This window comes from Meleagris gallopavo, chromosome Z (assembly GCF_905368555.1).
Source record: "Meleagris gallopavo chromosome Z, MGAL_WU_HG_1.1, whole genome shotgun sequence".
NCBI classification, from domain to species: domain Eukaryota; kingdom Metazoa; phylum Chordata; class Aves; order Galliformes; family Phasianidae; genus Meleagris; species Meleagris gallopavo.
In genome coordinates this window covers 54,167,865-54,720,063 of record NC_139435.1, presented here as the reverse complement: position 1 = coordinate 54,720,063, position 552,199 = coordinate 54,167,865, and the positions used below count along the sequence as shown (strand labels likewise).

Sequence of the window (552,199 nt, the reverse complement as noted above, 5' to 3'; positions counted from 1 at the left end):
TGATGTGCTTCTACAGAAAAGCATGCAACCAGTGCATATGCAAGATGTGAATGTGGGCAGCATAATGCTGCCACATGCTGCACAACTCTGTGGAGGCTGTGCAAAGAAAACCAGACTGAGATTAAAAGTAGGCTCTCTGTATGTAATTAATGGAAAGAGAAGCGCATTTGAATTACCCTTTGAAGGAAAACTTTCTCCAACAGCAAGTGTGGTGGGCCAGGTTATGTGCAGGGGGATGCTGTGAATGCATGCTGCTGTGTTGTGCTGGCTGACTGTCCTAGTTAATAGCTTATAAACCTGTTTTGTATGCAGAGCTTGTTTTTAGTATTTGTCCTAAAATTAGGGTTAAAGAATTAATTATTGAAAACCATTTACTGAGTTCTTGACTGGCCTTGGAAAAAGATGGGGCAGCAGTTTGACATGTGATCAATGAACTGCCTTAAAAGCCAGCTTGTTTAATGTAACTACACATATCCTGCAAGGAAAAACTTACTTGCAGATTGCTAAGTTTGAAAACTGGTAGAATGAGAATCATCTGCTTAACTGGTATTTTTAAAAACAGTGTAATGACACTGAAACATTATGGGCAGTTGGGCACCACTGGTGTTATGAAACCCCATCCATTTTGCAGCTCCTGTTGCATCCCCAAACTCAACACACACAGACAATGCAGACAGAGGCCCAAACTTAAACACACACACAAATTGCTTGCGTTCTTGCCTGTCCATTCAGTTGCTGTCCATCCTGAACCTGAAGTGAGGTGAGAGAATGGGGACAGCACCTCCACAGGAGACTTAGCCAGAGGGAGTATTCCCCTGTCCAGGAGCAGAGGAAACATTTGACCTCTCTCAGCCACGGTGCATTAGGCTTGCCAGTCGGGAAGTCTTTCATACACAACAAGCCATTTTAAACAGAAATAGATATTGTGTTGCCTCCTACAGGCTCCAGAATGAGAGAGCAACCAGCTGGGTTAGAAGGCTCAGAGAACTGATACATACTACATTGTGCGTGTTGGGAAGCCTAAGTGAAGGCAGCTCTGCTTAATGCAGCCATTGTGGCTTTGCTGCATGCTCCAGGGCTGCTCGGAGGCTATGCTGTCTTCTTTGTGATGCTGTGTTGTCCCTGGAGGGAAGCCAGGTTTTTGTGTCTCACTGGTGTGTGATGTATCACTGGACTTCTGCTTGACACTGGCTGCTGCAGTTCCTCTGGGAAGGAAGTGTCTGAGGCAGCCTGAAGTGCAGTATGTGTAACCTGGAGATGTAACTGAAAGTTCACTGGTAATAATCCAGTGAGCCTTCCAGGCTCATGACACTTGTGAGATGATAACTGTATTATTTTAACTAGCAGCCCGAGTGTTTTGGTTTGTGAAGTTTGCAATTTCAGGTATTTATTTACCAGAATAACCCTTTTTTCCCCCTGTGTGTGAGTAGGGAAATGATCTCACACTGCACCCCTGTTCCAACCCTTGGAGCTTGAGAGACACCTACGAATTTTACAGTGAGACCTGAGATGAAACCAAGAGACTTGGCAGCTAGGGCTTGGCTCCCCAGGAATAGCAGATTCTCTATAGATCCTTTATCCCTTTATCACGTGTGCCTTCTATAACTATTCTGCAAAACTCTCACTTTGAAACTCTCACTTTTTCTGTGGAGCATGAATTATTAATATGCTAAAATGTGCTGCTAACAGTTGTTTGTATTTAAAGCGATTACTCACTGTTCCTGATTGATGTATTTGGTCATTTGCCATTTTCCCCAAGTCAGCAAAAACACATCCTTTCTCTCTGTGCTGTATATTTTGTGCAAAGACCACAGAAACCCAAGAAGATCCACTCTAGCAGATGGGAGTAGCATAAAAAAAAAAAGCTAAAATGAAAGTAATTTCAAATTCTAATCAGAAAATTCCCCTTCATTGCCTAAAAAGACTTAACCTTAGAACTCATCTGTATGAGAGGACGAATTTGGACTGTCTGGCCTAATCTCTAGAGTCAAAGCATACAACCAAGAGATGACCAGGAGTCTGGACAAGAGGCAACAGTCACAGGGACAGTATCTTATAAGATACCCCAGTGCAAGCAATATTCATGGCAAGCTATATTAAGTATATTATGCTCTAGTTTCAGCATGGTTGGCTTGTTCCAGAAGGGAGTGACCACCCTGAGATAGGCAGAGCATCTTTGCATGCTGTTTCCTGCTGGGAAAGGACATCCTCCAGAGATAGCCTCTCTGCCATGACTGTCAGCAGCACTTTGGAAGGAGATGATTGCTTTTTAAGGTCTATATGCTAGAAGCAGAGAAGAGGCTGAGAACCATAGAAGAGCTTTGGTTGGAAGGGATCTTAAAGATCATCTACTTCCAACAGCACTGAGATAAGCATTATGGCAAATACATGAAATCCTCATCAAGACAACTTTGAGCTTGTTTTTGGGGTTGGCCAAGTTGCATTAGACATGTGGGTGTGAATGTGGCTGTTGGGATGGCTCTCAGGTCTATAATGCATCAGGAAGAGATAATCATGTTCAGCCACGAGTTGGCTGTCTGCCATCCCTATGGCATTTTTGAATATCAAGATCAAAGGGAATCTTACTACTCCAGAGGCCTGAAACCGAGCTAGAGATGCAAGTGAGGGGAAGTGAAGAGTTGCTTTGTGTAGTCTAGCTGAAGTCAGCACTACCCTGTTAACATACTGGCACAGCCCATCTGATGGTATTTTGCCATACAGTTCCTGATTGCTACAAGGGAAAACTGGCCTCTTGTATCATGTGAAAGAAACAAACAGATCCATACCCTTGAACAAGAACTTGTCTTTCTAGGAGCCTGCCCAGCTCAGAGTTGAAGGAAGGTGATGTCCACATCATTTGCTGTGATTAGGGTTGTTTTACCTGCCATTGGAAATATCTGAATATCCCGCCACTCTGAAAATCCATCTCTGATTCAGAGAGCTTAAATTCCTGCGTTTGATCTTTTGATGTTGGTTTGGATTTTTTTTCTGCTTGTCCCACCATGTCCCACATGTCAGAAGGTCTGTGTAGGTCAAGGTCTGTCAAAGGTAGTGTGTAAGGTGTTTCTTAGAGAGAGCTGTTGACTGTGTGGAGACAAATCTCATCACTGTAACTTTGATTTCTCCATTGTGTTTCCTGCTTTTAGCTCTGCATGGAAGCACCTCGGACTGTCCCAGCTCAACATGGATTTTGTAGGAATGTATATCCCATAGGAATGCAATTGTTGGGTCTACTGAGGGCAGGACAGGGGAACTGGAAGCAAGTTCCAGGCTATTAAAGGAGAGGAAAGCAGAAATTCCTGAATACAGGATATGGGTTCTATCCATTGTTCCCCCACAAATATAGGGAAGACTGTGCAGTCAAAATGCAGTGTATTGCATCAACATTCCCTTGTCCCAAATAGCACAGGGCTACTGAAGTCAGCTCACATACTTGTTAACAGATGGGACAACATAACCTTGAGAGATGACAGGACTGACTCAGCCCTGCGGATGCATTTCACGGTCAATACATCCTGTGTCGATTAGCTTGAATTCACATCCATGATGCCTCAGTCAACCACAACCTCACAACCGACATCAATATTTAACTCCGCACAGAAAAGGAAAAAAAAAAAAAAAAAAAAATCCCAGCAAAATCCCCTCCGGTGACTCCACAGGTTCTGTTTCTGCAGAGGGCGGGCAGCAGGGGCTCGACCTAGCGCCGGACAGCAGATGTAATTTCCAGCAGGGCCACGAGGTGCCACTGCAATGCAGGGCACTGCTGCCACGCCGCAGCTGTCCCGGACGAGGACTTCCCTTTGTCTTGTCGTTTTGGTCCCTCTTGACGCTTGCCCCTCATTTTCCCTCATCCGCTTCTCGAAAATGGTGTGTCTCTCTTAAAGCAGAGTTTGAGCTTTCCATTCTGATCACCTTGAAGAACCCTCTTCCCCCCCCCCCCCCCCTCCATTTGGGCAGGGTTGCATCTCAGCACGTGGTCAGGAAAAGTAAAATATATTAATGTAAGAAACAATTTATGTCATGGGCAGATGGGCAGAGTGCCCTCCCAGCACAGGGAATTCTTTAGCAAAGCCTTTTTGTGAAGCACAAGTAATCAGGTCCTTCATGTTTGCCTTTAGGATAGGTCTGTGTGGGGTACAGGGGTTATTTCTGCTTTGCTCTATACAATGGAATGTGATCCACTCCTAGGGTCACCTGAAATGACTGTTCTACTTGCATGCAGGTCACTGGTTTGTGACTTCTATAGCCCATTCATTAATGCCTCAGTCTGTGCCAGGGAGCATTCTGGGGTGTGCACAGGGTATGTGACACACCTGGCTATGCTGCCAGTGGCCCATATGGACTTTGCATTGCTTAATACAATAGGGGACTGAGTCCAACACAACTCGTGGTACCCAAGGTCCTACAAGTACATCACGCTTCTTAGCAAACTGAAAGGCCCTGTTCTCTAAGAAATGGCAACTAATGGACACATTCATTTTCAGGCCACTGCAGTTTCTCTGGAAGGTCTGCACAGCAAACCAACTGTGAAACAACACTGTCAGTGATAGCAGAAAAGCATAAAAGGAGGAAAAGGAAATGGGAAATCCAGACAGCATTATTAATACATCTGGTTGTAAGAGGCTGTATTTACAAATGTCTGTATTTCCACCAAAGTGGCACTTATCTGTAGTTTATTAATCAATTTAATAATAATAAATCAGTAGTTTTACATCAGTAATACTCTAGTATTGAATGAACATGAATCAGGATTTTAGTACTACAGTTTGACATACAAATGAAGAAAATGGGTAGGTGCTGTTTTGCAAGCATGCAAAATTATGTGGCTTCTCTTGTTATATGAAGAATCTGCAGGTAATTAGCTATATTACAGTACTTATATTGGTATCTCACGTAGGGTCAGTTTGAAATGTGGTTGATCCTTGTTCTGCATTCCTTAAGTTTAATTTATGGTTAAAGTACTGTCTATGACAACAGCTTAGATTGTGCAGCTCTTTGACAAAACCTCCTGCTTTGCCTTTTCATGGTCAGTTCAATCACTGGAATCTGGTTTCTTGCCTGTCACTATCACCTACACAATTCCTCCAGCATGTATCTTTATCTCCCCACTGTGTTGACCTTCCACATGTGTGACAAAGATACCCTCTATGCAGCAGAGCTTCTTCATTCTAGTTTCCTTTTTTTTTTTTTTTACTTAAAAGCTGTAAAAACACAGTACAGTGGACTCTTAGGAAAAAGGAGTAACACTAGAAGTGGAACAATAAAATGTGACTTAGCTGTGAACAATTAAAGATTACTAAAGAAATAGGTGTTTTGTTAGGAATTTAAAGTTTAATTTCTCCAATTTAACTTAGTTGCTAACAGACATGTAGAAAATTATCCATAAGAAAGAGAAATTCGAAGAGGATTGAAGCATGCTCATAAATATTTATAAACTCATTTTCAGAAGAACATGGCATTATAAGCAACTAGGTCTAGTTGCTTGAAAGCTCATAGGAACTTGGCAGCCTGCTGAGAGGTTTTTGATGGCACATGGCCAGGCAGAGGGAGCCACAGAAAGTTTGCTGAAGTGACCAGTGGAGAACACAAGTCTGACTGCTCCAAAATACAAAGGAAGAAACTGGGCATCTGCTAAAAGAAAGATACAGGCATGCAAAGGGGGACAATATGAGTCAAACAGCTGTTGTCCTCTCCTGCCACAGGCAAGGCTGGAAAGAAAGAAGTCTCCAGGACAATCAGGAGAAGCTCAAGCAGGAGCATTTTGACTCATTTAGTTTGAGAAACACCACAAGGCAATGGTATGTGAATGGGAGACTTCAAACAGACATAGGTCCTGAAAAACATAAGCGAAGTATGACTTTCCTCTGCTTTTTCTTAATGTATATCCTTACCATATGCTCTGGGCAACCCCTTCTCTGCTTGCTTTGATTTTAACTGCAGATGACATGCGCCTTATGACAAAGAAGCCAGGTATCTGTGATAGAATCAATAGAGGAAAATTAAATTAGATGAAAAATGGGGGGATGGAGAAGTGGTATTAAGCATCCTTTTCCTTCTTCCTCCGGGAGGCCTATGTTGACAAATAGCCTAACCCTTCTGACTGATGTGTCAGTTTAATAAGGAGAGTCTTGACAAAAGGGAGAAGTCGTTTATCACGATGATTTAAAACATCACATTTAATCATGATTTAAGTAAAAAGCAGAGAACTTCCATTTAAATCATTGCTTACATTTTTGCCATATATAGACTTTCAGGATTTTTTCTCTTCCAAGGAAGTCTGATTCTTATTTGCTGATACCATCTGACACAGCTTTTGGCTGAGCAGGGAGTGCAAACAGGACCCACAGCTATTCTTCAAAAAGTTACATGGTTTAACATGTTTATTCAGATTAATATTTTTACTTTTTCTATGATATTGAAAGACAAGGAAGACTTGTTCCAAGCTAATTGTTCTTTCTTAAGACTTTGGTTAAATTACTTCTGGAAGAGAACTGGGATTCAGTTGTAATTACATCTAAGTACTGTACGCATACTGCAAAAGAGAAGGTTTATCAAAACATGCCCAGCATTTAAAACTTAAGTGACTCATTTAAAAAAAAAGTAATATGATCCTTATCCAGTGATTTGAATTTAACTTCTGGTCGTAATGACCTTCAAGATTTTAAAAGAAATAAATCTCATTTTACATCTTGTTTATATTCATAGATTAGAGAGGAAAATTAAACTTTTCTGCCCTTCCTTTTACCTCCCAGTTCTCAGCTCTGAACAGGCCAAGTAACAGCTACAGAACAAGAAAATGATCTTCCTGCACCTTTGGAAGTGGTTTCTCTTGCAAGCTGATTTCAGCTTTTCAAAACACACCTTCTCCAGGGCTCAAATAAGGATTTCCATTTTTCCTCAAATAGCAGCTCTACATTTTCTTAAACTACACTCACCTCATCTGACTTTAAATAATTTCAAATGCATTTATTTTTTTAAAGAAAAAATGACTCATGTTTTCAGGTGGATAAGTGAAAAAAGGCAAGGAATCAGTTTATTTCTACCTGCTGGTGAAATAGAGAAAAAGCTGGTGTTCCCTTTGACATGCTATTCTGAGGAGGCAGGTGTGCTCTTCCATTGAGGTGAGCAGCCAAAATGGTCGTGGTAGTGAGCCTCCTGGGACACCAAGCAGACAGAATCACAGAATGGCTGTAGTGAGAAGGACCTCTGGAAGTCAGCTACTCCAACACCCTGCTCAAGCAAGAACACCCAGAGCAGGTTTTCTTAAAAAGCACCTAGATCATGTACAGGTGGCTTTGGAGTATCTCCAGGGATGGAGACTCCACCACCTCTCTAAGCAACCTGTTTCATTATGCCTGTGGAGACGCCTCAGGCAAACCAAGCATAATGAATGGAAAATTTATTTGGATCTGCTCCAAATTATCAAAAATCAGCAGCTGTGCACCGCCATTTGTGGGAAATCTGGCAGGGACTATCCCAGGGAGGACACAACAGCAATGTGATGGGGACATCAGCAATTACTACATACAGCCTTCAGTGTGCTGATCACAAGTAATACACTTCCCTATGGTTTCCTGACAGAAGTTACACCTCTTGGCCCAAGCCTTACAGAAATGTGAAGTGGTGATTACTGCATACTGTGGCCTGTTTCTTGGCTTATAGCTGGGGAGTTTCTATCCTAGCTCTGAGCTGCCACAAGACACTCGCATTTCCTGCACTCACAGGATGGTGTGGGAATATCAAATTCCTCTTTCTTTCCCTTTCTCTTTCCCTTTCCCTTTCTCTTTCCCTTTCCCTTTCTCTTTCCCTTTCTCTTTCCCTTTCTCTTTCCCTTTCCCTTTCCCTTTCCTTTTCCCTTTCCCTTTCTCTTTCTCTTTCTCTTTCTCTTTCTCTTTCTCTTTCTCTTTCTCTTTCTCTTTCTCTTTCTCTTTCTCTTTCTCTTTCTCTTTCTCTTTCTCTTTCTCTTTCTCTTTCTCTTTCTCTTTCCTCTTTCTCTTTCTCTTTCCTTTCCCTTGTTTCCCTTTCCCTTTCCCTTTTCCTTTCCTTCCAGTCTTAAGGACTTTAAGTTACAGAGAACTGAGCTCCCCCATGGTATAGGCTTCCCTTTTCCCAGGCAGAGAGAAAACACACACACTTTACATTTTGGAAAATGCAATGAGTTCTTTTCAGCACCTCGGGATGACAAGAATAATTTCCCCACTTACTTTAACAGAAACACATTGCTTTACATCAGCTGAGGCTCTGGTGTATAGCATATGGGAACTTTTCAGCAGGACTTGATTGCAGCAGCAATGGCTATGTTTCAATTTTAGTGATCATTAAAAGAGTATAAATATGTGAGACTGAACCACAAAAAGAGGGAAAAATAAACTATCTGCTGCTCAACAACCTACTTTTCTCCATTTAAAAACATGGATTAACAAACAGAAGTACACTGAAGGGAGAGAAGAGGAAGACAGAGGGAAAAAGAAGCATCATAGATAACCTAGGCACTTCTTTTCCAGTCTATATGGATATATACTTATTGCATAGAAATCATCTGAGTGCTTCCTCCTCTTCTATAATGCATTATGTCTTCCACACTATTTTCCTGGACAACTAATTGCTGATTGCTTTATCTGATTTGCATTTGCCTAGCTGTACTTGGTGCTCCAGATCTGATTCTCCTCTCTTTTGGCTTCTAGCTTGTAGCTCCACAGCCCACAGATAGCCTTATATCAACTTGCATCTTCTGCAGGGGAATGCAGAACTACATAAAGCCCTCCCGCACACAAGGGAATCTGCAGCTGCTCAGCAGGAAACTCTGCTTCAATTTAGCAAATGAGAATGGCTGGGTCAGCTTCCTTGAAATAAAGGGAAAGTACGCTGGCAACAATAATACAGATCAGAAATGAATAGTTTGAGGTTATACTGAGCATAACATTCTGTACTCCTTACTGGCACCAGTGCATTAGAGAAGTGGAAGAGAATGACTGACCAGCTGATCTTCCTGCTGCAGGTGCCTTGCTGTCCTGGCAGCAGACCTTTTCATTCTTTCTCCATGATTGCCTCTTCTGTGTATGCAAGCTCTCCCATGTCTCCTTGTCATTACCCTGCTAAACTTTTTTCCATTAAGCCAGAGGTTCCTTGGCTACACTGTACAGCAGGCACAGCTCACAGACAGCTTCCTGCACACAATTGTCTTCTGAAGCTTATTGTGAGAGTGGAAGAAGAATATAGATAAATAAAAGTAAGCAACAGACTTGGCATTATTATTATTATTATTATTATTATTTTCTTTTTTTTTTTCTAGCTACCTTCCTCACCTCCATACTTTTCAATAGCCTCAAGCATCCTGATGCAGGTCTGCATCCCTTAGAAGAGTCTAGACAGAGTTCTACACCACTGTCTGAGCCCATTCATATTACAGAGGTTTGCTGGCCATTTCCTAAAAGTGATGCATGACACTGCGAGGTAATAGAGCTGAAGAGGCAGGAACAGTTCTGGGAGAATTCTGCACGGCATTACTCCAACTTGTTAAAATCTCAGGGTGCCCTTCCCGCTGCTGTCAGAAACATTTCAGGCATCCTGGCTCACAGATATGCTTGCAGAAATCAAGAACTTAAAAATCAAATTCTTGAAATTGTGGATGAGGTGTTGGTGGGAAGAAGTAGGTAGTGAGGATCTGAGAAAACTTTCAGGAGAAGAGAATCCTGTGCAGAGATGTTTGGCTATCCCATTTCGTAACAGAACTTGTCTGCTGGCACAGGAAAGGAGAAAAGTCATACAAGACTGTGCCAGCTTTAAGCTTGGAAAAAGTTGAGTGTGAAACAGCACCTTGCTCAGACTGCAAGGTGCGTGTGACTTGTATTTGGTGTGCCTAAGAAAGGATGAATGGAGAAACAGAGAGTACAATCATCCAGAAGAGGTAAATTAGGTTACCTGCAATTCCAGCTGATAAGTATGTAACCAGGAGAAAGAGCAAGGGCAAAATTTATGAGAGGCTTAGAAGGCTGAGGGAAGTAAAATGCTTGGCTTCCAAAGGCATCCCCAAGCTGACAGGTATCTCAGAGCTGGCAGGGGGGAGGTAACTGGTGCAAAATATCACTGACAGATTATCAGCTTCATATGGTAACCAGTTTCAGTGCAGCAGGGTGTATGGGTGGGGCATGGTAATGTGTATGAAGAATTTAAAAAATATATCAACATTAAAACAGCACAGGGAAAGGCAAGTACTGTAGGAGACTTATGGCTGGAAATACCAGGTAAGGTATAATGGGAGGGTGATGTACCCTTACTGGCCTATAAACAGAACCAGAAAATGCTGAGAAAGTGTGGAAATTTAGAGGATGTTAATAATGATGGCACACTGAACTACTTGCTATGACCAGATCAGTGCCTCTTCAGGGTGAGATGTGGATATTCTGGTTCTGGGTTTCCCTGCTTGGGAACCTGCAGTAGAAAAATGATGACCTTGATTAGCAAGGGAAGGCCTGTGAACAGACTGGAGGTTGTTAAAAATACCATACTGAAAGTCTAGCTGAAAATACATGCTATAATTCAGAAACTCCAGAGTGTTCCTGCCCCACATTGTCCCACATGGCTCAGTGGGGAAGCTAAGGAGACTGCAGTGAAATGTTAGTAAGAGATGGAATGCAGTGAAATGCTAGTGTAAGAGATGGAAAATTGACCTACAAGAGCCAGAGAAGCCTGCAAAAGATTTTTTTTTTTAATGTATACAGGAAATCAGGTCTGCCAAATAGAATTTGAAGACTACAGAGTATGTTCTGCAAATAACAGCAAAAGCTGCTTTGAATCTGCATGATAGAATAATGGAATCATGAATCATGGAATCACAGAATCATGACAAAGTGTAAAAGAGTATCTGGGAATAAAACTATAACAAAGACAGTCCATGTATTATTTTCATTGCTTTATTCTGCTAAGTTATCAGGGGGCTTTTCACAGCTGACACATTTATTTATAGCAGACTGAGGAAAGGAACGAGTTCAGCTTGGAATAAATACATAGGCAGCATTAGAACAAAGAGATTTTTTATAATCAAAGCATTCTAGAGAAGTTTTGATTAGATATCATGTATTCCAACTACCTTTACTTACACCAGGGACAACTCAGTCCCGTCAAGTAGAGTCTTGTGCTGCTGTGCTGGCAAGATCTCCAAGGATGCATGCTTATGGGGTCCTTCTCTCAGTGCGGGAGTATCCTCTTGGAAAAGAGAGGACATCTCTGACCTCTTGAACATGTTCCAGAAGTTGTGCCTGTTGCTTCTTGTCCTTTCTGTGTGCTCCCTTGAGTAGTGTCTGGCTCCATGGTTAATAAGATGTTAACAAGTTCCTATGAACACATAGCACTCACCAATGGGCTGAGTAGAACTCAGGTGTGAACTGACAGGCCTGCTGCTTAAGGTGCAAACAGAAAGGGCTGCTAGGTTGCTAACTTAAGCAATGGATTGCAGAAAAACCCATCGAGGAAATCCTGGGAACAGCCACCTAGTAGCTTACAATTGTGAGACTGTGATAAAAGTCTGCAGTGAAGACTAAGGTCACAGAGCACATGTAAACAAAGTCTACTAACACAAACCAGTATACCTTCTGTAAAGCTGGATACTTTCAGAGATGCGTCCATTAAAGAGTTGGAAAAAAGGGTGAATGGAGAAATCCTGAAGCTCCTGCCAGCAGCTCTGCACAATAATCCTCTCAGTGTACAGCAACACGCAGAAAAGGGAATGATCTGGGAGGCACAATGATCTAGTTGTAGGTTCCCAGTTCACTGCAGGGGAGTTTGATAGATTACTTTTACAAGTTCCTTCTAACTCAAACAATTTTATGGAGACAAAGAGAAAGGGAACTGACAAGGCAAAGAACCATTCTGTTCTTACTGAAAATTTTGGTGGACCTGCAACTTGGGCATTGAGTGTAGGCCTCATCTCTGTATCTCAAGAAGGATATGCTGGAGATAGAAAGTGAGCAGAAAGAAGAAATTAAGATGATCATTGAGATGCAACAGTCACTTTTAGAGACAGACCAGAAAACATGAGAATATTTATTTTGGGACTGGGCTGGAGGGCGTGAGACAGATGAGGCTGAAATGAGTAAAGTAGGGGACTGATCTGAATGGAAGTGGAATGGTAGTTCACAAAATTCTATAACACTGGGGACAGAGGACACTCCATGAAACCAGAAGGAAAATAGTTTAAAACAAAAAAGAAGTATACTCTTTCTACAGAGGGGGGAAGGGAATTTTTTTGAATTGGCTGGCATAGGAGGTTATGACTACGGATAGCATAAGAAAGGAGTTGGCAAAAGTCATGGACAACAAAATGTATTGGTGGAAAATACTAGGTGGAGCGGAGATATTCATTCTGGTATCCTCGCTGCAATTATAGATGCAGAAGACATGAAAAAACGGCATTGCGCAAGTGAATGGATTTAAGTCTTCTTCCTAAATAACAGTTCCTACTACCACAGCTGTGGATACTGTCCACAGGACTACTGTTCTGTGGTTGCAGAGCATTTTTTTATGCTCTCCAGTCCATGAGAGTGATAAGAGTGGTTCCTTCCAGATCTCACAATTTTTCTTTAGAATTCTCTCTCTTCCTATCCATGTGAGAATCATGTGATGGACAGTGTGAGACCATAGAATCATAGAATTGTTTGAATAGGAGGGGACCTTAAAGGCCATCTAGTCCTACTCCCCTACAATGAGCAGGGACACCTATAGCTCAGTCAGGTGCTCAGAGCCCCATCCAGCCTGACCTTGTATGTCTTCAGGGATGGGGCATCCATCACCTCTCTGGACAACCTGTGCCAGTGCCTCACCACCCCTATTGTTAAAAACTTCTTCCTTATTCCAGTTTAAATCTCTCCTTTTTTAGTTTGAAACCAATTCCCCTTGTCCTGTCACAACAGACCCTGCTAAAGAGTCTGTCCCCCTTTCTTATAGCCCCCTTTTCATATTGAAATGCCTCTCTCAAGACTCTCCAAGCCTTCTCCATGCTAAACTGCCCCAGCTCTCTCAGCCTGTCCTGACAGGGGAGGTGTTCCTTTGAATAATTTTTGTGTGGCTCTCCTCTGGATGTGCTCCAACAGGTCCACGTCTCTAAATGGAATGGGAAAAGAGCATATGGGACAGTTAAGTTGGAGAGCATCCTGCCTGATGCCAAGCTGAACAGTGTCTCTCTCAGCTGCCCCTGTAGCTCTTCCAGATGCAGCTCAGCAGCAGGCATAGCAGGCATAGATCCAAGTGTTACGAACATCTCAGAGCACATGCACCATGAAAAAGATGGGGCAAAGAAGCAAGACTTGCAAGGGAAGAGAAGTGAGCAGGAGCTGGCTGGCCCCACTCAGCCCATGTGGTAAGACAAGTCCATTTCACTCTACAACTGTTCCTGACTGAATTGTTTTATTACAGGGCTAAAAGCTGGCCCAAATAAAGGGTCAAGTTATTGAAAAAGTAAGGGAGGATGAAACAAAACAGAGAAGGAAAGAAAGTACTTGTCTTAAATGCGTGAGATGTCTGCCTCATAAATTCAGCATCAGTTTCCTTTGGTCCCCAAACCAAGTCTTCTCTAATGCTATTTGCAGATATAGATTGCTGTCTTTTTCATTACTGTTATCAAATGATGCATTTGTGGTGCAGCTCCAGAGCCCTCTCTGCCCTGGTAAGTGGATTATGTATCCTGGTGCCAGCACTACTTGAGTTATACTTTTAATACTAAAAAAAAAAAAAAAAGAAAAGAAAAGAAAAGAAAAAGAAATAATGAAATATCTCTCAGGCTTCCAGATTTTTTTCTCTTTCCTTTTCTAAAAGATCTAATTAAGATATTTATATCAAAACAGACAGTAGAGACCTGACCTCTGCTTTGCTAGCAAAATGTGACAAAAGGCACTTTGCTAAGCATTTGCATTCACCACTAATGCCAGCTAAACTTCTGGGAAATGCTGTCCCTGTTTCTTCCCACTGCTTAGATCTGAGCCAAGCTTGACAAGATGCGCAACCCCCCAGCAAGCTAGCTGGCCATCTCATGCCACTGCAGCTCTGCATCCCTCTCCATCACCCGTGCAATCACTTCTCAGCTCTGAGGCTGCTGGAGGAGAGACGGAGAATGTCCTTCATCTCTCTGCCTGGTAGAAGTACAGCCATACCAGCTACACACAGGCAACACTTCAAAGCATGCCATGTTATGTCAGGTTTGGCAGGCCCACCTTGCTACCAGATATGCTTCTCTGAGATGCCCCAGGAAATGTATCACTGCCTGTAACACCCAAGTTCTATGTGATCCATTGTTCTTGATAGGAGCTGGCTTTAGCAAGCTTGACAGGGACCTCATGACTGAGAAAGTACTTTGGCCACAACCTTAGATATAGTTGAGTACAAATAAAACAAATACCCGAGGTAATTCCTTTGAGACTATCTGTTCAACCAGCAGAGGTGATTGCCTAGTAGGATGATGGGACCAGCAGGAAAATGGTCACTGAATGGAGGTATGGGTAGGAGATGGACTCGATGATCCTTATGGCTCACTCCCAATTCAGGACATTCTATGATTTTGTGAAAAGAAGTTCCTGATTTCTCTGCCATTCGGCTGAAGTTCTGAAAACCTGATAGCTTTATGCTCATTTGCTCATTGTTCTCCTCAGTTTCCAGACTGTGCCACTACAGTTAGGAGCTCCCATACCATCTCCACTGCAGTTACAAACTCCACCTCATGTCCTGATCTCTCCACCCTTGGTTTCTTCATTCTCTAAGGCTATCCTGGCATCACATGCAATGAAGCCTCAGTTAAAACCCTACTAGACACCAGTGGGGCAAGACTGAAAGGGTTTTTTGAGATCAAAAGTATAATATAAAAATAACACCAGAAAAGAAAAGCAATCTCTGCAATATGCTGTTTGAGTAACAGTGGTATTAACCTCAAGAGTGACATAAAGGGTAGAAACATGAGCTACAATCGATTTTTTTTAATAACATCTGAAAGAGAAAAGAAAAAAAACGTTGGATAGCTGCTGAGCTAGGTCTATAGTATCCAGCATGTCAGACTCATACTAATGAGATAGCATCTGAACAGCCATATGGGTTTGTGCCCTTCAGCAACATGAAAATCTTGGTTTTTTAGATCCTCCAAGAGATTGTCAGAATGCAGGACAGAGAGAAAAAAAAATACATGATGAGATCTTCAATAGGTTGAAACTTGTGCTGCTTAACTGAAGGCAATAGAGCTATACCAGTCAAACTTTGGTCCATAAAGATTCCAGAGACTTCAAAAGCCATAAACGGTCTGATCGACATCCAAAACTTTATAGCTACTGCAAAGAGTCTTGGGGTCAGAAACTGTAAAGCACAAAGAGGTTTCTGTCGTTTTAACAGACTTGACCTGCTGCTGGCCTGTGTCATTTCAAGTTTTCTATTATTTAACACATTGATCAGTTGGTCAGGATGAATGCGGAAACATAAAATCAAATGCAACACATTAAAAATCAATCAGAAATAACAACGAGCACAAAAATGCAGCCTGAGAAGACAGTGGGATCTAGTCCAGGGGGAAATACAAGAAGAGACTGCCTTTGATTTAAGAGCTAGGAACTCTGTTTATTTGAGGGGAAGAATTACATCATGGTCTAGCTATGGCACTAAGAAACATTTTATGCAGAGAGAGATCATTACAGCAAAAGCATGGAGTCAGCCACTCACCCTACAGGAATAAGAAAGACACTGTATCATCTTGTAACTACCTAGACCAGGAGTAAAGCACACATAGGCAGAAGGCAAGTTGGATCTCCCAGACGGCTGCAAGTTGACTTACCCGGCTCAGTGTCCATCTGGTGGCCCGCACCCTAAAACCAAATGCACCCACAGCAAGGATCTACCGCTCTCCCCTCAGCTCACACCTTTCAGCACTGTGAATATTATATGCTTCTGCTGCAAGCAGTGACTGAGACACAGAGTCACTTGATTTGGGAAAAACCTGGCTTCAATTTCAACCTTTTCTAGAGTTTTCTGCTTCTTTTTGGAAGATTGTATGGTAAAGCAGGTTCCTTCTACTGAATCTTCTCTTGAATTCTTATGTCAGATAACAATCATCTCTAAGGCAGCCTGAGGCATTTGCATAGCAGGACATGATAGCTTATCTCTTCAGGTTTCTTCTGTGTCTAATGATGCTGGCAGTCCTTGATAGAAGTCACAGTTTGATGGGGCTTCTTAGCAGCTCAATTTGTTCCTTTCCCCTTTATTGACAGCAGCTTCTGCCTCTTGGTTTTACTTTATTTCTTGTTTGTGAACATCCAAGGAAAGGCCTCAGCTGCCTGGTGACAGAATATGGATTTAATGTGTGCTCATTAAGTGCCACAAGTGACTTTTTAAAAGTTTTTAATGGATTACATGAAAAAGAAAAAAAAAAGGGAGTGTGTGAGAATGAAGGTGCACTAAAATGCAGACTTATAATGGTGGAGTCTTGAGCTAGACAGCTAGATCACTGTGCCTTTATAAAAGGGCTTTTTTCTCCTTTTTGTCTTCCTTCCCCTGAATAATTCAAAATCTGCTGATAACTGCAGTGACAGTAGCTGATATGTCAGTGTTGTTAGTTTTTAGGCAGGGTATTCAATGGGCCGCCAAGGCAGAGCAACAACAGAGTTATTTGAATGTCTGACTTACAACAGCTGAGAATCATTTTTACTAGTTGCAATAAATAACAACCCTGACAACTTGGCCTGGATCCAAAGTGCAGTGCAAAATTCTATGCAAGTTGTGGGAAGGAAATTATTCTGCAGGCTCCGAGCTCTCCTCTGGGACACAAAAATTAATGAGCAGCACTTAAGTTTATCAGAATTTAAAAGAAAAATGTCCTCCAGCAACCCCTAGTAGTGCCTCTTTGTTGTATTAATCTTCAGAGATTGGTACAGATCTCAGAAATGAAGACAAAAATTGGAAGAGAAAAAATATAACAAAAGGCTTAACAGAAAATAACCATTGACTTTCAGGGCAAGGACAAGAGGATACTGAAAAATACACATTTATCTATGTAATTCTATATGAAATAAATATACCTATATCTTTGCCTATAAATAAAGGTAGGTTGTATGATATGTTATATACATTATCTGCGATATGTCTTTGCATAGCGGGGTCATACTCTCAACGGGCACATGACAGTCCTTTTTCAAGCATGTGTGATGAGACTGGGAAATCCTCTATCCACAAGAATTCCTTGGGGCTGATGACTGTAGGACAGTACCCTTGCCATTTATGCAGCTCAAAAAACCTGCAATTTCAGCAGGTAGGGCAAAGCAGTAGGAGGCAGAGAAAAACAGGAAGAACTTGCAATCAAATGCTTGTTGACCAAGCTGCCTCCTATGCATAAGGAAAGGTAGGTACCTAGGGTTAATGATAATGAAATTCAGCAGAGTTGAGTACAGAGAGCTGAAACCACGTGGTAAGAAATGTCAAGAATTCTTCAAAGAATATAAGTGCACCCAAGGAGTCATTAATTTTGTTCTTATATTATGTTACATTACATTCTACAACCAAGTTAGTCCTTTCCTTCCAAAGGAAAGAAATGGTGGGGAAAAAAGGACATTGGAATGCTTAGAAAGAGGGAGACTGAGCATGGTATGCCCTTTTCTATCTGCTTTCCTTTTCCAGATATTAGGGCATTCCCTTCTGCATAGTGCATCACTCACTATTTAAATCCACTGTGTGAAACCATCAGCCATCATGGGTAAAGTTGAGAGACTGCTCTGAAGCAGTCAAGGGGGGCATAGACTCAGGTGTCCCCAGGTAAATGGAGGATTTGAGCACAAAACCTCAGCTCCCTGTGTGATGTACTGACAATTAAGGACTGCCCTCACAAGTATGGGTTTGGACATTTCCAGAGTCAAGATCTGCTGCACATGAGGCAGAAATGGGAGCCCCATAGGACACTAGACATATATAACTGCACTCCCTCAGGTCCAAGGTATCCAAAGATGAGAAATTAATAGAATCATAGAATCATCTGAGTTGGAAGAGACCCTTAATGATCATCTAGTCCAATTCCCCTGCACTGAACAGAAACACTTACAGCTAGATCAGATGCAACAGAGCCTCATCCAGCCTTACCTTGAATGTCTCCGAAGATGCGGCATCTACCACCTCTCCAGAAAAATTCAAGCACACCCAGGAAATTAGTTGCTACTGTCCTGTGCTCTTGACTAGCTGATGCTACAAACTGAGATAGTGAGAGAGGAGGAATGACAGAGCTGAAAATACACCCTGAATCTTCAGTTACCACCCGCAGATTGGCTCCTCACTATGTTGGTAGCATGAGCTTGGGCTAGCTTTTCATAGTGAGCTTTCAGCTTTTCATGAGGCCTGAGGTCTGCTTTTGGAGAAGCCCTTGCTGAGCTGAGAAGAAGCAACTTTGCTGCACTAGCAAAATGCTGGAAGAAAGACAACCAGAGAAACTAGGTTTTATACAACTTGAACTTCAATGGAGTTGACTCAGTAGAGCACTGGGCTAGTATATGCTGTGAGAAGGATAATTCCTCCTTTAGGATTGTTGATTTTTGAAGATATACATCTAAAACAATTACTTTTCTTGGACTGATGCCTCTGCCTGTAAACCTGGCAGAAACTCACTTCAGCTCAAATTTCCGAGCTGTCAGTTCAAACAAAGGGCACCTTCCCTCTCTGCTATTTATTGTATCCTTCCCCTCCTCAGGTATTCCAGTTCTGTGACTGGCAGTGCCTTTTATGGTGGGAGGAAAACTCTTGCATGAGAACCAGAGAGTAAGAGAGAACACAGATACCAGCCAGGTTCCTAGAGGAGCAGTAGAGGTGAGGGAGCAGTGGGGAGGAGACTATCTTGAAAATGAAGGTCTTTCTATCAGGATAACTGAATGTAACAACTGACCTCCATCACAAATGAGATATTTTCCCCAGGGTGCTGCCTCAGACAATTACTGCTTGTGGTATAGGAAGGCTGAGGTTCAAAGCACATTACCAGGTCACTTCACACACATATAGGTCATAGCTGATGGTAGTAGGGGTATTTCACTGCTCTCACGGAGCTGTACATAATTCATATTGCCTCTTCTCAAAAACCCAAGGAAAACTCCAAATTTTATTCCTTTAAACTTTTTAAGCTGCATGGCTTTTAGACTGATTCTTACCCAGATTCCTCCTGGTGTTGTCTTTCACTGACCTCTATCCTCCCAGTGCAGCTGCTTCCTGACAGCACTGCAAATCTAGAAGCCAGACAGTTGCTGAGCAAATGCTGATCAGGCTCAAAATCCTTGTAAGACTAGGATGCTGAAGAAAGGTAAAGGTGTGAAAATGCAAATATAACTATTGGCAGGAGTCCCCAAAGTGAGAGCCAGTGAGAGCAGTTACATAAAATTTGTCCTTTTAAGCTAGAAAATGCCTTGCTCATTCTGAATGTTGTTGCAACCATTGTATGTTCATTAAAATATCCATTTTCCCCTTTAAATTAACAAGTCTTGAAATCTGAATGCAAGCTAAATGAAGAGTGTCAATGCAAGACCTTGCTCTTTTATGACCTATGCTTGCCAATACAGGTGCTGGTCTGGTTAGTCTCTTTGACAGCCAGAAGGAAAATGGCCTTCCACATTTCTGCTTTCATATGCTAGGACTCCCTGCTTGCAGAGGGCACTGTGACATTCCACTAGACACAGTTCTTTTAGGCAGATCTATGCCACCCTTCCCCCATTTTCTTTCTGGAAAGAAGATACGGTATTTCCATTCTCTGTCTTTCATCTTATAAAAAAAAAAAAAAGAAAAAAAAAAGAAAAAAAAAAGAGCAGATGTTTTGTTGGATAGGTGTTGAATGTAGAATTGCTGGATGATTAATGAGAATTTTATGAGAAGCTCTTAACATAATTAAGCATAATGTCTTTGCTGGATTTTGTCTTCTCTTTTTCCTAGTTCTATTCTAGAGCTGCCAAATTTCCACACAGTGTATGAAAAAAAGCACTGAATTGGGAGCAGACAGAAAATGAGTTATTTTAATAGTTCAGCCCTCATGCAGCTCAGTAGCTTTGTTCAACTTGCGTGCCTTCTGTGTTTCCATGTCTGTAGGACACATCTTTGTGATGGGGTACAGCTTTCCTTGATGAACATAAGGCTCAACAAAACCCAAAGGCAAAATACAGCAGTGCCGTAACTTTTTTTGAGTTCTTGCCTTTTCTGGGCATTCTGAGGGGTGAAAACATACCTTGCCGAGATGGTAATTTCTCTTCTCTCAGATATTCCCAAGAGACGGATGTTCATACAGCAATGAGTTATTAAACTCTCTTTTGTGATACTTTTGAATTCTCTTTGACAAGTTAAATGTGTTGAGCTTCTTGAGGATCTTGTGTATCCTACAGATTCCTGTGTAATCTCGTGGGCCATTTCTTCTCTTCCAAAGCAGTTCTTCAGTCATTTCCCCATACTTACACTGACTAAAACGCACAGCAAGTCTTGGAGAGCTAAAAAATTACACATATTTAGTGATGAAACAATCACAAATTCAGACCTTATAAATGTTGGTATCCAGAGACTGCACATGTAGCTATTCATCACCCAAGTCTTCTTACTTGCTGCATTCACTTCTGTATTTTTGTTAGTCTTAGTTCTTTGTTGCTTTGATGAGAAAGTAATCCCAGAATGACAGTGGAAATAACAGGCAAGGAGAAAGAGAGTCCATGTGGTTGGGAAACAGTAAGACATTCTCCAAAGTCTACCTTCTCTGTGTTTGAACTAAGGTCGCCATGCTCAAGAAGAGAATATTTTTATTGAAGTGACTGAGCTGAGTGGAAGCATTCCCTTTCCAGACCACTAAGAAGAGGTACTCTGAGTCAAGAATGCATCTGCCAGCCTGCCACATGTAGGAAGCACGTCCATATTTCACTGCAACTTTCAGTGAACTGTTTTTTAGAAAACAAGTTTTCTAACAGATTGAAGTGTTGTCTATGGAGAAGGGTGCATCAAGAAATCACTAAGCCCTCCTCTATGCACAGCACCAGATGAGCTGTTCAACAGCAGAAAAGACTTTTGAGAAGACTCTGCTGATAGCATTTTATGCCATGCATCTATGCTAAAGACAATCCTACTTATTCTGAATATCCTACGTGACTGTGGGGTTGTATAATGTATGCTCACATAAAATGTCTGTACACTGGCCCCATCCGCATGGGTGTCCATGGCATTATGCATAACACTGGAAGAAACTGAAGCAGTGGCTGGCGTGTAATATGGGTGGGAGCTATAATTCTGGTGTCAAATCCTTATAACCTTCTAAGTCGGTGGGAAATCTTGTTGGGCCACTGTAGACGATTTGTCAGCACAGTACAGAGAAGAAAAATGATCCAAATTAAACAAAAGGTGTACGTTCCTTGTGTAGTAATTAAACTGCTGAGCGCAGTGTGCGGGCATTCTCTTTATGAGTTGAAAGGGTCATAATTCTTCCGAGTTTAATTGACTTAGGACAAGAATTGAGTTAAATGAATTAAGGTCCAATAAAACTAAACTGAAATCATGGGGCTTTAGTGCAATTTAACAAATCCCTTTCCAAAGTTATTCTGAATTAATTTTCTGAAATGATTCTGTGTTGACAAAGACCAAATGTTTGTCTGCAAAGAGACATTAATTTGGTTAATGTTATGGGATTAAAATAAAGAAAAAGAATGATTTGTTGTTCGCTCCTTGTGTTTGATTAATTCTCATGCTGGCATAAATATGCTAATTTAATCTAATCTGCTCTGGAGCAAGAGTTATCATGGAGTGGGCAATCAGGAGTAGTTGTTCCAGAACAATTCCTAGTGTACAAAAATGCTGAAATCTGCAGAAAATCTGTTCCAAACTGCCAGTCCAAATTTAATTTCTTAATGTGTTGGATAGGAGTCCTTTTTTACCTTTGCAACTTAATAGCACGGAAAACTGATATGTGCTTCTTCTGGCCACTTTAACACCATTATCTTTCTTTCTCTTTTTTTTTTTTAATGGCTTGGATTTGAAACAGATAAGAAAAAAAATAGACAGTGATTTAAATTCTGAAGCAGTATTAGGAAAGCATTTCAAGCTAACTGTAATATATGTAATTGAAAATCTATAAATATATCAGGCTGATGCTGGCTAAATCAAAGCCAGGTTTACTTCTATCACTAGTAATTTTTGGAGTGGTCCTGTTCTTCTGTTCTTTCTCTCTGCTCCCAACCCCCACTCCTTGAAAGAGTAAATTGCACGTTTCTTTTAATGCAGTTATAGCTGAAGATACCACTATGTGTATAATTTTAGTAACAGTAATTTGTTATATTTAATAAAGAGCAGCAAACTAAACAAACTGAATGGAGAACTGCACAGCCAGACATACCCATGAAAATGGAGAGGAAGACAGACCCTTTCTGCCTGCCTACGGGGGCCAACGCAGAGTTGTTCTCAGACTGATTACCTCAGAAAGTGAAGGCTATGCAGAAACAATGTGTGCATCCCAGCAGCCCCAGCATGTTTTGAATCTGCTGGATTATTCCAACGCAGTTTGACTGGAAAAGAGAGATCTTAGTGATAATTACATTCTCCTAGTCTAGGAGGGTGATGGAGAAGTCTCTGCTCACTCCTCTGCTGAGGAGGGAGGTTGTGCTTGATGTAACTGAACCCACACAGGAGGAAAAAGTGATTCATTCCACCACTCAAGGAGTGGCCTGGTGCTCATCACAAGACATATCAAGCTTTGTCCAAGTGGTGGGATAACACAGAAGTTTTGTTGACCTTGATGGTTTTCATTTGGTCTGTGTCTTCACTTGACAAACAAGGATGTCAGCTCCTACCCTGGAGTAGTTAGCTGCTTCTTCCATCATGGCAGAAAAGGTGTGTTGGACATGAGGAATTAAGGCACTGCAATTCCAGAAAACCTGCACTTTAGTGCTTCAAAATTATCCTCTGCCCTCAGAGCCTCAATATGCAGTGCTGAGCTGGCAGTGGGCTAGAGATGGGGCAGCAGTGTAGGAGCTCTGCAGCAGCATGTGAAGGCAAAGGGAAGTTGTAAGGAGCTGGCATACCAGTTTTTAGCAATTAATATCCTGTGGCAAAGTGGGGTTGCAGCTTGCTCCCTCCTGGGCCAAATCGCGTTCAGCTGCAGACCAACCATACGCTCTGCCCCCCTGCATCCCCAGAGCAAGGCGCTGAGCATGTCGTACATTCTGGGTGGCCTCCAGAAACAGAGGAGTCTGAGCAACACTAAATCTCATAGAAATGCTGTTCAGTTCTGTAGATTTTTTGCCCCCTTTTTGGCTTTTGTACAGCTAATGAATTATTTAGTAAATAACCAACTGTCTTAAGAAAACTGCTTTGACTGCCTGTGTCCACTGAGATGCTCTGGTGACATTCAAGAACAAAAGCAATTTAGAGAGGGAGAAATACCAGAATAGGCTCTTAGTAAGTCTAGGAATATTCACAGTGCAGGCTGTGCATTGAAATTTGAACATTGCACAATGAATAAATTGTGGCTGACATTTGATCAGTGACTCATTGCCTGAGTATTTAGAGAAGAAGTATTGATCCCTGTGTGCTGGAAAATCTCAAAAGTTTTGATAAAAAATGCCTATTTCATTACAGCCTTTAGGAAAAAAGAAAAAGACTTAAGATCTTTCTTGTTATGGCTGCTGGGAATTTCTTGATATTCATTCTGGACTCTCTTTCCAAGCTTGCAAATAATTTACCTTTTTTTCTTGTTTTCTCCTTCTTATCAAATCACCACATTACATGGATATTTCCCTTCCTCCCCTCTGTTATATATTTTTTTCAGTCTGACAGTGGTACTGTTGCTTGAAATCCTCTTGCTTCTAGGCAAATTCAGCCTGGGAAACAGGCTCCCCAGGGCAGTGGTCACGACACTGAGCTTGTCAGTTCAAGAAATGTTTCGACAATGTTCTCAGACATAGGGTTTGAATGTTGGGTAGTGCTGTGTGTATCCAGGGGTTGGAGCACTATAGAGGTGCTGCTAGATTGTGTAGGGATGGGGTCAGAAAAGCCAAGGCCTAGCTGGAACTGGACTTGGCAAGAGGTGCAAAGGAGGATAAGAAAGGTTTGTAGAGGTACATCAGCTGGAAGAGGAAAGTCCAGAAGGGCACACTCTCCATAGTAAACAATAAAGGCAGGCTGTTAACAATGAACAAGAAAAAGACTGAGGAATTCAACAATTTTTTTGCATCAGTCTTCATTAGCAACTTCTCTATACACAGCCCTTGAGTACTGAAGGTGGAAACCAGGGGAGCATTGCCCCTCCTGATTTAAGCAAAGATAAGGTTTGCGACTGCCTGAGGAACCTGAACATCCATAAGTTTGTGGGTCCCAATGAGATGCATCCCAAGTCCTGAGGGAATTGGCTGCCATAGTCATCAAGCTCGATTGTACCTGAATAGTCATGGCAGTCAGCTGAAATCCCTGTGACTGGAAAAAAGGTAATATTGCACTCATTTTTACAAAAGATAGAAGGGATGACCCAGGGAAATACCAACCTGCCACCTTCAACTCAGTGCCCAAAAAGATCATGGAGCAGATACTCCTGGAAGCTTTGCTAAGGCACATGGACGAGAGGAGATGGTATGAGATAACCAGCATCAAGGGCAGATCTTGCCTGACAAACCTGGTAGCTTTTTTGATAATGGAACTGTGTCAGTGGACAAAAAGTCACTGAAGTCATCTATCTAGACTTCAGTAAGGCATTTGACACTGTTCTGTACAACCTCCTTCTCTTCGAATTGGAAAGATATGAGTTTAATGAATGGACTGTTTGATAGATGAGGAACTGGTTACAAAATCCTATCCAGAGGGTGAGTCAACAGCTCACTGTCTAGATGGAGACCAACGATAAGTGATGCCCTTCAGGGGTTAGTACTGGGACCAATGCTCTTCAACACCGTCATCAATGACATCAACAGTGGGATTGAGTGCATGATCAGAAAGTTTATGGATGACACCAAGCTGTGCGGTGCAGTTGACACATCTGAGGGACAGGAGTGGGCTCAAGCAGTGGGCCTAGGTAAAACTGATGAAGTTCATCAAATCCAAGTACAATGACTGCAACTGGGTTGTAGCAACCCTCACTGTCTGTATGAGCTGGGTGATGTAAGGATGGATCACAGCCCTGCTGAAAAGAGCCTGGCAGTACAGGTAAATGGTAGCTGGATATGAGGTAGCATGTGCCTTTGCAGTTGGCTCAGAAAGCCAAGCGTCCTCAGTACAGGAAAGACATGGAGCTGTTGGAGCACATCCAGATGAGGGCCACAAAAATGATCTAAGGGATGGAACACCTCCCCTGTGAGGACAGGCTGAGAGAGCTGGGGCTGTTTAATCTGGAGAACAGAAGGCTATGGGGAGACCCAGTAGAGACCTTCCAGTATCTAAAGGGGACTGTAAGAAAGAAGAGGACAGACTTTTTAGCTGGGTCTGTTGTGACAGGACAAGGAGAAATGGGGAGATTTAGACTGGATATAAGGAAATTTTTTACAATAAAAGTGGTGAGGCACTGGCACGTGTTGTCCAGAGAGGTGGTGAACGCCCCATCCCTGGAGACATATAAGATAGGCTGGATGGAGCTCTGAGCACCAGATGTAGGTGTCCCTGTTCATCATAGGGGAGTAGGACTAGATGGCCTTTAAGGGTCCCTTCCAAGTCAAAATATACTATGATTCTGTGAATCTGTGATCATTTGGTGTTCCTTTCAACTTTGTATATTCTATAATACTATGATACTTTTTGAGTTGAGAGCTGTCAGGTGCCTCAGCAAGATGTGGAAAGTAATGATTCCTACTTTAATTTTTTGGGGGAGTCTAGTTTTTTTCCTTTGAGCGCTCTGTCCACTTTTCCTATAGAGAATGAAGTCCATCTTCTTGCTGTCTACAATATAACTAAATTGTGGTTACCATACTTTCTTCCTCCCTTTGTGAAGGTAGAGCAAAAGAAGAAATGGATGCTGTAGGCAACACAGGCATCCCTTGGATCTGTGGTCTGGATGATCAGTGGTGCACAGTCCTGGATGTGGGCTTTTTCCCCTGTCCAATCTCACATCTTCGTGGTTCAAGATTTCACATCAGGAAATCTTGTGGTTTTAGGAATCAGGCTCCTTACAAATGCTCTCAAGCAATGAAGGTTAATAATGTGTATGCAGAGCTAGAACTGAGCTAAGGGGTTTTAGGGTAAGACAAATGACATGTCTTCTCCTCCTTCAACCAGAGACTTCAACACTTTGCTGTGCCATAGGAAGCTGCTGCCACTCCTTGATTCTGACACAACTCCTTGGCCTGTGCCGCTTGTGATCTTCCTTGAGGGACTTTGTGTTGATCTAAAATCTTACAGGATGGATCTTTAGTGTGCACCACCCAGAACATCAGCACCCATTTTCTGTTCATGTAGCATTACAAAAAGCTCCATGTCCTGTGCAGCTCTTAGAGATGAAATAATAGATTTCATTGTTTCATTGCACCCAAATTAACATTAGAAGTCACCAGGTGAATCACTCAAAACAGGTCCTAATGCAAGGAGGGCTATTATGGAGAGCATGGATCTGTATTCGTCACAGGTGATTTATCTAACTATCAAGTTATTTTCTGCTTCCCATTTTAATACTAGCAATTATTTTAAAACCACCTCTCAGATTGCAGATCCTTTTTGTCATCTGGCAAGAAAAGGGGTTCTTGGCATTTTGGAAAGAGAGTTAAGGAATATGAATAGGTTGGAATTATACTTCAATGCTGTCTGCCAAAGAGAGGTATGGCACTCAATTAGCCTAGAAGTACTTTGATTTTTATTGGAAAAATTAGTATAAGAAGCACCTATCTCCTCTTTTAAACGAGAGAAATCAAAATGTTTAAATCAAATGGGAAGGCTTTAGAGACCATGTCTTGTGTAGAAATAGGTTCACAATGAATAAAACACGTGTGGGAACCAAAGGTGTGTGATGAGGCACCAGACTGCTCAAGTTCTGAGCATTACTTTTCAGCTGGTCGCACTTTATCAAGGAGCTGTCTGCCAGGAGCAGGCAGGGAGCAGCCAGGCTCACCTCACTAAGTCTGCTGCAGCCCCACGTCCTCAATCATCAGACAGCTCTGCTCAGAGGCAGGTTTCACTTCTGGCATCATGCCCTCCAAGTCCAGACAGAGCTTGTGTCCATGAAGAATTAAACAGGAAGGTATTGGTGAGGTTTGTATGCCTGCCATCAGGTCAACTTATGTGGCTGGAAGGATTTTGGTCTTCCTAGGTCAAGCACTGCTTGCCTTGCACTTTTCCATTTCTGTGCAGCTCTTCAGCTGGATTGGTTTCTGCTGCCCCAAGTGGGTTCAGGTTCATTGGCAAACAAAAGGCAGGGGCTAATGGCCCTTTGTCCCTGTATGGACAGGTGGCTGTCACTGAAACATTCCAGCTTTAGGGTAGTAGTGCAATAACAATGAACACGAGATCCAGCCTTGCTCTTTCTCCCTGCATTGGGCAGTAGAAGAGAGGTGGGATAACAACAATTGTGTCAACTCTCTTGCCAGCTGGAGGGAGATTTCTGTGGGCCAGGCGGTGCCAAGGCGTGAGTAGAGCACAAAGATGCCTCAGTGTGCAAGAGGCATGGTCTGCGCGGGTGCAGAATCCTAAGTCCCCATCTCCAGGCTGTGTAGGAAGACCGTGCATGGATATCTTGCCGTGTAGGGAGGTCTGGCTCTTTGCCTAGCAATCATCTCTCCTTTCAGGGAGATGGTCACACACCAGGGCAGAAATGCTGAAGCTTGAACTCATATAGCTCTGAGGAAAGGAAGTGCTTTTGCACGTGGGCAGTGAATTTTCACAGCTGACATCATTAGGATAAAGGCTTTGTGTGATGGTGCACTACCCAGCCCCCTTTCAGCAGGACAAAGGCTGGTATTTTAAAGGGGAACATCATTCAGCAAGTTTAGAGCATTGCTGGGACAGTAAAAAAAATAAATAAATCTCTATATCTCTGAAGGTGAGAAACAGGGAGGAAATGAAGGATTAATCTAAAGTAAACTCAGAACAAATCATCCAGCACAAGAACAAATAATAAGTCTGACCTACTCTAAGAAATCCTCTCTCTTATCCATGCTCCTGAAGAAGAAACTATTTGCTTGGCTGGCAGACGCTCTCCCTCCCTTCTTGCACACTTCACTGGCATTTATTTCCTTCTCAATTTATTGTAACTCAGTCCAAAAAACATATTCCATGCAAAGTGATCAGTGTTCACATCTATCTCTGAATTAGCCACAGGTTTGTCAAGGCTGTAAATCATATACTATTTTTCTAACATGAAGCCAGACTTCCATTTTTCCTCCTTTTTTTGGGATTGACATTCCCACTGGAGTTGGCATTCCCACTGGATGCCTAAATGAGCTTTCTAACTAGAAGGACAGATGGACACAAGCAGTTTAATTTGGAGTAGAATGTTTTGATAGAGGTGGTATGCACTCAAAAAAGGAGATGCCTAGGAATTCAGGGAGCCACTTTACCTCTTCGTTTCTTTTTTTTTCTTCTTTTTTTCTGTCTTGCTCTGCTTGGTCATTTCTTTCCCTCTGAAATACCCACATCTGGCTATTTGAAGGATGTGTGCTACAAAGGAGCCTTGATGCCAGGTTGGACCCCTACAACATTGCTGCAAAGCAGAGAATCATAAAGTCCTGCCGGACTAGCCTTAACGAGGCAGTCCCACTTCATGTTGGTGAACAAATTATAAATCAACCAGTCTAGTGATCTGATGACCTGTTTCTGCACTTGCTGAATAGCTGAGAACAGGGAAGCACCTCCAGTAGGAACCTCTCATCTGGGGCATCTGTCTTTTAGATGAATTGGAGGCTAGAGATGATCTACAAATTTGAAAGGAATTAGATGTCTTGGTTGGACTAAACATTAGGCTATAGGCGGTTAAAATTAGATAGACTCTTGTCCCCAAAAAGGATAGTTTTCATTCAGAAAAGGGAAAGGAACTATAAGACATATAGAGATGAAACTGATTATAAAAAGCTCTAAGGAGAAAGAAAAATTAATTAGTAAACTAAATTCTTGCCAGTGTTTTGTTATTTACTTCTGGTGGTGCCTTTTTATTGAGTAAGATAACTTTCTTCTTCTTGTTAATGAAATACAAGCAAATCCTTCTGAACTCTTTGTCTTGCTTAGGCAAAGGAGCACTGAACATCAGAATACACTCCTTTGTGCCAGGAAACCTAGTGTGATAAATGAGCCTGTTGGATAAAGGTTAATTACTACCCACAGAGTACAATATTATATTGATGAAATTGTAGATGAGAAAATTAGAACAAGCACATTATGCCAGAGCTGAACGTTTTATGACGTTATTCTGTTATGGTTTTTTTCACTTTCAGTTTTAGGAAGAGACATGTTAGGTATGTAAAATACCAGAGAATTCTCCAGTAGATCACCAATCCATGAAATGGGATTTGCCTTTATGAGAATGGATTTATCAAAATGAAAATTTTCTGCAGTAGTATACTGATGTACATAAATCTCTGCAAATAGACCCCATGCTCTATGAGCTTCATGATGTCATCACAAGTTGATGCTTCTACCAGTGTTAGTATCTTCCTGCCTTTTCACATTGCTCCTGCATTTTGGGCATTTTGAAAAGATTCCATGAATGAAGTTTACTCTTGAAGTTCCTGCTCATTATCTTTCCATCTCATGTATGTCATACTCACCAGGCCTCACACTGATTTGCCACTGCAAGCATTTGCAAAGGAGTAGTGGAAATTGCAGCTGCTGATTCTGCATTTGCTGTGTGCTCAGGTGTGGAGAGAGACTAAAAAAACTTGCTCTAAGAGCAGAAATCATATTCTATTTTACTAAGTGAGCACTTTCAGATATACAGCTCTGCCAGTCTAGGTGATTCAATGAACTTTGCCAGAGAAATGATTTGACAGCATTCCAAAAGATATGTTTTTGTGCTGCTGCTCAACTCCAGATTCTCACAGTCTAAAATAACATGCTTTTTTTTCCTGAAAAGCCTGCCAAGATGGTGCTGTTCTGTAAAGTACATAGCTATTGTGAGGCTGTGAAATATCCTTCTGAATCTGGCTTATGCAAGGTGTAGATAATGGTGGGAAAGCACCATAGTGGAGACTACTCATGAAAATGTGGCAGCTGGTGCGTGACACAACCAGCACTTGGTCTGGCTAGCAGCAGTAGACAGGACTGTTCTGTGACACTTTCAAAGAGTATGAGCAGGATTAGTGCTATTGAAAGCACCAGCTTGTGAATGGTTCCTAGCTTCAGTGCCTTCCTGTTAACCTCCAGTGTCCTCCTCCGAACATGGTTTGGTGTCAGAAAGACATAAAAACACATATAAAAATCTAGGCACTACAGATGGCAAAATTTCTGCAGTTTCCCTGTCTTATCATCTGTTGGAGGATGTATTCTTTCCCCTCACCGGTGTATGGCCCAACACTTTTCTGAGGTTTCTACAGCCCCACCTTTTTGGGGATGCTAGTCCTCAAGCTCTGCCTTTGACCACAGTAGGACCTGGCCAGGATCTGATGTGGGGCCAAATGTGTGTGGAGCAGACAAGCATGGATGCATAGTAACTCTCCCAAGAAACATCCACGTACAAACAAACCAAGGCAACATTACGAGTACCAAGAGGAGTTGAGCCATCTGGACTTCTATGTGGTCCAGCTTTGTGAAAGAGGCTGAGAGAAGCAGAAGCCTTCTATTTTTTTTCCTTCATTAGCATGTATCAGAGCCAAATCAGGCATAATTAACTTTGCTGCTTATGAGAACCAGCTATACAGTGTTGGTTTCATTTCACAGATTCTCTGCAGCATTTCAAGTATTCCCAGTGCTGCTGTCAGATGCATATAGAGCAGCGCTGAGATACTGATATGTTCTCACTACTGCTACTTTTGGAGAGAAAGTGATTTATCCATTCATATCACTGAACGGAACTTAGGGTTTAGTGTACTGGTAGTTTAGGTGAATTAAAGCCTCCTACAAACCCAGCTACGGCTCACAAGCTGGTGTTCTGGAGCTGAGCTCAGCACAAGCTCAAGTCCAAGAGATAGCTTTATCTAACATTTTAAGATGCGTTAATTAGCTCAAGAAAGTTCAAATCACATGTCTGAATCCTAGACTAGATGTGGTTGTAACTTTCTGTTGCTTAGAAGGGACTCAATCCCAGCTGCCAGTTGTGGGCAGAACAATAACAGCACCCAGCTTTGTGGTGGCTGGCCTGAATACACAGCCCTTTTGTTCTGATTGCACAACAGAGCGGCAGCTCTGGTCACCAGGCAGTTTAACTGGAGCAATGCTTATGGCATGACACTGAAAGACAAAGCTTATATCTAGTTTAATAAGAGAAGTCTTGAAATATGTTCAGAATAATGTCTGTATACCCCAATGCTGTAGCCATTTTTCTGTGCACATATTCTCACTCTGACCTCTGTAAGCTGATCTGAAACAAGGATGAAGGTTACTGGATCATTACATACTTGCAGGATCAGGGTCTTTGGATCCAGCATGTATCAGAACACAAGATAGAAGATAATGCAATTAGACGTGCTATGTCCAGGGCTGTGCCATATCCCAGCTGTGACTTTTATATTGCTAGTTCGTATAACTGTGTACAATGAATTTGTGCAAGTCCTCCTGCTGATAGTATTGTGATGTTACAAATCACAGTCTCACGGGTGAAAAACTTGATCCCACTATAAACTGATGTTCCAAGAGCATGACTTAAAACAAAAAGAAGAGCAAACTGACTGCATACTATAAGGTGTCAAATCAGATAACGCATAGTATGGAATTCTATGGAATTTTCTGTCTCCTTCCTGCAAAACTTTTCTCTTTTTTCTTTCCAGAATTTTGTCACCCCTCCCTGCCTGCTAGAGAACTTATTTCTGCAGAAAATCTGGCTTTGAAAACTGCAAGAGAGAAGAAACATTTTTCCTGTTTCTTCGTGAAATCATGTTCATGACTTCTTGTAATGAGTGCAATCGCAAAAGTAGAAGAGAGGGTAAAACATCCAAGAGATTTTGTGTGTCCTCATTCCTTGCTTTCAGATGTAAAGACACTCCTCCAAACTCCTGTCTTGGAACTTATTGCACAGAATGGAATAACAAGCTGCTTGGTTCAGGTCTAGTTTAATATCATTTTTTTACTCACAGGTGAAAAATTCATTTGAAGAAGTGCTTCATGTCTGGTGTGACTGCATTGTGCAAGAGAAGAGAGCAATCTGGCTGAGAGACAGGAAGAAAAGTTTATCACACCATCCAAAATGGCAAAAATCTTGTTTAGATAGGAAAAGATTGGCCTGGGCCTATTTCTCCTCAGGAGAATTTGCATGTGCTTGAGCAATGAGCAGGCCATGGCAAGTGAAACCAGGTCCAGAGATGGTAATAATGCATCCCACCTGTTTGAATGTGTTGGCACTTACTTTCTCACCTGTTTCATAATGATCCCATCTAGACAGGTCCTGAATTACCTGAATTATTTTGTTATTTAATGCTTGAATCAGGTACATTCGAGGTGAGGTGATTTGCACCCAACAAGCTCCAACAAAGAAGCTTTTGGTTATCACATTATAGGTTATGTCCTGCAATGCAGCCTCCTCACACAGTGTAAACAAGTAAATATCCCACCTAACTCCGCATGGTATATGATACATGTCTGGTTGTGCTCTGAAATGGCAACATGACTTGAAAAAGATACATATACTTGTACATGCATATCACCTGTAAGCCCATGACTGCACTCACTGAAAAGCAGTAGGGAAGAGATCACTCTGAGCAAAGAATTTTGCACATTAATCTGCATCTTCTTTATCCTTTCCAGGATAGTTATAGAATCATAGAATTATTAAGGTTGGAAAAGGCCTCTACCCAGCAGCCCAAAAGACCAACCATCAGCCCACCCCACCGTGCCTGGTAACCACATCCCTCAGTGCCACATCCACATGGTTCTTGAACACCTCCAGGGACGGTGATTCCACCACCTCCCTGGGCAGCCTGTGCCATTGCCTCATCACTCTTTCTGAGAAGAATTTTTTTCTAATATCCAACCTGAACCTCTCCTGGTGCAACTTGAGGCCATTATCTTTAGTCCTATCACTAGTTACTTGAGAGAATGCAAGCTGTTGGAAAGTACTTCCTCAGGAGTGTCTGATACTGTCTTGCTCTAGCAGTATCTATGTTCAGTAATCATCAGCATGAGTTGAAGTGAGGATGATAAAGCACAACACAAACTAGAAGTGAAAGTCTAGCTCCTCAGAAGGTGTTGTCTCTCAGAAGGGCAAGAGCTCAAGCATTTTGAAAATCTCTTCACTTGATTAAAAGTCCCAGTGGAGACTCATCCCCCTTCCTAGCAACTACGTTCCTTATAATAAGTCCCAAAATAAAGTGGAGAAAATAAAATCTATGGTGAAGGACAATGAGATTTACTGATGTGTGAGAAAAATATCTTGGTTTACATTATTCAACTTGCAGTCCATAAAGCATTGCTTTGCTGGTGCAAATCATATGAGAAAACCAAAAAACCAAAAAACCAACCAACAACAACAACAAAAAAACCAACAAAAAACCAGCCAAGAGATGAGATGAAGCAGCAGAGAGAGAGCATATATAGCTGTAACTTTACACAGTAAATTTGTAGGAAGCACAGGTGTCACACTAGCCTACACAATGTGGATATGAATATGGTACCAGCCTAACTTCTATGCAGAAGAAACTTATCACTAGGAAAGCCCAAGGTGTTTTTAAAAAGGCAATTATTTTCCTATATTTAGAGGTGAGAAAGCTGAGACTTGGAAAAGTGAACCAAATTGCCCATGGTCAATAGCACAGAGCCTAAATCAAACACTGGGCTTCTTGGGTCAGCACTAGGCTAATCATTTATAAAACTTCATTATTTCCTAATCAAACTGCGTCCACACTAGAGGGTGCTGCACAGCTTTTCTAAAGTCATTTCTAGTATTTCATTTATTTAAACAAGTGCTGAACTAAAGTTTAAGATTTGACTGTGCTTGATGGTGTGACAGAAAAGAGCAGGAGCTTTTTTTGGATAACTGCATGTGGGCATGCACTTCTGTTTGGGTGGATTAAGCTGACAAGCAGGAAAACAAACTCTCTTTTACATCTATGCATTTGCAAATGCGAATTCCTGGGAAAAACTGTACACATACTTGGGTATGTATGCAGATAAGTCCTTTTCTTTTTCCCAAACCAATTAAAAAGCATTATCCAGTAAACTCAAGAAAATTCAACTCAATCAAATCAACAAGTCTTAATCTGAAAATGATGTGAGATGAATTTGTATAGCTCAGGGATTCTAAGCATATGATATCAGGAATAGTAATGTTTGTAAACAGTCAAGGAATTGGGTGAGATTTTGCTCCTTCTTACAAAGGAACACATCCAGAGAAATGTTGTTGAAGTTCGTGGTGGCACTCATTCAAGGTTATAGAATTAGCATCATGATAACAGACGAGGGAGCTTCTGTCCTTTCTGAGAAACACACACATGCGCATCACAGATGTGCATACATACAGAGAGCATGAACACCAACACATCTCAGCTACTTTCTTTGGAATGTTATTCTTTTGGCCTAAGAGTGGGAAATCGATTTTGCTGTTGGGAATGCACAAGCCCAGAATAGACATTATAGAAGGAGGTAAAGGATAGTTTTCTCAATGGACAACTCAACAGGTCCTAAATCAGAAACACCAGTGAGAGACTCCATACCATGTGGGATGGAAATTGACATAAATTATGTTTTTTCCTAAGCTCTCTTCTGTACTAGAGTTAACTCATGTGAGCTCTAGCCAAATTAGCATGCATCTGTTATCTTTTTAAATATTAGGCTGCAGGTACTTGTGAGAAAGAAGACATTATTTGTACATAGGTCTGAGAAATGTACAATTCTGTGCTGCTTACTTCCTATTAAGGATCTTAGGCCCACAGACTGCCTAAGACATATTCGCTAAAAATTTATGCACAGTGATGTTATTTACATAGCATTTTTCATAAAGATTGTGGGAATACTGGATTACACTGGTGAGAACTTTTGATTGAGATGACAAGGAAGGCTGTCAATAACAATTAAGATACTACTGGTCACTTTTCAATATATTCCCCTCTAGCTGCTATTACATATCTTTTTAGATGACTGTATGGCAGAGGAACTTGCTATATCTGAGCCTGATCTTGCCCTGAAAGGCAACATGGCTTGGAAAGTACAGTACCCAGTGACCAGTGCTGAAATAAATGGTTGTGCAGCTTTCTGCAGAAAGGCAGCTTCTAGAACTGACCAAGAAGAGACCTGTAAAACAGAAAGCTCTCTGCTCAGCAGCCAGTCAGCACGTATGTGATTGCATCCATTTTGGGCTTTCCACCAATGTTCTCAACTTTCTGTGTTGAGTTCCCACCTCTGCAGCCCATGGAAACCCTGGTTTCTTTGCTGTCTTCTGGGAGGAGTCCCACTCTAGTTGCTCTGTGGCTCACTTTGCTGTGGCAGAAGCTCTACTGTCCTGTCTATTGGTTTTGGTGTTTTACGTCTGCCATAGAAATATTCAATTTCATGTTAGAATGGAAGCAGTGAGCAAATTAATGATGACAGAGCTGATGGCTTTGTCAGGAACTCTCTCAAGTTGTAAAATTCAGAGTAAACTGTTTCTATGTGGAGATAATCCCAGGTGTATGTACAAGGTTTGACATGCTTTTGTTCTCCAGCTTTGCATGTCTGATGTATTACTTACACCAGGTGGCTGCTTGGCAGGTCACAGCAGCCCTCTACCTTGCTGAATGCCCACTCTGCAGCAGTTGCTTCATATTCTGAATGCTTCCTGCTGGTGTACACAGCACATAGAGAGGTCTGGAGCACAAGGCTGGTAAGTGCTTCTGCAAGAGGTTGAAGTATCTAGTCAGGGCTCTGAGTTTACCCTGCAGTTTCAGCACCTCTACACTGGTGTTTCTACAACATAGTTCATCCTATAGAGTACAGGTAAAGGCAGCCATGTCCAAAACGTTGTGAATCATTCTGTTCTGGCATTGGATACTCATTATCAGTGTAACTCCTGCACCTTCTCCTCTAGCTCATAGGAGGTATGTTTCACTGATGTCAGAGGATATCGTAGTCCCTCTTTTCAAAAGCCAGACATGTGATCTGTCAGTGTGTATTCACATGCAAAGAATCAGCACTGGCCAAAAGAGATAACGCTGGCATTTCATCACATTTGTGGTGGCAGCTGGGCAACTCAGCTCCTTACATGCCCTCTGAAAGTGAGATTCTCAGGTCATGGGAGAATTACTCCATAGTAGGTAGTCAGATGGGCAGTTCTGCTTCACCCTCCACTGGCATTTGCAGGATGATGGCTCAGGGCTAGCCTAAGTTCCAACCTGCTATCAGTCTAGCCAAGTGCTATCTGGCACCGAAGCAATGAGAAGATCGTGTCCACACTCCTTGAAGTGCAGTACAGAACTCAGAACCAGAGCCTTGTGGCAGAACAGTTTTGGACATGGGAAGGACAGAAAGGGAGTATAAAGTCCCAGTAGAATGCTTTCTGTTTCATTCTGAGGAGCCTTTAATTGTTTTTTTGAAAGCTGCAATTTCTTTGAAGGTCTGCACTCAATGTGTTTGAAGGTCAGCCGGAAATACATCCTGAAGCCAAAAATCAATTTCCTCTTTTAAATACTGACTCTTCAACTCACCTGATTTTCTTGCTACACTGGTATTGCTCTATGTTTTTCTGTAGGACACTGAAAGAAGAAGGTCTTTTCTCTGTTTTGACCCTAAATAACTTCAGTTTTCAGACAAGATGTTCTAATTGCTACACTTGAAACTCCATGTTAGCATGAGAGACAATGGCCTCAAGTTATACCAGGGGAGGTTCAGATTGGGTGTTAGGAGGAGCTAATCAGAAAGTGTGATGTCGTGAAGTGGTGGAGTCACCATTCCTGGAGGTGTCAAGAACTGTGTGGATTTGTGGCAATGAGGGTTAGTGAGCATGGTGAGGATAGGTCGATGGCTGGTTTTGGTGATCCTAGAGGTCTTTTCCAGCCTTCATGATTCCATGATTCTATGATTCTATGATTTACCCTTCCTATCAGATGCTCTACTGTAGTCCTTACCATATAATTTTTATGTAGCAAAGAATCAGCATCTCATCTAGAAGACTTGACTAATCTCCCGTATTTTATGAAAGAGGAGGAATAGGTTCTGGGGGAACAAAGCACAGGGCAAGATCCCACTCATTCTTTCATACTCTGTGAAGAAAAAGACTCTGTCCCAGCTAAAATTAAGACATGACTTTTGAGTCATTTCTCCTACAACTACATAATTAAGCTAATGTTCATAAAATGGGGGCTTCCTCTTACACAGTATTTGAATTACAGTTCAGTGTGGTGACTCTGAGGGTTGTCCTCAGGGCACTGCTGCTCACCAGAGCAGCCAGCTGGTGATATTAGACCTTTAACATGGGAAATAGCAAAGTCTGGTGATGCTTGTATTTCAAAACCTGATGGACCACATGGGTGGGCTGCTCTATTTGCACGTTGCACTATTTATATTTTCTTGTGTTAAAAACCTAGGAAACTACATAGAAATATATATATAAATTGCACCACATGTTGCCAAGAGAGCTAGAAGTTTAGGGCTTGAGAGTTAAGTAATGCCAAAAACACTTGAGCTCCCTTGCGTGCGCACATTATGAGACAGTCTCAAGTTACAAGATCACATTACTCCCATTTCCACAGACAATACTAGGTGCTGTATGGTGGACAATAGCACGGTTCTATGTCATTTCTGCTACTGGGATGGAAAATGGGACAAAATGCAAAATGGAAGACTGTGAGGAAAAGGTAGGGTTTAGGAACATGTGTTTGCAGGACACAGTAGAGATGAAATGCCTTCAAAATGTGCAGTAATGTTTTGCGTAAGCATCCTTAAGGTATCTGCCTCTGAGCTATTCCTCCGTGCCTGGAGCTTTTCCCATTTATGCTGAAAAATGTAATTATGTCAGATGAGATTCACTAGCATGAGAGAAACAGGAGAGAAGGCGACAGAGTTGTAGTGACAAAACATGTTTTCTGTCTCACAGTGGTGTTCCAGAGGTGTGGGAAAGGGAAGAGATTTCATAATGCTAAATTGTAGAGCTATGTAACAGGTCAGCAGTTCTACTTGGCTTGTCCTCCACTTTGCTGTGGACTATCAAGCTCCATGCGTCCAGGCACTTTGCATGTTTATATTGTTTAGTCCAGGGAGCACAGTAAACCTACTGTCCCCAGATGTGTGTAGTGGTTTTGCTACACAGTAAAACAAAAAGAAAGAGGAAAAAGAAAATGAAAGGAAAGGGGGGAAAAAAAAGACTGTAAACACAGCCTTAAAGTACTCTTGCTTTGCCAAAACTTCATTCCTAAGAGTAAGAATGTGTTCATTAATATTGAATTAACTTCACACAAACAATGAGACTGAAGTAAAATGGGTGTCAACTAGAAAAATGGCATAGGAACAAAACAGATGAAAAGTGTCCTCAAGGTCAGCTCTAGGACATCTGTTGTTCATAACATATGTCTATATATAAATATAAAATTACTTGGATGGGAGTGTTGAAAACCTAGGCAATATCCAGCTCTGGTTTCCGTTTGTTCACTCTGGAGTAATTCCGCAGACCTTAGTGGAGAACGTCCAGATTTACACTGGTTAAAAAATGGAGAGCAGGATCTGGCTGGAAAGCTCCAACTTTACAGATGATGCAGAAATTGGAAGATGAGCAAATAACAAGAAACAGTGTAACCAGATTCGAAAGGATTTGGATTATATTGAGATTTGGAGCCAGCAGATGGCAAATGCAGTTCATTGTCAAAATGATAAAATAATGAGGCTGAATTCAAGGGGACAATCTAGGGAATAACAGCAAACATCTCATCATGACTAGAGAAGAGATTATGGAAAAATGATTGAACTACACAGCCTATTACAGAGATATAGTAAATGAAAAGACCCTCAGGACACAGTGGTGGTATTTTATAAGGGGAGGGAGTACTAAGCAAGATGCACAATAGCTGTCTTAACTAAGGAGTTAATTGTTAATCAATTGCTTGTGATTCCTTTTGCCAGTGTAGAAAGTTATGCTATCATTTCCCTTGCCTCCGAGAATGCTTAGCACAAATTTGCTGTAAACCTGGGCAATGCACACTTGGGGAAGGGACACTGGTGTGGCTTGGTTTCCATCCTTTCTTTCAGTACAACTCCTGGATCCCATCTGATCAGGTGGAGATAGAGAACATCTCAGTGATATACAGGAATACCCACTTCAAAGCCTGAGGTCTTCCAGGAGAAACTTTGGACTGGTAGTTATGTTAGCATTTCAGGACACGAAACAGGAACACTGAAATATATGTATGCTAAGACCTAGGACTTTCCTAACCTGGTGATGGATCTGGAAAAGCCAGTGTGAATACAAAATGCCCTGTCAGAAGGAGGCAGTCTGCCTCTATCCACCAATTCATGCCTGCTGCAAGAACTGCCCTCAGCCCCAGACTGAGAGGGGCCAAGAAAAAGCTGATCTGAAAGCCTGAGGGTATTATTATGAAGAATATTTTTGAGGATATAGGTTACATATCAGAGGCCAATACATCACCTTTCCTGTTCATAATAAATATTCACATTAATTAACTTCTTTTACAGAATCCTATAAAAATTGGAGATAAAAGTAACCTATTATTAGCTGGCTAGCAGTCTCTTCCTCAGGGGAGTGATAGAACATTATTTCCTATACAATAAATTTCTGATCTTAGAGCAGTCTTAGTTCAACAATTTCTCTTCCTTAATTTCTTGAATCTTCTCTTTATAGTAAGCAGTCCTGCCAGGACTGCTTGGAAGCCAATAAACTGATGTGTTGAAAGAGCAACTTTTCTGGTGACACTATTGATTTTGAGAAACCTTTTACAGAAAGCAGCTCAGTAGCTTGGCTCCACCTGGATGTGTGCCTTACTGGGCCTTCCATGGCTCCCCAGCTGTGGACCTACGCACCCAGCAGGGCCTTGTGGAGACAGGAGCTTGGGAGCGGGGAAGAAAGTGGGAAAGATCTTCTCGTCTGTAGAAGAAGATCAGAGACATTCTATGAACGTACTTACTCTATTGCAATTACTTCTGTGTGATAATGCATGGATCTTATGATGTGGACTGGTCTGAAACTAAACAGGAGAGATTTCTATCGTAACAGTCCAGTATAGAGCAGTTTAGCAGTTGCTGTTTCATGGATTTAAAGCTCATCGGGGACCATTAGCTCATTTAGGCTGATATTTGGTAAAGCAGAGGCTGTAGGCCTTCATCCAACTAGCTCTGCAACAAGTCTATAGCATTCAGCTACAGCGTATCTTACTCTGAAGAAGTGGGTTCCAGTGGTCAGCCACTTTTACCACAAAAGCATGTGCTTCTGTACTCATCTGGATGCAGTAGCTCACAGCTGGTTGTACAACATGAAAGAGGAACATGCAAAGGACACACCTCTAAGATCTGCACAACAATGTCTGTTCAGAGGCCAAAACTACGGTAGGTGGAAGAAAGTGATTGTGTTCTTCGTGGATGAAACTGGGATGGTGCTCACTTCTATGCACAGCTGTGTCCCCAGAAAGACAAATAATTAAGGAGGCTTGTGCTGGCCCACTGCTGAGGCAGTTACATGTCACATGATATGATGGATATCATGATGGTTTTTTTTTTTTGTTTTTTGTTTTTTTGTTTTTTTTTTTTTTTGTTCTGTCCTCAGGCAACAACCTCAAAGGTGGACCCTAACTTTCAATGTCTGAGCTCTGAGGAAGCGCTGGCTTTGATAGAATCTACCAGCAAGCAGTATGTGGCAAGTGCAGATGTGACATAGAGTCTTTCAGGAGAGTCCGTGGGACCGCTTAAAGATGCTGTCTCCATTACATTTCTTCTGCAAAGAGTTGTTTAAAAAGAGTGAGGAACGATATATGCCAACAGATGTGAAAGCAATTGTCATATAGATGGCCTTAATGCTTATACAGGAGGAGCACAAAAAATGGAGAGCTTCTTCTTGTGCTGACCTCTGGTACTGACAACATCTGAGTTATGAATTACAAGTGGTTGTTTTGTCTTTATAGCGGTATTTTCGAATCTTTGACAAGTCTCATATATCTTTGTGTCAGAAACAAAATGCCTATTGGAGAATAAATGGCTTTCTAAATGGAGAAAGCAATAGTTTTTCACAGATCTCTTTTATCTAGAAAAGTTTCTTCCAATGTGTCCTTGTTTAGGAAGGATTATGGTTGAATATTCCAATTTAAAGCTTTGTTGTCTATCTGTAAGTTCAGCTAAAATGTACATACTTGTTTAAAATAATCTTTTGAAACTGAGAAAGACAGAATTTGTTACAAAGTTTGTTCTTCCTCTCCTTGCAAGGTAATCAAGAACAAAATCCTATTTCCCTCTCTCTCTCTCTCTCTCTTTCTCACACACACACAAACCTCTTTACTGATAAAACATTGTAAGTGATTAGTTCTTTCTAAGCGGGGTGATTCTTTCATTTCCTATGTGCGTTTTTAAATTTTATTCAACTGAATGAATAGAAGAATTTATGAGTGTCTTCATATATGCAAAAACTCTGTTTTGCTGCTGTTGAAGCTGAAGTAGTAATAGTAACAACGAAAACTTCTCACTGCAAAATAAACAATTAGCAAAATTCAGGAAGATATTTGTGCAGGGATCACAGAAGGCAAGAACCGTCATAATAATAAGTGATCTTCTTTTCTGAAATGATAGGGGAAAATTCCCTGGTCTGAGGGCATGCCTCTGACTGTATCAATGAACTCCTGTGGACACACCTGAGCAAACTTCTTGTCTCTGACTGTACCTGTGAAACAGAAACCTGTGTTTCAGAGTGAAACCTGCCTGAGCCATATCTGGTACACAATGTGCCACTTTGCTGCCAAGGACCTTCTGGTGCAGAAATTTGGGCACTCACAGGCTGACAGTTTCCTAGAGTGTTTTGTGGCTAATAAATCACTGGCTGTCACACACTAAAGCTCCTCAGGAAAGCTGCCAGGTTCTGTCCTGGCTCCAGCAGCAAGATCAGAATGAACAGCAAAAAAGGAGGTGAAATGGGCAAACATGCAATACGGGGTTTAGAGGGAGGTTGTCACCCAGGGGAAAGTTTCAGTCTGCAGAAAGGAGAAGAGAAATGAGTGATGAACGAAAGATGTAACAAATGGCGCTGAAGGGCTGGTTATACAACTATACCAAAATCGAAAGCCCAGCCCTGCTCTGCCCCTTGCACCCAGAGAACTACAGTCCTGGGATACCAGCCTCATGCTGATGTGATTTGCGTTTCCGGAAAGGCTGAGGGAATAGAAGTTGAGGGAAGGGTAATTCATGCTCCCAGCTCAGGCTGAGGCCAGTCTTCCATTGAAAACCATTCAAACCATATTGCACAGTAACAAAAAATTCACTGAAGTGTTTGGATTGCCCAGTAGTCAAGATTGGTACCTCCCTCCAGCAACATGTGCTGCAACAGCCCTTTCTTAATACATTCTTTTTTTCCCCAAATCCTTCTCTAGAGGCTGGAGGTCTTCTGTAGCTCTTTGCCAAGGGGAGCTATAAGTTGGATGGGTTCAAGTGGTTTGTATCTACTAAGTGCCATCAACCAGCATTGTCTCATCGTCATTCAACAGTTATGTCCCCTCTGTACTTCCATCTTGGAAGGGAGGCCTGACTATGTTAAGTTCCACTCTCCCAAGCCAGTTTTCTTGTTTACATCAGAGTAACAAATCTACTGAAGAGGACAATTAATTGGATTGTGTCTGTGGCCAGTTTGATTCATTGAGCAAAATGCTTAATAAAGAATAATAGGAGATGGTGCTGGCCACAGAGATTATTTGGTTTCCAGGAAACAGCCTGTGACTGGGAAACCAATATGTTCAGTGCTGAATGCCAAATTGCCAACACAATCCTCCTGTTTTGTCCTACAGGCAGCTAGCGATCGGCCTCTGGTGAGCTAGGCCGGCCTGAAAAGCTATGGGAGGAGCTGCCGTGAGCTTCTATACCTTGTCAGATTTCCAGTAATATGTCAGAGCAGTTGACCCCTGGATGACTCAACTACATCTCAGAAGGGAAATGCCTGGCAAGAAGATCATGCTGGAGGAAAAGTTTTAACAGCTGGGAGAAGCAGCACTGTCACTGCAGTAGAAGAGAAAAGGAAGAAGGGGAAAAACGAGTAAGACAGCATAGTTTGGCATATTCAGAGGCTGGCTTACAAAGCTCAGCAGATGATGGTGGACTGGAGTTTTCACAAGTCAAGGCCATCAGAACTGCTAGAGGAACTGCGTACTCAGTAAGCTGAAAAGTGTTGTATCCTTGCTCATATATTTTCACAGACTCAGACTGTGATTTCAGAAATCGTTGTCCAGGTTCACCAATAAGCTCTGTCTACTTTGCTGCTATTCCAGGGACTGAAATGACATCAAAATGCTTTGTCTGATGAGATCTTGCATGCACTGCTCTACATAGCCAGAACAGCAACAAAGGAGATGAAATATGCCATAGGCTCTAATCCTTTAATAATAATCCTTCTCCAGAGCGGAACAAGTGTTCTATCAGAGAAAAATAGCCAGTACTGTGCAGAGAATCACAGAATCACAGAATCACAGAATCATAGGGGTTGGAAGGGACCTGCAGAGAGTCTGCAGAGACTCCACAAGCTCCCTGGGCAGCCTGTTCCAGCGCTCTGTCACCCTCACCATAAAGAAGTTCTTGTGCACATTTGTGTGGAACTTCCTGTGCTGCAATTTCTGGCCGTTTCCCCTTGTCCTGTCTCCACACACTGCAGAAAAGAGCCTGGCCTCACCACTCTGCCCCCCACACCTTAGATATTTATAAACCTGGATCGATGCCCTCTCAGTTGTCTTTTCTTAAGACAAAACAGACCCAGTTCACTTAGCGTTTCTTCATAGGGGAGTTGCTCCAGGCCCTTCACCATCTTTGTGGCCCTCCACTGGACTCTTTCCAAGAGATCCCTGTCTTTTTTGTACTGGGGTGCCCAGAACTGGACACAGTACTCCAGATGAGGCCTTACCAGGGCAGAGTACAGGGGGAGGATCACCTCCCTCAACCTGCTGGCCACACTCTTTTTAATGCACCCCAGAATGCCATGGACCTTTTTGGCCACAAGGGCACACTGCTGGCTCACGGCCAACCTGTTGTCCACGAGGACACCCAAGTCCTTCTCTGCAGAGCTTCTCTCCAGCAGCTCATCCCCCTACCTGTACTGGTGTATGCAATTATTCCTCCCCAGATGCAAGACTCTACACTCGCTTTTGTTAAACCTCAAATGACAACCCTCTGTGCTCTGTCTGTCAGCCAGTTCTCAACCCACCTCACTGTCCACTCATCTATCCCGCACTTCCTCAGCTTTGTTATAAGGATGTCATGGGAGACAATATCAAATGCCTTGCTGAAATCAAGTTAGACTACATCCACTGCTCTCCCCCCATCCACCCAGCCAGTGACAACATCATAGAAGGCTACCAGGTTGGTCAAGCATGACCTTCCCCTGGTGAACCCATGCTGACTACTCTTGATAACCATTACCATATTACTGCCATTATAGACAGGCTGCTTAGGGATCCATGCAGCTTTGAAGCCTATGTTCCCATCTCTTTGTCCCACGGCTAGAGAATAAAAAAACCCACTATCTTCTGCACTGTTTTCTTGACATGGTAACTCCAACACTTTCCTATCTCTTATACAGAAATTCTCTGTCTTCAGCTGTCTCTGTGGCCTTTTTATGTACTTGAATATTTTTCTTGTTAAACCAATTTCAGAACTGCACAAAGACTAGAACAATGACTATCCCAGTCCTAAGCAGTGGTTCATAATCAGCAAAAATATAAGCTTTGCATTACATACCTTTCCAACTATCTCTATCCTATGGGACATCTCTAGCATCTTTTGGGCACAATGTGACTTTTTGAAATTCTTCTCACAGAAAACAAGGATCCTTGCCAAAGACATCACCAGCTTCAGACAGAAAAATGTCTCAGACTCTTCTCTGAAAACAAAAGTGTCACAGCAAAATGAGCAGTAATCTTTTTGAAGAATAAGCCATGGTGGTTTAAAGAATCTCTGGTAACTACTGTTTATACAGACTTTCATATCTCTCCTGAACTCCTCAGATGGGAAGTAATTCTCCCATCCAGAAGCATAAGGCTCACAGATAAGAACACTGATACAAAGGTGCTTGCAAAGGCAATAAATTTAACAATACTTGTGTCTGAGCACTTGGGTGTGGATAATCCAGGAGATATCCTATGATCTGCTTTTCATGCTTGGAATTTGTTGGAACTTTTCTAATGATTCTAAGTACAAAACAAAGAGCCCTGAACCATGATGTAGGTGTGCTTCAGGCCAGTGGCTTCCACTCTCCCAAATGGTGCTGAGTGAGCATCCAAGCATATCTGTTTCTCTGGGAAGTTACATTACTTTAGGAACCATCAGACAATCCATATTTGACTTGTGGTGAAGGCTTGATATGAGTGGAAACTGAACCAAAGGAAAACAATAAAGAATATATAAAAGAAAAAGACATTTCCTTAATCATGGCAATTTACTTCTTCAGAAATTAGCAAGAAAGAGATATTCCAAAAAGATTTACGTCCATGTTTAATATTATAACTACTGCGCTGAGATTAATGGGAATAGCCATGAGATTCTACCTTTCTACCTTTCCTTTTCTCTTTTCCTTACCCTTCAGTCATACTTCATAGAGTAGCTGCCACATGAAGAATGTTTCTCTTTGCGCTGTTTGCAGGCATTATTTTAGGTTTGAAATTGCTGTTTTCTCTCATAGTTGAAAGGCAGAAACCATTATCACTTTGAAAATATTTGAGCTTCCACCTTCATGTTGGAAAGATAAATTGCTCAGCACAAACAGCAACAAACCAGTACCCCGGAGCCTCATGTTCTCCAGATGTTTATCCACGTGTCCCATGTTTATTGCTTATGTGAGTATACAGTGGGTGTAGTTCTCAATTACTCAGTTTCTTCTGCTCTGAGCAGATTTCCACCTGCAGAGCATTCAGCCTTGTGCATGCTTGTTCTCCTCCACAACGATACTTTTTCATATGTATTTTAATCCAGTGTTGTAGTCCCACAAGCTTAGTTATATCTCTGTCTTCTTACAGATTGGGTAACAGAAAGCTGCATTTATACAGCAATAATTCATCATGCTCCAATTTTGCAGACCAAAATTGTCTGTATTATCACAATAATGTTATACAAGACAGGGGCATTAGAAATACTCCATAGACAGGAGTTGATGGTTGGGCTAGTCCAGGACTGCCTACAGCACTGACTGGCAACCAGATGTTTTGGAAAAAGTAGTAAAAAGTGTGTTATATTCCTTCTAGTGCAACACTTCTCAGCACAGGGAACTCTTGCTCCAAACATAACTGTAGACCAGTTTATTCCCAAAATGTGTCATTTAGAATTTGAAGTAGCTCACAGAAAAGCTATCCTAAGAAAAGTAATTAATTATAAATGCAGATTGTCTCTGTTTAAGGCACCTAATGCCTTTCTGGAAGTGTTTCTGGCAAGTCTGCTTCTCTATGTGGCAACTCAAATTTAATTAGGCCTTATATGTGGGGAATTCCATCAGCCTTCGATTGTGTGACTTTCAATTCCATCAGCTGCCCTCTTCTCTAAGTGTGCACGGATAAGTACATAGGACTGCCTAGCTTGCCCTTTTGATGCAATATAACCATCAGGGGCTTCATCCCAGACACTGTTCTGTGGAAGTGATGGGGGGGCCAGGCTGAGCTGGGTGCTAATGGGGGGGGAGAGGTGGGAGGCTGTGTTTAATACAATAAAAAATTTTTCTCAAAATGCAACATCTCAGTAAATGCTGAAATTTTTAATTTCAGTGTTGTCATTTTGTCCATCGTAATGCCATGCAAATGTGCCAAATTCATCATAACAAAAGCTCCAACTTGGCAGAAATGAAACGCTTCAATAATTTTGATCAAAACTGGCATGTTTCTGTGGAATGTTTCAATCTAATCAAAAGGGCATTTTCTGTCAGCCAGCTGCTCAGTCAGGACATTTTCAACCAGCTCTAATCAGAAATTTAACCAGCACTTCCCAAATGCACCCAAGAGACTTGGACACTCAAGGCCCAATGTGAGTTGAGATTTTTACTCCTAAAACGCTTGGTGCTGGTTTGTGTTGTCACTCTTCTTCCACCTAATATTCATTAAGTACAAGATGTGGCAAGAGAGAAGCAGAAATTAACACTGAAAGAGAAAAGGATCTGAAATATTGGCAAGGACCCGTGAAGGAGGATAACTGCATCTGGAGCGGAATTCTGCTGTAACTTGGAAGCTACCAAACTGAATTAGCAAGCAACCAGCCACTCTGTCCTGAAACCATGAAGCTGAGGTTAAGAAAAGCTAAAGCTTTTCTTCCTGTTCCATACTTGCCACCTTCCCATTCCTGTGCTCTTGCTATCTTCTTCCTTTTTCCCCCTGTTTTGAAAACTGTGCATTATAGAACTGCGAACTAAATGCATTTAAAAACAGGTATGTAATTGCATATAAGACCTTTGACAGCTTTAATCAGCATATGGAATTTAAATACATACTGCTACCCCCCTGTGGATTAGTAACACTTTTAAATCTGCCTTGAAATCAATATTTTGCATCAGTGACTTAAGAAAATTAGCAGTGAGCTGGGACTGAAATTGAAACCTGCAGCTACTCTCATCCACACAGCTCCATCCCTCTAGGAAGCTGTGCCATCTGGTAGCTTGTGATCACACACTTGTCAGGCAACAAAATCAAGTGGGGGAGCTTTGGGCTCCAGGACTTCTTCAGGTCAGATATTTACTGAGATTAGGAACAGACCTTGCACTTTAATCATCACTGTGAACTATAAATACAAAACCTCTCATGCAAGCCCACTTCCGTATTGGATCTGCTAAGAGTCAGTTGTGGTTTTGAATGTTGTTTCTGATCCCATTTCTCCAAAATGAATTTTTCCCACTCAGTATGTCTCACCTATGGCAGCAGCTAAAGTCACTGAAAGCAGCAACTGAAATACATCTCCTTGATGTGACCTTTCTGTATTTCTTTCACAGACCAGAGAGCCCAGGTCCCTGAAGCATCTTAGTCTTCAGTTGGCAGGATGCTACACACACCCCTGGTATGCCTATGTCCTCATTTGAATTGCTACAAGTTGTGCGTGGACAGCAAGTTAGCCACATTTCAGAGAGGTGCTTATCTTTCAGTGGAAAGAGAATCCACCACTTCCCTTACAGAAGTTAATCTATCTGCTTAACATTTCTATCATTTTGTTTTTCCACCTCCCAAATTCTGATTTTAGATTAGGGAATTTGAAAAATTTCTGTTGCTCTGTTCTCCTGCATGATCCCCTGTCAGTGTACCTATAACTACAGAGTGAAAACCACTGCTTTAAGCAAAAATTCTCCCATCCTTCTCTCTTTAAATGAACAAAGGTGCCTGAAGCCTTGCTACTCCAACAGTGATTCAGAGCTTCCTATGCATCCTCCACTTTCCTATTTAATGCTGCCTCTGTGTGTCCCTGCCAGTATCCTCTCCATAAAACTGACATCAGAGTGGGTGAGTGATGGTGTTGCCAATGGTCTGACTTCTGATCCCTACTCCTTCATCACAGCTCCTGTGTAGGAGGACCACATTAAACCTTCTGGTCACAGTCTCTCAATAAAATGCCCATCAGCAGAGGCACTGCATTGTGGAACCATCATTGCAAGCTACTCCTTACTCCTCTTTACTGGTGGCCAAATAGAAAGGCACACTGTGTAATACACGATCTGGTTAACAATCCAGATTCCCCTGGGGAACTGTTCCTTAATCATTTGTTATTCCATGCATTCCTGTTTCATCTGCAAATTTTATCAGCAATGATTTTCATGTTTCATTCCAGATTATTGATTAAAATATTGAACAGCCCTCAGAGTGAAATCTCATCCTAAGGGATACCACTAAAATCATCTGTGTTCCCAGAATGGTCCGCTCAAACAATTTCCTTTTGAGATCTATTTTTTCTTTGGTTCATTTTTAATCCATTTAACAAGGCCTATTGATTCCTAGACCATGCTTATTTTAAGGAACGGGTACTTTAGAACACAATGGAAAGCTTATTCATTTGGGAAAGTACGTTCATTCTGGTCTTGGCAGCTTAGGGAATTGATATTGACTCTAGCCCTCACAATGTACCATTTATTTGTGTTTTTCTGCTGTTTTTTACCACAGCTGATTGCTGTCCAAGTATTAGAAAGAATGAAAAATACTACAAATCTTCAGACATGTTTTGCTTTACTTTTTCCTTCTTACTCTCCTCCTCTGCAAAAGGACTTGCCTCCTTTAGTAGCAGTAGTTGTTAAGTACCACTAGGGGCCAGCGTTCTATACCTGGTGTCCGTAGTGGCAGACTGAGTTTCAGGAATATTCCCAAACATTACTGCGTTTTAAAAAGATGAAAGGAGGAAAAAGTGTTAGCCTACAGCTTACTTCCCTCATTCAGGCTTTCTTTGCTGGCAGAATCATTATGAGTAAAAACCCTCCTATCACTGGCAGTATGGAAGTAGGTGGGTGGACCCCTACAAACAAATGGCTGTACATACGTTTGTGTGTGCTGTCGATGCAGGCAGAAATAGAACTTGCTATTTCTTCCCTTCCCTTCCCTTCCCTTCCCTTCCCTTCCCTTCCCTTCCCTTCCCTTCCCTTCCTTCCCTTCCCTTCCCTTCCCTTCCCTTCCCTTCCCTTCCCTTCCCTTCCCTTCCCTTCCCTTCCTTCCCTTCCCTTCCCTTCCCTTCCCTTCCCTCCCTTCCCTCCTTCCCTTCCCTTCCCTTCCCTCCCTCCCTTCCCTTCCCTTCCCCTTCCCTTCCCTTCCCTTCCCTCCCTCCCTTCCCTTCCCTCCCTCCCCTTCCCTCCTCCCCTCCCCTTCCCTCCCTCCCCTCCCCTCCCTCCCTCCCCTCCCTCCCCTCCCCTCCCCTCCCCTCCCCTCCCCTCCCCTCCCCTCCCCTCCCCTCCCCTCCCCTCCCCTCCCCTCCCCTCCCTCTCCCTCCTTCCTCCCTTCCACCTCCCTCCCTCCCTCCCCCCTCCTCCTCCTCCTCCTTCCTTCCTTCCTTCCTTCCTTCCTTCCTTCCTTCCTTCCTTCCTTCCTTCCTTCCTTCCTTCCTTCCTTCCTTCCTTCCTTCCTTCCTTCCTTCCTTCCTTCCTTCCTTCCTTCCTTCCTCCCTTCCTCCCTCCCTCCCTCCCCTCCCTCCCTCCCTCCCTCCCTCCCTCCCCTCCCTCCTCCCTTCCCTTCCCTTCCCTTCCCCTTCCCCTTCCCTTCCTTCCCTTCCCTTCCCTTCCCTTCCCTTCCCTTCCCTTCCCTTCCCTTCCTTCCCTTCCCTTCCCTTCCCTTCCCTCCCTTCCCTTCCCCTTCCCTTCCCTTCCCTTCCCTTCCCTTCCCTTCCCTCCCTCCCTTCCTCCCTTCCCTTCCCTTCCCTTCCCTTCCCTTCCCTTCCTCCCTCCCTCTCCCTCCCCTCCCCTAACCCTCCCCTCCCTCCCTCCTCCCCTCCACCCCCCTCCCCTCCCCTCCCCTCCCCTCCCCACCCCTCCCCTCCCCCCCCCTCCCCTCCCCTCCCCTCCCTCCCCTCCCCTCCCCCCCCTCCCCTCCCCTCCCCTCCCCTCCCCTCCCCCTCCCCTCCCCTCCCCTCCCCTCCCCTCCCCTCCCTCCCCTACCATTCTCCCTCCGTTCCTCCCTTCCACCTTCCCTCCCTCCCTCCCTCCCTCCCTCCCTCCCTCCCTCCCTCCCTCCCTTCCTTCCTTCCTTCCTTCCTTCCTTCCTTCCTTCCTTCCTCCTCCTTCCTTCCTTCCTTCCTCCCTTCCTCCCTCCCTCCCTCCCTCCCTCCCTCCTCCCCCTTCCTCCTTCCCTTCCCTTCCCTTCCCTTCCCTTCCCTCCCTTCCCTTCCCTTCCCTTCCCTCCTTCCCTTCCCTTCCCTTCCCTTCCCTTCCCTTCCCTTCCCTTCCCTTCCCTTCCCTTCCCTTCCCTTCCCTTCCCTTCCCTTCCCTTCCCCTTCCCTTCCCTCCTTCCCTCCTTCCCCTTCCCTTCCCTCCCTTCCCTTCCCTTCCCTTCCTCCCTTCCCTTCCCTTCCCTTCCCTTCCCTTCCCTTTCCCCCTTCCCCCTTCCCTTCCCTTCCCTTCCCTTCCCTTCCCTCCCTTCCCTTCCCTTCCCTTCCCTTCCCTCCCTTCCCTCCCTTCCCTTCCCTTCCCTTCCCTTCCCTTCCCTTCCCTTCCCTTCCCTTCCCTTCCCTTCCCTTCCCTTCCCTTCCCTTCCCTTCCCTTCCCTTCCCTTCCCTTCCCTTCCTCCCTTCCCTTCCCCTCCCCTCCCCTCCCCTCCCCCTCCTCCCTCCCCTCCCCTCCCCTCCCATTCTCCCTCCGTTCCTCCCTTCCACCTTCCCTCCCTCCCTCCCTCCCTCCCTCCCTCCCTTCCTTCCTTCCTTCCTTCCTTCCTTCCTTCCTTCCTTCCTTCCTTCCTTCCTTCCTTCCTTCCTTCCTTCCTTCCTTCCTTCCTTCCTTCCTTCCTTCCTTCCTTCCTTCCTTCCTTCCTTCTCCTTCCTTCCTTTTCTCCCTCTGGAAATGTTATTTTGATATATGGCTATTAAAAATGACACTTTCAAGTGTGCTGAGGATACAGGGAAGTCATTCAGTCAAGAATCCAATGAAACTATTCTGAAAAAATATTATTTGAGTGAGCCTGCTTTTAAGGCTCAGACATAATGGATTGGTGTGTGTACATCTGCTATAGTGTGCATAAGCAACCGAACTCTAGCACAGAAACAACTGTGTAACAAGGAGTCTATCCTGATTTCCACAGGGAAACCGATCCCACGTTGCTTGTCAAGTAGCTTGTCAAAATCAAGGAATAAATTAATATAATCACCACAAACAATGATAACAAAAAGAATTTGCTTCATTCTTTCCTTTAGAAAAACCCACTAGGCAAAATTGCAGGGTATGTTACTATTTACTGTCATTACCTACCAGGAAGGATGGTCACTGCCCATCTCCCATGTACCACCTAACCTATAGGCTGCTCTGGAAAATCTTAATGAGAAATCATGAGGTTTCTTGAATGCTGAAGAGCAGTCCTACTTAGCCTTAGCAATGCAGAGCAACTGTGAAGAAGTAAATGAGTCCCAGAGTGGGCACACATAGTGCCTTGAATAAGGAATATTCTGTGCCCTAACAAAGAGGAAGATGTTGGCTATTATAAATGCACTTGCATTTAAATATTCTGCATGTGTGTAGCTTGGTAAAGATAGCAGAGGAGATTGTACTCAGACTTGCTTGGCAGGTAATGCAACGATAATAAATCCCCTCAGTGTGTCTACACACTCCCTCAGGGAATGCTGGAAAGGAATTGACAGTGATGGAAAATCTGTTGTGGCTGAAAAAGAGATGGAAAAATTAAAAGGTTCTATATGCAAAATTTATGGTTTTAGATTGGAACTCCTTTGGAACATGTTAAATGTGTGGAAAAACAAAGTTTTTATATACAACTGAGTAAGTGACATGGGGAAAAATGCTTGCTTTCATTAAGAACTCCAGAGAACTGGTTTCTGAAGACAACTGCTTCATAGAATCATTAAGGCTGGAAAAGAACTCTAAGATAATCTAGTACAACCATCAACCCAACCCTACCATGCCCACCAGCCACATCCCACAGTGCCACATCCATACAGTTCTTGAACACTTTCAGGGATGGTGACTCCACCACCTCTCTGGGCAGCCTGTGCCACTGCATCGCCACTCTTTCTGTGAAGAAGTGTTTCCTCATATTCATACTGAACCTCCCCACTGCAACTTGAGGCCATTACCTCTTGTCTTAGTCCAGAAGGGAAGGAGCATGAAAAAATGAAGTATTAGATTTGGAGCTAAATTAAAATAAAAAAAGAAAATGGGGAAAGGCTGTGGAGTACAGAGGAACAGGTAGCAAGTGTAATTTAATTGGAACATGGAAAACAGGAAATCAAATCAGAACACACATGTACTTCTACACATATTTACATATTTAAAAATAATATATATACATATACAAGTTTGCTGAAAATGCTAGATGCCTTAGGAATAATATGAGTGACTGACAACGTATTTTTAAATGAAACTGCTAATATACTTGCTGTAGGAGAGAGCTGTAGAAGAGTAGTAATTAGTAGAGCACTGAAATGTCACACCAGGTGAATACTTGGCTTTTAGCAATGTGCAAGGCCTGTTTCAAGAGAAAAAGGCTGACATCATTAAACAGCAGGGTGAAAGACGGTACTAGGAGCAGGAAAGCAAACTGATGATGAGACCAGATGAGAACTGTAGGAATCCTTCTGGTTAGTCAGAATTATGAACAGACAGGTCAAAAACCTTAGAGGAAAAACTTGCTGAAGGCATATCACCAGCAGTAGGATGCCCATCAGAGGTGGTGTAAGAGGTGTGGGTGGTCACAGAGGTCAGTATGTAAAAGATAAGGTCATAGCAGAAAACTAAATAAATTATTCACATCTGTGTTCACTTGAAAGGAACCCTCTAAGGTTCACAGTTCACTTTCTCATGGGATATGCTGGAAGATTTGTGTCTGCATGAACCTACAGAACAACTTCATAAAACAAGGACTGAAAAGTCACAATGATCAATGACATTCATCCAAAACATCAAAAGGATCCCAAGTATGAAATTCCTAAGTCAACTACTGAGTTGTGGGAGCTATTGCTTAAAACAACCCCAGCATAGGATGAATGAATGAGCAGTTTTAAAAGAGCTGGAGTAGGGGCAGTACAGGCTGGTAATCTTGATGTCTGTAATTAAGTGACAGAAGATAGAAATTACAGATATGAAAATAATGATCAGGAAGAGCCATCCGATTTTGCAGAGGGAAGCTATGTTTCACTGATTAATATAGGTTTTTTGAGAAGTCACTGAATGTGTTTGTGAGGAAGATCCAGTTTGTTTGGCACAACTTGGTTTCCTATAAAAAAATTTAACAAGGTGCTTCCCTACAGGTTTTTTGAAGAAGCTTGTCTCCCATGGGCTAAAAGATATTGCATGTGTAAAAGGCTGAAATGCAGGAAGTAGTAAGGGAGTAAAAAAGTGAGATTTTACAATGAAGACAGGTTTCTAATGAAGTGGATCGGTACAGAGGCATATGATGCACAGCCTGTTTACAAATTACTGGGAGAAAGGATATTTGGATAATGGTGCAACAAACCTTGAGAAGCATAGTAAGCTGGAATAGTAGTAAAACAAGAGTTGAAAAAGATTGCAGAAGACCTTAAGGATGCAAAGTAGCATGAGAAAAGTTTACAGATGAAACTGCTGGTTTATGCAAAACGGTCCCCATGTGGAAAAAGCAGTGTCAACGCTGTACACAAAATGTTGGATTCTCAGTTCCATTTTTTTTTCACTAAGAACATGCTTTTGTATTACTGTGCATTGATCTGCAAAAGGATCATTAGTTCAACGAATAGTAAAAATAAATTAATAAGTAGAGCAAGTAATGGTAAGAATCAGTTTAATTGAATGATAACAGAACTGACTATATTACTATGTTAATCTATACATACCTAAGATATCCATGACTTGAATACCAACTCCAATTCAGTCGGCACAGAAGGATTTTGTGCAGCCGGATGAGCACCATGGGGGATGACTGGGGTGCAGAGAAGCTTCAGGATAGAAGCTGATTAAACATAAATTGAACATTTCTGCTTGAGAAGAGGTTGCTGAAGTGAAACTGGCTGGAGTTCTGGCTAAAAAATGAAGTTTGATGTTCAAACCCCAGGGAAACTTATAGTGCAGTAGAAACGGGAATGGATCCCATGAGAGCCAAATGCATTTGGGGTTTCTGAACTCATGGAACTTTTTCAGTTCTTGTTTTTGAAGAAGTTTGAGCAATTTGGATATAGATGGAGAGCAGTTCTAAGGACAAAGGAACAAGGGTGAAAGATTTCTAAGGACATCTCTCTGGTCATTCAGGCATTGCAGTGTAGTAGGATGCTGGTTTTTTAAGACTTCTGCATTCTTCAGCAGAGTTTTGTTATACATTTTTTCTTCGTTCTAAACAAGCATTTGGACTGGAATATAAAGGTGTGCTGAACAGACTGTTCTCAAATGCATCACTATTCAACAGCATCTGAAAATAGCCCCTGCTGTGCTAGGTGCTGTACAAATATGGAAGAAATAGACAATCTCCAGTTGCCCAATAGCAACTTTCCTTTCTTACGAATACTAAACTGGCCAACAGGAGGCCAAGACAGTATGTTTAAAGTTAACGACTAGAACATTGAACAGTGAAGGAGACCATTCACTATATGAATATCATAGGGGCCCGTTTTCTTAAACCTAGCAAATATATTAAAAAAATATGCCAATATTGCCCACAAAAATCTTTTTTTCTTTTTACATATTTTCCTTCTATTCTCCTGCCCTCCCTTCCCCCCGCCCCGTTATTTAGAAGATCTTCTTATTTAGATTTTTGTTATATTTGAGTACTCCTGAACAACTTTCTGATCTTTTCTATTTGTGGAAATGCAATCTTCTTCTGACATTGTCCCGTCTCTTCCACGTTGCATGTTTTCCATATCTTCCATCTCATTTCCATGTTATTACATGTATGTTTCCAGGTTCCTTGGATTATCAAATATCCTAACTGAAGTCCACTATATTCAGCAATGTCTGTAGTTCTTCACCATTATTACCACTAGAATTTCCATCTTGTCACTTCCTCAGTTTTACAGTTCTTTAACCAGCTCTCTTCTTTCCTGTCACTAGAGCACTATGCTGATTATGAATCAATGTAATCATTTAAAATAGTAATAGCATTTCCATCTTTCAGTGACATTCAGCGTGGAAAAGCGTTCACATGGGATTGCAAGACCCTTCATTCTTGTGGTGTGGGCAGAAGATAGAAGTGTGAAGGTCAGGATGGAATGAAGTTGTACGAGATCCAGGGAATTCTTAAAAAAACTTGAAATTGGAGAATAAAATGCCCACAGATAAGAAAACTCAGTTTGCTGAAAACCCAATGCTAGCATTGAGTGGGACTAGGGGTTTTTGAGGTCGATTTCAGTGCTGAACATTGAAACAGTTATTTGTAGGCTCTTCCAAAACAGGGTTGTTACAGCCCTTGTGAAGTCAATCTGAATTAATAACTGGTGTTAATTTTCAGAGGATAGGACGCTATAATTTTAATAGCACCTTGTTTTATCTTTAGATAGCCTCATATTTTGTTCATTCTGCAAAACAAAAGGAGGGAAGACTGGGTTAGAGGGTTAGACTGGGAAGTTTAACTTTCAAAATGATCACAGCAAGCTGGGGATGCTTTTCAGTGCAGACAAGTCTAATGTACTATGTAAAGAATCAGTACCTATCTGTACAAAGAGACAACTCCTGCCTCCAGAGCAGCTTTACAGAAGGCATCTATATATCTATATATCTATATATATATCCACCAGTGAATTTTCACTTACCAGTCTTTATCTGAGGGGCCAGACTTACTGATAAGATTCTCTGAGCATCAGCATAATCACTAAGATTCAGAATAAAAATGCCTAGAAAAATCCGCATCCAAAACCTTGGACTAATATTTTCTGAGTGGGTTTAGACAGAAAATAGGATCGTGACAAAGAACTGGGCTGGAATTAATGCTGTTTCCCAAATGCTTTTTCTCCATTCATAAACAGACTGAAATAAAAAAGGTATCAGCGAAAATCCGGAGAGATAAGAGGTATTTTCCCTGGATTCTAGCTGTTTTCATCAGGCTACATAAAACTAGCCATGCAGTACGGGTATTTTCCTTTTAGATTTGGACATCTTCTGGGCTGTGACCCCTGCAAATGAAAGCCTTCACCTTCTCCTTCTTGGAAACCAAATCCATAACTCCTTTCTTGGGACCACAGCTTGCATAATATCCCTTCTCCTCTCACTCTGGATTTTATGTACAGCACCCCATCCAGTGCAATAGGGTAGGTCTAAGAGACAGAAGTCAGACAGAGGTCTCTGAAGAAGAACAGACAAAGTAAATGCATGAGGTCATCTTCCAGTGCTCTGGAGAGAAGGCGTAGGAGAGTGACACTTTTCTTGCTGTGCCTTTCTCAGCCACTGGGTGTGTGAAGTTAGCCTCAAGGTTCCTTGTAAACAAGATACAAAGTAAGAGTTCAAGTTTCTTTGATACCTCTGCTTCCATATGTGACTTTCAGGTGTTTTATTTTGTAATTACTACCAAAATAAGTAAGTCTGATTCTGTATCTTTCTAGACATACTGATGGAATGGGAAATTCATAAGAAGAAAGAGCTATATGACTGAGAAAAGTACAGCAAAATTAATTTATGAAACAAGAAAAAAAAAAAAGACAAAGATTTATAACCATAACCCTCCAGTGACTATGCCATATATTCCATATCAATCAAATGAGGAAGATTAAGTTCCCTAAAGGTATTCTGGAAGTGCAAGTATGGCACAAAAATCCTCAGGTTGAAGCTTCTATCATCTCTTCACACAAAGCCTCTCATTTAATTTAGACATTGTAGATTAGACGAAGAGGCAGTTCACACATACCAGGCTCAGAAGTTTAAGAAAAACAAAACTGGAAAGCCACCCTCTCTGGATGAAGTGGAGCAAACTACCATCTAGCAACAACTTATCTGTCACTGATACTCAGTGCCTGGGCTTCAGTTCTCCATCCTAACTACTGAGCACAACTGGGGCTACAGTATCCCTTTTTCCAGTCTGATCAGAAGTAGCTTGTTTCACTGCACGTCCTAGGAAGGGGACCCGGTAGCCTCTGGCTCTTCCCAGCAGCTAGGAGAGACTTCAAGGCTGCCTCCATTTTCCACCAGTCTTCCTTGCAATAGCCTCAGAAGATGTTGGCACAACCAGCCTAAGAGCAAAGAGCTAGCATGCCTAGCCTTGTCCCCTTTGGGCTCATTAAACATTGCCTGCAGAAACTGAGGTTTGCTGCAGAGATGCTACGTACGAACTAAAATCATGCAGTTTATTAGAGACCATTTGGCAAGCTGGTAAAACAAATAGCCAACAGACACTTTACTTAATCTGGATGGCAGGTTGGCATTCTAGAACTTTAGCATCTTCATCAAGCCCTCTGATACTCTTAGAAGCAAACTTGAAATCAAATCAATGCTACATGTCCATCTGGCACAAATCCTGCTGACTGTTCCAGACTGAATCACATCACTAGAATGTTAAGTAAATCATATACCAAACCCACATGGCTTTAAGTCAGACCAAAGTAATCACCAACCAGTGTTAGCTCTTCCAGCCCTAGAACATCTATTTGACTGCTGCAGATGGGTAAACCTTTGCTCCCAGGAAGCATTATGGTTCTCACACAGGATTTCATACAATTTAAAGTAGGATGCAGAAGACAACTAGTCCTATAGAAAACCAGAGACACTCTTGCCTAACCTAGCCCTTCCAAAACTAGCCTTGGTAACCTATACATGAAGACTTGGTAAGTGTGGGGCCTCTCCTTTTCTCACTGGACCATATTCTCCTGATGCTACCAACAAACATTTTTTCCTACTCAAGCTGCCAGGAGTTGCTGCCTTTCAAAGGAACTCTTAAATAACTTCTGGGGCACACAAGATCTTGGCTTTAAATAGCATTTACCCCCAGCTATTTGTATTTAGGGACATGCATAAACATCTTTGTTTGCACAGGACCCAGCACAGTGGATATTTCCACAGCAGAAAAACTAGCACCATAGGTCAAGATGTACTTGTCCAAATGCAGGTGGCCTCTTGAGGTGAAATTCCAAGCAACTCTTGTACAAGCTGGTTGTGCCAAGCTGCAAAGGCACTTCAGATAGCAGACCTCAAAGCAAAATTTTGGGCAAAGTGCCTGATCCCAAGTTCATGTCATTATGTAGAATCCTGAACAGCATGGACGCTCCCAACCTATTAGCATGGGAGAAGCATGAGGTTCACTGAAGAAAGTTTGACTGGAGAATACCATCAGCAAAGAGAAGTTTCCCTCACTGTTCCCCTGCAGCCATCTCCTGAGCAACACATACTTGCCTTACTTTACAGCTTTGGCATAGGACAAGGTCTTTGACTATTGCCTTTTCTAGCAATGTTTGAACCCTCATTTTGAGTTTTAGCTTGGCCATGCTGACTGATTTCCTGAGCTCAACGTGGAAATCTCAGTGATGTTCTCTTGAACTGGCTACTGTCTTTGAGCTGCTCACTGCTCCCAGATTAACATGGCCAAGCTGCAGGTCTGTGAGGGAAGGGCCTGTCTGCAGCTCTGCTGTTGCTGTTTATACCCCACCTCACTGGCACTGTTGGTAGGGCTGGCAACCAGAGTGCTTATTCCTGCTATTCCCCTGGCAGCAGGGGAAACCAGCATCATGGAAGGCCTTCATAAATCCTTGAGCCGTTGCAGATAACTGACAATAATTCATCTGTCAGAACCCATGAAATATGCCTTAAAGTTACCACATGGAAGGTTGCTTGTCCTGGAGTTAAATTGCTGAAAGTATTTTCACAGAGGGGAGTTGTACAAAGTCCGTTCTACTTAAATTGCTACATACAGAAAAAAGAGAAGTGCCAGAACTCACACACAGAGTGAGGTGTTTTTTTCATTTTTCTACACACACAAGTAATTGTGCTGGCTATGTCTTCTGTCTGTGGAAACAGGGATGAATCCAATTGCATTCACACAAAGGTAACTGAGTTCCACAAAAGCTGAAATTAGCAATTAGTCTTCAAGTACTTGTAATTTGGATTCCAAGTGTCACAAGTTCATAGAATCACAAAATGGTTTATGTTGGAAAGGACCTTAAAGATCATTGAATTCCAACCCCCTGCTGAGGGCAGGGCTGTATCAATGGAAGATATTGCAAAATGAGTCTTCCAAACATTGGAAGTTGCAGTGTAGCATTATTTGTCTTTCTTTTACTGAAAACTCACAGTTTTGCTCTTGCAGATTCCAGGCTGGCTTGGGGAAACTCCTGAGAAATGGTGGAACTTCAGATCACCACTGTACGGAGTGTGATGAGACGACTGGATGGTCAGAGACAACAAAACATCATATACAACTGTATCAGCTGGGGTCCAATATCAGATTTAACAGAGAGAAAGGCTTTAATTTCATGTAATTCAGTTCAGCTAGAAATCTAGATGACATGGCTATTCTTATGTCACACAGTGCTAATAATCAGCAGAAAAAGTTGGTCTGCCTTTAAAATTCGTATCTTTATCATGTTATCACTCAAGTTCTCAGGAGGAAAATATGCATGGGTTGTGATATTGGAAGGACTTTATAATTCCTCTCTGGGTTGAAATAAATTGATCGGCTCTTGTCCCAAGTGTCCATTCAAAGTTGACACCTTCACTGCCTGTCCAAGAGTGCTGTGAAAACTTCTTTTGTCTTGGGACCCTGAAGGCAATGGGAACGTTACATATCTGCACTTGTTCAATCAGAGCACTGATGAACTAGAGAAAAGTGTAACTTGTATATATTTTATTCTCATTTTGAAACAGCATCTTAAGAGAAGTGGACCTTTTGTTTATTCTCAAAAATGTTATCAAATTAGTAGAAGCACTAACAAACACTCTTCAAAGCACTTGTACACACTGAGCAGCATGGATATTGTTCTCCTCCTTGTCCTTTCCACTGTTTCTCCCCTCAAGGGCTGGCTGGACAAAACACATAGGTTAATATGGGAACTTGCAGGTCCAATGAACTCAAGTCACAGTCTGTTTTACAGTGACTCTTCTACCCAAGTGTCAACTTCCACAGAACTTGAGGAAATTTTATCCTCTGAGATACTTGCTGGTGCCTTCAACTACTCCTATAGAACAGAGTGACTAACCTCAAGCAGACAGCATAGTTATTTAACCTGCCTCCTAACAAAAATTTGTAAACTTAGAAAAGGTTTACATTGAAAATCTTTTCTGAATAAGCAAAAGTAAATTCTGGTACCCTCAAGGAGCTCCCTTCCAAATTGTAGCAAAAACTGTAAGAACGGATTGAAAAATGCAGAAATTTCTGACTAAGGGTTTCTATTTTTACTCTCACCCACACTACTTATGGCTGGAACAAATCAATTTTCCAACCCATTCTACAAATAACCTCTTCTGTCTGCTGTCATCTTCTTTTGCCCTCCAAGCTATAGAACTAGCAAGAAGTTGTCACAGCGCCCAGGGGCAAGAATGTATTATTTCTTAGGATTTGATTATTGTGAAGGTGAGCTGAATAGAAAAAGCTCTGCTTCAGGTGACATTTGTCATTTATCATTGTCAGCTTATTACAGGTGCACAGTACTGGAGAGAAGAGGGTCACCTGGTTCCTGACAAGAACAGACTTCTGAATGAGGTATAACTCAGTCAAAGTCATTGTTCGTGAGTGATGCCTCCTTCATCACATCTTTTCCAGCATATTAGGAAAGCTGATACTGGACTGACAGGCTGCTATACAAGAAAACTACTGGCAATTATAGAAAATGGTAGTTCCATTCAACCAGCAAGGCTCACATCAGACTTCTTTTTATTTTGCAGATGGATCTATTCCACACAGCAAATCAGTGTGCATGTCCCTAGAGCAGGGCAGAGAAGTATACCTGCTGAAGACACTGACTTACTGCTAATTGCCTTCCCCACTTCCCTTTTCTCCCAGAGAAAGTCACAGGCACATGTATATCTATGTGTACAACTTTTAATAATATCTCACCTGGGGGCTGAAATCTACACCTGAAAAGAGCATGTATACTACCATTCATGGTAGCAAATGTCAAACTATGCAGTATTTCTTTTCTAAAATCCTTTTTTTTTTTTTTTTTTTTTTTTAAGAGATGGTAAACACTCCTTAATTTCAGGGCTGCCATACAGAGAGACGAACAATAGCTAAGAAATGAAAAGAAAACTCCCCTTTCATATTCCCCAGAAGGCACACTGTTCTGCACAGCTCAAGGAGTGCTGCCAGCTGGTTTATGTTGTAGACTTGACCTATTATTGTGGAACACTTTGGGTGTGTTGAGTCTCTTTGCTTCGGTGTAAGGAAATAAATCATCCCACAGTTCAGTGCAGGTGATCACTGTATGTTCAGACTGGAGGATCATGAGAGGAAGACAGGCCACGAGGAAGGCAATAGCTTGTGTCCTTTAATGGAGATGCAGCTAGACAGTATATATCTCTGTCCCAATACATGTTCCACACTTGATGGTCCAACTTGTTTTTCTAGGGTCCTGACAAGTCAGAGGTATACTGATAGAAAATCTCTATTAAATGCAGTGTCTGAATGGTATGCTGAAGCAGTAACTAATGGAGACAGTCACCTGCCTGACAGATTGTTCATATGCCAAAGTTATAAAAGATTTTCTAAACCCTTTCAGTTCCCTTCCTGTTCTATTGCAATTGAATCAACAAAAGAGGGGCCATCACTTCTGGCATAGGATGCGAAGAAGACAGTGGTAAAATATAAAGGCAAGTGCATCTGGAAAGGTGGAAACCTTTTCAGGTTTTTCCTTTGTTTCTACCAGCATGTTTCTACCTTCCTCCAGTTTGCAAGATCACTACAGAGGGGTTATTCGTGATTGTTTCCACAGAGTGTATAACACTGGAGACCATTAAGACCAACAGGTCTGTGGATGCTGGTTCTGTTCCAAAGACATCTGAAGTATATGGAAACACTCATTCCCACTTCCCTCGTCAGGGCCAGGCCTCTGTCACACTTTGCTGTCCAGAGGGCTCTTAGGACACCAGATATGAGGCATGGTTTCCTCTGACTGCTGAAACAGAAACACAGCTTCTCTGTAGCTCCTGGTGCCAGTCCTCTGAAGCATGTCCGGCAACAAGTGAGCTCATGCACTTGAAAATCAAGATGAAATACCTCATCAATTTGAAATCCATTCTTCTGGGGTGCTTGTCTGGATTTTTTTTTAAACTTTGTTTTTTTAAATCATTGACCTCAGACAAACCAGTGGATAAATCATATTTTTTCCTATGTCAACTGTTTGTTATCAGAGGAAATGTCCTCAGAGTTAGGTCTTGCTGTTTATTGTGCTTTATCTGTGCAGCAAATTCCATTAAGTGAAATTTAATGTCAAAGCTCTAAGATCTGCATTCCTGGGGAATGACTGTTTTGGGGCATTGTCTTTGAATCAGGAGCAAACACAAGCTGATAAAACACTTGTTGGATTATTTAGTCATGCCATCTTTTGCTGGATAGCTAACATACACATACAAATCACTAGAGGCAAAAATATTTCCTAAGTGGAACACTGATGATTCCTGAAAGATACAGCAATGGTCTTAGGCAAGTAAGCAACACTAGAAGTGATTAAGCTGTTCCTGCCATATGTAACAGGCTGAGCAAGATCTCCCTCTGTCCCCTCCAAGTGACAATTCTTGTTTGCATCTGGTGATGTTGTGCAGCAATGCACATGGGGAAGGAAAACATGACCATAATCCATTTTCACAAAAACATACGTGGGGTTGATTCTTCATTGCTTTAAACTGTATGATTTAGTAGTGGATAGAGGAAACCCTAGTATCTTTTTCTGATCCACTGCTTTAGAAAAAAAGGGCAGAACAAGGTGGGGCAGAAGAGCTTCTTGGCCCTTTCAGGGTTCAAGACATCGAGTCTGACAGCGCTGTCAAACCTCAAAAGAAGATGGCATTTCATTAGGGAGGCATTCTGCTGCTTGGCCCTCTCAACCACCCCCAGCTTGCTGTTCTTCAGCTGGAAGCTCATCGACGGCACCTCACTGACAACTGGTGAAGGGTTTTTTCTTTCTCCCTTCTTCTACCTCCAGCATTCTGTTATTTTCAGCATATAGGAGAACTCATAGACTTCAAAACTATTCAAAACTGGAGTCTGACAGGACCTTCCTACAGCACTGCTGAGATTTTTGTTGAATGTCCTATAGTTTAAGTTTGATGTGCTCTTGTAAATCAGTGTCATGCTAGGTTGCAGAATGCATGGTATGTGCTTGTATGGGACATTTGAATCAGAAGGTGAAGGCTGAATAATTCCCAAATAGCAAAAAACTGCTGGAATTTTTCAGTTCCATGTGTGTGGTGTTTGAGAAAGCTAAGTGAACTTTGGGTAGACTCAATATGCAGTGCTGCCTAATAATTGTGCAAATGCAAAACCAGTGCAGTAGCCATAATGATCCCAGCCCTAATGGTGTTCAGACTACCTGACTTATATCTGGATTACTTAGACTCAGTTTTCACAGAATCACAGAATGGCCAAGGTTGAAAGAGAGCTCAAGGATCATGAATCTCCAACACCCCTGCCACATGCAGGGCCACCAACCTCACATTTAATACTAGACCAGGCTGCCCAGGGCCTCATCCAATCTGGCCTTGAACACCTTCAGGGACGGGGCATCCACCTTTGGGCAGCCTGTTCCAGCACCTCACCACTGTCTTGGTAAAGAACTTCCTCCTGACATCCAACCTAAATCTTCCCTCCCTCAACTTCAAAATATTTCCCCTTGTTCTGCAGTTATCTATCCTTTCAAAGAGTTGATTCCCCTCCAGTTTGTAGGCTCCCTTTAGGTATTGAAAGGCTGCAATGAGTTTTGGCTGGTTCTAATGGTTGTCGGTTCATTTGAGCTATCTATCTGCTACTCAGTCAACTAAAACTTGTGCACAGGAACAGCAGAAAGAGTTTCCCCAGAGAGGGGAAAGCCTGGTGAGAATCCACCCTAAACTTCTCAGTTCAAGATCAGTCCAGGCTCAGCTGTCCTTACTTGGGTACACGAGGAGACAGGGCAAATTGCCCTTTGCTTTGTTTTACAAAGAACTGTATGTGCACGGACTGCCTACCCAGAGCTGCTCACGCTGAACCTGATTTATTCAAGCAAAGACATAAAACTGATGGGTTGCAACTGTGTTTTATACTGCAACAGCCATTAATTGACTAGTCTTGCATGAAGATCCTAGTTTTCACTGAACAATGGCTTCAAGTGTTATCATCTGGCTGAGCACATCTCTGCAGAGTGGAACCAGTGTTCAGCTCACAAAACATGTGCCTCTGATTCTTTTCTGTCTAGGCACAGAGGCTTATTGAAGCAATGCAGCAATGAGAAAAGAGAACAATCTGACATCTGCCTAAGCCTGGCACAAGAGAGATGTAGAGAAATAGAGCAGAGCAGGAAGAGGTCCCTCTCTAAGGATCTCCAGCATAAACACTTCTCCTAAGCAAAGTGCTCCTGCCCAGCACAGAGCAGCCATGACCACTGGTAGAGACTGCCTAACTAGGATATGGGTGATATCTGCTGAGATCCTGCCCACGATGTGTCTGGAGTAGGTATGGAGCAGGAACTGCAGCCTTCATCTCTCAAAGGGAAAATCAGCTCTTCATTCACTGGCTTATTGACTACCTCACTGAACAGCTCCAGAACCCTTCTCTGCTGGAGCTTCTTGCTGCTTGCCTCTGAAATGCCAAAAGCCTTTGTACGTAGGCCTTGCAAGCAGGAATTTGCAGCCTGACTTTGCTGACTACTGAGTGCATTTTCACCCAAGCTGATGCAGTTGTGTTTTCCCAATTGCCTCTTTGGGTGTTTTTCTGTTGTAGTGCTGCTATTCCTACGGCTTTGCATCTGCAGACATTGTCATTGCTGCCATGATGCATGCTCATATGGATGTGAGAATTTTACCTGCTTTCTCCCCTTTTCCTAGGCTTTGGTAATGACAATGGTTGTGTTTGGGATCGCAGTTACATGCATGCATGGATCTCACAAGCCAGATGGTGTGCTACCTCTGAGCAAGGTGTGCATTAATGTGTACAACATCCCATCAACAGGGGCAAACAGCAGGGAACCTATGGGACTAATGACTGATTGGTTGCTACAGAAAAGTACTATGGGAGTACAGGAGAGGCAACTAAGTCAAGGACACCAGCCAGGGAACCTCCATTGCTTGTTTCCACAATTATCCCAGAGAGTCCTTTTCTTTTCCTTCTCTCTCTGATTTTGTTTTTATTTTCTCCCAAAAGTAACTTCACAGAATCACAGGATGGCCAGGGTTGGAAGGGACCTCAAGGATCATGAATCCCCAATCTCCCTGCCACATGCAGAGCCACCAACCTCACATTTAATATGAGACCAGGCTGCCCAGGGCCCCATCCAATTTGGCCTTGAACACCTTCAGGGACGGGGCATCCACAACCTCTCTGGGCAGCCTGTTCCAGCACCTCACCACTGTCTTGGTAAAGAACTTCCCCCTGACATCCAACCTAAATCTTTCCTCCCTCAACTTAAAACCATTTCCCCTTGTTCTGCAGTTATCTATCCTTTCAAAGAGTTGATTCCCCTCCAGTTTGTAGGCTCCCTTTAGCTACTGGAAGGCTGCAGTGAGGTCACCCTGCAGCCTTCTTTTCTCCAGGCTGAACAAGCCCAGCTCCCTCAACCTGTCTTTGTAGGGGAGGTGCTCCAGTCCTCTGATCGTCTTTGTGGCTCTCCTCTGGACCCTCTCCAACAGCTCCCTGTCTTTCCTCTCCTGGGGGCTCCAGACCTGGAGACAGTACTCCAGATGGGGCCTCACAAATACAGACCCTGCTAATTAAACTTTGCGCATCTCTCTCAATGTGCTTTGTACAACATGCTCTATGCCGTATGTATAACTAAGCCAGAGAAACGATGGCCCTCGGGCCAGGCCTTTTCCAAGAGCCCCTCTACCCATCAATGGCAGTGGCCATGGAGTCATTTTCAGCTCCAGAGCCCTGAGATGCCTGCGGGGAGCAGGCTCAGACTGGAGACCTCACTGAGGATTCCTGGAGCTTGTGCTTTGCCAAATGCCCAGTACAGTAACACAGATCAGTTCTGGTTGCATTTCAACCAGGACAATTAATTTTGCCTGAAAATTATTGATCAGTCTGACAAAAATATTTACATACAGAGAGTAACCTAAAAGTTGCTGCACAGGGATGTCTGTTGCCTTCAGTGGGACATGTTTGGATATGTGAGTATCCAGATGGAAAGAGTGAGAGCTGTGGGGCAGCAGCTATTTCGCCTGATTGAAGGAATACAACTGTTTTGCCAAGCTCTGTTCCAGTGTTACTACAACTATGAGTTCAGTTGTTCATAATTTGTCAGAGGCAATTTTCATGGATTAGGCATTTGGTTTCCACTCTGTCATTAAAGCCATGTTCTGGCTCCAGGACACTCCATCTCCCTGCTAACCCATTGGCTTGCTGAGCATCCCAGGGAAAGGTACAAGAAGAGACATCATTTTGGAAAGAAAAAACAGCTCATTCCATGGTGGGTAGGGACCATTTGACGCTTCATAGATGTTGGATAAACATAGCAAACTGATGAAGTCAGCGCTGTGGTAATGAGACAAAAAGGACTGCATCTGCTATGAGTGCTCAGGGCCAGCTTCTGACACTCCTCTGACTGTCTCACCTCTGCATGCAGTGGCCCGGGAGAAGGCACTGGCATTATTTGCATGAAGAGTTACTCCCTTGAGTAGGGAGTGCAGCAATCTGGGTCCAGCTGCTATTGAAATGCTAATGCTCAGGGAATCCCAGGAGTCAGCATTGTCTGAATGATTAGTATAGTAATTAACGGGCTTTCTAAACACCTCTGAGTTTCCAGAAGGATGGCTTTAATGATCCCACCTCCAAGGTCCGGGTTTCCTGGCTAGAATACAGGCATAGGGTTATGTGAACTTTGTGCCATTTAGCAAGGGAGTATAATAAATTTCACAAACAGGAGTTTTCCCCATCACAGCATCATCGCACAGGATATGTCCCATCTGTACTTTATTACTGAGGCCTACCTGGATTTCTAAGGACTCACAAAGGCACAGGCTTCTCATGTTTAGCAATTAGCACTGCAGGCACCAGCACTGAAAGGTGCAGCTTGATTTGAGGACGTCTCAGGGTTCAATGCAACATGCACAGGAATGGCTTTTCCTGTATGCACAGGTCTTGCCTTTTTACTCCAAAGTTCCCTCTTCTTGATCCTGGATGTTCTGGGACACACTCTGGGGGCCTTTTACACTGCAGGCTGCCTGCACAACAGTGTGGCCTCAAGGCCACCTCAGTGTTATCACTGAGTTCCTGCAGCTCCCTTGATGTGCTGATGAGTGCCAGCTGAAGCAAGGCCTGGGACCAGGGAATGAAATAATAAAATGTCTTAGGTTGGAAGTGACATTAAAGATCATCCAATTCCCCAGCATCCTTGGTCCTGCCTTTGAGCACCCATTGGTAGCTCACTGTGGCAGACAGCATGGGGGTTGTCATTGCCCAGTGACATCAGCAGGTGCTGAACTCACAGTCAATCACCACCTTTCAGGCAAAAGCTCACAAAATTGCAGCTTTGACAGCGCTTGGTTTTATAGTCTTAGGGCAGAGATGCAGTTGTACTGCTAAGTTTCCCATACTGTACTGCAGCAAGCAGCAAGAATGTGGTGCTCATGGGGAGAAAGCTTGTGGGGCTTTCTGGTTGTTCACAAGGGGGTTCAGGAATGCTCCCAGCCCATGGGTGATTTCCACACCATCCAGACCCATCCTGCCCCTGGCCCCCTTCTCACTTTGTCTTCCCTTTCTTCCCAGCTCCTCTCAGCTCCCCAGATTTGTGCTACATTTTCCAGCCTCTCCTGGGTTTCCCACCCGAAGGCTGGTAGACAGCCTTCCTCCTCAGGTTGTCCTGCCCTAGTCCCCACACCTAGGTGGCTCTGAGGCAGAGTGTAAGAGACCAAACGGGGAGGCATGGATGCTGCCAGCTCCTCCAGGTTTTGCCCTTCTGTCCGACTGTGACAGGTTGCCAGGAGGACAGCTGGTGTGCTCAGCCACACAAAGCAGCCCGAGGTACTTAGCACAGAGTCTGTCATACTGAGCCTGAGGGTGAAGGGGAGGGAATACCTCTCCCTGCTATGTGCCACTTAGGAAGAAACACGGTTTGTTATGATGCCAGAGCATCATGCATGTTATTGCTTAATTTGCCTCGCAGGCCTGTTGTGTGGCTTACATCATAGCGTTTCCAGCTCAGACCCATATGTTATCGGCTGTTAAAAGGACTATCTGAAAAATATCTGACTCCCTATGTAACTCTCTGAGCTGCTGAAATAGTTTAAACAGATACTCTGTGGTTCTGTTAACACTCTTAGACACCCATAAAAATGCTAATCACACACAGTAGATAGATGCTTTTGTACTTCTGAAACCAAACTCCATTCCTAGCTTTAGTAGACCTCATCCTGAAAGAAGAAATTCAGCTAAGGATAGATTTGTTGAAGAATAAGGAAATACAAAAATTTCCATTGCAGCTCTGATCAGATTTGCCTCCCTTGCATACCTGATCACCTATTTTGACACTTTGGCTGCACAGAAGAGCCAAAATTTGATTAATGCCTTGTATGCAAGGACAGACCCAGTTCTTTGTATGCAGGTATTCATAGCTAATCCCAAAGGCAGGAGTTTGCACACAATGAGCTTGACTTAACATTATGGCATTATGCAGAACAACTGCAATTTTCCTGTTCTTTGCCCTTCTGTTAAATTTTGTAAGCATCACAATTCACTTTTTGGTCTTTATTCATGTATTTGTGTCTTCTGTTGCACCAGTACACATTTTTTAATTTCTCTGCTCTACAGTCTCCTTCCCAGAGCCCCACTTGGATGTTATCATCAGATTTGCCAGCTGTATTTGTCTCTCAGGCACCAATGTAAGGCATAACTGTGGTTGACTCCAAGGGTAGTTTGTATTTAGCCCTCCAAGGTTAAAATTAAGCCCTCTACTGGTGTTCCTGAATGAAGAGATGGCAGCCAAAGAACCAGATGATGTAGTATAGTCATCACTGAAATGATGACCCAGTCCTGGAAGGGAGGAGAAGTGTTTCTGGTCACAGTTACTCTGCCTTGCATACACCTAATAAGGCAGTATTCCCATCCACATTTTGCTTGATCCTAAAGTATGTCAGAGAGAGAGGATACATTGACAGAAGTAAAACAGTGCAGTGCACGTAGCTGGATAAAGCAGATTCATCCTTCTTCATATCAAGTACAAGAGTGATGTCCAACACGTAATTGTATATTTGAAGAAGATAACTCACCTCAACTCTTCCAGCTATGACATGGGAGAGATGCCTTGGCTTAAGCAGATTCTTTGTCTTTAAACAATTTTTCTTTTCACTACAGAATATCCTGAGAAGGCCAACATGACTAAAAAGAACAGAAGCTACTTCCACCATCTCTCTGCCTCCTTTTAACATGCCCCTTTTTAATGAGATCCTGGAGCAAGCAGACATTTGATAACAGCGTAAGTATAATTGGATGGAGTATTGAATTATTTGTTCAGCTCATTTTTCAATATGTATGCTGCCTGAAGTTATGCAGTCAGGACTATGTCCTGTGAAAATTTTATGCAAAAAAACCTGTATCTAGAAACTAGCAAAACAGTGGAGATGGTGTAGCTTTATTCCCCAAACCCTCTTAGTTCCAAAATGAATTATCTGGCAGCATTCAAAGCTGGCATCATCCCTGCATAACACAAGATCAAAGCACTACAATGATTTATGGCCACTATGACTACTCCCTGGTTGTCCTTTTATTTTGGCTATACCTCCTGGAAAGCCTTTCCTGATGAATTTCTTCAACTTTCACTGTTCTTAATCTGAAGGTGACTTAGCCTGCCCCTACCAGGGTTTTTTCAAATGTGTAAATAGCACTGGATAAGATGAATCAGCATTAAATCAAGACTAGAAATCAGATTATATTTCTGGCACACTCTCATTGCCTACAGCAACACATTCTATGCATCCAGAAAGTGATTTTCTGAGGGACTGCACTTCAATGCACAAGTTAACTTAAGAAAAATCAATTAACTTTCTTGACTTTTATCTTGCTCAGAGTATTTCCCACTCCCACAAGTGTCTTTTCATTTCCAAGTGCATAGAAAATCAGAGCACAACTTAGTATCATCAGCTAAAAGAGAAGCCAAACAACACAGTTCAACTTGATTTACCCCCTTATATTTTCTTTTTCTAAGTTCAGTTTCAAATTACGTACTGTTAGAGTTGTAGGCATGTCTTTCAGGAAATTTTTTAAGTAATAAAATTGTAGCAGTTAGGAAACAAGGTATTTTCAATTCTACTTAATGAAGAGTAACAAGTTAGGGAAGCACAGGGAGTGCAAAAGCTGTAGGGTACCCTTCCGCAAATCGTGACCTTGGTGTGTGTCGTGTTATTAACAGAGCACAAATTCATTGGTTCTTATACAACTTAGGGTCCTGAGGGAACTAGCAGATGAAGCTGATGAGCCATTATGTTTGAAAAGTTAGGGCAGTGTGGTGAAGATATCAATGACTGAAAATAGACCCCATTTTTAAAAAGGGAGGAAAGGAAAGTCCAGAGAGCAATGCAGGCCACTCAGTCTCATGTCTGTGCCCAGAAAAATCATGCAGAATATTTTCCTGGACACTATGCTAAGGCACATGGAAAACAAAGAGGTGGATGTTGACTGCTAGCATGGCTTCCACTAAAGGCAAATTATGCCTAACAAATTTGGTGACCTTCTACAACAGGGTTACAGCATCGGTGAATAAGTAAAAAGCAACTGATATAATCTACACTGACTTGTGCAAAGCATTAGACAATGTCCTACATGATATCCTGTCCTTTTAAATGAAGAGACATGGATATGACAGATGGACCACTAAGTGGGTAGCTCTAGCTGGTTGCACTCAGAGATTTATAGTCAGTAATTCAATATCCAGGTGGAACCCAGTGATGAGCAATGTCCCTCAGACATCCCTAACAGAACTGGTATTTAGCATCTTAAAAATCCCACTGAAAGTGAGATCAAGTGCACCTTTACAAGTCTGCTGATGATACTAAGCTGAATATTGAGGTGAACATGCTGGAGGAAAAGGATGCTGTCCAGAAGGAAATTGATAGTCCTGAGATGCGGGCCTGTGTGAACTTCGTGTGGTTCATCAAGGCCAACTGCAAGGTCTTGCATCTGGTTTGGGACTATTCCCAGTGTCAGTACAGAAGGGATGATGAGTGGATTGAGAGCAGCTTTCCAGAGAAGGACTAAGGAACTGACAGATGAAAAGCTGGACAGAAGTCTGCAGTGTGTGATGTGGCCCAGAAAGCCAGTGCTTCTTGGGCTACATCAAAAGAGGTGTAGTTAGAAGGTTGAGGGAAGTTCACCTCTACTCCACTCTGATGAGATCTCACCTGGAATACTGCATTTAGGCTTGGAAATCACAACACTAAAAATATATAGGCCTATTAGCGCAAGTCCAGTGGAGGGTCATGAAGATGATCAGAGGCCTGAAGCAACTCTCGTACAAACACAGGCTGAAAGCTGCTCTTATTTAGGGTAGAAAAAAGAAGGCTCCAAGACTCTACAGCGGTACATAAAGAGGGCCTACAAGAAAGCTGGAAAGGGACTATTCATCAGGGAGTGTGGTGATAGGGGTAACAGTTTTAAACTAGAAGAAGCTATGTTTAAATTAGAAATAAATTCTTCATTAAGAGAAGCCCCTGGCTGCACAGGGAAGCTGTGCTGGCCCATTCCTGGAGGTGCTCAAGACCAGGTTGGATGGGGCCCTGGCAACCACAGATGGTGGAGGGCAGCCCTGCCCATGGCAGGGGATTGGAACTGGGTGGGCTTTAAGGAGGAAGGTAGATCATTGAAGAAACTGACTGCCTTGGTCCATTTTCAGCATTTACAGTGCCTGTCCATAAAATACACAGGTCTGCTAATGTATATGCACCTTTTCTTATGGCTAGTATGCAAGATCTTTTCTTGCAGTACAAACCACTTTGCTTCCCAAATAGTAATAGCTGTACTGTGAGAATAGTTCAGAACAGCATAACTGAGCCTCTGGACTGAGATATTACTTTTCTCTCCGCTGTGGTGACTGAAGCAGCAATGTAAATGGCTGTGTCAAAACGTAGTCAGGATCCTTACTAATAGTGGCAACCCTTGCAAGATATCCACAGCACACTCAGGAAAACCCAGCCCTCACAGTCCTTTTGAGTAGCAAGTAAATGCTAAGTGATTTGCCAGCCACCTTTTTACATAAATAAATTCCTCAGTATGCTGAAAATGAAAAGCTGTGTCAGCTGGATAATGCGTGGCAAGACCGGAACAATGTTGTTACAGGAAGCTGCTTTCTCAGTAACCACCCAGAAGTTAAGCTGTGATCTTGGAGAAGAATTAAATGGGCAGAAGACCAACATGCAGATCTTTGGCCCAATTTGAGTGTGAGAAAATAATTTTTGTTTTCTAGCAGTTCTTGTTCTTGTTCTCTGAGATCATGATAGAATTACACACATGGTAACCAGGACAAATATCATACTGAGGAATAGACTCAGAACTAATGTGTTGTTTTTGAAGATGCATGTATTTCTACTCAGAAGTATGGAAAAGTCAGAGCACCAAGGACACAAGTATTTTTTAATGATTGTAATTCAGACATCACACAAGAAAGTTATTTGGCACAGGGCCTATGCCTTGTTAGAGGACCACCATATATATATGCCTTATGCAATGAATTAAGTCACTCTTCCTTAGTTCTTAGGGTAAAAGATGAAAAGCTTCAATTTCTGGAAGCTTAATACTTAATACCAGTAATTGCAGAAACCTATTGTCTTTTTTTTTTTTTTTTTTCCTGCCATGGAGGATCTCAGCCTGCCAGGAAGCCATCAGATCTCTCTCCATCTCCTGGCACTGCAGCAAAGCAGACTGCAGCAGAATCTCTCACTGTCTGAACGGAACTGTTCATATCGTGTCTATTTCCCTCTAGTGCAGATCATGCTGGCATAGTTTCTTGCAGGGTCTTCCTGGTCACTGTGCACAACTATTTGCAGTAAGTACTATCTGCTTCTTTAAAACACATCTGTGACCTTGGGGAGCCAGATAATCCAGTATTCCAGTTATACTTTTTCTTTCTCTTTGTACAATCTCTTGGTGGCTAAGCAAGCATTCCTGTTAACTTAAGAGATCCTGTTAACTCAGGAAACACAAGAAATATAACTGCTGTGCACAGCCTTTCAAGAACAGGCTTTCTGTAAACTATTCATTCTCTTGCTTTTGACCTTTGTTACCTACACAAATGCCATCTCTTGGATCATTTCTCCACAGTTCCTCTTAAAGTCTGGAGAAGAATGGGAGAAATATATATACCGGCAGCTCTAGAAGGTCTCTGTATGTGCTTATGTAGATAGATGATCTATACCCCTCTAAGGAGACCTAGGAGAAAGGAGCAAGAATCCTTCCTAGAAGAAATTTCAGTCCTGGAGTAGTGTCAGACACCTTTAACCTATGGAAAATGTTGGAAAATAGGATACAAGAGCTTCCATGTTTTTCTTAATGGGGTCCCACGGCTCAAGTCCCAGTTGGGTATAGCTAAAGCCAGCTATGCCTTCCCAGGGGAAGTGAATACTTTTTATAAGAAAGAAGAAACACCAAAGAACCAAAATAGGAGTCCGACGTTGTGATAGGACTTCTGGGTAGAGACAGTAGCTTCAGTGACACATAAGAAACCTGTGCTTGATTAATTCTTTGTAGTGTCTTGCACAAGAAAGCAAGGAGTCTGTCTAGGTATTCCCATACTGAAAAACACAATACAATATGGGAGCATCATAGATATGCTCTTTTCTTCCCATCTTCAAAGTTGGCCATTGAGTGCATCCTGAAAGTCATCTTCTGAACACTTGCAATCATGTAACTAGATCAAACCATATTACTTGGATCTCCAAAGAGTTTTGTTATGTTAGAACTGCCAACAGGGGCCTTGAGGCATTTTTCTCTTTTCTATGAGCTGCACAAGGCTCAGACTTTTTTTTTTTTTTTTTTTTTTTTTTTTTTTTTTTTTTTTTGTTCCAGAGTCCTACTGAGAACTGGGACAATGTGTGATATGTATATTTCATAATCACGACATGCCTTTTACAGCTGACACTTGTGGCTGATAGAGATCCTAAAAGGATTCTAGGGATAACAGTTTTCAAGTGTAATGAGAGTATATACTATACAGTCCTGTGACATTACCACTGTCCCTGATACTAATTTCATTAGCAATCCTATTTTTAATCCCAGTAATTGCATTAGCAATTGATATTAGCAAAGTGGTTATTTATGCCATTGAAGAACCCTTACAGATTTCTGAATGAAGACAGGAACATTCATTATCATTTGAGAAGCTGCAGAGTGCTAATCTGCACAACCACACTGTGGTGATACTGTGGCTAATCAGCACATATAAATGGGGGCTGCACTCATTTTAGAAGGTTTTCTTCCCCAGGGCAAGTCATTAGTCTTCAAAGACTAAGAAATGAACCCAAGATTCTCCTGGGAAGGCTGGGGTGAAAACTATGCATTTAACCTGGTTATCTTCGTTTCTATGTTAAAGAGAAAAACTTCTGCTCTGGGCAGGCACTAATTAAGCATTAATCATTAATAAGTAGGATTCACTATGTCCAACTTTTTTAAAGCTTTTGCACTTTTCCAGGCATCCTACAGAATGTGACCTCAAGCATTTCTACCATTTAATGTAATTGTGCAAAAGGCTGTTCCAGAGAAGCCGTACTTAGACTACATGGCATGGGTTATTTTTATATGCATTAGTGAGATATCTTGGGGAGATGAGTGGTGGATAATTTAGTAATCAAAGTATAGAACAAGGAGTTAGTACCACCCAGTTTACTCGTAAAGACAGCTTAGCATTTCCTAGAAATGAGAATTCTTTAGCACCTTGCCATATCTCACACAGGCACCCCCAGGCTGGTAGATTCAGGTTAACAGTCATATCAGAAAACTTGACTAGAACTTCAAAATCTTTACAGGATCCTAGCTCAGTAGTCTGTGCTGGCAGTGCATGATAAGGTCCACACTATCAACACTGCTTTACTACCAGCAGCAAAGGGGATATCCCCTCTCCCCTTTGTGAGACCCAGCTTGCAAAATCTCTGGGACTCTCAAAGAGAGATCTGAGGTGATAACATTACTGAGTCCTCTGGGAGATTTTACACTTTTGATGAGCGCAGTTATGTGCTTTAGACAAAAAGGATGTCTTGCAGTGACAGTGGATAACGTCCATCAAGCTCTTGCCAAATAGGTACAATGTTTATCTATGGCTAGATGGGACAGCTGGTTACAGAGCTACAGTCACTGGATACTCATGACTCCACTTGGGTGTAAATGGGCAACTGTAACCTTGTTGTCTCTACCACAGCTACCAAGAAACAGCTTTGTTAAAACTAAACCCTCTCCTCTCACAAAGAGGCTCTGGCGCGCTTTCAGAACCAAGCTGAGGCTCCATGTTGGTTGTGGGTGAGATTAGAGTATCTACTGCGCTGCGTGTGATCCTGCTCCCATAAGGACTAACCCAGCTTGCATGCTGAAAGTTTCCATGGCAGTTCATCTCAGGTTCTACCTGTTGCTCCTCCAAGAAATCAGGGAAAATATTTGCTCTTTGGTGCAAGAAAATATTCAGCCTCCAAATTGCTGGATGCCTCTGTTCTGAAGTAATCTTTTCTACCATAGCTGTCATAGCAGAGTCCTGACAGTGTCTGGTTTCAGGCCAACAAGTAGAAAGTCAAACTACAAGCTGCATATTTGTTTTCTCCTCCTCCAGGCTGCAAGAAGCACTGCCGAGATCCTGGGTCTCCTCACTGCAGGAAGAAAGGCCTGGGTGGGCGTCTCCATGCCAAAGGGCTTCCCTGACAGTCACTAAACACCCTTGACAGCAAGCTGCAAGAATGGCTGACCTTTGGAACCCCCACGCATGCCTTGGGCATGATGCACTGCAGGGCTCACAAATGGCTCTCTTGGAGCAATAAAGACTATTTGGAGCTCTGAGATCAATCAGATCTGTGGGTTCTAGTCTTTGGCTGAAAGAACGTGTGCTCTGAAGTTCTGAATCACCCTGCTCCTCAGGAATATGACATGTCTCCCACCATCTTATCTTGTGATAAGTGGTACCTTGCTTGATAAATCTACAAAACTAAATGCTTAATGGCAAAGTTTTTTTTTCTTTTACTTCCAAGGCAGAACTCCATAGCAACCACTTTGCTCTTTCTTCCCTTCACTCCCTCCCAAAAAGTCACTTTTTATTTTCTTATATCTGAAAGATGTGATGCATACATATAAGAGGGTGATTGGGAAAGAGATGGATATAGCACCTCCAGGTCTTCATCCAAGGAATACCTCCAAGAGAGGTCTTGGAACTATATGCTGACATTGATCCTGGTGAAATACTGAAGGAGCAAGCAGCAAGAATACTATTCTCCTGTAACTGAGAACCTATTGTTATCACTTGGGGACAGTACCAAAAGCTTTTTGCTACTGAGTCGGCAGAATGCATGTCAGTTAAATGGAATTACAGGGCTGCTGGATGGAAAAGCTTGCTTTTTGAAACCCACAAAAACAATAATATTCAGAGATGTTCCAGATTGTATCTGGCAACCAAATGAAAGATCTGAGGGTAGAATTACTTTGAGGACAACCCTGTTACTTGGACTTCAATAATCATAATTTCATCTTGGATTTGGTAAAGCTTTTTGTAACAAGCCATTCAAGTCTGCTTTGAAAGAGTTTTGCAACTGGCATGAAAAGAGGGGATAAAGTATAAGAGTTCCTTTCTGATTTCATTGAAAAGACTCAGGGTGCATGATTTGGTACTGTGACAATTAAACTGCTGATTATAAGAGAGAAACAAGCCAGCTTGACTTGCCAGTTCTTATTCTGGAGTTTCATTACTTTGAGCTTTATTTCACAATCCATTAGCCTTCAGAGAAATGTCTCATGTTTTCATTTCATGTGGTCAAATGGTGTTTGTAAATACTAGTATACAAGATTTTTAATGGTTAGAATGCTTTGTGTAACACCAGGGTGGCGTTCTTTTGCTCCCTAGAGCTTTTCCTAGGCAGTGTTTTTAAAATTGGATGCTAAATTGTGAGCTCCAGAATTTTTACAGTGACATTCATGGAAATGGCCTTTATTTATTATAGTTTTGAGTTACTGGTTTCACAGCATTAGAAGTTCCTTCTGCTCTTTCCAGGAATGAGTCTGTAATTCTGCTCATACACATTTTGCAGCTTATTTTCTGTTTCTGTGGAAGGTGTGAGTCGTCTTACCCTCAGCTTTGGGGATGTTAGTGTACAATGTGGACCTCAAGACTGGGACCTCCTGAGAGCCAGAACTCAAGGGGGAATCATCCTTCTGAGATTTTCTCTCTTTGCTGCTTATAGAGAAGTCCATGAGCCCATTATTTGGGTGTCTTCAGTAATTCTGTTTTGGATGAATTCTTTTTACCTTGGGTTATTTCAATAAAATGAGAGACATTCTGCCACCCTTGGCATTAGGCTGAGTACCTTCGCTCCTTCGTCACACTAGTGCCATCTCAGTCCTAGTCCTGTTGAGAGCTTCTCTGCAGAATATGATCCAGTCTACCCAATGAGGGAAGAAGCAGGCATTCCCTTTCAATCCCTTCACAGTTGTACAGGTCAAATACCACCCTCATATTTTTTTTTCCTCTGCACTGCCAAAGGTGTTTCCTCCTGGTTGCAGACAGTTTTGCAGCTGTTCATTGGCCTTGTTGAAGCATTTTTCCTTTCCTGTCACTGAGCATGCACCAGACATCAGGAAATCATTACGGTAAATTGGGAGACTGTGTATGTGTTAGTATACTCAGAGAACACATCACCCAATTGTCCACAGCAATGTGCAAGGTAAGTTAAAATACCTCCCACACCACGTTTGGTTTCTGAAGGTTGGTTTCAAATTGGCCATTAGCAGAGTAATGATTTAATCAGTTGTTAACAATCACTGTACTCCCTACCAGCTGAAGAACATGTAACATTGCAATGACTCCCTTGCCACCTCTGCTGTTGCTGTGATCAGAAGAGCTGGCTTATGTTGAGTGATTTTTATGTATTGCTGCCAGGGTTCATCTCTCCTGAGTTGCCAGGGCATTCAATGCAGGGAAATCTCTTGCTATCCCCAAGGGGAAAAAATAAAATTGAAACTTCAGCAGTAGCTGCCATTAAAAGCCCAGCTTCTAATTGAAGTTGGTGCTGGGTTAACTTTTGGAATTAAGGGCTTAAAGAGTGAGGTCTAGCTTGGAAGGGGAATTCTGTTCGTATTGACATCTTTGTCTTGGGCTCAGTCAGTCCCTGCAGTGCAGAACTCTAAATACCCCATTGTGGAGAGAGATGTATTCTGCTGTATGTCACTGACATCACAACAATCCTACATGTGCTTAGGCCTGAAACATTCCAGAAATTTGTTGCTGGGAGATATGAAACTTGCCTTTAACTCCACCAGTTCATAGCATTTGCTCTGCCAGACTTAGACTGGAGGCATTAGGAATAATTTGCAATCAGTAGAACCTTTCTCATAAGGGCTAATCTGTAATGACCCTATCACAGCATCGCAGCATCAAGCAAGAAGAGACACTCTGGAATCAGAAATTTCCAAAACACTGTCTTGTTTCAGAACGGTAAAATGAAATGTTTCCGGGAGGCATTATTTAGGGTCTATTTTCACTAAAGAAAAGTTTTTCTACTTGTAACCTGAAAATAGCCTATATTACCTTGCTTGGGCTACACACTGCCCAAGCTAAGATTGACTACCAGCAACCAATGTCTCTAGGCATTCAGAATAGTTTTATTCCTGCCATCTCTAAATGAGACAGACAGAACCAGCTTGGGAAATGTGTTGTCCAAATCCCTGGTTCATAATACGTAGAATTTGCACACTAGCAGCATACCCTGCTTTAGGCTGCAGAAATTAGGAGAGGGTATTTCTTGCTCTGTTGTTCTGAGATCATCTGCATTCAGAACTTGTGGAGAAGTTCAGAGGCAGGAGTTGATAGAGAGAGATGATAGGTTAAAGACAACATGGAGTGAAGAACAACATTTTTGCAAGAACATTATTTGGGACACAAAAGAGTGGGGTTCCTAAGGCATTCTAAATATGGTCTGTGTCAAACATGATATTAAGTCCTTAATTCCTTTGAGTCTGAGTGGTTCCCATGTTTAACTTAAGTTCTTCATAAATCCCCTTGCTTTCTCTTCTACTCGAGAAAGGCCTGTGACAGTCCCTGAGGAGGAGACTGGCTTCTCAGAGCAACTCATTCCCACTTCAGCAGCCTACAATGGAAGATAAGAGGAGCACCTTCTTCTCCTCAGTACTACTACTGTGTAATGGGACACTGTCCTGGGCTTGCTTTGAAGTGACAAAGCCAACTAAAATGTTCAGGTGATGCAAATAGCTTAAGCACCCAGACTCCCAGCTACTGGATGCCTCTACAGTCAGTGGCAAGGCTGAGAGATTATCAGAAAGAAAATTAATCTTAGACTTGTTCTTGACTCACTGTGTCAAATGAGAGCAGAGGAGGTAGTGAAAGGTAATGTCCTTTCCTTCCTCCACTATTTAGCAGCTCATTCAATGCCTATGGATTGGTGGAAGGAGTTTGACCTATGCATTACTATTAGACCTGGGAACAGGTGGATATGAAACACATGTATCATGTCTTTGTGTTTTCCTGTCTCTTTTGCCCACTCCTATCTTTCCTCTTAGTTAGCCCTCGTCAATAGTAAATAACTTCATTATACTAGTATCACACAAGGACATTTTCAGCCGTCTGGCCTACTCACTCCCCAAGGCTGGCAGATAGATGCAGAAAGTTAAGTGCAGGGGAAGTACTTGTACCCCACAATCTCACCTCTGTGTCCAGCGAGATCATGGAGCAGATCCTCCTGAAGGCCCTACTAAGGCACATGGAAAAGAAAGATGAGGTGACTGATGGTAACCAACATGGCTTCACAAAGGGCAAATTGTGCCCAACAAAGTTGGTGGCCTTTTATGATGAAGCTACAGTATCACTAGATAAAGTAATAACAACCTATCATCATCTACCTGGTGTTCTGCAAAGCATCTAATACTGTCCTGCATGACATCCTGGTCATCAAACTGGAGAAAAATGGATTTGATGGATGGACCATTTGATGGATTAGCTGGGTGGTCACACTCAGAGAGTTGCAGTCAATGGCTCAGTGTCCAACTGGAGACCGGTGGTGTTGTAAGTGGCATTCCTCAGGGATCAGTGCTGGGGTTGGTGTTACTGAATATCTTTTTAGGTGACACAGACACAGACAGTGGGATCAAACGCTCCTTCAGCAAGTTTGCAGATGATACCACACTGAGTAGACTGAGTAGTTCAGTTGACCTTCAAAGGGAAGGGATGCTATCCAGAGGGACCTGAACAGACTTGAGAGGTGGGCCCATGCCAACCTCACGAATTTGAACAAGGCCAAGTGCACCGTCCTGCATCTGTGTTGGGGCAATCCCACGCACAGATATAGGTTGGGCAGAGAATGACTTGAGAGCAGCCCTGAGAAGGATTTGGGAGTGTTGGTTGGTGAAAGACTCAACATGAGTCGGCAATGTGCACTTGTAGCCCAGAAGGCCAACTGTATATGGGCTACATCAAGAGAAGCATGACCAGCAGGTCAAGGGAGGTGATTCTTTCCCTCTACTCTGCACTCATGAGACCCACCTGGAGTAGTGCATCCAGCTCTGAGGCCCCCAGCACAAGAGGGACATAGAGCTGTTGAAGTGAGTCCAGAGGAGGGCCACAAAGATGATTAGAGCATCTCCCTCACAAGGACAGGCTGAGATAGCTGGAGATCTTCAGCCTAAAGAAGAGAAGGTTCTGGGGGGGCCTACGGAGGGGTCTTCCAGTACCTGAAGGGGGCCTACAGGAAAGCTGGGAAGGAACTTTTTATAAGGGCAATTAGAAACAGGACAATTCCAGGGGAATTGGTTTTAAACTAGAGGAGGGTTGATATAAACTAGATATTAGGAAGAAGTTCTTTACTGTGAGTGTGGTGAGCACTGGAACTGGTTGCCAGAGAGGTTGTGAATGTCCCATTCCCTGAAGGCATTCAACGCAAGGCTTGATGGGACTTTGAGCAACCCGGTCTAGAGGGAGGTGTCCCTACCTATAGCAGGGGGTTTAAACTAGATGATCTTAGATGTCCCTTCCAACCCAAACCATTCTATGATTCTGTTTTTCATAATGTCCACTTATTTTCAGTGTAGATATTTCCCAAATCTTACGTGCTTTCTGTGGGTTTAGTAATCCGACCTGGATTATTGTATGAGATCTGGGCCTCTCTTAAGACCATGGAGGCATTATAGATCCACTACCTCCTGCAGCAAAGAGTTAGCATTCCCCGTGTCCTTGTGAACCACATCTTTTTGAATACGGTACCCAAGTTTTGTTTGATACCTCAGGTACCTCTGTTGTATTGGAAAAGATATTGTACAACCAGTCCTTCCCTATTCTCTACAAGATAAATATGTTCTTATAGCTCTTTATGATACCATTTCTCAACTGTCCTTTCTTCCAGCCTAATGAGTCCAAGTTTTCTCAACGTCCTATGAATCATGCTGTCTCCAGGTATTTGTCACACTTTTTGCCCTCCAAACCATTCCCAGTCATACTATTTCTATTCTGAGACAAGAAGACCAAAACCACTGATTACATTTAAACATGAATTTATACTGTGTTATGGTGATGCCCTGTGATAATTCCTAGCATTTGTTTATTTTGACTGTTGCTGAGCATTGAGGTGACATTCACAGAGCAGCCCCCACTCTCCCACCTCCCCTGCCACCCCACCTTGGTGACAATGGTCATGGCAAATCTAAACACTCTAATTTAAGGAATTTAGATTGTTTTACCTAGGAACAGAAATGTCTGCCAGAGACCTCCATAGGAAAAATTAGAAAACACAGGGAACAGTGGCCCACAATGCATAATGCCTCCAGAGCAGACATGGAACTAGGCAAAACAAGATCTTTATGATAACATTTAAATCCAGAAAGATGGTGGCTAGTGACCTGACACAGTCTGCTGAGCAGCTGTGCCAGTACAACACATGAGCGATTTAATCCAGCACCTCTTTTACTTAAAATGAAAAACAAAACCTTAATAAATCAACAATTACTTATTGCTGTATTTGGGATAATAAATTCTTTAGTTTATCAGTAGCTTGTGGCTTCCATAGCATGTTCTTTGAACAGTTTGCCTTTCAGTTACATCCCCTTTCTCTCCTGAACAATAAATTAGCATTCTTTTTTCTTTTAAAGGAAAAGAGGGGAAAAAGAGGATATATTACAATTTTTTTTCAAAGCAAAAAGAAAAATGCAACATATTTTTGACATATATCTTAAAATAATATGAGGATAACTTTCTCCGCGTGTTAGATGACTATGCATAAATAATAAAGGACGTTATGTTATTTACAGTGTTACACAATAAACTAAGAGAGTCTTATTTAACACATAATCCATAAAGACAGTAAATGATGAAAACATCCAAGTATGTACAAGATGTATTTACAATAGAATAGAGAATTACAAATGATGATAATTGGCCATGTTCTTTGTCTGCCCTTCTCTGCAGCATTTCATAGGTGCTTTTTTTTTTGTTTCTTACTAGAAGTAAGTCCCAGCTGATGGTATATAGCCACACTGCAGAGCCAGGAAGTGTCCAACAGGTTGAGATGTGTTCTTTGAAGGAACACAAGTTTGCTATCCTGGATGTTCAAGGTAACTGCTTGTGGTGTGTGTGAGAGAAGTAGGGAGATGCAGTATTGTTTTGAAGGACTGAGCTTCCCTGGTTCCTGATAAAGGCAGTGATTGATCTCTCAAATCTGGGGGTGCTGGGGTGGCTCAAGTGAGGAAGGGAATACATGGGCCAAGAGGAGGGAGTAGATTTTTCTCTGTTACAATAAAACTTCTGTGGAGCCGCAAAGTTCTATACCAGCTGAACAGGCAGGCTACATCAGGTTGTGAACAACATCTTCCAGCTATAGACCCTTAAAGGAAGCCTTTTATCCTGGAGAACTTCTGCTTATAAATAAACAGGCAGGGAAGCTCACAGCTCAAATTACTCAAATTAAATGACATGGAAATAAACGAGGACAATCGAACAACCTGGCACAAGTATGTTGAGACTGCCTAACTCAGAGGTCCAGGTAATGAAGTGAACATCTTCCAGGGGAGCTGGCCTTTCCCATAGGCACTTGCTGGCTCTGCTCTGCATTACTGCAGTCCACAGCACCTAGGCCAGCTGGAGATGGCTGCAGCCCGCCAGCAGAACCTGTGGCCATGTAACTTGCTAACTTTGGGGTACAGACTTGTTTGATGTGGACGATGCCTACCATCCTCACAGTATGCTAACAACAAGTCCCAAGGGGAGAGGCTGTGTCCTGCTCCCACTTCTGTGAGTGCCAAGCTAGGGCAACTCCCATAAGTCACTGTTGCATGAGTTGTGCTGTAAGGCTGGGCTCTCCCCAAAGACCTAAGGGCTTAGGTAGCCATATCCCCAATTGTATTTTCTTGTTCCTAGGTCCGTGTGAAGTCCCCAGCCTAGTTTCATGCTTACTCTACAACACACTACTGTATGTACCTGGGGGTGGAGCAGAGACTGCACAACACTTTGAGGCACTGCAACAGAAGAGATGTGACATTTCCCCCTAGATCCACACTGAATAAGTCGTGTGTAACCAGCTCCCAGGCACATGATTGCTGCTTCCTTTTGTACTGACCTTACTTGGTAGTCAAATAATTTACTTCACTTCAAAGCAAGCTACCTTTCCTTTCTGATTAATCTATCTGGGGCATCACAGACCCCTGTGTGTGAGCTGGCCTTGTAGGCAATCTATACTGGAGGAGATTACAGAAGCCCTGCATGATAATCTCTATTCTGCCACTAAAATGGATTTGGGGACAAATCTCTTGTTCCTCTGCTTTCTTTTTTCTGCCTTGTCTGTCTTGCAAGATTGTTGCTGTATCAGAAGCCTTACTGAAAGAATAGGTTTTCAAGTGCCTCTGGAAACTCAAGAGCACAAATCCTTTGGAAACTGGTGGTCTGCATAAAGTTCACCTGGCTCACTATGCTACTGAGCTGCAGTTACCGGGGAAATGGAGTGACTGCTGCATGGGATTGCAGATAAATAGGCATGACTAAGGGGATAAAATAAGTGTATGGTATATAGAATTTGTACAGAGCTTTTGTTCTGGTCTGCAAAGGCAAAGTGTGTTCAAGTACATGCCAGCTAGGGAAAAAATGGCAAAGGGACTTGAGTCCAGACAGTTTGTAGTTGCCAAGCTCCGCCATTGCCACAGACTTTTCAAATATGCAGTGCTATTTCAGCCACCATGTAGCCCAAAGCTGTACTAGCTTTCTGATCTTTTGCAGCAACTAGGATGTTGCACCAACATCCTAGCACCCAATTTTGTCATCATTTTCTTCCTTTTCTAAGTTTATGGTTCATCTTATGTTGAAGGTGGTTAGATGGATTCCTCCACATTCTTAGTAGTGTGATGCACTTCATCTCTACCATAAAAAACTAGCTAATTTTCATCCTCCTATTAACGAGCTTCATTTACTAGACTTTGCTTTCAGGTCTCAAACCAATAGGACACTGTATCCAGCAAAACTCTCAGGCACATGCTCAACTTTATGCATATGCTGGATGCAACAATGGGAGTCTAGCACATGCTGAAGATAACTTTTGCTGGGATTAGCATAAGCATATGCTTGAACAATTTACTGAGTCAGGACTTTAGTTCCTTGGGTTTACATATCACAAAATTTCTTTGACTCATTTCTCTTCATTTAACTGGGACCAGGATGTGGCCCAAAGGATGAGTGTAGTTTGGCTGAAATTCTTTTTCTCTTGACATGGCTCTTATTTAGAGTCCAGTAATACCTGTAGAACACATGTTCTCATTTTCAGAATCCCCGGAGTCTAGGAAAAACATTTGTTTTCCACATCAATCCTGAGTCTATGCTGTGCCAACTGAACACAACAAAAATCAAAAGAAGAGAAGAGGCAGAGTGACCCTGACTAAACTGATAGGAATTCAGTGCAAAAGAAATCATTTGCTTCTGTTTGAAAGGGTGCAACAGCTCCAGCACTGACAGCACTCTTGTTCATTACTAACCAAAGACTTCAAGGCCATGACTGTCTATATAGGCATTCATATCTAATAGCCACGTGTAGTATGGCTGTAACCCAAGTCATGTGCTTGACTTCATAATGGACTTTGCATCAGCCTTGTTTCCTCCACCCTGAACAATGGAGTCAATAAAAGCAACTAGAAATGAACTCCATGCTTTTGCTATGTCCTTCCTACTTCCTACCACTATAAACCTTCCAGCAGATAAATTCTTCCCTGAAAGTAATTTCTGTGTCCAAGAACAACCCTTACTCTAAAAGCAATGCTAACAAGGTATTGCTAGAAGCTTATCAGGGTTCTTTTTGAGGAGGAGAAGAAAAGGGAGAAAATTAAGGGGAAAAAAAGGAATAAATCATCTTTTAAAAATCAACATTAAAAAATAGAGGTGAAAACTGATTGCACTTTTATTAGTGGCATTTGTTTTCCAGCTAGATCTCTTCCTTGTTTCGTTACAGATATCTACTATAATATTTGCCCCATTAACTTAAACTAATATAAATCTTTTTTTTTTCTTTTTTTTTCTTTTTTTTAATTTTTTTTATATTTTAAGTAGAGTATTGGGTTCAAAGCCTCAGCTAACCTATACCCATTTTCTAAGGGATAACTAGAACAATTAATATCTGGAAAATAATGAAATGGCAGCTCTTAGTGATTACAAGCTGACCTTTGATTAATAATATATTTGGTTTAAAATCACAGTATTTCTTTCTCTCTATAAGTAACATTACTTAATGCAGTTTTTTTTTTCTTTTTTTGTTTTGTTTTGTTTTGTTTGTTATCCTGCTGTAATTAATAGTAGCATGCTGTTGGATCTACTATTACCCCAGTGCTCAACGAAGCAAACCTTTTGGCTGACAGAGAGCAGACAAAAATCTTTTCATATACAGAAAGCAAATAAAATGTCTTATAGAAGAAAACAGGCTTTTTTTCGTCATTTTTTCAGCTTTTTTTTTTTCTTTCTTTTTTTTTTAATTTTTTTTTTCTTTTTTCTTTTTTTTTTTTTTTTTTCCTGGTGAAGTGGATAGGGTGGGAGTGCCATAACAGGGCTTTTTGACCTGGGGATTCCACAACAAGCAAATGGGGACTTCTGCAATTCTTGCAAATCATACATCCAGTTATTATAATGCAGTGCACAAAAAAGCCAGAACAACTGAGGGCTAAAAGGTTTTGCAAAATACTACGGGACAGCAATCATTGTAGCTGTACAAAACTTGCTTTCAACATAACATAACATAAAGGCACCATTGATATCTTTCCCCATTTTGGAAATACTGTAAAAAATTGCTACATATGGCACATAACACATTTTTACATACGTATGCTTAATTTATAAAAGTTTCTTTTTCCTCTCTTGTTTTCTATTAGCGGAATTGCTAAAATAAAATAAATTGTTTAATTTAAAGGTGGAATACTTCATTATATAAAATAAAGTTTTACATGTGAATCTATGTGTTTTGTTTATGTCTTATACAGCAATAGGGTCTTGGTTAGCTATTACACTGGACAACCTTGCTTGCAACTCTTCTGGTGTGGAGAAGCGATTTGCTGGGTTAGTCCTGCTCTCAGCCAGCCGATATGCAGCGGCTGGCTCCAGACTGGTTGCCATGGGATTTTGTATGCTAAGAAATGGTGTATCCTCACCTATTCTTTCATCTTCTGTTTCACTCTCAGAACTAGTGCTCTGAGAGCTTGTGTCGGAGTCCACTTCTACCCTGCTGGAAATATGGCCATTGGGCTTTGTTCTTTTCACCCTCCGGCTGTTGGTGAGTTTCTTTGGAGGCTCCTGTGCTGGTTCATACTCTTGTGTGGTCTCATACTCCTCATCCTCCACTATCCTCAGAGGACTGGGTGGCAGACTGTTGCTCTCATGGGTGGGATTGTTGTGGAAGGAGTTGAATTGCTGAAGGTGGTTGTCGTACTTCTCACGCAGCCGCGGTGGGGTCACCAACAGCAGTGGTCTCTCCTCATCCATGAAGGGACTCACCGCCACGGAAGGGATAGAGATGGTCAAGCTGGAAACTGGTGGTGACATTTCAGATGGAGGTGACTTGGGAGAAGTTGGAGTGTGGAAATCAACGGGTGACATGCGAGCTGGTGTGGTCATAGCTGAGACATACCTGACAAAAAGAGATGGGAGAAGGTTGCGGACACAAGCGGGGACACACGAACATGGCTGCTCATGTGGGCTGTGGAGAATAGGGCAGAGAACCACTGAGGGGCCTCACCATCCTCATGTGCATCCTTAGTGTTCACATATTCTTTTTGCTATCAGTTTTACATCATATGAGCCTATAAAACCTCTGATTTCTGGAACTATGGTGAAAAATGCTTCAGAGCAGGAGGAACAGAGCAAAGCCCCCAGAACTATTCACCTCCAAAGATCTGTGGAGATACTGTAAATTATTTGCCAGAATAAGTTCCAGGAATGAATCCAGGAATGAGAATCAGAAATATGGGAATAGCCAGAAACAAAATGGATTTGCAAGTATTTTCTCAAACGTCTGCCGCACTCACTTCTGGTAGAATCTGGGATACATACAAATGAATAAGAGGAAAGAAGAGAAGGGATTTGAGGGACAGTCCTCTTGCAGCTTCACCCTCTTCTGGCAACCAGACTGTCTCAGGCTAAGGAGCAAATGCTGGACAAAATCAGGAGCCACAGTCTAGTGAGAGCTTTGTGCTGCTCCATGCAGCTAGCCTCCCTGGCAGGCTGGCCTATGTGCAAAGAAATATGACTGCCCAGTGTCTGAGGGAAGCCCAGGAATCCAGCATGAGAACAGGATGTTTAATTACAAAGGTGGACACTAGAGAGCACAGAGCCTCAAGCATTTCAAAAGCAAGTGGACATTCCTCACCCCAGCAAGCTGCAACAGGCACTGCATCTATCTGAGCACTTGTTAAATCACCTCCACATTGTAGGTGTCTTACAACACTGCCTCTATTTTGAAACAAGATAGAACATCTAAATGCTTTTTCTTTTCTTTTTTTTTTTGTTAAATGATAGCTTTTGACTTGGTGCAGTATAATCCTTACAACTTTGAGTTTTGCAGGATTAAAATTATTATTATGTTTCATACTAATGTTGTTATTACATATGTGTTTTTTTTGTTTTTTTTTTTTTGCCTATTTTGACTGTATCTAAGCTTCAGACAGGAGGCTCTGGTCATAGCTTCATAAGTCTAAATATGATGCTTTAGTGCTTTAGCTGTCCTCGGGGAACAAATGCTGATAGAGAAGACAGTGTGGCTTACTGATAATGGCTGCTCTACAAAATTTGCACCTGCTCCTTCTTAAGTTTTTGTAGGATGGAGTGTAGTCAAAGGAGATTCAAATATACGAAAGTGAATATATGAAAGTGAAGCTCTGGTGCTGCCACACTGCTTATCTCAAAGGAAGTGGACTTTGAGTTTGTTTGGATCAGTGGAGCTCTGTGTGATGCTATGAAGTCACACTGATTCATGATGATCAGCCTGAAACTTCTTGATTGAGGGAGCAATGTCCAGCATGACATTTTGCATGGTTTGCATTTGCTTTTTGGTCTTATCTTGTGTTCATGTGCTTGAGTTTCAGCTCTGTCCAAACTTATCTCCTTTTCTTAGATAGGCCAACTGAGACAAGTTATATGGCTGTGGTTGATGAAGTTTATTTGTGGTTTATTAATCTGAGTCCAAAAGTACCAAAATAAATCTGAATCAAACTTTCTTATCCAACTTGTGACTCAGTTCAACATATTCCTGTTGTTTAAAACAAAGAGTTACTGGATAAGAGAAACCAGTACAGACACTGAACAGATGTGATGAAGTGCAGTAAATCTGTTTCAGTAGAAGTACATGATTTACATCAGCTGAGGAACAGGAAAAAAAAACCACAAAACCAAATCTGTAATACATGGGAATTAATCAAGCTGGTTGCAAGTGAGAGCAGATAGAAATTAATAGGTCTGTGCACTGAATGAATGAAATCGTTATTTATTTCTCCTTGCATTAGTGAGCTTTTTATCTCTTTCACTTTTTAAAATAGGTGTTGTCTGAAAAACTGAAGCCTTTCTACCTTTCCAGCTGGTACAGCTTTGACGCACTGGAGTTTAGTTGATCTGATACTGTTAATGCATTTAGTTAAGTGTTCAGTGCAATGTATGTGCACACTTTCATCAGTGTAAATTACTCATGCTGGTGTGTTACGCATTCAGTGTTCCTGGCGTAGATCCACACAGTGTAACTGTACAGCACTAAGAAGCTGCTGTCTTCAAGATAAGGTGCAGGTGCTGAATATAGGCAGCTATAGTCCATCCTGAAAGGAAGGTTAAAAGGTGATGGACTTATCCAGCTTTCTGGCCAACCATACTGGCTCAGCGAAAAGGGATTAAAGTGCATACACATTCAGCCAATTAACCAGTTATGTGCTGGTAACTTCACCATACGGTCCAGCTTGTCATGCAGAGATGGCATTTTACAAGCCCCACTCCTATCAGATGGCTAAGGACTTTATAAAATACACATGCTTGAGGCCTCTGTTCATGGTCATGGCATGGTATACAACAGAAGAATAGAGCCACACAAAAGAGACCCTTTTAAAGTCTGTTTCATTTCATTTCAAGATTGTGAGGGAACTGGGGCCTGGAGGATGGATGCGCACAGGCTTGATTTGCTAATTCAACATTTGATTGCTTCAGGAAGTCACTTGTCAGCTCATATGCTCCTTTTATGTTTCAGAATCATTTTTAGTTGCAAATAACTCTCATTTTCTCCCCTATATATATATGCATACAATCCATCTCTCAGAAATCATCTGCTTGCTAGAAATAGAAGAGGCCTAATTGAAAGCCTGGAAAACTATTTTTGCCATGCCAAATTCACAGCCATTTCAGGTGCAGACTAAGCCACCAGTGCATGGTGAATTATCACAGAAATTTTGCTCGATTTCACCTGTAGTGTAATCTTGAAGAAACGCCGTCATTGACAAAAAACCTTATTCATTCTCTCTGAAAACACCTCCTTTTCCCCCTACAGTCTATGCAGCATGTGTTAGGGTGTGACTTCACATGTCCAAGGCCATGAGCACGGAAATGCTGAATGATCTGCACTTCTAAATATGTATGTTCAAATACACAAAGCTGCATTACATGCTACCGGTAGTCATGTGGCAGTGCACCCCACTTGGTTCCTAGGTAGGGCACAGTGCAGTGTTTAATACTGTAGGTCCTCACCCTGCAAAGAACACATCGAGTTTCACCCTGCATGAGTGATCCCACTGATTTCAATGCGGTTACTCACACAGTTAAATGTTAATCCTGAATAAGTACTCTGCTGGACTGGGGCCATGGTTGTTTATGTCGTATGAGCCACCTATCCTGAAAACTGAATGGCATGGCAAATACCAGGTAAATTTTATATAAGAGAGACAGTTTGTTGACCTTTGTGGCCTACAAGTTATGTTCAGAGGGCCCATATCTGTGGTCTACACTCCTGCTGCTAAGCAATTGTTCTTCGTGTAGCAGCAGTACCATTGAAATGGCTTTTGCTGTACATGCAGATTCATTTTTCTAGAAACCACAATAAGTCTCCTACACAAGTTACTCTCTCTGTGGATTGCCTAGTTGCATTTTTGACATGATGGACAACCCACGATATCAAAACTCCATGTGATTTTACAGTGTTCAGAGCATTAGTCTAGTGACCATTCTTTTTTTCTCTTCAGTCTTTGATTACTGGGAGAAAAGCCCTCTTCAAGTGTTTCTCCTCAGTCCTTCTGTTTCTCAGCCTCAAACCCAGAAATGTTTTTCAGTGAAAGTTTTCTTACAACTAGTACACTTTAAAGCAGAACTTAGTTACTGACAGAATCAGTCTTCCAGAGAAAAAAAAAATTACTTTTTTGTAAAAATATTGGCCAGCTATGTCTCTGGCTACTCTTGATCTAATAATGACCTCAGTTCTTACGGCTTGCAGTTTGTGTTCTTTGATTTTATTTAATAAAATATCAAGGGGAATTTTCAAAAGAGATAATGGGTTTAAGATCTAGAATCCTCTAGAAAGTAGGTGGCAGGTAAATATCTGTACTCTTAGAAGTACTTGTCACCCTCTTAAGGTTCAATATTTTCATTTCTCCCCATCTTTTTTGTCCAATAAAATTCCACAGTAACCAAGAATCAGTCAGAAATCCATTTTTACCTCGCATTGAAAATTTCTGAAAAATGACTTCGATGATGCTTATTCAAATGTGAACTGCAGCTAAAGATACAGAGTAGGAAGGGAAGAACTGCTTTCCCAAGACTTCAGACTAGTACCAAAGTTTCCATCTTCATGAAAGAGGGAAGGTGGGAAGGTATGCCCTACATAAACATCACTGTTGGGTTTCCTCCTACGATCCCAAGCTAGGAAACTCTCGCGGAGACCCTGCTAGCTGGAAGCAGTGAGGTAGGTGGCAAGTGGTACCTTTCACTGTGAGGAGAGTCTCGGTAGGAGTCAGGGGTCTCTCTTGCATGCCGGAGGAAGCTGTTGCCTTCTCGTGGTCCACCAATGCCATTGAGGCGGCCTCGTGGCCCTGTTGGGCTGGTGTGCCTGCTATTCTCTACTGAGGAGCTGATGAGAACGGAGTGGCTTTCGGAGAGAATGCTTTCAGTATGGCCGTTACTCCAGCTGGAGGAAAGGATGAGAAGAGAGCAGTGTGAGATGAGGAGAAGTTTAATCAGGGGAAAGCAAGGATTCTGACGCAGCTGTGGATGTGCAGCACAGCCTTTGGGCTGGTAATTTTTTTTAAATTATAGGAATCCATGTACACTGACATCATTTTTCATGTGTGGGTAAAGGAAAGAAGAAGGGCATTCCTGTCTCCAGTAGTGGAGACTGGTCTTTAAAACAAAAGAGCTGTCACTGATATTGGCATATACTGAAATCAGCTCTAAAAATATTGGAATGGCATTCAGTCAATAAAACACTTTGTGAATTCCTGGGAAGATAATTATCTAGGTGACATGACATGACATAGTCATTAAATGAAAACATTGTAAGTGGATCTTAGATTTTTCCTTTTTTTGTTTTGTTTTGTTTTGTTTTTCTTTCTGCTTTTTTTTTCTTTTTTTTAAACATCTTTTCTGTTTCACTGCAATAACAGGATGATAATACAGGTGCTGTTTTACTTTCCAATCTAGTACCTGTGGCTAGGCGTCTGGGTGACTGTCGTAGAGTGATGTGTTGTTGAGGTGTAGTGGCTTGTGGAAAATGAGGTCTCTGTTTCTTGCTCAATGACACGTTCACTGGAGATTATGTTTTTTGAAACGTACTGCTATAAAAAAAAAACAATATACAAATGTCAAGTTTAAAAAATGGAATTTACAGCACATCTTCAGACATAGTTACGTACACAAGAGCACAAACTTCCTCACCCAAATACGGGCAGAACCTGCACTAACACACTCAAGCACTTGCATGTACACATATCACATCTAAAATCAAAATAGAAGGAAAGAAATAAGAAAATTAGCAAAAGGCTGCATCACAATCAGGCAACAAACATATGTAGGAAAGAAATGAGATATCCTCAAGGACGGAGACCTAGAAAGGTAATCCACACATTGGTACCAGATGTCCGATGGACAAGACAGCAGTAGTTAATTAACAGTGGCAATTGTTCATTGAACTAAAGATGTCTGGGCAAGAAATAGCTACTTTCAGAGCCAATGGCTGCAGCACAAGGAATGACTGACAGAACGACCCAAAGACTTGTGAGATGGAGCTGGAGGCTCAATCTCCTGAACAAAATGCTTAGAGCCCTACTAATCTAACCAGAGGGGCTGTTACTGTAGGACTCTCCATTTTCCTCAAAGAAAACTCCTTGTTTCCATTCTCTTAAAAATCTGAGCATGGATTTAGCTTTTTTGAGGGGAAATATTACAAGCTGTGCTCTTCTAAAAGTGTGTCTTGGCCCTCGCTAAGGCTAGCAGCCTTAACATAACCAGGAGCTTGGATGAAGGGTTAGATGCTGAATGGCTCTCTCCACACTGTGCTCTGACAAAAGCCAAGGGGATATTTGTGGATTATTGGCCCAAGCCACATATCCCCAGCCAGTGTATTGTCCAGGTGAGGATCTCACTCAGACTTTTACACATGAGGCTGCTTTTTTTCCTAACTCATCACCAACTTTTCCTCTTAAGCTGCTGCAGAAGTTGATAGTGCTAAACTCCTTCCACTCTGTGTAAAAAGCTTTGCATTGCTGTTACACTGGAATGGAGAACTGGGCATCACAACTAGCACTGCTCCTTGGAAACGCACAGTGTTGAGGAGCCTGAAGTGTAAGTTCATATTGTAGATGGCATTTGCCATGGCACTGGCAAACAAGGCTGAAATGTGGACAGTAAAACCTACATTCACCAGCTGGACATTGTCTGGTGGCGGGTTGGGGTGGTGAGGCCCATTCGCCATGTTCATCACATTGTTCCTCTCTGAGCGAAGGCTCTGCCGAAGACGGTCATGCAACTTTTTCCTCTGCTTCCTGTACATAAAACATGGAATGGTTTTAATAGACAAAAGCAAAGCAGCTGCATCTTTCAGTATGACGATGATGATAACAATAATATAAATACTCTTTCTTGCCAGAACTTTCCCCACTGCTTCAAGATTTCAGAGTCACTTCTAAGATCACAGCACTAATTGCAGCTGGAGCTGGGGGGACCTGCAGTAGGGAGAGATGTGTGGGCACCTGTCCAGCAGTCAGCAGGCCAGGGGGACAGGAGAATGTGTGAGGGAGAAAGAGGCCATTTCCAAACCACGTTCTGTCTCAGAAGAAGCCCTTTGCTGCACTCCAAAGGGAAGGAGGAAGGATCACCTTGCCACTGCTCCACAGCCATGATCAGGCTTCTATCTGCTCCCTACTATACAGAGAGCTGCCACCTTGCACAGGATAGCCTCCACCTTAGGGCCTGCCAGTGGCTGTCAGCAGTAGTGGCAAGGTGTACCAGCAGCCTGCTTTCTGCTTTCTCTTTGGCTTTGCCTTTGTTTCATAGGCAGGCTGACATGTCTAACAGTGGCGAAGTTTAAAAGCATTGATAGGACTGGGGCTAATTTGTGATACTGCAGCTATGCATTTTTTTGTGGGATTCATATCCTTACCCCAGATATACCCCTTGCATACAGACATGTTAAAGAAGTCAAGAGTGCAGAGAAAGCCTCAGAAATAGTACCAAGTGAGTGGGTGTATGAGGTACGCCTGAAACTGCAGCCATCCTGGCAGTTTCTGGAAAGTTTCATTGCAGCAACATCAGATTAACTCTAGAACCTAGTGATTAATAGATGCGAGGGTTGCTAATTCATTCAAGAGAACCATGTTGATGGCACCTGAGGATGACCTAAGTCCCCTGAGTTGGTAGATAAAGTGAGTTTTTGAGGGATTTTCGTTCCAGTGTCTATGGGGCTGATATCCTGGCACTTACTGCTTTGGAATCTACCTCTGTAATGTATCCACATTACTTCCCAACTTCAGTGATCATTATATTTTCATTTTGTGGAATTCCATGTGTGTCATTTGTCCTCTAGTAAAAGAACACTAGCTAAAAAAACATATTCCTCCAGGAAACTGAAGAGAAAGAACAATGAGAATGCTAATATGTGCTTCACTAATTCTGAAGAGCCTTTCCTAATGCAAATGACTTGAAAATGAAGATTTTCTGAATTGAGACTTGTGCCAGAATATGTTGCCTTAGCATTTGACCAGTAGCATCTCTTGCAAGGACACCTACAAAATTGAAGCCATTTAATTTTATTTGATGTTTTCCTGACACCATCCCAGGATTTCTATTAGGCTTTTGTCTACCAGGAAGAAATGGCCTGTGGGGAACATCTAACTGATGTCTGGTATCAGCAAAACACTTGGAGGAGCATGAATGGCAACGCACTTTCATTCTAACCAGCTGTGTTTGAAAACACTTCAATTCTGCCTAGCAGTGATTGCTGATATCTGGGACTGACTGTGACATGGCATCCACTATGGGGGTATTTTGTATAGAAAACTGTATCTGATTAAATGTTTATTTAAAGTCACTGAGATGCCTTAGCTGATTTCAATGAACTTTGGATCACAAAATGTTTTGTTTAGCTACCCTGGTTTGGCTGTTGCCATTTGTAGAATGAGTAATTGATCTGATTCTTTATTTATGTTCAGTGGTTCTCAGTTCCCAGCTGACCATTGGCGCAAAGGTTGTGGGTAGGCGCTGCATGTGTGTGGCTGCACTCACTGAAGGGGCAAATGATCTCCCCCACCCTAGGTTTTTAACACATTCATTATTGGTAGACCTTGCAAGGAAAACAAGTCAGTTGCAAGTCAGGCCTTGCAACAGTAAATCTACATGCATATACAAATGATAAGGGTTTTCTGTGTTTTGGTGTGAAGATTTATAAGGGCAACCAGAAGTTTTGGCAGCACAAATCCTGCCGATGTTTAGTATAATTTATAGTCCACAATTTCTTGTGCATGTTCAAGAATCACCCCCAGTAATTCACAGAGACTCGAGGAATGCATTAAAGCATCTACTTTTTCATTGGGAGCACTTTCACATTCGTTTCTTTGGCCTTTGCTGTTTAGTAACTTCTAGTACTGTTAATCTTGTTCTTGAGTATAAACAAACTAGGCTGATCTTTAAAATTTACTGCTGGCTAGCAACATGATTCCACTGTTGGAGTTTGCTCCCATCCAGCCAGGAATAAACACGAGTGTGTGATAAATGAATTACAAGTTGATGAGTCACATATGAATGGTGAGAGATCTCTCAGATACCTATCTTATTTTTGCATTGCTGATTGACATGGAGAGCTGCACCCTCCTTGTTTGAACCATAGATCCCTGATCATTGGGCTGTCTCTTCAGTTCAACTCTGGAAAAGCCCAGTTAAAACCTTTTGCTCAGAGAAGTAGAAGCTACAGTCAACAGAGAAGCCCTGATCAACAACCATAGGTATAAAAAAGAAAAGTTTACTTGGTTTTGCAGTAGGCCACCACACACATGATGCCAACTACTAGAAGAGCAATGCAAATGCCAGTTATGGTCAGCACCCGTTTCTGGTACAGTTCCTCAGCTTCTAGAAAGGGACAAAAACAGAGAAGGTCACAACATGGAGGATGGCTTGGCCAGGAACACATTGTCAACAGCTGACATGCTACATACCACTGCACAGATTCACACAGCCACACCAAAACACATCTACCACACTTCAGGCAAACTCTTTATTGACTGCAAGGAGAACAGGACTACACTGTAAGCTCTTACACAATATGAGGGATGAGTGATCATCCATAAAATTACAGTCAAAAGTAATCTCTTTTTGTTTAAGTCAACAAGAATAATATATAAGAGAAAACATCACAGTTGACAAACACACAGCATTTACTGGAATTAAGAATGCAACACACTAACATAATAATATAAATCTGCAAATGCTTGGGAAGTTTTGCTCTGCAAAGACAGCTGAAATGAAGGCCAGTTTTATAGACCTTTTAGATAAATTTATTTTCCTGCTATCTTTTTTGAACTGCTTTCATATCCAATGTCCCTCTGCCCCCATGCCAACTAGTATCTCAGTTGTCTTTGCAGGAGAGATTTCAAAATATCCTTCTACATTTGAGACTTGAGCTTGGCTTGTAATCATATTACCATTGGAAATGAATGTGTATTTTGAGCTCTGGTCATAAGTTTCTCCCATGCCCCTCTAAAAACAGCAATATCAGGAACAAAATGTGTCTTGTATCAGAGAAATGTTGCATTTTAACTTGCATCTCTTCATGGTTCGCTAATGAACTGCTCTATCTAGAGTGGCAACTTGCTCAGCGATGAGAGCTTCTTGCTGATTCTCATTCATGAGACATATTTTACTACTATAAAGATGTTAGTAGCACCAGTAATGTTTGGATTGGATCTACTCTTGCATTCCAGTCTTGATCACTCTTGGCAGAGAGCATCAGCACGTATTGTACAGGGGAAACATTACATAAGAAGTTCTGAAATGGAGACATGCATTCTGTGTTGACACAAGAGACAGCTTTTATGAATGCAAATTTGCATTCCTGTTTTTAGCAGAAAATTGTGTATCTGGCTTGGGTTTTTCTCAAATCTTATTTTTGACAGTCCCAAAAACCTGCCCTGGAAAATTTGGTGTGGTATTAGTCAGACTGCAGCACTGACCACAGTTAGAACACCAACAGGTGATCACAAATAAAAGAATGAATAAAAGCCACATAGCTCCACACTACTACGGGGATAAAAGTCAGTACTGCTCCTGCCCAGAGAGACTTAACAAGAACATAAAAGATCTGTGGGACTATTCACCAGGTGCTACAAAGAAGTATCTCTACATGTTGGTCCCTCACACATACTGTGAGTCTCTGTCCAAGCTCAGCATCTCTTAAATGCTGACCTGAAAAAAGCTTAAAGGAGCTGGGAGATAAAACATTACGGAATACAATACTTCATTCAGAAATGAAAAATGTACCAGCAAAAGAAGGTACCTCTCCTGTCAGCTTAGGAGAAAACCCTCCTCACTGTGGAGAGAGTATTCATTCTACCAGAGTGTATCCTGCCCTTATTTAGTTCAGTTTAAAAATTATAGGCCATAAGAGCAAAGAGCTCAGGACGGGGATTTGTGACAGCTTACAAGACCACACCTATTTTCCTTTCTGGGAAAGAAGGGAGGTCAGGGTACTGTGTTTCTGAGCAGGAACAAGGGATCAAAATCCTGGAATTTGTGTGGAGTTTTGGATAATAAAGGTGATTGCCATCTATCCTAACTGCTAAGATGGCAGTGGGATTGCTGAAGCTTTTGTTTCAGAAATGTGGTTTCAGTCACTGTAATTAACTTAACTAAAATAATTGTTAATTAATTTAATAAATGTTATAGCCAACTGTTGATGCATGGCTAGGTGCCAGCACAGATACTACCCAACATCCAGAGCTGAGATTTTCAAAAGATCAGCTGAGCATTAGCCTTCCAAGTTTTTCCAGTCTCAAAGCAGCTACTCACTGCAGAGATTCAGGACAGATGGCAAATCTTCCATGCAACAAATCACCAAATGAAAAGAAATCTTCATTTCTCTGATACAATACATTTTCCCATAGAAATAATTCTTCCTACAAGCCAAACCCACTGTAGACCAAAACACCAGCAAACAGGTCATGAGCGCTGTCAGACAAAATTAATAGCATTGATTATTAACAAGGGAGTGGGGAGAAGAAGTGAGTTTGGTAAAACTAGGATGCTGCAAAAATGTATTAAAGAAAAAAAATAATAACTCCAAGAACAGAAAGTCAAAAAGGGAGGGAGGAAAAGGCTGAATATCCAAATCAAATGAGGACAAAAAGAGGAAGGGGAAAAACAGGGAAAGACAAGGTTAAAGGGTTGAGAAATCAACTGCAGGCCTGGTACAGCATGCTTGATACTGGAAAAAAGAGTGAAGAAAAGCTCAGGGACAAAAAAAAAAAAAAAAAAAAAAAAAGGCTGAAGCAGAGTCTGAAGGGATTTCTCATACAGCATAACTCCTCACCTAAGCTAGTTAGTGGCACTCGATCTCCTTCCCATTTATGCCCCTTCTGAAAGCGCTTATTAGTTAGCCATGGAAATGGTGTATTACAAGGATGTCATAGGAAACAGGAGAATTGCACTAAGCAATTTAGGGGCAAATATGAAATGCTTTGAAGCTACTTCTTTTTTTTTTTTTTTTTTGGTCATGCTGTCAGCTGTTAGCTTGTGAAAGCAAAATGGATAAATACATTTCAACCCATTTTCCTTTGATGGGAAGGGAGAGGAGGAAGATTAAGTAAACAGTGGAAAGTCTGCTTGGTTGTTTATACTGGGGAGAAACTGCACTGACTCAGGAGGGTTACTGCAAGCGAAGGCTGTTGCAAACAAGCTGGTGATCACCTTGCTAATGCTGTCAGTGGGCTGAGGCTTGCTGCACATGTGAACTCTCCTGGGCTTGCGTGGAAGGAGGGTGCAGTGAGGGAACCAGGCTGTGGGTAAAGCTGTGAGTGATGCTTCCGGTACTGCCACATCTGTGGGTTTGTGGGTTTCTGAGGACCTGCTTTCAAGGGCCAAATCCCACATCTGTCAGAGCTAGGACAACCTAGCCAAGTGGGACACACATGAACAGCTCTGCTGCCGTGCACTCCCCAAAATGGGAGCAGAAGCAGAAAGGCTGGCAGCTCTGAGGACCTGACAGAGCTCGGTCTTCCCCAAGTATTCCTGAGTGTCTATAGCAGTGGCACCCACAGCCCAGAGGCCTGAGTAGGCCTCCTGAATTATTCTATGATTCCATGGTTCTAAGACCTCTACGTTTATTAAATCCCTCTACGTGCAGCCCTTCAAACATGCTCATTACGTAACTAATTTTACTTCACCCTAATTTATACATAATTGATAATGTTTTAAATTTGCTATATTTTAAAACTTTTCTTTTTGCAGCTCTCTAGCATTGGTTTTCATTTTTGTTTTAATTTTTAAAGAATTCGGTTCCAAGAGATGGTTCCACTGGTATTGAAAGCAAGGTTTGCAAGTTAGTTTTTTTTTAAAGAATTTCAGTATAATTTCTCATACGTTAATGTAGCCTTGTGTCTTCTAGTACAAGTTAGTATTTATGACTTAGAATTAATACTATTTTGTGATAATAATAATAAACTGGGTTGTGAGAGATTGTCTAAATTTAGATTTGTTATGGTTTCTCCATAGTTCACAGCTAAAGCTAATGACATTTTATGTGGACATTGTTAATAAGAATATGAATTAAAATTGTATGAATACCATCAATGCTTAGTTCTTCTCATTTGCCAATAGTTTTAGGAGACTCCATTCTAAACCTGACCTGAATTCCAAGAGTTAGCCTGTTAAAGAGATGCATTATTCACATTTCTGCTCACTCAATGTTAGTGGGGTAAGTACAGTCTCTTCATGAAGAGGTCCTGAAGATGTGTTTTTATTCTCTTTAAGGCATATCACAATAATACTACCCACTGCCAAAGTTCTTGGTTTGGTGCAATTGTTGGCTTTGTTACAAATAATACTGAACATATCTGCTGATTTCAGGATCTGTAAACCTCCTGTAAATCTTCGTTTAATCTCCAGTCTTATCTACAGACCTACAGCTTATCTGCAGATCTACAGAAATGTATGTATACATGCATATCATTCATACCTGTGCATATACATCCTATTTACATACCTAGTTGTATGTTTACACATAAAACTTTTCTTGGAAACCAGAGCTCAAAGCTGTAAATTTGCAGAATTTTAAGTGCCTATAACAGTACATCCTTCTTCATAGACTAGTTAGTCACTCTGCTTAATGCTTTCAGCATTTCTGAAATCAGGCAACTGTAGAAGATCTCAGTAAAAGCAAATATCAAAACTAGTAAAAACTACATTGCAGAAAAATGAATATACACTATGCTAAAATTTCTTCAGTAATTCCAAGATCTCCTTAGATCTGGAATATCCTATTACTATTACAATTTTAGTGAACTGATCTCCACTAACATTTTGATAAGGGCTGTTGTTATAGCTGTATGATCCCTTCTAAAGCATAAAGAAATTGGTTAAGAATTGAGAAGGGGAGGTGAGGAAAAAAAAAAAACAAAACAGGTTTTATCTCTCAGGCTCTAAAATCTGCAGGCTATAAGGAATGATTGGTCCATACCCATAAATTCAATCCCAAGATGCTCTGCCAATGCAGAAAGTTGACAAAAAAAAAAGAAAGAAAAAGGAAAAAGTTTCAGAAAAGAGCAATACACTGTACTCAAAAAACAAATCACATATTAGTAATATGGCTTTTCTGTGTCTGCATATGAAACAGGACAAAGGGGCATGTGGTCAAATGGGCAGTGCTTGTGAGCCCCTGTGAGCTATGAGATCAGAGCTTCTGTAAGTGTTACACGCCAAAACATGTATAGGGTATCTGAACAGCCACAGTGTAGTGAACACAATGGGAACCATTAACCCTTAAAGATTTTACTGAGATGAAGGGAGCTGTTGCTCGAGAATGCCATGTGAAATGGCTGGGTGTTTTCAGATGGGAGCATTAGGGCACAGGGTGGCTTACAAGGAGCAGCATTCCCTGGCAGATGGGCTGTGTGCAGCCTCTGTCCCTGCTCTTGTCCCTCTTGTGTGGTTCCTTGCTCTTGTCAGTTGCTGCTCTGAGATGTCTGGGACCACTTGCTGGGAAGCAGGACCCCTTCTCAGCATTGCAAACTGACTTCAGCATGGCTCTTATCTCTGGAAGAAAAGGAGCCAGTCCCTTTTCTTTGCCTTCATCAGAATAACCCATTGACTGGCTGCATGACCCCAAGGGTGCAGGGGCTACTGCAGTTTCCACCAGATCACCTGCCAAAATTAGCACTCCCATATCCTGGTACCTCCATCCTCCATGTGCCCTTCCCATGGGTCCAGCTCCATAATCATAGCAGTTCTCATTTACTTTGTCTTTGAATGCAGTGCAATTTAAATTCAATCCTAATTATCTGATCAAACGGATTTTTGTACACATCAAGAATGCCAATTCTTTCCTGCCAATCAGTAATATTTTAAGGGTTAAGTAAGCTGGAATCCACCCAAGTCTCTTCCTAAAGAGCCATTTTTACATGCCTACATGAACACTGCTAATGATATACATTAGTTACATAGAAAGCTTGGTTAAGTCTTTGATAAAATGAATGACATGCCCATGCATATATATTGATGTATTTATGCTTACTTATACATAAAACTCCTTGCCTGGATGTAATTTAATTTGGGGGGAAGTCATTCATATCATGCAGTTTCTATTTGAAATAATTCAACGGGAAATTGGTACTTAGAATGGGAATATATTTTGGCTGAAAGCCCTAATGAGAAAACATGCTGAAGAAACATGCATCACTTATTCAAACCTAGATATAAAATAGCTCTTATTTATCTTTCTTATCCCTAGCTACATTGCATAGACATGATTAAAAGAAAACAGAATATCCCAGCAGTTCTGTTTTATAAACAGGTCATCACTTTTGATCTTTTCCTATTTAAACCAATATTGCTACATACTTATTAGATACAATGTGTTTTTTATCCAGTATTTGTCCATGTACGCTAAAATGAAATGCAATTAATTATTTTTAACTAATCGTTTTTTATTTCAGATGTGATTTTTGGTGGAGCAGAATTGGAAGGAATAAAGGAATGCAGGTTTTTCCAATTAAGTGCCTTAGTACTGCAGTTCACTGGATATACTGGTGTCTAATGCCTGCAGAATACGATGCCAGGAAATGCTGCATCCAGTATATAACCAGTATACAGGTTTTCTACAACTGCATGCTGCACTCATGACAGCAGTACCATAGTCACTAAGCAGTCATGATTTTGGAGTGGCCACCCCATAGAATTAGGAACCTGGTAGCCTCGGACATAGGGAGGGCTGTGCGAAGGCACTGCACCTGACAGTGGGACCAGACCATTTGGATCAACTTCACATAGCTGCAGAGTTCTGAGAAATATTGAACTTGCAGAATGACATAAAAATGGACTTAAGAAGTAGTTAATGTAGAAAGACTGAAAAAATGACAGTGCTGTAGTCATCCTCCAGAATATCATTTTACTGAACTTTTGCCTTATTCCTCCTTTAATTTCTCAGCCAAATACATCCTGAGAGTATGTGGCAAAGCTATCTAAAAGAAATTTCCCACTGACCCTCTTGAGACTGCCCTCTTGCTCACTAAACATGGCAGATCTGAAATGATCACAAATTAAACTGGTTTCTCATGCTGAAAAACTTGCCTCCAGGAGTACAGGGACTACATTCAATTGACTCTTGAGACTGCCTGTACTATGTGCAAGTTGTTCTATATCCACAATACATATAGAAATATTAGCCAGTGAAGAAACAAGCCACCAAGACCTTTGAATGAGATCCTTGGCCCATCTGAGTTGTTCAAAAGGACAAATAGTTTACCTGTGATTATGCCCTAAAGAAGTGCCTTCAGCTTTTTATTAATCCAAGGCACTGCTGTGTTTCTTAGTCCAAGGATTGTTCTGCATTACAGAGTTGGTACAGAAAAAGTAGCCTGAACTTTTGAGACTAATTATTACTCCTGTTTTCCTACACTTACTTTACCTACTTGTCTTCAAGCGAATGAATGTATGAACACTAAAACACAGCAAGTACATCTACATGGAACAGATATTTCTGTAACACTTCTGTGGGCTATCTTCTTATATTTTACAAAACGTTGGTGGACCATGAACCTTCAAGTCAAAACTACTGCAGCAAAAAGCCTTCTGGTGTTATGGTATCTTCTGACATTTCTGAGTGCAGCACAAACTCCTGGCCAACAGTCTTAACTCGTTGGAATTTAGCACCTACTATGTATCTCTCACATATGCCCTTTCTCACTGGAAAAGCTTTTGGGGAAAATACCTGGTAGAAAGTGCAACTACTGTGCTCAAGGAAAGGATGTTAGAGGGTCTACCAGACAAGCTTCCAGGACCGTTTGTTCTTGATTTTCCTTTTGTTTGCAGTGGTGGGAAGTATCAGGGAAGAGCAACTGTATAGCTGCAGTGCTGAAGATGACTGTGTCAGTGAGGACCCTAAGAGCCATCACTTCTTGGCTGTAATAGGATGTCCTACAGTTTTGAAAGCTGGAAGCCAAGGTACAGTCAATATACACATGTGTCTTTCAGTAGTCTCCATCACATAAACTGTGCTTAAATTTCCACTGTCAAAAAGGAAAGTCATTTCTATTGGGGAAGTTTTCTTAAAAGAGAGGTCCAGCTAATATCCTGTATTTCTTTTCGAACTGTTTTTAGTGCACCATGATAACTACCTACACAAGGGCTAAGGAAATCACTGACAAGATAAACCACTGAGTTTTACACCCTCTTGGGGCTGGAGATTTTCAAAATGTTGAGCATCAGCTCAGTTCTGATCTTGCAAAAGGCCTTCTGCAAATAACTTTAGGAGTCTTCAGGATCCTATAACAGACTTTGGAAGCTAGCTTATTCTCAACAGCCTTAAGTTAGTGACAGTTCACCAGCAGGCATACTTGACATGGAAACAACTTCTTTCTAAACAAAAAAAAAGATCCGTCTGAAATCAATAATGACTAGTAGCACTTTGTAGTTGACATATACATTTTTGTTTCCTCCTAGCCCCGATTTGCTCTGCAATTTGCAAAAGCTGCATCAACAGAACTAAATTAAATCAATAACCTGCAACACTTGGTGCAAAATATGAGAGCCTACTTTTTAGCTCCAACTTTTGCCTGAAGAGAACTTCCAATAAAAGCTCCCCTTACATTACATACTATGTATTACATTCTTGCACCTCTGCATTGGGTGCAACGGTAAGAATGCTTCCTCACTGATCTTTTTCTTGTTAAATATGTGTCCTCACTAGATCCTACCCAAAAATGTCATTTTAAGACTGGTAGTGACTTAAGAAATCTGAAGTTATAATGCAGATGCACTCTAGACTTTAGTGCCAGAGTCCAACAGTAATTGCCTGAAGTTCTCAGACTATTACGGGATATGTATTTGCATGCTCTTTTGCCAATGCATTTCAAGGAAAGCTGTACTAGACTGGCCTACATACATACACTCCTACTGCAAGGCAAGGGCATCTATGCCTTTATCGTGTAGGCAACTTCAGAAAATCTCAGGTTAGTGTCACCTACCCAAAGATGCCTTTAAAAATCCCCATCAGTTTTAGGAATCTGAAAAACTAAGGAGGAGGGAAAATACACCTCTCTCTCTCACATACACACACACACTTTTCTGGGTAGGGAAATAAGTCTACCATATAGTTCTTCCGCAGTTTTCAGGGCAAATTCATCAGCAAATAATGGATCTTATACTTATATTGCATCTCTTTTTAAATGGTTCTTCTACAGTCAGAAAATTTTAACTGTACTTTTCATTGCAATACACAGAAAAGACCATTTAAATCTAACACTTGGTAAACTTAAACACTGCAATAGCATAAAAATTCTTAAATCCATAATTACCAGAGATATTTTAAAAATAACTCACACTAATAAAGCATTTAAAACTGAGGGATAAAATACAGACTTCAATGTTGGAAGGTCGGGTCTCCAGTCAGTGCCCTTGGGATTTACATGGGTAGCTTCCATGATGGGTTGTATGAATTATGAATGGACATTTTTCATCCATGAGTATAAGAGAAAATCTATGCATCTCTTCAGGCTCCAAAATGTCCAGCATCTGCTAACAGCTTTTAGTTCTATGTACTAATGGAAATTAAATTAAGCTAGCCTATAGTCTTTGAAATCTTTCCATGCTGGCATGCAATCTATCAAAAAATATTTCTTAAAATAGTGATCTTAGATCATAGTACATTCTGATGCCAATGACAATTAATTATAAAAAGTACTCATGCATTAAAATGTAAAATCTAGGCAATTTTCTTATATGTTACCTTTGACTTCATTATAGCCAATAAGACAATAAATGTTCAGTGTACTTTCTGTTTCGTCACTGACAATTAATAACGATTAATCCATTCCTCCATGGGAAAACTTCTAAGATGTGACTGCAGTGCTGATCCTACCAGTGGTCTGATACAGACTCGTCTGTGTGTATGTATGCTACACTTATTTAGCCAATTAATCTGGCTCTGAAATACTCAATCTCTTGCACCTGTTACCCACAAATAAATACGTCAGTTCCCATTGTTTATGCCATCTCTCCCCCTTCTCTTCTTTCTTCTGCGCTCTCTTTGCCCCGAAATTTGGACGAAGAGAAGAAAGAACACTTTGATCCTGTTCGGAATGTGCTTCTTAGAAATGAAGTAAGCATATCAATTACCTTTAACTTGTTGTTCTGAATATAAAATTCATATATAAGTAGTTCATCTACCTATCCATTTACTGAGTGAGTACTGCTCTGTATAAAGTTTCATAAGATTTTTCGTGGCAAATAAAATGACTTTCAATATGTTATTTTGCACTTTAGCTTGACGTCAGTGGGATGTATATACCACATCATTCAGTGTTAATTTCTTAGCGTTCCTTAGTTTTGCATTTCCCCATAACCTCAATGCCAAACAATCCAGGAGAGTACTGAAATTGCTTTTCGTTACCATGTTCATGCAGCAAGCAGAGACGATCAATATTAGGCCTTAGGCAACAAATCTTGTTAAGGATTAAAAAAAAAATTGGAGGAAAGATGCAGCGACAAGAAAGCAGCACCGACTGAGCATGCGTCTACTGCGGCACAGACAGAAAGGTAGTGGACGTACTGTAGAAGCTGGCCATTACGTAGTTTTGGCAGCGATCACCAGTAAATTCATTTGGGCACCTGAGAGGAAAAACAAACAAAAAAAAATGGTAGAGAAAAAAACAGAGAAAAGAGAAGAGGTGAATATATGCTAAGAAAGAAGCTCCGTCAGTGTGAACTGATACGACTTGGTGAGTTCACTTTCAGAAACCGTATCTCGGTTTAGTGTGTTAAAATGGCTCAAGATGTTGAGAGCAACTCATTTGCTCTGTGAAATGAAACAGAAATCCCCCCGAAAAAAAAACAAAAAAGCCAAAACCAAACCAATCCAGATCAAAGTGTGTTTCGAGATGTGAGAGAGAAATTCACCACTTCAAATTCCCAAATTGCTTTTAGGATGCACTTTCCACAAGGCAGCGAGGACACAAGATCTGTACATCACTCATCTCCGTGAGTTTGTTCTTTTAGAGTAGCACTTTACAGCAGTCTCCCAAACAAGAAAGCTGCCAGTGTGTGCAATACAAATGCATCTGCAAATGAATGGAAAGATCAAAAACCACATAAATGAGAAACATTTTGGAGGTCAATAATGCCATGGTGTACAGATTTTACTTTAGAAAATCAGGTCATAAATTAGTGCGTAAAGAGGCCGGTTCCAGCTGAACTGTGAAAACACCAAGTACTATTGATTTTGTTGCTGTAGTTGGGGAAGAAAGCAAAGTTCAGATTATTTTAACATACTTTCTTGGTTTTGGATTTTCATGGGCAGAGTTTCAGTACATCTTGCTCCAGTGAATCCAGGTTGGCACCTAAAGGGCAAAAACGTGATAAGCAATAGTACACCAAAAGCACTGCACTAACAGACTGACATCTGCTGGCCTACGGAGATGGTAGTGCACTAAGTGACCTCCTGGTTAGGTGTTAGTGAATAACGATCAGAAAAGGGGAAAGAAGGAGTAATCTTTCCGAAGATAATGCTTCACAAAATTTAGAGTAAAAATCCATCATAGAAAAACACAGGAAGTCTTTTTGTTTGCCTGTTTCAAAAAAGAAGGAAGAATCAGGCCTAGCAAAAGCATTTATCATCTCATTGCTTATTCCACCTCATGAAGGGACCAAATATTTTAAAATTTGCAATGCAGTGTATAATGGCAATTTACACTGTTGCAGTCACACAGTATCTATGAAAATACTACGATTTCTCTATTTCTGTAATGAGATGTGTCTTCAAGTAGTTTCCTTAAAAGGAGCCTAGATAAAACAGCAATCATGAAAAGCAAAAAAAGCAAAAAAAGCAAAAAAAAAAAAAAAAAAAAAAAAAAAGGGAGGAGAACCTGAAACCCAAAGGTAAAAGTATTTTTATCATGGCTGATATGGAGAATGAGTGAGTCAGTCTGGTCAGAAAATTTGGAGCTCCACAGCTGCCCACCCTTTCAGTTCACATGGTCTTCTGTGGAAGACTTCACTGCTGGTCACCTCATGTCTATAAAGAATGAATTTGTCTTCAATTTTTTTAATCTTCCCTTCTGCTAATGGCTGTCAATTCTTCCTTCACCTTTCATTATTCTTGATTCTGTGGTGGAGCTCAGCAATTTTCCCTCAAAATATTAGCATACCAATCCAAGCTACTGCACTTTTTATATAAATCTGAATGACTCTCCACCACATTAAACATATAAGAACTTCAGTCTTCCTCCTTTCTTCTTCTTCAGTGCACTCTTACTTTGTGTATTGACCCGCTACGTACTTCTTTGAATCCATCTTAACTTGCGTTGTCCATCTTTCTGAGAATCTCCATGAGTTTTGCCATGGTGCAAGAATCTCCCTCTTCTGTTGCTGCTGATGAGCTTCCATTTCAAGCTACCTCATCATTTACTTTTCAGGGGCCTCTTATTTGCAAATGAAAGTTGTTCAGAATGATTCTTTGCCTCTTCCATCCATCAGAGCTACCTGTCCACTGAGGAGGTCAGGCTTGGTTTTTTAGGCTTTATCTTACTCAACAGTTTCCTCTAGTCCTAAGAGTCAAGATATTGTACAGATAGGACTCCAGAAAAGCATTATGGCAGGTGATCAGTGTCAGGCATTATCACTAGTTTCTTGTTCAATAAACAATGCAGGAATAACCTTGGTATAATAAAAAAATTGGAGATCTATATATGATTATTTGGAGATGACTTGCTGTAATGATACACTGGTTTATTAAGGAAGGGTATTTATTACACTCAGAGCAAAGATCCTATCTTCTTATAAGCATTCAATGTAGAGCGATTCAAATCTCCACAGATGTATTCAATTGAGAAAAATGCAACAAAGATAATTTTATCATGAGAAATAAACACTGCTGGGTATAACAAAAGACTGCATTTTGATCTGTGTTACTGAAAAAGAGTGAAAATGTTCTATCCCCTTAATTTCCATTATTTTATTTTGCACATTTAATTAAATACTTGTCCTTGGTAGCTGGCATTTGCACATAAATTGACATTTATTTCAAAGTGACATCTCCATCTTCTTCTCCAGGCCCAACTCTACAAAACTCCAATAAGCATGCAGCTGATAAAAAATCTCGAGATTACTTCTGGCCGCTGGCTGGTGTTTGCCTGTTGGGTCTGTATCAAGCTACTGCAACTGCTGATTTATGATAAAAGTGGGTGGTGCCACAAGTAGATTAAAATAATTTTTCTTTTCCTCTATATTAAGTATTTAAAAGGAATACATCAAACACATTTCATCAGTGCTTTTTGGCAGGAGGGGAAAGGCTGAAAGGCTCAGAACTTAGTGTTTCTGTTTCACTGACTGCCTACAAATGCATTGTAGGAATGTGGTTTTTCAAGATGCATTTAGTAGCCCATTTTATAGTTTGTATCAAAACTAGTACTTCCATTGTATTTTTTAAATGAGTAACTTTAGAACTTTAGTTAGCATCATTGAAACAATTTTTGTCTTTTTTTTGTCTTTTTCAAGAACTTTATGTCAACTCCATCAAAGCCTTTGCATGAATATGAGTACAGCAACCGGCTACATCATGAACAAACATGTAATTCACTCTTTTGCTGTTAAGACATACAGCAGCATTACAACAAAACATTATTTTCATCCAGTGAAATCAGGAAGTAAATCAATTTCTTCATCAATAGAAAAAGCAGTAGAAAAGATGATCTCTGCTAGTAAGGAATCAATTAGTCAGACCAGTGAGGACTTCATGGGAGAAATCTTCAAAAGAACACTCTAAAGGCGTAACCAATACTATATTCATATATGTTTTTCTTCAGATAAGAAGAAAATGCTGGGAAGTCTGGTCTTAAATTTACATTTACAGAAGAAGCTGTCTCATTGTTTGTCCTCAGAAGACTTGAGGATACACTTCCAGCTGGACAGAAACGATGAAAGAACCTCAGCAACACCAGTAACATTCAGGCTTCCAAGTCCGTACCATTTTCAAAACGTGACTTGTGTTCCTATGAAACATCTGAAAGTTTTATACATTAATAAGCCTCAAAGCTTATTTTATCATATTTCATGTTCAGGGATTGTTTTGTTCAGCCTGGGATCATAATGTTAATAAATATTGGAAACACACTTGTAACTACAGATGTAGCTGTACAATGCATTATTAAGCCTTTACACATTTATTATTTCATCTAGCTATCTCTTAAATGCGTTGAATTTCCTTGAAGCTCACATCAGTATCCATGAGATCAAGATCTAATTCATACTGGATTACTATACACATATTTTACGAAAGGCATTTTTTGAATACATAGGTCTAGATTCTAAGAGAAGTTGGTCTTAGGAGGTCCATTTTTTAAAAATAGACTAGAAAAGTTTACAAAACCAGAGATATCACTTGGAAAATTCCATGGTTGTTGTGATTCTGAGTCATGTTTTTTTGGTTAGGGATAAAACCAATTTAGAATGATATGGCTCATGCTTTAGAAATTTTGTTTTTGCTCTCAACAGATGGACCATATGGAAAAATGTGAACTTGCTACTGAGGCAGAAATATGAAGAGCAAGTACCATATTTCAAGCATTCTGTTTCCACAGGCATGTTCTGAGGGAAGATTTATTTTCTCAGAACAATGAAGGCAATGTGTACTGGATAGATACTTATTTTAATTAACACTGGAATACTAGAATTAAAAGTAGACATCTGTATTTTCAATGAAACAAGAAGAGAACGGTATTTTGTCTCTTCAATTTCCCAGTACTCCCACTTTCAAATACTCACACTTTCATTTCTTATATTGCAGCATTGCATCCTGTTTCGCTACGCAACATAAAGTTTCAGTTCTGGCAATTATTAGAGGGCATAGCAAAGTGCCAGCAAAATAGCAGTGGCCCTAACTGTCCTCAGGATAAGAATCCTATTCCACTGTTTTACTACAAATGAGATTCACCCCTTCTGATTTTACAGCTCTGATGCTTTTTCCAAATAGGCTTTGGGCCACCCAGAAAGAGGCACATCTGCCAAATTTAGGAATTGCCTTTTCTTTCAACTCCAAACCAGAATTAAGGGTTATTTCTTGTGTACAAGAGGGAGAAAATCCTCTCTCCACTGAAGTGCATCTGAGACAGTCTGTTAGAAAAATTTAGCCAACCTATATCACAGAACAAACGGAGACAGATCTCTGAGTATATATTAAGAAGAAAAACAAAACACCAAAAAACTTTCCCAAACAACTGAAAATAGTATAGCTCTGAAACTGTCAAAATAAAGCTAATTAGTAGCAAATCTGGTAGATTTTGAGCTCTGCTGCCCTGGATTTTCTTGAGTGGTGTAAAGACAGAAAGTAGACACAAGCAGGTAGGCTCTGGTACATACCCAGAAGAGCCACATCACACTGCTCATCTTGTTCTGTTGATGTAACATGATCAAGAGTACATCAACACAACCTTTTTTTCTCTCTGCTATCCAGCCCACCAGAGCCAGTAACTGTTCCATATTCACTTTAGCTAAAAACTATTCTAAAATCAATGAAATATTCATCACTTTCAGCAAAGGTGCAATCCATGAAACCCAAAGCAAAACAAGGCTCATAAAGTTCAGAAAACATCAATCTATAAAACAAACGAAAACTTACATGTGAAGCAAACATTGTAGGTTATTATTATTTTTTAAATTAACAACAGTGCCATGCAACCTATGCCTTTCTCACCTAATGAAAGCATCACAGACCTTCTGGTAACTCACCCATCAGAACCTTCTTTCCAAGTACTGTCATCTGATTTTTAATCAAAGATATCTGAAATTCTATGCAGTTGTAGCAGACAACAGATTCCACTGAAAGCTGTCTCTTGTCTGTCTGAAAAGCTGCAATATCTTCACAAAAGTGCCCACTTTCCAGTCAGTCCTGATAGACCTAAGGTATTAAATGCTGATTTCCCTCTGAAGACAGAGAGAAGCAGTAACTTGCTAAGAATGATTTATCTCCAGAAGTAAATACTACATGACGTGCTACCAGGCAGGAAGTGTACTCCAGCACTGTACTTCTCACTAGAATCTTTCCAAATAATGGATCACTGCAACAGCCTTTTATAGAGAGGCTAGGCCTTGAGAAGAAATGCACAAGCACAAACAGCTTATGTCACTAAGATTTCTTGAATCAAAATCCTCACATGAAGTAGTAACCTCCACAAACTGCCATAATATTCTTTTCTTTCTATGTACTTGACACAACAGTGAAAACTGCAATTGAGAATACATTCTCATCCGAAAATGTTCAGTTATTCGAGCAGAAAATAAACATAAACCACTTTTTGTCCTGTAGAAAGAGCACTTATCTGATGAAGTTCTCAATACACATTTTTTGATTTTGTAGTGTATTTAGTATACAGCATCTTTTCATTATATCTAACATTACAGCTTAAATTGTGCTACTTCATGCCAGATATACATCAGTAAGGCTTGCTGTGCCTTTTAACCCATGGGAAGGTTACTCGGTTAGCCTCTCACATGCCTCATATCCGGATACTTAGAATGAAGAAATACGTCATGCCACAAGTCTAAGAGAAGAAATTTTTCAGGTGCACCTTTAAAGAAGAAGTATTTATAGAACCTGATGGCTCCACCAAAATAAGAAAACAAGATTTCTTACCTGCATAGGTATCGTGGAGGGTTTGGGAGGTCTTTAACCATGTAACACTCTCCCCCATTTACACAGAAGGCTTTCTGTTTTATGTCACATTTTGTGAGATGACTTGTCCCAGTTGTAGATGTGGAAGTGGCTGGAAAAGACAAGAGAGAAAATACAGATCAGAATGGCTTAAACTTTCCTGCTGTCCAGTAAGTGTATTTGTATGTGAGGGAAGAGGGAAGTCCAGGGTGGATCTTACATGTCAGTGAACTCTCTTATCTACTGCCTCCACAAGTATTAGACACCATTTTTTGCTGATTAATGCACAAAATAGAGTTCAAATGCATACCTCAGGGAGGTACCCCACGCCCAGCTTATGGGAAAGGCAGCATTTCTCTAGATCCAGTCCATCAAACAAACTTTGATTTCTGCAACTCTCAGGTATACTTTATTAAATTAGGCTGTATGACTTACATGGAGTTATTTAAATTGTGTGAATAGTTCGAGCGATTAGCATTAAAGCCATGTGACTGCAAAACTGCTTCTGTGAGCATTAAATGTAAGTCAGGCATGCACCTGGTAGGCTACTGCTGCAGACACCCAAGTCACAATCTCTGGTGCAGTAACACCATAGTTTGGATATGTTTTACACTAAGCACTACCGAAAGGGGGTAGCATTTAGAACTTCTAACGTGGATGCTGGTCATTTCCCAACTCAGGAACCACATCACTGTTGGGTTATGTGACCTGTGGCAAGTCATTCAGGTTTGACTGACTTCACTTGATTCACAATTTAGTGGTAAGGCTCTCTCCACAGCCCACACAAAGCCACTCACCTTATCCTGCCAACAGATGGGATAAACAGAATCACACAGAATCACAGAATCACAGAATTGTAGGGATTGGAAGGGACTTCTAGAGATCATCGAGACCAACCCCCCTGCCAAAGCAGGTTCCCTACACAAGGTCGCACAGGTAGGCGTCCAGGCGAGACTTGAATATCTCCAGAGAAGGAGACTCCGCAACCCCCCTGGGCAGCCTGTTCCAGTGCTCCGTCACCCTCACCGTGAAGAAGTTCTTATGCACATTCGTGCAAAACTTCCTATGCTGCAGTTTCTGGCCATTTCCCCTTGTCCTGTCTCCACGTACCACTGAAAAGAGACTGGCCTCACCGCTATGGCCGCTACACCTCAGATATTTATAAACCTGGATCAGGTCCCCTCTCAGTCTTCTTTTCTCAAGGCTAAACAGACCCAGTTCACTTAGCCTTTCTTCATAGGGGAGATGCTCCAGGCCCTTCACCATCTTTGTGGCCCTCCACTGGACTCTTTCCAAGAGATCCCTGTCTTTTTTGTACTGGGGAGCCCAGAACTGGACACAGTACTCCAGATGAGGCCTTACCAGGGCAGAGTAGAGGGGGAGGATCACCTCCCTCGACCTGCTGGACACGCTCTTCTTAATGCACCCCAGAATGCCATTGGCCTTTTTGGCCACGAGGGCACACTGCTGGCTCATGGCCAACCTGTCGTCCACCAGGACGCCCAGGTCCCTCTCTGCAGAGCTCCTCTCCAGCAGAAACACTGCATTACTGTGTCTATCTCTCCACACTGACTGCAGAGCAAGTTTAAGGCTGTGAGAATTTTCCCTAATTTTTAAATGGCAAAAACTAACTGATGTCACTGTCTGCCACCTATAAAGGGTGGAGGTGATTTCTATATGGTCTTTGTTTGTCTGGGTCCAGACATGGAATCAAGAAATTTTCTTACAGTGTTAAATAAATCCTAGTCTTTTTATTTCTGTAATATAGCTTCTGCCCTGAGGTGAAATGATGGTTTCATCTACTGACTGATTCCACTGGAGCTGACTAGAAAGCTGCAAATGCCTACACAAAAGTTGTATGATAGTCAAAGTATTTTCCAACACAAAAGCACCCAAGGGGCATATTTGTACTACATGATGCATGACTTTCTACCATTTGCCTCAAACACAGAATCCAAAGAAAACATGCTTGTGGTAGATCAGCTATTAGCAAGCACCACTTATGCATTTTGAGTTATTTCTGAGAATAAGGATGAAGTAGTCCCTGTCACATTTGTTTTTCATGCATTTCTCATTATCTTCCAAGGTAAACTGCATTTTTGGAACTCAGCACTTGGGAAAACAGGCCACTATGGCTGGCACCATTTCTTGAATGGGTTAGCTGTCTTATTTCAATGAGATATGAGTTTCTGATATATTTAAATTCCTCACTATTGTTCCATCAAAATCCTGTCTGCCTGTACAGACATTGCCTCTCATGCCTTTTCTCTACTTTGCCATCCATCACCAGTATGCCAGTCTCTCTTTATGTTTTCTACGATGTGCTGTTTGTATGGGGTGTTTTCCTCCAACAGGCTGACAGGGCTCCAAAAAGAGCCCTTCCAAAACTCAAGCTCCCTCTGCTTTTCACCATTGCAGCCACCCATTGTGTCATATCTCACTAGATCCTCATTTAGACTGGGGCCTAATGAAATGCAAGCATGAAGTACTAATTCTTCAGAATAACACATTCCTTTTTCCTGGCTCCTCGAAGCATGATGTATAACTTCTCAGACCAGGATAAATTTATACCTTGTCTACAAGCAGGAAAAGGGGTCATGTTTTAAAAGTAGTCTGATACTCTTTCAACTAGCCTGGGTTGAACAGGACTTTGTTGACAAAAGGCTGGCCAACATATTGCCATCAGCTCAGCAGTGAAGGGCTGTCTATGCCTTACATCTGTGGGTTGACCACATCCTTGACACAAATCTTAAGATGGGTAATTTATCTTATGGAGGAGCCTTTCCTGGCTTAGAAGAACCCTAGATTACTAGCTCAAGAGGAGACGTCTGACATGACACAATATGGCATAAATGAACGCAGGTATGATGAAACCTGGGTGAGTGAATTCCATCTGTATGGTAAGAAACCTGAGTTGAAACAGGTAAGCTCACTTTTAAGCTTATCCCTACTCACAGCACTTGCTTAACTATGTCCTTTCACTTCATTAAAATACTAGAGAGACAAACACTCTGAGGATGTCCTTGAACTTGGAAAGCTAATGCATTGATTTGGGAAGAAAAAAAAACACGATACTGTCTGTAGTGTTTCTGCCAAAAACCCATATTGCTATGCTGCTGGCTAATGGAATGTTTGAAATTGAATTATGAAGGTACAGCAGCAAGTGGGCTTGTAGCTATCTATAATTGTTTTCATTGTCTTGCTTACAGCTTTTCTTTAAGCAGAAGTTCAATCAACTTCAGATCACTGTGGAGTTTCAAAGTAACAGTTATTTCCCTGCTGATGTCAGTGAGCTTGGGATAATAGCAATTGCTCTGAACCGATTACAAGAGATGGGAATAATCTGCAGCTCTCAGAAAATCCCATGATACAAAGGCTTTACACGTATTTGTGAGGAGTGCCTCTACCCTTCGTTTTTGGCATCATGTGTTCAAAACTGTCGTATAAATCTTGCACAATAATTTTCTCTGCATTACTGATCCACTAGCACCATAGTCCCAACCTGCCTGAGCTTCATAACTGCATGGGATGAGGGGAGGAAAAAAGTCCCCAGTGAGAGTTAATTCTGGTATTAGTTTTTCTTTGCAAAGAATGCATAGTTTTTATGGCATAAAGCCAGTATTCAGTGTATTCACTGTAAGTCTATTTTGCAAATTAAACAAGAAACACTAACTGTGGTTTTGGGTTTCACTGAAAGCCACATAACGGAAGAAATGTGGTGTTTGGGAGCAGGTGTTCATCAGAGCCCATTTCATACAGCCCATAACTAGTCCTAAACACTGCATTTCCATAGTTCTATAGCAGACAGGGGTTTGGAGGATGTATAATGGGAATGACCTGCAGGGGTGAGGTAAAGCACAGCTGCAGACCACGTATCTCTGTGTTGTTCTTTATCCACCTAGCCAAAATTCATACCTCCTTTCTCTTCTGTAATGCTTCCTTCAGCTATGCAAGTAAAAACTAGCAAAGCTGGTATGTTCTGCTGTTCTGTACCAAACCCCTAACTTACACTGAAAAGATAAATTACATGCTAGAATGAAATTTGAAAATGTCATGCGTAAGTTAACACCCAAAAGCAGTGCATTCTCTCTCTCTCTCTCTCTTTTTTTTTTTTCCTAAATGCAGAAATGCCATCCTTAAACAGCAACTGCAGGCAGTTTGAATAAAGTCTCTGCTAATACAAATATTCACAAAGCAGTGAAGAATAATGAGATCTGCTCCCACCTAAGAGAACAGCCCAAAGCTTTTAAGAAAAAGAGGAACAGCTATAGCATCTTTTAAAAAGTACTCTGAAACATGAACTACTGCTGTACAACTAATTTAGTATTATTTCACATCAGGCAGACATCACTACGCACAATTCTGAGCTTACCTGGGGAATCTCTGACCCGTTTCTGCTCTGAAACAGATAAATGCATTCTCTTTCTCTATCTTGCTTTCCAAAGACCCCCTCTGAAATACAGGGTCTGTAGCATTGGACTCCAAGGCTTAGACTCTGGAAGGAGTCCTAAGGGATCTTTGAGTACAGATTGAGAGGGATCAGCTTTGCAACCTAAACAGAATAGAATCCATGCCTCCTTGAATTGAGTTTCTGCAAAGCTGGTGTAAAATCAGAGGACACACTCAAAGCCCCGCAAGGTGACAAAGGTGATGCTTATGACCAAAGGTAGACAAAGTCAAGTGTCATCTGCAGACGAAGGAACGTTTGCCATTCTCACAGGAAGGCCACATATAAATGTGCCACCTAAGTGGACTGCAGACAGAAGCCCTTCCAGTCTCATTTTATGAACAGAAAAAGAGCAGAATACTGTATACAGAATACAGTATAAAACATACTTCTGCTTGTTCCTGTTTTCTGAAACTAAGGGTAGAGCAAAGCCTACTTATAGTTCATAGCAACAAAAGAGGAAGGCATCTGCAATGGAGTGAGGAAGGGACAGAGGGAAGGAAGAAAGGTAAGTAAGAACGCACACAGTAGAGTATGCAAGCTAGCATTAGGATGACAAAATGTGTGACCCCATAAGAAAGGCAGCTTTACTAATCCACATTCCCTCACTTGAAGCTCATTCATTCCTTTAAAAACACAATCCATTTCCCCCTTGACTTGCTGACGGGCAGTTTAAAAATGTTCAGCCCTGATCTGCAGGGCAGATTGATTTCCCATATAACTTTGGCTGTTGCACTTAATCCCTCAGCGTCTCAGTGAAACAATCTACTTTCCTTCCCACTGAGGACTAGGCCTCTTCAACTCCAGCATCCTTGATGAGCTTGACTTGCAAAGTGCAGAGAAGTACTTGCATCTGCAGAAAAGCTCTGCCTTTCTGTACTGCACCGAATAAGGAAAACTGCTGGTTCCAGCATAATGTGGGTAGCAAAAACTACACAGGTGCCTTCAAGGAGGACAGAAACCAAAAACTGAGATCAGTGGAAAACTGGCTTCTGTCTGTACAGAGCAGAACTTTTTTTACCAGGTGAGCAGATGGTTGTGTTTGTTCTTTTATATTAATCCTCTGGTTCCAGAGCTGGAGCTGCACCCATGTAGATCTGAACATATCAAAGGGTTAGAAAACCACCAACACCCATGAAAGAAACTCAGGAAAAAAAATTCCACACTCTATTGGAGGCATTTCTGGACCATTTCATAAGTCTGCTCAGAATTTTTCACATTGCTTTGGTGATGTAATATACTGGCTATAATAAACTGTCTTTTGAACCCGGTTATTAATTTTGGTAGCCTCAGTCCTCAGAAACAACATGCACTAAAACAGGTTCCTGGGACCTTCACATGAAATCATTCAAGAAGCCTGCTGTTTTGCCAGAAGCTGGAACTGAGCACTTACAAGTTAGGGGAATTACTCTCTGAGTTTCAGACAATGCTTTCTTACTCCAGCACTATCTCTATAAAGATCAGAACTAGCAAGAAGGAAACAGGAAATTGCTGGGTCTGCAAGATAGAAACTTCAGGAAAGGCTGAGAGCATATAAACTCTTGCTGAACCACAGCAGTATGTCCTTCTTCTCTCTATGAATCTTGAATTGGATTCAGCAGTGGCTTCCCCTCATGAATCCAAGCTTAGCAAAGCAAAGCAAAGCAAAAAAAAACAACAACAACAAAAAAAAACCCCAACAACAACAACAACAAAAACACCCCAAAACCAGAAAAACAAAAGGCAGACACTTATTTCACTGCACCGGATCACTTCCTTCCTGATAGGCCAGCAGACTGACCTAGTTGGCAGGCTCGTGATAGTAAGACCTGTACAGCGTCTGGCTCATCACAGAGGGTCGAGAGGTGACACATGCACACATGCTAAAGGCAGCCTGACAAGGAAAAATCTTTGTTTGCTTCATGTAATTTTGAGATGGGGGAAAAGATGGACAGAGACACACACAGCTCACAAGCTGTCTGTGAGGTAACACAATTACTGCTCTGAACAAAGCATTGGGTGGGATGCAAGTTTGTCACTTCTTGCAAGTGCATGTGCACAATGCATTCCTTTTTATTTTTTTATTTTTTTATTTTTTAGGAAAGGGAAAGGAATGTGGATTGTGTAAGAGAGCGAGGGTGCGAAGAGAGACCTCGTTAAAACTGGGCTCCCAGACAAAGCATGCTTTTCCACTGCCATGAAGGATGTCAACTTCCACCTTTGGGCAATGCGATAAGGGTCTGCAAGAGGTCTGGAAGGGCCTGTGGAAAACGTTCCCCACCCAGGGAGGGCAGACATGAGTGGCAAAACAGGAGGCAGTGACAGGCTAGAGGGCACCGAGAGGAAAATATGTGTGTGGCAGGAATGGGCAGCATGAAATGGAAAGAAGACGCAGAGGAAATCTGCGTAGAGGGAACCAGTGCAGGAAAAACAGGCGTAAAACCAGAAATGATGAACTGACAGACAGATAGGGGAAGGTCTTTGCTATTGGGGGACTCGTGAATATCCCTGAAAGTGCCAGGAATGAGTGAGAGGGTCTGAAAACTTACAGGCCTTAGATTAAAGGAGATGGCAGATAAGGGACTGAATGTAATTGTCACGATAACAAACTTTATCTTATGTGGTGGCCGTTGCTGCACTGGAGAGCATCCCACAATGAGGAAAAGCCTGGGTGGCCAACTAGTCATAGTACAATAGTCCTGGCTCGTGTTGCTTCAGAGGCTGCACACTGTGCTTCTCCATAGTCTCTGTGCAGCAAGGTTAGGTAAGTAACATATTGGGCTAGAAATTCAGGACAGCTTCATGAATGTCCTCAGGCATGCAGTGCATGCCCTGTGCCTCACACTGAGACCCTGTTTGTAAGGGTTTAAGGGAAACAAACGCAAGTACATTCTCACATATTAATTCATATTCCATGGAAACACTTGCATCATCCACGCCAGCAGTAATTCCTAGAAAATCAAATAACCCCATGAAATTGTTGTGAGTTTGGAGCGATATTTATCCTATCTTATGAGGTGGAAGTGTTCACTTGTGAGAGATCAATCAGGGTGGTAAACTGAGCTGGTGGAGAAATGGCTAGCACCTCTCCTTTCCAAATAAGCAGATTATTTCATACATCATGGAGAATAAGATACAGAGGTACTGACCTAATAGAGAGGCTGGTAGGAAAATGAACTGGACTTTAACTAGTAAACCAGGGAATCTTGGCTCTTTTCTGAAGTCTCAAGTGCTATACACAGTAGTGACATTCATACCAAGACATGAAGAACATCATTTCTACTTAGACCAAACAACTGTACACACTGCTTTTAACTAAAGAAGATTTTTAATTAAAAAAAATGAAGAACTTTGACAAAACCAAAAGGACAGACACAAAGACCATCATGATTATTAAGACAGATCACTTGCCTTCAAGGAACTGTGCAGGAATCCTTAAGCTGTCCTAAGGCCTGTCAGCTGTCCAAATCTAACTGCAGGTTTTGCAAGGCCTTGGAATGCAAAATCTGGATTTTTCCCTTCTCTGGCCAACATTTGACACTTTCCTTGTATGTCAGCAATGGAGTTCACTTACGCTACAAATCACATTCAATCACTAAAACAAAAGATCTAACTCTCACTAGTTAGTTCAAGTATCAGGGCTGTCTACCCATTCCTGACAGTTTCTGTGGCAGAAGACTGTATTACAGCTTCCGCCTGTTACCATGAAGTTTGTCCTGATTAGTACGTAGCAATACTGACATATTTATTTTCTTATCACATTGAGTATTGAAATATTTAAATCCCATTATAACATAGTGACTCAAAATCTGTTCTTGTTCCTCTTTTCTCCATATAAAGATTTTTCTTATTAATTCCAAGTGGTAAAATTATACCTCTGCAGATAAGTGCACCATTTCTCCACTTCTCAGCCCTATTACTCACAGAAATGCAGGGACTGTAAAGACTATTCAACAGCTTATGAAAAGAATCCAGCAAGCTTTCAAGCACAAATGATATTTCATGCAAAGTCAATTTCATAATCCTATATTGCCAGGAACTCTACTTCAGGAAAGTATTTCAGCAAGAATTTACTTAAAACTGAGCGTGTATGCTCAAATTCAAGAGAGCACCCAAGCACCTGCTTTATTTAAAGTCACATCAGCTTCCATGCTTTTTCTTGATATCTTTAAAAAGTTTTACTGAAAAAGAATGAATTCCAGCACAGTGCCTTAAGTGTTCAGACTGATTAAAAGAAAAAATTGTCCACTGAAACGTCCCAGGTCTGCAAAAAGAATCTGTGTCTGCAGTCTTTGCCTGAGTATTTCTGAAAGTCCAGTCCGAATGTTCGAGAAGGCATTAGTCTGTCTTCTGTTGCATACTCTGCAGAGAAAAACATTTACTAGTTTACTAATTCCAGAATTAAACATGCTTTAATTGATTTTGAAGCCTATCTGCAGAGCCGTTAAGAGTATGCTCCTCTACTCCTTCTAAGTCCCAAATCACCTAATACTCTCCTTCTCCAGTGGCCCTTTGCTTCATAGGGGATATGCCAGCCCTGAGGAGTAACATCTCCATCTCTTTAACCAGATCTCTTTAATCCACTTCAGGATTCAGGTGAGGAACAGTGGAGTAGCAGGGATTAGCCCTTCCTGTGTAACAAGAGCTTTTGTTATATATTCTTTGAAATACAGATTGGGGTAGAAATACACCTCCATTTCTGAGTGAAAGATACGGCAAAGGCAAATTCTCTCTGAAAATGCAAAAGATTTCTCACAAGTTGCCAAATATCTCTTAGACATCTAGAATAAGAAAGCATTACTAGAAAAGTCGTCCAATAGGCCAGGCAAGTATGGGAGATAAGTACGAACATGAACACTTATCACAGATTACTTCTTAATGCACTGAAGCTTGAATGTATTTGTCAGATTACTTTGATGTTTGTATTCCAGCAGAGATTTCCAAGGCCTGCGATTTTTATTTTTTTTTAAGGTGCTTTACAAATCAAAGCAAGTTCTGAGATACAGTCAGCAACTATTCCATTTGAAAAAGGTGTGAGAAGCTGTTAGAAAGAGCTAGTGGGTCTCTTATGCAGGTTTTGCTGGAGGAGTCAGCTTCCTGGTCCATTACAGAGTTACTCACTGAGACCAAGGAGAAAAATCTTCCGTGGGTGGTGCACAAGCAATTTTCACTCTGCTATCCGCCAACACAGTCATGGGACTGCCTTTTCTGAAAAACACAGACTTCACATTTTCCTGCTTGGAATTTCTCTTTCCATAGGACAGTGCAGAGAACAGCGTTAGCAGGTGCTTTGCTTACAGTGAGATCCTTTAGACTCTGCAAGTAGGGTACTTTTATAGCAAACTGTCAAAGCACTTGAGATTCCTATCAAAGAAAGTGCTTTCTTCAGCAGAGTAAACTTGTTCCATATAGGAAGTATGAAACTGTTAAACTAGCCTGAAATAAATTTGGAATGTATTTATTTATTTATTTATCTACTTATTTTCTGAACTTCAGGCTATAGGTCTAAATGAGAGTAACTCCAATAGACTTCAAAGGATGGCACAAAGTGTTAGGAGCCACAGCATTATTAGCCACTAACTCAGCCTGTCCCCAGTATAAGCTACCTGTAATTACTGCCACCTCTGCCCTCTCTGAATGGCTGTGGAAGCAGGCTAGATCACAAGCACAGCAATGGTCTGGAAGACAGTGCCTAGGCAGTATCTCCATCAATAGCTAGCTTTCACTACAGCTCAACTACTTCCAGCAACACTACCTTTCAGTTTACATAGAATCATAGAATAATAGAATAGTTTGAGTTGGAAGGAACCCTTAAAGACCATTTAATCCAACTTCTCTGCAGATAGGGACCTAGATCAGGTCCTCAGAGCCCCATCCAACCTGACCTTGAGGGTCTCTGGGGGGCTGGCATCCATCACCTCTCTGGACAACCTGTGCCAGAGCCTCACAGAACAGAATCACAGAATTATAGAATCACCAAGGTTAGAAACTACCTCTAAGATCATCCAGTCCAACTGACTGCCTATCTTGAGGGAGATCACATGGCATGTGCCAGGGGATCAGGCCTAGGCAGCATGGGTTCGTGAAAGGCAGGTTCTGCTTCAGTTCCTCAAAGGTCCTCACCATCCTTATTGTAAAAACAACTTCTTTATATCCGACCTAACTATTCCCTAGTTTTCTTTGAAACCATTTCCTCTTGTCCCATCAGAACAGACTCTACTTATATTGATAGTAAGGGGTTTTGAAGTGGATTAACTTGGAGACAGAAAAGATTATTAACAATTATCTAATTTCAAGGCTTCTCTGAGGCAGGTACTGAGCTACTGTTGTGTCACATTGCACAAGTCCTATCTGACAGAGTAGGAGAGTTACTGTTTCCTCATGAGCCTCTCCATCTACAGTGAGAGGTATACAGCACTTTACCTTGGGCTCACTGGCCAAGTGCCATGGCAAAACCACAGATTACTGTAGAATCATTGGGTGCTGTCCTTAATATCTGTTATCAGCTCAGTCTTATAAAAATAAACAGCAGTATATTTGTTGCAGTAGGGAAGGCTGCCTTCCATCTATCAACAGCACTGGTTTATGCAGCACTTTATTTTATTTACCTGCTAATCTTACTTTATTCATATGCTATTTCTTCACTGAAGCTATATGTTAATGTGCTGATATACTGACTGTCATTTAATTGGTACCTGATCTCAAAAAATTTCATAGAGGACTATGCGATAAACATGTGATTGTGTCAGACAGTTTTGAAATGTTTATGAAAATGTTGTTGTTGTTTTTTTTTCACTTTAAGAGAAGTACATTAAAACAAGCATAATGTTATTTTTCTACTCACTAAAAAAGTCTGGTATGAAAAAACACAACATGTAGAAAAATAAAATGTGTTCATGTTGAGACTAAATGGCACATTTCCTCCAGCAGTTAATTTCTACAGTCTGGTTATAAATCTGTCAAAAATCAGATTTATAATGAAATGCCATCAGATTGCTGTGCTAATGGAGTCACTGGCATACTCATGTATTTGTGCAGACACAGACCTACAAAAGCAATGGATCTGTAGGAATGAGAAAAGGTCCAGCTCCCTGAGTGGGAGTCTCCCTCTTTGCAAGAGGCAATGCCAGATTGAAGGAAAGCTTGCAGTCCAGGTAGACATCTTACTTTCAGCAGAAAGCCAACTTCTTTGTTTCATTAAAAGAGGATATGTGGCAATACTGCACATATAGTCACTTACTGTCCTTCTAGTCATACAAGGAAAAAAATCTTACCAAAAAAATCTCACCCTATTGAAGCTCTCTTTTCAATGTAAATAATTCTTGCTATAGCAGTGCCATTCTTGGTTCTCACTCTTCAGCTAAGAAGGGCCTTTTTGTTGATATCAATTGTTTCTATTACTGTAAAGAGAACACAGATGCTATTGCGTACTAATGTCAAGGAGAACACTAGCCAGAAATGTAGAGACATGTAAAGATCACGAAATTACACAGAGGTGGTGATACTAGAAAACATCAAGGATACCAAAGAACAAAGGTAAATTCTGTGTCTTGACAACCAAGATTTTCTGCAGGATGCTCCACAAAAGAGAAATTGCTAAGTAAAGGCCTCCTGCCTGTCCTGTCTGTGGAAACTGCCATCCACAGTCCCACAGAAGAGATTCCAAGGGCTGCCCCCATCATATTGTTAATCTGATAGCAAAACATCTCAGCCAAAAAAATTAACGAAGTCCAAATGACAACCAAGAGACTGGAAGAGGATTGTACACCCTAACCTGATGAAGCTAGATGTGGATTCTACCTTGCAGAAAGTGTTTTGCATACCTTTTTTTTTGGGCAGATGTGTCAGTCTTTTCCACTTTTGATCTGAAGTGAGGAACAACGACAAACTCCTGAAGGTCCCCAGAACAAGACAATCATGTAGTACAAAACAGTGAGAGAGAAAGATATCAAGTGCTCAAGGTAAAAGTATTAGGCAAATATTTGACAGAAGCAGTGTGAGAGCTATTCTGAATTTATGGAAGTTGTAGGCTTACATTTATTTTAAAATATTGTCCTGCAGCATGAGCCAAAGCAAGAAGAATCGTGGGTTATGACATTCAAGAGCCCTGAGTCAAGCCCTCAGAATCCCAAGATAATTTTAGAAAGAGAACAGCAGAATGTAAAACATTCTGCTCATATACTCAGTGTTTTTGCTGGTTTCTTGCTTCCCAACCTTTGAGCCTATGCAGTATTGCAAACTAAGACATTAGGCTTTCTCCTTTTCCTTTCATGTGAAAGCTAAAATGTAGCTTGAAGAAAGAAACAAAATGCTGTAGGGATTATGCTAACATTGTATGCTGGTAGCACTGCAACAGCATTTTATTGGAGTCTGAGAAATGGCACAATCTGCTGCAAAAACTGCCTTTAAGTATGGTTTTCACATGATCCTCAGCTGCTGTACCCAGAGTGAAATACAAGGAGCAAATTACCCACACTACCCATGGGAAGTGGTGACAATTTCAGAAACAACTCATTTTTCCTGTCTGAGGTATATTTAGACAATGTGAGGCTTTCCACAGGACCAAAGTCTTTGGCTGATTTTCTCTGGGGCTGAGGAGCATATGGAGGAAAGGAATCAAGTGCCAGCCTGACATTTACAGGCCTCATGGCTGTAGCTTCATGGCTATGGCCCTGTGGCAAGTGCTCCCGATGTGCCAGCTCCCTGTGCCACAGGGAGCTAATGGCACCATCCCTCTGTCCTCTCCACAGTCTCCCCTGCCCATTTGCATCATTACACATTCAGTAAGGTCCATAGGATGGAGGCTTGTGAAGGTAAAATAATAAAAGCAATTCTAGCCTAAGCCCAGCCTGTATAAATGCTGCCTTCCACAGAATGCATTTCCTCAATGGAAAATATTTCAAGGTCAATGCAGACAAGACAGTATTTGAGTATCTCAGGGCAAAACAGAGTGATTTTCACTTCCTTTGAGGTATTCTGTTACAGCCAAGCAAGGCTGACTTAGTATCTTTTTCAACTTCCCTGTTGAATCAGAAGCTCATGTCAGCCCTCTGCTTTATTTAACCTTGGTCAGCAGGACAATAAAAAGACTGAATGATGAATGCTGCTGTGGCAGTTGTATTGTGTTTGGAGAGTACACTAATTAGCACCCTCAATTTACCCAACACATCTTGTTTCACTCCACCAAAACCTTGTTTTTTCCTTACCTGAAGTCACAATATCATGGTAATAATGACTCAAAGAGAATCCACCAATTAAATATGCAAGGAGATTGACTTAAAACTAATTAAATAGAAGTCTTGGCTTGCTAGTACGCCAGTGGTGGGCTCAGTTACAGTTTCTGTGCAATCTTTCACTCTCCCAGCACTGTAGCAATTGACCCTGTGTGCTATTAATTTCTATAGCCTTTATGAAACTCACCGAGTAGGATGAAATTGCATTTTACTGTGCAAGGAGTCTGCTTTGAGAGAAAAGGGCAAACGGGCCAGGAGGATTTATCTGCCACAGTCACTTATGACTTGATTGAAATGAGAAAGTGATCCCACTGAGGAACAGAGAGTGGGTCATTCTCCTCACTGACGTTTTTTGCATGATTTATCTGGTTTTATTTACATGCAGCAATGAAGAGTGTTTCTTTGAGCACCGTCTTCTATTAATACTCCTAAGGCTTAGAGCAGTTTTTCGAATTAAACAGTTTGGGGCTGTCCAAAAGGAAATCAATGAATTTGAGCATAGACAAAAATCTTCTGTCTTAGGTAGGGATGCAAGCAAAGATTATACAATCAGTCTAGCTTAAAAAAAAAAACATGCATATTTGGGGGAAAAATATTCTGATTCAGTGTATGGTAGCTCTGTATAAAAACTACTTATGGCAAAATGATGCCATGGATAATAAAATCAAATGAAGTCTAATGTGAAATATATTTGCTTATATTCTGGCAGTAAGACTTCTTTTCTTGTTTTGGTTTGTTAAATTTGTGCAGTCTTTCAGAAATATGCTGCAGAAAAGGATTCTTCCTACATTACTGATGCTGATCAGAATAAATTTGAGTATCAAAGAGATATCCAGATAATGTTATAAAAAATAAAATGAAAAAATCTTTCATGCATTTTACAAAACTCAAAGTTCAAAAAGCCTGATGACCAGACTAAACAATTTTTGTGCTCTCAAAAGCATGAAGAACATTTTACATTTTGAAAGAATTATTTCTCCAAAATGAGTAACGAAAACTAAAGAGAAAATTTCAAGAAATCAGTAGGTATCAGTTAATATGAATATTTTAAGAAGGATTTGAAAGAAACTGGAAATAAAATACAGACCTACATTTAGAATATATTTCTCTATTTCACTGGAAACTAATTCTACCAGTCACACTGGAAACAATCAGAATTTTGTTCCAAATTGTGATTAAGTATACTACATGAAAGTCAGCAAAAAGTGAAAAAAATGTTTGAACTGAATAATTATCAGAATAGATTAGGTTTATTTTCAAAATATACAGCTCTTGTGTGGTGTGTGCATATCAGAGTTCTGCAGTATATGCTGTTGGTGACATGGATTCTTACTTGGGGAGAAAAAATTAAACATGTCTGAAAAGTAATTATAGTTATTTTTCAAGAAATTGTACAGAAAATACTTTCTGTTTTTACTCATTTTGTGCTCAGTTGGGATAGCCCTGAAGTGGTTCCTCTACAAATAAAATAAATAAGCACAACGGTAAATAAACTGCTGGTTTTGGGTGGATCAGTTCAAGATCTCTTGAGTTGGCCTGCTCTTCAGACAGGCTGGGCTAATAATCCATGAAAGCTGACCTGAAGCAGGGACTCTGAGAATGGAAGTACCCAAAAAACTCAGAAGTTTCTTTCTAAAATCTGAGTTTAAATGCCACAGCATGAGCTCTTAGTGCAATTACCCTGAGTCTGTTTTCTTGTAACTGAGATCAGTGTTTGGCCTCAAGTCAATAGCAGACACATTTTATAAATGAGTGAGAACAGGATGCCATTCATTACCTTCCATCTTTCACACATATTCTGGTGGAGTGTGTCACATCAGAGAAATAAACGGAAGAGGTTATCGCTTTGAGATGAAAATGGGAAAAAACAAGTTTCAGGGATTTCGTCTTTGGCTTTATAATAGTCTGCAATTTGTCATCTACACTCTGTTTCTAGAGGCTGAAAAAGAATTACAGCTGCCTAAAACGATGCTTCTCCTGACTCCTACAGAGCAGAAGTCCAAGCTTGGCTCTCACTGTTGTAGCAGTGGACCTACAGATCACAATATCTATCGCCTTTTGTATTGAGATATCTTTTGCCTTCCCTGCAAACAGCTGATTCCAGACTGTGCCAAACCAGCAGCCCTGTCTGTTTGAGCCTTCCTTCCTCAGTATCTTCTTTCCCTCTCATCCTCCTCATAGCTTGCAATATCAGTTTTTCTGCCCACCCTGGTTTACATCACTGTCCTTGCAAGACATAAGGCCAGCAAGGATGATGTGGGGCTCCAGAATCACCAGACTTGGATGAATGCAGCCTTGCTGTCCCACAAGCTAGTGCTGTGCACGGCAGCAACTCACGTGCTGTGCTGGAGAAGGTGCAGATGCATAAAACTTTCCTTTGAACAATATGAACAGGGCTGTCCTCTTGCCTTATCTCCTGGCACACGTTTTTCTGGAGGGCAGGAGAAGTCTAATGCAGTTGATTAATGGAGGCTTGGGTTTTTGCACAGGAGCGTTTGACACAGTAACCAGAGATATCAGTAATTGCATCCCTTGCATTTTCTAGTGTGCCTGGCTGCCCTCCTAGACTGCTCTCAACGGACAGGTCTATTATATTTTGAGGCAGAACGTGCCCTTGGTGTTAAATAAAGGGTCACAAAGGGAAGCCTCGGCTCAGCTACTTAGTCCAATAAGAAGTCTTTTAAAGTGTTTTTGAAGTCAGTCATTCATTTTGCTGGGACGTCAGCAGCCTAATTTATTTTATTTTATTTTATTTTATTTTATTTTATTTTATTTTATTTAGTATAGAAGCCATTGTTTTGCACTGAAACTTGGAGATTCAGTTTATTTATATATAGTTTATTTATAGTTTATTTATAGTTTATTTATACCTTTCCATAGCCATGGCCTAGGTTCCCCTGGATTTTCAGTAGAGTCAATCAGTGACAGGAAGATCGTGAGAGGAAACTACCAAGAAATAAAGGGCAAGAAAAGTAAGACAATTGTCAGAGCTAAATCACCTGCCAAACCAACCTAATCCTACCCTATCCCTATCCCTATCCCCATCCCCGTCCCCATCCCTATCCCTATCACCAATCAAGGAATTAAGGAATGTGATGTAAGAAATCTACTTTTTCAGTTTGTTAAATAATAATGGTAATTAACCTTTGGGCTTCAACACTGTACAAAACTGTAGTCCAGACAGTGGGTATTTCCACCATTTCCTGAGTGTCTTGAAAAACTCTGCTTAGAGTCATGTCTCAGTGAGCAGCTCAGAGATGCTGGTCCTGCTGCTTTCGGTGATGAAATGCAGTTAGCAGGGCTGGAGCAGTTTCATCACTCCTATCTTTCCAGTTGCTTTTCTGTATTTCTAAATATAACAGACTAGCTTTGAAGGTCTTTGTGATTCACTATTCCTCCTTAAAAGACTTATAAATTTACTTGGGGCAGTGTCATTTCTGCAGCCACTGCGGCTCATGAGGGGACACACCATTAGCGAGGGTCAAGTATCCTTTATTTTTCAAAAAGATCTATGTAAGCAGTAACTTTACATTCTTTTCTATATATGTTTTTTAGGAGGCTGTATCTTTCCATCTTTTGCAAATGTTTTCCCAGAATATAGTAAAAGTAATACCCAGAGCAAACAAGCATGTATCCAGACGATTGTCTGCCTTGATCATCTTAGAGAAGGCAGGCTTTAAAACAATAAAGGCAAAATAATTAAGTGAAATTTTGAAGTTGGTCACATGCTTTCTGGTCTGTGACAGGAAGCAGAGAGCGTATGGTAACTTAAATACTTGAAGAAATTATTTGCTCGTGGAATTATATATAGAAGATACTTATTCATGTAACAAAGAATGAGTAAGTAGAAGACACATCTCTGACCATTTATAGCATGTCTGTAATTCTGTTTTTTTTTTTTTTATTTTAATATTTCCTAAGGACGGTGTTCAGCCATTAATCTTACAACCAATATGTAAAACAGACTGCACTGCAGTGCTGTAAGTACTTCTGTTTTGAAGGGTCATGAAGCCCTGAAAAGGAAAAGACATACACATGGAAGACAAATGTGCGTATGGATCCCAAGACTTACAGATCCTCAGATCCTTTGCGTGCGATTGTTATTTTTGTCCCTTGGAGCACTTAAACTAAACTGTTTGGTCTACTGCCTACTTCCAGGTGGACATTCAAGAATTCAAACATATAATTCCCTATTCTCTGCTCATAAATCTGGATCAATCCCATCATTCTTTAGAATCAGCACACTACCACAAAAAAAAAAAAAAAAAAAAAAAAAAAAAAGCAGCATGGCACAATTTCAAACGTGATGCTAATTTTCCAAAATTCAGCATTGCTCTTAATTCTGTTTGAACCTATATATTTATTCCATTAAGCCATGTCACCATATAGTACATTTTTTACAGGTGCTGAGTATGAACAGTTTTCACTGAAATCAGAGGGACTGGCAGCTGTTTGTTACTTTTGTTTAATTAATCTATTACACATCTTTCAGACTTCTATTCAAAACAGAGATATGAGCATTTTTCATTGCAGTAGGAGGAAGCAGCAGTTTTCAGGGAAGGATCTGAGATCTATGAGATGTGGATGATGGCAAATTTCCAAAGGCTTTGAGGCCCTGATGCTATGCTCTGGGACTGACAGATTTTGTGTAACAGCTGATCAATGAATTTGGACACATGAATGCTTGGGTATTCAACTGCAATAAATGAATCTACCCTGATCTTTGTGAAAGAAAAGTTGTACTATCTTGACAGTTCTTCCTTTTTCTCCCTCCTTTCCTTCTGATTTGCATGCAGCTTCAGCTCACTGAGGTGATTCTAAAGATGTTTTGTTGCAGCTACAGAACATCCCGACTCTGGAATGTTAAGAAAAAGAAACCTTTTCTAAGGCTCCCATGAGGATGCAGAGACTTTATGCTGTGATTGCTGTCAGAGTTCCATCTTCCAGCTTGTTAGCAGGCCCACAAAAACCTCTCCTTATGACTGCATGGACTTAATTCAGATTAGACCAAAATCTGGGCCTAATCTCCTCTACTGCAGTGAACATCGGGTCACAAGCTGCTTTTGAAGGTACTGGATTCTGAAGGGAAGGAAGAAATTTTCCTGCTGTGTGCAACAGATGTGATACTGCTAGAGCCAGATGAGAAAGTGGCTGAGACAACCTCATTCCTCCTGGGTAGCAGCAGAAGCAGATGAAACTACATCCTTCCTCCACTTACCTTCCCATTATCATATGCCTCTGTGGAGATGCCCTAGAAGTGCGGAGGCTATGGTGGAAGGGAAGCTCAAAACGAGCCAATTCCACCACACACAAAGAGCATCCATGCTGGCCCCAGGCCCTGTGGGGAGGGAATTATGCTTATGACACAGCTCTAGAACCTTTCTACTACTCCTATTACAGACAAAGGTGTCAGAAGAAAACTCATATGGGAGTTCCCTTTCCTGACCATGGGGACCTTTGCACACAGTGTTAAGACATTTCATCAGCAGCAAAAGGGAAAGGACAACAGTTCCTACATGGACAATGGGAGATCTTTATGCAAGGACACTGTAGGGTGTTGTACACAGAAACTGCCATGTGCAAGCACCTGATATTGCCTTTTGGAAGATGGATCAATAAGCAGAGCAGCAATAGTTGGCTTAGGCAAAGGGGGCCATACAGCAAAGGTGGACTAATGGCACTCTGGTGTGCTCATCACAACCTTCCTAAATCAAACTCCAGGTATGCCTCCACCAGCTGCAATAAGTTCTGAAACCATCTGGATTCACTGTTAAAATGCTGGCTGTTAAGGGTGAATAAACACAAGCTCTGCTGAGGAAAACAACTTTTCAGACCTGTTATAATGGACTTCTAAGAGAAAAAATAATTTTATTTAAGGATTTCAAGGGCTTCACTTTGCCTCATTTGTCCTGCATAAAACAGATGAAAGATAGCAAACTGGTTAACTTCAGTAGGGCGGAAGCCCTATGCCCAGAGTGCCAGGTGTCTCTGAGATACCCAGCCCTGTCATGCAGAAATAGAGGCAAAAATAACCAGAATCCAGAAGTTTATTGACTCAACTGTCTTTTGCTTCTGATATGACAACAAACCTGATTCAGCTGCAATAAGCCATCAGCTGATATATAGCAGGACATCACTCCTGTACTGCCAAAGGAGAACACAGGCAGCGTTGTATCAGCTGTCATAGAACACAGTCACAGCCAGAGCATCAGTGGGGAAACAAAAAAAAAAAGGTCTCAGATATTAGTCCCAAAACACTGAAGCAAAGCAGTGTCTGTGGGACATTTAGTGCATTATTTGTTTTATTCTTTCTAGCTTCTGAATATCTGAAACTCGAGGATGTTAAAAGTCTGGAGCTGAGGCAGGGAGGGGGAAATGGGAGAAAACATAAGCTGTGGTTGCCTTTGGGTGTTAACCATGCTGTGCATACAGCGTCTAATTAGCAACACCAGAGTGGGTTGAATGCTCTCCTAATTCTTAGGCTGCCAGAGGCAGAAGCTGTCACAGTCAGCATACAGAAATGTCTACGCCATTGCTGGCTTTTTCAGAAGAATACAGAAGCATTTGGAGTATACATATAGATTCATATAAAGGAAAAATACAGATACATATAAAAGGAAAAATTCCTGAAAAGACCATTGAACTTCAAGGTCATGAGCAAGATGGCCATAAATCACAAATGTATGTCAGAATTGCACTGGAGGTACCATTTGTCTCATTGTGTTACTGTACCATTTGTTTCACTCTTAGACTCTCTACTTCAGAAAACTGGATTCTGTATATTAGAAGGTTTTCCGTGTCATGTTTAATTTGTCCTTCTTAGTCTCTCTGCTTTACTTTTTGAGATCATATGTTCCATGTATTAATAAGGCACACTGAAAGTTTTCTCCTCTGATCTCACAAATTGTTTAAAAATCACAAGCAAGAAGAGCACAATATTAAAAAAAAAAAACCAAAAACAAACAAAAAAACTATCTCTTGTTACAGCATCCAAAATAGGCTATTTGATATCAGCTACAGACAGACTCAGTCCAGTAGAGTAAAAAGGGAACAGTGTAAAAAATTTGTGCTATTCTATTCAAAAACCTGGAAAGCCTGGAGTTAGGCTGCAACAAATGGGCAAGAATGCCTCATTTTTACATTGTCAACACTTATTAGTATCTGGAAAAACAGTAAGCATTTCTCATTCAAATCCACCTGTAAAGAGTCAGGTTTCAAGCTTTAACATCTTGCCTGTTTCATTTTTTAGAATGAAAGTCTAGTTGCATCTGTTCCTGTCCTGGACCCACACTGCTGGGAGTAAACCCACTCATTGTTGTCAATATGGGGCCAGGCTGTAATCATCCAGAGAGACTTGTATTTCCTGAGAAGAAGACAAGCATGATGGAAGGAGAGCACAGTAATGGAAAGCACAGTCCTTTTTTGGAGCACAGTTTGTGACACAGGCATGATCAGCTTCCAGAGCTGTAGCGTTACAGTCACTCTCACCCCAGCTCGGGTTCTCCTTGCTAATCTGGAATCCTGGGTACCCACGGCCGCCCTCTGGGTGTCAAGGGATGTTCATTACTAGTAACACAACCCCCTCAACCTGGAGCACTGAGTTAGCGTCTGAGTCTCACTGCTCCCCCCAGCCCACTTTCTGCCCCATTACTTCAGTAGTGCACCTGCAGGAAGGAAGGTTGGAAATAGAAGACATGTCAGTGAGGTCACCTGGCAGCAAAAATGTAGACTGGCCCTGGAGGAGGATTGCCATTATTACCCACCTCTGCAGTTTCCCTCTCCTGCTCAGTGGTCTGCCTTACCACCTTCAAAAGATCCTCTGTTCTGCAAGGGCTGACAAACAAGGTACCAGGTGGATCTAGGAGGTCCTCTGCCTGTATGTTGTGAGACTGAAGGTGAAAAAGGTCTGCGCTATTGTGGTGCATTTCTGTCTGTCTGGAAGTGTCTGGCTGGTTGCCATTGGAAAGCTGCCATTTTTGTCTCATGATGCTGTTGAGTGGCCTGCAGGACCCCAGTACACTTGGTTTCTGATAACCAGATAGGTTAGCCAGAGACTCCATCCGCTCCTCAGCTAAAATGTTTCCTTCTGCTGACCTGTCTCATTTGCATCGTTTCCTGGACTGGTGAGAGAAATCTCCCTCTTTAGCTATGGCCTTTGGCTTATGTTCTTGTTTCGGTAAAGAACTTGAAGCTGGACAGATATTGCTGCTTGTGCCATTACCACACAAATAGTTCCAACAAGAAAAACCAATGGTTTCCCCAGAGCAATTACAAGGCTTTCATGACAATCCCATGCACTGAAAGCAAATCCACCAAAGCATCATTCTGATTTCAACCCAATGATTATCCGTGGCAACAAGATCCACTGTTTGACTACTTCTGATCAGCTTTTTAGCCCATCAAACAGTGTGACTGAGCCTTTGTGTCAGTGTAAAAAGGGAGCAGAATCTCCTGCTCAATGGACCTTCTCAAGTCAACTCTTCCCATTATGTCCTCCCAGATCCTTCAGCTTCAACATCAGGATAAGCATAGAGAGTTTTTCCAAGCCGCTTGCTGTTCTTTAAACTCTTTGCTGGATCCCTGTCTACTTCTGCTATTCCATTCACAAAATGAAGCAGCAGGCAGCACTCCATCAAAAATGTATCACCAATTTATATGAAGGCATTGCAACATTTTCGCTACAGCTTTCCCATTCTGATTCATACATTTCTTAACATACATACTTGGGTCCTTGAGCACAACAGGGTATGCAGAAGAACTCCTTACTTGGATTTAAAAACAAAACAAAAATAATACTGAACTGCAATTGTGTTGAGGTATAAATAGAATAAGCTATTTCTATTTCAAAAATACCTGCAACACAAGTGTAGACTCACCCCAAAGGGACTTAGAATCCAAAGTGACTTGACCAAATCAAAGTTCAGAAGCAAGGATAGATAGAGGGACAGTACTAGAGGCGGGGAAAATGCTTGTGAGTCCTGAACAAAGACCAAGACTGTGGATGAGCAGTGTGGCTCTGGATTTCTCCCTGGGAAATAGACAGTTGGGCTGGTTACATCTCTGTCCTGTGTCAGCTCAGACAAGCTAACATAACCGAAAGGGAACCGACACAGAGGGCTGTTGGAATAGATCTACCTCCATGGTCTGTTTTTCTGCATCCAGCCTACCTTTTTCACAGTCCCATAAGAGGCTCTTTTCTTTTTTTCTCTCTCTTTTTTTTTTTTCTTTTCCCTGAATCATGTATTAATTTCCAGTTCTGTTCAATGTGAGTCATGAGAAATAGTTCCATTCCACAAGCTCTCCTCTGACAGATCTGCTCAAATACTGTCACCCATGAGACGCTGAAACTTTGACTGACCTACTTGTGGCCAAAGTTTAACTTTCAACAAGGAAATAAGCAATGCCTTTGATCCAAAAGTTTCAAGGAGAAAAACAGGAGAAAACAAAGATAAAAGCCAACTAGTTATCACTGAAAGGCATAATAGACTCCACAATATATTTTTTTCAGAGTAGAGGGAAAGAATTAAATGGGAAACTCTTAACTTGTGTTCCTCATTCCAGAAGTCTCTCAAGTTCCTTACAGATGGTCTGGGTTACAAATAGATATTTATCTTGCTCTTTGTTGTTCGTTTCTTTGTCATTTTCTTATTGGCACCTCTGGCCCCAGAACAGCCACTAGATAGGAAACTACTGCAGATGCTTTAACAAACTTTCTTACTTGAACTGACAATTCCCCAGGAATCTGAATCATGCCATATATGATATTAAAGTGAAAAAGAGATCCTTCATTTCTTCCCTCCCACATTTCCAACATTGATTTTCTAATCTATTTCCATCTATGCCTTATTCAGAATAGAACATTTCAGTATTGATAACATCCTCTCTCTAGCTTTAAGAACAGATTGCTTTACCTTTAGAAAGCAGAAGTTGAACAAAACAGAAGAAACTTAGCTTGACTTTGACCTTCATAGGAAATCAAATCTTGTATCAGTAAAGACTCAAATAATAAAATGGAGACTGACTTTTCCAAAGATTTTATAGCAGCCACTTTCCACTACTGGGACCCATTTTCAGATGCAATCCAACTCCCACTCTGACTCCTCTGTGGGTGCTGTTGTTCACAGAAGGTAACCTTTTCCACTGTCCACAGTGAAGTTCTCGATGCTGATTCATGAATCATTAGCCAGTTTCTTCGAGCAAGCTCTTTGCCAACAGGTTTAACTACAAATGGAGGTTGTAAACTTGCAGCATTAGGGAAATGCCTGTCCTGCATGAAAGAAACATGCTACTTTGGGTTGGACAAGAACAGCAACACCAGGGGAGAGAAGAAGATGTGCAGGGAGGATGAGTGAATGGGCAGAGGAAGGTTATGCTGTTCTTCCAGGACTTTATTCCTAACAATACAGGATGTAATCTCAGTACTGGGTGATTTGTTCTGCTTAGCAGGCGTGCTTTTTTTGAATAAGGCTGTTCACTAGAAAAAGATGCATGTGAACTACTGGCTAAACTACCTGCCACACCTCCTTCATTGTCATTTACTGAACTCTGTCTTCTCATCTGTGTCAGCCTGCTGCTTGCTCCTCCGTATTTTCTCCTAGTGCTTTATTCCCCATCTCTCCGTTTGTCCCACAGATGCAGACTTTCACCAGCTGTTCATCTGAAACATGGAGACCCCTCTCCTCCTCTCCAGAGGGAGGAAACACAAGTGCCTTGGTACAAGCATGCTGTTCTTTCACAGAGGAGTTGCACATCTGTGAGATTTTTCTGGAAGATCCTAGGAGAAACCTGCCGCTGACAAAACCCCTGCTGGGTTGGCAGAACTGCAGCACCTCCTGTCCTTCACTGAAGGTCCTACTGAAATTACGTTAAAAATTGAAAAGTACATTAAAAATAGAAAAGGCTTTCGACTGGCTCCAGTGTTACAGCAGAAGAGGATGGCATGCCTTGTCAGATTCATACTGATTTGTAGATTTAAAGATGTGTGTAGTTCAGTCTCACTGAATTCAATGGATTGCATCAGAACATGAGGCTAGGTATTAGGTTTCCTGCTTTTGTCTGGGGACAGGCTAACTCCTGTTTTTTTGCTCACAGAATATTAAATGAGGAAACTTGTTCTGCCTTCCCAAAACTTTTTTTTTTTTTTTTTTTCTATTTTAATTCTGAATATGCATTTCACTAAAGAAAACTGGTTTTGCCAGACTGTGTCTGGCTTGGGGCCCAGTCACCCATTGTCCTCTCTCTGACAGTGGCCAGCACCAGATGCTTTACAGAAAGGTGTAAGAAGCTCTGTTAATGCTGAGTTATGAATAAACAGGCCCCGGGGAAAATTTCTTCCTAAGTCCTCTTACCTAGAGCTTGGCTTAAGTCCTGATGCCCAAGGATTTATATTTCTTCCAAAATCTCTCGTTTATTTTTAAGTATTAACTGTTATGAGTCTGGCTAACATTGCTCTCCATATTATGCCTAATCCTGTTTTGAACAGGCTTGCAGTCTTGGCTTCAGCTATATCCTTTGGCAGTGAGTTCCATAAGCTAATTGTGTGTTGTGTGAAAAAGTATTTCCCTCTATTAGTTTTTACTTCTTTTTGTCCAAATAAAAATTATTTTGTTATTTCATCCCTCCCTCTCCCTTTCCTGTTTTCTTCACTAACAGATATCTACCCCAGAGCTGCTGCAGAAAGGAGAGAGACATTTGTTGGCAAGTTATGCCAATGATTCAAAGACAGGCAGTAGGGTGGAAGGCATCATGCAACCAACCCCAAGTAGTCTGCACATTGATGTGCCAGCCCTTGAAAGCATTCTATAATAAGTTTTCATTCTAAGTGAACAGAAGCTTGGGTTTTCATGAACTTTATTGTAACAAATTTTAATTTTGAGTATCAGCCATCTGATTTATTATTTATATCATATATTCCACGCTTTGTTATAGATCAGTGGCCTTTAGAGACAGAACTGGCAAAATTTGCTATTAGTTGTCAGCCAGCATTCCTCCTTATTCATTAGAGACACTTTCTCAGAAAAGAGACAGATGGCAGTGCCAGCAACATACTTTCTTGGAGATTTTCCAAAGGGAAAACATCCGTAAGCTAAAAGCTGAGCTTCCTGAGAATCCAAGTAGGAAGATTCCCTGTAACCCAGGACTCACTCTTGCAATGTGCTTCATATCTGTAAGTATATGGCATTATGAGAATGTGAAAATTAGTTTGCAACATCACTGCCTGCCACCATGAAGGCTCTCTTCTGGGAGAGCAAACTGCTAGGTTAGTAGTGGCAGCCACCCACATGGTCTCAGGCTGAACGGGATCAGCTGGTCTTCTCAAAGATCCATGACCCATGGCTGGCTCTGCAAAAATGCATAATATTTGTAGCACTGATATCTTCTGACTTCAAAAACATTGCAGTGCCTTACATTTAACAACTGAGCTGGACACTATTCTGATAGTTAGCTTATATTTCACAAGGCCTTGTCTCCTCAATCTTCTAGAAAAAACATTTTAGTCTTGCAGCCACATTAAACAGTAAGCAAAGCAAGCTGTCTAACTAATACAAATCTGGGTCTTACAACTGATCCAATTTAACAAATCAATTTCAGAGAGATTGTAGGCAGACCAGCCCACTCAATCATTGTCACCTTCTGAACTTGAATTAGTGAAACTGCTTTGTTTTCAACAACTACTTACTTAAAGGTAGAGTACCAATAGTGAGGCAGTTTTATTCACTGGTAGCCACTGGACAGGGGATTCAAGGAAACTAGCTGAGCAGAAAGGACGATTGCTGCATGAGGCATTCAAGTTCATGAATACGATCTTGGGAACTCTGAGAGATGACCTAAGAGCGAAGTAAGAGGAATGTATGGTGCCAAACTCAGACTACCATAGTACCTTTAAGAACAAGTTGTTCAGCCAATGACTGCAAAAAACTCAGTGAAAGATGGCACTAAAGCAGTAAACACATGGTAACCGCAAGCCAGCCACATTGCAGTTTTCCTTTGCAGTTGCTCTGCAGGCTTGGACGTTGTCTTGTGTCAAAGAAATTTGCATCGCAGCCCCTTGTCTTAATTGTTCTCACAATAAAGTCATTGCTTGAGATATCTGGAGTCATGGTGTCATGACAACAGGCTGTGAGAGCATAAACAGGTGTATGACTTCACTGTGAGACTGGGCAAAAGATCAGCAGATATTTACCCAGTCCTGGGTGTTACTAAGCAGTAAAAATTAAAAATAATAACACTAACATATGCAAGTGAAAGGCAGAGAAGAAGACAGCTCTTGTTACAGGCAAACACAAATTGTGCTGTGGAAAGAATGTCTTCTTCACTATTCTCCTTTTTCAAACAGTTTGTGGGAGAAATAAAAGTGAATTTTACAGAGGTCTCCTTACAAACCATATAGAACTGCCTGTGTTTGGAATCCTGTACAACTGTAATGTTTTCTTGCAATCTTAGTTTTACTTCAGTATTAATACTGAAGAGGGCATTGGTCCTCAGTAAAGGTCCCTTGCTTGACATGCAATAGTCTAGCTTTATTTGGCAAATAAATGCTAACTTCCTCTGACCTTGATTGCTCTGCTTCTCTGCAAAACCAGAGCCCCACTACCCCATGCATGGGTAGATGGGTCCTGTGTATTCAGAGCTTCCTGCAGAAACAGATGCTTGTGTTTTGCCAGCTGTGCTACAGAAGGCATTTTCCTATTCCTTTGAACTGTGTGCTGGCTTGGTTTTCTGTGTGCACACATCTTGGGAGCTCAAAAGCAAGAGGAGAGGTTTACCTGAGTATCCAAATAGCCACACTTTTCAATGGGATTCATTAGTAAAGATTAGGAGTCTAGAAATCTTTGTAATTGTCTCCCCAAGAGACAATCCAAGCTAAGGATCTCCTAATTTTCAGTGGCATTCAAACACTAACAAAATGATTCCAAATGCTTCTGAGACAAAGACCACAATAAAAGCACCTTGTACTAAAAATAAGCACAGAATGCATATCGGTTCTCTGCAGTGCCATTTTTGTAGGCTGAATGCTTCAATGATGTTAGGAACACAAGGATCCGTGGTGTTTTTTCCAACCTCACCTCTATTTCACCAGCTCCTTAAGCCCTACATAATATGTCATCATATTGGAGAGAGAATGTTCTTTCCTGACGGCTGTTGTCTTCACTGATTTGGTTCTAAGCAGAGTCTTGCACACAAGGAAACATTTTGAGACTTGGATATACTGTCTCTGGTGAGTCATGGAGCAAGGGCAGAGTGCAGAAAGAGCTGCATTTAGCAAACAGGAAAATACCACAAGCCTTTTACTTTTCTGAGCTGCCTCATTTTTCTTTTTCTCTTCAGTGTGCATGATACCACTCTGTCCCTTTTCCTCTCTTCTAAGGGATCTCAAGGGCAGAACAAGATGATGCAAAGCTCATTCTTGATCTAAAATAGATCCTCCTTTCTGCACAAGCATGGTCAGACCTTTCCAATTCTAGGATGCCTGCTGTGCCATTGGTGATATACAGGCAGAGTGGGCTGCTTCCTCTGGTCTCTGACCTTACTTAAGAACCATTATTCTTATTAGGACTTATGTTTATCCCTTGAGATGGATCTTAACGGATTTGATGAGGTGGGCAAGGGCTGCATCTCATGGAACCCATATGATCTATAAATTTGTAGTATCTGGGAGAAAGCAACGCATAGCTATGTGGCCCTGAAATATGGCAGCTACAGCAGGGGACCTGGCTACCAATGTGATGTTGCCTTCTTCTCTACATTACCAGCTGTGTAAAAGAACAGCTCCAAACTCATGAAATTTTTCCTTGATCTCCTGCTATTATGTACACACATGTGTCTCAGGAATGGGGTATGGGCATGGTGTAGACGTGAGGTGACAAAGAGAGAGGGCAGATTATAACAGTCAGTCTGCAAGTGACAACAACATGAATGATAGCAGAAAAATCTGCAGAGGATGTTCAAGGGTACGTGATTCCAATTAGATATATATGAGCAAACTCCTACTTGATGGCCACAGCTCTCTGAGTGTGGTGAGTCACATTGCTATACACAAAAGCTTTACAGGAGAGGGCAACATTCACCCCACTTGCCTGTTCCTCTGCAACATCTCCTCTGAACATTACTTCTGCCTTTTCTGATTAACCCTCGGCTACTAACTGCTAGAGGACAATGGAGGACCAAAGGAAGAGGGCTGGAACTGTGTAGTAGAATACTGGACAGTAAGATTCTGAACCTCACGTTCATAGTCAAACCCAACTCATTTCAGCTCAGAAGACTCAAGATTTTAGTCACATGAATATATGGTAAACTGAATGGGACTCCATCCTCCACTACATTGAAAGACCTAAGAGATCTAAAGCTCTCACAGAAAAAATGCAGCCAAGAGTACTTGTTTTATTGCCATCAGAAAGAACTTTTGGAACATCCTGGAAAACATTTGGAAAATCCTGGAAGAACTTGTAATTTACTGAGTGCAGGCCTGGTGTTGTGGGCACAACGAGGACACTATGAGATGCTGTGTATCTTATGCCTAAAATCTTCTAGTGAAGCACAGGAATGATCTGGAGGGAAAAGCTTGTGCCAGCTGATTTGGGCAGAAAGAATTAACACAGTGCAGCAGAGCTGTAGATGCAGCCAAGTTGCTTGGACTGAAAATGAACTGGGGTTGCACTCCAAACTGGGAAGGCTTTATGTCCCTAACAGTTATTAAGGAGGCCTGTGTGAAGTGCCACAGCCACTCTGCCATGTCTTTGTGCTGCCCAACATTTTCTGCATGTTAAGCATGCAAAAGGGAGAAAGAGGATGTCTAGCATCTTGGTATAATAGATGAAACGTTGCTGCTCAATTAAAAGAGGTGGTGCTTTGATATGGACTTATGCCTGCTTGTGCTTACATGCTTGCAAAGGTAAAAAGGGATGAATCACCCTCATTCCAACACTGCCTGGACTGCTAGCAAATTAAGGAGTCTGAAACTGGAAGCAGCCACATTCTCTCCAGTGACACAAAACAGGATGCCAAATAGTGAAGGAACGCTAAGGTGATTATAAAACTGCAAGTAAACCTCTATTAATATGTAGCTAGATCACTGCAATTTTTAGTCTCCTGACTTAGGAAAGATCTATTTTCATGTAACTACAAAACCCAAGCCAGAAATTTGGAGGAGTTTATTTGGTTTATCTATTCCTCTAGGGCTACTATGCTGCACTCTTTACACAGGCCAGTGCATTGGCTTTCAATTAGGACAACAGAAGAACATAAATCTAAGTTTCTTACCACAGTTTTTTCTGTATATCATCCTTCCCCTCCACTCCATCCAGTAGCCACCAGAGACATGCAAAAATAGTAATTCTGAGTTTTTATGTTTGACAACCTTCCTCCCCTCTCCCATTTATTATCCCTGACTTTCTGAAACTATTATTCCCTGGGAAGAACTAACTACATGCACATCACAAATGGACCAGTTTCATTTGGCTGGGGGAAAAGAAGATATTAATTCCAGGCTTAACAAAGAAAGCTAGCTACAGCCTTAGCTACAAAGGGACCACAGCTCTTCTTTGTTTTGAGAGAGCAAAGCTTACTTTTCACAGCAGCAGTGTCTGCAGCTCCCAAACAGGTTTCAGAACCATCATGGTGTGGAAAATCAGTTGCATGAGCATGATGTTAAAAGTGGGTTTTTGACACTACTAACATTTCTGAAATGCTACTTCTTAAGGACTTGGATGCTTGTTCTGTGGAAGAGCTTTGCTATCATGATACATAACACTGAAAAGGAATGTGAGGGATGTGTGGAGGTGGAAAAGGAAAACACAGAAAACAAGTGGCTTTTGGAGAGAAGAGCTCTGCATTATATTCATTGGAAGGCAACATGTAAAAGCTTTACAATAAATTACTGCACTGTGACTTGATGAGGTGTCTGTGATGGGACAGGATACAAATAAAATCACCATCTCCATTCTGTGACTCCTAAACTGCATTTAAAGATAAGTTTCAAAGAGTGCATTTAAAGCCAAAATGTGATGTGGGAATCTGAGACCACTGCATAAAGCCTTCTTCCTGAAATGTTTCAGGTTTACCAAAAGATACTACCCCTCAATGCTCACGGCATATTTTTGAGTTCTCGCTATTTTACGTAAAGCAAGTGCAGAAATTATGGAAAAGTAAAGAGAAAGAATAACAAGAAATATAGCCAATCTGTTCAGAAAAGGGCAAACCAATGCTAATGTCCAGAATCACAAGCAGACTTCATTTTGTACCAGGACATGCTCAGACACCTCAGTGCCCTGGTGGATGGGATGCTGCTCTCCCCTGCTGACTGCCAATGGGACACTTCCTTCCCATTCCCATACATTTGAAGACTTACAGGCACTGTTTCACCAAAAGATTTTATCAAAAAGCTTTCTGGGGTAGCAAAGGAAATCTTACAGTCTCTCAGCTCCACAGAGGTGGCAAGAAAGGGTAAAAACCCTTTCCCATCCATCATTCTGCACTGGGAACTTCCAGTCCTGGTTCTGAGACTCCAGGAAACTGGGGATGGAGGACACTAAGTATACAGCCTGTGACAGACACCATGCGCTGGGAAATCCCTGAACAAAGCCCTGGCAGCTCTGCAAGAGCAGTTAAAGGGAGACCAGCAAATGATGCAGTCTCTTTTTTATGCTTACTTGCTACACTGTTTTTGTCATTTTGAATGCAACTTTCACCACAGCCACAATGCAACTAATGAATCAAACACATCCCAGTTAAGATGAGACACAGAGTCAGGCTGCCTTTCACAACCCAACGGGTGCCGTTCTAACATGACAGGTAGAAAGAGTAGCAAAACAACCAGCCAAAGAATGACCCAAACCACACACACACACACATGCACACACACAGAGATGCATGCACACACACTCACTATTAGATTGAAAAGACTAAACAAAAGAGTCTCCTACAATGCCAGAAATATTGTATGCTCATTAAAATACTGGCCAGACTGTTTTATAATTACTATCCCAGGACTTTAAATGCTGGCTGAGTTTGAGATCAGGCTTTCAGAACAAAAACTGCCAACTGAATAGAGGAGAGAAGTTCAGACGAAGAGAGTGAAAGGGATTTAGACATATCGGAGAGAATTTTCTCCTTGTGCAGCCAGAATTAGTTTGACAAGTAGACATTGCTTCAAAGCCAATGTTCTTTGTGTCTGTTGGGGCATTATCTTAGATGACCAAGAAATTATGGAAATGAAAGGAAGAAGTGTAGCAGCATAAGCTATTTAACATTACTCACAACCTCTCATAGCAAATCAAAAGGGAAAATAGAAATGTGCCCTGTGCTACATCCTCTCAATGCAATTGGAAGGATCGCTGATCATGCCAGCTCTTATCCCTTACTGTTTTTTTTTTCTTTTGCTATTGTTAATTTTTAATTTGCTCTCCATTTGCAGTTTAAAGCTGCAGCAGCAAGTGAATCAGCTAGTCTGTATCTTTCAGCTAAATGTAAATCAGATCATTCATAAAAATAAAGAAATATGAAAGGAAAGGAAAGTAGAGAATAGGGGGGCAGAGGAAACCAAGAAGGACAAAAATCCCTCTGCTTCAGGGCAATGTGTGGTCTTCAGTCACAATCCCAGAATCACTCTTCCTGAAGATAAGGAACACTCGTCAAACTCCTCTCAACCTAGCGTACAATGCTGACTCACTCCAGGACACAGATCACCTTTATTTTCCCTTAATGGTGAATCAAGCAGCTATGCCAAAAAGTGAAGTCAGTTTCTCCTGTGCTCTCAGGAATCCTGCAACTAGTGAGTTTCTCTTTGAAGTGTGCCCTTTTCCTGTCTTTCCACATCTCTTTCTGGGAGAACAGGATTACCACAATGCACAGATCTCTTCCTAGCAGAAACCCACTAAATCAAATAAATCTGCTGCTGACATTCCTTTCCTCCCATTAATGCCTCTTCATCACCACTTTATGGCATGTGTAACCCTTAAAGGCAGAAATATTTCATGCACTTTGATCACAACAGCAACAGGTACTATGCCACAAGTACAAACTGGATGCCACTGGAAAAAACTACCACACTACCAGGATGAATGAATCAAAAGAACAGATGTGCCACTGGGGAGCTGGCAGAAGCCTAGTGGGCCAGTAAATCCTGACCAGAGCTGACCTCCAGGACCACTACCAGAGGTCAGATCCCCCATGCAGACCACATACCACACACAGATCACACCCAACTCAGACGAAGTTTCAAAGCCAATGGGCAAAAAAGTAAGAACAAAGATAGACATGGGAGTTAATGCCCACACTGAGGAGTCCGGGAAGGAGCTGAATGCACATAGTTATATGAAATACAGGATACTGTTGGACAGGAACATACTTTGTCTCCCGTAAACATTAGCTAGGTTGTTACCTTCTTGTTAAGTGATCCAATAATGTAAATGACATATAATGTGGAATATATACACTTCATAGCATAGTCCCTGCAGCCACACTACTCTGTACCTTAAGAGTAACCTGTGTGAGTGACTGTGAGCACATCTACTTGGTGAACGCAAGCTGTCCGTCAGCACAGACAAATCTGTTCTTCAAACACTTTCCTAGTCTTGCTCTCGGAAGTATAAAAAAAACCTTTTCCACTGAAATTTTCCAAACTGTGCTCTGCAGCATGAAACAGGGAAAATTTCCACTTGAACAGTTAAAGCCTGTCTAACTTGTAAATAAGTGGTGGCATGGGCTTATAATGGAAAACATTGTGCAACCTTGGCTGCAAGGTATTGGCCATCAGATTCCCTGTAGTACAATTTAAATATTAAATGTTTAAAAGAAATTCATGTATTTGTTTTCCAAGATTTCTAGGCAGTTTTTTTTCTGTTTCTGCACAGCCCTGTATAGCTCTCTTTATGCTTAACTGCGTGTAAGAGAGTGGTAATGATGTCATTCACTGCTGCAGAGGAAATAAAAAGCTCTCAGCTTAGATCTTGGCAGGAAAAAACAGTTTTGCACTTAATCTCTAAACAAGTGTTTAAATAAAGTTTGTTTTGCTTGAATGCTAGTCAGGGTCTGACAGGAGGTTTCCCCAGGCATCCAGTCCCTGGACAGATGAAAAACTGAGGCAGAGCAAGGGGGGAGAAAGCAGCATGTTGCTGTTGGTTCCATTACTCAGTGAGCAAATGCCTCCCTCATCCTCTACCCTCTCCCCAGCATGGCTGGGACTATGTTACTTCACATCTGAGAAGTGTGAAGTGCTTACACACTGTAAGCACTGAGTTTACGTAAAAATTGCTTATGTAAAAGATGTCCCTGGAGGCAATCTGCGAACCATGACATGCAGAAATAATTCATGTGCCTGTAGCACAGCTAAAGACAAATACAAAGCAGCAGGAAACCCTGATTTCATGGCTGCTGTTGTTTAATTTTTGTTTCTGGTAAATGATATAGCTAACAATGACCCATAATGCAATTACATCAAGTTTGGAGGATGACAGAGTTGAATGAAAAGCACAATTCAGCTTCATCTTATGCTCTCTTAATACTAGGATATGTGATGAAACCTCATCTGTACACCTGTAAGGGAGTGCAGAGAGGCAATGGCAGGCAGGGGGGACCCCAATCACACTCTCTCTGTCCTCTCCAGGACATAACAGGACCCACCAATCCCAAAGCATGGCATAAAACACATCAGTCTAGCCAAATGGAGAACTTTCAGGAGCAGCTTTCAAACTTTTGCTGCTTGCAGAAACTACTTACAGACACAAAGGAAGATCATTCTGGTATTGCACAAATCCAGTGGATGCTGTAGCTTCACCTTAGTAAGGGTATCAGACTAGCAAATTGAATATATTTGTTCTTTTTAGGAGTATAAACCATGGTCAACATGAGTCAGTATAGAACTAAATACAATAGCCATGCTTTTTTGTATTCTGCCCAACTCAAAGCATTCATTTGACTTTTAGTCCCATGAGACCAGAGACATCATAGCTTTGTCCTCTGTTTAGGTGCGTGTAAATGCAATTTACATTTCCTTGAGCAGAGGTGATTAAGAAGAAGGACTGAATGTGTTCATCCTTTCTTCTTCCCATAGAAAGATGTCCTTTCAAAAATAAATAAATAAAACTGACAAGGATAGTTCCTGCTTGAGAAAGGGACACCTTAAAACAATTTGAGGGAATTAACATATCACATAGAGAAATATTTTTTTAAACAAGATGGTTTGGTGGAAAACAGAACACAATCACTTTGCAAACAATATGTTCAATTTTCCGGGTCTATTGTAAGGCTATCTGTGCAGATGTTTTTAGTAATATTAGGTCCCTTGGTGTAATCAGGATACTATTCTTTCTTTTTCTTTTCTTTTTTTTTTTCTTCTTTTTTTTGGGCTGCAAAATGTTTTCTTGGAAGACATCAGGGACACAAAGCACATGTTGTATTTCAGAGTAGGGTGTTACAACTGGAGGATGCTGACTGCAACTTGAAGGCAATAAACTTGTAGTGAAATGCAGAGTAACAGAGTCTTCTTGATAAACAGCCTGTTATTATAATATTTATCTTGTGTCAGGTTACAATAAGGAAAAGAACCAGCACGACAGTCACTTTCAGGAGAACAAAATTCAAGGAAGCAGGACATCAAAAAGGTCACTCAGCACAGCATCTTGTTACTGTATATCCAAGCTAATACCCCAGATGACTATAACTCATTTCACCTCTGACAATTTCTTCACAATCGGCGCTCTAACCTATCTTTGCTTCCTGGTGTTACTCCAAAGTCCTAGAGATATAGCTGTTTGTCTTGGCGGACAATCACCAAGCTTTGGTGACAAGCTGCCCAGCACAGTGCCAGATCCTGGCCCATAGGCTCTATGGCTATTGCATGAAGAAGCCTCACTGCTGCTGTCGTCTAGATCCAGAGGAAACAGGATGAGGAGGGACTGAGGGGAGTGGTAAATCCTCAAAAAAGAGATCCCATCTGAAATCTGCAGTATAGGGTCTGTTGTCTGCTTTCCTGCTCCTTTCTGTCACGCTCCTTGGAGACCTGCTCAGAACACAGCTGCTCCAACCCATAAGAATTGCCTTCTACTTTCCAGCCCAGATTCGAGTGCTCTCTGTCCCTCTCACTGATGCTTTTCCTGCCTTAGGAAGTCCAAAGTCCAGTCCAAAGATCAGCTCCAATAGGACTGCTCTCCATTCTACATGGTTGGTGTCTTCCAAACAGCTCCTAAATGGGAGCTCATGCTGTCTGACACCTCATGGGTTTCTTCACCCTTGTGTCCCCAGCTCCCAAGCAATGCTGATGTAACTTCAACATGCAGTTTTGACCAAGTGCTCACCAGAAAACCAAATTTTAATTGTCTGTACTGCACTACAGACTTTGCAGGGCATTTCAGACTGGGCTATTAATGCCAAAAGAGGAGAAGCTGTTGTGCCCCATTGCTGGAGGCGCTCAAGGCCAGGTTGGATGGGGCCTTGGGAATCATGAGCTGGTGGGGGCAGCCCTGCCATGTCTTTTTTTTTTCTTTCATTGTACTGCAGTTACTGCTTCGATCTTGTGAAGCAGATCTTGTGCACAGCTCTGAAGATAAAGAAAAGATAGCTGAGTATTTAAAGCCCGCTGAAGTCTCTACTTCTAGTTCTTATATTCCTGAAGAATCTCTTTCAACTGGTAATCTAGAGGTTTAACTTCATAGAGGACATGCTCCCTGCACCTGCAGTGGCTTTGGCTTGACAGGCATACGTACTGAGTACAGCATCTCTTAGTGATGTCTCCTCAGCTGACTAACACATGCAGCTTTGTCCCTACCCCAGCACCACAGTTGCTGGTAGTTATAGGTATGCTGCTTGAACGCACTATTTGTGTCTCTGAGCTTGTTGAGTTTGTGAAATTTACTGTTAGCCTCCAAAATAACCCAGATCACTCGCTGTCTGTTCCAACATATCTGTACTGCAAATGAACCAGGAACATTTTTGAAGAACCTTAATGTTGCATCCCATCTTTGTTCATAAGCCAAGTGATTTTGCTGCCAATGCTCAACAAGCTGGGTGCGCTTAGAGGTCTGTGAATTGCTGCCCTGTCCCATAATCAATGCACCTTGCTTCTCTTCAACCCACAAACAATTTCAGCATATTCTTTATTCAAAGGCATGTTTTAAGTGTTGGAATCAGCCTATTTCTGGCAACATGGATAATAATCAATAGCCAGTAGCTTCACATGTAGGTATAAAAGATCTCAGTTCAGTCATGCTATCTACTCTGGTTCATTTGTTGAGCTCTTTGCGTGCAGTCTGACTCTCCATTACTGCCAAGAGTCACAGCAGTTGGTAGAAACAGGATACCCTGAGAAATCATACTGTTTCCAAAGTGCTGCAATAGAAGGAACTACAATGACAGTGTCCTCAGGCACTGCCCCATGGGACTTAGGTGCACTGAGAGAGCACATCTCACAGCTCAGAAACGTACCCTGGGAGAGCAAGGCAGGTGAATATCCTCAAACACTTGAATACCTTTCCCAGTAGGACAAAGAATCTGATAAAACAAGATTCAGAAACCAGCAGAATCCTCCAGGGCCAGATCCTCCAGGCCAAGCAATGCGATTGTACATCACAGCACTTCTCTCTGGCTGACCAGGGCTGAGGGTATCTGTTGAGTCACATCAGCTCCTTATTTGATTCTTCATTTTTCTGTCTGGTTCCTGCCAGAGAGTCCCTCCACGTTTTGCACAGCTTGGAGCTACAGACAGGCACAGTACTTAGGAAAATACCTAATTGTTCTTATTCAGCACATTTCAGCTGTGAAGTAACTCAAGCCATATTATCCCATCCTTGCAGCTCGACCTCTTCTCATTTCCTGATGCTATCCCTAAACACATTCATGCAGAAACAGCTCTCAGTCCCCTTGGGGCCCCGACAGAAGGCTCTGTGCATCTGCCTGCTGCGCCCTGTGCAGCAAGGCAGTGCTCATAAAGGAGGTGTCAGGGAAAGCCTTATGTGAACAGCAAAGAAAGCAGACAATAACAAAATGCATGACAACACATGTATCTTCCTTCTGGTCTGGTCTGCCTCATACTGATCCAACAGTGACCACTCTCCCCTCTTGACACGATTTTGCAAAGGGCATCTGGAAGCTCCTGGTGAAATGTCTGCTCAGGAGAGTCAGCTTTGCCTGGCAACTCTACCTGCTCATGTCAAGTATACTCTATTTTTTACTGCTGAGGAAGATGCTCTTGGCTGATTCTGCTGACAAGAGGGTTTTCTTTTTCCTTAAATCACGCTTAAGATGATAGAAGCAGGATAGGACATATATACTTAAAACGTAAACTGCTTAGCATTGCCTGCATGGTGCTAAGCCATGGGATTGATCTCAAGGAAGCATTGCCACTAGGCAAGGACATGGGGAAGGAGTGCAGCCAGGGACACTGCAGGGAACAGGCAGTGTTGGCCGTGCAGAGTCACACGAGGCCTGGGAACAGCCTGGCTCTTGGCTTCAATTACTAAGCAGCAGGACTGCACTTCAGAGACCACTTATCATGGCAATAAATCTTGCTCCTCACTGAGCACATGTGGAAGCTGAGACATCTGACAGGGGGCAGGGCTCATGCAGGCAGGGATGAGGAAGCACAGCCAAGCTGCAGTTTGTACAGGGCTGTGCATGGTCTCACTGTGATGACTGAAACAATAGTTTGGGTTCAAAGCTGCTTTCTGTATCAGTGTTCTTGGGGGGTAGGGAGATGGCAGTGAGAAGAAAGGGATTTAGATGAATAAATCTCTTTAAAAAAAAAAAACAAAATTTAAAACAAATGCACAATCTGACAGCTTCTGTACACAGCCCCACGGACTCCTCACCAGGCTGCTAGCAGGATGAGGTGGGGGCAAGGACCATGCCCTGTCCAGCTCCCATTTTGATTGCTGCATTTGCTGCAGAGCGCGTGAAATGTCAGAACCTCCTCACACCATCTCTGCACCCGGCTGCTGCACCCAGCCGTGAGTCAGCACCAGATGCTTACAGCCTTGGGAGTCGCAGCTTCAGCGATGATAAATCTCTGCAGCTCCAGTGGCCACAAGAGCTCCTCAGAGCAGCACCAGCTGGAAACCTGCCCCTGTATGTCTCTGGGGCTGTGAAACCCATAGTAGCTCCTCCTCAGCCAGCCCCACACAAGGGTCCCATTTTTCCTGCTTCCTGAGTCTATTTCCACTCCTCCAAATGCATAAAAGGAATTTGGTGGATGTGAGAGCTGGAGCCCTTTATTTACATTGTGCTTGCAGGGTTTGCTTCATCCCTAGTCTAAACAGAAGTCTAAATGAGTGCAAATGATCATCAGGATTTTGAGTGAATGCTTGCGTGCATGCATGCAGGGGACTGCAGCTTGCTTCTGTCTTCCCGGGGAGAAAACAGCCGTTTGTAAAACCTGCACACACCTAGCTTGGAGATAGAGTGAATATCCATTATGTATAAACCAGCAGAAGCCTATTTTTAGCTACAAGGCAATGATAGTGTATCTGTCAGTGCATTGCTCAAACCTCAGCCCATGTCTGTCATTTTCCTTCACTTCTCTTCCTGTTTTTAACCATCCCTTCTCCAAACTTTCCCATTCTTATGGAAACTGGAAGGCATTTTATGAAGTTAGCAATGAGATTCCATCTCCACACACAGCCAATGAAGCACCCACAGCTTTTTCCCCACTTTCATCATTAGTTTTTACAAGGAAACTCTATGATGATTCTATGATCACAGAACAGCAACATCACTGTCTTACCCTGGGAATGCTGCTAGAAGTAATACTGGATTTTGTTTCCCTCTTTTTGCAATTTTTTTTTTTTAAATTAAATTAGGGAAGAAGTTTGTCTGCATTACAGGCCTGTATACTGAGAAGAGTAGGACCTGAATCATAATCTGGATAGTACATCCTTCTGTACTATGCACCATGCCATATCTAACAGTATAAAACCCTGAAACATTCAGCTGAGACATTTGACTCACTCTAACCTTGGCACTGTTCCCCCAGGCTCATCTCTATCAAGCCTTATTTTATCCCCTTCACACCTAGCTTGAAGCCCCCTCAACAAGCCCTGCCAGCTCCGCTAGGGTCTATTTCCCCCTTTGAGACAGGTGAGACCCATCTGCAGCCATCAGGACAGGAACCAAGTAAACAGACCCATGGTTGAAAAAGCTAAAATTCCTGCAATGGCACCAGCCTCTCAGCCACGTGTTTATCAGATACTGGTCCTCTCAGTTATCCTTGCTGCCATCGAAGGGATGGAGGAAAACACCATCTGTATGGATCCATCAACTAAACACCTCAATGCCCTGAAGTCCCTTCTGATAGCCCTCAGGCTTATCTCAGCAACTTCATCACTGCCAGCCTGAACTATCAGTAAGGGGTAACAATCAGAGGGGTGAACCAGACTAGGGGGTCTCATAGGAATGTTCCCAACTCAGGCCCCAGGGAGGCAGCACACTTCCCTACAGGTACAGTCTGTCCGACATATGAGGCCCTTCATTCTCCCCAGAAGGATGTCACCTATGACAATTACTCTTCTTTCTTTGTTGAAGGAAACAGTTTTGAGGTGTGGAGTCAACCATTCACCCTAGACAACCTCCTGGGCGGCCTTCCACTGCATCCCCACTTACCTCTTCCCTGAGATGCAGGGCTTCAAAACTATTATGTATGGGGGCTCGGGGAATAGAGATAGGCAGGGACAGGGTTTCTCTGCAAGACCTAGCTGAGATCTATTTCCTTTCCTATCAATCTCTCAGATCCCATGCTGATGGTGGCAGGGCAGGGAGTCCATCACTGTTTGGGATGTATCATCCAGGTGCCTTTCTTGTGGGTATGGAAGAGAGATGATCCACCGGTTTACCTCCTGCTCACAGTCCCTGATGCTCCTTAACTTCTCCACCTCCTCCTTCAGTTATTCCACCATACAGAGCAGATCATCCCCCTGATCACACCTCATGCAGGTGATATCCCTGCCACCCCTCACCAGCAGGGACAGGCTCAGGCACTCCCTGTAGCCAGAGACTTGAACAGACACGTTTTTGGGCAGGCACTCAATCTGGGTCACCACATTCTTTTTTGCAAGAGCTTTCTGCCTAGTGGAGACCAGAGGCCATGACCAGATTTGTTGTCCAGGGTCTGGTCAATAGGTGGCCAGACAGCAGAACGTTTGCAGATGACAACAATTTGGGAGGAAGTGTTGATCAGTCTGAGGGTAGGAAGGATCTTCAGAGGGATCTGGAACCATGCAGACTAAGGAACATGTTTTAGTGGGCAACATTGGTAGTAGGTGGATGGTTGGACTAGATCATCTTGGAGGTCCTTTCCAACCTTAGTGATTCTATGATTTCTGCTCATATCAGGACGCAGTTGCAGATTTATTTCTAACCTGACTGCACTAAAACATATTTGTCACTGACTCACAGAGAGTTACTCAAAATCAGCACAATACCCTTAGAAGTGTAGCTCAGCCATCATACCAGAGGACTGTCAGTAAAGAACAGCCAGGGGCAGTAACTTCCTCATCTTATCCAGCTTTGTCCTCAAAATATATATGACTGCACTCTTTCTGGAACATTGGAAGAAGCAGGCAACAAGCAGAAGCTGTGCTTGCTACAATGATGGAAAAGTGAAAATGTGCAACATTTGGGAGTCTCCCCACTCATTTATCACTGAATTTTCATGACTAAAGTTTGATTTTCTCAATCTAATCCACAACGTACTTTTGCCTCCAGACTAGCATTCTGCGAACTTGCAGACAGGGTAGCAGTTTTCCAAGGTTAGTTCATGTTACGTGTCATTTAAAACTCTTCTAATAATCTTATGTTATCCTTGGCTGCAGAAAACATGCAAGAGTTCCAAGGATGGAGCTGTCTTTCAGGGAGCATTGTCCTGCACCCTTAAATGATCAGTTACCTAAAGGCGGAAGGGAGAGGGCAGAATGAGAGTGTTAAAGCTGTTTCTTTGTAGCTTACAGGAAAATAGAGGAAAATTGCACCCAGGGCAAGCTCAAAGCATTCAAATGGCAGCAACCCACAACCTCCCAAGAAGCCAGCTTCCCTGTGTCTGCTGCATGCCAATTCTGACGTGCTAACCAAGAGATGCTGCACAAAAGACAGCCTGAAGATAGTACTGGACATAAGCAAACTGGCCACAATGTTGCCTGCTGTGTAGAAATGACATGTTTCTCTCATCTGATTTTGCAGATACAACAATGGGAGTTGTGTGCACCCAGAGGGCACCACCTGCTGCCCCCTGCCCCCCGCCTGCTTTGGGCAGCTGTCATTGGAAATTTCCATGTGACATTCCTCATGACTACGGTAGGTATTTCTGCTGTGGATCAGTTTTCTTAAAAAACAAACAAACAAAACCAAAACAAACAAAAAAAAAAAAAAAAAAAAAACCCAAATCAAAGATAAGCCCCAACAGAGTGCTGCAGAAGCAGCAAAGCTGTACACGAGGACGAGGACATCAGGCAGCTAATGGGCTGTTGCAAGGCTATTTCACTCATGACTAAGCTGTTTTTGACTTACTGGGTCTTTTAAATATTCATACAACATTTCTCCTTTCACACTGTGCTGTAAATTACTATTTTTCAACGCATGGTGCCACAGACCCTGCCCAAGAGAGAGAAGCGCAAGAAAATCCGGGTTTGTCTGGGTGGCATTACAGTTTGTTTACTTATTTAATGAGAGCTTTGCTGTTTGCCTTCCCCCTGTGATGTTCAGAAAAGAAACCTCAGCTGCCTGTAGCAAAGAACAGTAAATCACTCCTGAAATGGGTGCTTTGTAGCAGAGGCTCTGGGCATCTGATCCACTGGACAGAAGGAATCAGAAACAGTCACCAGCAGAGCACAAACCATAGAATCACAGAATGGTTTGGGTTGGAAAGGATCTTAGAGACTGTCCCTTTTTACCCCCTTGCTGTGGGCAGGGCTGCCCCCCACCAGCTCAGCTGCCCAGGGCCCCATCCAACCTGGCCTTGAACAGCTCCAGGGATGGGGCACCACAGCTTCCCTGGGCAGTTGCGCCATGGCCTCACCACCCTCTGAGTAAAGAATTTCCTCCTAACGTTGAATCTAAATCTCACCTCTTTCAGTTTTAAACCATTCCTGTTGTCCTATCACTATCAGACAGTGTAAAAATTTACTCCCTCTCCTGTTTATAAGCTCCCTTCAAGTACTGGAAGGCCACAGTGAGGTCTCCCTTTAGTCTTCTCTTCTCCAGGCTGAGCACATCCAACCCCCTTAACCTGTCTTCATAGGTGAGGTACTCCAGCCCTCTGAGCATCTTCATGGATTCCTGTGGACTCATTCCAGAAGCTCCACATCTTTCTTGTGCCTTTGGTACCAGGCCTGGATGTAGTACTCTAGATAGGACCTTGTGAGAACACAGCAGAGGGGACAATTGCCTCACTCACCCTGTGGCCACCCCTCTTTTGAACCCTTGTGACATACTGCTTGCCTCTATAACCCTGAGCTGGCAGAGGCAGAAGGTGTCAATGTCACTCCTGCTTCCACCAGGATTTTTGCTCCATCCCCTCACTGTTTCATTTCTTCAGGGATGTTGAGCACCTCCTGGACCCCTATCCAACTGCCCACTAACAGCCCCTGCTGCCTGCACGCTTATGATGGTGGCACATCTATGTGGAAGGAAAAAGGAAGGGCACAGAAGGATGCCTTGATACAAATGGCTGCACTAATACTGGTAAGCTGGTATTCAGCACCAGCTTCAAGACAACAGAGCCCAGCACATAGATGGGTGATGCTCTTACCAGTGGTCATACTGTCAGTGCTCATGCTCAGTGGGCAGCAGTTTGCAAGACCCAGGGAAGAGGAAATGACCAGCTCAGCACTAAACTGAAGCAATCAAACAGGACCTGATTACTTCCAAGTGACTGAAGCCTTGGTTATCTTGCACATATTGCTGCCCTTGGCTTGTAATGGAAAGAGACATACTGCAGAGCAGTCCAGGAGCAGCTCCTGCCAGACTGCATGCCAGAGGCAGAGCAGGCTGCTCATTTCTGACATGACCTTCCTTGCTGAATGGGTTTGGTCCAGGATATTTCCCAAGCATTAACTCTGCCTCCTGTAATCACACAAACACATCCTTGCTTGTGGGTCCTATTTCTGCACACTGCCAGGAAACATTACACAGAGTTGCCTGCAGAAAACCGCAAATTTTGAGATGAGGCACAGAAGAACTAAAATACATATCTCTATTGCTTTGCTTGAATGAGATGGCCAGGAGTGAAGCTCGGAAAATGAAGCAAAACTCAAGACAAATGAGAACAAGGAAATTGGGATCCACCCATGCTGGAGTGGGGTCAGGCAGATGTGCCAAGCCCCTGCCTCTGCACCAGCTACAAAGCTGCTGCTTCCTCCTTTCTGCTGAGTTTCTCTTTTTCAGAATAAGAGCTGCTAATAACTACTGTGCTTGTGACATCCTCTCGAACCCTGCTACTCCTCCCCATATCACCTGGTTCCTGCGCTTCTGACTGTAAATCTCTGGGCCACATTCTTGCACTTCTATCACCCTCACCCTGGCTTAGGAAGGCAGTCCTTGTGTTCTCCATGCATCTTCTGCTTGGCCTTATACATCCCTTGTTTGTGTTCAGAGCTTGTTTTGCCTCAGCTCCAGCTTTGGCTTGAGGGCCCTGGGTGGGGAGAGATCTCAACATCAGGGACAACAAAACATCAGCAAGCCATGGGCCTGAAGGAGAGTGGGTCACAGCTGCACACACACAGCTGGCTGTTCATGTCATCTGCTTGGCTGGATACCCAGAGCACAGGCCAAGATGGGTGCTCTTCCCGAGGAAGAGTCTTTCTCTTAGGAATCATGGACGTCCTGCAATTAGAGCATTTCTTCCAAAATGTCTCCAAAACTTCCAGAAGGAAGACAAGCTTTGGATAGCAGCCTTTGGAACGAGGGGAGGCTGGTGTGGCACTCAAGGCAGCTCAAGGCACTCAAGGATGCTGCCCTGTTCTTCCCACACATAAAATCAGCACAGCTGTTCCCCAGCAGACTCAGGGGGATCTTTGGAGATGCAGCCAAGGGCTTGTGAATGGATGGGCTAAAAGTAAGAGTGCAGATCTGCTCTGCAAAAGCACTTCGATTGCTCTTGACTCCACAGACTAACTTCATTAAAACCCTAGGCAGATGACTCACGGTAGCAGGCTGCGCTAGTGAAGGGAACACAATGGGATGAAGAGAGGAGGACGACATTTCCACAGTAATTAGAGAATTTCTCAGCTGTAAGTAGAACCACCTTATGTCTCACCTTCAGCTGAACCGCAACAGTGGGTAACTAGAGATGTTCTCGAGGAAAAAAAAAACATACGTGCCTTCTGTTGAAAAGTATTAAGTAATGGTTTTCCTTAAAAGGCCTAGGCTCCTCTGAAGATAGGCACCTTTCTTGGTTCTTTCTAACAAAGAGAAAAGTGTTTCATCAGCCCAGGTTCCAGGCTCCACCAATTGAAACTGCTGCCCCTCATCCGCTTGGTCTCCTTAGGCTGCCACAACATCAGCACGCTCAGCCACATGTACATGACTGGGCATCAAGAGAAGACCTGAAATAGCAGCAGCCACCTGGAAGCAAAGCAGACAGAGCAGATTCCAACTACAATTCATTTTGCCAGGCTTTGGACAAGCATCACTACTGTGAAGGTTGTTAACCGCCATACCTAAAAAGGAGATGTGTGTCCCCAACTGCATGTCCAAAAACACACCCCAAGCAGACAGGCAGCTTTCACCACACTTCAAAAGAACTCAGGCATTGCTAAGCTCATGCTGGTAAAAGGACTCAGAAGTAATCCCTTGTAAGGACTGTTGGGAACTTAGAAATTCCAACCCTTGGATATTTGCAGTTATTGCTAGTAGCTACCAAACTGCAAAGCTGTGATGGAGACCCTGCTGGGAACTCATGCTGGGAAAGCTGCTTCACCAGTCACATGGATATGGAGAATGTAAACAGAGGAACAGGGACTCTCAATGCCTCCATCCCACTATGGTCAGCGCAAGCCCAGCACCATACAAACTGCAGGAGCCAGCCCTGAGTTACATCACATGCTGTGGAGACAGGAGGGGAAACATGCTGTCTTTTGCGCAAAGGCAGCCAACTACAGGAACTGCAAGGTTTGCACCCAGCGGAAAGCACAGACCTCTGAGGACTGGCATGTCCCTTCCTGCAGTCCCTAGGATTTCGGGCAAAAGGAACTGGGCTGACTTTCTTGCTGCTGACCTTAGGTGGATATTTCGCAGAGGAGCAGCTCCATGCAGACTCATGCTGACATTCCCCTGGAGCAGAGCCCTTCCTGAACATCCCAGCTTTCATCAGAGGCCCAGGCCTGATCCCACACTGTGGTTTCTCGTTGTTAATGTGTGTCCGTTCCTCCTAAGACTCTCTCCTCTGACATTTCACCATGCTACTTTAATTCCCCTTGCTGGGTGTAGCCTTCTCAGATTTCCCAACAGTCTTTTTAAAAATGATATATCTTTTCCTTAATAGCATGGCTTTCTTTTTTTTTTTTTTAAGCATAATATATAGCTCTCAGATAGAACAGCTCATACCCATTCCACACAGCATTCAAACTCATCAGCAAATCTTACACGCCATATAACAAACAAACACAATGAAGGCAAAAGCAAAAATCAATACGTGCAGTGGATTAGGAAAGCTTTTTTCCACTGGAATGGTAGGTTATCTAATGATATTGCAAAAGTGAACGCTATCGAGAACATCCACTTTTATTTCTTGTGTCCTTGCTGTGAAATAAGTAGTTATGTCTTCAAAACTGTAAGGCTCTGAACAGTTATAAAATATTTGCCCGAATGACAGAATTTCCATGACAGAACATTGTCCTGAGAACAGTTATTATGCAATATGTTTGCAGATTCCTTTGCCAAGAAACTGAAAAAGCTGTCTAATTTAGTGCTCAACATTAATTACCAATGCTTATAAAAAAAATCTTGAGCAGCATGCTCATGGCAGTTTCCTACATCTTTAAGTACTTCATTAAAATAACTACAATAACTAATGAACACAAACCAGTCTATAGTGGCTCTTGCTGTGCAGATCTGGTGCTAACTGTAGAAGGAAATAGCTTTTTCAGAACCTGATTTTTTATGATTTTTTTACACTCAGTCGCAGAGATTATGAAAGAGCAGCTGCAGCTCTCAACACTTGCAATATCTCTGTGCAGATTTGCTTTCTGAAAGGGTAAAATATACCTTTCCTCCTCTTTTTGGGGGATGAGGAGGCAGAGAGGGCACAAGACTTTCAACAGTGTCTTTGAGTCCACACTGCTCCTGGTGAAGCCTGGATGAGAACTTCTCCTGTGTGCAGAACTTCTCTTTATGTGCATAATCAGATACATAACAACTCCTGCCATCAGCTCAGGAGGGAAGGGAGTTGTTGAACTTTGCTGAGTCAGTTTTGGTAATCTATTTCTCTGCCATCCAAGCCCTGATCCTATTATAATGTTTGATTCTTGAGGTTGGTACAAGTGAGAATTACAAATGCAAATATGCCAAGGGATTTCCAAGCAATCAAGCAGACATCTTTGCACTTTTTCAGAAGCTTTTTACACTTCCCTATCTGGTGACTTTGAGTTATTCCTCACCGCTAGTTTATTCTCAAAGTCAATAATACATTTATGGAATGAGGGCACTGTGGTAACAGCTTTCTAAAAACAACACACAAAAAACATCGCTTTTCTGCAGCGTCCCATGAAGAGCAACATTCTCTTTCATTTTAATTGCAAATCTTGAATGTGGCAAATTTTTAGAACGGGTGTGAGATTGCACATTTGCATGTGTGCCGGGTTAAAGCTGCCATAAAACTGATACTATCGTCCTCCTGACACGTTCACTGGTTGGTGTTGGCACGTTGAGGGAGCATGCTGCACCCAGATGCCACCATCTATGTGAGACGGACAAGGCTCCCAGGACAGCAGCATAGGGATCTCCCGCCCCTCTGGGTCGCAGGCCTCCTTCTGAAACCCCCTATCCCCGTTTCGTGGCATTATTCTGCTTCCCACCAGCTAACTCTGCAACCAGCACCAACAAAGGACTGCACGGGGAGGAAACGGTTACACAATTACAGTTTTGTGCTCTGCCGGAAGGGGATGAGGGTTTTATCCATGGCTCTGCCACATGCTTTCAGAAAGGCATAAGCAAGCTGGTGTGTTCTCAGACATGGCCACTAATCCCGTTTCACTCATTTTTCTGACAGCTGGGGCCTGATCTTTCCAAAATACTCCGCCTTTTGACGTGCCGCCAGCAGGGACTGAAGGAGAAGAAATCCCAGTGCTTGAGCCTTGAGTGCATGAGAGAGAATCTTTTGGAAGAGGCACATCTGGCTGCACCCAGCTCAGGTTCTACAGAGAGTGCAGGAGCATCTGCATGGCTAAAGGTGAGAACGTGCTTTGGAGCTAAGTCAGGAGGATGGTTCCCTGCTCTCATAGCCATCATACTTCTGCAGGTACCAACGGAGACTGCCTGCTGAGATGCTCTGCCTCCATCATCAGAGAACTGACCACAGAGCCCAATTTTCAAATCACATACAAACAAGCGAGCAACACAAACTCGTTTACATGACTCACACTGACTGAAAAAGTATTCTGTAAAGAGGTTTTATGGCTAAAAACGATTACAATTTGTCAGTTACAGCACGATACGCAATGGGACACAAGTGTTCCACATTTATGTCATTTGTCACACATTGCTATGGCCTGTGTCACACACTGGCAAAACTGTAAAGGTTGAGAAGATTGGTTATAGTTGGGAGAGTGTGAATTCATGGTAGACAGTATCTATTTGGAAAGAGATTTTGAAAAAACAGAATGGATTGGAGAAATACTAAGGTGCTGTTCAGTGGGGCATAGGAGAAAAGTGAATCAACTGTACACATGCAGATAGGTAAGAATGACTCTAGAAGAGGATACTGGAGTTGTTATGGATCACAGTTAGTGGGAAACAGCATAGCCACAGAGGAATCACAGAATCATTAAGGCTGGAAAAGACCCTTAAGAACATTGAGTTTAGCCATCAGCCCACCCCCACCATGCTCACTAACCACATCCCTCAGTGCCACATCCACACAGTTCTTGAACACCTCCAGGAGTGGTCACTCCACCACCTCCCTGGGCAGCCTGTGCCACTGCATCACCGCTCTTCCAGAGAAGAAATTTTTACTAATATCCAACCTGAACTTATCCGGTGTCAGATGCAGCTCAGCACACAGGAGAGGCTGGCTCCTGAGTAGCACATTACTTCCCATTGTCAAGGAAGGTTGCTCAGTTGGACAAGCTGCTCTACATACTCATTCTGGTAGAAGGACACTAATGAAATGGGCCTTGAGTTCTTCTCCCTCTTTAACCCTTAAATCAATGCATTAAAGCACTGGTACTAGACAGCAAACCAGGAGTTTAGTTTTTAGGGTACATGAAATAGTGGCTCTTTTTTTAGGAAAGCTTATTCTGCATGGAGCAGCTGATAAAACCATGTGGTTGGCTCAGATCTACTTTTACAGATTTAGCAGAGGGAAAGTTGTTAGTTTCATAAATATGACCTTCTGTGCAATGCAGGACATGCAGTTCTTGAAATGGTAGAGGAATTAGCGAGGAGACCAAGACATTCCAACACTGTGTTTGGCAAATGCTCTGTGTGTGGGTCACACTGTGTGTGCACATGTACATGTGCAAATAAGCACATTAAATTTTGCATGGGGGATGACAGGAAAGAAAAACTCACAATTCAGCAGCTTAATGTCATTTGGAGGATAACAGACACATATTGCCAGGGATAGAGTAGTCATTCCTTGTGGGAAAAAAAACTATTTGTGGAGAAATTGCAGAAGTTTCAAAAATTACCCTAAGCATTTCTGAAACATTCTAGAGGCTTTTAAACATTTGCAGCATCATCCACATCTTCTACCAGTATAACGTATGGGTCAATTTACATTTTTTATTCAGAGAAACTTTGTGGAACAAGGACAGAAAAAAGTCATCCAAAAGTCTGTCCTGAAGAGCTTGTCATAAAATGGAATGAATTAAAATGTTTGATCATAACAAAACAAAACAACAACAAAAAAAAGTTCTATTAAAAGCCAGATTCCTGAAGATGCCAAGATTTGAAGCCTGCATTCTCAATAAAAGGTTATACAGTCTGTCTTGCCAATCCCAAGTGTTCAAAAATCAAGAAATTGGCATGGAAGTGAAAATCTCTTTTAAAACAACACATCAGTTTTTGGCCTCTAGATTTCTGAGCTTTAGCTGCCCACATTTTCAGGCTTATTTTTGTAAACATCATGACTGGAAATTGATGCAAAAAATAAAACAGAAGAAGAAAGAAGTACAGATTTTAACATAGTACCAGGACTCAAAGGGCTGACACTTTGTCAAGGAGGTTTCTGACTACTGAGAGCCTCATGGTAACAGCTAAGTGTTGGCCTCTGCAGAGCAGTCTGCTTCACTATCTGGGTAGATTTTACAAGCCAGTCCAATTGCTTATCGTTTAAATGCTGCATGGTAGGATATCTCACTCATCTACTAATGACTTCTAAGACAATTGGTCTAACCATCCAAGCTTCTGAGGCCATCTTTATTATAAAGCAGATTTTAAAAACAGCTATCTCAATTAGCATTTGCAGACCCCTAATCAATAGCCATTAGTAGTTTAGTAGTTTTTGACAACAGCTGACCAAATCAAGGCCACAGTCCAATTGATAGCTCCCAGCATCTACACCACTTGAATTCACAAAATCAGGAGCTTTTATTGCCAACTTTAATGAATAATGGCTGAACAGATGCTGTGGGGGAAAACGTGAGACCACAGCAAGTGTCGTGGCTCTCATCACCACTCTCCCGCAGGCAGGAAGGCAAGGTTTTGTTTTTGACTTGCTTCCTATTATTCCCGAACTAAGACAGAATTAATGGGTAACAGTGGGCCAAGGCTGAATATGCAGAATTTATTTTTCAGGGGCAGTGCAACCCTTCTCTGAAGAACGGGCAGATTTTTGGAAGGGTTAAATATCAAAGTATGCTGGCTGACACCTAAGGAGATTTGGTAAGAAAGTCTAAGTCTTCTCTGGAGTACAAAGCATCTGCCTTGTATTGCTTTGCTTTTTTAGGGACAAAGAGAGATTACATTTGTCATGTACTGGCCACACACTACATGATTTCTTCTACATAGACATTGCACTTGCATGGACACCTCTGCAATTGCATCTCCTACCAGTCCCAGCAAGGGGAGCATCCACTAGCACTTATGTGAGCACACCAGCAGGGAAGATGTGATCAAACAGCCTTACATTCACCCCCTTGTTCTGCATTGGGCTTGCAGTATGAGCACTGTCACACTGCTTTCCTCTTCAACCTTTTGTCACTCCTCACTGTGTTGCTTAGAGGAAGGGCTCTGTCTCTTGGTTTGCTGGTATAGTAGGTTGCAGCCTCAATGCACGCCTTATAAGGCCAGCAACAACAAAAGTACTGAGGCATGGATCTGAAAATATTATGCTAACCTACAACAGAAGCCCAGAGGAGTCACATGTATGTGCATCATTTGCAGTTCTGGTCCTTCTGAAGTCTGTCTATCACAAGTCCTAAACAAGACTGATGCTAAGGCTGGAATTCTGGCCGGAGCAGAGCAGAGGCAGAGCTGCCTTACTCTGGGACTGCAGTGCTAAAGGTGCAAGTGGCTCAGGACTGAACTTTATCTTCAGCATGATCCTTCAGCATTCTGCAAGAACCTGCAGTGTGTCACCAGATCATTCACACCCAGTATTTAGGTTCAGTTTAACCATCTAATTTCCTGCTGTTCTCTGCTGGTTGGGAGTTAGAGCAAAGGCTGCTCCAACCAGCAACAGTAGAATTGGAGTGCTGTCTCTCTCCCAGGCCAGGCAAAGCAATATGACTTGGCACAGGTCAGAAAAAGTTAGGAAGCATGTGTGATTAGCTGGCCATATCTACAGTGCCAAAGTGAATGTGAAAAGACACTGCCACGCCAGTGCTGAGAAAACAGAACCTGCTGCATGTACTTCATGAGGCAGCACGTCCCTTACAGTAGTACAACTGGTGCTTTTCAAGTGACACAGGGGAGCATGTACGTCACTTGTGATACATAAGGAGTTTGGTCAGCATATGGCTTGGCACAATGCAGTACCCTTGCTGGTACCCTGGCATTTCAGCAGTGCTCCCTGTTGCTGCACTCTCCCAAGCTTGAGAGAGCACCATTTGCTAGCACCAGTGAGACCCTGCGCTGCAGGAATGACGAAGCAGGAGTTAGGCAGACAAATGCATTTTATGAGATACAATTATAGAGCAGAGCAGATCTGTGTGAGAGGAACTCAGCAAAATATAGCTAGAAAAGGCCTGCTGTAACTGTTGTTCTGAGGGAAACAGTATGATTTTGGTCCCTGCCAAATTGTTTAATTTTCCCTAAAATTGGCAACATGCTGAGAAGGGGAGTGGGAGGTTGTACGAGAATCCTCATTTACTAGGGAGTTCTCTGTCTCTGGTGACAAATTAAGCTTCATGGATAACTCTCTGCTTATGTCTTATATTCCTGAAGAGCTCATTTTGGTTAGAATAAATGATGGCCTCCCTGGCCCTGGCAAGAGCAGACTGTGCTCAGTTCTCCAAATGACTGGAGTGAGTTGCATTACAAAAGATGAAACAGCATGGCATTACTTTTGAAGCAAAGGTAAAACTAGTTACGCTCAGTATCTATGGTCTTTCATTTAGCAGAAGGAAGAGAAATGAATAATAGATGGTCCCCTGGAAATACTGTTCCACCAGCTCTTAGTTGGAATCAGGCAATGCTAATACATTAAGAGCATTTGAGATTATCCTATTTAATCTCCATAATGATATAGTAATTTTAGCCTGATAAGAAGCAATGACAACTCCCCCTCTCCCCCACAAAGACCTTGAATACATAAGTGGAAATAGGTCCTAGCCACGTCTCAAGACAATAGATAAAGAGCCTTTAGCTTCACTGTCATTCTCTGAAAGGGTCAGATAACCGGGACATGATATAAGGTATTGCGATTATGAAACAATAAACCACTGAAACACTGCAGAATGCAAGAGACCTCTTTAAAAAATAGTGCTTAGGAAATACAAAATAGATTATGGTAATTTAGAGTCAGTCATTCAGAAACACCAGTGACAGCAAAAGGTTAATAAGCCTTGTCTACTGCAGGTGTTTTTGGTTTTGGGTTGTCACATCTCCAAGGGTGGGCCAAAGGATGGGGCTATACCAAACAATCTGTGTTTATCAATTATCTTCCAGCTATTAAGATCTAATACCTGAAAAGTCCAGCCAGACAGATAATCCCAGAAAAGTAAATGAAAACATACGCTTGGCTGTACCAGGGTATTTTGTAAAAGCTAAGCATTCAGGCCTAAAAGTATGGCTTCATTAAGCAGGCATTAACTCATGCGTGCACTATGATGTAGAAGTAGCTTCTGAAAAATAGGCATGTTTCCTCCTTCCTAGTTTTGCTTCTCTTGAAAGATCAGCCCACTGCAATAACCCACCAATTAATCTGAAATGTTAAAAATAGCCTGCAATGTGTCTCCTTCTGCTTGATCTGAATGCAAAACAGTTGTGTTGCATGGCAGAGTATCACTTTGGCTGCCAGCAGTTTGCAAGCCAAATGGTTCTTTATTGTTTCATGTCTAAGAGGTGTACAGTATTTTGCCTCTTGTCTTGCAGACTGCAGCACTCCACAGAAAATGCATCCTTGCTCAATAACAGAAGGTACTGAAGAGGAGACACACAGCTGCTGTTTCCCTGCCCTGCAGTAAGTTACTGCTCTTGCATATCCCTAAGGGTAGGGAAAGATGAAGTTACGATCTGAGAGGGTGCAAAATCCCAGGGAACACATAAAACTGTAGCCACTAGATCCTGACCCACAGAATGAAACAGTTGGCACAGTCAGACCCTAAAGAAAGATTAAGGACCTCCTTACAACCTGTCTCAGATCTGAATAGCCACTTGAGAGTATAGTCCTCTACAGAGTACCATCAACATTTTTCACTTTTTAAGCATCTGCAAATTATATTGTGTATTCAACATTCACCCATCAATGTTGGCCCTGGAGGATAAGTGAGCGGCAAAGGGATGTCACGAACAAGATGCTTTGGAGCATATGAAAGCGTAGTGCAAGGTTCTGTGCAGTTATCTGTAGGGACAGGCCGTGGACTGGAGGTACTGTCTTGGGGCGCTCCTGCAGACCGCATATTCCACTCCAGCTCCATGAAAATCACTGCTCTGGCTGTGAGTAGCCTAGCACAAGCCAGGACATTTATAAATGGGAGGCTACACTGATCATAACACAGAAACTGAACTTTAAGGCTGGGCTCTTGGAGATAAGATGGATGGAAAAACCACTTGCCCATTTGTTTGCACATCTACTTCCCCAGAGTCAAGAACCACAGTCTCACCTAGGCAGTATGCTGAGTTCATATAAAGGTAAAGTCAGTTTTCTTTCTGTCCAGTGGATCACTGAAGAGGAGCTTTACAGTGTAAGGGCAAAGCAGAACTCAATTATTTAGTTCCAGAGCAGCCTTCATTTTAAAGTGGGGTTCACTTGAAGCAGCAGGACAAGTTGAGACATGGCTAAAAACACATTTGTGTTTTCGGTAAATGCCATTGTGGCAGATCTGAACTCAGACAGACTCTCAGAAGATACAGCTTTCTGAGGTGTCCCAGCAACTGGCAAAGCGCTGACTCTGGCACAGGAGACGTCATCACTTACAAACCTTCATTTGACCTCCTTCCTCAGGTACAAGTTTAACAGTGACTCACTCCAATCCATGCACTGGTGCTCCAAATACCAAGCCAACTTTCCTTAACAAACCCTCTGTTAACATCGGCATTTTCCACTCTGAAGCAATAGCATTAGCTGTCTCAAGAGCAGATTTCATGCAGGACACTCAGAGTAAAGCACATCTAATGTAATCAATCTTGCATTTCTAGCTGAGGCAGTGCTTAGGTTGCTTTTTCCTAACAGCAGCAGCTATACAGTACTGGTATGTATAGTATCACTGCTGCAGAGAAAAGCAAACTGGCAGAAGAAGAAAGAACTGTTCCTGGTATCATTTCCCCACCTACACAGCAGAAGGCAGAGCACTTTCAAGCCAAACAATTATCCTCAATTTATTACGGTAATGACAGTAGTGAAGGGCAAAGTTAAAAAATCTCTCTGAGCAGGGGTGACCTAGGAAGAGGGTTTTATGCAGAAGAGATCACATTGATTAGTCCCCCTCCTATGCCACAAGTTCTCAGAGAGCACCAGTATCCTGTACTCTCCTACTTCAAGGGCATTCAAAATGACTGGCTGATTTTGCATCTTTATGCGCAAAAAATGAAAAGATTTGGGAGTTTGCAACCTATCTCTACTAAGAAAACAAACAAACAAGTGAAATCACTCAGAAAACAAATATAAAAGCAAACAGCTAGACTCTGCAGCCGGTTGGGATTCAGCCAACAGTAAGGATTTGACATATACAGGTCTAACTTTGGGAAATATGATCCCTAAACTTTAGCTAAATGTTCACTTGTCAAATGTCAAAGAAGTGCAACACCGCTTTTTTTTTTTTTTTTTTTTTTTTTTTCCCCTGAAGGAAGCCATTAGCAAATAGTCTGTTATATTCAATAAAGCAATGACAGAAAAACAGTCTAATTTCAAATGCCAGGATATGATTTCGTTTACATGTATCTCGTCCATTTTTAGCAATAAATGCCAGCAGGGAATGCATTTTAACAGTGAATACCCATGGTCTTCCTATATATTTTAAGCAATAATTCCGATTACTACCTTAAAAAAATCTGGAACTGGAGGATTCGGGAATGACTTTTCCTTTAGTATATCTTTATTCAAACATATTTATTTGCATTTTTTCTTCCCTTTCTATCCAGATTTTCATTGGTACATGTCACACATTTCAGATAGGATGGCTGCCTCTCCGGCTGTGAAATTTCACTTGTGGCATTGCCACTGGTCTCCTCTATGATACTGGTGAAATCACACTGTCCTCCCTAAGAGGAGCTGCTGGTGCTCAGAGGCTGAGCAAGGCAAAATGTTTGTAAGCTTTTACCTACAACGTTGTTATCCACTTGCTCTCTGTGCAGTAGGATGATGGGTATATTTCTTTGGTTCTCTCACAGGCTGGCTTAGAAATGAGTGCAGCCTGGTGCCAAAACGCATGTTGGGAGATTTAGTGGAAGATGACTGCTTCTCTGCTCTCCGCATCTTGTGTTGTGCAAGCTGGTGTCCTTGCTAGTCCTGCAGTGCATTTTGCTGATGCTAGCAGTGATGGTGCAAACCTCTCAGCACCAGCACTATACAGGCTACCAGGGCAAAAAAAAAATCAGCCTTATGTCTGCAGCGTCCTTCTCTCTTTACAGGTCTGAACACTCCCACTCATGCTCCCGTGGATGTTTTCAAGGGAGAAGATGAAATGTCCTGCAGTGTAGTACAGTCCAGCTTAAAAACACATCCCCACAAGAACAACCTTCCCAGGATCACAGTACTTGTCAGTATGCAGCCCAAAGGGCTTGCATGCACCGCAGTGACCTTTCAATCACAGTCACCATTTCGCCTTCAGACTGAAGCCCATTAGCTTCTAAACTAGGCTACTTCCCGGCGCTGAGCTGAAGGAAGCACTTTGTTGGGAGTATAATCAATCTTACCACAAAACTCTGGCTAGTACTCTCAGGTGATTGAACAGTCACATGGGAGAAAAAATGACACAATTCAAGGGTTGCTCTTAACCACGCTAGGACATGAAAAATGAAAAGTGTCACTATATTACTTTGTCTTCCTTACATCATCACCCCCAAAGAAGAGCCATGAAATGCAGCCCCTCCATGATGGACTTATGCATAATTCAAAACATGAGCTGCATTCAGGAGCAGATCTCTAGTCTAAGTCTGCTGTGAATGCCAAGCAGCTGAGCTTGATGGCTGCCTAGGCAGAGAAAAGGGCACATCACCAGCACTGCAAGAAAGTGAAACACAAGAAAGACTGCGGTTGCGATCACATGTGGAAAGTCAAAACCTGACAACTTTGAAAGCTCTGTTAGCAAGTGAGCAACCCTGGAATATCTCATAATTTTGCAGGTATCTGTGGATCTGGAGCTTTTCTGCTTCATAGTCATCCTATGTCTTGTAGGCATTTATTGTACAGACTCGTCATCAGAACAGAACACGACTCTTCAAGTTAGCAGTATTTAAAGCAGAGTTGTATTAGATTTCAAATGATCATTCCAAGGTTTCTTTTGTTTTTACATGAAACCACACAGAGGTTGAGCTGCAGCTAGAAAGGAGCTGAGAAGTCACTGAACTCAGTGCAAGGTAAAGCAGGAGCCAGCGTAGCTGGACTTCCCAGTTTCAGGGAAAGCTAGAGTTAGCATGGACATAAGTAGCTATTTCAAACACATATGGTAAAAATGAAGGAATTTGCATTCATCAACAGTCACCAGGGAGCGTGACTGGAATTTGCTAAAGCTTCTCTCTTGATGAGGTCAGGATATGAATCAATTACCTTGGGGTAGCAAGCAACCATGGTGCTATTGGTGCAGTAATGGCTGGGGCACATTGTCTTATTGTGTGATTGATTTAGGTCAGTTAACCCTCAGATAAAAAAAGCCAGTAGTTAAACTGGCTTTTTCTTCACCAACATGGCTGATTTTAAGCTTGAGTAGTCTATTTTCAGTTCACTTTCACGTGACGTGTTGTTTCATTGCCATAACTGAACACTCAAAATCTTCTCTTATGATGTGACTTATGGTTATACAAAATTCATGGTGAAGTCATTTGTCTGATCTTTCCCTACTGACTGACATTTTAAAGTCTTCCTCTGCAAGTGCAGGATTTAAAAGACTTGCACAATATTTACAAGCTGTGTTTTTAAAAAAGCATCTTAGTGTTTCCATTAGTGTTTCCATCGACATTTTGGATTAATTATCAGGGATGTTTTGCCATTATGCTATCACCACTCATTTGTAAAATAGAGAAACATGTGAAAATTAATGTATAAATGAAGTGTAAGTAAGTTAGCATCCAACAGCAGCGCTACTATAGCCTCTTGTTAATGTGCATGAGAATTCTGGAAGTATCAGTAAAAGTCCTGAGAAAACACTTTTATAATATAAAAAAGCATGAGCACAGCATGGACGCATACTGGTCTGCAACATGGGGAACCAGCTAAATAACTGCTAGGGGCAATGCAGTTTGGATACCAAATTCTTATTTGAGTGCTGACATACTGACGTGCCACGCTTGGTTCATCTCAGCTCTGCTCAGGAGGTGTCAGAATAATCTTCTGCTTTTTTTTTCTTCAGTTCTTCTCCACACCATCACTATCCCCCCTCTCCCAATATCAAGTTCCTTTCCCCTGCCAGCTTCTGCTTGGCTAAGTGGCTTAAGGGAATTGATACTTCCTCTGATTCACAGCTGTAAATCTGCTTCCTGAGCTTGTCACCAGTTATCTGTGTACATTCACAAAACACATCTTTTTAATCCTTTCTCCAAATTTGAAGGCGGGGAAATGGCAACACTAAACAGTTGATTATCAACAATTAAGAAAATTACAGGGTTGCCTAAAAAGCTACTTATGTGAGGGATCTCAATTAATCTCCACTGTATGGTGAATTCACATGCTTAGAAGTAGCAATCAACAAAAAGGTTGCTAGCCATGTTCTAGAATCTCTGAACATTTAAAAGCCAGCATACATGTTGGTTTTCATGGCCATACACCATTCTGTAAAGCATAGGGAAATTTTGAGGTAGCCTCCTGTTAACAGACTTTGAAAAATAGATCGTGTGCTACCACACTGATTGGCTGTTTGGCCTGAAATGCAGCCTTTCTGTGCACACAAACAGCACACATGCACAGCTGTATGTCATGAAAATTGCACAGCTGAAACAGTTTGTAAAAATTGTTAGTGATAACCTTCACAATCTGTTAACTCTATTGCTAAATCCTAGTCTCTAAAAAGCAGGGTGGGCTGATAAAATACATAAGGCGATAGCTGGAGTGCACCAAGGGCTTTTGCACAAAGTGACAGGAGGAAATTCAATGACTGAGAGCCACGCTGCTGTGCAGCAGAGAAGAGTGGCTCCAGCCCTTGAGGAAGCTGAGACAACAGGGCACAAAGGGCACCTCCTTGGATTTCAGCATTGGTGAGGAGCATGTAGCCAGCACGGAGGGATGGTGAGGGGATCTGCTTTGCAGAGGTTTGCTGAGAAGCAAAGCGTGGCCTAAGAAGGGATGTTCATATTCATAGTCCAGCCTTTCAGCAGGAGGAAAATCTGGCTCCTGACCTTCTGCAATGTCCAAGGCAGATTGCAGGTATCTGTGGCTTTAGGGAATAGAGATTTCTGCTTTGTTCCAGACAAGAAAGGGTCAGATGTCTCTTGCTTGCCTGTAGTTGGCAGATTTAAATGCTTCCCATCAGTTTCCTGGCTACTTTATGTTCTTCTGTTGCTTGTATGAGCTCAAGCTTCCCTAGCCCCCTGCATCAACCCAGCAGGAAACCTTCAGTTGTCTATCACAAGGACACCAGTTTGCTTTCCCACTAGCTCAGACTAGATGCAGAAGTGATCCTTCTTCCATTCCCCTGCAGCTGTTTCTCTCACCTTGATAAATGTCTCCCTTACTAAGGCACTATTACCTTCACAACAATAACTGTTCTGCTGAGCAGATTCATGGCCTGAGGAGTGCTGTCTCACTCTAGAAAACACCAGAGTATCTTGAAATCATCAGACATTGGGACTTTCTTGATATGATCATGCTACCAAATCCCCACATCCTGTGATGATAACAGATGCCTGACCATCAAATGATCCTACTAGGCTGAGTCTATGCAGCAGACAAACTGGGGCAGAAGTGTGAGAAGAAATGTAATCATTCAACTGTATTTAATCTGATAGACCCTAACACCAAAATCCTTCTCTCCCATGTATACATACTCCGGGGATGCTGTCATTTATGGAAGAAAGAACCAAATACTGGAAGAGCTGAGACAACAAACTAAATTATGAGTATGATGAAGCAATGATTCTTGGGACAATAATACAAGAAATGTCTGAAGGGCAAATAGCGAGAAATCTTTGAAAGCATGACCACAAGTGACTGATGGATTCTGCACAGTCAAAACCATTGACAGAACTCCCTCACTCTTCAATCAAAGAGCTTTGCTGGGGGCATCCCTCAGAGCAGGACAGAAACAGCTGTGGAATGAGAAAGATGAAGAACCTCTGAAGTGCACACAGCATTGACAAGGAAGGGTGATGTCAGTTTTTTATTCCCTTGACTGGCCCCTAGAATTGTTGTTGCACCCAAGCAAGTAGCAGCACATGGCCCTGGGGACAGCTCAGAAAGCAAGGCAGCAAGGGCCTCTGCATATGTGACATATTGGTCTTTTGCCCTGACTGGACATCATTACTTATTTACTGATTAAAACATTAAGCAGGCACTAACAGTAGCTCATGCATCTTGGGTGCTTCTTAACAGTGACAGAGAAAATGAACACTTTTTACTGCCCCTTATTGGGATTTTGGACTAGCCTGTGTATAAGTATCGTATCAAAATTATAGCACTATTTATCTGAAAACCAAGAAAGCGTGAAGAGGGCTAAAATAATTCAAGGACTGAAAACCATTCCCTCCATTGGGAGAAATATGGAGCTCAGCCTGCCTGGTCTTTCAAGAAGAGTTGGATTACTACTGCCCAAGAGGAGAAACAGATGTCACGAAGGAGATTTTAATTCTAGGTGAGAAAGATATAAATGAATGAACATCCAGAATACAAACACATATTTCAAAGTCAGTATGTGTGGTACTGTTTCAAAGAGAATGATAGAATATGGGAAAATATTATCTTTCTCTTGATTTTGACACCACAAATTGGACATGTCTGGAAGAAACTTTAGTCAGGAAGATTCTCTGTGCCATGTTGTTCATGGACTAGAACATCTCAATGCTCTTCTATGTTTTATAGTATTACAGACTAGAAAATATCCCAGTGAAAATTCAGGTCATTTTGTTCAAGTTGAAGAACTAAATTCATTACAGAGATTAATTTAGAACAGTGGAAAGGATAAGTAACTCTTCCTGAGATCCAGTCCCATCAGCTTTAGACTGACTTCCAGTTAGCACCTTAGAAGACTCAAATTATTTTTTGTGTGCTTGCAGTCCTTTTTTTTTTTTTCTTAACTGAAATGCTTTTGAACAAACTTGATACTCCTTTTTTTTTTCTTTTTTTCTTCTCCTTTGATCTGTTTAATCACGTGAATTAATTGACTGTTAAAAATTGTAAAATTCAGATCTCTTTCAGGAATTCCATAGAAATACCGAACAATGTCACAAATCATGCTTAAGATCACAGCTTCATATACTCCCCCCACCCCATGCCATGTGACTACCAACCCAGTATTGATTTCCTTTCATCTCAAAAACTGAAGCAATATTCATTGCCAAAATAAAAAGCTGTCTGAGTTATGAGAAAGCACTGCCAGCAAGTTCCAGAATGAAACAGATACAAAAAGAAAAAAGTGGGGGAGGGGGCCAGTGAAAGCATATGTGGAATAGCTGAATACACTCTCTGAGAAGATATGTATTAGAATGAGGCTTTAATCATAAAACTACACAAGAGCAAAAGTAATAGATGGGTGCCACAGTCTCACCATTCTTGTCTACAGCAGAATGGAACTTGTTCTAGTTTAGTTCAGAGCAGCCCACAGGGGCAACCAGCCATGTCCCCATGGATTTGCTCCTGCCTATCTTTCGCTGGCTAAAACCTTCTGCCTCAGTGACTAAGCCTCTCCTGGGAACTGGGGGGGACAGTAGACAGGATGAGACAGGACAGGTTGTAAATAAGCAGTCGCATCAGCCTTACACTGGCCAAAACCATAGCATAGTTATTTCTTCCTTGCTGCTTTCAAATCTCTCTAATTGCCAAATGACAGTCATGCTCTGGGTCTTGAATTTAATGTGTACCTCCTACCAAGTCTGGGCCACCGCAAAACATTTTAATGTGAAAGAGCAAGATGTAATTCACAATGTTTTCTCCCCAGGACACTGGGCTGCCTGTAGTATAAATAGTAAGGGTAGCCAGCATGACTACCATAAAGCAATCCACGTAAAGACATTGCCTGCTCATCTTCACAGCCTGTCTGGACAGCGAGAGAGCAGAAGTCCTTCACCAGAGATGCTCCAAATTCATCTACCTGTCTCCAAGAGGCAAAATGCGTCCATCTCTTCCTAATTTCATGTGGCCTGAACCTAACCCTAAATACAAGGATGTCCTTCTTTGCTTCCCTTAGTAGCAAAAACAGAATTTGGGTCCAAACTAGTCTGATTTCCTCAAAGGAAACAATTCCCTCCCCTCAGCCACACAAAGCCTCTGCCCCTAATTGCCCCATCCTGGGCAAGGTCAGCTTTTTCCTCTTAGAAGTCTTTCATCACCTCCTGTGGCACTTTCTAGGGCTGTCTGCCCTTTCCTGATGCAGAGCTGAAGCAGTCTCTTCCCGGGTACTGTCTGCAGTAGATTGGCATCACATGTGCTCTCCCTGAACCAGCTGCCTCATTGCATTGCTATTGATTCCGAGTTGGATTTCTGCAGCAAATCTATTGCATCTCCATTAGCAAGACTGCAAATGATGAAAACGCTCATTTGTATTGTTTCAGCTCTGCATTACAATTAACCTGCTGCCTATCTTCCAGTGAGCCAAATTCTGCCTTCTCATCGGAAGCTAAGACTGTTGCCCAAGGTTTCTTTCTGCTTGGAGGTGAGACACTGCAAATCTGAGGTGGGGCAGCTGTATGTCTTTATTTGCAGTGCACAAATAGGAAATCAAACATTTCACTCACAAGTACCACTGATACTAAAAGATGATCATTGTGGTGCCCCACAGTGAAAATCCAAACACTGCTGTGTTTTTTTGTTTTGTTTTGTTTTGTTTTGTTTTTTTTTGTTTTTGTTTTTTAAATCTGTTTTGCTTAGAAACTTTTGATGCAGTACAGTCCCAGCTGTCATTTTTAATAAAGAGTGGTCATAGATTCCATGCACCTATGGTGTATTTCTATATTCACATATGCTTTTAAAAAGGTATACAAGTGGAAGCTAATCTTCAGAAATAGGGACTATTACTATGAGAATGTACTTCAGAACATTTTCTCCATTGTGCTCTGCCCATGATGCTTTGTGTAGAAAAACAGCATTCATGTTTTAAAAGCTGTGACTTTCTCTTCCAAGAGAAGGAAAAGCAGAACTGATCAGTTCATCCCTCTGCATGCTTACTAGAAGAAAAAGTGTTTCTGTGCAAGCAGTGAATCTTAACAATGGGGAAGGCAGAGAGCTATAAAAAAGAAAAATAGTAATAAATTAATCTTATCAAATTGTGTGCTTATTGAAGGTGTTAAAGGCAGTGTGATGGACTGGGCTGGAGAGAGAAAATATGCATAGATTGATTACCTCTTTGGAAAGTTTAATCAGGGATGTGAACTCCCTGAAATTTGCAGCATCTTATGCATCTTACCCCACCAGCCCAACTGCACCCTACCCCAGGTATTACTGCCGTAAGTAAATGTGTAAGTCATCACAACGTTTGGGGCAGCGGAGAAAGAAGTCTGAGGCACAAAAAGACTGGGTGGCTCAGAAAATTGTCACTTGCTTAACTGCTGCATGTTAATGGAGGGCCAGTTTTGTCTTCAGAGCTTACTGAGATCAGTATGTCTATATTATGCTCTAAAGTTAGGCTCAGAACTTGTCTGGTATCTGGGCCATGATAAACTACAACTGTCTCGTGATAGACATTGTTAATTCACAGGGCTTGACAAAAAAAAGTCATGGTTTTCAAGACGAGTCTTGGAGTTGTTGCATTGCCAGAACTTACTGGAGAAAGGAAGTGACTCTTCCAAGTCTCACTGCGATAACCCCTCTAGGCAAGGTCTCTTCCTTAATGCTGACCAGGAAGCCAAGGCAGCTTAGCTTTCTAACACAGGAATTTAGATGTCTGAGGCTAATCAACAACAATGCTGTATCACATATGGAGCAACACCTGCTCTAAGATGTTTTACTGCACTGGAGAAAAAGCAGCCTCCTTTGCAGTGCTGTCCTACTTAATAGTGAAAACAGGAAAAGCTACTATACAGCCTGTTGTGCACCATCCCTACCTGCAGCTCTCCGACCTTGACGCTGCCAGATGCTGCCAGGCATGGAGTTAACCCTACAGCGTTGCAGTGGGGCTTTGAACTGCAGAGCATGGGTCAAAACTGGCCTTTTTTGAGAAAAAAGAACTAACACATGACAAGCTTCTATCAGCAAACCCTCACCACCCATGAATTGCAACCTTTCTCTGGGCTGCAACACCTATAAACCAGAGGGAAAGGCTCCCTCCAGCTTGCCACAGAGATAAAGTACAGATCTTTGCAATCACTGGCTGTAGAGGAAAGGAGATCAGACTCAGAACTGGGAATGAATAAGTAAAACTGGCAGATACAGAGAGAAACTCGCAAGGAGATTTTGCAGTGGTATATCAAATTAATTGACAGGCCAGTTTTCTTTTGACTTTTTCCCATCCATAACCCTAAAATGACACAAGAAATTCAGCCATCATGCCTGGACTGCTTTGGAGGGCAATCAAGATCATTTCATAGGTAAATGTCCACTGTGGAATTTTTTCCAACATTTTTTCTCCCCAGGATAAGAAAGCAGCAGCTTTTGCTAATGGTTGTTCAATGCACCTGAAGAGGCAGCTGAAATCAGAGAAAGGAGAAGACAGTGGTCCCAGGCAAGGCTGGTTAATAGCAGCATGCAGTACTTTCTCTTCTTCACCTTGTTGTCCAGGCTGGCCCAGAAAAGCTCAGAGGGCATGGAGGTAGTGGAATGGAGATGTAGCTGACCCATCAACCCCCTGCACCCCAAGGAGCCAGGGAGGCAGAAGTGGAAAGAATGCAGGAACAGCCCAGGCTTGGGCATCTTCATTTCAGGCATAGCCAAAGAACAGAAGTGCCCTTTGGTACCTCAGAAAGGTATCCCTGTAGGAGCTGGAGGGACCATAGGGTTTTGGGAGTGTTAAAAGAAGCTGCATGTGGCAGCAGACATAAATGGAGCTGCTTCTGATGCTGAGAGCACAATGCTATGTACTCATGTCTCCCTTGCAGACCTAAAGCACTCTGGCCAGTCAGCCCTCTCCTTTCCAGACTGATCTGAAAGGTGGATTTGTTTAGGAAGGAATCACTTAATGGGAAGAATAGGCCACAAGAACATCTGTACAGAGGAGAATGCTTTGTTTGTAGACGTATGGATGTAGTTACTGTAACACAGATATGACAGTACAATGGAAGTGTGTTGGTCACTAACCTAGATAAATCGTGGAACTGTATTTAAATGTGATGACTGAGGCAGAAGTAAAATTTAGCTGCTGAACTATGCTAGCATTTTTACAATGTGCTTGTCTTCACAAGCGAGGGAGGTTGTAGCTTAGTGAGTAATACTATATCCTGCATGCGGAGAAACCTTCTCTGGAGTAATTGCACTAGGATAGACACTCTCAACTTTAAAATGTTCACCTTTAAAACATTCATCTTTCCTTTCTATTTCAGTAAAGGAGATATGGTATTATAATATAAGATGGAAACTAACCAGAAAGGAAGTAATTTTTTCTGTATTGATAAAGGGCAAAGCATAATAATAGGAGGGAGACCAGTCTTGAATCTAATGTACCAGACACAATTACTAGGATTGTCTCTCTTCTGCTTTCTCTCCCAGGCTCCAGGAGAAAGAAGAATCAATTAGCTCTCAACAGATGATGACCTTGAAGGATACAGCTTTAAGGGGAATATGCTGAGTAAGACAGAAAAGAGAGTAGAAGAAAAGGATTTGGAAACTCACAGAAGGGTTTGGTTTGGAAGCAGTACCACAGAATATGAGATGTATTAGTTCTTTTTTAGTTCTGCACTGAAAAAGAAAGTAATATTATAGTATGAAAGGGAATTTCTGGGAACAAGTTACCTCCCTCTGCCTGGAACAGCAAAAAGGACACTGAGGCAAGAGAAGGGACAATTCAATTTACAGATGCTACCTTCCAAGCCATCTCTCAAAATTTTATAGCTGTCAAAAGCACTCATAAAAAAAAAAAAAGTTACCACTGATGCAATCTGTCAACCTCTCCAACAGATCTTGCTCTACATAAAATGCAACAACGTGTTTGAAATGCAGCTGTTTAAAAACCCCAAGACGGTCCTTTCAGAGCTGTCCAAATCATTCTTTTCATGCTTATCTTAATTCTTGGGGAGATCTTCTGCAGTGCATTTTTCCAGCTCTGTTTTATTAGAGCTTCAGCCCACAGCCAGAATTACGCACCACGGTTAGAATCACTGCGGGCTACACAACCTTCTCCCTTAGTGGAACCTGAGCTCAAACTGATGCCAGTTTTCCCTCTCCTTTCAGTCTGTTCCTATTTGGAAGTCTATGATGTCTTAAAAATGTTAAGAAAATTAAGATAACAGTAGGAAACCCAACACAACCACCTGATTTCTGGACAACCATTTACTTCCCAGATGTAAGCAGATATGAAAGCAAATAATGGCTTTTTTTTCCTGGTAACTGCTCCAAAGAATTTTTTTCTCCTCTTCATTTATTTCCTGATGAAATGAGATTACCAGGTGATTGAGCAAGGCTTGCCTCACAAATGTAAATTCAGAAGGGTTGTTTTGACATAACCACAACCAATGCTTTTGGTTGTTTCTCCCTAGCGTAGGAAAGAGGCCATTTTGACTAGATGGTGCTCGCTGGTCACTATACGGACTAAAAAGAGCTGTCATATCCTTAATGCCCCTTACAATATCCACAGTACAGAAGAGATTTTCTACATCAACGATTAAGAAAATATCACTGAGTATAGTTTTGTATACCTGAAAAGGTAGTTAAGTGTCCCAGTAATTCAAATGATGTTTTACCTCCCACAGACAAAGCCTGCACAGAAGTATTTCCCTATCAGACTATTTCCATCAGATAAATTACTGTTAGTCCAATATTCCATTGTCACCCATTATATAAGCATAAGCCAGCAGGCATTCTATGCAAATACCTAGAATTTCTTTTCTGTGATTCTGAAATTGTTCCTAACAGTCAGTTGATCAGCGCCAGTTCTCGGCTGGAAGGATCTTTGCTGAAATCACTATAATCATGCTCCTTTTCACTTGCAAAGGTGCTGGCCCAAAAATGTCCTAGCTAGTCCAATTGCCACGTATCTATACAGAGTCCAGTCTTGGTGGAGCTAAACTCAGAAGTGAACTTATGGTGCCTTCAGGTTTGCAAGGTGAGGTTGAGCAGGTAACACCTAAAAGGTGGGTATCTTGGGGTTTATAGGGAAGGCACAAGAGAGAAGAATGTCCTGCAAGACAATTTTCAAGGAACTAAGCTGCACACTCTGATCACTGCAGCTATCTGAAGGAAACCACAGCCCTGTGCTGTTGGTGCAATAGCATGCTACCTTCTTTTTTTACTGGAGTTGCACAGTTTTATTCAGCTCAGAAACTGCTGGCTTGCTGTACTCCAGACTTGATGGGTTAAAATGAGGAATGTCAAAGAAATTACATTTCAATAATGTGGTGTTCTGATGCTTTATGATCACTACTGATAAAATAATCCAGGTACCCTGGATATTTTTTCACTTTAAGGATAAACAAAGACTAATTTGAAAACTGCTTCATACTGCCTTTGCATGGACAAGAATCCCTTTTCTGAAATGCCCCACAGAAAGCAATGAGGAATTGTCTCATGTTCAACAAGATTCAGCACCTAGAGAAGGGGACAGATACAGAGAAATGCGTGTTATGCTCTTAAAAGAAAGGGAAAGATCACAGACTAATCACTTCGTTAGTAACTCCCGTTTTCTAACTACAAATACACTGTCGCTCTTTCCCACCGCTCTCCCTCATTGCTTCAGGAGGATGACAGGGATGCCTGCCAACAGCAGACTTCGGGAAGGAGGTAGCAGAAATGCTCTGCAAGCAAGGCAAAGAAAATATGAAAGACCCAGTACAGGTCACAAACCAAATTCGTAAGAGAAATAGGTTGACAGATCATATGAAATAGTATTTCAGGTAAACCCTTGATGTAAATCACATGCTTCCCTACAGGTGGATACAGAGAAAAGGATGGCACTAGATTTTTACAGAGGTCCCAGATGAAGCTGTGCTCACTGCTATGTACACTTCATAAGAGTTCAGAAACGTGGTACTAATCTCAGCAGTCAACACATGTCAGTCACATGACCCCCTGGGAGAATAGCTGCAGTTAGGGGCTTTTTTTTTTTTTTTTTTTTTTTGTGGTGGAAGGAAAAACAAAAAGAAACACGTAGCTTCTACTTACAAAGTTTTGGAGCAGTTTGGAGATTGGTTTCTGTTGCTTGTGCCTGAGATGCCTTGGTAGGCTCCGGGGAGGATGGTGACAGTGATGGTGCAGCAGAGGACCACAACCCAACATCTAGGATGCGGTTGTAGAGAGAAGGCTGAAGGAAGGGTCTGGAGGGCACGAGCGAGCTGTCAGTTTGCACTGTCACTTCAGCCTTGCTTTCAAGGCTAGGTATGGGGAAGGGTGAGGCATACACCTCTGAAGGCACCCAGGCAGACAGAGCTGTAGGATCCACAGTGCTCCTTGGGTCTTGTCCTATCCTCCCAGGGTCAAGGTGTGTAGGAGAGTCATACTCAAAAATCTTGTCCACAAAGACCCACTTGAGGCCAGCAATGCAGAGGCAGAGGCTGAGCAGGCAAGCCAGGATAGGGGCAATGCAGATCTTCTCGGAGTTGAGGCAGCCCTTCAGTTGCTCTGCCTCCAGGCACACACAGCAGGTCGCGGCCAGGCCTGCCACCCCTGAGACCCTGCTGTCCTCTCTGTGAGGCCCCGGCACATTCTCCTCAGCCGGGAGCCCATCAAGGGATGCGTCAGGGCTCAGCTGAGCCGAAGGGCTGGGGAAAGTCTCGGTGGCTACTTCAGACATGGTTGAGCTCTGACACAGCTCACCTCCAAAAGGCCTTAACTCTATCACAGTCCATTACTGTGAAACACAGACAAAAAGAGACGGAGTAACAGTCACAGTGCTCAGTAAAAATCACACGGCAGGAGTCAAAGAGAGGTCCGAGCTCAGCAACATCATCTGAACCGGGAGAAGAGGAATGCAAGGGAAAAAGGAGACCCTCCCACCCCCTGCCCAAGCCCTCTGCTGCTCACGCTGCCTTGCCGAAGCCAAGGGCAGCTCTGCAGTCACTGATCTCTTGTTTCCTGGCCACTTTTATAATTCCTTATATGCCTCTCAAGCAATTCCAGCTCTTCTGAGTGAGGGAAGAAGCATCCCCCCCGAAAGCAAGCAAAACAAAACAAAACAGGGGGAAGGAGGGCGGGCAGAAAGACAACCACAAGCAGCGAACAAATTGACCGGATTAAGTGAACCAATAGCCCAGAGCGAAAGGCAAGACTCTCACCTTGAGCATCTGAGGCTGGTATCTGCTTAGGCGAGGAAAACAATTGTCATGCGGTAGAAGGAGCAAAAGCAAAATCTGTAACAACAGCGGCAGCGGCAGAAGTGACAGTAGCAGCAGCATCCTGTCGCGTTACAGCGGCGGCTGAAAGAGGCTGAATCATTACAGAGCAGCAGGTGCTCGATGTCTGAGCATCACTGCAAACAATATAATTACACAGAGGTTTGAAAGGAAGAGCGATGCCAAGGCGATGGTAACTCCCTTTCTCTCCCCTCCCTCTTTGTCCTTCTTGAGCGCTCATTCACTTTCCTCCTTCCCCCCCGCCCCGCTCCCCCAGCCCCCTCGCAGCCTGTTTCTCTGATGTACAGGCTCACTCCTTCCTCCCGTCCCCACCCCCCGCCCTCTGCAGGGCTGGTCTGAGGGAAATCAGTGCACCCAGCAACGCAGGACTGTCAGTGACTTCCTATTTTATCCAATTAGGAAGAATAAAGGCCATCAAATCAAAGGGAGGGAGCGAGCAGGAGTTGCGCGCTGCCGCCCGCTCTCTCCAGCCGGAGCGCGGTCGGAGGAGGGCAGACACCGGCGGGCGAGGACGGTGTAGGTGGGAGCGCGCCGGGCTGCGCGGGGCTCGCCGAGGCTGGCAACACCCGATTCCTCCCGGGGGAAGCCCGCTTTCCCGCAGCAGCTTCTCCCCGCCTAACACCTAGAGCGATTCTTTCCACGCCTCTGAGTAAGTTCGATCCACTAAGAATAACGCTGGGACGCACATTAGGTTAAGCAGCAAAAAATAAAAAAAAATGTAAAAAAATTTCCACTTCTGACAAATTTCCATTTCATATACAGACATCATTTTACATTTAAAATATATATATATTCAGTTTTTAACCTCCCTTCCAAAACCATCCAAAACCAAAAAAAGGCAAAACCTTTGCAAAATAGCCAGCTCCCCAGCATAATTCTTGAAAGGCTGCTGCTGCTAAATTCTGTCCTCACTCCCTGTGAGAGTAAAATAAAAAAGTGAAAATCCAAAGAACTGTGTTATTAACAAGGCTTCCACTTTGTTCCTAAATGTGGCTGTCATTCCTCACCTCCACCAGAGTCTTGCACTAACTCCCATCCCCAAGAGTACAGAGTAAGGCAGGTAACAAAGCCTGGAATTGCCCTTATTCCCTACCCCTCCTGTCTCCAACGGAAAAGTGCACCTGTGAGATAATATGTCTAAAGGCAGAGAGATTTTCAGCTCAATTTCCTCAGCAAAAATGTCTGCACCAAAGGCTTGGCAGTACGAATACCCCCGTTACCTTAGTGTAAATGATTGCAGGATACATAATGACACAAAGAATCAAGTGCTTCAAACTGCCCTGAACTAATTTTTTTGCCAGCTCCTTAGCTGGGTATCCAAAATGGAATTTCATTTGTAATGATGTATTTTTTGTAGTGACCAAAAAGATGTCTGTCTCTACTCATCTCTCTGCCTCATAATCCTCCCATTCACAAAGACTGCCATGGGAACATTAATAACATTCACATTAAAAAAGGTTTATCAAAATCTCAATGATTCCCATACTGTTTGCACAGACTCTCCCGTTAAGGACTAATTGATGGATGCCTGATCACACAGCTTCCTGTCAGACTGCAGTAGCCAACTGAAGTAATCATGATGCTACATTCAAGAATTTACCTTAAAGCACAGCCAGTGATAACTGTCCCTGGAAGAATGTAAAAAGATAAATCATCATACAATAAAGTCTACATTATTGCTGGAGTGTCTGGTCCTCAGGTTAATTATGTGATCAGTAGCCTCAGACAGAATGAACAGCTTGCATTGCACAGTTACATACACATCTCCTCTTATTATCAAGCACACGTGCTACTTAGCTGAAAACATTTTGCATGAGCGTAGTCTCTTTCAAGTATCTCAAAACTTATTTCAAACAGCAGTAACAACATCACAGCCATAGAAGAGGGAACATCAGAGCAGCCTTGTTGTGACAACAGTGATGGCCTGTGAGTGCAAACAAGCAAGGTGCCTGTGGAAAGACTGAATCCTTTCTTGGACTGAGTGATTCCTCTGGGAGAGAGACGTACTTCCACACACACAGCTTGCTGCTCAGGTGTGAAGATGAAGAGTTGCTCTTCAAAACTGAGAACCAGCAGCTGATTGCTTGATGCAAGTATTTTAAAGTGGCCTGATGTCTTTATTCATGCCTTATTTTCTAACAGTCTCACTTCCAGTGAGAAGCTTTTCCCTGATGCTGCCTCTTTGAGCTGGTCTTTGTGCTAGCTTTACACCATTGTCAGGCACGCATTCCTTGCGCTGGCCTTCTGGGCTAACTTACCCTCCTCTAATACTCTCCTGTAATATTTTGCTCACATCTTTCTGCTGCTAAGGTGAATGAAAACATGCGTGGAGATCTGCATTTTCCTTGGAAGTCACAGCCTCCACGGATAATGCTGTGCAGGTGGATGGAGGGACGTCAGCCCATCACTGCTGCCGACCTCGGTCGGCCCCGCAGTGCGCGCAGCCCCGGGAGAAGCGGTGGGGACATTCCAGAGCTCCCTTCACGCGGGTGCATCGCTCCCTCCTCGCCCAGCCGGGGATACTGGGCTGTGCCAAGCGGTCCGGCCTGACGAGGGCAGCCGGGGCGGCTTCTGCCGCTCCTCCCCGCGCTTCTCGCTCCCCGCCTCGGCGGCCGCAGCATCTCCGCGAGGCTTGGCTCCCTGCCCGGCTGCAGAGCCTTAGCTGCCGCACGTCCCTTCCCCGCGGCATCTCCGGACCTGCCCCAGCACCGCGCCGCCAGCTCCGCTCAGACCTCCTCCTCCTCCTCCTCCTTCTCCTCCTCCTCCTCTTTCTCCCCGCGGGGAGCCCGCGGAAGCACATCACGCCCCAGCCGCGGCGTTCCCGCTGGGCCCCGCTGTTCTCTTGCCGCAGGAGAGGCAGGGAGGGATGTTATACTGCATCACCCACCGCCGGTGCCTCTCTGGCACTGCTCCACAGGTGGCTGAAGGCAGGGCCGGGGCAGCCCGCCTGGGATGCGCTGCTGGCCGGGGTCTCCCCTACCCCATAGCAACGTGGAAATCACTCCCGGCAGCTGCAGGTTGGGGCCTTTCGAATTTCTGTACTGGCACTGGCATGCCCAGCTTTTCAATGGGTTATGGCCCAGGCAGGGGAGATGAATGGTTTGGAAAAGAGCCAGTAGCTGGTTAATAGAAAGGGAAACCTGGGAGAAAGCAAGAGGCAGTGTGGACCTGAAAGTAAAAAAAATTTTACCGCAGTAGCCCTTGGGTGACCAGTGCAGGACAAAAAAGGAGATTACTTGCATGTGCAGCTAGATCAGGTTCTAATGCAGAGATTTATCTCTGATTATTATACAGCTCGGATCGCGTCGGCTTACAGGAAAAAGTGCTACTACTCTAGACTAATGAAGCTAATGTGTGACTGATTTGGACTCTTGCCACATGTAAGTGACAGGTTGAAACACACAGGCCTATGAAACTTTAATTTTATTTTGTGGAGCATTTTGGTAAAGAATCAGACATTATTTTGCTAAGTTCCATTCATACAAGACTGAGAAAGAAACACAAGACATTAACTTTCAGCCTGAGATAGGGATGAACAAAATATATCTGCTTCTTCGGTTTTACAAGCCCTAAAAGGAGGCTGAATTTGTATTACCTTGCTGTGGATGAACACCCTCTGTGGCCAGCCATAAAGATGTGAATGAAACACGAGCAGAAGCATAATCATAATTGACAGTATCCAGTGAATTAGATCAGCTAGTGCCATTTCACTCAGCTGGCACTTTGCTCCTATTATAATCAGACCCAAATCTGCTGAAGTTTTTGGAAAAATTGGGCCAGCTGTTTTCATGGAAACCACTGTATTCCAAATATCTAACTGCTTTAAATAAAATGTCTGCAATCCACATAATTCTCTAAGAATCATCTGCTCTTGCAGCTAATGGGACATGAGGAATGTAACTGCCTGCACAGGTGGTCATGTGCAATTTTCAGGTCTGCTGGTTCGCAGCTTAAGAAACGATGCTCATAGGATCACAGGGCAAGTGGTCACCCCCCAAGCCATTGTTTTTTTTTTTTTAAGACCACATCAATTCTTCAGAAGACACAAGCGGCAATATATGGTATTAATTGCTCCATCGTATGTTCGATCGCACTCCCTTTTTTCCCCCATACATTGAGAAATTAAAAGCACCGTAACCAAGAAGCTAAAAAGAAAAAAAAGTGCATGTTCATTAATATGAGATTGATGAGGAAGATAAAAGGATCTCTTTTTATTGATTGCAAGCACTTTCTTCAAATTAAATAAGTGCACTATTTAAAGATGGAAGGGTGACCCAAAGCAAGCCGGCAGGCTCAATAAGCAGCATCAGTGCCAGCGGCCATAGTGTGGGAAGAGCTGGCTATCACACTTGGTGCAAAAAATTAATTTATTTCTCCTTTCAGCGCTCCACCAATCTCCTTCCTTTAATCCATCTCTCTTGGACTGACGCCAGCACTCTCTCCCTTTGAGTCCTTCCAAAAGCCTTCACTAAAACCCCCATCTCTCAGATCAAATGACATAAAGAGAAAACTTCATTTTGCCTCTCTACTGGAACTGCAAATGCAAAAATGGGACAGGCTGTCATTCGCACACACATACATCTCATTTTTCACCTGATGGAAAGTGAACAGAATACAAGTGATATTGCTGTTTGTACGTCTTTCTCCATTCCCTCCACTTTCTTCCACTTTTTTTTTTTTTTTTTTTTTAATCCTCTGGTCATTTGCAGCTATGTGTGACTAGGAGAAGTAATGCCAAACCATTAAGAAAATGCAGGAAAACACGAATGCTACAAATATAGGACCCCTAAGCACATATTTAGGCTTAGACATGAGGGTACACAGATCAGTGTCAGCAGAATAATTAGTACTCTTAATAAATTGGGTGTAAGAGAGCTGTAGGTGGAAAGACCCCCTGCCAATAGAGGATCTCCTATTGACCTCCTGTCAATAGAGGAGACAGGAACAGGAAGAAGCCGTATCCAAACCATATTTTTACCCTCAGGCCAAAACAACTATATACTGGAATTACTCCAGTGCCCACATAGGTGTGTCAGAAATGTTTCTTGGAAGCGTCTGGAGCATGGAATACAAACTTCGGTGCTTCTGAAAAGTTTGTATTTGAGCAAGCTTGTATTTCCTTTGTGCCAGAACTTTCTGTATTGGTTTCACCTATGCACATTTACACCAGGAACCTTTTCCTCTAAGTACAATAGCCATAGCTAACAAGAACAGTGATTTGAAAAAACAACAGAACTACAGAACAGAACGGACTTTTCAGAGTATGTTTATACTTTAAATAGCTGCAGCCAGTAATTGAAACTGAAAACTGCCATAAAACGGGCTGTTATTTCAGGGGAACCAAAAGGTTTTCTGAGTCTTTTCATCTTCAAGAGAAATGTGAGACAATGAGTTTCTTTCATCTTAATCAGAAGCAGAGCTTGTGGCACTACGGTAGACACAGAAACTCAACATCAAACCATGAATGTCAGGGTTTTTCATCAATGGCACTGACTCACTTGTCTGACTTCTACTCAGTCACAAAATCTAGGATAAGCACAGCTATTGGTTAGAATAATGACAACTAACTCTGCTGTGTGATAAACAAGCATTTAAGAAATTGAAAGACCTGTAATGCCATCAGCTGGGCTCTTCTGCCAATGAGCAGAAACAGAACAAGGAAGACCTCTGTATTTTATTGTTTCCTTCAGATTCAGCACCACCTTCACCCCATGACTTGCGTCTCTTTGTTTCACAGTGTGGCAGTGAGCTGGGACAGCACGATGACTACACGTCGGAGGTGTACTCATTAATTCCCGCCCACCTCAATGGCCAAATGCACTTGTGGGCCTGCATTTGAGCAAGTATATTCAGAGATGGAGCAAACTCCTTGAGGGTGCTGGCTGGCCAGTGGCAATACTGCTGCTTTGTACAGACATGGCTGTCTAGGACTTCAGGCTGGCAAGCCTAGAGACTATGTTCCTCTGCCATGGCCACGAGTGTTTTCACATCCACAGTCCCTCTGATGATGAGGGACTCTCTGGACACAGAAAATTTGAAAAAGCATTCTGAAACTCTTGAATTAAGGAATTATTCTGCTCCCACTGATCCCTGGTTAATGAAGTATTCAAATGCGCATGCAGTTAAACAAGTGGTAAAATGCCTTCCTGATTAGAGATGGGTTAGATCACATATCTAAGTGCCTTTTTGAACTAGAGCCTAATTCAGGAACCGAAAAGGTATTTTGGATTATAGTGCCATGTTTCATGATAAACACAACTTATCAATGACACCATGCTTTTTTCTTTCTTAACGCTACCTCTCACTTGTGTTAATCGAGCAATAATGTTCATTTAGTTGGGCTCTCAGCCCCCCCAAAAAATGATTTTTGACTTAAAAACTACTATTTTAAGATTTCAAAATGATTGTAAATAGAGAAGCTTACCAACTGCTTCTGAGCCTGGCCCCATAAATACAGCAGTCTGGAAGACCAGTGGGAGAACCAGGCTCCAGAGCACAGAATTTTGATTGAGTCTTCTCAACAAAGACTCTGCATAGTGAAGTATCCTTCCAAGTTAAGGCTTACCTTAGGCAGAAGTTCTTAGAACATCTTAACAAGATATCTTAATTCCACTTATTATACCTTCCAGTTTTACACGGTGACGAAATTATTTTTGTACTTGCATATATTCCCAGCTGTTGCTGTTTAAAACTTCAAGGCATCAGACTTGATCTCACTGTAAAGTGTTGTTTTCAAAATTTCAATCAACTACACATGCACTTTTTTATTAAGTACCTTGCTTATCCTTAATAATTTTATTGCTAGAAAAACAAACAAAACAAAAAAAGCCAAAGATATGCAGCCAGCATAGTGCATTGAAGGATTTTTATATCATTAAATAAAGAGGTATTAAGGTACCATCCATTTATTACTGGCTTAGGTTTGTAAGGTACGTCTTAGAATATCGTCACACATTCACAATCTGACACCTTCAGAATTTTGCTTGCAAAAAATATTATGCTTTCAGCTCAACCACTGGCTTGCTTAGCAGCCTTCTGCAAATCGCTTCAGATAATGAATTTAATCTGCCTTATCCTAACAAAAGACCCTCATTGAGCTACACTACTTGGTTCAGCTCTGGTTCTGTAGATACAAAGTCTGATTATGTCCAACATAAGGAGGTAGAATTGAGGTGTTTGCTTTTCAAAATATAAAAGCAATTTCGCATTTATAACTGCAGAAATTTCAACAATAATAAAAAGGACAGTTCTCATAATGCCTCAGAATCCCAGCATCATCAAGGGCATTTAATATTTAATATTCTTTCTTAGTGCATGCAGAAAGCCATAGAAGGCATGAATCACTCCTTTGGCATTGGCTGGAAAACACTGTCAATTTCCAGCAAATAATTAAGAAGAATTCAAATAAGTATGACAAAGGAGATTTTACGTCTAGTCATGAGTTCTTGGTGGGCTAATCAAATACGTTTCTATTACACAGCTGTTTTGAATGCAAACCCCAGCCTGAATTTTAAGATGATTCCTTGTCACGTCTTCCTCACTTCTGCAACCAGACACACTTTTTGCTGTCTATGGTCTGGCATAAAAGCAAGCCTCTCACCTTTAAAAAAGAAAAATATGAAGAGAAGTAAGGTAGTTATTCTCCTCACACATAGGACTTCAATATTTCTGCACCATGTTGGGTCTTGTTAAAGGCAAGAGAGAAAAAGCTCCCAAATTCTATAATATATATAATAATTTCACTGACGCTACAGAGCAGAATGTGCTGCTTCAGACAAGGAGCAGGCCCTCACTTACATCAGGGAAAATGGATTCATTGTAACTGGCTTGTATTTAACAAATTGACATGCAAGCTCAGGGCAGTAGAGGCTGCTGCTGCTGAGTGGTGTAAGAGCAGGTAAAGCAGCTTTAGAAACACCCCCCGCAAGGCAGAACAACCAAGAAATGGAGCACAGGAAGCAGTGATGGAGCAAAATGTAGGTCATTAAAGCTCAAAACAGTGTAGAGGGCAATTAAATAGAGCCTTTACTACAAAATTCATCTATGTCCATTCCCCACTACTGACAACAAACACACACTTGGAAGTGTTTATCCACTCATACATAGATATGCATCAGAATGAGCTGTAATCATCATTTTATTTGAGGGATGCACTGTTCTCCTGCAGCATCTCCTGCAATTAAGCTGCAGGCCATGCCTAGCAGGGGTGCCTCCTGTTCCCCTGTGTCTCACCACAAAGTTTGTGGAGTGAAAATGGGACTACACTGAGTGGCAGGCAGACTGTCTTTTTCCCTTTTCTTGAGGATGCCTGAGGAAGAAAGGAGCTTCTCTGAAAGACTATTTGAAAGAGTGGGCCCTGCTGGCAGGCTCGAGGTCACCCTGTGTCCTAGGTAGGCTGTCAATTCACCCAAATCACTGACCAGAAAAATGCCAACTAAACAGAGCTGTGATCATTGACACACGTGCACCTGTGGTGAGAGAGGTGGCTGTCATGCTGGGGAAGATAAGTCAACGTCTGGAGGATGCAAGGAGAAGAAAACATTGTTTTGGAGCTTTGCTGTATTAGGATGGTAGTCTTCTGAAGACTGGTGCACCCTTCTGCCTGCATACCTGTTTTCTCACTCCTGCTTGCTGCTGGGACCATTCTGCACAGCTGTGCTGAAGCGAATGCAACTCTCCACCAGCTGTGTGACAAGGCCCAAGGCTGCTTTTCTTACTGAGGGAACATAGGGCAGCTGCTACAGAAAAACAAGCAACTCTCAGGCCAGTTTGCAGTCTGAAAAGTGAGGTGAATGCTTAGGTGTAGGCCCATGCCTACACCTAGTCTTGACCTTCTGACAACAGGAGCCCAAATGCTCAGACAGAGGTCTGTGTGGGAATCATCTGCCTCTCTTCCGCAGCCCGCAGGCAGCAAGAGGCACTTGGTGACCTCAGCTTGTGCTCACGCAGCCAAGATGAACTCTGCTCCTAAATCCTGCTCTGATGAAGGCTGTAGTTTGAAGCCAGACACTGTAAAACTCTAGCACTCCCTCAGACATTGACTGCTGCAAAGATGGGGCCAAATTTCTTGCCAGTGTGGGCAACATTTCAGCCTGCTCAGCCAAAGCAGCAGTGAAGATCAAGTGCTTGCTTTCACTTGAGGGCTGCAGCCTTCCTGTTGCTCAAAAATTCCCTGTCTACTGCTTAACCACTGCTTAACTCCAATTAAATTAAAAGGTGCCAAGGGGCAACAAATCCTCTATGTGTTCCTAACTTCACCTAGTGTCCTTCCTACTGGGTTTTTGACATAGTTTCACAATTTTGCTCATGCTAGAGGGGAAAAGAAGGATATGACCAAAATAGATCAGATGCTGAAGACACAAACTCCACAGGGCAAAGCCCACCTCCAGGCCAGGGCTCCCCAGAAAGGACTGGGGCTGCAACACATGTTTATGGGCATCATGTTGTTTCTATTTATTCCAGAAGTGTGCAGGCCAGCTAAGGGAGAAAAATACAGGGTGTATTGAATTTTGAACTCCTTTCACTCCGAAGAGTGAAAATGGTACTTCTGCTTCACTGATTAGTTTGAAATGATTCTCCTGAGGATTTGTTAATAACACTTGAAAAAAAAGTGAAATCTCTGTGTTATGTTATTTTCCTTACTTAGGCATCAGTTCATGAGTTCATCAAGAAAGCAGTACTGCTCAGCTGCATAAGAAATAATTTTTGGACAATATGACTGAGATTTAACCAAGGGCAGTGAAAAACAAAAGATGGTAAAGTTCTGGCCTTTTTCTGAGTATGTGCTACTAACACTACACATGCTGGATGCGAGCAGATAATACGCTTCCCTTCCTATGCTAGCCAGCTTAGCATAGGAAGTATGCTACTACTTAATGACTACTAAGGTTAGATACAGGATAATTAAAAACCTATGCAGCTGAGGTCCAGTTGCATTAACAATTAGTTGTAGCTGTTTTCAACACCTTCCATCCTCCATCTCCTTCTCCTTCCTCTTGCAAATAAAAAATAATGCCTGTGCATGTATGTAGTTACAGGAAATATATTGCATTATTAATGTGGCTGCAGCTGCTAGAAAGTTCAGCCTTACTGCCTACCTTTGTAGAGGTTAGTTGCAGCTACTGGCAATAGTCAGCTCGCTGGTGCATCAGGTAATGAGAGAGTTTCCAGGAGAGCCAAGTGAAGTAGCTGAATAACACCAGGTTTGTGGAAAATAACAGTCAGCAAGGGATGATGGGTCTAAAGCTATCACTGGGGCAGGCAACTATGGTTAACCTGTAGGAATTATTCCAGGAACAATTAATTTGTGACTCTAATGTTGTGTATTTTCTTTGAACTATGAATATGATTATGCTCAAATGTGGCTACACAAAGCAGAGAGGAAACAGGTACAGACAGTAGTACAAGACAAAGCCCTCCAAATGAAGGTCTTTACCAAAACCTTTCCTCACAGAAACAACACAGTGTTCGTAGTGAGCTGCAAAAATCCCCACACGTGTCCTATGATTTCAAGGAATATCATCCCTACATTAATTCTGTGATTTCAAGGAATGCCAGACAAATCAGACCAGAAGTGCTCATTTCCTGGCATACTGAACAATGATCTATCATTGCAGACATCTATCTATCAGACTGAAGTCTGCACATGGACACTGAAGAAATGCTTTTCAGATTTCTTTTTCCAGTTATCCTGGACAACATACTATACAAATATAGATACATAGCCAGAGCCCCCAGTGTGAAGGCTAGGAAACAGCAGAAAAATGTGGTGTGACTTGAACAAGTAATTGAAGTCATGGATTAGATACATGGATTAAAGTCACAGAAATTAATTCAAACCTGCCTCCCCAGCAGGGTGCTTTTGTGTATTCTCAGAACAAATAATTTTTTTGATTTCTTTTCCTACTCAAATGTTTATGTCCTGTACAAATTTCTAATTCCTTGGTGTAGTACATGAAATTTGAAAACTGTAAAGGCAGCAAGGAACTGTCCGAAAACTGAAGAATCAGAAGCTTTTCCCATTTATTATTGAAACGTGTGTGCATAGATTTCAGTGATAAACCAAAAAAATGCAAGTATATTTCCTTCTAAATAGGCCAGAAGGGAGGACCATGGACTGGAGTGAGAACGAGAGGGTTGCACAAAATCTGGAACATGCAATACTAAAGCTTCACCAATCACCTGTAGTAACTGAACAGGTCAAGGACAAGAAGAGCTGCAGGAGAAGCATGTTGCCACAATGTCTGCCATTCAGGCTGTGGCCCATTCACCCTGCTGACTGTCAGCCCTCGGCTGACAAGAATCTGTGGTTTCTTCTTCCTACCAGTTGGTCATGATGGGGATTAGGGTAAAAAACAGTGTAGCCCTGCCTTTGAGAATGACCTTCTCTCTTTCAAGTGGCAGCATGGAGCTACAGCCCTCGTCAGCTACCCAGTGCCATTGACTATTTCACTACTGCAGACAGGATTTTTATTACTGCTACAGGAAACTGTACTCAGATGACATAGAGAAATCCTCTGGTAATTATTTGGGCTAATCCTATTAAGAAAGAAGGGATTTCAATTGCTATAGCAAAAAAAAAAAAAAAAAAAAAAAAAAAAAAAAAAAGCCAAAAAACGCAGAAGGAATCCATCAGCTATTCCCTGCCAGCCCCAGATAGAGAAATTCTTATTGTACATAAGGAAAATTGTGTTAAATCAAAGACTGTTTAATACTTAAGAAAATAAGAAAAACATACTTGAAATGCCTACGAATTCAAAAGGCACCACTCAGCCTTCCTCCATGTATTTTATTTATACTTTACTAGTCCACAGTTCAACTTGTGTATTTTCCAAGTAAAAGAGACAGATATTTACAGAATGTGCATAATTTAACAAGTACTTTCCACATGCTCCAAATTTATGCTGCAAGAGGGGTTCACATTTATGATCCCCAAATCTGCTGTTATTTTAATGCTATAGTAGCATCACAGTGGCAGACTTAACTCTTTCAGACTCTCATTAGAAATTCAACTGGAGTGTTTAAAGTGACAGTGACTTGATTTACTGAGTGGTAAGAAGCTCTGTGGCCATGAGCCAAACAAGTTATCTTTTAATAAGGCATGTGAAGTCAATGCATTTCCTTTATGAGAAGACAAAAAAAAGCAAGTTTAAAAAAAAATGTGCTTAGGCAACTAAAATGGGCCTAACTTGGCACAAAGACACAGCTTTTCATGTGGCCTTATGCACCTCAGTTCCCATCTGCACCTGTCCACCCCCCAGGATGAACCAAAGCTGCTCTTCAGACCATTTCACCATGGTGGAATCATTCAACATCTAAATAGTAGCTTTTGGGTCTACTTGAAACTCATTTGATAGACCTATCTCTGTTCTCCTCTCCTGAGATCCTATTTTCAGTGCCAGCACTGCAGGCTGTGTTAGGCACAACTTATTTCCAAGTTACTCTCAAAGACCAAAGACAATGTCTATCTTTGTAGAAAGAAGCAAAACATTTTCTTAAGAGACACTGCTGAAGCTTATTTCTGAGCCCCAGCCTGCAACTCTCATTCATTCTAATCCTCAGGGTTGCTCAGCAATTCCTTACTTCAGTCACTGCCATGATCATGTCCCCTTGCTGGACTGTCTCTCTTTCCCAAACATTCAAGAATGTGTGCTTGTGAATGCTGTCCCAGTGATACACTTTTGCATCTGCAGATATATAACTTCCCCGTGTAACTTCCCTCAAGTAAATGATTTAGAAAAACATAAGCAGAGCTGTGTATCTGTTAGACGCTCTGGGAAACAAGACAGGAGTGTTTGATGCCTGGTCAACAGCACTAAGCTACATTCACTCTCAGTGGGAATGTGAAAACTCAGGAGAAAAATCCAGATTTGTGAGACCTATCTCCTTTATTTAGCAAACACACGTAACTGTGAGCCTTCTTTACTGCCTCCCACCTAGCAAAAACATAGGGAAGTATTTTCACTGATGGTGAGAAAAAGCGAGAATATCTACTAAAAACTACAGTCATATCTCTAACACATTTCTATTGTCAGTGATCACTGCACAAGTTATAAAACTCCAGTAACTAACTCTGAGCCTCTGCCCTCTCTCATATGACTGTCTCTCTAGCTGAGATCAAACACCTCATTTTATGAATCGATCCTTTCCCGCTCCCCACATTCCTATTTAAACATCTACATTTTCTCACAGTAACATGCATTGCAACTGAAATTGACACAACTATGGAAATTCCCAGAGGAGCCCGGAACACAGCTCATGTTGCTCCTGCTGCACAGGAAATGCAAATGTTCTTACTCATCCTTCCTCTATAATGAAGAGTCAGATTCATTGTCTTGCTCTGCCGAGGAGGAAATTGCTGCATAATCTCCTTCCACAGCTAGACAATCCTCTCTTTCCAAAGCAGGCTAAGCATGCACATTCTCTGGACATATTTGATGAATTTCTAATCAGAGTGGGCAAAATGACATGGCATAGGTAAGCATCAGTGACAGAAGCCTTGTGCTGGCTCCCTGCTGAGAATGTGTTTTCCTTGTATTTCCATTCACATATTAATTGTGCTCGCTCTGAGACAAAGGAATTGTAATCAGGTCAAACTACAGCCCACCTTAAGGTCTATAAGAAGATTTGGAAAAAACTGCACACATTTCCTTCTCAGCACATCACATAGGGCAAAGAGAATCATAGAATCACAAGATTGGAAAGGACCTACAAGATCATCTAGTTCAGCTGTCCTCCTCAAGTCCCCAAAGTCTCTCCATTTACAATGTTAAGTTGCCAGTGTTAGTGAAGGGAGTGCCGCCTAGCAGTCAGAATGTACTCCTCCATCTCTTGAGCTACAGGAGGGACCTCTGTGGACTACCAGGAGCAGGCCAAATGGCCAAATTATGCTAGGAGATTTTATAGATTTTTTTTTTTCCCCCATCTAGAAAAAGAAAAAAAGAAACTCTTACTTATCACTGAGAAACAGCTATTTACCTAGTCTCCCTTCATGCCAAAAGAAAAGATGCATCATCTGCATGGAAAATAGGAGCACACATTCCCCTGCTGCACTAACAAAAACAAATACTTCTTAAGTTAGGTCTAGTAAGTCTCTGCTTTAGCACATAAGCCAACTGTTAATCACAAGAGGACAAGGATGACATTTGCTGGGTAATAAAGCAATTCCACATCTTTCCTTGAAGACTGTTTGTGCATCTATCTTCCTCTCCCTTTTTCAGCCTTGTCCACAGTTAGAGACAGCAATCAGTAAAGCACTGTCATAGTCTGGTGCTCTGTGTTCCCACATCAATCATGTACAGCACTACTCAAAGTGTCTGAAATGGCATATAATTCCAGTCTCAGTATTTGCTTACGCTGCTTGCTCCTGTAATGGTTTTTTGTTGATTCAGACAAGGAAAGAGAAGAGGAGGCAAGCCAAAAGAAGATTGTGCTTCAGTCGGTGGATTAGGGTTTAATCATCCATTGTCCCTAACTGCCCTGGCTCTGTAAGGTGGGATAGTCCCCTCCCCATGTCACTGGGTGCTGAATGACCTGGCAGTGAGGAACCTGACCTTCAGCACAGCGGGCTGGTGCTTGCAACGGGAGTGGAAAGGACCTGGAGCCAGTAGGCAAACAAGATTGCAAGAGAGACAAGACTCCCCTTAAGTCTAACACGAGGAAAATTAGGAGTCAGAAAGGCTAAGTTTCCCCTCATGGTCGCTGTTAGAAGGAAACTCACTTCTCAGAGGCATCACCTTTCTGTTGTGTCTTTCCAACAGCAGTCTCTGAGGCACCAACTGCTGCATGCTGCCTGAGACCGGTGGGCCAAGTAGACAGGACACAACCACACATGATCAGCTTGACCAGATCAGCTACTCTGCAATTCAAGAACCACAGCTATTTCAGTTTTTACAGGAAAGAATAAGTTTCTCTAATTTCTCCCTTTTTCCTCCCTCATATCTCTCTATGGATGGAAAAGGTTTAGTCTTCTTTTATCAGTCTGACACAATAAGCTGTCCTGCTTGTGTGTCTTATGAAAAGCCCAGACTGAGGCTGGCATGTTCTTAGTTGCAACTCTGTTTTGTCATACGTAGAGTGATTGATGTATGAAAAGCAGCACTGTCTACAGAGATCATGCTGAAAATCAGTGGGAGTAGCTGCCTTCTGTATGGCTAATGGAGGCCAAGACAGGAGCAATCCTGCTGAGGAAGAAATCTCAGAGATCAGAAAAATAAGTAGACTCAAAGACTTACTGAACCTCTACTGGTGAGTGTTTCTCACAAATGCAGTAATAGACATTGTCACATGGGTGATTTTCTGCAGCAACAAAAGGGGACATACCAAGGATATGCACCACTTGATAAATGGATGTCAAGAGGTGGTTGAGACAAAGATCAGCAGAAATGCTAGATCATGCTCACAAGCTCTCTTTTGCTTAGGCTACTTCTCCTGTACCCAACTACTGCCGTAGCATGAGGATTCAGCAGAACTACTTGAGAGCAGCAAGTCTAAACAAAAATGGTCACACAGTCCCTGCTTGCTTCTCATTCTAGAAAGTTAACTGATGTCCATTTTTCACTAAACAAGCTTTTCTAAGAGTCCTTTTTTTGTTAGCAGTCTCAGTTTTCCAACAATAGTTGATGTGTTTCTAATACAGCTACTTGCTCAGATCTTCGGAAAATTTGGTAGCAATCAGGATATTTGGCTCACTCATTTTTGACTTTTCTCCATCCAGAGAAGATTCTCCATCCATTACTTCATCCATGCCTCTTTTGGGCTGTAATTGTGAATAACAGTCCCATATTTCACAAGACATTTACAGACAAAAAAAAGGTATTGCTCAAGATGAAACAGATACTGAGTGACAACCCTGCCCATGGAAGGAGGTTGGACCTTGATGATTTTTAAAGCCTCTTCCAACCTAAGTCTTTCTGTGATTCTATCCCTAAGGACCAATCCTTAGGGTTTTTTGATTCCTATCCAATTCAAAGGTAAGAATTCCTTCCCTGTACACAGCCTTTCTGAGTGGAGATCTGCTAATAGTATCCGTGTGTATAAAATTCATTTGCATATTTAAATTGAAAAATGCCATTTGCTCAGCCTGCTTATAGCTGTACTCTCTTGCTGCAGTGAGTATGAGGTCTCTGATGCACGCATATTATGCAGTGAACATATAATTGCAAATGCCATCCAGATGCAATTATTTGGAGTTTTACTGCATATTTTCTACACATAACTCAAACAATAATTACAACATCACATTAGCTTGCCAGGTGTCCATTTGGCTGTAAGAATTAGTAAGGTGCTGATGCTTAGCTGCTGTCCTCTAAAGTACTCCACTCACAGCACTGCTGCCAGCGAGAGAGGTCACTTACACACTTGAGGCAGGATAGAGAAATCATGGGAAAGAGCAAGGATCTTCTGCATCTAACAAAAACAAGAAACTGGTTAAGATACACAGTCCCTAAGCCAAGCCTGACTTTCTCTCTTCTGCTTCCAGGAAGGCATTTCAGCTTGCACATAGTTCAAATGTGCTGGCTGAACAGATGTAGAGAGGGTTTCAGAACTGTGTAACCTCCCATGTAGCCTGAGACTGATCCACTGCTTTGAGGGATTGCAGTGATGTTTGCCTGACTACCAGTCCATCAAAAAAATGGCAGAATCCATATTCACAGCATTCCTTCTTTGGACCTACCTTAATCTCCTTTTCCCTCCAAAGCAACAAAAATCTAAAGGAGTTACAAGCATCTACTCTACAGATGTAGCTTGCCTATGACCAGAGACAGCAAACGACTCAAAGCTCTTCACAGTAGAAAACTGAAACACTAGTCTAGCCTCAAAATAGTCAGACACACATCTAACTGGGCTGTGCTGCTGCTCCAGGCTATTCTTCCAACTTCCTGCAAAATTACTGTTTAGGATTTCTCTAGCTATTGCAGACCCTGAGACAACTGTTATCCTACTGTTTGTCAAGCAGTAGTTGCCACTGTGGCAACTAATGGGTTTTGTGTACATCATTAAAACACTCAGGAACTCTGCAGAGCCTGCAGCTTGTTTTAAGCCAAAGATTTCCCAATGGGAAATTGAAGGAAAGAGTTGTTCAGGGAATAAATAAAAGTCATACTTGCAGTAAAAAAAATATACTGCAACATTAAACTCCAGTCCTGTTTCCCTATATGCCTAGTGGAGTCAGTGGAATTACTCTGTATCTGTACAGCTGTAAATAAAATAGAATTATATATTAAGGGATTAAAAAATTATTTCAATGCCAGTTTTGGATTTTTTTTTTAATTTTTTATGGTAAAAGCAGGGAGGATAGCATTTAATCAGGCTAAAGTACTCTTAAATGTACTCTTTTTTCAGAACAATAGCTAAACTGTTGAACTGATGCTCCAGAGCAATGGATGCCAGCACTTAGAAGATTACAACAGAATTCCAGCTACAGCTAAAGAACATCGCCATTACTATATACAAAAACAAACATTTCAAATGAACAAAAGCCTCACATGTGATTACGTCACTTCCAACTTGAGAAGACCAGAAAAATCTTTCCGCTACTGACAGTTTGTGCCACAATTGCCAGCAGCAGATCCACTGGGTAGGTTTCTACACTGTAGGAAGCTGTGGCCTTCACCAGAGACATCTGCCTCCAAAACAGACAGTGAAAAAATGCCCTCACACCTCTTTCCTGGAGTAAGGATTCTCTCTTCCTTTGAAAAATTAACCACTGCAGTAATACTCATTGGCAAATATGCTGACATTTTGGAAAGTTCTAGAGAGAATCTCTAAATACCTGTCAGACACTCGACTGTATTATTAAGAATCATGTTTCGAGATTGTGAATATTACCAGAAAAATATCAGTAATAAAGTTCAGTTTTCCACTTTCTGAACCTCAGAAAAATAATGACCTTATTACCTTCTGAAAGGTTATTACCACCCTGTGTATAAATGCCAAACTTTAAGATAAGCTCAGCAGCACATGATCTTTGCAAAAGCTTCAGGCAGCAAAGGTCTGTATGGTCAAACCGCCCCTGACTCAACATCATTGCTGAACATTTATAGCTCTGAAGCTAGGAGCTTTTCTGTTCTGAATAAACAAAACAGAAACAAATGAACAAACAAAACAGTCAGATGCTCGGGGCTGAAAAACAGCTGTGTCCACTGTCAACTTGGGACTGGAGTGTATGAAGTGTGGTCACGTCTTTCTGTACAAGATCACCAAAAAGTACTCAGTGCATGGACAAGATCACTTAACTCAGGGGGGCTGTGGAATAATGTCAGCTGCTCTGTGCCTCACGTGGACTTCTTGGAGGGGAATGAGACAGGGCAGACTCAGCATGGGTATCTCTGTGCTGCTCAGTAACAGAGTTCAGTCCAAGGGCAAGTGCTGTGCCTGGCCTACATCTGCATCTCACACTACTTTGCTGCAGCTCTGCCCTTCATTATAAACATTTTATACCTGTGTTTTTTTCATGTCACAGTGTCTAAACTGTGGGAAGGCTGCACCTTAGCACATCTGGGTGGCAGTTTTATGACGTGAACTGGGCTGTATGCTGAATTCTGAATGTATGCTGAATGTTACGAAGGCACCTGGGAGTTCCTGGGAATTACAGCATCTGCTGGAATAATGTGATAGGACTGCTTATTAGAGTGAATGGAGATGAGCTGGTGAAATGGTACCCATACTGCCTCCTGGGAAAGGCTTCAATGCACACAATCCTTTATAATGTCACCCAAGTGCCTTGGAAAGCAGCAGCTGATGAGGGGCAGAATAATACAAGGAAGCACATCAGTGATGGAGTGGGCAAACACTGCTCCAGTGCTCCAGAACACTCCTCAGCCTCCCTTCACCTAGCCCCATAGGCTTTGCCTTTATGAACATCCACCATCAATTAGAAATGCCCAATGCTCTTTTAGCTTGCAGTAGGGTTGATTCGGCTTGAAAATGGGAGTCAATGGAAGTTTCTTCTTTTCAACAAGCAGATCCCTACAGAAGGGAAAATGTGGACTTATTTTGCAAGCGAATCTCAGACAGTTGGATGCTGAGACTAACAGAAATTATTATTAAAACCTATGAGCTCTGTATATTTGTAATGCAGTTGCAATTACTAGCACTACGAGTGGGCAGTCAGGATAAGAAAATCTAAAGAAATAGGAGTCCTTCTTGCATTGTATATGCATATATATATATAAGTATATACATATTCAAATACATAGAGAAATACAAATATATTCACCAAAACAACATATTGTCATGCATTAGACATAAATCATAAAGGATAATTACCCAAGGCATAATTTCCTTTTCAAAAAATCAAAATGCATGTTCTGTGCTCCTTCACATGCATTTCCACACTACTGCAGGTGCAAGTCTATTCTCTGACTAGCTAACTACCACTAAATACTTAGGAAGATATACACCTAGAGAGAAGATGGCTGTAAAAAGCTACTCTCTAATTGCTTCAGTGAGTACAGTGATTTGTTCTCATCACTGTACAGGAAAATGTCAAGAAGAGCAGAAACCATTAGGAACCTATGGGAACATTTTGATAATGAAAGTCACTGGAGATACAACTTTCCCACTTTGTATCCAATTAGGAGAGGTTACCAAAAGGCAATTTGGAAGAGATGAGAACATGAAAGATGGGATGATAATTTCTTCCTGAGGGTTTATCTTGGCTTCCACTGCACTGTTAGAATATGTTAGAATAGCAGCATGAAGGGAAATCATTGTTTTTCATTTACCTGTTACAGTCCAAGTGGAGTCTCTGCTGCAACATAACACCATGTGGAGAAGTTAATGAGGGATAAAGTGATGGCTTTTCAAAGCCATACAGTTAAGAGAAGATCACATTTATGTATACAGCGCTTTGCCTATGGCTTTTGAAATGCAACATGTCATGCAGTTTGCATCTTTTAAGAAGTATCTTATTGAGGAGTTATTTTTAAGCAACTGGAACTTATTCAAAGACATAAACTTTACAAGTTATTATTAAGATAATAGCATACTTTTGTTGTTGTTGTTGTTCTTTTATCTACTGCTGTGTAATCCTCTGCACTTATCTTCTAGAAACAAATCCAACTGAATGATGAGGCACTCCCAGTTATTAAACTGGAAGGTGCTGTCTGGATTCCTGCTTAGAAATCAGGAGAGCCTAGGAGACCAATCAAAAGACTCTGAGGGGTATCTTCCCTTCCCTTATTTCTTTCTAAGAAACTTTGTTCCTCCTTCCTAGACAACAGCATCCTAGACAACACTCACTAGAACTGAGTGAATTGGAGGCTCAGCATGAAAATAAAGCATCAGACCCAGCCTCTTGTCTTCTTTGTATTACATCCATTTCTGTCTTATGACAGATGCTTCCACCGCCAGACCACTAATTTGAAACAACCTTTCATAATGCAGGGCCCTGCTATGCCAGACTGGCTCTGCTGATGATGCCTAAGACCTCCCCTAGGAGAATGCAGAATGGAAAGCCCAGAACACAGTATCCAAGAAAGCCAGGTATGCATTCTTTTCCGACAAAGTAAGCTCAGTAAAATCACCAGGCATGCTGGGAAATTCAGACTTGAAAATCCAAATGCCCTTTAGGTCTTTCCTCTTTCTTGGATCTTTCCAATCAAAGCTGAAACGTGGACACAGAGGACTCGGCATTGCTGGTCTTACTCGGGGTGCCTCAGAAGTAGGTTAGAAAATACATGGAAGAAAAAGAGATTAACAGAATTTGTGGACTCAGGGATAAGTTACTAAGTAAATGCCTGTTGTATTAGTATTATCCTGTACCCATGTAGCACTATTTATCATTTCGTTTGTTTGTTGTGAATATCCTTTTTTTCACACTTGTTCTGAGCTTTTTGGCTCCCTTATGCTTGCCTACAAATGACTGACATTCTTGATTTCAGCCCAGTTAAGGGCATATTTTGATTCACCAGAGTGCCTACAATAGAAACATGCTTCTGTTAGGGTCACCTATTCCACGTTGTTCCCACATCCCAGCTACTATTACTGCCTATTGGTAGCTCCCTTCAGTACACACTACCTTAGTGCCTTGAAAATTTTAGGAAATTTTTTTAGGAATTTTAGAAGGAAAATTTAGAGAAGACTGATCCAGTGCCACAAACTATGTTCATTGCTACTACTCATGAAGGGTTTAGCTGGTGGAAAATGGGAAGTGTGAAGCTTTGTTTTTATCGTAGTGTCAGCAACAGGCACTTCTTCCCACGGAGGAAACAGCAACCAAAAGACCACAATCAGACCACTAACACACCCAAATGATATAAGCTTGCATACGCCAAGTTCAGGATAGGCTAAGCTGGCAAGCCAGAAAGATATTGATTTTGGTCTCATTGGGCACACAGAACACGTAACTTCAGCATTGTGGGGAAATGAAGAGAATCAGGCTTTTTTTATTTTTCCCCTCCCACAGAGATACATTTTTGAGGAGGTTTACTGTTGGGTTTGCAATCTTAGAAATGCAGTTTTGAGAAACATTTTACTTCTCACTCCTCCTGCTAAATGATAGAAAGAGTTTCTGTGAGAACCTTGGAGAGCGGAGAAGATCCACAACATGTCAGGGGCAACAGGAGTTGTGTCCGCAAAATTTGTGCAGGAGTAACACGAGCTTAAGGTTCTTTTACAACATGTATGGCAGCAGAATGGCCTGCTCATGCTTGGTGGTGCTTTTTTAATGTAATCCATTACATTAAGAAATCACGGTCTGAAATAAACCATTGCCTTCACCATTATACATACATAGTTCTTAAATCTACGTACGTGTGCATCCTTTTACAGAAAACACTATTGCTTCATCATATACACATGCTGAGGCAAGCACTGGCCTTATAGATTTATACGCATATGCACAAATATAAGGATATATAAAGCCAATGTCCTTAAAATCCTTTCACTCTGTAGCTCTATTAAAGCTCCATAAACTGTCCCACTTACTTTTTAAGACTGTTATGTCAGCTTCTTCCAATTTTAATATTGCTCATACTCATTATTGCCTTTCACCTCCAGGACCTCTTTGAAGGAAAATAAAACAAAACCAAACACCAAAGTACCAAAAAACACCAAAGCAGCACAGAAGAGAACAAACTTTCTATTAGCAGTGATGACTCAGAAGTTTGATGTGTCCAGCCTTTCCAGTGGAGCTACCTAACCTCAAGTCCTCAATGCCAATCCAAGAACAAGGAAATGAGAATGCAGCTGCAGAGAACTCGGCAAGATTAAGTGTTTTGGAAACAGACATTTAATGTTACACGACCCTTAGACCAGAGTCACACGAAGGCTGAAAGCTGTATCTCTGGAGAATGTTATCTATTCACATTAGTTTGCCCTATCTGCAAAATTTAAACACAGGAAACAGGATTTGTCATGCCAGATCAAATCATAATGGTACTGAGATCACCACTGTGCTTTCTATTGTGATTAGTGCCCACTGTGGAGAAAGAAATTATTGCACTACACTGGGTTTAAGCAGGGGATCCATTCCATTTAAGCAGTATTCCACTAACTTGGAGATTTAATTTGACATTAAACAAGAACTCAAGAACTATTTATCTGACATTTCTCTCACTCGTCTACTGTATCCTCACAATAAAGTGAAGCATTTTCTCCAGAGATGATTATCCACAATAAATAAATAAATAAAGAAAGAATAAAGGAGTATACATGAGGTAGTTCAGTGCTTCCCTAGTACCCATCGCCCCACCAAAACATCAGATATATGGTTTTCCTGAAGAAGGAGTCTTTGAACCCATGAAATGGATCAGTTAAATGCTGATCGTGAGGATTCTTGCACAAGCAGAGCATAACTACAACCTCAGTAATGGCCAGGTTGCTAACTATGTAGATGCAAAATATTCCTATTAAAAACACTCAAACCAATGACTCTAAACACCATGTCAAAGCAGGTTTTCCTGGTCAGCATAGAACATTTTTACAAATCAGCTCAATATTTTATGTGAGAAAATGTTGACAAGCAAAGAGTATTTGTATTGCTGTGTGCTGTATCTGCTCTCCTCTTAAAATGTAGGCTGGCATTTGTTACTGCGCAATGAGAAAATGAAATATTAAGAAGGTGCCTTCTTGTGACAGGCCTGGAGACTACAAATAATAAAATCTAGAGAGAAGAGATGAACAGTCCTAACCAACACATTCCTCCTCCAGTTAATCTTTTTTTTTTTTTTAATATTAAAAAATTAAAAAATATGCACAGGTTTTAAAAAATTTGGGAGAAAAGAAGGTTAAACTAGCCTATGTGACAAAGCCAACATTGTTTTTTTTCTCCAGCCAAAAGTTAAAGCAACTTTCTCTTTACTCTTCCAAAAAAGAAGACATAGACAAGGTGGGGCCAGCCTTCCACCTGTTCTCCTGTCAATACTCATGTCCTCCAGGAAGGCATCATATCAACGCACTACAAAGTCAGGAGAATACTCCAAACAGATCCACCTTTTTGGTTGTTGGCTCACCATTCTGCACAAGTGGACAATCTGAACTGAGTAATGGTTTTGGAGTAGGCATGCTACACAAGGCACCTAGGCTTGTTGGTGGAGGAAGCATTTCTGCAGACACATTAAAGAGCAGCTCTTTAATGGGCAGCATAAACAATGGCATGAAGGTAATGTTGCAAGATGCAATTAAGTAAATGCTTCCCTCCCGATGACCAGTCTGAAACATATTTCCACAAGTTCCAGCTCCTTCTAACTTCATTTTCTACCACTAAAACTACTCAGCTCTTGACTCAATTTAATCTGTGAGCATGAGTTTCAGAACTGCCGTCGTTCTTAGAAACAGTAAGCTGAGGCACGGTGTCATGGATGGTCTATACACCTGTACTGTCATGCAGACAATTCCTATGTCAACAGGAGATGTGACCACCACAGACAGACATCCTGAAGCCCACCACTTCCTTTCCCTCACACAGTATTCCTCCATCAGGAGTTACACACAGTGCTAATCATTTTAAAACAAGCCTCACTGCTTTTAATTTTTTTTTCCAGGTATGTTCAAATTTACAAATGAGAACGTAACATTTTGGATCACTTTTCTAAAGAAAAAGAGGACTGCCATATGCTACTTTACCTGTCAGTGAGAAGCCAAGATTCCTTCAATAACATGTTCCAGAAGAGCAAAAAGACCAACACATTTTCCTTCTCTAGTCTTGAATACAGTTGACTGAAGCCATAAAGTCAGGGCACTAGACTGAAGCCTCAGATTTACTTTTTTCAGTGCAACATCAGAGGAATATGAAATTGCAGGATCATAAGAGACGTGTTTTGGAGATTTGCAGCCCTGAAAGTAAGGGGACAAAAAATGCCTTCCATTCTCATACTGTTCTGATGTGCTTAAAAATGATCTCTCTAGTCCATAGTATTGAGAGCACAAAAATGAGAAAACTTAATTGTTAAAGGAAACAAAAAGTTTCAACCTAGGTTTCAGTATTACACAATGAAAAATAGACATATATGGGACAGTTCTAGGGGTGGGGTAAATGGGGAAAGGAAGGCGGGAATCACTTCTATCTGACAGAGGGATTGCTAGCAATCACATCTCAAAAAGTCTCACTTTATGAAACAGAACACAAAACTTTCCACCTCCTCCCTTGAACTACTACTTCATCCTCTCACCAGCCTGTTGTGTGGAACTGGAAATATATCATGGTCTTTTTCTTCTCTTTCACTTTAGCATGAAGGCTAACACTCTCAAAATAAGCTGGAGTTGAAGTACGTGTGCACATAAAAGGGCAAAGGGACCTTCAGTTTTGGGATGTTTGTTGTGGAGCATTTGGCAGAGACAGGATTTTTTGAAAATTTTTACTCTGAATATATCCGTCACTGGAACTCTAAGAAAGCAAAGCCTAACACGTTTGTTCATTTGTAAAAGCTTGGGGCAGAGCGCCTACTTAATCACTGCTGTTCTCAGGTCCTTCTCAGCATCTGGTCAACAGTAACTGTGCCAGCACTTCCTCTGAAACATCTACCATGGTCTCAGAAGTGGAAGGAAACAGTTAATTTTATCTCCTGTAGCTGTTCAAGATTGACAGTGACATGCGTGGCATGGACATGTCCCACTGAAATTCAGAAAAAAAAGCCCTGAGCAACTTTAAAACAAGTACATTGACTCAATTCCCTCACTGCTCTATGGTGTGAGTAGGCATTCACATCTGTTAACAATAAACATCAGCTCCCTCCTGCTTTGTAGTACCTTTGCTACACAGGACAGACAGCAATGTCCAGTGCTGCTCTCTCTTCTCTCTTACTCATTTTAGTGAGTCGGATACAATTACTTCTGATAAACACCAATTCAACTGAGAACAAAGCAGAAAGAAATGACTGTTTTAAAATGCTCCAGGAATTACTCTTGCATTCCCTGTTGCTATGCTTTGGAGGAAGAAGACCAAGAGTATTTACTCTTCTTACCTTGCTTGCAGAAAGCTTTTTGATCATTTTAAATAACCTATCAGATTTCTAAAGTTTCTCCAAGACACACTTAAAACACCAATCAGCCTAATAGTGGAGAAGAAAATCTATAGAAATAAATCTTCTGCATCTCATAGAGAATACCAAAAATGTTCAGAATTCAGCATCTAGAGACCTGGCTTTGATCATCCCCCTTTTGCTGCTACAGTAGCTATGAGATTTAAGTTAAGGGCATGTATGAACAGTTTGCTATAGCGCATGCACTGTATTTTATAGCAACGCTGGAACAGTTGCAGTGGATGAGACTACTGGTCTATCCCACCTGCCATGTCATTTCTGAGAGCTACCAATACTTCACGCTTTAGAAGAAGGTCAACACTCTACCTCCTGCAACACCAATGACCTCATTTGACGTGTCCTCTTAGATAGCACAAAATCAGGCTGAGCAGGTGGTGGGTCTCGGTCTATTTAAAAGCTCTGCCTGATTGTTCTATAGAGTGGAATTGCTTAGCATTACCACAGGGAAGCATGTTTCCCTGAGAAACTGCAGATGAAGACAAGAGTCACCTTCCTCATTTGTGCTTCTGCAGATCCCAGTGCGCTCTCAAAATGAACAAAGAGACAATCTCCTGCCTCCACCTCAGGAGGGACAAGACTGATCTGGCTGCTGCCATGCTGGTTCTCTTTCCCAGCTGAGAGAAGATGCACAAGAAGAGGCCATCAATTTCCTCATCCTCTTCCCAAGGGGCACAGGGAGAAAGTCTTGAGGAGCTCTAACACGCACCAGCTGGCACAGAGATGAAGGGAAAGGCACTCCAGCTAGGAATGGCTGGTCTGGAGGATGTTCCATCTAATCCAGGAGCAGGGTGCATGGAAGCAGGGAAGAGAATTTCAGATGGGAAACACTGAAGCAGTTTCCCCTTCCCTTGCCCTACCCAAATATGCATTTGACCTTTCTAAAGGAGGGTGTTTAGCTGTCAGTCTGCAAAGGACATGGCTCTGAGAATCATATTCTCATATATACAAGAAATAACAACCCTTCAATCATGTATCTGTAGGTGCAGGTATCCTATCCAGTCACTTCCAAGCCTTTATTGTAGCTTTAGATAGAAGCACACTGTTTGCTGGGTGGAAATTCATAGAATCATATGGAATCATAGAATAGCTTGGGTTGGAAGGGACTTCAAGGATCACCAAGTTCACACCCCTGTGCCACAGGCAAGGTTGCCAGCTGCTAGATCAAGTACTATATCAGATTTGCTCAGGGACCCATCCAACCTGAATCCAAGATGCTTGCCAGCAATAATTTAAACAGCTTGTATGTACTTACAGGAGGAAGTATTTGTTCCTTCTGTTGAAGCTTGTATCCTAAGCATGGGTTCTGCAACACACAGAAGGTAACAACAAATTTATAAGAATAAAGCCAAAACTACACTGTTATAATTGGAGGAACACAAACATTTTCCCCAAGAAGGGCTTTCTTTTTTTTTTTTTTTAATTTCTCTTTTTGCAGTAATCAGAAACCCGCTGAAGCAGATGAAAAAAAATGAGATCGGTCCAGAAAGCAAAGAACTTCAAAGTTGGTACAGTGTGTCCTAGGCACACTGTGAAGAATCAGTTACAGCAAAAATGCTCCACAGTCCTGGGAGAGAAGACCAGGAGAAAACTGGCAAAGAGAGAGCAAAATGTTCAGCTGTTTGTGACAGCATCAGAGGAAAGTGGAAAGCAGTAGGTCTTGAGGATCCCCCATGCCAACCCAGGAGACACTAGCTGCTTATCTTCTGGTTTCCTAACTCCAAATGGGCAGTCAGGACTCCACAACTATGATAGGAACCTCTGCGGCTTAGGAGACAGCAAGTCCTTGAGTACTACAACACCTGGAGAAAGCTGTAGCTGGAAGGGGGAGCAGGACATGTTCCAGACTAAAACTGGACACTGCACCAGACCTGAAGTGGTTGCAAAGGGAAAAAAAAAAAAACATTCTCAAGGGCAAATAATCTTGTAGGACAGCTGAAGGAAACAGACCTCAGCAGAAATCACACAAAGGAAGCACTCAGAAAAGTTAATGAAAGAAGCATGCCAGCCTTGTACTGCAGGGGCTGAACCTCCTGCACTGTAAGAAACTGAACCATGCACCAAGACAGGACGAGGCATTTGGGTGGTGCACAGGCTTTCACTGTCTTCGAGTCCAGCAGAAAGTAGTATCATGCATGAAGAAAGAATTCAAGAGCGTGCTTCAGGAGTGCCTTCAGGTGGAAGGAAGTGTCTGCAGGGAGAGCAGTCAGCTTGAGGCAGCAATGTGACATGCCACTGAAGGAGGGGCAACCAGCCTGCGATCCCTAGGAACAGGTGAGGAATAGGCATGCTCTTTAGTGAAACATTTAGCAACATGTCACGTCAGGCAGAAAAGATGAGCCTGCTGCTTAATATAGTCAGCTTTTAGCCAGAGTAAAACTTCACTTGAAAGCTAAAACTGTTCTGTAAGCCCTCCTATCAACACCTAGTGATTCACACATCATCATTCACAACAGCCAATCTCCAACTGGAGAAGCAGCACACTGATAATTTATTTACATTTGTAAGGTCTGGAAAAAATAAGTGATGCTCAAGATCTCAGATGTTATCAGTCAGCAGAAGAATGCTGCAGTGGTAGGGAAAGCTGAAGTGGTCTGGACCGAGGCATCAAGCAGATATCTGATCTAGACACATAGCAAAGACCTATTCAGAATGCCATAGAGATGCACATTAGAAGATCTCAACATGCAGCCATCGAACTTTTTGCTTTCTGCTATCCTTCAAGCCAACAGCATGATGTGCTGCTTGGCACTGCATTTGCAAGTGCAGCAGATTTATCAGGAATGCAGCCAGCCTTTTGAACATGCCTGCCTCTTTCCCTCCAGTCAACAAAAGCAGCAAAGAAGAGAGCAGTAAGGTAACAGCAGGCCCTGGAAGGGACACAGGCAAGGAAAGAGACTACTTATAACAAGATACATATTTCATGGGAAAGAAGGGAGCAAAGTGCAGGGTCTGCATTCTTGCTGCAGAAGGGGGAGCACAGTGGAGTCACTGACCAGCATGTCACCTACTTTGAACAAGAATGGTTCCAATGGTTACAGGACACTTGCTATTAGCTATGCGGTCTTATAGATACCCAGCGAAGCACTGGTGACAGGCCCCACTGAGAACATGAAAGAATATGGGCACATCCAATGGCTTTTCTGTCAGCAGTGGTGCCAAGATTTCAGAAGTAGGTCGCCACACACGCAGATGCATCAAAGGGAAGGCTGCAGGCATGCGAAATGCAAAATCTGGCAATCACACTGTTTTCCTTGATCTAGCCTACAAACACTGTCATCTCACACTAAAACCTGTCTCTGCCAGACATAGCTTTTTCAAAAAGCTAGCAGGACCCCAGCTTCTCTGCCAAGCAGGATATGTGTATCTTGTAAATCCTTGGGATGCTCAGCTTACATGCGCCTATCCACAGCTCCCTCAGTCAAACTCAGCAGTTGAGATAGCTGTTAGAATTGTGACCATATTTGAAGTAACTCCAACGTTAAAATAATGAAAGTGACTTCTCATTGGAGTCATTCCAGGAGTGACTCTAGAGGTATGAAATACATAACTGCAAGTGGGATCTTGAAAGCAGAATTCCACCAGCTTGAAAAGAAACCACCTGGGGAAGGCTCCTGTTGTGCCAAAGGCAGTTTTGAAAGCAGTTAAACTATGGTGGTGTCTACCTTCACAGATCCTGAAGAGCTGTCAGGCAGTCCACCTAGAGTCCAGAAGAACAGGGCAATTTAGGCAGCATTCTTTCTGTTGGAAACATCAGTATATCCATATGCTCAAGTTCATGTGCAGCTGCTAGGATGTACAGGAACAGGAGCAAAAAATGCTTTTTAAAACACAGGTCCTAACAGCTCAAATACGCTTTCATTTGGGCTGCCTGCAGGCTGACAACTGCAGGCCATGTTATAATCCTCAGTACAGCTCCAGGATACTAACAGGTATGCTTAACCCTTCCTCATTCATCTCTTAGTCCCTGAAGCAGATCTAGCATACAAGATCATAATCAGGCTCTTAGGCTCTGGATGCAGGTGAACTGATGCAGGTGATAAGAAGAAGCAGTCTCACAGCTGCTGAAGCAGTTCAGGAAGAAACAAAGAGAAATAGAGAGGAAGACTCTATTAATGGAACTTACGTGAAGAAGTTTTTGTCCCTTCTGTTGATACTGGTATCTTGCTGGTGCTCTCTGGAAAACACAAGAGGCAACAAGAAATTATAATGTGGAGCCAGGTGTTCCTCTAACAGCAATCAGCTCCAAAAATGGAGGAGGAAAAGAGGAAAATGATGCTCAAAGAAGCAAGCTTAAATTCTGTTTCAGTTGCAGAGGCTGCAACCAGACATCAGCTTGCAAAAGTTTCCTTTTGGGAAAAAAAAACAATGGTGTCTGCTGGTGGGACTGAAGAAATAGTCAGTTACTTCTCAAAGAAGCCAGTTGATCAATCTTTCATTCTCCTCTGGGAATAACTGATCAGTGGCAACAGGAGAAATCACACAGATGGTTCTGCTTCTGGAAAGCGTCAGAGTGAGTATTCTCTCCTTACACTTCTAGAGAGTTAAATTTTGCAGAGATGTGTTCCTGTTCATATCACTTCGATTGCTGCTAAGTACATCCAATAATGTCACTTGCCACTTCAGTGAAATCTTCGAAGTCACACATGCAAATCCAGCCTCCCATTGGGATGACTGCAGTGATGAAAATCAGTTGCTTTGCTGAAGAGAGGAGAAAAGTTGCTCTTCCATCTTGGTCCTATGGAGACGTGCTATTGCCAGTGACACAATGCCATGGACTTCTTGCACTGGAGTGCCCTTTTTCTAATGACACCATCCACTGGTCTGTGCACTGCTGACACTACAAGCCACAAGCATGTGGACTTCCATAGGTATGAACAAATTACTCCTCAATTCTATGTCTCAGTTTTCTTCAGATTTGCACAACAGTTTCTCACCTCAGATCTGTGCAGCCCGGTACTGCTGTACACATCTGAGTTCCATGGTTGGTGAAAGGACACAAATGCCAGGAAAGAAGTCTTGCCTTGAACCCTCAAGGCACACCAAGAATTCTCTGGGAGGCCAAACAAAAAATGGTTTAGAAAAAGCCTCAAAAGAGACATAGGAAAAGACAGTTTAAGAAAGTTCTTCTTGTGTTCTTTGATTACGGATCAGGTAGTCCCCTGCTTATGTTCTTCAGTTTGCATGGAGTCTTGAATAGAGATGGAACCTGGCCCAACTGACTTCCCCTCAGGATCCTTATCATTAAGCTTGTGTTGAGCCAGTGTGTTAATTTCTATCTTGTTAGTACTTTTTTCCCTTTTGGTCCAGTTTCCATTGGCAAATATCTTGTTTGTCTGGGCAACAGAACCTGGTTTCATCTCATTAATGAGAGAGAACGTGCTATGCAGCATTTCCCTGATAGCCAGTAGTGCGTGGCATGGAAATGAGTATCATCAGTAGCATTTTTAAGGTCAAAACCTTTGCACTAGGTTTTGGAGCATAGTGGCCCACAGCCAGACAGCTTTCAGGACCATTTGTCAGTTGTGGAGGCAGTTTGCTGTTGTGCACCGAGAGCGTCTGAGCAATTAACCTTTCTTAGTCATAACAGAGATAGAACAGGTCTGACAGCTGACCAGCTCAGCATCTGGCATGACTGGAGCAATCTTTTCTTTTTCAGTTAAAGAAACCATGCTCCATTTAGTGCTCGTGTGAGCTTTTTGGAGTACTTCTTATTGCTGCCTCCGTAGGTTTGGCTATGTCTTTAAAACACAGGTGGAAAGTATCCCTTCTGGTGGAAGACACAGCCAGAGCCCCCCACATCAGAAATGTGTCAAGAGGTATGTTTGGAAAACATGGCTAAGTCACACATTACCAAGCCTTGTTAGTGATTTTTATACTAGGAACATTAACAGTGGATGGTAACATCTGAAAAATTGTGTGCAGTGCTTATTTATCACACAATAGTAAAAAAGAGATATTTTGCCTAGACAAGAAGGACAACACAGTTCCACACAATGAACCATCTGAAAACAAGATGAGGCTGGTTGTGGGAGCCTTTAATACTTGGAGATGGAAAAGCCCAAGCATGTTTCAGTCATGGTACTTGCAATTGCTGAAGATATGGAGACCACAGCTTGTTTCCTTATGAGGAGCAGCAACCTCAAATGCTCCATCCCTATCCCCTGGAGTTTCTAGGAAATTATCAGATTTTGTGAGGTGCCATTTCCTGAAACTGAGTATATTTGTGCTGGAGCTTTCTTAAGGAAAAATGTTGGGAGAATGAGCAAAAAATCTTCTTTTGGGAATGCTTTAGGGGACAAGTCCTTGCAGTCTCTCAGTCCCATTGCCTGGGCTGCTGAGAGGGGACAGTTCAAAGCCAAGGCTCAGGGAGGCAAAACGTCTTCCTGCTCAGTAGAGACCTTTTTTTTCCAGGAATAACCAAGTATGTAACAAGCCATACAGATACTTTCGTGAAGAGCCCTCTGAATGCCTCTACAGCCCATTTTTCCTCTGCTAGTTTGCCTGAGACCTAGCACAAAAAGCCTGCTTCAGTAGACTGAGGGTTTGATCTCATGTGTTCTGGTTTCAGCTTCCAAGACGTCTCTGAGGAACCTGACAGGGACAACAACTTCAGCTCTGAGGGGCATTCAAGTGAGAGCTGCAAAAATGTTTCACATCATGCAGAGGTTTATTTTCTACTAGTGACTCAAGGCCTTTGCAGTGATTTTATCAGACACATAGCTGCCACATATCTAGAGAAAAGGGAAGTATCTGGAACATCTGATACTTGTTCTTCAGCAGGCAGAGAAATGGCAACACTTGTCTTTGGGGCTGAAACCATTGACGTTGTTCCCAAACGTGCTTATTTGCACCCACTGATAATATGACCCATTAGGTCAGCCTACCATGTTAAAAAAAAACATAAAAAACAAAAAACAAAAAACTGTGGTCCTAGATAACCTGTAACTACGTTAATGAAAAAACACTCCTGCTTTTATCAAATCTCAGATCAATGCGTATGTAGGAAGGAACTTTTCTTGCATTTGAGATGTTTCACAGTTGGCCACTGCTCAGTGGGTACTAGATGCTTTAACGAATGATGAATACCAGATTTCTGCTGGCTACTGCACAGTTCTGAGCTGTTAGCAGTGCTGCAAGTAATAAGGATGCAAAACCAGGAGTTTATCAGGCCATTGCCTGTGTAGTTCCTGAATTTACCAAGGATTACCTCTGCCCGCAGCTGAGTTATGTGTAACTATCATTTGAACACTTCCTGTTCCCTTCAATTCAGGCAAGGCTATCCCTACTAATGATTCAAATGATGTCAGCTCACTTTGCACAGACGTGCAGGATGAGCACTCACACAATACCCTGCAGCAATCCAGCAGCTGCAAACACTGAACACTACTGACTTCTCAAACATCTCTGCAGAAATCCACCCCTCTGCATGCTGAGCCATGCTGGGCACTACAAATCTCCTTAGTGTGACAAAGGATTTAGGTCAATGGGTTTTAAAGTGTAAGGCTGACACTGGATTCAGCCTTCACACTCTACACTTGAGAAAATGAGGTCACTTACCTAGTTAACTAGATAAGATTTTTTGTGACAAAATTTTCAAACATGTAGTTAAAAGCTTTGGTTGGGGTAGAAAGTATTCTCTCAGAACCCTTTAATGAGCTAAGGTCTTATGTTCATGAGGAAGGCCACTTCACTGTAAAACTTTACAGTGAAAACTTCACTGTAAAAATCCTTTGCCTGGCTGAAGAGACAAATTAGGTTGCAAAAAGTAACTATTATCACACAACCAAACCTGTGTACGATTTATACAACTCCAGGAGTACATCATGGCTCTTAACTGACCTCAATTACAATCTTTCTTAGGGGAGCATACATGAATAAGAGTGAATGAAATTAAGAATGCAGCTCATATCCTGTGGGCAACTTATACTCATTAGAAATTTAAAAGGGAACAGAAAAGCTCCCACTACTTGTTCATATGAATGCTAAACAGATTTTGCCTACCTATTTTTACATTTGCTGCATTATTTATCCATAGATGTGGCTCTACAAACGAGGCTTAATGTCTTTAAAAGGAGAAATGTGAGAAATGTTACAGGAAAACACAGTGCACATCTTGCATGAGTGTTTGTAGGTGTGTTCACATACAGTGAAAACTTGCACAAGAACAAGCAGGACAGATTTATTTAACAGCAATGATAATAATAACAGTAGCAGTAAGAAAGACTTGAGCTATTGCTCATTATTTAAGTGAGAAAGTGTTATCAATCCTGAGAATTAGATCAAGGAAAAATAAAGTGCTTTTCTCATTGGAAAAAAAAAAAAAAAGAGAGAAATTTTTATGATGATTTATTGAGAAATACCCATTTTTCTATGCTTTGGTGCAGGGAATAGAAATCGGTCATTTTCAGAAGAATGGCCTTAGAGCAAAAGGTGTATTTTTTTCCTGTTCTTTTTGGGGAAAAAAAGTCACATATTGTGCCTTATTCTTCATGTAACTTTTCTTAATATTCATTTCTGGTTGATTTTGGAAATGAGGCACAATGCTAGATAGACCTTTGATCTATCTCTAGAATTCCCTTTTGTGGGAAAACAGAAAAAAATATGTCAGCCAAAATAGATAAACTTTAAAAAAAAAAAAAGTAGGGAATTAACCCCAGGATTTTTACATTGAAAAGTAATAATATCTTAGTGAAAAGAAAAATAACCTGATTTCCAGAAATATCATCCTCTTATTTACTCTCAGTCTTAAAGCACACAGCATAAAGGAAAAGGAGGATCTAATAGTTCATGGACAGCAGGGCAACTTCACAAGCATGGCCAGGTGAGCATGCAGGTGCCAAGAGTGTACATGATGTGCCAAATTAAAGGTAAGGTTCACACAGATGACCAACAACCATTCTCTCTACCCTGAAGAGGTTCACCCTTCTCAGGTGTCCACATTATAGTTTTCTACAGCTGCTCCTGTGTTGTCCAGGACCCCAAAGTCTTCTCTTAAAAGCCCACTGGCAGGAAATAAATAAGAGCCTCTTTCTTTTTTTAGGTTGATTCCCTTCTTTCATTCTCCCTCCATAAACAGAACAGGACCACACATATATGGGACCTGAATAATGACTATCCTTCAGGGCTCATTACCAAGTTTGGATCCCAAATCAGTCATTAAGCCAGCAAGGGGAAGAGGTCATGGAATGTGGTAGAAGAAGGGGTGAGGAGGTCAACAGTGCAGGGGGTCTGTCCCTGTTTGGAAAGCAGATGTTGTCCTCTGAGGCCTTAGGGATCCATTGCTCTTAAGTCACTAGATGTTGCCCATGCTGTTCCTTAAGTCCAGGTGGAAAATACTAAGCTTAGGAGAAAAAATAGGAACTATTTTACTGGTAATTTATAAGAAACAGTAAGCAAAGGGGCTCAAATGTATGCGTGGCAACCAAATATGCATGATTGATTTAATCATCCAATGAAGGCTGCCATGCCTGATTCTAGGTTATCAAATGTCACTGAGATGTTTCAGTTCAGATATCACTGAGTTTCCATTTCAGATCTTCACTGAAAAGAGCCAGCTGCTACGTTTAGGTTGGATCCAATTTTTCCCTGTTTGCATGCATGATGGTGTTTTAAACAACTTATGTTTCACAACAAGATTAGACAAATTCTAACATATCAGTTACAAATTTACATTGAAAAGTTTGCCTGCAAATGTTCTCTTTCAAATCCAGGCTCCTGATTCTCTGCAGTAGAAGTGTTTTGCTGTCACTCAGGACAGCCCAAAGGGAAGTTCAAAAATTCACGTCACAAAATAGGAATTAAATCCTCCCTATGTGTTCCCCATATAGGTCACCAATCCTTCTTTGAGGAAGTAGTGGAGGATGCCCACACATTTTTTGCATTTATTTGTATCATTGCCCAGGCACAGTGCCTACAGCTGAGTTTTGGAAACTCCAGTTCCTTAGAAACAGTATAGGAGCTTTCCATGTAAGCAGTTAGTGAGCAATCAAAAATTGTGCTCACGGAAACCAAGAGCATTTACTAAGCTGCACAGAAACACCTACACATTTTTGCTCCTAATAACATTCCAGTAAATAACACTTGATCTTTTATATGAGTCTCCTGACATCTGATCATGACTATAATACCAGACAGCTCATGTAAAATCTTAGCACTTGGGATTCTTCAGTTAATGAATTAGAACAGCAAGTATACAATGTGAATACAGTCAAGCAATCACACAAGCAGTGACCACAAAACAGCAGATATCCAAAGACAAATCCCACTGGCAAAGGTTTACATTTGTTTTCCTATTTATTGAAATGCCTATATCCTACTTCCGGGCACAATGTGGAACAGAAAAATCACCACTGTTTAATTTCCGTTGCAACACCATCTTCAAACTCATCTTATGTATACACATAATATATGCTTCCTTTGCTAATGACAGTATGTTTGTTTGATACTTCACCATTAGCTAGATACAAGAGTTTGAATTATCAGAACTACATTAGATAATGCCACAGTTTAGAAAGAACGTTCCAGCTGAACCAACACCTTCAATGCACGTGCAACGAGAAACAGTACTGTTAAAACATTTATGTACAAGAAAACACTTCTTAAATCCTGCAAGGAGCATTCAGAACTTACTATCAGTGAAATGAAGTGAAGGAGCTCTGCAAAAACAATTAACAAATCTATAATAATTTAAAATTGTTCAGATAACTAAGAATCTCTGTTCCCCCTGAAAAAAAGTTTAAAATGCAGCACATGAAGGTGCCTTAAAATACATTCTACCTTTGAATAATATGCCTTTGTCTTTACTATGGTAGAAATCATGAAAAAAAACTAAAGCTATCAAAATCAGTGAAAGGAAAACTTGTGGCAACCAAAATCATGCAAATGGAAGAGAAAAAGGGGAGCTCTGTTTTAGAAGTGAGATTGAGACTTGTTTATGATAAATGAAATCTCCCTTAGAGGACTTTCATGACTCTGCTATTCATATATACCACAAGAATTAAAATATTTCCTTTCCTTCGTTATCTTCTTATCTCATCTATTTAGACTGTGATTTCAACTTCATGTTGGGAAGTCTATCACAGAAAGAGCCACAGGAGATCCACAAGAGACATCCTATTTGACCAAGTAAGGAAAGTCAAGCATCTCAATCATAGAGGAGCCAAGTCAGCTCTGCTTCATTTTCTCAGCACAACTAATAGATTTCAGCATTTCTGCTTCCATTTACTTGCACGTCTTCCTCTTCCTTGGAACTCTTTTACCGTAACAAGAGAAAAGTCAAGGTCTTTCTAAATACAATAGCAAAATAAAGAGCCAAGCCTTACCATTGGTGTCTGTGATGATGACACTGGCTTTAGTACTGTCGTTCCCTAGTTTGCTGCTCACTCTGCATGCGTATTCCCCAGCGTCAGCCAACGTGGCTCTATAAATATGAAGCTCAGAGTATTTCCTGTGAAATGACAAAAAGTATGTAAGTGTCCTCTATTGGAGTAACAGTCACTGCATCAACTAATGCACTTTTACCCTCAACGGATTCTTGTTTTTCATTCTTATACTCTGATAGATTAATACTAACCAGGTTTGAAAGAAAGGAAGATGGTAAAAAAAATGTCTCTTCTACAAGATGCTGGAAAACAGGCATATTAATAAACTCAATTAAAGATGCTTATTTATGCTTTTCTGCTTGAGAGGAGGCTCTGTTCTTAAAGGAAATCTCTGTAAAATAGCCTTCCTTCCTCAACTAAATTGTTGGCTATTCTGATGCTATGGAGATGGGTGTAATTTTAAAATAAATTACCCTTTTCTACAGGTTCACACTGCCAGTAGCAGAGTTCTGGGTAAGGATTGCAGCTTCCAACATTTGACTAAATAATCATGAGATTAGGACACACCATTCTCTTCAACAACCTCTGAAACCCCAATAGTAAATCATTCTCCAGCACTAACAAAAAATTATGGGCAGGAGCACAATTTGCATGAAGCTACATTTTGTTCCTGGCTCAGAGATGTAATTTAATCAGTCTCCAAGGTTTTGAGATTAGATTTCAAAATGCAGAACTCCTGCCTGCTCATTAATTTGGTAAGAACATGTTCTGGTGTCATTCAAGGGGTCCCCAACTCATGTGATGTCAATAATCCCATTACCAAGACTGCAGAGAATGACTAGCTTGGGGAAAATATACAAATTACCACTGTTTCTAGTTTCTGTTTAAAATAAGCGCTTTGTGGAAGTTTTTGCCTATAGTAAGGCCCCTTCATTTATCCACAGAATAGTTGCTTAGTGGAGTGCATGAACACAGGCTTACCTATGTTAGCCTATCCTAACACTAAGGACTACCCCCCAAGGGGCAGAGGTTCTTCAGTCTAAAATCTCTTAGTCACACCAACAGGTGCTGAGCTAAGCAGTGTCTGGGGAGCTTCTTTGCTTCAGCACAGCCACATTTTCTGACTCTTCATTTAGACTTTACAGCTGGTTACCCCTTCTGGGAACCACTGAGCAGGGCTCGGTCCACACCAAAGATTAGTCTTCGTAGCAGCAGTGCGTCTGGAGCAACCAAAATACTCAGCGCTGCTTCCAGTGTGCCCTTCTGACCCATCTCTCCCTTCATTACAGTCAACCATCCCATCTGTTCCTTATAGGCAGCTCAGCCTTTCCTGCCTCTATGCAAATGTCCAAACATTGAGGAGTAAGCACCATAGCCCTCATGGGATGTGACCACTGTGCCAGCAGGAATCCCCAACTCTACTTGAAACCGACATCACAAGCATTTCCTGTCATGCCATGAAAAAAAGGCTACTTTCCTGAGGCTACTAGCCTTCCAAGAAGAGGCAGCAGTCAACCTAGGATTATCAGTTTGCTAAGGTTTGCTTCAAAGATAAACAACTGAATAGTTGACAATTTGGAGACCTTTCTCAGGTTCACAATATTGAATTAATTTACTGGGCTGTATAACTCACGGCATTTCAGATAGCATGTAAGAGAAGACTCCAGCTGGTGGCAACAAGGAGCGAGTGAGCGCAAGTGGAAAAGACACTGACAGAAGCTAGTGTCTCTTTGGATGGAATTTTGCATCTAACATCTACACTTAGCACACAGTAAAAACAGCCTGCTATTTAACTTCCTGCCACCTATTCACACACCTCCCCTTCCAACAGACTGTTGAAGACGTGTCCTGGAAGTAGTCTATACCATCTAACAGCTTGCATGGACATGTGATATTTCCTATATCCCACAGGTTATCTTTCAGCTACTCTAGCAGACATTTGTCTACAAGGAGAGCAGGCTGTAGCTTCAGGGTATTTCAAAAGAAAACATAAGCAGACTCCACTCTTTAGGGAGCTCAGTTTGATAAGGAAGCACAGCTGCAGCAATATCACTTTTATTTGGGCTCTCACTGCATGTCTGCTGCAGTCTCTTTTCCTCTCTATAACAGTAAGTAATATTGATGCAAACATCCTTCATGGCACTCTTGGCTTTTAGAAGCAGTAACTCTGTTTACCCTACACATTTTTTTAATTCTCTTCGTTTTACATGACACCTACGGAGAAAGTTAAGGAAGTGAGGTTTCTTTTTATAACTTTAGGATGATATTAAAATACGTAAAACAACCATATGGCTTAAAAATCTACTTCTAACAATCCAAATTTTGTCCTTTCATTGAAAAATTCTTGAAGAACAAGAAATCAAACGAATATTTATAGCTGTAATGATATTATCAAGACATATTACGACAGAACTCAAAACAGTAAGAGCAGAAGATGACTCATAAGTGGCTGTAAAGGAAACAGCCCTTTACAGCAATATGGTGCTCCAGCAGTACTCAAAGTAATTGATAAGGGATTTTATACCTAAATGCTTGTTCTGTTTTCAGTCTATACCATGCTACACCAAAAAATGCCTCTCCCTCCACAGTTTGCTCTGCTACATCTTTAGTCCATCAGTACTATGGCACTACTGATCTTATATTCATACATGAAAGAGAAAAAATGCACTGCAGAATACAGTCTCAGCCCACCTTATCTAACTGCTTGAATTCATTTTGCTTCCAGGCTCCATCTATCATCCAGAATTGCCTGTCTGCGAACAAATATCCAGGCTAAGCTTGGATGAAACCCAAGATACAGGGCACTTGTACATAAAGTTTTCTCATGCACTGCTCTATCCAAAACCATCAGCTCCTGCCCCCAAATCCTGTAATTTATGTAATGAAGAGACCCTGACTCTGTACAGGATACTACCCAACACAAAACTGTGAGGTCTTCACGTGGGTTTGAAATGCAGAGAAAGAAAATGAAACATTATCAGTAAAAGCAGATGAGCAGGAATGCTTAAACAGCAAGTGAAAAGGCCTTGGCTGGTGCTTAGATTTTACTATGTCTACACTGACATAAAGAAATAGCTTTAGCTTGTACAAATCCATCAATAGAACATGGCATATTGAATCACAAGCAGTCATAAGAGCAGCAGAAACTCACTGGCTGTACACTGTTACTCCGTTACAAATTTAGGGTAGAAACTGAATATTTAAGTACCTTTCACCAAATTTTAAATTCTTAGTTTCTCTGGACTTTCCAGTGGAACAAGAAGGGGCACACACATTTAGTGTGATTCACCTACTGCACTGAAACGTCACTACATGTTTGATCCTGAATCTTCTGAATCAACCACCCTAGAATCATCCTAGTGAGCTCAGTGGAGTGATCCCTGGAGCTCATTTTATGTGAAAGGCCAGTCTTCAGAAAGATAAGCCTTGAGGAAACCTGCACTGTTGAAGAGTCTTCCAAACTCTCAAAAATGTAGGAAAATGAAGTCAGCATCTGCTCAATTTCTGCAGATTTTGTGAAGCAGCAGCCCTCACCCTGGGCAAATGTACCTAAAAATACCAAGCTGCAGTACTGTATTTTCCATGCCTGCTCCAGGCCTGAAGCTAAGGTCTCCATTTTCTGTTTCTAAACTATGAACTTCATAATTCTGCTAGAAATTTTTTCAGTTTGTTAAAAAAATCTCATGCTAAATATCCAGTGCTCAAACACATTTATTTGCTCCCCACAATGAACAAGTTTTGTTTTACCACTACACAATGATGGCACAAAGCTGATTTTTTGTAAACCATGGAAATACAAGAAATCACTTCTGTTTCTCAGAAACTACATAAAAATCAGGAAAGTTTTCATAATATATATAAAATATTATTCTCAAATGTTTGGATTGAAGGAGTCAAAACTGTTTTATCCTGTGTGCTAACAACAGTGCTGCAGAATATACCCTATTTTTTATGTAGACATTTGACCTCTAAAGTGGACGTTAACCCCAGGTAGCTCCATTACTACTCCAGCCTTCATTGATGATTTTCCCACACTTCAAAGTAGAAAAGAATTCACATTAAAATACCTGTTGTAACAGTGTGGTACATGCATAATAGTACAGCACAGGTACATGACAAACGTTTATCAATGTGTTGTCAGGAAAAATAAATATATAGAAAAAATGGGAAAAAACTCCACTTTGATCAATGATATTCCTGTTTTTTTTTGTTGTTGTTGTTTTTTTTTTTCATTTGGAACAGGATTTTTTTAATGTGTGTTTGTTTACTATAATGTGTACATCCTCTTATACATTCATTTTTTATCGCCTCCTCTTTCCTTTTCCTCTAAATTTAGAGCATGTACCTGTCCCACTTTTTCTCTACAGATCTATCTCCACTAAAGCTGTTTACACCCACTCTATGCTGGAAGAACACACAACAGCAAAAAAAAAAAAAAAAAAAAAAAAAAAAGGCAAAATACTGGTACGTCCCCAAGCTAAAATCTAAAAGCAAAAATATAAGGAAAATCCTTCAGATATCAGCAAAAGCAAAATTTTCAAAGGCAACCTTTGTCTTCTCCCTTTTCGCATTCTACATCTAGTGATTTTCACATCTGTGAGCAAAAAAGCTTCTGTGTTCCATGCTGAAATTTCTTTTTTAAAACACAAAATGAAGACAGAAATTCTAAGGATGAGTAATATCCTTGGCTGGGGTAGCACATGTGTGAAATCTAAGTCTGCACTCTGCCCACTTACAGTGAAGGACAAGGAAATCAGATCTCCACTTTCCAGGAAGCAACTTTTTCTTTTTTTCTTTTTTTTTTTTTGTTTTCTGTGTGCTGCATATCTTTTAGGGAATTTTAAATGTGTTTTCACATATAAACCTGAAAAATAGACTTCAGTGTTCCATGTGCATGCTCTAATAAGTGGCTGTTAGCTAGTGTCCCTTCTGCCAAACTCCTTTCTTTCCCCCTATCCCCCCCCCCCTCTCTCTTTTTCACAAAACTCTGAGAGATGCTGGGATCATTCTAGAAGGCCTATGGGTTTAAAAACCATTTAGTGCTGATTCCACCATCGCCCAGTACCTGGTGGAAGCCAAGATATTTACTGATCCAATGGTGCCTACCTGACAAAGCCCCAGGAGGTAAAATCCCAGATACAGTGAGTTTTATCGATAAACATTAGCCAAAATGTAACAGAAGGAAAAACACTTTGCCCCTCACAGACAGCACTCTCCTGAGGACCAGGCTCTGACCTGAACATTTTCTGTACAAACTGGAATGACAACACAACTCTGACAAAAACATATGGCAAATGGGTTCAGACAGTTTGCCAGGCTACCTGCCACCTGGAACGGTTCCATTTGACAAATGCTGGAAAGAGACATCACCAGTTTCTTTTTGCTGTCTGCACTACTATAGCACATGGGCTGCAGTGATGCTGCTCTGGACCCCTCCGTATTTCATCAACCCTTTGCTGGAGCATAAGAAACCACGGGGGAAGTCAGGGCATCTGGTTTGCAGCCTGAACAAGTCTGGAAGGTCTGGTGCCTCTTTGATTTTGGATGCCATTTTGCCTAGCAAGATGAGATTTGGTCATCCATTTTTGGAAATATGGGGGCACTTAACATCCAGGAGGAAAAGATCTATTGTAGAGCCTAGACCAAATCCTCATATGAAGAGAAGGCAAAAACCACTCCAGCAAACTGCACTCCTCTATACTGAGAGCAGAAGTGAGAGTTGGTGGGCTGGATTCAGACAGATTTTCATGACTTCTTTGGATGAAGGAGCAGCCACAGTCAAAACATAACCAAAAAAGTAGTGACCACACAACAAAAGTCTTTTCCATCATCAATGCAAAAAATGCATTGTGTAGCTTCTTCTGCTTTCCCTGCACAGAAAAGGCACTATCAATCCTTTGGCACTGGTCAACAGTTATGTACTGGGGACACTTTCCACCAGGCAAGAGGAGATGTGCAAACTGTGCTATTCACATGGCATCTGCTAGACCTGTGCTTTTTCTGCGTATTGCTGGAATGCCCCTAATAAAGGACTGCTGCAGGCTTGAATATCACACTTGGTGCCACTGCAGAAAGTATTCAGTTCTTCTTCAGAACTATACTGCTTGCAAACCAAATTTAAAAAATATTTTCAAATCTACGCTGCTTTGATGACTTTAAATGTTCTTGGACTTTAGACAACAAACATAAGGTATTTCTATTCTCATTGGTAGTTTAAAAATGGCCTGTCTCCAAGGCTTGCTGGTTAAAAAGATAGCCTTTGGCTATCAGAACAGAAACATGCATTGGAAAGGAAAAATTATTTATGAAATATTTATACCGCACTACCACTTTGTCCATACATTCAAAAAACATGATGTCAGCGTCTGCTTCCTTAAAGTTCCTTCTGTAGCTCATAGACTTTAGCTTTATGATACTGCAGTTAATACTTTCAGTGCTTGCTTTCTTTTGGACAGCCTTTTCCCCATCCCTCCCAGCCCCAATGGCAAGATGTGTCTCTGTACTTACTTTTGTTTTTTTGGGATCTTGACATTTTCGGGTCTGTTTTTTTTTGTTATTTCCTTCCCGTTCTTTAACCATTTGAATCTGAGCGCAGGATACTCTGAAGTGGTTTCACACCTTAGAACTAGCTTCTGACCCACAGCAACCTCTTGGTTTTTCATTTCCTTCAATTTGGGAGGCACTGCTAAAGAAATAAAAGAATGAGATGGTGATTAGGCCGTTCTCAAAAAGGAAAACAGTGTTAAATTAACCACAGCAGATACAGGCAAGCCACAGACAGCAAAACCTCAACCAGATAAGAAATGCTTCTGCACCAAAATATGACAAATAAGGGTAATTTGTGCATTATACATATTGAAGTAAAAGGAGAAGGATGCATCTAATGACACTCTTGTTTATTCTTACACGAGTCCTACATGACAATCCTGCAGGCCATATGTGTTCTGACAGAGAGCTAAAGTGTTGCTTCTGAATATGGTATGAAGCACTTACGACACTTAACTGATTGTGTGCGCCTAACATAGACACACACTATGCCATGCAGACTTGGTAGGTAACACAGAGAGAGGGCCTCTTGATGTGTTATTAATTTTGACTGCTATGAGTCAGTGGCTATCCAAAGGCTCCAGGTGCAACTTAAGTGACAGAGAACTAAAAGCATAAATACAAGCTCAACAGCTTCCCTGAGAGGGAAAGGCTCCTGCTGCAGCCAAACATTATAACCCACATTATACACCTAGCTCAAACCTCATCTTGGCTATATCCTTTCCCTGAGGCAAGAGTCAATGGTCTTGGAAGCCCATCAAGAGAATCAATATCAATTAAGGATATTTTGGACCCAGAAGGGGACACTGCATTGAAAACACTCAGCCAACAGCTCCCAAATGCTGATGGGCTCCAGCTGATGCATCTCAGTTATAAACGATGTTGTTACAAGTGTTTCTCATGTAGGTACATCTCAAACCATTTAGGACTTGTTAAATTAGAGACCTCTAATACTCTGCAACCAGTACTGGTCTTTGAGCACAGGCTTCACATGAAGATGTACTGCCTCTGGGAATCACAACTCTTCATTTGGCCTCACACACTAGCTGCAAAGCAGCCTTCACCAAGCTCCTGTAGCAAAGTAAACCACTTATTTCCCCTGAGGCTCAAGACAACACCTTCACCATGCAATTGCTTTTACGGGAAGCTATCGATGGTCAGCTAATGGGTGATAGTATGTAAGTCTACTTCAGCTCAGCTGTGTGCAGTTGTTAGCCTGTACCTTCAGGGAGCTGGTATTACAATGCAGCACCTGTATCAAAGAGTAGTACTGTTCTTTGATTTTTAAACAGCTGCAATATTTTCTGAGAAAATGAATGGCCACTATGGCCACATGATTCTCCACAACATGCAGATGAGCAGCTCCCAGCATGATGCCAACAGGTCTCCTGTATGGTCTTGTATAAGAAAATGTTTAATACCCAGGAACAGGCTTGATTATGTTTTGATGTTTATGGCTCTGTGTAATCATGGAGACTTGCTGACGTCAACTGCCCTTAATTATTATTCCAATTAGTCAAGTATTGAGCAGCATCGTCACAGCCTTAATTCTGAGAGATGCGTATGAAATGATGCAGTGTGCATGCTCACTGTGTGTTTGTCTGCTACAGACAGCAGTTTTGTCTGTCCTGCGTGCAAGGCAAACTTTCCGATCTCAGCGCAGGACAGCCCAGGGAAGCCAGGGGAAATCTGATTTCCTTGAACACTGAGCCCACAGCAGAGTGGCCTGAAGAGCGGTGAATGGGGAAATGGGGCCCACAGCAACAGAGCCACTGAAGTGTAGCTGTCAAGCCACCAGAATAGAAGATACAAGGGACAGGCACATGGCCCAGGGCAGGGACAGAGCATCTCAGGCACTGCAACAGGCTAAGTGAGTGATGGAGTGAGGATCTTGTATGTTGATTTCCATTCCCACAGAGAATTTCTTGGACAATTTTGGAAATTCTAAAACATTCCCAAAATTCCACCTAAACAATTTTTGCTTCCTGAATTAACAATGCCCACATGGCATTTGGACAGCAGTATGCTTAAATATGTATACTTTTGTGAGTGAGTGTACCTATGCATGTGTGAGTACATCCACAAACATCTACACATGCGCATGTGAAAATATTCAGATATTTACCCAAAAGAGAGGAAGAGTTTTGAAAAATACCTATTTTCAAATTTTCCAACAAAAATAATAGTAGCATTAATTAACACCTTTTCAACTGAGATTTGCACTGATAGCTTCATTTATTTAACAGTTAAGGTTATAGTCCTTTGTCGCTATAGGAGAAAACGAGGTATGAAATAAAGAGTAATATTCCTTATCTGAATATATTTCACTTATATACCTATATTACATATCTATATAAATAAAGAGGATAACCACGATTGCAAGGCTCAAATTTTTTTGTGCTAAAGGCTTTGGCTGGTTATTGATTTTCCTGTCAACCTAGCAAGATAAAACAGGGAATAAAAGAGAAATTTTGTTCCTGATTTTTATTTTAATTCAATATTATCTGCACAAAATGACTTGCAGATTTCTTTTTCTCCTTAAGAACTGTCAATGAAAAAAAAAGTGTTAAATTAATGTGCTCAACTCTTGCCATAATTCAGGAGTTACCAGGAAACATAAAAGAGGATTTAATCAATGGCAGTGACCCTCACTAATTCACAGTAACTCGCTGTCCAAGCATGCAGTTCTCCAGGGAAAGCAGTAAAAGCTTGACACCAGACATGACAGAAAAGTCTGGCGTTTTTTTTCTCCCCCCCACTCCTTTTCACTTACACTATGTTTGTTTCCTTTCAGCTGCAGTTTTACAAAAGCTAATCAGACCTGCCAGGCATACAAGACAGCTTGTACTGATAAAACTACAGCATTGTGTGTTTGGATTGAAATCAGCCATGGTTCGCAAGAGGTAGTTGATTTTTGTCACAGCCTGTACCAGCTTCTCTGGATTTGGTAAGACAGGACCTTGTCTGAGGGACAAAAACAACTGCAATGGAGGCAAGAATATTTATGGTGACAACCAGATACTTCAACAGGCAGCTCCCTCCTCAACTCCCTATCCCTTCCCCCTCTGTTCCTGAGCCTGTTTCCTGCCAGCTGGGCTCCTCTCCACCCCATCTCGCCGCCTGTCATGGGGCACAGCTCCATCAACCACCAAGCCTTGTGTTCTGGGTGAGGCTGGGAGGAGATACGCAGAAGGGGCAAGGAAAATGCCTTCTGAGTCTCCTGCACATGCATGGAAGATAAGACGCCATCTGGGACAGAGTGGCTTGGTCAAAATAATTCTCCATATCAAAAAGGGACTTGTAGCATTTACTGCAGAGTGAGTTTTGGACAGTGCCATTGAAAGTCACTGCAGTACTGCGGCCTGCAGAAGTCTCCCACGTGCCATCAATCATGAATGACAAGGGCCAGAGAGTAAAGAAAATAAACAGATCCTGAAGAGGGACACTGGAAACTCTCACCCTGAAATTGGCACTGCTTGAATGAAAGGTGTGGCAGGATCCACTGTATGTACTGCTTGTGCTGAAAATGTGCTGGAACCCGAGGGGGACCTCATGTCTATGAGTCAATCAGACATACAGAAAGGCTCCCGAGCACAACCCCATGCCTTTCACGCTTCCTGCAACCTTCCACGCACTTCCCAGATGGGATAGGGTTTCTAGGAAAGCATTGGGGTGATAGCAGCCAGACAGGGGTTCTCACTGTGACAAGCCCTACCAAACTGGCACTCCCATTGGCAAGATCTGGTGCTGTTGGGAGGGCATGACAGGCTAAAGCCAGCCAGTTCTAGATCTCTGCCTGTTTTGGTGGCTTGAATGCCTGTCATTTTTAGCTTTTCTTTTCTTTTTTTTTTTTTCCTACTCAGAAATGTCTATCTACTAGCCTGCATTATATCACTGCAGATAAGGAACACACTTTTCCATATTCACCCTGCAAAAGACACGCTGGCTAGAGATAACTTCTGCTCTCTGGACTTTAGTGAGTTTGGCAAAGCACAGCAATCTCCTCATCCTCAGTGTCTGATTGTGTAGTTAATCTGTGTGGAAGCTCAACACATTGAACAAATTAAACAGGAAACCTGCAAAATATTATCACACCACTACATGCTTTCAGCTGAAATTCCATGAGGTACTTTTTTTTTTTTTTTTTTTTTTAAACTTAGAAAGGCACAAAGCCTTTCAAGAATCTGAAGACCAGAATGTATTAGACATGCTTGCCAGTATGCATGTGTGCACAATTTGCCATGCAAAATTGTGACCAACAGTTTGGTGAGTGGTAATAGAAGCCACAAGAATAACACCCATTCCCTTGGATTCAGATTTGCTTTTTTACTAGCACAGTGCTCACGACAGGTCAGTAATGCAAGACAAATTATATTATTTCCAAAAAGCCTTCTCTCCTTGCATATGAGATTGTAATCAAGCTCAGGCTTATCATAAGCAGACCAGATTTTCTAAATCCTCTTGTAAAAGCCTCTTGTTAAAGCTATGCTTTAAAATATACACTGCTCCTGCTTGGACGAGTAGAAGAAAACAAAATGTTTTGTTGTTTTCTTTTGTTTTTAATCTCCTTATTGTTCTTTCAGGCAACATTTGGATTCCGTACACTTTTCAAAATCTGGCTATTTCATTCCAGCATACTGAGTGTCTGTGCAGATTATATGTACGATAAAACACTGTGGGGAATGATAGATAATCTCCCACCAGGGTGGCTATTCAGTTGCTAGAGTAACTGGATATGAGCTAAGAGAAAGGAAAATCAAACAAATCATTTAGCTGCTTAAACAGAATTTTTTCAGTTCTGAACTCTGTTTCAAAAATATGTCCAGATACGTTTCAGCTTCTGGGTCTTGGCATGATTTGAATACTTATGTCTGCACAGAAGAGCTAAAGGAAAAATGCAAAAATAATGTTTTCCTTGAGCACTACATGCAATACATAAATACACAGAAACTCATTATTCCTGGTGATGCTAAAATGGACTTTTTTTTTTTTTTTTTTTTGCAGAAATGTTAGCTATTATAAAGTCGGAACACCATATGAATGGCTAGTACCAAGTTAAGAAACAGATCAAAACATAGGCATAAAGCACTACAGCTATGTTCTTGGAACACTGGACCAGGAAATGAACCAGTAAATGACACGGTAAATCAGAGTAACTACTTTCAAAAGATAATCACAAGGCCAACCACAACTCTGTCTACTCTGACTGGGAATTGCTCATCTCCAGCTGTGGATCATTTGAGTCTAAAGTATTAGAAGAGGAGCTCAGGGGAGATCTTATTGCTCTCTACAGCTGCCTAAAAGGAAGTTGTATCAAGGTGGAAGTCAGCATCTTCTCCCAGGTAACAGGAAGATAGGAAGAGAGAGAATGGCCTCAGGTAGTATCAGATGGAGTTCAGGTTGGATTTTAGGAAACATTTCTTCTCGGAAAGAGCGGCAGTGCGATGGCCACACACCACAGCGGTGTGGTGGAGTCACCATTTCTGGAAGTATTCAAGAACCGTGTGGATGTGGCACTGAAGGATGTGGTTAGTGAGCATGGTGGTCATGGGTTGGATATAGTGACCCTAGAGTTCTTCTTCAATGCTAATGATTCTGTGATTCTATTGAGCCTGATAGATTTAAACAGGACAGTTCTGAAGTCTCATTCCATCCTTTCAAAGGAATGGTGCACCCAACAAATTCAAAATTGTTCCACTAAAGTACTGGTTTATTCTGGATGAGATGCTTTCAAGTACATTTCACACAGAATTAAGTCATATTTATCCCAAGCACTGAAGCTATTCTCGGAGCTTTTGTTGATCTTTTTTTTTGTTCTTGTCTCTGACAGAAGCCCAGTAAATCGTTCCTAGGAGAATGTCATGGCCATCTGATAACATGACATTGGGAAGGTAACGTTTTAACAGGATACTCAAAATGGGCATAAAGAAAAAGCACTGTGCAAATGGACAAGGTCTCTCTACTTCCCTTCATTGTACAAGTAAAAAGCACATTCACTGCAGCCAGAAAAAGGATGGTAGTGAAAAATGGGCATGCCCAGAGAAGGATCATGTCCTTGAGGGAAAGGCTGAGAGCGTACATTTATTCAGCGTAACAAGATAATGCTAGGCTGTCCAGCCCCTTACAGTCACTCAAGATATCAGTTTCTGAGCTTAGACCTCCTTAGAGACAGGGTACTGAATCCACAGACAGCAAAATACAAGTTACACATGAGAAGCTGGGTGTGAGGAAGCATCTAACCTAAGGATTACAATTTAAAAGTCAACGCTTAATTTATTTACTGATGATCATGTCTGCAGGAACACACAGCCTGATTACATTAAATACTCACTCCTCTGCTTCACTGTGCTGCGGCTGACTCCAACTGGCTGCATCCCTAATAAACTTTGATGATCTTGTTAGGCACTGTCAATACAAAAATCTGATCATACAGACTGAAAATGTGAGGACAGCGTAAAATAAATATATTTGATATCCAATAAGCAATTTAGGGACAACTGCTTATAAAGTCAATATAAAAATCTGCAGGTCCATATTTTACATACCTAAGTGCATGAAGGTAGACTCCAGAATCTTTATTTGAGCACTAAAAAGAAAGCAATTCAATGCACAGAAATGCTACCCAGGCATAAATCCCACAGATTTCAAGTGGATTTGCAAGTGCTTTTTTATTTTTATTTTTTAAATGAGGCTGCTTTTGGTTTAGGAACTGAATTACAGGACTGCGTTTTATAAAAGTTTGTCTCAAGTTGCATGCCTTGAAGTCCAACAAGGGGAGGAAGGGTGGCCTGCTGCATCATACATATTTCTCTTTCTCTTCTTTTTTCTCAAGTGTAAGTATTTTAATCACTAATCTCCATCGTTGCTTGAAAAAAGACATTCAATATGTCACCAAAGAGAGACTAGTACAGCTGAGACAACCACTGGAAAGTAAAGGCTATGACTGCATTGTTAGTAGTACTGGGTCATAAGTACGGCTCACAACAAAACCTGGAAGTCTCACCAGATCAGTGAGCTCAGGAGAGTGCAACATTTGAAGTTGGAGTCTCAACTGTGGTACATGTTTAGACACCCTAGTGTGTATCAATATCATGTTAGGAAGAGTGAGCACAAATGGGAAGAAAAAAAAGAAATCAAGAAGGAAAGAGGTGCAACATAAGAACATTCCAAGTTAATCGCACTTTGGTATCATTTCATACTTCATTCCTCTCCGTAATAGTGGATTACTAATGAAAATCTATTTCTTGGTAACTCCCTTCCCCCTTTATTTATTTATTTATTTAGGTAGAATTTATACTTTTTTGATGAGTTTCTTAGAATTTTAGCCCGTCTAGCCAAGGGCTCTGAAGTCTGCAGCCATCTCCTCCTTTCCCTTTGACATTTCCTGTTCTCTGGCACACTCCTGTAATTGTCACCTTCAGAAAACTCATGTGGGCTTAGTACTCATCTGGAGTACTGTGTCCAGGCCTGGGGCACATGGAACTCTTGGAGCGGGTCCAGAGGAGGGCCACTAAGATGATCAGAGGGCTGGAGCACTTCTCCTATGAGGAAAGGTTGAGGGAACTGGGATTGTTTAGCTTGGAGAAGAGAAGGCTCCAGGGAGACCTCATTGTGGCTTTCCACTACTTGAAGGGAGTGTATAAGCAGGAAGGGAAATGACTATTTACATGGGTTGATAGTGATAAGACAATGGGTAATGGTTTTAAACTAAGGAGATTTAGGTTAGCTATTAGGAGGGAGTTTTTCATGCAGAGGCTGGTGACAACCAAGGGCATTCAAGGCCAGGCTGGATGTGGCTCTGGGCAGGCTGGTCTGATGGTTGGTGACCCTGCACATAGCAGGGGGGTTGAAACTAGATAATCACTGTGGTACTTTTCAACCCGGGCCATTCTTCGATTCTATGAAAATACAGTCTTGTGTGCAGATTTCTATAAGCTTTTCATATCTTATGCACTACCTTGTGTTTAATAGCTCTTGATTCTATCTCCCTTAGTCTTGGCTGCCTCCCAGTCCTCTCAGGATCTCTCCAACCTTGTTTTCCTTACAAACTGTTCCAACAAACCTGGGGTGCTCACAAACCTAAGGTCTGATTGCTTCTTTGGCATGAACAAAATCAAAACTAAAAAGTAGAAATTAATTTGAAGGAAACAAGAATAACTGGAAAAGTGTAAAGACCTTTGACACTTTCAAACTTCCCTTCCTCTCCTTCAAATCCTTAGTGGTCAAGTCTCCTAGCAATAATCCATTAGTGGGATTTATGTGGGTGTTCAGCACTGACTATGACAGGACAGAGGCCCACAGAAGCATGTGGAGCCTGTCTCCACTCGCACTTAGACAGAATTGGCTCAGTAAAGGTTTTAGTAGTTGTTCTCATCAGGTGCTTGTCACACATGGAGCAGAGCGTGTGCCAAACCATTCTAGATGGAGGAGGAACTCACCTGGCCCTTTCAGATCACTGAGGTGGCCACCTATTGGGAACATCTGTTAGCAAAACCTTTGTTTTTTAACAAAGTACAGTTTACAGCCCTGAAGTACAGCCTCACAGCCCTTCGAGTTATTTTAGTAACTGAGAATCTGGATATACTTGAGCATTTTACATAGACTGTCAGCTCAAAAAAATCTGAATGTGGAGCTCAGCAGGATGCGCTCACACAGTAGGCAAAGAGCTCGTTGTATACTCTAAGATGCAATTTATTTCCAACAGATACTGAACCCCGCAGTTCTGTTCCGTAGCCCTGGCAAAATAGAGAAGGAAATTACAGTGAAACGTAAACATTTGCACCATGCCTGTTTAAAAATGGGTAGGTGATCCTCAGAGAAATGAAAAGTAAAAAAAAATAAAAAATAAAAATTGTAAGAATAAATATTGCTGGGTACCTTGAAAGAAAAAGATCTTAAAAAGATCTACTTAGAAGCATCTCTCCTGGTTAAATTATTATACAAGATTAGACATGTTTTTAAAGGTCAACCTCCAAAAAATCCATAGCCACATGATCAGCAAAGCATGCAGAAGAATGCCACGGTCCAGTCGTCACAGGAGGAGGAGCAGAAAGATTTTATACCACGCTGGAATAGTTTCTGGACTGTAGGCGAAAGTTCAAAAATTGTGTAGGAAAAATTACAGGGCCTTTAAAACATACATTCCAGATAAACTATAAAGCAGTTATACTGTATACCAGGGAACCTGTGTGAATGCTAAGTAGCAGATCACACAGGACAAGGATCACCACGCAATCGCACCAAATCATGAAATAGATCTCAAAGGGGCCATCAAATCCAGCCTCGAGCTCTCAGCCTGTAACTATCAGCCCCAGCCTGGCTGGTGTTTACATAATCTTTTGTCAGAATCCCTCAATGTCATTAAATTCTATGATTATGCAAAAAAGACATGCATTAAACATGCATTTCTGCAATTATTTAACAGCCTAAGTATCTAGCCCTATAATAATGCCACCAGTACATACTGTCAGGTAGGAATTGTGGCTTTTTTTTTGTATGAAAGTGATATCTACGTAGCAATCACAGGCAGACTTTCTTAATTCACTCAAAAATATCAACCATAAGAAATGTGCATTATTTACCAAATCTTTTGCCCTATTCTAAGCTCTCCATTAACAGAATAGAGACAGTACTGCAAAGTATAGATAAAAAAGAGTTGGACAGTAAGTCCACATAAATTCTGGACAGGCTGCTGGTAAAAAAGAATAAAGACATGGTAATCAAGCAAGCTCAAGCAAGCTCCCTCCCCCATTCTTTAAAACTTACAAATGGTTTTCATGTGTCACAGTTTTGGATAAAATCACAGCCTGAAAATTGATTATATCAAGTGTGCAAGTATCCAGGGCTTTATTTGCTATATGATAACAACTGAAGGCCCAGCACAGTATTAGGCAAAATTCAGGCCCTGTGAAAATAAAATGCTTTGTCATTGATTCGATACAGCTAGACTTACACCCCAGAAGACTGAGAAATGTGTTACAGTCATTATAAGAGGGCAAAAATAAAGCACAAACTTTGTCTACATCCAAATTTGCAGGATTCTAAATAAAGCACAAATAAATTTTATTGAAACCATTGGAAAGCATCAGTGCGAACACTTTTAAACTGATTTAAAACTGATTTATGATTAAACACACGTTAAAATCATTTCCTTGACAAATCAAGTTGAATCAATAAACTTAAGGATTAAATTAATCATAACTACTCTTTCTAGAGGCAATGCTCTCTCTCCTTCAACTGAATTGGTTTAAGAAATCTGACTTCAGTAATAGTGACTTCATGTGCTAACACTCATACGTGTAGGTATATATTCACTGTTCAGGGTAGAAAGACACTGATGTGATTTTAAGCCTCTGCAGAAGAGGACAAATAAGATGAATCAGCCTGATCTGGTGGGTGGCAAACCTGCCCAGCAAAGGGTAGTTGGAAATGATGATCGTTAAGATGCCTTCCAGCCCAAGCAATTCTGTGATCCTTGTGAGCAACAACTTCCCGAGGCGGATATTTTCACACATAATCTCCTGTGATCTGTCTGTTCCACAAAATTTCTAGTTAAAATTTCACTTTGTGATTATTTTTTCAACATGAAATTCTTCCACTGATTTTAATTCCCAGCCAGGATACTGATTTCAATCGTGAATCACCTCCATTGCATATACATAGTATCTAGCATAAAATTACTGCAGAGCATGAGTAGCACGACTGCAAGCCTGCCTGCAGGAGGCCAATGCCACCATGGAATATCAAGAGCTCAGCTCAGATTTGGAGAGCAGACTTGCAAGGCCAGAATCTACACACTCTTCACTGTACCAGCAGAATCAACATCTCAAGCTGGAGACAAATCCTTGGGGAAACAAAACAAAACAAAACAAAACAAACAAAAAAACAAAACCCACAGGCTTTTTTTAGCCTTCAGCCCAGACATCATAGAAGGAATTCTGCTATACTCGGAGCACAACAGCAGATCTAGTTCTTGCAGATCCAGCACTAAAAGAAAGGCTCTGGCCTCATCCCATGCATGTTGCTCTCTGAAGTTACCTGGAGTGGAGAACTGCAGAATGTGCTAGAGGAGGCTGCAGCTGCTTGACACAGAATGGTTGTTTCTCCAGGATAAGGTCAGATCATCAAACAAGAACTGATCATGAAATCATCAAATCAACAAGGTTGGAAAAGAACTCCAGCAGTCCACCTACCAACAGTATTTCCCCATCAAACCATGTTCCTTAGTACAGTCTTAGTACAACTAAACAATCTAAAATAAATCTTCTTTTAGAGAGCATCCTCATAGTGTTTTGAGCAATTCCTGTGTGTTGTCATGTTTTTTCTTCCTTTTAGTACTTTTCAAGAAAAGGATGTCTTTCATGAATCAGACAAAACTATCCCTCCAAAATGCTGTCATGTCAAGCTCTTGATTTTCACTGGAAATGGTACATAACAGGAAGAATGCATGACTTTCTCTCCAGCTATGCTGAACCCTAGGGTGTTGCCAATCATTCCTTTTGCCCACATTTTCCAGAAGATTTTTTCCAGAGAAAAAAAACTCATATTACAAGAAGAAATATCAACATTTTATACAAAAAGGGTTTGAAAAAACAGAGTATTGCAGTGCAAGCTGTTATGCAGTCCCAGCAGCAGAACTAGCAGGTGTATCCCTTTAGCTGAACTGCCCATTCCTAAAGGGCGGCATGGGCAGTGGTCCTATCCACTACACAAGAAGTGCAGTGCCAGACAGGATTAATTTCTATATGATGAGCAAAAAGATGAGTCTGCTGTGAATGTAAAATGATATATGCAAATCATCTGGCTCTTCTACCACATTTTTTTTTACCTCTGTCTTTTCTCTCTTCAGGAGAATGAAAATCCAGCTGATTTCACTAATGCTGGCATCATGGAGTAATGTGAGTATTTCTGTTTAGGAATGCCCATTTATTCTGTTCATTGCAAGCTGCATAGTGGTCTGAAAGTCCATCCAGCAGACCAGGGACTCTTTTGAGTCTCACAACACTCCCACGTGTTAGGGTGTCACAATTACCAAAATATTCCCTGTTAATTTTGGGATTCTACCTACACACTGAGGACGAGATGAAACTGTGGGAGACCTGGCATGACAGGCATAGAAAAGGTCTCTGATAAAAAAAGAAAAGGTATATCTAACCCTCATCCTGGTGGACCGCAATCTGGTTCCAGTCATGTGTTCTAGTACTGCAGTACTTCCTTTTTCAAAATATGTCCTACGTTGGTAAATATGTAGTAATAAAAGCTATGCAAATGAAAGCCATAAAAGATTGATGGAGGAAGTCAAGAAAGAGCCATGATGGTATCAGAAAGTGACATTCATTTGAAAGAACGAGGTACGTTTCCACTGCATTCACTGAAATTTAATATCCTGAGTCCCCCTTCTGGCTGCAAAGGGAATGTTAGTAGGAAGCAACCACGCGGAACACCATGATGGCTAAGAAAAATGGAGAAAATCAAGTCGGAAAAGGGCTCTGTAAAAGACATGCCTAGTGTTTTCACAGTATTACCTGACTTTGAATCTCTCCCTCTCTACTAAGAGATGTTATAAAACCTAGCATGTATGAAAGAAGTAATAACAGTAATAAAAATCCCAGTATTAGTACGCTGAATGTCTACTCTATTTTTTATCTTTTAATCATTTTTATTGCTTCTGGAAAGAATTTAAAACAGACTTTGAAAGTCATTATTTCCAGGTATGATATTTTTTCAGAGTGTTTTATCTCACCAGCTTCATCCAGCAGTAAATGAATACACCTAGGATTAAGTAAAAACAGCATAAAAAATATTTCTTTTTCCTGGAACCTTCAGAATAATCAATCCATTCATGATGGAGTACAGGATGTGAACACAAACTGTGACCATGGACGTGTGAAAGGGACAAAAGCCATTTTAATGAATAGCTCTGAAATGTGTTGGAAGTGTATAAAGGAGGACTGAAATCCAGCAAAACAACAACAGAGTGGCAATCTCCTCTGGTAGTGCTTGGCACCTCCTTCTGCAGGCTTCACAGATCTTTCCAGGTCTCGCTAAGCACACGCCAAATACAACATCAAACTGTCGAAGCCCATATTTCCATAGCAAGAAAGGCAAAATACCTCCAGTTGTCGTCTCCCCTGTCTCTTCATCACAATCTTTTTGAGGAAATGAAAAAAGGGAAGTTTTTCATTTTTTCATTTTCCAATGCTCATGAGGTAGAATTGTTTTGATAGTAGTGAGAGGTTTGACAGATGTTAATCCCCAGGGCTTCCTTCCCCAGTCTTAAAAATAATTTAAATAATTAGAGGAAGCACTGATCTAAACAACTGGTTTTAATAATCTTTTTCCTCTCCATACTCCATTCTTTTTGTAAAAGGAAAAACAAATGAGAAAAAATAAATCACTTTGGTTACTACTACAACCTTCTTACTTGCTATGAACATAGCTGTTGCTCTCAATTTGGTACTGTTTTCCAGCCTGTGAGGATATATTGTCTCTGCCATCCATTTAGTCAGTTGTGTAACTGAACATTTAGATAACCACACTATGAATTTTTTTTAATCTCAGAAAATACTGTATTACCTGCTATACTTGTTATCCAACTGATTATTCTGCAGAAAGATGGAGATTAAGAAACAGAAAGAGAATTTTGAGATGACATTAGCCAAATCTGCTAGATGAAAATGAAAGAAGTAGAAATTTTACTGAAACATATTTTGCATTCATAATCACACATTAAATAAAGAAGGACAGAAAGTGATTTTCAGAATCACATTTAAATATGGCCATCATGTCCTTAAAAAAGGAGAGGCATCTCATTTTCAGATATAGACTGAGAAAGAAAAATGTGGGTATTTTGCTGTTTTAACTCTTATTCAGTAACTTCATTTTAAATAAATTAGTCATCACATTGAAATAGCTAAAAAAAAAAAAAAATCTCAAGCAGTGAAGCATTCTAAAATCTTAGACAAATGAATTTTCTACACTTAGGTTTCCATGTGGGCAAGACTGTTCATGGGATGGGATGGAAATTCACATAGCTATGGTAGTTTTGCACTCAGTCACTGCTGGCATTGCATATATAATACTGCCTGCAGAGTAGAGTGTCATAATGCACTTTAAACTGGAGCGGGCAGCAACAAATCTGACAAAATGAACGGTCCCTGACGCACAATAATGACTGCAAGTGATCCAGGGAGATGTACAGAGAGCATCGGCATCACGTGGGCAGTCTGTCAGAATACACTGTATCCCTTTTCACGAAGTGTGATGTGAAATACTGTAAGACTGGATGGCTAGGCAGGGAGCTGTCCGTCATAGCTGGAATACAAGAAAATCTCTCTAAGGAAGGCACTCAGGGTGTGGGAGGACATTAAAGCTTAGGAAAAAAAGACATCGCCCCTAATAGAAGTCACAGCAGGCTCATGATGGAAAAGCTGCACAGGGAGTGTTTGAGGCAAGCACAGAGAACAAGGAAGAAAAACTTGGCAGAACCTGTCAAAATCAGCATAGTTAGCTCCTCAGCCCTGTAGGTTCTCTTCTGCTCAGACCCAAAAGCCTCATCATGAAATGACAAGAGCTGTGTGATGTGAGTGACTGCTCAACTCTCCCACACGCCCCGGGGTCCGTTGCCAAAAGGGTTCTCCACAGAAATAAACCAAACCAGCGCATCCAGGTTTGGACTCCACTGCCAGTCATTATCCTTGTGGAGTGCCTGAATTTCAGCAGGGCTTTCCCACCACCTTGCACAAAGCATGCCTCTTCTACCCCTGACACACACATCAGCCCCTCAGCACCCCACTGGCATGGGTAAGGCACACACACGATTTGGCATGGCATGGCTTGACTCAGGGGGATCAGGGCCTGTGTAAGAGGTTAATCAGGATTCCCTGAAGGTGTGTGTTTTGCCTGCGCTAATTAAATCCAAAGCACACACTTCCATTTGGAGTTGGGTGGCTTTAATTTGCTTTGGCTTGATTCGCTCCAGAGCAGATTCTGCTACAATCAGCTCAGAGCCCAACCAGAAATTGTCAGCTCCAGGTTTTCCCACAGATGAATTAATTCACTCTAAACCTGGACGTTTTGAGTTCTGGCCAGGACCAGCTGTTGGGCCAAGCACCTGGAGGGTTTGTTCACAGCAACCACCGGGCTGTAAATTCACAGTTTAGTCAAGCAGTTTGCTCTTGTAGACAAGCCATGACTTTGACTTAAAAGCTCCATCAGCTAAATCCCCCTCTTCAATTCTTATTCGAAGTTGCTGAGGCTGTGCTGTGGCCCGTGACGCACTGCGCGGGTTCTGGCTCTGAGCTCTAAAACAATTAGTCTGGGGAAATTAAATGGTGCTTTCGGCGCACCTGTGGCTGGCTGCTCTCCCAGCCTGACAGCGGGGCCTCTCCCACACAGGCATTTGTAGGAGCAGCCTGCAGTGCCCGGACAGGGCTCTCCCAAAAAGCTGTTGAGGGGGATGGCGATGTTACTCATGCAGTCAAATGGAACTGCTGAAAACCACTTTCTGTTTGGGGGGAACAAGAAGAAGAAAAAAAAAGAGAGAGAGAAAAAAAAAAGGGAAAAAAGGGCTGCTCCTGAGAGTCTCTGCTTATAGGGCTTATATTTTAAACAGGCAACAGCTAATATCAAGGGGGAACAGATACATTACCAACAAGTCATTTCCAAGCAGCTAATAACTGTTTCCCTACCCACCAGATCCTAAGATGCATTTTCAGGTTTGAACATAACGTATACATTGTAAATAGCGGAAACATCTGGGGTTTATTATAACACCACTTTGCTAGCCTTGGGCATTGTACAACTCCCGCAGGCCACGGTTCACCTTTGACCTGCCAAACACGATTACTGTACTCAGGCAACTTCCCCTGCTCCACAGCTGCTCTCCCCTCCCTCCTCTCCGTCAATACTCATTACCGCTGTCATTACAGCTACCATCCTAGAGCAGCCAGTCAAAAACTTGGGTTGCCATGGTCACTGCATGGAAACAGCATGGCTATGAAGGCAGGGAACAGATGATGAGGATGACTAGTGAAGTCATTTTGCCTGCTGACCCCGGAGGATGAAGGACTATGCTATGTCATCTGCATGAGCAGCCTTCTGCTTCCACCCCCAAGGCCAGCTTCTATCCCTGTCACAAACTCATCCCACTCCCATCACAGCTTTGACATGCCTCAGTTTCCCTCCTTTCCAAATCCCCAATTTCCCACTGAGCCAAAAGTGACCCTTTCCCTCCCCTCACTTCCTGCACCTTCATTTCCCAGCTGTGTCTTGCTTCACAAGCCCTCTCTTCTCTCCCTCTATCCTTTCCTTGTTCTTTACTTGCTCTTTTCCCATTGCTTGACATCCAGCTCAACAAATCCTCAACTGTCAGTTCCCCGTACACACTTCTCTATCACCTCTCCTCTCTTCTTGAACACATTCTCAAGCTGCCTTCTCCACAGCAGAGCTGTGGTTTGGGACTCTTTTCCCTTGGGGACTCAGCTGGGGCTGGAGACTCATCTCAGACTTAGCACCAAGTGGTGGCATTCTAGGGCTGTTGGCACAATGCTGGACAGGAAAACTTTATCTGAACTAACTCAAAGTGTGAATTTGTGTTCTTCAGTTAAACTACAGTGAGTGGATGGTGGAAATAAAATGATGCTAATTTTAGTCAGTTTAGAGCTAAATAAAAAAATAATTTAAAAATCCAAGTGGTGATTGAATACAGCTTAGTAAATGCACTTTAAAAGCTCATTTGGATGAGCTTTCCAGGTGTCCTTGCAGAATCAGGCTGCTCACTGCAGGCACTTGCCTTCCAGACATGCATGAGCAGTGCCATTACTGCCTCCAGCCAATCCTCCCTGCTGGATGCCTGAGCAAGGGGGCAAGAGAGCAGGGCTCAGTGCTGCTGTTCAGAAACACTGCACAAAGAAAACACAGCCTCTGCTTCCAGCAGCTCCTTCCATCTGAGAATCAGGAACAAACCCAGCCATCTCACAGCTATACCCCAAATTACAAGGCACAGAAGTGTAACATTTTTCCTATAAACCTACTGTTACAAGAAGCCTCCTCGAGAGGTAAAATCCATTCTGGCAGCAGTACATACACTTGCAGAGTGGTATCTATCAAAGCTCCACTACTCCTCCACCCCTCGCCTCTATGACTGAAGCCTCTTGATCGATGCTATATCCATCCTGATACTGTTCCACTGAGTTCCAGTGCTGGTACCGTATGAGGACAGCACCTCGACTCCCTGCCTCTTCTGGTAGGTAAAGGAGAGGAGCAAATTTCTGAAAAAAGGCATCTGGAATGTACTGCCTTGTTAAAGTTTCATGACCAACTACGCTGCTAAAACCTTCTGTGTTAGGAATAATGACATGAATCTTTGTCCTTTTTTTTTTTTTTTTTCCTATAAATTTGTTAAGTTCAAACTACTGATCAATTTAAACATCATCCTGGAATTATGCTACGGTAAAACAAATCAGCATTTAGAGAATAAATGGAATTGATTCACTTCTGGAGCACAAGGCCTTCTTAAATGAGGTATTTAAATATAAACTCCAATCTCTCTCTGAAGAAGCACCTGGTAATTCACTTTTTGGATCAAATTGCACTCCACAAAAACTTTATGATCTCATATGGTCTTTCCACCCCCACATCCCCCCTAGAAACGTTATGTACAACATGCTCCAGGCAAGGGGGTTTGTTAGAAATGTAGATGGTGGTGCTGGAGAAAGTGGTGCAGCAAGCATCAAAGCACTGAGAACATGAGAAATAGGCAGCGGCTGGAGGATGGACTCCATGAGCTGCTGGTGTATTAATTCCTGGTCAAGTTTGTATCCTATACTCCTGCTTGACAAATCCTCCGTGCCCGATTTTTTCCCTTCTCAAGCACATACTGACCCCTCACTCCATCCTCAAGCATGTTCCAGCACTCAAATATCCTGGTCAAATGCTGGGCTAGTCTGGCATCCCATCTGCTGTGGTCGCTGATGGTGGGTGTCAGGAAAAAGAGATATAAAAAAAAATCACAGAATCACAGAATGGCCAGGGTTGGAAGGAACCTCAAAGATCACAAATCTCCAACCCCATTTCCACAGACAGGGCCACCAACCTCCCCAGTTAATATGAGACCAGGCTGCCCAGGGCCTCATCCAGTCTGGCCTTGAACACTTCTAGAGACGGGGCATCCACAACCTTTCTGAGCAGCCTGTTCCAGCACCTCACCACTCTCTCTGTAAAGAACTTCCCCCTGACATCCAATCTAAATCTTCCCTCCCTTAAAAACATTTCCCTTTGTCCTGCTGTTATCTACTGATTCAAGGAATTCATTCCCCTCCTGTTTGTAGGCTCCCTTTAGGCGCTGGAAGGCTGCAGTGAGGTCACCCTGCAGCCTACTTTTCTCCAGGCTGAACAAGCCCAGCTCCCTCAACCTGTTTTTGTAGGGAGGTGCTCCAGCCCTCTGAACATCTTTGTGGCCCTCCTCTGGACCCTCTCTGATTGCTCTCTGTCTTTCTTGTACTGGGGGCTCCAGACTTGGATGCAGTACTCAAAGTAGGTCCTCATGAGGGCAGACTAGAGAGGGACAATCACCTCCCTGTCCCTGCTGGCCACCCCTCTTCTGATGGAGCCCAGAATACCATTTGTTTTCTGAGCTACAAGAGCACACTGCTGGCTCATGTTCAGTTTTTCATCCAGAACCCCAGGTCCGTCTCTGCAGGGTTGCTCTCAAGGACCGCTCCTTCCAGTCTGTATGGATGCCTGGGATTTCTCCGGCCCAGGTGCAAAACCTTGCACTTTGCTGTGTTGAATCTCAAATCACAGAACAAATCAGGCAGTGACACACCTGACTGTGGCAAGGTCTTCCAGGTCAAAGAGTTGCAGAAAGCAGGTATTGCTGGACTTACTTAGGAGCTTTTGTGGTGAGAGGTGATGTGCAAGCTGCCTCTCTTCCCTCCTGGTTGGACCCTGGGGGAACCTGGCACAAATAAGTGGGTGTTTCACCAGAACAGAGATTGCAACCCTCAGGCAGTGTTACTGCATGTTAACACTGCCCTGCTGATGGCCAGGAGAAGGGTGTGCAAACACTGTCAGGGTAATCCTGTTTTACCTTTTTTATCTTATCTGCTCACTGGTTAGAGCTAGAACTCAACACAGTGTTATGAATGGAAACAGTCTCGCTAACAAACTAGTTCTTAATCCCGCAAGTTGTTGCTTATCCCTCAGCTGCAAAGCAATTTACAGCTCCAATTTATGCTTGAGTTCTTTGAGATTGATTGGAAATGGAGTGGCTTTTCCCATGCAACTGAGAGCAAGAAGCATTGTGGAACACATCGTGACTTAAGATGATCCTGCATCTGCCTGGTATTTCTTTCATGTGTAAAGGGTGTCGCTAACCAAGTACGCTTTAAAAATAATATATCAAGGGGAATCCACTACTCTCAACATTTCAGCACTTCCCTGTTGTAAGCATGGTGGGGAGATTTCTGCTCTTCCATGAAGAGCTTGATTCCTAACACTATCAAAAGAATATGCTTATGTTCGTCTCGGAAACATTAATACAGAAGTAAGAGTTATTTGGGAAAATGCACTGCTTTCTCACAGCAGCTAGCAGTTCTGTTCTTTAAAGGCAGCAGTGCTTTCCAACTCTCTGCCATCCAGCTGTTGACACACTTCACAGGACCACTCCCTGAGGGGGGCTGGTCCAGGAGCTCCAGAGTTTTTATGGAATGACAAGTTAAAAATGGTTTAGAAAAGAAGACTTTCCTTTCAATGATACTTCACCACCGGAGGAATTCACTGATGTAATATAACCCTAGGAGCCCTCAAACTTTCTAAAAATTAACTCCTCTCTTGCTGAAATCATGAGGAGTAGTGTGTATGTGTGTGTCTGCACAAGTCTACATATATGTTTGCACTAACCTTATTCTAGAATAACTCTAGAAAGAAAAAAGTGCCTTTATTCTCTTTTGGCAAAGCTATGTAGATGAGAGTAGAATGGTTAAAAGATAGCAATTCCCTGAGGTAAAGAGGATAATATGAAGAAGATTCAGAAACACCTAGAAATGTGCTACTCACGGACTGGTTGTGTTAAGCATTAGCCCTAGAAGAAAATTTTCAATATTTAATTCAATTGTCTTTCTCTTCCTATCATCTCTAGGCCAGCAAATGTGATGCAGTGCATCATTTCAATTTCTTCCAAATACTGTTTCTGCAGGACAGAAGTCCATCTGTTATTCTTAGTTTACATATTTTGTAGTGCATTGATTGCACTGGGCTCCTTCAGGATTTGCTAAAAGACATCTGGGAGGTTCAAAATCCACAGGTACCCATACATGCTGAGAGAAGAGGAAATCTAACTGCAAGCACACTATCTTCCGCTCTCAACAGTCCTAGCTACCTCCACTTATGTCAGTGCGTAAGCAAGCCCTCAGATTGCATTCTACAATTTTTTTTGTTTTCAAGGAGTTTCATGCATTCCTGACAGGTCTACTGGCTTGCAATTAAGCTGGACAAATGGGTTCCTTGCAGGACTTTACGGTGCACAGGACAAGTAGATGTATGGACACAGTCACCTGACAACTACCAATAATAAGCAGGGGAGTTTTGAACTACTGTTCTATGGGCTGTGTTCCCCTTTCAATTGCACAGGTGATTTTGCATCTAGTCTTCGCCCTACCTGTGGCCTTTTTTCCCCTAGAGATCTGACTGAAAATCAGCAGCAATTTTTATTCCAACCCATCCCATGCATACAGGTTCCTGGGATGCATTTAAGGAGAGCTACCTGCACTGAAGCAAGTTGGCATCACAGTCCATTTTTTGCCACTTATTCACACAGTAAAAGGGCTCTCCAAAGCACATATGCTCTTTGTAGCTCAGAAATAGATGGAAACTCTGACAGTGGACTGCCTTGTGATCCTATGTCTGATGTCCCTGGAAAGTGCAAAGTGACTAAATGTCCTGGGACCACGGGAAGGAGAGCAACACTTCAACTCAAATGATGTTATAAATCAGAGCACCCTCTGATTACTTCATCTCATGGCGGAAATGGCAGAGCATGAGCACACACCATGCCAAAGCACTGAGCAGCTTTCAGTGCTGGAGAGAGTCTACCAAAAATGTATGGCTCCAAGTATGAAAAATACCTTGCACAGGAACTCAGAGGCTGTGTGAGACACAAGAAGACAAGGCCTCCACATGGTTTCTGTTTATGCAAGCATCAGAATAGTTTGCAAAAAGAAGTAATTTCATACATCTTCGTGCCATTCCATCTAACTGACATGCTGACATAGCTTGCCCTTTTCCCAGCATGATGGAATTACCTCCAGGCAAGCTCACTATGGCAGTCAGTACTCAGCACAACACATTACAGAAGCATCAATGAAATTTCTGGGACATGAAGGAAAAACGAACACTGAAGAATCAGTCTGTAGGTGCTGAAAAGGAGAAGAACTATCCAGACTTGGTAGATTACTTCAGCTTTGATGATGCAGGCAAAGTTGAGTTGAAGGAAAGCCACTGATGTCTAGACTGAACCATGAGAAACATTTATGGGACTCAGCCATCCTCTACTGTCCTCACTGTCCTGGGAATCTCTCTTGAGCAATTTCTCTCAAGATGAGCCAGTGTCACTGGCAGCTGTGTAATTATTTACATACCATTAAAAAAAAAAAGCTCAGATTAAGCTACTACTCTCTCAACATCTTTTAGAAATAATACTCCTTGCCTTGATCTTTCCTGTGGTCAGTGGAGAAGAGGACATCTCCTTAGCACCAAGCTCTGCCTTCATTCTGCCGTTAGGTACAGCTTCAACTGTAGCCAAGGAACTAGACACACTGTGCCTGGGGACTAGAAATAATCTGGTTATTGTCACTGGCTTCTGCCAGTCGTGTGTGATCTGGAGAAGGGATGGGGCAGAGAGCAGGCAGAGGACAAGAGGAAGAACACCAGTAGTTCAGAGCACTGAGTTCCAGCCTTGTGGAACAGACATCAGCTGCAAGAGAGACCCTGCTGGAGAAATGCTGACCATTTTGTGGAAGGACAGGCCCTGACTCTACCCAGACTCCTCACCCAAATGGTCTTCACTGTAAGAGTGAGGATAGAGTGCAGTGAGAGGCATTCTCACCTACAGATGGGAGAAATAATAAAGGAAAAGGAAGGAGGAGTGGGCAAGAATTAAAAAGGGTATTTCTCTCTCTTAAGTAGCTCCATGTGAATTTTTTTAAAAAAAAACTTTTTTTCCCAGCTAATTTATTGAAATAGTTTTCCAGTTTCTGACTTTGACAACACTTCACACAGCCAAGAAAAATTGTGCTAAGCCTCAACTTCACTTCTGCTGACAATTGGTTTATTTTCTCCATAGTTTCTGTTGCCATCTAGTATTTGAACCTAGTCTTTTGCACATTTGCAGACCCTCTCAAGTGCTATGCACAATGCTGAAGAGAAAAAAAAATCTTCAAACAAAATGTATCAACAACAATAGGATGAGGCCAGGATCGTTGAAATCTACAAAGTTAAGCCTGCCAATAAGTCGAACCAGAGACCTGTCAAATGCAGGAAACCTCACCCACCCAGTCTGCATTCATCCCAGAGCTTTTGGTTGAGGTGTATGAGCACATAATAGGTATCAATCCTAGCCTCAGATTCTATGAGTGACAGAATATTTCCCATATGCCCAGGCAAGTACTTCCAATGTAGAAATGCCTTCTTTTTGTTTTGTTTGTTTTTCCAGCACCTTTTACCTGGCCTCATTGGTGTGCCGGCAGCTCCATTCATTCTCCCACAGTTTTTAGAGTTTGCTTTACACCTCTGCATCTCCAGTCCACTCTTTCCAAGAACAGGTCCAACCAGAAACTTACATGTTTTCATGCTAGCTACCTTCTTCAAAAGTAATTTCTCTGCTGGTATGGTTCACTGGGTGAGGCAGAGGGTGCTGCAGATGGTATGGTTCACTGCAGAAGTGCAGCAGAGGGTGGAAAAAAAACCAAAAACAATAACAAAAACAAACAACAACAAAAAAAAACACAAGAAAAGAGCCACAGGCAACCCTAAGCAACCCTAGGACACAGGTCATATTTTTCCCACTGAAATATTGTTCCATTGCAGCCAGTGTCACTGCAATAGACAGTGCCTCCAGAAACTGGGAAAAGAATCTTTCCATGTGCCAAAAAACAGAATGTGAGATGAGTTCATGTTTTCTGTACATTACCTTCTTATCTCTAGATAGGTCACACTTCAGGAAACATGATGGTTTGTGGAAAGAAGTTAGAGAGAGAATTGGGAAACTTGGTTTCTGCTCTGGGACCAGACTAATGTGGTGTGGCTTTGGGCATGCAGGTTCCTGGGAAGGGCAGTTTGCTCTCAACTTAGCTGGTTTCAGTGAAGGGAGTTTGAAGGATTCAGACTTCAGTTAAACCTCAAAGCATTACAGTGACACAAACAAGATCAGTTTAATCTGGCACAATTCAAGAATATACTGAAGCAGTGCTGTGTCCAGGTCTGGAGCCCCCAGTACAAGAAAGACAGAGAGCTGTTGGAGAGGATCCAGAAGAGAGCCACAAAGATGATCAGAGGGCTGGAACACCTCCCCTACGAAGACAGGTTGAGGAAGCTGGGCTTGCTCAGCCTGGAGAAAAGAAGGTTGCAGGGTGACCTCACTGCAGCCTTCCAGTACCTAAAGGGAGTCTACAAACAGGAGGGGAATCAACTCTTTGAAAGGATAAATAACTGCAGGACAAAGGGAAATGGTTTTAAGTTGAGGGAGGGAAGATTTAGGTTGGATGTCAGGGGGAAGTTCTTTACAGAGAGAGTGGTGAGGTGCTGGAACAGGCTGCCCAAAAAGGTTGTGGATGCCCCGTCTCTAGAAGTGTTCAAGGCCAGACTGGATGGGGTCCTGGGCAGCCTGGTCTTAACTGGGGAGGTTGGAGACTCATGATCCTTGAGGTCCCTTCCAACCCTGGCCAATCTTTGATTTTGTGATTCTGTGATATATGCAAAGAAGTACTCACGTTATAACTGGCTCTATTCCAATTATAATGCAATAAATCAGAGTAGCTTTCAGTATTGTTTCATATGCAAGTGCAATATATTGTCAGAATAAGTCCTTTTTTTTTTCTCCTTTTGGAGTCCAGTGGATGTCTCCAAAGGGAAACTAAAGACTCTGTCACTGTAGAAGACAAAAATCCTGATAAAATTCACACAAGCCAACACATGCACAAACATGTAATCTCCTAACACTGGATTCAAAATCTAACTCTTCTAGCAGTAGCTGCAGTGGGAACAACCTCTATCAATTACCTGTGCAAGTTGATGTTACCAGGACTCTGTTTAGTCATCTCAAGTATGCATTCATGCTTCTGTAACTGTCTTCAAAGGGATTAACCATTAGCCGTAAAACATGGCATGTGGTTGACTCAGGGGTGAAATGGAAGCTGTTAATGCCGGAGAAAGCCATTGAGCAAGGCTGAGCCTGAGTCCAAGTGCTGAATGCCAAGCCCCAACTGCTTGACCTGGATTCCCCCTGCTTACACAGGTGGAAGGACCATCAGCTCATAAAACCTGAGAAACAGATGCACAGAAAGAACGAGGAAAGATTCCCAAATGAAGTGTCACAATTAGATTAATATCACTCAATCTCAGACCTGTGAAGCTGACAGACACTTTATCAGAACTAGGAGAAGTCAAGCGGTTCACAGTGAACAAACTAGGCCAATTTCTCCCCATTCTCAAAGAAATGACAACGGTAGAAATGCAAATATAGACACAGTGTTCTATGTACAAATAAACTGCCAGCAGTTGCTCCAGTTGTGGTTTGTGTTAAATTGATTAAATCTCTCAGTTTGTTGCTGCCTTAATGTTTCCTTTTATGTTTTTTCTCGGTTAACAGAAGTTGAGCAGACAGGAAGGATGAGAAGAAGGAGGAAGTGTGGAAGGCTAGCTGGAAAGGAGGAAGAGTTGGAAAGAAAAGGAGGCAGAGAGAAAGGGAAAGAAGGAAGCAGGGACAGAGAAAAGAAAGAAGGAAGGAAGAAAACGACATATCAAAGAAAAACTTATAGTCTGGGAGAGGACAGATGGATAGGAGGGAGAAAGAGAGTAAAGAAGAGGAGAAAGAAAAAGAAGAAAAGGAGGAATGAAGGGAAGAAGAAAGGGAGGGACGCAAGCAGACTTGCTCTCCAAGTTGCCATCAAAGGCGCCCACAGCCAGACGACTGCCTCCCCGCACAAGCGCAGCTCCGCACTTTGCAGCCCGGCACCCCCTGCTCCCCGCGCGGAGCAGCGCGCTCCCGCCGCACCCTCTCGCGGCCGCCGCCGGCAGCGGCACCTCGACCCGCGCCCCGCCGCAGCCACCCGTCCTCTGCTCCGGGAAGCAGCGGGCTCCCTTTCCCCCTCTTCGCTATGAGTTTGGACATCGTTATTATTTTTTAAGCGGCTCTGATACAGACGAGCATCGCTCAAAGGCACCCTGAGAAAGCGACAAGGTGCGTTTCCTTTCCTCGCTGCTCCTCTTCTTCCTGCCTGCGGTCCCGACATGGGCACCCTCACTCTTCCAGCACAGGTCTTATAACGTGCGCTTTCTGGGGCTGTAACAAGATCTCCACCACCCGCAGACACCCAGGGTATTTGCGGGAGCAATCGAGGGTTAACTGAAATACTTCAAGCACAGTGAGGCAGTCCTTTGTGCAGCTAGAATGACTCACGCAAAATATTGACACTTGGTTTGTTTTCTTGTATCATAACGGAACATGATAAACTATCAGTACAGTTAAAGGCACATTCACTCTTGTTACTTTTGGAGTGTTAACAAAACACTGATTTGGTAAGAATTTGTAGCATTTCCAGAGCTTCTGACACTCTGCAAGACGATTGTTCTTAGCTGTTTTGCTCTTGGTCGTAAGTACCTGCCTCAAAGGACTATCGGATGCTTGGGGACAGATTACAAAGAGGAGACGGGGGAGGGAGATGGCTGCAAGAAAATTTCCAGTTTGGCACTTCGCTCTCCTTTCTTTCAGAGCCACAAATTGCCACCGAAGGGACTAAAGTTGACATTCCTGTCCAAGGATGCTCAGCTGCTCTGTGATTTTTGTGGCTCCCTCAAACAGTGCTGAAGAAGTCTTCTAAAAAATTAACTATGTTGGCCCTTTATTTTTTTCCCATGAGAGCTGCCTCAACCTGTTTTGTTATTATTTTCAAATACAGTTAGTGCATTTCCAGAAATCCAAGAAGAGAAGCCCACAACTGCATAAAGTCTCAGCTTTGCCAGAGATTAATGTTTTAAAATTCCTACATAGCTTAGCAGATCTTGGCATTTCTATACCAAAGATAATTTTTTTTTTTTTTTTTAGCCTTACCCAGCCACCAATATTTGCACGAAGTTCAGAATGGTTTCTGCATGTATTTGACACAGCGAATGTCCTTCTATACACAGGCAGTATTTACTGGACAATGGTACTGGTATGTCCTCACAATTTTATTTGCATTCCCATGGCTACGGTCAAGTAGTACTTGTAGTCTTAAATCAAAAAAGATTGAATGATGACTAATCTCATTTATTCACAAAACATGAACATACTCGCATGCTTTTTAAAGGATTCATTCTCAAAATTGCTCTGAAGATTGCATGGAATGTTTGGAGCATTCAGGCACTGCATACAGGTGGAGAGGCTTTCCTCTCAGAAAAATCTACAGGCATACCAGCAGAGCATAAATACTTTGGCTTCAAAACACCAGGAGAAGTTGTCACACCTTCCAAACAATGGTTTTCATCTAGAATTGGACAGCTTTTACCAGAAACCACCGCTCTCATGCCATCTCCAAAGCTCTCGTCTTTGGTTTCTGCTAAAACCTTGACCTGCTTCCTGACCTTTCTTTATGAATGCTGAGTATCAATTTAAATATAGTAACTCTCAGATTAAGCTGTGAGCCCTCCCAGCCAAGCCCTGAACTGCACCCCAGTCCTCAGTCTGACCAATGCCACTTGTTCCTCCACCAACTAAGCCTGCAAACAGGATGAAGTCAAAGGTGATGCTTACTCATCCCATCCGAACTTGCTGTTTTTTCTCTTGTGCGGTTGCAAAGCTCTAGCATTTTGTCCAACACTACATTAACTTTCTCATCAGGAGGTACTTATTTTCAGTATCGGTGACCCTGATCTCCCTCTGCTGGGCTCTGTAAACGCAGATATGTTCAGAACCATATTTCTGAGGTCACTTCATTGAAATGATGACTGGGACTCATCTTTCCTTCTCATCTTTCTTCTCCACACCAATTTGTCTTTCTGCACCAGCTGCTTACAGACCCCTGCTACTCCTGCCATTGCAGCTGAACAAAAGAGTGGCTGGCACAACCAGAGTCTGCTGCTCAATCTTTACACCCATCACGGTGTCTTCTCTGGAATAGCTCATGGTCTTCATTCTCTATCTACTCAAGCTCTGAAGCCTCTTCAAAGCACTTGACAAGGAGGCTCGGCAGCCGTGTGCTGGTGCAATATCTGGTTTACACAGGTCTTCCACAGAGGATTCTCCCCAGACTGATTCTTTTCTGTCACCTCAATAGCACCACTTTATGGGGACCAAATCTGAGGTCAGTGTGGCAGAACATTCAAGAGCTGACATGGTTGGATATTAGGAAACTTTCTTCTCATAGTGGTGATGCAGTGGCACAGGCTGCACGGGGAGGTGGTGGAGTCACCATCCCTGGAGGTGTTCAAGAGCCGTGTAGATGTGGCACTGAGGGACGTGATTAATGGGCGGGGTGTGGGGTGGGCTGCTGGTTGGACTTGGTGATTCCAGAGGTCTTCTCCAACATTAATGATACTGCGATTCTATGGTGGGCCCAGTCCCAGACTCCTGACAAAGTGCTGTAACAGCACTCTGAGACAGGAGCAGTGCCTAGGTGAGGGCAGGTCTGGAGGCAGCACATCACAATTTCAGTTTCTCTGCATGGGTTTCTCTGCCCTGGCACTTCAACTACGCTGAGAGTGCCCTGTGAAGCCAGGCAGATTTATTGAGCCTGTCTGCACACTCAGTTGGCACAGCACATCAGTGAAATCATTTGGAGAAAAGCTGCAAGCTTCTGTCAATTCTTAATACTCCCTCCTCAGTTTTCCACTCTCTGTACTTACCATGGCCTGGACTGCCCTGCTGAAGGAAGATATGATCACTTTGGACTTCATGCAAGAAATCAATTTGTTCAAGACCATTTGAAGTGAGGGGAAATTGTTCTTTTACATAATTTTTGTGACTAAGAAATCAAGCTGAAGTTTTTGTTACCAAGCCCAGAGCCCAGATTCCACCTGGATAATGAAAAACATGAAGATGATTTTTTTTCTGTGTTACCAATGCGTAGCTGAGCAGTGCAGGCCAAACTTGCTTTTATCTATCTATCTATCTGTCTATCTATCTATCTATCTATCTATTTACTCTAATTAATCATCTTCTCTAACAAGAATTCTGGAGCTCCCTGATTATTAGTGAGAGAATGTAGCAAAGAAACATCTTTCGTATATCCACTTTTTTTAAATAATAAAGATGATTCTTAACCTTGTGTCTATTTTCCAGTATACGAACACTTCTTGACAAGACACTGAAGGGAAACATGAAATAAGCAAATTAAGCCTATTGAAGCTACAATCAGGAAAACAGCCATAAACAAAAAATTAATGACTTTTGTGCTAGTGCACAGATGGTAAAACTTGGTTGTAAGTTGCTGTTTTTTCCACATGGAAGGAAGCCCATGAATGGAGGAGGTAAAGTACTGATGGAGCAGAACACAGCACAGAAAACAGCAATTCTTTATATACTTCCATTTAAGAAAGCAGGACACTAAAAAATAAAAGCGTTCCATTACCTCTTCAACTGCACATCCTAAGCACACTCACTGATCATCAGGTGCCTAATTTCTCACTGCAAAACAGTATTAGTGAAAAGGAGAAACTGCGGTTCTACCAAAGTCGGGAGGTCTTCATATCATTGCCAGAACACAACGTTAGTCAATGTATGTAGCCCAATCATTAATTTGAGCTCTGATGTGCTTGATCAGAGAGAGAAGAAGCCAGATGCTTGAAATGCAGAACTTCTGCCCTACTACACTGTGCATTAACCAATCTAACTGGTCTTTCTCTTCTGAAGAACTAGTTCATTTTCTAAGCTTCCCCAAAACAGAAAATATCCACAAATCAGAAGGTAGATATGATTTATAAATGCAATGTCATCGGCATGACATTATTTCATTGTGAGTCAAATGTACAGAGATGTCTTACACTATATTTCAATCTCCTTACTAGACATTGTACCTGCAATCATTGCACACGGCTCAGCTACGCACGCGAATTACCGCACGCACTCATCTCAAAAGGAGTGGGATTTTAATTACATAAGGTTGAAGAATGCGCAGTTCTTGCCCACACAGGAAACTTTTGACTAGTAGTGTCAGGTATGGATGAAGGCGGTACTCTTTCATACCAGCAAAAACATTCTGCCACTTTGGAAAACTGAGTTAAACACTTGCCAGAAAACTGGACTCTTTCTGCTTAAAACACTGTCATATTTTGGGTTGGCAGTATGCAAGCTCTCAGGACTTTTAGCAAAGCCTGAGAAACCAGGCTTTGCCTAGGTTTAACCCTCTTTTGGTGAACCTCAGACTACACTTGCCACCATCCAGCGTTTCAGACAAAACACTTTCCATGGCAGACATGCTCAGAACACAGCACCAGAGATAGATGCAAATACCCAAATTCCAGATGATAAATGCCAATGCGTCCTCCATACTCTTATTACTCTGATTTCCCCAGGAGGTCCCAAAACCTCTGTCTAGTTCAGACTCAGGCTGGCTGGTTTGCCCAGTAAAAGCCCCTCTGGTTTGGCAGTACTTTCTCATGCTCCCCACCGGCTGGCACAACTGCCCAACCTAAGGAAGCTGCACCTCCTGCCCCAGCATCCAGAGATTGCCCATGCCTCTCATGCATACAGCAGCCCTGCTCTGCTAGAGGCAGCAAGCTGCCCACAGAGCAGAGAGCTCTCCTACAAGAATGAGATGGGACATGGCAGGACCCTGAGGTGCGCACAGTCAGAAGTTTACCTCTCTTACATTCCCTTTACAGTGATTTCCTGTCATAAATCCTCCAGCATGTCACTGTCTTCATGTTTTCTATGTCAACCACTAAAACAAACTGAAAATCCCAAACACCCCAGCTGTGACTGATAACTTTGCCAGAGCTTTTAATGCTTCAAGAGACAGACTCCTAATGGATTGAGAGAGAGAGACAGTAAGAAGTCAAATGAAGAGTTTGTCCTCAACTTGGTGTACCAAGGGAAAACTCCCCTGCTCTCCCCCAGTTTTTCATTTATACTCATTGCTGAGCAGAAGCTAGGTGAATGGGGTAGGATATCGGGGGAAGCGGATATCTGTCTCCAAAGAGGTACAGAGAAGAGGATGCCCTGAGCAGAGAAAGTTTTTAAAGATTATTAGCCCACAGGGATACCTGCTGTGTCTGAATCACACACATCCTCCCTGAGGATTGGTGATTAAAGTCTAGAGCTGCATCACGTTGGCCATGATGCACTAAGCAGAATTAACTCAGGTATATTTAAAGAAATTGGCCCCTTGGGACTTTCTGTTTCTCCATTTAGTGGAATAAAAAAGCAAATAAACAGCCAAATCAGGCAACTGACTCTGCTCTTTTAAAATAATTTCCCACTAACAACAAAGAATTCAAATAAACAGTCTGACCAAAAACTTCAGGCTGCAAAAACTCTCTCTATGCATGCACCTCTAAAGCTTTCTGATAACTAGGTGGCATAGCATGAGCACTTTAGGAAAAGCATCATGTACTTGTACAGCACTAAGGAGTCTTCACTGGTTGAGATGTTTGGCTGAGTGAGGCAGCTTGCATGCTGCAACCCTGCCTTTGGGTAGGTCCACAGAGTCCTGAGCCTGTGCACACCTACAATTAGGGTCTTAATGGCACAAACCCTTGCATGTAATACGGAAGAGGCATAAGACAAACAACACGTGCTGCTAAACGAGCAAAAGGTCCTCTCTGATCATCCTTGAGTAAATAGCTGCAAGTTTAAACAAAATACCCGGCACGAAAGTTTGCCATCTGTTCTACTCAGCTAAGTGATTCCTGGAGAAGGAAAGGGGGAGAAAACGCGTTTTGTAATGGGAGATATGCACTACCACCGCCATCACTGGGAAGAAAAAAAAAAAAAAAAAAAAAAAAAGGAAAAAAAGGATAAAGAAAGAAAAGAGAAGAGCAACAGCTGGCCGAGAGCCGCTCAGGGTTCCGGGGTCGGCGGGAGTGAGAGCTGCAGACCGGCTCCGCTCGGGCAGCCGAGCAGCTCCGACCACGCCGCTCCGCGGACAGCCCCCGGCGGGACGGGCCGGGCCGGGAGCCGGGGCAGCAGAGCCCGCTGCGAACGGCGCCGCGTCTGCCGGGAAGAGAGCGGTGGATCCGCGCAGGCGGCTCCCGCACCTGCCGAGAGCTTACCTGTGGAGGAGCCGGGCGCCTGGCCCTCCTCCGTGGGAGCGGGCTTCTTGCCGGACCCTTTGCCTTTCTTCCCCTTCCTGCCTTTGCCGTCTTTCTTCTTCTCGACCATCCCGGCTCCGGGCGGCCCCGCGCTCTCCGCGGTCGCCGCCGCCGTCCCCGCGGCCGCCCCCTCCGCCGCCGCCGCCGTCGACTCTCGGAGCGCCCGCGGCTCCAGCATCGCTCTCGCCCGCTGCCGCCGCCTGGGACTTGGAGCAACGAGTTCCTTGGAAGTTTTTGGAAACTCCTCTCCGGGCCTTTTTTTTTTTCTTTCACACCCCTCCACCCCCCCGCTCCTCCTCCACCCCTTTCCCCCCTCTCCCTCCTTTTCTTTCTTTCCTAATGACAATAATAATAATAATAAACTCCAGCCCACATACACACCCCCTCGGCACACGCCGCTCCAATGCCCGGGGCGGGCACCACACGCTTGCTCTCGGGAGGAGCCTGCACGGCCCAGGCCCCGGGGAGGGCGCGGGGAGGGCGCAGGCACGGCGGTCCCGGCGGGGCAGGGCAGGACAGGACGGGGCGGGGGTCGGGGGCGGGTGCTGCAGCCCGGGGCCGCCCCGCCGGCCGGCAGAGCACCGCGCTCACCGCGAAGGCGGGCGGCTTTGCCGGCAGGCGACCTGCGGCAGGTCCAGAGGAGAGGCGGGGGCCTCGCTGGGAGGCGCGGGGCGGGGGGAGCGAAAGGCGGGTGCAGCTGCGGTAAGTCCTCAGGGTGCTTGCGTGCTCCCATTACGCACCTGCTTAAGCTGTAGCTTCCTGCGGGGTTTAGCGGAGGTGCCACCCCCCGGCTGCGGCGGATGCTCGGGGAAAAGGGGATTTGCAAGGCTGGAGTGCAGTGCTGCACCTGGTGCCGAGCGCGGGGATCCTGCCACGGGAAGGTCCCACAGCGGCGGGCGCTGGCAGTGCGGATCCGTTCCCACCCGTGCGCTGTGGCACCGTGCTAAGCCCCGCAGAGCAGGGAGGTGAGCGAGAGTGGGTCAGGTGAAGCCGCTCCTACATGACAGCGCACCCGGCGCAGCCATCCCTGAGAGAGCTCTGAAGTACGGGCGGCAGCGGAAATACACCGATCTGAACTTCGCTGTCATCTCCTAAAACTTGTCCAAGAATCTTAGCGTAGTTACTTGGCTAATGTGAGCCACGTTCCCTGCTGGTGCAGGTAATTGCACCATTAGGCAGGAAACATGATACTCGGAGAAGTTATAGAAGGGATCCGCACAAACTGCTTTAACGGCTCAAAAGAAGGTTTTCCCCGTAGGCTTGGAAAGGTCATGCAGTGTAGAAAAACAGATAGGATGAGAGCCTAAATCGAGGATTGCAATTTAGCAGTTCTTAGCGACTGATTCTTGAGGAGACTGTTCTACACGTCCCTCACTCTGCAGAAAGATTTGGAACATACACCATGTACAAAAGATGCTATAGAGCCGTTTTTCAGTGGTAGTTGATCAAAAACTTTGAAAAAAAATCTTGCCGACCTAGACCCCAACAATACTCCAAAACCAGTGCATGCTAAATTCTTATCTGCTCTGACTGAAAGTTTTAGGGTTTGGTTTTTCCAGATATTGCCCTGGAGCAAGAAGCTTTGGAAGGAAGCTGTGGTTTACCACTGATACTGGGATTTCAGCATTTGGACTTTGGTACCAATAACAACAACAATAAGGAAAAGAAAAGAAAAGAAAAGAAAAGAAAAGAAAAGAAAAGAAAAGAAAAGAAAAGAAAAGAAAAGAAAAGAAAAGAAAAGAAAAGAAAAGAAAAGAAAAAGAAAAAGAAAAAGAAAAAGAAAAAGAAAAGAAAAGAAAAGAAAACCAACCCCATATCTGTTCCATGTGGTAAAGTAAGAGAGGTGGACAACATTGACTGCAAAGAAATAGACACCCAAAATGTCCTGGTGGTGCAGCATCAGTGAACAAATCAGAACACACACACACACACACACGCAGAGGAGACGTGGGGACAATTCTTGACCCCAAAAGTTCTAGAAGATACCTGCTGCTGAGCACAGTTTAGCCACAATTATTGTTATTATTTTTTTATTTCTTAATACGCGGTGTTATAACATCCTTTCGTCAATGTGCTGAACTGAGAATGAAGAAATAAACCACAGGCGGGGAGGGGACAGAATGAGAATCTCACAGCACAGAGCAGCTCGGCGCAGCCGGCGGCCGTACTACCTGCGGCAGTGGCTCGATTTCTCCTTAAGGGGTCACTACTCAGCAAGGAGGGAGCCCTCCACGGCTGAACGTGAGGCGCTGCTCGGTGGCAGTGTGTGCTGTTAAATAATCTCGCTATGACCTGGCTTTCTGTGCTCCGCAGAGCTTGTGTGCTCAAGGTAAACATTACCTTCGCGATACGCTCACCACTATTAGATTATCAACCCGGATAATTATCAGCAGAGCCCTGAGCAGAACATGGGTTGGGCTGCTATCACTGGCCTTTTTGTAGTGTCTACTACAGTGAAAAGACCCCAGGAGTCTGGAGATTGACCAAAAATTAAAGAAATGCCAAATTCCTGACTACCTGGCACTGTCTCTGCCAGAAACTGGAATCGTTTATTGGGAAAACATACCAAGAATCTGTCCCTAAAGTAAGACTATTATTTCCAGAAGGAAGAACATGATTAATTTTAGGCAATACATCACAGATCTGCAGCAAAAAGGTGAGATTTACTTCTGCACACACCACTGCAAGAGAGACAGACTTCTAACACCAAAGTCTGTCTCTTCTCCTTTTGTGCTGCCAGCTGTGATGTGTTTTATCGAAATTGGTAACTTAACAATGTGATTTAAAAAAAAAAAAAAAGTCTTTTTCCCCCTCCACTGTGGGCTTGATAGAAGGTGGGCTTGACAGAAGCTGATCAGAAAACATGCAGCATAGCACAATATTTTCAGCTGCTATAGCACAGTTCAGTCTAGAGACCCTAGAGCACTTGATCAGTTCCCACATTCAAAGGCCATTTTGGACTTCCTGAAATAGAGGGATGTGATCCTTTATGACTTTTCCTTGAAGTAAGAACCATATCTCAGATGTGTTGCATGACCTGCTAAAGATTACAGAGATATCTGTGGATCAGAAGTCAAATTAGCACACACATCACTTCATTATAGGACAGGTAGAAGAGAGCTGTCCACTTCTCACCAACATGTAGCAGATAGAGACCACATTTGGAGCTTTTTATTTCTTTGCTCTCTTCATCCAAACTTTTTCTGTGTAGAAACAAAGCTCTGTATGCCCCAGCTCACCCACCTATTAGCAGTTGGGCTACTTTAGGCTTTGTGCAGTTGTTCACATCATGCATAGTGAACACAGAATGCTGCTAAGTCTGATTTTTTACTTACATAAGTATCTTAACAAAATGCAATGCAGGGCAAACGAGACTGACTAGTAAACAAAAATAAATAAATACTTCACCAGAGTAACAAACAGTCAACTAAAATGTCAACAATCTGATTTTCTTTTGGTTCTTTACGAATATTGTGCTCATCCAGAGTGTACTAAGCTACAGCCACTCTGAGAGTAAAAAGAGTAAAAAGTGTTTTAGAGACTGTTCTTTTTTTATTGAAAATGCACAAACTGGTTCCTGAGTCAGTAAGGTTAGCACCAGTCTCAGGCTGTTTTTCATGCCATTGAAGGACTGCTGATTTCTTTTTCTAAATTTGATTTTCCCTTAAAACACATGAAGGTAAGTCATATTTTGGACTTAAATCTGCATAAAAATAAAACCACTTTTTGCCGCTCAACTTACAGCAAGAAAATGGTATGCAACATCAGCATAAATACAAATAAATGCTAAAGATGTATCCTAATTGTAACTGTGAATAAAGTATATTCTCATTTTCAGTTGGACTTGAAAGTATGTTAGCAGCTATGTACCAAATCTTTGACATCTGCTCAGCTGAGTCAGGACAACAGTAGTAGCTTTTGTTCTACTGACATTTTTGAAGATGCAAATCTTGATTACACAAAAGTATCCTAAGAACAGTTTAAAGGTCAGGCTGACAAACCAACATCTTTGGCAACATCAGCGATCGTGACAGGTGATGACGTCCCATTAACGTCTCTGTTCAGGAAATGGCACACTTTGGAGTTGTTTGTACATGTGTCTGTATATATGTTGCTACAAACAAGAACTGATAGTCTCCAATTTACCAACAATTTTTATGAACTCAGTTTGTGAAAGTTCAGGAAACTGTCACAACAAGAGATATGGATACTTTAAAATTTACAGTTTTTAGATCTTCTAATCACAGTTGCTCATGATATTAACATGTGATGTGTAATGAATGAAAGAAAAAAGCATAGTGGACATAGGCTTTATCTTCTTTAAAGATGTATCAGTGCAAAATTTCTACGGGCTATGCACTACTGAAAAATATAGAACCATCCAGACATTTAGGTTGGAAAAGACTCTAATGCTCATTGAGTCAGACCACCACCTAACACTACTAACTCCATCACAAAACCACATCCCTAAATGCTGTATCCATATCTCTCTTAGATACCCGCAGGGATGGTGACTCCACCATTTCCCTGGGCATCCCACTCCATTGTCCAACTACACACTCCATGAAGAACTTATTCCTAATCCCCAGTCCTCCCCGGCACAATTTGAGGATGTTTCTTCCTGTACTAAATATTATCATATTATAACCACAAATGTGGCTCCTGACAATCTACTAAATTAAAAGATGTAGGAAGTGAAAATCTGTTCAGAGAGGTAATTTTAGCAGGCCTGTTTACAAGGCAGTAAACTCCTCCAGCACTGAGAGACTGAGAGATCTCTCATATAGTGATGTGATCCCACTGATGGGTGTTTCATCCTCACATTGTGATTTCCTCACAGTGTACTAAAATTTATTTTATGTTTATTGAGAATTCATTTAATTTTTGTGCAGATACTCTCACTCAAGGCAAAATAAAAATCTTTAAGTACAGACCAATTCACTTGGGAAGCTAATTAAGTCTAATCACATTAAACTCACTTCTGATTAAAATTCCAAAACAAAGCTTTAAGGTGGTTTGACAAATTCCCTTTAAGTGCACATCTGTGCACCCAGATTGATGATAAACCCTGTTATCCCGATGCACCCACAAGGGACATGTAGGCCTTCCAAATTAGACCAGTGCTCTGTGGGCATGAATCCATGGTGGTCTGTGCCTCATAACAGCCAGCATTTATCCCTCACCTCTGTGGCAGTGTGCCAGAAGGGGCATCAGTCCCAGCACCTTTGAAGGTTGCACCCATGTGTTCAAAAGCTGTGTTTTGCCCAGAGGCCGTGGTCAAGCTGCCTCTGCCTCTGAGCTGACAAGATCTGCAGGTGTTACTGTGTGTCAACGGTTTACGGGCTGGTTCGGCCCGGTTCCGTGACTAGAAGGGCGGAGGGATCCGCGGATCCGCGCCCCCGGAAAAAAAAAGAAAATAAGGGACCCCGAAATAATTGAAAACAGTGGCAACAATCTGAGGTAAAACAAAGTAATTTACTAAATATGGTATCAACAGAATTTTATAAGGAGAGAGAATGTGAAATTGATAGTGGATCGGCCTTACCACAACGCTGAGATGAGAAGCGCAGGCAGAGAAGCGCAGGCGAGAAGCGCAGGCAGAGAAGCGCAGGCGAGAAGCGCAGGCAGAGAAGCGCAAGCGAAGCAGCGCAGGCAGAGAAGCGCAAGCGAAGCAGCGCAGGCAAAGAAGAGAGCATCAGGTGACCTTGCCGGGAGTTATATCTCCTCGTTGACCGCAAAGCCCCCTGGGGAAACGTAGCTGCTCTTCTCCTCTGGACAGGCACCCGGAACTTGAGCATCAGCAGTCAAACCCCCAGTGCATTGCATGATGTTATGATGTGGAATACCGATAATGAAAAATCATGAAACCATGACATTCCACCCCTTATTCCACATCACTACATCATGCTTAATATATACAAACAAAATATAAACACACGCACTAGGAATTACTGACTGCACTCCCTCAACATCAAGTTCCCTTGCGGTACACATTGAACATCCCCGTTTTCCTGCATCACCCACCAAGTGGACCCAGGTCCCTGGGCAAAAACAGTTCCACGAAGAGGTTTGTCCTTCTCAGAGGCTGGAATAACCCAAACTGCCTTTCCCAACATATTCTTTACATGTACAACAGGGACTTTATCTCCCTCTACGGTATGTAGGGAGCTGGACTGGGTTGGACCACCACGATTGATAGATCCTCTGGTATTGACTAACCAGGTGGCTTCTGCCAAATGCTTCTCCCAGTGCTTAAATGTACCGCCTCCCATTGCTTTCAGCATAGTTTTTAACAACCCATTGTATCGTTCAATCTTACCTGAGGCCGGTGCATGGTAGGGAATATGGTAAATCCACTCAATACCATGACCTTTAGCCCAGGTACCTACAAGAGAATTTTTAAAATGAGTCCCATTATCTGACTCAATTCTTTCTGGGGTACCATGTCGCCACAGGACTTGTGTCTCAAGACCTAGTATGGTATTTCGGGCGGTAGCGTGGGGTACTGCATAGGTTTCAAGCCACCCAGTTGTTGCCTCCACCATGGTGAGCACATAACGCTTACCATTACGAGATCGTGGCAAGGTGATATAATCAACCTGCCATGCCTCCCCATATTTGTACTTTTGCCATCGCCCTTCCTCCCAGAGAGGTTTCATTCTCTTGGCTTGTTTAATTGTGGCACACGTGTCACAGTCGTGAATGATTTGCGCAATAGCATCCATAGTTAAATCCACCCCTCGGTCTCTAGCCCACTTATATGTCGCATCTCTCCCTTGATGGCCTGAGGTCTCATGGGCCCATCGGGCTAGAAATAATTCACCCTTGTTCTGCCAGTCCAGATCTGTTTGGGCCACCTCAATTCTGGCAGCTCTGTCTACCTGATGGTTATTTTGCTGCTCTTCAGTAGCCCTATTCTTGGGCACATGGGCATCTACGTGACGCACCTTTATAACCATATTCTTTATTCGGGCAGCAATATCTTTCCACAGGTCAGCAGCCCAAATAGGTTTACCCTTTCTTTGCCAGTTGTTTTGCTCCCACTGCTGTAACCACCCCCATAGAGCATTTGCCACCATCCACGAGTCAGTGTAAACATAAAGCATTGGCCACCTCTCCCGTTCAGCAACATCCAAGGCCAGTTGGACAGCCTTTACCTCTGCAAATTGGCTCGATTCTCCTTTTCCTTCAGTGGCCTCTGCAACTTGTCGTGTGGGGCTCCACACAGCGGCTTTCCATCTGCGGTGTTTCCCCACAATACAACACGATCCATCTGTGAATAGGGCATATGTCTTCTCATTTTCGGGTAGTTCATTATATGGTGGGGCCTCTTTAGCACGTGATATCTCTTCTGCTGGCGGTGTTCCAAACTTTTTGCCTTCAGGCCAGTCCATGATCACCTCTAGGATTCCTGGACGGTTGAGATTCCCCATCCGCGCTCGCTGCGTAATCAGCGCAATCCACTTACTCCAAGTGGCATCAGTAGCATGATGGGTGGAGGGACCCTTTCCCTTGAACATCCAGTTCAGCACTGGCAGTCGAGGTGCCAGAAGGAGCTGTGTTTCTGTACCGATTACTTCGGAAGCAGCCCGAACCCCCTCATACGCGGCTAAGATCTCCTTCTCAGTTGGAGTGTAGCACTCTTCAGACCCTCTGTACGCCCGACTCCAGAATCCCAGGGGTCGGCCTCGGGTCTCTCCTGAGGCTCTTTGCCACAAACTCCAAGTGGGACCTTTCTCTCCAGCAGCAGTGTAGAGGATGTTCTTCGCATCCTGTTCCATCCGTACTGGCCCCAGGGCCACGGCACGGGCTATCTCTTGTTTAATCTGCTCAAAAGCCTGCTGCTGCTCAGGACCCCACATAAAATCATTCTTCTTCCGTGTCACCTGATAAAGGGGGCTTACAATGAGGCTGTAGTTTGGAACATGCATTCTCCAAAAACCCACTACACCCAGGAACGATTGTGTCTCTTTCTTATTAGTGGGTGGAGACATGGCACTGATTTTGTTGATCACATCTGTTGGGATGTGACGACGGCCATCTTGCCACTTTATACCTAGGAACTGAATTTCCTGGGCAGGCCCTTTCACTTTGCTTCGCTTAATAGCGAAACCAGCACGCAGAAGGATCTGGATTATTTGCTCTCCTTTCTCAAAAACTTCCTTTGCTGTGTTGCCCCACACGATGATGTCATCAATATACTGTAAGTGCTCAGGAGCACCTCCCTGTTCCAGTGCAGCTTGGATCAACCCATGGCAAATGGTTGGGCTATGTTTCCACCCCTGGGGCAAACGATTCCAGGTATACTGAATGCCCCTCCAGGTGAAAGCAAACTGTGGCCTAGATTCTTTGGTCAAAGGAATGGAGAAAAAGGCGTTAGCAATATCAATGGTGGCGTACCATTTGGCTGCCTTTGACTCCAATTCATATTGGAGTTCTAACATATCTGGCACAGCAGCACTCAATGGGGGTGTGACTTCATTCAGGCCACGGTAGTCCACCGTCAGCCTCCATTCTCCACTGGCTTTACGCACTGGCCATATGGGGCTGTTAAAAGGTGAGTGAGTCTTGCTAATCACTCCCTGATTCTCTAGTTGGTGAATCAGCTTCTGAATGGGGAGCAAGGAATCCCTGTTGGTGCGGTACTGCCGTCTGTGCACCGTTTTTGTAGCAATCGGTACTTGTTGCTCTTTCACTCGTAGCAACCCCACGGCAGATGGATCTTCTGACAGGCCAGGCAAAATAGACAACTGCTTAACACCTTCTGTGTCTACAGCAGCTATTCCAAAGGCCCATCGATACCCTTTGGGATCCTTAAAATATCCCCTTCTGAGGTAATCAATACCAAGTATGCATGGAGCCCCTGGGCCAGTCACAATAGGGTGTTTTTGCCAGTCTTTACCAGTGAGGCTGATTTCGGCCTCCAACATAGTCAGCTCTTGGGAACCTCCAGTCACCCCATGAATATAAACTGATTTTGTCCCTTGGTGACTCGAGGGCATTAGAGTGCACTGTGCACCAGTATCCACCAGGGCCTTATATTTTCGTGATTCTGATGTGCCAGGCCATCTAATCCACACAGTCCAATAAACTCTATTATCCCTTTCCCCCCCTGGCTGGGGGCAGGGCCCCTCTATTTGTTACCTTCATTGTCTGCAGCAACTGGAGCAATCACCTTTTTAGAGAAGTTCACCTTGGTGGTTGATTTGTCTTGTAACTCTCTTACCCGTGCTTGAAGTACAGGAGTAGGTTGTTTATGCCACTCCTTCATATCTTCTCCATGGTCACGTAGGTAATGCCACAAGGCAAAACGTGATGTGGTCTTACTGTTGTCACTTGCTCGAGCAGGAGAACGTCTTCTTTTGATAGCTGAGACATTAGATGCCACCGGCTGGGAGGAAATCAAGTTGATCAGCCCCTCCAATAGGCTGTTTTGGGGATTCTGGTCCCCATTTGATGTATCCGTTACCTCCATGGATTTATCAGCTTCAGGCACGGTTGATAGTTTGTCTATTATATCTTCTTGTTTGTTTTCCATTCTGTCCAGCTTTTCAGCTACCTTTGTAATGGCTGAAACACAAGCTCGCAGAGGGCTTAAATGTAACTCAAAGTCTTGAAGTTTATTAACCAATTCACTTATAAGGGGTCTTCTTTCCCCTCTGCCATACATTGCTGCAAATGTGCTGGCGTACCTTTCTGGTGCGGTCTTTGTGAATGTACGCCACATGTTTGGTGTACACCTGACTCTCTCGGGATCATGCTCTTGGTCTGGCTCGTCAGGAATGAAATCGGGGCTATGTAGCATTTCCACCACAGCATATTCTCTTAAATAACAGATGCCTTCTTCCATATCAGCCCATTTCTTTTTCTCAGGCATCAGATCATCTTTGAAGGGGTATCTTTCTTTTACAGCTAACAACATCCGCTTCCAGAGGGTAAAGGCCTGGTTCTGGCATGTACTAATACCTCTGTCAATGGCTGAGTCCCTAGCAACGCCACCCAGTTGGCGAGCTTCTCTACTATCCAGCCACACACTGTTGGCCCCATTGTCCCAACATCGAAGTAACCAAGTGGCAATAGGCTCATTTGGGTGACGTGAAAAGTCTTTTCTCAGACTTCGAATTTCATTCATTTTCAGAGATCGATCAACAATGGTAACAATATCTTGCTCACCTCTTACTCTTTCGGGACTTCTTGTTGCCCTCATTGGCGCCGGTGACCGTGGTCTTACTGAGGGCCCCTCCCCTGGACTTAGGGGTGCTTCTTGTGGATCTTGGAGCCACTCCTCTGGACCTCTCTCCTCTTCTTTCTTCTCTTCTAACTGAGTCGAGATTCGTTTCATTTTCCGTCCTCTTACAGGGGCAAGTGACATCAATTGTGGTGCTTCCTGTAGTTGATCAGGTTGGTCAGTTCCAATGCTCTCATCCTCCAGTTCAGCTCGGAGCCTGTCTCGTTCGATTATGAGAGTATCTAGCTCAGATTGGAGGGTGTCTTGTTGAGATTGAAGACTGTTGAGTTTGGATTGCAGGGAGTCTCTCTCAATTCGGAGGGCATCTCTCTCAGATTGGAGGCTGTTTCTCTCGACCAGGAGACTCTCTCGCTCATTTTGCACTGTTTCCCTGAGACTCTCCTTTTCAATTTCACAAACTCTCTCCCTCTCCAGGATAGTATTGAATAAGGCCCGGTAAGCATTAGCCAGGCCCCAAACAATTTGGGCCTCCTCAGATCTTCCTGAGCCACGACATTCCTGTCTCAAATATCTGTTTAAATTTTCAGGGTCTTTCAGGTGTTCTGGAGTAAAGTTCCATGACACCGAAGATTTCCATCTCTCTAAAGTCTCACCCAGGCCTCTCCACATTCCCTGCCACTCAGTATTTACTGGTTTTGGGGCAGACTTCCTCAAAATATAATAAATACTAATAATAAGTGAAATGGTGAGCAGTACATTCACGGAGATTAATAACGTGATCAGGTGAGCATTGAAAATCCGCATAAAGAATTCAAAGGAGAGGCTGGAAACCTGCTTAAGAATCCCCAACCCTGTAAAATTAGCAGCTCCCTCTGGAATGGTATGCCACATAATATGCAGATGCCACATAGTTATTTCCATCCATGTTTTCAATTGGCTATATATACCTATTGCTCCATAGAGCAAAGTGGTGAACTTAATTAAGGCCCAGTATGTTTTTAGCATTAAGAAAGAAGAGACAGTGGCATGCAGCCCCTTAAAAGGCAGTTTCAGTAGAGAAAGCATTTTTTCTCTTTTTTTTTCTTTTACAGAAACAAGATAGCAAGGCTCAAAGTTTACAAATATCCTAGAGTATTGGCCGTCCGCCTGGACTTTTCAAGGTCACGCTTTCAGACAGTACTGGTGAAACAGATAAACTTTCCCAATGAAGCTGTCTGAGAGCGGAGAGAGAGATTTGTTCAAAAAGCTAAAAAGCAACTGTTGCCCGCATTCTCCACCAAGAATGTCAACGGTTTACGGGCTGGTTCGGCCCGGTTCCGTGACTAGAAGGGCGGAGGGATCCGCGGATCCGCGCCCCCGGAAAAAAAAAGAAAATAAGGGACCCCGAAATAATTGAAAACAGTGGCAACAATCTGAGGTAAAACAAAGTAATTTACTAAATATGGTATCAACAGAATTTTATAAGGAGAGAGAATGTGAAATTGATAGTGGATCGGCCTTACCACAACGCTGAGATGAGAAGCGCAGGCAGAGAAGCGCAGGCGAGAAGCGCAGGCAGAGAAGCGCAGGCGAGAAGCGCAGGCAGAGAAGCGCAAGCGAAGCAGCGCAGGCAGAGAAGCGCAAGCGAAGCAGCGCAGGCAAAGAAGAGAGCATCAGGTGACCTTGCCGGGAGTTATATCTCCTCGTTGACCGCAAAGCCCCCTGGGGAAACGTAGCTGCTCTTCTCCTCTGGACAGGCACCCGGAACTTGAGCATCAGCAGTCAAACCCCCAGTGCATTGCATGATGTTATGATGTGGAATACCGATAATGAAAAATCATGAAACCATGACACTGTGTCTTATCTAGTTCACTCTTCTGCAAGGTGGATGGTGCTGTGGCCCTCCCCACCCTCCCTGTGACCCCCTCTGAGTTCTGTAGGGGCAATCACCCCTACAAAACTCCACCCTACTGCAAGAGCAAAAGGATGCTCCTGATGGGAGGCAGTTAACCATAGTACATTATTATTCCAGTGTCATGGACCAAATGACTGGCTGAACCTAGAAGGTTTCCAAGGGCTCAGCTTCAGGTTACCTTTACCCACAGAGCCTGTGGATCAATCAGCTTCCTTCTGGAGTCAATCAGTCCAGCCCAAGTACACTTAAGTGTGTTTTGCCTGTGCTTCTAACCAAGGCTGCAACAGCCTTATTCATGAGATTATCTCAGTGGAATGCAATTTGCATGGTATCTTGTCTCCAAAACACCTCTTGTGGCCATGTGGGGAATCTAGAAGTCTCTTTCTTTATCAAAGAGGGAAAGGAGTTAGAAAGGAGAAAACATTTAGACGTAACAGCTCTCCCCTTTGTGGCTCCAAACTCTAAATGATCTGGTGACCAACACAGTATGCTGAAGCAGGCACACAGGTCCTCCATTTACACAGTACTGTGACTGCTCAGTGCCTGGCAGTGGGATTCACGCAGCAACATCTGCTAAGCAGACACCTACCCAAGCTATGTGTTAGAAAGATTAACAATACAACGAGATGTCTGGGTGAAGCTTAGGACTTTTCAATGCTTTCTCAGACCAAAATTGAAACAAAAATATTAGGGGAAAAAAAAAATAAAGTGCTGCAGGAAGAGAATGGCAACAGGGTACACTTCTTCCCTTCTGTCTATAGTAACAGTCTGTTGTAAAAATGCCTTCTCCATGGGTGGGACAAGTCTGAGATCAGGTTCCTTCATCTGTCTGGAGGGATATAAATGTGTAAATGCACATCTCCCTTCCCTCTGAAGTTACCCAGGCACTTAGGTACTCAGGCCACAGATTTTGCACCAGTGGAATACATAAGAGAGCAGAAAACAGAATTCAGGCCACACTTTCCTTTATGTGAGCATCTAGGTACTGCCATGCTTTCTCTGCCTCTGGGCCAGCGAGTGGGTATACCAAGGATACTCTTTCATTCCTAAGCATACCATAAGGCAGGCACACAGATGTACAGTTTTTTTTCAATGCATTCCATGGAGATATCAGCTAAATATTCTGCTTTTAAATGCAGTAATAGTTGTTGTTTTTTTTCCTCATTAATACACAATACAAAGGATGAGACTTCTCCCATCCACATACCTCACCACGTACATTCAGAATTCAGCAAATTCAGAAATGTTGTGATTCAACTGCAGCTCTTGCAGCCCATGATGCTAGATGCACAGCAGTAAGCAAAAATACACTGCACATGGGGAGGGGAGTCTCTGTGTGGACTTTGTATTCTCCATAACTCTTCTTACTGAAATCCTAAGCAGAAGTGAATATTCTGTTAGAAAGGAAGTACAGTCACTCCACGTTACTCTTAAGATCTTTCAACCAACAAAATAATTAAGATGTACTTAATTAAATTCTGAACCATTAGTAAACTTCCCTACTGTGCATTGTGTGTATAAGAAATATATAGCAAATCCCGATAGTTTTGCTCAAGCTATAAAAATTTGTGTGATTAATTATTGTGTATTTAAATCCCTGATTTAGCAGTCATCTTACTGAGCATACAAGCATTTCTATGGCAACTCCTTTGCTTAAGGCACAGGCTTATGTACCTTTGAGAAATAGGGTTTGGGAAAGGCTCTTTCAGAAAGTTTTCATGGCCTTACCTTTCTAAGTAAGCACAATTTTGGTTAAAATCTCTCTGATAAAACTCTACTTCAGTCAAAGTTTCTCAACTGAAACTTTCACTGAAACTTTTTTTTTTTTTTTTTTTTTTTGAGTAATACCTTGTTTTCACCAAGTTGTTTCAGAAGGTGGATGCACTTCCCATCACAGCCAAGCAGAAGATAATTTTGGTAGGCTTGCTTCAAAAAGAGAAATATGGTGTGCAGGGGTATCATTTCACACTGTGAAATAAGGATTGAAGTGAAAGGTTAAATGAGAAACTAGTCAAGTGATAAATTAAAGCCCAGGGAAATTCGGTTATTTCAAGCCTTCAAAAATAATGTTTTGAATTTGTGTAAAATGCAGTACCATGGTGGGTAGGGAGGAGGTGAGGTGTTTCCTGCAGATGGGCCAAAGCAGAACTATGTTGTTGCATGCTCTGAAGCTTTCCAACTATAGGGTAAAAAGTGCACCCCAAAATATATCTGCTCTGCAGTTACCCTAAGAACAAAGCATCAGGCTGACTAGACAGCAGCTGGAAGCACAGATGTGGAAAACTACTCTCTATGTGCCTTGCTGCTACTAGTCTGCTCCAGGAGTCTGCTTCTGGCCACCACTATAAACTGGGTGTTCAGCTGGACCAGCCTTTGGCTTGACCCTTAATCATCACTTTTGTGTTCTTGTGCTTTGCATACAATTTGGCAAGTGCCCGGGGATTCAGGTCAGCATTGGTCTTTGTCATATTTCTAAAAGCACATGGTGACTACAGTTATCTGTAAGGGAGCGCTGATTCTGAGCTGTTTATAGGAACTTGTCTTCTCTTCACAGATTAAATACTTTCTTTTTTTGTTTTCCTGCATATGTAAAGACAAGGTGTGAAGTCACATTTCCCTATTGGTCTTTTAGGATCAGAGTGGTCGGACCTCCATTGTCACTTTCTCCTGTATCTTTGTTTTGGCACATGAGAAATCACTAAGCTATCTCTCTACTGAACGATGGCCAAGGGAATGTTGCAATGACCTTTTAAAGGATCTTACTTTTTGTTTTCATGGCTGTATAAAAGCATGAGTGAAGTATTACAGTTTGCTTGGTGGAGGCGAGGAAATTGAATTCAGCATAAAATATTAGAGATAGGGCTAAATATAACTTTGTCTGGCAAAAGGCGTGGTAAGGAAGGTAGTGAACACGGTGTGAAAGTTGAAAAAAAATAAACAGAGATCAGATCCCTGAGGGTGGAAAACCGATTCAGTTCCTTTGAAGTCTATGGAAATAGTGATTTACACTTCTGAAAATTTGGACTTAACAATCGTGACTGTTTCCAGATGAGTCCTAGTTTAATGCAGATAGCAAATAGAGTTGAAGTTTGCTGACTAATTCCTTCCTTTTTAAAGGAAGTTTGAGTGGTGAGTCCTGCTGGAGACCCCCGGCATTGTTAGCCATTTCATGTAATCAGACTGGTGCGACTTCCTCTGTCGATAAAACTTTTGTAAAATACTCTTTGGACAAAATTCTGTCCAGATCCTCAGGGCTCACACACACATGCACACACACACACAGAATAGGACTCCAGGGATGCTGTGGGGCCACGCAGGTCCCAGTATGTGCAGTACTTCAGCACACTTGAAGACCTAAATACATGTTTATTTGGGGTTCTTTTGGATCACTGAAAAAATCCTACAAGCTGTGCCCTGGCTGCCAAGTTTCAGTCCTTAAAAATACAAATAACTGGGATCTGGGTGCTTCCCTTTAGGGCAAAGTTTTTTAAAAACCTTCATTAATCCTAACCTTAGGAAAACAATGCAGGACTTAGTTGTCAGGGAATAAAATGTGTGGTGCCTGTGACACTAAATTCTTTCAAGTGGTTTTATTGACTCATAAAACATTCGAAATTGAGCTAAGACAGGAATCCTAATACCCTGAATATTCTAGGCTTGTACAGCTTGCTAGCAAAGTGCTGAAAATTGTAGGATCACCTAATTGAGCAGAAAAATAATGCATTTAATAGCAGTTCCTTCTGCAAGTTTATTCATGAGTTGAAGTCAACAACAAATATGCTATTCCACTAGCTCAGACCTTTGACTGTTCATAAATAACTCACAGGAGGACTGTGGATATGCCCATTAGAAGGGAGAACACATATCATTATTTGCTAATTTGATCACTACGTATAGTTGTAAGCTGGCCCATTAAGCAAACACACTTAAACCTATAGTTCGATCTTGAACTATCTGTTACGCATGCTGCAGAGAACTTGTTAATGCAGAGGCACTATCTCAGCTATATGCCTGAGTTTCCAGATGGGAAGCCAACATATAAATTGAAAACAGGGTGTGAATTTAATAATGAGACTGACAGGCACCACTTTATTTCAGTGCATACTGACTTCTGTTCTTTGTTAAGGGTTATTTACTATTCCTTCTTTACCATGGTTTCATTCTCCAGTGAGGTGAATGAAAGTCACCCACTTACTAGCTGTCAGCTTTCTTTAGTCTGTCATTTTAATTGTGAAAGAGTAAAATACATTATGGCAAAAGCAAAGAGAATAGAGTCATGCAAATCCTGATGATTTGGTAGGAACCTGTCACTGAAAAGTGGAAGGTGTCAAAAGTACCTTAAAATGTTCTGGAGTATATCAGTAACTGAGGCATTGACACCAAGATAGGGATACCAGCACTAGGGATACCAAAATATTTCAGGGATAAAATGAGGAGATTTTTGTGAAGTTTCTTGACAAACTGTCAGTTACCAAGGGACACTGACCAATAAAAGGCTTCAAACTCTCCAAAGGATTGCCCTTGTGAGACTGAGCAAGAAAGTTATCCAAGAACAGTAACCATAGGGAATGCACAATTTCAGTGAGTTCCAGTAAGAGTTAACAGAAAGTACCTGTAATTGCCTTAACTTGGGCTATGACAAGAAAGGGGAGTCTTTTCATTCAGTTTTCAATTGCCAAATCTTTGATTTTGTTTGAAGCCGGTGAAAAATGTATCCAAGATTAAATTAATTTTGTGTCATAGAGATGGAGCCCAGGGCAAAAAAATTTTAAAAGATAATTGACTTACTTGCAAATATCACAGACAGCTGTATTTTCACTGATGCAGTCATATATACAACAAAAGAAAACAGAGGTATTATACTCAGATCATTCTGCAAGAAAACTGGAAAAAAACTGCCACAGATGCAGAGCTCTGGGATACTGATGAAAAGATGGATGTTTTGCTGGAGTGTACAGTAAGCCTGTAGAACAACTGCCCTCAGCAGGCTGATTTTTGACAGGCAGAAAGAAATAAACAGCATAACAGAAATTAATGCGACTGTCAGACAATTACAGCAGGACTTTTTAGTGCTGTTTAATAAATATGAGCAAGAAACTGACATGATGCAAGGCAAGGGAACAGGCAAGACATTGGCAGGGAAAGAACAGTCCCATTGGTCCCCAGCTCAGTACTACAGCTCTGAAAAGCTGGGCTGGCTGGTGCCCTGTACTGTCTCAGACCTCCCATTCCTCTGGATGCAGGGTGGGCAGAATTTTGCACTCCGCACTGCCCTCCAGGTTTTCCTACATGCTCCTTTCATCTCCTGAAGGTAGAAATGGAGTACTTTTGGACTTAAGTGCAGGAAGCAAAATCAGTTTTGCCTTTGCTTCTGAAAGGTCTTGGTCTGGCCTTGGTTCGAAACCTCACTAGAGCCTCTCTTTATAGACAGATACCCTTTAACAAAGTGTGAAGTAATGGATAAAGATATCTCTGGTGTGCGTAGGCTGAAATGCAGTCTGCAATTGCAGATGGTCCAGCAGGTGCATGACTTGTCTACAGCAATGGGATGCAAAAGATATTAAAGAATCTGATGAAGTGTCTGATGGTCTGGGACACTTCAAGAAAATAATAAGACACATTGATACAGATCCCAGTGTCTTGGCAAAAATAAGTAACTGAGTGAATGTCCTGAGCAAAGTGATGAGAGATAGAAGAAAAAGCTGGACTAGTTTGCAGAGGATAATTACCTAGCAAGAGTTACTGTAGTATTATTAAAATAATTTAGTATCAGCAAAGCAGTTAAATGCAATTGCTTCTCCCCACTCACAAAGACAGCCCTAGTTTTGAAATGGTATTTGAAATGGTATTTTATAGTCTCTCAGGTAAGCTAAAGGTTTTGGCAGGCTGAAATATGACACAGAGAAAGAAAGTCTCTCACTACCCTTGGGACAGTGAAGTAAGTGCCCTAGCACCCAAGATGACTGCGTGTAATGCAGCCTGAGCCACCTGAGAGTCTGGATGGGATGCATGTAATGACAAGATTGGATGAGGATAAATGTACCAATGTCCCAGAGTTAGTACTTTGTCTGCAACAAGCATGCAGATACTCTTTGTTTAACACCAGTGTTCGGCTGTGCTTGTCTGGTGGCATGTGATCAGGTCATAGACATCTGTATATTTGCATTTTTATAAGATGCTGTGGAGGTATTCAGCAGATCTTGGTGTCTGGAATATTGTAGGGGCAAGTTCAGAATTCCCCTGTGGCTCTGGTGTGCCTGAGGTCCTGTGTAAAATTTACACAAGAGTTGAATAGACTTTCTACTCCCATGTGTTTACAATTTTTCATTCATTTATATAGGGTAATATTTTCCTAACCTTTAATCATCTGTATTTCTAACTGATGGCCATGATTAAACCTTTCTTTTGCCTCACTTTCCCCACGTTCTTTAAGAGCCTGAATATTCTTCCAGCAAATGCCCACCCCAGAGTGTTGATTTCTTCCAGTTTAACAGCTTGCTTGCTCCCTTTGCCTTAAACCAAATATCTTTCACTTCCTCATTATGCAGAAAGACCCATTTATTTTTCAGAGAGGAAATGCTCATAGCTTGGACACTGCTGAGACTACTTCTCTCCCTCAGTCTGGAAGCTGCACCAACTAACCCAACAGAAAATCTGACCAATCCTTTAGACATTGCGTGTTATGTTTACAAGCTGTGGTTACATTTAAAGCAGTTTATCTTTGTTCTTACCAAACAAAAATGTGAAGAATTTACAGACTAGTTTAAACAAAGAGGTGGGATCTGAGTCAGCTTCTTCAGTCATCAGTGATTTTACATGGTCGATTAATTACAATTAGCTCTACCATCCATGAGTGCCTTCTGTTAACCACCAAGCAAATTACGATGTTCACCTTCAAGAAATGCCATTGGTTCTTGAAAAGATTATCAACAATCCCATTTCCTTGGCTTAATTGGAATAATTCCTAGCTTTTAAGATGTCAGTGTAATGACTCCCGGTTGAATAAAGGTGGAAATTAAGAATAATGTGACAAAGTGTTTGATTCAGGGAAGTACCTCAAAGCTGTGACAGAACCATAAATATGTCAGAGAACTGTTCCAGAAACTTCAGAGTACTGTCCCATCTGATATCATTATATGGGACACGAAGTGTGCGTCTGCTTGCCCCTTTCTGGCTGGTATCCCTATGGAGGCCAAGTGGTTTTCATCTGAGATGCGATATAGGACATGCAGAACCTGTCCTTGCCTTCATACCAGCCACGGTGTTCCTCCAAGTAAGAGACTGTCCAACATATACTACAATACAGGCCTCAGACATTTTCGAGAGAGGCTGTTCACACCAAATTAAAGCTAGAGAGACAGATCTATAACTCATAGAAATCAGAGCAAATAGTAATACAAACACTGTATTAGATATAGAAAAAGTCACGGAAAGAGAAAAATTAAAAACATGGAATGGGGTTTTGTGCTGTGCTTCTTCACATACCACTTTCAGAAATGTTCATGCTCCTAAGAATATGCAAGATAGTGAAGACAAATTCTGTTCCCTTTAGGCACTGATTCAAGACAGCAACATTTTGAACCCAGTAGTATGCAAAAGGTCAGACTTTGTTCTGGGAGGGCATCAGATGACCACTACAGCTAAAGTACAAACTCAGAACTCTTGCTGTAGTCCTTTTACTGTCTCTGAAATGATGCCACTGGAAGACAATTGCCACTGTATAGGCTACAACTGGTACCTGTGCAATTCCCTCATTCCTGTTCTTTGTATGAAATCATTCTCCTTTTAATGGCCCCTGCCTTTTTGGGGGCTGGATATATTGAAGGAATTCCAAAAACCAAAGCTTGGGAGTTTGGGCGACATATAAGGGTCAAAGTAATCAATAGAACTGCAGGAACAATGAGTATAGAGATGCTGCTAAACCTTCAGAGCAATGGTGGAAAAAATGGTGTTTTGTTGAAGAAATAGTGCTCTCTTTTTTTTTTTTTTTTTTTGTGACCATAAGGGCAAAGCTTGGAGCTCATAAAGCTGACTAAAAGCATGTAAGAACATAAATAAACTACCCAAAAGGATATATATGGAAGGTATCTTAGCTTAAAAGACAAGACAGTGGAGAGGAGACAAGAGGACTGGAAGACCACAGAAGAAAAACCATCTCTGATCTGTACTGATGAAGAAATGGGGCTTCAGTGGATTATCCTTGTAAGACGAGATCTTAAGATCTTCCAACCAAGACAGCAAAACCTGTGCTAGGAACTCTTACAAAGGGAAAAGAGAAGAAAATTGAGAACATCGGTCTGCCAAACTGTCTCTTTGCACCAATATTTTTGTAAAAACTGTCCCTGCATCTGCTCTGGTTAAGCTACAGAGAGAAGCTAGACAGATGACTGAAAGTATGCAGTCTAGTGATGATGGGAGTTGTGGCTGGAGTTCCATGCACTTTACAGAAGTGGAACACAGAAGCTGACTAGGGAATTACTCAGTGGTTCCCATAATTGCACAAGGGGGTGTCAGTAAAACCAAAAAGCAGAAGCTTCAAACACGACCCCTATTACTTTCAAAGACGAGAAAGATTACCTTTTCACACGGTATTAACTAATTACATAATTCTTTACCACAGGACCTTGCGGACAGTAGAAGCTTACATGGAATTAAAAACCAATCTGATAAGCTGATGGACAAAAAGTGATTCAAGAGCTATTAAACATGAACTCATCATCTCTGAAACACAAGCACTTGGAAGTGAGAAACTATTCCCCATGAAACAGCTTTCGGAGCTGGGTACCACGTCAATGTGAGCAGGAATGGGCAAGAATGGTGACAGAGGCTCTCCTCTACGCAGGCCTCATCCATGTCCTGAGTCCATCTGAGGCCTCCTTGTAGAGGAGAAACATCAACAAATAGATGTGAACTCAGCAGAATGTCATTATTGTGGAGATAAAGCACTGCTCTGTGAGGAGAAGCTGCAGGCCAGGTCTGATTTGGCCTGGAGCAGTGATAGCTTTGTGGCACCTGCCTGTACACTGGCAACGGCTGGTGGGGAGGTGAGCAACAGTGGACATCATCTGAACCTAGAGAGGCACAGGCTGGAGTTAAGTACACTCTTTGTCACCACAGGAACAGCTAGGCAGTAGAACAGGATGCTCACCGTGTCTATGACATCTACATCCTCAGAGGTTTTCGTGACCTGAGAAACAAAGCCCTAACAAAGCCAAGGATAAAGCTCCTTGCAGAAGAGAGTCTCTATTTCTGTAGAACCCTCTGGGTCCAAAGATAATGTAAATGCTAATGAAATACCGTCAGTCCAGTGTGTAATTTCTCTTTGCTTCTGAAACATGCATAAGCAGACCTTGGCATTTACACTCATGCAAAAATAGAGATTAACTTCAACTTTCTGCATAACAATAATTGCCATTAGACCGCACTGTCCCTGTCCTAAGAAATGCAAGATCTCCAGCAAAGGCAGAGAAGAGTTTTTCATCTGGTGCAAGTCAGGGCAATGTTGCTGAAGCTGTCAGGCTCTGCTTTGTTACCCCCATAGAACCTCTGCCCCTGACCTCCCCCTAGCTAAGCCAATAGGGTGGAGTGGTCAGGAAGGCCAACCAGGCACAGCACATCAGCAAGTTGATGGCAGCAGGTAAGAAGTAGAGGAGTTATGTCATTAATGCACTAACACCGCTCTTGCCTTGGCCGCTGTGGATGAGGAGAGGACAAGCAGGATGCACAATCTCCCTCCTGCCAACAGGGACACTAAACAGGCTTCACACGCCTGCAGGCAGGGGAGGAGAGGGGGCCTGTCTGCTTCCTTTTCATCTTGTGGAGCTGACAAGGCTCTCTTTTCCTTTGGAGAGGCCTACAGAGTGGGCTGCAATGTGCAGGCATGACTCTATCAGTGACTGTGCTGCAGGATCCTAAACAGCACACTACGAGGCTGTCTTCAATCTGACAATGAGGACATTGGTGCAGATGCACAGCTTCTCTTTGCACAGCTTAGGGCACATTCTATCCACAGAAACACTCTTTTTAAAGAGGAATGACGATTGTCTGGGATTTGATAACTCCAAACTTCCATCCTGCTTTATGTTGAAACAGACATGATTAACAGGTTGCATTAAGGCCTCCATTACCACAGGGGTGAGATAATGCCCAATATATCTGTTATGCAGTAATAGCAATAATGCCAGCAGCAAGTTAGGTGTTAAACAGATTTTGGTCTCCCCTGTGGGCTAAAAGGTACTTGTGTTTAATTTAGACCTTATCAGCATGACTTTAATTTTTTCTCCTTTCCCAAAACAAAGTGAGAACACAGACAATGTAGGTGATGAAGCATTTCGTTTGTGTTACCTACTCAGAGCAGAAAGGTGCAACATCCCAGCTGGAACCAACAGCTGGGCTCAGCTGAATAGTGGGAGCTTGCTCTCCCTCAGCATAGTTGGGATGATAGCCTTTTGGTTATTCAATTCAACATGCTCCCAGAAGAAAGGGACTCTCAGATGTAGCACATCATAAGTGCCACCCAGAAGAGCAATGTTACGGAGTGCAATTTCTCAGGACTATGTTGCTCTATCCGGCTTTGTAGGTACAGCTTCTCCCTCCCTTCCTTGAAAAATACCGATTTAAAAGATCCAGATATTGACTAATATGTGCTGCAAAGCAATCAGAGAGATTTTTCTGTATTCCCAGCATAGGCTTAAACCAGGCAGGACGCGTTGCCACAAAGGGACCTGTGAACACATGCACTAGCTGCTCATGCTGTTCAGGAACTGGGTGCACACACTCAACAGAGAAGAATTTCCGTATACCTTTTGGTTTTCCACCTGTGTTCAACCTCTTAGCTGCAACGCACGTTACTTACGTGACTCATCCCAATTAAATCAGTGGAACTACTCACGAAAGTGTTACTCATCAGGAGAAAGGGTTCTCCAGACAGGCCACAAATACCTGATCATGCTTAAATTTGTGCATGCCTGCTCCAGTCATAACTTAAACACCTTCACACAATCCCTCTAACAGCCACAAGTTTTTGGAGAGAAAGGAATGCAGAATTGACTGGGTGTTGTTAGGAAAGAACATAGACCAACCAAACAATGAGTACATGATTATTACAAAGAAGGAAGAAATAAGAAACAGGAAAGTCCAAAATGTGGAATACATGTATTTTATTATTGTTTTGTGGCTTTTTTTTTTTTTTTTTTTTTTTCTTCTGTTGCTGCTTGTTTGTCCATTTATTTGAGCTGGTCCATCACTACTAGTCCACTTTTTATTCCAGTTTGTTTACAAAAATGAACTGATTTAAGAGGTGAAAAAAGTTATGTCTACATGATAAAGACTATGACCTAGGTGTTTCACCTACCATGTGTACTTGTTACTAATTTGGAAATACACTATTAATTTTATTACTCTGGAGGACAAGAAATTGGGAACAGAAAGTGTTTTACTTTCTTTATCTGAACAAAATACTCTGAGAGGCTGAATGTCACCAATGATATTGTCTTGTATCATCTTGATTATGTATGTTATGGAAAGATACATGAAGACATTTATGAAGTATGACATAAATGTTTAATGTATTCTTCATCTTTGCAGTTTGTTCCTTTTTCACTGTCCTGTTATGTGTCTTTGTCGGGGATGATGAAAGCAGAACATGGTTACTGTTCAAGCGTCACAGAAATATGCAAATTGTACAAAGGTCCTTCAAGTTTCAGCAAGGCTGACTTAGACCCTGGTGCCAAAAAAGAGGGAGATGATTAAGGTTGTCTCAATCAGATGGGATGCTGCTCATCCAAGCCTGGCACACACTTCACAGGCAATAAATATCCCGAATCACTTCTTGGAAGCACCAGCATTTCCTGGTGGAACTCCTTTGACTCCAAACAAATGCACACCCTTCCTGTACAGCACACTGTGGGCCACATGCTGGGGCTGGTCGATGGCATTTAGTGATGTTTTATCAGGCATGGCTGTTACCTGTATCACATCACTTTCCAAGAAGCTCTTAGGCTAAGGAATACATGACATAGTGTTGAGAACAGTGAAGAGCATCTCCCCTATGTCAGGAGCAAAGTCCTCTATTGCTTCCATCCAAGCTGCTTTCCAGCATGTCTGCAAATTCATTGATTCAGTGCAGATCCTCTGTCTGGACTCTCTGGACAAGGAAACTGAAAAATAGGAACCTGTTGCAATGGGATTATGAGCCCAAATGCTCTGTGAGAAAATCTTCTGGCTCATCATCTCCAGAAATCAAATCTTCCCTGGAGCTTATGGAGAAACAGTTTTGCGCAGACCTCTTGGCCAGCTGAAGGATTTACTAAAAATCTCACTAATATATTAGCTTCTTTCGAAAGACTTGCTTTCAACGGCATGAGATCCTCCTGCTGTCAGCCAGGCCTGCTGAGAAACTTCACAGTGCTTACTTGGTAACGTTGCATCAAGCTACCTGAACAGCAAGCACTGGGCTAACAGTATCATGGAGAACATTTGTCAGATGTGTGGCTAAAAATAATTTTTAATTATTTTTACTTTTTCCTAGAACGAGGTGCTAAGAAAAAGAGGCACTTCTCAACAACACAAGCTCTTCCTGTGGAGACTGATTTTAACCAGTACCACGTTTCTGGGCTATAATCTTTGCAGATGTTGGGCTGATCAGTCTAACATAAGTGTGTAGCTTCCTTACCCTTTAACTTCTTTTATAAATCACTAAGAAGCCTTCTTTCTGATGGCATTTGATGTTTTTTCCGGATAAGAAGGATCATTCTAACAATGAGGACTTCAAAACAGCAGTCCCTTAGCAAAAAACTGACTAGAGAAATTCAGCCATTTTACCCCAAAGCACACAACACTTCCCACCTCTGTCACATACTCTGCTGGGCTCTGAAGCCTTTAAGTCTTGAAGATAAACAACACACTTCTGGTTGAAATGTAGATGACTAAAACCCGCAATAAAGCTTAGATTAATATTTTGAAGCAAGAAGAAGAATGGGAATTTAAATCAAAGTAATGCCACCACCACACTTTTAAGCTCAGCACTATAGAGTCTGTAATCACTTCAATCAATTTCTTTTTACATAGCTTTTCCTACTTTCCATCAAGTGGCCTCCAATTTGCTACTGCTTAACTTTTGATTTTAAGAACTGACATTCCTGCTTACTTTAGGAGACGGAAAACTTGTATAGTGCTGTTAACAGTATCCACTAAACTAAGCCAATTTTTGATACTCAAAGCCAAAGGAAAATAGTCTCCTACAAGTAAGATTTTGTTTCTTCCCACTGTAATAATAATAATCATAGTCTTGAAAAGAGATGGGGTTTCTCAAACCAGGATGAAACTGTAATATTCTTTGTAAGGAAAGCCTTAGCAAATGCTTCAAATGTAGATCTAAAGTTAGACTCTTCATCCGTGGTAGACAGTCTGTAAAGTAATCATGGACTTTTCAAGAGCTGTATTAGATGAAAACTCATAAGGAAAAAAAAGTGTGATTTCAGACTATGCCATGAAGGACAAACTCTAAGAATCCAAACTTAGTCTATACAAACTTTTTCATGGAGCTACTTCCAAGATTTTGATTTTATAATCTTAAATTTCTATGACAAAATTTTTAAATGTAAGTTGGTAAAATACAGTAAAACCTAGTTCACATCACATCCAAAAGACACTGATCATGCTGGGAAATACATCTGAACTCCAGATGGATGAATGGATAGGACTATGTTATAGCCGTGATGATGAAAGGACAGAAGCAGGTCAAGGCTTGAAAGAAGAAGTAATGTCATGAATAGAACTATCAGTACCTTGGAAATAACTGAATAAACTGAATATGAAATTATGTGCTAAAAGTTTTACTGTGTTTTCTCACGTAACAGCTACTCTAGAGCTTTGACTTCTCAATACAAACTGTGTGTAAAAAAAAGATAGACTAATAAACTAATATGTAGATTGATTTTGAAATTTGTCTTGGATTGACATGCTAAACCCTGGGGTGCATTAATAAGGCTGTACATATTAGTACCGTGTGCCTAGGTATAAGTCACTGATTCAGAAAGGTCACAGAGAAACCTTTAAACCAGACGTAAACCTAGCTGAATAAAATCTGTTGGAGGAACAAGCATTCGTACCAGCTACATTTTCCCTGATATGAATAAACGCTGCATTTATTTAGACAGCAGACAGCTAAGATAGGTTTTGGAGAGCAGGCATAGTTTTAAGAATAATTGAAAACTCATAAAAACCAAAAGCCTGTGTTAGTACCTATGACATTTCAGTTTGGTGGTTTCTCAGAGGTAGCATCACTTTTTTCCTTTCCTTTTATGTGCAGAAAGCCCAGACTAGTCAAGACTATAAGAACACCAAGCATACAATGGAGCCACATAAGTGAATGATGATGCTTAGATGGGATTCTCCCTTTTCTGTGGACAGGATGTCATGTGGGTGATAAAATGTGCAGAGCATAATCTGTCCACAGAGCTTTTAATGGCACAGACATATCCTTTCCTGTTTTCTCTCCAGACAGTGAGTGAAAACACAAGAAAAGTGAAGGTACCCCACTAAAAACCATTTGACTGTTCTCTGCTGCAGTAGGTGAAACTGCAGTGAAACAGAAAGTGAGCTCTTCTGTCAGTGTTTATCAAGAAAGCTACGATGATTTCCTGCATGTTTTAATTGCACCAAACTTGAAAATATTTTTCAACCTATTATCCAAAGACTACTACTTGCAGACTTTCCCCATAAACTCTTGTCTTCCCTTAAACTTTTGGATGAACTTCATTATTTGTCTGCCACAAGAATATTATCAGATCACAGTTGATTAACTTGAAAAACAGCTATAATGAAATAACTGGTCAAGTAGAAGAGGACACTCTCTGTCTGGACTTCAGTAAGGTATTGCCACTCTTTCCGTAAGATCCTCATAAATAAGCTGTCAATGTATAGGCTGGTAGAGCAGATAGTGAGGTGGATTGAAAGCTGGCTTGAACAGACAGGTCAGATGGTAGTGATCAGTGATGGAGGCCAGTAAACTAGCAGTGCACCCCAGGTGTCCATACTGGGTTGAGGGCTGTTCAATATCTTCATTAACAAACTGAGGAATGGCAAAGAGTGTGAATCCAGCAACTCTGATGACCATAGAAACTGGGAATAATGGGTAATAAATAAAAAAAAACCTGGATGGTCACGCTGCAATCCAGAGTGACCTCAGTAGAAATGCGTTTACAGGAACCTCATAAAACTGAATGAAAAAAAGCTCAAACTCATGAACCTGGGGAGTATCAATGCAAGGCACCAGGACATGCCAAGGGCAACCCAGTTGGAAAGCAGCTCTGCAGAAAAGGACCTTCAAGTGGACATCAAGTAAAAGATGAGTGACCGGTGTGTTTTCTCTATAAAGGTCAACAGTATCCTCAGCTGCTTTAGGAAGATCTTGCCAGCAGGTCAAGGGCAATGATCTCTCCTCTCAGCAATGCTGAAGCCACATCTGGAGTACCTTGCCTAGGTCTAGGTTCCCTATTACAAATGAGGCATGGACATACTGGAGAGACTCCAGTGGAGGGTGACAGAGCTGATGATGGACCTGGAGAAATCTCCTCTGAGAAAAGCATGCTCTGCTTGAAGACAAAGGTTTGGGGGGCGAATCTTAGTGTATAAATGTCTGAAGGGAGAGTGCAAAGAAAAAAACATCAAACTCTTTTATTGATGCCCAGTGACTGGACAAGAAGCCATGAGAACAAAATGAAGCACAGAATGTGCTTTAGAATCTGAAGGATTCTGAACACCAGAAACAGGATCTGAACGTCAGAGAATACCTTTTTATTGTCAGGATGATGAAGCACTGAAACAGTTTGCTGGGAGAAGCCGTGGAGTCTCCATTCTTGGATAGTGTCCTAAGCAATCTGCTCCAGGTGTCTCTGCTTGACCAAGGAGGCTGGATAAGATGGCCTCCAGAGATTCCTTCCAATCTCAACAAATCTGATTCCTTGATATCGTGAACTGTGCCTCTCAGTATACTGAATAATCTGAAAGTGTTGAGTAGTGTGCAATTGTGCATGTAACTGTAAAATATTTTTCACTATAGGAGAATTGTGCTTTAAAAGATAATTAGCATTCGGCAATAGCAAAACTAAGTATTTTCACCAACATTTAAAATACGTAGTTATTAAAAACATTTTGTGAACCCAAAATCAAAAGATCTACTTTTAACAGAAGCATTTAACAATCCATTTTTTACTGACTCATTCAGACTTTTGCAGGTACTATCAGGTTAAAACAATAAAACTCAAAGCAAAGTTTTATTTTGTTAAACATTTCTGAAATTTCTTTTTTTTTTTGTTTTAGTTTATGTTTAAACGAGTCTTGTTTTCATTGTCTGCCATTTCTTTTTTATTTGAATCAATGGATAAATTGTTTTTGTTCAGTGATAAAGAAATACTACTTTGCTAAGTTTTGATGAAGAGCACTGCATGACATTCTAGTGCCATCTAATTAAACAAAATACTTACTTCTTTAGTTTCATGTTGAGTTTGAAAACATGCAGTGCATGATACTTGCAGTTGTGAAAGTTACCTGTCGTTTATGAGTGGTGGACAAATTTGCTTGTGCTTACAAGAGTGAGAAGCAAAACCTCATCAGAAGTCTACATGACTTTTAAAAGCTTCAAAATTGCCCAGCTAGCTGAGTAATGAAGACAGTAAGGTTTGACAAAGCAGAGTAGCTCCCATCTGTACTGGGAAATGTATCAGTAAGGTGTATGGGGAGAAAAAAACACAAGCTATTGGGTGTAAAAAAAAGGCAATGACAGAAAGAAATGCGGTTTTGAAAAAAGAGGATAGCTGAAAAGGGAGGCATAAATACGACTGAAGGGAGTCTAGAGGAAGGGAGGGGAAGGAGTACAGATGAATGTGACTTGAAGATGGTGAGGAATTATCAGACAATTCTGTATGAGGTCATAGGTACCTTTTTATCCCACATCCTTAATAGTAAGCACCATAGCAACTGGTCGAATAATTTTGAAGGACCTTTCCTCTATCTTTACAGAAAAGTAACCTCATAATTCCTAAGTAATTTGTGTAAATAGGCTGGTGATGGAATGAGGCAGAAGGGGGCAAGAGTAGCATCTAAGTTTGTCACTTTTCCTTTTCACAAGCATGTGGGGAGAACATTACACTGGGAGAGGAGAGGGAATGAGAAGTGTTGCATATCCCCATCACCCTTCTCAGCTTCTAGTGCCACCTCTATGCCCTGCTCTTGGCAGGCCTCTGTATGTAACATTTGGAGGTCTCTTTCTCAGGTAGCATGCACTGCTCAGGCAGATGTCTCCCCTTTACCGCTGAAGAAGGTAAAGGAAAAGCAGATTATCTTGAAGGGACCATCTTGTACAGTTAGTTGTCAACAAAAGTGAATAACTACCTGATTACTGCTACTTAAGTTGATGTCATAGAAAAAAAAAATGGTATTTAGATTTTAGCCCCTTGCTGGAACATGAGTAAAAACTGTGTTGTTGGGCTAAGTGCTAAGGATAGAAAAATAAATGCCCAAACTGAAACTAACGAAGTGTGTAAAAAGCAGTGGTTATATAAACAACTCTTGGCTGACTTACAGGTGATGTTGAAAAAAATAATCAAATGGAAAAGCACCAGTTTCCTTTAGCCATGTTCGTATCAGACACCTGGTACCTCTTCCGAGACCACATCCTCATATTAGTTACACCAAAAGGAACCACTTCAGAGAGGTAAGGAGCTCTTTTAACACTGATGCCCTGCTGAGCTGCCAGTGATTGGAAGTGGTAACCAAAGAGTTCAGAAAGCAACACAGCTTTTCTTTCTCTGTGAGAGGATTTCTTTTCAAGCTGGAAGTTGTTATAGAATGGGGACTGACAGCTTCACAAATTAAACCTAAGAACAACAGATCTGAGCTCCTTGAGTGTTGAAAATTCCCAAGGGACAGCTTTTCCATGCTGCTGCTTAAACTCCTTTTTCCTTTTATGAAGAGGTGTTATGAAAGATATCAAAAAGGATAAGCAAGACACGAAATAGATGAGGCCATCCTAAAGCCCACTTTATCAGTAGCCTACTTCTCTGACCACGCAATTGTTGAAACCCATCTGCTGTGTCGTCTCTTTCAGGCTGTGAGTTTGAGATCTGGCCTGGAGAGCACCGTTCTTTATAAGTTATAACATCAGGATTGGTAGCATATCTCAAATTCAGTAAAGCTGGGGAATGCTTTTGTCTATAGTTTTCTAAATCCTAGAACACAACAGCAGGGGTCTGTAGGTTTTGAGAGCTGTCATAACAGTTACATAAAAATAAACACATTAAGGAAGTTGCACTGGAAAATTTAAGACATTTAAAAGCAGTTGAAAGCCTAGATATCTGGCATTATAGTGGAAACCTGTTACAAGTATTATTATTTTTTTTATGTCTTTAATTTTAATGGTCTGTATTCATGTTTTTTTATTTTAACTAACAATCTGAGTGAGAGAGTGCAGCTGGAGAAGTGACACAGTCGCATACGCGCCCCACTGATATTTTCTACTGTGAAACTTTTGCTCCTCCTGGATTTCCTTTCACCTAAGGCAAAGATTAAGTTGACTGCAAGCAGCTGTATGAGGGTTTATGGAAACATGTAGATCTCCTGTCTACTTTCTCTTCCACACACTTCTCCCTGCTTAGTCTGTTTCTTAGAAAGACAAGAACTTTGCTACAGAAACTAGTAGAAGGAACATGCAGTTGACTTCACTCATGCACAAGCTGGTGGGAGAGGGAGTCCCAGATGTCATTGTGCTGACGCTGCTTAGAGCTCCAGGAAACTTTCCCAGCAGTGAATATCAGCATGTTCAGACAGGCAGCACAGCAGTGATACTGCACTCCAGTGAGGATCACTCTGTATTAGCAGATGCAAGGGAGGTAGTTTCAGCACGTGGGCGTCAAACGAAACCTAAAGTATACGGTGGATTTAGTGACTTTCAATTTGTTAGCTTTACAGACCTGAGTTTGCAAACAGTTTGGATAGTGTTGTGATCCAAAAGAAAAGCCAGCTGCTCCCAGTCTTCACTTTCAATCACTTCTTCCTACTCTCTCCCTTAAAAAGGGAAAAATGAAAACATGAAAAGAAATGAAAAAATGAAATGAAATAGAGTTGAAAAATAAAATAAAATAAAATAAAATAAAATAAAATAAAATAAAATAAAGTGAAGTAAAATAAATTCTTTTTCCTGCCATCAGAGGCTCCAACTCTCATCCAGTTTGTTTGAAAGAGGCAGTATCCTTGCTCCCCAAGGATCAACAGACAAATGGTTATGGCTTAGTATGGAGGTCTTCTTTCACTGGAAGGGTTATGCACTGTGTGTCCCAAAGCTTGAAGGAACTGCCCCTTCCAAGCCCCTAGCAAGAGCCTGCCCACTACCTCCACCAGGAATAGTGGGTAAGTTCCCACTCATCTGCCTTACTAGGAGAATTGTCAACAGCTCTGATTGGGAATAATGTTGAACTTTCTCAGTATCTAAATATTTATGAGTGCTTATGAAGAAAAATCTCTGCAATTAGTAGTGTTGGTTTTATTTTGTTTTGTTTTCCACTCTAGACCTCAAAGCTCTTTGTAAGTAAGTTGTATCTCTGAGAGAGGTAAAGACCGCTTCCACTTCACCATGGCTTTTGGAGTGAAAACTAGGCATAATAATTACTGAGTGCTGCATAAAAACAGTGCCATTTGGGTTTTGTGGGCCTGATACCATCATAAGGCAAATTAAAGTGAAAGCAGACCTGTTGTCAATGTGTAGAAGGAGACCTTCAGTTTGAACACACCATCTCTCTTGCTAAACTGTGCATTAGTGAATAGATCCCATCCTTTCTTTCCACTACTGTAATGTGATAGAAGGTCCTCGCTGCATGTATCTCAACAAAGAAATCAAGACATCAGGAACATGCTTGAGCCATTCAGTGAGCACACCTGCTAGAAACCACACAGGACAGGAATATGGTCTCTCATGAGACTCAGATCACGCCACCTGGACTTCCATCAAGCTTATTTCTGGATGCTGTTGCCTTCACCCTGTGAGAAGTGCAGCTCAGTATAATTTATAATCATTTGACAACATTGCTGTCATATGGACAGTAATAAACCCTTAAGGCAGCCCCTTATTCCTCCAGGAGTCCCTTTTATGTCACTCTAGCAGCACGTTATATCTTTAAATTGCCTACAGTTTGTATTTATGACCACTTAGCAACTCCTGCAACAACGTGAAAAGAAATTGCATAAAATGAGAACCTGACTGTTCTTCATATAGACAGACTGCAGTATTTTTTATAAATGACTACTCCAGCTCAGTGCTAACCAAACAGTAAGCTGTTTTTCCTCTAGATACATGTTTTTGAAGTGCACAAAGAATCCAGATTCTTCAGCCACATTTTCTAAAGCCACTGCAACATATAAGGGGATACAATTACGATGTCTTCAAAAGGTGATTTTGGCAAAGACTAAGCTTAATGCAGCTTGTCTTAGGTGTATTTAACCCTTCTGTAGCTGCCAAAACCAATGTACTCAGCCACTGACTGTTTTCAGTGCCACAGAGGATCACCCAAACTTCATAAATCAGTCTCTGGCTTTCCCTTGAAACTTCATTTCCAATTTGACATCTATATGGACAGCCAATCTTGCTGTCAGTTTCCTGAAAGTCAACTGTGATATATCCAGAGAAAACTATGAATACAAAGTCATTTTTCAACATGGTGCTTCAAGCATATGAGTAGACTTACCTCTCTTCTTGGATATACTGGTAATTGATTTCCTAAGCTCCATACAAGAGGGGTGACACTGCTGTTCTCTCAAATGCTATCTGACCAGGAAATGTAAGGACACAAAAGAATGTGGATGGATCTGTCTGACCGCAAGAATGAGAGTTCAACCCAACTCACAGTCATCTATCCTCCAGCTTTTATTGAGTTTTCCACTTTATGAACTCTTAATCTCCTGTTAGCTTTGATCTACATACATTGACTGCAAAAGGCTTTTTTTTCCTGCCTCAAAGGTGAAATCACCTAAATAAAAGGCTACATCAGATCTCAGTGTTTCCAGAACAACAAAAGAGACACTTGTATGCTTCACTTCACCAGGAAAGAAAAGGAAAATCATCAATCAAATTGAATACTGGAGTGGTCAATTGACTGCTAAGTCAGCTGTCCAATTGATTATCTACTTGGAGTAGTCAACCACTTTTGTAAAAAGAGGGCTATATACATTTCCTACTGACATCAAGCTGGTAGATGTTATAAAAGCTTCAAGAGGCTCCGGGGAAACCAGTGCAGCATTTTCAAATGCACCTTGAAAGAACAGCAAATCTGTGGAAAATTGATTTTCAGTTTTTGTTCAAAAAGGAAGGGAGAAAATTCACTAGATGTGGCAACTTTTAAAGAAAATACTTGTGAGTCCACTTCGTCTTGTAATTTAGTAATACTCTAAGAGTCTTCAGTTTTCCTTCAGATTCCTGAATTAGTCTCACACAAGGTGCTGCTTCAGTCACTGTGCAACTGGTTTTCTTTGTGGATTTACAAAACTGAGTGTATTTCTAAATGGATCTGGAATTTGCTCTGCAATAGGGCATGGTAGTACTGTTCCTGTACTAATATAAAGACTTTAAGACCATTTCACACCGGCTTTGTGAAAAGATAGGCAATGAGGGCTTTGAATCCTAAGCTCTAGTGGTTCCATTTGCAGTAAACTGAGGTGTAACCACTCTCTGCCTTTCCACCCACAGTTGATCAGCATTCTGGAGTAACACGCTGGGCTGTGGTGTAGGCATGTTTGCTTCTCTTACTCCACCATTGGAGCAGCATCTTCTGGCAGAGAAGTAGGGTGGACAGCTGGAACAGTAACAGAGCTGCTACAGATAAAGAGCCTATGAGTCAGACTGCTTAGAATATATCAGAATCGGGTCTATTCACCGTTTATCTCTGGGATTCATGCATTATTCTTATAAGCTATGCTATTTCAGGTCTTGGATTCTAAAACATTAGATGAAAAGCCAAACAGTTTTTTACTGAGATGTTACTCAGGGAAATTTGTATGTATTAGAGGCTGAATTAGTATTGAGCCAGATTTATTACACTGCATCGTAACTTAGTATCTGCTCTAAGCTATGGTGTTTACACTGCAGGACCATTACAACAACAAATATTAGCAAGATGGCAGAAAAAAAATATCAGTGTAATGCTGTCAAGCAATTAAATCAGTCTTCAAGGTTAGAAATTTCTTTCTTAACTAAAATGACACCAAAGAAAATTTTGGCTGAAGTCAGCGGACGCCATTGATGAGTCACACTGTCTTAGATAGTTATGTGCTGAAGCTCAATAGATAATGACATATCAGGCTTTTAGCTTTCCATAGAGCAGAACACTGGGTTCAAAAACCAAGCACACAACACACCTCCCCAGGCTGCCATTGTGCCAGGCATCTTTGGAGCATTGCTCTATCGGTATGCTGTTAGGCAGATTGTGAAGGACTCTGTGCAGCTGCAGAACGCTAGTGCGTGCGGCTGATCCTCGCCTGTGAACAAAACTGCCACTTAGTCTATGCTGATGGCTGCCTTTGCCATCAGGATAGAATACGTGAGCTCTCAGAGTAATAAGGCTGGCTGTGGGAAGTTGGGTGTAGGGAAAATATCAGCCACTTTTAAAGCATGAATGTGGAAAAAAATCATCATTTTTGACTCATTTTGACAACAGAGAGACATAGTTTTCTGTGATTTTTTGAGGGGAAGATGGGTTTAGACCCAAGCCCATTGAGATATGACAACTGAAACAGAGACTACTGAGATAAAAGATAAAACCTTGTTTGAAGCTACAGTTTAGCAGATTTTAGGGGATAGATACAGTTCAGAAAATTTTAGGAGGTAGTTAATCATGACTGCTAGTATGAAAATACTACTACAATTTTACACTTTTTTTTTTTCTGATTACATTTTACTTTCATAACACATTACTGGAAATTTCAGAATGAGTTGTTTTGCCTGACTTTCAATGAAAAAGGTGTTTTACCTGTGAACAACATATATTTATTACATAAGGGCGAGTCTTGAAAATCCCATCTGTCATCTCCAAAGTTGGAGCAAAATAAGGACACTTATCGTTTTAGTTTAGATTTAACAAAGCTTCAAAATAAGCAAGAAATCAAACACAAACACTGGATGTGCGGGGATGAAATTGAAAATCACCATGGCTTCTGTTGATGTATTGGTCTAAAATCACAGGTACACTTTTATGCAGAGGGAATGTTAAAAACAAACAAACAAGCAAAACAAAACAAAACAAAACAAAACAAAACAAAACAAAACAGTATGAATGAAGTTGGAATAAAAGAAGGCTCTCCTCTATCTTAAGAGAATTTTCTTTTTGTTTACCCTTTTGTAGCTGTTGTTACATTAAATAACTTTATTTTTTTATTCTCCTTCAGCATTTTTAGGGCTCTGAATCCTGCTTGTACAGTTTTCCATTTTGGAACTTAAAGCCTAGGTGCAGAAGAGTTGTAACAGTAAGTGTGCTGGTGCTGGTGCCATGCCTTACAGCTATGGACAGATTTTGGTGCTGCACTGAGCTAAGCCAGATGATGATGTTATCATCCTTCAGATTCTCATTACCACCCCAGGCAAGTTGGTTTACACTCCTAAACTACGGGGCTTGGGTTTGCCTTGCCGTGTGCCAGTTGCTTCCCCCTACAGCATAGTGGGAAACTACACTGCCAGCAGAACTGCACAGGTGGCAACTTCCACTGGGTGATGCTGGCACTTACACCTGTGTAGCTAGCTCAAAAGAAGAAGCAACTTAAAACAGAAAGTTAAGAGTATTTCTGATCCAGAGTGTAAGGTCCATACCCAGTAATATGTTTAGGCACTTAACTTCCAGTGACAAATATATTTGAGAATCTAAGCTTAGAGTATCTTGCAATATAGAGAGGATTTAATTTCATTCTCAGGTCAGAGTAAATATTTTTGGTACATTCTCACAGCTCACATGGGTAGGCAAAAGCATATGAAACAGAAACAGGTTTCTCCAATAACAACTGTTGCAGGGTCTTGTCTTCTGCCAAGGTTCTGTTCCCAGCCCTTTATACTGCACAGATACTTCCCAGACCTCTAGACTCTATATTTCATGTGACTAAAATTCCTGCATTTAGACCCATCCTTATGCTCTGAAAAATGGGACTGTTTCCTTTTTGTTTCATTCAAGTCTTGGGTGTGTCCTGTGTTTCTCTGTTGTTCGTTTTATGTTGCATAGATGTTACAGAGAAACAGCACAGAAACAAGGCAAAGGAACAGATTAATTTTGACAAGATTTATCCTACAAAGACAGGTTACTGACTCATTTCAATTTAGTTATTAAGGTCTTTACCTAATAATGGACCAGTAAAGAAGGGGATGTAGATCAACCAAGCTGTGCTGGGTGACTCCTGTAGAGCTGAGTGTGATCGATGCGACATATCTTCAGTAAATCCATTCTGCACTATTTATCATTTATTCTTACAGATCATAAACCTTTCTCTCTCTCTCTCTTCCTTTTTTTTTTTTTTTTTTTTTTTTTTTTTTTTTTTTTAAATCTCCTTTCCATGTTATTATATTATTTTTTGAAACGGGAACCTCCTAACAATTGGGTGTGTGAACCCGCTCAGGATATAAAAATGATCCATTACAACCTAACTTTAGGAAGCAGATACTTAAATCAATCAGTATTTTACAGTCTGATCACAACATATTTCTCTTTAGTTTGATGTCTTCTGTCCACTCTAGACTTTTACCTAAACAGCCATTTGAATAAATTCTTCTCTTGAACATGAAGTTGATATATATGAACCTCATTTTAGTGCTTTTTAATCTCTCTTATGACCCACCAATGTAAGTACTGATCTGTATCTATTTGGCTAAGTCCTTCCAACTCTTTCTGTTCATGTGCCTCCTATTCTGCAGAGCAGGCAAACAAGGCTGCAAACAGTGGGTGAAGATCAGAGGTTTTGTCTCTGAACTCTATTCAAAACTTTGTTGTTGATGTCTAGCATTTAATACAATCTTGTAAAAATGTTCAGTTACAATTCTGGATGATTCAAAAACAATGCCTTAATAAAATCCAAGTATATTCCATTTACCACATTCCTTCCCATTCTCAGTTTATATCTCTGTTTTACTTAGCAGAATAGTCAACGATTTCTGGTAACAACTAATTGTTTATAACAAATGAGTGAATAAGTTACAATGAGTAACTTATTCCAGGAGCGCTAACAACTCTGAACAGAATGTCTGCTGGCACAACATGATTTCCACAACTGCACTTCATATTTTAATATATTTGATTATTCATGCATGTTTGACCCATGAGTGGCTTTATATTTCTGATGAACTTTGTAAATGTGATTAACCTGGACAGGAACTGAGATGAGAGGCTGTACTGAGAAGATAAGTGGTTACTAATTGATTCAGCAAAGCACTTACGCACACATGTGCTAAACTCTGAGCACGCGTTAGTGCAAGACAAGTTAGAAAATGTTTAATGACTTCCAGAATGGGGACCCAGGTGTCCAAGTATGGACTCATATTTTGAAATGTTGTCTGCTACATTTTAGTGTTTGTCCATGATGCATGTTAAATGCTAGGAAATTGAAGACCATATTATGAGGCTTCTCACATGCAACACAAATTTTGGGAAAAGCTGTGCTGAGTCATTCTTCGTTACTGAAGCAAGAATGTGGAGTGATTACATTATAGAAATCCACCAGAGTCTCAGACTGACAGGCCTGATATATATATCCCCCATGAAGGGGATCTGCCTTATCGACAGATTCTATTAAAAAATATTTTATATGACCATTCCTTCAGAAAATATTCCAGATGCTCTTCTGATTTCTTACTATCGCCATAATCTGAAACACACTCAGGCTCCTTTTGGCCACTCTTGGCCACAGGCTCACCTACAGTTTCTATTCAACACTGCTAATGGAGCTTTTTATAGGCTTAATTGGCAGGACGATGTAGAAAACTCACCAGCGAAATCTCCTCATGAAGAGCACAAGACCAATGCAGTTGCTCATTCACAAATCAAGAAGCCAAGTTAATATGATCTTCTGCTTATCTACTGTACTATCTACTTATCTATTGTACTGTGTCAAAGACCATCGTTACAAGATGAGTATCAGTAAGGGAATCCAGCAATTTCTTTCTTTCACAGAGTGTCTACGATGGGTATCAGGGCAGTGGTGTAGATACAGACGTGTGTGTATATATATATTTGTCTGTGAGTATTTATTTGTGTATATGCATACATACGCAATTACATACATAAATTAATATGCATTGACATAAGAAATATGTGTGTATAAATCAGAATATGTTTTTCATCAACATTACAGAATGTGTAAATGAATGGTCAGAGAGTTTTTTTTCCTATTCTGATCTTTGAGAGAAGGCAAAGGAAATGATATCAGGCCGATTTTGCAGAGGAAAACTAAAAAAAAAAAAAGCACAACAATTTATTAGTAGTTTCATTTCTGGAGTTAGCAAATAATAAACTACTGTTCCTTCCAGAAAGGAGCAAAGGCCATTAGATGCATGCAGCTATCCTGTATACCAGAGATGATTAACTTGGCCTTTTGCTGTATAAAGAAGCATATTGTAATCCTGCTAACTGAGCCTGTCAGTTTGTAATGAATTATTTCTATGTATTTCTATTGTTCTGGATACAATCTCAGTGGGCTACAGGCCTGCATGACCCATTTGTATTCAAGGTAGATGTTAAATATATATTTACAAACAGTTGCACTCAACATTCTTCTTCATCAGATCATTAGCTAAACCAAGCACTGCAAATGAAATATCCTCCACATTTAGAACAGTTTGAAAACACCCTGTCTTAAAGCACATTGGCTGGGCTGGACTTTTTAGAGACCTAAAAGGTAAAATCTACTTGAGCAAAATAGACCCACATGTTGTAATTTCAAAAGGTTACTTCAATATGAAGATAATTTAGCAAGACTAGAGAAGTACCAAAAAATATTTATCCCATGACATTAATCCGTATTTTCCATCCAAGATAGTACTCCTATACCAAGCCCTCGGTTATCCTGAAAATCCTTATTTGGCAGGCTCTCTACATCTGAGAGGAAATCCTCAAGGAACTTGGCAGATGTTCTATCTATATCATATCCTTTGCACTGAAGGCATATTTCCCTTCCAGCTCACCAAGTACTTTGGCTTCATTACATTTCCACTGGAGAGGTTCCATGACATGGAACAGGTTGTCTCATGTATAGTTTCAGAAATAGAGCACTTGCAATACCGAGAATATTCAATGGGTGGTAGACAAAATGTGGGAGCAGAGCTCTCTGAGTATGAAGTAGTATTCTTCCTTACAGGGACAAAAAGAGTATAAGCCCAGAGAAGACTGCAGAGTACAGTTCCTTCGGCAATGGAACTGGGAAAGATCTCAGATGACTAAAGCCACAAATATAGCAAAAGCACAACACCACGCTAGTTGCTAAGAGTTGACTTCAGAGCAGTGTGAATGAGGTGAAACTAACCTGCAAAGGAAGTCTATAAAAACTGACATGCTCTCTATTGGGTGGCACAGTTTGTGGTAAGCCAAATATCTAGAAAATATATAGTTTAAGGGCAAAAACAAAAATATGGACTAAGTATGCTTATCTTTCATTTCATGCTTTGTCTTTCCTGTTTAAATTAAAGTTTCCTTGAGATGAGCCATTTGTCATCAGCTCAGTACTATATATTCTCCATCATGGTCAGGAAGCCCTCTTGGTACCACACTGACAAAAACCCATCAATTACTGATGTTAATAAAGGAAATAACAAGATACAGCAGAGGTATCATCTCCATGGGAAAAACTGGTGGTGAACTGCGTCTGCACTGAGTTTGACCAGATCTACAGAGAGTCCTCTCACCAAGGTAAGAGTCTTTCTCTTTCTGACATCCTCTCCACCTGTACTGGTAGGGATAGCTCAGTTTCTTACTTGCCAATGTCACATGTTTACAGATCATGAGTCAGGGCGCCAAGTCTCACAGGATGTTTAAAAAGGCCTTGGAACAGTGGCTGAAACCAAGGGCGTCACTGTTCCACCCCAGCAATCTATGACCCAGTTAGAGAGCCAATCTCTTCTGCTTATATTTTTTTCCAAAGGATGAAACAACTTTAACAGGAAAGAAAACAATTTCAACGAGAACATTTTGGTATTATCTTGTAAAGCCTCTTTATGGTGGACAAAGGTAGTTTTACCCCTCTCACAGTGAGGATTTGAGCCACAGGTTCGAAGATCCCTGGCACTGAAGGCAACAGACAGATCAGGCCTCTATGTAGACTGAAGTGAGATGCCCAGATCACATCCTGTAAAGGAAGAACACCCAGGTCTCCCAAGCTCTTGGTTGGTGGCCTAACTGGTAGAAAACCCCAGTCAATGTTTTATTGATCATCTACATCTTCGCTGACAGCCACACATCTTGGAATTTTATTGAAAACTGTACAAACCTGCACATTTATTACTCCAATCAAAATAGCAGGTACAGGGTTTTTTGCATTGTTATGTTATGTGTACAACTCTGAATTAGTTCTATCTGAGGACACAGTGATAAGGAAGAGGCCAGATGTTGACTCCCACCTTCCTATACACCTCATTGCTGGAGTTAATCATAAATGTTTTAGGCTGGCGTCACAGCACAATATCAACAGCAATGCTTTAACAAACTACGGCTGAAAAGTGACCACATTACTCTGAATTTTAAGGCAAACATTTTATCTCAGTTAAATCCTAAGTAGCCATGTGGTTTTGCCCATCTACTCAGGAACATTTAAAGTACTCTTTCTCTTATAAACAGTTTAAAGTCATAATGGTAAACATACAGGCCTAAAGCTAAACTTCCATTCCTTACACTTGTGTTGGTTATTTGCAACAATACCAGGAATGTTTACCAATTCACCAGCACAGTTTACACTGACATCCCCCACTAATTTACCTCTTGTGCCATGATTAATTGTTGGCTTCCACCAAGGAAAAGAAAGAAGTGGACATAGCTTGTGCATCAATTCAGATCCATTGTGGGGTGAACTTTAGTTTTTGAACACGATTCAAAATACCAGCTGAATACTCAGTGTTGTAGATTTCTCCTGGACTTTTCAGTGCTTTGATTAAGCTTCCTTGGAACTGCTAAAGTGCAGAAAAGATGTAGTTAATGGAATAGGCAAATACTTTGCAAATGACAGATTCTTCTGGACAGACCCTGGCAATACTCCGGGTTGCAGATCTCAACAACACCACTGCTGTACCTCCTAGAGCTCCATTGTTGTTTGCTGTGGACTTCTGGGACTGAGTTGAAGTTCAGTAGAGAAAGAAACAGCTCACATCAAGAAGGACTCCAATGGACATAATGAACTGTGATACCCTGAAGATTATAGCATGATGCTACATCAGTGTAAGAAAACTGTCTGTTCAAGATTTTTCTTACCTCCTTAAACAGCTCAGCAGAATTTTGGATCTCTAGTTTTCCATGTCATGTTTTCCAGCATTAAGCAGCAAACACAAACTGGGTGTAAGACAAGAGTATCCTTAGAATATCCTTAAGATTCATCAGATTACAAGAATGACAGCTAACTAGATCAACATGTTAGACAAAACTGGAGAAGTAGTCAAGAGCAGCAACCTTCCAATAAAGATAATGAGAAATCACTAAGAATTGCAGAAAAAGAAAACAACTGCAGGCCAGAAGCATGCATGTTGCTCGTTTTAATTTAAACACTGTCTATTTTTTAAGTAGTCTTGGCAAAAAAAAAAAAAAAAAAAAAAGATGAGAAGATGAGCCTTGCAGTAGACCTTAGAGATCAACAGTACGGAGATATTTCATAGTAGAATCACAGCCTTCAAGGTCCAGTGAGCCCTCGAAACAGAACTTAATACAAAGAAGAGACTCCAGCAATTGACCTGAATAAAGAAGTATCTTTGAAAACCTACCATTCAACAAGTTTACACAAAGTTGTTACTGCAAGATGACGAATAGTATTAGAGTACAAAGTATGGATTTCAGAGGAATTTGATTGCTACATTGTGTGACAAAGATCCGACCATGCTTCCAGTAAGACAAATGATATCACCCCTGCTAGGTAATGCTAAGCAACACCTAGAGGTCAGCAGTAAAAGGACAGTTGTCTATGCCAGGTCCGCTGGAGCTGATAATGGACTCCAGTGCTAACTTTTTACAATTTTCCCATAATTTATATAATTTATATTACTATAGTCAGAAGTTGCAACTTAAGTTTACTGTCAGCTATTTCTATCTGTTAGACACACAAATATTTCCTAAGCTTTGATGGATGAGTAAATATGGAAATAACATTATGGATCAATGCATAATAGCAAGCCACATCTTAGTGACTGATAAGCAGGAACAATATTTTGAAATTTAGACATTCATGATTTCCTTTATTTTAGTTTTGGAGATCAGGATTGTAAAGAGTGCACATAAGAAAGTGTCAAAAATGAACATATTTTTCTTTATGCCTTGAACATAAGCCAGGTTACAAAAGATGTTGTTTTTAGAAAAAATAAATAGGGAAATGACTTTCCATTTTCTGAGTGTCTGTAACTAGCCCAGCCCAGTTGCTTGTACTTTCCGGGAGATTTTGTTTTCAGGTAGTATTCAGATATATCTTTTTTTTTCCTTTTTTTCCCCCAGAATCCACACAGAAGTGTTCTACAATCTCATCACTGCCCTTTAAGACCATTATCACCTCTTTCCAAAATGCCTCTGTACTAGAGCACTCCCAAGGCACATCCTGGAGAGTTCATTTCCTCCTGTGTCAGATACATCTTTCTGTCCTTGTGGGAATGGATTTGGAGTCCTAAATTAGATTTTTGATAGAAAACAGGTGACCTTCATTCTTTCCCTCCTGTTTTATAGTCTCTTTGCTTCCCTCCTAGAGCCTAACTCACCCTCTTTCTAATTTATTTTATTGCTGCTTTATTATTTGGTATTATTTTGTTATGTACTTTGTATGTGTTTCATTTAATCCCTATAGAAGATTCACAAGCAGAAATGTACATGCTTTGCCTATCTTGAGCAATGCTGCCATCCCTGGAAATAATGTTTGTGATGATAAAGACCTACACAGTGAGGATCTAAAACAGAGAGATACAGGCCTGTGCTCATGGAAACCCTTGGTGAGTATTTTTACTCCTCTGTCCATAGATTCATTTAGCAAGAGTTGCCTGCTGCATATGCAGGAGAAAACTTCACTTTTAAAAAACACAGCAAAGTTAATGAGTGTAAACTTTATTAAATTAGGTAATCACAGTGGATGGAATAAGCACAACATACTCACACGTAAATAAGAGAGAATTAAGATTGAGGACATGGGACTTTCTTATCATGTTGCAAGCTTTTTGATGAAAGATAAACAATTCAGTGAAAGGAACAGAAAAACAAGTGAGAGAGATTAAATATGTTTGCAGCAGCATCCAGATCAAGGAATAACAATGATATGAGCGTAGGACACTTCTGTTGATCATCCCTGATGTTATACTGAATATGCAGGCTTTGCTTATGGGACCATTATGCTCCAGAATGGAATATGCTTAATAGTATCACAAACCTGAAAGGTCATCTTGCATTAATATTGATCTATGAGCTATTTGTGTGTGTAACACAGACGCACAAGAATATATACTAGAAAAACATGAAAACAAGAACTACCATTTTTAGTTATTTGCAGATTCTACTTCCCTTTTAAAAAAAAGGATATTAAACATAGTATACGCTCACAGAGACAATTATAGGTCAATGGGAATTAAAAAAAAGAAAAGAAAAAAAGATAAAATGTATCTCCTTCAGGGCATAAAAAGAAGAGTTAGTCTTCATGTTGAAAATTATCTCAGAGAATTACTCATAGAGACATGACAGTTAACTGTAGTAAGCCTCAATCTAAGGAAGACAATAATTTATTTCATTACAAATTTCTCCTTGATAATGTCTCAGGTAATAAAATCCTGGATAGAATCCTGAAAACATGAACCTCAATGGAGTCATGAGGGAATCCATACGGAGTAAATGAATATTGTATTTGGGATTTTCCCCATGCTAGATAAGGCATCAGTATAAGCAGATGTAGTTGTTTTGACTGAAATGTAGAATATCTTTCAGGGGAATCACCACAGCCTATTCTGGCTGAGGAATAAGCTGGTAATTGCCTAGGACTTACTCCCACTGTAGATCACACATTCTCACTCCTCTTTGTTCATCTAGGAGCACACCCTTTCTTTTGCAGAAAAGGAAGATTTGAATTCCATTTTCAAGAGAGACTCCTCACACTATGGAATAAACCTAAAACAACCAGAATCCCATTTCTGGCCTCATCATCACGTCCTCAGGAGAGGACTCAGCATGTGCTGTTTTCTAAGGTGATTCTCATGCATTTTGCTATGTGGTTTGGGTATATAAAACAGGTAAAAGAGGCACTATTTTAGCATTTGCACAGACTTACAAAGTTTCCTAGGCCTTACAGAAATAGAACACCTGCTTAGTGGAGCTTTTAACCCCTTTTTGTTTATTTTGGGTCTGAACTTTTTTACCTCAACTTTTCTATAATCTTCTGACATGGAAGAAAAGCTTTCAATGAACCACAGAGGAACCCAGGACCTTAAGTCTAGTTAGCCATTATTTCTTTTGTCCCTTTACTGCCCTCCTGCATTACGCAGTGTATGAACTTAATGAGAGAGAAATCATGTTGCAGGAAGCAGCAAGGTGACCCAATGATAACAATACCCAGGGCTAGGGATGGCAGAATCTCCTCTTTTCCAGAGGACTCAAGAAAGAAGCAAACCTTGAATTTTGAGCAGAGAGATGAGTTAATGCTCTGAAGTGAAAATGAAACCCGATCTTTTCTCTATTAGGAAAAGCTGAAACATTTATGGTAAACTGTATCAAGAACTGCTCATTAGCTGGAATTTGCGTGGATAGGTGTGTTTTCATAACAAGACATTGCTGTAATTCACCAATTACTGCAAAGAAAAGTATACTGAAGAGCTGAAATGAAACTGGGCCCATATGGCAAAGTTGCTGTAGCAACTTCCTCGAAATAATTAACGGTTAGGGGGAGGCTGCCTGCTGTTCCACATGTGGAAGAACAACAGATGGGCAGCTTTATATTTCCCTGATAATAAAATGACCTAATGCTCTATTTAGAAAACTCGAAATGCTTCTCCAACTGTTTATAGGTTTTAGAAATATCATGACAAGCAAACCCAGAGAGTTCAAAGCAATGATATAAAGGACAAGTGGATAAATAATGACCCAACTTTGTTACGAAACATAGTGGAACTGTTGTATTGTTAATATAAACACAGATGACCTTTATTTTTGCTCATTTTTCGTCCCTAGAACAGGAAACAGCAGATAATCTTTATCAGCCAGAAAAATCTTCTACTTCGCTTCTACTTCTGAGCTGTGGGGCAGATTCATGTGCTGTGTTTGGGAGTATGACAATGACAATGCTACTGTTTTTTCCAAGCACATGTTGATATGGGTTTGAGAAGAAAGGCATAAGGCTTTGAATAGCTCAAGGACTGCACAGAGCACAGCAATAAGCACCCACTCCCACTGCTTAAAAAAGAGACAGTAACCAAACTCATGTGTATGGGATTTCTGTAGAAAAATAAGAAAATGTGTTTTCCATATCAAGAATTCTTTATGTCTGGTGGCATGAAAGAAGTTAAAGTTGTCCTACTTCTGAAATGTTCTGACTGCTGTACAGCAGCGTGTTTCCTAAACAGGTTGTTCTGCACTTCTCTTCTTGTTCTGATTGTCTCTCTTGTGTTGTCAACCAAGGACAAGGGAAAACACCTAACAGAAAACAAACCCTGAAAAAAATATGGCACGTGATAATAAGATGTTACTTTTAAAGCAGATTGACTCCCTGATCTGATTGGTTATTTATGCAAAGGCACTGGAGCTGGTTAAGATGGTGGTGCATCACAGAGGCAAAGGTGAGGGGCACAGGACCACTCCTTTGTTTTCTGTACAAATTTGGCTGAACCAAGAAGACTTACTGGTCAAACTGAAGAGCAAGAAGTAAATGCACAGGCAGTGGAAATAGGGCCAGGTGCCATGGGAAGAGTAAAAGGAAGCTGCTAGGCTGTGTAGGGATGTGGTCGGGGAAGACAAGGCCCAGCTTGAAATGAACTTGGCTAGGGATGCCAGAAAGAACAAGAAAGGTTTCTATAGGTACCTCATCCAGAAAAAGAAAGTCCAGGAGAGTGTACATTCCCCTAGAGATTGACACAAACAGGCTGGTAACAACAGACAAAAAGGCTGAGCTACTTAACAAACTTTTTGCTTTTGTCTTCCCTGATAACTGCTCACCACACAGCTCTCAAATATTTGATTTGGTGGGAGGGGATCGAGAAAGCAAAATCCCTCCCACTGAAAGAGACGATCAGGTTCATAACCACCTGAGGAACATGAACATTCACAAGTCTATGGATCCCCGTGACATGCATCCCAGAGTACTAAGGGAATCAGCTAATGTAGCCAACACACTCTCTATGATATTTGGAAAGTTGTGGCAATCAGGTGAAGTCACTGGTGACAGGAAAAAAGTAATTTCAGACCCATTTTTGAAAAGGGTAAAAAGGAATTACTGACCTGTCAGTCTCACCTCTGCGCCAGGGAAGATCATGGAATAGATCCTCCTGGAAGATATGCTGAGGCATATGGAAGGCAGGGAGGTGACACAGGAGAACCAGCACGGCCTCACCAAAGGAAATCTTGCTTAACCAAACTAGTGGCCTTCTATGATGGTCTCACTGCATCAATAAACAAGGGAAGAGTCCCTAATGTCATCTATCCAGATCTCAGTAAAGCCTTTGACATGGTATCTCACAACATCCTTATCTCCAAATTGGAAATATATGGATTTGATGGGTATATTGTTCAGTGGATGAAGAACTGATTGCGGGATCAAGTTCAGAGAGTGGTGATCAGTGGGTCAATGGCTCAATGTCTGGATGGAGATCGGTAATGAGTGGTGTCCCACATGGGTCAGTGCTGGGGTGGATGCTCTTTAATAGTTTCATCAGTGATGTAGACAGTGAGGTTAAGTGTACCCTCAGAAAGTTTGCTGATAACACCAAGATGTGGAGTGCATCCCATCAGAGGGATGGGATGTCATCCAGGGGGACCTAGACAGGCTTGAGCAGTGGGCCCAGGTGAACCTCATGAGGTTTAACAAATTCAAATGCAAGATCTTGCACCTGGGTCGAGGCAACCCCCATTGCCAATATAAGCTGAGGGATTAAAGGATTGAGTGCAACCCTGACAAAAAAGAACTGAGGGTATTGGTGGATAGGAAGGTGGGCACAAGCCAGCAATGTGCCCTCACAGCCCAGAAAGCCAACTGTATCCTGAGCTGCATCAAAAGAAACCTGGCCAGCAAGGCGAGGGAGGTGATCCTGCCCCTCTGTGCTGGTGAGACCTCACCTGGAGTACTGCGTCCAGGTGTGGAGTCAGTGCAGGAGAGATGTGGACCTGTTGGAGCATGTCCAGAGGAGGGCCACAAAAATGATCCATGGAATGGAACACCTCTCCCATGAGGACAGACTGATAGAGCTAGGGCTGTTCAGCCTGGAGAAGAAAAGGCTGAGAGATGGCCTAATAGCATCCTTTCAGTATCTAACAGGGAGCTACAGGAAAGAAGGGGACAGACTCTTTAGTGGTGTCTGTGGTGCTAAAACAAAGTGAAATGGCTTCAAACTTACATAGGGTAGATTTTGTTTAGCTATGAGGAAAAAAATATTTTATAGTGAGGGTGGTGAGGCACTGGAACATGTTGCTCAGTCATGTAGTAGATGCCCCGTCCCTGGAGATTCTGAAGGCAGGTTTGGATCAGGCCCTGGCAACCTGGTCTAACTGTGGTGTCCCTGTTCACTGTAGGAAGGTTGGACTAGATGGTCTTCAGAGGTTGCTTCCAACTCTTAGAATTCTATGATTTTGTTCTTACCATTTTCTGAATTATTAGGTAATGCAAAGCACAGAAACTGCAGCAGAAATCCCAGCTAAATTTACACATGATGTATATCACCAACTACTCATTTCCCATGTGGCTGCTTAAAATCAAAGCATTGAAATGTATTCTCTCTAATAAAATAATTTGGAAATCCCCTTTTTCTACTTTTCCAAAGAAGATCATGCTCCGGATTTCTGATGGATTTTTAAAAAAGAAATCATTTCCTTTTTGATGGAATTTGGTAGAGCTCTTTGGAAGATATACCATAGGCTATTCAATTCACATTTTTGCAATATTGCCATTAGTGACATTTCAAAAGTAAAAACTGAGTCAGCTACTCTCTTGCTCGTGTTCTGTATCTCCTTCTGTTTTGAAATAAGCTAAGGAAACCACAGAACTACAAAATAATGTTTGAGAAATTCTTAGTGGCTTCCAGGTTTTTGAACAGCTTATAAAGATCCTCACCCAAACCACAGATATGAGAAAATTCTTTCTTTAATTGTAGTTGGGACTATGCATAGTATCAAGGAATTGGGAGCTAGAGTTGAAGAAGTAGAACCCTGTGTGCTGGCAGGGCTGTGATGGCAGCCTTGGATCATTTTGTAATAGTTTGTGTCCTGCAGCAGATGCAATGAAGATGCAAGGTGGGGGAGGAAAGCTGTTCTTTGCCCTGGTTGGGAATTTCCTACAAGTTTCTGCAACATTCTTAATAGTACTAACAAAGATAAATGACCATCATTATTACAGCATGTGTTCTTCGTGGTTCGCAGCTCTTACGGAGTCTACAAAGTTTCTCAGTATTTGTGTCTTTTCTGATTGCAGCCAGTGACCTTCTCACTTTCAGAGAAAAATAGAACAGCATAATGCCTGTGGAAGACATGAGCGCAATGTGCGCCACAACCACACATCAGAAGCTTTGGGTGTCAGAAAAGTTTGCTTGAATCTGAATTCTGCAGTGAGTGATTGGCTTAAATGCTGCACTATAGGACACAGTCTGGGTATTTTACAGTGCCCCAGGGCAGCTGTTCACTGATATATCGAAGCTGCATGTTCCACTTGTGCTGAATAACAGTATTTATAAGCCAGAAACCATTTAGTATGCCAGTCCTTAACTGTAACTCAAGATCAAGTGTAGTAACCAGACATATTTCATGTAAATAGTAGCTAAGAACTTAAACTGAAGCAGGAGCCTGTTGCTAGGTCAGACACAAAGATTCAGGCAGCTCTAAGATTTTGGGACAAGTGGCTTGATACGCAAATTTAAAGTTCACTGCTATGGAGATTTATATAAGGGCACAGATTTCAACCCTCAAAGCCACACCAGAGGAATCTGTGTGTGTGGCATGTTTATGTGAGACTTTGCATGTTCCTTTGTGATTTTTACAATTGAATTTGAGCAGAAATGGTAATGAGAAATTAACTATGCTTAGATCACTTGCAGTCAAGGCTGAATCATGGCGGGGACCTGTCCAGCATGTTTAGTTATCTTTCTCAGTAAAGAAAGTATGCTTTATTAATTCTTATACCTATTCTCAGAATCACCAAACAATTCACACTGTGAAGATGTCTGACAGATGTCTAGTCTCTGAACCCCCCGTTCAGAGTAGAGTTATCTATTAGATCAGGCTGGTTTGCTCAAGACTTTGGCCAGCTGAGGCTGGAAAACTGCCACCAAAGGAAATCCCACAGCCTCTCTGAACACTTGTTCTTATGGATATTTAGCCTTTTTTTTTTTTTTTTTCCCCCAACTTGCACATCCAGTTAGAAACTCTCATGTGTCAAATCATGACTCTGCTCCTCTTCTGCTCCTGGAATGCATTGCTGATCTTCTCCCTGCAGGCATCAGCATACTATTAGGTTTCCAGAGCATTCTCTGCTCCAGGCTGAGCTAGCCCCAGCCCTGCAGCATCTCCTCAGGGGGTGAGTGCTCCAGGCCTATTGTCTTGGTGGGGCTGAAGACCTTGAACCTCCTCCAGTCAAGGCATGCTTCAGCATTCTCTGGTTTTAGCTTAATTTTCTCCGTCACTTTGGGGAAGGATAGAAAAAGAGAAAAGGAAAAGAGAGAAGAGGAGAGGAGAAGAGAGGAGAGGAGAGGAGAGGAGAGGAGAGGAGAGGAGAGGAGAGGAGAGGAGAGGAGAGGAGAGGAGAGGAGAGGAGAGAGAGAGAGGAGAGGAGAGGAGACACATGGGAAGGAGAAAAGAAGAATCAAACACTTAAAAGTTGATTTAAGTTACAAACTAGGAAGAAAGCACCTGGATCAACTGGATTGGAAAAATTTCAGCAAAACATGAGAATCTCCCTTGGCTATTATTACAAAAGTGACTTGTAAATTGCACTGGATGAATACTTTGCCTCATTTTTTCTAACTAGCAACATAAATTTTTAAGTAGGACCAAGTTTTGTTTCTGTTCACACAGTCTCAGAGAAATGAGATCAAACATTTTGCAACATACTGAACTGAAGGAAGGATGGTGACACAGAGAGCTACCCCAGTGAAACAACTCATTGCGGCTTAGGGGATTTGAGAATCTCTTTTACTTAGAAATTCATTTGTTGTTGATTTAGTTGTAAACTACCAGTCTATCAGAAGAAAGGGGGAAATTTTGGTGGGAAACCTCTAAGTTCACTAAAAAGCATTGTTTTGAAGATCTCAGCCTCTGTCTTTGGACTCACAGCAGGCAAGTGGCCATTTCTGCAAATGAGCTAAAGATCAAGTCCTTATCTTTGTTCTGATTTGTGCTGCTATGAAGCACACCACTCACGATAGATATTCAGGTGCTGACTGCTCATCACATAAAGGTGTAGGTGGTACAAGGGAAAAACTGTTCTTCCAATTACATTGTCCTTCAACAGTTATGTGACATATAACTCTTCTCCCCATCCTACTCCCATTAAGGTACTATACTCCTGTGAAAAGACAGAAATCTCACCCACTGTTGCCTTGACCTTTACAACAGGCATAGAAGATCAGCACACAGAATATAAGCTTTCTGGAACTACCAGAATAGATTCTTCTCTGTGACTAAAAATGAGACTGTAAAACCCTTCAGTGTTCATTATAGTATTTTGGATTGCTTCTTAAATCTAAGCATTGTTTTCAAAGTACATGGATATGTCATAAGTCCTTCTCTTTTCACCTGAAAGTCACAGGAATTATGAGGAAGTAGCCTTCTCTTTTACAAAGTTTCTCTTTCAGCATTTGCTTATTTAGGAAAAACCAGTCTGAGACAAAGGAAATAACTATTGCAAGGTATGACTGTACTGAGATCCAGAGTAGACACGCTCTCAGATAAAGAGTTTTCTGTCTGTTCCTAACTCCAATTAACAAAACAAAGCAGGAAAAAAAAAAATCCATTAAATCCTTTTCACATAGTCAAAAAAGGAGAAATATATAAGTGGTCAGACCTTGGGCCTTGGTAGCGTTTTTGAGGAAAAATGTGCTTTAAATCTGAGTTCCCCTTGCCTCAATTTGTTGTTGTTGCTGTTGAAATGAAGCCCCTTCTGTGCCTTCTAAAGAACCATGATAGTTGTCTAAGAGAGGGCTCTATATATGCCTGAGTGCATGAGTCTCCAAAGCCTCTTAGAGACATCTTACTCAGTTGTGTGTGGAAAGTAGTACTATATTTCCAACAGAAGTTTCTCCTCTGTTTCACTTTGAACCTCATATCTCTACTACCATGACAAAGAGTTGCTGTTGAAGTTTGCCTGTGATGAAGTGTCAGATCTGCCCAGCTACAACTGTGGGGAATAGCTTTGCCAGTGTTAATGGACAAGATGTCAAAAAGTCTTTTACAGATCAGTATCAACAGCTTTCATTCCACTGAGGGCATAAGGGTCAACTTTTACAACTGTCCAAAGAATGTCCTTTTTAAAGGAAAGTGCTCTTTACCCCAGCCACAGCGCTGCCCCGTAGATGTTTTGCTCGGTTTGACTCTCAAGTCAGCAAGAGACTGCACTGCAAAGAGAAGACCCAAACAGCTTAGTGGAACTCCACATTTTCATTTGAGCAACCAGTCTAAAATAAAACCCTTTGAGAAGGTAATCAGTAATTCTCATTCTCATATCAAATGGAACCCACCGCAGATTTTGCCACAGGAGAATGTGAGTTGATGAGATGGTACTGATCAATCTCCCATGTACAGCTTAGAGAGAAAAAATAAAGAAGTGGGAAGATTTGATGGATGATTTGCTATCAATTTATGTGAAGGAGGTAGTTTATTGACTCTGAAGTGAGTGTAATTGTCTGACAGATTGTATTCACTTTGGAGTTGCCAGCGCATCCTCCATGACTTTGTTAATCTGGGCTGTCTCAGTTGTCAGATAGAATGATTCATTAATGGGAAGTAAAACCAACAGAGACACCAAAGAGGCAAAAAGAAGGGGTCCCATAAGCAATGACCTTTGTTAGGACTCAGATATTTCAAGTTTCCCTTCATTTACAGATTAGTTGATAAAAAGCTCCCAAAACTGGCACACGTGATACTTCATCCCAAAGGGCTGGACAGACCATAAGGAAATAAAGAAAGGCTCTGAGAGTAAATTCTCCACAAACATTTCTGCTTTGGCCTGAGGAGATCTGTCAGGAAACTCAAGAGTCCACCTGCTAAGATCATTACCTTTTGCAACCTCTAATGGCAAAATCTGGAAATTTTTGAACAGCCAGCTGAGATCATGCATTATGTGCAGGGTAACATGGAGATGGGGAAGGCAGCTGGCTCAGAGTTTGTGGTCTGTCAGTTTCCCGGTGTCCCATGCTTGGTCCTGTCAACAGACACTCACTCCTCACTCCATCTTGATATATAAGGCCTTTGCAGACAAGGGCTGTAGGCACTTAGGAACCTATGTTTCACTGACAGGCAACAAAATGTAGTCTCTCATAAGCCTGTCTGAAGTTGGTAATAACTCATTAAATCACCTTGGTGGTTTCAAAAATTTTCATTTGCTTTGTTTGCTTTATGTGGTTCATGCGGTGCTTCATTCCTGGAACTTGCCATTTTCAGCACTGACAGTACATTTGCAATTTCCTTTAATTCAAACACGTTACAAGAAGTTTAATTTAATTTTTTTGTCAAAATATGTTTTTAGAAGATCTTGCCTTTATCTTTTTCTTCTTTTGCCCTAGAAATGATATCAAATGCCTTATTCCTAATCACTCCAGTCCTTCACCTGTGTTCTGCTTATTGTTCTAGCTTTTATTAAAAAAGTTTGTCTGCTAGAGACGAGTGGCACAGGTCATTCCTTTTAGTGTCATCAGAATCACTCACTGGGTCGTACAGTCAGTTTCTCTTCTGTCAGTTTCAAACTGAGTGTGAGCACGTGTTAAAGGCCTGCATTTGTTCATAAATGCACATTAATGCTATGCTGTTTTCCAGCCTCCAGAAAGTACACTTCACATCAAATTGGAGGAAAAAACACAAGAAAATATAACAATGAATAGGCCATACATACTTCACATGTGTCCAGGAACTTATTTACTTTCCTCTTGTATTTTGGTATACTTGGAGGAGAGAGAGGCCGGGGAATAAAGTTGGGAATCAGTGACGTCAGGTGAGTCTGAGAGGACACGTCATGAGAAAGATTTATTGCTAGGTCACAACTATGTTCTACTGCACAGAGGTTTGCCCTTTGTTCTACCTCATTACAGCCACTGAATAACAGTATAGAGTGCTGAGGTAGGAGGGTGCATGGTCAGCGCTTGGCTATCCAGTATACAAATAATGGGTAGCCCAGACAAAGAGGAACAAAAAAAAAAAAAAAAAGAAAAAAGAAAAGGAACAAATTATACAAACAATTTTCTCTGCCTGTAAATTACATTAACAAAACACACCATGCTTATCTTTGAAAAAGAAAATGTAGAATTACTTGTGAATGTAACAAGAAAAAAGAATTGAGTTTGTTTTATTTTTTTCAATATGATTTAGTTAACTTGAAAAGTTAAGCATGTTACCACTCATGGATAATGGAGATTTGGCTGTAAAGGAGAAGTATTAAAGTTCTTCAGACAAATCATTTTAGATAACATTTGGAAATGCTCAAGTAATTATCAGAGTAGTATTCTGATCTTTTAAAATCAATTTAATTGAGTTTATAAGGTTTATCAACTTTATTTTCAGTAAAACATCGCATTTTTAAATGCAAAAAAATTGAATTAATTCAAGAGTCTTATTGGTGCCTGGAGCAGTGCTGAACTCTCGGAAGAAGTGACATCAATTGTTTAATGTTGATTTTGACCCTGCAAGTCTCTTGTGGAAGAGAGAGAGTGAGTAGGAATGTGTATTGATCTGGATGGAATTCAGATGAAATAATGGAGCTTAATGTTAGCTGGTGGCTACTCCAGAGGGTTGTCTGCCCATCTCTTCATTTAAGCCTGGAGAATTACTCACTCTTCAACAGCACTTCATTTTCTCCATGGTCTCCATGTGTGATTTGGTCACTTATGATCACACAGCAAAGCTGTGCTCTGTGTATTTATACAATGTGAGACTTCGGACCAACAGCCAAATGTTGCAAAATGTTTTGCATTCAGCCACATGGAGAGGAACAGTTTAGAGCAGAGCATTTGGGGAAATCCATTTACCAATCTACTGATAGGTATGCTTTTGTCTGTCAACATATCAGTGTCAGCAACAGTTAAGTGTTTGTTCAGTATTACCTCCTCAGACTTTAGAAGAAATACCGGTGCAGCCTAGAGCTGGAGAAGATGTACTTAACCACAGGCATAGAACTGGGTTGCATAAGTTTCCTCCTATATTAAGGTTCCATTTATAAATAGTTTATAAAACATTAATACATTATTAATAGACATTAACCAACAGTGATAAAGTTTGACAAGTTGTTTATAAACATTGGCTAAGAATTAGCTACACTACCTTCTCCTGCTGTGTTTATAGCCATTTACAGCATGGACTGCCATGCCTATAACAAGTTCAGAACATTCATTAATCACATATTGCTCTTGCAAGAATGTAACCTTAAAAAAAAGCCTGGAAAGTTCTTCTCCCATTCAGTTCTGCAAGTAAAGATATTCCAAAAGTCACAAGTGGGCTCCTGCACAACAAAATACTAGAACATAGGTATTACCTGGATTTTAATGGCTTTAAAATCCTTGCCAAAACTACCATGTCTATTGCTCACATCAACTTTTCAGAGTGGCACACAGCAATTTTTGTAGTCAACATAGAGATCTAGATATTCATGTGAAACTGAGAAATATTTTTGCAGACCAAAGATTACACAAGAGCAGAAGTCCAATGACCTTTTCTTGGAAGAACGGAAGCTCAGTAGGCTGCAGGTTCTACAAGAAAGAGCAAAATAAGAGTAAAGTTTGAGAGCATTGCTAAAGCGAGTATTTTTCCACATCCTCTGGCCTGCAGTAATTGTAACAAATGCTTGTATTTCACACAGCAGACATTCCTAGCCACGAGGGTCTACAGACCCTGTAAGATTTGCAGAAGGTGACCAACTCAGAGAAAAAAGTCCATGTATTCTGTAGAATAATGCAAGCCTGTGGCAGTTATGAAGGACAACCCAGAACTGTCTTAAAGCTTCTCAAGCATCTGGGCATTGCTGAATTTCTCCTGGAGTTGAGAGGCTGATGCTACACGAAGGCAATGCTGCTACTCCATAGGAAGCAAAGCAAAAACTGAAATTGAGAAACTGGAATGAAGAGAAGTCTTGCAGACAATAAAGACAAAGGTGGGTTCTGTTTAGAGTTTCAATACACCTAAGCCATCCTTCTTCCAGCATCCAGTGTAACCTAGCATAAAAGGTATTGGCACAGGAGGCAGGGCCAGAGTTCCTAATGCATGCACAATTCAGTTGTACCATGAGCTCTGGACCTCTTTGGAAGGCATGCCTAGTGATGCATACACTGGCAAAAGGTTCAGTGGCAGATTTAGAAGCGTGCATCTTCTGAAGGCATGCCTGAGAGCAGCAGGAATCACTGAGTAATGGCCCAGCTGTCAGTTCTCAGCCAGGAGTGCAGCTGCTGTACATGGATCTGCCCTGCTGGAGAGCAAGAGATTCCAAGTGTAACACAGTGCGCATTCAGCTGCATCTCCTACTGTCCACATCGGTGTCTACTGCACATCATCACACCTTGCTCTGCAGGCAGGCCCTTGCTTACAAGACAGCAAAGAAGTCTCTTAGATACATGAAAGAATCATGACCATAGGCCTCTTCTATTTGTGAAAATTACAAATGAAACTAAATTGCTTTAATTAAGGATGAGATGCCATCTTATGTTTTACAGCTATTTCCAGTACAGTTTTTTTCCTTTGCTAAAATGGAGTGCCATTGCTACCGGCACAGCAGCAAGTGCAAGAGTTAGTGAATATCTCTGTATTTGTTTAACCAGCAAAGGAACTCTTGAGATACATATGTAGCAGATTAATCAAACTGAACAGAATGCTCTAAAAATTACTGCTTCAAGATGTATCCCTTGATTTCTCACTGGTGAACTCTCTACTGCAGCTATCAATGCAAAGGGAAGGAAATCTTTTAAAAGTCATAGTTGCTTGTAAAAAAATTCTCCGCTAAGTTAAAAGTATTCAGGGGAAGAATGTGAGTCTAGTTTCTAGGCACTATCACAAGACAGATTTACAATGACTCATAAAGTATTCACTTGATTATATATTACTGTGTTGTTCTCAGCAGCCCAAACACAGAAGAGTCTGCTGTCTTCATTAATGCCCACTACAAGATATTTTGGACTTGATGGCTTTTTTTTTTCAATGACCTGTTTCATTTTAGCAGTAAGATAGCTGCTCACTAGTAGCAGTTAAGTAAAGAGCCAATGCCACTTCCATTCTAAAATGTTTTGCTAAAGTTAAAAGCACATCAAGGTATTCAGGCCTGGACACATTTTTAACTTGCTGAACTCCATTAACTAATTCCTAGAGATGCTATGCATGAATGTACCAGCTAACATTTTTAGACCACTTCCTGCACAATAATAGTCTAATTTTTCAGTCACTTAATCCTTTGTGTGGATGGCTGCTCTCAGTAATTAGTAGACAAATGCAAAAAACTGAATTATTTAACTTTGCAAAGCGGCTGCTGTTAAGCTTACTATTAGTGGTTGAATTGTGCCAGTATACACAAGCTGAAATTTAGGGCAGCAACGAATGTCAAGTAAACAGCAATTAAGCCACAAGTATTCAGCATTATATGTATTTCTTGCATGAACACATTAATTATTTTAGGAAGACTGCATTTTTCAAGGAAGTTGAGGTTAAAAACTGCATGATTATAACAGCAATTTTTTAGACATGGCCTTGAGTTTCTAATTTCAAATAATGTTTTCAAATAATGTAATTTAAAAAAAAAAACTTTGCTGGTATTCAGGGAAGATGATATTTAATTGTTGCAAGGGCAGATTGTGCCTGACCAATCTGATGGTCTTTAACAACGTAGTGATGGCATCAGTGGATGCCAACGTAGTGATGCCATCAGGGAACTGCAACAAATGTCATCTACCTGATGTCAACTAAAGGCCTTCAATATGTTCCCATGCCACATTCTTATTTTAAATTGGATAGATATGGATTTGAACTGAGGACTATTCAGTGGGTAAGCAATTGGCTAGATGACTGTAGTCAGAGGGCTGTGATCAGTGTGGTCGATGGATCTATATCCAGGTAGATGCTGGTGACAAGTGGTGTCCCCTAATGGCCTACCTTGGACAACATCTTGATCAGTGACCTGGATAGTGGGATCAAGTGAGCCCTTAGCAAGTTTACTTGCTAACAACACCAAGCTCAGTGATGCAGCAAATAGGACAGAAGGAAGGCATGAGTACCTCATAAGGTTAAATTTTGGTCAGGGCAATCCCAGATATAAAATATAGACTGGGAGAAGAGCTCATTGAGAGCAGCTCTGCAGAGAAGGACTTGAGGCTCCTAGAGGATGAAAAGCTGGATGTGAGCTAGTAGTGTGTTTGCAGCTCGGAAGACCAATGGTATCCTGAGCTGCCTCAACAGAAGTGTGGCAGCAGAGAGAGTTAGCGGATTGTCTCCCTCTGCTATGCCCTCGTGAGGCCCCATCTGCTGTACTGCATCCAGACCTGGGGCCCCAGCGCAAGAAAAATGAAAAAAACCTTGAGAGGAGAATCACAAAGATGCTCAGAGAGCTGGAGCACCTCTCCTATGAAGAAGGTTCTGGGGAGATGTCATTCAGCCTTCCAATACTTGCAGGAAGCTTATGAGCAGGAGAGGAACAGACTTTTCACAGGTCTGATAACAATAAGACAAAAGGGAATGGCTTTAAACTGAAAGAAGGGAGATTTAGTTTGGGTGTTAGGAAATTCTTTACTCAGGGTGTGGTGAGGCACTGGCACAGGCTGTCCAGAAAAACTGTGGATGAGCAGGACAGGATGCAGTTGAGGTGCTCAGGGCCTGGTTGGATGGGACCCTGGGCAGCCTGATATGGTGGATGGCAGCCCTGCCCATGCTAGGGTGTTGTAACTGGGTGATCTTTATGATCACTTCCAAACCAAGTCTTTCTGTGATTCTGTTTTTTTCCTACGTGGAATTAAAATTGTTATTATTTTTTCTGTCCCTGAAAATAAGTACTTGATGAATGCCTAGCCTTAGATCTATTAGAACTCAACATCCACTATGTGCTTCATACTCAGTCTGTTCCTACTTTCAGCAGCAGGTGCATATGGCTAGAATAAATATGCCTGTCATGCAGTGGTCCTAGTTTATTACATTTTGTCTTTTTGTCCCAGTAACTTTCCTACAGAACTTCTGCCCTTATCCCTCAGTCTGTTCTAGGCTGGTCTGGCTCATGTAAGGTAAGCTGTTGCAAGCGAATGAGTTTCTAGCGCATATCCTCACATATCTACTGCTCTGTGTAGTAGAACCATGTCAGTGAACATTTTCCTTGAAACACCTTAAGTATGGAGGAGGGAAAATATTTGTCCATTTAGATCCAGCATTTCAATCAGAGATACAGACAACTCTTCCATCACTAAGACAAACTTCAGAAATAGAAAAAGGAAGATCACCCAAATAAATGAGTGTCGGAATCTGCCTTACTCCCAGTTAGAAGGGATCCAAGAGCAAGTGTTCAAATTGACACTGTATTTCCTTATATTGAAGCACAGCTGTACAGGAGTTATTTCTTTAACCCAAGTCTTCTATTGAAGCAAATCCTTTGATTCACAGATATTTGAAGCTGAGATTGTTAGCTGTAGAAGATTAGAGGAGCATAGTAAAAACAGCCTCTCCAGCAGAAGCTCAGTGCTGGTGATGCTTTTCGTACAGGCTGCAATGACATTTGCATTTGAAATGTACCATTTCAGCTGAATTTATCTTTCTGCAAATATTGATTTCTAGGGAAACATTTTTTTGTCCTTTTGTAGCCTCAATGATAAGCATTTTCCTTGAACTGCAGGGTTGTTGCCAAGATAACAGAATAAGAAGTATAACATACTCCTAGTGTTAGAAAAAGCACCATAATGAAGTCTTGGGCTACTTGGAAATTACTGTCATTTTCACCATCAGTCAGCACTACTTTCCCCTTGGAAATCAGTAGCAATGTTCCCCTGACCCGAGAGTGCACAGGACTTCATCCCTGCTGAAGGACTGGTTTGTATGTGCATTCATAAATGTCCTCCTTCCTTGTAATCAGTAACAGCTTATGGAAGATGAACTCAGTGATGACACTGAAACACTGTGTTTAAAATACTGTATTATGTGAGACAGCTAATGCAAAGTTTATCCCAAATGAGTGGATGTTAAATGTCATTCTATGCAGGAATCATAGAATCATCAAATCATTTACGTTGGAAAAGACCCTTAAACTCACCAAGTCCAATCACCACCTGAGACTAGCAAGTCTACCACTAAACCACTATATCCTTAAGCGTCACATCCATGTGACTCAAATACCACCAGGGATGGAGAATCCACTGCTTCCCTGGGCAGCCTGTTCCAATGTTAGCCACCCTTTTTGTGAAGATATTCTTTCTAACACCCAATCAAAACCTTCCCTGGTGCAACTCACTACAGTTTCTTCATGTCATATTACTTGTCACCCGAGAAAAGAGACCAACACCATCCTCACGGCAATCTCCTTTTAGATTGCAGAAAGTGATTTCTCCAGAAAATAAGAATATTAGAAACAATAATCATGACTTTACAGACCCAACAACAGGTTAAAACATCAGCTGTAGCCATGTGGAGGGGGAGATCTCATTCCCATGACAAGCCAATGCAAGTGTCATTTGATACTCAAGTAGAATCCAAAAGGTAAACAGAACATATGAATTCCTAGAAAAGACACAAGGAATAAAATGTGCAAACTCTACTTTCATGCTGTTCAATTTAATTTGTTAATGTCACCAAGAGCAGGCCTAAACCTTGTCACATGGACTGCCCAAAAAATGGCAATAATTTCTTTCTTCTTGTATAGATAACATATTTTCTTCAGTTGAAAGTATTTGAGTTGTACATAAATGGAAGGTACACGCAAGGAAATTTATAACCCATCACATATCTGTAGGATATAGGTGAGTCAACACATAATGCCTGCATTTCTGCCTCTTAAAACTACTATATAAGTTACTGAACATGAGGCTGCCAGTTTCTAGTTTCAAAACATACCCCTTCAAATTCCACTATCCACCTCAGGAAAGGCAGTCAGACAAAAAAATAAACTATGAAGAAAAGAAACAGGACAGAAATCAGCCTCCCTAATAACTTCCAAATGGCTAAGGAACAAAGATCCAAAGAAGATGGGCAAGTATGAGGCAAGATAAAAACAAGCAAGAAAATCTGTGCAACTGTGTAAAAACAAGCAAAAAAAAAAAAAAAATTGGAGAAGGACAGCCATGCTTTGTGTTCTCTAAGGGCTCTCCTTGCTGTTACAGAAATGCAAGCAACATTTCTCTGGTTAAGGATAAGATGTCCATGAGACTATATAGAACACCCGGGAAGTCAAACCTAGAACATTAAGATTTTGATTTCTTGTACCGCTGTAAGACTTGACAGTGATTTAAGAAGAAAATAAGCTGATTGCCTGAGTGTTTTTTCTGTTTGATCTAGCATAGACGAGTTAGAAGCAAAACGTTTCATTTGCACATTATGCAATAGATAGATAGATAGATAGATAGATAGATAGATAGATAGATAGATAGATAGATAAATAAATTCTGCAGTCACTTGAGGTTCTTTGATGTTGGCTTGGCTACTTAATAAGCCTCAGTTGTAGAAAACCACGCATGGAGGTTCATGGAGATCAACCCAACTGAATCTCCCAACTAAAGTCAGTGGAAATAGCTGTAAGTTTTCTGATTGAGAATCTGACCATTTTTTTTGGTCCTGACTAGAATCAGAGTTATGAAAAACTATTATCCTTGTGGCATGGCAATATCAGTAATCCTAAGTAGCTACTGCTACATCTACTCACAAGAGGTAGCTACGTGTTTCTCCTTATTTCATTTTCTGTTACCTATGCTGGAAATCGATGTGGAAGGCTGTTTTCCATGCAGTGCCTGCATTGAACAGTCATGTTGCATGGGAGGATCTTCTTCTGGGAATATTATGATTAATAATTATGACAAGGAGTTCTTATGGTAAAAGCTTTCTGAACATCTCTAAAACATCTGAATCACAATGTTATTTATAATGTGCAACCTAAAAAATGACAACTAAATGCAGAGTTAAAGGCAACCTTCTGCAAAGCTTTGAAGGATGCTGTCCCACAAGGCTGCAAGATTGCTTAGTTGCCAGCTACTGATGAATAACCAGTCTTAGTCTCTATCCGATGACTCAGCCTGTATGGTGCCTAGAGGCTGTCACAATTTTTGTGGATAGTAGTGAATAAGCTTTCACATCTGGCAACCAGGACTATTCCTAGGCAAGGTGCTGTTTTATGAAGCAGCCTTTGGATACAGTGAAACAGTTCTTAATAGGTACAATGTGAGGTCACAACAGTTAAGGGTATCTCTTATCTTGAAAATACAAGTTATGCAAAGCACAAATTTGGAAAAAGGACAGGGAAAGCCAAACAGTTCAAAAGCTTAGTTTGGACAAGATGGGTTCTTGACCTAATTCCCATCCTGTTGATAAACTAGGACTGAGAAATCTTAATCAAAAAGATTTGTTCATTTTACAGACCTCCTGCATGAACCTATAACATAAAACAGAAATCAACCCAGCAGGCAGCTCAGCCAGTGATGTTCAGAAATGTTGGGGCTCAATGTAGCCCTTAAGACAGCTGTGGGAGTGCATGATGCTCAACCAGAACCAGCTGTGCTCTTCACGTATCTGTTGTTGCCATATCAGCAGAAAGTGTGATGGATAGTGGTCCTCACTGACAGAAGGGTGTGGATAACCTCAATACAGTTGTAGTTAAATCAGAAAAAACTGTGATATGTACTGAAGATAAACACAGTAAGAAACAAACTCACCTCATCTTACAAACAGAAATACTATCTTCTTATACACAGACACATACTGAGACAGCACAGATGTAGCTGCTCACTGCCATCTTGCCATAGGGGCTGCTGCTGGCATTGCTGAGCGGGACAGGATGCAGTTCCAGAGTGCAGACTACCGAAGACTGGCTTTGGTCATTTGGTGGGTGCTGTCTGCATCCTGGTAGAGTTCAAAACAGCATATACATGTAGAAGAGCACTGTTATCTCCACCTAGTGCAACACAATCCTCTTCAGAGATATCTCCCAGCTTCTGCATCTGGTCTGAAGATAGGGTTACAGCAGAACTACCACCAGCACTCAGATTTCCTACTACAAACTTTCCACCTTCATTTCTTGCAATCCAGGTCCTCTTGGATGCATGTATTGTGGAGATAAGGTATCTGGAGTTCTCATCTTAAGGTTTCTGTTACCACTAAAACTTCCTGACAGAATTACAGCTGTGTTAGTTACAAATGTGAGATTAGCAAGATCTATATCTTAAAAGTCAAAAAGAGCAAGATCAGGCTCTTAATCTCAGCATATATTTTGTATTGGACAGTTACGCAAGAATCTGCAATACTGAGCAGTGAGATGTTAGATAATGCCTGAGTTCCCATTTTCATTGCTTGTTCTGCGGATTTATCATGATTCAGGTTTTAACGGTCTGACATCAAATTTACTTAGTGCTTGTAAGAGAAGTACTTCAGTTTTTGCAGTAAGACTATATTCTTATTTCCTTCACTGTTCCAAAAGTGTGGTACTTTCCACCCTTCTGATACTTACACAGTTCTCTTTCTCCAATTTTCCTTCACTCCTAGTATGTAAAGCCCAATGAAAATGAACTGCTATTAGTTACCTCAATTATTATGTCTTTCATTATTATATTATCTGAAAGCTTAAGAAACTTGCGGTTACCATCACAGTGAGACAGGAGGCCATAATCCTATTCTTGAGATAGAGGAGGATAAGAGGCACTGAAATAATAATGCGTTTCAGGTATGGTATTTGAAATACGTTGGACCTGATTTATCACAGAAGTTAGCATTACACAGTGATTCAGATCCAGTTCAGTGTGATCTGAAGTACACAGCACAGTGATAAATCAAACTACTAGCTCTCAAACACGAGAAGAAGGGGAAGGGGGATGATTTCTTTCAGAGTTTAGTTTTTCATTGGCAAGAGAAGTAAATTTGAATCACTGCTTCAAGAATTTGGTTCAGTCTTGCTTCTTCCTTCAACCTTAGCACTATCTATTCAGAGGTTTGTATTTCTTCCTGGGTTAGATGGAGTAGACTTCTTTCGGCTTAAGAAGACCTGTAGAGAAGGGGAAGCTCATCACATGAAATAGCATCAAGTGACGGGACAAGTGTGTTACATATAATTGCATATAAAGGCATCATACTGATATCAAAATGAAAACTTCGGGATGTGGGAAAGGAAGTAGAACCTCTTCACCCCTCCTGATCATCTGTGATGACAAATGCAAAAAGGAAAGATGGAGAAAAGGAGCTTGCATTCAAAAGTGTTATAGGAAGTATTTTAAGCTACTACTGTAGCTTTTGAGGACATATCTAGGATCAGCAAACATAGCCCTGTTAGACAGACCTCATCAAACATTCTTTGGGATATTACCTTTACTCTAATTCAAGAAGTGGCATATGGGCTATGCTATAATTTATTTAATTAAATCACCATCACCCAAAGCCTAATTCCTTGGTTATTGACCTTTGATCTGACTCTGTTTATCAGTAGCTGAGTCCAACTGTAAGCAAAAGGATTTCCAAAGAAGGGCTTATGTGATTGTAATTACATGCATACCAAATATGTACGAGGAGGAGAACCAAACAATTTGGTGACGTGTTCTCATTGTGTTCCCAGTTCTTCAACACTGGGCAATTTTATGCTTACTTTTGAAAGAAGCTTGTCCTTTTCCCACTGCTTCAGCCTAAGACAGTGTGCATTAGTGCATCAGCCAAAATTTGTCCCAGAATGGAAATTCCTATTTGATAAATTTAGGAGAGTTAAATTCAGTGAGGCAAGATGGAACTTAAGGATCACTTTTCCCAACAACCTAGGCAACACCTTGTTAAACAGAATCATTTTTTTTTTTTTTTCCTTCAAAGCGCAGCTACTCCACTGAAAAGATCTACGTGAAAACTGCATAGTGTTATGAAGATACACAGCTTAGTCACAGCAGCCTGAGCTGCAGGCAAAAGCATCTGTGAGGTTTCTCATTATACTGTATTTCCACGTCTGAAGAACTACCAGTTCCTGGGTAGCTAGCTTGAAGTGGAGTTAGTACTTTAATACTGCACTGTAGTCTGTATAGAAGGTAGGCATAGCTCTTGAGAAGCCAGAGAAAAAGATCTCTGGGCTCTCAGAAGTCATGGAAATACCCCCCACCTAACTATCAGCAGCTCCAATATTTTATAAATCTTTCATAACCCATTTGAAGAATAATGTTTTTATTTCACATTCAGAGCTAAGGAACCAAAGTGCTTTGCAAGTCACAAACCAGTAGTTCATTGTTTTTCTAATAAAAGTGGCAAATCTGTGATTTAATGGAAATGATTTATGCCTTACTGAGAAGCTTAGATAAAAAGAGTGTGATAATTGGGCATACTCTGTGATGTGATCCCAATTTCTCCTGAAAATGCATTGTTGGAGAATAGATGATGTTTATATTAGAATGCAGCCAAACTGTGTAACTGAACATTTTGCTTGCTTATGCATTGTGACTGCAGTCTAACTGTCTGGTGATTAACAAAAACAAGCAGCTCTTTCTCCATCCATACGCTGTTTTTAAAGCCTACAAATAAATCTCTTTATACATGAGGTTGAAGGCTTGTCAAAGGATGGCAACAACTTATAGTGACAAAGAATTAAGTAATCAGAGATATGTGCCAAAAATTTGCCAATTAATTCCAAAGAACACTGCTCCAATCTCCATCACGTAAATAATGGAAAGTGTATCCACGATGTTCTTTAAGGCAAACACATATTTTAACAATGCTGTTCTCATTGGATCAGTAGTATGTAAATTCTTTTTTTTTTTTCTGTCCTAAGCATACTAATGTTTGACCTCAAAACTGACTCCTATTCGTACATGCATGTTTCTTAGTGCCACTAAGGTCTTTTTCTAGTGTAATTAACCCACATCCTAGCAGTACTCACATTTATCTTATCAGAAAGGATACGTGCTTTGCAAAAGGAAAGGGCTCCTGTTCTGTCTTCTGAGTTTTTGACACACCTGTATGTGTAATGCTGGGAATATCTTCATAAACTTGAGAACATTGGTTGTGCCCTCTAAGGCTCTCTCTAACTATTGTAGATATCATTTTGAAATTGCAGCTTCCATTTTAAATAGAAACCTTCTCAGATAGTCTGTAGAATGGAAGGGATCCATACTTTCCTCCTTCCAGCATGGGAAATATGAAACTTCATGAAAAAAGTCCATCTTTTAAATCACACAGGTTTAAAATAAATCTCAAGATTCTGGGCAAGGGAAAGACTCATTAATTGTTACATGCTTCCATTTTACATGTAGACTTCCCAGAAGCTAATTCTCAGGTTTACTAGGTTACAATTACAAATATTAACCTAGTGACAAAGCATACATTCCCTCCCTGCTCTGTGAATCTTTGGATATGCTTAAGAAGAGACTGTAGTCACAAACCAAAGTTAGAAAAGAATGAAGTGGAAATGAAGAACCCAGCAAAGATCAGTGGTACGTAGAAAGAAAGCTCCTGAAGAAAATCTTTGCATCACAACTTGGGCTGCTTAGGAACTTACCAGACTTCAGACTGAAAATCGTGGTTGGAGACATCTCTGAAGAGATATTCTGCTGAGAAGCATTATTTCTGTCACAGTATTTTTATATTACAGATGTTTAGCGTACAAAGAAAGGGTATTCATCTCTTCTGGTTTTGCTGACATTTTTGTCATGGGGGAGAAAAGGTTCCTTCCCCTCACCTCCATTTCCTGCCCAGAACTAATAAGTCTGTCTAGACAGGGATGGCTAAGGAATTTAGCCACTTCCCAAAAGCCCCATAAGCCTTTATCATTCATGATTAACACACAGTGTTTACATAGCTATGTCAACTTTAACTTTACTTCTTTGTCTATTTCTGTAATGGAAATACACTGATGACATTTGCTGTTGATTTTATCTCTTGTTTATTGACTGGACGGTAAAGACATTGAGAGGGACTCAGTCCCAGCTGCAGTGAGCTGTGTCAGTGTTTCACGTGCTTTCTGCTTTGGTGACAGTGCTGAACTGGCTGAAGGATGCATTTCACATGCAAATTAACTGCATTAATAAGTCCTCTTGCTGTACTGACCATTTCTATTTTATAAAAAAAATTAAGTAATCCATAATCAAAACCACCACATTTCACAGTGTAGCAAGTGGACTACAAATGTCGAAGGTGCTTGCTTCTGAAAAATGAAGCAAAGCTTTTTTAAGAAGTATTGAATGTTGAGAATAGCCAGAGATGCAATGGGACGCCGCTATTCCCATGGAGTGGATTCCTTCATCCCTTGCTTTGATGTTGTCCAAAGTGTATTACTCATCTTTAAAATCTACTCAAATTTATTATAAAAGTTCTCAATCTTCTTATTGCTTCTAGGACAAGATAGGTAGAGGAGGGACACAGCCTTAACATTGTTCCTGCTACAGCAGTAGACAGATTATCTGTGTTGGAATCAAGGAAGATGGATAGTTTCTGTGAAAGAAAAACCTTAGTAAAGACTTCTTACTTTGATCACGTGCAATCAAAGACCACATTCAAAGAAAAAAAAGTAGTCTGGAGAAGCACAACGAAGACACTGCTTTTTTGCATGGCCTTTGTAACTAAGCCACAACCTCAGCAGCAGTAGTATGGAAGCTAGTGTTCACTTCCCCTCAATCTTTGTTCCTAAGATTTTTCTTTCTCACTCTCTTCTTGCCACACGCCTTTGTACTCCTCACCCAGAAAACTTCTCTGTTTAATTCTTCATTGTTGCTAACTTCGAGGTGTTGTCTTTTTATGATTGACTTGTATTCAATTACAGAATCACAGAATCACAGATTCACAGGGATTGAAAAGGACTTCAAGAGATCATCAAGTCCAACCTCTGTGATAAATAAGTACCCTGCAATACGTCCCACAAGCAGGTGTCCACACAGGTCTCTTCTACAATCTGTCTCAGCAAATTGTGCCAGTACTCCGTCACCCTTATAGTAAAGAAGTTCTTCCCCATGTTAGTACGGAACTTCCAACGTTCGAGTTTCAGGCATTACTGCTTGTCCTATTGCTACACATCACAAAGAGCCTGACCTCATCCATTTGCCTTCTACCTCCCTTTAGATATTTATAGACATTGATCAAATCCTCTCTCAGTCTTCTTTTCCCCAGGCTGAACAGACCCAGGTTACTCAGCTTTTCCTCATACAGGAAATGCTTCAGGCCTCTTACAATCTTTGTGACCCTCTGCTGGACTCTTTATAGGAGATTGCTCTTTTTTTATCTACTGGTGAGCCCAGAACTGGACAGATTAGTCTAAATATGGCCTCACCAGGGCAGAGTAGTGGGGGAGAATAACCTCCCTCAACCTGCTGTCCATGCTCCTTTTCATGCACTCCAGGATACCACTGGCCTTCTTGGCTACTAGGCCACACTGCTGCCTCATAGTCAACCTGTCATTGACCTGGACACCCAGGTTTTTTTCTGCAGAGCTCCTCTCCAGCAGGTCATCCCCTAATGTGCATGTGGTCATTCCTCCCCAGCTGCAAGATTCTACATTTGTTCTTGTTAAACCCCATCTGGTTCCTCTCTCCACATCTCTCCAGTCTGTCCAGGTATCACTGAATGCACAGCCTTACATTGTACCAGCCACTCCTTCCTGCTTTGTACCATCAGCAAACTTGCTGAAGGTGGGCTCTATCCCTTTATCCAGGTCACAGAATCACAGAACCATAGAAACACCGAGTTTGGAAAAGAGCTTCAAGATCATCCAGTCCAACCATCCACCTATCACCAATAGTTCTCACTAAACCATGTCCCTCAACACAAAATCCAAACATTCCTTGAACACCTCCAGGGTCGGTAACTGCACCACCTCCTTGGGCAGCCCATTCCAGTGCCTGACCACTCTTACAGCAAAATAGTCCAGCCTAAATCTCCCCTGGTGCAGCTTGAAGCCATTCCCTCTAGTTCTACCACTAGTTACATAGGAGAAGAGGCTGACCCCCAGCTCACTCCAACCTCCCTTCAGGTAGTTACAGAGAAATAAGGTCTCCTCTGAGCCTCCTCTTCTCCAGTCTGAACAATCCCAGCTCTTTCAGCTACTCCTCATAAGACCTCATAAGGTCAATGACAAAGATGTTGAACAAGACCAGACTCAAACCAAGCCAGCCAGACTCTGCACCACTGATGACAACCCTCTGAGCTCTTCCAGTCAGTCGTTCTCGATTGACTTGACTGTCCACTCATCTATCCCACATTCTGTAAGTTTCATAACAAGGATGTTGTAGGAGATAGTGACAAATGCCTTGCTGAAGTCCAGGTGCACAACATTCACAGCTCTTACCCTGTCTACTCAATCAGTGATGACATCATAGAAGGCTATCAGGTTGGTCAATGATGGTCTCTTCTTCCCTTTATATTATTTCTTATGCTAATTAATCAATACTCTTTAAAACTGAAAGAAAAAAAAAAATACCCAAAAGCTACAGATTATTTACTCTATCGGAGGCAGACACAATAAATGGAGTCAGCAGAACAAAGACAGACATAAAGAGGAGGAGAGGAAGAAAGAGAATACAAAATATCCAAAAGGCATATGTTTCTAATAATGAGAAGCCTGTGACTTTAGATGCACTTGTGCTGAAGAGGAGCACCTGAGACTTTGTTTAGGCTCTGTTTGATTCTCATAGACATAGGAAGTTTCCACAAAGAGGAGATGCAGCTGGGAAGTGATTCTGGGAACATGAATCCCACTGCTGGGTGTTTATATGGAGTTTCAGGCTTTGTGATTTCAGGAAGTTTCAGTGTAACACCCATAATAATAAAAACATGAAATAAAATGATAGTGAGGAAAAAGAAGAGGATGGAACATCTCCCATGTGAGGACAGGATGTGAGCTGGGGCTGTTCAGCATGGAGAAAAGAAGGCTCTAGGGAGATCCTATAGTGGCCTTTCAGTATCTAAAGGGGGACTATAAGAAAGAGGGAGACAGACTCCTTAGCAGGGTCTGTTGTTATAAGACAAGAGGAAATGGTTTCAAACTAAAGAAGAGAAGATTTAGACTGGATATAAGGTTAGTGAGCTGCTGGCACTGGTTGCCCAGAGAGGTGGTGGATGCTCCATGCCTAAAGATACTCAAGGTCGGCTTGATGAGGCTCTAAGCACCTGATGTAGCTGTAGTTGCCCCTGCTCACTGCAGGGGTATCAGACTAGAAGGCCTTTAAGGGTCTCTTCCAACTCAAACAATTCTATGATTCCATAAAATTAACAATCTAATAAAGCAATGAGTCCTTTAACTGTCTTACACCAAGGCACATTACAATACTGGCAGAGCATCCATGAGCCTTTTACTAATGGGATTAATTTGAATGCTACAGGGTTAAAAGCAGTCTGTGGATGTGTTCAATTCTCCTTCCTAAGGTCAATTATTTTGAAAACTTCATTATTAAGGAGCTGTCTCAGATCTGGGAATTGAGGCCAACATTTATAGTTTTCAGCTGTCATGGGATAAGCTTTCTTTTGATTTTGCTTTGTCTTGGGCAGCCTCACTCCCCTGGACTGAGAGCCAAAAACTCTCTGTTGATCTCTGAGGCAATGTTTGTGTTTGGGTTTACATGTTTTCTCTGTTTGTCACTGGAAGAGTAGGAAGTAAGACAGGAAGAGGAATAGGAAAGTTGTCATATTGCTCAATAAGATTTTTTTTTTTTTTTTGTATATATGCATACATACAGCAGAAATAGATATACATATCTAAATGGCCGACATATGTAAACAGTGCAGAGAATCTTTTCATTATTTTTCTCTCATGGCAATGTGTCAGATTTAAAAGACTTTCTAGTTATTTATCTCCCAAAAGATTTACTGCTAGGCATTAATAGGACTACAGGCAAATCTCCTAAAGGAGTATAAGTGATCTTCTTTTGTACAACCATGTGTGTAAGCATGTGTCTCAATGTCAGTGCAGCATACTCCTCTGAGTAGTCAGTGAGATGCAAGCTTACATTCTGAGTAGATGGCTAAAAGCCTAGTGAGTTGGTGCCATTGTCAGGATGATGTAGGAAGATATAGATGGTGGAGAAAAGGCCTTTCTGGGCTCCCAAAGTAATGACTGGAATTCCCCACATTCTTGCAATGAAAAATGCAATTTTCAGAAATGTCAGAGTGCCTGAGAAGCATGCATCCCACCAACCTGCAAGGTCTCTTGTTTTTTTTTCATGCCTGTGAACATTTGATCACTTTTTCACTTCCTGTTTCACTTTTCATCTTGGTTTCTCAGACACATGTTTTGCCACTTGCCTGTTGATAGTATCACAGTTCAGTACATTTCCAAGATTTTCTTTTCTCTACAGAGAACAGGCAGCACACAAAAGCCTCCCTTCACAACGGCAGAAACCCGGACTACAGCTAATTATGTTAGCAGGGCTCCCTCTGCTGCTTCAGGAGAAAAAGATTTTCTTGCAGACTGCAGCTTCGGTATCGATGTACTATAACAGAACTCATTTCAAAAGAATATTTTAGTGACATTTTTAAAGATTTTTTTGGATTTATGAAATCCATCTAATGGCTTCTTGCTCCTGTCTGTTTGCACTTGCAGGGCTCCATATACTAAGCTGATGTTAAAAAATTGTTTCTACTATCATTTTGCCAAAAAATAAACTGAAAAACAAACCCGGCTTCTATTAAATCCCCTCAGATGTGCCTTTGAACCTTACAAACAATTTGACAGGAAAGATCTCACACGAGTAGACAAAAATTAAAAAACTGTTTCAGTTTTGAGCTACTAAACTTCATTACAAAAGCAAGAATGTGCTCTGAATAGTTTCCTCAATGAAAATTTTTCAAGAGGAGCAGCCAGGCTCAACCTAATGAATCAAAGACTGTAACTCAATTAATTGTCCAGTACAGGATTGCTCCAGCAAATATACTCAAAGAAGTCTAGAAGCCCTTTCCTGCCATATTCCTGGACTTCATGATTTCCTTGCCAATAATTCATTTCAATAACTTATCATGAGGAAACCAACAGAAAGCTTGCTCTGTGTTCCACTTGCATTGCAGAGTATTTTCCTTCTGCAGGAAGGATTTCGCAGACCTTACCACCACTGTCAGCAGTGATGAATATCCATAAAAGCATCTAACATATCATTCCTTCCTTACTTTGGGCAGAAAGAAGAGTAGTCTCTGTTACAGTCATATATATATATCTTCATATTAACAAACACTCTTTGTAGTAGTGAAATAAATTTTTATTAATTAGTTAATCTTGATTTTTAGTTTAAGTTTAATTCAGTTTAATTGACAGCTTAAGTCAATTTGTAAAAACCTGTGCAGCAATTCTGGAGTTCCAGAAACTATTCCTGTTTTCCGCACACACAGGTGCTCCAAGGGATTGTGCTGGACTGACAGCAGGCACAGTTCAGTGCTGAAAGTAAATCCAGGTGCTGTGTGTAGGGGTTCCCAGATTTCAGCTGATAATCTGTAGTGAATGAATTAACGCTCCTATCTTTCATCCCTTCTCTGCCAAGTGGATGATGAAAATTCTAAGTGATATTTACAGCGGGGAGTCTGTGCCATAGGATGGGACTGAACCAGTATCCAATATTGGGAATTCAGCTTCTGGGCCATCTTTTCTCTTTTCCTGACATACATCAAAAGATAATGCTGAGATAAGGCTCAGCACTGTCTCCACTTCTTCTGTGAAATGTATTGGTGTACCTACCCACAGGTGAAAAACAACTTCTACAGCTTAGCACTGCTCTACTCATGGGATGCCAGGGGCAGAAAGCTGTAAATGACACAACAGAAAAGGAAAATGGGACAAGGACAAAGATGGCCCTGCTACCAGCTGCAGTTTGAGGCAAGGAGGTCTCTACACCCTTTCTCCCTCTGGCATGAGGGGTAAGAGGGAACAGAGTGAGCAGGCTGCTTGCTGTGGAATGTGCATGGATCTTCTGCTCTTCTTGAACCATGGCCATCAGAAGTGTGAGCAGGAGAAAACTCTTCTCAGGCATCCCTTTACTGAACAACTGAAAGACAAATCTGTGTGTGGAGCCACAGAAATTTCTCCAGGGTTCTTCTCTTCAAGGAATTCATTGTCTAGCTTGCCTCCACACCACTGACCATGAAAAATGAATGGTGTGGATAGAATAGAACATAAAACACCTATGATCACAGAAAATCCCCTTTCCTTTGTCCTTGGCTTAAAACAAATGCAGTGCAGTAAGTACTCAGAGTCGTTCACAATACGTTCCCGGTGTGAGAAGCAATAGCAAGGAACTCCTTGTCTTTCCTCTGCGTCCCCACTTTCTGTGCAGGGGATGGGTACTCTCATTCATGAGATGGGTGATTCATGAGAAAACTATCCCAGCTGAGCGGAAGCACTACTACCAGCCCACTTCCCTGGCACTGCTTGTGCCTATCCCCCTGTGACAATATTGTCAAGTTTGTGGAGCAGAAGTTGGAGGCAAAGGACAGCGGAAAAGTCAATACGCCTCTGCTTTAACGTGTCTGAACAAAGCCATAGCACAGTTGTCATTGTTTTCCTTTTGGTCAGAAAAAGAGTTTGCTTAAAACTGCAGATTTTTTTTTTTTTTTTAATGTAATTTTGCAAATGAAGGAGATTTTCAAGCTAGAAGGCATTGTGAGTGCTCTTTGATCAAAAGCACAATGGAAGCCTCTTGTGCCCCAGCCTAACAACAGTGGCTTAGTCCTTAGTAATTTCATAAACAGAGAGCATTCGTCAATATTTGGGTACAGAATGCTGAGGGAAATGCCTTGCTGATAAGCTCCAACTTGCTTAAAACAGCTCTTTAGCAATATGACAGCACTCAAAGTGTGCCAAAAAGCACGGTGAAATTGAAACTTTGTCAAGTATTTTGCAAATAAATCAAGGAAGTCAAAGCATGAAACATATTTTGACAGGAATATCCTTGTAAAATATTGCGTGAGTTACTATCAAACACATTGCACCGCAGCACCTATGATCTTACTGTATCAGTGACACAAACATATTGGTAAGCCCTGAAGGTTATATTAACTTACAATTACTACTTTATTATTACTTTATGATTATGGCCAACCTAGTATTCAATTTGCCCGGTGAGTACTGTTATGCATTTTATTCCAGTATCTCTCTCTTTCCACAAAACTGCTTTCTTCTGTAAGCAGCTGATGATTGAAAGGACTTGACACATCAATCTTGGGTTTTTCTGATTCCCTCAGATGTTACAGGAGTCTGAGTCAGGAGGGCCAGCCAAGAAAACCCCTGCCATTGGACATTTCTCAGTTTACGTGAGCAGAACAGGTGAGTGCTTCTTTAACTTTCTGGGCACAGGACTTCAAGCTTCTCAGGAACATCATGAAACCATGCAATCGGGTCGACAGACAATACATAACGATTACATAGTCCTTTCTTATTATAGCACACAGGCAAGCCTCTGGAAACAACTACAAGATATCACTATCCTAAAAGCACTGAAATGCCTTCATCTGCAGAAACATGGAAAAAATGTTGCAAGTTAGACAAGCTGCAATCTCCAGAGGGGACATCTAGAGGAACAGAGGTTATCACAATGAAGTGCTGTGTCCTAACTTGAGCACACCACAGAGATGAATGGCCCTTTCAAAACAGCCCATTTCAGTTACATCTCTCTCAGCATTCCTATGCAAACAGTGGATGTGTAGCATGCTTTGCCTTGTGGCACTATGGCCTGTATCATTGTCTGAAGGCTGGTCCTGGAATAAGGCAGTCCAGAGCCTAGTTTTTGACTTCTTGAGATAATCAGCTCACAGTTAAGAAAGAGAACTGGGCGGTCCTTTGTCCAAAGCATAGAGTGCGGAGCAGAGAAGAAATACTTTCTAGAGGAGGGAGTGTTTGAGCACTGCGTTAGCAGCTCAACTGGCCCACTGCTGTGCTGGGTGAAGAAGCATCTGCTTCTCCGTGAGGAGATGTGGGCAAACTGGTAGGAAAAGACACCGGATATTCTCCAAATATCTGCAGCCTCTAGCAATTTCCTGATGTGCATACGCTATGCTGTTTAGAGATAGATTATTCATAACCACACCCTTCTGCTGAATAAGATGGAGCAGCAATGGTTGAGGTTCTGTCATCAAGAGAAATCTTCATTGCACAGGAGAGCAAATAGCTCCTAGTTATTTGAGGACAGAAAAATGCATAACAAGCTCAGGCTAAAACATTATTTCCCAAAGGATATCCAGGTTGAGATCAGCTGGTGAAGGCACATATGGTGTTGGAGCTGTAACAGAAACCCACCGCAGCTGTAACATTGGGATTAGGACTGTCCTCACCCTCCAGTGATAAATACTAAAGCAGTGCCACATTCTGGAGCTCCCCAGCTGCATCAGTCCTCTGTCAATTTGCAACATCTGTGTCTCAGTTCAGCTGTAATGAAAATCACATACTCACTAGCCAATGCTGAAAATAGAGAAGAATGCATATTTCTCTAGGAGATGTTGTGCACCTGTAGAACTGTCACCCTTGCAAAGATCGTAGCTCAGATGTGTTCATGTTTTCTTGCACCAAAGAGTCTCCCTTGCACTCTCCATTTAAGTCAGCAAGCTTCTTCCCAGTGGTGTCTGTGGACTTTGGCTGACTGTGACATGAAGTCTGAAAGGTTGGTTACAGAGGATAAGAACGGCTGTGATAATAGTCACACAGCAAGCAGTCCGTGCTAATGTCACACTTTCACAGGCCTCCTTGTCCTGCTGCTTTGCTTTGCTCATCCTTGCTGCCTCTGAGTTAGTCTCCATTTTCTACCAATTTTAAAGCATTCTGCAAAAAGTTGGGAAATTGCCATTCATTACATAGGCAAGATGGGGCAATAGGGAGTGAAATTACTACAGCAGTGTAGTTGGGTGAAAAATGTAATGATGCAGTGGAGACAGAACAAGTTCTCCTGCAAGTTCTAGCTTGAAAGTTATTTCCTCGGGCCAGCTATGGAAATAAGCTTTTAATGCTTGTCTGCTTCTTCCAGCCTGCACTGCTGACCTTAATTTGTTCCTAATCTCCTGCTTTTTGGCCGCTGGTTGGAAACAAGTCCCTGGCTCTGAGCTACTCCAGGGGACCTCCCTGAACCCAGGGCAGAAAAAGGCTGAGCCCTGTCCTCTTTCCTCACAGATCCATCTCCCCTTTCTTTGATCTACTAGCAATGGCAGACGTTGCACACAGAAGGCAATTAAATGAAGAAATACAAAAAAAGCCAAAAGAAGGTCCACAGCTCCAGGCTGTCCTGAAAGATTGTTCCTGAGGGAACCTTTCAGGCTCACTGACACTTTGGGTGCATGACTGTGCAGGCTACAGGCATCTGGTGCCTGTGTGAGATGCAAAAAATAATTCCTGTTGGCCTTCCACCCCCTAACTCACTGTACAAAGAGTTTTCTCCTTACATTATTACTGCTGGAAACTCTTCCACATACATTCAATAGAGTAATTTAATTTTATAATTCAAGACCACATCCAGAGGCCTGAGAATTACTTCTGCTTCATGCTTTCTTTCTTTATGTTTTTGCAGCTCAACATCTATCCTTCCTGTTTATTTCTTCCAGAATATGGGCCTTATGCAGCAAGAATTCAACAGTATATCTAGATATGTATCTCTCCTTACAGTGCTTGTGCTCAAGCCATTAATTTCATTTCTACACAAATGAATAGGTTAATTAGCAAATAGCTGAAAAGATGCGATACTTACTATAACCTCTGAGTATATTTTAAGGTTAAGAACTTAAGTACATCACAGAGCTCATCTACTTCATTATAATGAGCAACCATTGAATTTCAATAACCTTGAACCCAAACAGAGTATTTCTTAAATTTATTTTAGAGCCCACAGATGCTGGAAAATTTGCCATGTTTCTCAGTGAATTGTGATTCATTCTCACTATAACTTTTCCACTTCTGTTTCTGGTCTGAATTACTCTAGCTTTGGCTCCTTGCCATTGCTAGAGCCTACACAAAAGAAAGGTCTGTGATCCCTTCTGCAGGTAAATCTCTTCAAATCAAGTCCCTTGAATATTAGAAACGGACCATGTTTCTCAAATAACATCACAGTAAAGTGAACTTTCTTAACTCCAAATGATACTTGCTTTTCTTTTATGATACTCACCCCAAATTCCTAACATCTGTTTTGATGCTTAGTTCTGCATATAGGCACAAGTTTCCCTGCCTCTAGCATTTTTCTATTCTTTGCAAGCCCTGATTATCTTACAGCACTGTTTTGAAGGTCCCTGATCAACAAGACCTCTGCTGTGATCCATTAGCTCTTTTGCATTGTACTATAGGACACAGATATCTATTTTACACATATAACTTACTTGCTTCTCTTCTAGGATATCTGACCTTTCATTTTGCTGAATAAAATATCATGATGAGACAAATTACCAAGCAACCCAGGCCTCTCTGTTTAAAATCAATAACGTACGGACCCTGAAAATATATTTCAGGGTCAAAAAGCCCTTTTAAACATGAATACTTTGGGCTCTTCGTGATTGCTGTTTTTATTGAAGCTTATGAGAGTGATCTGTGGAATTGTACACGGTCTTGTGTGGGGAATGCAGTAAAAAAAGGTTCGTCAGACAACAGAATCTATTCTGCTGCATAACAGGATGCACATAACATAACAGCATTCCTTGGGCATCACTTCCTCTGGTTTTCTGCTGTTGTGAACTCAGAAATGGCCCTGGCTTTTTCACACTGTGGTCAGGGATCTGATGAAGGCCCTTTGGGTGCACCTTTCAGTTTGTAGACCCAGCTAGCTTCAATTCAGCTCCAAAGGACTGAAGCTTGATTGCAACAAGACCTGCTTCACACATGCCTGTGGTCTCTCATTCTAATAATTTTACCATTCAGCCTCTTTCTATGCTTTGGCAGTGAATTATTTGGGACGTATTTTACATACTGCAGATGTCTGCACACCTCTGAACCATCTGAGAGGTGCTTCTGCAGGTCCCTAGCAAAGCTGGGGCTGCAGTGTGTCACAGGGGGACTGACAGCAGGAACGCTATGGCAGATGCTGAGTTTGATGTTGTCCCTCATGCTTACGTAATTGGTAAATGTCAACAATGTGTGCCCTCAGTGAGAATAAGATGCATTGTCCCACTAAGCAGGTGACCCATGGGGCAGTAGGGGCTGGAAGGGCTTCCAAGCTCTCCTGCATGCTCAGCTTCCAGCTGGTACATTTTTTCTTTAGCTTCTCCAAGGGCACTGGAGTATAGAATCTAGCCTCAGAGTGGCTTTCCACAGCATTTTCCATGTTAAAAATAATTTTCCAAGGCCCACTAACTGCTCTCAACTCTGACAGGCCACCATCTGTGTTAAGACAAAATGCATGTGTTTATTAAGTGCAGTGGAAACAAAACAAAGGAGGCTTACTTGTGGAGCTTTTCAATTATCACATAGGGGGCTGTTTTGCAAAACTGCAATAATACCCCATGACCTCAATCCTTGCAATTGGGTTGGAAGTAGGTACTAGTAAGATTAATATGCAGGCATCAACTCAACAACAAGATCAAAGTCAGACTGTTGCACACAGCATTACAACTTCATCTCCTACAGTACGTGAGATTCTGTAATTTTACCACATGCAGCTGTTCAAGCAGTAATCCACGAGGAGTCAGAAATGTTTTATGACTCAGTCTTTGCAGAGTGCTTTGGTTCTGCTGCAAGACTCAGTTCAGGGTGATGACTGACAGGGGATTTTGAGGAGTTTTGAGCTGTGGTCCTACAAACAAGCAGTGTCCTTCAGCTTTTTTTTTTTTTTTTTTTTGGCTTTATTACCATTACCTAAAGAGAATACCTGGATGGAGAAAGTTGATATAGGTGGACAAGTCAGTTGTTTTCTGCAAATGTCTCAGATGAAGGACTACTCCCAGCAAATCTGTTCATGCAAAGGTGTGTGAAACTATTCACTAGCCTGTGGATACAACTGAGTCATTTACCTCAGCTTCAGCATCTTCTTGTTCCCCTGCTGACATACACATTCTCTGTATCTCTTTCTGTATGTGTTTGTATAGCTCCTTGCACAGAATTCTGATAATAAGCAATATGCTGCAGCTTAAACTAACTTCTGCTGCAAGGCTGTGTAAACAACTCTTATGTCTAATCCTGCCATGTACAGCTACTGGATGTAAAGACCTTGGCTGGCAGTCTATTCTTCATAGCCACACTCTCTGGGGGTCCATATCTACTTTGCCATTTCCACATCAATACAAATGCTGTCACAATTTTCAAAGCACAGAGCATGGACAATTCCTTATTACTCAGCTAGGCTTTTACCTACAATTTTTCTAAACTGAAAGTAGTAATTTTAAGAAAGCAAAACTGCAACCATTGGCAAACACAGCCTTCATGTAAGCACTATTTGTTATAAAATACAAAGCATGCTTCAACAACATCACAAAATGTCATTGCTTAAGACTACTGCTTATGTTGGTATCCTCATAACAAGAGTGCCTAAAATTACAGCTGTAATGGACTAGCAGCAGTGGAATTCATTCCGATGCTTAGAGTTGATCAAAAATCAAAGTGAATATAACCTTATTTTCCAGGGTAAGAGCAGAGTGAAAGCTTCAACAAACTGAAATGTGTTATCTTTGATGTAATAGTGGACAAAAGCAGTCACAGTAGTTAATTTTTTTCCTGAGAAACATTCAGAACCTCTAAATGGGCTGGATGGACTTTCCTGAGAAACCTCTTAATCACGCTCCTCTACTGTCCTCCTTCCCTTTTGTTGTGGTCCTATCTTCTCAGTATTTTCAGGTACTCTTTGAAGCAGTTGACTTATTATTGATATTTTTGCCTGTCCTGTCTAAAATAAAGTCCCTAAATAAAGTAGCAGTAGACACGGCCCACAGGGAATTGTCCACCTCTCAAGATGGTTATGTGAGGCATATCATGAATTAAGGAAGACAAATCGCTGTATTTCTAAGGATTTCTGTACCAAAGAGGCAGTTCTAAATTCTCAACAAAACTATCCACACAGACATCTACTGTGACTTAGCTACTCTGTTTCTAAAGGTAACATTCAGTGATTTTCCTGAATGCCCAGCAGACTGATTCTACAGATGAAACTGTCATGTAGATACCTCCTGAGTACAAACATCAGATAGCCACCTTAGGATATCCACAGTGATTACAGGCATGGAAAGTAAGCTAAGAAAAGAATATGCATATTTTTAAAATCAATTTTATGCACTGCTGCAGGTAGAAATGAAAATACAACATCACCATATGACTAGCTTCTTCCTAGAAAAGGCACAGCATGAAGTCTCTGGCCCGCTCTTCCATCCATGAGAAAATCACCAACCAACAAAATCTGTGCAACTCCAATCTGCCAAAGAGTGCTCTGCTGCATATTTGCAGTGCAGTTAAATCAGAACTGACTAGGGATTCAGGGCAGTTGTAAACATGTGGTATGAAGAAATAGATCTTTATAAAACAGGTCAACTAAAGCATTCAAAAATTTGGATCTACACAAATCAACAGCTGCTTTCTCAAATCAAGGTAGCAGTATTCAGAAGGGCTCTGAAACTTCAAGATGGATGCGGTGAAGATGTCAATCTACTTAATTTCACCACCTTGACAGCTTCCTGGAGGGCCAGCCATCTTTGCACTACCAGCCCTCCTTTCTCAGTACTGCCCCAGTGTGTATGCACTGTTTGCTTTGTGGTTATTCTCTTAAGAGTGTTAGCATTCCAGCATATTACAGTGCCACAATTAATTGCAAAAGAGATATTTGGAATTTAAAGTTTATAGCCACAATTCTCATCTGCCCTTGAGATTTTACAGGGTGTTCTCTAGGTCTTTGCTTCATTTTTCAGAGAACGACTTGGTGCTATCTATGCTATCTGTGCATCTTTCACAGAATCACAGAATCACAGAATCACAGAATTGTAGGGGTTGGAAGGGACCTCTAGAGATCATCGAGACCGACCCCCCTGCCAAAGCAGGTTCCCTACACCAGGTCGCACAGGTAGGCGTCCAGGCGAGACTTGAATATCTCCAGAGAAGGAGACTCCACAACCTCCCTGGGCAGCCTGTTCCAGTGCTCCGTCACCCTCACCGTGAAGAAGTTCTTACGCACATTCGTGCGAAACTTCCTGTGCTGCAGCTTATGTCCGTTTCCCCTCGTCCTGTCTCCACGTACCACTGAAAAGAGACTGGCCTCACCACTATGGCCGCCACATCTCAGATATTTGTAAACCTGGATCAGGTCCCCTCTCAGTCTTCTTTTCTCAAGGCTAAACAGACCCAGTTCACTTAGCCTTTCTTTTTCTTCACCCTTGTGACTTATGGATGTCTGGTTAGAAGGTTTTCTTAGGCTACTTTTCACTGCTGTACTGAAAAAATAAGTAGTAGTAATTGTTAAAATCTGTTTTCATGTGGCAGAAAAATGGTATTTCAATTCTCAGGCCATGGCAAAACAGAGGAATATAGGAGATAGGCTCTCACACATATTTTTGTTATTTTACCCTACTAGTTACCAGCAGGATATTTTTGAGAACTTGATGCCGCCATGTAGGAGAGAACACTCACTCGTTGCCATGAGATTTATGAAATGTTCTTACAGTTTATTTGTGCAAGTGTGAGTGAATTGTTATGAGAGTCTTTATAACATAGTCTTGAAATGTTCTCAGCTGTTCACAATGCAGCAGGTTGGCACTGAAGATCCAACAGCTACTAGCAGAAAAACACCAAAGTCATTCATGGCAGCACAGATTCCTCTTCTTCTCCATGGTAGGTCAGTTCCCTGTATCACCTACAAAGGCTCAGTCTTGACTTTCTGCAAAATGCTTTCATATATCCAGATTTTGTAACAGCCAGTAAAGAGCTCAGCTCCCAACAAGATACTTGTACACTTCTGTGATGCTTTGTTTGTCAGACTACTGCAGTTCCAAATCATGACATGATGCATATTTCTTTTAACTCCTGAATGTCTGTGACTGTAGCCCTCAACTGCATATACAGGGTGAAAGAAAAAAAATAGAAAAAACAACCATAGAAGAAAAAAATATTAATAACAATAAGTAGCTATTCAGTGTGGAGCTGCACAACTGAAATAAATGCTGGTTTGAGCTGAGCAGTGGGGCCATGTGAGCTGAACACTGTGTTTAATTCCACAACATTTTCTTCTGTAGGGGTTTTCTTTCTTTCTTTCTTTCTTTCTTTTTTTTTTTTTTTTAAATTAAATAATACCTAGGATACTGGAAGAACTGGGCCAGATTCACAAAAGTACTAAGACAAAACAGAGAAGAGACAGTGCTGTTGCTGTTGCTCATTAATCAGAACACTGAAGCAGACAGAGTATAGATAGCCATCCTCACAACCCCTCTCAGTTCAGCCAAGAGAATTTCTTGAAGCTCTGCAGATTGCTTCTGTATTAACTAACTCAGAAGGAGCCTGAGTTCATCCTACAGGATGGAGGTTACCCAGTGAGTTTCACATCTTCATCAAAATAAAATACCTACAGGAGAGAAAGACAATCCTTTTCCTCATAACCAAGAGGTTGGGGCATCATCATGGCAAGGCAAACCATAAATCCCATACTCTTTACACTCAGGAAGTGGAGATATTTGAGCCAGGGTCTCTGATCTCTTGATATTTTTCATTCCAGGCTGGTAGGAATAAAGTCCCACTTCATTCTTGGGATAACTCCTTATAGTAGAACTGAAAAACCACAGCCACAATGAGGTCAGCTAATAAACTAACCCAAAGACAGTCCTTTTTATTAAAGAGCATCCTGAGGATCACAGATAAGTTCAAGATAAGCCATCCTCTTTAAGTCACAGTTTTCTACAGATATGAGAGCATCTTCTCATCTCTACTGTTTTCAGACAGTATTTGGAAATAGTACATCTCATTATTGTGTGTGTTGGAATTAATGAGCATTTTGAAGTTTGCCACGTAGTCTGTGCAATGTCTTTCTGTTTACATTGTTTTCTTTTCCGTGTTTCTTGTGGAAGACACTAAAGTCCTAAAGATACAGACCACTCTGACAACTGCCTACATCTACTGGAGTCACTAGTGTCCTGGTATTAGAAGCGTAACCTAGAGAGGAACAGAGTAAGTCTTACTAAGGAATATCTATAAATCACTTATTATGTACTGTTGGCACTATGCAAACAATGCAATTATCTCCCTCATTGTCTATGGTAGCTATGTGGTAATGGTTGGCAATGACTGACATTTTAACAGATTCTTTGATATTGTACTCTTACCTGCCTCTCTATTTTCTAAGAAACAGATGCATCCAGAGAAATGATGAACTAAATTAAGTCTTGGTGATTGGCAAACACCATCTGAAAGGTATTTACTTTTCCATGTTTTAATGGCACATTCCTTCACTTCTGCTCTGTCATCCCCTTTAATACAAAACAGCAGGCTGAGTTTATACAGAGTGTGCCGCAGGTGCAACCTTCATTTTTGCAAGTTCAGGCAAAGGGGGAAGACACGCCTTGCTAGAAGGGCTCAGCATAACAATGACGTTCCAGTCTTCTCCATTCTTGCAAGTCTGGGCAAAGAACTGTGAATGACTCTGACCTGACTCTTATGATACGCTTGGCTACTAGCAGATGTTTTAATTCCAACATTCAAAAGCAAATCCAAGATTCAGACCGAAAATGAGGAAAAGACACAGAAATAAAGCACTAATGTTCAATTTCAGGCCTAGAGACCAACAGATACTTCAGAAAGATTGAAAATAGGAGAAAGTGAGAGAAACAATTTGCAAAACGAAGTAAAAAATATAACTGCTTTACAAATAACATCAGGAAACGTTCAGAAAACAGCAAGCCTGTAGGCAATTTTCTTTCTTTTCCACCTGGTGGCTAAAATAAGTCATTAAGCCTTGGCTGTTTGAGAATGTCCAAGACAAGGAGAGTAACCTCTTTCTGGGTATTGTTGCAAAACAGGGTCTATTTCAGGTCATATTTTCTAAAAGAAAAGATCCTTTGTAGATTCTAAAATATACCTGGGATCTGGGAATATGATTGTTATGAAGTACTGAAACTCAGCTTGCTTAAATCGATGAAGGGAAAAGCTGAGAGGTGAATTAGCAGGTGAAGTATGGTCAGACAACTTTGGCCATGGAAAGATTACTGTTAACTGTTTGGCGAGAAAGATGATGAGACTACCTACCTTCTTCTTGGGCAACATTTAAATTATCTCCTTTTCTTCTTTACAAGGTCTTCCACTCCTTCCTCTACACCACTCCTTCAGCTGTGTGGTATGACTGTATATAGGGCTGAAAGTTAAGTCAAGAGAAGGATCTGGATTGAAGATAATTCTGCAAAAGAAGACCTGAACAGATATAATGTCTTACTCTAAACATCTGTTGGTCAACTGAAAGAGAACAGAGGTGCAGAAAAAACTCTGAGAGCAGACTGAACACACAAAATAAACCTTCTTAAACTAGCACTGCTGTCAAGAAAAAAGCCGTACAGCACGATTTGAACCAAGGCAGTGCCTGAGTACTGAGGACGGATTCAGACTAGAAAGAATTGCCATTTTTAAATCATAATTGTTTCTATCTTAATACAAAGGATAGCTCAAAGGATGTTGTGGATTCTCTCCACTTTGAATCATTATTCAAGCTACCATGTCCCTAAAGACATCTTCCAGCTCAATCAGAACAGGAGTTCAAACTGTGAACTGAAATGTATTTGCTAGACAGGTCAGGCCAGAGGATCCAGTGCTCCCATCTAATGGAAACTTGAAACAGTGGAGTTCGTGTCTAGTAATACCATCAAGCTGTTAACTACCAGCAGGGCCATAACAATTTTCTCTAGACAGAAACCCAGCTCCTGATACTTAGCTGATATGCTGGCACTGTTTAGTTCAGTAGTTTTACATGACAAGTCTATTGCATTAAGTAATACTGAAATGTATAAATACATCACCTGTTTATCTATCTATTGATCCATCTCTTTACATCTATATATCATGATTAATGTATGATCTTACTTTGGATGAACTGAGTGTCATATACCTCATTCCCTTCAGGGCAAGGATTAACACCTTTTTCTGACTTAACTAAATTCATTCCATACCTATTTTAATAGCCTTGATGCTCAATTTTTTTTATTTTTTTGCTTAGAAGTTTGTAAAATCTGTCTCCTCAATTCTGCCGTATGTACCAGAAAGTAAAGATTTTAATGAAAAGTGTGAGACACCTCTACAGATTTGCACTGGCTGACTGTGACCTTTCCCTTTGTTCTGTAGGTAGTGCTATATGTCTGGAAGCACATTCCTGTGATGAATTTGTGAGTCAGACTTGATTCGCCATACACAGATGATGCTGCTACAATACAAAGTAATTTGTTAATCCCCCCATCTTCAGGATGCTGTGGCTTTTCAGTACACTTCTGAATAACCCCATGCGGAAGCTTAATGGGAGGAGAATCTTGGCATGCTGGCAAAGCCAGTATTAAGAATGAGTCACCTTCGGAAATGAGGAACACTAGTGTTACAGGAAGACAATTCCTGGTCAAAACACATTGATATGAATGTGGAGGAAGGAACAGCCACACACACAAAATAAATCAAAAGAAAACATATGAACAAAACAAAACAAATAAACAAACAAAAAAACAAAACACAAAAAAAACCCTGACATCATCACTGTCAAGATACTCTGTACCTAACTTTTATGGTGAGGGCTGACATCTCACAGGCTTCTGGCCCAAACCACTTGGCTCCAAAGAGCTGCTCTCAGGAGAGCAAAATTTCCCAGTCCATTTTTTCAATCTTGAAGACTGCAAAATGTTTTTCTGGAGGCGATAAGAAATGTCCTTCACCATCTCTTCTTCGGCAGCATGACATCAGCATGTACTCACCTTGTCTGCTTGCTGCCAGATGATGCTTCCTTTGATCCCACAAAGAGTGAATATGTCAGGGAAATGAGTCACTCCGCCTCCAAGGCTGACCCTCTTCAGGCTGTGGACATAGTGAAAACTATCCACTATGGGTGATGAAACAAATACTTCAGGGAGCATTATTTCAAAATATGTATATCTTATTTCCCAGTTAGTCGTGCCAGAAAGTACCTTGAAAGTTCTGGCTCTATCTTGACCCATGCAACTGGCTCAAACACTGAAAAGAGCTTGTTTCAAAAATCATCCTCAAGAAGCTATTAATATGGCAATACAGCACAAACACAAAATTTGTAGTCACTTTTAGAAAGTGGCTTTCAGAAAACAAGAGTGGAATTTTTTCAGGATGATGTATTGGTAGTTTACCATTAAAAAGCATTTTTTTTTGTCCTCCTGTCTTTATTCCTCAGAGCAGAACTGGAGTTGAAAGAGTCTGTCCCTAATTTCTGGCACTGCATCTGATTTTCTAATGCAACAGGAAAATAACTTCACATGTCCATGCCTCTGTCTGCCCTGTCATGTTGATTTATTTTGAAAGTAACCATAAGAACTAGGCACTTCCTCGCTCAGGAACAATCCCATTCTTTGCAGAGAAACACCTTGGAGTTTCCTGTGCAGAGAGACATGAAGTAACTCATGCTACAGTCACTGACCAGAGGAACTTCTCTTCCCTGATAAACTCTGCAACTTTGGTACATTCCACATCTTTGTGCTACAGGGAGCAGGCTGTAAAGAAGAGTAGTTCCACTGCTACCCTAGCTGCTCAGAGTTTGACAGGACTGATTCAAAGCAGCCTGCAGTTGACATATATTTTACTCCAGTGAAACCATATGCTGGTTCACTCCTGATGAACCAGTGGCTGTCTAGTATTGGGAGGCTGACTACAAAGTGAGATTGTTTTATTCGGTTAGGTGAGTCTACTGGATTATGTCCATTGATACATCAATAATGAAAGTCTCAGGATATCACTGAACCATTACCCTGCTGTAGACAGGGATATGTGATCATTTCTGATACCATGCTTTATTGTTGTGTTTTGTTTTGTTTTGTTTGTTTGTTTTTTAATGAGAGTTTCTTTTAAATGTGCTCTAATTTCAGCTCCACTCTACTTTGGTCTTGTGATCTCATGCACATAATTGCAATGCAAACAATAACCTCACCTGGACACTAGTGACAGAAAATGGCTACTGGCCATACCAAGCTCCTGGTCAATTTGAATGGGAAAGGTCATACATAAATTTTCAAATCTATGTGACAGCCTCTGATGTTGAAAGAAATCTGTCTGACTTGAATCAATCTTGCAGCTGCTTTAGGCACTGAAACCTGTTATGTTGGTTTCAAAGCTAAACAAGTACTCAGTGATCTAAACCCACATGGTCTTTGCTCCATAGAAGTAAAAACAATTTCCTTGCAGAAACAGATAAATGACTGAGCAATCTTAAAATTGTGCCTACAAGGCTCCTATGTAATGTGTTGTTGTGCAATCACTAAAATCTAAACTTTGTACTGCTGTAAACAGCATACTTAACCATGCTCACAACATCGGAAGTTCATGCATACACCGGTTGCAATGTTTGAATCACAAATCACATAGAAAGGAAGCGTGGTGCACTCAACAGTGAAGTAACAGTTACTACATTATGAAGGACTACAGAAACACTACTGTTTTGCAATGTGTAGGCTACTTGTATTATCATGATTATTTGTGTACTGTAGGACATGTATTCTAAAGGTTATTTACGATTTTTATGAGTGGCATATCTGGACATAACATGTCCAGCATTCAAGGAAAGTCTTGCATATCATTCATATTGCATTATGTAAAGCAGTCAGAAGATGAAACCCCATTCACCAAGTTGTAGATTGAAAAATATTCAAATATACAGCCATATAACTCCTGCATAAATTGCTTATTCACATTGCAGCAACAGTGCAATTTGCTTAGTCAGATAAAATTGTGCTAGGGCACTTACACTACTCTTAAGGCTGAGTTTTGTTCTTTATGATCTTATTTTGCTTGTCATCTTAACCCATGTTAAACACCTTAGGCTGTTTTTTGCTCAGATTCAAATTCTCAGAAGGTCTTTCTGTCATAAACTTGATAGCTAACAGAGATGTTTTCTCATACTCCTACTAAAGACTGTCTGCTGCAACTTGAATTTTTAAACATTGATATCCTAATTCATGGCTAGAGGGTGCTTTCATGCAGCTAGACATAAAACTAAACTCTTCAGTGAATGTGAAAACAAAGCCTAAGGACAACCCTGGTTAAAAAGGAAGTGAACTCACTGACAACAGTGCAGTGTAAGCTGCCAGGACACGGTCCCAATCTGCATATGGAATGATACAGCAGCTGGCCATTGGAACAATTTTTCTCCATTCTGGCTGGCAAGGACAGCAGCCAAAGAAAACTATCTTGAGGAAGTTTAAAGCAAACCACTCTGCCAACATCTAACATCCAGAATGAGCAAGCACAGCAAGTTACAAAGGAAAGACCAAACCTCTTAAATGAAAACTTCTCAGAAAACAGCATGGTCATCTCAATCTGAGTCTCAGTAGAGGTTTAGAAATTACGTGCAAGGTACCAAAGACACCAGCACTTCCACTTAGTACAAACCTGAGCCTAAGAGAGTCCAATTTTTGCAGGGACTCTTCAGTAGAATTGTAAATTGCACACATCTTCAAATGGGTGGATTAAAAGAGTTAAGTTACAGTAAGAGTAATAATGTCTAGCCCTTTGTTAGCATCCATTTTGCTAATTGTTGTTAAATTGAATGAAACAACTCTGAAGCCATAGGCCTTGCTGACTTATTAGCAAATTATTCCATACTTTCTTTCACAAGAAATTTGAATTTTGCTTTAAAAACTAAAGACAGTTTTGTTCTGTGGATGCATCCAACTGAAGATTGCCAATGGCCACTACACTGTCAGTATTCACTTTGTGTGGCTCACATACCTCCCCTTTCTTGCTGGTAATAAATCAAACATGGCTTCTATATTCCTGGCGAGCCCATACAAAGAAATCAGTGATTACACCACCTACTCAATAAACTGAAGTTGGGTGGTGGCTAACACTCAAATATTTATGCCTTGAGTTATTGATCAGCACTAGTATGTTGTCAATTATGTGCTAACAGTACTATAATTATGAATTTTAGTGTGACTGAAATACAATGGTGTTAAAAAAAATATTAAAAACTGCATCAAAAGAGATACACCAAGCAAAATGATTGTTTCTCAAACACAAGCATACAGGACTTATAGTCTTCTTTCAAGTAAGGAAATTACTTATGACCATGGCTGTAGAGAACTTCTGAATGCAAAACCACCCTTCTATCACTCACCTAGCATTTGTTGAATCATTAATTCTGTCTGTGCCACATGTTCAATTGTAAATTTTTTTAATTAAAAAAAGAACATGCAGACAAGAATATCTTAAAACTAAACCAGAAAACAATACCGACACCCTCTGGAACACGTAGAACAGGCAGAATATGAGCAATGCATACTCAGTTTTGATCTTCTCAGGTATGCATTTTGTAATAATCCAAGAGGACCAATAAAACATGAGCAGCCTCATAACAGATTCCAAAAACCTCGTTTCATTCAGGCTATACTTATGGAAGGAAATATTTTCTTATTTGAACTTTGCAATTAAGTTATCATCCAATATTTCCCTTAGAGTAAGGACAAGATTGCATCATTACAAATTTCAAAAGGAATAAAACTGTAGGATTTTATTGTCTGAATTTTCATACTTGATTCTCCAACATTAAAAATGAGAAAATTAAATAAACTGACAAATAAATATATTGTTTTTGAGGAGCAGAAATAAAAATGAAAAGACAGCAAGCATGCCATACCAACCATAAGAAATGAAATCTATTTCTAAATTATTCCTTGGAGAAAGATCAAAAATTTTGTTAAGATCTATTTTGGATAATAAGAATTTTGGACGTAAGTCTGCAGGCACTATATTTTAGTTTTATGGGGCTGGAATAATAATTTGAGGCATTTGTTAAAAAAGGCACAAATCGGCAGCATTGGCTAGAATAAAGGGCTTAAATATGTAAAACAAATTTTTCCAATTAATTAAATGAAAAATACAGTTAAGAGTATTAAGGTATTAATTAAGGTATTAATTTAAAAGTAAACTGCTCCCATGGATCAGAGTAATACCTCTATTCAATTCATCTTTAAAATTCTGAATTTTTGTTATAGCAAGTATTGGAACACACTTCAAGTTGGATTTTTCCATTTCTTCTGAATTTATATGAGAAGGAGAGGGATACATTGAACTTGATGCATCGAACAGAAAAAAATATCATCTAGTTATCCTGAAAGAGAGGAGAGGGCCATTATACAAGACAAGTCAAAACTCAACTTGTTTTTCATTCCTTGAGGTGTGTGGTTTCAGCAGACCAGTTAGTGACTGGTTGCTAGCAATGCCACTGATTTTCTCAGCATCCTTGTGTTTGGTACAGAGAGGGTGTTCTGGGAACATTTATTGCCTTTAGGAATTTTTGACAGAAACACATATCCCTTCAGCATTCTAGTACCTCACATAGCACCAAGGGGCCACTAACTGTAGGTACCTTTTGCAATATAAAAATACATATATAAGAGAGGCAAATAAAAACATATTAACGTGCCTCCATCAATTCTTTTGATTAGAAAGAAAATTTAATTCTGGAGTAAACTTCTGCATTAAGAACACTTGCAAGATAGGGTTTTGGCACCTGGCAGCTGATCTAGGGTCTGGAAGACCTAAAAATTCCCTGTATTCTGTATCATGTGTTCAGCATTTCCGAAAAACAGCTAATGGAAAAATTAAAGTAATCTGCTACACAGTTGACATCACTGCTCAGGAAGCATTTGTGTACATCAATTCTGTTTTTATTTTTCCCCAAGAGAAATCTGCAGGAGGGAATAGTATCTATAAACAAAAGGAGTGATAAAGACTTCGCTTTATGGACTACCGCAGCTCCTATTCTCTTGTAATTTTTTATGAATGTAGATTTACTATTTGACTCTGGTGCTTGGGAGAATTTCTTTCTGCTTAGGGATTCCCTGGGTAAGAAAGTGTCAGTGACATCACTGGGAACTTGTTTCATTTCACTTCCATGATTTGTGCATGGGAGGGCACTCGCCCACTCTGATAGCAGGGGATGGTGTGAGAGGAGGAATGAGGGGAAAAAGACAAGGAGTTTCCAGGGAAACACTACAGCAGATGGTTTGGTCTGCTGATAAATAGTGAAACATCTGTAGCTCAATCACTGGGAAGGGTATTTTTGGAAATCACAGATCTCCCTTCGGAAATCTATTTAATCTCTGCCCTCTCTCCCCTCCCAACCCTTTCTCCCCCCTTTCCCTCCCCCCTACCCCCCCCCTTTTTTTTTTAACTAGCTCCTTTGGCTGAGGATGGAGGTGTTACAGCAGAGGTTGAAAGTGTGCCATCCTTTGCAAGCCACGCTCAGAATTAATTACATGACGTGCTATCCCCCACTCACTCCTACCACCTCAGTTATCCAATTATGCTCTCTAGGCTGCTAGAGTGGTGTTGAATACAAAAATGAGTGTTGCCCAGGGAACAAGGAGGAAAAAGCAGTGTTTTCCTCCTGCAGCCATGGGATCAACTCTGTGCCCTTCAAATGTGAGGTATCTGTTAAGATTCAGCGATCCCTTTCTTTTATGTAACATAAATTCCCGGCATACCTGCACTTCATCAAAGCACAAATAAAACCTCGTCTAACAATAATTTTTCAGGCAGTCAGTTGTATGTAATACCATTCAGTCAGGGCAGAGAGTGGGAAGAACAGCCTGTGCTGAAGTCCCATGTACTTTTTTAGCATTGCCTCTCAGGGATTTAATGAGGCACTTTCAAAAACAGCCATCTGTGGCACAGAGGAGGCACACGCTCTCCTCTCCTAAGCCCCTCCATTGTAAATAACACAGCTGCATATCATCACAGCCTAAAGGGTTGTGGCAAGGCATTATAAAGCCCCACTTCTGAACCTGTGTAGGCAGCCTCAGTAATTCCAAGGATTTGGTTTTTGGAGAATTTGTATGTCAAAATTCTCATCCAGCTAAACTCCCCAATTAGCAGTCTACCTAGTTGTTGTTCACTTTTCTGTTAAAACACACCCTATGGACACAAATACCAAATCTCTCTCAGATACAACCCAAAATATATTGAAACAGGAAAAGCATGATTACGTGATGCATGTATCAGGAAGTTTGGTCCTACACTCTTACAGTCAACAAAGTCACACAAACTTATTAGTTTCTTAAAATAATTAATTTTCTCATGTCCCAGAACCTCAAATGTCCAGATGATAAATGATTCAAAGATCATAATTCAAAATTATTTCAGTAGAAAAGGGCAGAAGAAGTAGAGATGTGGACAGCAAAGTGACCTGCCCAAGTCCTTTCAATCCAATGTTCCCAACCAAAGTTAAGAAGCAAACCCAGGAAAACTAGCACTAGAATAGACATGGAGATTGCAAGCAGACCTCCAGCACCACAGAGATGTACTCAGTCAATGAACTGCAACTTAGTCAATTCAAGGAGACATTTCACATATTTCATCTGAGAAAATGTATTTGCTTGGCACAACCACACATAAACTTGTGTTCTTTTAAAATTTGCATTTATTTTAAAGATTTCAGCTGGATTTCAAAAGCTATCTAATGGAGCTCTTTCACCATCAATTACTGGAGCTTTTCTATTTTTCTGAAGAGAAGTGGAAAAAAACTTTTAGTTTGTTTCATCCATTTTAAGCCTGGCCTCAGTTAGATGTTTTTTGTGCAAATGCAGACTACACCTGAAAAAAAAAGATAGAAAATATAAACTTATAATCCTATTCATATTTTTTTTCTTTTGGACGCTTCCATTATGTGGTGGATGTACCATATTTTGCAAATGTGGACTGTCATTTCAATATAGGATGCCATCTTTTAAGACTTCAAAATGTTTTAGCCTTCATTGGTAAATTCACCAACTGAAAATAGAGCCACAAAGGAGTTTCTTGGTGGAGGAATGATGTATGTGTTACCAAAAATACTTTCCATGATTAACTCATGGCCATCAATCACTCTACCCTTTTTTTTTTTTTTTTTTCCAAAGGGCAGACTGTGCATGTTAGCTTGATAACACTTTGGTACATTTTGTGTCACCTCTATAGTGAAAACAGACTTGTGAATGCTCTGCTACAGTTCTAATAAGTAGTAGTATCTGTAAAGCATGAGTACTCGCAAAGGCGCATGCATACATACTTACATAAGAGAGAGACAGAAGAGGAAGAAACCATAGCAAATCCCCTGGATTGGAATGCTGTGATTCTTAAAGTGATTCAGATGAAACACCTTCAGAATCAGTTGGTAAACACCATCCTATTGTGTTTTTTTCTCTGAAGCCTGGTGAAAAGCAAAACTGTGATCACCTGTACCTTAAGTTTTCTCATACTTAAATAATGGTTTCTGGTCTTTTGTTATAAAGAGAAAGTGTCCTGAAATGAAAGGAGAGGCCAAAACCCAAAATTGGAGTGCGGGTCTATAACTGGAATTCTGAACTTTTTGGAAACCTGATGCCAGAAGCAGAAGTCACAGATGCTATTTGAGAATACTTCAAACATTGAAAATAGTTTCAGAATAGCTTCTGTGCAGAAGCAGGTTAAGACCAAGTAGGCATTAACATGGGCTGGAGAGAAAACATCTACTGGATATAGCTACTTCTTCAGCTGCTACACCTTCATTTGCAAGCATCACTAAACTGCAGGTAGTCCTCTTGAGCTCAGATGGGTGAAAGAAGCAAGGAAAAGACTTCCCAATGGAGCAGTGAATCATAGAATCATAGAATATCCTGAGATGGAAGGGATCCACAAGGATCGCTGAGTCCAACCCCTGGCTCCACACAGCACCACCTCAAATTCAAACCCTGTATCTGAGAGCCGTGTCCAAATGCTCGTTGAACTCCAGCAGTCTGGGGCTGTGACCACTGCCCTGGGCAGCCCATTTCATGCCCACCACCCTCCGGTGGAGAACTCCTCCCCTCTCTCAGCGGCAGTGCTGGACCTGGTGCACCCTACATTATGATCAGCCCTTTGGGTTCCAGGGCACACTGCTGCCTCATGTTCAACTTGCCATCAACAAAAGTTAGCAAAAGTCACATCCCGAGGTAACTCATTCTGCTCATAGATACTATCTGCTGATCTTACACATCCTATTTAGCATGGAAAAATAGTGAAAATAATTCACTTACTGCCAATTTTCAGTTGTCTGCTCAGGTAAGAGACATATATTCAGCCTTTCACTCGTAGCCATAAATACAGAGAACCTCTTCAGTTCACTTTCTTTGACATAAATGATGATGAACTTTGCCTAAAATAATTTTCCTTGGGCCTCTGCTGTTTCATGAGTGATTGCTGCATTTGAGCTCTTTCAGAGAGAAAACAGAGAATCAGATATCTTCTGTGAAATCTAGGATAATGGGTAACGTTTCTTGGTTTTCGATTGATTCATTTATGTTTTCATGTTTGAAAACCTGTCCCTGTACGGCTATCTAGATACTTTTGTCTGTTTGACAAACAAACCCATGACCTTGAACCAGCCTTGCAGGGACACATTCATTCTCACTGTTATTTGTTGGCCAAATCTTCCTCTGTAAGGTGATGGTTGTAGCCAACCTTGGGGTGTTAACTTCCTGCAAAACATCGTACCTGAAGCAGCAACATCAGCTCAAGGTGTTCTGCCTACAGCAGCATAAAAGATGTGAGCTCATCATCATCGTTTTTCCTGTGAAGTATCCAACTGAAATTGTAATGTTGTTTTTTCATGTCCCTAGTTTACTATCTTACTTTTGAACCAATACTGCCCCCCATTGACGCTTTAATTAGTTCGGGTAGTTGTCAATCTTTACTTTTCTCAGCGTATCTTGATATGAAAACCATTTTGATATATAAGTCTCAGATATATATAGCATCTGCATGAGTGGAATCATAAGGACTGTCTGCCCAGTAGTTCTATACACATCACACTCAGACACCAAGTCAAAGCAATATTTTACTTACTCTGCATCAGTGCAAGTTTCTATGAGGAACCAAACTGAGTGACGTATATTGACTCATATGTCCCAAAAAGTCAGGTGCAAATGAACGCCTTCCCTGGGGGAGATAGTTAGTTTGAACTTAGATTATTTGTCAGCTAAAAACAAACTCTGAAAGTCTGTTCAGTCTTTCAAATCTTGCCTCTGGCAGGCAACATTACTACTCCACTTGCTGGAATTGCAAAGAGGCTGGCTGGCTGAGTTTATCCATCTACTGCTGCATGAAGGGTGCTGCAATCCACATGCTGCTCATGGTTGGCCACCAGAGTCCAAAAGCACAACACTTCCCTTGGTAATGCACAGAGAGAGACATAGCCACAACACTTGTGAGATGCACTGGGCAAAGAATAGGTTCCTCCTGCCTCCACTCTGTCTTAAAAGTATCAGAGTCACAGAGGCTGCTCCATGAAAAGTATAATAGCATAGAAATAATTATCCACAGAGTAAAGGAGAAGTTTCCTAATGAACAGACCTGCTATGTACACCCACACTACTGAGCAGGAAACCAAGATGTGTTTCTCAATCAGCATAAAATGCTCTGGTACGCATACATATACATATATATATAAAAACGGGGTAGGTGATTTAACTCCAATTTGATACCAGAGCAAAGCTTTATTTCTTGTGCTATGAAGGAGGTCAGCCTAAAAGATCTAACTGTTCCCTCTAGCCTGGGAATCTACAAAACTGCTCTCCAAGCATTGCAGGGAACACTATCAGAATAACTATTACAAAAGAAGTGTATTGTCCCTCAACTAAGAACAAGCAGTATGATGAGACATGAAGCAATGTGTCAGCTCAGAAGGAAAGTTAAGCTCACAGCCACGTGTACAACACTGCAAACCAGATGCCATGGGTTTAGCAGTACAAGAAACCAGGTGAGCAGCTGCTTGTTGTAAACAGGACAGAAGACATGAGCCATATCCATAGATGGCTGCTGCTCCACAAGCAAAACAGTCAGTCTTCTGTCAGAATTGCCCAGTTAATCTGCTTCTTAACAGTAATCCCCCTTCAGAAAAGGGTTTGTGCTCCAGATGCTCCAACAGAAACCCTTCCACTAGCCATACAGCTTTCAAGCAATCCCTCCCCAGCCTGAAGGAAACATTCAGCTGGAACTTGCCTGTAGGTGGGAGTACAAAATCACATTTAACCCTTGCAGATTTGGTTTAGAGACAGCTTGCAACTCCCACCTGAGCCTTCACTGTGTTTGCGAAGGTAATCCTCTGGTTTCCTGCAGAGTTCCATAAATCCACCTGCACACATACATGCAAGTATATTTGTGCAAATGAAATTCTGTACCTTCTCTCAGTAAGCATGAATATTCATAGAAGTGGCAGATTAGTGAAAGTTGTACTGTGAAAGTGAGTGTATGAGATAGTTTTTCTAAATTGGCAAAAATTGGAATGCTGTAATTTATGATGCAAAAGACTGGCAAAAGACTGAATGTGATGGCACATTATTTTGGATTTGAATAGAAGGTAGAAGTACTTTTAAATTTTTTTTTAAATTTAAATCCAACATTTTCACTTACAAAATTTAAAAAGAATAATTCATTCTCCCATGCAAATTCTAACATCAGATCAAAGTTTAAATTCTGCAACATTATTTAACAGGAGTTAAGGCATCTACACTCACACATTTGGATAAGAAATATATTTTATTAAAAGTTCAGTATAAATGTATCATCCAGAGAACCTGCTTTAAAAAGATCAAAATAATTTTATTTGTATATCTATATACATATGGAAGATCTGTTTTCCTAAAAAGAACTGGATTTCAATTGATGTGTGCTTCCCCAGGGAGTAGTTCTGACATCAGAAAACACCAAAGTTTCCTATGTACCAAGCAAAATATGTGCCAAAAATTTAGTGCTTACATGTTTTACTATATTCACATTGCGGCTCAATTATTCTGTCTGTTTTGCTTGTGCTGTTAGTTTCATCTCCAATTAGCAGTTAAAATAGTCTTTCCTAAAGATTTGAACGTTTCACCCCAACGAATAAGATCCACAGGCTGGAAATATATCCAAGCCATTGCAAAACGGTCTTCTTGTGTAGATGGAAAATGTATCTTGAGTTACTGAAGGGGTAAAAATAATTATTTCATAGATGAAAGTGTCAATTTGCTGTACATGCCCATCTGTGCTCTCCAAGGAAAGCAGATTCTACTGTACTTCCAGTAAAACTTACCATTCTTCTAAAAATTGCTTTAAAAATGGGAGTGAAATGAAGAAGTTGCACATAAAATGTCACACCAGAAGTATAAAATGTGGGCTCTTTTTGGAAGTAACATATCAGTTTTTTCATATATATATATATAAAAAGAAGAGCATAGCACTAAAAGTATATTTTGAGAACCAGTTATGATTTTGGTAATTGTATTACTCCAAAAATAGTATATTTTCTTTTTATAATAGCTGTCAAAACAAGTTAATCATTCAAATATACGTAGGCCCAAATTTTCCTTCAGTTTACAAAATGGTGGTTGCAGTGGGTTGATGGACAAAAAGAATTTGACAACATAAGGATATCTTTTTAGTTATTCTACCAAAAGTATTTTGTGAATTGCTTCATTTGAAATGACAGTCTTTGAAGTTATGATTGGTAGGGGGTGAATACGTGCTTTCTGAGGTGTGGCTATATCCTATAACTTCAGGAATTTGTGTGGAGTGCCCAGAGAGTTGTCTCTCTCTCAGGCCCTACTGGGAGAAAGGGGTCATCAGAATGTGGGGGGAAGGCAAATATCTCATTGGCCTGCCTGCTGCTGGACAAATAGAAAAGACTTAATCCTTCACTGATTTGCCCAGCATAGAATCCTTGAAATATAAAGAAATGAGAGAGGTAGTTACATTAAAGCCTTGTGCTGTTGTGAATGACAGCATCAAACGCAAGGCTACACAGAAGCCTATCTAAGTTACCTGTAGTTTAATGATAATGAAGAACACACACACTGCAAAGAAAATAGTTTCCCTCCTTTGAGTCAGATGTTCCAGGCTCTGCCTGATTCCTGACCTGTGGGCCTGCAGAAATCCAAATGTGTATAGAAAGGCATTGCTATTTCTTCTGGCAGTCAAATGTAGAACGACGGAAATCAGTTAACATGAATAGTGTGAAGAGAATGCAGTAGTCAGGTAGTATATATCTTGCATTTGAAACATGTTACACACATTATAAATTGCATAATTAAAATGGACTTATGTTGTCCAGCAGTTCTAGTGAAGCATTCATTTGGACACTTGTTTTGACCATACTCCACTGTTCAGTTGTTTATTTTCTGACTGTTGATTTATTTTTGCTCTAAAAGTGTATTTATGGCAAATGCATGTTTACACAGGGAATTGGACTCTCCATTTTGAGAGGCTAACCTTACAATCCCATAGATTTCCTTTTTCCTGTTTATAAGGGTGAAAAGTAACTCTGGTTTTATTTATTTATTTATTTTTAAGTTAACAAAGATATAATCAAACAGTGAAATGATGAAAAAATTGTTTGAGAAATAGATATTTGTCAGTATGTGATTTGTGAGCACATGCTCTGATTGGTGCTCACTCAGAACAAAAATCGATCTAGTTAGTGTTCTATCACTAGCGGCTAATTTAAGAAAAAGTATTAAATCAAAATGTGATTATGGAGTAATTCTTTTCTGATATGTCCTCCAGATGTCATTTTAAATAGGCAGTGATAGTACTGACCTCTACATATTTATCTTTTTTAGAATAACTTGTGGTAATCAAGCTCATGATGCAATTATGGTGTGGTTTGAGGAGGAGGTTAAGTCTTCCACTTGGTAAAGTAATAGAGCTGGAAAAAAATAAACCTGATTTTTTGGCACATGAGGATTTTCTAGTATTACTAAGTATGTTAATATGTCAGACTACCCAAGGGAAACAAACTGCTTGGCTCCCATGAGGCTGAGGAAGGGTTTTAGCAGCAGGAGACATGATGATTATGTCTAATGATTAAGAAAAACAGTAATGTGCAATAAGACAAATACCTGTTAGGAATATATGACTTTCACTTTTTAATAGAGCTAAGGAGTTAAATTTCTCAGCTTGTCCTTTGAAGGTGCTTAGTAAGCTATCCTTTACAAGTGACAGCTTTGTGAAGAATACCTCGTTCTGGAAAGAGGATGCTTTAAATTCTGTTCATTGCCTAAAAGTGCATCATGGCAAGTGATGGTTACTTAGTTAAAAGTTCACATGAGGTGACTTTGGAGTACTGAATGCTAATGCCAGCTATTGCAAACACATGATCAAGGCATCTAGAGAATTCATTCTATGAAGGGTCAAGCTCTGAGGTGCTGCTAACTGATGAATGCTTGTCCAGTTAGTTGTTGCACACATCAGAGCTGTACTGTAGCTAAATTTTCTTGTTGTTCCTCTGCCTAGGTTTCACAGAGGGTCACCCTTGTATATACTTTCTAGGGTGCATGACTTAATGTCACACAGAAATCCAGATATTACATGCTTCAAAAAAGCAACTGGTTTCTTTAGTCTGCATGATACTGCAGTGACCCCTAAGCAGGTGGTTGGATGAGACATCTCCTGCTGTCCCTTTCAGTGGAAGCTGTCAGCCTTTATCTCACATTTAAGCCTAGCAATAAATTAGCTTGAAACATGATTTAAGTTATTTTATTTATATGAGTGGGTAATAAGTCAAAGGAATAGTTTAGCTAAAGCTGTGTTTCATCCCACTTGATTCAAGTTTTTTTGGGCACAGATGGGTATCTGTGCTGTTCTACAGTTCACTCAGACCTTACAAACTTATAAAAAGGGGGGGGTGAATCCAGCTCCTCATCTGTTACAATGCTTCGTAACAGTCCTTTTTGGCATTGAGTGCTATTACTCTTCCTGCAGACTATTAATTATTGAAAAGGGACCTATGATCCTCAAAAATGTCTATCCTGCACCAGAACTTTCCTCATTCCCCAGTATTCACTAAGGAAAAAAAACATCTATGTGAATAAATCTCAAATTTATTTATTCTCGCAGATTTTAGGTAAGGCAAGTATTTTTTTCCAATTTCAAATTTTTCATTTAGTCATTAGCCACTCTTGACAGATACTGGGTAACTCTTGCACTAAATTACAAGAATAATGTCTTTTATAAATTCAAAATTACAGATATAAATGAATTAAATATGGAAACTACCAGTAGCTGGCTCAGCAAAATCCCAAACCTTTCTATCTTAGTGCTTTTGCTCAATTTTTTGCTGCACTATCACATGCACAGACTGATCTGTTTGAATTGTACATGAATGCTTACATTTTTTAAGAATTACAACATTTATAGGTACTGCTTACAATAATTATTAACTGAAGTAATGCTCTCTCTTTCTGAGCCTTCTGTTGCTGTCAAACAAATTCTTTATTTTTTATCCTCTCTTTCTCACAAGTGTGAAGTACAAGCTCTCCATCCAGGCTTCCGTGTCTCTAAAACATGAATGACCCAAGGAGGAAAAGATGATATTCCTTTCTAGGAGCTTTGTCAGTCACTCCAAAAGTAATGCCTTGTATTTTGTTGTAGTGGAAACTACAACAGATACAAAGAGTACAATAACACTATCTGATAGAGAAAACTCTCAACTACAAAAACTTCTTTTCAAAATGTCACCACTATTAGATATGCATTTTCACCAGCGACAAACAGGAGCCTGCATGCTGTGCTTGTCAAAATCTGCACCAGTGGAGATGACCCATTGTTTCATAGCTGCTAAGAAAATGTTGCCCACAAAGTCTATCTTTCATTGGCTAAACATACGGAGACTATTCAGTGAGTATGTCAGGATAGTCCAACCAAGACTGGCAATGTGCTTGATGATCTTCAAGCTTGTACACGGCCTTGTGTGAGTGTGTTGCAAGAGAAAGGTTTTCTTTCCGTTCCTGTGTAAGCATTCATGAGATCCATCACGCAATATTCTGACAATGCCACCATCAGTTCTAATGCAATGAAGCTGATACTCAGCTCTGTGCACAGTTCCGTGATTGTAATCTAATGAGTCACATGGATGAGCTGTTTGAAACACTCTTCATTTCATTTCAGCTGTGCACAGCTGTCCAGATTGTGGTTTAGCTTTCATGCTGCTGTCACCAATGCTGAAATGCACTACCACTGCTTCAGTATCCTACACTCTCTGGTTTCCATGAGTGTTCAGTAAGTGTCAATTAATGTCAGTGGGTGCCATTTTTCCAGCATGGAGAAATTCAGTGACACATCTTTACTTAATCCGCACTTCCATTTTGCCATACAACCCTTTTCTGCTGCCACCTGTTTTACAACAGTAAAATATAATGGAATATTGGTGGGGAGGTTCAGCCTCTGCTGCTGAACCAACAGCCACCTCTGATGTTCCTGGCTAACATAATAGAATAGGAGGCATTACTTTCAGAGCGGCCCTCGCAAATGACTTATTTCCTTAGCCTTAGTTTTCAAAATCTTCACGTATGTGGCCTCAACTGAACATTAGCACTACATCCCACTCTAGCATTCATGCCATGCAGTCACACTTAGTTACTTACCTGCTATGGGATAGACATTCCTACAAGCTTTACACACTCAGGACAATGCTGTGCAACAGAACGCCTTTCAGTGAATACTTGCTCACATACATACTGAAAGGCAAACACTGTATTTAATTCTCTGTTTCAAGCCTGAGTGGAACCAGATGCACACTGAGCTCAGTTTTGAATGTGAGGGACAGCAACTTCAGTTATTCACTTTTCTCTTGACTTAGATAGTAAACAAGACTAAAGAAAAATCCATGTTTCAAATATACATACAAGTGGATACAATTGCACAATACTAGTACTTGCTAAGGATTTTTTTTTTTTTTAAATAAGGGATTCTGTCAACAAATATATCCTTCTTTATATCAAGCTGAAAATTTTTCTGCGATATTGCATTAGTTATGCATGCCTGAACTAGTGATGCTTTTATGAGAGACAGTGGAGCCAGAAGTACATTTTGAAAGATCCATTCTAGAGAATGCTACTGCAGACATGAGATGGAGAGGGAAGGCAGACAGAGGAAAGAAGGTAGACTTTTGTATCATGTTAAAGGCGCAGTTGTGAGAAGAAACTTGGCTTAAGAAAAGGAGATTTATAGCCTCACTCTCACCACAGACCAACTGTGCAGCTGGACATTTTTCACAGAACCACAGAACCAAAGGGGTTGGAAGGGACCATCAAGTCCAACCCAAGCAGGTTCCCTATCGTAGGTCACACAAGAAAGTGTCTAGGTGATCTCCAGAGAAGGAGACTCCAAACTTTCCTATGCAGTTTGTTCCAGCACACTTCCACCTTTACAGTAAGGAATGTTTCTTCTCATGAACAGATGAAACTTCTTGTGTTTCAGCTTGAACACACTGCCCTTTGTCCTGTCACTGGACACCACCCAAAAAAGCCTAGCTCTTGACTCTCGCCCATTAGATACTTATAAGCACTGATAAGATCCCCCCCTCAGTCTTCTCTTCTACAGGCTAAACAGTCCCAGATATGTCTGTATTTGTAAAACACACACAGAGAGAGAGAGAAATTAGGGGGAACATGCACATCAAGACTGAGAAATGTTTCTGTCAGGATATCCGTAACACTGTTTGAACAGATGAATATCAAGAGGTGGAAAACCCTTTCCTCACTTTTAGAGGAAGTGGCTCTGCTTCGTGCAGGAAAACTCTCTTGGTAAGGCCAAACCTCGAGAACTGTGTTCAGGTTTGGTCTCTAACTACAAGACATTGAAGCCCTGGAGTGTGTTCAGAGAAGGGTGACAAAGCTGTGAGGTGTTTGGAGTAAAGGCCTTATGGGGAGCTGCTGAAGGAGTTGGGATTATTCAGTCTGGAGAAGGGGAAGCCCAGGGGAGACCTTATCACTCTCTACAACTGCCTGAAAGGAGGTTGCAGTGAGGTGGGGTCAGCCTCTTCTCCCATGTAACTATGACTAGAGAGAACGGCTTCAAGTTGTGCCAGGGGAGATTCAGATTGGACATTAGGAAATAATTCTTTTCCAAGAGACACTGTCACAGGCAGTAGGAGGTGGTAGAATCACTGTCTCTGGAAAAGTTCAAGAACTGTGTGGATGTTGTATGGAGGGACATGGCTTAGTGGCAAATATTGGTGATAGGTGGATGGTTGGAGTGGATGATCTCAGGGGTCTTTTCCAACCTTGGTGATTCCATGATTCTAAATGGGCCATGTGAGAATAAAATTCACAGTGAATGTTCTTCAGGTATTGCTTCACAGCAATTGGTAGTTGGTATATTGGCAGGAATAAACAAGTGAGCACTCAAATAATTCAGCAAGATTTAATGGCCTGTAACTATGTAGGATGATCTCATATGGGATAGTCCAGGCAGTCACACGTGGAACTAATGTGAACAGAGAGGTTAAAATCAACAGTGGTTGGTGTAAATAGAGTTTGTATGAGAAAGACTTTCCTATTAAATTTTCCATTGAAACTGATGTATTCTAATGCCTTCCAAGAACTTTTTTGTGGATAAAGGTTGGTTTACAGATGGGAGAACAGTCATCTATTTTGTGAGAATTCTTTTAATTAAAAGGTCATTAAAACATTTTTAAATTATTATTTATTTTTTTTTCACGATTAGGTCATGGCATCTTGCATGAAATAACTGCAGTCAGAAGCTCTGTAGGCCTGAGAAAAAATCATCTTCTGAAATGAGAATAAGACTTCTGAAGGCCATCCCTTTAGCTTCTCTTGCTTTGAGCATGGATTACAAGGGAAATTACCAGTATTTGTTCCAAAGAGTTGCAATCAAAGGTACTTAGGATGCCAAAGAGAAGAACTTCAAAAAACAAAATGAGTAATTTTTGTCTTTGCACACCAGAAGAAGAGTTAAGGTGATAAATAACAATGTATCTAATAAAGACTCTGTAGACTGTGGGGTTAGGATATCTTGTATAACCTACGCCCCCTTTGAAGCAGCTTTTCAAACTGACAACAGTTAGTGATAAAACAGAATCATTAGAAGCTAATAACTCACTTTCAGTTCAATCTGCAAGCAAATAATAAAAGTTAATAATGGTAGACTTCACACAGGACCACTCAAAATCCAAACACTATGCCTGAGGACACTGTCCAAATGCTCTTTGAGCCTTGGCAACTTGGGGCTGTGCCCACTGCCCTGTGCATCCCGTTCCCATGCCCACCGCCCTCTGGTGCAGACCCTTTCCCTGTCCCCCAGCTGCCCCTCCCCTGACACAGCTCCATGCCGTTCCCTCGGGCCCTGTCGCTGTCACACAGAGCAGAGCTCAGCGCTGCCCTCTGCTCCCTGCCCACTGCCATGATGGCTCCTCTCAGCTCCTCTGCTCTGTACTGAGCACACCCATAAACTACACATGCTCCTCATGAGAGGAGAGGGAGGAGAGAAGAAGGAAGGGGAGGAGAAAAGAGTGAAGGAGATTTGGAGGCCTAAAAATAGGCTCGCAAGCCAACCTTAAAGACCTAAACATAAAGACAATTTTCTGTAACCTGGCTTACTCTTGGTGGACAGCTCTACTTAGCCACACAATATACAATATACGCAGAAACTTGCAGAACTGAAGGCTTAAGAAAATAAGAGTTGAGTATTTGCAAAGTACAGTCAAGAGGCTGCCTGTATGAGCAATACACAGAATAAAACACCACAGTTTTGAAAATCTCTCCCCTTTCCTTCAGAGAGTGCCTGGCAGCCACATCTACTCCAAGGCACACTGTTTGACATCTAATTTAATGCATAATTATTCCCTGCAAAAGATAAGCATCCTGGGCAGCATAACTGTAGTTTATTTTTAGTTGTTTATATGTTTCAGCTATTTTCCTGTGGTTTTACCTGTCCTGTCCTAAATTATAAGTCTGGATGCAAAAGCTTTATGGCACCAAAAGATTATTCTAGGGATGTTTCTAAATAGGCACTGAAGAATGTGCAGACAGTATTTGATTTCAATTTTCTTCTTCATTTAGAGAAGTGGGAAATAAAGTCAGAACTGCATTAACACCTGAGTTAAGTGGGTAGAGATCTGCTTAACTCAAGAAAAAGCAGTGGGAATATTGCAAACTATGGAAGGTCTACAGAGGGGTAAGAGCACTTCCTGTAGTGATTTCATGAGCTAGTCCTGCTCCAATGGTACTTTGCTCCCGTGGAGTGGAGGTGTACACTTCCTGTCAGAGAGCTGCCCCAATCAGTCATGTTAGGGATGCTCTCCTCTGCCAGCACCAGGATTCATAATTCAATCCTAAGCACATTCCTCTGCAGAGAATAGCTACCGCTTTCAGCTTTATTGAGCTTGTTAAATCTTGATTATTACCAATCTGTAACATATTCTGGCTCCTGTTGCTGGAGCCAATTACTACACTTGCTTAGTCAAGGAATAGCTCTCAATGATGTTCAGGTTGAAGCTTTCTGGCATCAGCCATTCCAGCTTAATTACAGTTAAGCTTCCAAGGGTGTGTTTAAGAGGTTTACTCACTCATATACTCAGAGCAGAAGCTGGAGGAGGAGGAGAAAGATTTTCATGTAAGTTCTGTTTTTCTGATCCAGTTTCTATAGAGTTCTGCAAAGATTTCTTAAAAAATAAAAATAAAAAATAAAAATAAAAAAAAAGAAAAAAGAAAAGAAGGTGCAACCTTTGGGTTTCCTGGTACTTTCCTGGAACTTTCCTGGTATCTGAAAGCAACTGTTTTATACTGAACGTTTCTGCGTCCTTCCTGATCATGAAACTCACCTCCTAACTCCGCTCTGAATGGAAGTGTCATGGCAATTTGGAGGGGCAATGAAGACACACCAATAATGTTAATTTTTAAGAAGAGACTAAAAATAAGTCCTTTTATATTTTAGACAATTATTTGTAGAATATGTTTCTAAATTTTTTAAAAACACATTTGTTCCAATGTAGTTTAGACTTTTAGAACAGGAGTTACACTAATACATACAAAGTTATAGCTATCTATCATGTAACATAGTTGTAGATTGCATTCCTTTGCTAGTGGCTGTAATTAACCAATTTCAGCTATCAATGAAGATCACTTAGAAACTAAAGATCTTTTAAATAACTCTTTTACAAAATCAATTTATTTTTTTTTTATATTTCACAGCTATATCTTGTATTATGATGGATTTGGTTGTTTCTTACTAATGAAATAGGATGGACAGACAGAGATTACCAGCTTGGCATGATTGAGGAACAGTCAAACAGTCTGAAATCACTCAAGTCTTACCTAAATAATGCAATGAACAGAGTTCAGGACGCCTCAAAACTAAGATCATTGCACCATATGCACTTGCTCTTCTCATGCTTCCCATCTCCCACTCTTACATTTCCAGTAAGAAACAAATGCCTGAAATAAAATCCCAGGTGCTGCTGCCTTTACTGTCCTGCTTAGTTTTTTCACCTCTTTCCTCTATCATGTTGCCATTTATATTCATTTTTCTGCAGAAACATTGGCAGTACAAAACCAAAACATAAGTGTGATAGCAAGTGTGGGCTGACATATCTAATTTTGTCTGAAACTACTGTACTGAAAAGAAGTAGAAATTCTTGTTATAAAAACATGCCTTACCAATTCCTATTTTGCTCACATGTTTTCTCATCACAGGATTCAAGGATTTAGCAGAATAGGCAAGAAAACAAAGAATCAGGGCTTTTTACCTCTCATTTGTTTTCCTGGGGTCTCTGGCTCCCAGTGACTCTCAGGTCTCTGAGAGAGGGGATCTCATGGATTCTCACACTGGAAAGTGAATTGTGGGGAGATGTTTTTAGTAATTCAGACAAAAGCCACACACAGTCTGTCAGGCACACCAGTTCAGATTCTAAGGTTTTACTTTGAATAGTAGAAAGACAAATATAACAGTAATAAAATTAAGAGCAGTAAAGGACTGCTATAGACCTGCACAAACATCTTGAAACTGCATAGTGCACCAGCTAGAAGAATAGAGAGCTGTTTTAGTTGTGGTCCGGGTCCTCTTCACATCAGACTGGTGTGGAGGGAATCACTCCTGATGTGCAACAGTGTATGAATGAAAAGACAATAAGATTTTTTCATTTTAAAGCCAGAATTAAACAGTGAGCACTGGCATAAGAAGAGGTCTTGCCAGCATAAGCAAGATTTGTGGAAAGACATACGCTAATGCTCTCGTCTTGATATAGGGAATCCAAACTCGGAGGCACATGAACATCTAGTACTAGCAACATGAAATGGATGAAAAAGTTGTTTCAGACATATATCTCCAGATCCAATCATGGTCACCTCTGCCTTTTCCAGTCATGTCTTCTGACCAGTTCTTGCCTACTGTCAGAAAAGATCTTAAGTGCCCTAGTTTTAAGCTTACCTGCCTTTTCTGGCCTTGCTCATGAAAGTTCAGTTGATACAAAATAAATAAAATTGGAGGCTCTTTTCTAAAGATTTTGATAAGGAAGGTTTTCCAAATACAGAAGCCAAATGACCTATTTTCCTTTGCATGAGCATTGCAAGGCAAACAGAACTGACTACTATTATTTTCATTCACCCGGGAAGAGTGATGTCCCTACTTGTCAAATTTTCATCTGGATGGAATGCCAGAGTATGTATTTTCCTGGGGTCAGGCAGTTCTGAGCTTCTTAGTTAGCTTTGTACACAAAACTTTCAGAAATCTAAATTTCAGATCTAATGTATCTGTGCCAACGCCAACACCCATCAGGTTCATTGAACCCCTACATAGGTTACCCATTAGATGGTGACTAAATCCTCACAACAGAAACTGCAGTTGGAACAAGTAAGCTGGACTGCGTTATCATCGTGCATCTGTTTGCAGTCTATTGTAATTTTATTACATTCAGGTTTCCAAAGAATGGAAATTGAGGGCATAGCTATGTGCTCTAAATTTAAGAGCTGATGCATACTGATGCTTGCTGGGCAAGATCATGCTGGTAACCTTCTGTATCGAAGGGGAAAACAAAAGCCAGTAAAAATGGACAAGAAGAAAAGTTTCTCTGCAAGCAAAATAGTGTTTTCATTGTGCGTTCATTAGAAGAAGGATAGAAAAAGTATTGAGGCTTGACTTATAACAGTAGGCTTAAAACATCACAGAAACTTGTCGAACATGACTTCTCCATTTACTCTGAACAAGAAGCATATGCACAGGGAGGAAACTATCTCAGGATGGAGATGCAGTCAGAGAGTGAGGTGAGCATATCTGAAATGTAAGTAGATTGTTTGCTACAGTACTATATATGGCTTTATTTGTGGTAGCCTCTATCTGTAGCCATAACCCAGATGATCATCCTACTCCCACCTCTTCTCTTAAAAAGCAGGGAGGTTGCCCTGTCAGAAAACCCCATGGCCAATTCCATGGTCAAACCTAGGCTTGACCGCTGAAGAGGGGGAACTTTTCTCACAGTGGAATTCCACTTAGGAAAAAAAGCGTTCCTGGCTGTCCAAACTCCAGTCTTGGTGTAAAGGCCACATGAATGAGAGAATTCACCATACTCAGCCATATGTTGTTTTGCTGGGTAATTATCTTGCATAACTTTGCATGAGCAGATGTTACATGTTAAAGGCATGGGAGAGTAGAAAGCACTTCAAAAAGCTGTGATAAGAGAAAACTACCTGTACGCCCTAGAAAAGCAGTCTTGCAGAAGACCTTGTTGTAAGAATTGGCTGGCAACAAGTGCAAGTAATTGGAAGAACAACAAAATAATTCTCAAATCTCTTGAGAAGGGAAGCCTATGAAACCCCACGAGGCATGAGACCTGCTTGTCTCCCAGGTATTAGAACATTCCAGTAATGCCCACAGCGAGTTAAAATTCTCTTGCCATTGCCATCATATTGCAGGCATCAGTATTAACAATGCTTCTGTGTGGTGCTGTTTCGCAGTTAGACTGATCAATTCTAGAAGCCTTTCCACTCACTCAGGGCTTTCAAAGAATCAAAGAATGGCTTGAGTTAGAAGGAACCTTAAATGTTATCTAGTTCCAACCCCTCTGCCACGGACAGAGTTGCCCATCAGGATATCAGGCACTATATCGGGTTTGTTCAGTGCCCCATCCAGCCTGGCCTTGAATACCTCCAGGGATGGGGCATTCTCAACTTCTCTGGGCAGCCTGTGCCAGTGCCTCACCACCCTCTGAGTGGCCTTCTATCATCTCTCTGATTTTGATGTTTTCATTTCTAGTACTGTTTAGGTTGAACTGTCAGCCTTTCTCTGAGCAGATCTAGTAACAGAGTTTTTCTTTTGCCATGAATCTGCTGATACACTCTGCAAAAGAAGGGCTTTGACTAGCTTTTCAGCCAGATCTTGCAACTGCAGACGTAGGAGAGCTCCCTCAAGAGAGAGGCCCACTAAGTGTGAGTGGGAGCTGGGGCATGCACAGAGCCATTCTACTTCAGCAGTGCTTTGAGACCCCTTCATGAAGAGCTTTCCCATTTCTTTACAGATGTGGTTAGAAGAAAAGGTCACTAACTGGGAACAAGAGTAACAGCTCATCTTTATGAATGTCTAGAGGTAATTAGAGCTGGTCATACAGCGCAGATATGTCAGAGAGGATTAGAAGATGGAAATGCTGGCCATGCAAGTAGACAACGTAAACTGGCAATGTGGGAATGGTACAGTCTAAACCTTGCTATTTATTCTAATAACTGTGCTAATAGATTACTGCTATAATTGGTCCTGAAAAAAATGATAGTAGAAAGGCATTTGGAAAAACTTCAGTAATTGGGACAGGTTAAGGCTATAACTCTTGAACATACAAAATCACACATCCATTTCTTCACACTGGAATTATGAAGCAGGACAAAGTCTTGAATTACAGCAACTTCATGTTAGACTGTGTGGCATTATTTGCTTTGTTTCTCCCTCATGAATTATTTTGGCTGCAGTAGGAAACCTTTTTTCCTTCCCTTTTTTGCTTACGTAAACCCTCTGGACCTAGTCCTGATCTGCAACTCTGCGAGTGAGAGGAAATGAGGACCTTGATTATGGGAGGATGCCAGGAGAGGGCTACAGCCAGTGGCATGCACAGAATTTCCTTTAGGTTTCTGTAGGCTTAGTCACCAATATGACAAGAGTTACCCTGTGACAGTAATGGATACATATGAACTAGCATTGTGATTACCACATGAGGATATAAAAGGAAGGAAAAATATTTTCTCCCTTTTATAAATGAGGTATACTAAGAATAACATAAGAAAAGATCCTTAATGACACACTGGCATGGCCAGCCAAAATGCTTCTCTTGAGAAGTACCGTCCTTCAAAATCTTATCAAAATCAATAACAAAAATCTCTGTGCACTTCACTAACTGCTCTGTAGGTGCAATTAGGTTTTACACAGGCAAGAAGGCTCTCTCACAGACAGCCAGCAGACCACAGTGCTTAGGTAGCTATGCATGAACAAAGTGAGCTAGAGAAAAGAATGAAAGGCCTTTTTCTTCCTGAAGTATAACCCATTCCTGTTCTATTTCATCATACACAGACCAACCAACCCAAATTATCCTGATTCTATGATACAGTTGATAGCAAGGGAGTAGGAGACCTTAGAGCTGGCCAGAACTGTCTGACATCGTACTAGCTAAGAGTTAAACCTGCTCATTTACTTCCTCAACACTGTCATATATAACAATATTCCAGCTACCCCAAGCTCAACACGATTCTTCTGAAAGTTGCATTAAAAAGTGAGGTTTCCTGACTCACTCTGAAACCGTATGAGCAGAATAGATTACTCATCAGAGGCTGGACACTGAAAGGTTTAACTCTGCCAAAATAAAGATGAGGCAGCTAGAAAAGGAAACAAGATCAATTGATAGCCTGGATCTGACCCAAGGACTTCTAAATCTTATGTCTCACATTGATCAATTCCAGGTATTTCTCAAGTAATTTTCAGCATAATGCAGATTGTCTGTCTGCTAGATTATCTCATGTTGATTCGTCACAGAGATTAGATGAATACTCAAAGTGCATTATCTAACATATCCCTTACATCCCTTCCAGAATTTTTATCATAATTAATTATTACCTGTCTAGGTATCTTGTAACTAATGCAAGTTTTAATGCTTCTTTGAATTTAATTAAATTTTTGGCTTTGAAATCTTCCCATGGCAGTGTATTCCAGTCTAATTACATGTTGCAAAACTGCCATCTTCAATTTCTATTAGTTCTTGTGTTTTCAGGCAGAAGTTCCTATGCCTACATGTCCAGATTAATCCTTTTTATTTTTTCCATCATCTCTTATTTATACTATTTTCAAAAGAAACAGGCAGATGCAAGAGTACTAACACACAAATACAGTATTTTGATTCCTACACAAACAAAAAAAAAACCAATGAATACTTCTGTAAACTCAGTCTAAACAATGAATACTTCTGTAAACCTCTGCAGTTTATGCCCTTTTCCTACAACCCAGCTAATTCCTGAACAGTCAAAACCTGCATGGATAACTACATGTTGAAGGGCCAAATTCTCTCTTAGAGAATTCTTTTCTTGTACATAATCACTGGATAATACTTACTCTTGCTGAAGAAATATGCTTGAGTCTTAATGTAGTGATGATGGAAAATTTCAAAAAGAACTTTTTTTGTTTTCTATGCTCTGATATTTTACCAGAGCTTTATTTTATTTTATTTTATTTTATTTACTTAAGTATTTATTTTTTAAGCAGAACAAAGTGCCTGTAAGCAAATCCTGCCTATAGAAAATGTTTCATACCAACAGCTCCATTCTGATGAAGAGTCGTTCTTTTGGTGTGAATACCCTCCTGTTGTGAGATTTGCTCAGCTGGTCTCAATGGAACCAGAACAACTTGCTCAGATGGGAGACATTGTTTACAGCATTTTGTCTCCTCCAAGCTCCACAGAATACAAGTGACAGCAAATTCTTTCTGTCATCACTGCCTTTCCTACTCTGCTCTGGAATTTAAAAATCCTTATTTTACTTCAGCTTAATTCTGAGAATACCCACAGCAGAATCTTTGTATAATAAATGCTTTTCAAAAATTAATTCAGATCACACTGCCTGAGTGTTTGCATATAAACCAATTTCAGAATACCTATAAAATACACATATGGAATAATATACATGATATAAATCAAAAAAAGGAAAGGAGGAAGAAAAGAGTGGGAAAAGAGAAAGGATGGGAAAAGGGAAGGGAAGGGAAGGGAAGGGAAGGGAAGGGAAGGGAAGGGAAGGGAAGGGAAGGGAAGGGAAGGGAAGGGAAGGGAAGGGAAGGGAAGGGAAGGGAAGGGAAGGGAAGGGAAGGGAAGGGAAGGGAAGGGCTGTATCTACCAGAAGTGTTTTAATCTTTTAAATCCATTCTTTGGAGATAGCAATTAAAAACAAAACACAAAAAGACACAACCCTGAATGCTTCATAGCTTTAACTCCTCATAAGTATCTAGCTCTGCGTTTCTGAATCCCAAGAGTGCTCTTCCCATGCCCTCCAGTTTGACACATATACTTATGGCAGCAATACAAACAGTGCTGAGACTTCATTGACCTGCCAGTCTCCCGCACGCAGTGGCATGTGTTTTTATCTAATCATAGAATCATAGAATGGTTTGAATTGGAAGGGAACTTAAAAGATCATCCAGTTCCAGCCCTCTGCCATGGGCAGAATTGCCACCTCTAGATTAGGCTGCCTGGGGCCCCATCCAACCTGGCTTTGAATACCTACTACCTCTAGGAATGGGACATCCAGAGCTTCCTTCCCTGTGTAGCTGATGCACTGCCTTCTGAGTAAATAATTTTTTTTAACATCTTAGTCAAATTTCCCCTCTTTTAGCTTAAAGCCATTCTCCCTTTTCCTATCACTATAAGATCATGTAAAAGTCTGTCTTTCTCCTGTTCACAAAATTTCATAAGTACTGGAGGGCCACAATGAGGTCTCCCCAGAGTCTTCTCTTCTCCGGGCTGAACAAGATCAGCTTCCTCAGACTTTCATCATAAGAAAAGTGCTCCAGCCCTCTGATAATCTTTGTGGCCCTCCCCTGGACCTGCTCCAACAGCTCCACATCTTTCTTCACAGAATCACAGAAACAGGAAGGTTGGGAAGACCTACCAGATCATCCAATCCAACCATCCACCTATCACTAATAGTACTCACTAAAGCATATCCCTCAACACAAAATCCAAATGTTCCTTGAACACCTCCAGGGTTGGTGACTCCACCACTTCCATGTGCAGCCCATTCCAGTGCCTGAAGAGTGGTCACTCTTTCAGAAAAGTAGTATTTCCTAACATCCAGCCTTAATCTCCCCTGGCGCAGCTTGAAGCCATTCCCTCTAGTCCTATCACCAGTTACACGAGAGAAGAGGCCGACCCTAAGCTCACTACAACCTATCTTCAGGTAGTTACAGAGAGGCTCCTCTGAGCCTCCTCTTCTCCAGACTGAACAATCCCAGCTCCTTCAGCTGCTCCTCATAAGGCCTGTGCTCCAGACCCCCCACCAGCTTTGTCACCCTTCTTTGAACCCAGACCAGGGCCTTAATGTCTGTCTTGCAGTGAGGGGCCCAAAATTGGACAAGTACTCGAGGTGTGGCCTCACCAGAGCTGAGTATGGGGGGACAATCACTTCCTTGTTCCTGCTCGCAACACTGTTTCTGATGCAGGCCAGGATGCCATTGGCCTTCTTGGCCACCTGGGCACACTGCTGGCTCATGTTCAGCCAAGCATTAATCAGTACCCCCAGGTCCATTTCCTCTACACAGTCTTCCAGCCACTCCACCCCAAGCCTCTAGCGTTGCCTGGGGTTGCTGCGGCCAAAGTGCAGGACCTGGCATTTGGCCTTGTTGAAGCTCATCCCATTGGTTTCAGCTCAGCTATCCAGCCTGTCCAGATCCCTCTGTAGGGCTACCCCCAGGCAGATCGACACTTCCAGCCAACTTGGTGTCATCTGCAAACTTACTGAGGGTGCATCAATGCCCTCATCCAGATCATCAATAAAGATACTGAAGAGGACAGGCCCCAGCACTGACCCCTGGGCAACACTCTTCATGACAGGTCACCAGCTGGATTTAACTCCATTCACTACCACTCTCTGGCCCTGGCCAGTTTCTTATCCAGCCAGTACTGTTGTACTAGGATCCCCAGGCCTGGACACAGTACTGCAGATGGGTCCTCAAGAGAGAAGAGTAGAAGCTTACAATCATATTCCTTGCTCTGCTGCCACCCCTCCTTTGCTGCAGCTCAGAGTTGGTCTTCTGGGCTGCATGTGCATGCTGCTGGCTCATTTCTGTTTTCTTGTCCACCAGAACCTCCAGTTCTTCTCCATAGGGCTGCTCTCAATGTGTTCTTCTCTCAGCCTGTACACATATCTGGGATTGCTTCTGCACAAAGGCAGCACCTCGCACTTGGATTTGTTGAACTTCATTTGGTTCATGTGGGCCCACTTCTCAAGTTTGTCCAGCTCCCCTTGGACAGCATCTTTTTTTTCTGTTGTACCAACTGCACCACTCAGCAAACTTGCTGAGGGTGCACTTGATCCCACTGTGTTATTGACCAAAATGTTGAAGAGCATCAGTCTCAAGACAGAATTCTGAGGGACACCACTTGTGACCAGCTTCCGCTTGGACATATGCCATTGATCACAACTCTCTGGCTATGACTATTCAACCAATTATTTATACACCAAATAGCCCAGCCTTCAAATCCATACCTCTCAGTTTTAGAGATTAGTATTTGGTGTGGGACAATACCAAAGGATCTGCAGATAACATCAGGTAGATTACATCATTTGCTCTTCCTTTGTCGACTGATGCAATCCTTCCATCATAGAAAGCCACCAGGTTGGTCAGACATGATCTGTGCTTGATTAAGTCACACTGTCTGTCTCTGATCACCTTCTCATGTTGCACGTGCTTTTACATAACTTTCTGTAGGATCTGCTTCAAGATCTTACCAGGTACAGATGTAAGGATCACCCAACACTTCCTTAAATAAAATTTCACTCTCCTCAATTCTGGGGTCCTCACTTTGCTGTTTTCCAGGTCCATATTCCTCAAGAACTTCTGCCATCTCTATCATCAGCTCTGACTGCTCCCTTGACCAGAAAAAAAAAGCCTTTTTGCTGGGGTATTTTAGTGTTGCAGATAACAAATCTGAGCTCCATTATCCAGCACTGGCATGCATGACCTCAGAAAGTGGTCAGCAGTGTTATGCCCCTATCTCGTTACAAATTCACCCCAAGTTTGTTCACTTTGGGTTTATAAAAGATTATCATGCATTAAGTCTGTAAACACAAGCAAGTGATGTCCAGCCACCTCAGTTTCCTTCAAAGATCCTCACACAGTAAGAGCGTTGGACTCTGTGTTAGTAGCTGCTGTTGTGCAGATCTTGACATCAAAGTCTATGCCAGTGACACTTCTGTAGCAGCTTCCATTAAATGAAACAAAACCAATCTTTTCAAAACAGAAGTTGTAATGGAAGGCACTGCACTATTATTTCTTGTTAATGCTAAAATCATGGGCAGGAAACTCCCATGGAAGATTTTCCTTTCCTTTTCTATTGTGATAGACCTGATTAGAATGCTAACTAAATGAAGGCATCACAGTCAGAGGACAGAATGTCTAAGGGGTCTAACTCTGGTAATAACAAATCAGCTTGCAGTAGCACTGCTGGTAATGTAGATTCACTTGCTAAATTTTCCCTGTGAACTGTGCCAACAGAATTAAAGATCACTGGCATACAGCAGAAAAGAAATCTGGCATGTCTCAGCAAGTCACTTAGTTTTGTTTTTAATTAATAACCACTATAAAAACCCACACTAGTCATGCCATAGACAGCAAGAAAAAACACATAAACTATAGTATAATTATTAAACCTGCTGATACTTATCCTCAAACCTACCAAAATCCATCACAGCCACCCAACCAGCCTCAGTAAATTCTGAACAAGCAGCCTTAAACTGAAAAATACAACAGCCAAGAAACCCAAAATGAAGCATAATTGCTTGAAATTCTCTGTTGCTGTTTCAGATTTGAATATGAACTAATGTGTCATAAAATCAGTTTGTTTTTCACATTTATATCTGCTGGTCTATCTGATGTTTTCTCTTTCCACAGACCTTGTGTCAGGTAATAGTTACTATCTCAATATGCGCAGCAAGAATTTATAGTCTCTCAGTTTAGATTCCCATCACTCTAAGAAAGAATGATTAAAAAAAACATTCAGAAGACAAAAGCTAGTGTCCATCAAAACCTAATGGGACTGAAGAGTTTGAAAACACACAGTAAAAGAATAGTGCATGTGATATCACAGAAACACATGCAACAATACCTTCTTCCCATTAAAAGAGCCTTAGACTTTATCACAGTGTTGCATCAGAGTCACTGGCCTTAAGCTCTTGGAGAACATCTACCACTTTTCTAAATATTGTGCAAACTTACTTGGAATGACAACTGCAGGATCTGGCTGTTCAATTTAGCTACACAATAGGAGCAACACTGTCAGAATGAACAGCCTCTAGTTCTGATCCCCAAGATCTGTACAGAAGGACAGTATTTTCTACTTGCCCTTGAGAGAAGAAAGGAAAGGGGAAAGGGAAAGAATGGAGGGGGAGCTGGACAAGTAGAGATCTGAAGACTAGGTGAGCTAATAGGAAGAAACGATATTTTATAATTTGAAAAAAGGTAATTATTTTGAAATTGAAAGAAGGTAAGTATTTTGGAGACTTTTATGTTCCCCAAAAGAGCATAACAGCTCATCCTCTTCCCAACCTTGACTCTTCTTATATCTGAGATGGTTGCTACTTCCTACTGCTAACCAGAGCTTGGAAAAATGCAAGCCCCATGTGCTACACTCCAGATGCACTCACTGAGCATGAAGTACATCTGCATTAGCTTAAAATCCCCAGGTGCTCTGCCTGATATCTTTGATACATGCTTGATTTTAAAATCCACCTGGCATGAATGCTTGTCCAGATACCTCAACTACATGCTGTAACTTTACAGTGAGTCGTGCTGTTCATCTCAAGGTCCATATCCACATGTTTACTAACACAGAACTGTTCATGGGGTTAAGGGTACAGCTGCTTAAACATCTGGTCTGATGTACTGCCCAGGATATCAACACTTCCAAGCAATAGTTTACAGAGGCAATCATCAGAATGCACGAACCGTGGGACTTAAAAAGCAACAGAAAACAAAAAGGGAGAAAACCATGGTATGACTCACTCAAGCATATGAGGCAAAGTATGGCAAGAAGAAACAACGAATTATTTGCTTAAGAGTCACAAAGCAATGAAATATTAGTTTGTGCTGTACATTTTCCATTTTTCATCATGCAGCACAAGATCAGATTTCAGTAGAGCTTATGATAACGTTATGACAGTTTTATTTATAGATTGTCAGCAAAATTTTTAAAAATGTGGTTGAATAAATTGATAAACATCTGTATTTTCAAAGACTGAGTGTTTAGCAAATGCATGGAGAATGTTAGAACTGTACTGAAGACAACCCAGCTAGAAAACATAGGGACAATCCCCATCACTCTGCAGTAGTTTGCAACTGCTTTATCTGACCTTTACACGAATGTATGAGATGATGTAAACTATACAGCTCTGGCGGTCAGTTTTAAACAAATGACAGATAAGGTCTTTTCACTCAGTCTAGGATAGAAGGTATATCATTGGTCCTCTTGACTTTGAAAAGGGAGCGGGATGTGTGCACAAATGGAGTCAGATGGTTTAGCTAAAACCCAGGTCACTGTGACATTCTCAGCCTTCCAGACTGCTTTTCTGAAAGTCTAGAACTGCTGTCACTGGATCTTTTCTCTGTCTTATCCCTTCTGGTGATGTCTCCATTTACCATCACCAAACTTCATCTCCTCCAGATCATCCACTTGTCCACTACTCCTTTAGCACACAAGCTCCTTCTGCATTTTTTGTGAAGTCAGGCTGAATATCTTGGGTCACGGGGAATCACTAAGAGGAAGACACATGTCAGGAGCACAGAGGATCAGATGTCATTTTTTATCTCATGTAACTAATTTTATTTTCCTCGTCTACAGCCTTGCCCTCCAGACCCTTCACCAAATTTGTAGCCCTCCTTTGGACACTCTCTAATGCATGCCCTTCATGCGCTGCAGCAGCCAATCTGCATGCAGTGCTGTAGGTGAGGCTGCACAGTGCAGAGCAGAGGAGGCAGCCACTCCCCTCACCCAGTGGCAGCGCTGGGCCTGCTGCACCCCAAAGTATGGTTGGCCCTTTGGGCTCCAGGGCACACTGCTGCCTTATGTTCAACTCATTGTCAGACAGAACCCCATGATCCCTTTTTGTGGGGCTGGTCTCTAGCCACTTGTCTCCCAGACTGAACATAGAGCAAGAGCTGTCCCATCCCCGGTGCAGAACCAGCACTTACTCTTATTCATGCAGATAGTGACCATCCTTGAATTTGTCCAGATTTTGGTGCAAGACCTTTCTCTGCCAGCAAAGAAGCTTAGGCTCTAGGGGAGCAGCAGTGACCCTGAGCTGAAGGATGTTGAAGGTGACTTCTAGCCCATGGAGGTGGATCTACCTCCAAAGGAAGAACCAATGGAAGTAGATTCTCCTCCATCAGCGCAGGACAAATACTATAACATCATGCTTGCCTGGGATGTCGCCACATCCATTGGCAACACACCAGGGGCTTTCAGTTTCCATCTCAGTGCTGAAGTATAACTATCTGCCAGAGAGCCCCAGTGTTAGTTGCTACTTCTTTATCACCTTTCCTTCTCCATCTCCCACCACCACCCTTCCCCGAGACTGGTCACTTCTTTCGCAAGCTCTGAGGAAAAAGGAAGTACTTGGACTGGGACTGGTGTTCTCTTGAGCTGCTGTGCTAGCACAACAGGAAGAGTGCAGTGGATGGCCTTCTGCTGTCTCCAGGTGAGCCCTGAGGAAGAGGACAGTGCCTCAGTGGGGAAGGTCATGGGCACACAGCAGCTAAGGGCAGGCTGTGGGCATGGTCTTTATCAGTGCTGTGTTCAGAAGGCTGAGCGGGCTGTAGGGCAGCAGAGGTTCCCCTTCCTTGCTCTGCAGAACAGTATCGAGAGACAAGAAAGGCCTCAGCAGTCCCTGGCACCCAGAGATTGGTACAGGAGTGGTGACTGGGGAGTGAGGGCACTGTCTCTCAACAGTAGCTGCAACTGCTTGCAAGGAACTTGTGGTGGCCTCCACCTGGCACAGATCTGCAGCCTCTTAGCCTCTGTAACCACAGAAACTGATGTGGCTACCCAGACAGAGAAACCCCCCAACATGAGGCCAGGGTTCCTGCACCTGCTGCTGCCTCCTGCTCTGCTAGCCCTGTCCACTGAACCTCCTGGGACAGGCATTGCCAAAGCAGATGTTCATTCAACACTATATACATGGGCCTCAAAATTTGTTTGCATGACAGCAGTATGGAAGAGTACCAAAAAGAGTCATTTTCACACATAGCTCATATTTTTTTTTTGCTGTTTTTTTTTTTTTCCCAATTATTTGATCTCTCACAGCAAATTTAAAGAAAGCAATCCTAAATTTCCTACAGAAAAAGTTCTCTCTTCATTGTCAGGAAGAGCTGGTGGATACCAAATTACAAGGAGCATCATTCCTTTAAATCTTTACAGAAAAATAAGAGCTATGAACTGAAAAGACCATCTTTAGACAGAAATGCAGCAGAGGACTGAACCTTCCAAGTCTCTGGTACCACCATTATCACTGAGTTTTTCGAAGGTTTCAAGTTCGTTGACATCTTTCAGGTGCCATTCACTCCTGAAAGAGGTGAAAGTAATCCACTATGATTCTTGTCAGATCAAAATTGCTGAAACAGTTGCTCAAATTAAAACCAGTTTCTCATTCATATGTCTGTCATTTAACATTTTTCATTACCCAAGTCTGTAGCACAAATTATGAAAAGAAGGCATTAGATGGAGGCAGGATAAAGTTTTGCAAGTAAGATGAAAAGTAGAGCATGCACAAGTACAATTTCAGTGTCTGTAACTATTAGGATAGAAACTATATTAAAAATCACCATCATCTATCCAGACTCTACTCCTAGAGCTTTAAGCCACATACTTACCTTCATAGAAAGGTCCATCAAACTTTCCTTATCAATACCCCAAAGCACCCCAAACCACCAAGGGCATAAGCAGAACATATAATGACTGGATAGCTACTGAGAGATGGGATTGCAAACACTGGATTGCACTGTCTGTGTACATAATCAGTGAGGCAGACTTACACCATGAAAGGGCTCATTTTCCTTGTCAGGTGCCTCAGGTAGCATCATATAATAGAAGCAGTAGCAGCTAAATTACCTCAAACCTGTATGAAGGATATCATTTCTTGTCCTAGAGCAGACCAGTACTCCTGGAGTCATCTGAGACTAGCAGCCCTTACACCCAGAACAAGAGCAGGCAAGTGACAATTCATTGGAGGGCCTTGTTCATGCATGGCTTCAAGTGTTTTCTTCTCCAGTCTTTTAAGTGTGTTAAGCATTCTTGGTGTCCAGTTTTGTCTGAGGAGAATCCAGCTCCTACAGCCTGCTGCATCAGTAAATTGCACTGGTCATCATATATCAGCCCTCTCTCTGACTTTCAGGAAAAGTTTACCCAATGCTTTTAGTGAGGCATTAAAAACTTGCAAACTGCTCCAACCAGATGGAGCTCGGGTCAACAGACCTTCTCCCCTTCTCCACCCCTCCTCCCAGAGCCCATTGCAGAGTTCTTGCACCTTCCACATGCACATAAAACAATATCTTTTCAAGGATTTCCTTGATTGCAAATTGACTCACTGTTGTAACTGCTGTTGACGTCCGTCTGTGTTGGTGCCAGGCTGTACTGAATTGGACCTTCAGAGGTGGCCCTTCCTGACAGTAAAGGGGAGAAGAGAAGGGAGGAAGAGAAGGGGAAGGGAAGGGGGAGAAAAAGATATATTTAAATAAACTCACATAGCAGACCTGCAGTGTTGTTCTAACACCACTTCTGTGAATTCCTTTCCCTAGCAACATTCACATACTCCAATCACACACGCAAATTCAGGTACCCCAGTAGATATGAGAGGTTAATTGCCTCAAGACTTTCCAGAGAGGCTAGCTTTTCTGTCTGGCAGCCCATACAAGATACCTTGTTATGGAGTCATTAAAGAGGTAGAAGACACAAAATACAAAACTTACAACATTTATATACAAGACTTCACTGGCATGTAGTATCCCTACAGATCAGGCACTCAGCCCAAGTTAACATCTCAGTGTATCCTTTAGGACTGACACATGCAATAGGACCTGAATGCTAAACATGAGAAAATCAGCCCTGCTGTCCTGTTCATTAGCAGACATCAGACACAGCAGAAAAAGTATCTTTTCAGCATTTCTCAGTAGGAATAACTTACTCTGTTTTTACAGAAAAAACATAGTCCAAATCCCCTCTGTTAATAAGGGTATGTTTGACTGGGGTCAGAAAAAGAAATGTAATTAAGCTGATGAATCTCCTTAGCAGATTGCACTTGTGAGTTTGCTGTGCAGCTAACAGTCTGCCCATAGAAGGTCCAGAGATGCAGCCATCAATCCATTCTGATGTGCCTCATTTCAGATATACTGTTCTGTATGTGAGGTATGAGAGGTGGAGCGGCAGCCTCTTAGATTGAGAGCACTTGGGTACTGGTTTTAACAATCAAGGTCATGCTGACTACATTTCCAATCTATTTCTTTCTCCACTTTCTGATCTCACTGCCTTCTCATCAGAGTTAACTCATGTAATCTTGCTTTACTTGCAGCATTCATCCCTGAGGTGTGTGTGCTACACCATGTGCAATCCAATGAATCTTAAAGGTTCCTGGGGCTTTCCATGTGAAATACCTTCTGTATTGTACTACAGAGAAAACAGCCAATCCGTAAGTACCATAAGTACATGGCTACGCTTATATGAAGAGATTTTACCATCAAGGTAGAGAAAATCTGTCCCTCAATCCTAAATCTCTGCCTGACAATTAAGGCAACAGTGAATGAGTGTAGCTGTCTTTCTGTAAATAAGCACTGCCTTTACTAAGCTCCCAATTCTCTTCAAACTCCCTTCTTGTTCTCACAGAATTTGTGTAGTCAATACATACACTTAAGATGGATGATAAATTAGTATTCATATTAGTTATAGCACTTCTTGGAGATGTTATGTGGAATTAATTCTTCACTTGAGAAAACTCTGAAATACACAACTGAGCATTACACCATCTAAAAATGTGCATTATACTAATCAAAAAGCAGTTAATGCTAAGTTATTGCTGACAGCTGGTTTCACCCATTCACATGAATGCAGATGAATAGCATTGAAGAAATTTATGTCTTGTGAGAGCAAACACTGAGTAAGATATTTCATATTTATAATCTCTATGTTGCAGTACAACCATCCAAATTCTGACAACATAAATTTTAGGATACTTCCCTTGAGATACTTTGACTGAAGACTTCAACCTCTTAGGAGTTTTGTATGTTTATTTATATCTGCTTGCAACCACTTTTCATTAAAAACAGCAATAACCAAAACAATTTCAGAATCTACAGAATTGCCCAAGATTGTCAGAGAAAAATGGTATTTTTTGTATGAGCTCTTGTTCTCTTGCAATTTCCTGTGCAACAGGAGTACACAGATTGTCCCAGTGAGAAGGAGGTAAGGTGGTGATGCATTGAGTTCCTCAGCTGTTTTTTTTTTTAAAGGTTACATAATTTTCAAATCTACTCTTTGTTCAATGTTATTTTACTTTCTTTTCTAGAAGTATAGAATCATAGAATCATAGAATCATAGAATGGCCTGGGTTGAAAAAGACAGAAATGCTCATCTAGTTTCAACCCCCCTGCTATGTGCAGGGTTGCCAACCACCAGACCAGGCTGCCCAGAGCCATATCCAGCCTGGCCATGAATGCCTCCAGCGATGAGGCAAGTACCTGCTTGTATCTACTAAAAAGCATCATGCTTCCTACCTAGGCCTTCACTCATGCTCAGTTTACCAAAGACCCCTCTTCTAAGGCGTTTATGAAGACTTTTGCAGAAGTTTCCCACCTTTATCCCAAGTCCTTGGATTTGTAATTTCTGTTTGTCCTCACTTCTGTTTTCACAGTAGCTTTGCCTCTTTAAATTTTATATCATTTTAGTACTCATATCTCACAAAATATCTCAACTCCCAATTATTTACACCTGATCTGCCTTTGCTTCCTTACTAAGGTGTGTAAACTGTCCAACATTCTCCATTAAACTATTATTGCTTTTATCACACACATCAAAAAGCAGGCAGAAGTTTTCAGAGCTGAGCATCAGAAGTTACAACCATCTTACAGCTGAGTAATGAGTCATCCTGAAACTTCGTTCTAGTCCAATCATGGTGATTTCAAAAGACTTATTTATTTATTTATTCTGAAAAGTGAAGAGGCATTACATTTTCTGCCTAATTTCATATGAAATGCCCTCTGTAATTCAACTAGGGATAGCTTAAGTTCACAGTATGGGCAAAATGCAGGACAAAATCAGAGGGCGATCAAAACAGAGCAAAAAGGATGCTGTCTTGACAGATACAGATGATGAGAAAAGGACTACAGAGAAGCATTTTAGTGCCTGAAACCTCCTCCAGTGAACAATCTTCTGATCAAGACAAAAAAAAAAAAAAGCCACAAGAATTTATGTATACATCTTGAATTTATAAAAGGTGGACACACAAAGTTTATGCAGTGCCAGTCAAGTACATTTTGGCCTTTGACAGCAAGCAAATTGCAGGGTATCCTAAAAATATACATCCAGCATACAAGGGCTTTCTCAGCCATTTTTGATAGTGTGCCAGAACTCAGCGTTTCTCCTTCACTTTCCCAAATGTGGGCTGTGGGCAGAAGAGCAGCCAGAGATAACACCTGCTGCCAGCTGCAAGGAGCAAGAGCAGAGCCCCAGAACGACCAGCAGGTAGTTTCTCACTGAAGCTTCTCAGAATGCTCAAATCCCAGCATTACCAATACAGAAACGGATCTGTGCTTAGGGGAGACAAACTGGATAAGCTGGTGATGTTTGGTGGGGGAAGAAAGAGCAAAGATCCTCTGAGCCACACCAGCATTAACTGTTCCAGTCACCTCAAGACACAAGGCTAGACCTGTGTTCTCAGCCTTTTATTTGAAATCGTGGTAAACAACTACAATAAAAACCCTCTAACACATACTAGGTTAATTTATTGTGGTTATGTTTTTTTTTTTCCAATTGACATTCCTCTGAAGGGCCACACTATGCTCTCAAATTACAAATTGTAGCATTGATATTTCAAGAAAATAGTATACCTCAGTGAAACCTAAAAAGAGTTTGATATACCCCGCATCTGTAAAAGTCAAGTGGATTTGATTCTTTGCAAATTCCACACAGCTTTTTCCATTTTCATTCAAGCTGCTGTCATTGATTTGCCCTTATCTGCATTTATACTAATTTCTTACATGTGTCACAGTTTAAAAAGATGTTAGAGAATTCAACATACGAATTTTGTGGCCAGAGTGATAAGAAAGTATTAAGGAGAGTCTAAAAAGCCAAACACGTCAGTGGTCAAAGTGATCACCTGCACTGAAACAAAAATAAAGATCATGATTTAACTAAAACAAAACAATCCCTGACATTTTAGCTTGCTTACCTCACATTGTATATTTTGGAGCTGTTGTATATTTTGGAGCTGTTGTATATTTTGGAGCTTAAAGCTTGTGGAAGAAAATCCTTCCATAGTTTGCTTTTTACTTAGGATATAAAAAAAAAAAAAAAAAAATATCCAGATTTTAGTGTATTTCCCAATTTATCCAACTTCCCTTCAGCTGTGGGACAAATCTCTCTTACAAGGGCTGTTCTTCCTCAGGGTAGAAAAATCCTGTTTTTCCCAGGAAGCATGATTCTCATTTTCCAGATCATTTCAGGTTTTAACTTCAACAGAAAAGCAGCAGTATTCTGCTTGCAACGAAAGCATTGATGCAGTGTCTTCAGTAGCCATAGCGGCCAGTTTCACTCAGGGGAAACCCCATCTCATAGCAGATGCTACCATTCCCATAGCACCATCTGACTTTTTTTTGAAAATGTTCATCCATTCATGCATCTAGAGGCCAAAATATCAAAGCCACACTGTGAATGGGGCCAGATACCAAAGAGTGAACTTGCAAAATGCTGTCTTGTTTTTCCTGCTTAATGTAATTTTAACAAAATAGAATTTCAGCTTTTTAACCTTGGCAGTAAGTAACAAGCAACATGTAAATATCAAAATCCCCGTGTATACAGATGTCTACAGCTGGGAAGACAAACGACTATGTTTTTCACTGCAATGAGTTTTAAAAGTATGCTGTTTCAGGGAATGCTTTAGTATTGATACAGATTACAATTTTCACAAATAGAACAAGACAAGCAGTATAAAAATGGCAATTGATAACTTCTCCAACCCTCCTCAGGCACCACTATCTCCAGAAGCTGGAGGTCTGCACCAAATGAAGTTCCAGCAGAAATTGTAGGGGCTGGAAACGACCTCCAGAGATCACTGAGTCCAACCCCCCTGCCCAAGCAGGCTCCCTAGGCCAGATTGTACAGGTAGGCATCCAAATGGTTCTTGAACTTCTCCAGAGAAAGAGACTCCACAAACTCTCTGGGCAGCCTGTTCCAGTGTTCCATCACCCTCACTGTGAAGAAGTTCTTAAACACATTTGTGTGAAATTTCCTATGCTTCAGTTTGTGATTGTTTCTCCTTGTCCTGTTGCCACGTACCACTGAAAAGAGTCTGGCCTCATCCCTTTGCCTCCCACACCTTAAATATTTATATACATTGATCAGATCCTCTCACAGTCTTCTTTTCTCAAGGCTAAACAAACTCAGGTTGCTCAGCCTCCCCTCACAAGAGAGGTGCTCCAGGCCTTATATCATCTTTGTGGCCCTCCACTGAACTCTTCCCAGGACATCTTTGTCTTTTTGTACCAGAAAGCCCAAAACTGGTTACAGAACTTTAGGTAAGGCCTGACCAGAGCATGGTAGAGCAGGAGGATCACCTGCCTTGACTTGCTGGACATGCTTCTTGTCATGCACCCCAGGATACCACTGGCCTTCTTGGCCACCAGAGTACACGGCCACCCTGTTGTCCACCAGGACATCCAGGTCTTTCTCTGCAGAGCTCCTCTCCAGCAGGTCAGCCCCCAACCATGCAGTTATTCCTTCCCAGGTGCAAGACTCTACACTTACTCTTGTTAAACCTCATCAGGTTTCTTGCTGCCCAGCTCCCCAGGCTGTCCGGGTTTCATTGAATGGCAGCATAGCCTTGCAGTGTGTCAGTCACTCCTCCCTGCTTTGTATCAGCAAACTGGCTGAGGGTGGGCTTTATCCCTTCATCCAGGCTGTTGGTGAAGATGTTGAACATCAGACCCAGTACTGATCTCTGAGAAATGCGACCAGTTACAGGCTTCAGATCTTTCATAGCATGGTAGTTGTTCTAACTATAGAGCAGGAATTTCTATGATGAGGAAAGAGTTTGCTCAGTGTTGCACACTCAGTGTGGAGAATCCTTTAACATCTGAGAAGATTCCACTTAAAAGGCAGTGGAGTGGAGTAGCTTAGCATGTACTTTGTCAGATAAAGATTGCACAGACAGGCTCATTTCTTGCAATTCCTAAAACTGGAATGCTACCCTACTAATGTTCTTTAATACAGTTTGTGAGTGTAATCTATAATTCCTTGATGCTATGTCAGTACTTCTATCTCATCCCAAAATAGTCCACTACTACTTACACAGCAGTATGGAACACAACTATAAATAAAACCACTGTCATTAGTATTGGTAGCATCCAATGTTATCAATACAAGAACTCACTAGCAATAAAAATATCAAGAATGATTAACTCTTGCATCTAATGACTTCAAAGCAGAAGATGAAAGATCAATGATTAAAGTCAGAGAAATGTTAATCCCCTGGATTTCCCTATTAAAAAGTCTTTAAAACAGAACCGTATTTTGCATAATTCTGCTCTTTAAAGTTACACTGGATGTAGCACTGTTGTTCCCATCTTGAAAAAATCAACACAAGAATGTAAAAGAAACACCAAAGTACAGAGAAGCTCCTTCTAATGGGAGATGCTCCTATCCACAGCAGGGGGGTTGGATCTGGATGGTCCTGAAGATCCCTTTCAAGCTGTTCTGTGATTCTTGATTCACATTAAGAAGTCACCGAGCTAAATGAATCTTGGTATTTGTTCTTCATTGCTCTGAAAATGTTGCTGGAGGCACCGTTAAGCCCACTTCTAATAAGCATTTATTTCGGAATGAATGTGTGCTGTGAAAGACCTCTGGACAAGCCTTAGGGAAGGAATTCTCTGCAAGAGCTTTCTCCCTGATATGATCCCCCGTGACAGGCAGAAACTCTCTTGTGCATCTGTGGCCTGTCCTTAAGGAGCTGCACACTCTAATAGTTGACACCTCTTCAGGCTAGGAAAAGCAACTAATAAATGATATGTTACATGCCCATAAAGACATAAGAATCAGAGAAATCTATGACCAGGGAGCAATCTTCACCATCTCCTCCCATCCAATAATTATGGAGCAGCAAACAGAGCAGATTCAAAACAAAAGGATTGTATTTATTTATGCAACCTTATTTCAGTTGCTGAAATCCCAGACAAAAAGCATTCTAATACCAAAAAATATTCAGGTTCCAGAGTCAACTGGGCAGATTCAAAAAATAGAGTTCATGGTGGGCTTCTAAACAAGAAGTTTTGTAAGTATGTTAGCCACTTATTTCTGAAAGTTTTGGAAATGTCAAAACACCATATGCTTTTCCTGTTCTTGTAATTCCTCATACAATAATTCCTTTTTGGAACCAAGACATTTGGTTTAGAGAACACTGGTTTGATCTGGTGTGACATTTCTGTGTGACATGGCTTTCATAATGCTTCTTAATAAAATGGTTTTATGATCAAGACATCAACAATTAGTCACTTCAAAGAAGAAAGAAATGTATGATATTGAAGTCACCAGTTTTGACCTAAGAATTCACCTAGGGAGACTGAGGTTTTCAAATATCTACCATTGATAACCATATCTTGTCTTTAGTTTTATTTGGAGAACAAACATAAATTCCAGAACAGATGGTGTATAACCACTAGGGCAGAAAGGTGGGACTGTGAGAGAGGAAGACAGCATCTCCTGATTGCCTGGAGACACAGGAGCCAAGAAGGAGGAGGCGACAGCTTGCAGAAAGCTAAAAATAAACCTGGAATATTGACATAGCCTTGTTTGCTTCATAGTTGTGGGATGGAAAGACTAGACTTGTCCATTGTATCATGAAAAAAGATCTTTCGGTGACTCTAGTTAATGCCAGAAATATCTACCTGGGAAAAATGAGGTAATGGTGATAATGCACAATCACTATTGCATGGGGGAAAATGCATTTCTTTAAATACATCTGCTGTTGTCTTTTTTTATTTTAAAATAAATTTTATTTTAATGTATTTCAATGTACTTTAAATAAATCTACTGTAGATGGGTACAATTTTTAAAAGTAGTCCTGACTTTGATTGCAAGATAAGGAAAAAGAAGCACAAGGGACAGTCTTGGTTATTTGGAAATTGGACTGCTGAAAGTGATAAAACGACATATTCTGAAGAGCTCTTTTAAAATTGAGCAACAGATGTGCTTGAGAACTATGAAACTTGAACTCTCAGTCCCCTTGAAAAAGTGATTAAGCTATCTTTTGAGTCTCACTTTCCCACAAATGTATATATCCCAGCCATGTCTGTGCTTTCAAAATGATTGCTGTATCCTCAAAAAAGCTGCCATACATGCTCTCAAAATCCCCCCACTGCTCTCCGTGCCCACTCTTCACTTGTTCTGTGCTGACTGCTGCTACTTCTATTAATCTCCCATCTCCTCTATCTGTACAGCCAAACAATTAATGTAAATTATCATTTCAAAGAAAAACCTTCCTCAAGTGAATATACCATGCTGAAGCAGAAGGCTGATTTCTCAGCTTGTGCCCCACTCTACAAACAGGAAGAAGTCTTTCTGAAGTTGAGTAGTGTTGAAGTGGATATCTGATACGTCGATGGTCCACGCAAGGCAATAGCATGGGTAAACATATCCTCATGCAGAGCTTTTTCAGTGCAGAAAACAGTCTGTGCCTTTGTCCTTTAATTAGTTTGCACATGCTTTTCCTACAGTAGACAGTTTTTAGACATACAGTGAATAACAGTGCTGCATTCAAACTACTTTTAAAGCTTTAACTACATAACTGAAATGCAGTATACACATTGGGACTTCCTATACACATCTCTATAGCCAATAAATTTGATTCTCCTCTATTATTAAAGAAGATTTTAAGATGTCATCCATTGCAGCAATTCAGCAATAAGCTGGAAATAGAGAATTTAAACAGCAATTTGAAGATGGAGACTTGAACTTGATGATTTCTAGCTTATTATTTTTATTGTAGCATTTTCCTCCTTGAGCCCATGTCAGAAAATCACAGTACATATTGTTGCCAAGCTCTACAGAATCAAATACCTTAGATGCTTCCTTTATTAGTCCTTCCTGGCCTTTATTTGCTTCACTTAATTCATTTGCACATGTAATGAGCAAAATCTTTATTGTTGGAACAAATAATAACACCAACAAAATATTATTTCCATCTTCTAAATTATTTAAACATCAGATAAAACAGAAAAATACGGTGTAGTTTAATAGCTTTTTGCACAGCCAAGTTAGCTTTCACTAGAAAATTGTGAAAAAAACTTTCACATGCAAGATCGTGAAAAACAAATTTGACTTACATATTTTTTAAAGTCTTCTTTGGGGTATTTTTCTCATTTTAATTTCAAAGCAGTGCTACAGAGTTCACACTTCGTGCCTGACAGCCCTCTCACAGCAGTTCTGCACTTCCGAGACGTTAGCTGAGCTTTTTAGGTATAAACATTCGGTATTCCATAGTAAGTTTGCATTTGCAGTACAGAGAGCCCAAAATACAACCCACTGTGGGCCAAAACAGCCTAAGAACATGAGACAACTCCAGAGCTGCGTTTTTTTCTTGATTTCTACCATGGGCTGCATGCTGCTGAGTAGCCTGATGAAGCTTTTTGTTTTGGACTAATCTCAAAACAAATTTACCCTGCCCAGAAAACAGGGTATGGCCAGACTCCAATAGTCTCAACTCCACTCATTTTGGGAATGGATGGGCATTTCCAGCTCTGTTTTATGCAGCCATTACAATTATTAAAAGTGGTGCAGAGTAACTGCTGTTAATGAGAAATAAAAAAAGTATGACACTTGAAAACTAATAAATGATTTTTCACATCATTGAAACTACAGTTATGCTCTGCTTTCTCACACTGAATTAACAAACCTAAAACCTAAATCAGCTGTTTTCAAATTGGGACATACATGCTAAATACAACATCCATCCTGGCTTGTGCAGCTCCATAAACTCTTCCCTTTAAATAGATGGATAAATGTCTGTAGCTTGGATGTTTTCCTCACAATTTCCTACAGTGTGGCAGTGTTTTTAAATGCTTTCAGACTAGCCATAGCATTTAACACTGCTAGATAAGCAGGGAGGAAGCATGGATTAGAGCTGACAATCAGACTTAATATTTTAATCAGAATTAGTATAATAAAAATAGCTCAGAAATCCAAAGGAAAAGGATTGTATCATTTGCAATAACCCAGATATCCCCTATGATGTAGCAAGTGTAACTCATTCTGTTTACACAAATACCAATGTAAAGTTAATTTGAACGTGCCAAGATTATTCTTATTTTGCTACGAAATTTAATAGCTTCTACCAGAGGAAGAATTCACTGTTCAGAAATGTTGATTAATTAAGTTCTACAGGTCACTGAGAGATAGGAAGGCATCAGTATACCAGTTACCTCAAAGACCAAAGCCTTTAAGCCAACAGATACACTGAACATGAAGAACACAGCCCTGGAACTCAGCTTGTCAGTCCTTTAATACTGACATACTCACTGCTGCCTCTTCCAGATTTGCCAATGTATGAATGCAAAAGCATTGTATCCTGAGACAACTCAAAGCTCTCCCTAAACCTCTTTTGCCCAGAGCCAAGCCTCTCTCCCATGCAGTAGCAGAATTTTTTCAGCTGATGGAAAGGATGAAATAAGGAAGCGAATCAGGAGATTCCACTGGGAAATGGGAGGAGTGAACAAAGGGGTATGTGGTGCTGAGCTGCTTGCTTCATTAAACCACAACTGAGTTTGAAGAAGCATTCTGTTTTAAAAGCTGAAATATCTATCGCCTTTGATGGAATGTCCCACAGCTTTAATGATTTGACTATGGGCTTGTGTGAATTAATCCCTCTTGAGACCAAAACCCAAATCCTCCCATTCATGGAAAGCAAGGCACTGCTGTAGTTCCTTTATATGCTTTTTTCTTTTAATCTAGCATAGTGTTCACTGTCTAAGTTATGAAGCCTTCCAGGACAAGGATATATGCAGTCTCAACAAATTCTTTTGTATTTGCAGTACTTCCTTTCCCTTCATAACTGATCTCTTGTTGAAGGAACCAAAGGAAGGTCTGTATCCCAGGGAATAGCTTTTGACACACACGAGTAGCAGAGATGGCCATTTCAGTAACTTCTGTAATTAACATTAATATTTATTAGCTACTACTTCACCTCTTTGCTTTTCTTTTACCTAAATAAAACATGACAGAATTTAGAGCCTTCTGAAATATAACTTTCAGTAACCTTCAAAATACAGTTAACACACTCATTTCTTGACAATCCATCCAGCTAATGAAGACCAAACAAAAGGCTCTGAACACTAGTATTTGTATTACTGGCTTCAGCTTCAGCATCTGCTCTATATGTCAAAAAGGTTTTGAAAACAGGATGTATGGAACAGGGAATGACATTGATTTTGAGTCACTTCACCAAATTTTAGCAAGCTAACCTTTTGGTATATCTGGGAAATGAACTGGGTTACGTGACTGCAGGAATGAGAGTTACATCACTCAGTAGTGTCCTATCCAGATAAACCACTGCTTAGGTTCAGTCATAAACACCACTAATAACACTACTCTCACAATGCTTCGGTGGGGCTTTCATTTGCAGCTCCTGCCTCTCTGAGAGCTCCTCAGGCAAAGCATCATGCAGGCAGTGCTTGAAGCTGAACCACTCCTCCAGCTAGGTCTGTAAGCCAGGAGATTTTACAAAAAATCCTTCACTCAAGAGTTCAGTCTCCATCTTGCCAACTGCAAAAAGTACCTGTAGAGTAAAGAGGACCCCTCTGTACAGGAGCAAAGAGGCTTTTAAATCACAAGCAGCTTACATTCAGGACACCTTGCAAAATACTCCCCCACTTTCTACTGAAAGTAGTGGCCCTGCTTTAGAAGGATTAGTTTGTTGATGTCACATGACAGCGCTATTTCTAGTGTTTCTGTAACAGTGCAGTAAACCATTCATACTTTATGGTGTTAAAATCTTATTTTAAATCTGTTCTAGATATGCACCTTAAAACTCAATCTTTTATAGAACATATCAATTGTAAGCAAGTTAGTAAGCTCCCAGAAATCCTCTTACCAGGGGCAGAAGTGCTTTTCAGATGTTACTTTTTATTTCTTTTTTACTTTTGCCAATGATGTAAAAATAAATAAATAAATAGATACTTAAAGAAATAAATCATTCATTTTCTTGAACAACATTTTATAGAATGTCTTTGTATGTACATATTAGGTGCTCACTCCAATCAGATAGGTCTTTCAACCTTAAAGTATTCATAGAATCATAGAACCATTAGAGTTGGAAAGGACCTTTAAAAGCCATCTAGACCAACTCCCCTGTAATGAACAGGGGCACCACAACTAGATCGGGTTGCCCAAAGTCTGATCCAGACTTTGCTTCGAAAGTCTCCAGGCATGGGGCATCCATCACTTCTCTGGACAACCTGTGCCTCACTACCCTCACTATAAAAGATTCTTTCCTTATGTCCAAGCCTTATGTCTTTAAGCTTGAAACCATTTCCCCTTATTCTATTATCACAGACCCTACTACAGAGTCTGTCCCCTTTTTTCCTGTAGCTCTTCTTTAGATATTGAAAGGCCGCTAACAGATCACCTCAGAGCCTTCTCTTCTCCAGGCTGAACAGCTCCAGTTCTCTCAGCCTGTCCTCATAGGAGAGATGTTCCATCCCTTGGACCATTTTTGTGGCCCACATCTGGATGTGCTCCAACAGGTCCATGTCTTTCCTGCACTGAGGACTCCATATCTGGACACAGTACTCCAGGTGAGGCCTCACCAGTGAAGAGCAGAGGGGCAGGACCACCTCCCTCGACTTGCCTTCCTTAGAGATCAGAAAGTACTAGATAAAATAAAGAAGCTTACAGGTCAGATCTTAATTCAACAAAATATTCAAGCATGTAATTACTTAAGTCAACAAAGCCATAAAAATGATTACAAGTGTTAGTTAAAATTCAAAGACTCTCTGATTTGAGAGCCAAAACTAAGAGACATTGCACACTAGAGTGCCAAAACTTACAACCTTACAGCTGCAGTGGGAGTTGCAACTGTGGAACAAAGACAGAGTTTGGTTCTTTGACTATTACTATATGTACAATGGTTTTACTACAAAGCCATCTGACATGATCAGTTTTGTACTGTACAAATTGCAGTCACTGGAGGAGAGTATATGGCCAGTTAGTCACCAGTCAACATCCATTCATCTACAGAATACTAAAGCAATTCATATTCCTTTCAAAATGTGTGCCTGGGTAACAATAAAGAGTTTAGCTTCAATAGAAATCTATCACTTGTATTTCTCAAGATGTTGCTCAAGAAGATACTCATGAGCTGTAATGATAAACAATTGGTTTCATTACCTTGCTCTACAAACATTGAGCACAGACTGTAGTTTGCAAAGTGAGGAAGAAGTTATGATAATTCGTATTAGTTCTTTAGATAGTTTAGTCTATATGAAAAAATACTTTTAGAATCTCAAAAGTCTGGAGATTATAGCCCTTCCGCCAAAATTAGCTGAAGCTCATCAGAAGATGAAAACATTGGGTAACTCAGGGAAATCAGCTAGACTTAGAAAACTACAGTATAGAGTAATATCTTTTAATATTTACGATTCACCAGAGAAGCATTTTCAACATTTAAATAATCTTTTCCCAATTCATCATAATACCTGAAAGTCTGCAGACAATCTCAGCTGAGGATGTACCTTTTCCTGAACTCTCAGCTCCTGAATATCACTGGATGGTAACCATTACCTGGATGGTAAACATTATGCTTGCCAGTACATAAATAGATATACATAAATGCAATCCATTTGCTCTCCCTCTACAAGTGCTTTTTGCCCTGCAACCTTTCCTGCAGGCCACAGGAAAATAAATGTACCTCAGGTGATGCACTGTTACCTCATTTGCTGAGATAATAATATTGCATTCTGTTTGCACTAGGGACTGTGGGTGCAGGGGCTGTGAATGCACATTATTCTTAATGTAGCTTCTTAATGTGTCAGTCAAACACTACTGAAGTCAAAAAAGCCAAGAAAAATCTGGCACAAAGGTCCAATCTGGAAGATCTGTGAGTGTCCAGGTGGTCTCTGAGAGGAGAAACAAGAGCAGAGCAGAAGAGAGGTAGGAACCTGGGAGAACTGTAAAAAGAATTTTTGATGCATTTTGCCAGTTGATCACAAGAAGCTCCAGATCAGGCCCATTTAGGCATTGTCAGGAGAGCTGAGCTTTCACCCACTTCTGTTCTCCAGCTGCTTTAGCATGGGCATTGGTGATAATAGAGCAATACCAAAATTCATAGAGTTACTTTGAACATCAGTGGCAAAAAGAAGAAACAGATTTTGAGCTCAACTAAAAATCCAACTCTTCATCCTTTTTCTTGGCTCTGTTTTCTATTAATTAGCCTGAAATTAGCCACTAACCTCCAGAAGACAGGTGAAAAATAAAATGTTTGTGAAACTAGCTTATGACTAAAGGTCTTTAGTGATCCAGTTGTTAAGACTAGAAGTCAGTGAGGATGGGAAAATGATGAGGGATAAATAAGGACATGGAAAGATGTAGAAAGATGCCATTTCCATATTTTCTTTTGTCACTTTCAAATGATAAAACCCAGAGACTTCAAGCGTGAGGTAATTTTCTCCAGCCTTCTGCTTTCTAAAAATATCGTCTTGCTCTCTTCTTTCTCCACCTAATTCAGAGGACTGATGCCAGAGCCTTCAGTTACATCAACAGCTGTCTTGCCTCCATGTAGCACCTCTTTCCTATCTATGACAACAGATGCTGTGTGTGTCTGTGATAAACACAGTAACAGGATTATACCAAGGCCTTCTGTTGAATGTGTCAGGGAAGGGGGCGAGGAATAAACTCCAGAAGAGTACAGTCAGGCAGAGGAAGACAAGCAGAAAGCAAACTCTGACCAAAAGAAAAATGCATTCTTTCCATTCATTTACACCTTCTGTTTGTGTGCATCACAAAACACCTAGTTCATGCTACACTTTCAAAGAGTTCAAAGTCTGAAAGAACACTGTGTCAATAAAGTTGACCATGTTCAGGGACTGTGGAATATGTTTTCAGAGGCTATCGCTTGATACGCAGCTGTTTCTCTGATGTAAATATTCACCTTTGTAGCCACATCACAATAGTAGTAGTTATAAATTAATTATTTTAGCATTCACCAGGATTTCAACTACTATGTGTTCTGCAGAGGATAAATTTGCCCTCACCAAAATATGGTGCTGAAGAACCAGCTCACATACAAGATATAACTACTAGTATTTCCACACTGTTATCTGTGTTAGCAGAGCACTGTGGTGAAAACTTAAACTGAACTTTACAAATACATAATTAAACACTTTAACCGGAATGTGTGAATTTTGTTAATAAGCTTCAGAATATACACTTAAATAGGTTACAAGGACAGTCAATTTAGATATCAAGTTTCTTTTCACTGATCCACTGCATACAGATTTTCTATGTCTATGACTCTATCAAAAAGAAGAAGAGATTCAGGTAGATCTAAGACTGGTAAATATGAAAGAAAACCTCACAGGATATTTCTCCTTTTGAGAATATTGGAGTAGGACTGTGACAGGAGATGTTTGAAGAAATAATAAAAATTTGATTGGAAATGTACCAACAGGATTCCTTCTACTTTCTGTATATCATCACCCATGTCTGGCCTTTTGTCATCTGGTAAAAACAAAGTAAAAACGAATCAAAAGACAAAGACTATCTCAGTAAGTTCATATGGACTTTAGTACCTGGAGATCTGCTTCCTTTTAAAATAAATAAATTGGTTAAGAGAAAATAGTTATTTTGCTGGCTCTAGCACTGAAAGAAATTTCTTAAGTTCTGAGATGTAGTGCCTGAATTTCCAGGATTCCATGGTCATCATCATGAAGATCAGATAACTTGCCAGATAACTTCCTGGCTCCTTGAGCAGCACATACACAGCTTCAGAGCTGAGAATAAAATAATTACTTTGAATAAAGTCAGATTAAAGAACAAGATATTGAAAAATGAACCTTTAATCCGTTTTTTTTAACTGCTCAACTCCTTTGTGACCTTCAGTTTATTCTCTCTCTTTACCCACGTATTACACTCCTTCACACTTGCTAGATTCTTGTGGTATCTAACTGTAAGCTTGCCAAAACATAAACTTTCTCAGTTTTCACCTGCATAGATACAAAGCCAAGGCTAACCCATTCAATCTTACCTGCATGCTATGGGCAAATAGTTACTAGTTGAAATCAAGAAGAGGTCAGCAACTACAAGATTTAATATCCTAATATCTTGCCCTTTGTACCACACATGATATTTTTTATAATACTCTGGTGTGTTTGAAATTCTTCTTTTGCTTAGTACAATACTAGACACTAGTACTAGAACTCTCCCAAATCTTTGCAGAGAAATGTCTAGTTATTTTTCCTCACATGTGATGATGAAATGATCATCCTGAAATTACTTATTGAAGGGTTTAAATACTACTTACAATTTACTTTTTTTTTTTTAATTCTAATTAATCACTCTAGTTTCATATTTTAGAAAGATCATAGTATCATAGAATCATTCAAGTTGGAAAAGACCAGTAAGATAGTTTAGTCCCATCATCAGCCCACCAAAGATGTGAGCACTTTTGGATAAAAACTTGTTGCCTGTTAGACACAAGGTAATCCTGCAATTAAACTGTTTTGGGAAGAAAAAAAAAAAAGAAAAAAAAATTACTTTGCCCCAAGATGAAACTGAATGCATGCCATGTAAAGTTTTAGTTATGAGAAAGAAAGAAATGTCTGTAGGAAATACTGAGTGAATTTAATTGAAACATCTACTGGTAAATACTATACAAAAATGTAGAGGTCAGTAAATACAGATGAAGTGTTATTTACCTTTTTCAATGATGTGGAGAGAAAAATAACCTACTGTTGAGATTATGACAAGATTTGGTTAGGGTCAGTGTAGGGTGCCTCTCTGATCTCAAAGTTCCTTTTATCAAAGAGAAATTCATTTTAAAGAAACATGCTTCATTTCAGAAGACATCACTAACTTTAGGTCCAAAGTTGCTACTGCTCCACTTTAAACATCAACTTAATTAACTAATTGTCAGATATGTTTCCTGATAAAAAATGTATATAGTCCCACTGAGAGCAAAGGCACAATTATCGGCAAAATAAGGAAGGAATCCAATGTAGTTTCCATCGCCCATTTCACCATCTACATGTTATTCCACCATTTATTCCTTAACTATATAGAGTCATAGATCCATAGAAGCATAGAATCATAGAATCACAGAATGGCTTGGATTGGAAGGAACCTCAAGGATTATCAAATTCCAACACCCCTGCCAGAGGTAGGGTTGCCAACCACTAGATCAAGCACTAGATCAGACTGCACAGGGACCCATCCAACCTGGTCCAGAAAAGCTCCAGGGATGAGGCACCCACAACCTCTATGGGTAACACGTTTCAGCACCTCACCACTCAGTGAAAAATTTCCCCCTGATATCTAATCGGAAAGTTTTCTCCTTTCATTTAAAAACATTCCCCTTTGTCTATCATCATCTACCCATGTAAAAAGTTGATTTCCCTCCTGTTTATATAATATGTAATATATTATGTATTATATATCATATATTCAATACTACCTATAATACATATACAATATATACAATACATTATATATTATATATATACATATACATGTAGATACTACATATATACTATATACATGCTTATGTATATAAATACATATACAACAGATACTATATTATATACATTATGTATATGTATGTAATTATTAGTATATATGGTGTCTTGATTGTCTATTCTCATGTACTTCAGCAGCATTTGAGAAACAGCATTATTTTTCACAAGCTAATCCTCTGTTGTTCAATTTCACATTACATTCAGAGCTCATCAGTCCTAGCCCAGGTACCATGGCATGGGGCCATGGCTACTATAGTGTTAAGCCATTGGGACTAAGCTGTCTTATGCTGTGCATATACATAATTAGTTCATATTCATCATTTTTGAGGATCTCAATCATTAGCAAATGACTGTAAAGATAAAAGTTCTAACAATCCACTATGTTGAGGATTTCACTTTCTACTTCAGCTCTTCTTTTTCTTTTGGAAATGCCAAATATCTTCAGTGGATCCTCTGCATCTTTGCTATGACATCACTATCCCATTTCAGTCTATGAGGAACATAGCATTTGAGTAAGGATGATCTGATCTATAAAGGGACCTGAAAACTTGTGCTTTACTGATTAAATATAGCTTTCTCTATAAAGAGTAGAAGAGTCTAGTCAGTCTATATTTTTGCTGCGTTACAAATACTTACACAGAGGCTGATATATTATAAGCGAAGAGAAACATAATACAGCTCTAAAACGTATAGCATTTATGTATTATGTATTATTATTATGTAGTAAGCATATTTTCTGGAGAATAGACACACTGTTATAAACAACAATAATCCAACTATTTTACAGTGAAAAACTTCCAACAAATCAAGAATTCAAAGAGGAAATAAAATAGATTCTCTTCAGATCTTTCATGGAATAATGCCTGACTCTAGTTAGGTAAATGGCAATCTATAAATGGTTTCTCAAAAATAATACTGAGCTAAAGTTTGATTTAAAGTGATTTTTTCAAGTGATTTTTTTTTTTTTTTAGACATCTATAGGTTGAAGTTAAACAGATTCTGCCACTGCATAACAGTGTGATTTCAGCCCTATATAGAAGAGTAATTCAATAAGGCGGGGTCCTGTGTAAACACAGCACAATCTTAACATTTTCAAATAGCTGAAGAACAAGCTTTAGGTGATATAATTCAGAGGCTTTGATTTGGTTCACGTTACTAAAAAAAAAAAAAGACATTCTAGCAGAGATCCTCATGAAGAAATGAAGATGTTCTGACAGACTGACACTCCCCATCTGAGGCAGATGTTACAAAAACAAAGAAAACATTTATATTGAAACATACTAGAGCCACAAACTTCTCAAGAAAAAAGAACCAACAAACCATGGACTTCACTCATGCAAAGTGGCAGAGATCCAGCTGAAATCTGCCTCACCTCATGGCAACTAAGATTCCATCACACTTAACGTGGGATTAGCTTGCCATAATTTTAGTTCCCTAGTCATTGAACTAAATAAACGTAGACCATGCACACTGCTTTAAAGCAAAAGAAAATATACATTACCAAAGAAATGTGGTAGGCTAAGATATGGTACATTTATCTCCTGTGATCCAAAGTATCTACTTCATATGGCTATGTGACAGGTATTAGGAAACAGGAATTTTTATCTTTTCCAGTGCGTATATGGCTTGAATCAGTGGTACGGTATATATTTAACAGACAGAGACAAGAAATGGAAACAGACAAGACAGATGCACAGCACAGATGCTTTCCCTAAGATCCCATAGTAAGGCTTTGCCAGGGCCCCAGATCCTCAAGACTGTGTACCTTGTACTGATGTTTTTTTTTCCACATCAGGCAACACACATCAATAAGGGCCCAACCTGAAGAAAATGTATGTGAAAATGAACTATTGAATATTTTCTTTCCACTTACAGTTAAAGTAAAATCTTTGCCTAAAGTCCCTCTAGCAATGACATTTATATGTTCTCTTGCTATTCCGTTCCCTCTCCAAACATATAATTAGGCTAGAAGTGAGCCCAAAACGTTAATTTTATTTGCAAAAGGTCACTAAGTGAAATACAAGCAAACTGTCCCAGTAAACTGTCCTCTAACCCTAAAATAAAAGCTTTTCATTCATATTTTTGCAAGTATCATCTTGCAAAAAGAGATCTGTCCCATTGTCTAGCTTGATATTTATCTGAGACAGTCACAAGTAACTTGTTCACATTTAGCATTATGGTGGTGTATAGACACTTCAGGGTCTGAACATAGTGCAAGAGGCTCAGGTTGGCTGTCACTCTGCAGGAGGTAATGCATCTGATAAGCATTTATTCATAAGCAGAGCTAGTACATTTATGATATCCACGCTAAATCATTTGTATCAAGAGCAAGTACATTTTACAGATGTGTGAGCTCCATATACACAGAAATTAACATGGCTGAACCAATGAAGTATTAATGGTTCCCAAATCCATTCCCTCAAGTCCCCTGCAGATCCAGATGAAAGAAAGAATGCTTATTAATTCAGTAGTAAAAAATGCTGTAATTCGCTGATAACAGTCCTGGAAGATTTCTCAGTTATTTGGTAATGAATGTGACCAGCAGCATGGACATGATTGCCTCCAGTTGGGTTATGCAACTTGTCTTTGAAGCTACTGCAGTGAAACCTCACAGGATCACAGGTTCACAGAAAAAATATTCATTGGAAAACACTTCATGAGATAATTTTGTGTTGACTGGATTTTGTCTTCATTTCAGGGACAACTTGATATAGTTACATTTCCAATAAAAGCTTTCCAGGAAAAGAAAAAGAAAAAAAAAAAAAAAAAAAAAAAGCCTTAGACTGTGTAGCGGTGTTTTTTGGCAGTTATAAGGCTGAGCAGCACCAGCTGTAGTGTAGGTGCTGCTGGTGTCTTAGCCACTTGAAGAATGAGTGTTGTTACACTGTCTCATATGGTCTGAATAGGTTGGGACAACATCAATAAGCTGTAGTGGTTATAAGTAACTCAGCTGTTTGGTACAGCAGTTTTCACAAAATGAAATTTATTAGAATAGCAACGCAGAGCACTGTAACATGAAGAAAAATCTTTGAACTGTGGTATTTCTGTTACAATTTGTAATATATTTATTGTACCTTTTGCAAGGACATAATCAGAATCTCACCAAATTTCCTAATACAAGATGTCTTGCAATTGGTGCAAGCAAGAGAATGATAAAAATCTAGAAATTTTTAGCCTTTTCTTTTTGTGCACAAAGTAAATACACATAAAATAAAAGTTCAAAAGTGAAGTATTTCAAATGGCTGTAATGGTGTTGGGAGAAAAGCTCTTTAATTCCACTGGGATGAATCTTCCAGGCCTAGTTACACTAGCATCAGGCACACACCCACTGTGTGGGTGGTTGCTATTCTGTTTAAAGAGCTTTTCTGTAGACACACAGACTTAACATTTAAACATTTACAGATCTTAAATTCCAAATATCCATTCTTCACCAAGGGTGAACATTAACGCAAGTACACAACTGGGTCTCAGGGTCATCCTGCTCAAGCAGCCCATTATGTTATCTACTCACTACAGTACTACATGGTGGGCCCAAGCACATGGAAAATCCATGTGGCAGATGGGATAAAAAGTATGAGAGAGATCTGGATGGTCTTCATGGTCCTCTGGAGCCACAGTCTGGAAAAGAAGCTGGGTTTGCTGTGGGGAGCTGTGAAACAGCATAAACTGTGGTTAAATAGCAGAGGTTATGGTTCTGATGGCTGGGACAAAAAAAAAAAAAAAAAAAAAAAAAAAAAAAAAAAAAAAAAAAAAAAGCTAGTGGATAGATCTTTTATGTGTATTCTGCTTTTCCATGAAAACACTTTGAACTCCTGTGTCCTGTCTGCAGTGGCTGTTCAATTGTTTGTATTTCAGGAGTTACTTAGTAGGGATATAGGCATACGTATGATCTTTATCAGATAAAGATAACAAGACAAGGAAATACAGTTTAGACCATCCCTGAGCTTATTATGTGTGTGTAGATATTCTCATATCTATCACCTTCAGGCAGGCACGTATCAAGCTAGAATTATTTTGATAAATAAAAATGGATTATTACTTCAATCCAATTTATGGAGGTTGAGGAAAATCATTACAGCTAAAGACATTCATATGAGGAATATCAGGAGGCTTGGTAACTTCTCTAATACCCCATCCTGTTCTAGATGCATTCATTAATAACCTGACATTATCCCACCTACCAATATAACTGCCACAGCACACGTCTAAAAGCATTCAGAGAGAGCACCAAACCTGACTGTCTGTTTGCAAATGACCACAAGCAGGAGACACCCATTCATGTGAGGCCTAAAAATATCTGTCGGTAACTGAAATAGAGAAGGCTGTCATTGCTTCACTTTTCTAGTTCTTTTCTAGTACCATCCTTTTCTAGTACTTTTCTAGTTCCATCCTTACACTCATTCTTGATCTATGTGATTTGGACAAGGTGTGACCTAGAGATTCAGGGAGATGATGGGTCCTTGTCATAAGATCTAACAAACAAATAGACCAAGGAGATGACTGTTACAGGAGATCCTTAGTCATCTTTAAATAAGGAAATTCTTTCAATAATCTACCTATTGAAAGAACTCAGTTCCAAGTTTCAAAGAGTCTGGAAGGGCACATGTGCCTGAGCAAGTGAGCAGATCATGCTGAAGCCAGCTGAAGTCAGAAGAGAACATTTTGGGCACCAACAGCCAAATCTCTGAAGATCTTTGAGAGCAATTGCTGTTCTCTATGCTTTGCCAGGACAATATGTATTTTAAGGCCATTATTCACTGCATGTGAAAGAATGCCAATTTGGCTTCCATTACACTATATGCATCGAGTGGTGCCAGTAGAAGATGTTAATTGAAGTAGCCACTCTGCTTTTAATCCACAGACTATTTTACTCCAAATTAACTTCCCTATTTAGATGTGGCTTCAGGCATCTCTAACAAAATCTGAGAGCCAGCATATTCTAGAATAGGTTTTTTCCCAGAAGTTCAGGAGAATTTGTGCAATGTAGCTAGCTGAGTGCTTAATGCAGCTTCAAAATAGACACAGACAATACAATCAATTTAGAGATTACCTAAAACTACTAAAGCTGACAGTAGAGGTTGCCAAAAAAAATCAACCTAAAATTGCAACACTTATGATTTTATGATTATATCTCCAATGCTGGCAAAACTTTGGGCTTTGGGCAGAGTCCCTTAGAGAGAAGCAAGTTTAATCTTCATCTGTGGAAAAAAACAACCTGAAATACAGCTTTCAAAACTACCAAAAGCTGGTCTAGTAATTACTGGTTTGAACTATTTATAAATAATAGGCAGTTGGCCTTTTGGAAATACTGCTAGAATATGCACTACATGAGAAGCAAGGAGTTGATGTTCTTGAAGATAAGTATAATCGCGAAATAACTGCTATTACAACAGCTGTATGGTAAACACAGGAGTCTCTATAGTCCAAATGCTGCACATCTGTGTCTGCAAAACACAGATAACTGACAGGCATCAACCATTTTTAACACGGAGGATATGCAATATAGTGTAATTGCTGACATCAGACATTTGAATTTGCAGTACAATGTAATTGCTGACATCAGACATCTGATTTTGCAGTGCAGCTCAGCTTGACTATTGGTTTTAGAGTATTTCTCTATTTCCTCCACAATTGCAGCAAGTTACCAAGCTGTTGCTCACTATGGTGCACTAAAGGCTGCTAACAAGAACTAAAGACAAAAGGACCCAGACTACAGTCTGGGAGCTTTTTTTTTTTTAAGTTCCATTATTTTTGAAACCCTGTAACTCATCTACAAAGAAGAACAGTTCCATGATTTCAAATGACATATTTTATATGCTGCAAGGTGATAGAATGGAAGATGCAAAAGGAATTCCCCATCTCATATCAGAATCTGAAAACTTCTAAGGATGTCTGAAAAAAAAATAGCTGTCAAACTTGCTCCAGGAGTGAGTGCTAGATGGTTGCTCATGGGAAGGATAGGGTCTTATGCAGCCAGAGTTTCAGTGTCACTGTTCTGCAAAGGACAGGAGGTGTCATTACTCTGGGGGTTCTGTTTGGGGATGTTTTATAGAACAACTATTCTGAGCTTTATCTGCCAGCACTTATGTTTAAGAATCAGAGAATTTTATTCTGAATTATTCAGTTTAAGGTAATTCTGAGTAAAGAACCAAATCTTCGTTAACTGCAAGGAGATACATAGTTTCGAATTCAGATCTTATTTTGATCCTACTTCTCCTATCCTCCTCTCTCTACCAAGCAAACCAGGTATCTCAGAAACCAAAGATGGAACTGTAGCACCACACTTTTAAAAATTTTACTTGTCTGGAAAAAGAAAACTCCTGTACTCGGCAGCACAAACAGTTGCAGTGGATCAGTGGATTTCTATGCTAAATAAATAAAAATGAGTAGGTAGGGAATGCTAACACTAAAATGCACACCAAATTGCACCATACTGTCTGTATGATGCCACTCTAGTTACTGGAGGTGATGCTCAGTTCAGTACATTTTACAGTGTGTAACAACACTCAAACTCAGTAGGTTTCTAGACTGTGTGGAATATTCTGAGAAGGACCCAGACTGTGGCTATGGGTGAAGCAAGAATCGCACCCTGTATTGTTTATAGAAGAGTGAAGAAAGCATAAAAATTCATTTCCAGGTAATGATATTCCTAAAACAGTAATGCAAGGGTTTCCTGAGGGTGATAGAATCATAGAATCATAGAATGGCCTGGTTTGAAATGGACCATAATCATCATCTGGTTTCAAACTCCCTGCTATGTGCAGGGTCACCAACCACCAGATCAGGCTGCCCAGAGCCACATCCACCTGACCACGAATGCCTCCAGGGATGGGGCATCCACGACCTCCTTGGGCAGCATGTTTCAGTGTCATCACCATCTGTGTGAATAACTTCCTTCTAATATGCCTGATAGGCACCCAGAATTAGAAGAACATGTTATGAAGTTATCTTTGGATGAGAGACACAACTTCTCAGAACCCTTTTCAAGTGTATTTGATGGTGCCATAGCCAAGTGATGGCACAATCCCTGATCACTAACTATATCAGATCACCCTCTTTTATAGTAGCCTTTATGTTGCAACTCCAGTGACAAAAAAAGGAGACTAATCTGCTGCCAAAATACAGCAAACTGGTAAAATTTGATGGTGTGGAGCTATGGGGAATCCATTCTCTCATCATATTTTGCGGAATTTGATGCAAGCACAAATAATGTGCTGTAGAATAACTCCCAAGAAAAACCTATACTCACCAGCTTTCTCTCATGTGGCCTCAATACATCCAGCAGTTCCCATTACACTGCCTATTTCTGAGGGCATTTATTTTGTGACTATGTACAGTTTTCTTATGGACATTTCCTCGTTTCACAGAAGATGAGCTAGAAAAGGCAATCAGAGACCAACTGGTTTTCTCAATAGCTTCTGCTTTATTGTACAAGGGTGTTATACTTCCACAAGCAAGGAAGTGAGGTGGATGTGGTTGCTGCCTCTTGACAAGACAGACTGTTTTGCTGTGCAAGGTATAAGTGCCCCCTCTCTCCTGAAATCCTCAGCAGCATGGCCCTTTTATGCCTATGTTGATAAAATCAGTGCCTCCACATTCTCTCCACCCACTTGGAATGTCAGAGGGCTGCGCAGAAAGGTCAATGGAAATGTAACAGTATGCTGTCTCTTTTCAAGGGAATTACATGAGCAAACATTTCATAATCCCAGCCTGATTTACTTTAAAATAATTACACCTTCCTCTGATAATTTTCTGGGGTCAGTGCACTGGAATTTCTGCAGTTAACAATCACATCACTCTACAGTGCTCATTATACAACCTATTTTAGGATACTGCCAAGAAGTAGAAGAAAAGAAATTATTTCAAGATGGAACATGCATAGCTTTCGTTCCCATCATGCACTATAGGGAAGTCCCTACACAGCAGGCAGGACTTGCAGACTGCTCCTTGCAGCCAGTGGATTTTACAACCCTAAGTGTGGTTAATACATTTCCCCATCTGTTGCCAGTCCAGCACCTCCAGCTCCTGGTTAGTCCCCACAGGGAGAAAGGACACAGATGCAATCTATGATTTTTCTATATGCAGTCAACATACTTAAGTCATTCCAAAGCTTTTCACACATAGCTACAGCTTTCATGTCCAGGTCAGTACATCACCAATACAATAAAAGCTTGGACTAGTTATTTTTAGCACTGAAGTCCAGTTATAAACAGAATGAAAAACTCAGTCACCATGAAGGAGTTACAGTAGTCTCTTCCAGAAGGACAGATACCAGTGCAGTGGAATTGAGACACAAACCAGTTCTACACAACACAAAGAAGCAGCAGAGTATATTTCTGGGTACAGCAGCCACAGAAATTGTTCTGGTGCTGAGGCACCTAACAGGGATTTTTCACAGCCTACCCAAACCAAAAGATGTGAGCAAAACAGCTAATACTGAACTAATGTCAGATTCCAGAGCTATTAAAGAAAACAGCATTAAGTGAGTTGTACTAATGACATTTGCACACACACACAGGTTATTTATAGGAGGGATTCCCAGCAGCTGCTCCCATCAATTCCACAGTGGTCTCATTAATATTTACAGGCTTGAGGATCAACAAGGCAAAGTCAAGTCAGTTCAGAAACGTGTACAGGCTGGAAGAAGAGCTCATTGAGAGCAGCCCACAGAGACAGACCAGGAGGTTCTGGTGGACAAGATTTTTGAAATGAGCCAACAGCGTGTGCTTGCAGCCCAGAAGACCAACAGTATCCTGGGCTGTGTCAAAAGAGGGGTGGCCACAGGGAGAGGGAGGGACTCTCCCTCTCTATTCTGCTCTCAAGAGGCCCTGCCTGGAGTCCAGACGTTGGGTCCTGAGCACAAGAGGGTTGTGGAGGTGCTGATGTGGGTCCAGAGAAGGCAATGAAGATCATCAGAGAGATGGAGCACCTATGAAGAAAGGCTGAGGATGTGGAGCTTGTTCAGTCTGGAGAAGAGAAAACTCTAGGGAGACCTCATTGAGACTTCCCAGTACTTGAAGGGAGCTTATAAACAAGAAGGAGACCAACTTCTTATTTGTTTGATAGTGATAGGGAAAAGGGGAATGCCTTTAAATTAAAAGAGGGGAAATTTGGCTTAGATGTTAAAAACAAATTATTTACTCAGAGGGTAGTGAGGCAGCTGCCCAGAGAAGCTCAGCAACACAAATCTAAAGGAATAACCACAGGTTCTGGTTAAAGTTTCATGTATATATCCACAGGTATATCCACAAAACATGATACAAATGTGCATATTCCTATCTTATGATGGGTGCAGCCCTTGATGCCTAACAAGTCCTGTATTTCTGCTCCAGATAATGCAGAGAATTCAGTGAGGTCTGAAAGCAATGTCTGACAGATTGCCATAGATTCATAGAACCAGAGAATATCCCAAGCTGAAAGGGACCTTCGAAGGATGATCAAGTCCAATTTTTGTCTACATGCAGGACCACTCAAAATCCAAACACTATGCCTGAGGACACTGTACAAATGCTCCTTGACGTCCAGCAACTCAAGGTTGTGCCCGCTGTGCATCCTTTCCCATGCCCACCGCCCTCTGGTGCAGACCCTTTCCCTGTCCCCCAGCTGCCCCTCCCCTGACACAGCTCCATGCCGTTCCCTCGGGCCCTGTCGTTGTCACACAGAGCAGAGCTCAGCGCTGCCCTCCACTCCCTGTGAAGAGCTGCAGCCATCATGAGGAATGAGTTCCTCCTGGAAACTTTTTATTTTTTCAACATTTTAGGTGTTAATTACAGGCTTAGCAAGGAGAGACACTGTGCAAGGCAGGGTTACACTTTCCCATGTCCTAGATTAAAACCACACATGATGTAAAGAAGATGAACTGTAAAAGAAGATCAAAGCAAGAGAAGACAGATGTCCAGATCATCCCTGAAGCCTATTCTAAAACTTGATTCTTTCTCATCACATCCCTGGATTCTTGCATTCTGCCATGAGACACTCCATGTCTCAGCTGTTGAAAGAAGAGCTGTTGCCAAAATGAAAAAAAAAAATAAAAAGCACCAAGAGGGAAAAGTGCAGCTGAGATTCTCTACATGTAACAGCCTTGACTTCAGCACAGCCCACTTCAGCGCTCCTCTTGATCTTTAATATTGATTTCTCTTTGATGGCTGAAATACAGTGATCATAAACAAAGAAATATCCCCTCCCCACTGTTTTGCTAACAAAGATGCTACAAAAATGTAACTCAATGCCATGTTCTTTGTTGCTTTACTTTTTCACACATTAGAATTACTTCTTTAGGCACTTTTTTTTATATTTCACACCTCAGATATTACGGAAACATAAAAAGGAGCAAGAAAATAAGACAATATCTTGAAAAATTGACAGGTAAAAAGCAAAACAAAAAGCGAAACAATCAAACAAAAAAATCAATTTTATGATGTTCAGTTATCTGCAACAGGTTATAAGTTGCTGCCTTCCCTAGCTCCATACTCTGTGCAAGTAACAGATACTCTTTCTTCATAATTTATTCACTCCTCTGGAAATTATTTTAGTGCTGCTTTGACAACTGGATGACTGGAAGAAATTCCCAATAATTAAGAACGACTCAAATCCCTCAAGTATCAGAAACACTTGAGGCAGGATTAGATGCTGCTGTGAAAATTACCATAGCTGGCTAATAACATACCCCCTCCATGCTTCTCACCTGCTCTGTGTACCAGAGCGCAAGGTGTGTACAGGGAGACTGAAGTCTCCCTGAAGTGATCTCCTGATTATAGAATCATAGTATCATTTGAGCTGGAAGGAATGCTTTAAGGCCATCTAATCCAACTTCTCTGCAGTGAATAGGGACACCTACAGCTACATCAGGTGCTCAAAGCCCCATCCAGCCTGACCTTGAGTGTCTCCAAGGATGGGGCATCCACCACCTCCCTGGGCAACCTGTGCCAGTGCCTCACCACCCTTATTATAAAAAACTTCATCTTTATATCCAGTCTTTCCTCTGTTGTACCGGGCGTTCCCACTCTGCTTATTTCTATGCCAAAGTCATGCTCGCCACTTTTTGAAAGCTAACCTACTCTAACATGGGAATAAGAGAGCCACAAGGGACTTTCTCCACCTGGCTCTTCATCAAAGGTCAGCTGTGCCTGATCCAATATACCACTTTCGCTAACAGGAACATCCTGTCAAGGTACTCACATAGTACTTTATGCTTTCTTAATTATTCCACTATTAGCACACAGGTCTGCTATGCTTCATTTATCTATAACCTTCACAAAAGCACTGGAACAGTTTTGGCAAGGCACAAAACAAGAACACCAAGTTTTAGCATCTGACTCAGACTAAACGGGATCAACTATGGATTCTGCATCTTTACTCAGTGAAGTAATTCATTTTTCCAGTTGCTCTTTACTCCTGCTTCCTCACACTGAGCTGCAATTCAAGACTTGCTCCGAGCTCTCTCCTCTTAATTCCTGCTCCAGCAATTGTGGCAATGCTTCCTGCACAAGCCCACAACTACAAGAGTGGTTAATACACAAATCATCAGTCTTTTTGGTCCCACCAACTTCCTTCTGAGGAAGCAGTACCTGTTCAGGAGAGGAACATATATACTCTATGTAATGCAACAGCCCCAGTATCACTTCAGTGTTGTGAGGGAATCAGGAGTTCATTAGGCATGATCAGCTGCAGTTTCTACTGCTTCTGCTTTTTCTTCTGATGGTGCTTTCCCTGCCTTTCTCTGCTTAAAATGCTACGTGGAGATGAATTCATAAAGGGTTTGCAGAAGTGAAGAATATCACATAACACCCTTTCTACTTCTGTTTTCAAGGTGTGCCAAAAAGTAAAATCACTGACTTTCCTCTGATCATGGGCTTCCTGTACTTGTCAGAAACAAAACAGATCCTTAAGAAAAGTGATCATTGCTCCACAATGTTCTGCTCTGACCTGGGGAATGCACGACCAACACTCACAGGCTGCTGGGCTTCCTTCCTCCAGTTTGTTTCTTGATATCCAGTGTGAAGTCCTCTGTGAGCACATATGTCAGCAGAGTGGAGGACTCCTCTAAGGATAATGGTGTAGACAACAGCTAAGGCAAGTTGTAAGAGCCACACGAAGACCTTCAGTGGTAATTGAGAGGAGGGGCACAATGTTGAAATACCCAGTAGCTTATGACAAATCCCAACACTAATGCTAAGACTAGAGTTTTAAAAAAGATTCTTAAAAAATAGAAAGGAGTTAAAGGATGAGCTTGCATTGACTGGTATTCCAAACTCCTACCTCTACTCATTCAGAACTGGAGGAATTTACTGCGTATTTCACTTTGCATCCCAAAAAATCTAGATTTTACATGCTCTCACACAGTCCCTTGACATCCAGATCCTTCTGTGTTTGGGTACCTGAGAAAATTGAGCCCTTCAGTTCAAGAAACACAGTCTCTCCAGTTTATTTTAGTAGAACTCTGCTTCACTGAAAGCCAGGGCTTATAAATATATTTCCCTAATATTTTAAGGACTTGTAACAAAAAAAAAATGTGGGATAACAAGCTGATTTACTGCTTTCAACACATGTGCATTCTGCTTGCCAAAAGATAAAAGTCTGATCATTTATACTGAAGTGAATGCCTGCTGTGCATTCGAAATGCTTAAACAGAAGAGCAAAAACATGTGCTATCTGGTAATCATGTCATCCTCTTTATAACCAAGATGCTTCATTTTTATTATGGGTAACAATTTATGAAGTTGTTACCAGTTCAATGCAATTACTCTATATTGTAAACTTTGCTGAACCTTTACAGATCTGTGGATATGCTCTGCAACATTTTTGTCAGAAGAGATAGTTTTGAGAAAAATGGCCCATTATGCATTCACCATATTAGTGATTGATGAAACTGTGAAACATGTACAAAAGACAATCTTTAAACCAAGAAAAACCATTCAGTGCTTTATAAACTTTGTATGGTGCTGCTAAACATGTCTTTCTGACTGTTGTGAACCAAAATCCAGGGAGAAATCTGGCTACATTTGGTGCCAAGATAGAAATCCTATTTGGATTTCTGTAAAACACTGCCAGTTGCTGCACGTATCTTTTTTGTATGGATCAGCAAGTCATCAGGGTAACCATGGGTGAAACAAATGATCTCAGACTTCAAAATGAACAAAGCTGGTGCAAATCCCGGTGCACATATATTGGTGCAGCTATACTGGAGGTTTACATGGGATCTTTTAGAAATATGATTGCCTGAATGTCCTGAGTGATAGATCTATGTGTATATGTACCTAATTTGCATTCATTATTACTAGAGTCATTGCAAGAGTTTGCTTTTTTTTTTCCCTCTGTTCCTAACTAACTTGTGTATTCTTTGTGAAATTTGCTGTTCAGAAATGCACTAGGATGTAGGATGACAGAAACTACATAGTTGCTCTCAGTGAGAAAATTGAGGAAATTAATGTAAGTGCTAAGCTCAAGAAGAAAGATGCCAGGACACCATACAGATCTCCTGCTAGATTGTTGTGACCACGTATTTATACCCACCAAGCTGATACTAACTCAATGCTGAATGCTTTTTCTTTTGTCTACAAAGAAAACTGTGCTGTCCTGCTTTGCTAAGTATATGTCTTCCTCTGTAAATATCTGCACATTCAAAAATTTACTATTGGATTTACCAACATTTACTTTACTAAAAACATACAAACAAACAAACTATGTCATGCCAGCAAAAAATCTGTAATGCCAAACATCACTGTATCATATTCAGTAAGCATGAAATATGATCTTTATTTTCCACGTGTGTGCTGATATTAAACATTGAGCAGCAAATTCAGAGAACTCCGATGTGAGCGACAAACACATTGATGTCCATTATTACATTTTAAGTGAGGAAAAGTAATAACCTATCTAGTGCTATGGAAAAAGAGATGAGAAGAAGTAAATGTAAGAATTCAGAGGGATCCAAGCTTGACTTACAAGCCATTAGCTTCCCCACTTTTTGTATTTTTGAAGAGAAAGTGAGGTGGTGGATCTGAAGAAGAACCTCAAAAAGGGGAAAACAGAAATAATTTGACTAATTTTGACTATTCATCTAGCAATTGTTTCTCAGTGAAACTGTGGAGGTGACGAGTTCTTTGAAAATCTTTGAAAAGTAAAAGCATGGAAACAAGATAACTACTTTATTATTTTTTTTAATATTTGCAACATAACCATGTTGGAGTTAGGTTGGAATACACACTGTCTTTATTCCTCCTGAAACCCATTACTGCATTAATGTTTTAATTTGCTTTCTTTTGCTATATCTATCTCTTAAGTGAGCACACATAGTTGTAGATGTAGTCAGATTCAAAGACTTTTATAAATGCGAGACTATGTGCTATGTAACCTAGTGAAAAATACCATGGGGCCTCCTGCTCTGGAACCAAGAAGAAGATCGTTCCTCATGTAGGAAATAAAACTTGGACAAAGTAGAAGGGGAAGGTCACCAGAATCACGGAACAGCTGAAGTTGGATAGACCTCTGAGTGTCATCTGGTCCAACATCTATGCAAACAGAGACACGTAGAGCAGTTTGCAAGAATTGCATCCAAGCATTTTTTTATTATGCCCAAGAAGGAGACTTCACAACATCTCTGGGCAACCTGTGCCACTACACTGTCACCTGCACAGCACAGAAATTTCTTTCTGATGTTCAGTGGGAACATCCTGCCCATTTCCTCTTGTCCTGGCAATGTGCACCAATGGAAAGAGCCTGGCTCCATCTTCTTTGTATCCTCCCTTCAGCTGTTTATAGACACTGACGAGATCTCCTTGAGTCTCCTCTTCTCCAGGCTGAACAGTCCCAGCTCTCTCAGCCTTTTCTCACAGGAAAGGTGCTCTAGTCCTTTCATAATCTTGGCAGCCCTAGGAGAAAGACATGTCATGGAAAGACATTTTCATGTCTTTATTGTACTGGAAGGCCCAGAAATGGACACAGTACTCTGAGTGCAGACTCACCAGTGCTGAATAGAGCTGAAAAATGACCTTTCTTGACCTGTTGGCTACACTTTGCCTAAGGCAGCCAAGAATACTGTCAACTTTCAACTTGGTTTTCACCAGGATCCCCATGGCTGGTTTTGCAGAACTGCTTTTCAGCTGGGTGATCTCCAAAATGTGACTTGGTTATTCCTCTGCAGCTGTGAGACTGTATTTCTGCTTGTGGAATTTCAAGAGATTCCTACCAGCCCTACCCTCCAGCCTGTAGAGGTCCCTCTAGGTAGTAGCACAGCTTCTGGGGAATCAGCCACTCCCCTTGGTTTCTTGTTGTTCAAGAATTTACTGAGGATTCACTCCACTCTATCATCCAGATTGTTAATGAAGATATTCAATAGAATTGGACCCAGTATGAAAGATACTCTTACCTCCTGATATTTCCTCATTTCTTGACAAACGTACTTTGCTTGGTCAGATCTGTTCTGCTGAAAGAGAAGGCTTCTGCTGCCTGGCTGCAGCAAAGGTAGAGAAAGACACTTCCAGGTTTCCTCCCTTTAGTGTTGCTATTTTCCTTTTCACTCTATCCAGTCTTCTCCAAGGTGCTCCTTAAATTTGGGATTGACTACAGGCTCTTATGAGGAAGAACATATTCCTTCCTGTGTTAGAAAACTGTGAGCCTTAAAGTTCTCAAAAAAAAAAAAAAAAAAAAAAAAAAAAAAAAAAAAGATGGTTGAAATTAAGGATCTTCTTAAACATCTTGCCAAAGCCACCTTCACTTCCTAAGCTTGAAAATCTCTCAAAAATTGCACTTGCTCTTGCAAAGAGTAATAGGAATGCTGAGCTGCTGTGGGAAGTTTGACATTTCAGAGGTGAGCTTGTTAAGTGCCGCACATATGTTTATGATAAAAACATAATGATGAACTGGGGATTTTCAGGAGGGGATACTGATAGTTCTTGGCCTGAAACACACAGTAAAATTAATCCTTACTCTAGTGACAGGCATTCCTGTGCAAATTTTGTGTACAGCATGTTATTTGTGCAATTTCATGTTTCACTCTACGCTTATTGACTGAAGACTTGAACTAATAAAATCACATTCATAGCAGATGTTAACAGGTGATCCCAAAAGCTTAGGCATGTCCTTCTACCCTCAAGAACAAAAAACTGATAGCCTGGAATGAATGATGCATGCAAAAGAAGAAAAAAAAAAGAAATCACGATGGTCTAAACTGATTTCAGTTCGCACTGCAAAACTCTGAATTTCAACTGGAGGAGAGCTAAGCAGATTGTTCCAGTCCGCTTTCAAGCACACATAGACACAGCTTTAAGTGAAATTTATCAACAAATCCAAAATACATAATTTCTAGGTGAGTTTGGATTGTCCACTAAATACCTTTTTCAGAGCAGAAGAAAAAAAAAAAAGGGAATTTAGAGCAGAGGCATTTCCGAATGTCTGCCGAAAAAAACATGCTGCCTCACAGTATGCATGGTCTTCAGCTGATTGCTTTAATGACAACGTTCAGTGCTTTCACTTGGGATGAGCCCTCACACTGCATGTGTGACAAGTTTTCCCAACAGCTTCTTCTATGACACTCCCAGAGCGTTTTAATATTGCACTAACACATTTGAAAATTCATATCCTCCTTTTCCTGTCCAAAAGGGTAAGGGATGGTAACTATCCACTTGAGGCCTGTTGGCTGCAAGAACAGCCTTAGCTGGGTCCACTAAAGGAATTGCATCCTAGCTTTTGAGAACTTCCATACTCCACTGATGCTGCTTACTGAAGTTTCCTGCTGAAACTGTTTTAGAACTCTATATGGCTCAGAGCCTACAAAAGGGGGAGAGGAACTGAGGCAAACCATCTGCTCTCTGAGCATACACTTAATTCAAACCACAGAAATTCTCCAGATTGCTGTAGCATACTATTTTATTATTATTATTATATTTTATTATTATTGAGGAAGGAAGGAAGGAAGGAAGGAAGGAAGGAAGGAAGGAAGGAAGGAAGGAAGGAAGGAAGGAAGGAAGGAAGGAAGGAAGGGAGGAAGGGAGGAAGGGAGGAAGGGAGGAAGGGAGGAAGGGAGGAAGGGAGGAAGGGAGGAAGGGAGGAAGGGAGGAAGGGAGGAAGGGAGGAAGGGAGGAAGGGAGGAAGGGAGGAAGGGAGGAAGGGAGGAAGGGAGGGAGGGAGAGAAAGAGGGAAGGAGGAAAGAGGGAAGGGGGGAAGGGAGGGAAGGAGAAAGGAAATGTTTCTTTCCTGGACCACATGAGAGACAGAATAAATCCAAAGAGAACGCTGTTAAACTAGTGTGATGATGGCCACTAAACAGACAAAGATTCTGAATCCCTTGGGGGAGGCTTATTCTTGGCAATTTGTGGAAAAAAGTGTAAAGCTTTCTGGAGTGCCATCTTCGGAAGAACTCCTGTGGTTAGTAAATATCCATCTGGTATGCATGAAATCAGGTCCATACCTGCAGGTAAGCACGTAGAGTTTTCCAATATTAGTTCATTTCTGTTAAACTGGTAACAGTGATGTCACCTTTCCTTTTGGAACAGAATGCACTGAAATATTCAGAGGACTGAAACAGAGAAGGCAAAAAACTCCACCATGTTTGTATTACAGATTTCTAAAGTCTTGAATTATGTACCCTCACAGTTCATTACAGAGGCAATCTATCACAAAATTCCCTCATCTGAGGCAGGGAGAAAGCTCTCCATGAGCTGCAAATTTGGCTGGCATATATCATGGCAGGATTGCACTTCCACAGACAGCAGCAAGATTAACATTTCCGCTACAAAAATGTGGTTTTGAAAGTTCCAGTAATGTTCTGCTGCATTTTTCTATTGGGGGAGCGTGATCAAAATATCCGTCTCAAGACCACGTTACAAAAGGCAAAAATAGAAACTGAGGTGAGACAAGAAAATTATTGACTCCAGTAAGTGAAGATCTCTTCTAATCCTTGCATTGGACTTCAGAGTCAGTCTCACCTCCTTAATCTCAGCTCAGGGCTGCATGATAGCATGCATGAGCAATGAGTAAGGCAATCAATGGATGCATTTCCCTGATAAATATCTGAAGTATTGTTTGCTTCTTTAAGCCTCTTCAGTCACTAAGAGTGACCATATTAAAGCTTCCATGTACTGTTGCAACTATTTAATCTCAGCACTATTAGCCTGTGAGATGGGCAAAAGTTTTAACACATGGTGGCCCATCTGTTGCTGAAGTGCCAATTCTCACATTCTGTGCTAAATTTGAGTAAGCTGCTTCCCTGCTTTGTGCATCCATTTTCCCTGTCCACAATCCCTTTTGTTCGGGATGTAAGCTCCAAACTGCATTCAAAGCCATGTCACAAGTAGAAATGCTGATAATAGCTCTTTTTCTAGCTAAGAATCAGCATGTAGCTGGAGCTACCTTTGTAGATGTCAGCCCCGTTCACAACTTTCCTATTTTGCATTTCTTTACTGGTTAGCTTTGGCTCTGATTGCTGTAACCCATTACTTTTAAGGCTGATAACTGCAACTGCAGAGAATGAAAATCCTGGAAGTTAGAAAGGCCACAGAGTCCAGCATATGTGCCCTTAATTACCGCTTCATTTGTAACACACAGCTAACTCTGCTCATTGACATTTTCTTGGTGTCATGTGTTCAGTATACTGTACTATTCTCAGCAATCTTGAGCCATTCTGAGAGGAGCAAGAGAATTTTTTTCTACACTGAACATCTCCCTTCTACTTTGCACTGCTACATCTCCAGACAACAACTTTGTTAGAAATTCTCTACCTCTTACACTCAAGAAAACTGTTTTTCTTCAAATAAATAAATAAATAGGTTTGATTCTCCTGAAAGGAAGAATTCGGAGCTTCAACAAACAGTGCCTGATAAGGAAGCTTCCCTGGACCTAATCCCCTCCCTTTGAATTTCCAAATATGAACACCAGCAGTTCAGAAACAGGTCTGAAATTAATTAACTTGCTGACTTACTGCATACAGGGGTCATTAGCATCACCTACTGACTTCATACTTCGGCATAGTTTATGGCTGAAATAAGGCTTTTTCTTCTCAAGACACTCAGCTTTGTGACAGAAGGACCCCAAGGGACAGGGAGATTACCTGTCTCTGGCCATTCCTGCTGTCTTACAGCACTCCACTGTGTGTAAAAGTGTAATGTAAAAGTAAAATGTCCTGGTCACTTGCAGAGCTGAGAGCAGTGGCAGCTGCCAGGTCACCTCAGAGTGAGGAAAAATGGCATTTTGGAACAGCACCACCTCCGCTGCAGATTGGTGTAAAATGGCTGATGGAGGGAATAGCATCTGAGACACCCTACAGATTGACCATAAAGCACTTCAGCTAGCAAGCTTATATTTTCCAAATACTACACACAAGAGAGCAAATTCCCCTACTTTTAATTATTTAAAACAGATTTGAGTGTTTTATTGTTATAATCCACTCCCAGGTATAGGAGAAGAGAGAGCCATGAGAGTACACACTTGCAACCCAAAATACAGTATTTGTGCTGCTAGCATATAAATCTGTCAGTGTCCAGAAGTGACACATTTGGATGGCAGCCATCATTATTTGACACACTGGAAATATCACTAAGTCCTAATTACTGACTGCTTTGGAAAGTATGAATGTCAGTCTATCTAATAGCAAAGATTTCACATGCACTGTTACTCGGTACAACAGAAATGTAAGCATTTCAGGCTTTTTCCTTTGTTAAATAGCCATAACTTGACAATTCGGATGCAGTCCATACTTATCTGGGCTGTGGTTCAACACAAAATGCTTTACTGCCATTCAGCTGTCCAAAACACTAATTAACAGAGGGAATTTATTATGGGGTGTTAGAGGAAATGAAATCAGAAGGTCTTCTCTTGCTGAAAAGGTTTTGAACGCTTGGTGCCATCACTGGATTTGCTCTGGGTCATGTCAGTGCAATAAGCTGGCAATTACGCTAGCTATCTGCAATGACAGGCTTTTTAATCCAGAAATTCTAGAAGAATAGCAGGCTTAATTGTTGCTGTAAAACATTTCTTCCCAGGAAATGTATTTCTTACAATTTTTAGCACATGGAAAGATCTGAAAGCAGATATCCCCTTGAAGCAGAAAATTGCCAGTCATGAAGGACAGGTCCAAAATAGTTCAGAGCCCAAAAGTCCTTTCACAAGAGAGAATATCAGTTAGTGACTTCCACTTTCACCATCCTCCCCTAATCCACCTGATGGTGTGAGTGAGGGTAAGACATACCAGCCTGGTCAGCTTCAGCACTGCCTGGAAAAGTCAGTCCGTGAGATGGAAAAGAAAGTAACGAGGATGGGGAGCTGAGCATCTGAAAAATACTGAGGAGGTGAAGAAGTGGGTCCTCTATGAAGAAAAAAGCAATGTGAAATACCTTGCAAAGGGGCAGCACAGCAGGCCAGCAACAACAAGGGCTCTGTGTGGGGTAACTCTGTGTGGCAGAATCGAGCATCCTGGAAGCAAAGCTTCCCTTTTTCTGTCTTTTTCCCCTGCCAGGCTGGTTTCAATTAAGCAATAAATCTGGAAAGTAGCACTTAACCTGTCACACAGATAAAATGACAGTAATACCAAGGCCAACCCCTCCACATACTACAGGAACATTTTCAGGCCATTTGCTTTGATGGAAATTGCTTTTCTATGGCTCAAAACAGTGTTCTACAAGCAAGCTGGGGTTGTTTTCGTACTGTGAAATAGGACAGAGTGATGAGAGCTCTCTGTAAGATGCCTCTCTCACAGAGAAGACTAAGCAGCCCACGCTGGGCTGCAGGCTGCGTGTAGGCAGGCACAGGCTGCAGTGATAATGCTAGGCCCATTCCTTAGCAGAATGGCTTTGGGTTTCTCACAGCTGTTTTTTGATGTGGCTGGGGTGGGTGCTGAGCTTCTGTCAAAGTGTCAAGGAGATAACTAGCATCTGAGGTGCTACTTTTGCTAGCCATGCCTGAAAAACTTGCTTTGCATGCTCTTTACAGAAGTTCTGTACATGGTTTTAGCTATTTCTGAACATAAAAGACAGTAAATCTCAAAACATGTAAACCTCCAAAACAGAACTGTGTGATCTCTTTGTATTTCGCAGCTGTAATTGTTGGATAAGGTTCACTCAATTATTATTTTTTCCAAGCTTCACTTCATTTCTGCACACAACTTTACTCGTCTGTTAAAGGCAATATTCATCCTCAAGTAGGATGAATATAGTTTTGGGTATGATGCAGTGCCACAGGCCACCTCTTAGCCTCTAAAAATTCTTCTTTTTTCCAACAGGATATGTCAGTAGTAAATTTCCTGCAGCTGGGTCTCAGCAGGCTGCAACAAGCCCAGCCTTCAACCTCCTCCCACCCTTGCATGTACTCTGCACCCCAACACTGTCCTGCCCAGGGGAAGCTTAGTCTAGTGCCTCTGCCAGGCTTTTATGTCGGGTTGCATCACAGGCATCACAGGCTTGAGTATGTTAACAGCTGCACGTGTTTTCCTTCATTACATTTCCATTGCCTTTTCCATCCATCCCTCATATAAGCCATCTGCTTCTTTCAGTCTCCACACTTTTCTTCTAAAGATTTTTATTTTACATCATTAAGACATATGTTTTTCAGTTGTTTTGAAGCTGATCCTCATCCAGACAATGTTTCACACCTCAGCTGGATCTGCCTTTTTTTCACCAGCTTATTTCCTTCACATGTCCACTGTTGGTCCTCTTGCCACAAACACCTCCCATCAAAGTGCAAGGCCACTGCATCCCAAGGTTCTGCCTTGAACATCTGACATCCTTGCTGTGCCCTCACTTGTTACTTGTAAAGAAAGCACTGTTTTATAGCATTTTTGTAGTGACACAAGGCTTCCTGCATGACTGAGCGTTGAAGCCATCAGCCAGCCAAGAGCTGAAGCCATCACTCAAGAACGCTGAGACTGCTACTAACTCACCCAAGACTTTGCAAGAGGAATGTCTCAGGCTTGTCTGAATAACCGGAGTTGCCAGGGTAGCTTTACATGATGCATGTTGATGGAGCTACTACCTCTCTGCCTTACCAGATAACAAAGGTTTGGACTTGGGCTCCTTGTTACACAGCCAGCAAATCGTTTATCCAAGCAGACTTCTGATGCTAGAACAATACAAGCCTTCTTTATAACAAATTGAGGAAGTGTCAGTGCAAAGTGCTGCAAAAGGGAATTTTTGTTTATCTGTAGAAAACTGTCTGATTTACAGCCTTCCTCCCCTGCATACAAATACTTGCACTCTCACCTACTACCTGCTATGAAAAATGCTGGTAGCTCAGATACATGTCATATTCAAAATGTGACAAGACATGTAATCTTGAATCGGTTGCTGCTAAATCCCTGCTACTGCAGCACTTGACACTTACCAACTAAGCGGGGTGAGAAGACCTGGCACCTAGGCACATAATTCAGGCTTATTGCAGCTTTGTTGCTTGGCTGCCTAAGAATTAGAGGAGAGAAAAACTGAGCACAGAAATAGCCACATAAGTGATGCTTCAGATGGGAACAAACAAGAAGATGCTGTAAACTACAATACATTGGCATTTAGTGCTTAGCTTTCTTCTGGATTACACTGCTCACTGGAGTATAGTTAATGATAACCTAGTGCATTTTTACAGATGCCACTGGAGGACCTTAAGACATTCTGCAGGCAGTAATCCATGCAGTTGCATGAATATGCCTTTGTCATTTACCTTCATTTCCAGGCAAATCTTTCTGCTGGTGTAATCCTGCTGAGCTTGGCTTGATCATATATTCAACAAATATGCCCCTGAATTAATATAAGGACACTTATCCAAGATGACTGTGTGGAAAAGTGGGAATACTGGGGATAGAATTTCTGAAGTTAACCTCAGTATTATCAAGTCATATGCCTGCAGACTCATTCTTGCATCTCTCCTGGTTGCTTGCTGATATAAACTTTATTTTACAATAGAGTAACTCTGGAGTTTAAACTCTTTGTGAGTTCAGCAGAGGCATCAGGCTGTTTTTACTTAATCAGCTGAGGTACACATATTGTTTGCCCAGATGACCAGAGCACAGAGATAGTGATCTTCCAGCACATCTTTCATTCCTTCTTTTGTATACAAGAGAGAGTGACAGTGATCTTATGGACTTGAAAAGGATGCTACCATTTACCATTATCACCTTCTTAATTTGCAAGACTGAGAAAAGTCACAACTTTTTAAACTTCATTTTTTAACTTCATTTCCTTTTCGATCCACTGTGAGTGTGTGTGAGGAGGTGAAATCCAGACCAAAGCACATCATCGTGGTGTACCACACTCAGTGCTGAAACAGAGCACTCTCGTACTCCATAGCTGCTGTCAACAGTCCCTTAAAATTCCACCAGCATCTCTGAACTGAGGTACAAACCCAGCAGGAAACAGTGAGGAGTTTCAAGCAACACTAATCTTTCTATCTATATTAGCTGTTAGCATACCATACAAGGAGGACACCTGCTCTCCACCACTCTTCATGTGATCATCTTTTCTCCTTGTGTAGTCTTTCCAAATCAGCATTTCAGACTTAGCACTTGCTTTTCTTTCCTTCCTATCATATGGAAAAACAAAACTAATTAGCATACATAGAGCAGCTAATGATGAAATGAAGAAATGGATTAAATTCTCATTTCTCAAAACTTTCTGGTCTTCTAGATTTGTCTCAGAAACTTCTGCTCAGAAGAGTTTAAGGATATCAACATGGTCAAGGGCCTAGAGTATAACTCAGAGAAGAAGGTAAAGGTGCTGGGCTTGTTTGGCAATGCAAAGAGGATGCTAGAGGTGATCTAGTTGCAGCTTACTTGAGAGGAATTACAAAGAGCTGTTTTCAACTGTTGCAGGTGGTGTAGCAAGGTGGACTAAGGCCATGGACTCAGGGCAGGATTCAGGTCAGACAGTGGAAAACCTGTTGGTATTTGCAGAGGATGGTGCAGCCCTTGCAGATCAGCACTGATTCAAAAAAGACAAGGCTGCATTAATGGACGGTTAGGGATAGGTCTGCTCTAAAGCAAAAGCTGGACACAGTTGCCTCCCTTAGAGTGAAAATTTTCATATATTTCCCTTTTTTCTCACTCAAAAGTGAAGTATTCTAAGGTACATAAATGTTCTTGAACATTGCAACCAGCAGCTTAAACAATCTTTTACCGACAGCCTTGGTGAATCTCAAGATATTATACTGTCAACAAGTTCACAGCAGATTTCTCACCATTCCTGCAACAGAGCTTTTGAACCCAGGAAGAGCAATGTTGGGAATGACTTCCAGAGGAAATTGGCTCAATTTCCTTCTCTGAGCATGACCAACTCATAGATCAACACTCAGCACATATGACATATTGTATGTGGCAAAGGTATCTCACCTGATACTAATCATAGACCCTTTTTAAATATGTTCAGTGCCTGCATCCAGAAAGATAGCAGGCTGTTTTGCTATATGGTTGAATTTTGGATGGAAATCTCACTTCGACAGGATCAATGAAACAATCTGGGGAGAACTATAGAGCAAGGAAGAAAGGAATGAGGGAGAAAACAGCTAGTATGCTGTGAAGAAAATTATCAAAGTTAGTTTCTTGATTCTTGTGATAAACTAATCTCTTAGACTCTTTCATAGGGATATATTACTTGTCATGATGACAAAGGAGAGATATTTTCCTCCCTTGAGGCCATTTTGACTTCGTCACATATTTTGACAGGTACATGATTCTGAAGACAGCACTTGCCAAGAGATGTCATCATAATTCACATTTTCTCCAGGGATAGCAAAGCAGTAGTTTAGTGAAAGTTCAAAAAGAAATCAAGAGAAATAAGCTATCACATGAGCCTGTATTTTAAACTGTGGTTTTACTGTCATCTTCAAAGTAGAAGATAACAGTACTTTTCAAAACAAAAAGTTCATAACTTTGACATCAAGTTAAAAACAGGAGACTAGGCAGATTGGGTTTGTTTGTCTGTTTGCTTGTTTGCTTGGTTTTGCATAGCCTAATTGCCTTCAGCAGTCTTCAACTTCCACTATCACTGACATTAATTTTCCTTACTTTGGGTTAGATTCATGTGATCTGCATAAATAATAGTGACTTGATGTTCTCGTTCTGAAAGGCAGGGGAAGAGTTGGGACATTAGATATCAGAGTATTTCAAGACGAAGCACTTTGGAGTTCAGTAAAATTAGCTGTTTCTCATGTGCAGAATGTCTTCAGTGAGTTCTGTCCTGGCCCATGCATACACTGTGACTACACATGTACCTACACTCTCCAGGGCACAATATTCAAAGTTTGTCCAAACATCTGCAAGTGAGAGCATGAAGACTGCTAGTTTCCATTTCCAGTGATTAGAATAACAAAAACATCTCTTCAGAGTTATATTAGACCTGGTACAATGGAGTCATGAACATTCTGAATATTTATTTTCTCCTCTTGCAAACATACTGTTGATGCATAAACATTATATAGTAAGGAAGCGACATTGGAGTTACAATTGTGAAATGGATTACGTGACACTTTTTTTCATTCTTGTATCCTATGGCCATATCTTGCAGTGTTCTGCAGAATTCATGTTTTGAAGCATCAGTCTAATTATTCTTTTCAGGCTGGAAAACTGCACCTGAAAATGCATCTCGTTGATTCATTGCCTGAAGCTACTTAGTCTGCCATAGATCATCATTGTGCTGCTCTCAAAGCACGAAATGGTAAGTGTGGAGCACGCATAGTCTACTGAGAATACTCAAGTCATTCCTGATGATCTGTTTGTAAAAAGTATAAGATAACACTCAGAAAACGATAATCCATCTGCCAGCAGTGCAGCAAAATAGCACAAAATCCAAATATATAAAACGCATTTTCAGTTCTAGTACTTATTATTTTAGATAAAAGCATCTCTTAGCATTAGAATTCGTTCCAGTTTCATCATTCTGGAATTTCATACCAAGTAATGAAGCAAGCAGTTTATGAAAAGTGGTATGCACTATTATCATGTATTTCAAATGTTAAGCAACTTTTTTTTCAGCATCATTTCAGCCTTCTTTTTTAACACACTGCTTTTGGGATTTATCCAATTCATTCATTCTGCATATTACAGTTATAACCAGGCATCTTCTACTCTGATTAACTCCTGGCTGGCTTGCCAGTTTACAGACTATGTGGTTGTCATCAAATATATCACTTTTTTTCTGAATTTCTAGAACAGAAGTCAGTAGGTGATAGAGTGATATACACATTTTTGTGATTCCTTTTCCTTAGTTGTTCAACAGCTAGTCAGTAGGACGTGAAGTTTTCGTGGGGCAAAAGTGCTGCAACAAGCAACAAAGAATTGCATGATCTTTCTGGCGAGCAAATTCTCAGGGAAAAGCAGCTTTCTTGAAAAAGGACACAGATGTATTGGGTGAGATTCTGAAGGTAAGGCGATTTCTGCAATTGCTTCTGGGAGCATTGCATACGGCATAAGTAAGCATAAACAAAAAAGGTATGACAAGTGGCCACAGCTTTCACCTATGATTTCTTTTCCAATGGGAAACCAACATTACCCCCCAGTATCTCTTGCTGCTGGTTCCTTCTTCAGTTCAGTTCTGCGTAATAGTTTCATTTCTTCATTATAAAACATTTTAAACTGCACCAGTCAAATTCTTGGTGTAGGCAAGACAGTCATTGTATACTATAGGTCATTTTATTGGTGACAAATGTGTGTTTACTCTGCCAAGCTGTAGTATAATAAAGTTATTTGCCTTCTTATTCACTTATTCAAGACTTTTTAATTCTTTTTTAAGTAGGCATGCTTTCATCAATGAGGATCTTAAGGAGAAGAAAGGGGAAAGTGCTTTATGCAAAATCAAACTCATAGCTAAACTGTTAACAAGTTCGTTAGTCAAAAAATACCTGCCACTTAATTGTTTCTAGATCTACTGTTAACATGAATTCACTACTGAATTGTTTCTTTAAAAATGCATGGAATCTGGAGAAAGAAAAGATATGACAACACCAAGCTGGTCATCAAATGCTGCATATTAACAGCTCAGTGAGATTAAAGGCACTTTGGGGTAATACCAGGTGCAACATTTCTCAGTGATATATATTTCCCTGGTGTTTTCCTGTCTGTAAAGACTATTTGTCATTTAACGTATGTTTAAAATTAAAGGACTGAAAACAATCAGTGCTGTTTCTCCAATTAGCCCTTATTTGTGGGATATCTTTGGGCAAGCTGTTTTGCTTATGGGCCACCTCTGATAATGCAGTAATGGCACAGACAACACCCACACTTCTCCAGTATTGCAGCAATTTCAGTCCTAAGCCAACAGAGAGACAGCTCTTGATTCCAGTGAGTTTTTGTTAAGGTCCACTGAGAGGTAACACCATACAGCATAATCTGCTTTCTGCTCTTCTGAATAGCACAGATGATCCACAGATGCCCAAAAAGAGGATTTTTCAATCACGCACAAAAATCTCTTGTGACTTCAGACCTGCTGATCCTATGGGGATACAAAATTAAAGCACCTTAATCCAAGTGTAAGGTTCTGCACCTGGGTCACAGCAATGCCCACTGTCAGTGCAAGTTGGGGAATGTAAGGATAGAGCACAGCCTTGCTGGAAAGGAGCTGCGGGTGCTGGTAGGTGGCAGCTGGGCACTTGGCAGCAATGTGCCCTCACAGCCCAGAAAGCCAAGTGTATCCTGGGCTACAGCAACAGCAGCATGGCCAGCAGGGCAAGGGAGGTGATCCTGCCCCTCTGCTCTTCGCTGGTGAGACCTCACCTGGAGTACTGTGCCCAGATGCAGGAGAGACATGGGCCTGTTGTAGCATATGCAGAGGAGGGCCACAAAAATGGTTCAAGGGATGGAACACCTCTCCTATGAGGATAGGCTGAGAGAGCTGGGGCTGTCCAGCTTGTAGAAGAGAAGGCTCTGGGGAGACCCAATAAAAGCACCCAAAAAGGGGGCTGTAAGAAAGAAGGAGATAGACTTTTTAACAAGGGCTGCTGTGATAGGACAAGGGGAAATGGTTTCAAACTAAAAGAGGGGAGATTTAGACTGGATATAAGGAGGAAGTTTTTTGCAGTATAAGAGTAGTGAGACACTGGCACAGTTTGTCCAGAGAGGTGGTGATACTCCAGTCCTTGAGTGGAGACACTCAGGGTCAGGCTGCATGGGGCTCCGAGCACCTGATGGAGCTGTAGGTGTCCCTGTTCTCTTCAGAGGAGTTGGACCAGATGGCCTTTAAAGATCCATTCCAACTCAAAAGATATTTTATGGCTCTATGGCATACAATCTTGTTCTGAAGAAATACAAAGTAGCAATTCTCTGTTGACAAACAATGATATGGAGATGGTATGTGAAACTGAAGAAAATCTAGAAACTGCAAGCTGCAAATTCAGATTATGTGGAAGAGAATTGTCACTTGAGTAAGAATTTGAAATTTATTTCCATGGTTCAAAATAAATTCTGATGTCATTTGCACTGTGAATTATTGTAACAGCGTGAATGAATATGAAGCACAATTTTGAATATGAAATATGATTTTCATATCCCTTGCAGAAGTCTTCTTAATAAGGTCATTCCTATTAATTTTGATAGACAGTCACTCTGAGGGGAATTCAGACAGCAGTGAATACCTCAGCCTGTGACTTTAAAAGCAACAGAAAAACAATATTACTAATGCTGGTAATTATACTGAGAACTTCATCATTTTCTCCACAGGTTCTGAAGTAAGTAGATAAAAAGCCTGATTTTCATGAAGAAGCAAGTGTCTAGACTTCCTAGCTGTGTTAGGAACTGTGGGAGGCCCAAAAGTTCTTAAAGCAAACAACGATGAGCAGTTCTGTGACTTGTAAGGTATCTGCTGATCTGGTGGGTTCTGAGATGTTCTGGCAAGACTGTGAGTGAAAGGATAAAGTGAACCTGCCAGTGAGTGAGTTAAGAACCAACGAAGAAGAAATCCACAAACTGGCTCAGATTCTTAGAGTTTTGAATGGTTTGTGGAAACATAAAACCACAGTGAAAATCAGTTGGCATGAAGCCTAACACGTTTGAAGGGGGAAAAAAAATACAGTAAAAAGCTATAATAAAGAGCTTTTGCTGGAATCTTAAACCACTGAGCTTGTGGTCCCGAATGCAGCTGATTTCGTCCTGAGTGTTAGCTTTACTTGTTTACCTTGCAATCAAAAGAAAACTCACAGATAATTTAAAAAAAACCATCCTATTTAAGGAAATGGCAACATCAAAATTCCAAGAAAAACTCTGCCAGAGACTGTCTGGTCTTACAAAATACCCACTCAGAAACACACAACTTAGAAAAATAGTTTTCTCTGAGCTGAGTGCAATGTGCATGCTGCTGAGAGGTGTATAGATGCACATCTAGGTTGCACACAGTCCACCAGATTATCCTTTCCTTTTTGAGCCTGACTCCAGGATGTACCTTAGCTTATCTCCAACTTCAACATATCTCAAACTGCTCAAAAAAAAGTTTATTCTCTACTGGTTTCTTGCTATTCTTGATACCTGCCTCTGTCCTGTTTTTTGTTTGTTTGTTTGTTTGTTTTTGTTTTTGTTTTGTTTTTGTCCAAACAACACCTATTTTTAGGACAGTGGTTCAAAACTGCGAAAAGGCAGCAAGAGCTCCCCCTCAGGAAAAGACAGCCAAATGTCAGGAGAATAGAAGTATTTACCTGGGGTGGAGTACATGGTGCATTTGTTAAACTTAGAATGCATATCCCAATACCACCCATCAAGATAAATTCACTGCTCTGTTACGAAATTTGCATCCCTCCAATTTTCTTGGGTACATTTATAGAAAGTAAGAATTTTAGGTTCCTTTTAAAAAAGTTTCTGGTCCTTTATGAAGCATAGAGCTTGAAAAATGAAGTACACCCAAAAGACTCAAACCAGAAATCAAATACAAAAGGATCTAAAATGTATATGTATGCGTATCAGGTTATTAACACTATTGCAAAGTTCTGTAATCAATCTCTAAACACTCAAGAAATTCTAATACATTAATTTCACTAACTCATGAACTCATTAACCACTACAACTTTTGCAAAAGCACAGCCCACTTTACGAGGAGCTTGGCTTGGTCTTTTTTCTGAAGTGCTGTGAAGTATCCACTTTTTCCTATTCACTGTTATTGTGCAAGTCAGAGATAAAATTTATCACTAGTGCAATTTTGCTAATATGGGACAAAAACTACTACTGGAGAACATTACCTGTCTTTTCTTCTTAAGGCCACTGAGATTGCTTAACTTGTTAGTCTGACCTAGTGCAACTTTTTCATAGATACACATGCATGAAGCAATTGACATAGATGGCTTGTGCCTCTATCCCTCCAGGAAACATTGAAGCAGTCTCCTGCAGAAGACAACCCAGTACACCTGCTTCTACCCTCAGTAATTACAGTAGTGTCGTGGAAGACAACTGAATTACTACTCAGATCAAATGTGAAATAAGTGGATGCTCTTGACAATAGCTGGCATGGTCAGCCCATGAGTTCACAAAGCCCTTTGCTCTCTAAGATCTCGTTGGTTCCTCCTGCTTCTTAAGAACATGCTGCATAATCATTTTAGTAGATACAGCTGTGCCATCTATGTGAGCAGGAGAAATGAGTCAGAGTATGATGCAACCTTCCACGAGAACAACAAGACAACAACAGCTAAAAGCTCAGGAAATATTCACAAAGGTGACTGGGAGGTAGGAAGTACTTTAGCAAATTAAAATAATAATAATTAAAAAAAAAAGAGAATTAGAAAGATTTGGATATTTATGCATTCATTTGCTTTTTGGAATGCATGTAAATACACAGGAAGTGTTCAAGATAAGCCAACCAGCATTACCTCTGCAGTTAATGCCAGTTTGGATGATGTCTGAACATTGACTCCTGACAACAAGGGTCTTGATGCCCACCATGCAATATGGAGGCTTTCAGGAGAAGATTAAACTCTGCAGTGAGTTTATCTTCCTCATGGCAAGACTGGGGAAAGCAGAGTTAGCCTTAGACAGTTAATGGCACAACATCTTGTTTGAAGATGATACTGGTCTGAGAAGGGCTGCTTAGACCACAAAAGTCTCTGACAAGCCTGTAATGTGATGAGTGACTCATAAATTTTATTCCTCTTTGTTTAGTTATTCCCCAAGTCCACTGCATAGCTGCTTACAGTTCTGTCAAATCTACAGACTGAAGCTTTCAGAAGTACTGGCCACCCAAAAAATGCCAGGAGCAAAATAGATGTGTCACCAGAGATCAGGTTGAACACAGCACAGCTGGGCAATTCCCTTAGTGTTTCCAGCCTGGATCAGAAAACCCCTCTGTAGCATGCAGACAGAGGAGCTGCTCAGAATTGTGCCTTAATGTATGGAAACGGCCCAATCTAAGTAGTTTCTGGAGTTAACCCAGGTAACCCAGTGAGGTTTCAAATTCAGCAGAACTGAATCTGGAGAGTTTATACCCAGCCGGTTAGGAGCCTGCCTATACTGATGATGCCATCTACTGGCTAAATAATTATCTAGCCACGATCGGTGGAGGAGAGCCTGAAATATGCACACCTCATTGCCTCCGGTTGGCAAGTTTTTGTTGCCAGAAAGCTGAAAGGCTTGGAAACCAAGAGTTGACTGTTGTGAACAATGAGCAGAAGCTGAAGTGTGCATGGACAGTTCCTTCCTCGTCCTTGTGAATTTGCCCCATTTGAAGTGCTGGGAAATGAAGCGTGGAGGGATTTTTTTCCCTTGTTACTCAGTCTTTCAATGTATTTGGCATAAAATCACTCATGATATGCATACCAGTTGCATGGGACTGCTTACTAGTTCCGTTGATTTCTGATCTTGGCCTAGGAGCTCCAAACTCAAGTATTTTTCATAGAGAAATCTACAGTACAAGCATGCAACAGCATGACCTGCAGTCAGACCTTAGCACACCAGCTCTTCCAGAAGAGTGGAGACTGAGAGAAAGCATGAGCATCTTGAAAATTCACTAAGTCTCAGAAGAGTAGCACTACTGAGATCCTTTTAGAAATAAGGGGATTGATTGCTTTTGAGTATGACTCCCATAAGTTCTATGTTGTTGCAGTATTCAAAGGATCAAAGCTGATCAAAGGATTCAGGGAAAAGTTATGTTACCTTTTACCAGATGCACTCTCATAAGCAGATGCTAGTGCTTAGTTTGTTGGAAAGTTTTCTCTGCTTCATGCTGTGTGGTTTCTGTTTCAAACAGAGAATCAACGCTTTTCACTGTGTTGCAGAAGTGCTGTCACAGTTGTGCCTGTCGAGGCTGGTACAAAGTGTTGTTCCAGAGACAGTATGATTGCAACCTACAACTCTGAGCTCACTTCCACTTGCAGAACCCCTTTTAGGCACCCAACCTTATCTCTCTGGTAGTACTGTTGCTGTTTTGCTTATGGCCCATGAGTTTCGCATACGTAAATCAAACCCTAGTCAGATACATCACCTCCAAGTGTCTTCAGATCTGTTCGATGAAGATACTGCCCTGTGGATACTGTGAAGAGTATACTGTTAAGATACTATGAACGACAGGAGGCACTATCAGCTAGACGTAAACTAAAAATGCCTTAATTAAAGAAATGCTATAATGCTGGTAATTAATGAATAACTGAATCTAACTTTTCATTGCCTGCAATTCACCTGTTACTCCTTTTTCTCTCTCATTTCTTTTTTAAAAGATTGTAGCTGTACTGTGTTAGAAGTCTCTTTAATCCAGAACGCTGTTTCACTATCCAAACTTTAATATATTTTAATAAATCTTGAGATTCCAAATTGCTTTTTTTCTCAACCATTTTCCTTCCCAGAAGCTCCCCCCTCACTGTAATACATGTATTTTAGCTGAAGGATTTGTTTACATCCAGAGAAATTCAAGATGCAATGGAGATAATGAGGAGCAAGAGGAGGAGGGAGCAGAGCTGGTTCTGACATAGACTTCTGTCATGACTTTGGGAATACTACTGCTTCCTTTCATATTTGTCATTCCACATATAACATAAATATGTTTGAACTGGATCATCTTCTGTGAAGCATTCATAGATCATCATGTCCAATAAAATTCTGATTGGCAGGTGCCTTTATACAGGAGTCTCTGTATCAAATCAGGCCATACAACAGTCTGCACTCTATTTTTTGTTAATAGAGGGTAAATCAAGCAGTTCTTCACAGAACATCACTGCTAGAACATTGCATACTGTAATAAGTTTGGAGTAATAAGCACTCCAAACATCATCAACAGATGGTAGTAAATAGGTAAGCCAAACAGAAAACTTCCAGTAAATTCAACATTACCGTGTTAAAATGATACTCAATTAATATAAATCCAAAAGAGTGATGATAAACCAGTTTGCTACAGGAGAAAACTTGATCTTATGTTATTGCTGTTGTATTTTATTTGATTATTGCAAGAAGCCCCGAGATGTCCCTGACTCACTCAAGTGGCTAAAGAGAGTAGTCATTTCTGACAGAAAGTGACCTGCCCTGTCAGTGTACTTTTAACAGCTAATTTCACTGAATAGTCAATAGAGCAGAACGAATCTACAGCTCTAGAAATTATTATATTGGGTGCTTACATTGCAAGGTTCCAAGAATCACCTTCATGCCTCGTGGCCCAACATACACAAAAGTGAAATGTCTGATTGCTGCTGTACCACTTAGTGGAACTGCTTCAGCCAGAACTATCCATCATGGATGTTCTCTTTTTTAATTTTGCTTACATCCTCAGGTGAAATTAACAGCAAGACAAAGGATGTCAAATCTTTTAAAGGGATTCCTAGTGCTGTAGACTGAGACCCAAATAGAGATCATGCAGCAATTACGATCAGTTTTCTACTAAAGAACGCATGCGATCAATATGCTTCTTCTCCTTTTTGGAAAAAGAAGGCATTGCTATGTATTTCTTAAGTAATCCTGAGCTATATGAAAAGTTTCATGTTGGCACAGTTGTACAAAGAACTGTTAAAACCGTTCGGTGCTGGAAATGAAAGATTATACACACTTGTTTCATACAGCAGTATAAGGCTACAGAAATAAATGCCTTATCTTTTAGTAGTGATTCAAAGAAGTGAGGTGCATTCTGTCTCTTAAAATTGCTGCTTATTTGCAAGTCTTAAAAACGCTTTGTCTGACCTCATCTAAATTTAACTGCAAGAGTGAGCTCTCAGTGATGCTCAGTTCTAAAAGCTTGAGAAAATTGTGAGAAAGAGATGGCAAAATTGAGCTGTCAGACAACAGTCTGTTCCTTTAGCAAAGGATGGAAGAGCATATTTTTCAGTGCCAGGGAATTTTAGCAGGAAAAAGCCTGCAAGAATGACACAACAGGAAAAGGCACAGACCCTCTGCATTGTTAGACATTAATAACACCACAAGAGAGCAAAGACTAAGAAAACAGGGCTGTTGCTTTTTGAAGAAATTGTGAACCCATGAGGTCTGGCTTTGCCACTCCCACTTTCCGAGAGCAGGTACCGAGGTCCATAACTTGGTAATGGCAAAGAAACAATCTAAAATATACAGCTAAAGCAAACCAGCAATTACAGACAAAATATCCACAACCTCCTTTGGAGGGGACAGTGACTTACGGAGAAGAGTTATTCTCAGTTCTGAGTCTAAACAGGAAGGAGATGCACATTTCTAAGGCAGAAAATGATTTCTCAGTTGGACAGACCTCCCTCAAATATCCACAGCAAAAATCATATCATCTCCCACAGGTCTGCAGGCCATTAACTTAGTAGTTAACTTCTACTAAATGCTATCTTAATCTCTGCATAAAATTCCACAAACATAGACTACTTTTGTATTGCATAGTGTGTTTAAAGTCAGAATAACTTTGTACTGCCATCCTGGGATGAATTAAGTCATTATATGCACAGCGATAGTTATGGCAATGTTTATTCCTGAATATAATATGAAGAAAAAAAAAAAAAGTAGTGTAGCTCTGAATCCATAACTGAGCCCAACCAACAAAAACCTTTCTCTACTCAATGCGTTTTACAGACAAATTGATGTCTCCCACACAGCAATACAAGTCATCAGTGCAGTCAGCTTACCAGTAATTAACCTAGCACAGGAATAAGACAAAAAGAAGGTGCATTCCTCAGTTTCAAATTATCTGTGGTGCTTTCTCAGGAACAAATTCTATGATTTTGCAGTACGTCATGTAAGGGTATGCCTCACTTCCATGGCTATTTCAATGCTCATGGAAGTTGAGGCTTTTCTGACACTTCACAAAAGGGACATGGTAACAGCTTATTAACTATTCAGGAGAAAAGGAATTCCCAGATTTAAATATGCAGATGGTCTGTGAAGCTCTTTTGTATGCTCTCTGGGGGTAATGCTATTAGACAATTTTTCATTTTCTGGCATTCTTTTTTTTTTTTTTTTCCTCATTCACAGGGACAAATTGTTTAAGTTGCTGTAGTCTACAGCCAGCCAGTTGCTCACTCTTCTCGCCTTGTAAAACACAGATATTTACACTCACTTCTGGAAAATTCTTGCAGGTATACAGACCCACACACTTTTGATGAAAACAATTACTTACATCGTTACGAGGTTTTTGCAGTGTTTTCTTCATCAGTAACACACAAGTCACAGACATAAACACTGCCATGGGCAGGGCTGCCTCCCACCAGCTCAGCTGTCCAGGGCCCCATCTAACCTGGCCTTGGGGGCCTCCCGGGATGGGGCATCACAGCTTCTCTGGGCAGCTGTGCCAGACTAAAAAGTTTCTTCTGACATCAAACCCCAAACTCTCCTCTTTTAGTTTAAGTCCATTCCCATTTTTTCCATCACTATCAATGTAAAACATTAGTCTCCCTCTTGTTTATAAACTTCCTTCAAGAGAACAGATAGCTGCACTCTAGTTTGATACTCATGAAGAAAGTTATTTCAGCCACTGATATTGCATGTGGTTTGTTTCTGACAGAGCCTAGAATTGCAAAGGAAATATTTGAGGAATAATTTAGAGCTGTCACATCCAGCTAATCTCTTTCAGACAGGAAACTGGCAGAACCATGAGACATCACCTCTGCAAAAGCCTCTCCTACTTACTGCTCATGGTTTGCTGGAAATTCTCATTGCAAACAAGGCCAAATAAAAATGGCTCCGTTTACACAGGATCAGATATAGAACACTGAGAGGGATGAACAGTGAGAAATGATGCTGTTTCAAGGAACAGAAGGGCGGTTGGTCTCTCAGATTAGAAGTGACATCTTGCCCATTCCGCACAGCAGTGGATAAATGATACCAGAGATCCTGAGCTAACCAAACATCTGTTGCTTAGCTCTGAAATATTTGATAAATGCTATCAACATGTCCAAATAAGGAGAAGCATCCGTTTTTTTAGTGTGTATTATCTCCTTCTATAAACACGACGACCATGCATATATGGCCATCCCATTGTTTCCCACCTTGTAAACAGCAGCAATAAATCAATCTAGTACTGATCAGTAGAACCAACAATATGTTTCAAAAATATGCCATTTATTTGTTTTGCATACTTTCTTAACTTTAGGCTGAAAAGAAGACTTTAACACAGGAATACAGAGTACATAAATAGATAACAGAAGGTCGTGCTAAAAGTCAACAGAATGCAGGAGACTTCTTATATGTTGAGACACATGCAATTTTCAGTTAGTAGTGCTGTGTTTCAGCATGCCAGATCATGTAGGTACTTTTCTCAGAAGAATATTTCAGGCAGTGGAGCATTTCCTCCCTTCAGTTGCATCTATTTCATATAAAAATGCATAAGGAGAAAAGATCACCCGTTCAAATTCTTAGAAAACATTCATGGTTAGTTATAAGAGCACTGGCAAGGAAGCACAGTGTCTTCAGCACTGTGACTTACAGTTGGTCGTCAGGAAAACTTGTCAAAGGTTTGCAATTCTTTTAAATCACTAGATGGCGATGTAACAAGCACGATGCTAGTAATATAGCTGGCAAGATTGGCTTAAGGAAAGAGATCATCTGAAGTAGAGGTTGAAATAGACGTAAAGGGAGAATGTTATATTTTGCTTTAAGTGAACTTGAATAAGAACTTAATTATGGTGAAAAAACTCATTGGGAAGATTTTAAGTTAAAAGACTTCTCCAAAACCTCTGCATTAGGAGATTATTTCTAAGACAAGTTCTATTTTTTAATGATCCCCTAAGGGGTTGATAGATACTGGAAGAAATGCTATCAGCATGATGCAGTGATTTCCTGAAGCAGACTATGATACTATGGAACTATTCTGTTGTGTGTCTGTTCTTTGAAACTTGAAATCTTCAAAGCTTTAAAATTGTTTTTCCTTCAAAATTTTGCTCAGAAACAAACAAAAAAGGATAAAACAAGTATAAATACTTGAGGCCTTTCTCTCTAAAGCCAAAGTGCCCAGTTTTTCATTCTGTCACTAGCAGTCTACATGCAGACGAAGGCTGCAAACTCATACAAGTGACAGGTAGTCTTTAGGGCTAAAATGCCCCATGTCAGTTCTCTTTTTTTTTTTTTTTTTTTAAAATTCTCACCAAACATTTACTTCACAATATTTTTGACTTTATGAGATAAGTATAAGCATACTGCATATTATCTGATTAGAAATGCCTGTAGATTCATGACCTGACCTTTCAAATGACATTACTCAAAGAGAGTTTTGCCTTATAGAGGTCATCTGAAAAACATGGACTAAGAGAGGAAGTTTTCATTATTTCTTTGACATATTTGAATGTTTAGAAGATTTACCCAGAACCTGTCAGTTTTTTCACCTTTTTAAGGCTGCCACTGGTGATGTGTGAAAAAGAGTCCAGTACTCACTGACTCGATTCTATATCACACTAAGAAAACTAGCCAGTTTCAAATGATTAGCATAGTTGAAGTTGCAAGAATTTCTTAAAAAATATTTCAATGACAAAAAAAATCTTCTGCCAGAATTCAGCGGATTGCTCTGTTCCCTAAATCAGAAGTAATGAAGAAATGCAGAACCTCCTGACCATGCATAACATTTCAAACTTCACAGAAAAAAGTCTTGCAGCTGAAGCTGGGCCAGTGGAGCAGACCAAGGTTATTAATCTTTCCCAATAGCTGAGGCTTTTGAAAGATTGAAGATTAAAGGCTACACCCTATCTACCCACTAGTTCCCCTGGTTTTGATCTGACAACAAGGAACAACAAGATAACACTCAGAAATTGATTACCAATTAGTACAGCGCATAATTTAGGATCACAGCGTGTTCCTGGAGGTTATGCCAGAGATGTGAGAATCACTGTCCACTATCATAGGCTAACTGGGTATAGGTAATGCAAACATAGATATGCCCTTCTAGAGATACAAAAAGAAAGCCAGAAAATGTCAGTAAGAGAGGCTGCAGAGTTGTGGTCACTGTATTTTTGAATGCAGAATCCAGACACCTCCTAAAATATTAGTACTCAAAAGCTGCTTATTTGTACAGAATTAGTTAGAAGAGCAGGGCATAGTGAGGAAAAGGAGGCAAACAAGTATGGGTCAGAAACACAGTGACTAATCCTGAGATAGACGGCAGGGAACTGCTTGTATGCTTGTGGGATCAATACTGCAGCCAGAACAAACTTCTGCTTGTGTTTTCCAGAAAAATAATACATAAGCATAGCAAAATTAGTAAAATGTGATCTAGGTGAGCAGGAAACTTCGGGAGCTTTGGTTTCTACGAACACTCATTGATCATCCCCAGCAGTCAAATGTTCTCTGCTAACACAGCACATAAATGTCTCACAACTTTCACTCTCACCACTCTGTGACACATTCGCTTTCACGTTTCTTGAAGGGTGGAAAGCTGAGCTCTCTGTAGTTATTTAGATGTTGCTTCTCACGTAGAGATTGGACTAGAGTTGTGATCAGTGTGAGCTCAAAAGTGAAGAAACTTTATCACCTGGGGCAGGGCCTGTACAGCTATTTTGGCATCACTTATGAATTCTGGAGGTGGGCGAAAACAAACAAACACCAAACAAAAAATCAAAACAGCATATTGTTTCTCAGGTGGTGTTGAGCCACCTCCATTTTATTCTGGGAGTGCTGAGCTTGCTAGGACTGATATTCACTGGCTATGCTTGCTCCCAGTCCAGGTCCCCAAGCTTTATGAAGAATTTATGTCTCATCAGATGAAATGCAAGTTCAGTAACTTAACACCTCTGTGTATCTAATTTTTTATATTACCATCCAGTCCCTTTCCATCCACATCTTTTTATAAAATAGTCACTGTTTTTATGATCTCAGAATGTAGCTGGTGTCTCTCAATGAAGTGTGTTTTCATTTTTAGTGCAGATAGAACTGCCTGTCCTTTTTCTATGTCAGAAACAAGAGTGGAAGACTTGGCTTCCTTCCAAGAGTCTGTAAAACAGCAGCAAAGGCAGGCATTTCCCAGACCCCTGTGCCGCAGAGCTCCTGAATTACTTAACTAAATTCAGTATTGATCATTTTCCATGCAAAGTTTTTTAGTTCAGAAAATTGGGATTGCAGTTTTTCTCATTATTTAATCAGGTTATTTAAGAAATGATTTTCAGGAGAATGATAACCCAAACCTTACACAACCTTGTATGTTTTGAGGTAGAAAGAGGAAAGAAACAGGAACTAATTCCTTCACTGATTTAAAATGTCAGGTTTCAGCTTTTATGGAATAAACTAAGTAATACCAACAATCAGAAGACAAATTTTCTGTCCTCATCTGAGATGGATATTGACAGAGAGCTTTCATAACATAAATAGGTGATACTTCTTTTAGGAGCAGATGTAGTGAAACAAAACCAAAAGGCTGAGATTTAGCTCAAAATTGCAGAGAAAATATCGGTTCCAAATTAATTCCTCCTTAAATCACTAGTCTAAGACATCAGACTGCTTTTGAGACCCAATTATAAAGGAAAAAAGTTATAATCTACACAGACAAAAAAAAAAAAAAAGTGGTTTTGTGTGCTCATTTCCATTTCTGTTTCTCCATAGTGACTAATGGATAGCAAATGCATGGAGGATACTGCAAACACATACAGGATTTGTAGTAACAGGAGGAAATCTTACAGGTTAGGCAAAGCACAGAACTTGCAAAAATTGTAAGATCTTGAAGTATTACAGCATATTTAATAATAGACTATTTCTGAAACCAAAGTTGTTAATGATTAATGATCATATGTTATTCAACCACAACTTTTGTGGCAGATTCTGAGAGGCCACTACCAAATCTCCCCAGAGCCTTCTCTTCTCCAGACTGAACAGCCCCAGCTCTCTCAGCCTATCCTCATAGGAGAGGTGTTCCATCCCTTGAACCATTTTTGTGGCCCTCTTCTGGACACGCTCCAACAGGTTCATGTCTCTCCTGCACTGAGGACTCCACATCTGGGCACAGTACTCCAGGTGAGGTCTCACCAGTGAAGAGCAGAGGGGCAGGATCACCTCCCTTGCCCTGCTGGCCATGCTGCTGTAGCTGCAGCCCAGGATACACATGGCTTTCTGGGCTGTGAGGGCACATTGCTGCCAAGTGCCCAGCTGCCACCTACCAGAACACCAAGCCCTTTTCAGCAGGGCTGTGCTCTATCCTTTTGTCCCAACTTGGGGGGACAACAAGGTTGGGCTTGTTGAACCTCATGAGGCTCCCCTTAGCCCCGTGTGCAACTGGACATTAACTAATATTGGGTTATGTTAGTAGTCCCGACCATCTTTGCCTTAGCAGCGCACTGCCTGAAAGACACACTGAGATCATCTATTGGAATAAACACACTTCCCATTTTTCCTGCTAGAGGGATGGACCCCTCCAGTTAATGGAGGTGGACCCCACAGTTTCTGTAGTCCAACAGACTGGCGTAGAGCCCTACAAGACGCAGAATGTCATTGTGGACTGTATATAACAAAGCATATAACAAAGCATTCCTTTCTGGGAAAAGTGATTGCTTCTCTGCCAGGTTGTACATCAAGTACAAGTCATCCAACAGGCTTGGAGCTGGTTGGTAATGCTAATGAAATGTGCTCCAAACATCACCAGGCAATATGATTCACTACTGTTTATTCACAGCCGTTCTTGCATCGAATGACAAATGTGCATGATTGCAGTGCATATGCACATCAGTGCTCTCGAACTGGTTTGTGTAAGTATATGTAATGCCAAGAATACAATATTTTCATTATACCACTGATTTTAATTGATCTGTCATAACACAAACTAGACACAATTTGACTGTTTTCCTGAGTCTGGCCTGCAAAGTGATTTTTTAAAGAATTTCATGCTTTTGAGTTATCACTTACTATCAGAGAGAGACTGATCAGTGCTTTAAAATAAGAGAGATCATTAAAACAATCTAAAGTTAGGAACACTGTTTTCATTAATTGCTTAGAAATTGTTGGAACTGCTTTTTAAAGTGTCTGCATTCACATGAACAGTTTTATGTTGTGCTGCTTCTCCTCTTTACACAATGATTTACATCATTGTAAAGATTACAAACATAGCAATCAAACATACAATTTGAAATGTAGTAAACTGCATTAATCAGATGGATTTTTTTTCTCTAGCCCTGAAGCAATGATTCACTGAATAACTGGAAATCTTCTAATTAAGGGAGATACTTGCAAACAGGTTTTTCATGAATCCTCAAGATCACAGTCTTCTTTTTGTTTTTCCAATGTTAGCTTATCTCAGTATGTCTTGTGTATACTGACTGGGAAGGGGAAAAAAAAAAGTGGGAGGTTACCTTCACAGATTGGATTCAATTAATTCTTTTTTTAAATTTCAATACTTCTTATATTTGCCATTGTAACTTTGGCTCTGAAAGCTTGGTATAAAAAAAAAAATTAAAGGCAGGTGACTAAGGCTGTACACATCAACACATCAGATGTACCTTCTATCATTTCAGATTTGTCTCTTCGTTATGCTCAGTTCCAGCCGCAAGATACCTTATTTATGATTTTGTTTTATTGTGAAAGGTTTTTCCTCCTTTGATAAACAAGTCTTCCAACCTCCATGCAACATTAAATTCAAAGTTTCAGTGTGCTGCATTCTGGGAGCGAGGCCAAGGACAGACTGAAGTGTGGAGGATAACTTTCAGTATCTCCCGGCTCCCACATGGAGATGCTTCAAACCAGGAGCTGAGGTGTGCAGTTTGCAGGCACAGCAGAGGCTCAGTCGCCCAACTGAGGTGACATGCAGAGTTTGGTCACTGGAGGCAGCTATTGCACCACCCACGTCACTGCTGTGTTGGTGATTTCTGGCTGTGTTCAGACCTCTGTCCATCTGTTAGTGATTATTAGCCACGATGACTGTAATGAGCTAGAAAGACTTCCTATTTAAAGGGCACGAAGTACAAGTAGATCACATAATCACAGAATCATTAAGGTTGGAAAGGACCTCTGAATTATTCACATCCAAACACAAGCCCATCCCCACCATGCCCACTAACCACGTCCTGCAGTGCAACATCCACATGGTTGTGCTATACACAGGGGGCAAGTACAGGGCACAAGTGGTCTGGCCGTCACCATGCCAGAAATGCCAGAACCCAGCACAGACTAACACATGAGCTCTGTGCCCCACTTTTTACTGCAGCCCCTGCTGGTAGGCATGGATGGAGAAGGCAAATTGTACTGTGGATGCAGGGGCTGTCCCCAACCTTTGTATGGCACAGCAGCATGGTAGTCCCCTCATCTTGCTTCATCTGGGGAAAAAGAGCAAGCCACAGCCCTGCTTTCCCTAAGGCTACACGGCATATGCAAGCAGGGAGCTTTTATTTTCTTCTTTTTTTTTCTTTTTTCATTGTGTTGTTACACCCAGATTTTGTGCATCAATTTATCCTCTGAGAGAGATAATTCTCCCCGTAGTAATAATAACACTTTGAAACCAAGCTATTTGCTCTGCTAAATCCCACAGTTCTGCCTATCAGCAGCAGATTTGTCAGGTACTGCTATAATTATAATGCATTTTAATTTCTTATAGCAAGAACCATCCTCTCAGGACCAGCTATCTGAGCTGCTACATGAGGCATCTCCTGCAGAGAAATGGCAGCTGTAGCAGCAATGTCTCTTTCTTCAGAAAAAAAGAGGTCATCTTTCCTGATCCATGGACAAAGCTATTTTTGGTGCCTGCCTTAGATGTGCAATGAGCTGCACAGCTGCTGTGTCGTGCTTGTTTTTCTGTGGCTGATAACTGCTTGGGTTTAGAGAAAGCCCTTTCAAGAAAAGATGCATAGGCCTCAAAAACATGTGAAAAAGAAAATGGCATGAGAATACAAACACTAGATCCCAATACTTACGGGGAATAAATAATTATCAGATACCAGGACAATTCTTACTTAATATTTCTCATGCTTCTTCTGGGAGAAACAGGTGTAATATAATAATGAATTCCCGTTACAATCCATAAAGTTTGGCAAAGGCAAGGCTCTTAGCAGAAGTTTTAAAGGCCACTGGAGAGTTGTGCATAAAAAGTGTCTCCCATAGTACGCTTTTCAGGATGAAGAAGGGCTGATCTCATACCTGCTGAGCTCATGGCAGCAGCTGTCCCACAGGACCACCTCCCAAGCTCCCAGCCAGCAGAACCCTGCATGCACCTGGGTCTCAGCAGGTTCAGCTCCAGAGACTGGGTGATTATAGCATGCAACAGAAGCTGAGGTTGAGGTGCCTTCCACCTCTTCTTAGTCCTGGGAAAGCAAGGGCTTGGTTAAAGGCCCAAGAAGAGCAACAGAAATCATTTTGTTTGTTCAGACAAGTTGTTCTGTGCATGAAGGAACTAAATGGGGATATTTTTACTACAGCTTCCCAGGAATAAAGCAAAATTGATGCTGAAAGACAATGGGAGAAGGATTAGAAAGAGGCGGTGCCAGGAATGAAGGGAAGCAACACAGGCAGTGACGTGTATTGCTTACATCACCTTCAGCCAGATGTGGAAGCTTGATTTCACTATGATCAAATCTGGCATTTCTGTGTGTAGTGTGCACACTACATGAGATCTTCTGAGATACCAAACAGGAGCATAACTCCAATCCAACCACCAGGTTTACCAAGAAATAATCAGTCCCAGTGCTGTGGTAAACTTCTCTCCAGATATTCTTTTAGAAGCAAGATTTAATCAGCAGACTAGGAAGACAGGACCTCTGCAAATAGATCCAATCATGTGCAAAAAGCAGGTAAGCAGAACCAGTGGCTGGCATCCATAGTCATGTCCTGTTTGCACCTTTCCAGTCAGTAACATGTAGCTGTAACACAGCCCTGAAACAAGTGATTGAAAGTGTCATCTCTGAAATAGGAAATGCACTTCTACCTATTTTTAGTATCCAGAGTCATCAGTGTCCTTCAGAGAGAGAAAAGAGCACTCTTTACAACTTGTATCAGAGTTCCCTTTATTTTGTGCTGGCGATACGTCAAGCTCTGTTCTGTTACTTCCCTCCAGATGGGGGAGATACAGCTGCTCTAGCTGAAGTGCAATAACAGGTTTTCACATCAGCAGTTCTGGGAGCACTACCTCCAGTTTGATGCCCGAGTAATAGCTTGCCATGATAATAGTGAAGACAAATTTTGCAGATTGATGGGGCACATGCAGCTACCCTGTAATATGTCCTAAAAACCATGAATTCATCCCAGTGCAACACTATCCAGCACAAGGCTTTGCAGTTTGGACTTTGTTCCATCAGTGGTAACAACTGGTTCTACTCAGCATGGGAAGTTGCAAATGTTTGAGACTGTCAGCAAAGGTGCGTCTCTGTGCTGAAAAGGAGACACTCATACCCTGGAGCAGTGTCCACTTCACTGTTTTTTCTTTATATCAAGAAATGTCATCAAGGCACTGAAGGGGATATGGAAGGCTGTATCTACCAGTTTAAATAAAGGTAATTTACATGAGAGGTCATTTCAGAAGAAATTGCCTGAAAGTCAAGGGAAACATAACCAGAAAAGAGATCCTTCTTTCTAATTCCAAATGAAAAATATTAAGCTCAAATGCATGCCCTGAGTCCCTTACAGACATTAACGGAAATTTGCAGTCTGTGTGTGCATACTGCATGCATGGTGTGTGTGTATATATTTACGAAGTTTTTTGAAAAACCTGAGAAATAAAAAGAGAAAATGAAGAAAGGTCCATCCAGATGCTGGCAAACACAGATAATAGCGCTCCAAAACCTGCTTAAGCACTTATCTATGCAAAGCACCCTGTTTCTATGAAGGCAGAGCATTTGAACATTCAGATGGACACTTTGAAGTAACGCAATCCAATCCCGGCAGCCCCTAAATGAAACAAGCATTGTTGCAGTGCTAAAGGTGACACAGAACGTTTCTTATCTCCCTCTGCACTTGCTTCAAAGTAACATGCAGACAACACCTCTCAGCTTCTGGTGGCTGGGAGAGAAGGGATATCCTGCTGCTTTCTGATAGGCTTTGAATCACTTCTGCTCTTCCAGCAAAGATTTAATCTCTGTTAGCAGAGATAAAGCTGCACAGAAAGGAAGAGCTGTAGAACCTTCTTAGAGGGAGCGTACAAAACAATAAAATTAAAAGCGTTGCACCACTAGTATTACATTTCCAGTGTAAAGAACTATTCACAATATAAATACTGATCTACCTAGTCTTTGGCCTGTCACCTGTGCACTTTACCCAAAACTGAATGTCTGAATGATTCCATAGGGTGAGCAGAAACCCTGAAGTATGGTGTAATGCTGTTCTTTCACGCAGGGCTCGCCTGCCACTGCTCTCCACCTCTTGCCTAACTCCAGGCAGCAGACATTCAGCTACTTATTGACATTCTGCCACATCTGGTTATTTCTGTTACTTGTTTCTAAAGCCCCTGCAGATCAAGTAGACCTAGGTGTAACATTCAGACCAAGGAATACTTAAATTTCTTTCAACATGGTTTTACTTTCTATTCCAGTGCTTTCATAGTTCACTATTCCCATTCCCATATATTGGTTTGTTATTCTTACTACTGCACTGTGAGCTGTTTCCCATCCCTTCATCTTTGTGCCATTGTATGGTTTTGTCTCCCCAGTAAGAGGGGAGAAAAAAAAGGGAAAACAAACAAACAAACAAAAAATAATAAAAAGATCTCATATCTATGTTGTAGAATAACATCCTCAAAAAATCCTAAGTTGTGAAGTATTGTTTCCATTTCACCTAAGCCAAGAATGTAAGAGTATTTTTAAGATGCACGTAAGATAACATCACTGACATGTGTTCCTAAGGCACCATCCTACCAGCATGTCTGGATGTCACCTAATGGCATCTCAAAAGAAAACAGAACTCAAAAAAAAAAAAAAAAATCATGGATGAAGGGAGAGTGTTCAGGGAAAAATGGACAGATGAGTACTACCACATAAAGACAAATAATATGGCACCATGCTTAATTTGCAAGGAAATTGTGTCACTTTTCAAAGATTGCAACTTAAGAAGGCATTATACACAGAAACTTGATGCCAAATTCAGTATGTATCGAAGAATGCTTGGTAAAGATAGAATAGCAAAACTGAAAACAAGACTGTCACCTCAATAAAATCTTTTTAACAGAGTTAAAATTCAAATAGACTCTGTTATAAAACAATGTGGTAGCAAATCTGACTGAAAAAAAAAAAAAAAAAAAAAAAAAACTATTTACTGATGGTGAGTTTACTAGGACATGTCTGGAAAAGATGGCAGATACATTGTGTCCTGATTAAAAAAAAAAAAAAAAATCTATAATCATTTTGTGTCACCAGACTGTGGCTGGGCAAATTGAAAAAACAGGACATCTACTGAAATAATTTTGGAGAAGTAAATCTGCTAATTCCAAATCTTTTGCTTTAGCAATATATGAGAGTACTGATGCTACAGATACTGCTCAACTTGCCATTTTCATTAGAGGTACTGATAACAAACATAACTTCACCCAAGAAATGACTTATTTGGTGCCATTAAAGGACACAATAAATCTCTTGGTTTCTACGAAGCATTAAAAAAATACATTAAAGCAATTTTCTTCAATCTTTGTCAACTTATCTGGTGTAGCCACTGATGGTTCCTTGGTGCTGGCTGGTAAAAAGGTGGGACATAAAATTAACAGAAGATGATGCAGTTGCCACCAGCAACTCACATTTGAGAAAATATCACTGCATCAGACACAGAATTTTGACAATGGATAATATTATGCAAATCATCATCAAAGAACTGAATTCCATAAAGTTCAAGGGATTGAATCATCACTAGTTCCTTAGAAGTACTGATGTTGATTATGCAGACACCATTTACTTCTCTGAAGGAGGGTAGCCAAGCTGGGGTAAAATGCTAAATAGACTTTATGATTTGCAAAGTGAAATGAAGTCCTTAATGGAATCAAAAGGAAAAATTGTGCCAGAACCTGGAGATTTTAAATGGCTCTCAGATGTATCATTTTTGGTGGATTTGACTGCTTATTTAAATTAATTAACCATTCATCTTCAAGATGAATATCACCTTATCACCTGTGCTGTGTTTCAAACCACAACAGCAGTTGAAATGAAACTTTATGGCAAGCTGAAGTTACAGCAAATAATTTTGTATGTTTTGATGCATTGGCTGTAGCTGTGAACAGCAAAAAACATGCAGCTGTGCTTTCTATTTTGATAAAGGAATTTGAGAATAGGTTTCAAAATTTAAAAAAAAAATACTTTTGTTTTCTGGTATATTTGTGATACCATTTTCAGTCAACATAAATACATTTTCACATGGAATGTATACAGTTGCAATCAGACATTCAGCTCAAAGAAAAGTTTGGTCAAGTCTCCTTGCTAGGAGACTTTCTCTGTCTTAACAGAGAAAAAACATCCCTTGCTTCATAGTCACGCTTTATTAATGTCATCGCTTTTTGACAGTACATACATGTATGAGAAATTATTGTCAAGCATGAAGTACAGGAAAAGTAATATTTTTTTAAGAATCTCTGATGAAAACCTTGAGAACTCACTAAGAACTGTGGCTCCTTCCACTGAACCAGACATTGATGCATTAGTATCAAAAAAGTAGGGTCTAATATCACACTAGTTTCATGTTCTTGTTGGTCTCTTTTTTTTAATTATTTTTATGTTTTAATGAAAATACATTTAAAATGTTTAGTTACTGATATACATTAACAATATAATACATTTTATAGGCAGCTCAAGACAACTCCTGTTTCTTAATGCGGTCCGGACAAGCCAAAGGTTGGATATCCATGAGTTAGATGATACAAACAAGTCACCAGAAGCAATGCTTGGAAGTGGCCAGCTGGAAATATGTTAACCAATAGGACTCTTGCATCTTACATTACTGAATGTAAGATTAAGGCTACTTTCTGTGATTAACCCTCCATAAAAACTTAATTATTTTTAATAGTTTGAAATCAAGAACTGAAACCCAGTTAATTAATGGCAAGCATGAGCTGGCCTATTCAAGTCCCACGTGGGACCATTGTCTCATTTCATCACATAGATTTCATTAGAAAATGAAAATAAATTACAAAAGAGCAGACGTGAGGATCTGAGAAACTCAAGCCAGAGGAGAAGGTTGGCGTCTGAGGGAACATTTTCTACCCATAGCAAGTCCAAGCTCAGTTTACTTGCTTCCTGCTCTGCTTTGCGTACAGTCTGAAGTGTGTGTCTGTGCAGTCAGAAGAATGTGGATAGACGGACAGTTTTTGCAAAGACCCCTCCATGCTAGCGCTGAGTGGATGCTTCAAGCACAGATGACTCCTGACATGCTGGTCATAAAGATCAGCTTGGTCTTTCAGTCCACTGCTAAGGCAGGGAGTGCTGTGGTTAAACAAGGCATAGGGTTTCAGCCACAGTGTCACAGCCCAGACTGTGGGTTTCTGTTACTCAGGGTCACCCAAGCAGGTTAGCTTGATGGCTGTGATAAGCACCCCCCTGTTCTCTCAGGCAGTGTCTTTCCACATAAAACATTTACAGTGCAAGGCCATCAAGAGCATGTTCAAGAGTATTCGAGAAGCTTTGCCCAAGATTGCAGAGAAGTAATTGAGAAAATAGAGATGGCAAAGCAGCTGCTTTGCATAGTAATGGATGTCTGTGGTGCTGCAATATTGCCTGCGTACAGAACATTGCCTCGGAGCAATATTTTTCTGAGGCTGCTTTCCTCAGGCCACCTCTCATTTGCCAATTTAAACACAAGAACTTTCTAAACTCAGAAAAGCTCTTCAGCCCAAATTGTGCTAAGCAAAGACAAAATACTGACAAAGAAATTCATTCAGACCCCATCTGCCCCTCTTCAACAGTATGAGACATTTGTTCAAATCCAGGTGTCTGATCACCACAAGTCTCTGGGAACGCAGACTCAGTCCTCCAGCTGGTGCAGGAGCAGTGCATTCACCCACATGCTCCATCACCTCTTTTTTGGCCAGCTCAGTGTTTGACTTCCAGGCTTGCCTTTCCTGTACCTATAGAGCAGGTGCTTAAAGCACTGTGTACTGCTCAGAAACATCTGCAATGGGAAATCACAGATGTCCTGGGAGCTGTCTTCCTAATAGTTATTGTTACTTGTACGTCTGGAAAGCAACCTTCAACTGAGTGATTGGAAGGGCTTTAAACCATGAGTGAAGAAGAAACCCACTAACAGAACACAGAAAAAGTCCAAAAACAGCAGAGAAAGTGGCTATTTCTCAACAGTGCTTCGCAAGTTGTTTGCAAACAGCATGCCAAGGCCAGCACTTCTGTGCACATGCACAACCTGAAACACCAGACTAGAGAATGCACAAAACAAGTGGCATTCAGCTTGCTGTAGTGGGGATAAAGAAAGCTCGCTGTTACTGTTTTTGCCAGCACACCATGAAAAATACTAGAAAAATACTAAAAATGAAGTACTACATGTAAAATACTAAAATATCATAGCAATTTGTTCTTTAAAAAAATTGTGGTCATCTTAAGAATTACTTTTATAAACAGAGATTAGACACTGCAAGGCTCCATGAAGTCTTAATATCTTAAAATCTCTAAGTGTGGATCTTTGTACCCCTTTCACAAAATCACTAAATTTTCTATACAACAGCTTTCCAGCTGGCATGACTATTTTAAAACTGTCTCCATCTTATATTTTACTTCGTTTGTTTTGCTCTGTAACAGCATGATTGTTTAATTAGCCACCAAAAGCTCTGCTGCTTCCTCTTGAGCACTCAAGGTTTCTTGGCTGCCTGTCTGCTGTTTATGTGTGCACTCAACTTAAGAGATTTGTGCTCTTACGACATGCCAATACTGGGAATTTATTGTCGTATAAGCACAGGTGTAAATTTAATATGCTATTATTATTTTTTTCTAAGTCTTTGTGGGAGTTATCTAATTCCACAGAAAAATGCCTTTGAAGTTTTCAACTTCATCCTCTTTGGAGGAGTGCACACAGAGCATCGTAACAGCAGTGTTTACATAAATAGCTGGTGCTAAATAGCTTTTTGGCACTTTTGCCATAAAGCAAAGTATTACTTAGCACTTGCAATCCAGAGAGCCTGTTCCTAATCCAAGCTCTGAACTTGAGGGATGGATCCCATGACATACTGAGTACAGCTTCCTTGCCTTGCTTTCTGAAAGACTGTCTATACATGGGAGGTCAATCTGGATTAATTAATGCTTTGAATTTAAAGTGGAATACCTATCTAAGATTCAGTTTTCTGTGCTCTACTCTTTACTTCTGACTGCATAACTGATACCTGTCTGACTCAGGACTAGGAACAACATCTTGGAGTAACAAGACCAGAGTACACAGGAGTAAGAGGCAGGCAGACTCAATGTCTAAGACTTTCATCACTACGATATTTTACCTAGTTTCTGTCACAACTGTGTTTGTAGAAAAACATAATAAATATGATTATGTGTAGAGTTCACAAACACCTGTGTGCACTGGCATGACCTGGGACAGTTGCCTTCACTTGCTGTGCAAACATTTGTTCATTTAGGTGTAACCATTGATTTTCGCTGCCTGTTTCAATCACAGCATTATCATTTGATGATAGCATAGTCTGAATATATGATGTGTGCATTTGAACGTTGCTGTTACAGCATTTTAGCAGACCTACTCAGTAAAAAACTCAGATTTATAAGTGTTGATGGTGTGTTTGAGACAAAAATTTTTAATTCAAGATAGGTTTTGCAGCTTTAAGATTGTACAGAATATTTCATGAGCATGTTTTATGGCTTGTTGTCCCCTTCTCAGGCAAGATTTCACATCAGGTTCAAAGTGTAGCTGACATTTCCATTTGTAAGACTCTGCAGATGACACTGATTAGGACTAGCTTTGCTTTTTATTCACCCAATTTTCTACATATATTTCATAGTAGTTAAATCATATCCATCTTCCAGACAGAGTCAGAGCTTCTAAAGATACCTTGCTATCAGAATTACATTCAAGCTTACAGCAAAGCTTTTTTTGTTCATTTTACAGCTACTGTTACTCATCTACACTCATACGTAATATTATGCTTATTTTTGAGATTAATAATGTGCACTTTTCAAAAATATGTAAAAAACCAATCTAGATAGGTCATGCTAATAATGGATCAGAACTCTTGCTACACACATCATTACTGACTTTGAAACTAATTCATCACAATTTCTGTAATTGCGTATGACTCAAAATGTTGAATATGCACCTATCATCTTCTGGTATACAGCACTTCAGGAGAGCAGCTGTTAATGACTCTGCTTATTTCTCACAGCATGGTAAGATGAACCAATGAGTAATTCGATACATCAGATTTCGAAATCTCCGATTCTTTCCCATGATGAAATCTGTCAGATGGAAAGTCCAAAGCCAGCTGAAGAATGTTGCTTGTAGCAAGAAGCACTGCACATGGAAAAATTGAATAAGTTTTTTTTATCACATCAATGTTCATGACATGAAGAGAGTCAATGTTTAAAAAAGCAGTTTTGTGAACGCTTGCTGTCAGCTGTAGTAGGAATGGTTCCACTGCAACTAGCAGGACTGGTGTCACGGCACCACATCATTTACTATGGTATCATTGCAGCAAACAGCTGTAATGTTTCCTGGACTATCCCCATGACAGGCTACAGGTACATCAACATTTTTTGTTTGAAGGAGAAGTGTGGTTTCACTTCACTGTGGTTTGTGTGTGTTTGTGTGTGGACACACAAACTCCTTTTTTTCTGAGCATTGTTTGAAGATGTAGAATAGTTTTGGATATGTGAAGTGCACTCTCTACAGAGAAAACCCATTTAAAAGCTCTGTTCTCTAACTCGCAGCAAACACATCCCAAACTTTAAAGGAGGCCTGAAAATTTGCACAAAGATTTTTGCTTAGAACTGCTTTGATTCACATGAATCTGGATGCTTAATTCAGACCAAGACTAAATTCACTCTTAAATAAACTGCATACAGAGTTGATCCCCGCATCAAATTTTTCAGCTCACTTCTGTGCTCTTCCTTTGCTAAATTATTTACACATACGGTCAGAGTACACAAAAACCACCAGCAGCAATCTTCTTCCCCATGCCCTGGCAACTGTTGTTCAAACACAGGTAAAAGGGCAGAAATTGCAGAAGACTGCACATTTTGAACTTATTTATCTATATATTCATCAGGTACCAGATGGAGGGAAAGATGATTGCCTTTGCTGGTTGAGATGACTGAGTGCAGAACTGTTTGCAACCAGATTGTCAGAGGCTCAGTGTGAGATCAGAGATTGTTTGATCCCACCATAGAAAAAGCATGACTCAGTTCCTCATTTATGAGACCCCCAATACAAGCAGGAGATAAAACTGCTAGGTGAAGTTATGAACTTCTTTGAAAATATGGGATCTATGATGACTCAGATTATGGATGCATGTAATGCAAAATAAGTAATAGTCTTAGTAATATGATGCTCTATATTTGGACCAAAACTCCCAGAACTGCAGGCATTGATGCAGGAAATTTATGCAGATTTGCTTAAAGCCCTGAGTAATCTTTAAATATTTGAAATCAAGTAGATGTCTCTGAGAGACTTATTTTAGAGATCTGTATAATTTCCATGTAATTATTCATCACTGAGAGCAAGACATGTAACCATAAATTATGAAAGCACAAGATGAGTCTGGGACTGCTGCCTCCAGTAAGTAATAGTTCATAGATTTGTTTCATTCAACCTTTATTCTATAGGAAAACTACTGTACAAATACTTCATGACCATTTCTCCATTCAGGGTCTTCCCATTGTTGCCTTTATTTGTACTGGGAAATAAAAACATGAAAAAAAATCCCATGGAAATTCTCAGGGGAAAGCGAGCTGTCCTCACTGCAAAAATGTGAATACTTCAAGCCATACAACATTCAGCAGTCTAGCTGCACCAGCTGTTCTCTTGAAATCTCTGAAAAGGGCAACACTGGAAAACATGAGTACTCCTTCAAAGGGTGCTACCTTATTCTCTTACATTCTGTCAGAATAATAAGCACATATTTATAAGTACACACACACAGACAGAGTGTACAGTGCCCTAAATAGGGAGAAATGATCAACAATTGATGTCATTGATTCTGTTCATTATGCTTATTATTGGAACATCTCTGACAGCAGGTGGAAAAACACACAAGCGAGAAAATAATATCATTCTTACAAGTATATAAAAGAATTGTGTTCTACTGCTAGGTTTTAACTTGAGATTTATCTATTTTGTTATCTAAAAACCAAAATATGTCATCAAGGTGTCATTAGTACTGACATAATTACTCTAAGGCACAACATTTTTTATTCCTGAATTGATTCCTTTATATTATTGTTCTGGATAACTTCAGCTATTCAAACAGAACCTGTGACTTAAGGCAGACGATTTGATGGGTAGGATATTTCTCCAGGACTCAAAATATTTACTCTTAGCTGTTATGGGATATTGGCCAAGTTATTTGGCTATTGTACAAAACACTGTTTTTCAACAGTCATCACAATTAGTTATGCATTTCCATTAGTAAAGAACAAGAACCTGCACACCACGTTCGCAAAAATCTGCACCAGCAGAGGTGATCCACCATTTTATAGCTGCAATGATCGTGCTGTTGCTAGGAAAATGTCATCCACGCAGTCCATTTTTCATTGACCCAAACAGACAAAAGTCAGAAGAAGCCAAATTCAGACTCTGCTGTGGATATGGTAGGACAGTTCCAGCCAAGACTGGCAGTCCAATCCACTGTCTTCAAACTGGTAGGGGGTCCGGTGTCATCATGCTGCAAGAAAAGATTGTCTTCCTCTCTGGCCTGACTCTGAACATTTGAGCCTTCAGCTTAGTCAGCATTTTGATGTAGTGATCAGAGTTGATGGTTTGTCCAAATTCCAGGAAATTCAGAAGTATCACCACTGTCCTATCCCAAGAGAGTGTACATCACTTTACCCACTGAGGGCTGTGTCTTGAACTGTTTATTTGATGGAGAATTCATGTCACCATTCCGAGGACTGCCATTTTGACTCTGGCTCCTACCAGTGACATCACGTCATGTCATCAGTAATGATGCAATTCAGGGAACTGTCCCCTTCAACCACATATTAGTTCAGTATGTCTTGACAAACTTGCATACAGTGCTCTTTCTGTTTCTGTGCAGGCATTCATTGCACCCACCTGGTGCAAACTTTGCAATATTCCAATGTTGTCACCATTGTTACCAACTCATTTAAGCCAATATTCAACTCTGTGTACAGTTCCTTGGTCATAATCTTCTGATTCACGGGGATCAGTTGGTTGAGACACCCTTCCTTTTATGGGGTTACAACAGCATACGGCCTTCTGGATCATGGTATTTCATTGTCATCACTGCTGAAATGCATCACACACTGCCTCACTGTGCTCACATCCAGTGCTCATCTCCACAAATGTTCAGCAAGTGTCAATCTGTGTCAGTGGGTGCCATTTTTTCCACATGGAGGAATTCAGTTACACATCATTGCTTCATCTGCACTTCCATGTCGGACACCATGCTATCAGACTGACCCTCTGCTGCCATCTGTCAGGTGGCAACAAAATGTAATAGAATGTTGGTAGGAAGGTTCAGCCTCTGCTGTCATACATCAACATCTGCTTCTGATGTCGAGGGCCAACATCATAAAATATGAGCCATTACTTTTGGAGCAACGCTCATACAAGGAAACTAATTCACTTTTAGAATCTCTACTTCTGTCCTCAAACAGTTGTTTCAGAAGGTTAGACTGGCAATTACAAATGATTTTCTTCTGTAACAGCTATAATTCAGAGGAACAGGAATCCCTTGTGTTTTAGGACTCTGATAGATGATGAATAGGTGGTATTACAGGGGAAGTACAATTTTACACCATTTTTCCAGCAAATCCTGTGTATATCTTTGGTGCTATTTTTATCCATTTACCATTAACCTTGAAAAACAGGCTAAACAGACAGATCAGAAAGAATCTGGATTAGAAACAAGTGTTTTCACTTACAGATGACAGTGAGATGAAAGAACTATGTATCTAAACCAGCATGCTTCAGAATGTTCAACTCCAGGTCAGTCTTGACAGTAACACGTGTCCTTTTCCTCATGTCTCAAATAGTTACATACAAGAGGTGCAATTGGCTCCCCTTCTTTCCTTTTTCAGCTACCCGGTGGTTTGAAGCTCATAGTTATGAAAACAGCCACTCAGGGTTACTTGGCAAGAGTTCACCTCTTGTGTTCTGGCCCATTGGCCTATGTCACCCTCGTAAAATAGAGCAGCTATTTATGGGAACTGTAATTTCTTCGTTTTCAGCATCCACCAGACAAGATTGTCAGGAAAAATAGCAAGAGCTGAACAAGGTTATTAGATTTAAAATGAAATTCCTTCTTTGAAATAAGTATTTTACTGTATTACTTCAGATCTATAATATGTATGAGTTATTATGGAAGCTCACACATGCTAAAATCCAGTAGCTTAGACACGCATGTGCTCTTAATAGTAATTGATTTCTATCTATCGGTCTTTGCAAATAGCTTTACACAGCAAATCAACTAAATGGTAAATCTCAATGTATGGATTCTGTGCATGTTTTGTGCATCAAACCTCACATGTCCTATGGTTTCTTCCCTGTGGAGCTCCTTCCCCTGGTTAAATCCTCTTCCTCATTGGCTAGCTGCTGTGGCACCATTTTAAGGGTCACTGAATAGCACATCATTATGCTATGTCAGTTCATTTCCTTCCTTCCAAGAAGCCAAAGTGTTTGTCCTAATTCTCATTTGCTATCCAATTTTGAGGTCCTTTGTGTATGCACATTCAGCAGAAGCCAAATTGTTATTCCATTCAACAGACTGATTTCAAGAAGCAACTTTTTTGAAACTCCATACCACATTTACAAATAACCGTCAGCCTTCCAGCAAACTTGCTACACTCACAAATTGTTCCTCATTGGAATGGCAGCAGACACTCAGTAGCATTTCCTGGGAAAGAAGCTCATTTATTATGTCCAAGGCCTTCTTTCAAAAGGAGATTCCAATCCAAAAATTGCTTTCACAGTTTCAGCATCTCCCAGTCCTGCCCACGCTGTTCCCAGGAACTCAGTTGCAGTGATTCCAGACAACTGCTGAAGGGGAGCCATTCAGGCCCCAGGTTACATTTTGAGTGCAAAATCGTGGTTGTCCTGTGTCTGGCCCATGCTCACACATTCAAAAGATCCCAGCCTTTGCATCACATCCTTGAAATGCCAAGATGCACTGGACTGGATAATGATTCTTTCCTAGTATTTGGGCAAGACCTGGAATGACACCGTGCTACAAGGAACATAGTGATGTATCCAGGCAGGAGAGGTTTCTAAGGGAAGTGTGGGGGCTGTCACCTTCTTGCCCTAAGTTGCAACTGGTTTGTATAACTGCATGCATGTGCAAGCATACTTGATGCTGTATTTTCCCTGACTGCTTTTTTTTTTTTTTTTTCCTGATGAAGCCAGTGAGACCTGTTAGGATTGGTCAGTATTAAGCAATCCCTAAAGGGCATGCCAGATGTTTTTCGTCTGGAGCTCAGTAATTTACAGAGACAGCAACTCCAAAGAGAACACACTGCACATATGCTTCATCCACCTGCTAAATGCATTTGTCACAGGACACAAGGTTTACTAAACTTATCTGACAGCCTGAGACAGAAGAAAAAATAAAATTTATTATAAACCTTGCAGATAGAAAGAAGTGTGCTGGGGAAAAAGGTGCTGCCAGAGGATTTTACAGAGAACTCCTGTACATGACAAAAATAAAATGCCACAATGCAGAGAAGCAAAACAGAGATTCCAGTCTATAACAGCCAGTGAGTATAAATGGTGGAGAATGGAGGTGGGAGACTTATCACCAACACAGATGTTGAAACTCCTAACTCTGAAAATTAATTCAACCTTATAAGGAAAACTCAAATAGTCTTTGCCTTTGGAAATAACATGATCAGCACCTGGCCCAGCACTGCTCAGCTTTCTGTACATGAGTAGTCCTCTTAGTGAAGTTAATAGGCCTTTTTATATAATTAACTATGTGTACAACTGGAGTTCAGAGGTGACATGCCACAGCAATATGAAAAATAGTTTGCTGCATCAAGCAGAAATTATGCACAGTTAGGGTAAACTCTGAGGTCAGCACAAGAGGGTGTGAACATATATGCCTCACTGGCTGTCTTTGCTTCTGTGATTTGGTCCATGGCCAACAAACCCATGGTATAAAATACAGCTCTATTTATTGCCTTCTAAGAGAAGCCTAATAAGGACTGTACATTCATTACTGTCTTTAGCTTGGATCCAAAGACATTATGCACCTAATTGAAGTCCCAATTATCCAGTGCCTTTTCAGATGAGCCTAGTGACTTTACCCCAGTCAGTAGTCACACTGAGCAATCACATTCATGAGTTCACACCTTGTTGCAGGCCCTGTTGAACTTAACTATTAAGCCAAGAGGATATAAGACTGCAGTGCAAATACAGCCAATTTTTCATTAGCCTTTCGCCATGTAGTAGTGCTCATGAAAAAATGCAGGGCAGGAAGAGTCAGAAGACAAGAGGGAGAAATGGAAGCAGTGCTCTCATCACATGCAAAGAATACATAGAGCAACTTTTGTTGCAAAAAGATGGCAATGTTGGCCAACCCATTCAAAAGCACTTACATTATCCTTTTTGCTATATTGTGCAGCTTGCTTTTGTATCTGCACACATTCACCACAGAGAATTTGTTACTGCTTGCATTTTTATTGATACACTTGGCTCCCTAAGATACGTTTTAAACTGTAAACTATTGATGCTTTTGTAACTTGTGATTTCCAAGCAATTAACATGCCATGAGACTCCTGCCTGTTACCATATTGGTTTAATCACACCCATCTTACACTTTCACCTGGCAACATGCTCGGTAAGGTGACAATTATATGAGCACTTAGAGGGTGCTTACCATCTTCAAAGCAAATTTCCAACATCAAGTGAATTAATTAAACAGAAGTACAGCTTGCTTGCCCCTGGGATTGGTATAATAGGATGCAAAGTACCTACTGAAACAGTGCTTCACTCTGAAATAAGGCAATCTATCTAAAACAGGGAGAAGAATGTGGACAGGGGATAATTAAAATATCAAATTAGGTTATACTCATTTGAAATTATACTTGAGCTAAAAAACCTATACATTAATTAGAAAACAACATAAAATCTCACTGAAAATCTCAGAGATTTCCCAGTTTCTCTGCTAATTTCTCGAGGGCCAGTGTGAAAATCTGACGTCAAGTTTTTGTATCATCTGTTTGGACAGTGACAAAATAATAAAGTCTTGTCAGAAGAGAGTCTTATATTTTTCTGCTTTAAAACCCAGAAGCTGCCCCTCCTCCCATCCCCTACACATCCCACTGACTTCTAAACTAGGATAACTAATACTCCCCAGTAATTCTAACTTGGAAAACAAAATAGCTGGCTGCTGGTGTAGAATGTAAGTCAGTCAGTTCCCATCACACTGATAGAAATTAGAAGAATTTCTGTGAGGTTTGATGCACAATAGAAGAATGATCAATTTTTTCAGACAACTTTTCCAGCTCTTTCATTCCCACACATACACACAGTGTTCACCAAGGCAAAGTACTGGAGCATACATTTTCAGGGATAACGATCCACTGCCAGCTTCAGTTATCTTTAGTCAGCTGAATATTTTCAAGCCTTCAAAAAGGAAAGGACTTTTGACAGTCGATTCCTTGATTACTAAAGTAACAATCAAAATTCATTGCTGAGTAAGCTCTGGTTAGATTGCTTGAGCTCCTACGTTTTATTCTCATTCTGTTCATATAATATCATTACTAGAGAAGACTATTCGTGAGTAACTGACAGTTTTTTGTTTGCCGGCAGGCTTGTCAAAATTTCAAGAAATTTTCCTTTTATTTTACTTAACATTTCTTACTTCCCACTTTCCTACAGCAAAGGCAAGGTAAAAAGAAGTCAATGCTCACAGTATTTTTCACATCATTACTAGGTGGTTAGCTTGCTAGATATGAAATTCACACTAACCCAGTGAATAAGACGAAATGCTAAGTACACATAAGAGATCACAATGGAAACATTCACATCTCTGTTCTGCAATATTAACCAGCAAACTATGTCATATAACGGTAGGTCTTCATTGACAAATCTGTCTTTCACACCCAAGAAAACTACTAATAAGTACTACAGAGCTTCTTAATGGTAAATTAGCATTTGTTCCTAATGCCAGGCACTTCTCCCACCTTCAGGAGCAATTGCAAGACAGTGTAATTTCAGCTGACATATTTGATCCACATAACTACAGAGGTCATCATTCTTATGGCATCATGCTCAGCAGTAAAAACTGCAGGGGGAGAAAGAGTAGGCAGACATCAGACTTATGCTGTTCGACTTAAGCAGCCATTCCTTGTGACAAGTCTTAGTTTCCTTGGGTTCCTTGTTTTTCTTTGCTTGAACACATGAATTTGCTTTACCTAGTAAGTTGTCTTTATCTCAGTGGAGAAGCTCTTGTGCTTTTATCTTTTACTATTTCCCATTCTGCTCTGCAGTAGAATGGAAGCGTATGGCTGCATGATGCTGAGCTGCTTCCTAGCATTAAACCACAACATAGCACTAGAAAATGGCAATAAAATGGCACACATGATGGCCATGATTATAGGTTTGTTCTTCCACTACTGACATAGTTTGTTATCTTCATATAAGATAGGAGCAAAAACACCTACAGAAATAGCTGGGTATCAGAGTTCTGATTTTACTTTTTTTGAACCAAGTTCTCTCACAAGCTGTCATGACTCTATACAAATCACAAGTAGAGAAATCAGAAACTCAAATACTGTTCAGTTATGTCCCTGCATTTGAGATAAAAGTAATTCTTTTTAATACTTTAGTAATACTGAAACCTGCCCCTATACATCCTGTCCATGAGCAGGGGACTAAAAGACCAAGTCAGGCCAGTGCTAACCATTTCCCAGATAGTTGTACTGACACACATGGTCACACTGAAACCATCAGTTCTATCTCAAGGAAGCAATCTGTGCATGCATGTTTGTCAGATCAGAGCCTCTCCTGTTATTCTCAATGAAGGAGAAGAAAGAGGAACTTGGAAAATACAGACCTCTCCTGGCAACTCTAAAATTAAGAAATTCAATGTTCTTTATAACAGTGTTGCCAAACATCAGTGAGAGATATAAGTGAGAAAACTAAGGGACAATGCCAGAAGGTAAAAGGCTGATCTTCAAATCTTAGCATTTTTTTGTTTTGGTTTTGGTTTTTCCCACTGAAAACATCTACACAGAAGTATTGACCAGCCTGTGGCAAAGGCAGTCTTTCTGGTCAGATACAGTGTTAAAGTCATTTTACTCTAAAAGAAAGTAATTTGCAGGCAGCAACTAATGTGTACATCTCTGTTAAACATCAACATAAGAACAAAGTCAAAGTTGTTGTAAGTATGTATCAGAAGCAACCTAAGTCAATGGATTCTGATTTTAAAATATGTAATGAAGCCAAAATTTGTTTTCTGGTTCTATAAATCAGCACCATTTACTAAAAAGGAAACCAGGTGGCAGATTATAGTGACTCTGGAAACTGAACTCAAGTATGGAGATGCACCCATTTAGGAATCTACATGCAGAAACAGAAAACAGCTCCAGATTTAATGCTCTCCTGCAACATTCTTTCCATATATGGACAGCATAACAATGCCCTGTGCCAAAAGAAGACCCACTTTAATTAATCAGAGGCATCTGCATTTTTACCAGCAATTCAGAAAGGCAAGATCAATTCCAAGAAGAGGACATCGGTGGCTGAAAGAAGAGTAAAGCCTCTCCTTCAGTTTCCAACTCTGTACATCAATCTGAGCAGAGAAGATGCACAAATCCATCCTAAAACTGTCAGGTATAAAAACTTTAACACAACTATTGGAGTTAGGAGGCACCTTATGGCCAAGGAACAGACCCGTGTCTCCTCTTTGCAATGTTCAGTTTTCACAACATCCCCTTAGGACTAGGCACTTGAGTTTCTCCCAGAGAAACTGGGTCAGAGAGAAACTGACTGACTATAGAGTGCAAAGTCTGCAGGCTTGGTGGGAACAGAGCTGTAACTTCCCCTTCCCTCCACACCCACCATCACTGAGTTAGTCATCACTGACCTCGGTGCTCTGCCTTGCATACTTCAAAGCAAGGCAAAAATACATCTCATTTTCCTTTGCAAGGAAGGCAACAGCTGGTGTTCTGAGGCTGCTAGATTCTTCCATGCAGAAGTAAAAAGGGTTATTTCTTCTTCCCACTCCTCCACTCCCTAACTACTGTTGAAACTCTTACTCTGCTGTTGCAAGACTTCTCATTTTGCTCCTTGCCTCATTGCCTTTCCCTGGATAGAGAGAGGCATTTCCATGCTCACCCTGGAAAACAAATACATCAGAACTCCTCCCTTTGAATTTCACATTGCTGTATCTTTGCCTTTCTCTGTAGACTTATCCCAGGCATGCAAACATGCTGGAATCCCAAATATGCCATTGCACATGAAACAATGAAGGCTTTTCTTCAACTTTGCATTAGCACAGGTAGTTCCAGGCCTGGATTCCACCATCAGATTCAACAAGACAGTGCATTCAGTACAAAGTTAAAAATACATGTCAAGGCAAAGACACCAGGACAGGATTGGTAGGTCCACCAGAAAGGGCTCACCTGAACTCTGATGCCTTAGTCTTTTTAGGAAAAAAGGTTACATTTAAAGTGCTTGAAGTGGAAAATAAAAAGTCCATCCTGCAAGCAAAACATTTTGGAGACCCAGTTCTCTGTCCTACCTCCATAAATCTTGCTTGTGCTTAATATAGAGACTATGATATTCAGCGTTTTGTTCTCCCAGCCTGATGCTGATAGAATCCACTTAAATATACCCCAAAATGCATTATATTTATACTAATGCTGAGTACATTTCCTCAAACACCAGCCCCATCCTGAGAGATGACATGGGTTCCTGTGGTGCTGGTGGCCAGCTGCCTACCTTTAAGCATCAGAACAAGACAAAACAAAGCAAAGTAAACAAAACAAAACACATATCTACAGTTATTTATCTCTGCCACCTTCTAAAGGTGAAATTAACTCAAAGGAAATACTGGGCTCAGTTCTAAAGACAAGCAAGCAGTGAGGAGTCTCATAAAGTTTTCCATTTTTGACAGTATCCAGTGTAACCAGTGTCCTTGTAGCAGTACAACATATTTTCCTGAGCCTTTGCTTTCCTTTCCTCAGCAAAAAAAAAAGTTATGCTTCTCTATGCTTCTTTAAGGCAGAGTCAATGCCAAATACTTGGATTCCTGAGACAATAGCTTCAGTACAAGCAGTTAGAAAGTATGCTTATACTTAACTTGTTTTCCAAGCTGACAGATATCCTCCCACTATTAAAAATCCCAATATAAAAGACAATCTTTGTAATACAAGTATCCAAGGACACATCTTTTCACAAAGCCTCCTCAATATATGATTCTGAAGAAATAGCACATGACAACCTCGAAACACTGTAAGTAGTTCAATGTTCCCTCCTTTATTTTATAAATTCAAGATCTAGCCTTGGTTCTTTATGAACTTTACTGGCTGTACCCACACACAGCACTCATAAAAACTGCAAGACACTAACATGAACCCCCAAATTTTTCATAGTTTCCCATATTGAAGGTCATACCACAAACAAATTAAAGTTTTAAGTATCCCTTGTAGCAAGGATTTTGTTGTCCTTGTAGCATCAAGGGAGAGCCTCTCCAGACTTAGAAAATTCAATTTCCATTTAGATCTCTTTAAATTTTTTTTCATCTTGCTCACAAAGATCTGTACATACGCATTTAGATTGGAAGTGCATTACTACCATCTTAATATGGTAGGGGAAATGGATGGTTCTGATCAGAGGTAGAAACCAAGTGGGTTGCAATGAGAGAATGTTGCACTGTGCAACCCGCTGTGAGGACTGAAATGTCCTCATCCAGCCATCCCAAGAGATGATAATTGATACCATTATAGCGTTATTCATTGCTTTGTCATGTATTTCTAAAAAAAGCGTCTATCCTAATGAATTCATTTCTCTTCTTTTCTTCTCCTCCATCTCCCCATTTTTTTTCTGCAGACCTGAAACTATATATATATATTTCTTAGATCATACTTCCCAGAAACTACTTGATTAGGCCTATATCCCAAACTGTGCTAGAATATCCATCCTTCAGCTCAGCAGCCAGGTGATCTATGTGCTAACAGCACTAAGAATTTTTTTGCAATTTATCCTTACAGAATACAAACCCTGCTGGATAGGTGACTGTAAGAAAAGTATCAGCACAAGATTATGGAGTTTGCAGTGTGCAGAAATATACCAGGAAAGCTCAGGCTAAGAACACAAGACCTGGGGACTCAGCTCTACTCTTACTTGTATAACCAGGGCTCCAATCCAATGGAATGGTTTGCCATGATAAGTGCGAGTAGCTTTTACAATGCATTAAGAAACACTATGTGTACAAGCAAAATAATGTACAAGTGTGGCTCTTAATGCACAGTTAAGGATAACACTCCTTCAGTGTGCATAGGAAAACTCAAGCTGAATGAAAAGGTAAGTTATTAATATATATAGAAGTGACAGCAGAGCTGTTACTTTTTAAGTGCAGAATTCTTAAGAAAGAAATCAAAGAAAGCACTGAAATTTCACTTTGCTAAGTAATTTGTTGATTTTTAGATAAAATTAAGGCCAGAAAAATTACAAAAAAAAATCAGGTTCATTCTCTAGTTGTGTTAAATGAAACAGAAGTGCAAGAACTGTGAAGTTATTTTGAAAATCTTTGCTGATAAATACCCTATATTTAAAAAAAAAAAAACAATGCTCTGCCAATTTTTCCACCCACACAACAGTTTAAAAGCTGAACACACTAAGAAAATGCAGGTTACTACAAACAATTTACATAGCCTAAACTGAAAGACACAATAGAAAAAGAAGCCAAAGACAATCTAACTTTTAACCTGTATGAAAATAAAGAGACTATTCTGATTATAGTGCTTTTTGGTCATTCCTAAACTTTTTTTTAGTATTGCAAGGATGTGGTCTGTCCTTATGTTGAAGTCCAGAGAATTGTACCTAGTAATTCAGCCTCCAAATAAACAAGTTGATCCTTCCAAATTTGACTCACTTATTTTCAATAATCATATGAATTTGTCCATTTTCTCTATCATATGCATTCTTCAAAACACCAGTAGAAGGAACAGTGTAATTTCTTCTATGTATTGTGTTGCACCCTCTCATGTGAATTTCAGAGATTGGATGAGAATGGTTACAAGCTTTAGTAAAATTTCCTCAGCATACAAGATTTCTCTGTTCTTAATATCTCTTATAGAGAAAACATAATGCAGATTTATTCTCTTGTTCAAGAAGTTCATAAAAAGATAATGAACTGCCCACTTCTGTATATGATAGACCCTGCAGTGGTAAAGGTAGCCCAGTAATGGCCACTGAATAGATATGACAAAACCTGGTGGTAGTCCTATTTGAATCAGACAAGAAAAACACAGTAGGTCTTTTTGATAGCACTTTAGTAAATAAAAAGTAATATACAAACTAAGCCATATTGGTCTAATTTTAATGACAGTCTCTCTTCAATTTGAGAGAAAATTTCTCAGAAATACAGCAGTTTTCTGACAACATCAGTGTGGTGTTTAGTGGCAATCAAAAACAAAACCAGGGCTATCAAGAATGAAGAAAAGAACAGAGAATAAGACATGAAGGATTATCACAGGTACATGAGGTTCCAACAAGAAGAGATCAAGTAAAGGCAGCAGGAGTTTTGGATGGACAAACAAGTAGCTCCTGACTAGACTTAGGCATGAGAAGGAAGTGTATGGGATGTGGAAGCAAGGGCAGCTGACCCGTAGGAGCATAGAGACGTCATCTGTGCATGTAGGAATATGGGTGGAAAGCCGAAGCCCACCTGGCATTGAATCTAGCAAGGCATGTGAAAGGCAACAAGAAAGACTTATACAGGTACACTGGGAGCAAAATCAAGGGAAAAGTGGGTCCACTGACAAAGGAGGCAAGGGCCTCAGTAACAAAGAAGATGAAAAAAAACCAGAGGTACTCAGTGTCCTCTTTGCCTTCGTCTTTACCTACAAGATCAGTCTGCAAACATACCAGGCCACTGAGTCCATTGGGAAAATCAAGGCAAAGGAGATTTAGTGCTAGTGGAGGAGGACAAGATAAAGGAACACTTAGACAAGCTGAACTTGCACAAGTCTACGGGCTCTGCTGCCATTTACCCATGAGTGCTGAGAAGCTGCTTGATATTATTGTAAGGCCACTCCCAATTATCTTTGAAAAGTCATGGTGGGAAGTCTCTGAAGATTGGAAGAAACAAGATGTCACACTGAACCTCAAGAAGGGCAAGGAGGAGGATCCTACATGATAAGGGCCATACAGATGGAAAGCAGCTTTGCAAAAAAGAGCCTGGAGGCCTGGTAGGTATCAGGTTGAATACAAGTCAGAAATATGCTCTTGCTGCAAGGAAGACTAACAGTATTCTTGGCTTCATCAGGCAATGTAAAGAGACACGACCCTTCCCTCTACCCAGCATTGACGAGACTGCTCTTGGAGTACTGCACTCACTCTGGTCCCCCTCAGCACAGGAGAAGTGTGGACATATCGGAAAGAGTCCAGCATACAGCCATCAAGATGATCAAGGGATTGGAGCACCTCTGCTATAAAGAGAGGTTGAGAGCCAGCCCAGAAAATAGGATGCTCTGAGAGGATCTTGTCAATGTCTATAAACATCAATGGAGCCATGCCTTTTTCACTGCTGCCCAGTGCCAGAGTATGAGGCAGTGGGCACAAACTGAAACACAGGAAATCCCATGTAAACATAAGGAAATGAGCAGGTTGCCCAAAGTATACATCAATGGGGCTATTCAAAACTTGACCAGACATAGTCCTGGGCAACCTGCTGCTCTGTTAATGGTTCTCTGATTCCGTTTCACTGCACAGTCATGTGTGTTTTAAATATCATATGCAGTCCTTGCCCTTTCAATCTCAGAAACTTTAAAAAAAAATACTAAGCTATGACCTTTATCTCACCTCCAAAAAAAAAAAAAAAAAAAAAAAGATGGTAGGTTTGATATGTGAAGTATAAAATCACCTGAGATATGCACAGGGTGGGTTAAGAGTTATTTGTGTTTCTTTTTTTATGCATTTTTATACATTATCTTGCAGAGCGTCTGAGAAAAATAAGGCAGATTTTTTTCTTTTTTTTTTTTTATTGTCATCTGCTGAACACTTCAGCTGTGGATTTTTGATGCTCTAGGAAGTTTAGAAGATAAAAGGTCATGAGTTCAGCAAAGCAATGAAAAATACACTTAGGGTTATAAAATTTCTAAATTTACTTCTTACTCAGAAAGAGCATGAGTTGCAAATCAGTTGGAAGCAAAAAAACCATCACTGTGTGATTTCTCTGCTCCTAGCCATCTTAGGTATTTTCCTCATTTTCCACCTACTACTTTACTACTGGCCAAGACAAACCCAGCCTACTGTCCTGCTTGGGCTGCAGAGATAATGGGAATGCACAGTAATATGAACACTTCTGCATTCACATAAAATGCAGTTAAAGGAGTCTGATAACCAGACACTCTCTAAACTCTCGTACGTGAGTTTTTATTGATAGGCAGTTAGGCAGTATTGTCCTGCAGTAGGTGAAAATGCCACTCCTCACTTCTATCCCCACTAACACAGCAAACCTTTTTGAGAGGAGCTATAAACTGCCAACATATTAGCTCTACTGCTGCCTTCCAGATAGCTGTAGAAGACCTTACAGACAAAGAAAAGGCAAAAAGAAGCCATGAAAATCAGTTTTTTTTTACCTCGACTCTGTCACAAAATGGCTGTGGAGCACTTCAGGTGCATTTCTTCCCACATCATCTCACACCCTTCCTTCCTCTGCATGGTTCTGGATAACTTTATGCATCTTACTATGTAATTGTGCAGCACTGTGAACAGTTAGATTCCACAAGAACACCAAAGTGAAATCACAACTACTTGAAAGTCAACAGAAATAAAAAGCAGCTCTTATGCACGTGGAAAAAGGGGACTTAATTAATGTGCTTCATTTCTTTAGGATTGGTTTTCTAACAATGTGACATGAAACAAGTCTCCAGTCTGAATGCTAGAGAGGTGCATTTGAAAAAGGATTATTTGCAATTCATATACGAATAACTGCTGGGCAAAAGAATACTGTAGAGGTGGAACAGACCTCTGTGAAAAAAGTACCTGTTGAAAGCTGTAATCTATTGGGATAACATGCAATTCTCCACAGAAAACCCAGCCACCAAAATGCCTGCTGTGGCATTATGGTAACTGTGGTTTAACTACTAGATTGATTGGAATTGAATTCAGAGTTATGATTTAAAAGCTGGATTTTCCATACTTCAGAGTGGTATTTTTAAATGTTTACTGTCCACTCCGGAGACTAAACTCTTTGACTGTAGAGGTATAAGTCAAGGATGAAATTCTCCTGGCAGAATTACCACTTTCTGAACTCTCAGTAAATCGTTCAGTTTCATCCTAGAATAGAAACCTTGCTGTTACTAGCTGTGCTCTTAAGTTTGCAGGAGTATATTTTTAGATGGTGTAAATTGTCATAGCAACATTTCCTCTACAAGGTTTGGATGTCCTCCCCTCTCTCTCTCTCTATTTGAGATAAAGACACAAGGCCAATTTTACTGCATATCAAAATTTTATACCACAGTATTATACAATCCCACTGCAGAACATTCACATTACAAGTTAAAGTGCAATGGATTTCTTGTAAAACTAGAGCAGGTTTTTGACAAATCAAACTTGTTCCAGGCCCAATGCTCCTTGCTAAGAAATAGCAGCCAGGATCTGAACTAGTTCTTTAATAGTTTCCAGTCATTTGCTCTTGTTAATTTTTGCAATAGGGTGAGCATGATTAGGTCCACTCCGGTACAAGATGTGACTACAGATCATGCACAAGATTTGAACCAGTTCCAGCAGTGAAAACCGTGTACCTCCTACAAAACCTGATCAGTCCTCACCGTGTCCACTTTGGACTGATGAGACTGCACAAGCTGAGCATGAAATAAGTACAGTGGCCGGGTCTTTCTGACAGCAAAGGTGGAGAGAGATAGGTCAGGCTTACTTTATTTGAAGAGATGTTTATCAATCCTTCCATTTACAGACAAGCCATCTACAGTTCTAATGAGAAGAAGACCCCGATTCCAAGGCAGAGACAGCTCACAAAGAGCAGGAGGGGTTAGGTTTCCTTGTCTTCTTCCACTCCTTACCTCACAGTAAGCCCAGAATCTGGTCACTGAAGTTCTCAAAACTGCCATGGAAAGACTATAATAATCACAAAGTACTACAAAGAAAGTACTCCCTCCTCAAAATCAGCATGAACACCTATGCCTTTATAGGTTCTGTGAAGTGAATCCTTTCTGAATTGCAGTAGTGATACTTACAGTGTTGTTTTTTGTTGTTTTTTTTTTTTTGCCTCTTCTTTTTTGCAAAGGACATATGAAAAAATGTTGACAACTATCTAAAGGATTGTATTCTCACTGTAATTAAGAATGAGTTGAATTCTTCAAAAACTAAACCATCCTTAACAATCCCAAAACTCAGCAGAACAGTTAATTAAGAGGATAGGGGGCCTGATAACCATACCATGCTTCCTGGCAGATCTGATCTTGCAATGCACGATCAGATTCAGCCAGTTTTCATCCCGAACAGCTCCAGTAAAATGAGATACGTGAGTCTGAGCAAAATGTTTCTCCCCGTGTAGTACATAACATACAGATCACCTGTCTCAAGGTATAAAAAGTGGAGTTCTTTTTAAACAGACTCATGTTCCACCCCTCCCTGCTTCCCTCTCATATGTTATTCCAGTCTATATGAGTAAGTAGTCACTGAGTTTTAACAAATGTCTTACAGATTCAGTGTATATATGAAATAAAATGGCTTTGCAGTAACTAAGTGGTCAGTGGCACAGAGAAGCTGGTTAGTCAAATTGTGTACACTGCTCTTCTGTGAGTTTGAAAGATAGAGTGACTGAAGATACGAATGTTATCTGCCTAAACTTGGCTTTTCAATAGCTCAGCAGCCTTAAAGCCCAGCTGGAGTGCTTTTCAGCAACAGTATATAAAGGATTGCCGACCTCTTGACAAAAATACAAATGATCACAGAGCTAACAAGAGCATTGCATTGATCAGAGCTTTTCACAGTGGTTTTGTACAATTCCTCCTCATCCCCAGCATTCTGTTCACCAGTGAGGAGAAGATAACAGACACCACATTCTTGATGTTCGTGACCTGGAGTCCAAATAACAGAGACTGAGGAAATTCCTGTGTTTTAAGTGCACACAGTAACTACAAGCATAACAAAGAACTTACTGGAACTCAGGCTCTATGATAGTAGTGCATTCCAGCATGCAAGCAACAAGCCCACACCAGCACAAATGATCTCTTTTCTTCTGAAGGAGCAAAGATGTTTCTTTAGGAAATCCAGTAAGTCAAAATTGTTGTTGTGCTCTTCCTCCAGAGCACACTCCTACTGCAGAAGAGGAAACGAAGCTGCATCTACAAGGTGCTCTGCAAGGAGTTTGTCCAGTAACCCAAGAGCTGCAAATGCAAGAACACTAAAAATGATCTGAAAACAATACAGGATAATAAACTTATGGGAAGAAGAAAAAAATAGTTCTGAGTATCGCATAAGAAAAGAAGTCAGAAATATTTACAAAGAAGTATGATCTACCTCCAAATTCTGGAACAAAGAGCACACAACTGAGTGACACTGCAATTAATCTCTCCCAGTTCCTAATACTGTTTGAATACTCAGAAAATAACCCCCCATTTTAAAAACTCGGCAACCTTCTATCATTTATACCTAACAAACCAGAAGAAAGCTGCAAGATACAAAAAAGTACAGTATTCTTGGAAACGCTATACTGAACAAAACTTTACCACTTCTATCTGGCGACTCTCCAGTGAGAACAAGTACTTCTTACAATGTTCTCAAAGTGCTCTTTCAAATCCAATCTTTACAGCATTATTAAAGTAATTATGTAACGCAGAAAACATACTCCAACTCAGAGAAAATGTTATATACTCTCATATTTTGTGTCCAGTGCTGGCAAGTGTGAAAGGCTACTTGGAGAGACCAAAATCGGAGTGCAAAGTCCAAGGATAATAGAAATAAAGTTTTGGTAAATTATAAACAGAAGAGAAGAAGAAGAAGGAGACAACAAAATGTTCCTTTTTCCTAATTTTGAAAGATAATTCCTTCTAAATAAATAAATAAATAAATAAAAAATCATAATCTGTTCTGCTAAGTGCATTAATTTCTATCTGTCTTCTTGTGTCTGTGTGAGGTTCTGTAGGAAATACCACAGCTTGGTCACTGCTGGAAGGTTTTAATCTGTTTTGTATTCTTTTTCTACATGAAAAAGACCAGGAACTTCTAGCTTTCTTTGTGTGTGCGCCTGAGCTTCAGGAATGCTGTAACAAGAGAGGCCATATGGGACTGTCCCCATCTGGGGATAGTCTGTGTAAGACCGATGTAGAAGAGGGCAGAGATATTCGTAAAGATATTCTTGATTCACCTGCACCACCCCCATGCATCACAGCCATGTTTTTTTCACTATTTTAATTTGACCATAGTGGCATGTGACATGGTACACAACTTCATGCCCAAATCCCAAGCTTCTGCACACAACAGCCTTGCAGAGTCAAACTGTACTTTGTGACATGGAGCAATGAAATTAATTTCTGATCTGTTTTTTTTTTTTTTTTTTTAAAAGGAGAATGTCCCAGGAGTTTTACCAAAATGTTAGTATCAGTTAACAAACAATGAGAATTTTGATGCCTATCATAATGTGCCATGACTGCCAACAGGTGAATACTGCTCCTTATACTAGCCTGTTTTAAACCTCTTAGTGGAAACAGACGCACAATAGGACTGGAAAAGTAAAGAGTGTGAGCATGAGAGCTTGAGAAAAAGACAGCCATATAGCAAGAACCACACAGGAGGATATATGACTGACAGCAAGCATCCCACTCAGAGGATTTGTGAAACCCTAAGAAGAGCATGGAAAAGAGATGAGTAAGGAAAGATGTTAGCAACAACAGAAAGAGGTAGAAATTCAAGGTGAAAAACAGTGGCAGGCTCTTTTTAAATCCCCAGGGAACTGGAGCATGGGGAGATTCTGTTTTGCATCAAGAGCTTTGCTTAAAACACCCCATCAGTTCTCTAAATTACAGTATAACTCAGACAGCTCTGCCTGACTATAACAAATGCCCTTTCTGTGCCTTTCAACCTTGCCCAAGCTCTTGTGCCTCCACTGCATGCTGGAATCAGGCCTCCCTGTCCTTAGTTGTCCACTGGGACAGTTTCACCTTCCCTGGCTCAGGTTTGTAGAGGCACTCAGATGTAGACAGCATTCCAGAAGAATACCTGAAGGTTCCTGTGTATGTGGAGGATATACTTGGCTTGCTTTCCTAGGCCTCGAAGTTTAAAACACATACTGTTAAGTTTAAGAAGATACACATTATTAAGATTTTCCCTAAAAGATACGAACATAAAGTGTTTTGTTTTTTGTTTTGTTTTGTTTTTAAAAAAGAAAGAAAAATAAAAGCATGAGCATTTAGTAATGGACATCAGAAGTTGGGCTTATTAAAGATAACAGACATAACAGGAAAGCAGTTGGTCTTGTTCCTTGACTCAGACAGGAAATTTAGCTTTGTAGTTACCATGTTCCTGATGTAATTTTTAAATAAAAGCATTTCAGTATACTTAGGTTCCTCGCTAAAGCTTGAAACAACCTGAAAAATTGGCTTCACAGAGGAAAAACATTAAAAAATCAATTTATCAACAGCCAACTTGAAGACCTTTGGTTTCCTTTCTGTCCAAGAAGGACTGAAATCGAGCTACTGCCAAATCAAGTTTCAAACCTTCTTTCTATATTAAACACAGATAACATCCATACACAATAAACATTTTTAATCTTAAAACTTTTGGTAATTCAATACAGGTGTATACTATTGACCTTGCAAAACTAAATTAAGACGTTTCAGTAAGAAAAGTGCCTCGCACCAGAGGAGGACTACAAAGATGATCAGAGGGCTGGAGCACCTCTCCTATGTAAAAAGATTGAGGGAGATGGGCTTGTTCATTCTGGAGAAGAGAAGGCTTTGGGAAGATGTCACTATGACCTTCCAGTACATAAAAGGAGCTTATAAGCAGGAGGGAGAGCAACTTTTACATGGTCTGATAGTGATAGACAAGGAGAAATGGTTCTAAACTAAAATATAGAAGATTCAGGTTGGATGTAACAAATTCTTTCCTTAAAGGGTGATGAGGCTATGACACAGCTACCCAGAGAAGCTGTGAATGTCCCATTCCTGGAAGCACTCAAGGCCAGGTTGGATTGGGCCCTAGGCAGCCTCAGCTGGTGGGCGGCAGCCAGCCCATGACAGAGGGTTGGGATTGAATGGACTACAGTTTACCTTCCAACCTACTCCATTCTTTGATTCTATAATTTGGTGATTTGAAATACACTGAAATGAGGCACTGTGGATTGTCCATGAAATGATGCTCTGGCTTGACATAAAATTAAAGCATAATTCATTACTTCCCCAAGCACTTCAGCTCAATATCTTAGGATTTCTAGAAGCCCACAGCACTGAAGAAAGGCCTGGAACATCTCCTGTATAAGGAAAGACCTGGGACTGTTCAGCCTGAAGGAGAGAATACTAGGAAGTTATCTCATTAAATGTACATGAACATCTTAAGTGCAGGAGCCTAATTGATGAGAGTGGACTCTTTTTGGTGGTGTGTAGCAATAGAACAAAGGGCAATGGGCGGAAGATGGATCATGGGAAGTTTCATGTTAACATAATAAAGAACTTTTTTACTGTGAGAGAACTGCAGCACTGCAACAGGCTAACCAGAGAGGCGATGGAGTCTCCTTGTCTGGAGATATTCAAGACCCATCTGGACACTTTCTTGTGCAACCTATTCTATGGTACCTGCTTTAGCAAGGAGTTGGACTCCATATCTATGAAGTCCCTTCCAACCCCTAAAATTCTGTGATTCTGTGAAGACACTTTCTGGAGACAACCTTGCACAGCATGCTGCCTTGGGGACCTCAGCTTCCCTACCAAGCTGAGCCATGGGAGTTTCAACCTGGAGAATAGGAGATCAGAGCTTTTATTTCTACAATAAACCAAGTGTGGCAGAATTAGTGATGAGATGTTCTCAGTGTTAGACTTTGTGAAAGGCTGTCATAAGACTGTCACATACGAGAGAACTGAAAATCAATATGCTTTTTGACACAGCTTTCAATTTAAATTTCTGATTCTTCTCATAACACGTGTCAAGTCTTGAGTGTTCTCTCTTTCTTTCAAGTAACCTTTGAGAATGACATTTCCTGTCCTACAACTGAATTCCTGAAAACATTTAGTAAAGTAATACTTAAAATTATCTTCAGATGATGGCTAAAAAGACCCCAGCAACATGAGGAATGTAAATGGTTTCCTGAAATTGCTGTCAGTGTGCTTTTCTTTCAGTTTTCAGCAAAGGCTCTTCAGAAGTTTCTGCAGAGCATTTCTGCGTTTAGCTGCAGCACAGTGTTGAATATATATTGCTTTGAAAATTAAATCACAGAAGGAAGTTGCTTGCACAAGGATGTTAGATAGAATGACCTCTGGAGATCCCTTCCAACCTCAGCAACTACATGGATTCCCACAGCTCTGTATCATAGTCTGCAACTGTACTCATAGCTCAAACCCACTCACCTTATAACCAATCGTCAAATAGCTTTTCAAGTACCTGACTATATCTGCATACAAATGCAGCATCTGCCATTATACATGCCCATTTTTCAAAGCCTATATTCTAACCTCTGTGTCATCCTAATTAAAAATAAATAAAACAAAATTAAGTATAACAGGTGGGACATTGAAAGGGCAAAGCCTAAAATATGGTAGTTCCTGCTTTAGCACAGTTTTCAGCTGAGATCTAAGTCCTAGACACAAGACAGCTTTTGTGGGAGGTCTTGTATTAAGTTTAGCAGCAGAGATATAAATGTAGCTGTGACTGCTGGATTGCTCTTTGTTCATATCTTTTCACTTCTTAGCCACATTTGACTAGCTTAGGTTTTTCCTTTTCTCTCTTTATTAGATAAACAGTACTCAGCAGAGATGAAAACATGCAGGACTTAGTCTGCAACGCCTGTATGTTGATACACCACAGTTGAACCACATGATCAACTGCTGTTCTTACTGAAGGTAAATAATTATAACTAAAGATTTATGCTTCCTTTCTGTCCTTTCATTTTTCTGTGCCAGGTGAACTATTTTTCAATCTTTTTCTTTTTTTTCCAATATATTTTTCCTCAAAATATTATCCCAATTTTTTTGTAGTACAGTCAATAAACAAACAAACCCCCATACTCTCAAAGTACATGGCAGAGTAAATCTGTGGCTAAAGTTTGACAGCAATTGCCTCTCAAAAGTTAATGAGAATTTAACTTTGATTTAGGACACAGCAATTGAGCTTTGTCAAGAACTAGTCTACATAAAATCAAATACAAAATTTCTCAAGGAAGGATGTAGCAGATGCTTCAGTCCTTCCCTAACAGATCATTCTACACCTCCTAGCGTGAGCCTGAGAACTCCAACGACAGGTTCAGAAAGAACAGATGAGATTAACACCATCCTTCCCATTCTCAGTCTATCCACCATCGTCATGGCAGATCTTCATTAAAGGCAAGTCTTCATTAGCACAAAGAGCAGGGGGTAGGCTATCCAGCTACATAGGGATAAAAGTGTTCTGGTGTCTTATCTGCATCCTGAAAGGACAAGAAAGCATAAAGGACAAGATAAATGATACAGATAAAACAAAATAAATAATATAGGTTATCATTCTTTTTTTTTGTATCACACCTGACACCAAACCCAAAGTTGAAAACACAAAACAGACAAATAAATCCAAGAAAAAGAAGAAGCAGAGAAATGTATTGTCCAGTTTATGTTGCATTAATTAGTCATATCCTCTAATTTCACCTATTCTGCCTTGACACAGAAAAGGATCACTAAGCTGACTTGAACCTATCATGGGGAAGGGGTATGCTGTGGGAAAATCTGATTTTAGAAAGCAATGTAATTTTGTTGACTACATTAATAGCAATGACCGAATGCTAACTTTGCAGTTCAAACATGCAGGAGAGAGATCATGACTTGGCATTTCTTCAGCATTTTTTTTTCCCCTTAGGAGTTAGAAATGCTAGGATTCTTTAGCAACTAATGGTATGAAAAGTTCAACTGATTCTGTATAAATGCTATTCTGGACACAAACATGATCTCTAACAGAGATACTGATTCTAGAAACTATGTTTTCAAATTTACAATGGTTACATATCTTGCAAAACACATCAGCAAACGAAAGCTAACTAAACCAGGCCCAGTCAGGCAGGCTGCAAGAAGTGCCTGGTCAGGTGGGAGTGGGACAGCTCTTTAGTAAGAAGTATTGAGATGGAGTGAATTCATATCCACTGAAGTCCTGCCATCACAGCTGCTGCTGACTTTGTTAAGGAATATGAGGCATATTGTTCTGGGGAGAAAATAAATGATGAAGTAAGAGAATAAAAAAGAAAATAATTGTGTTTTGGTTCAAAAACAATTCACTACAAATAGAAGGCAATATGAGCATGTTCCGATTTGAAACTCCAGAGGGTAGCTTAAAATTCAGGCTTAATCGGAGTGCACCCTGGGGCTGTACTCTACCTCTGACATGCCTTCCCCTCTGGCACATCACTAACTGTTTAAAACTCAGACTTAGGAATTCTTTCCAAGACAGTTACTACTTCCGTATAATAAGTATTTTCACCTTTAAATGTCTGAGCTCTACTAGTATCTAATTGATATTCTACCTTGAGTTTAACAAGATTTTTATGGCTTGAAATTAAATACAAATTTCTTAAAAGTTAGCAAATACACAGTGCTAAGCAGCCTACAAGCTAAGCAGATTTTCTCATTTATCTTAACTTAAATATAAAATATTCCAACATGGTTCCATGTTTTTCTCCCCATTTCTTTTGATAATATAAAATGACTGTCAAGAAAAATGCATACTGAGAAGAATTTTTATCTCACAACTGTTCTGTAAGCTATAGCATTATTCTTTATAGATACACAGAGAGAGCTGACCCACATCTCTGAACCTGATTGTATGAACTGATCTTTGTCTGAAAAACACATTACAAATTCGACGGGTGGTAAGCCATTTCATTACTACCTTTCCAAGAAGGAAAAGAAATAATCCATAGCTAGATGCTTGAGAAATAATTGAATAACTGAATTATGAATTGTTGGACTTGCCCAAAGAAATGAAGAGACAAGCTGACCAAAAAGTGAGTATCAGAAATGACTTCAAATTACTTCAGCAGTAAAAAAGAGACTGTTTGTCTGCTAGACAGTCTAGCTTTAATAAATAAATAAATAAAGGTTTATCAGATTTTTAGTGAGTAATGAGGCTAACCTCTCTTGGAAAGTTGTGAGGAGGTGTAGCAGTGAGCTGAAGGGGTTTGAAATTGACTGAGAATAAATGAGCATAGATGCCATTTATACAGTAACTAAAGTTAAGAGCTGAAGACAATCAGACAGAAGGATTGTGTTTCCGTTTTTACACTAATAATCAGTCACATAAGTGAGGATGTATCTAACTTGTCAAAATACATATTGTCAAAATAATAAACACATTTCTTCTTAATTCTGACTCTAACATGGAGTATCTGACACTGTAGCATTTCTTCAAGAGTCTATTGCCAACTTAATAATACAAATGCATAATTCAGAGCCACATTAAAGAAGACAAACAGTTGGCGTAATAACCTTGGACCTGCTGTGGAAGGCAATATCTCAGTTCTCTCCAAATTAAGAAAATTAATTTCTGAGAACAGTAGAGTTATATAAGAACACATAGAAAACTGTCAGTAATTCAGGGCTAAATGAATATTCTAGGGAGACCAGAATGAAGATTTGTTGCTGAATTGATTTCTTATTCCACCCTTTTCCAGTCCCATTTTTTCCCCATTCCCATTTCCACAGTACTTTTCCTTAATCAAAAAAAAAGAGAGAGAGAGAGAGAGAGAAGAAAGTAAAAATAAAATTATTCAGTATGTACAGAAGTCTTTAACATATTTGAACAGCATAGAATTCTTTTCCAATTACTCTTGTGAGACTTGGAAAGCCACATACTTAGGTAAATATAAAACTATACATAAGAACTGCTGAGGAAAATGGAGATGCTTAGTTCAGAGAAAAGGACAGTGAGGGGAGTCTTTTTTCAACTATCAACTATCTGAAAGGAGATTGCAAGGTGTTTTGGTAACTTCTTTCAGGTGACAAGTGATAGGACACCATGCAACTGCCTCAAGTTGTGCCAGGAGAAGTTTAGGCAGGATATGCGAAGAATTCCTTCACAGAAAGGGTGTTCAGGCACTGTTACAGACTGCCCAGGGAAGTAGTGGAGTTGCCATCCCAAGAGGTATTTATTATATAGAAATGATACTAAGGAAAAGGTTTAATGGCAAACTTGGTAGAATTAGGTTGATGATTAGACTTGATGATCCACTTGCCAACATAAGTGATTCTTGAATCTTGTTAAAAGAAAAAAAATCTGGTCAAAGGTACCAAAGACTCAAAAGAAGTCTTGACAGTGTCCAAAGATTAGATTCCAAACCTTTTGTGCACTCTGGCAGGTGCATAAGAAGAAACTTCTTTCACATTCTCTTATTTTTCAAAGATAGAATGGAGACTAGAGTCTTGAGACTGTTCTTTTGAGGCAGGAATAATTTCCAAGGTGTGCTACTATATCTTGACTAGATAATATGGATTCAAAATGACAGACTCCAGTTTCAAAATCCACTGAAATATGGCATCAGAGCTGCTGACAGCATAAACAGCTAAGCCACGATATTTAGCTGTTTTAAGATAATATGCTATGACTACATATGATATTATATGATATATGCTGCAACAGGAGGAGTATGGAATCAGGGAACCACCAGACCTTTCCAGTTCTTGATCCCCACTATCTCTACCATCACCTCCAAAAGAAATAGCAGTCATTCATAGTAACAGATGCTATTTCAAAAAGGTCTTCTTTTGAAGTAGATGGTAAAATATTTTTATTCAATAGAAAAAAATAGAACACTGCTGAATGCTTGCTACAACCCCCCTTGAGGTCTCTATTAAAAATGTTGTGCAGTTGTTTGGAGTAAAGAACCATCGGTAATATCTGCTTTCATTCTTTAAAATAAATGGAGAATAACATGTCCAAACAATTCTTCACAATTCAGAACTCTATTTATTTATTGCATTTTTCCTTTTACTTGAGAAGTGGAATACAGGACATAATTCAGAAGGCAAAAAATGCAACCATAAAGCTAAGCACCTAAAATCTCCTCTCGGTTTCCAAAACTTGTGTGCTTCTTGCATCCCTGCAGCTCTCTGAACAACCAATTCTCTCCCTCAAAACACCCTTTATTTCTACTTGTGAAGATATCTCTTCTCACATGCCAGTCCCTTGACTATTATTATTATGACATGAACAGAAAATGCATTCCATGGTATTTTAAAAAAATCAAAATTGAAGTGCTAAATGATTCAAGAGAAATTAAGTTTCAAACTTGGAAGCTTCTTTCCTTATGATTTCTTAAGAAGATTTAGAGGAAGGTTATCTTTTAGTGCAAACATTCATCCAAGCAGTAAAAATTATGCACCCATTAGCTGTATTAAAGACAGATATTTTTTTTCCTTAATCCGTACTTTGAAATTCCTGTCAGTTTAGGTTACACACAAAACTCCTACCATTTAAAACTAAAGAGAAGAAAAGTGGCAGCATGTTGTTTTCTTTAACAATTTAGGAGCTTTATTTTCAGGGATTCATTTCTGAGTTTTTTATATGCCAAACGAACTTCTGCTTGACAGTGGTGACTGCATAAGTCTTGATATGCTATATTTACAGCATTCACTGAACACTCTGTTATGTAGTACTAGTATGTAGGTACATTCTGAACACTTCTTAGCACAATTGAGCATGAGTGTTACTAGGGAAGATAAGGCATTTCTGTGGAAGTTACAAGCTGTTATTCCAAATGCAAAACTCTCATTTTTGTTATACATCCATGTGTTTTTAATTACGCCTACTGATCTAATGGAATCTTTATATTAATCAGAGAAACTGCACCTCAGTTTTGGTCCCACATTTAAGCCTGTTGTTGGCAGAACATTTCATGCCATTGCTTCTGGTCCTTGGACATGGAGTTTCTCTGTAGGGAACAGAGAAGAGAAAATTGCCCTTCATCATGTTTATCCACAGACTTTCAGAAGCTGTAAGTGCTTTCAAAAGCTCTGCCTGTACTGCAGGCACTGACAACAACAGATGTTGATCCTAATTGCTTGATATGCACCTCTTCAAATTCACACATTTCTTTTTGTATTAAGAAGAAGAGCAAGTTCACTAGCTAAAAAAAGGGACAAAAACTTTGCTCATTTTGAAGACGTTAACTTTAAGCCTAAGCTTCTGAAACTTTTGGAAATGGCCTTTTGTTGCTGTCTTCCTCCAACCTTTAGTTAATTTTATACTAAACACAGCAGAAGAAACTGCCTTCAAAATAGTTCTTCCTGTGCATTAGGTAGACCGGACGGAACATATTTCTGTACTGCCAAAGTGAGTGAATTAGGAAGATAATTTCCAGGCATTGTCACTGGAGACGAATGGTCTTGTTTTCTGCAAGAAGAAAGAGGGAAGAAGACACTGAAAGAAGTGGAGTAGAGAGAAGGGAAGAGGAAATGACTATTCCAGCCCACCTCTTGAGTATCATGGGAAGTCCTCCTAACACTGAGGCATGCATACACGTCCAAGTCACCAGGCTGCTGTTCAGTGGAGAGAAGTAGGGAAACACAAGCATAATGGCAGCAGGAGAATAAAGAAAGGTGCAAAGAGAAAGGCCACCAGCATGCTTCTGCAAGTCTGAATGTCTTGAACTGAATTCCAGAGTAGGCAAAGGATTTCCATATGACTGTGGTGTTACATTGAAGTGAACAACATGACATTATAGATTCATATGATTAGAATTTTCATTTTCATTTAAGCATCTGTCAGAAATATAGACTTGCTTTTGTCAGATACTAGTACACTTCTGACTTCTTAGTTTTTGTTTTCCCTCCTGGTCATTCTGACTCAAAATCTACACTGCAAGATGAAAAGTGATCCTGTGTTTTGTTGCTGACCAGTACAGACACAAAGCTAGCCTTGGACTAAGAAAAGAGAAAGTGAGAGACAGACAGTGTTTCAGAAAATTGAACGAGAAACTGAAAAACTCAACATCTGTTTCTGCTGTTTCAAGAGATCCTTAAAAGTTTTCCTGAAAGATAAGTAGCAACTACAAGAAATAAAGCTGGCTCTTATACAACGTTCTTGCACTGAGCTCATATGATGTTCACTTGCCAGCACATAACTGACTCATCTGTAAAAAGTTTTTAGATGCAGTGATGAATAAAGTACTGTAGAAATGGAAAATGTTAATTTAATGCTATGCAAAGATCTGTTAGGAATAGTTCTAGCTGCAAAAGCACAAGAATAAGAATATCATCAACAGAAAAATAGTAACTAGTCTGTATGAAGAATTTACCTTGAAAAGGTTAAATATGAACTTCTTCAATATGTTAATCCCTGCCTGCAGGCCAGCTCTGGATTTCTGAGGGCTTTTTTTTATTATTTCTGAAGAATTAAGAGACTTGGAAACATACTCAAGCAATTTGTTTAATTGACAGTTCAGCCAAACTACTGTCATCCAGTTGTAGAATGAATCCATGGTTTTATCTTGTGCTGAAGTATTTGTGCTCTAATAAATCATTTAAAATAGCTGCCTTGGGGGAAGGCTCGAAAAAAGAAATGGTGATGCAGCACAAAAATGTTTGTCTGGATGAGAAGGGTAAGGAGATAGATACATATAAACAAACTGAACAACTTCTTATTAATTGTCTGGATTTTGAAGAAAACATTAAGTTGTCTCTTAAGTTCCCTTTGAGATAAGTTCTGAAGTGGACTTAGTGTATATGTGTGAGGGACAGAAGCCTTTGAAGCAGGATGTAATCAGGAAAGTTCTCTTACACATTCATTCTACTGATTTTATTTGCTCCACAACAAAGAACAATATAGGTGTTGTTGAGAGCGCTAGTCATACAGCTCCAGCTGAAGGGATTCCTCTTAGTGGTACAACTGGGGGCAATGGTTTTAAACTAATAGAGAATAGGTTTAGATTGGATATATTTTTTATTGAAGATATTTTTTATGATGAAGGTGGTGAGACAATGGAACACGTTGTCTAGAGGAGTTGTGGATGTCCTTTCATTGCAAATTGGACAATGCTTTGAGCTACCTGATGTAGTGGAAGATGTCTCAGTCTAGGTGATCTTTAAGAGCCCTTTCCAATCCAAATCAATTCTGAGATTCTATGATTCTTTCCATGAAAACATCTCAACAAAAAGTCAATATGTCCAGCTGCACACTGCTGAAGAAAGGGTGATTCTTCTCCTTTGAAAACTGCTTAACAGAAGAATTGCTTCTTGTTTGTTTTTTGTTTTTAAACTGAAAGTACTAATTCACACTGACATCCTATGCTTAGATTTCAAGACATTGAGTATTTTTTAAATCCAATCTCTCCTTTTACTTATTTATACTTTTTTACTCTTGAACACAAAGAATTGAGTAATTCTTTCTAAAAGTCAGCTTAAAAGGACTTATTATGCAAAAAGGAAAAATGTACAAAAGAAAAATCCATACCTGTAATCTTCTTGCTTTATGTGACAAGAACAAAAATGAGAAGGCAAGAAATAGATAAACTTTTGAAATTAGCAAAGACCTCAGAGTTAGAAAAGGAAAGGACATTCATTTGGTAGTATCAGCATGCAAATAATTTTGTGAAGCAACATTTTAGTTTGAAGTTTACCACTGAAAATTTAATGGAAACCATTTTCCATTAAAACAAAAATCCATTTCCTAAAATCCCATTCCCAGGCGCACTTCCAAACAGTTTGTGTTTTCAAAATACCTTTAATTAGCATTACCACCATTCTGGTGATCGCGGTAATCTGAGAGAAGCGTGCATACAATTACATGTTCTATTACTTGCAGTCATAACTCTATTTGCCTAGCACCATAAAAGCTAAGTGAACTAAATGCTTCACTGAATATATTCTTTTCCTTTCATGAGACGTTTAAAACATGCTCCTGACAATTGCTGCTATTTTCCTTGTCATTTTTCTGCTACTTCATAATGGAGATTTGCTCTCTTGCAACATTCTCCATTCTCCCTACCCTACGCAATCAGACAGACAACAGAAGACTTGACAGTGAGAAGAATTAAAGCCCCAGGCAGAGGACTGGATATTTGTTTCAAGTATCATCGTTGGACTGTTTTCATGCTCATCCAGGAGGCTTGCACATTTGTAACCATGTATTCCTCATTACTTGGTTCAATCCTCATGAGAAATATATCTTTAACTCTTTCTGCCTGCTCTTCTGCAATCTGCCATCAGCCACTTGACTACACCATGAGGCATTATCCCAGAGATATTGAGTTGAATTCTCCTATATAAATTCCTGGTTCAAACAAGTTGAGAGACTTCAGTGGGCTTGTTACTCTCTTTTGGATAGAGACATCACAGATTTTTTCTTGCCAGCCACAGACCATATCACCCTGACAGTACACAAGGTACTGTAAGGTAATAGGAAACCCATTCATGTCAACTAGCGGTGTTCTGCAGGGGTCGGTGCTGGGTCTGGTCTTGTTCAATATCTTCATCAATGACCTCGATGAGGGGATAGTGGCTACCCTCAGCAAGTTTGCTGATGATACGAAGTTGGGAGGATTGGCCGACACGCCTGAGGGCTGTGCTGCCATTCAGCGAGATCTGGGCAGGCTGGAGAGCTGGGCAGTAAGAAATCAGATGAGGTTTAACAAAAGCAAGTGTAGAGTCTTGCATCTGGGGAGGAATAATTGCATGCACCAATACAGTTTGGGGGATGAGCTGCTGGAGAGGAGCTCTGCAGAGAGGGACCTGGGCATCCTGGTGGACGACAGGTTGGCCATGAGCCAGCAGTGTGCCCTCATGGCCAAAAAGGCCAATGGCATTCTGGGGTGCATTAAAAAGAGTGTGGCCAGCAGGTCGAGGGAGGTGATCCTCCCCCTCTACTCTGCCCTGGTAAGGCCTCATCTGGAATACTGTGTCCAGTTCTGGGCTCCCCAATTCAAAAAAGACAGGGATCTCTTGGAAAGAGTCCAGTGGAGGGCCACAAAGATGGTGAAGGGTGTGGAGCATCTCCCCTATGAAGAAAGGCTAAGTGAACTGGGTCTGTTTAGCCTTGAGAAAAGAAGACTGAAAAGGGATCCAATCTAGGTCTATAAATATCTAAGGTGTGTGGGGCAGAGTGGGGAGGCCAGGCTCTTTTCTGCAGTATGTGGAGACAGGACAAGGGGAAATGGCCAGAAACTGCAGCATAGGAAGTTCCGCACAAATGTGCACAAGAACTTCTTTATGGTGAGGGTGACAGAGCACTGGAACAGGCTGCCCAGGGAGCTTGTGGAGTCTTCGTCTCTGGAGATATTCAAGACCTACCTGGACGCCTACTTGTGCAACCTGGTGTAGGGAACCTGCTTTGGCAGGGGGGTTGGGTTTGATGATCTCTGGAGGTCCCTTCCAACCCCTACAATTCTGTGATTCTGTGATTCCTCACAGACTAATCAAAGCTTATTGCAAGGTATCTCAAATAAACACACAATGTGATTTTATTAGTGCAACCAAATGAAGGATGTAGGGACAGATCTTATCAAAGAAAAAAAAAAAAAAAAAAGGAATCCAACTTCTGGCAGATACGATGAAATCATAGAATCCTAGAATGTTTGGTATGGCTGTCAAAGCCCATCCAGCTCCAACCTGTGCCACAGGCAGGGCTGCTACCAGTTCATCTGCCCAGGACCCCATCCAACCTGGCCTTGAGTGCCTCCAGAAATGGGGCAACACAGCTTCTCTGGGCAGATGTGCCAGGACCTCACCACCCCAATGATGAGAGAAATGCCATACTGCAGGAAAACATCTTTCTGAGGATTATAAGAAGCAGCTATGTCTACCAGTTTAGGTGGTGATAGTACTGCAGAAAGAGAAGCTCACACAATTGAAGAGAAGAGCAAGTTGTGTGAGACTTTTTGTCAGTACTATAAAGAAACACTCATCAAATAAATGTACTAGACTGAGAGTTTCAAACCTGTAAAAGCTTCTTATGAAATAAACGAAGAACAAACCTGTATGTTTCCTCTCGGCTTTGCCAGTAATTCCCACAGAACATCCCTAAACTTGCAGGAATCATTATCAAACTGAAACAGAATTGAATAAGGAGGATATGGAAGAGGAATCCACTGCCCTTGCTACATCTGCATGGAACACAGATGTCACAGTGAGAATGGTGTTTTAGTTAAAATATATTTCTTACTAATTTTCCTGCTATTTTTTCTCTTACAGCATTTTCTTCTTAATTTCTCATGCTGCCATCTCTAGTTAATCTGCTTTTTAGCCCTTCTTATTGAAGAAGGTTAATTGATCCCCTTAAGTGCTGTTGTATTTTAAGATCTACAGTAGAAGCAAATGACCAATTTGTTTGTGTATTCTCCCTGATCCACTCTGGAACCTGTACGTCTGTAAAAATATTAATAGACACAATAAGTCAACCTAGTCCCGTATGCTATTAGGATATGAAAGCAAGCATCTGTAAATAAATCTCTTACCTAGTCACCGTAACTACAGATTGAATGCAGCTAGTTTGTCTGGAAAGGGGAAATTCAAGTTATGTAATCACAGACTGATAGTTTACAGTGTTGTTGTGTGTTATAGATAGCACACTAGAACTAAACACAAAACAATAAGTTTGAGTTTCACTAATAAATAATAATAGTTTGCACAATCCACTTCATGCAGTTTATCTGCGTGGACAAGTTAAACTTGGAGCTTAACTTCTTAGTGCATCGTATTTACTACACAGGTTATTATTATTAGTTTGCTAACAAGGAGAAGACCCCATCATATAGCATGGCAGTACTTCTGTCAGGATTACAGCCAACTGAATTCAAAAGGCTGTGAACAGACACCTTAGCATCAGAACCATTAGAGAAGTAAAACTGCAAATAACAGCACCATCTCAGCTACAACACTGTCAACTTTCTAAGGCATTTTCCTGATCAGGGAGTCACTGTCTATCCCAGGAATTCCCAGCAAAAACAATTAATGTTATAAAAGACACATATCAACATACGTATCAACACAGAAAATGACTTGTAAGGATAATCTACCAGGTCAGAGAGGTCCATCATTGCACGATTGTATAATCAGGCATAGTGACAATGCCAGAAAGATGTCAACTTTTTGCTGGAAAATACTGTGCTGCAAGAGCTAAAAAGGCACAACGTGAGACATGGGTAATCTGGCCTAAAAACTAAGCAGAAGCCATGTCCTTCTGCAGCTATGCAGAATACATTCTTAAAATTCAGTCATGACAGACACTAAATTAAAGTAGATGAGACCAGAAGGATATTTTTTAACAGGTTTGTTTTTCAGGTAGCTCTTTTCTATAAATTACACAATTTTCACCCAGAACTTGCTCTATTCTTGCAAACTTGGCTGCCTTCTGTTTTCTCCTGCTGTTCAATGAATCTCAAAGACTGTGATGGATGCCTCTCTAAGCATTTCAAATTTCAAGCTTACATACAGACTGTGGCCTGTTAAGGGCAGACTAACAGCTAAACTGACAGAAGCCGAGGAGCAACTCAAGAATTGTTCAATTTCTTAGCCAACTAGCCAATATTTGACTTGGATTTCTTGGATCAATGCTGTCAGTTTGTCTATATTTCCCTGAATTTCAAAATACTTTGTTTGCTCTGCTCCACCCATAATATCAACCAATCAGTATTATTTAATAAAAGAGAACAGTCAAAAATATAAGTGTTTCTGCTTAGCAACTCCATAGACAACCTTGATCTTTTGAGATCAACAATATAATGAGACATGAGATATGCAGCCAGAGTTTATCAAAAGATAAGATTTTTGTTTGACCATAATCATTTCTTCATATCAACACTCCATTCAAAAAAAAAAAAAAGCTAAGTGCCACTAACCTGTTATAGAAATTATAAAAACTAGTTAATTGGGACACTCTTAGACTGAGTGAATTCACTCATAGCCTGTGGAATCTATGTGTTCAGCTTTTTCATGGTAACCTTGTTGTCAGTTCACATCTACATTTCCTGACCTTATAATTATTTCTGTTAGGTTCAACTTCTTTGTTGTTTAGCAGCTGAAATTTTGCTGTTGGTTGTATAGACAAGTTCTGAAATTCAGTGAAAAGCAAGTGGTGCACAAATGAAAAATACATTCATTTGCCAAGGCTTTCTTAGTCATGTTGTCAGTTGCTGATTTGAGATATACTTTTCAGTCCCTTTCAACGTCACAAGCTTATCAGTGATTGATTTTTCTTAGAAATTATTGTGCAGTTACAGCCAATAACCAGTCTTTTAGTTCTGAGCCATTATAGTTTAACTGCACAATATTTCTTAGTACTAGAATGAAGCGAACCTATTTTGCTTTCCTTGGAGTTGCATTCACTTCCATATTCATTGCAGATAAATACAAGCTCTACTATTTGCTCACACTTTGTTTTGTCTTTATGCTTGCACATGTGAATATCTGCTTCCTTTCTTAGAATAAATTGCTTGGATGCCACCATTTTAATTGAAAACAATCTGTAATTACTCAAATGAATAGTCATATTCACTATATTACTGTTCCCAGTGCAACACGAAGGGAACAAAAATGGAAGTGTATGCCCTGGAAAGCTACTATTTAAACGTAAGACTGAGGATAGTGACTGAACATGAGATGGTGAAAAATAAAGAGGTGGGAAATAATAAACAAAAGTAAAGGAGTTGTCTCAGGTGCCAACCACCCTATAGGATTTCTTTTTCTTTCTTTCTAAACGATGTGGGTTTTTTTGTTTTGAGTTGTTTTGCTTTACTTTGTCACGAAAGGTTTTTCACAAATCAAGGGATTGGTGAAAATTTTAATATTTTTCAACAATTGTTCTCAGTCTTCTTTGTGCATATGCTGGAGGGGAAAATAACACAAATCCAGAATAAGGATTTGTTAATTTGCAGTGTCCTTCCAACATAACAAATTCAGGAGTCACTGGGTAGATTCAGGTAGCACACTCAGGTGTTGGTAAAGCAAAACGGGTTTATTTCCTGTCTCTGCTGGAGGGATCACAAGGATGAGCATACGTGTGAAAACATTCTGCCATTTCACTAGACACTTTCATATACTTTGATGCCTTAATCATCCTTCTGTCAGCTGAAACTCAGATAGAAAAAGGAGGTCCAAATTCCCTTCACTGTAGACAGATCCCAACATCTCACCAACACTTCCTTTAATCAAGAACAATTATTTTAAAGGTTAATACATATTTTTGCATTTTCTAAAGAAACACACTAGCACACTTCTTGAATAATGCTCTCTCTCTGTTTCAAGGGCAGTAAAGGCTATCCAGACTTATTGCATTCCCTCTCTGGTCCCACAACCAAGTCTGAAGGCTGCAGTGGCAGAAAGTACCTCCAGACAACACTAAAAGTGTCCTTTTGGTTGGTTTGGTTTTTTTTTAAGTAAAGCTAGATTAACTGTTGTATCTTGAAAACTAAGGTACCTGCCACGTCACTCTTCGAGGTCATTGCCACTGTCAGTGGGAACTACCTTTACACTCTAATAGGTAAAAAAACCTCTCGACTTTCTCTTGGAGAAAAAAAATCAAACATTGTTCTGATATTTTCTATCTCATTAGAGAACTTACAGGGAAAAAAAGCTTCCATGAACTATCTAGTAGAAGTAAAACTCAAAACAGCCATATCTTATTCTGAGACTACACTCTGTGCCAGATTTACAAACAAATATTTGTATTAAACAAAATGGATATCTTTTATTCACCTAATTTGAATAGTGACAAATATGACAACATTGTGCAAGTTTTTAGAAGGACTATGTGGAAGATTTTTTGCATATAAACTTTCCCTATTTTATTGTTATAAAAATGAATTTCTGATAACTGCTACTGAAAAACAATCATATTATAGAGTGCTTTAGAAAATTCAAGAATAGAATCACAGTTTTCTTGCAGAGTTCTTTTTTGGGAGATTTATTTATCAAATGAAAAACAACATGTGTTAGCTCTTCTATCTTTCTCCACTCTCCCATACGTAACAACAAGCATGTTACAGACAGGCAGGGATAAATCAGAGACAAAAATGTTTAATCACACAACAAATCAAAACTATAGAACCAAAGACTGGTTTGGGTTGGAAGGGATGTCAAAGCCCAGCCCCAACCCCATGCTGTGGGCAGGGCTGCCCCCCCCAAATCGGCTGCCCCCCCTCCAGCCCCCAGGGCCCCATCCAACCTGGCCTTGAGCGCCTCCAGGGGTGGGGCACCACAGCTTCTCTAGGCAGATGTGCCAGGGCCTCTCTGCCCTCTAGGTAATGATTTTCCTCCTAGCATCTAACCCAAATCTCCCCTCTTTTAGATCAAAACTGCTCCCCTTGATGTATTACTATCACAACATGTAAAATGTCAATCTCCATCTTGTGTATAATGTCCCTTTAAGTACTGAAAGGCTGCAATGAGGTCTCTCTCTCAGAGTTTTCTCTTCTCCAGGCTGAACAAGTTTAGTTCCCTCATCTCTTCTTCATTAGGTAGCTAAAGTTCTAGCTGTGACAAGTCACACTGTTCTTCAACTTTCAAAATAATGTAGAAAGGAAAATTAGATAAGAAAGAACAATCATCCTGTTTCTAATAAGCTTTCAAACAGCATTGTACTGGAAGTCACATACCGATCACAAGCTTATTTCAGTATCAGAAGCATTAAAAGATCATGACTTTGGGTTTCCAGATCTCTGCCAGATTATAATATCAGGCAATCTGCAGACATGTCACTGATTAAAGTACAGTCATCTTTGATAATTCTACATTAATTTTAAAGGGATGAGATCATACCAAGATCTGAACAAACTACAGTTTTTCTTGACAAGTGCTCCACAGCATGCTGTCAAAACTAATCTATGATTTAGCTGATAGCATCTTCTGAACATATAAAACTTGCTGAGCAGAAGATAGTGATGTGAAAAGGAAAGATCAATAGACATTCTGATATATGGCACAAAAACGCAAATGAGTCCACCCTTTTGGAGAAAAGATCTTTATTTATTCAAGAGTAAGCAAGCAAAAAATCATCCTCTACCTGTTCTATTGAAAAAAAAAAAAAAAAGAAATAAGATAAATTAAAATGAATAGGCTTTCTAGTACAGGTAAACAAATATATTGTTATGTCTCTTATCTTTATGAATAATAGAATAAACATAAAGCACTGTATAGAATTATGATTCACAGTTTAACTTTTCCTGTTATAATCAGCAATAACCAGCGTTAGAGGTGTGATTATTAGATTGTAAATGATTTCAGTATGCCAGTAATGTATTTAATATCACTGCAAAGTTTCTTTATAATCCAATTTCTTATTATTGATTTTGGTTATTATAATTACAATGCAAGAATCTTAGTTACAGTTGAAAAAAATCCAGTGACTTGAGACAATTAGCCATTTAGTATTTATCAGAGAATATCAATCCCTTCCATTTTATTTTCTTGCTGGACCACAGATTTCTTTAGTATGTTACTAGCTTCAACTTAAACTATTTGCAGCACAGCGTTCTGGATACCTTCTGGGTGTTTGCCCCTACAGCAACCTGAGAGCCAGAGGTAAGAGAACAATAGAGGATCTTAATCTTTCTGGGCAGTATTTAGATTTCTTATTGGCATTGGAGCTGAAATACATGGTAGGCAATTCAGACAGCATGCTAAAACTTAAAAGCTTCTAGCAGGTCTGTTCAACCAAATGTTCAGAGCAATGGTGAATGGTTTTCACCAGTTAATTGCTGGATTTGTGTCCCCTGCCCTGCAAACGTGCTTTGGAGATAATGGAGAAAAGGCTTAGAAACCACATTGTGCTTGCTGGTTTGGTGCTGTACACGATGATTCAGTCACGTAGAACAAACACCCACCAGCTGTCAAATCACTGGAAGTGCCAAGGCTGCTTTCTCTGGTACATTTTCACAACATGCTACCTAGCTCCTGGGACCTCTCCTTCCCTTATGAGCAGCTCCAGTACCCTGTGGGACTGGATATGGCACTCTCCTGGGGGGTCAGAGATAAGATGTCACTACTGGTTTGAGCACAGAGACTAAGAAAAGTATTTCTGTAGTACCTGTGATGCCATGGTCACCATGCTGAAGTGCAGCAAACATGTTGTGCCACAGGCCTAGAGTCTGAACTAGGACTGTTCCAGGTGCAAGGAGAACCAATACAGGTGCCTCTGAGTGGTAGAAGACTGAAAAACAACTGGACCCTATGTACAGCTGGAAAAAAATGTTTAATGCCGTAGAAGGCTCACAGCTGGATCACATAAATAACAGAGCATGATTTTATTGCAGGAACAAAGGGAGCAAATGGATCAGACTGCATAAAGGAAAAGCCTTGTGCTACAAGAAAGGACTGTTTTCAATTCCTGCTTTCAGTTGGTTGAAGGCTGAATAGGAGGAGGGAGAATAAAGTGGGCAAGGAGAATAAAGTGGGCTGGTTTAAACTAAGACTTATAGAAGATAGCAAAAAAAATGGAGTATAATTAACAGCTGGACAAGGACAGCATGAAAAGTAGCATGTTCTCTATTTTTCTGCATCTCACACATTGGGGAGGAGCAGCTGCCCTTGCAAAAGAGCTGCTGCAGTTTAACTACACCCCACGTAGGAAATGGCATGAGGCCTGGCTGATATGCCCCAGCCTGTGCTATTCAGGTGGTCAGCCAAACACTCCTCACATGGTCCTGCATTCCTAAAGAACAAGGTGAAAACATGTAGTGCCTGCCTGTGCCTCTTTGGCCAGATGACTACCCCATCCATCTCTGCAAACGCGAGGGCTTGTAAGTTAAAACGGGGTTTGCTAAGTCTCAGCAGTTGTTCCCATTCCATGTTACAGACTTCAGAGCAAACTTAGTGTGCACTCTGGGGCTTTGCTGACCACACAGACCTCACCTAACACAACCATCCAGCAATCTCTTTAAGGAACAGCACAAACTGTGCAAACAAACACTGCTCTCACTGATGAACCCTTAACTTTTTTTATGATAGCCTCAGATGTCTTATCTTGCATTAACCACAGTACTGCCCTATTAGCTACTCACACCTACTTTTAGTTATTTTGGCTCCTGAGCTGGTCAAATATATAGAAATAGTAAAAATGGGCTGTGCAGAGCTCAGAGGATACTTCCATTGAGCCCAGGAAAAGCACCTTTTACCTACTGCAGTATCTACCATTACAGAACTTCCTGGCTGTTCAAGACCACCAACAAAGGCAATTTTATTCAAGTAAATCAGCATCTTGAACCCTGACATCTGCCCTGCCACCCCTCAGGATATATTCAGCTGCATCCCAATGGAATTTTTTCCAGTTACAGCCATGCCTAGCTGTACCTTTCATCTATTATATTTGTTCTTCTCTTTTTACAGCTGGCACTCTCTTTCCTGAAAACTCTCTTTTCCCCCTGGAGATTGCCTTTTTCTCACTCCAGTACCTGGCAGGCTCTGGAAACACATGCACATCAGGAAAACAGATGGGTTGCAGCCTACTAGCAGGTAGGAAATTGAATCTTTACACTACCATTTTTCTTCCTTCCTATTTGAAAAGGCCTAGTCATTCTGTGCTAATCTTTCTAATGCTAGCATCGAGGCTGAACTGTCAGTTCTTTCACAGTAGTTACATTGGAAATGTAAACGGACAAGCAAAATGCGTTAAGAAAAATGCCAGTTGTTGTTCAGCTCCGTTCAGACATTGCTCAGTGTTACCAAGAGAAAATGAGTCTGTTGGAGCCTGACAGCATTGGCCAGCTGTTGGATCATAACTACCCTCAGGAGGACTGAAGGACATTTAATCCTAGATATGCCTGTGTATTTTGTGAGATGCAAGCTCACCATGCCTAGGTTTCTTTTCTCTCTTTTAGTCTTATTTGTCGTGATAAGGAACAAGAAGGACTCTAAAAGCAAAGATTTATCTCCTAGTATCTTCCTTCAGTAGAGCTGCAACTAAGTGCAACCTAATATACATAATCACTCTTTTCCCATCTTTTTCTTTTCGGTTTTTTGGTTTTTTTGTTTGTTTGTTTGTTTGTTTTGTTTTGTTTTTTTATCTGTATGCACTTAACATAATTGCGTAGGGCACTCTGTCTGGAAGCAACAGGCAACATGCTGCACAAGCAGCAACATTTGTCTGCACAAAGTCAACAACATTTATAGCCTTTCTAAAACCTCTGAACATTGCTTTATTCCTCAGTGTCAACCAGAGGTGATGCTGCACATTCCAACACTTAAAAACTTACAAGACTGTTCTGAGCTCTCGTACTGACATGTTATCTTTTTCACCCATGAACACACAAGGAAGGATCAATGCTCTTACTGAGCCTAAACTCTAAGATTTTTTTTTTGAAGTTAGAATTGTCCAAGTTTTGCAAAGAAACTAAACAATGCTCATGCGTTATGGAACAACTTTCATGTTTTAGTCTCCACCTGGCTGAGAACAAAGAAGCAGTGCTCAGAGGTGTATGGAAAGTGCTCAGTACTCTGGTGAGTGCATTACAATATTAAAATATTGAAATCTCAAGTAAGCTATACTGGTAAGAATGTGCACTGATTGGTAATGATTACATGCATCCTAGATGGAAAAATAGCCAACAGAACACCTGATTTCACTACAACTCCTTGACTCACTTTCATTCACAGCGAAAGCACTCCTGTATTGCCTACTGAAGGGTAACAGAATACACTTGAACAAATACTAAAGTGCAGCCTTCTCCATCCCTCTCAATTAAAGCCACTCACTTACCACAAAGATGAGTAATTTCTACCTATTTTCTTATTCAATCGGTAGTTTTTTCTCTCGTGCTGGTCAACACTTTTCAACCACAAGGCTAAAGTTCTCAAGAAACAAGTCAATATTCACCAGTTACTACCAGGTCCAGATCTTGCAAGCCACCATGATTCCAGCAATCAGAATATCACCAATAGAAGCTGGGACTCTGTTAGAGGGAGCAAAAAGTTGTTCCAGACTCTTAAATGGTGATACGCTCAGCTTAAGTTTAAAAATTTCACTGGACAGCCACTGGGAGCAAGACTGCCCATGTCCCCCTATCCAAGGTGCCCCATTCTGTGAAGTTTCAGAAAAATCTCATGTCAGGATTTATCTGTATTCTCAGCGGAACAATTCCAATTCTTCAGCCTACTGATACTCTACCTTAGCTGTTGGTAAAGGAAACTTGGCATTGTCGACACAACTTCCCTGCCTCTGAAGCTCAGGAACAACAGATCTTTTTGCTTCATCTCATGTGCAATATGCGATTCTTCTCTGCGTCTTATTCTTCCATTATTGGAGGTGGCACAACAGAAAAAAAAGAGTGTGTGTAGTAATGAGATAAACACTGCCAAACTCATCTAGATAGTTAAAAGTCTTAAAGGCCCCACTTGAATTCCTTTGATAATTTATTGTACTTTATGTAATCTGCAATTTATGTAATGTGAAATCTCTGCAGTCCTAGCTGCATACAGAGCCAATTCACGCATATCACTGTATGGTAATTATCAAGCATGACCCTGAGAAGTAATAAGTTTCCTCTTCTTAGACCCCTATCTCCAAACTAACTCCAGTCAGGCAAAAGTTGCAAAATTAATTGCAACTGAAGTATTAACGAAAAGCAAGCAAACAAACAAACAAACAAAACAGCTGTTCAAATGCATTCTACATTGGGCATTCCAAATAAATAGTATTCCCTCAAGGCTACTACTCAGCGCCTCTTAGCTGGGCTCAAACAGATGACTCAGTTGCTGAAAGCAAGTTATTTCTCCTACTGTTATAAATGATTGTCTCTACTCACTATTTTCAAGATCTTTACAGTCTAGTGGTGCAGCAGATGCTAATATACTACCACAGCCTTTCTAATTGCTTCCTAATGTCTTTTTCTTGTGGTATGTATTTACAAGCCAAATATCCACAATTATTGTGATCAGATTATGTCTGCAAACCACCAATTACCGATTGGCTAGAAATGTATCAACACAATAATATTTCTGTGTGTGAAGTTTACAACTGCAGTTTTGTGTGCTTAGACTGCAGAAAGAAAAGTTGAGTCTTTCCCTGTTTTTCTCATCAACATTTCACAGCCATTTCTAAATGAATATCTTTTCTTTTGCCCATGGGTAAAGAGAAAGGAATAAACCAAATTGCAAGCAATGCCACAGTGTCTTTACAATACACTAGAAATAAGACTATATACTGAATATTGACTTTTTATTTCCCTTCTCCCCCTCCACCTCTTTATTTGCTTGCAGGCATACACAGAAACACATGTACCCAGATTTTTGCTTTGATCAATTTGAGGATATCAGTGGTTGATGGAGACTAACTTTACAGCTTGTAATGCTCTAGAAATGCTGTTGTTAAGATTAGCTGGGAAAAATGAAACTGACATTGCCAAATCTTGTTGTGTCGGAAGGCAAAGCACAGAGCAATTATACAAGCAGAAGCCCTATTGAGAAAATATAGAAAGGTGCACTTATAGCATGGGAGCACATTAGGCTACATAGGAAATATGAGAGGAAATATAGCCAAGACTTTCAAAATGTCTGAATAACCATAATTTGCCTTAAGGACAACATCAAAAGGAGGAGATGATTTTCAGTTGGGATCAAATATGTTCTTATTGCTATCTTCTTTGAGTACAGTCTTCATTTGTTTCACTTGAGTATATTTTGGAACTGCATTATTTAATTTCCTTGCAGATTTTAAAACTTTTTGTGTTTGTTCTTACTCATTGTCTCACTGGAGCAGGGAGGTCTTTCAAGAGTTTGATGGCCTGCTGGCTAGCACAACCCCACCTGCTTCTGAAACAAGATGGTAATAAGCAGAAAACTTCAGAAAGTCCAAGGTACAGAGAGTATTTAGAAATACAGTGTCCAACACACGTTCTTCTTTGATGAAGTGATGGGAGAAAACCCCAGCAGCTGGATGGGAAGGGCAATATCATGAAACATTCACCATAGGTGCTCCAACTCTACAGAGAAAATAATAATCCTCAAAGAAAGATATCAAGGAGGGCCCCATCTACTTGTTGCCTAAATCTTACAAATCTTCTGCTGGTGTGAATCCAGTCTGAATTTTTGCTAATAATAATAATAATAATTAAAAAAAAATAAAAACAACAACAATAATAATAATGATAATAAAAAATTGGGGGAAAAAAAAAGCCTGAACACAAAATGCAGTGCTAAATTACAGGTGCCAACTCTGAAACAAATGCTTTCCTGAGTTTCAGGAGAACTGAAGCAGTTCATTTCTGCATAGTTTCTAGTCATGAGGAACAAGACTGTTTTTTCCCTGCTATTTTCTTGTGACCCAGAGTCAAGATAACTTTGTTTGAGAAATAGTGCTGTTCTCTCTAAAAGTCTGTGCTGTCTGTAAATTAATGATATTCATTTGTAACTCCTTTGACAACAGGAAAATCTAATCCTTTCTGATCTTATTTGGTCTTCACTGTAGCAACACTGAAGTTACTCATAACTCCCAAAAAGTTTTTAAATTGAATATAGCATGCCATCCAGTACTTAAAATATATTCACTTTATCATTCTACCTGAGAGCTAAACAGACTTGTCTTCTGCAAGTGGAAAATTTCCAAATAGGTGCTTTGTGCAATTGAGAGGTTTCAGAGTCAGAAGTTGAATGACATCAAATATTCAAGCAAAATAAGCCTTTCCATCATGGAAGATGTCATCCAGGGCTGCAATATCCCTGGTAAGAAATGGCAAGGAGATGAAAAGAAATAAACATTCCATTAAAAGGTTTTACAGTACCTATGGAATTTAAAAGAGAGAACAATGTTTATTCTCTTTCCTTCTCTAAGGATAATTTTTAAAAATTTTATTCTTTTCTTGCTACAAGAATAAGAATCCATACAATCATAGAATCATAGAACTATAGAATCACTCAGGTTGGAAAAGACCTTAAAGATCATCGAGTCCAACAACAATCTAACCATACTACCCTAATTAACAACCCTTTGCTAAATCATGTCCCTGAGCACCACATCCAAATGGTTTTTAAACACATCCAGGGATGGTTACTCAACCACCTCCCTGGGGAGCCTATTCCAGTGCTTAACAAATCTTTCTGTAAAGAAGTGTTTTCTGATATCCAACCCAAACTTACCCTGGCGCAACTTGAGGCCATTTCCCCTCGTTCTGTCACCTGTCACCAGTGAGGAGAGACCAACCCCACTCTCACTGTAAGCACCTTTCAGATATTGGAAGAGAGCAATAAGGTCTCCCCTCAGCCTCTTCTTCCCCAGACTGAACATCTCCAGTTCCTTCAGTCTCTCCTTGTAGGGGATATTCTCCAAGCCCTTTACAAGCATTGTTGCCTTTCTTTGGACCTGCTCCAGCACCTCAATATCCTTTCTGTACTGAGGTGCCCAAAACTCAACACAGTACTCGAGGTGAGGCCTCACCAATGCCGAGTACAGGGGCAGGATGACTTCCCTAGTCCTGCTCACCACACCATTCCTGATACAAGCCAGGATGCCATTGGCCTTCTTGTCCACCTGGGCACACTGCTGGTTCATATCAGCCAACTGTCCATCAGTACACCAACGTCCCTTTCCATCAGGCAGCTTTCCAACCACTCTTCCCCAAGCCTGTAGGGTTGCCTTGGGTTTTAAATACGCAGATAAATTTAGAACTAATGATACTCCCCTGCTAAAAACCATCATGAACAGAGAACTTCCACATGGAGAATGGCATGAGGCAGCCACTTCCAACAGGTTATCTTGCATCTAATGCTTCTGTGAATAGATTGCACAAATGTCTGTTGTCAGACTCCTCATGTAAGACTTCTAACAAAACCATTTTGGTAGGAGTTCTTTTTCCTAGCTTAGTGATAAATTTATTTAAAACAAAAACAAAAACAAAACAAACAAACAAAAAACTTTGTTTAAAGAATTGCAAGATTTGTGCTGGAAAAACAGAAAATGTGTACTTGGCATCTAGTGAACAACATAAAAAACGTTGACAGTTTTTGGTAATAGAAATACTGTGATTTATTTTCTGGAAAAAAAAAATGAAAATGAATTGACACAGGAAAACTGAACGTACAGCTTTTACACTCTCCTTTACTGATCCCAAATTTTAAAAAATATTTTTTACAAGATCTGTACAAGTGTCCCCTGAGAAAGTTCTCCAGAAAGAGGGATTTATTCTAACAGGATAATCTGCGCTAACAAATGCAAATCAGATATACGCATAAGTTTTGACAGCTTGAGTGAGCTTCAGTGCTTTGCCCAAAGCAACACAAGAAGTATTTGGCAAAATTCTCAGTCAGATGAAAGACTGTTGGATCCATAACCAGAAAATCATCCTTCCTTTGTAGTGTCTGACCCTCTGTTTTTGTTTACAGGTTAATGGTTACAATACATTCATCCCATGCTGGAAACTATTACACCTTTTCCGGAGACATGAACCAGTAAACTCTTAAAACAATATTCTATTTAACATTTCCTTACAATTTTTTCTCCTTTCATGTCTTAAATGCTATTTATTTTTTAAATAGGACTGACTGACAATTTTCATCTACAATGTCTCCTTAAATATTTTATAACGTTGTATCTTATTCACACTAAAAAATATCTATTTTTAGCAGAAGTTCAATGCTAATTACTCGGTATCAGTGGAAGTTTGACAAGAATTTATTGGTAATACTAGCATTTCTCACTCTAACCAATTTCAATAGTGGGCTGTATATAAAAGCCCCACAGACAGAAATTGTTTTGCATTGTTTCACTGACACATGAATAAATTTGGTCAAGAAACAACATTTTAAGGGCTATGAGATATTGAACAGAGTAGAATGCTAGTTTGTGCTTTTTTTCCCTCTGCCAAATGCAGAAGGATGTTCTACTAATGCAGAAGGATATTCTACTAATTGCGGAATACTAAATCAGAAGGATATTCTACTAATTTGAAAAACTTTGTTTTGTAGATTTCTAATTAGAAACATCTCTCCTGTATCTCTGTAAAATTATAATCAGCAAAACTACCAACAAATGGCCATGCTATAGGTCAGTGTAATCACCAAGTGATTGATGTGATCACCAAGCACGAATCCATTAGGGGGGGGATTCTGGAGTGTAATTCAAATATATATACTTGAAATTTATGATGATTCTATCTACTTACACATATTTACCACATCCTTCATAACATGATCTTTACTTTCAGGACACCTGCAGGTTAACCTGAGTTACATTCCTGCAGTAGCAGAGATTCAGGCCAAGATTTACAAGGCACTGAGGTAACTGTCACTGAGTATCTCACGCTGCTTCTTTATTCATCAGAGTCACTCATGACATAATTCAGACAATGTTCTTAGAACCTCTCTAAGTTTCCCTGGAAGAGTTGCCTAAAGTTCAGCTAGTGTTGCAAGAACCACTAAGGACTTTCTCAGAGAAGCAGAACCAGCAATAGGAGCCTGAATAAACAAGCCATCCCTAAGCAACCTCTCTCAAGAACTGGTTTAGAGGTCTTGATGAGGGGGAAAAGCATTGCTGAGCATTTATGGCCAACAGCACAGGGCCCTGGGGAAGGAGGAGTTGCAGAAAAGGGGAGACACTGTGACTTCACCCTTCTTTGCTGTGTGCACAATGCTCTCTTCTTTCCAATTGTAACTCTTCCTTTCCCTCGTCTGACTTTTTGTCCACTTGAGTTCTCATCAAGTCACAGTTAATAATGACATTTGCTGAGAACTTCTTTCTTGGTAAGAAATCAAGGTTTCAGTGTAGTATCATAAGCAATTTAAAAATGAAAGGGCTTGGGGCAATTGGGGCTATAGCAATGACCCACTAGTACCAGTTTGCTTGAAAAGTTTGAATTAGAGAATTGCATTTTGCACTGAGTGGCTTTTCTTTTCTCCTCATCAGACATATTATGATTTTTCCCAGATGTGAACTGTGCTACACATTTTGCTATTTGCTCCATTCTGAACATTTTGCGGATCCTGCAATCAGAAGGTAATGCATTTTGTGCCTTTTGACGAGAATAAATTGAAACAATTCGAAAGCAGTAGCCTGTGCCCTGAAGTAGCAGCTTTCTGACCATCACATCATTCCTAGGCACTCTCAGCATGGAAAAGCAGTATCACATCCTCAGAGGCAGAAATGTCCTGCCCTAAGTTTGCACAGTGCTTAGTGCTGTGGGAGTTCTGGCTCTGGACTCTGGAGCATCATTGCAGGACAGGTAAGTATGTGGGGAAGTCTTCTTGCATAGAAAAGTCATAGCTGACTCCTGTTAAAGTAAAACCACAGCCATTTGCCTAGCTATGTAATTCACATCAAAGGCAAACCACAGGCAGGTGGCTGCTCCCTACCTGCCAGACAAGGAGCACTTGTGCCTGCCTGCCTCCGTTTTGTCTTCACTGGAGTGGTTAGCAATGGCAACGTGAAGCCTTTCAGCTAGGCTTCACCAAGATAAAGTGAAGAACAGATGAAACTGATGTAAACAGTGTTGGGTAGGACTTTCTTGTCTTTCCTAACAGAAATCATCTAAAGCCTCTGTTTACAATGGTGGCTGATACATCAGCACCAACATATGTGTGGGCTTTTAAAGCCAAAGCAAAAGTTACTATTCTGTCATGTCTCCAGCATAGCCTCATACAGAAAACATCACTTACTAAGAGATAGTAATACTGCAAACATCTGGCAACATGACAATATTTGTAAAGAACATTTTTCTCACAATTTTTCTGACAACTGAAATGTGACTTGAGAACTCCAGAAGGCTTAAGTACAGTCTAGGAATTCACAGTAAATCTGAAAATCTAATTTATGACAATCATTCTTCTTATTTTGTTTAATAAGCAAGGAAAATAGGCATGAATCCCTAGGTCTTCTATTTCAGGAAGATTCTAGGGATTTGGCTACAGAATGAGTACACAGCAATCTTATTTGCTAAATAATTTGGAATCCAGTTTACACTGGATTCTGCCACAGAGAAAGAAATGGGAGAGCATTTCTTCTGTATCATCACATTTTCTTCTCAAAAAAAAAAAGGGGAATCAGTTCCAGAATATTAGTTAGTTACATCAGACTAATAACCACTGTGACATTCCTTCATGTCTTGAACGAACTGCCTGTTTTTCTTACTTTTGACCTTTCTTATTGTTTTTTTAACTCACAGATGATGGAGGGAAAATGAACTTGCACTTCATTTTCAAAGACCTTAAAGAAAAACGACTTACTGTATGGCTAAACGTAGCCAGACAGAAACTGGCCTAAAACAAAGTGGAGCAGATGGGCAGCACTGAGCTCTGCTCTGTGTGACAACAACAGAGTCTGAGGGAACAGCATGGAGCTGTGTCAGGGGAGGGGCAGCTGGGGGTCAGGGAAAGGTTCTGCTCCAGAGGGCAGCAGGCATGGAATGGGATGCACAGGGCAGTGAGTATGGCCCCAAGCTGCCAGAGTTCAAGGAGCATTTGGACAAGATAGCCTCAATTTTAATGGCACTGCCATTCCCAGTGGACTTTATACGCGCTGGAGTTTGGAAAAGATGAGCACAGAGGTTCCCTCATAGCCACTCACTGATGCTGAAGAATTAAAATGTCTGTACAAAGCCCAGGAAGAGTTAAGTTCTCCAGTGCACAGGAGGAATCTATTTTTGATTTGTAAGAGAAGTTATCTGATGAGAAAGGACAAAAAGAAGGAATTATGCTAACAACATATTTATTGTTATTTATACCAGACACATAAATAAAAAATGACTTTTCATAGATTTAATTATTTCAACTTTTTCAAACTGGAAATATAAATTTTCCTTTGACTTCTGTGCAGCATGATGGACTAGACAGTTAAAGCAAACACCAAGAAAATACCCATATTTGGTGGCCCCTGGCTGAAAACACAGGTTTTGTACCTGCTGGTACTGTATTCCCTGCAGTCTTTCTATACTTAGACTGTACTAAAAATTAGTACTCCTAGTCCAAACAAAAACAAAGATTGTTTTGCTCTCCCTGTTCTGTTTTCCCAGTGACTGACCTATCATCTGATTCTTACCTACTCTCTTTGACAAGTCTTTCCCATAATGCCTTTAAGGTTCTTATTAAAGTGAGAATAAATTCATTAAAGCACATTTTATGTAAAACGCTGCACAGGAAGAACGTGAGTTTTAAACATCATGCTTAATAATAGTTGACGGAACGTATAGCATAGTGAATAAAATAGAACTTTTTATCATAACTTATAGCCTAAATGTGTTCTCTAAAACTATTCTAGATGTTAAAAATTTATACATGTGTATATAACAAATAATCATGGTTGAGTTGCCCCTAGATAGCATTATTTTATTCCAATAGAAGCATGAGAACTGAAATATCATTTTTATTCCTTCTTTATATGCATCCACCCACTGTTTTCACAGAAGATCCTTGTAAGTCTCTATAACATTAACAGATAAAATGTAAGAAGGCTCAGTGGAGAAATCAAACATCAGAAAGAAGCATGTTTGAAATGCACCAAGACCATTTAACTACTTTCCTCAGGCAGATTTTTTTTTAATTAATCCCATCATCTTCAGTTCAAAAAAGACAGGGATCTCCTAGAAAGAGTCAACAAAGGACCACAGAGATGATTAAGGGCCTGGAGCATCTACTGTGTGAGGAAATGCTGAGAGATCTGAGACTGTTCAGCCTGGAGAAAACTGAGAGGGGAGAGAAGATCTTATCAACATTCACAAACATCTGAAGTTCAGGAGTCAGGTGGATGGAAGTGGACACATTTCATTGGCATGCAGCAATAGAACAAGGGGCAAAGGGCAGAAACTGGAAGACAAGAAGTTCCACCAGGAAAAAATTCTTTGCTCTGAGGATGAGGTGAAGAGCACTGGAACAGGCTGCCCAGAAAGGCAGTGGAGTCTCCTTCTCTGGAGATGAAGAGCTGTCCGGACATTTTTCTGTGCAACCTACTCTACAAGACATGCTACAGCAGGAGATTGAACTCTATGGTTTCTAGAGATCCCTTCCAACTCCTGTGATTCAGTGATTTGTTAATTTGAAGATGTCTATCTATTCAAAACTTAGAATATTTTAAATTAAATTTAAAATGTTTCTCTCTCCAGATCAGATGGATGTTTGCAAAACATCCGGCAGGCAGAGTTATTTGAAGTCTGGTACTTTGCTACTGCTTTCCTACCAAACTTCAGTGCCTGAATTCAGTTGCATCAGAACCTGAAAGCCCAGAAACAGGAGCTTCTGCCTCACCATAGCTGATTCTGTCACACACTGGTGTCTTGTGTCACAGGCTTAGGTGCTTTCTTATGACTACTAATTCTGTAATGAGGCTCGGACAAGGTCCTATATGACTAGAAGCAGGCACAGAACCTGTTTCTGTAGGACTTTTGCTGCAAGCATGATTGGCATTCACAAAACAAGTTGAAGAATTAATTAACCAACAGAAATTCAAATGTTATTGACTCATGCTAAGTTCATGGGAACGAGGTGTTTTGATGCAACCAGAAGGAATGTTTTTTAATGATCATTGCTACATCTCTGGCAGTACCCATGGCATAAGGTTCACACAACTCATGCCTTGTTGTGAGCCATCTGTGCTCTTTTATCATCTCAGATTTGGTAAAATCCCATTCTCTTAGGAGACACTATCATCAATGCTGATGATTGCAAAGCACTCATCTCCCAGAGCAACTTATTTCACAAAAGCATGATGTCAGCTGACCTTTGCTTCTGTGCATGAAATGATCAAAATCTCATAGAAAAAAACAGCATACTCAGAGGTCTTTTTCACTTTCTGTTATTGACGCTTTTGAGTTCATTGTCGTCGTGTTTTTTTTTCCTCTATACTAAAAGAGGTTTGAGATTTTTGCTCCCTTGGAAGATAAAGATTAGGGCTTCAATGATTAATAATCAGATAAATATTAGCAGTGAATTTTAACACTAGCTTCAAAGGCATGGATGCAAAAGGCTTACAGAAAACCAAGACTTAGAGGTATCAACCTCACTTTCTGAGACTATACTCCGGGCTTTCACATCTCCATGGAGATCCTAAAAATGACACCTATTCTCCAAATAACAATACATTCAGAAATCGTGCACATCCATCATGAGATAAACTGTATATTTGTGTTTCAGTACCACAGCTGATAAATATGTGGCTACTATTCTGGTTGCCAGTTGACATTCTCTGTCTGGGAGGATGTTGACCATTATCAGACATCCAGTTAACAAAAGGGTTCCTTATACCAAGGAAACTGTTTTAGGAGAATCTCTTTCTCTCTCTCTTTCTCTCTCTCTTTCTTCTTCTCTTTCTCTCTTTCTTTCTTTCTCTCTCCCTCTCTCCCTCCCTCCCTCTCTTCCTCCTCCTCCCTCCTCCTCCCTCCTCCTTCCTTCCTTCCTTCCTTCCTTCCTTCCTTCCTTCCTTCCTCCTTCCTTCCTTCCTTCCTTCCTTCCTTCCTTCCTTCCTTCCTTCCTTCCTTCCTTCCTTCCTTCCTTCCTTCCTTCCTTCCTTCCTTCCTTCCTTCCTTCCTTCCTTCCTTCCTTCCTTCCTTCCTTCCCTCCTTTCCTTCCTTCCTTCCTTCCTTCCTTCCTTCCTTCCTTCCTTCCTTCCTTCCTTCCTTCCTTCCTTCCTTCCTTCCTTCCTTCCTTCCTTCCTTCCTTCCTTCCTTCCTTCCTTCCTTCCTTCCTTCCTTCCTTCCTTCCTTCCTTCCTTCCTTCCTTCCTCCCTTCCTCCCTTCCTTCCTCCCTTCCTCCCTTCCTCCTCCTTCCTCCCTTCCTTCCTTCCTCCCTTCCCCTCTTCCTTCCTTCCTTCTCTCCTTCCTTCCCTTCCTTCCTTCCTTCCCTTCCTTCCTTCCTTCCTTCCTTCCTTCCTTCCTTCCTTCCTTCCTTCCTTCCTTCCTTCCTTCCTTCCTTCCTTCCTTCCCTCCCTCCCTCCCTCCCTACTTCTTTCCTTCCTTCCTTCTTTCCTTCGTTCCTTCCTTCCTTCCTTCCTTCCTTCCTTCCTTCCTTCCTTCCTTCCTTCCTTCCTTCCTCCCTCCCTTCCTCCCTTCCTCCCTTCCTCCCTTCCTCCCTTCCCCTCTTCCTCCCTTCCCCTCTTCCTTCCTTCCCCTCTTCCTTCCCTCCTTCCCTCCTTCCCTTCTTCCTTCCTTCCTTCCTTCCTTCCTTCCTTTCCCTTTCCTTCCTTCCTTCCTTCCTTCCTTCCTTCCTTCCTTCCTTCCTTCCTTCCTTCCTTCCTTCCTTCCTTCCTTCCTTCCTTCCTTCCTTCCTTCCTTCCTTCCTTCCTTTCACATCCAAGGCTGCATGTGGCCCTGGGCAGCCTGGTCTAGTGATTGGCAACCCCGGCCATGGCAGGTGGGTTTCAACTAGATAATCTTTGAGGTCCTTTTCAGCCCAGGCCATACGATGATTCTGTCTGTTTCTTTCCCACTTCAGCTTTAGTCTGACTTTGACTTACAGGTTGGCCAAGACAACAATGAATTCAGAGGCCTTCTCAGAAATTTTGCAAAATGCTTGCCTAGGAATATACATAGCAACTGAAAATTACATTTACAGTTATCCTTTTCCGAACTTGGGTCAAACCAAGAAAGTCAGAAGTGGAGCCCAAACAACCAGGCCACATGAAATGGCAAATCTGTGAATTGCAAACCAAGGCATGAAGCCTACTGAGTGGAAAGAAGGGAAAGATTTTCATGGCTTAATTCTAACTGGAGCTGCATTTTGCCAGCTAGCCCAGACTGCCTTTGTGAATTAACAACAATTTTGTGCGTTTAATATATTTCTAAGAAAGGAAAATTCTGGGGCATATAGATGAAAGAAGCTGAAGCGTCATAGCAAGCCTTCACCTTGTAGCTATGTGAAAATAAGTAGGACAGAATTAGCTAGCTAGCACATATAGAAATCAATACAATGGCCAGGGGCTGAGTGAGCAAACAAGATTTATTTAAACTCTCTGGGCAATACAGTCACTATCAATAATGTTCATTAGAATTGGATCTCTGATAGGAAATGAAAAAATAAAAATAAAAGAAAGCAAAAGAAAATGTGGGGTTTTGTTTTTTGTTTTTTGTTTTTTTTTATGGTTACCATGAAGTAGTTAGGAACTGAAGTAGACTGCACAATACGAACCTTTAAAACTGTAAGTATCTTAGCAATTCTGAATTCTCTGTCTCTTTTTTTCCCCTCATTCTCAAGATGTCTTAAAATTGGCATTATAATGTTCTTGGAATTAGATTCACATTGAAGAGGAGGCTCATGCATGGCCTTATCGCTCTATAAAACGACCTGAAGGGAAGTTGTGGTGAGCTGTGAGTCGGCCTCTACTCCCATGTAAACAGCAACAGAACTAGAGGGAATGGCCTCAGGTTGCATTAGGGGAGATTCAGGTTGGACGTTAGGAAATACTTCTTCTCTGAGAGAGTGGTCAGGCGCCGGAAAGGACTGCCCAGGGAGGTGGTGGAGTCACCAGCCATGGAGGTGTTCAAGAAATGTTCAGATGTTGCACTGAGGAATGTGGTCTGTTTAGCAGAAAATACTGGTGATATGTGGACAGTTGAACTGGATGATCTTAGAGGTCTTTTCCAACCTTAGTGATTCTATGTTTCAAAGGTTTCTATTGACAGTATTCAGGGGAAAAATTGCAGGGATGTATTCAAACAGTTCAACAGCAGAGTTATGTGCAAAGTCAGGTTTTTTTACTATCCATACCTGCCTCAACAACGCAGAGGGTTTTCAGAAGCAGCCTCATCTTCCTCCTTTTTGTGCTGCATGCCTCCTTCTCAGACTTTGCTCAGAGGACTGCGGTGGCCTGCTTAGAGGCAGCAATTACAACTCTTTTGGCCACTACAGTCATTCTTACTCTGAACTTCTGCAGCGCTCTCCCAGCAGCTTACCTATTTCTACTGCTTTCCAGCTGGTGGGCAATTGCATTCCAGTATTTCCTCTGTCTATAACCTACTGCTGTGAAAGTGCTATATTTCACGCGTTAGATCCTCCCTTAGGGAGTGCCACAGATGCAAGGACTGTGAGGTCACCAGTTCCCATGTAGGAATGAAAAATAGGCTGAAAATGCTGCAGGCATCTCTTGCACAGCAGAGTTGTGTGACTGCCATTTATTGATTTGGTAAAATGTGCCAGTGCAAACACACAAGGTCATCCTACCTCCGCTATCTGTACAATGGTTATCCCTCTTGATAATGCAGTTTATCTGCTGAGCCCTGGGCAAAACACCTATTCCTTGATCCTACAGAGGAGAAGAGCATCCTGATGCCACCATCACATTCATCCCAGCTTTCTGACTGCGGCACACTGGAGAAGAGCGGTGTGCTCCCCACAAGACACAGCTTCCCCATGCAGAAGGAGGATGCATCTGGAGACATCCAGGAGGAAATCCAGTGCAGGTATTCAGAGTGGTCTGTTCTGTTTTCCCTAGTAACAAAATGGCTTCAAATAAGGGGATGTTGTTCCAGAGCAACGCTGCTAAGAATAGTGCATGGTAGAAAAAGTGTGGGCAGTATTTTTAGCAAACGTTATAAGCCATAGGAGACTATTCCATCTGCAGGATGGAAACTTTGCAATGCAGCAGCATTTCAGCACAGGCTGAAAGATCATAGGGTATCTAAAACTGCACAATATTGCACCCGAGGATAAATAGAATCTTGTGCTCAGTTTAAAAAGTATATACACTTAGATTTAAGATGCAGGACAAAATATTGGATCAGTTACCATCCAGCCTATAAGGATTAAGATCCAAGAGGTGAAAGAAGGATCCTGGATCTACATTCAGAGTACTAGACTCTTCCTTGCCCTGAACTTCTCTTGGTAATTCAGTTTGGTGAAAAAAGAGGGGGGAATGTTGTTATGGCCATTTTGCTGTGATAGAGGAAGAAGCAAAACTGCTCGCTGAGAGAATAGTCTCAATTTTCCCTTTGGGGCAATGGGATTTATCTGCAATCACATATTCCCAGCTTGGATTCGCCTTTGGGTCTGAACCTAAAGGCAAGATTTTGGAAACTGCATACAGAAGAGTTAGTAGAAAAACTGCTCTAAGAATACCAGCATTGTACTTCCACACAATCTTCACACTTGAGAAGTTTCTTTTCCAGCTTGAATATTTGCTGCAATCACTGCAAAAGGCAAAAAGCAGACTCCAGAACCTGAAAGCCTTGGAGTCACAGGTGCTGCTCTAATTACTCCTTCAAATCATACAACATCACAGCAGCTGAAGATCCTGTGGCCATGGAGGTCTGGACACCTCACTGGCACTGAACTGCAGAGAACCCAAGGAGAGCTACAAGCAGTGATTTTCTAACACCACACAGTGCAATCAGTTTCTGAATTGGTATTATCATGATGGTTTTACAGAAACTTAATCCCTAGCAGCTTCTTGCATTTTAAAATTCTGTTCGCAAGACCTGTGTATGTTTTGTAGCTTACTGCAATACTTTTGCTTTTTTTAACATTATAATTTGAAGTTTTAGAGTCAGGGCAATTTTTAGACAATGTTCTGCTGAGCTTAGCATTTTTCTATTGGGCATTTCTTTTCTGTATAGCTTTTTGAGGTAATGGAAACAAATAGGTCAGAAAAATAGAATATTTTACTGAAAAAGGACTGTTTTCTGAACACTTAATTCTCACTAAATCTATTTGTTTTAAGATAGGTCACCTACAAAACCCTTCTGAAAATTTTATGTTTCATTATGAAAATAATAGAAATGTAATAATTGCACACTTTCAGGAAAATATTTTCCTCACTCCTTTTGTCCTTCCATACATTTTTTGTTTTTTATTTTGGGTGGTGTTGGACTGTGTGGAACCAGGAATTGGACTCTGTGATCTTCATGTGACCCTTCCAACTCAGGATATTTTCTGTTTCTGTGAGTTTTGAAAGATCATCTCTTACTATCTCCTGCTGAGGTGTACTTAAAGTCACATCTACCAGAGGATCAAAGAAAACTGTTGCTTTGGTTGGCAATACTTTCACATATAGTTTGAAGTTAAGCAGATGCTCATAGCACTCAGTTAAGCCAAGACATCACTAACCAGTATTTAGCAAACATTACAGAATCACAGCATTTTGCTCTAAGGGATTGCATCCTCACTACACCAAGTCAGGAAATTTCTACTTACACCCTCCCGGCTGCATGGAAGACTCTCTACCTGTTTTCTCTATTGCAGAAATAATTTTGGATAGAAATATATTCACCATGGAGATGTATTTCCAACAGAAAAGGCTACAGAGCCAATATACCACTGGCATCTCATGATGCTGAAGGAATCTATCAGGTTTAATTCCTCTAGCAGGTGGCACCAATTTGGAACAGCAGCATGAAAATGAGTAAGCTGTTCTGCTTCCACTTTGATCAGATTGTTGGGTGAGTATACAAATCTCTTTATTACAGCTCCACTTAGAATCTCTTCTGCTTCCTCGTTTCTTCACATGGTGGATAAAGAGAGTTTAAAAAAAAAATACAATAGAAATGTTCAGATGAGAAATGTTTTTACCTCTCTTCTTTCCTGTTCCACACCCTCAGTAAGTTAAATAGCCCTGCAATGGTAGTACAGCTAAAACTAACAGAGCAGGAAAGCACAGAGTCACTGTGGTTGAGATGGAGTCTCAGGACCAAAATGTGTTCCAATGCAATTAGAGCTGCACCCATCTGGAGGACTTTCCCCTCGGTAGAGGACAGTGGCTGGGGAATGCCAGCCTGGCTGTGTTACACTTTGCTAGGACAACCTTGTTCAGCATAGGAGGCAGAGTGCAAGAAGGAGGGACAGATCTTTGCACACAGTTACTCACCACAGGGCTAGTAATGCAATGCCTGGGACAGAGGAAATGCTTGTGATGGGTACATTTGTCTCTCAAGAAAAGAGAATAAAAACAGGATCCTAAGAGCACAAGCCCTAAGATCCTAAGAGGATTGTAATGGCACTGATTAGGACCCAGCTTTTCACTTCGCACCCATGTTCCTGAGCTGAGATTTTTTGAGCAATTTAGGTTTAAGCAATTAATTATCTTCATTTACACTCATGATTTCATTTCAAGCTTTCCACTTATAAAACCAGAATCAAGCAAAGGATACAGACTTTTCACTGACTTAGAGGAAAGCATGGGAAGAAACATTTCAGCAGAGAAACATCCCCTTACAAAACTAACGTCAGCTGCAACTCCCTTGTGAATGATTAAATACTTAAAAAGATATTTTACAACTAAGTCCTCTCAAAAACCAGGGACTCAGAGACCTGGAGAAAGTCTGGAGCAAGGAAGACTCATGCTGCAGTAGAAAAAAATCAGGACAGAGAATATTTGAGTGAACTCATCACAAAGAAGTCCATGGGGTCTAGTGGGATGCAATCATAATAATAGATTAGATGCTGGATATCACTGTGAGGCCATACACATTTATCTGTGTAAGATCAAGAGAACTGAAAAAAGCACCCAAAGACTGGAGGAAAGCAAATGTCACTCATTTATTTGAGAAGGAGGACCTAGGGAACTGCAGGCAAATCAGCCTCACCTCGATCTCTTGGGAGCTAATGCAATATGTAATCCTGGAAAGTATTTCCAGGCACATGAAGGATGAGAAAATGGTCAGGAATTGTCAGCATAGATTCACCAAAGGGAAATCATTCTTGATAAACATGACAAGCTTCTGCAATAAAATGACTGGTCAGAAAACATGGCAAGAATTACTGGATATTGTCTACTTTGAGTTCATTAAGGCTGAAAAGTTGATGATTTGTGGGCTGGATAGGTAGATCGTGAGGTGTGTTGAAAAGTGCCTGAATAATTGGGCCCAGAAGTCAGAAACTGCTGGCACAAAGTCTAATTGGAGGCCGGTAACCAGCTGCATGGCCCTAATGTCTTCATTAATAAACTGACTGATGGGGTACAGTGTGCCATGACTAAGCTCACAAATGACACAAATCTGGGGATGTATGGCTGATTCACCTGACAGTCACAGTGCTATCCAAAGGGCCCTTAAAAAGTTGGAGAAATGAACTGACAAAGATCTCAACAAGGGGAAGTGCAGAGTCCTGCACAGGCAAAGGAATCGCCTCAGGCACCAGCATATGCTGGGGGCTGACCGATTAGAAAACAATTTTGCAAAGTAGGACATGATGGACACCAAGTTGACCATGAAATATCAATGTATCAAAGAAAGCTACGGTTATTCTGGACTACTTTAGGAAAAGTATTGCCAGCAAACTGAGGGACGTAGTTTGTCCTGAGCATTGGTGAGGCCATACCTAGAGTACTGTGACCAATTTTGGGCTCATCAGAAAAAGGGAGACATGAGTATACTGGCGACAGACTGTTTTCAATACTCTGTAATATTATGAGGTGTTTCCAAGTGGGTGAATACCTGCATAGATACTGATCATGACAGTGTGAGCAGACACGTGAGCAGTAAGCACCCATCTCTTTTCAATATGAATTCTACAGGTGCATTTTTAAACAGCATGTTTAATGTTCAGATTAGGGAAGCAAATACCAACACATCCAATGCAGGCACGCCTATTTCAAATGAGCTGTCATTTGATTCAGTGCTTTCTACCGAATGGCATACCTTTTGTACTGATGGGCAATCACTCTATGAAAACAGAAAAGCTTATCTTTTTAAGTATTACAAGGCTAGCACATTTCTTTGGAGGTGAATAACAACATCACTAAAACTTTATTAAATTGTGTCGCTTTGGAGAGGAAAGATTTGCTTTGTACTTTTTCATTTATCTAGATCTGCAATAAATAATGAAATAGGTTATATAAACAGTAACATTTCAAGCTTTACTGAGGCACAATGCTATACCATTATTGTTCACGAAATAGTAGTCAGAAATGCAGTTTCTCTTAGATTACTTTAAAAACATCACACCATATGCTTGCTATAAACTTTACAAAGCTATCTGGAGGTAAAAAATCCAAATCAGAAGTGGGATGGAGAAGATAAAAAGAAAAACCCAGAAGAGTACAATGAGAAAGTTATCAAAGCAAAAACATCCCCATAGCCTTTTCAAAAACAGCTTGTTCACTTTTTGAGTTTATAGCACAAAATAACACCAACACTCCAAGTGCAGAGGTGTAGGACTGAAACTGTTCTGCTGAAACAAAAGATAAACTGTCAAGAAGTTCTCTAACAGAATCTGGTGCGTACTTCAGCTAATGGCATCCTCCTTCAGGGCTGTGAAACATGGTGACAGTACAAAGATGGGAGGAGCGGCTGACACACCAGAAAGCTGTACTGCTATTCAACAAGAGCTGGACAGGATGGAGAGTTGGACAAAGAGGAACACAATGAGGTTCAGCAAGAGAAAGTGTAGGATCCTGCACCTGAGGAAGAATAATAGCATGCCTCAGTACAGGTTAGAGACTGGCCTGCTGGAAAAGAGCTCTGCAGAGAAGGACCAGCGTGGCCTCAAGAAGGCCAGAGGTATCCTGGGCCGCATTAAAGAGTGTGACCAACAAGCTGAGGGACATGATCTTTCCCCTCTACTATGAGGCCTCATCTGGAGTACTGTGTCCACTTCTGTGCTCCCCAGAAAGTCTAGATGAGGGCAACAAAGGTGATTGTGTGCCTGGAGCATCTTCCTTTACAAAGAAAGGTTGAGAGCCTTGGGACTGTTCAGCCTGGTGAAAAGAAGGCTGAGAGGGGAATTCATCACTGCTTATAAATATTTAAAGGGTAGGACCAAGTGGATGAATCTGGAACACAGGAAGTTCTATCTGAACACGAGGAAGAGCTTATTTTCTGTAAGGGTGACAGTTCAGGAGCTAAATGCTCAGAGAGGTTGTGGAGTCTGGGGATATTCAAAACCTACCTGAATGCTTTCCTGTACAGCCTGCTGTAGGGAGCCTACTTTAGCAGAGGGGTTGGACATGATGATCTCCAGAGGTCCCTTCCAATCTCTACAATTCTGTGATTCTGTGATCCTCCTTCAAGCAGGAAAGCCAGGCTGAGGCAAGGCTACCACCAGGGCCAAACTTTTTGCAGCTCTGTGGGATGCCTGAGGACTCACCATGCTCCTGCCTCATGTCATTGTCCCCAGCATCCTTTTGCCAAGAAATGCCTGCTGTACCTGTGGGTTTGTAGACCCAGATCTCAAAGGATCCCAGCACAGTTCCAAAGTACAATTCAATCTGTAACTGCTCTCTAACATAAATGCTGATAAGTAGGAGTGTAACCATGGAAGATGAGGAAAAATAGGAAAAAAGGCCAGTGTCTTGCTCCTCCATGAAAACAAGATTTAGGAATAAATTAACATTGAAATAAATTACAACTGACAAGCTACCTGAGATTTTCACATCAGACAAGTGCATGCAGAAGTACTTAGTATATGATTTAACTAAAAGCAAAGTAAATAATCATTCCATCCTGCAGGTCGACTGGGAATTGTTTCATCATTCCAGATAAGACTTGTACTTTATATGTAAAGGCAAGTCTATTTGAAGTTATGTTCCCTTCACAGTGAGGCATATGGTTTTGTGCTATTGTAGGAAAGTGAGGAGGCTCAATACAAAGGGCACCATTCTCACACATCTATCTGTGTTTGGTCAAGTCTGAGCCTGAGCTTCTTAGACGAAAACAAGCTTCCCTTTCTATGAGGTGATTGGGTTTTGTTTTCTTTTGTTTTGTTTTGTTTTGTTTTGTTTCAGTTGGATGGTTAGGTTTTTTTGTTGTGGTTTGGTTTGTGCTTTTTTCCTGTTGTTGTCACTATAATACTGCTGCCATACAAACATCTTAAAGATGAGGATTGAAAAGTGATACTTAAGCAACAAAAAGATGTCTCTTTTGGCTGTGCTAATGCAATTTGCAAGCCTCCTCACCAAGCTTTGAGATTTGAAAATAGTAACACACTTGAGGGAGAGTGAGATTTGAGTGATCAAAAGAGAGACCTTGTACACTGGCTATATTTTTCAAATTTTCTACTAATACTCTTGGACTATGAAAACCAGATCATCCAGGCTGCAAGCAGCGCACAGAAGTTGCCACTGCTGTTTGAGCCTTGATGCCACTATCACAACATTAGCACAGCTCCATATATTTTGCAGACCAGGTAGGAGTGTAGGAGATGGTGTCTGCCTATTTAGCTGTCAGCTATGAGAGTACAAGGTTGGAAATCCTGAAATGTGAGCCACAGTCTGTAGTCATGAGGAGCAGATCCACATGGTCTGCATATTTGCATCCTAGCAGCTTTTTTCATAATTAAACAGCACAACAGTTCACGTACATGACATTACATACAATCAGCTGAATCATTTTTACCAGAGCATTTATGTTTTTTCTGAAAAAGACTCTTCAACACTTTAAGCACTTTCAACACTTACCTTTCATAAAACCACTTTTGATAATGAAGAAAAACAGAGATGGATTATACCCAGATCTCCTTAAATCCTCCTTCATTGTCTCAGCAACCAATGATTATCACTAGTTGTAAAGGAAATTTTGGGGCTCTGAAAGGATTATTATTTGGCATTTTATGGAGTTGCTGGTGAAAAGAACTTAAGCAACTGATCACTTAATTGAATATATTTTCTGCACCAGGAAGACTTAGTGACACATCAAACAGCTTGCACAATCCTAATGCCACTGGTGAGCTTATAACACACCACACTGCATAGCAGAGTGCCCAGTGGATGTTGTTATGCTGACTTCAAACTATCATCTCCACAAGCTCAGAGAAATCCAGCATGCCCACACACCTACTGCAGGAGCCACTAATCAAATGGATCTTGGCAATACCTGAGACTTATCAGGGACTGACTCAAGAGGAGAGATATGTGCTTGTTCACTCTGCAGTCGTTGCTTTTTCAGAGTGGATTCTGCAAGGCTTCTTGACGTCTGCAACTCTCTGGGAAGCCCCCAGAGTTTCTGTGATGTGACAGAAGAGGTACAGTGTGTGTTGTTTTTATTCTGGATTATGAGAACAAGCTGGAACCACTGCTGTCAGTCATTTCTGGATTGCATAAAGGAGACTCTGGCAAAACTATATTGAACTAATCTTATTTTTTCCTCACTTTTTTTCTTTGAGATTTTCCAAGGGACTTACTAGCCATACTAAAATCCTGGACATTCTTATCATTTTCTCAATTAATAATTTTTCAAAAAATTATGCTATATACATCCACATAACTTAATCATAATTTTAGTTAGCACACATTCACTATATATTTCAGAAAGTCAGAAGTAGACTCTCACACTGGCTTTAAAAAGAAACAAACAAACAAAACAAACAAAAAAGAAGTGAGGGGAAGAGAAAAATAAAAGAAAGAAAGTTAAGTTAATACTCCACAAATTGGGCATCTGACTCTCATAAATATCTGAGGTACATGGCAGTCCTGGCAGACAATCATGTATGGTATAAATGGAAGTACCAGGAGCAAACTGGCTGTAAAGCAATTAAACACCTCTATGGGTATTGCAGAGCTGAGTCCACAGAAGAGTAAACAGTAAGATTCTTTGTTGGTATGAACAACACAGTTTGCGTGACTTTTGCACTTGCAGTTAAATATCTCACATGGATGTCATTACTGACATATGTGGTTCCACCCAGAGAGCTCACACCTGGGGAGTCAGATCTATTTCAGAATTAGAAAGCCAATGACTTTTAAGGTCACTTAATTCATAGAAAATCCATGTATAAATTAAGCTAAGTTACTCAGACTATGCCATCTGGTGCATATCCCCAGTCACCACAATTTCATTAACCCCACAATTAACTTTTACTGGGCAGAAGCATAAAAAAGGTCAGAGTGTAAATTTCTTAATGTAAAAAGAGAAAAAAAGCAGTCAACTACAGAAGCAAATAGAGTCCTATTGCAACAAAAAAAAAAAAAAAAAAAAAAAAAAAAAAAGAAAAAAAGAAAGCTGCCAGCATGTAGTCCCAAACAGTACCCGTTAGAAAATTACTTCATTTTTTATTTTCAGAATTTGCCTCATTATCTTCAGAGCTCTGGCAATGAGAATGTGTAGCAGAGTGTGCTAATGGTGTTATTTCATCAGCAAGCTATTAAGGTGCCACAACAGAAAAAAAGTCTTAAATCAGTTTAAGGACAATTATTCTTTAAGCAGCATTACTGTTGCTTAAGTATACATACTACTATGTACTAAATGGTATGTATACCATTATTTCTGCATTAAAATTATGTACGGATTATAGGTATTCTCATTCTTTTGATGGACAATTATGTATTCTGCAGTTGCAAGTCTAAAAGCAGTCCCAGCAGCTAACAAAAATTAATTCCAGTTTTTATGCTGTAAGTTAAAAAACAGTACCTTTGGAAGATTATTGTGTTTGTTTTAATTTTCACATCCATATTGTTCATACAATGTTTTCTTTTCTGAGTGCAAAAATAAAAGAGAAGATCACGTTTGGCCAGAGTTAATCAATGAAACCCTCTTGATTTGTTGACATCTAGAAATTATATCACATGAAGGATAACTGCATGTGTGTAGAGTCTTCACCAGTCCTTCCTAGGCATCCTGGCTGCTATTAAAAAGAATCTGCATAGAAATTGCCATCTGGTTTACACCACTTGTGGCCCTTGTTCACATTTTTCTGATATCTTCATCGCCATGATATTTATACTTAGAATTACATGATTTCCAAGTATCTATGGTTCACATCATGACAAGGTGATTATGTGTGAGATGAACAGGAAAGAAGCAATCAAATCACTAAATAGATGGGAGATTCTCAAAACTATGACCATTCATCATGAATGGCAGTATCATCTCTAACTTCAAAGCTTTATAATACCCTCAATACCAGCACATTTTCAAATGTGTGTCAGCCTTCAGGCATATAGAAGCAGTCATAAATGTGTTTCATGCACACATGGTAGTCACATCCAAGGACATCTTCTATAATCATTTGTTCATTGTCTCTGAATGAGGCTTTGAGTTTTGTCTCTTTAGAGATAGGTGTATCTACCAGCAACACTGAATGCTGGGATCATGCAAAGCTTCAAGAATTTTTGATTCACTTACCTTGTGAGGGCTGCAGCTCTGTATTCAGTCACAGCTTTATATTATCATTTGTATGCAGTGGGCACTGAGCATGCTATTTTTAGCCACCCTTTTGAGATGTGATATCCCTAATGCTTGGACTGGATGATCTTAGTGGCCTTTTCCAACCTAATGAGTATATGATTCTATGATTCTTACTACTAATATATTTAATTCTAGTTGTTCAGACATTTAGTAAGACATTGACTCAAAGCTGGCACTTGTCTCTCAGAACTTGATCCCACCTACACTTACCCACCTCCACCAGTAGAAGAAGAGTAATGGTAGAGGTTCACTTTTTTTACCTATCAAAAGTACTCTCCAAAATGATACATGGCGCATTTTACAGCTGCCCTTAGAAGACACAAAGGAACATGATAGAAAGCCTAACCCTGAAATAATCCACCATAACCAGCCTTTCCTTTGGACTGAGAACAAAAGAAGAGACATTAATACAGGGGGAACAAAATAGTTCCCTAGTATTCCTGTTTTTGACCAGCTAAAAAAGACAAGTAAAAAGTTAATGCTTACAGTTGGACAGTGAATGTTGCAGCTCTAAACTGCTCTTCATTTCCATGCCCAAGCAAGAATTTAGTAATTGCCACACCAGTCTGGACTCCTGGCTGATTTATGATCTGCTCTCTCTCCAAAAGCATATGCTGTGGATACCCAGCTCATTCAGAGGACAGGTCGGACCATCAGAGACTACGTCTGTCTGTCCTGTGAATCTGAGGAGGCCTGGCTGCTATCTCAGGTATCCAGAGCTGAACATATGTCCCTCATTCCTGTCTGTCTGAATGACTAAGCTTGGTGTGAAATGAGGAAATATCACACTTCCCACAGAGCTGAATGACAGGAGTATCCAATCCTTTAATTGCACCAGATTGCAAGAAACCTAAAGACGGCATCTTGGTAATAAATATTCAAAGTTTTACCGAGACATTGTGCCTGCAGCCCAGGACTTTGAGAAAACAGGGCATGAAAAAACTGGCAACCTGTAAAACTGAAGGTCATCATGGATGCTTCTGGTTCAATATTCTTCTCCATTAGTCTCAAGTATTGTTTGAACTTGCTTTTAATAAAATGGGAAATCTCACCCTGAATGGTCAGGATGGGATTGTGCCAACACTCCATGCATGTCAGATTTGTCCAAGCATGGAAAGCCTACAGAGAATGGGCTGATCTACTTTGGTTGGTCTGTAGAGGGAAGTGAATTAAAAATGAAATCTGCAGGCCTACTACAAGAATTGGGTCAGCCTATCTGGCCCTGAATTAATGCATGAGCTAAGGTGACAAAGATGTCAACTTTACAGTAATTTAGCTGTGATGCTAAATGCTTTATGCAACTTTTATGAATGGAATATAACAGTAGTTGGTTTTTCTTCACATTCAACTGATTTTTTCACTGTATATGGAAGAACTTTTTCTCCTACTCTCCTCTGCTCCTCTCCTGATCATCTCTTCTGCCAAAAAGCATCCCTGGTAAAGAAACTAGAGACAGAACTTACTTAACTTCAAATACAGCACAGTATTATCTGAAACTGAGGAACCGTCAGAGGTCATGCAAAGCATGTTAAATTTGTTATAAATACAGCTTGAAGTGAGATAAACATACTAATGCTACATTAATTTTATATCTGAAGATAAAACTTAGAGATAAAATTTGCATTTACAGTCAAAAAAATTTCACTGCCCTAATAATGCACACAGGAAGATGAATGAAAAAGGTGTCTGAACATGACCTAAGTACTTATACTTCAACTTAGTGCTTTTCAATCCCTATGTTAATTATCATCAAGTCAAAACAAGGCTAGGCACAGCTGGAGATAGAAATTATGTTCTAGTAGTTGAAAGATTATCCATCAATAAAAGACAAGGAAAGAAACCCTGCCAATATGTAACGCTTATTTCAATTTTCCATGGGCATATTTTATTTTCCATCTGTGCAGTTGCTTCATTTTTTTGTTTATGAGACAAGAATGTCATAGTCTGAGATGCTGATGTTAACACAGCTTTACCTCAAATTCTGCTGTTACTCTGCCATCACATTTTCTGTTTGTTCCCATGATCTGCAGCATATTATTTCATTCCCACCAAACTGCATAAAAGAATGGAAAAAAAATCTTTGAGACAACATCTCTCTTTTGAAAACAAGCTTGAGTTTTATTTTTCATGTGAAACTCATCATATTTATACTGTATTTTTCTAAACAAAATGTATACTAACTGTAAAGAACATAAATATTTTGCTGGCATATGTATAAATTAAGAATAATCTTATAAATATTTGAAGCAACTATACATGGTTCCATAATAAAAACAGTCTCAATTTCCATTAAAATATAAAGTTTGCTTGGAATAAAACAGCCTTTATCCTGCAGGTAAAAAGGAATCCAGGCTCATCAAACAATTCTGTCTTGCGAGATCTACTTCAAGACTTTTCTGAATGTAATTTTCTTTCTCTCTGTCTCTGAGAGAGAAGAGAGGGTTGACAGCAGCAGTAGATTATCAGCCCATAATGCACAGCAAATAAAACCCTAGGGATCTGGAACATAAATACTTGTATAAACCTTTTAACCTCCCAAATAATACTGCTACATTCATGGTAGATCTTTCTTCCCAAACTGTATGTATTCATGCTGATCTCCATCTGCAAATGTAATTCAACTGCACATTAAAAGATAGGGGCAGTAAGCATGAGTCATTAGACAAATTACTCTTGCTAATATGTACAACAAACACCCACTGGCCCAATTACACGTAGGTAGCAAACCCATCACTTGTCCTAATTCAGTATTACATATTACCAAAAAAAAAGAAAGAAAGAAAGAAAGAAAGAAAGAAAGAAAGAAAGAAAGAAAGAAAGAGTGAGAGAGAAAGCAGAAGTGAATGTTGTGAATAATAGAGAATTAGTGACAAGCTACGTATTAGATTGAAGTTAATAGATAAATACAGTTCACTTCAGTATTCAGAAATGCATACTGAATTGTCTGAAAGTAAAACAGAACTTTCACCTTTCCCAAAGAATACACCAAGTAGCCCACTGGTGCTATACTAAGGACTCTTTAATAAACAGGTAGGAAAGACATGCTCTTATTTCTCTGGTTGATGTGCAAAGAGAGCTGTCTACCTTCCAGAAAGCAAATGGCTGATACATACTCTGATTGACTGGTCAGCATTGCCTCCACAAATAGCTCAGGACCTTTAAGATATCTTTTTTGTCAACTAATAATATGCAAAGAGAAGCAATGAGTGTTCTGTATTGTACCTTTATGTTGGACTTTGGCACAGATTGTGTGCATGCTGTGGAGCAATGGAAGGAAGATCAGGAACATACATGTACACACTGGGGCTGCATTTGAGGGCACAAAGTATAGGAGCAGTTTATGTGCAAGGCATAGTCCTTTTCTAGAGTTCCTTCTGCATCACAGCTCACTGACATAGTGCAAAGAATGGTCTGAGCTGGTTGAGCCATGCAACATAGCAGCTGGCTCCAGTGCAAGGCTGCTCCCAGGAAGACCATATTCTCTGGGCCACACAGAAGACAAATACACTCAGAGGCAGCATATCTCCAGTCTCTCTCCAGCTCAAAGGACAGCACATCACTGCCACAGCTGGTGCAAAGGATTAGGTCTGGACTCCCAAAGCAGAAGAGGGGCAAGAAAATTCCTAGATGCCCAAGAATGTACAGCAAGCATGAGTGCTTATTACTGAGTAAAACACTGACAGGCCTTGTCCAGTTGCAGAGATATTGTGCCATGTCACTGTTTTTCTTCTTGCAGTTCAGTCTGTTGTTAACACAGAAGATTGATGCTGCTCAGACTAAACAGCCCAAGGGTGATGGTCTGTGATAAAAAGGAATCTTCTCTGTCCTCTGTGGAACACAGTAATGAGTGAAATGTTATTAGTGGCTGCAAGGAAATGGCACTTCCACTGCTTAAGGGCACTTATGAACTCGTGTGCTCAGTTCTGGACGACAATCTCATCTCAGGCTGAACTGAAATTGGAAGCAAGTAATACAGACAGTGAAGCCTGCCTAAGGGAACACAACTAAATGTTTAGCCTAGCAAAACGAAGTCTGGAGAAGGGATGTTTGCTGTCTATAAATTGTTCAGGGGTAAACACCTGGAGAAGAACAGAACTATTTAAGCTAAAGGAGATTGTGGGCATTAAAAAAAAGAGGGGTAGGGAGTGTTAAAGAGGCGTTGAATACATTTAACCTGTAACATGGAAAAGATTTTTCATCTAGAGCTGTGGAACTCACATAATGGGTGAAAGGATAACAAAAATCAAAGACATTTTTATGCTTAAACTTAATAAAGGTGTTAATGTACGAAAGATACTTGAGAGACCTAGAAACCAGGACAAGAAATTTGGAGAACACTGTCCTCATTCCATGTTTCATGTCAAGCATTTGTATAACCCATTATCCAGCACTGGATAGGCATACAGTATAATCTGTGAAAGTTCTACTTCTGTTCAGTTAGTATATATAATGTGCAAATGCTATTAACAGAAGCCAATAGGATGGGCATCAAACTTTTGAAAAAGGCCTGAGCGCCTCAAAGATGAGACATATGCATTTTTGTCACCATCTGTAAACACCAGCAGGCAGAAATAAGAAAAAATAAACTTGCTCACATGTATACTCTCATTTACTTAGTTAGTTATTTAAGGCAGGAAAGGGTCAGTAAACAAGAGGATATATACTAATGCTAACTAATTCTAATTTCATGTTTAACAGTTGTCTACGAGTCTGGTTGTACTTTTTTCCATTTATGGTAAAATTTATTTCTTTTTTACTCCCTTTATCAGCACATCAACTGTTCTGTTACAATCAGAGGCATGCTAAAAATTATGATTTCTTCAGACAAGTAAGTATTTTCAAGTCCTAATAAAACTATCATATAAATATTTGAGCTTGTGACCATATGAAAAAGATGCAGTTTGGAGATGTCCCAAAAGAAAGTGGAAAAGAGATTAGTTATCCATAGTGGGCTGAAGAAAGGAAATGTATCTTAAAGTTCTTGGTGTGTTGTTGTTGTTGTAACAGCTAACAGTTAGAAAGAACCGACAGTCACTAACATTTACACAACACTAGAGAGTTCTTGAAGTTTTTTTCTTGTTTTTAAGTAAGTTTGCAGTGAGGTATGTATGCTGCCGATGTCATATAATGTATCTCAACAAAAATGTACTTCTCAGTTTCAGCTCTTCACTGCACACTGATCAAGGGGTACAGCCATGAAGAACAGCAGAACCAGAGCAACCTCAAGAGCAGTACATGTGTATTTCACTCTGGACAATTCATGCCTGACCCGATTCAAGTTTCAGAATTTTTTGTGAGGAAGAATACATACAGAAGAAAGAAGATAATATGCAGCATATTACCGTCAAATGCTGTTCACTACAGAATGCAATAGCAAGCACAGATGAACTGTGCAAAAAGTATTGTGAAATCTCACTGTCCCAGAGGAGGTCTGAGACTAGGTATAGTGTGTGCATCCAGCCAGTTTGAATCTGTTTCCTCCCTCTGTGTCAAAACCCATTTGTCACAGCCATGGCACAGCAGTAGTACAGCTCAGAACTGCAGCATGAACTGAGAACTCTCTTAGGGAAACATGGGTTCCTTCCCATCTCATATGGATCATAGTTGCAGAAGACGACAGGCAGCAAATTCTTGAGAGCATCTGCCACATAGATGGTGGACTAGTTGGTAATGACTGGCATGAATTGCGTTAAATTTCCTTACACAAGCCATACAAAGTCCCAAAGTATGGGGAGAAAACGGGGAGTGCAGATGATTGGTGAGGTCTTGGGATGACTGAAAATTTTTTCTTGAAACTGTTAATAACGAGCAAGCGGGAGAGGGCATGGGAACAAAATCAGCGGATTTTCACTGAAATTTATTTTCATTGCATTCTTATTTTCTAGAAAAGCTAAGCATACTTGAGAGGGTGCAGCAATCGCACCCAGCATATGTCATTCACTTAAGATTAAGCTGGTTTTGAAGTCTGAGAATAAACAAAGCTCCATGCTTCCTATGTCTTACCATCTAAAACATCATTAATTAGTGATACAGTAAAAATATGGGAAAAACATATTCTCAAAGTCCAGAGAAAAACTCATTAACATAGAGTGAACAACACAATCACACCTGGCATTTTCTTCCTACAAGACATTTTGAAGAGCAGATATCTTCTCTGTTTCCACAGTGCCAGATGTCCTGTGTATTATTTTAACAATTTCTCTGTGAGAAATACAGCCTTTTCAACTTCTGGTAGCAACTTCATTGCAGTCTCACCCTTTCTCTGAGCACCAAACCCTTCCTGCCTCACCCACTTTACATCTGTGGGCTTCCTCTCAGCCCTTCTTACACACTCACACCTTTCCTCTGCTTGGATCTGTTTCATCATCAAAGGCTCTCCCACTTTCCACAAACCTTCACATCTGCTGTTCTCACTGAAGAAACACTGTAGTAATTTTTCTGTCCGTCTGAATTCATAGCTTTGTGCTACTTCATCTTCAGCTCCTTGTGCTTGTGGGAAAATAATGTCAAAATCACTGGGACCTCTCAACACAGTTCCAGAGGGCTCCTTGCCATTCAACCCCATGGGAAATATACAAGAATAGTCATCTATCAGCAGAGAGAGGTGGAAATCAGCTCAGGTAATATAATTACACATCATAGAAACATTGTATTGTTGTTGGAAAAGACCCATATGATCATGAAATTCAATCACCATTTAACGTTATTACAAGTCCACTACTAAACCCTGTTTGTAAGCACCACATCCACACATCTCATTAACATCTCCAGGGGTGGGAACTCTACCACTTCCCTGGGCAGCCCATTCCAATGCCCAACCATACTTTCTGTGAAGAATTTCCTCCTGATATACAATCTAAGCACCCCTCAGCACAACTTGATGTTTTTCACCTCCTCTTCCCTAAGAGAAGAGACCAACAACTACCTTCCTACAGGCTCCTTTCTGGTAGTAGCACTAAGTGATGAGTACAGATGGACAATTCCTTCAGTAGTTCTGTTGCTCACATTACTTCTGATAACATACTCTATGGCCATTCATTTCTGCTCCTGCTCTTGCTCTGTTGCTGTTACACACCATCTTCCACCACTTCCTTCAGCTCTTGTGCAACGTTACAGCCAAGAAAACAAATTTCTCCCCGGAGCAGGGATGCCTTTGTGTTTGCACACATCCAGGATGCACCTGTATGCCAAACACCAGGTAGTTTACTCTCCTGAGGCTAAGATCACAGTACTCTGTGTCTTCTTCAACCATTAAACCTAACCTGTCTCTCCAAGACCTATATTATTCCCACAGTACAAACTTTTTGCTGACAACCTCATGCATATCTAGAAAGTCAGCGTGATTTTGTTACATTTTCCTTGTGTATCTTGCATGAAAAGCTCAGCTAGGAATATAAGAAAGAAACAAGCTTCACTGCCAGCTCTGGTACTAAATATTGATTCTAAGCACTGAACAAGACAATTAGAATTGTGCATATGAAAGAGAAACCTATTTGATTTATTCAAAGCTTTAATCTCAATTTCACAGAGCTAATTCAGGAAAGGGTGTACAAACCACACTGGGATTATATATAGAACAACAGCATATCTCACTTTCACACCAATTTCAGATTTCCAAGCTGTAGTACTGTCTTCCAGCCTTGCATAGTAATTTAAACAACATTTAGAAGCCTGGCTGACAGTTTAGCCAGCTTGATGATACAACTGCCCTACAGGCAAAACTAAAATTCACGTTTGCTGAGTTTTTAACATCGAATTTTATTGCTAGTTTTGGGTCTGCATCTTAATTCTACCTCTTCTTTCACATGAGGAACTTGAACAATAAAAATATGCCAGCTGTTGAATCCAGTCTCGCTAGTAAGTGCAGGATCAAGCAACATGGTTCAATACTGATGCATGTGATGAATTCAATTTAATGCTGAATGCTGTGCATGAACATTGTATTGCTAACGGCCAGAAGGCCAAAACTGGCAGCAGGACATGCAGGCTGCAGCATCCTTTTCCATGTTGGTGTTTGCTTACTGCGGCATGTGACAGAAACAGTGTTTCTCCATTCTAAGACAATCACCTCAGAAACACAGATTATCATAAATGAGCAAAACTTGGCAAAAGGAAAAAATTACTATCCATGCTGCAGCAGCTGGATATGACTGACACGGTTATTCAGATATATTAGAGTGTGGGTGGTGGCCCATACATGACTAGTAATTGTACAAGAGAAGGATGCCTGCACAGGGGAAGGAAGCACATAAGTCTACATTCCCATGCCACACGTAGCCAATTTGCAGTCAACCTTCTTCTCATTCAGAAGGATTAACACATCAGTTCACCAGGTGACTGTGAAAAAAGTCTAGTCATTGCCAGTAGCCAAAATAGTTTCCAAAGTTACTCTTCAGAACAAATGATATACCTTTAAGACTGCCCAAATTTTCTCAAATTCCTTTGGAATAATAATGGTCATAAGTGGCAAGAGTCCTCAGCAGAGTTTTCACAGATGCTACCTCTTTACTAATTGGGGAATTGTGGGAAACACACTCTACAGAATACGTTATCACTTTTCCAGCCTGATATGGAACTTGCCTTTTTTTGCTAGTTCTCACTGACCAGGTGTTAGTCCATAAGAATAATATCACTAATCTTGATTTCTCAAGACTCTTCCTCAACCAGAAGCTGTCAAGCTGGAAGTTATGACCTTAGTAATATGCAGGCCAATTGTAAAAAGCAGGCAGAGCTGCCAAAACACAAGGCTAATCTAGATACTGGTGAGGTTACCCAACAAGAACAACAACAATAACAAAGAAAAACAAGCCAACAAACAAACAAGCAAAAACAGAAGAGGATTGCTTTGTTGACCTCAACACCAGATCAATTCCTCTTCTTCTTCATAAAGTACATGACTACCAGCTAGTCTGAGACACAAATGTGCTTACAGAACTGCTCTGGACTTCCTTCACATCTTTGTTTTGTAACAGCTAGACTTCTGCTTGGAAGAGCCAGCTGCAGGATTCAGGTCAGCACTTTTCCCCTGAAGCATAAATTATTTCTTTAGGCTTCCTTTGATTTGAGACTATATCATACTGCAGCATCGTGCAAACTAAAACTTCACGTTAAAAACGCCTGCTGTGGACCCAACCATCCATTTTCTGTTGCTTCATCGATACAAATCCAGAAAAAGTGCTGGAAATGGAGTATTATTTTTTCGTAAGTAACAAAGAAAATTGTCATCTGTATTATATACAATTCTCTAGATAAGGGAACAAGACACTGATTTAGAAACTACAGACCACTCATTTTTCATACATTTGCATACATGCACAGTAAGTTTCACCCACCAACTTCCTGTATTTCAAAAGCATTAAGGCTACAAAGTCAAGCACTTAGAGGCACAGCAACACAAAAATAAAATGTGCCTACCAACTTCAATTCAATCCCTTCGTGTGAATAACTCTTAGTTCTCATGTAGTGGCTTTAATTCCAAGATAAGAAAAACGTCAGAGAGTTTCAAACAGAAAATGGACAACTATTCAATTGACACATAACCACTGAAAAGTGACAAGAAAACAGCTAGATTTCATAATGCTTTTTCTACCTATGATGAAACTGCTTTCTGTTAATACTACAGGTTAGGGAATCCTCAAATAAGTTATATTTCCCATATATATTTTACAGGCTCTGTAAATGCTGTGATTCACATACAGTGGTGCAAAGAGAATCAAGGTGTAACAGACTCAAGTTCAGAAAGTTCAGGCAGGTACTACATAGCTGAGAAACTGGCCTCATTAGAAATGCCGAGTGACAGGAAAAGAAAGCAGTGAGGGCAAGAAGCACATGTCTCAAGGAACGGCTTGACAGTTCCAATAAATGATGATAAGCAGTTGCATTTAAAGATGCATATTTTAAAGATCATATTCTTTGTGCTTTCTTCTTTGAGTTTTGCTGGAATACTGCTCTTGAGAAGAGGTTAAAAAAATAATAAAAAAAAAAGCAGATATTTCTTCCTTAAAACTGAAAATGGCCAATGGCACAGGGTTGGGACTAGATGATCTCTTCTAACTCAAGCCATTCCATAACTACCCTGGACATTTCTCATTTTGCAGTAGCATCAGAGTTATGACTGTGATCTGCAGAAATTGAAAAACTGTTATTACCTAGCATAGCTCACAAGAAAGAATTACCACTTTCATCTGAGATGTTTTTCAGTATGTGTTCAAGCTCTCTTCAACAGAAAAACAGCCTCCAAGCGAGAAACACCAATTATCACTGCAACATAAGGAGTGCTTTCCTCACAACAGCACAACATCTCCTCATACTTCAGCAAGGAGATGCCAGTGTGTCGGAACAGCTGTGAGATGGTGTCAGGGGAATCCCTGTCTTATGGGTAGAGAAGCCATGAGGCTAGACAATTTACTTCTTACTACCCTCTGGGAGGCAAATCTGAATCTTCCCTTATTAGCCTTCACTGCACACAAAAGAAATAACACACCATTCATCGAATCATAGAATCACTCCGGTTGGAAAAGACTTTAAAGATCATCATCTCCAACCACAGCCTAACCATACTAGCCTAACTCTAACAACTCTGCCCTAAATCACATCCCTGAGCACCACATCCAAACAGTTTTTAAACACATCCAGGGATGGTGACTCAATCACCTCATGAGGAAGCAGCTAGTATATAGAGAGCTCTGATTGGTGCCAGGTATGATGCACAAGAACAGGGCTGGTCCTCGCAAGCTGTCAGCTATCTCACTCACCTACATACTTGCTGCCAGTGTCAGACCTCCTCATTACATGGATATTTATAAAAAACAAATAGCAAAATTAAGTAGGGGTCACATTCTCCTCAATCTCCTTTTAAACAATTTCTGTCTTTGCCTAGCTAAGCAAACCAAATTAGGACAACAGATTTTCACTGTGAATGGCTATTTCTATAACAAATCTTGCCTTTCAGAGAGGCAGTAACAACTGCTGCTGCTAACACTGAGAAGAGGAGCCTGCATGGCCATTGCCATTATAACATGTTGCCCTCTTAATTTCCTCTATCTTCTTCAGAAGGAGAAGAACGGAGAAAAAATAGATGTTTTTACTGACATGGAGAAGACGTCCCATCCCTGAATCTTGCTTCACAGATGAAAGAAGAAGCTTTTTTGTTTGTCGCAGTACTGAAAGCATACTCTTGCAGGCATCCTTACATTCCCATGGTCCAGCCAAATGTCTCTTGGCACACTGTCCACTCTCTAACAAAAAGACAGCCCAGCTGTACACTGGAGTTATTCTAACATGTTTTATGCAGAAGATGTTCCTGACCAAAGGGAAGCAATTACTTTTTTCTTCAATGATAGAAGCTTCTAATTGATGTAAAAATAAAGAATTTATGTTACTATGTACCCTATTTTTCTAGAAAAAATCAGAAAAAATGTGACTTCTTCATGTATTACTATTTCCTACATGAAGCCTGTTTATCAATTTTCTTGCCAGTGCCTTCCAAAGGGAACTACTGCAAACAGAGCGAGCTCTGAATCTAAGCAGAGACCCAAACCTCTCTAGTATCAAAAAACATAAAATCTAGAGCTTAATAATATATCTAGACTTAGTATTTTGAAAAAGTAATCAGTGTTTCTGCTGTTAATAATTGACAAATTGTCAACTTTTATTTAACTATAACATTTTCAGTTCAGTGGTATTGTGAGTCCTAATACAAACCTGATATTAATTTAATGCTAGTAGAAAAATTATTGCAGTTTGAAATAATCTGGCAGCATGGGCAAAGCAGATCTGGCCACAAAATGCATGAGAAATGACATGAACTTTGTGCTAAAAGGTGAGAAACAGGGTGGAAAACAGGGACTGGATGGACTCATAGTAATGGGCTGTTTTGTTCTAGTTATCCACTAATTCACGGCTTGTATCAATGAATTAGAATTCTTGATGAAATTGCCTTTATGAATTCTAAAATCTGTGTCAGTCTGTAAGGGTGCATACATGTGCATTTGTCTATAGTATATCCACTTGACAAGACATCTCTGAGTTTTCTCAGACTATCAGCAGTTTCACTTGTTCAGAGCTGATGCTACACTGCAGGGTTTTGAAAATCTGCTCAGTGGTGAACTTCCTTTTGCTATTGTCCTGCATCAGGATATATTCTGCTGAGGTGGAGCCTGGTTGGCATTTCTGCAGATAAATTGCATGTGCTGCTCTCATATAAAGTTTCCCTGCACTTTGCCAAAGCAGGAAGGATGTCCACATCTACTAATCAGAGGCCTCCATCCTTGTACAGCCTGCCATATGCCCTTCACATTATTCTGAAAACAATGGCAAGAAAAAAATCAGCCATGGTACATGGCTAAGCATGAATTCAAGGGAGATGAGGAAGAAAAATGTTTTTCAGATGTACATCTTCAAAAGCCATCTGGACACAGTGCTGGGCAACCTGCTCTGGGTGGCCCTGCTGGGGATCTCCAGAGGACCCTGCCAATCGCAACCACTCTGATTCTGTGAACATGGCTGTGGTAGCAAGTGATCTGGCTTACTAAGTGAAAATGATTTTTTCTGCATGGTGTGCCCTTGGGGCCTGTCTGCACATCTCTGTTAAGACAGTCCTTCTATTTACCATTGTAAACAACTTTCAGCTGCAGAGTCCCATAAATAGATTTCTTCTTGATACAGCACAGCCAACCAGCTAATAAGAAAGAAGGTGCAGAAAAAATTCAAGATTAAGCAAAGATAAGTACGTAATACCACTTTTTCAGGATGTTTTCTGTGTCCTGCTTCCCATCTGCTGTCAAGAAAAGAACAAGCAAGGAGTGAGTGGAGGGAACAGCAGTGTTCTCACCAGTGGAGCCTGAAGCAGCACTGCCATGACTGTGCAGCAGAATGAGCTTTCCTACAGCTGGTTCTTTCCTATCGCTCATCTTACTTGGAGGTAAGACACATTGCTTTTTTTCTTTCTAAGGAACTTGGTCCTGGTGTAAGGAAAGGTTTTTTCATTTAAAAAAAAAAAAAGAGAGAGAGAGAGAGAGAGCAGTTTCCCACAACCTCAAAGAATGAGATTAACTACAGAAGGTTAATAATGTGTAACCAAGAAGTGCCTTGAATGAGAGGCACTACATAATCAGGTACCTTGGTCTACTTCATGCCCTGCAGCAGACCAAATTCTCCCCTGACTTTGAAGCTAGTTCTTGGCACTACCATGGAGAAGTTGAAAATCCCTCTCCAGAATGCAGAGAGGTCCAGATCCAATTGCCTGTGGCAATGGATCTGAGCCTGTTCAACTCCTTCTCTTCCTCAAAGTCACAAAGTGCAGTTAAGACCTGCTGGGAATTAAATCCAAACTAAGCTACAAAGAGTCAAACTACAATTATTCTTTCTTAGCCAAAGCAGCAGAGGCAATTTAACTTGATTTTAAATATCTTTTTTGTGCATCACTTTATTTCCCTGTCCTGCTTAGTGGAAGTTTCCAAATAGCAACAATGGTTTTTGCTTTCTTTGCTTGAGACGACTTCAGCAGCTTTCCTGTTCAATACAAAGTCCAGTCCATCAGTGTCATCTCCACTCAGTTATCTAGAGGCTTGAGAAGCAGCAGGGTACATTTAAAGACGGAAAGAAGGTTAGAATAGCAATCAGTCAGGACTGAGCTTTGGTTCTTCCAGGAAAATAGCCAGATAAAAACATTTAGTTGACAGTAGGAAGGCTTTTGATCCATCTTTGACCATATGGCAAGAATAGTGGGTAGATGTGTAACATCCAAGTTAGTATGCAAAGAGGCTTGAGAGATAAAGTAGTTTTAAAATCAACTTCAATCAGCTACTTAATTCTCTCATGATTATCTGGCATAAAGCGAGGCAAGGAGAAGAGTTCTGTGGCAGAGAAATGCTGAGACCTCAGGAGGTACAGAAGAAGAACCTGTAAGTTTATGTGCAATGTTTTCTAGTTCAGTCAGAAACTCTCACACTGCCTGTAGTAAACACTGCCTGAACCTGAGGTCAAAAGAATCAGATTAAAAAGTCAGAGAATTTTCTGGTTTGAATCCTTTTGTCCAATCAAAAAAAAAAAAGTTACTTCAGAAAATGCTTAATCCTATCTTGAGGCCACTTTCCTCAAATGTGGAATTAATTTAGCTTATTTCTGCTAATATTTAAAAATGAGTGAATTTAAAAATCTTGTGAATATTGCATGGAAACTGAAGCATAATACAAATTTATATAAATATATACATATTTGCAGATTGATTGAAAGTGATGCTCAGCAGGACTTTATAATTTTGTATTCATCGAGAGTTAGGAGGTGAGGGCTTCATGGCAACATACATACTGCTTACAAAGCTGCTCTGAAAGTAATGTCTCCTATTTTATGATGATGTCTCATGATGTCAGAGGTAAAAGTTGGTGGTATGACAGCAGAGATTGAACCTTTACACCAATATTCCACTACTTTTTGTGGTAGCAATGGTGTCAGCAATATGAAAGACAAGCTACATTCTGGAAGCCACATACAGTTGTCACATACAAAATGAAGATTGTCTCAGCTCATCCCCATGAATCGGTACATTTTGACCAGGGAACCATGTACATAAATTAATATTGGCTTCAGTGAGTTGGAAGCAATTGTAAAATTCGTGCCATGTTGGTCTTATAAAAGCTCACATAGAAACAGAAAGAACACCACATGCAAGTTTGTCAGGATCTATTGATCTAATATGAGGCTGACGGTGACAGTTTCCTGGATCTTTACTAGTGACAAGTGGTGTCACCACTACAGGACAGAGTCCATGAAGTGATGACATGTGAATTCCCCGTCAAACGAGAAGTTCAAGACACAGCCATATGGTCAAAGTGATGTGCACTGTCTTTTAGGATAGGAAAGGGGTGATCCTTACAGATTTCCCGAAACCAGAACAAACTATCAACTCTAATCACTACATCTCGATACTGACTAAGTTTCCAGAGTCATGTCAGAGAAGAATACAACCTTTCTCTGATGAGTTTAGCACTTTCTAACTTCTATCTGTTTGGGCTGATGAAAGATGGACTATATGGACAACAATTTCCTACCTATGGTGCTGTTATAGCAGCTGTAAAACAGTGGGTCACCTCCTCTAGCGGTGATTGTTACAAGAGCAGCATGCAGGCTGGTGAAAATGCATAGCTAATGCTGCTAACTATGTTGAAAAATAGTGTTTTGTAGCTGATAATCTGCTCTATCAAATAGTGCTTTGTGCTCTTTGCATCTATTATAGTTTTTGTGGAAATAAATAGGACATTACTTTTGGAGTGACCTACGTGGTTGACAGATTTTCACACTGGAAGGTCTAATACAGCTATCCATTTTGGAACAGAAGCAGTGCTTTTGGATCAGTTTAATGAGAAAGAAGATTAGTGTCCTACAAGAAAAACTATAAATTAGACTAAGGTAATTTTTTTTTTTTTTTTTTTGCATAACAGTGATAACAATGCCTTGCACAAAAGGATTTCCAAATACAATGTCAATGCGTAATCTAGTGAATGCTTAGCCAAAACTCAGATGTGCTTACTATCAGTCAATTCAATGACAGTAAGTCAACACTGCAGGTGTAAGAAATATACACAAAAGAAAATTAGAGGAGAAACTCAGTTAATTTATTATTCTCTGTGAGTTATTTATTCAGCTCAAAAAATAGCCACAGTTTTTGCTGCACAAGGAGAAATTTCAAAGTCATTCCACAAGAGCTGTTTACAAATTCCTCAGTGAAGACAGAGTTTGGAGTGATAAAGTATAAAGCAGAGCCTGAGCAGACTGCCAGACTCCTTAAAAACACTTCAGGTGGAGTGCTGATACACCAGCTCCAGAGCCCATCTTTCCCCTACATCTCAGCAGTGATCACAGCTGTCTAATAAACAACAGGCATTGAGAAACTGCAGACAAACGTGTCAATTCTTATGCATACATTTCCAAAAGGAATTCTGACAGCTTCACACAGCTGCCTGTGCATATGTACTCTCTGTATGATGCTAATGCTATCTGGGAAAAAACACTTATGTTTTACACATTCTGATCCTGCAGGGCACTATGCTATGATCCAATAGAACATCTAAAGATGTACCTAGATTCATGCATTCAAGTTACCGAGTTTAAGCATGTATCTAAGTGTTTAGCTGGATCACAATCAAGATCCCAGCCTTGTAAGATAAGCTCTGACAAAATATAGATAATTTAAATGGCAGAGCAACATATTTCTGGTGTTTCCAGTTGTTTCAAAACAACTGGAACAAAGCTTTCAGGTATCTCAGTCAAAGCAAGAGTACTGTATGCTTTTTTGGTAAAATCAGGAAACAGGAATCACTCCAACAGATCCTTGAGTGGATGTGCCAGAAGCTTGTAGCAATGATCATAGGCACTGTAAGGTTAAAAAACACTTAAAATTCAAAACTGCTTATTCTCACGTTCTAGTCTGCCAGAATAGGCAGAAATTGGTATCATACAGCTATTAACAAATTAAGAAGAAAACCTCAATGGCAGACATTATCAATGTTGTAGATATTATCATCATTCTAATTCTAAATATTAAAGTATTTCTAATAACCATGGTCCATAAGGAAGGAAATGACATTGTATTGCTACATCAGCTGAGGAACAATCTCAATTTTTAACCTTTACAGACATAATGTTAAAAAGTTAGAACTCTTAAAAGCGAAGTTGTGGAAATTCACTACTTATAGATGGATTAACTCCATAGCCGGGGCCTGCTTGCACAGCATTGTTTACATGAGTAAAGCTTTAACCAATTTACCAAAATACCCAAAGTCATCACATTTAATACTTTTCTTTTAATCCTTTCCTCCTGAAGTTATTGATCAAGTATCTAGAATGAAATACGGTTGTGTTGTGCAATTGTTCATTTCCTTTAATTTCTTTTTTTTTTTTTTTTTTTTTTTTTTAACACAGATAACAGGCTTTCTCAGCAGGATTAGCATCATAACATTAGCAGAAATCTCACCTTCCCATTCCCCTCATCCTTTTGGAGTCTTTTAAGCAAAATAACAGTTTTAATACCTCTCTGTCTTACTGTGAGTGTCACAAAGTTTAGTCTTTTGCTTTTTATTACATTGGGTCTTGTACTTACAGCATAATGCTAGAATCTTCTCTTTTCTGTTTGTTTAAAATAGCCTTAGAGAAACCAGGAAAAGACTATATGAGAAGTTTCAAAACTAAAGAAAAATTAAATATATTTTTACTGAGTCAAACCTTGATTTTTTTTTTTATTTTCTGAGAATTAATTCACAGCCTTTGAATATCCAGAGATGAGAGGTGTGTCAAATTCAGGAACTGTTTTACCCACAAACAAAAGATGAATAACATCTCTAACGTGAAACCTAACACAGTCTGAGCCATTATAGTGGGCTAAATGGCTATCAACACAGATGGCAAGGACAGCAGGAAGTGTGCCTACAAGCCAGGTGGCAAAAGCCCTGTCTGTTCACTTAGCTTTTCCTGAAAAGAGAGCCAAGTTTGGTTCTCCTGGGAGATTCCTGCTTTTCATACGTCCTCAGGATTTGGGCAAGTACTTAGATTCTGATGCACTGATTTTAAACATTCCCATCATTAGGCTTTCATCTTTACTTCTAGAAGGATTAGCAAAAATTGTATGTATCTTAGTCCCAGCATGCTAGAGAACAGCATTAGTGAAGATGAGTTATTAATACATGTGTCTGTAAAATTCCTCACCTGTGCAGCATCTTAACGATATATCCTGGCTGTCCAAGGGCTAGTCATGCATTTTACAATAATCAAAGTTTAATGTGACAGAAAACTACCTCACTCTGCAGTTTGGTGTTATTCACAGTTTGCTTTACAATTAAAATGTATGCTGTTAAGAGCAATACTCGTGGAGCAGTTTATTACTGCTGACTTTACAAGAAGTCTCTTTTGGCCCTATAAAAAGCAACAGTATCTTGTTATCTGAAATGCAGTTGACTGTATCTATAATAACTTGTCTTCTCTACGCAGACATTTCTCATTTTTTAGGACAGTTTTACAACATGTGACCAGTTAAAATACCTACTTGGTTCATATTTATTGTATCCTTCAAAGGCTTCTCTTGAATATATAGTGACATTTGCCTGTCAGAACTATGTTCATTCATTAACTGCATGTCTCTGAGCTGTATCTTCAATACCAAGCTATGAATTATTACCTTATGGCCCCAAATGTACAAAACTGCTAAGAAAAATGCCTACATGTTATGTAGCAACTACTGAGGAAAAAATTAACTATTGCTGTTCACAGTATTCTGCTGCATTGCAACCTAATTTCAAAATAGATTAGAATTAAGCAAGATGGAATAATAACTCATATTTAAATACTGTACTAAGACAGTTACAATGGGAGAATTACACAGACTAGCAATACATTAGCCATCCATCTGCATTTGCAGCAGAAAAAGTGAGTTGCTATGGAAAATGTCGATGATACTTAAAACACTGGAAATGGAAAACCCAGCAATGAGTGAGCAAGTCCATCAAAAATATCAGTGGGTCAAAAAGATTCATTAGTATAGAAGCAGTGAAGCGCTGCATCAGACTTGATCTGGTACTTCTTGGTTATCTACAAACATTAGTATTGCAGTCAGTGATGTTAAAGTCTGTATGATACAACACGCTTATTGAGCAAATAACATTAAAGAAGTAAGATTAAGTTTTAATTGCAAAAACAATAAGGGAAGACTATAGCTGTTAGGAAAAGAAGATTTCAAAACTAGTCTGTACTGAGGCTAAAGGTTTGTGTTTTGAAGAATCACTCATTAAATTTCTTCTTTAATTAAGATTTAAAACAAACAGTGGTCCAACACTACTGTAATATTTGCAAGATAGGAGCCATTGTGTTGACCATTAATAAATCAGTATAGAGGAAAGAGTCTTGCAGGAATTATCTTTTTCATCTCTGTATCTTTCCCATCATTTTTCCACTCAGTAGGAGGCCTTCAACTCATTCCCCTGAGAAGGATCCGACATCAAGACAACTGAGCATGAGACTTCTCCAAAACAAATGACACCAGAGTAGTTTTCTTTCTCTTAGCTGCAGAATTCCAATGCACCAGGTTTGCTCATCTGAAAATCAGGAGTGTTTTTTGTTTTTTCTGTTTATCAGACACCCACATACTTGTATTTATAGTGAGGACACAAGTCATTTTGAATTACAAGCCACTGCCAAAACTAATTAGACCCCTTTCTCTAAGTGTCAGCCATACGGAGCTATTGCCTGTATGATACTGCCAAGGGTGTTCATCTTTGGATGTCCCTGCAGGTTTCACTAAAAAAAAAAATCAGGTTGCTTGGCAAACAACTGTCAGTATTAGTAATTCAGATTCTTCTCCTCGGGAACAAGTGAGGCCACTTCCCAATTACTTCCCAGCCCAAAAGAAAACCAGTGGTGGCTGAGGTGTGGCAAAGCAAGAGTGCTGCTTTAGTGAGGGAAGGGAGGAGGTTGTGAGTGACCAGCCAACATCACTGAAGATCTAAAAGCCATTTCACTATCATAATGACACATTACTTTCTTGACTCCAAGATACTTCCAGTTACAGATGGACGATCCTGTTTTCTTCTTCACCTATCCTGATAGGACTAAGACATTTTGTTCAGTGTGAATCCAGGGGCTACCCTTGAAGTTGAGAGTAAGTTGACAGGAAGTGCAGAAAAAAAAAAAAAAGGCTAGTTCAGAATCTCTTTCACAGCACCAAGGTTTATAGCAATATATGTTCCTTAACATTGTAGTCAGGCACTTTAGAAACACATCCTCGCATGAAAGTAATACTGTTTTCCTCTTGCAAATGTTAATAACTGACCTGATCAGAAGAACAGAGGGAAGTTAAAGTGCAGTGGCATATGTTGAGTCCCCAGGAAGTGGGCTCTAACAGCTGGGCCACATTGCTTCTCAGCAGGTTTCCTTTTTTTCTTAGGCACTTCATGTTTGTTTGCCTGTGTCTTAAATTCTAACATCCTGTCCCAAACATCTAATGGGTCCCTAAGTTCAAAAGAAAAGGCAGAATGAATTTTAAGGGACAGATTTTAGCTAGGGAAATGCCTCTGCAGAAGATACAAGTACAAAGATTTTAATAGCAACATCTCTTTGCTTATGTATACTCATCCACATCAAAATGCCCTCCAAACCCTCAAGTGTCATTGAATTTCAGAATGACTGAAAAAAGGATGACAGTAACAACAGACCAATGTCATAAAAGGGCTTTTTTAGCTGAAAACAGAACAAAAGAAGAAAACAACCTGGTCTCTGTAGAGTTATCCGTAAAGGCTTTAATTTTCTATTGTGCCACAGGGAGAGATGCAAACATAAACACACACAACTGCACAAATTGGAAATGCTAATTGAAAATTAATAAATATTTTGAACACTCCAGAGTGTTTGCCTATCACTTTTCTCAAGATTTTAGTTGGATAAAAACCAAACATAGCTCAATCAGCAACAAGTTTTAATGTTAGGACATTTCATTTTCACTGTTCTCTTACTTTCAGACATATAGTGATGACTGAGATTGCCTGTTCTGAAGTTCTGTACAGAGCCTCTACAACTTTCCCCAAAGATTTCAAGTGTCCAATAAATGTGGGAGAAGCACACAGTGCAAAAAGTCTTAATTTAAAATCCTCAAGTGATATTTTCCTCTAATAGAAGGTGATCGTATTGACTTCTGCTTGTTGCAGAGACAGCAGACTGAATCCCTTGCAAACCACATTTTCAACTGTTAGCTAGATCTGTAGTTCTCCTCTGAAATCTCTTCAGTTAGGTCGTTTTCTAGGGTTCACATGAAAACTAGACATGTGAAAGATGAAATTCCACAATGTTTAAATGTAAGATGTACAAATATCGGCAGATTTTTAAAAAAACATCTTTTCAATTCCTCCAAGAGAGTGGTTCCAGTGTTCTGGCATTGTTTATGAACTCTGATTTCTTTCCACAGGTGCTGTCTCCAGACTACTCCAAATCCTGCTCTCCTGTCAAAAGGTGCAGCAAGGTCCCTGTTTCACAAGTTCTCTTTGAATCTATGTAAAAATGTACATACTGTTTAATATAGCATACAACTCACCAAGTGATCAAAGCATGTTCTGCCAATAGTCTCCTCCCATCCTTAACACTCTGTCAACACGCAGTGTTTCTTCCAGATGACTATTTCAGAATAGGAAGCCAATAAACAGTCATTGTATTACCCTAGATAGACTGGCATCCTACTACTTTCTGATTTCTAAAATACTTTTATCTCAAAACTTTTGTTTCAGAGTATGAGAGACTACAGGGCTAATAGGTAAAACCAATACCATTTACCTTCAGTCACAGATTTTTATCAATATCACAAGAAAGATTTCTATGTCAAAATTGCTTGTACACACTTAGGCAAGTTTTCTTTCAATTTGAAACTGAATTGCAAAAGATTTTATAAACTAAGCAAAGGTCTCATATAGTTGCGCAGGCAGTTGTGACTTAAGCAGACAAAAACGATGGTGGCATGTTGCAAAGGGGCATAATTCAAATTATATTACAGTGACAGTATCGTGTAAATGTCCCTCCCTCCTGATTCACCTACCAGCATGATCTTAGAGCAATTGAAGAATGAAGTGCCAATGACAAGGAAATATTCACATTTCTGTCAGAAGAGGAACTTCAAAAAAAAAAAAAAAAAAAAGTTCTAGCCGGGGAGGATGAAGACAAACAGACTGTTCCACTTCCAGAGATAATGAAATCTCCGTCTTACAAAAGCAGCCTTTCTGACCTATACTTAGGAAAAGATATAAAGATATGAAGATATACAAAGATTTACACCAAGCAGTCAGTATCCACAAATGAAAATGTGCAAACTAAAATATTTTATTCTCCGTAAGAAAATGATCAAATCTATAGAACTGTAAGAAACTAAAAGATCAGCATAAAATATGAGGAAGGAAACTAGAATACATTTCAGTAGAATTGACCTAAAATCAATTAGCAATCTGCAACCCACAAGAAACAAAAAAAAAAAAATTAAAAAAAAGAAGAAAAGAAAAAAAAAAAACAAAAAAAAATTGCAATGACCTTGAGCTACAAATTAACTGTCCTATAGAAAAAGAGAAAGTTATTTCCTCAAACATTTGATTACATAATACCTATCCTGATTATCAATAATTATCATTCAATGTCAGCTGAAAGAAAGAGGGAAAGAGGGGAAGGAAGGAAGGAAGGAAGGAAGGAAGGAAGGAAGGAAGGAAGGAAGGAAGGAAGGAGGAAGGAAGGAAGGAAGGAAGGAAGGAAGGAAGGAAGGAAGGAAGGAAGGAAGAAAAGGAAAACATCTGTTTCACCCATTGCTATACAATTACCGATTAGTTTTTCTGCAGAATTGTAATGCATCACAGTTAATAAAACTGTTACTGCTTCCTACATTTTGTCTGTGTTAAATTAGTACAGGGCAACTAACTTGTTTTCATTTCAGTCTTCTGCATAGTTCTCAATATGTTACGTGTCTTGCTGCAGTTATCTTCTAGCCAGGTCACCAAACCTGAGTTCATTCATCCTCATGAATTCATGATGAATTCATAAAGAAATGGAAATCTAAAGTTTTGTAAAGTTCCAGTGTTTTGCCATACACATACCAAAAAAAAAAAAAGAGAAAATTTCAGAAAATAAGTATGTATGCAAATATGAGAGCATGATCTACTCTGCTAGAGCTGTGTTGAGCAAAACAAAAGTGAAAAGTCATGAGGATGTATCATCGTTTTAAATTCCATCTGCCACTAAACCACTATGGCAGATTAATAAGTTCAAGGAATCTGGAAAGATGGAAAGCTTTCATTAAGTGAGTCAAAAGGTGATCCCACATTCAAGCATGCTTAGGAGAGTGTTCCTTGTCTCCAAGTGATGTCTAAAGGTGAGATAGATTAATTTCAAAGGGATTTCTGAAATCAATATAACAATAGAGCAGTAAATAGCTACTCTGTGATATTAAGGCAAATATTGAGCTTCTTAATAGATCCAGGTAAAGCAAACACCCCTGCAGAGTAGAGGAATTTTAAAACAAAGCATTATCTTTTGATCAGTATTTCTTTTTCTTTAATAAAGGTCTATTAAAAGTAACTTTCTTTATAATATCAGATTAAGAAAAACACTAATTTTCATGTATGGAAGAAACTTCTGATGAACTTCCAGTAAGGATGAGATTAAAGGTGCCATCAGGTTTTTGACCTGAGAGGTTTCCAGGGACTGTTTTTGACCTGAGAGGTTTCCTGGGACTTTGAGTTAAGACAAGCATGTGGAGCTAAGAGAACATTAGAGAGTTAATATAGCCTTCCATATGTGTTTAAATCTCAACATCAGCAAATCTGATCAGAAGTGCTAGTGTTTATAATCACACTTTCTATTCATTAGTAGGAGCAAAAGCATTGATCCTACCTGCAACACCAAAGTGATTATTCATTATTCCATGACTGGAGAAAGCTTTCAGAACGATCTACTTACAATTAGCCTCCTAGAACAGGAATTACACATGGAAGTAGGTCAGAATTGAAAGTAAAAAAGCATGGTCAGTTACATATAAATAACAGAAGAAAGTTTAAATACAATTTGCATTTGTAAATGGTCTACTTCTGTTCCCCTTGACTCTCTCACTATTCATCTTCTGAAGACATTGCTGCATGCAAACCTAACTGAATGTTTCTCTTGACCTTCATAACTCGTCAGTAAAGAAAGACATTTTCACAGACATAGCAGAACATCCTGTCCTGCCAAAAGAAAATCCCAAGTAAATTAAAGGATTGAAAATCTGGCTCCAAGCCAGAGACAAAATACTCATTTACCACAATTGGACAAAAATTCAATCCAGCTGAGCAGAGATACTTAATGGCACAGCATCCATCAAGCAGTTTCATACGTTTCTATGCATCAGGGAGAAAGATGTGTTAATAAACTCTTTCAGGATTTACTTGGTTTCTGGTATTTTTCCATACAAACCTCCTACAGGGTCCTCCAAGACACAGAAAAGAGGTGATGAAGAGAGCACATCGCAAAACCAGTGCAAGCTAGTCACCAGAAACCCAATATGAATCACAAAACTCGCAGTAAATAGCTACCCAGAAGTCAAAATACTCATAATAACTTTACGGTGCATAAAACAAATCTGCAGAGCACTTAATAGTAAACTAGACAAAATAAAAATACCCTAACATCCAAACATCAGCAACCACTTACTAGATTTGAAGCTCCCAACCAAAATACTTGGACAAGATGCCTAGAAAATCTACCACTTCTTCTGTGTTCCATGTTCTGGGTGTAGCTTTGTACTTAAATGTTTATAGCTTTATTAAGATTTGAATCTGCAGAATCTTTATAAACATATATTTACCAGCTTGAAGCCTGTGCCTTGATCTTCAGCAAAAGATCAGAAGCGTTTTACTTTTCTTATCTAGATGTGTTTTCTGAAAAAAAAAAAATATTTCTTTATAATATCCCATTCCTGAGATTTTTCATCTTCCCTTGTCAAAAGATCTCTCCGCATCTGAAAAAATATTCCCAAAGTAAATTTCACTGTGTTTTGTTTTAAATTCGTACTGTATAGTAAAAAGATTCTTGGAAAAACATCTCAGCTAGTCCAATTTCACCAAGTACTTCATTATAACAATTGTAATCATTGCGCTCACTGTTTATAGGAAGGTATCATATTTCTAATGAATACTTACATTTCATTAATATTCCACTTCATCTTTATGGTGTTGTTATGGAATATTGAAGATGCACATTCAAATCCATGCGAAGAGGACCAAAACTTATCATTTGAAAGTGGATGGAGAAGTATTCTCTAGCATACACATATACTTAAAACTTTCAGCTATGCAATTTACTGAACGTCAAAGGAGAAAAATCATTTCAGAATAGTCACTGAAATCATCTAAAGTGACAAACTGCTTTCCAATGCAATTTATGCTAGACTATAATAACAGCTCCAGGGTCTGTTCTTTCTGTTTGTGAAAGTCAATGCATGTTTTGCCACTGATTTCAGTACCGAAGCAAGTGCTAATATAAATCAGAATTTTGTGTATTTCCAAAAACCTACAATGTAAGTACTGTCCAGAACTCTTAAGGATCAACTTGTTCATGCTACTTGAGACTTGCCACACATCACAATCAACGCATATAATAGAAAACATCAATCAAAACCTTCACTGGTCTTGGGAAGACCTATCCACTTGTAGGGCACAGTAAAACTCTTTGATAAGATGTAAAAGATCAGCTGGAATTCTCTCTGATTAAGTTCAAACCTACAGAGACCATCGGCAATGACCAGTGGTCACGACTATGCAAATGACCAGTGGTCATGAACTGCTGCTCTCCATCAGTGCTGCATACAGCACTGGGCTCCTGAGAGTTCTGTCTCACCACTAGCTGGAGTGTCTGCAGAAATGTTCTTGGTTTAAGCACTGCGGGATCAAGCAACAGGCAGTGTGGTGTTAATCTCTACTGTCTTCAGGAAAGCACCAGTTGAAAACTAGCAATAATGTGACACCATCACTATTATTCTCCCACCCATGATAGAAATAGGACTCTTCAGTATATTACAAAACAATTCCCATTGAACATCAACAATCCTTTGCTTACTCCCACTAAGTTGAAAACCATGGCAACACCAGTGAGAAACTGTTAATGTTTCACTTTCAAACACAAAGTCAAAGGGGCCACACACTTCTAAGATTTAAGGAGGCAATATATGCCAGTAAAACATTGTTCAGGAGCCAGTCATTTGCTCCCAGAATATGTAGGATTGGATTCTTAAGCACCAATACTAGATAGCGACTATTAGTAGAACTCTGCACTTCAAAATTGTTCAGGAAAATAATATTACTATAAATAGTGATCAAAAATAGTACTGAGCATTGTAAATAAATAATGATAAAAAATAATACTGAAAAATTCGAACTGCCAGTTGATTCTGTAAAAACATGATTGATGACAGATGATTTCACCAAAGGAATGAATCAAAATATATTTGCTACTTGGAGCTAGTATTTTTCCCATGGCTTTATATTTCCCATTGAACAGTACAATAGAATTAACTGTTCTCCTTCAGCCTCAAATAGTTAATAACAAACACGAAAGTTGAGAAGAAAGAAGCATGTGGTGAGCATGTATGTGGCCTGCCCTAGTAAGAAAGACTGACTGTTTTAGACAGCTGTACCAAAAACTAATTGAGTCCCTATTCACCTGTTGTGAATCAGATTCCATCCCTCCACCAGGCTACCAAATGCTCTTTCACACAAAGAAAGTGCTAAAACATACATACAGATAACCGTTAAAAAATAACAACTGCTTTGTCTGAAAGTAGACAGATTATAAATTACTGTTGCTGTGAAAATACTTTCTGGCATAATGAAAAAAGATGCAGTACTGTGTATAGATTAGGACATTCTGAACATTTTCTGATAGATACATACTTATTAAGCAAGTCAATGTTAGGAAAACATTTTCAGATTATAGAAAATGTATAGGCTAATTTACACTGAAGACTTGATTTTTTTATTTGGGCAGTTTAGCTTGGAAATATGCCAGAATCCCAGTGTGTGCAGAAATCCAGATGTATTTTAGTTGAAGTCTGACATTTTCTAAAGTTCCTTATGCATCCTTGAAGCTTGTAGTTTCTTCTCTGCAAGTGAGAAAGTCCCCTTGAAACATGGAGGAATCATATCATCCCAGGAAGGCAATGCTTCCCAAATTTCTTCTGACTCACTTACTTACGATCTCCTGCATAGATAAACATGATGTGGAGCTGACAGCTTCTGCAGTTGCAAGTTTCCCTTTTGTTTACCCAGAGCTTGCATACATTTTTCAAGATAGCATGTGAAAGGTTTTCTGAGTCATATATTTGATACTCAAAGACCATGTTTTGGATGGTTTTTTGGTCAGATTTTGATATGAACTGCAACAGTTTCTGTCAATAGCTATATCAGGTTAAAAGTTAGCTATGAAGCAGACATATTTCCTCTCTGCCTTCCAAAAAAACTGGTATATATAGATTCTAATTAAGAATCTAAAACCTTTGTTAAGTCATAACATACTTTATAATCATTGAACATTTATAGATTCAGTTAAAAGTTAGTGAAGACATACATTGTGAATGCTTATTTAAAATCTTCATTAGTTTGCTCAGACATAAAGTGCTAAATTAAGCACTGAGATTCAGGGAAGTTGTTTGAGACTATTTGTATGTACAGCAACAGATTTTTCTTCTACAGCATACTCTACCCATCAATAAGCTGACATAAATAATAAAAATATCCATAATAAACTAATATGCCAGTTTCGTGAACTATTTTAACAATGGAACTGCTGGTGTGCATGACTCATTTTTTATTAAGGTAATGACGGTGATGCACCCTATTTAGATATGCATCCATTGCTGAAGATGATCTTGGCATGAGAACAGCAATATACCTATGCTATTCCAGAACGTTACACAATCAGAGAAGATGTATCTATTTGCAGGCAAAATGTATGCTCACTATCAAATAAATAATTACAATTACTAACAGAATGCAATGAGAGCACATTACTACTAAGCATTAGAGTGCAGCTCTCATGCATATCAAAAGATACACAAACATATATGCATGTAAATGTGGGCAAAGTTTTTCAGGTTGTCTAAAAATAACTTAATCCACATCTCTTGATTTTCTTTCCCATGCAAAAAGGTGACTAGACTCATTTCATGTTTAGAAGTATTAAGAATTGCATCTTGCAAAGCAGGTATTCTGATATGATTTATCACTCATATTATTTTGGAAGAAAACTGTGCTTGCCATTATTGCTGCTGGTGATATCAGAATTGGAACCCTCTGGGCAGTGAGACTGACACACGAGCAAAGCAGAGGCAATCTCTGCTTGACTCTTTCATATGACCAATCCCAGTCAAAAAACTGAATACAGAAGTGTGTGGTTGCATGTGGAAGGAATGATCAAGAAATATTGTTACTTCTACCACGTAAGTTGAAATAGTAGTAAATGAAGGTATGTGTGATGTCAGCAGGAAGATGTTCCCTCCTGGCAATGCAAGGTCCCTACCACAGGGTAGACTCTACAGATGCCAGAGACGATATTAAAATTCTCATTTGTTTCAAGGGCATGGGATTGGTCTCAAGATGAACACGAGAGGTAAACTGTGCACTCAGAAGAGGTGTTTAGCACTTCAGAAGTTTGCCTTTTGGGATGAGTTTCTCCATCTTAAAAAAAAAAAAGAAAAATGGCAATTGGTTAGACTGCGGGGAGGCTAGGAAGGCTGCAAAATCCAGCCCACAGAAGCCAGGTAGAAGCACTACCATCTAACTTGGCACATAGAGCTAGTGACAGGCAACTAGACTCCTGCAAGCAAAAGAGAAAAGGAGAAAAAGCAGTTCAAACAGCTGTTGGAGAAGCAACACAGAAAAAATCCCAAAGGGGCCTCCCAGGCAGGCTGCTTGATCAGGATCCAGCCTTTCAGAACTGTGGTTATTCCAACAAGAAGTATTATTCAAAGAAATAGTCTGCCCATGATGTAAACATGGGATTTACACAGGCATGACTACGAATGTTAAAGAAAGACAGAGAAATATACTCAAAACTTACGCTTTCAATTCAGCAAAGCATGCAGAGCGCACAATCTCAAAATAAGTATTTCCAGATAGTGGAACATCCTTTCTTTTAAAGAGACACATTAATCAATCTTAGCTAGCCTCAAACTGATGTTTATAGATAAAACAATTTAAAATGAACTATTGATGGAGTTTATTTTCAGTAGTGCTGGGAAAGGCTACAAATCAAAGTATCAAAGAGCAAAGTATTTAAAGTGGGTTTCAAGTCTGCTCTTTCCTCTTAATTTGAGTCCATCTGTGAAAGTGACTGTGAAATCATGTAGCTATTCAAAGACTGAGCTGACAACATGTTTAAAGTTTAGAATAAGCTTTCCTATTCCTCTCCTCTTCATTTGATTAGAAACATCTGTATGTCAGGAAGAAATGTGACACTTCAGACAGGGCTACTAACCAAACCTAAGTGATTTAGCACACTTGAGGGCTGGATTTAACCTTGTTGTTACAGAGAAGGCCTGCAACACCCACTAGAATTACATGTGTGCAAGCTGGGGAATAAAGATAAAAACAGACTCCCTAGTGCAGGCAAACATTAAGCCAACTATTTTTACCTCAGATCTCCAAATGTATTTTTAAGTTGCTAAAATTTAGGAACAACCCCTAAAGCAACTACAGTTAAGTAGTTAAATCTGATGTTAAGTTAAATCTGATGCATAGAGATGAAAAAATTTCACATGTTCTGTATATCATATCCATACATAATAGAAAAAAACGAATTTTAATTTCTCATTAAATTAAATGGATTTTAGGCACCATGGTGAGTATATTTAAATAATTTTTGTTAGTACAAAGATATTTTTGCAAACTCAATTAGTGCCGACATAGATACAATCAGGCTGTTATTATGCTCAGTGTTAATTTCATTATATGGCCTTGTGACAATCTCAAGACATGAAAGAAAAATAGTCAAAATGCCCATCTGTAGCCAGCACATACAACATACATTATTGCTAACTGGTTCATGAATTTCAGGTTGGACTGAAAGAGTGGTGTAGTATTGGAATAGGCTGCCCAAGAAGACAAAGGAGCCACCATCCCTGGAGGTGCTCAAGAACACTCCAGATGTGGTACTGAGGAACATAGGTCAGTGGACAATGTTGGTGGTGGGTGGATAGTTGGATTAGATGATCTTACGGGTCTTTTCTAACCTTAATGATTCTATGATTCTATAATAGCCATCCATAAAATTAACATACATGACTGCAAAACTGAGCCATCAAAACATTTTGGATCCTTAACTTCTTCCTATTTTAACTGCTGCTTAATGACAGTAAAATACGTTGCAAGTGCAGACAGGAGTACTTGTAATAAGAATATGGGGGCTGCATAAGACTGAACAAGTGCATGTTACATCAGAAGTACATGTTACATGAACAAGGCTGTTACATCAGAACCGACCCTCAGCCAGATGTTGACTAGTGCTGCCACGGCCTTTCTTGCAGAGGTTGCAGGGAAACTTCACATCCCAGTAGAAATTAAGGTAGGAAGGAATATGTGTTTAGTTGTTGCTAATGAGCAACAACTTAGTAGCCTTAGGTTGAGTGCCCCACCACCTCTCCTGTACAGGGGTGGAGAAGGCAGACGAATGCCAAAAGATTATCTCTGTTGACATTTCATCTCATGATTGATTGGCTTCTGTGTTCTTTTTACATAGACATTTCAAATTTCCCCTCATTAGTCACATGAGCAGTCCAGCTTGGAAGGTTCTATGATTATTTGCATGATTGATCATGCCAGCAGAGCACACAGAAGCCTAATGACTGAAGGTTCTGTCTTCAAAGTAGTGGGGAACATTTATTTTCATGGTAAAATCTGCCTAAAGTCAGTAGAAGCACTTACACTAGCAGAAAAAAATGGGAAAAGAAAACTTAGGAATGGGAAGCAATGTAAAGACATTCCTGAATCGTTTCATTTTTAACCTCTCACAGTTTCAGGAGAAGCAACTAAGGCCTAAGTGGGAAAGAAGTAACATTTTCTTTAGAACAGACTCAAGCAAAATGGTGTAGTTTCATCTTAAATAATGATGATAAAAATACATTGGTCTTCTAGCACAGTAAATGAGCATAAGTTGTGGCTTACAAGCTGGGATATGCCAGCAAATGACACACAAATCGTTCTGAACCAGAAAGAAGATTGAGTATGAATTGAGAGGATTCCAGATTTATTAGTTTTTACTCTCTCAAACCCAAGATTTTCATGGAATTCCATTTAGACTGGCCCGAATTATTGTGATATTATTGTGTCATTCATTTCGTATAAGGAAAAGTACATTTATGGCTTCTGCACAGTTAAGCAATGCTCCCTGTCCACAGCTAACCTTCCTGCTATTTAACAGACTTATTATCACAGAGTTTAATTCCTCTCAGTCTTAATCTAGCGATGCCTGTGGTACACAATATTGTTTGCCTTTTAAGCAGGCAACTTCCTATCAGCTTCCAAAAAATAACATAAAATAAAAATTAAAAGACCTAACAATGCCATTCATCACAGAGTTACAGAGTGCAGCTTCCATTAAATCTTATGAGTATCTAGGAGCAAAGACCTGTGGATAACTGAATGCAAAATCATGGCTTCTTCACCCGGAGACACAGGAGATCAGCAAAGAATATATTTAAGATTCAAAAATGAATGTAATTCCGAACATGCAACAGTGCAGTTCATTACTCATGCAAAAAAAGGTTTATTACAAGAAATGCTATGGAAACAATAAAGAACAGCATGGTTAGATGCTGTAGTCTAACAAGCCAAACACTGGATGAAAGAAGGGAGGATTTGTACTGGAATGTATAGTTACTACTTTTTTTACAATAAAAAGAGAAGTTTTCACTAAAATAAATGAATTTACTCCTCTGAGTAAGGATGCATTTTCCCCCAGGCATGAGCTTTATCACTATGTGACATAAGACTAAGAAAATGTAAGAATAACACAGCTAAGCTTCAACTGAGCTCAAATTCATTTAAGCTAATGCACAGCAAAACCAGACAGTATGTTTTCATTTGCAAAACTGCAGGGTGCCACTTCACGCTGCCTGCTGCAAACAAATACTGAGCAGATACAGTCTCAAGCCAACAGAAAAGCCCATCCGGCGCTGGGCTGCTATCCCGCGCTGTGCTTGTGTCACCCTACATTCTCGCCGATTACCCATGGTCGGATGTGCCGGCTGCTTTCTGCGACTACTGAATTGAAAATCTGCGTGTGGACCCGACAAGGCTCAGCCACATTCATTCTTCCCTAGCCCAGCGACTATCCCACTCCCGCACGGTGACTGCGTTTCAAGAATGGGGACGGGGAGCCCGCCTTTCCGCGAGCCTTTTGTGCCTTCACAGCCGCCGCGGAGCGGCCGCGCCCGGCACCGCGCTCAGCACCACGGACAGCGCCCCGCGGGAGACACGCAGCCCGCCGGGCCGGGACACGCGGGGCTGGCTCGGGGTCGGCTGGGCGCGGCCGCCTGCCGGGTGCCCACACACACACGCGCACGCACACACACACACACACACACACACATACACGCACACGCACACCGCGGCGCCGCTGGCACTCACCACATCCCCCGCAGGACGCCCCGCCGCCGCCGCCGCCGCCGCCCGCCGCCCGCGGCGCCGCCGACGCCCCCCGCAGCGCGGCGGCGGTGGCGCCGGGCGGCCGCGGCTCCATGCGGAGGGCAGCGGCGGCGGCTCGCCTGCCCCCGGCCGCCCCGCGGAAGCCGCCGCCGCCGCGCACAGCCGGAGCGGGAGGGCGGGGAGCCGCGGCCGCATGGTGCTGCCCGCCGCCGCCGCCCCGCCCGCCGCCCGCCCCCCGCGCACCGCACCGCCCCCGGCGCCCGCGCGACTGTGCACCCCCCGGCGGCCGGGGCTGTTGGCAGGGAGGCGGGAGCAGTCCCGGAGCCCCTGGTTCTCTGAGGCTGTGTGCAGGAGTTGCAGCCGTTCATTCGGCACTGCTTTTTTTCGACCGCTGCTTTCGTGAACCGAAGTGGATATTGTTCCTGTAGTGTACAGAGGTAGTGTAGGGATGTAAAGTGCTCCCTCACTGAGATAACATCCTGTCAGATTGAAATGTCTGTGGCACAGGCATCAGCAAGGGTATCAGAACTCCAAGCATACACAGAGCGATACCACCTGACCCTAAACGGTACTTAGACTAAGGACACAGTGTGGGCAAACAACAACAAAAGTGTAGGCCACAAGATTCCATCTTGAAAAGCTCATTGGAGAACCCAGATTTCTAACTTTTAATTAAAACAACAACAACCCTCTAGTGGTTCACTTACGCTTTCCAACATAACAGCAGGACCAGCTTGACACTTCTGATGATTTTATAGAACTATACAATAACCTGAGTTGGAAGGAACCCATCAGAATCACAGAGTCCAACCCCCGGATTCACACAGCACCACCCAACTCCAAACCGTCTGTCTGAAAGCGTTGTCCAAATACTCCTTGAACTCCAGTACTGGGGCTATGCCCACTACCCTGGGCAGCCCATCCCATGCCCACTGCTCTCTGCAGATCCTTTTCTTGAGCCCCAGCTGCCCCTCCCCTGATAGCTCCATGCCGTTCCCTCGGGCCCTGTCACTGTCACACAGAGCAGAGCTCAGCGCTGCCTTCCACTCCCTGTGAGGAGCTGCAACCACCATGAGACCTCCCCTCAGCCTCCTCTGCTTTGCACTGATCCCACCATGAGACCATAGCCACTCCTCACATGTCCTGCCTTCCAGACTCTTAATCATCATCACAGTCCTCTTTTGGAAGCTCTCTAATAGTTTTATGTCCATTTTATACTTCAGTGCCCAGAGCTGCACACAGTACTATGGGCCACGTCCAGTCAGGTTGGAAAGATACCCAATAGTGGGCTTGCTGGGTCCTCCTCCCATTTACTGAGCAATACCAAGAGAAAAAAAAGGAATCTTCCAATTTCCTGTCCTAATGAGTGCTTTACACTGCACTGTGCACCTTCTGCTTTTGGTGCACCTCCAAGCATGTCTGGCTCTGTTACCAGCGCCCATCTCTTCAAAGAACTGAAGATAATCAGAAGAGCTGACATTCACCTTTCTGCTCACAAGATGAAGAAAAGCACTGCTTGCTGCCTCTCCAGCCATATGCCATTCACCAGGCCTCTCCTCACCTCTGTGGTCTCTGCTGAATTTGCTCCATAGGGTCAGCCTTGAGCTTGACCAGGGAACCCAAACTGAACTGGCCATTTGCCTGGGCTGAACTCCGGAAGGTTCCCAGCAGCCCTTTCCTTCAGCCTTTTGAAGATCCTCTGAAAAGCTACTCCATCCTGTATATCCACTTCTCACTCCAACCAGGAAGCATTAGCAGACTTGCTGAGAAAGAACTGTCCCAACACTCCACTCATCAGTAAGGACAATAGACAGTCTCAGCCTTAATGGTTACTTCAGAGGAACATCACTAGTTACTAGTTAACCATGAGCTAAACTTTGTGTGGCTGATTAAAGCACTTTGATCTTCACAGTACTATCCATTTTCCACAAATCTCCCAGTGCATGCATCTAGTATCTTTCCCACAACCCTTTTCACTTGTTAGATTTTACAGTACCTAAAAGATCTGGAATACAGTGTGTGTGGACAGAACTGGGCAGTGTGCATCTGAACTCAGAATGCAAGAAGTGATTTCTTGTTTCTTCCTTCAAATCTGCACTTAAGTATTAAGCTCCCGAATGAGCAATGAATAATAAGAAAAAAACAATATTTTATTTTTTGCTGAGATTACTGATTAGTTCAATACATCCCAAATTTGAGCAGTGCTTAACAAAGAGGTCTGATTTACAATGAAATCTGTGATTGGAACTCAGATATTTCTAGACAGTACAGCTTGCTGATAATTTTTGGCTTTCTAAAAAGTGATACTTTGTAAATTTCCTTTTGTGTCACCTAATATCCCCCACTGCAAGCAGGCTACTCTGGCTAATCACAGCTCAACAATTCAAATCCACCCTGGCTACCTGATAATGCTCTGTCATTTTCATACCCTGCCTTATAAAGTTTCCCTTGCTTCATCCTGTCATTTTAAAAACTAATGTAGTGCTTGTTTTTTAGAATATTGGCAATTTGGAAAGAAGTGTCTTCTTTGTAGAAGAAAATGCTCTTATGTTTCATGTATTTCATTTTCACATGTATTTGCATTTTAAAAATAACATGAAAAACTACTTATCTCCTTAATGATGTTGTAGGTTTGTAAGTGAATCCAGAGCACAACTAAACTTGCAAGACAATCACCATGCCACTAATCACTATTCTGAGTGAAGATCTCCAATTAAGAAAGCACCAAATAACATGTTTATGGTTAAACATGCTTCAGCTATTCAACAAAGCACTGCAACATGTAGTTAGATACTCAGACATCTTTCTGAGTGAGGACTTCATTTTGGAGAAAAAATCAAGTCACCTGCATTCGATCTTGTAAGCATAGTTAATAAAAATGCTCAGAAAGAATGTGAAAAATATAGTTTTTGTTTCCAGTATGAGTACACTCAATGCCCTCCAGCATAACCACACGTAAATAGTATGGACTAAACAACTGGAAAACTTAGATCTTCCTCTGGCTCGTGTGAAATCCCTTCACAGCTTCCCAAAGCAAACATTCAGTACAACTCCCAGGTATTCAGCACAAGTACCTTCCACACAGCTTTTGTGTCAGCTCTGGTGGTACAGCTCAGCAAGCCTTCTCACTTGTTCACCATGTGAGCAGACAAGAAGAAGCAGTTCCTGACAGAACCTCTTCTATCTCAAGGGTTTTAAGAGTAGATGTCAGGACTTCTGCACTGATAAGTAGAACTACAATAACCCTCACATGCTCAGAACAAGGTCAGAACTTTACAACACTGTGTAATTCATCTAAGTATGTGCTGGTGACACAGATCAGACAAACTCCAGAAGAACACATGCCAGACAAATTGCCATACTTCCACTTCCAAGTGCCAGGCCTGCTGCATAAACCAATGCTCCTCTTCTATAAGCTGCTCTCTTCAGTTCACCCCAGCTATCAATAAAGTGTGTTGCAGCACCCTCACAAGCTGTGACCCTCTGCTGCTCTCTGTGGACCTGCACTTGGTGGCAGCAGTTCTGGATGGGCAGCAGCAGCAGTGGGAATTTCCACCACGCAATATACTGAGTTCTTAACTTTCATGCATGGCTGCTTAAGGTTTCAGAAGAAAATATGATGATTCCTACAGATCCTCAGTATCAGGAAGACCTTCAGCACCCTTCAGGCTAGGGTTAGCAGGTCTAGAAATGAATGTAAGCCCCTAAGATACATTTGCCTCTTTTGGTAACTACCATGTACTCACTGACATTTTCACCAGCTTATTTGGCTGTCTTTCATATTTTAATTTGATGGCATTCAAGAGTAGGAATACTTCACACATAAAAAATATGCTGAGACCTAATTTCAATGGTGTGTGATTAATGGCAGGCAGTGTTGAAGGCTGAAATTTCTCTGGCAAAAAAGTACTCTTTTTTCTTTTTTTTTTTTACCAACAGCTTTGAAACCATGAAAGCAAAGAAAAAAAATCAGTTACCCCAGTTATCAAATATAGCAAAGGTTAAAAGCAGCATAAAAGCAAGAATTTCTTTAGAATACATAAGTGGTCAGAGTCCATCCAGAGTGCATATACACCATTCCTGCACTGTTTCAGGAAAGAACACAGAAGTAAACATAGTAGGTTATGCATGCAGGAAAAAAAGTATTTGGAGCAAAAAAATGGTGAATAAAGGGTAAATATCCTTTTTTTTTTTTTTTTTTTTTTTTTTTTTTTCCCACCTAAAGAAAAAAAAATAGTGTTTACACAATGTAACAGGAATTCTGCTCTTGAAGTCTTCCACAACAGAACAGTAGCAGAGACTGCCACAATACAGCAATAGTTATCTGCAAGAAACCTGAAGGCCTTGCAAGGAGGGACTTTAAATTGCTTTTGCTCATTTTTCTGAAAATTAGGAGATTCTCTATCTGAACTAATTCTTTCCTCCTCTCTTGTCATCCCTGACTGCTTATGAGAAATCCAGCATTGCCTCTAAGATTTTGTTCTCACAGAACAAAAAAAGACAAGTTATTTCAATTTCCTCATCTAAAAAGGAGTATTCTTTCCTTCTGATGGTCTCTCTAACAGCTTTCCCTGTCTTGACCCAGTGTCAGTCTGACTCTTCAGCAGAGGTACACAGTACTGCATATGAGATCATATCATGGACTTGAACAGGAGCTTTTTACTGAAAATACTTCTGAAGCACAAAGGCCACATTTGCTTCTCCATCTGCTCCAGTTTATATATTGTTCTTTCCTCTGTTTTGCCAGAAGGGAGGCTGTGTTTCTCACTGTTGTGTTCTCGCCCCACATACTGTTGTCTTTATATCCCTGCAGTCCTCAAAGTAACCCACTCTTCCCACATGATATCCTGCTAATCATGTCATAAAACATACATTTTTGTACCAATGTCAGAGCCAAAAGATACTCAATAAGGCTTGTCCTATTACAGAATAGTAGGATCTGTTACCACCTCCAGCAGCCATGGCCTAGCTCCCACTTCACAGACCATCTCCATTCAGAGACTGGACCCTTGGATGTGTTCCCAGGCTGAGGGACACAGTTGGACGAACACTGCAGAAGACTGAAAGAACACACAGCACACAGGCACAGCACTGGACATGCAGCACACAGGCACAACACCATCCCCTCCTGCCCTAGGGCTGGCAGAGCCAGCAGGCCCTGGTGCAGGCCCACAAAAGATATCCACAGGCCATCATCATGGCCATGCCTGTCACCTCGGTGCTGCTGGCACCACATCTACGTGTGCTGGTCCCCTGGTAGCTCTTACCTGGCAGTGTAAAGTGCTTGTTGCATGGAACAACATCATGCAGGGAGGTGGTGAAGCATGGATTTAGTAGGAAAGTGGGACAAGATGAGATGGTCAAGTTCAGCAGCTCAGACAAAAGCACTGAAGTTCTTTCAAAACATCCTTTTCCTACAGTACTTTAGAAGAAACACAACTAGGAGCCTGATCTTGGTTGGAACTTTTTCCAAAAGCACCATATAAAGAAGATGTTTACAGTAATTTAGAATTTCTTCAGTCTTTGTTGTAAAACATAGCAAAGCCAGGTATAAAATAAATGATCCATGCACAGCACAGGAACAGCTATGATCTTTTCAACAGGCAGTATGCACCTGTTCCAGTAACACTAGAATTTTTTTTCCCACTCTGAGATTGTATATATTGGCTGTCCAAAAGGCAAAGTTAAAATTATGGTATTCATTAGTAGCATATCAAAGAATCATTGAATCATTTGAGTTAGAAGAGAACCTTAAAGGCCGTCTAGTCCTATTCCCCTGCAGTGAACAGGGACACCTATAGTTGGATCAGGTACTCACAGCTCTGTCCAGCTTGACTTTAAGTGTCTCAAGGAATGGGGCATCCACCACTCCGTGGGAACCTGTGCCAGTGACTGACCATCCCTATTGTAAAAAAACTTCTTCCTAATACTCAATCTAAATCCACCCCCTCTTTTGTTTAAAAAAACTTCACCCTCTCCTATCAAAACAGATCCTGCTAAAGAGTTTTTCGTCTTACTTCTTATGATGGTGACATATGTATGATGGCAACAGAATAATAACTGATGCTTGACATAAGAGTTAGACTTACTTAATAAGAGATTTATAGTAACGATGTAGATTATTGTAATATCAGAACATGAGATGACCCAGATGAAATGCATATGGGCTTTTATCTCCCTCTAGTGGCTAGATTGCAAATCATTAATGAACTTGCCACTGAGCTAACAAAGCCAGCCTTCTGATTGGGCAAACCCTCTTTGTACGTTCAGAAAAATAAAATATTAGATCCCAGTGATAACTTTGCCTCAATTATTTTGGGAAGGATTAGCACATGGGAGTTTTGACCGCTTGGGACAGGAATACTGTTTTTTTATTTTTGCCGCAGGGAAACAGACATATGCTCTGTGTTGATAGCTACTGCAAAACAAACTCATTGTGGTGACGAATTTAACTTATGTCCTGTAGACACACATTTCTGTAGGAATTTTCAGAGTTATAAATGCAGTTTCTAAACTATCTATTTCACTCTGTTCTTGAAATCTCATGACAGTTTGGAAAAAAACTTCTTTTCAGTTTGTGATAAGGTTGATGTGGAACAGGTGTGAGATGGGAACTCCTGGCAGTTTCAAATCTGATAGCTTAAATATGGTACCAGCCACAAAACACAACCTTTCAAAGGTGGTCTTCATTTATTGCAATGGCACTAAAAGAAAATACTGCAATTCCAATTAATTTTGCTAGGGGCAGAAGTCCATGCACTTCACAAAACAGGAGGAGCAAAAAGAACCTCTTTCACCAACTGTGAATATGATCATAGAACTACTGAATAGCTTGAGTTGGAAAGGACCTCAAAGTTCCAACCCACCCTGCCATGTGGCTGCTAGATTAAGTACTAGATCAGGCTGCTCAGGGCCCCATCCAACCTGGCCTTGAACACTCCCAAGAAGGAGCATCCACAGCTTCTCTGAGCAATCCATTCAGTACCTTACCAACTTTTGAGTGAAAAACTCCCTCCTGACAGGCAGGCTAAATCTTCCCTCCTTTAATTTAAAACTACCTCCCCTTATCCTATCATTATCTACCTGTGTAAAAAGTTGGTTTACTTCCTGTTTATGATCTCCTTTTAAATGTTGGAATGTCATAATGATGCCTCCCTGAAGTCTTCTTTTCTCCATACTGAACAAGCCCTGCTCTCCCAGCTCATCTTTATAGGAGAGGTTCTTCAGCTCTCTGATCATCCTCGTGACCTTTCTTTGAGCCTTCTCCAAAAGCTCCACATCATTCCTGTGTTGGGGGCCCAGACCTGGATGCAGTACTGCATAGGGATCCTCACAACGGCAGAGGAGAGGGGAGCAATCATCTCCTTCACCTTGCTGGCCACCTCTCTTTTGTTGGCCTTTTGGGCTGCAAGCGCATACTGCTGGATCATGTTAAGTTTTTCATCTACCAGGACCCTCAAACTCTTCTCCACAGGGCTGCTCTCAAACAGTTCTTTTCATTCCTTGTAATCATATCTGGAATTGACCTAAACCAAGCACAACACATTGTTGAACCTCATTAGGTTTACATCGGCCTACTTTTTAATCTTTTCAAGGTCTCTCAGGATGTCATCCCTTCCTTCTGCCATACCAACTGCACCACACACTTGGTGTCATTGGCAAACCTGCTGAGGGGGTGCGCTCAACCCCTGTATCTACATCTCTGTTAGAGTATCAGTCCCAAAACAGCCCCTGGGAGGACGTCACTAGTTGCTGACTACCTGTACTTTGAGCCATTGACCACAACCCTCTGGCTGTGGTCATCCAACCAATTACTTATTCAGTATATTCCACCCTTCAAACCCATATCTCTCCACTTAGAGATAAGGATCTTGTGAGGGACTATGTCAAAGGCCTTGCAGAAGTCCAGGTAGATGACATCAGTTTCCTTTCATTTGTCAAACAATGTTGTCACTCACGCGCCATGGAAGCCCACCAGATTGGTCAAATACAACTGCCCTTGGTGAAGCCCCTACTGGCTGACTCAGACTGTGCACTCATCCCTCATATGCCTCAATCTCTTCCAGGAGGATCTATTTCATAAGTGAGTCTCACCATACTGTAGTTATCTCTGTATAACTCATTTCAACTAGTCCCCCAGCTTATTTTCCTATGAAAAACAGCGTTTTTTTTTACCTTTC

General features: G+C 40.9%; 2 protein-coding genes and 1 long non-coding RNA gene across 3 annotated transcripts; 1 reads left to right on the top strand and 2 right to left on the bottom strand.

Moving 5' to 3' along the window:
• Positions 1-82,524: 82,524 nt before the first annotated feature.
• NRG1 (neuregulin 1) lies at positions 82,525-544,207 on the bottom strand. The gene is made up of 14 exons (XM_085213119.1): positions 544,002-544,207; positions 377,837-377,911; positions 225,861-226,038; positions 219,354-219,478; positions 212,156-212,206; positions 209,285-209,335; positions 113,342-113,471; positions 107,267-107,325; positions 101,681-101,704; positions 96,978-97,080; positions 94,376-94,502; positions 93,166-93,296; positions 92,447-92,650; positions 82,525-88,132 (listed from the first exon to the last, which is right to left on the bottom strand). The coding sequence occupies exons 1-14, from the start codon at positions 544,111-544,113 to the stop codon at positions 87,481-87,483; spliced, it is 2,022 nt and encodes a 673-aa protein (XP_085069245.1). The 5' UTR covers positions 544,114-544,207; the 3' UTR covers positions 82,525-87,480.
• Positions 182,380-182,660, bottom strand: LOC146542292 (uncharacterized). The gene has a single exon (XM_085213120.1). It carries the CDS (start codon positions 182,588-182,590, stop codon positions 182,429-182,431), a length of 162 nt encoding a protein of 53 aa, XP_085069246.1. The 5' UTR covers positions 182,591-182,660; the 3' UTR covers positions 182,380-182,428.
• On the top strand, positions 257,936-261,239 carry LOC146542291 (uncharacterized). The gene is made up of 2 exons (XR_014880377.1): positions 257,936-258,104; positions 258,962-261,239. It is a non-coding gene; the product is annotated as an uncharacterized LOC146542291 (long non-coding RNA).
• Positions 544,208-552,199: the final 7,992 nt, after the last annotated feature.

Bases quoted from the DNA above. Each gene is read 5' to 3' on its own strand.
- LOC146542292 (XM_085213120.1), bottom strand. From the start codon at position 182,590: ATGCTGCTGCTACTGTCACTTCTGCCGCTGCCGCTGTTGTTACAGATT.
- NRG1 (XM_085213119.1), bottom strand. From the start codon at position 544,113: ATGGAGCCGCGGCCGCCCGGCGCCACCGCCGCCGCGCTGCGGGGGGCG. The intron at 107,326-113,341 runs GTAAGAAATCTT...TTTTCCTCTCAG, and splicing joins CCTCCACGATACCTATGCAG to GTGCCCAAATGAATTTACTG. The intron at 94,503-96,977 runs GTAAACTTTTCT...TTTTATGTACAG, and splicing joins GTGGCCTACTGCAAAACCAA to GAAGCAGAGGAAAAAGTTGC.